This window comes from Corapipo altera, unplaced genomic scaffold, assembly GCF_003945725.1.
Source record: "Corapipo altera isolate COAL_440 unplaced genomic scaffold, ASM394572v1 59, whole genome shotgun sequence".
Classification (NCBI taxonomy): Eukaryota; Metazoa; Chordata; class Aves; order Passeriformes; family Pipridae; genus Corapipo; species Corapipo altera.
In genome coordinates this window covers 2,744,021-3,320,736 of record NW_020884917.1, presented here as the reverse complement: position 1 = coordinate 3,320,736, position 576,716 = coordinate 2,744,021, and the positions used below count along the sequence as shown (strand labels likewise).

General features: G+C 39.0%; 2 protein-coding genes and 1 long non-coding RNA gene across 17 annotated transcripts; 2 read left to right on the top strand and 1 right to left on the bottom strand.

Annotated features, from left to right (window-relative positions):
* The first annotated feature begins 112,427 nt into the window (after nt 1-112,427).
* SEC61G (Sec61 translocon gamma subunit) lies at nt 112,428-115,580 on the top strand. 4 transcript variants are annotated; one of them, XM_027656019.1, is made up of 4 exons: nt 112,428-112,496; nt 113,246-113,345; nt 114,457-114,559; nt 115,392-115,580. In XM_027656019.1, exons 2-4 carry the CDS (start codon nt 113,252-113,254, stop codon nt 115,399-115,401), a joined length of 207 nt encoding a protein of 68 aa, XP_027511820.1. In that variant the 5' UTR covers nt 112,428-112,496; nt 113,246-113,251; the 3' UTR covers nt 115,402-115,580. The 4 variants fall into 4 exon arrangements, with proteins under 4 accessions (XP_027511820.1, XP_027511821.1, XP_027511822.1 ...); XM_027656020.1 differs by having other exon boundaries at nt 112,452-112,479; XM_027656021.1 differs by lacking the exon at nt 112,428-112,496 and adding an exon at nt 112,833-113,149.
* A 1,237-nt stretch (nt 115,581-116,817) lies between these two features.
* Nucleotides 116,818-421,355, bottom strand: TPK1 (thiamin pyrophosphokinase 1). 11 transcript variants are annotated; one of them, XM_027656009.1, is made up of 10 exons: nt 420,929-421,341; nt 365,531-365,605; nt 345,691-345,750; nt 306,843-306,912; nt 279,898-279,970; nt 245,417-245,512; nt 225,272-225,418; nt 184,827-184,938; nt 117,242-117,284; nt 116,982-117,095 (listed from the first exon to the last, which is right to left on the bottom strand). In XM_027656009.1, the coding sequence occupies exons 1-9, from the start codon at nt 420,969-420,971 to the stop codon at nt 117,250-117,252; spliced, it is 711 nt and encodes a 236-aa protein (XP_027511810.1). In that variant the 5' UTR covers nt 420,972-421,341; the 3' UTR covers nt 116,982-117,095; nt 117,242-117,249. The 11 variants fall into 11 exon arrangements, 10 of the variants coding, with proteins under 10 accessions (XP_027511808.1, XP_027511815.1, XP_027511809.1 ...); XR_003529755.1 differs by having other exon boundaries at nt 117,051-117,095; nt 184,827-184,954; nt 420,929-421,353; XM_027656007.1 differs by lacking the exon at nt 117,242-117,284 and having other exon boundaries at nt 116,818-117,095; nt 420,929-421,333.
* LOC113953148 lies at nt 315,411-321,603 on the top strand. Of its 2 annotated transcripts, none has more exons than XR_003529756.1 (3): nt 315,411-315,515; nt 319,916-319,979; nt 321,355-321,603. It is a non-coding gene; the product is annotated as an uncharacterized LOC113953148 (long non-coding RNA). The 2 variants fall into 2 exon arrangements; XR_003529757.1 differs by lacking the exon at nt 315,411-315,515 and adding an exon at nt 319,446-319,501.
* Nucleotides 421,356-576,716: the final 155,361 nt, after the last annotated feature.

The window sequence follows — 576,716 nt, the reverse complement described above, 5'->3', positions numbered from 1 at the left end:
AGCCTTTTGATGAAATGATCTATGTAAGATCAGTGTTCCAGAGTCTCAGTGCTTTAATAGATATTTAATTATATCTTTTGGGTAAATGCCAAAGTGATGGATAGAGTTATCACAAATTACATTTTCTCCAAGTCAAAACACCATCTTTTTGGTACGCTAAGCAGCACCAAATTGGCCAAGTAATAGTTAAGTGGTTTTATAATAAAGAAACTGATACAAGCAAAACCCTAAAAAGTACTGAGTTTGCATTTGCCTTTTGGGAGGACAGTGCAGAGTCCAAATGCTTGAGGAGCTGAGGTTTAAAATATAATCAGGTCAGAGATATTGTACTGGGTATTTCTGGTGCAGATCAAGGGGAATTGAAAGAGCTCAATTAATCCTTCTGTCCCAGCATGATGCCTCTCCCACTTAAGCAGAATCTGATGGGCCAGTGTTTGTTTCACTAAGGTGGTATCTTTTTAATGGCCAATTCACAGCCACTGCTCATGATGTGCAGGAAAGCCCATGAAACACAGATTATTTTGCATGAAATTGTAGTTAAACTCTGGCAGAAGGTGTATGCTAACCTGTCCTCTCATCTTTGAGGATGTGGCTCCTTGCTTGCTACAACCACAGTTCTCCTAGGTCTAGAGTCAGGACTGCTCAATGCTGTATTTCAGGAAGGTTCATTCTGCCTTAAAAACATGCAAATTAGTTAATCAGCACTGTAAGTTGGACAACCAGTTATAAGCTTTTTTATATACTCCTTGACTGTCTTGCACTGTCCATATGAGACAGACAGATCTAACTAGGATAAAAAAATCTGACCTAAGGCATCAAAGACATCGCTGTTGATTGAAGTGAGACTGGAGTGTCTGAAGGAGTCTGAGGTGGGAGGAAGGCTACAAGAGTTGTGTCCTTAGCTGATGGCATGTCACTGAGCATGAGAAAAAAGCCTAGTTCTCATATAACCCTTTGTATAGGTACACTGTAAACTTTGAACTGGAAGAATTTCCTTTAACTGCCTCTGTCTTATTGTAGACTCTGAGCCACAGTTAGTAATGGAATCCCTGAAAGAAATTCCAAAGGGAGAAAAATTCCAGCATATTTTTGTTTGTATTCCTAGACAAAGACAGAGACCAAGCAGGCCATATGGTCTAACTTTGACGTCTCTCATCCATCAAACCAGTTAGTCCCTCTAGTACTTCATATACAAATCAGAATAACCACAGGCTGGGCAGACATGAAGCTTCCTGCCCAGGAATGTTTATGCTGCAGAGGAGCAAATCCTAGCAGTGGGCAGCAAAAGTTAAGTACTCAAACAGAAGTGGGAAATGTGGGGCTACACTTGTCATTTGAAGCGTTTGGTTTTTTTAAGAATGACTGAGAAGAAACGATGGTCAAATATCTTTCAGGTATACAGCTCCTCTGTCAGCCCTGGTTTGTGCCACTGTAGTAAAGAATAGCCTTCTAATTATACATGCTAAGGAGTATAGCAGAAGGCTTTGCTCGTTCTTGCTGAAACTTAAGAGAAGGCCAAATAAAAAGTCTGTTTGTTTCCAAATGAGAGGGGCTTTCTGTGTTACTTGTCATCACACGTGGGACTCAATAGCAGAACTGCTACTAATTTTTGCAATTATGATACTATCTTTTTACCTGGAATTTCTTAGAGGACCCCAACTCTCAACTTACCTTTTCATAGAGAGGAATTACATATTTTGAAGCAGTTCATCAAGACAGAACCTACTTTTCTTTTGTTGTGTTCCCGACACAAGATTATAATCAAAACCAGGTGGGAAGAAGCTCCAATAAATTTGTTTATAGATGCCTTCGTTTGATAGTTTGCATGGTATATCCCAATAATGGTATACCTGATTTTTTCCAGGAATTGGGAAAATAGTATGAAGTCAGAGTTAAAACTGAAAAAAAAAAAAGCTACCTGGTCTTTTTTTTTTTTTCTTTTTTTGGACTAGATGACCTCCGGAGGTCTGTTCTGATTTAAATCATCCTATTCTAATGATTTCTTCCATGAAGTTTTTGTTCAGCCATACACTTTCAAAACACAGATGAAGAAACTGTGTTCTAACTTTACTCGTGTCCTTTATCTTCTCACCCCAAAAGCTCTATTAAAACTAGCAGTGAAATCCAACTCAAGGTGAGTAAGGGTGTCACAGAATCCAAGATTTGCTGTTATATGCAGTTATGCATATTTGTGCACCAGTCCATGCTCTGTGTTTGGAGATTGGCAAGATGAAAGCAGGTGTGTACCTTTCAGTTACTCTGTGACTAAACACAATTCCCCAAAGAATCCGGTCCAGTTTGCCATGGGTTTGTTATGACTGCTAACCATGACTACTGCAGAGAGATTTCTTTTGGATTTGATCCAAAATATGTAGAAATTGACGGAAAAGTGCTCACTTCAAAAGGTATTCCAAGGGAGTTTTTTGTTCCTATGCAGTACGAATAATATTCTATTCTATTCTATTCTATTCTATTCTATTCTATTCTATTCTATTCTATTCTCACACTTCAGGCAGACAGTCACTAGGATATGCACTTCTTTTTTGGCTGTACATGAAGATTACAATGTTTTGGAATTCATTTAATAAATCATAGCTGGGTTGGGGGAGATATGAAGGGAAGGACACAAGGAAATACCAGATAGAAGAAGTAGTCAAAAATGCAGAATTTCTTCAGAGTTGCCATGGGATCTTCTTTTTGCATATGAAGACAAATGATCATACAGTTTTTTGCCCTTTTGCTTCTGCTGAAGAATTCCCTTCAAAACACCCCTTACTTCACAAGGGAGACATGCTTCATAGGAAAAAGCCAGGACCCGCATGAACAAGAAATAGGTGAGAATGAGCAGAGCCAGTTGTTCAGACTTGCAGAGCAAAAAACCCCCAAACAAACCCCAAATCAGACACACAATTAAATATGTGAGAACTGGCTCAACTCTTTAATAGGTTGTTTGGATTAACATACCCACAAGGAAGAAGAAGACACCATTTGTATTTGCAGTCCAAGTGCTCAACCTTCCTTAGCTCTACACTACTTCCACAGAAAGGATGTCTCCCCATCTACTGCAGAAGTGGCAAAGAGCTCAATCTGGAGAATGCTGAGAGAGATCCATGAGATGGAAAGGCCTGAAAAACACGAATGAGAGAATGACCTGTGCTGATCTCACAGCCACCTGCCCCAGATTTCCTCTCCTCGGCAACAAAGCACCCAGGTCAGCCTCTGGGTCAATCAGAACCAAAACAATACAGAAGAGCAAGTGAAAAGTTGCCGGTTTCAACAACCACTTTAAAAAGTGATGGGCTGTTAACCCTTTTTCTTCAGAGGCATCCTTCCTTTTTGTGTAGTTTTACCTGACTACACACACTCCAGTAATCTGTTGCTCACTGCAGTCAAAATGAATTTCATATTTTCCTGTCATACCAAAAGGCCAATCTGTGCTACCTGAGAAGGTCCTCAACAGGCAGCAGTTGTGCAGCACTGTGTTACATGAAACTTGGCCGTTCAGGCTTTGAAAAAATCAATAAATAACGAAACCTGTAATTGGATGAACTCTGTCCCGTGACTCCCCTTGTCTCTCCAGGGTAGATAAGGCTGGCCAGGTGCTGCTGAACAACCCCAGTGAGTATTCACCACTCAGGACCTTGTGATCCAGATCCTGGAAAGCAAGTGAAGATAGGTAGGTAATATCTCTCTATCTGCTGTCTCCAATTGAAGAGCAGCAAGAGGCTATCTGAGGGAATATAACATCAAATTTATAATCTTCCAGGAGCCAGCCATGATATCACAACATATGTTGTAAAAGACTGAAGCATTATTACTATGACACTTTTAACTCTGTTTCAAGTCAGAAATACTGTTTTTTCAGTAAGTATAAGGTGTGCCAATTTTTCTTCACAACTTCATGTGCTGGAATCCTACGCATTCAGATCTTCCACACCCTGCAAAATTCAGAGATGCTAACGAAATTGTACATAAAGCTCTCCCAGAATGTGTTACCTCTCTAGCATTTCTTCTTCACAGCTCCCAGCTGTGTTGGTGGGAGTCCAGCTCTACAACTCCAAGTCTCTCTAACTACCAGCTACGTGTCACAGTACATTGCTTATTCCCAGATGTCCTCCTCTCCACTTGTACCTTTTCTGTGGCTGAGTATAACCTTTTTTCTAGCTGTTATGCAGTAAGATAAGACTTTTCACTTCCTGATCAGGAACCCAGAGAGTTTCTTTCCAGCAATTGCAACAACATATTTTCATCAGAGTGTTTTTTCCCACCATAGAGTAGTTCATCTGCCTCTTCCACTTGGATTTCTTTTTCTGGACTGTTATACCTTTTCTGAGACCAAAACTGAAATGGAAATAATCACCGAGGTGTGTTAGCTCAGCACAAAAGTTGGCTTTGCTCAGATATGAACAAGTTTTGAGAAGGAAATTTCTCTGTGTTCATGCTTATGATGCTTTCTGACATTGCCTACAAAGTCACTGATTATGATCTTTCCTTGTATCAGCAGTCTGCAGAAACAAGCTCTTTAGACTGTGATGGTATTTTTCCTATGTTGCAGATATGAGTGTGATTAAATATATTCCTGGAACACTGCGGCCTGACTTCTTTTTTTTTTTTTTTTCAGGAAACCAGCCAATGATCTTGGATGTCCCATCTGAGACATCTGACTTCCAGAAGAGAATGTCAAGAATTTCCAAAGAATCAAACCCCCATACCCAGCATATGTTTTGTACTGACACCGGAAACAAATGGTCACTTGGAAGGAGGCTTCTGTTTTCTGAACACTCCTAAATAACTGAATATTCTGACGAGGAAGTGAGGTGTTCACCAGAAAACTGGAAACTATTCAGAAATGCCAGGCACCAGAAAAGAACATTAAAAAAAGCCTATTTGATATCCAATTGTAAATTAAAAAAGAAAAAAAAATAAACCACCCAAACAAACAAAAAACCCACAAAAACAACCAAAAAACCCCATTGCAAGGCCATGATTAGCTCTTAAAATAGGAAAAATTTCCAACTCACATGATTCAGGAGCATGTCCCTGGTAGAACCGGGGTTAAGAGTGGCCCAGTCAGAGGCACAACACCAGCTCCCAGCAATCAGCCACATCAGTATTTGCTGCCAAATATCTCCTCTGGGATCACTATGCCTATACATATGCTATTCTGCTTAGAATGCCCCTGGTAAAGGACTGGGATAGAGCACTAGAGAGGGAAGGAAGGGGACATATTGCATTGACACTGGGACCGGGACACAATACCTGGGCTCCACCAACTGGTTATGGGCTCCGTGAAGTCTGACCTTTTATTTTGACTCTCACTGACTCAGGCTGTACACCCGCAGTTCAGCACTGGCTGAAAACAGGCTCTGGGCTGTGTGAAAGCTAAAACTAGTGCAGGGGAATTCTTGCCCTTGGCATGAACAGCTACCACAACAGCTGGCCGAAAATATTATAATACATGGGAATCTGGCAGGTGGCTCAGGGCTGCATAGCTTTTGTGGAAATATTCTGTATTGCCCCAGAAAGCAGGATTCAAGATAAAACACATTTTCATGTGCTGCAAAGTGATAAATGAAAGATTTAAATAATGTAAAAGATACCATCCATGTTTAATATTAAATATAAAGCCCAAAAATTATTATGAAACCTTCCCAAATCCTGAGAGCAAAGCAAACTAACTCTCAGGGGAGGGATACCACGTATATACCACAAGTTCTCCAGATGGCATAACAGTTCAACAGGAGATCATGCTCCTGGGAATACTAGAGGAGGCATGTAACAATCTTTAGGCTCTGGAGCCCTCTTAGCAAGTGCTGGTTTTTGTGCAGAAAACAAGGAAGGACTTTCTACACGAGCAGGGTTACTCCATGCCTTTGCAATGCGCACGACACTGAAGCCTCATCTGACTTCTCAGGTAACTCTACTTCTCCAGAACCATTTTGGCACTTGCAGATGTTGATCTAATGGTAGATAATATAACAAGTGGGATTAAAATTCCCTGAGCTGAAGATAAGGCTCTAGTCCATCATGAAAAGGATTCACTTCCCTCCCCCCCCGCTCTGCTACATGCTTCTTCCAGACAACTGTGAATGTTTTTGAAAGAGAAGAGGAAACATAGCAATGAAAGATTTTGAATATCTGTACAAGCCATCAATTTCTGAAGAATTCTCTCCAGAACAAGTTCTCAGATATTTTGGGATATTTTGCTGGCTGTGAGGATGTGATGCTCATGATTTAATACAACAATACTCATGAAATCAGCATGATGTCAAAAAATTTTGTGCTGGTATCAGCCCCAAGAAAAGCCAAATTTCTACAGTTCTCATTCTTTTGCACAGAACATAAAAAACATACTAATTTAATAATTTGACTTTTTCTGGGATCAGCAATGGAAATAATAAGTAGTTAGAACAACAAATTTAAACTGTATCCTGGAGAAATAGTTTCACCAAAAAGATGAATCGTTAAGCTTTTAATTCCTTTTTTTAAAGGTCATCTAGTTAGATTTAAATTGATACTAAATCAAATTCAGTAGTAGTTCTGTAACCCATCAGTGTACATTTCAGCATATATGCATTTTTATGCATGCGCTTTCGTGGTTGGTCAGTAACTTCAGGGTTGGCTTTTCTATTGCCTGATGATGGCACAGATGATGCCTGCAAAGCTCAGGTCCCAGACTGCTGTGAGTACTTCTGTATGTACATTTATTGGCATGCAAGGGTTAATGTTAAACATCTTTAGTGAGTGTCACAGCTTTTTGGACTCATTTTACCCCCATTTCTTTTTTCTGAAAAGCACGAAGCAGCCCTTACCCAAAAAGGAGGAAGATCAGATCCCAGTGTAAAGGCACATGTCCATCCTCCTTGGCCATGATAGCTGCAAGTCATGGAGCACATCCAGTCCTGCCACAAGCTCCACTTCTTAATGGTATTTGGATGCCTCATGCTTCTGAGACTGCTTGCCTATCATGAACAAGGCCTAAGGGGCTCTCACACATCATTTAATGCTTCACACATGTGTGTGAAAAATAGTACATTATGTTCTGGCTTCATGTGCAGGCTCTGTGATTATTTTTTTCATTTTCCTCTCCTTTTTTATTTTTCTATAAACAGTTCTGTAAAACCAATCTTCAATATCACCATGTGTTTCACCACAAAAGTTCCACTTTTTTTGGAAATGTTGTTCATGATTTAACTGTTTGCCAATTATTTGCTTTAATGTTTTAATCCTGTGTGGTTTCATAAAATAATCCTATGCAAGTTTGATTTTTTTTCAGACATTTGATCAGTCCAGTTTGCTTGCTAAAAATGATGTTTGACTCATATCCTGGCAAGAGTGTTTATTTGACGTGCGCTGGTGAAGAACTCTAAAAAACTGTACTCAGGCCATTCCAAATTTAGCCTCCTACATCTGTGTGTATTAGTGTTTGGGTGCGTCTGAATTATCGGCGTGCGTCTAGCGGGTGACACAAGCTGATCAGTGCACCTTTGTTGTTTAATTAGAAGTTTGGTGTTGAAGAAGCCTTGAGAGAGAAAATATCTGTGTTTCTTATGGGCTTTTTTTAGATCTGTTTATGTTGGGTAGCTTTGTGCTATAAGAAAATCCAAGTCCCTTTAGACCGTGTCTGTCCTTAGCCAAACTTCAATTACCTTTGTATTTCTGTCCAAATAAAACTACTTGCTGTAAATGCAAACTTAGGAAAAATGTGCAGCTGTGAAGTTACATCCATTCCTGTGCTCAGAAATGTTAAACAACGGGGCCAAACGTTTTTTCAAGAGAGGCATACATGAAGACTAGAAGGCGAGGGGAGAGGCTGGCCACATGCTAGGTTTCATGTGGGACTGCACCAGCAGTCCCACTATGAAGAAGGGAATGTCTCATTAAAAGTAGCTGTGCTAAGTTGGCTGAGTTGGCCTTCCAGAGCACGATGGGTGTCACCCAATGTGAGCACCTTGCCAAGGAGGTGCTCCTCCAGGATCACAACAGCTCTGGTGGGAGTGGAGGCATCAGGCTGAGGTTCAAGCCAAGCCCCAGGCTGGGATTGCATACTACTTACTGACAACTTCTTGCAGCCTCTGTTCAGTGGCATATTCCTTGCTCCCAGAGGTGGAAAGATCTGAGGGCTGTTTTTTCCTTCAAAAACGGGAATGAAATTTTCTGGTTCCTGTTTATGAGAAGCAAGCAAACATGTAACTGCTCAAATGAACAGGCACTAAATTCAATTTCTTGGCACCTTCTCAGTGACTTCACCATCCAACACAGACCTTTACGGCCTGTGATGCTGTGTGCCTGTGCTAACTGTGTTTGCTCATCAGTGGGAGAGGGTAAGTGCCTTTACCACCACCCTTTCACCATTCCAACTGTCTTAACCACCTCAAATGCCTCCTGTGTGACTGAAGGAGCTGCGATCGTACAGTAGGACTGGGGTACAGACAAAGGCTAAGAGGACGTCTCCTTTCTTACCACATCTATGGTAAATTAGGCTGTATTTTCACTGAGCAGAGGCACTTCTGCTATGTCCTGCTATGAGGACAAGGCAGCACTCTGTCCCAAGGAGCCTGTCACCTTGCTGACAGGTTCTCTCTTATGATAAGATAATAACATTCCTTCAGGAGACCCGACTGTTCCTGTTTGTAACGTATGCAAAAATGTGGAGGATAATGAGGCTGCTAAAATTCACTTCTATGAACTCATTCCTACCTGAGATGATTTGCCTTCAGGGCTCAACATCAATCTGATTTTGGAATGTACCAGATTGTGCCAAAAAGCAGATGATGGAGAAAACAGCAGGGTAACAGCACGAGATTTTAAACCAAGCTGCCTGCTGCCAGACCCTACTCTGTGAACACTCTCCATTTCACATCACTCAAGCAGGACAACACAAAAGCCTTCATGCATTCAGAATATTTCTTTTCAGGTTGAAAGTGCATTTCCAGCCAGCACAACAAGCTCAGGTTAGACTGCCAAGATTTGTTGCATTTTTCCTTAATTACAGCAGCAGCAAATAGGTTCAAATTTGAGAACCAGTGAACAGAATCCTTGCCTCTCCTCCCTCTTTGCTGATGGTTTGAATCTTCAAGAAACAGCTTCCCAGTGTCTTAGTTAGGAGAACTTCAAGCACACATTTTCAGCTAATGCGCTGCAGTCAACCAGCTAATGCATTGCAGTCAACATGTTTGCCAAGTTTAGCATGAGCTAAAGTGCTTTCTGGGGTGGAGGCTGGAATATATTTTGTTCACAACTCTGAAAGTATGTGATTGCAATGAATTTGTCTTGCATCAGAGAGGATTTTTCTTGGAAGGCCTCCTGTTTAAACAAGAATCCATCGGTGTTTCTAGGGCTTTGGGAACAAAGCTGCTATCAAAAAATGCAAGTATTTCAATGTTGCACAGATGTGTTGTATATAGTCAGATGTAATAGTATGTGTTGTATACAGTCAGATGTAATAGTATGTGTTGCATACAGTTTGCAAAGTGTGAGAGACTTTTGGTTGAAAGGTACACTGTACCATCACCATCATCATAATAAAGACATTGAAGGCACGGAAGCCTAAGCTGATCTATTATATGCACCTGTCCCTGTATAATTTTCTAGAACTGCCTACCTGTCTGAACTGATGATATCTCCTCTAAATTGGAATAGCCTGTCATTTTATTCAGATTGAAATGAATTTTCTTGACTTGAATTCCTGGCAGAGAGAAAACAATCAAAAAATAATGGCTCAGAGATAATAAGGTTGCATGTCGATCTAGGCATAACAGATACACAGCTGTAACACACTTTTCCTGCACACATTTATATTGTTTCATTATGAGATGAGCAAGCCCAGGATGAGAGAAAAAACAGAGGCAGGGTGTTTGCCATTTGACCCCCCAAAACATGCTTGAGATCATCTTAATAAAGCTGGTTCTCATAATTTAGAACAGCCAGAGAGATGGGCTCCCTGACAGAAGGACAGGCAAATAGTTTGCCTTCCTTCAGATAAGCAACACTAATTATATTCCACTGAAATGGTATCTAATATGGGTTTTTGTATATTTTGGCCCTCAGCATGGCACTACATCTCCTGCTCTCGTCTCTGGAGAGCTCTTAATATCCAAGTGACGCATTTTGTGGAGATTTCAAGAAAAATACAGGAGTCCTGAACAGCTTTCCTTTTTCAAGGCTACATGGGAATCTGCAACTCAATACATAATGGTCTGCCTTGCTTGTCAGCAGAGTCACATTGGCCCAGGACAAAGCCCTACTTGAGCCTTAAGACTCCATTATGCTACTGTGACCAAGGTACACTAACCACACAGCCAGCAGCCCACGGGACAGAGATGTTGTTATCACACCAGGTTGACTCCAATTCCCCAGACTGGATGAACAAGTGACCCTTTCCAGTGGGATGTGCCTGCAGAGCCTTGGTACTCTGGCTCCAGAGCCAACTACTTCATCCTGTCCCTGTCATGTCCTTTCTCTTGCCTGATTTAGCCTTACTTAAAGTCCCTTAAAAAATTATTATTGGAGTATGAAAAGATATCCAAGGTCTATGCTTGATTCCTCCCTTCCTTGCTGTGTCTGAGTATGTACTGCAAAATTGGAGGCAGCAGCTGCCTGCAGCTCATCTGTTGACAAGGCTGGAGCTGAAATCACATTCTCCAAGTGCCAGAAAGATAGACCTTCTGGAAGGAAGTATCGGGTGAAAGAGCAGGAAAGCAAGTTTGCTTCCAAACAATAAACATGCAGATCGGAAATAATTGAGGCACTAGAACAAGGAGGAGGGAAAACAAAACAAACCATAACAACGGATCCTTAGATGAACTAGTTTTTCCTAGTAATAGGGAAGGAGAAGGAGGGGGAAGAGACAAAAAACCCAAAACAACTCAGCTTTAGGTAGCTCAGAACTGACCAGAAAAAGATTTTTCACTTTGTGATAAATTCCAGTGAGTTGCTGACTCTTTATGTTCAGTGTCACGGTGACAAAGCTGACATCCTGGTGGTTCTGGCAAAACAGTCGAAGTCTTTCAGAACCTGTCTGCCTGCTGGCTGACCTGCCGATGAGCCAGGTAACGAGTTGCTGTGCCTGGTTTCCTTTAAAAATGCCAAAAAGATTAACCTGTTTCAACAAAGCATTCAGTTCTATCAACTCCCCATTATTTCTCCGTACTTCTGTCTGATAAGGAGATGTCCAGACTGCACCATGATGCCAGACAATTGCAGTTATAAATATTTTTATTATGGGATACCACAATATCATTCTGTAGAAAGACATAAAGACAATGAACAGAATAAAAGCCAGTGTGTCCCTTATTACTGGACAACACCTAAAGTGTATGTGAATGGTACCTCCAGGCTTCTAAGCAGATGACTTGTGGGTCTCTTGGGGTGCAAGGAGAGAGGGACAAAGACTTTTGGAAAGATGAGGAGCACACACACACGAAAACTTAATCAGGGAAAATGGAGCTTTTTTTTGTGGCTTCATGGAATACTGTGTACAGATATAAAGGTATTCTACAGCACAGGAAGGATTTCTAGAGCACTGAATTTAGCCACCCAGCCTAGCTGGTTAATTTACCTGGTTTGCTTTCTGAACTCCCTTAATATAGAAGCTCTCCCAGAGGCAATTCAGAGCAGAAGCCTGTCACAGGTTTATTGAATTACTCCTGGAAGCAAGTCTCTCTCTCCCTCTCTGTTTATCCATTGACTCCAGAGGGAACCTGGAGAGCCTAGCTGGCTAGTTTAACCAGCCAAGTTGGGTGGCTAAATTTGGGTGGTCTGAACACCTCTGCTTTTGCATGAGGCCTGGATTAGGATTAGAGCTTTGTCTTTAACATCTGCATTTGCTAGAAAAATACATTGCTGTTTTTCAACCTTAACGTTGCTGTGCTTAAAATGAATGATATATTTGTGTTTTCACTCGTACATGGGGTGTGAAAGTGAAAATCTAGCAGTGTGGTGTATTCAAGAATGGACGGACAAGGGGAAGTTGGTCAATAACCTAGAAGCAAGCAGAAGTTCACATTCACTTTGGGACATGGCTTCTATCGAAGACAGAATGTTCCTGCTTTCTGAGCCACAGGAGTGAATAATGAATATCAGTGAAAACCCTCTGTGGCTGTATGAGCATCGTGGTATTGTTCACTCCTTCTTCACCAGCTTTAAAATGAACTCTCTCTGAGTGCATCTGCTCTCTATCTGGTTTTCACAGCCTTCCCAAATATGAACATGCCTCCCCAGCTTCAGCCTGCATTATTGCATTCCAGCATACTCTCTCTGCGTGACATACCAGTTACCTTCAAACAAACTTTGGGCTAAGTTTGCAAAGACTAAATCAAAGGTTGCCATTTAAAGAAGCTAAACTCTCCCCAAACATTTAGTCAGAGGTTTTCTTCAGGTCAATGAAATAATATGCAGCCAAACACCTCCTGCATTTCCAAAACTGGCCTTCAACAGTGCTGGCTCAGACCAGATTAGGAAGCTGAATCATAAATTATTCCTTAAAAAAAATAAGTCTGTGTTCCCAAATGCCCAATCCTTACTGCAGCAGAATGAGCTGCTTCTCCTGTGACACAGTGAACAGTTTAAACGTGGTAGTGTCTCCAAGCGCTTGGCAAACAGGAGGAAGAGCACTGGACAGACACAGTCTTGCCATTCCAAGCAGAAGCTTGGGAGAATAATGTGATCTTGCTCTGGAGTAGTGTTCCTTCCCCAGGTGATACACAGTCACCAAAAGGGTTATGTTATGTAGTCCAGAACTCTAGTCACCTCCTGAACAGACGAACCTGCAAAAGAGAAATGGATATTTATTATCAGAGCAATCCAAGCATGAACCTAATACGTCAGAGAGCAGATCATGCAGACAAAGATGGAGCCAATTGTTACCAATACCTTTTTCAAAGCAGAACGACAAAGATTCTGCACCATACATCTAACTTTTCCATATCATGAGGAGGAGGGGTAGGTTGGTGAGAAGAGAGACAGAAATATTTCCCAGTCTTGAAATTACTGATGCTGCATATTGCTTCTTATAGTTCCGCCCAGCTGTAAAAAGGCATAAAAGAATCCATGTATGCTTGGATGCATGTAGAGAAGAAAACAAAAAGCTTCCCATGCTCCTGCTGCCTGATTTTCACTATGCAGAACACAGACTTGCAATTGTGCTATTATATATTACTCAAATAGGGATAGGTCTGAAAACATCTGGCCTGATCACATCCCACTTGGCATGGATGAAAATTAATATATAAACTCTAATAACCAAGATCTACTGATAGGTAAAAAGTGCTGAGATTTTGTTGTGTATACTTTGGGAGAAATAATTACATTTAGTTATATAATCAGTTATACAACACAGATTCTCCTCAAAGTAAACGGTAGCTCCATCCTTGAAGACTTTTGATGTGTATTCCAAGAATTCATAATAAATCAAGGCATAAACAGGCTTTTTGATGGCACAGGTTGGAAATCTTAACAAGGAAACAAAGTTTCCTTGAAAAAAACCACTACTTTTAAACAAACACTTTGTTTTCATCAAATTTTTGCCAGGTCCAAGACTTTGAGTCACACATGGGTCCTTGGAGAGTTTGATTGAGGCTGGTGGTCTTCAGACCCTGGAAGCCTTTGGCCTCATAGCAGCTCACACATCTGCAGCTCATACGTCTCCAGCCCCAGAGCAGACAGGCTTGAGGGCTACCATTCTGCTGCCAGTGTTGCTAACACCTGAGTGCTCCTGGCTCCAAGGCTCACACATTCAACAGCTTTGCCTTAGGAAAGCGGGTTCTGGAAGCTTCTTGCAACCACCCTGAGAGAGTAATGTTTTTGAACACTGTGAAGCCAGGAGAGCTTCCAGCTTGATTGCAGAAAATTAAATAAAAGTTGGATTCCCATAAGAATTCAAACAAGTTGAATTAAAATAAGAAATTATCCTGCAAGTCTCTGCATGGTGTGTGGCACTCTTAGTATTAAATATCTTGGTTTCCTCCAGAGCTGGAAACACCTTTATTAGCACACGGAGCAGCACTATCAGCTGGTGCTCATTCAAGTCAGAGGGGTCTGTGCCTGATCAAATCGGTCAAGGATATAAGCCAAAAGCTCATTTTTTGGGCTAATTAGTGTCAGGAAGAAGTAACTTCCGCCTGTCATGACTGAGAATCTTTGACATATTTAATGTGATCAGTACTAGAGATCTCATGTTCCAGTGCTGCAATGCAAAAATTAGCAATGTGAGAAACAGATACCAAATCCTCATGTTTCATTCCAAAATCTTGTGTTATTCTTCAAACAAAATTCAAAATAATGAACAAAAAAACTTACACTATTTAAAAGAGAGTGTGAAGAAGAGAAAGGAATGGGGCGACCTTGTCTAAAATCTTGCTTAAGTAGCTTGGCCCATCTTGTTGCTACATGTCGGCAGGAGTTAGCCAGCAACAGTCTTAATATTTGGTCCTGGAGGCCAACAGTCAGTCAATAGCCAGGGAGATTTAGGCCACCTGACATGACCTCTCAAATTCATGCACAAGATTTTAATTAATTCTATTGTGGTTATCCTGACATTCTGTTTTCTTCATTACTATGGCCTGAAGTCAGTAATACACTTGAAAGTACCTGTGTATCTTTAATATAACTTTGAACTTTTGAGAAGCCCCATTATCTTCAATGAATGTGTGCAAGTCCTTTCCTGGAGACTGGGCACACTTTTACTCACTGGCTTAACAGGGGCGGCCAAAAGAAGAGCTTCAATTTCTTTTTTTTTTTTTTTTCCAATTAAGTAGAGCATGACAATAAAGATTCTCTAAATGTCCCTCATTAACCAATAGAGGCATTCATTTTGATGCAGTCATTATTTCTACTTCATGGCTCCAAATTGAAACAATGTTGTTTTTGCAACAAAGGTTTGAAATCACTTTCAGTGTTTTACATAGCTACACATGGTGACCTAATGTATCTGGAGTTGTAATACAGAGATGTGCTTGAAGTATTGCCTTGTTTTGGTTATTTAGATATATCATTGCACAAGTTCAGAAGGCCTTCTATCAGGAGGTCTTCCTTTCCTGGCTGTGATCTGTGACAGTCTGTCAGGACTCAGTAGGACTGAAAATTTTGATTGTAGCTATCATTAAAATTTCTCCCAGTGTCTTTAATGCTTCTCTCAGAGGCAATGTTTTATGGGTTATCTCCTGCAGCTTGACCATCTTCAAAGAAATACAGGAAAACCCATGGACAGCTTCAAGTTTGGATCCTTATAAATTAATGCAGCAATCCCAGACAATGTAAAAATATCTAATTCAGTGGACATATTTGTAAACAGGACATTCTTTCCTACCAAAGTAATAACAAATGCATTTTCTTGCTGAATGACCTCCACAAAATGGTCTACATCTATTTATACAAAGTTAATTAGGTTATAATATTTACTTTTTCTGTTCACACATTAAAAACTTCTCATAAATCAAAACTGAAGCTTGCCTCATTTCCAGTATGTGATTTTTAAAATATTTCTATTTTAAAGTGACTATCATAATTCTTTTTTTATTCTGAGATATTATTTTTATTACAACATTTACAATGGGAAATCTAATAAATTAAATAAGCTTGTGGGGTTTTAGGCATCACACTCTTCCACATGGCTGAAATATGATTTTGAATTTTTACTGAACCTGTGTTAGACTATTCTAAGGACTAAAGTATGGGTCATGTAGATAACATCATATTATTGTTTTTCATTTGAATATAAATATATTCAGTTATCCAGTGGATCTTAAGTCTACAATAAAAAGACACTTCATGTGTCAGGGGTGAATTCCCTATTACTGTAAAAATACTATGGTATAATCTTGTTTATAAAATTATCTGGCCCTGTTATTAACATGTTTGTTATAACTACTGGAAGCCTGTTCAAGAAAATGCCTTTGAATTTACAAGTTAAATGTATTCAGAGATATGTACATATTTATATATATTTATACATATACACATGTATGTATGTATATGTATGTAGCACTGAATAAAATTTGAGAAAGTACCAATCTTTATGGGGCTGCTCTCAGTGCCAAGAAAATAATTAATGGACAGTTGCAATAATTTTGTAAATTATACTTACAGTAATAATATATGGGCTTGAAAAGGGGCCACAGCAGCATTTTTGACATAGGGTGAAGCTATTAATTTCCATTTATGTCTCTAGTAAAGTTATTAAACATGCACAAATCCTCAATAACCTGAGTTGAACTTCAAAAGTATGTCTAAGGGCTTTGCATAATGGGCCTGGCACATGAGAGATCAGAAAGAGCACACTTCTACTTCCCAGAAAATACTGATATTTTGACTTTTCTCCACTTTTCAGTACAGCAAAAGATGAAAACATTTTGCAAAATGAACACTTCATAATTAACTGTATAGCCAAAGTGATCAGTTTCAAAGAGATTTGACAGATAAACCATTACAGAATATGTAAATTAAATTTAATATGTAAATTAAAATATATTTCTGTAAGAACAATAGAAATGGAAAACCAGAAAAAAATATATTGATGCCATCCAAGTAAATAAAAAAGAATTCTTCATCTAAGTATTTTCTCTTCTCAACACTATAAAATCAAGATAATCCCCAGAAACATTTTCAGTTTCAAAAAAGTACACATTCCAAATAATTTTGTTCTTGAGCTGTTTTTAAGCCAACCAACCAGTATTATTTGTAGGCTTAAGCATGTAAAACAAATCGTGATATCTATCCTGCCTTCAACACTCCTGCTGAGTTTCTTTGATGCTGCAGAAACTGATCTTTGTGTTTCTTTATACAGTAACTGAAGCCTGAGTTGCACGTTTTATAGTTCCAGGTTATGAATCAGTAGCTGGGTGTCTTCACAAAGGAAGTCAAGTAAAACCATGCCTGGAAATAATGCACATAATTTTGGGAGTAAGTGAACATTGGAAATGTATCAACTCTTTGCAGAGAAAAGAAGTGAAAAATGCACTGTTTAAGGGATCAAATTATCTCAAAACTACATATTAAAAATAATGTGATTCACCTAACTCCTATAAAAGACCTAATTTAAAACAAACCAGGCTTGCTAACAGCAAGGTACTCCTGATATTATTCGTGCTGCAGTAGTTTCTAGCAGCCCCAGGTTCTCATCATGTCACATACTGCACAAATACAGAGTGGACATACATTTATTTATTTACAGGGCATTAGATTTCCCTGCTCCTGAGTGAACAGGTAAAGCAGTGATTACCAAGGACAGCACATACACCCAGGCAGTCAGCCACAGAAAGCAATTTTAGCCTCAGCCTTTGTTTTAAATAAACACCTGCATTTTCATATGGAGAAAAGAATTTGTTTCACAATGAGCTGTCACAGCATGTTTGCCTGCTAATGAACCAAAAGCTCTTTGAATTCTGTCTCCCATTCTTCCCACACTGCAATTTTGCCAGCCCTGACTATCCCTTTTAGTGCTTTTTGTTTTTCTTTATAATTTTTCTTTTTTTTTCCCTCTTGAACAAAACATTCTTGCTTAAGCCTGCAGTTACTTTGTAATTCCCATATCATTTACTACATTTACTACTTGTCTCCATTCACAGAAGAAAGAAGCAGATCACTGTCACTGCTATGTGCAGACAGGTAGACCCTTTTTGATGGTATTTTGGTGGAAATGTATACTTGGTGGTCAGGACAGGGAGCTCAAGACAAGGCTTCTCATCACATCCAGGATCATAGTACAGGATACCATGCTCCTGAGAGTCCACATACAACCCAACCTGGTCCCACAAGTGGCTGTACACTCTAGCCTATTAAATCCTCAAAGACTTCTATGTCTGAGGCCCTCCTCCAGTATAAGTGTGTCTGGCATGTGTAGCAGCATTCCCTGCTCCCCACACAAGCCAATCCTTGCTTTCAGCATTGTAAACCACGGAGTCAGCCTTTGCTTTTCTATATCATCTTGAGGGATTTTACACAAGAAAGTCTGTTTTCTTTGGGCTCCTGTATCAGTGCAAGTCCTTTGGCAATTATCACATTTAACCTTTCTGCTCCCCCAGATGCTCACTGGGGAAAAGCACATATTGAAGAAGTGATGTTATGCAAGCACAAGGTTTTTTTAACCTCGGAAATTTCACATGGGGCCCATTATATCATATGAGGAAGAACAACTGAGTCATTTGTAAGTATAGGAGTTAAAGCATAAAAACAGACAATAAATCCTTACCTTGAGCCCCAAACTCATCCCTTCTCCCTCCCCTTCTGCCTTTCCATCATGCATGGGTTTTCCCCTGCATTTTTCCTTGCCTGTATTAAACTACTGTATGCATCCCACCTAAACCTTACTTCATGACAACGTGAAAGGGATTCCATGGCTCTCCCTTCTTCCCCCAGGTTAACAGAGGAGACAGGTCTGCCTGGGTAGCCCACCAGAGTTCTGGGAATGCGGAGATAAAGAGGGTCTCTTGCAGCCAGGGCTGGGGCACAGGAGTGAGTGAGCAGCCTGGGGTGGGCATGATGAGGTGCTGTGGAGGCTCTCTGCTGTCCAGCAGTGTGGTGACGTGGGCTCAAAGGTGTTGGTGTCACCATGGGGTAACTTCATGGGGTGCCTCCAGCCATTCTCAGCACTTCACAATAGAAAAAGCCTCTTTCAAGCTCCTATTTTCTTCCAAATCCTCCTTCCCTGACCATCAGACTCCATGAAAGACACATTTTTTGTAGCTATACACACAAATAATGGAGAAATAAAATGTTCAACAACTCTGTGGCATCTTTTCCAAGGCAAGTGGAAGAGAGAGTGGAAAAATGAAAGAGATGCAATGGCTCACCAGACTTCCCCCTCTCCCTCCTTCCTGCTCTTGACAGGAGTCATCTGGGCTGCCCTTAGGGGATTGGCATGCACATCCCAGGTGCCTGAGTCCATTGGCACTAGCAGAACTCCACTGGAGAGATGATAGAGTCCCAGCTCTGCCCTACCTTGCAGGGCTAGACCAGGCAGGCAAAGGGCATACTGCCTGCTGCCCAAACCCTCATGCCAACATGGTGGTGATTCCTGCAACATCCCATCTTCCTCCAGTCTGGGGCCACCAGCATCATCTCTGCAAGCAACCCTCCATGGGCCACCTCACAGAATCAGATGTGTTTAAGCTGAGACTGTAGCAAGCATGGGACTTTCTCTTCTAGCAAAGGCTTCCTCTCAGCAAAGTCACCCTCTGTTTTCTCAGCTGCACCTTAAAACGACAAACACTTAATAAAAAAAATAATATAGAAGAATATAGAAAGCAAGAAATGCCTAAGTACTGCACATCACATTCCAGACTGCTGACTGAGGGATCAGAAAAAAACCCCTGTATTAATGTTTAAGAGATGGGGAGGGAGGCGTTTTTGGCTATGAGGCAGAGAACGCAGGGCTGTGATTCAGTCCTCCTGCTGCCCTACTGCCAGCCCAGCCAGTGAGTTGCTTCTGCCCCACTCTCCCTGGTGTTCCCTCTCTGTCTTCCCTTCCAAGTGCCTCGGGCAGACCTGACACACAGGGATGCCCAGTGCGACCAAGGCTTTGAAACTCCTCTTCTGTGTAGGTAAGAAAAAAAGGAGAATATTTCCTTTAATTCTTGCCATGAGCCAGATAGAATTACACCAGTTTACAACAGATGAGTTTTAACATGGAAGAAAGAAAATAAAGTAAAACAGAGAGATATCAGATAAAAATTCTCAGCTGGAGGTCTTCTAGGCACTTAGTACCATTTTTACTCTACCACACACAGGTTTTACACTTCCAGGGATATCAAGCAGCTAATTCTAATAGCAAATAGTGTACCATTCCCATAGTAGAATTAAACCAAGAAATTAAATAAGAATGTGCCTTGCTTTGAATTGTGGCTGAATTTAACCATTGGATGTCAAAGTCAGATTAAATAAAAAGGAAAAAAAAATCAAAAATTCTTTATGTGCAACTACATATACACCGAGGACAGGAGTGGTTTTCTTGCTACTTGATGAAAGGGAATTAGCAGGCCAAAAGATCATTTTTAAGCTGTCTTGAAAGACAAACTTAAAAGAAATACTCTATAACCGGAGGGGAAGGTGGTAGGGTGGGATAGGATTTTCTTCTCCTGTTTATTAAAAACACACCTTGGGCACGATTCTAATCTGATTTAAGCATCACGTGAGGTATATTTATTACATGGGAAAATTGCCTCCGTGCATTCACTGACACAGTTTGGACCTAGCCTGTAGAAGCTACTCTGCATGCAGAGAACTCTCCAGTATGCAGAGATGAAGGGCGGGGGAGGGAAAAGAAGCCAAGAAGAAAAAAATCTGGGGGAAAGCCACCTAAAAACCAGCAGAAGGTGGCATGAGCACGGATATTCTGCTCCTGAAATCTTCAGGGCAGTGACAACCAAGAAGGGTGGGTCCACTGGCAGAGGGGAAGAGAGAGTATGAGGAGAAACTGGCTTCTGAAAGGTCTTGACCACACCATAACTGAGCAAATTGTAGTCGGCAAAATAATGTGTGAAACAGCCAGCTGTCCCTGAATGTGCCGAATTGTGCTACTGCGAGGTTTTCAGGCTTATAGCTTGGAGGTACAGAAAGCCCAGAACAGGGAACAGGTAGCAAGACTCTGGTCTTCCAGATGGATCAAGGATCATCTGTGGGTCCCTAGGACTGTGGGACACCCACTTCACAACACAGGCAACTAGAAAACAATTCAAGGTGTAGGCAGTCAATAAGTTGCCTGGCTATGACAGCAATGGGGATCAGCTAGCTGAAGTACCTCACTGAGGGTGCGGTGGGTGGTGGAGAACAGCCTTCCACCACAGGGTTAACAGTCATTTGGTGAGGGCTCCATCAATGCAGCCGAACCCTGGCTACACCTCAGTGGAGCTATTGGACTTGACATCAACATGCCATGTGCGTGGGATAAGGGAGGCAGTGCAAGAGAAACAGCCTGGGTCTCATATAATCATGAGTCTCTGCTCCAAAACCAGGACTTATTATTCAAAAATAGCCAGTTTTCTGGGCAACAGCCCAGGGCAGTACTTTGCCAGAGGTCTGTAGAAACCAAATCCATCCTTTTCCCTTTGCTGCCAGTCAAAGGAATTGCAATTGGCTCCCCATATCACAGTTACTTCTCTCTCCTAGTTACACAGTTGAAGAAATCATCACAAATGACTCTAGGGGTAAATCCCAAATGACTCCAGGGGTAAATCCCAAATTCTCAGAGTAGATCAGTTGATTAACAGAAGACTGCAACCCGAGTAGTAAGTCTAGAATTACTGTCCTGGAACTGAAGTGTATTCCCGATTCTTACAAGCAGACACAATTCCTTCGGAAAACTCTCCCCACAAACCTCTGGCTGCACAGAAAAGCACGTTTAGCCCAGTCTCATTCTTAGTTGCAGCTGCAAGAAGTCTTCTGCAGTCCATAGTCCCATTATGTGAAAGCTGGAGTTCAAGAGGATGAGGTTATGCCTACAGTAGCCAAACAAGAAGGGGGATGGTGCATGTATGTGTGGGAAATATCATAAAAGTAGCATTAATTATAAATATTCACCAAAGTTCCTGAGGGTCCAGTGGGAGCTGGGCCCCCAGAGTGCTAAGTGCTGCATAAGGCCTTTTCCATGCCAGGAGTTGGGGTGCTACAGAGAAATCCGTGAAGCAAGGGAAACCAAACATGCTCTCAAAGCAGCAGTGCCTTCTCAGTCAATCACTGAACAGCTTGATTACCTTGGGCAAGGCACACTGTTATGTGACTCCTGACACACCAGCTGATGAAGCCCTTGCCAGGGGTGCCCAGCCTGGAAAAAAACTGTCAGGAGCATTGTCTTAGAATGCAGCATTTGTATTTTTCTCCAGTTCCACCTCCTCTGCCCAAGTCTGCAATCCCGTAGCACACCAGGTAGCACAGCTGGTGTTGAGGAATACATCCGATGCAGGTAGTTTGGTTTGCAAGCTGCAGTTTGAGATGCAGATTGAGCTCTGGATGGGAGCCCAGAGAGACAAAAGGCGGTGAACTGCCAATCCTTTGCATAGCAAAGAACACAAAGATCGGTGGCGCCAGGAAGGGGGATGGACACTGAGACACAGCAAGAACGGAACACTCAGGAGAAAGAGTGAGATTTGTGCTTGTGTAGACTGTGAGAGGATAAAAGCCTAGGGGTTCCATGGTTGGGGGTTCCTCCTCGGAGACACCAGCTCAGGCTGTTTCTGTGTAACTGCACTGTGAGTAAACAGCTTTATGGAACGAGACATCTGAGACTCTGCTATGGGAAACTTGAGGTCCAGCCAGTAAGGAAAACTGGTCTGACTGTGTGAGGGGGGGGTGTTCAGGAAGTCAAGCGGGGCCCTGGAGCTGTCCACTGTGAAGGGACTCTGGTCCCAGCTGTGAAAGTCTCTGGTGCTGGGAGTGTGACTGCCAGGGAGTCTCGTGAATGGTCAGACTGGGAAGTTTCCTTAGTAGCTGGCAAAGGAGAACTTGTTGGGATAGTCTGAGCTAGAACACTCAGATAAGGATACACTTTTTGGTCCCTGCTGTTCTACTGGTAGTATGAAGATCAGACTAGGTAGATGAGGTCCCTTTTGACATGACATCTACCAAAATTCATTCTGAAGTTGGCCAAGTCTTTCTGGAACTTGGTTATAAACTGCAGACTATGTCGGACTTATTATTAGTAGGCTTGCTGCATCATTATTGTCTATTTTTCAGGATAAAACTACATAATGTATAATATGATACAAGAAATGCCTCATCCCAGGCCATGGAAAGCAATTTCAATCGGTGAGACTATAATGAAAGCAGCATTTTATGTCAGTTGCTGACATAAAAAAGCAAATCCTGTCTACTACCTCCTCAAAGAGATCCTCTGTTTTCCCTAAATTGGGTGTAAAACGTACAGTATATGCCACATTAGGACATGGGCTTCCTACTTCAGGGATAGAAATCCAGTCAAGTCTTCAGATGACCAAAGCACCACCTAAACTTTGGCAAACAGATGCATACGCAGAAGATACTGTATCTGTTTCCAAGTTCCGGTCCTGTACATACCTTCTAAAGGTGAATTCAGGGCAATTATTTATGCAAAAGCATTATTCTCACTTTAGAAGTCATAAAGACAGAGGAAATCATGGCAAAAAATTGGTTAGGAAGGGTACTGAAGAAGATTTCAGGTTTTCCCCCCCGCACTGAAGGAGAAGTCATATGTATCTGATTAGTGTGGTCATTGGCTCTGTGACTGAGACAAAAGTATATTAGCATGAAAGAAACGATATATTGATTTTTTATGTTACCAGGTTACTTCTTACAAAGCTGCATGGTCCAGAAGGGTAGATTGCAGTTGCAGCAACTGTATTTGTTATTAATTAGATCTCTGGCTACAGCATAAAGGGTGCATTGTATCTCACAGGTCAGACTTTCCCGCTGCCAGTGCCACCAAATATGTAACTGACTCCATAATTCACTTAAATTTTTCTGGCAAAATACTATATTGAGCACTACCTGACACTCCTTGCTACATAAGTTCCTTACAGTGCACATGATAATAATGACTTATTTAACCTTTGCATATATGCATTTTTTTTCCCATGCAGAGAAAATCCTTTGAAATCCAGATTTTTTTTTAATCCTTAGAAAACAAGTATCTTATATTTCACATGGACTTCGTTGTGACTGTTAAGGACATCCTGGAAGAAAACAGCAATGCAGAGAGACTTGTAACTCAATGCTCCTTCTCTCTTGCAATATAAAATTAATGATTTATTAAGAAATTGGTTCTAGTTCAGCTGATCTGACTAGTAACGGGAAAACAGTGCCTTCCAGTTCACTCCATCCAATTCCTAATTAGGTGCTCCACATAGCTGAATTACTTGGGAAAAGACCTATGGTTTCTGCAGTTACTGCAGAAAACTCACTCATGAGCTGTCTGCTGCTCCACCAGGTAGTTTGGTGGTATACACTGTGGTACAAATTCCATGAATTAATGTCTGAACATTTAATGGTAGAACTGCATGAAAAAGAGAAGTTAAGAAATGTAACAAATATAATTAAAGACAAGAAATAGTAATTAAAAGAAATCCATATATGGTAGTCCAAACACACATTACTGTTCTTTCCAATCAAAGCTAAATGAATTTTCTTCAGATTCTTCTTCTCAGACACAAATGAGTATTCTCCTTCAGATCAGGATCAAGTACACTTAACGTGGTAGTAGTTTATTTTTACTTTATTTCAAAAATCCACAAACTTACACGACTATAGAAATAGAAATTACAGCTCCACTCTGGAAGTACACGTTCTCAAGGCTACTCGTCTCTCCAAAATATTGCAGGAAAAGGGTCATGTAATGGAAAGCTAAAGTTGTAAATGCTATGTCAGGTGTGGCTCTGACAAAACCTTAATTTTTCTTCAGCAGATTGAGTTCATTGTCTTAGCTTCAGCTACTATATCATATCCCAGAATGACAACATGGATCATGAAGAATTGTCAGTCACTTACAAGGAATATTTAAGAGAGAGCTATGAGTTCCTCCCACTTTCCGTGGGATAAGTGCTTCATAAGATTGGTTTCCTGAGCCAGAGGGAAGAAGTCTGCTTTGAGATGACCCTGCTCCACAATATCTCTCTATATATTTTCCATTTTATAAGCGAGAAATCAAAGCAAAAGTGACTTGTCTGATGTTACATGGTGCTGAAAATAAAATCTAGGCATTCCAAACCACGGTACCACAGTAGCCTTTCCATAGCACCAACCCATTTCCTCTCCACTTCAAGAATCCCAGGAGGAAGACAGCATCCTTGGGCTTTAGGAGACAGTGGCTTCTTATATTTACTTTAGATGATAAAAAAATGTAATGGTCTAACCCTGAAAAAATTCAACCTTTCCCACCACCCGCTACCCTCCTACAGACCTGCATTAACACAGAATACAGCAGGTTAACAATTTTCTACTAAATGGGTTTGCAGCCTCCTAATATTTTTTTAGCCTTATGACAAGTGAAATTATCATTTTATACACAGCAACTTGTTTTCTTAAATACCTGTCATTGACTGCCTCAGAAGCATCTCATGGGCTGTGAGGGCTCTGAAACCACTTTTCTGGAGAACTGCTTGTCAAGTGATTTTATGCCCTGGTCTTTTACACTGCAATGTAAATCTTACAGTAAACCTAAAACAAACTTTGTATACAGGTAGACCTGCTTACTTCCAGATTAGTTACTTCCTACCTTGTCACACCTTCACCACTTTTGATTTACAAAACACCTATCATCCATAAGGGCTTCAGATGATTATTCCAAAATGCTTGCGTTGCAGACATGCTTGCTCTCCCAGGACAAAAACCAAAGCAACCCTCCCTCCTCAAACCCTACCATGCAGAATATTGCTCCCTACTAAAATCGCTGGTTAAAAGCTATACTTCAAAATGGCAAATATAATAGACAGATTATATCTGTTAAAAGCTCATATGAACTACAAAGTAGCAAGCAGTAAGCAAGATTTCTGTGCTGATACCTTAGCAGTCTTAGACAAATGTTTTTCTCTGCCTAAAAAAGACTTCTGACTTCTGACTAAGTCTCTGCAGGACTTTACTCAGAGGCAGCAAATCTCCTCTACTTTCACCCGCAGCTGAAACACAACAGACACGTTTGGGAAGAACTGAGCTCCTGGGAATGGTTTGCATGGTCATCAATCTCAGCCCTGCACCAACTCCTTAAGCAACTCCAAGAAAAAAACATCAAACAAACCAACAAAAAAAAAATACCCTTCCTGTGCTCCTTTGCTATCGTCTGTATTTCATCTGTAAGATGAAGAAAATAGTAACTTCTTATTAATGTAAAATGTCTGACAGTCTGTGAGAAGACCTGAACCACTACAGATGTTACTGCAGGCTGCTGAAAATCCATCACTGGCTGCCATCAATAAAGCAAAACTCCTCTGTGAGAAAAGCCAAAATAATTGTAACAATTAAAATATATATATCAATATAATCATGCTATATATACATGACTTTTTTTGACTTTTATTTAAACTAAAGCAAATTGCAGTTATTTGATATTCGGATTTTGCTCAAGAAATGATAAAATATTATTGTTCATTCCCTTCCAAAGACATGCTCATTTTGGAAAAAACAAATAAAACTGAGAATTTACTGAATAGTGAGCAAATCTCATCCCTTTGACATTTCAACTTATATGGTGGGACTTCCTCTCGTGACAGTCTCTCTTCAGCTTTGAGGTCCTATGTGTCACGTCTGGTTGAGCAGTTGCCAGTCAACCAGACACCCCCAGCATGTGTTGACCTCCAGCGAGGGTGTGGAACTGCCCATAATGGAGTAGCATGTGCCTCTGAGCAAGGCTCCTCTTAGGAGGTACAAGTTCCTAATGGCAGCTCCAGCTGGTGGCCCTTCTACCACGGCAGGGTCCTGTGGGCTCCTTCCAGGGGCAGATAGAGAGAGAAATACCTTCCCTCCCTATAAGAAGTCACTTACAACTTATGGCATGGAAGAGGAAAAAAGGAAATAAGTCTTGAAAACATAAGTTTGAAGTGCAATCTTTCTTAAGTGCTTGGATTTCTAGGTTTATTCAAACTATCCAGATCTCTTGGGTTTGTGGCAAATGAGCTGTGAAATTTCCAAGGCAATTGCCTGTTATGTGGTTATCACTATTACAGGGAGTGTAGGAAGCAATCCAGAGTTGTTTTTTTCTTGAATCCCTACATGGGTAGAAGTCCAGGAGACAGTTACTAGTTGGTGTAACGACTGCCATTAAAAAAATAATAATAATAATAAAAAAATCTGTGTCCCTTTTTTGCTCTGCTCCTTCCACTTTTTTTTCCCTCCCCCCTCAGTTTGGTGCCTTATGTTGACATTTGAACTCCTGTGCAGTGAAAGTAAATGTGCCCCTGCAATTTCGTGGTGCTGTACATCCACTTTGCACAAGCATAAATTATTTAACAGTGTTTGAGACAGCAGCAATCAGGTCAACACCATCACCCTCTTGCAAAGATGGTGCTTTTTGCTCGTCTTGTTCACTTAATCTGAAAGGTCACTGCAACTGGAAGCGTATGTTTTTTCTTTTATATGGAAAATATAATACTACTTATTTCCTTCCTGAGAAGCCAGAAATGCTGGAACAACCATTTCTTTCACAGTATTACTACACTTCTGCTTCTAGTCCTGTCTGGAATCTAGAATTTCAAAAGGGCATAGAATAATGGAAAAGTTACGACGAATGTTTCTGGAAAGTAAAAGAGGGAAATATTGATTTGAGTTGTCTCTAAAAATAAAAATCATTATGTTTTTAAAATCAGTTCATCCAGATTGCCTGACTTTATGGTCGTAGGGGACATCATTCAGAGCAATCGTTATGGCTTCCCAATCAGCTATTTTGAAAGGATGTTTTTTTTGGTTTTTCATCAGCTTTGACTTATCACTGCAAAATGACAAAGAAATAAATCTGTATTAATGATATGTACCTATACATTTAAGCCATCTTTTACTTTTAATGTAAGGTGTCAGAGTTTTTTGACAGAGCTGTAAGCAGTTCTATAAATTCTGTGTTTCTTCAGTTCTTCCCTGCGTAACTCCTCAGTTCTTTTGCCAGAACTGAAACCAAGCTCAGCTGCTAAGACAGCAATTGTACAGGTCTATGGAACAAAATTTCCTGGTGTGTGTTAAGAAACCAGTTTGAGTCATTAACAAGGTAAAAAATCAGAAACGCCAGACTTTATACCAGAACTGCAGTTCTGCAAACTACAAATTAAGTATCTGAAATCTTTTCTGCATAGTTTGAGCTTTACTTATTTTAGCTCTGAGTGTCCCATGGGGCATTCCTGGTTATTTTGAGAATTTCTGATGGGCAACAGCCTTGGCATTGCCCTGATATCTACATTACTCATCAGGGGTCTCACTGTTTAAAAGCTCCTTGCTTCCATAAACATAGAAGTGACATTTGATGCATGTGATACCTGGAGACCAAGGGTGAAACTCTGAACTTGTGGGTCTTCATGGAGCTTTGCTCTCACTGTTATCCATGCGATCAACAACATTCCTACTCAGGAGTGAGAGGTCAAAGGAATGAAGGGCACGAGGAAAAGGCTTTATAAAGAATAGAACAAATAGGCCAAGTTTTGCTCTTGTGCATGGCTTCTAGCATGCCAGAAAAAAAAAAGCAGCTTCTCCAGACATACTCACTGTAGTGTAATGATGATAAATGAAAATATGTTCTATTTAGCCTTTCATCTTTTTTTTTTAAATTAAAAGCTTAAAAAGATAAGTTCTTTCAGACAAAGAAATAATTCCTCATTAAAGTGCAATAGATCTCTTGCAGTAGTACCCTAAGTATGCCTGCTGTATTCTTACAGAACAGATTCCTCTCTCTTTTTTCCCATTCAGCATTTTACTCTACAAGTTATACTCTGAAAATGAGCATGAAATGAAGAGCTGGATGCTAGCTGGATGAATGGCAATAGCAAAACTAGAGCAAGAAGCTCAGGCACCTACAGTGCATTGTAAGCAGGTTTTCTTTAACCTCTGGTAAGAGCTTGCAGAGCAAGTACCCAAATTCAGTCTGAAGAGGAGAGGCAAAGTACTTAGCCACCAAATCAAAAAACCACCAGATAGATCAGTACCTTGTAAAGATATTGTCAGTGTGACCAAGACTTTCTTTTTCTCTATTTAATTTTTTTTAACCAATGGATGTTCATATGGGACAAAGGTTTTTTCCCTCCATTGGAATTAAATAAAAAAATAAACCTCTCTTTATTCATTATTTTTACATTTCTCTTAATAAAGAGGTCATCCACAATGTCTTCTTTTATATTTTTCATCCAAAGAAAATCACTTACAAGCCACGAAAAAATGACCTTCGAGCTCCATAAATCAATATGACAGGTGATTCAATCAGCCACATGCCTTCTCTGATTTAAGCAGCTGCTGACTCTCATAGAGCATGCTGAGTGCAGGTCCCAGTGGCCCTGCGAGTGATGAAGAAAGCAGCAGGTTTGCACTTTTAAAACCACCGAAGCCTGGCTGAGGAAATCACTGACACAAGTGAAATAAAAGGGACTGAATATTTATTTTGCATGAGCTGCTGGCACTGCACACACCTCCACATTGCATTTTCTCACTCTGTATGCTCTGTCAGTATCTCTGGAGAAACTGCAACTTCAAAGGGGATTTTGTTACTAGGAAGTGATACTCCAAGTCCATGCCTGCAATTTTAGTGTACTTCCCAGGTATGCACTTCATGAACTTTAAGAGAGCAACAACAAAGGTAGGGGAAATACTGTTTAAACTCAAATGGGAGAAGCAGAACTGGACAGGCCACTGAGTGCCAACAGGAGACCTTCACATGGTGGGCCAAATTCTCCTTAAATTCAGAGTGGCTCATTGTATCAGAATTTTTATGGCATTGCTTTGAATTTATTCAGATAGATATAATAAGACAGTTCAACAGACTTCCTGGGGTATAAGCCAGGATACAGTTTATGCCTGCAACCAAAAATATGTACTTTATCTACTCTCCTAGTCCATATTTTTCTCCTCCCTTAAAATTTCTCACACTGCTAACTCCAAGTACCCTGTAAATTTGCACAGTTCAAAGTGCTTTACCAGGAGTAAAACCTGGCCACTCAACAACACTCCTTCAGGACACCAAAGGAAGCACAAAGAAAAATTCAAGGCTTTCCTATGAATGCTGAAAAGTCCAATCTTTGAAAGCAAGTTGCCAGTATGCTTCTAACTTTGCAACATCTAATTTGAATGAATATTTAACAAGCCTTGGGGATGGGAAGGTTTCTTATATTTACTTAGAATCAAGTCTCTGAGCCTCAATACTTTTTCTGTTTTTTTAGTAAAGGACATTGTACGGATTAATTCACTGAAAGAAAATGAAAATGTGGAATAAAACCCAGAAAATTGTCACCTTTATTTTTATAAAGCCTGTAAAATTGACCTCTTTCTTGGGGAAAAATCAGTGGAAAAGTTCTGAAATGTATGTGGAGTAATTCCTCCAGATCCTGGAACGTAAGATCTGGCAGACTACCTCAACTGAAAGATCCGTCTGTCCCAGCGTCCTATTTTAAAAATACAAATAGTGGAAACTCAAGGTAGAAGACCCATAAAATATAACAGTTATTCATATAAACCATTTGTTATAAAGCAATTGTGATCACAATGACCTCCTAGCTACTGCCAAATTAGAGCTTCAGAGGGCATCTTCAGATTGCATCATGGTCCACTGTATTTGGGGATCACTAATAGGCCTACCCTTCATGTTAAATTGTATTTTAAAAACTGTTTACAGTTCTAGACTCTAATATGTCCTGCAGCAATGAGTTAATTATTGCAATACTATCATAAGATTTGTGTAAGAAAAAAATCCAACATTTCTTCGCTTTCGTCTAAACCTGCTGAATCATAATTTCATTACAAGCTTTTTAGTTTAATACAGAAATATTAAGATATGTAAATGATTAAGGGATCCACCATTGGTTTTCTCTGCACCATACATGAATTCACAGACCTGCTTCCTCACATCATCTGTTTTATGTAACCTTGAATGTCCTAGTCTATTTACATCTCCTTGTACTGAAGACATCTCATACTTGGGAAAACCCCTGTTGCATTTGTCCACAATTATGCCAGTTCTGCTGCCTGATTTGGTTGGGTTGGTCCAGAATCACATACAACTACCAAGATCTAAGCACAGTATGCTTTTATCTATACAATGATTTAATTTTTTGTCTTCCTTGTGTTAATAGAAAGTTAACAGACCTATGCACACACAAAGAAGAAGGAATAACTCTGCCTCAGATGGCTGCAACCCAGCCAACCATCCCTTGCCTTACCACCTCCTGTCTCACTGCCTCAGCACATGGTTGCCCCCCTGACCAAATGGCAGCTGCCTTGCCAGGGTTCCAAATTGCACCAAATGCAAGCACTAGGACATGCCACATGCACATTTCATCTAGAAGGAACAGCTGATTTTTCATGGCATAGCTCCTTTTTGTACTCTCCTTGGCACATGGTTTTGATCAGGGCTTAATTTGAGAATGTTTTGTGGTTAATGCTACAAAGAAAATCAGACTGATTTACTGCAATGGTCCTTTTTGGCCTTGAAACGGAAAAAAAATGTGGTGCATAGAAATTTCGAAGGACATACTTTCCCGGCCTTGGGAGAGAAAATGAGAGAGGAAAGGAAAGGTCTCTAATCCCTTTGTCTTACAAATTACTTTCCTTCTACTCACCATGTTTTCCATCATCATTATTTTTTCATGGATCTGCTTTCTCCAATAATTTAGTGTCATCTTTCGTCCCTCAAATAAGCCCATTAGACATGTTCAACTTCAAAAGCTGATAGGAAGAGGCGCAAAAAACCACTGACACAGACATGATCATTAATAATAAGCAATGGTGAGCACGGTCTTATGCCCTTCCTATTTAATTACAGTTCATCAGCTGTATTAATGTATGTTGCTTAAACTCTATCTCACAAAATAATCCAGACTTAGGCAAACAGAAGCCCAGTCCTGATTGATTTAGGCAGGCTTCTAGTCACCTTCAAAGTCATAGATTTCTACCAGATCCTCAGCCAGCAGTGAGGAACATGCAGTTACGAAGAGCAAAATATTGAAATGAAGATCACCTCTTCATTTGGCATTAAAAGGTTCTCAACTGCAGTACATAGTTTGTGAAAGAAATCCTTGAAATTAATCTATATTTAGACAGGTTGCATGACTACACTGTTTCATGCTATTTTTTGGACAAGATGAGTATAAAGCATACACCAAATGACACAGAAAATATTTAGGAAGAGAATACAGACCATACCTCTCAGCTAGAAAGTTAATTCTGTGGAGATGGAAAAGCCTGGAATAATAACGACTACTGGTTGGATTTAAAAGAAAAAAAAAAAAGAGAGAGAAAAGGTTTATGGTACATTCATATTTAAGTCCATCTGAAACTTAGGCAGTAAATAATTCTTGATTATTACATTTAGAAATCAAGGAATGTATTAAAGGCTACATTCTTAGTTGGAGCAAATGAGTTTAGTTTTATGAATGTGAACAGATGTTTGCATAAGGCAAGGACCAGAGTTTTATATTTTGTAGGTGTGTAATAGATTTGCCTATTTTCATTTTAAGGCTAACAATGGAATAATTTGAGGGAGAGTCATGAACGGATCAAAGCAAAAATATAACACAGGACCTTGTACCGATGCTCTAGTTGCTCTGAAGTGTCAAGTTCTGAAAGTTCTCTTGGAAGTTACAGTGAAACATTTCTGTCTATCACTTCTCTGTTTCAAGGATTTCCAAAGAATGTACCCTTGTATTCCAAAAACTCAGTCTTTTGTTCTATATTGCTTAATTTCTTGGAACATTTTTGGTATGTCTCTCATATAGTAATAAAAGGAGAAGATGCAAAAAATGACCTTGAGAGTCCAAGACACATTCTCATCGAGGTACAGTCAATGTTCTAACTTTATTCCAAAAATACACACATTATCAAGGGTCCTACAGGGTTCACATGCTCTAATCTATCTTTCTATTGGTTACATTTACTTTCACACACTATATCTATAACTTTATTGGCTCTACTAGCCAAGGCACATTTCCAGGCCCCCCCATCTTCTGGTTTCTCACACTCTGGATAACAACCTCCTTCCCTGTTTTCCTCTATGCAGCTTTCTGATATCTGTTGCTCAAGGACACAGATCTGCTGCTGGAGAACACAGGTCCCTGCCATCCAGCACACAGGCCGGATTGTGCAAGCAGGCCTGAAGCAGTATATGTCCTGCATCATCTAAGATTCTTTCAACATAGTAAGACTGAGGAAATGAGTAGATGAAAAACGAAATCTATTTCTAAGGGGCTTAAACACAAAATTATTCTTAGGACCATGGAGGTGACAAAGACTAGTTTTTTTTATAGAATCTGTAAAATGTTAGTTGCAAAACAATTCTAACAATTTTATCGGCATAATAAATGGTCCAGGCATGGTATTTTCTCTCTCTCTTAATTTTTGTTTGTTTGTTTGTTTTTAACTACCAAGATCCCCTATAAGGCAGTAGATACACACACAAGGAGATAAACTTGTCTAAGACCCTTGCCTGGCATTGTATTCAGATGCCTCTTCCCTCTACGGTAATTAGGTGTTTCATAATTTTTCACAGATTTGCAATTAATTTAAGATAGAAATTCCTGTTGAAAATGGGAACCTGAGACCCATACAGGTAAAGCCTGTAAAAGGTATTTAGAAGCTTAAATCCCCTTGAAATGAGTTATTTCATTGTGTAATCTTTCTGTTGATCTCTGATTGGCAGAAACAGGAGATGAATTCAAATGTTAGGAGTTGAGTTATTAATAACTATTGGCTCCAGCATCTTCCCATAAATCTGAGAAAAATAAACTGTTCGGTGCTCAGATGAGCTAATCTTTCCCACTTGCAAAGGACATATTAGGCCCCTGTACAAAGGATGTGCTAAGAAACAACAGGAAAGGATTAGAAAAAGATAAAACAGGTAGAATGCAATGCCAACTGCTCCTTTTCTGAAGTATAGCAATAAACTTGTGAGCATCCCTCTCTGATTTTCTGCTGAGAATCAGCTAGGACATCTGGTTACTTGCCTTCATGTGGGAACATCTTACTTGCAACTGAAGGGTGTTAAACCCTGGGGTATTGTCGTGTCACATCATGGGACCCCAGCCCATCCTATATAGCTGCTCCTCCTCTAGTGACCCCTCTAGCCAATTCCCCACTCCTCTGCTCTTCCTGCTCTTCAGGAGATGTAGAGCAAAGACTAAGGACAGCTGTATCAAAGGGTAACACTTTGCAAATACTTTGTCATTTCAAAATGGTAACATTTTACAAATACTTTCCTTACTTTTACACTCTGATTTTTGCACTCAAAAGTTGCAAATTATTGCCCCGAATTAAGACGACTCCAGCACAACTTAGAAGTAGTTACTTGACTCTAATTTTTATACTTCATAAAACTTCCCTGTTTTGGGCTATGTTTGTATTTTTTACAGAAATGCTCCAAATATTATAACACAAACAAACATAAATCAGACATGTAAGGCCTATCTATTATTGTTATTCATGTTCACTCCTCTTGACAAGACATCGCTGGACTCTTTCCCCACTCCAAGCATTGGAGGACCAAACACTGCATTAGGTTTTTCATCTGAAACATGCCTCTCATGAAAGTAAAGACAGCAGACAGGAGAGCAAAATGTGAGCAACATACACCTCCAAAAGTGTAAAAATCTCATTCTGCTGACTGGTGAGGTAGATTTTATTTTTCTGCTAAGTAAAAAATTAATTAACTCTTCCATTATGTGAAAGAAATATATCTTTACGTCATTGTCAAAATCAATTACTTGTAAACACTTGATCATGAATCCTATAGCAGGGTTTGTAAGGAAAACAGGAATTTTTACTATCTAAAATTTCTAAGGCACCTTGAGAACTATGTTTTCCATTCTTGGTCTTTGGTCATAAGCACAAGCACAGCTTTATCATAAACAATGTAAGAGGGATGAAAAAGAAACAATAGTCTTGCAAATTAATCCAACCATGTATTGTTAAGAAGAAACAATGGAAGCTTTAACTGGACTTTGGATTTAATCCTCACTAGTATCTTATTTGGTTTGGATGCAGTAAGAAGCAGGAGCAAGGGAACAAGGAGAATATTGGGAAGATTCTTATCATTATTCTCATTAGAGATGGAAAAGTTCTGTTTTGAAGGTGGATATTTTGAGCTTCAGTAGACAGTATACAACAAAGCCTGCTTTTCAGAGTTAGATGAATGAAAGATGTTAACAGTAACTCCACTCTTTTGCATGTCATGCTAAAATCTTTGTATTTCTCTGAAATTTCAAATCCATTTTAGAGAGGCTTATATTTCTCTGCTTAAAAGCTAATACAGGATACTTTTTCTACTTTTCTTTCATTACTTTAACAATTTGAGAAACGGGGGAAAAATAATGGCAGCAAATACCATCCATGAAAGCTCAAATGACCAGGAAATGCAGAGGTTTTTCCAATCGTGTTCAGGCTTGTGGAAGTGAGCGTAAATCTGTTTATTTCTATATAATCACCGTCAAACATGCCACACTTACAAAATTCAGAGCCTTATTTTGAGACTCCTTAGGCCCAAGTAATTTTTAACAGCCTAGTATCAGTGTGAGAAACCTTGGCCTGAAGTAGTATTAGCTATTTAATCCCACAACCATCTCTGAGAGATGAATGGTCATGTACAAGGTCTTCTGGCTTTAAGGAGGGGGAAAGTAGAGACAGAATATAAAACAACATGCTCATGGGCAGGTGGCAATTCAGAGCACAAGACCACAACCCTTGTCCTGTGGATTTGACTTTGAGCTGTGGATTTAACTCCCAGCTAAGAGAGTTCCTGGTCTTGCTTCATCATGTCACTTGTAAACTCAAGCAGTATGGGTTGGGAACAGGAACCACATCAATGAACCATACTGCAAAAGAATTAGAGGAGCTTATTTTAACCCCTCTCTGAGTTGTAACCGGTTTACAACTGAGAAAACAAATGTGTGCATGTGAGGGCAAGAAGGACAATATGGGAAGAACAAGTTGGGATCAGAGGTGACAGAAGGGAGCAGTTTAGATCAACATAACTTCCAGACTAAAGGTCTGAGCTGGCAGAGCCTGGAAGAGAGTATATGACTTCCTAACATTTATTCCCAGAGGCTTGGGTGATACGGGTAATTTCTTATTTCTTCCAGTTTACCACCTGAGTTTCCTACTCAGTTCTTAAGATCACCTTCAAACGTTAAAATTTCTCTTCTAGCTTTTCTGTAAAAAATTTTTCTAACTTTTGCCAATAACATCCAAAGGAAGTCTAAAAAAGGTGACACAGAGCTCAAGAAAGAACAATTATATGGAGAGAATAGAAAAACTGCCCTTTTATGTGACAATTTACATGTAGAAAATAGTACACAGTGTTCATCACCCACAATTTGAACGAGGTCTCCAGAGTTTTTGAACAAACCAAGTAAACAGGGGTCTTGACCAAATCTGGGCTGAATTTCAAGTGACCTCACTGCCTTGCCATGGGCTTCACACAAAGTTTACACATTTCAGTATGGTCTGGATAGATACTATGGAGTTAGAAGTAAGTAGTATGAACAGATGGATTTTATTTTGTTTGTAAGTTACAAAATATCTTAATGTATTAAAGTTACGAATGGTCCAAAGTGCATGCCATCCCACGAGCCTCAAACTCAGGTTTTTATGAAAGAAATGGTGCAACACTAATTACTGTGATATTTGGATGGCCAGTTTTCTCATGATACAAAACACAAAAGTACCATCCAAAATTATCAATTAAGTACGTGACATTGCTTAGGGTAGTCTTCCATATTTATACAGTGATAATAACAAAAGGGCCTCTGTTTACTAATAGTTATAAGGGTTACCATGAGTCTCTTGTAACTGAATAAATGTGAGACGATGACACATGAGATGCACACACCTAGTAAGTGCCATACATAGACTGAACAGACCAGCACTGCCTGGGCAAGAACCTGGCTAGATGATACAGCAGGCAGAAAGATATAATAATGTTTTCATTTTTCTAATAGTTTCAAATGCAGACAATGAAATAATCCATCAAATGCATACCAAGGGGGGATAGACAACAACTATCTTCAGATGGCACACGTCTGCTATAACCACAACTTAACACAGCCTAGGTAATTAACACACGATATGATCCTAGGTCCAGGGACAACAATTGTTCAACTGCTGAACTTCACTCATTTTCTTAATTAATCCCACAACTGAACAGGAAGAGAATGGTGACTACTTTCATGTTGTCTTGAATCCATCTGTTTTCACCCTTTTGGTTAAAAAGCTCCCAAACCATAATACAATATTAGACAGTCACCTGAATTTGGATGTCTAACACATTAGAAGTTCTACTGCAGAGCAACATCACTGCACTCTTCTTTCTGTTTTCCTTGATTTCATTTGGTCCAATAGCTGTTCAACCTTCTTGGGAGATATGAACAATTGTAGGATCTGAGAGAAATGAGGTGAGGATGCAACAGCGAGTGTAATGCCATGCCTGAGATTGCTCAGACTGAGCTATTTGCACACTGCAGACATGGAGCCACTGACATGACCAAGACAAGCTGCAAGTCCTACCAAGGCAAAAAAAGACTCATGGAATCCTCTTGATTCTCCAGATAAACAAATTACTCTGCTTACTGGGACTGCCGTACCACAGTCGCCATGCTTTGCTGTTTCTGCAAGGGCAGCCATGGTTCTGGGGACTCCCTCTGAGCCTGTGTACTTTGGCAAATCCCTTAGTTTTCTTGGAGGGCTTTATGGGCTCAACAAGGGAGGCAGAGAAGGTACTTCAAACCTCAAAATGACCTTCAAGTAACAGCTGGGAAATTGGAGCAGCAACCCAAATCAACCACGTTCAGAGATTTGGGAAAGAGGGCCACTCCTTCAGCAACTGACAAAGAAAAAGCAGATGAGACCACAGCAGTGAGAGGAAGGTGACCTGCAAATTTCTCATTCAAAAAGTCCTCCAGAATGCACTTAAGTCCTTTGAACTACACTCCTTTGATGGTCACAAAGACACTGCTGCACCTCCGTTTTCTATCACGTTCCACAAGGTTTAAAAAAATTATTTCTATAGAAAGCTATTTATTTAATCCTTCTAATCTCTTCAAGTATATTTTCTGTGTTTGTTATTCAGTTCTGATCTTTAGATCTATGGGATTAAATTTGTATTGTAGAAGAGCCTGGAGTGTTGCTTTTCAGTTGTATTTTATTGAAGGGGGAAAAAACCCCCAAGTTTAAATTACTGAAATAAATGTCAAATGACCCAAGCAGCAGTTCATCAAATTCACACCACTACAAGTCAGAGCAAGCTATGGATTTAGAAAGCATGAACCATGAGAACAATTGCAACATAGATCCAGTGAAAACTCCAGAGTCCCTAAAGAATTGCACAGTTGTTTTAGGCAGTCTACATCTATCTTCCCTGGGTGCATGCTTTGATCATTTTCCCACAATGACATTTATTTCAGATTTTGTGAACCTCCTCCCTAATTCTTTGTTGCCTCACTCCATGAAAGCCTGGTTTCTCCTTGTGCTCAATGTAAAGTGAGTCTGGGGTGGTTATAAAAAGTCACTGAACTGAAACAAGTCTACTGCCCATGGGACATTCACTTTGTATAAGAGTATGCAACTCTCTCTGTAGTTCTCGGAGGCAAAAAAATAGTGGGTCTTGCTGGGTGGTTTTCTGCTCTACTCGTCCCCCGCTTTTTTTTTAAAATCAATTTATAATATGGTTCGTGACCCACCTCACAAATAGCTTTACTGCTGCAACTCAGGGAGCAGCATGGAAAAGCTGTGGCCTTGGTGGTTAAAGTACAGAGCAGAAGAAACTGGGATCTGGTGAGTTACACGAAATTCCTTTTTAAACTATGAGGAATAAAAATATAACTATCTTGACTTTAGCATGAGCATATTCTGTAGGTTCAGATTCAGATTGTATATATTATATTGGCAAGAACTAAAAAAAAATACCCAGTTCAAAAAAGCAATTCCTTGTTATGGCAGAAGAACAATTTCTCTATACAAAGGGTCAATTTTTATAAGGCTACATGCACATAAGACTTATTTCAGTATCTATCTGTGTGAAAGTTCAGGATAATCCATTGACAATGCGAGGGGAAAGATGCTTGGTGATGTTTATTCTCAGCTGTTCTGTGTCTGCAGTGGGCAAGTCCCCCTTGGCAAACCAATGCGATCCAAGGTCATACATTTTACCCCATATTTTGCAGGTAATCAATTACCAGCCCAGCTGACACAAGGTAACTCATTTAAATATGAAATACACCTTAGCTGACTCACTCCACTGTCTGATGTCACCAACCAAGTAACACCTTGCTCACTCCCAAGTCTCACCAAGACCTTGTACCGACTACCCTCATGTTCCTCTCTCTTATGGTTTGCTCCAACTAAGCATAGCTAAAGGGGAAAGAGGACATGGTGGGACTGGTGGTGATGTTCCCAGTCTCTTTTAAAGCAATAATTCAACAATCTGTAAATTTGTTCTTCATGTGAAAGAATCAGGTTCAACTCCTTCTCCATCAGAAGAGTTGGGAGACTGCACTTTCCCTGACACAGGGAAATGTTTTAACCCAGACCAGGAAGTTTGGGGTGCACGTCCCTCACTCCTCTCTGCTCGAGAGGGCTAGACATGAATCAGATAGATGAAGTAATTATTGCAATTATTAATAAAAATGACCAAATACTTCTAAACACAAATTACTACAGTTCTAGAAACAAACACACAACTCTTGGCCTCACAATGAAATTATACAACTTAAGGTTACCAGCTGTAACTGGAACAGTGGGCTCCAAGGCATGCACTTGTTCAGCAATCACGCTTCTTTTTTGCTGGAAGGGCTTAGATATTTGCTTTGAAGCTCAGCATGGAACTAAGGGGAGCAGTTATCACTAACCACTGCATGGTCATGTACTCTTTTCTCATTTTCTCTAAATCCCTCTGACAAAATATTCCATTCTCTTGTAAGCTGCAGCAAGGTTTTGTGTGAAAGCATGCTGCACTTTGAATACAGAGTAAGCAGTTAGGTTACTGTGTCAGTGTTTGCTTCTCATGAGGCAGCTCTTACTGCATTTTCAGAGTTTACTTCATCTATTTTCAAAAGCTTAATAACTATGGTAACAAGTTTTGTTTGTTTTGTTTTGTTTTTATATAAAAAAGATGCCAACAGTAAGCAACAAAGCAGTACGTAGTGTCCTAAATAGGAACCTCTGAACTATACAAAGTTTAGCTATTCAGTTTAGCTTGCTCTCCATCATAGGCTCTGTGAGGGGCACTATTCATCAGCAATGTTTTCATTTAGGACTCTGAATGTGTGTTAAAATTATCCCTGGCAGCTTGACTGGAAGAAGAGGCCTTTTAAAAACTGCACTAACAGATTAGATACTCAGTAAATGCGTGTGTGTTTTGACAATTGTAAAGCTGTTTGATTTAACTTCAAAACTATCAGTCCTTCAAGAACTTGAAGGAGTCCTCTTTTTTTTTTTCCCCTCAAAAGTACAAGGATCTTGGGCAGAAATTATTAAAATCACAGAGCCTCAAGACACAGTAAAACAGCCCTGTTCTTCTTAAAATCCAACCATTCTAGACAGCATAGAACAAAACCCATCCTCATCAACAGTAAGGATAGGTGAGGAACAGTTCAGAAGCAGGAGAGAGCAGGAACACCTTTCAACTGGATTTAAACCTCACATTCAGTCTGAAATCCCCACCAGTACTAACAGCCCCTCCGAGAACAAAGTAAGGTAGGCAGAGGACACCTTGCAAATGTCCAAAACGAGCAGTTCCACTGCAGTGCAGGCTGAACATGGACAGTCTCTCAGCTCACAGACAGCCTGAAAGTCCAGAAACGATGCCTGCAGAGATGGGCAGTGTGAGAAAGACAAAAATATTTGCCTCCATGAAAAATACAGAGTGTTTCCTAGCCCACCTGCCACTTAGAAAGAGATGCAGGGAGCTGCTACTACTGTCTTGGTTGCCCAGGAGGGAGAGAGAAATGACAGGACATGGAGATTAGGAACTATCCTGGAAAATCATGAAGACTGTATTTTATGGTCATACAAGAGTATTAAATCATTGTGTGAAGAGCCATAAGTTAATTTGGGTGACAACCCATCTGCTACACTCCCCCCCCTTCCTCCTGAAACACCTCTCAGCCTCAAAATGCCATACCTTTCAAAAAGGGATCTACATTGTCTTCTGGCTCCTGTGTTCTTGACAGCCCTATTTTCTCAGTTGGTAACAAGTGCACCTGGGCACATGCAGGGCCACAGCAGCAGGAAGCTTCTCTGATACCTTCTCTTAGAGCTGCACAAGTCCCTGAGGAACAGTGAAGGTAGATTCATATTGACAGCAGTTCAAAAGAAGTTGGGAAGGGGATGGGGAGCTACGGCCTCCTATAATGCCACTGCAAGCACATGAGAGGCCATCATAGAATCTGTCTTTTTATGAAACGCACACAGCTCCTTAAGGAGAACAAGCTGAGACTTCTTGATGCATTCATCACAACAATTTCCTCAACAGACTTGTGTGGATTCACATGCAGGGAAGGAATGGTGGAAGAGATGTAAAACTCACAAACCTGGAAGCATGTGGAAGTGGTGCAAGTGGAGGGAGAAACATGGACGTGTGGAGGGTGTTGCTTGATCCTCAAACACCACTGACTTGCTATTTATCCTCCAGTGCTATTTATCCAGTGAAGCTCTCTCTGGCAACCAGTAATGCTATGGCACAGACAAACTATTCTCTTTTTTTTTTTTTTTTTTTTTTTTTGTGAGACTGGGACATGGAGTGGTTTAGCTGAATTAGGGCTGTGGGGTTTGCCCTTCAATGTTCCTCTGAAAAATTCTTATTGAGAACTGAACCTTACCATTTGTACTGGCCCAGCTCCTTCTGCTTTTCAGAAAGCAGTAATTGCACACAGCTTGTTTTACTTAGCTTCAGCTCTCCCCCTGGGAACCAATACTTCTCGTTTCAGTGAACAGAGCTGAAGCTGAGAAAATGAAGCCTATTGTTACTTGAGCTCAAGAGACAAAAGATGTTTGGAAGTTTTATAAATTTGGCTTAGAAGAGAAGAATCTTTCCTTTACTCACCATCCGCTGGGACCAGCTGAGCTACAGGCTTATGTTTTGATAATATGGAAAAATATTCTTTCACAACTGCAAGGGCACCACCCTTCTCCAAACACCTCTGTCCATTGAGCAGAGCTCTTTGGCAGCTCCCTCGGTGCACTTACAGCCCATCTCAGGCACTGAATATACCATGAGTCCTGGATTTCCCCTAGATGTTCAATTCAGACTGAGCATAAATGAGCTATAACTACATCTCATATGGGAAATAAGGCTTCTAACAAGCAGAGCGGAGAGGATCTGAAACAGTCATGCCACTGGGAGGACAGAATGCAAAAGGTTTAATTCTTTTTAAGGCAGAGCTTGATTTAGCATTCCCTAGTATTAGAGGTAATAGCTGCCCACACAACCATGAGGTTACTGCTCATGGCATCACTTTTAGTCCCACAGTATAGTAAAGAATTTGCACAAAGCTAGTAACCCCCTAGGCTAATGCACTGTACATTAAGCTAACTAGCACAGTTGTATCTCCATTTCTTAACCAGCTTTGCACATACTAGAGATTTGGAATATATAAATCTTCTTCATCCGGTGGAAAGATACCCGCATCTCACAGACTACAAGACTCCTCAAGACATGCTAACAAATTTGTCTTCTGTTTGCCAGAGAGGCATCATATAGCTTTTGCCGCGAACATTTTTCTTTGTATAAGCTAAGCTACCATGAAGCTGCAGGACACCTTCTTCTTCCCTTCCACTTAAAAAGGCATCAGCTGAGCCTTCTCTCTTTGTAGTCCCTGCTCCCCTCATTTCTCATTTATATACAGCTGATTATGATCCTGTGAGACTTATGGTCAGTGAAGGGCAGTATGGGTTAACCATTTTCAGAGACCAGGTCTTGCTATACTTCATCTAAGTGGAGGTTTGGGGTGGCCTGAATCCTCCTAAGTGTCCAGTTCCTCTTTTCCACAACCCTTTCCTGCTTGGGAAACTGCCATAAGGAGTTTCCCAAGAAAATGCACAATCAGAACAAGATTGCTGACCTAGATCTTGTGCAAGAAATTCTCTAATCAGAAGGTTTTTTAAAATATGGGATTGGGTTAAAAGCATTCTTGGTGCTTGATACTTATCTTTCTGGCTTGGTGTGAACCTACCACACAAATAAACGGTATTAGCAAAACCTAAAGGTGTCTTGAGTGCATTTGTACATAAAGTGTTAAAGGCTTAACTGTTTCCCACATTACTGTAAGTCATTCACCACTCACATTAGCTTCCTACAGAGAATACCTAGCAATTGTAATCCACCTCTCTAGAGATGGATCTAACGTGGTCTTCCACCAAAGGTTTCAGATGCTGTATTCTACCTCATAAATACTCAATAAGTTTGATACACAATAATGTTTAGGAAGTTCATGTATCATAGCTAAACTTAAGGAATACACACCTTTATCAGCTCTAAAAATGGCACAGAAATAATGATCACATCAACACAAGCAAAATGTTGAAAATAGGCCCTAATATGACACTTCTACTGTAGGAAGGCATAGTTTTGAAAGCTTTTTACAATTGTAAGGGATTAAATTTTTCAAAATGCTGCTCAGAAAATACATACTGTCAAGAAATTCCTACCTTATAGATTTTAAAAACATTTATCTGCACATGGTGAAGTTTGGATTTCTGACAGCTCATATATCAGGCGATTCAAAGCTTTAGAAGTCTGCCTTGTAAGAATTGTTTTTGTTCCCTTTTTTGGCTTTATTATTTGGCTTCTGATTTGAGATCTGTGATTTTAAACAAGGCTTTCTTTCAAAACAAGACATTTTTTCTGCTGGAATTCAAACAACGGTCCTACAGCGCTTCATGAATTATCGGCCTAGACAAATGTCAAAATTTATAGCAACTCAAAACAAAATAGTGTCACTGTCTTCAGTTCAGGCTTACAAGCAATAAACTCCAAGATGTTTATGTTAAAGAGCCTGATTGTGTATTTTATATGGGATAGCAGAAATATTTATGAACCAGAAGTCTAGAATACAGCATCAAAGTGTACTTCTGTTGTTTTTTTAAACAGATGAGGAAAATGGGCAAGTGTGGATGAGAGCATTAAATTTATTTGTTACGAAGAATTCAGCAAAACTGAAATAATTATGTTTTAGTGATTTTAAATTAAATGTCTTTAAAACACATATATGGGGTTTTGTGTAAAAAAAGTAAAATGTTTAGGTCTTTGAAAGGAAAGTCCTTCCCAAGGAACCAAGACATAAATCTTTAGCAAAACAATTACTCATTAAAATTTTGTTTTCATCTTTTTTTTTTCTCTTCACTTATTTTGGGAGAATGACACCCCTGAGAAAAGTCAAACTGTAGTAGTTGGTGGTTTGCATTATTATTCCATGTGTCCTATAGCTTCAAGAGAGTATAAGCTATAGGATTAAAGTTATGTCACTGGACAAGCACATTTCCCCTGAAACCATTGAGATTTGGGTTGAAATTCAAGAAAATGTTTTCCAGTATATGAATCAGAGCAGTGTACATGAGGAAATAAAAGCACTGACCTCACCCGCTGACTTCAGTGAGTGGCTCAGCATTTTTTAAAGTCTGGCTTCTGTTTTGTGGCCCAGAATTTTGACATCTAGTTTTAAACATCCAGGCTTTAATTTCCATGGCTATATAACATACATTTGTACATTAGTTTTTTGTTGTGAAGATTTTGTATAGCTTTATATACACATACAGAAAATTATATTTTCAGTGTGACCACAAAATATTGTAGAAATTGAAGTTATATCTACCTTTTTCAGACAATGTAACCTCTGAGCATCACCACTGAAGATAAAGCTCTTCACAGTGAATTTCAGTGTAGCTACAAGCACAGCTTGGTCTGCTCTCTCTTCAGGGGGCTGGAAAATGGCCCTGTGCGACATCTTCCCTGAAACACACTTGTAATTACTTTTTGGCCCTGATTTGGTCCTTTGAAACTAAGCAGATGGTCCTGCCACCCCACTGTCCCCTTCTTCATGAAAGACTGGTGTTGGCAAGTGAATCCTTTGTAGATGGAGCCTAAGAGAGGCACTCACAGTGACAGCTGTGGGACCAGCTAACCCTTGACTAATGGGGCATTTGTGATGGCTGTGGTTTCTAAAGACACTGACAGTCCTGGAACCACACTGACAGCCCTGGAGGGAGGTCTGGTATTTCACACACACTGTCCAGTACATAATTTTTGCATTTGGGGGTCATGCATGAATGCACATGAGCTGGGCTCTCCCCAACCATCTTTTGAGCCTTCGTAGTGCCTGGCAGTGCAGGTGCATTCTCTCTATATACCTTAAAAAGAAACAAAACCAGAACACCAGGCTTGGAAGGCTAAAAGCAAAAAAGCCACAGAGTTGAAAAGTGACTGTTAAATTAATGTTCTGGGATATTGTAATTTTGGGACAACAAAGTTTGTGAGCAGTATTTCTTTCTTCTTCTTGCCAGGTCTCTGAACTGCCGACCAAGAGCCAGGTCCTTCTGTCTGGCCACCTGTCACGAGGTGCTGCAGGCTGAGTGATGGCCTCAGAAGAACTTGTTCACCATCACTTGTTTTGCAGATTTGCCACATGGAGCTGGTTAGAGTTTGGTAGTCAGTGGCTTGCAAAAGAGCTGCTGACTGTCAGTAGCAGGAAAATGCATTTCTCAGTATCAGACTCAGCAGGTAGGACATAAAGCAGCTCTATAAAATTAGAAAATATTGTTTTAACATAGGCAATATCTCAGAGAAGGACCTGTTCTTTAGGCTTTGTGAAAGGGCATTTTGACATATGATGGAAACACAACCTGGAGGTCTCACATCTATAAGCAACCTGTTGCCAAGCCTCATTTTCTGATTTCAGGGACCTAACATTTGACATCTACTTGATCATTTGTTTTTAGCACTGTACTGAGATAATGCCCTTGTTTTAATGGGGAACCTGATCTCTGAAACTCTGCCCATCTATAGACACTCATCTTGACCCAGTTTGTGCAGTCAACACAGCATGGTTGTGCACAGTGGGCAAATAAAACTTCATAAGTTTCAAATACTATTTATATGGAGACTAAATCAGGCCTCTCTCATCTGTCACCTGACAGCCACTTGGCTCAGGATGTTAGTCAAGTGAGTTCTCCTAATTTGTCAGACACCAATCACCAAAATAATCTCTTTCTTAACAGAACTAAGCTTAAACTAAACATAATTTGCAAGTTATTCTTCAATATCGGTTATTTCTCAAATGCTCTTCTATTGGTTTACTTTTTCTTCATGGCTTTCTGCTGCCCACCCACAACTCTTGGTACTTCTAAAATTAGCACCCTCTGTGCTTCTCTAGAATAATGAGTAAGTTTTCAGAACAAGTGTTCAGTTAATCATCTTTACAGTGTTATTCTTTCCGTTTCTATCCTTCCACACAGATCAGTATGCAGCCTACACAACTACATGTAACTTTCAGGGGAGCAGGAGTAGGGAACTGAAGGGTTTTACTAAGATTTACTGGAAAATAAGAGACAATTTTTTTGCTTGTGAGATGCAATTTTCTTGCAATTAGAATAAAGCCCTAGTTTTGTGATATTCAGGGGTCCTTCTCTAAAAGCTCTGAAAACTACAGTTATCCAGACTGTCCCAAAATCTTAATTATCTTCTAGGGTGACAGGGATGAGAGGTGTACGCTGAGTGATTTGTTTTTGTGGTCTTTGAGCCCCATACACATATAGCTTCCCTCTACCCAAACCAGAGAAGAGCTTTTGTAAGGTTTTTAGGTTTGAACAGACCTTTCTGAAATCAGACTTCAGCTCTGAAGTTGTTCAGACAGTCCTATTGGATTGACACCTCTTCCCAGGCTTGTCACATCCTCTCTTTTTCATGAAGGAAAATTGATACGAGTAATTAAGTGTTTATAACAAAGAATCCAGAACATAGCTCCCTAAAGAGGCACCTGCTCATCGCTCACAAGAAGGATGGATTACCTGACACGCACAAAAACTGCTCTGCTAACCTTTATTCTGCCAGTTTTGCATGTGAGCTGGTACCTCAAGGGGGCATGCAGAACCTCTTGAACCTGACCTACATCCAACCTGTGTCACTCCAGATTTCACTCTTGGTGGGAAGTGAAACAAGCAAACAAATAAAAAAAGCACAGTGCTGCCATCTGCTTCATTTTATTTGGAAAAAATATGAAAAAGCCAAAAAGTTGCTCAACCCATTGTTAAAAAACCAAATAAAGTACATAATGGATGTTTGCTGGAAAGGACAGGAGGTCAATGTATGTGGGAGCCAGGAAAGGGTTTGGAAGAGCAGATGAGAGAAGAAAAGTACCCCATTGTTGACATAATCAAGTCAGCAGTACAAATTATGAGAGCTAAGGTATTTCTTGAATATTCACATCCTGTGTAACAAGGCCACTGATGTTCCTGGATGAACAAGGGCCATGGTTCAGTAGTTTGGAGCACAGCAGGGGCCAGATGCCTAGGCCAGGAAAACTGCTCATTTTGGTCTACCCAAAAAGAAGATGTACCATCACTTGCACTTGCAGTAGCAGATACTAAGACATCAATAGTATTTCACTTGGGAATAGCTTAGATGAAAGGGCTGGGTCAAGGGTATGGGAAGTGGAAATGGTAGCTGATGGAGAAGGAGAGAGATACACCTCTCACTTGTTTCTGTAACTCTGGAATAAAACAGCTAAGACTTTGAGATACATCCCAGGACTGTGATCCCTCTTAGTAAGTTACAGGTGACACACACTGAGTGCTTTAAAATACAACTACAATCTCCATTTAATGTCAAAGGGTAAGGGATAGAGAGGGAGAAGCAGATAAAGCAGTGCAATTTCTAACTGTAGTAGTGTCTTAGCCACATAAACTTATTTTCAAATATTCAATTTGACCATTTTCCCGTGGCCAGAAGTTTGCTGAGAGCTACCACTGCCACCACCTTTGTTCCATAGCACAGCAAGGAGGCATACTGGAGCTCCTTCACATGCACCCAGGGCTATTTGCTCACATGTGGCCAGGTGAGACAACAGGGTTCTCCCATCTGGCACAGAAACATGGCCCAGCCACATCTTATCTTATCTAAACTGTGCTTCCTTATAAGCACAGCTGTCTTCTGACTAATATGATGGGTACAAGCCAGCCAGTCAATGCAGCCAGAAAGTTATCACCGGCTACTGCTGGCTGCAGGGAAAGGACAGCAGAAGGCTTCAATATACTAGATAAGTGCTACAATTTTGTTATGTCTGGGTTTTCAGAGACTTGTTACTGAAATACGTAACTCTTCCACTATTCCAGAGGTGAGAGGTTTGCTGAACAGTCTGTTTCAGAAGGCAAACACTGTGAGATAACTTCATTTCACTGTTAATGAAGTTTACTCTTAAGGAGCAAAGCTCTGAGGTGGCAAGCCCAAGTTGCAATGGCAGCTGTACTCCTCAAGCCCCCAGGGGAAATACTGTCTCTGCCAGCTCTTCCTTGGCTTCAGAGGCCTCACTTTACCAGCAGAAAATCACATCTACTTTGCCAGTTTCCAGAGTCGGTTATTTTTCTCTACTGCACATGCAGTCGTATCCTCCGTGACACAAAAACACAGGTGAAAGCTACCTTCTATTTTCCATGTCCTTTGTTGATTATGTATGCATGTAATGGAAAAATAAGCACTGCCCATGGGATCACTGACTGAACCCCACAACGGAGTCTTGCCGGCATACACATGTGAACTGCAGGTTGGCTCACACTGAGGGCTGCTTGCAGCAATTCCTTCCGTCGTATTGTTTACAGGTCTGTTTGTGCATTTTGCGTGACAGGTTGCGTTAGCAACTACTGCTTAGGATTCTCAACATGTGTCTGATTTAAGGAGACAGATACCAATGCAAAAGAAGCCAGAATTGGCAGCAGAAACTATTGATACTACTTGCACTTACTGACAGTGAGACCTACTGTTGCTTCTTCTGATGCACAGAAGAAAATTCACACAGGTAAATCCAAGAACAAACAAAGAACAAGGAGAAACTGAATTTTCTTCTGGACTGATCAGGAACTATTGTCCAAAACTAAAACTTCTCACTTCCTATATCCCCCTCACCCCAACTATAATAAATGTTTTATGAGAATGCTTAGAACTTGGCCAGATTCAAGTGCTACATGAAGCCTTAGACCAGTTTATAATATTCCCATATAGTTCTTTATTAGGGGTCTTGCACTGAAATGCTTGTGCTCCCTCACTTCTCATTTATACCTCACTTCAAAACTTCTTAATTACAAAATTATTAAAATCTGAAAATTTGAATTTTGCTGCATTTGAAAATAAGGAAGAAAGTAATTATGTATCAAGTAATGAAAGATTGGTCCTCAGACTCTTGACCACTGAAGAAGTACATGGTATTCATTCTGGCATTGAGTCTTAAGTATTTTACATTGTTCTGGGTTTGGCGTAAGCAGCTCTCTCAGAAAACCTAGTGGGAAGAGATAACAGAGGTAGTCAGCATAAGATGTTGTTGATGAAACCAGCATTAACAGTGGAGTTTGTGAAGCTGAAGAGCAAAACTGTGCACTGCCAGCTTGGTCCCACTGATCCCAAACCCACCAGAGATAAAAATTTCTGCAGAAGGGGACTTAGTATGAAAACAGACAGAACTAATTGTTCCTACTTTAGCTGATGCTTTAGAAAAATTAGACCCACCAAAGAATTTCTTCTTCCAGAGTGGAAAGCTCAGAAGTCTCTTGGGTGACCTTTTTTTCCCCCTCAAACAAAAGTCAGAATTTAAAACCCAAAGCCATGATTTGCTTACATTTAATGTAAAGACCTTTCTGAGATTTTTAGAGAACTGTATCTTACAGTTCTCTCCTTTACAGTGACAAATTTAACAATTCCCAGGATTATGAAAACAGAAGGAATTTGCCGAGTTGTGTCATATCCAAATGATAATGGAATCATTTCAATTCAAGGGAGTCAATTTTTCCATTTTAGCGTCTTCTTTAGGACACCCCACCCTTTTCTACAGACTTGCCAAAATCTCATTCCTTCCATCTGAGCTGCTCTAAGAAAAAATTGGAAGTAACTATTTTCCTCTGTAAAAGCTGACTCGGGAGAAAACAATATCCTTTTGAACACAGTATACAGCATGCTATCTTATCAGGAGCTGGACAAAAATGTCTTGGAGGCACTTTCTTTGTTCAGTACAGTTACAGGGAGCTTGAAGACTGCTCAGTCACTGGTAGGCTGTTTCTTTTCAGAAGGATTTTGCTGTCTGCCTTCTGTTTGATCCCACACTACTTAATATGTGGACATTTCTGCATGTCCAGCCAACACACCTAGACATAGAAGGCTCTGTCTCTAGGAACTGTCATGGTGAATTTTATTCCACTGTTACAACAACACAATAAAGAAAGCAGGGTCCATTCTGAAAGTACTCTTAAAACTGCCATTCACTCTGGCTTCTTCTTTAGAAACCTATCTGGCTACTAAGCCCCGGATCTCTTCCTTTCAGGGAAGCTGAGGTCACCACTACAAGATTTAATACACACATTTGGAAGAAGTCATTGCCTTGTCAATCCGTATAACCAGATCTTTGGAAACAGATTTTAGTTGTGTTGCCTTTTCCTCCCCTTCTCTCTTCTGCAAGCCCTGTAGAAGCAACATGTGCAGTGCCTGACTATGAACACTTGGGAGCCTGAGTCACAGTGCCTCCATTCCCGTTTTCTTCTCCAAAAAAGGTTCAAGATATGGAGCCTGACTCTCTGAAGAACTATTTTTCCACATTCTGCCATAAGAGCCTTTACTGCCTTTCCAAGGACAAAGTTGTTGGTGGCCACCTAAAACATGTTAAAAAAATTAGCACATCTGATATCTGTCACTGTAGAAACTGGTGCCCAAAAAAATAACCTGCTTCTCAGATGTACAAAGCAGTGCACACCTGCTTTCAGCATCAGCTGAAGCCTTGGGGCACAGGGGCGTCAGAAAATTAGGGCATTTATGGGGACTCAGAGGGCAGCAAAAAATAGTTGCAAATAGCAGCCAAGACTCCAACACTTAGTATGGGCAATGTTGAGGCTTGTTCAGCTTCCTATAAACATTACAAGTGCTACAAAATGTCTAGAAGGGTTTTTTGCTTGGTTTATTTTCAGAAAGAGGGAGAAAGAAAGAAAGAAGGAGGAGTAGTGAAGAGCATGGATATTTGTTAGCACTTGTTTTCAGCTACTAACTGAACCAGTTTCAGTAAAATTCCCTGTTATCTCACAACAAGTGAGACTAGAGATATTGGCCACTCACACAGTTTGTCAGGACTCAACTTAAAAATGGCAAGTGTTTGACTAAGCCTCGGTATTAAAGCTGCTTTAAATGTATATTCTGCTATTTGCAAATGCTTGGTAACCTAAAAAATATGTACCATTCTGAAATCGACACTTACTTATGCAAATTCCTTGATAGGCAAAGAGAGATTAATATTTCTATGCGAGGGATTTGTACCCATATATGGAAGTGTGTCTGCTTTGGATTGCCACCCTGTCCCCCACTGTGGTGTGCAGTCACTGCATTACAGGTTTCTTCAGCCCTCATCCACATAAATACACAAACATTTTTTAATGCTACAACCAAGCAACAACCTACGTAAGAAGAACGGGAACATGGGTTAGTCGCAATATTGGCATATTTGCTCTTGAATCTCCATTTCCATGAAAGCCTTTAAAACAGACTAATAAGACCTTAATTTTGCCAGGCTGTCTCTATGATTCAGATAGATCATAGCTGCACCCCCCTCCTCTGCTGCAGTTTGGCTACCATCTTTGTCCCCGGGAAAAAACTGGTCACACAGATTCCTGTTGGGAGTGATGGTCATCTGTTCCTCTCCTCCCAGCTGCTGAAATATCCTCCTAGTTCCAAAGCCATGTCAGATTCAGGCTGCCCTTCATGGTCTGCGATTTTGTGATTTGCATATCATGTAGGTTCTCTTCACACACGAATGACCTTCATTTTACATTCAGCAAAATTCATAGGCTAAAACCTTGCCCTTTTCCTCCACAAAGGGGCAAAGCAGATCTGAGAACTCAGCAACTGGGGCAAGTGGAAAAAGGGGGTGAGGGAGAGCGAAAGAGGAAAGGCTTTACCATTCTTCTCTCGTGTTGAGGTGTCTGCCTGATGCAGAGAAGTGTCCAGCCACAGGAAAAATTAGGAGAGACTGTAAATGGATTTTTTTCTGTTGTTGCAAATTTTGTGTGCAATTTAACTAATGCATAAAGCAAGACCCACTACAGAAAGTACTCTTAAAACTGCCATTAGGTCTTGCACCTGCACAAGAAACATGTCTGGCTACTAAGCCTCAGGCCTCTTCCCTTCAGGGAATAAGACACATTTTTGGAAGAAGGCATTTTCTTGGGCATAATCTCATGATTGTGGTTATCTGGTCTTGTTAGTTCACTGGGAACCAAGTGTGTTCCGAATGGACATTAAATTTTTTGTTTTCCTTTTCAGTATAATAGGTGACTATTTTATTAGCACAGCCTAAAGGCAGAACAGGATGTTTAACAGCCTGGTACCTTCCCTCAGTATTTGCCTAGGTGATGATGTGCCCACTTTGACAAGCCCTGCTCTGTCAGCTCACCCCTACCATCTCCAGCTACCCTGCTCACAGGCCTTTCCAAGCCTGAAGTGCCAATATAAACACCGGAGTGTGTACTTGGTTTACTTCTCCTGGTGTTTGGAAGAGGAAAAACCATCATGCCATGGACTAGACACAAGCCCAAATTTATTGTTTTTTCAGCTCTTTGTTTGTTTTAATCAAAATGGGTTTTCATTTCAGGAAAGCATCTGGAAACATTGTTTCCAAAGAAATTGCTTTTAGACTAAACTTTGAATGACAAGCTTTTAAATGAAGTGAGCTTTTCTAGCAATTTATAAGCAAACTGCCAGCAGATAGTAAAATATATTGTTCAGCTATAATTAGAACAACACACAATTACACAGTAAAGTTAGAGGTCTTAGGGCTATACCTTACTTTAGTTTGGAAGGACCTTCTATCAGAAAAAAACTGTTTGAGTGTGAAGCTGAGTGAGAGAGTACTGATAAACCCATGCTACATTCAGAGTCTAAAAGTGTCTACACAGCCTTGCCAAACAGAAAATTCAACACAAAATGGAAAGGAGTTTGTAGTCTCTAGGGCCTGTGTTAGTACTAGTGAGGTTAAACCAGACAGACAGATGCTACAGATATGAGCAGCAGTATCCAAAACCCCAAGGTTCAGTTGGACAATAGTCACAAGTCAATCTGACCTGCCTAGCTATTTGTTAAATACCATCAACTCAGTATGGGGATACCAATGTCATCATGATGCTAGAGGGCAATCAATTCAGCCTTTGGTAATCAACAGAGAGTGCCACTATGCAAAATTCATAGACCAAAGCAAAATCCATAAGGTATAACAGGAACATAGTTACTGATGTCACCATGCAGGTTAATCTAAGTCTTGTGTGTGGTAAGGCTCTGCATCTTTTCTAATCAAGACATTACTCATGACTGTTTTCTTTCCAAGTAGTTCATCTGTATGAACCACCTCTGACAAGTGTTTTTGCTTGCTCATTCTTTCTCTTCCACAAAAGGCTTTTGCCAACTGATTTTAAAAGAAAATGCCTTTCAGGGACCTGCAGTGCAGCATTTTGGGGCTGCTCGAGCCTAGTGGCTCGGTTCCCCCTTGGCATTTGCTTGGCTGGAGGCAGATGGCGGTGGGGCTCTCGGGCAGCCGGCAAGCAGATGACAGGGTCAGGGTGCACTGTCTGCTCCACCACACTGTGCCGCAGCCAGGCTGAGCTCCTCAGAGTCAAGCCTCCTATGGCATTTTGAGGTTTGATCTAAATCTGGGAAGGAGGTAATCAGACTGTAGCTGGCTGTACTGTGTCTTCAACCTAGAATTAATTCAGGAATAAGACCTTAATGCAGTCACTCCCAGAAATCTATCCAGTATCTAGTTCTTTTTTAAATGCTCCAGCATCAGATATCAACAGAATCCTATCTTGCCCTAGAAATATATATACTTTTAATATTCAGAGAAACTAAGAAATTCAAAGCTACCATCTGAAAATCAAGTTGTAAAAGGTACCAAGCCATGAATTGTATTTTGTGCTGGTTTATATCCCAAACTGTGTCAAATCCCAAGACCTTTAGATACGCAAGAGCAGGGACGACCTCACTCCAGAGTGGCATGGGAGTTGGTTGCAAGAGAGGAATTTTAAATTTAAGTTTCCCAGAAGTTTGGGGATTGTGAAGATTACATGTTGCTTTGGAGTCATCTTTCCCTTGTCTGAGGCGTTAAGACCGGTGCCCTAACCAGACACCACATGCTGCTTGTTCCCTGTGGTAGACCTTTCACACTTGGCAGTTTGCAGAAAAAAAGGAATGTATTTGCTGGAACTTTACACATACATTAATTCTTGGCCAAACTTAAAGGAAAATCAAAACAGTCCTTTCAGGGATAAAATCTTAAACCATTGAAAAAGGGGAATTCTAATAAAATAGATGATTTAATCTATATCAGCAAATTGCCCATAGCTAGGCCATAAAACTGTCATGGCAAAAAGTCCATTGTGAAGATTTTAGTCTCTGAGTTAAAAGCATTGATGTTTCACATCACCCTCAGAAGCACAATGCATAGTTCAGTCTGTGGTGACAGAAGGATCAGTCACTTCCAGGTGAGGATATAAAGCATCCTCAGCCTGTCCTCCACAGGGGAGAGGGAGACAGAGCCCACTCAGAAAAAATGGCCAGGGAGGAATGCAGTCAAAGATACCCTGCTGTGAAAGTGGTTTGTTTGCTCAATAGTCTTGTGAAAGATGGCATACTATATAGTTGTTGGGATTTCATACTTGGTCTTCTACAGCCAGTGGGGATTTAACCTTTAGATCTTCAGCTGCTCCCTGGTACAGCAGTCTTTGTCCTCAGTAACCTCACCAGCCATGACACTCCTCATCCAACAAACATTTGGAAATTCCAGGCTGATTTCTCAAGACCTCCTAAAAAGTCACTGAAGCAATATCCCCGAGCCAGAGATAATCACAAATGCCTTCCTGCCTGCAGAAAGGAGTTTTTCAACTCAGTCACAACATAGTTCATGTAACTTGGCTACTGGTGGGAGCAACAGGAAGGGATAGTCAACTTATGTAGTGGTTTATTGTGGAAAGGAGAAGAAACTGTTGTAATCTATCCTAGAAAATTTACACTGCTCAAGAGGAGTCCTATGCATGAACAAAATCCTATTGGTAAGCTCTGTCATGTCATGCACTTTCACCTTGGTCAAACAGGAGAAAAGTGCAAGACTGGATCTTTCTGTCTGATAGGTGAGATGCTACAACGTGCTAGCTAAGGAATGTGCTCAACTTGGTTCCCCTGGATTCATTGAGTACAGATGAATCCACACTGTAAATCTGACTCCATCCCAGCCAAGATGATTTAATTCCTTTAGAGCTTGCTGATATTTCTGCTTTCTGTCTCCTGGAGAGTGTCACACTTTCAAGTTCCAGGCAGAAGGTTCCCTGAATCTCATCAATATTTCCACCTTTTTGCTGGTAAATTTAAACAACATTATCTTCCCACATGTCTTGGTACAAGGAAAACTATTTGATTGCTCATCCTTCCAGGTCTGTTCTTACATAGCTGAACATGTGCAGTCATTGTGGATCCAAACACCATTTCAACACATACATGCTTCCCAGGTTCCAGAGCAATTCATAGTTGAGCTCAGGACAGGGCTGTGATAGCTTGCCAATGCTCAGGTAGAAGTTAAATACATTGAATAATGTTCCTTTGGGGTGCTTTGAATGGTTTTGATTAGAACTGCTAAGCTAAAAGGATCTTTCCTTTAACTTTTGTGCACTTCTACTTCCTCAGTAGAGATTCAGAATGGATTTTCCACATATAGATGCCTATGTTTGTATTGGAAAGTATCTTCTATGTGGCTAAGAGGCGCAGATGTAGCTGGCATTGTTTTCATTCTCCAAGCTGTTAAATACATCAGGTTCTAGACAAAAAAAAGATTGGTGCTTTGCAACCTGGGGGCAAAAATAATCAGATGTCATATTCATAAGAAAGTCAAAGCAACATCCAAGTCTGAACTCATGCTGCAAATTATACTTGAGACTTCATGGTGTTGGGATCCCTATGATGAGTTCCTTACTGGTAGGCCAAGGGCTGACTGTAAAGTTAGTTTGTGCCAGGATTTATCAGCTCCCAAATAGCCTTGCTGGCCATCTTGCAGAAACCAAATTGCACCAGGGGGAAAGTTGAGGAGATGAGGAAGGATGGCTGGTGTGGCAGAGCAGCTAAGCAAGAAATCTCAAAACTATCAAATCCAGACAGCCAAAGTGGTATTGATTCAGGAAGGGAGATAAAGTGCAATACTATTTTGTTCTAGGTAACATACATGTAAGGCCCACTAACTGTCCATCTCTCCATCCAGTCTAGAATTCAGCCATCATTTTGGATGTAAAAAGAGATGTTTTCTACCATGCAAAAATATTTTGCCCAGTCCAGAATTCAGGAAATCCTGTATATAACACTTAGGAGATGGATGTCAGCCTGACCTTTAGGAAGCCGAATTAACACAAGTCATATCACTCAGAGGTTTTTTAAAGCAAAATTAGCAACATGGAATCCTGTGGAGTGACCTGCCAGGGCAGCACATGTTTGTTTTACAGCCTGACCTTCCGGTAAGAGAAATGTAAACACATTCAGACATTTTAACTGGCCTTAGTACTCAGCTTCTCTTATCCTGTGTCACTTCTCACAAGCTGAGTAAAATAACTTCATACACAATGGAAAACTGAAATTTTTCTTCCCTGTGACTTTTCCCCATAATATAAATCTACTATGTGCCTAAAAATCAATAGGGAGCAAAAGTTATTTGAAGTCTGATTCTGTTTTTTTTCTATTCAGGGCAAATTATTTATCAATCAGGAAAAAAAAAATAAAGGCCTTTTAAGTGTGCTTCTCCTGAACTCATTTTTACTATAATCACACATGGCATGCTAGAGAATTACCAAAACTAGACAGGTAAACAAATGCACAGAGCTTTCAGAAGACAGTACAAGGCTGAGGCATAAAGAACAGAGAAGTCAGGGATACAATACCAACTCTCCCAGAAGAGGCTTAGTAATGAAGGTGATAGGATTAAAGAGAAGAGGACGAAGCATCTTAAGGCTTGGATTTTACTCTCCCTCTCCCCCAGACTTTCCCAGGGGAAGGCTTTTGAAAGTTTGAACACATTCAGACCTAAGGGGATAGAATTAGGAATCTAATCTGGCATCCTATTTCAGGGACTATCTATGATATATGGAGCTGACATGAGTGGTCTCACATATTACATCTTACAGTAATATTATTGCAGCTGTGAAGAATCCCAGTGTCTGTATTTCTGGCTGATTACAGATGGACATCATGCCCTGGATATAACCTTCTAGCATGGCATGTAGTAAACTATAAATCTACCATGACACTCAGGAACAGACTTTCAAATCAAGTGTTGGTTTTAATTGCTCAACACCCAATGATACTGATAGGAATATGGCAGTTAAAGCAGAATATAAAGCTCTGAAAATATGCCAGTCCTCAAGTACTTGCTGTGTCAAAATCATCCCATTATACTGAATCCATAACTGGCATGGATGACCAAAGCTAGTTAGGTCCACACACTTTACTGCAATTTAATTCAAGTGATGACTGCAGTCTAGCCTATAAAATAAAACATATTCAAAAGATAGCTCTTATCTCCTCCTCTGACATGTCTAGCAGCAAAGCTAGACATGACAGATAAAAAAATATGCATTTGTCTCACTAAAATATACCTAGATTCAATTATAACCTAGTTTTCTATATATGCAATTAGTTGGAAGAAAAGGGTCTTTATTTTTGCTATTATCTTAGGACCTACTCTGAGCACCACATTTATCACAAGCACTATTTTAAATGAGGCAGAGACATAATGCTAGCATAATTTTGGTGAATAGTTAACAACAATACCAAGAACTAGCAGTTACATGCTTTTTTTTCTCCACACTGTTAGCTCACAGATTGATTTTCTTCTCCTGCCTTGACTTCCTTCCATTAATAAATATTAACAATTTTGAGCCACTGGAAAAGTTGATTGAAAAAAAATATCAATATCCCTTAATGACTGCTTTGTTAGAATTGATAACCTCTCAGAGTGCAATTAAGCAAGCTTCAAACATGTAATGAATAACCAAGGAAGCTGAGAAGACTTTCTTTTCCACCCAGAGTGTTCAAATACACACAAACACACAGAGTAGAAAGCTCACTGCTTGTCTCTGTTGCCTTTCTCATCAACATAATTAAAGATAACTTTCTCAGACAAAAACAGGGAAGAAGAAAAGCATGCCTGTACTCTTATGTCTTTCATATGCCTGTCATGTGAGCAGCTTAAAAAGCATTACCTAGAAAGGTTTTGGGTTTTTTTCACTGCACTTCTGACACCATCACTCTGGTGCAACATTTCCACTTATCTGCCAAAACAGAAAGACACTGTGCTTGCACACTTCATGTGTCTGAAATGAAGGGATCCGCTGGGTAACCAAGATGAAGGACACCCATCACATCTATCCCACACTCTTCCTTTTCTCCCAGGAGAGAACAAATGATACAACCGAGGTTTTAGATTTGGAGATCTAATTTCGTCACTCAGTATTAACTATGCAGAGCTGTTCCCTATTGAGTAATTCATCAGTTACAATAATAGTTCACTGAATTACAATATTAGTTCTTGATCCTACTCTCCACCCCCCCTTTTTTTTTCTAAGCTAGAGAGTTTACCTATCAGCAATTTCAGGGTTCATTATTATTCAAAGTGAAGTTTGGCACCTAAGATAGAAGGCTATTTTTCTTTTGGAATCAAATCTGGCTGACATTTACTTAGCTGTTTCTCAGACCTACAAATAAAACAAAAGAAGTAGCTTTGTTATTTCAGTCTGGTTGGATAATTTTCTCTAGGTCATCTTGAATTAAAAAAACAAGCAGGAAGCCCATGTGCTGGGCTTTGCAAATGAAAAGCCCTTTGAACGGCCAAAATGGTAGGCCAAATTCAGGAGTTATATGTCAAGTGATTCAAGGTTTTCATGAGAGATAGATGTGAGAGTCTGAGGCTGAAATCCCAGCTTTGCTTAAATCAAAACCAAAGATTCCCCATCATTTCAGCCCAAGATCATTTGAACCAATCAGCAGGAGGGAGGAGCTCATTTGAAAGTTAAGTTGGAACGAGTCTAAATTAAACATCCTCATATGATTCTTCATTGTGAAAGATGACCGCAGAAGGTGACAAACAACCCCAAACGAAGCTAGGTCTTTAGTGAGATCAAAGGTCTAAGGAATTTGATAGATAATACTTCTATAAAATCCCAAAGCCATTTCTCGAGCACAATGACAATTGCACCCTGTTACAATAATCTACAGATGGATTTCAAATTAATGGAATTAATTCAAGAGTTTTCTGTTACATGCTGCAGTTCTTCCACAGCACTGTTGCTGTTACCTAAATCTTCCGATTAGGTTGGATGACTCACAGATACTGGAAGTGACTCATGCCTTCCGATGAGATCACCATTAGGACAGGTAAGCCCTGAAGAAAGGTGCTTCTGGAGGTATGAAAAGACAGTGATTCACACATGAGGCCAGGAGACAGACATTTTCCCAGATGAATGCTCCTGGTCATTTTGGCCACGCCAAAACAAGGGAATTGCAGTGACCTCATTGCGGTGACCAGCCAGGCAAGGCTCAAATCTGTTTGAGGAGAGCAGACTTTTTGCTGTAGGTATTAAAATTTTTACTGGAGAAAAATGGTTGGCATTGCCTCCTGAGGACATAGTAGTCACAACAGGGAAAGGAGACTATCTACTGCTCGCCTAGGCATCATCCTGGAAACTCATTGAGCCTAGCACACAGTGAGAAAGGTGACCTCCTTTCCCCTTCTCCCAGGAATTAATGCAGAAGGAAAATCAGAACATGGATCATGAGGAGTCCCAATGAGTAAAAATAGGGATTCCATGGAAAGTGGTATAGTGGTATAGCATCTACAACTTGAGATACCTTTTGTCCTGACCAGAGAAAAACTGCCATCTATGCTAGATGGTAAAGAAAAAAGTGTAAAACTATGTCAGTTGCTGGAACATGTATTAGATGTTAGGTACTTTCCTGTATATAAACGAGTACTTCCACCATCTATCTTGGATTCCCAAATGGTAGTAGCTTAAATGAGTTGCACCAGTGCTGCATGACATACAGATTTTGCAATATGGTTTTCTTGTTCTACCCCTGCATCTTGGGTAGTAAAATACAGGCAATATATGTCAAAAACGCAGTGAAAATACGCTCACATAGTAACTGAGAAAGGGATTCAGGGGAGAAAAAACAAGGCACATGGAAAACATATTTTCTGCATGAAGTAACTGTTCGTTCTGCTTAAAAAAAATCTTTGGGGTTCAATGAGGAATTTCAATAGGAATCCCAAATGTTTGATTTCCCTTGAGCAGGTTCATTAAACATGTACAGGCAGATTTTCAAAAATATTCACTTCTCAACAGCTCCTATTAAGAATAATGAGACTAGCTGTATGCTAAATAAATTAAAGATCTGGGAAGAACTGGATAAGGAAGCAAAACCTTCACAAATATAGCAGTGCCAGAGGTCTGCCAGCAAGCTCAGCACTGCCATTTCTCTGCTGGTTGTCTTATGTTTGTGCTACTGGAAACGCTAGTTAGATGAGGCAGACATTGTGAGTTGATTGCTACTTGCAGTCATACAGCACCTAATCCCGAGAAACTACAGAAAACTGTGTCATTATTTGGCTTTATCGTATTTACATCGATCTGACATGTACACAGAGGAATGGGAAGCTGGCCCTGAAGCTCCACATGGCATGTGGAAGGAAAGTCACTTGTTCAGCACCAACACCATGTTCAACAAGTGCCAAGAATAACAACATATTAATAATATTTTCTTTGTGGTGGTAAAAAGCTTGGAATTAGATCCAAAAGAGCAAAGAAGTGGCTTGGAAAAAATGTCTTGCACTTTCACTGCCATCGTATGTCACTCTGCCAGCATGACTGATTCTACAGAATATGAGCCAAAATAAAGAGTGGGTGATTTCCTTTGCCACGAGGACAATAAAATATATTTGCTATTACAAACAAGCAATAAAGATGAAAAGCGATGTGAAATAAAAAAAAGCAGAATATGGAATATTTGTATTTCTTGCAAATACTTGAAAATATAATGAAATAATAAATCTGTGATTAAGATTATCTCAATAAGTGGTAGGTAAACTAATCTGATGACAGTAACTCTTTTTCCAAACTGACAGAGCTAAATCAATAGGTGCCTCACTTAAGCAAGACAATGCCCACCAAAAGTCTTGCATTATGTTAATTGAGCCTGCTATAGGGAGCGAAGGGAAGAGCAGAAAAAAAGAAGAAAGATAATCACAGTTTAATTAAATTGACACAATTATGCTCTTAGAACCCCTCCCCCAGATTTAACAATCATGTCTCTTCCACCTGAGTTTAGATGAATATCTTCATTTATGCCACCAAATACACAGGCACAAATGCTGCTGGAGCCCTTTAATAGGCAATCTTTCTCTTAGAGTGTTACTCAGTCCATGCTCCAAAGAGCCAAGTTTAGCCAGGGTAATGAACCCTGGAGATGGAAAAAGAAGGAAGAGAGTAAACAGTACTTTAAATGATTAAAGAGAATAACCAAAAATATGTCAGATCAAATAAATACTTAAATAAATAACAGAAGAGCCAATAGTGACAAAAAATGGCAGCAATAAGATCTTCTCTGTGATCCTAATGTGTGTCTTTTGGGAGATGGGAATATAAATATCTCGTCACATCACAAGTTGAAGAATATTGCAATCTGCAAGGCAGTCAGGTAAAAGGATGATGGACACCATATTAACTTACAAAGGTCAAAGCATAGTAACCCCAAACAATAAAAGACAACAGATCTATGGTTGCAGCTGGTATGGGCCCTCCTCTGTAGCTGTAACCTCCCTACAAATAATGATTCTGATACTGCTAACAGCTAATGCTTGCAGATGTCGGTATATCTTTTACATTATGGATACAGATTATTATGGGAGAGCAAGTTGCAGCAACATTACCAGTTACCATCCTCTCTTAGCTAGGCTCTACACCTAACAATAAAGTGTGTTAGTGCAGAGCTGCTCCAACAGACCATGAAATGTGTAGTAGAAATCCTTTTACCTCTGGTATTACAGGTAGTGATACCTATCTGATGATTTAAGCTCCTGGATTCTGCCCCGCAATGCTAAACTGGAACCAATTTAATAAAACCACTGAAACAGTCCATCAGACTGAGCTATGGAACGGGCAGTTTAGTTCTGTGACTGTGTATATACTGACGCATAAACTTTCTCTAAGGTTTCTCTGGAGTCCTGTGGGCTTATAAGGACTGGTATATATGTCATATATATGTAAATATGTATAAATACATAGGAGAATCCAATTATAAGATTTGAAGGTAAACTGCAGATCCAACCAACTGCGAGAGATTTTCTGATTTTGGCATTTTCATTCTTTTATCGCTTGTTTGTGAGGGACATTCTAGCGTTGTATACTAGTTTCACCCTTCCTTTATTAATTCATATATTTTATCTTAGTTCCTCCTCCCTGGTGCATGTTAAATGAAGGACAAACATATTAATAACATCAAGAGATACTGAACGGATATTTAAGATGATTAACAGGCATGTGCACCTGGCCCTTCACATTAACCTATATCTGCATGTTCCATGAGGTTCCATTATACAGCCTGCTATAAAAAAAGGTTACCAGGCCAGAAACAAATTTACTGCATGTTTAGATCTGATGCCCAGCTTTAACTCATACCAAGTCAAAATTCATAGCAGTAAGATGAAGCAGGGGAAAGGAAAAAGGAAAGATAAACAATTCAGAAGAGACGCTAGTTACCTTTTGCAGATCAAGCAGAGAAGATGCATAAGCAGGGAATTATCTCAGGTTACATTCAGGGAGAGTTTGGAATACAAGCTTTTAATAGAAGGCTGTAAGTTACTACGTAAAAAAATCAAGCAAAGAAAAGCTCCCTAATGAAGCCACAGTGTTACTCTGCTTTGACCTGGGTGTGAGAGGGGGGAGAAATGGCTCATGGGAAGTTTTGGCATCTGTCACAAAAATGTATTTAAAACCAAGATGAATTTCAGCTGCAAGGTATGAATCTGGAGTTCCCCAAAGCTCACAGATGTTTGACTCCAAGGTTTCGTTTAAGCCCATCTCTATGTAAAGCATTGAATTAACCCATTTAGATTCACTGTATCTGTTATTTTAAACCTATTTCAAGAAGTAAAATAAAAAAAGGAATTTGAGCATCTACAGTTTGAGACAAATGGTTCATCTCTAAATTAAACTAAAGTGCATCCAGTCAGCTCTGAACAGTCACAAAAAGTGCTATCCCTAACTCCCAAAAGTCACTTTTAGTCAAATAACTTGGTATGGAATCCCTGATTATTTTAATTTGCATATTAAGCTTTCCACAGTTGCTTTGCAGAGTGACAGTTCCCGGGACATTTGACTTGCCTTCCACACTATTCTCCTCTTTCTTTTGTTCCCTATATCCAGCCTTTGGAGTGTATTCAGCCCCCTATCTGATTCTTTTGATGCAAAACAGGAACAAAAAGCAAACTACCACAAACCTCTTTGATGTTCTGAGGAACAGGAGGTTGAACCTAGAACTAGCTGGGGAGGAATGAGGGGAAGATGCAGCAGGGAATAATCAGAACAGTATTTCTTTTCAACCAAGCCATTGTCAGAGGGACTCACAAGCCCAGTAGATTGCAGCAGCTGATGATGGCCAAAGCCAATGACACTCTACTGCTACAGAGGTGAGTGGTGTTGCTTGCTTTTGCCCTCAGCAAAAACAGTGTACTCTGTGTCCAGAGACAAAAAATCCAGACTATCAATCTGAAATATTTTGAATAAAGCAGTTGCTGCTTGCTCAGCACTGTGGAATTAAAATCTCTCTTCAGGTAACCATATAAACATCTTATGGTTTTTCCTTCAGGTAATGGAGTTCAGGTCCATTTGTACTCTGAGGTGTTTTGAGTCATAAAGACCTAGAGCCAAGGATTTCTCTTCCATTAGCCTTATTATAGATACAGGTCAAATCCCAGTTCAAAACATGAGGCACTCACATGAGTCAAGACATGCCTTCCACATTCTCCCATGGAATAAGTAGAAGCCTTTTTTTAGCTGGCATCAGTCAATGACCAGATGCACTTTGCCATTCCTTTCTCATCTTACTATTTTTTCTCTCATTTTGACCCAGTTCTGACTTCAGATATCTGTAAGGCCCTCATATGTAGCAAAGTGTGTGGCCTAATCCTCCTCCTGCTACTTACATGATGTGAAAGCCCTATGATGGCATTTCACTTCTGTGCCTGGTGCCACATGTTCCTATGAATATCAGATCATCCCAACGAACACCTGTGGTCCATCTGCTGGTGGCCATTTATTCTGCAGATTTCTAAACCCAGAAAACGTCGCATAAACATCTTGCTACTTCAGAGTTTTTAAGAAAAACAGCATGACCTTTGTGCCTACAACTGCTCTTGGTCAAGAGAGTTGTATGATCATAGGATCATTGGATAAATGAAGTTAGGAGTGTGGCAGCCTATCACTCAGTTTTCAGTGGATCAATCCCACCTCAGCATCAGAATACTCAACATCTATTACTGGGAACTGGCAAAAAGTATTCAGGTAGCAGACCAGAGCACATATACCCGCTCCAGCAAATACAGTTTTTCTCTCCCAGCCAGGCTCTGGTAAGCCCCTTGCATATTATCCCTTCTCCTGTGTGACAAAAAGAATAGGTCTCAATCCCAGGACGGTGAACCACCAGGAGTAAGAAACTCTGGACACTGATACAGCCCTGCTTGCAGGCTGAAAGCCACACCATCACTTACCCCATCACCAAAGAGGATGGCACTGAAGCTGTCAGATCAGACTTATTTGACACCACCAGTCTCAGGGTAATAGCCTTCACTTGTCACAAGCAAATAAGCCTCAAAGAACTACGAGATGGCCAGATGTGAGGCTTCTGTTCCTACTTGTTCGAGGCCCTAATTGGCTAATAATCTCACAAAGATGTGCATGACAGCTTTTTCTGCACAGCACTGCTCTACTTCAGGACTATTTGCTGTTTTCCTATCCCAATCCTCATGGTCTGAATGAGTCACTTCCACTAGCAAGGGACACCTGACAATCTGTTCAGGTCCTTCATCCAATATTAGATAGTCAGAGGTGTTTAGTAGAACTGCATCAAGCTCAATTTTTTCATGACGGTCTTTAAAACTCATCACTTGTTAATACTGAGTATAGTGTACTGCCTGAAGTACTCTGAAGAATGCACAGATAAGTGGATCATATCCCAGAGAAAGAAAAGACGGCTAGTTACTTGTAACTTGAATTCTTTGAGGTATGATACCTATCTGTTTGTTCATTTTCTGCCTCTCTCACTTTTTTCTTGGCTATTTCTGCTTGGATCACACCTTCAGAAGAGCTGAAGGAAAGGACATTCTCTCCTAGTGCAAATGTGTACACACAGAGGGGAGGCAGACATTCAGTCCACTATTGCTAAGCAAAAAGAACAACTTAAATGCTGTGCCCTCTTGTCTCACAATCACACATTCACACAAAACAGACACATCTTAAGCAACTCTGACTACAGGAGAGGGGCACCACTTGGGCCTGAGAACATTCAGTGGAATTTTTGTGATTTACTACACACAGGGTTGCTTAGATATTCTCAAGTTTAAATATTTTGATTCCTATCCTACAAGAAAGAGAAACTATGTAAAGTTGCCTTATTATCACAATCTTTCTAACTTTGTCAAGTGTTGCTGTAAATGTCACAGATGCTGCATATTTGGTAAGATGGCTAAGCTCCACCAGATATTCCTGGCTTATATATCTATGAAAGCATGGATTTTGAAGAAAGTATATTACATCTGGAGTCACTTCAAGTCTTTTTTTGTAATGAACTGGTTATTTCTGGGAGAAGGAACTAAAATAAAAAATAGAGCTCAAAACTGGCAGCATTCCTGACTTCTGACAGATATACTCGTGATTCTTACATCTTTACATTTCAGATATTTTTAGGTGCTCCTGTCAAAATCCTGTGTTTTGGAAACATCAGCAAATCCTTACATTTTGAATGAAAACAGAATCCCACTTTGATAACTGAATAAGTAGTGGAATTACAGGAAAACAATCCTCTTTGTCTCCTTTAGCTTAATAGAGCATTGGTCTGCCATTTGCCAGACTTTTGACTTTCAGCTTCTCCTATTGACATGGATTACACTCTGGGAAGTATAATTAGGAATCATCTTGAGGTACAGTAGCCTACTTAAAAGCACCTCAAGTTTCTATAGAAATCAGAACAAAAATGGCATTTTTGAACAAGAACAACATGGTGATACAGGCCCTTGTGGTTACCTTTTGCTAAGTATTATCTAGCCATGCTTTACCTTTTCCATCTGCTCTTGGCAAGAAAACATGATTAACCCAGGCCTACAGCAAATCTTGAGAGGCTCAGACGTTTTCCCAGTGGAACAACACTGAAATCTGTCTGAGGTACATGAAAGTTTGGGTACTTCTAGGGCCTCTGTATTCCAAGATAAATAAAGCAGCAAACTCTTACACGCACCTGCTGCACTCAAGTGCTGGCAAATTATCAAGCCTCTGTTCCTGCAGGGAGACTTGGATAAACAGTGGTCTTCCTTGGACTCTAGTTCTTCTGCAGGAAAAGGTAAAAGACCTCTTCAAACACCCTACCCAGTTGCCAACCTGGATGCTGTGACCTTCAGCTCCGTCCTGGAAACCTGTATAGAAGGTTTTGCTGCCTGCCTACAGGTTTAGTCAGTATCTTATTTATACTGTTATAAGTAAATGGATTTTGGTTTTATCAGAGCTATCTCCCTTACCAGGAGCAGTAACAACACACATCTATTGGAAAATAAGGGCATATATTTCCATGGAAGGGAAAAAAATAACTTGCTGTTGACACCTCCTCATAATGCTAGTTACTTCATTGTAAATATCACACCCAATAATATGTGCAATAGATTTTGCCAGTTGCTGATCTTCAAGTTCTTGCAGGATATACTCTCAGAAGGTAACCCCAACTAAAGCAATGCAAATAAATGGAATCTTTATTTCAATGCCTACTTTCAGTGGCTTGCCTCTTGTGAAAAAAAAAAATAAATTCCTTCATTAGGATGTGAATTAGGAGGAAATATTTTGTTTCTTTTCTGGGTAACTTTTAAAAATCCTGAAATTGACAATTTTGAAACAAATGGTTTAACATTTTAATTTTTTAAGAAGTGAAAACACATTTTGACATTTGAGATTTTAATCTTCTTTTTTTTTTTGGTAACAAGTCCTATTTAATGGATAGTGAGAATCCTGTTTGAAACAGTACATTTGTTTCAATATACAATTTATTGGAGATCAGTTGACTATGTGTAGAATTGCTCAATGCAGACTTTTGTGCAAAAGCAGCCTCCCAGTGGACTACACTGAGTGAGTCTCCCCAGTTCATATAGTTACCACAGCAGAAGCTCACCAGTGACTCAGGAGCTTTTTAATCTCTTTGTTCTGGAAGATTGTTTCATTTCTTTGGTGATCATATGATTAGTTTAGATGCATTCAGCAGTGTGCTAGTATTTTCTTCCTCTCAATTTTCTAGACCAGACATAACCAAATAAATTTTTGCTAAATAGTATGTGATATTCTCTGTAACATTGAAAAAAGTCTCCTTGCTAGAGAGGTTAAATTCTGTGTTCTCCCCTACCAATAAGTATATCCACCTCTTGTAAACTACAGCTTTTATTTCTTTTCAACCTCATGAGCTTGTACACAACGTCAAAGAGGGACATACACTTCGGAGTATCCAACCAAGAGGGGTCACCTTCTGATCTGAAGTTAACTCATTCTGCTAAAATCAAACACACACAATGAAGCGTACGTTGATCAGCCCTGAAAGGTAATTACACCAAAACCCATCAATTCCTGTAAAAGATGAGAACTGTTGTCACCTAGATAGTGTAGACACGTTACCAAATCTCTTTCTTATTAAGGAATAGATATATCATAAAATCTTCTGTATGCTTTGCTCACAACCTCCCTGGCAGAACAGGTATCAAACATGATTTCTGAGAATAAATAGAGACTGGCACCATCATACGCTTTCCTTTACTGCACAGCCAAATTAAATTTTGTGCTGTTGACCCTTGCAGCCAAAATAAATGTACAGCTAGGATGAAGCTGGCTGATGACTTCCATTGGTTTAGCTTTGCCAGGGTTAACAATGCTTGGAGTACTGCAGAGGCATTGCCTTCAAGTCTCCAGGGCAAATGCCTTTTGCAGAGGCATACTTGAGTGACAAAGTACCATCAAAGTAAACAACAAGAAATAACTACAAAAGAGATGTGGAAGATAGGGAACAAATCTGGACCTGCGAAGAGACTCCCTTTTCTCCTGTACCCTTCCAGTATCTGTGGTGTTCTCTCACTCCAGTGACACCAAGCTGGGTGTAGCAAAGTTATAGATAATACAATGTTTGTTAATGTTCTAGATAAACTTTTTGTTTTCCCCACAGACCACCTTTTGCATTTTACTTGAGAGAACCTCATGCTCAAAGTTACAACAGGACTCACATCCCCACAGCTCTGGGTCTTACATCTTGGGAATATATGCCCTGCCTTGGTCTATACAGCTTTCATGAGTTGTATTGCATCACTTTCATGTGCCTCTTCTCTGAAGGCAGATGGGCGTGAGCCCCAGACCAAGCTCAGTTTTCAAGCAAGCCATTTAAATTCACGAGAAGCTGCTTGCTTAGTTGTTCTGCCTCATGCATATTCCAACCAATTCTGGAGAGCATCAGAAAGCTGGAGCCACCTGTGGTTTAGGTAGCCAAATCATAAAGACTCTCTAGTATTTTCAGCATTGAAGAGAGTGCCAAAAAGAGAATTAGACAAAGACCAAACAGATCTCATGACACTGTGTCCCTCTATGGTCTAGTTTAATTCCTGACTTCCACTATAGCCCATTACCTAACCTGTTCACTTAGGTTATAACTCTCTGACAGTCTGACACTGCAATCACAGATACAGCATGCTTCTCCCCCCTATTTTACAATAGCAATTCCCCTTGAGCTGTGAGTGTGCTGAAGTACATGAAGAGTACTTGACACTACAGGTCCTCTAGAGTGGGTGATTAGAAACATAAGTGATGCTATGGGGATGCCCTGAGATTCACTGCCTCAGCTTCTTTGAGAGGGTACCACTTTCTTTAGGTTGCAATTACAAGGTAGTCAAAACAGATAATGGGCAACAGCCCTGTACACAGCTGTAACATATTCAGAGAGCACTCTTTCTTTCCCTGGAGCTAAGGCTGTGGAGAAGCTGTTCCATCCTTCTTTTGGATTGGTTTATTGTAATGCTCTTTTCTATTTTGATCAAGTTTATTGCCACAGAGGTAAATTATTGTCTGAGTTATTTCACATGCCTAGTTTATAAAGCACATGTTGAACCATGTCTTTGTTAGTGCTCCAGCATTCAGAAGCTTAGCTACAGCCCCAAGTGTTGCATTAGTTGTCACAATGAATTCTTTTGATCAAAAAGAGATCACATCTTGCCTTAGGCAAGTATGCTTATCTCAAATAGCGATGTCATTGCAAATAGATAAATAAGAGTATTGTATGTTGTTCTTCTTCCCTCTTTGCTCTGCTTGGTGCTTTATTTTGAAGGGGTACAGTTACTCCTTTATATGGTGGTGAGTAGAGACTGAAATGTGTCACCATTCCACCTGTTCCTCCTGACAACAGAAATCAAATCCCCTAAACCAAACAAGCCTAGTAGAGAAGTAGAGCTCTGAGATATCTGTTTTTGTTATAAAGCATGGGATACGGTGGGGTAGATTTGGCTTTGAACAGATCAGTAACATTAAAATCAGGTCTAGTGGCTGTCTCCTTTTCCTCTTCCTATGATGCCTACACTTTCCATGGTGTCTAGCTATCTGCCCTACTCTGAGAGTGAGCTTGGGAGGGCTTGGATGCTGCTCCCTGAGCACCATTACGCTTGGCCTCACTACTATTAATGACAACAGCATGGGCAAATTTTTGCCTAGTTCTGAACTTAAAAAGTGAGCATCCAACACAGGAACCAAAGGATGTTTAGCCCTGTAAAAGAAGCAACATAACAAACATCTTCATAAGGTCTATGTACTGTACTATAGACACAGCAGGCTTAAGCTGCTTATAGACTGAAGCCAGTGATCACATATGCAGGGACAAGAGCTCCTTAAGTCCTTGCAGTGAAGTACACGCATTTCCCTTTTGCAGCCAGCAAAACTCCCCTGAATAATTGTATTCACATTATTGCTGTAGCTATTACCGGGTTATTAGAGCCACTAAGTTAATAGTCATCTGCAAAGAACGACAAGCTGCTAAGGCAAGGAGCTCACCTTACAGCAATCCTTTGAAGGTTGTCATTGCAAAAGGCAGAGCCTGGCTAAAGGTCCCACTGAACTGGTTTCAAGGAGCAGGGCAAAAATCCAAGAAAGCACAAAAACAAAGGCCTCTTCTGCTTCAGTGAGGACATCGGGCTCTTGGCCAAGCGCAGGGACTGCGCTGATGATTTGTATTATGCTAACATAGACACAAGTTCTTGCCCCTGTTTCTCTTGACCAGAAATGCTGCAGCAAGAACAAGGTCTGACAGATGAAAAGGAAAGGAATGCCCTGACATGAAATGCAAGAGAAGATGACGGAGAGCAAGTTTGATAGAGAGGATTATTCAGCAGCATAGGATTCCATCTTAGAGGACCAGCACTCAATTTGTTGGTCCTCTCTTCAGTCCCCATGTGATCTTGGACCAGTCAGACATTGTGCCTCCCTTTTGGAAAAGGTGTCAAGCAGCACTTTCCTGCCTCACTGCATGTTTATGAGGATGTGCTCAGGCACAATGCTACAGATTGTCAGTCTGTGGGTAAGAGACAACTGTAAAAAAATGGACCTGAATGTTCCACAGCATCACCAAGCTGCAACTCCAATGCTCCCTTCCCATCCTCCACTCTCCAAGGCACTTACTAGACTGGAGGTTCAAAAACCCTTGTCTTTTAGATCAGATGTACTGATCACTTTAGGATGTTTCAAAGGATTCAGCCAACATGTCTTTACAATTAGAACATAAAACTCTGTCATCTGTTGCTCACTAAAAATGAATAAATGAAATATTAAGACTCATTTATTTAGTTACCTAGAAAAGCCAAGTAATTTATTGGCAATCACAATATAGCTTATGGTAATGTATTTTAACAACCAGTGGCTCTTTATGTTTTCCCACTGGAACTTAGTATACTAGTGAGACAAAAAATTCTGGAAATAGGTACAGGGTAATCACAAAAGGCCACTGTGACATTTGACACCTAAGTGAGTACCAGTACCTCATTCCTAGTTTACGTGTGTGCTCTCCGAGTTCAGCAGTAAAAGTGTCACCAAGTGTCTCAGTCGGACTGAATTCCCATGCGGGTCTACAACTGTTTGCTGCTCAGTTTTAAGCCAGTAGTACCCTGATGGCCACAGCTACAGAAAGTTCACCTTTCTCTGTAATCCTTGTTCTTCATCCTGAAATGGTACAGCAGGAGTAGTAAAACAACACACAGTCTTATTGTGCTGCCAGAGATCACTGGTGGAGACCAAGAGGACTGCACTCATCAAGCAACAAAAGCAACTTGCCAGAGTAGAATCAATGCTAATTAAAATAGATACAAGTCACTCAGATCTGAAATTAAAAAGTAACACAGAAATCTAGTCTATCATTATATTGGTTTGTTTCTTCTGAGAATGTATTCCCATTCATAAAAAAGCCTTTGGCATGCACAAATATAAAGTAACACTCTCGAGAGGAAGATCCTGTCTGTTCAGAAACTGGTTGAAGTACTTAAGGATGTAAAAAAGGAATAACTTAACAAAAAAACATCTTTCTGCAACTGTGTATGCACTAGCCTGCAGTAAAGAAGCAGGTATTGGATATTTGGAGTAATTCATTCTGGTGAGACAAAAAGAATTAATTTATGCTGAGCGTGTGGTCTCATGTCAGTCACATTCAGAAGTACTTGACGGTTCAACCCCTCAGCAAGGTTTATGTACCGTGAGGAGGACATCAGGTGTGCAAATGTTAGATCAAACAGTATGGCTGTCATAGTAACTAAGAAAGTCTTGAAAACAAATGGGTGCTCAGATATAATTTTTTTCCCACTCAATATTTTGGTTCAGCCATCGTTGGTCACTGGCTGGCCCACTTTGCCTGCATGTTACCTTGGACTTCAGATTAAATGATGTGGTTCTTGGCCATACAACTGGGTGGAAAATTAATTCACTAAAGGGATGAATCTCATCTTGAGTGTCTTAGAAACAGCCACATTTCAGTCTTGGAGATGTTAAGACTGCAGAACATGGGCACAGACAGAATGCTATCAAATATCTTAGCTGAGCAGCCATGGCCAGTTCTCAGAAAGGAAATACCAAGGCCATTTGCAGTGGAGGGGCTGATTAATTGAGAATACAAAAGCTGTATGTCCTCTGTTTCCAAGCACGGCTCTTCTCTTTCCTTCTGCTTCAGATTCTGCTTGCACACACCTGAACCTTGTACATCTCAGCCATGCAGCGGGGCTCCAGCGCGCAGGGAGCTGGCTCTCCCCTGCTCTTCTCCTGTGCCTTCAGCCCAGAGATGACAGTACTGAATTTCATAAATGGCTCAGGCTGCTCACAGACCTTAAACACTGCTTTAATATACAAAGCTGTGTGTTGGGAACTGGTTAGCCAGCTTTAACTATGAATCAGCTTTGTGCTGCAGTATTTCCTCCAGAGCATTCACCTTTGAGGCAAGAATGCCATATGGGTGTTGCAGCTTTCAATCCACATATTTGATAAGAGATGGCATATGAAAGCAGGCTTCCCTTGTGATAATACCACCTTTTTACCCCTTCCCCAGGGCAGCTAAGCTCACTAAGAGCTAATGCTCATCCTGCAAGTTACATGCATGTTAAAATGAAAGAGAAAACGTGAATTTAATTTTATCATTTTACAAACTTAGTCTCCTCATTCCTGGACTGCAAATGCCAAAGGAAGACATGAATAATTTTCTCCCAACGAACACCACACAGGATTTGTTATCTCCTGTCAAATATGAAGGACCAAGCAATTCAACCACAGCTAATTTCCAGAGCTGCAGCTGCAGCACTAGCCAGTCAGTACAACTAAAACATGGTTGTAGAAGACTATAAAATATATACATTTAATGTCATTAAGCTCTTCCAAATACTCATCTGCTGTTAAGTAACTTCTGTCTAAACCCTTGGGTGTTATCTCCCATAAGCCCTTCATTAAAGAAGAAAAAAAATCTTTTTCTCTAAATGGCCTTGGTTTTTTTCCCCAGGTGTTTCAGTTCATTGTGTTTGACCTTCTCTAGTTACTCCACAAATCCTTGTACTTTAACTTTCATAGTCTGACCTTTCTTATTGTCAGTTGCTTTCTTGTTAACATGGACTGCACCACATAAATGCCTCTCAGGAAAAATAAATATCAAATTAAATGTTGATGGACTTACAGAGAAGAGATGCTTTGTCTTACGTTGTACGAATCTCTGTTATACCCTCAAAGGACGCAATGTATTAGTTCCCTCACCTTTCCTTGATTTTTCTGCGCCAAAATCCACAGGTAGAAACCATTTACCACTGACTATATCTGTCATATTGTTTCTCACGTCAAAGCAGGTCTTGTATGAAATAAACTTGACATGTCCTATCATTAAATACTCTGATATTTATCCCATGCAAGAGAGAAGGAAAAATTGGAAAGGCTGTTATTGATTGTTGGGCTTCATGGCTGTGATCCTGGGCCAGAACACTCGGTGTTTGTTTATTTATTTATTTATCTATCTATCTATCTATGTATCTATCTATCTATCCATTCATTTATTGATATAGGATGCATTTCTATTATCCTATCTAATCTATGACTTCACAGAAATCTTACATTGATAACATAATACAAAATGAGCAAAGTATTTGAAGAGCAAAAATTGCATGTGAATGGATGCAAGAGGACACAATCAAGGGATGTTCCTTAGATCGTTCTTAACAGTTCTAAGCAAAGTTATTTTCACACCCCTTTGATATTTAACTGCTATCTGTAATATATACTATGCAACTCTATGGCCTGGAGGGTAATTTGGATTTATGCAGTCTGCTGAAATCTTGCAGTGGGTGTCACCCCTAAATTTAAGCTACATAAACACTCAAATGTTGTTACCTTTTAAGTAAGGGTTGAATCTGCTGCGTTTGTTCACTTAATGCCTGTCCCCTGCCTGTAGCAAGAAACATATCGTTGGTGCCCTCTAGCACAGAGGGCTTGCTTTGGGTTTTGACAGCAATAGTTGGGAATAGAGTGTATCTGTTACCAAAGCAAATACAACTGTTTCAATATAATACATACAGAATATATACTGTCATTTACAATACTGTGGGGAATTTAGAATTCACAATGCGAAAAAAGAAAGAGGGTGCTTCCTCCTTAGGAGTAGTATTTGCACCATTTGAATTTCTGACACCTTTGTAAGTACAACTGAATTTTTTAGTGTAACTACCTACATGCAAGACTACAGAAGTTAACAGTCGTAGACTTTCTTCCTAAGATATTATATTAGCCCACTGAAAATTGTTTGAGAGCAAAGAGACAGGGAAGAAATAATTTTCCAGCATATTAGAGTGGAAGTAATATGAAATATTGATCTGAAATCATAAGCCCATGAGAATCTTATTTAGAAAAGCTTCCTGAACTAGACAGCACATCCTTCCACATAAAGCAGTACAATTTTCTCTATGATACCTGGTCTCATCAGCACCAGTCTTGTTTATTATTAATTACTTCTTAGAGATGAAGCAGTAGCTGAGAAAGCTAAATGGGGTGGTATATCTGGTAGCGATTTTTCCTTCATATTAATCCTTTTTATGTCTGAATTAAAGCCAGAGGCTATGGAAGTTAATTCTATGCTGGCCATGCTAGAACTATAATAACCTGTGAAAACTGCAACCTTGACAAAGAGAATTAACCACTGCTTGCATGTATGGGCTTGTGAAACTGAGCAAAGGTTTACATCAGTAGGAAATGCATTTTTCTTATGCTGATTGAAGGATGTGAATCTGCGTGCTCACTCAGCATCTTGGCACCATGGAACAGGGATTAAAAAAATAAACCTTTTTACCACTTTTACAGAAGAAATTGGATTTGCCAAGACATTTAAAAATACAAAGTTGAAAGATTTATTTGTGTAGGATTAAATGAAGGAAGGTGAGAAAGTGAAGGCTGGCAGCAAGTTTGGCATTGTAGTTACCCCCAACATGCAGCTATATTCCTGCCCCAGTCAGTGCCATTAAATTTAACATGGAGACAGTACAGAGTCAGAGAAGATCGTTGGTTGTCCAGGAAGCTCAAAGTACATTCTGGGAGCTGGTTACTAAAGACCTCTGAAGCTAGGTCAGGATTGTAATCTCTCTGGCATGCAAGATCCTTCATACAATGTCTAATCCAGAACACCGAAGCCTGACTTGGAAAGTATCCATCTGAGCAACAAAACAGTCACCCAATATTACTCGTAAGATCCCAATGCCTAGGGCACCTAAGAGGGGATTCAGATTCTTCTGCTACAGATTCAAAATACTCTCCCAGTTCCTGTGCATATGCATTCATCCACCTACCCATTGAAACATCCCTGTTCAGGTTGTGGGAAGAAATCAGGCTGTTGTGTAGCTGGCAGGAGCCATGGGCCAAAAGAGGCAGAGCAAAAGATGAGACTGATGATCGCCTGGCAGTGGTAGCACTTAAAGTCCTAAGGAGTTTATTCTGAGCTGTCATTCCTCATATGGGTATATGTACCTAACTTGTTTAATCCTAGGCAGCAAACAGTTGAAGGAGCACAGTTCCAGGAGCACAGTTCCACGCAGCAACCACCACACTGCTTTGCACCTAGGGTCTTTGCTTATTTCCCTCTTGTTCCAGCCCACTGTTTACATCCCTTGCTGTATATCGACCATAAACAACCTGTAGGTTAGGTCCCTCTTTCAGGATGCGTGGGATGCAGAGGTAAATCCTTTTGTCCTGAAATAAGAGGTGATGCAGATAGCTCCATTCTTAGGTAAATGCTCAAACTATTAGACAATTATACAAATCTAAGGAAATAGAGCTCCCACCTTGCTTTTAGGCAAGGAACAGATTGCTGGGCTTTGTTCTCAATTGTTTTCTGCCTGCAAAGACATTAAGTGTATTCAGAGATTTCAGCAATATTACCCCAGATTTATACACTCTCTATCCCATTTCTGAACTGCCATAGTTCCTACGTAAGGTGCTAAGCAATCAGACCCTTAAGGTTTTTGGAGGGAGTCTTGCCTGTTGCTCTGTATTTGGGCTGCATCCACATAGAGACAATTAAATCCTCTTGAGAATCTGATAAATGTAAGTGCCTGTTCAATATCACAGAATAATTCTCCAGTGAAGGAAAGAACCAAGCAGGGGAATTTCCAGTCTTTAATCAATTATTCATCTGTAAGAACATCTACTGCTAAGAGTACCAGTCTCATACTATGCCCAGGTTCATATATTTAATAATTTATTTTGGACTAAAGAACCCTAAATTATTAAGATGAGACCCACTTTTAATTCTCTGTGTATATCTATTGAGGGTTGCTTATTTTCACTATGCCTATTAATTATTTTCACTTGTTTACCTTTAGTAATGCAATAAGTTAAAGTTTATATAACCTTGATCTTTACCCCTACATTTCCATTCAAATTCTGCCAAACATTAGCCCATACTCAAAGAGCAAGAAAGTACATGCAGTTTCTTTTTTTCCAATAAGGAAAACAAGAAGATACAGTCTTGACAAGAAATTATGTTTCTACAACAGCACTTTCTAGTTGCTACAGACAGTGTAAAAAGTATATTTCTTATCCCTGTAACCAGAGAGCATTTGCAGAAGTTTAGAAGAACAGACATAGAAAACACGATTGCTCAAATTTTCAGTGACAGGTCAGAAAACTGTGACAATGTATGCCATGATCCATGAGTTGGGACCCTACTTATTTCAAAGAAAAATACCTCGCCTGAGCAACTCTTAAGTGATAAAACTCCTGAGAACACTTTCTGGAAATATCTCTTGTGGCTGTCCTGCTGCCTCTGTAGTTTACTGACTGCAGTCTTTCCCTGCCCTGTTACAGTGCATTGGACTGCACAGGAATTTGCCCACAAGCCATGAGAGCATGCTGTTCTGAAACACGTCAGGTCTCAGTGCCATTGGCAGCACACAAAGGAGGACGACAATTCCTCTCAGGTTAAGCTGCCAAATCTCTGTCTGGGAGCTCAGACTCAAGGCAAGTAAAACAGTGCAGACCTCAGCAGCTTTGACTCACAGGCACATTCATGAGCTGCCTTTCATTATGCCCGTGGCTTCCCTAAAGCCAGTCCTGAAGTACACATGACACCAGGCACAAGGGAGAAAGTTCAGTGGAGGGGGTTTACTCATCCTCCCAGTGCTGTCTGCCCTTTCCACAGTGCCCAGGACGGCTTCATTTCTGGCCAAGTGACTGAGGTGTGAGTCACAGGTGAAGCACTGCCAGTTTGTGAGTGGCCACTAAATGTTCAGGATGAGTAACGGTATGGACAATGAGATTAAATGAGACAGAGAGGGACTGAAGTTAAGAGATCTGCCTCCCAGACTGAACAGAGTGAACAACTATATGAGGCAAAAAAAGTTCCCAAGATCTTTGCCTGATTTTTCAATAAATTAGTATGTAACTTCCTTTGTGACTCAGAGTTTAGTAACAGAAATCACAGGAGAACTGCAAAGCCGGAGAGGGTCTTCCTTCTAATGTAGTCCCCTGGCAAAAAGTGGCCAGTGCTACTTGTAAAAAGGACACAACAAAATCTCTTTTTGTATTCTTATGAGAACATCCATATTTTTTTAAAAAACCCACCAAACCCAGTTCCTTTTTAATCTCCAAATGCTGGCAGCTACCTCATGCCATGAGAATGAGAGCTTATGCCTTTTCTACAAACCAGAAAAAAAATTATGGCTTCTGTCATTATCCGTACAAGCACCAAATCCTCTTCTGATTCCCACTAAAGTCTTCACTTTGCTTCAGGCTCAGGGCTTCCATGGTTTAGTTGAGCTCCATGTTGCACTTCACCTGTAAGCCTCTCATGCCCTACCAGGGAGATTTTATATGGGGCAGACACACTGTGCCCATATTGAGGCAACAGCAAGCCTTTGTGTATGCTAAATACCTGCATTCAGGTGCAGCACCAGGTGTCACACCTGCCAAAATGCAGAGAGGATGCTGCATGACCCCCTCTCTTCTGGTAACTAAAAGTTTGGTTTTGATGAGTGTTGAAAAGCTTCATTACATTCTCCAAAATCCATTTACAGCGGTATCTGTAACTTAAGAAGAACCAGACCCGAAATATGCATCATAAAAGCAAGACCACTGATGTGACAGGTCAATCAAAGAACACAAGTTATCTGAGGGATTACTAAGAGGGGCTCTTAAGGATCACAAAGCACTTCTCAAAAGCTCAGCATTTATTTGGAGAGGGTGACTTTCTGGAACTACATTTTCTTACCTTTCTCACAATGGAGCTCCTGCTTTTCTAATTTAATAATTTATACATTTGGAAGTCTTTATTAATACTTACTCTTTGTATGCTGATCTAGCCAGAGAAGATTATTCAGTGTTTAGGATTCTGCTTGAAACTGAAGACTCACAGAGTGCCCACCCTGTGGTGAATTCACTCTGGGTTTTAAGCAAATTACTGAATCTATCATTTTCCTTCAACACATCATGATGATAAGGTGTCTGGTAGACAGGGGTGTTACAAAGACACATTCTTTGTATCAGTGTGGCAGCTGTAGTAAGGTTGTAAAATGAAGGTAGAGAAACAGTAAGAAGCTGTAATCATACTGTAGAGAAACCCTTCCTCTTTTCACGTGTTGGCGAGGTGCGCTAACTACTGGATATTCAGAAAAAGCTGCAAGAAAAAACATTCTGATCCAGCTGAAATCCACAGTGTGACTGAACTCACTGGGATAAGGATTTGCTTTTCTCTATTTAAAATCAGGGCAGTACAGTCTGAAACAGATTTTGAAATCTTGTCCTGGGGACAAGACTGTCAATTGGCAGGTGCACGATAAATCTGTCCAGCCCTGAATGATCTTACTCCATTAGGTAACATCATAAAACATATTTCCCTTTCCACTCCACTGCATGGAGTTATACAAGAACCCTCCCCCCGCTGCCAAGGCATTGCACAGCCTTGTTATTACCTGGGATCATCCTTCTGTTACGTGTCCAGGCTTTTCCTTTCTGATGTGGACTGTTTTGATTCCCACAAATGAGCCTGCAAGCAAATAATTACACTCTTTGCATTTTGTGCAGAGGTATGGAAACCAGCCTGTTCCATCCAAAAGGCTGAATGCTGCCTGGGGAGTGTGTGGGAACTGGGAGAAGGGGACTTCTCTCGTCCATTACTAAAGTTTGGAGCTTATGGTATTAAGCTTGAAGAAAACATGCCAGTAAAAACCACACAGACCTGAGATTGATTAGAGTCTGTTTTTGTAGCATCTCAATCGTTGTTTTGTCCAAAGAGAATGGATTAATTTACTTTCTTATTTATTTTAAATAAACAAAGATTTATGGCACTTGGGAGAAATCTAGAGTTTGAGTAATGACCAAAGAGAATAAACTTCCAAAAAAGTCAGAGCACAGTGAGGAAGTGCACGCTAGGACACTTATCTCTGACCAGGTCTGCTGGTTAAATGAGATTTTATTTAGGGAGTAAGGGGTCCAGCTTTCTCAGATTTCTGATTCTTTTAAGCATTTATATATACTTGAATCATCTTTATCCTTGCAATACTTAGTTATATGTACTCTTCCTGTCCTAAATACCCTACCTCAATAGTCTCATGATAACCTCTCAGATACTTCACTGCCCCAAGGCCCTCCTTAGTTAAGTGAACTATATCACCATTGAAATGAGGAGCTGAGCAATGCTTTGCTAGATGTAGCAGCACTAACTGGTTAGTGCTAATTCCTTCCTCAGACTGTGTTATTAAAACATAGAATGAAAAGTATGAAGCGAGTGGAGTAATTTCCTTCCTACAGAAAGGTCAAAGCTGAGAAAGCGCTCAACTACAGTGATGTGCAAAGGTTATTGTCACAAATACAGTTTGCTGATTAAAGATGTGAGGCTTCTCATCATATCTACTTGAACAATTGCACTGATGCTGGGAGGAGTCAGGTTCATAAGACAATCTGTCTATTAATGGGCAAGCAGTCCTAGAAAGAAAATAAACAGTAAGGGAAGCCTTGTTGTACAGAAGATTAAAGTCACATGGAAAGCATGTATGTCTCCAGCACTGAAAGCAGAAATAGGACACCTCTACCTTACTCCAAGGCAGGACTGATGTCAATGCCACGAGGAATTCAGTCTTTTACAAATGAGAATATTTTAAACTTTTTTGTAGGCTTTTTTTTTTTTCAAGGAGAGTCTGGACTTACAACGCATTTCTTAAAACCCCAGCTCCAGGAAGCAAGTGAATATGTGAGAAATTCAGGCTTAAGTGGAAAGGATAACAGTTTCTAGTCTATAGCGATACAGAGAAAAAAGAAAAAAAAAACCAAAAACCAAAACAAAAAACCAAAACAAAAATACAAAAAACAAATAGGAGGGGGAAAAATGATCCCTAAGGTTCAAAATCAGTAGGACAAAAGGTCCATTCCCAAAAATAAGCCTGACTCTTCAGTTTTTTACACCTGGGAGTGATAAACACTGATGACATAAAATTACATTAATGCCAGCTACAATCAAGAACTGTACAATAGTTTTGTCAAGACAAAGGTATTAACACAGCTGCCTTGGCATATTTTCCACCTTTTGTCCTCCCAGTCCTCAGCATTTAAATACTTTCCATTAGAAACAGCCTTTTTCTTCCTTCTGCCAACAGACTGGAAGCTGACTTGGCAGAGCACAGTGCCTACCACGCTCTCTCCTTTTTGGCTGTAGGTGAAGAGATCTCTTTACATGCAGAGCCAACTCCTCCATTCACTTGATTCTCTACTGGTTTAAGTTACCCTGCATTCTCCCTGGTGAAAGAGCAGATACTGGCACGGACTTTGAAATACTTTGCAACTCCTCAACATGAAGGATACTGTTAAAGGAGAGGTGTAATTATTAACCCGTGAGCTAGAGAAGACTGTCTGAGAATTTGGAAGCAAATCTAAAACTTGTAAGCAAGATCAAACTAGTCACCTGAGGGAGGGTGGAGTGGGACAATAAAATTTATTTCACAGGCCAAAAGGCAACAGCAGTCTTGTTAGTGCATGCTAGTAAGTGTACCCATTTCTCTCATTTTCCATCTGAAAATTAAGGTTATTATATGGCACATATTTCCATTGTCATACTTCATGAATACATCTGGAGCCAGACTCTACTAAATGATACTAAGCACCTCACAGCTTGTGCCTCTAGGTATCCCGTTAAAATTGGTCCCACGTTTGTTGGTTTACGCTCCCTGAGGTGTGAATGGCATGTTCCTGCATATCTGACTAACAACTGATAAACAATGTGCACAGAATGAGCCTTTGTGCATGAAGACAATTTGTTATTTATCAGGTACATTTATCTCCTGTGTTTGCTAGAGCTCAGTTGTTCTCCCCCAGGGCTCAGAAACACCAATTGGGTGCCTCAAGGCTGGACTGGTCCTTTTCTGAAGCCTCTGCCTTTCACACGAGATTCTCCTTCAAGTGTTCCAGCAACACCTCAAAGTCCCAAACAGGATCAGCATCATCTTACATTTTATACAAGCTAAAAGGCATTCCCTACCTCGAATAACCAAGAAACATGTGATCACCCTCCTCTTCCTCCACTATCATTTATCTGCCTTCCAGCTCTCTGTCCAGCCTCGAGCTCCAGAGAACAGATTGATGGGCTTTCCCTGCCTACTCATCCTGACTGCATTCCTATGCCTCCTCCCTCCCCCCTCCCCCCCACCCCCCTCCCCGTGTTCCTACTCCTCTGCTGCACATACCCCTGCTGCTTCTCTGTCAAGGAAAAACTGCAACACAGGCTTTACATGACTGAAAACCAGCCTCCTTGCCATGACCCACAGGGCAGAAGGTACATTTCCAGCAGGGTTGTGCAGGACAATGAAACAGCCTTTCTTTTATTTTTTTTTTAACTTAATCTCTAGCATATCTAGAATATTTCATTTCCCATCAGAACAATGCTTACCTGTGTCTGCCATGGTGCCCTGCAGGACCCGCAGCAGGAACACGGCATCATTTAATGCAACAATAATCAGCATCTGGACCACAGCTGGCTATGGCCATCTGGGTAGATGCATGCTAAATTTGAGAAAAAATGTTTCAAACCAAATGAAAGAAGTGTATACTTTGATATAGAATATAAAGAAATGTAACAGGAGAATTTCCTGTTATTTAACCTGTCACAGTAATGTGGCAGCTTGGCTACACCTTCTGAAGTAGCCAAATGGATGAGTAAGAACAAAAAAAAAAGGAAGGAAAAAAAGATAAAGTAAATCACAAATCACACTATTCAAATTTTATCTCAAGCAAAACTTTATGGGAATCTGGCCTGTTTCATCCCCTGCTTTTTATCCCGTTCTTCCTAAGAAATGGGAACCAAATCTAATTGTTTTGCAACCACGTTCTGATCTAGAATGAATTATACTTTTAGCTCTGTCACCAGCCTCATCTACTACACTAGGTGGCAAATTATTCAGCCATACTGTGCTTCAGTTCCATGGTCTGTCCCACAATGGTAGTTTTCTCAACCTCCTTTATCTTTACAAGAATGCTCATTTCAAGATGAAGCAGAGCCTTCTCCTGCAGTTGCAATTGGCACGCTGACGGTTACACGTGCCGGTTTGGTGGCATCATTACAAAAGGGCACTACAGAGTGCTGAGATTAATCTATTTTAGACCTGCCATTATAGGGAAAATGGGCAGTTGAGTGTGGTACAATAAGCGTGTCTGAAATGATGAAGAGTTCACCTTTTGCAGCAGCAGAGATGTGCCTTTTCTTCTGCACTTGGGAGCAGGAATGTCTCCTACAGTTGCCACAGATCAAACTAAATAGTAGCCCTCACTGTTCCCCATAATTAATATTCTTTCCTCACACAGCCTCTGCGTCCTTTGATGACTTAAACACCATCTATAATGAGCCATCCTCTATGCTTAAGTTTCTTTCTTAGTCATAGCTTAAAAAACCTCAAAACATTTAGTTTGTTCCATGACTTTCAACCATATTCTACCCCTTCCACAAAGCACAAACGAATCAGTCAGTAACCATGTCCTGCTCCCTTTCGGACAGAAATCCTGTGTCTTGACACAGTTACAACAGGCTTGAATGGCTCTTTTTACTCACTCCTTGGATTCAAATAACATTTAAACGTGGCACATTGGGGAGCAGATCACCAGAGGTGATGCTTTAGCAGTGTTTTCTGTTACCATCCACCACAATGAGAGTCAACAAGTACTAACAAGAGGGAGGGAAGACATTAACCTTTTATCTCCACCAGAAATGCTTCCTTCAGCAGAAGGTTTGGAATGAAGCCACTGTTGTGCCCCTATCCCCAATGCAATATTATTTAAAAATAAAATAAAAATCCCGCCCACAGGATGAATTCCCTTAACAGGAACTTCTGTCCCTCTGGATGGAGCTGCCTCCTGCCACAAGCAGCTTTTGTTTCATGGAGGCTGCCAGATATTGTTAAGCTGAAATTTCTGTTTGGGCTTATTTGGAGCACGAGTCCCAGGACAGCAGAGTAAAGAAAAAGAAGTAGCAAAAATAAATAGTCCAAGGGGGGAGTATCAGCTTCCTCATCATTATAGCATAAAACATGCACTAACTTTATTACTGTCTATTAATAAACAAATAATAATAAATACTCTTTTGTTTTTCTTCTGAGAAAATAAAAACCTATTCTATTGCTGAAGCCAAGATACTATGATTCTAAATCTTTTTCTATTGTAAGATACTGTTAGCTGTCCATGTCGTTTACTTTTCTTACATCTTTTGAAAGTTGTATCATGAATACTGATTGAAAAACCTTATAATAACTATAATAGCTTAAGAGGAAACCAAGTAGGAAATACATAAACAAAAGAGTGTTTGATAAGCAGTGGTGATTTGCTGAAGAGTAAATGAGGGTGGGTAACAGCAACCTGTTACTCTGATGCTCAGGCAAAAAGGGTGTCAATATTTTAGCACAGGAAAAAGTTCACTTCCTAGGAGATGTTTAGGAAAAGGGAAAAGCATAAAAAGAAATTCCATGCCAAAAATAAATTAATCTCCCTTTCTACTTCCTTGCCTTTCTATTGCATTTGAAGTCTTCCCCCCATTTTATAACCCCGTTTTCACTAATTTTATCTACCCTCTTACTGTCTGACACCTGTATTGTCTATCATACTTTCATGCCTGATGAGCCTCTCTGTAACTCCGTGGATTAACTGGTCAAAAGGAATAGGAGATTCAGGACAGGACATTTTTCTCTGCTATGAAAGATAATTACTTTTTTTTTTTTTTATTAATTCTTCTAGAACATAATTTTTTAATTAGGTAAACAGGTCAGGTAAACACCTGTCAGGTGTTTCACAGATAGGTACCTATTTCCAAGTGTCACAGAAACAAGAAAAACACTACCAACCACTGGTACACCCAGACATGAAGGATATGCTGACATGCTCTGCAGGTTTACAGTGAGGGAGAAAGCTGTTCTGTTTACATGGACACCTCAGCTGGTTTTCCGAGGCAAAGAAATGTCTGACTCATGAATGCCTAAAATATTTCTCTCCCTTTTTGTACAAGCCAGGATAGATCAAATATACACAGCTGTCATGTTTCCTTCTACCTTTCTTAAAACTGAACAAAGAGACGTATATTGCATCCAGTAATACCTAATTTAGTAGTAGTACCTCTTTTCTTTGAATTACTGGTATAAGGTGCATCTGCATGTTTTAAAAAACATTTTAAGACGGTTGAATGTGCTTTACATTAACAAACTGATAGAAAAAAATTGTAATTGAACTTTTTTTTCCTTAAAATGTGCAACTCTGTGTGCTACTCAAATTTGATGGCTTAATGACATACCCTGTCATATATCGTTTAGCAACTACAGGTACCCATACATGTCCAAACATTGTGACAGATACTCTCTGTACTTTTACCACATAGATCATCACATCCTGATGAAGCTGTCTTTAATGTTCTAAATTTGTCAAGACTGTCATTGAAAATTAAGCTAGAGTGTTATCTAACATTTTTCAGAGCTTGAATTTCTTCTCCCTATATTATGTACTCCCCCAATACACAATGCTGAAAAACTGGTAACAGCATATGAGGAGAAGGCTGAGCTACTCAATGATTTTTTTGCCTCAGTCTTCAATGGCAATTTCTCTGCCCACACTTCTCAAGTGGACAAACAGCAGGATGGGGACTTGGGGAGCAAAGCCCCTCCCACTGAAAGTAAAGATCATGTTCATGACCACCTGAGGAACCTGAATGTACATAAGTCTATGTGACCCAATGAGACGCATCCCAGTGTCCTGAGGGAATTGGCTGATGTAGTTGCCAAGCCACTCTTCGTGATATTTGAAGAGTCGTGGCAGCCAGGTGAGGTCCCAGGAGATTGGAAAAAGGGAAAAATTGAACACAGCTTTAAAAAGTGCAGAAAGGAAGACTCTGGGAACTACCATCCTGTCAGCCTTACCTCTGTGCCTGGGAAGATCATGGCACAGATCCTCCTAGAAGCCACGCTAAGGCACATGTAGGACAGGGAGGTGATTCAAGACAACCAGACCAGCTTCACCAAGGGCAAATCCTGTCTGACAAGTCTAGTGGTCTTCTATGGTGGGGTGATTATATCAGTAGACAAGGGAAGGGCTACAGTTGTCATTTATCTGGATTTCTGTAAAGCCTTTGACATGGTTGCCCTCAGCATCCTTCTCTTGAAACTAGAGTGAGATGGATTTGATGAGTGGACTGTTAGATGGATAAGAAAGGAGTGGGACAGTCACATCCAGAGGGAGCTGTCAACAGCTTAGAGTTGAGCAACTGGTCTAGTGAAAGGTATCCCTGACCATAGCAAGGGGAACAAGATGATCTTTAAGGTCCCTTTCAACCCAGGGCATTCTATGATGCTATGCTTGCACATCAAGAACAAGTTTATCTTGGATCAGTACAGAGGTATATCACTCAGAGTCTTCCAACCCTCAGAGCTATTTGTGCAGTTCAAGGGGTGAGATAGTTTTTAAATTCCTATGATTTTGAAAGGCTGTTCCCATATAGCATTTTAGAATGTCTTTCCAATGGTAGTATTTTAACAAAAGATGTACTTCACAAATCAGAATAACTCTCTAGAAGAGTTTAGTGGAGACGAAACACAGTCCATTTCTACCTCAGCAATGGTAGACACCTCGAGCTGTACATCTTCAGCAAGAGAGTTCTCCAGAATTGCAGTACAGTAAAAATGTGCTCGGATTTCTCTCTACTGAGACTGTCTATCAAGTTAGTCATCTTCAGCTTGTTATTCTGATATCAAAGTGATCTTGTAGCACATACATGGCTGAGAAAGCACCTCAGATTCTGTCAACATGGTACTTACAAGAATTTCAATCTCATGAGATAACAAAAACAAATTTCGAGTTGTGCCTGTATCCTTCAATTTGATGTTAAATAGAAAATGATGGGCAGCCAACAATAAAAGTGCTGCCCTGCCAGAGAAACCCACACACATCAGTGAGCTGGACTTGAGGAAAGTCTATGCCTCTAGATGGACACAAAGCTGCAGATGCAATGGAGAAAGCTGTGAGGGGTGTTACCCAGAAATTTAATGCCATTAGAAGGACGGGATGTAATATATGCCAATTACCCTGGTAGAATTGGGCCATCTGATACCAAAATCACTGAGATTTAAGTACATAAGAAAAGACCTGTTCCTGGGATTGTTAAGACCTTCAAATATGCCTTGCTGATGTTTTTTTCTTCCTTCAGATTTCAGGTAATAGTCTCATCCTAGCAGTTCTCTACAGTTTAACAAGTCTAAATTAATTTTTATTTGTTTGGTAAATGACCCTTAATAAAAGGGCTATAAACAAGATGAATGAAAATGGCTAAGGAAAGTGCAAATCACATACAATGTGTTGTCAAACAAATGCACCGCAAAAGACTTCTCAAAACAGTGCAAACTTCGAGCAGCCAGTACACTTTGAGCAGGACTTAGCATGGGGTGTCTGGTACCAGACTAAAGGAAGTAAATTGCTTGTAAATTGCTCACTTGCCCAATGTGAGCACAGTAAAAATCACTGTTATCAAAGAGAGGGCAGAGACACATGGGCTGGTTTTTATTAGCATTTCAAAAGGAAAGAAAATCTGCACTTTGGACCCTTAAAGTCCTGCAGGCTGACATAGGATCTGTAGTCACAAAAATTACTACAGGACTTGCCTCCCATCATCTCCAGAGTCAGATCCCCTGTCAACCATACCCAGAAAGATGTAGACATTGCTGGTGGAGTCCCTTATCCAGCATCATGAATCATGCTCAAATAAATCCTTTTCATCTCATGAGGTCATTAGCAGAGGTAAGCGACTCAATGGGAGCACGACTTGTAGAAGAGTTAGAAAACCTTTCCAGCCTCTGGGCAGAGTAAGGATCTGCTTTCCCAACACCATCCACAGGCAGCTAATGCAGAGCTGAGTTGTGTTAGCTATGGCTGGGTTTGGCTCTGCTAACACACTCTCATTTGAGCTGGTGTTTTGAATACTACAATTCCCCTTCACCCCTCTGCCCACTTTTAGGATATGCTTATTGTCACGGGAGGTGTTTCTCTGCTGTTTGAATTACAGGAGCTGGGAGGAGGGCAGCAATCCTCTCAAGAGGTGAGTGGGTGAGCACTGCTCAAAGATCATTGCTTCAGGGTATAAACATAGAGTGACTGCTGAACTGGTTCAAATGGTATTGCCCTGCAGATGGAGGTGACTGTGTCAACCTTTTCCTTGGCACCTGTGACCCAACACATAAGACAAGCAGCAGTGAGGTCTGTTCCAGTAGCAAGGGAAGTAGGGATATGGTGTGCCCACAGGGTAAATCTCAAAACCTGATGCAGAAATCCACGTTATGTTTTACGTTATTTTCCAAGGCAGATGAAAATGTATCTGTTGCATTACTCAGGAATTCCTGGATCGTTTTTTCACTTTGTCGGTAAAAATCGATTGAGCTTCTTTATTAGACCACAGGCTCTTGATCTTTTTATATTGAGAATTAGTATCTCACTCTCTTGCTACAGGGATGAAAACACAAACCTAGTTTGACTGAAGACTTGATCTTTAGAAGTATTATATCTGTATTCAGCAGCATGAGTCAGCATTGTTCAGTCATGTTCTGAAGTGAAAAAAGAAAAAAACACCCCAAACCTCACATGAACATCTTCCCATCTTCCCACCCTCTAGCCCCCAGCACATTAACCCTTGCCAGAAACTTAGCCTGGACATTGAAACAGCTCTCAGTTGTGGAAGCAATTAGCACGCTATGCTGTATATAAAAAACACACCATATATAAATACTAATATAGTAATAATGCAACAAACCCAGTAATAAAATCAACATACTGATACATTAAATTATATATGAAAATTAAATATATAGATATGACATTAGCACTGCAGTAGCTTGGGCTATGTGCCATATATATATACACACACACATATATACACATATATACACACAATAAAAATCACAATTACGGGTATACATACATAAAAACTTTGCCTGGGGAATTTCACAACTTGATCTGTAGGTCTCACAGTGGACTGAGCTCCTCTGAATGCCTGGGGCTATGCAGGGAGCATGCAATCATGTGTACAGCCCAGGGATCCACCCCAGTAACTCCCAAAGGCAAATGCCCATGTCACTGGGAACCAATAGACAGAGCTAGTTCCTGCTTTACCTAAAAGTTTGTGAGTGAATGCTGGAAAAGAGACATTTAGAAAAGTTTTCTATGACTGTGTTCTATTATTATGGCCAGAAAAAAAAGAATTTTTATTCAAAACTATGGGAAAGCAAACAATCCATATTTTCCAACTTTGAACACAGAGATAATAGTAGCACTTTTGGTGAACTCAGGGCCCATTTCTCATTTCAGCTTGCATTTTGTTTTAGTTTATTTCCAGAAAGTTAGGGGCCTTCTTACTGATTGTTGACAAGTGCTGATCGCAAACTGCAGTACCAGTGTGGGAGAATAAAAATCCTCAAAAAATTGGGGAAGCCTTCCTGGGTTTATTCAAAAAAATTTCAGAAGGCATAACAGATGCTTTGAGAATGAAAGGAAATATTAAAATAAAATTTCAAACTCTGGTAAGTGCTTAAACAAAAATGAAACTTCCTGAATATTAGTTATTATTTTCTTTATATATGAGTTACCATTTGCATGTTTTATTTTCATAATCTTCATGGGGTCAGTGAAAGGAGAAAGAGTTACGTAAAACCTCCAACACTTTTTTTTCATACTGGGGGTATGACATTTTTATCTTTAAGGATCTGGAGGAAAGGATTGTGTCCTCATGCTAAAGGAGCTAATGAGGCCCATGGGAACATAGCTCTGCTGACTCTCAGTGCTATTTACATTGGAGTCACTCTTAATTTCCTGATCTTAGCAAGGTTTGAAAAGAAAACATTGCTGATTAACAGAATTTTATCTGCACTCAGAGATGATATACACATCAATACATATTATAATTTGACATAGGACGGAGTAAAACCATGCACATTCATATACATATAAAGATACAGCATCTGATAAACAACTTTTTGTTTCAGAGAATGCCAAAGAGCTAAGTGGTACACAGGCTTTTGATATATCTCCATAAATATCTTTAAGTATTTTGTAGTTAACACTGGTTACATAAAACTGACATTAATGAAAGTAGTTTGCTGAGGCTTTAACTTTTCCTTTTTAGAAAGCGAATGAACAAGATTTCTGTTTTTGAAATACTACCAGTAGGGTACGTATGGATAAACTTTCCACTGAGATAAAAGGAGCCTGAAGTCCATTTTCCAGAGGGGAGTGAAAGCAACCAATAAAAAGTACGAAACTCGGTAAACAATGATTGATCAGAACAACCCTGTTTGGGCAGAAGAAGCAGGGGGAAAGGTATGTGTGTGGTAGAATTTAGTCCTGAAAAGTGACAAAATGTGAGTTGTAATAAGTTTAAGGGGAACTCCTGACTGCACGGACAAGAATGGACACCACATCAGGGACTGCTGGTTTTAAAACTTTTTATAAAGAGTGCTTCATCTAGGGCAGTACAATACAGCACTAAAACACTTGCTGTAGCCAAGGACAATCTTGCATTATACATGCACCTCACAGCACACACACACGGTCTCTGAACCTGCTCTACCTGATCTTTGCAACTCTAAGCAGCCGCCTGTGTTATCATAGCTTTTACTCTGCCAGGCACGTCTCTCCATTCGACCTTTTTTGGGAATTTCATGCTAAGGCTAGGTACTGCAAAAGTAGGATTGCATGGTTTGGTGTGAAGATCTCCTTGTTTTGTCTTGTCACATGAAAGAAGTCATGGAGTAGGCAGGTGCGGAACAATAGCAGCCTGACCACAAAAGCTGAATGGCTTTGGCTTTAGGTAGGATATGGGACCAAAAATAAAGCCAAAACACACATCCTAAAAGCATGAGTGGGCATATTCTGGGCTTAAAACCCAAAGGCAGATCTGCATATCTGAATCTAGGTACACATCAAGCTTGCAGAGGTTTAGAATAGCATAGGACATTGCTGAAATATTTCAAAGAGCTCTGCAGTGCTTCAGCAGAATAGCAATGGCATGGCATAGCTGTGACCACAGAGGCTTTTCCAGATGCTAATGAGACTTGCTCTTTAAAAAACACAAACCAGAAAGCAGACAATATTTGGCAGGGATTCATATGCTCTCAGGATAAGAAATATTTATCATTTTTTCGCAGACTTAAGAGGGAAGTAAAAATTAAACAGAAGTATTTAGCAATGTTTGTCATTTCCAAAATGGCCTATTTTAATATCAGCATGAAAATACTATGAATGCACCACTGTGAGTCTAGAGTTTGGACTTTGATATAATTTAATATCACATTGTGCTTTACAGTAGGAGACAGTAAAAGAAATGGTTAAGCAAAACAGATCAATGCCTTTTATGAAGCCTGGGAATTTAATAAGCCACAGAATAAATATTGACAAGCTGCAGACAGGTGGAACAGGTTTGTAAAGACATAAAATGACTGTTCTAAGGTTCAAGAAACCTGAAAGCTTACTAACGGGTTGTATAGGATAAATTCTTGGCATGTTCTCCTCCTGCTAAGTAAGGTCAATCAGACTCAATCCATGCAGAACTGGTACGAGTTTTAATGTTCTCCTGAAGTAACACTGCCATCTAGATGTAACTTCCTCATCGATGCCCACTACTGCTGATCACTTCTAATTCAGGAGGTGCTGCCAATCTGATTAGAGCATAACAAAAGCAAAACATGCATGTGTGTAAAATACATCTGCAGCTGGAGGTCTGTGTCCAGTCTCAGGCATGTGTCACTTCAGAAAGAATCCAGATTGATTTAAATTTTTCAGTCTGATGGCAGGGCAGAGTAAGGACAGGGTACCACACTGTAGTGGATGTCAGAGGGAAACTTCAAGGTGATCACAGTAGTGGGCTGTGTCCCATTTCATACTAAATATACGTGAGGTTTTCCTTACACTGCTACTGTTAGACACTACTGTGCAGCTACCATTAGTGGTTGTAGACCCTCACTTTGGCATATATGTATAGAGACTGTGAGCTGCTTAGAGTATCAGTATCAGCAACCTCTCTTTTGAGGGAGTACTTCTGGCACTGTGGTCCGGCAGGGGAACTGCGGGCAAGGCAGTCTATGGGTCACCTTGTGAAAAAAAATATTCAGACAAAAACACCTCCTATGCAACTACATGAGAATTAGACAGCAACACAGTTCTAAAGATTCGAGTCCTGTTTGAATCACATGGTCTGTACAGGAGTAGAGATCATACATATCCGTTTGTGAGCCAAAACACCTGCCAGTGGGACATTTGCGTATTTACATAAACTGCAGCACTTCACTGTCAAGTTGCGAGTTTCATGGATCCTGAGGAACTGCAGATTCGATTCAAGCCTGAGTTTAAGATTTCTTAGAGCCTCTCTAGCACCACAATTTTCACATGCTCTTCCAGAAGTAAACTGTTATCATTCCAGGCACATGCACACTCCCTAAATAGGCACAGATCTAGATCTAGATGGGAGAAGGAAAAGGTTATGTTGATTTTTAGTCCTTACCCTTTATCTAAAGGGCATGTAATGTATGACAAAGAAAACACCAAGAATTTCTATTATGAAGTCCTGACACTGAATCTCTTAATGCATGTTTGCATTTTCTCACTTGTAATATGGAAATAGCATTTAATCTTTTAATGCCTACAGAAGCAGCTGTGATTTGCATTGCCTAGCAGAGGGAACAGGGCGCTGGCCCATCCACTGAGTGTCACACTGCTTACATGCAGAAGACAGATTGGAAATGTGGCACCCTTCTCACAGAATACTTCTGATCCATGTCCACAAACAAGCAACATAACTGGCTATTATATTGTGTTTATTCTTTTGTGGCTCATAAAAGCAGGGCTGAATCTATACAACTATGAAAAAGTCTTCCAGACTTTTGAAAATTAGCTGATCAAGCTCCAAACATATGACTTGTACCGGCCTAAGGCAGAGACAAAGTGTATTGATCGTGAAATCCTGGGATTAGGTAAAATGGGTAACAGTTAGGAAAACCACCCTTCTGCAGGTTTGCTGCAGAAATTAATTCAAAAGCATATCTGGATAGGCAGGGTCTCCACAGAAAGGAAGTAATTCTTAAAGCCTATTTAAAGGTATAGCCCTTTGAATGCACAGCAGAGTTCAAAGCCAGAAAAAAGGTAGGAAACACAAAAGCAGAGTTTCAAAGTTGAGTAGGAAGAAACACAAAAAAAAGGGGATTATGGTCTTTTACAGAGCCTGTGTCTTCAGTACCTCACAGCACTGTTGCAAAGATGAGTGTAGAGATATTACAGATATCATGAGTGAATTATTCAGGATTCGTAGCATCCTATGGAATCTGCAAATAACATTGATGCTGCTGGATGAGGCAGGATAAACACACATCACACCAGGAAATCAAAGTTGTTGATCTATTTCTTAGTGGCTGCAGCACTGTGTAGTTCTGCAAACAAAAAAATCCCCTGCTCCCAATAAAAAGGCCAGTCAGTGCTGCTACCACTATCTTTGGTATTTAGTAGAAAGAGCCCACAAAAGGGCACAATCCCTTTAGGGCCAATGCGTGATGTTTGCCCCCTCTGCTGTGAACAGGACTTTGCCTCCCTCTTCCTTCAGGCACTGGATTTATTTCTCAGCCATGGCTAGAGTGGCCTCACAGGCAGATTCCCCGCCAGCGTGGTCACACTCAATGTGGGATGCAGACAATGAGTGTTTAATAAAGGCTTACAAGGGTTAGGTTTGTTGGGGGGTTTTTTTGGTGTTTGGTTTTGTTTTTGTTTTTTTTTTTTTTTAACTTGGGCTTGTTTCATTGTTAATGCAATAATGGATTGCAGTTCAAGTCAAGCGTGGTCAAAATTCAAATAAACCTATAAAAGCCCTTTCTGGGAATTTACAAGGCATCAGAATGACCGAAAAATTTAAAGAATAATCCCCCATATTTCTCAAGACAAACAACTGGCTGGTCCAAGGGTTGCTAAAGAATTCAGGGCAAGGCAGAGCAGAGCAGAAGCAGCTCAGAACTGTGTCAAAACAGACAGTGGTTGTCTACTCCTGAGAGATACCCTGCCCCCAGCCAGCTCACTGCTGTTATCTCCCACCTGCTATGACTACCTCCCAGCAGTAACCATCCAGAGGACAGTCATCTTGTCAGCTGTCTGTTTTCCAGAGAGAGAAAATATGCTGCTTCCATTGGTTAAAGATCAAGAGGTTAGAGAGAGAATAGGGGATAGCAGAGGAATCACATCCATCATCTTTCAGCATTCACCAAGGCAAGAGCTGCATGAAATATCCCAAGCAGTGCAATACACTAAGTGTTGTAAAGCTGGGGTCACTGTAAACCACAGGGACAAAAGTAGATTTCATGTCTTGTAACGATTTCTTTCTTCAAATCTCTGCATGGCTTCAGTGAAACTTCTGGGATTTTTTTCTCCCTATTTGGGGTTTGTGGTAGTTTCTCTCCTCTGTTTTAATTGCCTGCAGCAGTTATTTAATCCTCTACCTTCCTTCCCACAAATAGAAACACAAAATTATGCTGAATGCAGCAAATATGCAGCTTTTTCACAGGTTTTAGGATTAACAAGTTTCCCATAAGAGCAAGGAAGTATCTGCAAAAATCTTGTAACACTTTTCCCTATGGTTATTTGAATGTGTTCAGATATTTTAAGAACATGTCTTCAGAGAAAGCTCATCTCTCAGGTTTTCCCGTTTCAGCAGTTTGTATTTTTCATGCAGGTAAGTTCAGTGACCATTGTTAAATTGATTTAGGATTGTGATTCCTGTTAGCAAACATCCACATCATTGAAGTTGCTGCTCTGACTGGTCTTGACCCATCAGCTGGAACAACTGCATGTAAGAGAAAGAGTAACGTATCGTAGAAATAAAAATGTGGTCTGTCCAGAAAAGGCCAAAAAAAACCTAGCAATGTTAGGGCAGTGTAGAGAAGTCTATATTATTACCATTGAGATGCAGCTCTTCTTTCCATAAATAAAAGGACAAAATCTCTAAGTGCAGCAGCCCCAAGGAAAAGTGACTTCAATTGCCAAAAACATAATACACAAAGTGTGGAAAAAAGTTGTATGAAGTGGAATGTATGTGGCAGAAGGATATTTTTTTTCCATGAGTTGATTTGCTAGTTACATTCTTCACCTTAACATTGAGGTAACTCCACTCAAGCTGGCAAGTTCCTACTAGCCAGTGATACAAACCTCCCAAGCCCCGGCAGAGGAATGCTTCCGTTTGTGGCACTGGGGTTATTTTTTCAACTGCCTATCTGCATGATGAGATGTTTTCTTAATTTTCACCTCCCTTTTATTTTCAGGCAGTTGCTGTGGTAAGGTCAAAATCCTGAGACTTGTGACCAGTTACTGAGGGTTGGATTTGCAGACAGTGATCCCACTGAACTTAACATGGCGCCAAATCCAGGTTCATGCATGCAGTAAGGATTTAATTTATATATTCTTACCAAATATTAGGTAAGGATAAACCAGGGTAAATTAAAAAAAAAACAACCAGAGAATTTCTTTGTGTAGAACCAGAACTGAAGCCTGTAATTTTATGTTCCTTTGATCATTTTCTCTTTTCAAAGACCATGCAGAAATCTTTTGCTGGCATTCACCTACACACTCCACCCCACTGAAAACACCTGCTGTTACCTCTCCTCAAGCAGCATTGTCTCATCTTCCCCTCTTCTGGATGTCCTTTTGTACTGTAACACCCACTGCTTTTATCAGGATTTTGTCATGGACTTCTGTATTTTCAGCAAAACAATACTCAGAGTAGAAAACTTAATAGATGTCCTGGCTCTACCTTAACATTTATTTATCTCCAATTAAAAGAATAGTTCAACTGCTGCCTGTGGGCCTTCCCCAGCTGATCCATCCCTTCAGCTTGCCAAGGGATGCCACGTACCAGCACAAATGGTATCTCATTGTGAGAGTTGCAAAGGTGTGCTGCTGCAAGGGCAATGTGAGACACTGCACACACATTTTATAGAACAGATTATCCTTGCCGTGACATTTTTGCTGTATCCAAACCACCAAATAACATATGGTGATGATAAAACCTTGTGCAAAATTAAGAAACCAGTTGATGTGGTAAAGGCACTGGTCCACAATAGGACCCTAGATAATGAGACCATGAAGAGAGAGCACTTGGGTCACCCCCTCAGGTTACATCATACTCAGTGCATGATTACACCTGACAGTTATCTAACCTATTTAACACCTCTACTGATAGTATGCTGTCCACACTGCTTGGGATCAATTTTTCTTATTATTAAGCATTTTTCCCCTTACTGTTTAATCCAAAGTCTGTCTTGCTCTCGCCACTACAATGATTAAAAACTTCACTGCTACCATGGCAGGAACACCATATCCTTTGTCCTACTGCAGTCACAGTTTAGAGATTAGGATGTCCTACCTACCCAACATTCCCTTCTGCTTTCGAGAACATGCGGTGTTCCTGTCCTAGGGTGTGATGCAGAGCTGTATTGTGTTGCTTGATACAGAAATACTGCCTTATTTAGAGGGCTATATAAATAATTCATCATGAAGAGAACACTGTGCCCTGAAATCTACCATGTATTACACTTATTGCTATCTGAGGGAAGACAAAAAATTATCTGCAGAATAACGCTTTGATAGCTGGGAAACATATACCATGATCTTCCTCTCTTCAGATAGAAATTTCCAAAGAATTACATGGTCTGAATTAAAAATCTATTAAGTTTTCTTAGCATGAAAATCCTTTGGATTTAGCAAAGCTTTCCTTTTTCATTATCTAGAGGAACCCACAAGTTGGACAAGAAGTCTACTTAATTCTCCTTAAATGTGGCAGTCCAGTTCTCCATTCCCTTTTGTGCCAACAGATGGGAAATGGGCAGAGGAAAACCCAAGAAATGATGAAGGGGAAAACAAGTCTCTCCAGAGGTGGCACCAAACTGCTGCCTAAGGATCCTGTGAAGGAGCATGAAAGATCTCTCCTTTTACGCAGTCTTTCATAGATTCTTCACTTAAAATCTTCTTATTATTTAAAGGTACTAAGGGGGAAAGACAAGTATTTAGCAAGCAGACTGTGTCTCTGCGTAAAATCCAAGAGATTTCATGGGAGAAAAGCCTGCTTGGCATGCTCTCACTCCCAGCTTCTCATCCTCGAGTGACTAACTTGCATGCCTGTGGCTGGAGAGACTGGGTCAATAATTCATTCTTTCCAAGTCAAAGAGGCAGAATTATTCTAGATTAGTTCTCAACTGAGTAGAATTAAAATTCAGAATGATTAATATTTTAATCTACCCAAATTTTTATGGTCTCAGTACAGAAAGGAGGTAGAAGACATCAAATCACACCGACAAGAACATCAGAAGAAAAGATACTAAAGAATCCAATAGTTATTTTCCCTCTCTTGTGGTGAGGAAATATTATCTATAATTAGTATTTCAACTGCTGAGGGTATTGACAGACAGTGTCAATAATTCAGATCTACTTCAACTGTATACAGAAGTCATGACTTCTTGGTGATGTCCTACTTCTTCTACTGACAGAATTAGTTTACATTTTCCAGTGTCAGATAGTGCTGGTTTCTGATGCAACTTTCTCACTCATGACATGAGCTATTATTCATCAAGGCAGCCAAAATCCAGCTCTTTCCATGATAAATCCTGCCCACATCTGAGATTACACATCACAGCTGGAACTGTGATTTTACGACTACTAACCAGCACAGTCAGCCAACACGGTCAGAAGCTTAGCAGTGTGGTCTCTGTTCTCACAGCAGAATCTGTACCGAGCCCCAGGCTCTGCTGTGCCAAGGGAGAGATGCTGGACAGTTATCCTGCAGACCCTCCAGAAAAGTCATCTCTGCCAAGGCAGCACAGCTGGTTTAACAGAGTCCCTCCACTGCCTTAGCAGGATTATCGGATAATCCTTTTTCTCAAGGGTCACAGTTCATTTTTCCATCACAGACACATTGCTGTCAGTCTGAGTTGCAGCTTGTGAGACCAGACAAAGCATAGATCAGAAAGGATAACAACCCCCCACCAAAAAAAAGGCATAATCTAAAAAGAGACAGTTTATATCAAGTCAGACCACCTTCCTGGCAGTTCGGTTTAACAGCTCCCAAGCTTGTAAAACCTCCATTGGTAGGATTGACTATGGCTGTTTCATTTGACCCTGAAAAGCTGAAGAAATAAATCCTGTTTGGTTCACTAGAAATTAAAATGTGTGGAAAGCTGCAGTTTTATCAGCAAGGGGTTTTCCCCAAGACAAGCTGTTAATAACAGCAGGATTAGAGCTCATGGGTGGAAGCAGAAAGGGGAGTGACAGGATGAAAGGAGAGACTTTCTTAGTAAACCATGAGTGTAAGCTGTGCAATATTACCAGGTCTTTGTGAGCAACAATGGACTTTAAAATGTCCTCTGGCCAACTTCTTCCTCAAATTTTGCCCTCAGTCCAGGGAATTCTGATTCACTGATTGCACAGGGTTGTGGTGGGAACCTACAGGCCACTTGAGAAAACAGACACCCTGAAGCCTCTCAAAATGTGCATCTCCAAGAGAATTGGTTTCTTTGAATCCTACAAGAATGAAGAGGCACAGAGACCATGGTCTCCATTCCTCATTCTGGTGTAACAGGAATCCAGATGGAAGCCAAAGGATTTCATACAGTCTGACAAGTTTTTGTGAACATCATAATTATTCTATTATTACTCTTCCAAATAACTGTAATAATATTCTTAATAATTCTAAATTACTGTCCTCTGTGCAATAGCTAGTACTACAGTATTACTCCTATAGTTATCTTGCTTTTTCCTTTCCTTCCATATGAAATGTTTAACCCAATACTACTCTAGCCCATTTTATTCCCTCTCTAGAGAGAGTCACAGTACCTGTGAGAACAGAACTACCAAAAGCAAAATCAGAAGTGGTGCTTTACCATGTTAATAAGGATGATTTGGCAGTGAATATTACACATTCTTCCCTCTCCTTTTTAGTCAGACCACAATAAATTTCATCAGAGGATGTCAGTAATTCAAATTTCTATGCAACCCCAAGAAACCAATTTTTGTGTTTTTCTCTCTGAAGGTGGTCTTTCACTTGGGCTAACTGCATCTGCATGTCCCACAAAGCCACATCACTGAATCTGGCATCCTGACTAACAATGAGTAACATAAAGGCAGTCATGATATTTTTTGGAGCAACTCTACAATATATTTTCCTTACAGCTCCTTGCAGCCAAGAGCAGCAATAGCACATGGTGTGCTGCAATGACACCCCACAGCATTGCTCCTGATGGGCACATCACCTGCCCTGCCCTGGACTGCCCTGGCCACATGCAAATCTGCTCCTGCAATGCTCCCTCATCCCACCCAGAGAGCACCTAACTTTCAGTACGTAAAATGATAACCCCCAAGTAGGGAGGAGGCATCAAGAAAGCAACCTCTCCTTCACAGTACAAAAGAACAAGGAGAATCTGTGTCCTTGGCCAGCTATCTCCTTTCTCCTGTCCTTTTTAAATTATTAGATAAATGTCAGACTGCATTTATTACTAAATACAAGGTAAAAATAAAAGGCTTCTGCTAAATACTAAACTGATTATAGATCACAGGTTGCTAGTGATGGTGATTCATTGGTTTGAAATGATTGTCTAGGGAAGAAAAAACATTGATTACTCTCTGGCCCTGAGCACCAAACTTGTTCATTTTCCTCTCTACTTAAGGTGCCCAGGCCCAACTAAATACAGGATTTCCCAGGTACCACATTCAAGCCCCAAAACCCAGTATGCTCAGCTAAGAGGTGCTTTGCTAATTTATAATGCCTTACAAGGTGCTGGCACATTTGACAGCAAACAGTAATGCAGAGGACAGAGTGCATCAGATATCCTAGAGGTGGGATATAGGAAAGATGACCTCTTCTGAAAGCAGGCACCAGAACCTCTGGCAGTTGTCACCAAAATCAACTACTTTCAGCATGTTAGGTAAAATACTCTTTTGTTTTCTTATTAAAAATAGTACCTAGAGACCTGTGCCCAAGTTTTATACAATACATCTCTGCCTGGGATACCTTTTGTCTCCCTCTCTCCTTTTCTCCCCCTCTTTCTCACACATGTGAACAGACTTTTGAGGACATGCACCCTGTGCAAAGACAAACTTTCATTTTCTTCTCCTAACCATATAACTCCTTATTCCTTTGTTTTTAACATTGCCTGACCTCAAAAAAAAAAAAAAAAGAGAGAGAGAAAACTCATTTTACAAATGGCCCAACACTAAGATACAGCCAGCAGCTGCATGATATAAACCCATCCCCTGTAGGGAGACAGCTCTTCTCCCAGACTTTCATTCCCTGGACAACCATTCCAAGACAGTACTTATTCCGCTTCCCAATTGCCACGGATCTCCCAGCATGACAGGAGCTCTCATGGGCATAGTGGGCACCCTGGAACAGGTCCTTCCTCGTTGTGAACAGCCCTGAGATACTCTGTAAAAGGAGATCAAGCCCCAGTTTGAAAAGCTAAGATCACAAAGGCAACAGTTAAAGACAACTCGTGTTACAGTCATTATTTTAAACCGTAGCCTTTAGCCCAGGAAGTGCAAGATCTCTCCACTTCTGATCAAGGACCAGCTCTAAGCTCTACTATTATGATGGACACATATTTGGCAGGGGAGGGTCAGTGCTCAGCATAACAACAGAGTCAGCCCAAAGATAACAACACCACTCATTTCCTAACACTGTTTTCCTCAGTGCTGTTTTTGAAGTGCCGTTGTAACACTAAATGACTTGCATGTTCAAACACAAGAGCAGACCACGGCGCGGGAAGTCAAACCAGTCATTTAGCAGGCTGAGACAGAAACAAGGCTGCTTTACATTTACCATGTCTTTACATTTCTAGGAAGCCCTTCACCCCCTTTCTTGCAGAGGCATAAAAAGATAGGATTAACTTTTTGTACAAACACAAGACCCATCCTGAATAAACTCTTACCAGTCATAAATACAGAATAAAACAACTCGGGTAAGACTTCTTCCAACAGTACCTCTGAATAGAAACGACAGTAATACTTTACACAATTACTCTAGCAGCTCCTATCCATTCCTTCAGCATTCAAATAATTTCAGAATCTTTCATCCAACCCAAGCACTTCTAATTCCTCTCTCCCCTTGAAAACAGCCTAGCAGTTCCTCTCTCTCCAAATCCCTCTCCTGCTAATAAGCATCATCTGAACGAGCCTTCTGCCACAACGAACCAGCAACTGCAGCAATTACACCAGAGATTCTGCTCCCCATGTGTATTTGGGAAATTGAATATTCCCTTGTTTTTACTTTGGGCTGCTGCATATATAATGCACATCAAAATATTTTCAGTCAGCTTTTACAATACTTGGAGTTTATCATATCCTTCTAATCCCTTGGATCAAGTGATTAAAAACTTAATCCTCAAAATAAATGAAGTTAGATGCTCCCAGCACTCACAGAGGCAAAGTTTGGAGATTAAAGCCATTTTGACTGAAAGCATAGAATTTAAATAAGTAAAGACAGAAAAAAAATAGTTCACAACACATGAAATTCAATTATTTTACAACTATCCCATGATTTGGTTTGGTTTGATTTTATTTTACCGTAATGGTTTAAATCCTGTTGTTTAGTTTTTAAATGGCTGCAGGCCTCAACAAGTGACTGTGTAATAGGCATTTCAAGAAACAAATCTAGAGCTTGAGTGGCAAGCCTCCAACACAATACACATACCTCAGGCGACTAAAGCCAGCACTTTTAAAGGGACTTGCTGACTTCAGGATGTCTTTCCCTGCAGAGAGCAGCTTGGACAAGCAGGAATCCTTTTGAGACCTCGAGCAATTCAGACAGTGATCCCATAAATCCACCATATGTCAGAAGCAATACACCACTTCATTTTGTCTGCACACCATGAATTCACTCTGCCATTTTTAAGTCCCCATTAAACGCCCACTCTTTCCCTTTAGCAATGATTCCCACCATTTGTATCACAGAATATGCCGAGTTGGAAGAGACCTGCAAGGGTCATTGAGTCCAACTCCTGGCCCTGCACAGGACCATCCCTAAGAATCACACCCTGTGCCCAAGAGTATAGTACAAATGCTTCTCAAAATCTAAGCCCCTCATTCTCCTGGATAAGGAGCCATCAAGAATGCCAAATATGTATGCACATGGAAATAAACTGAACCCGCAGGAGAAATGAACCTCAGCAACTGGGACTCTTCTTGGAGGGTCTTGTGTGCGAGCTTGTATGTGGGTCAAAATCAGGCATGGGAAATGCTTCAAATATTAATTTAAAAAATACAGTTTAAAAGACATACCAATTCTGTGCATACTTTTGGAATTTTACTTTAAAGGAAAAAGCACTCACAGATGACTCCAAACTGAGCTCAGGTCTTCAACAAACATTTCTCCCTTGGTTTGTCAGTGGGTTAGACAACAAATCACACCTCTGGCAACCACTGTGATTCAGAAGAGTCCCAAATGGGCTTTGTGGGTGGCCTCAGTGAACCTTTGGTTGATCTGTGCTTCAGGGCTTAGCCCTTCCTCCAGAGCAGTTTTGGGATTCACACTCTCTTTCTTATTTTCCTTCCTCCCAGTCCCTCCCCCACTGCAATGAAGACATTGCTTGTTCTTTCAGGTCATTCAGATATATTCTCCAGAGTCCGTATATCTTACGATTTGGAAAAAAAGCCCAACACGTGAATTTGAGACTACATTGCTTTTTTTTTCAGTCTTTGAGCCGCCTTTTCTAATTTTGCTAACAAGCCAACTTAGAATTACGTTTGCACCATCTCTGCAATACTGTTCAGCGTATGGATAGAAAACCCAGCAAACCCAGAGCAAAAATGAACGGTCCAGATAGGCTCAAGAATTAACACTGATGCAACAGGAATTTGTTTAATCTGCCGCATCTGCAGACCCCAAACAAAGTACAGCTAACCTAAACAAAGTGAATCTACTCTTCTGTAAACCTTTCACTGAAAAATGCAGCCTGTGGCTGACCCTGTTTTGCGGGTAACGGTGCCATCTAGTGAGAGAAAAGACTCACTGCGCCATTTACATTCTCCAGGTACAACACGAAACATTCAGATTTATCCATTGAAATGATTGCATGAAAAGCACACTACAGGAGACAGAATGTCCACTCATGAGGCCACCTTTTTGATAAAGGCAAGACGTAAACAGATTTTTCAGCAGCACTTGAATATTCATTTGTATGGGAAGATTTCATTATCTCTTCTGAACTTCCCTATTACAAATATATATAAAAAATTACTGTAACTGTTTTTAATTATGGAGTATTTTTTAAATAAACAGTAAGTTTCTCACTGGTTTGACGTTAAAAAGTTATCTGACAACTGATTACAATGACAATTGGTCATATTAAAACGTTTCAAAGTTGATTTTGTTGTTTTGCTAATTCTTAGAAAGGCTGACAAACACTCTGTCTGCCTGTTGTTTATTTTTTTAAATTCATGTGTATGATCATACATTGAGAAATCTAAGAAAATATGAAATATATATTTATGTAAGCAGACAAACACCCAAAGAAATGTTAGACCAAAGTTGAAAGTGCCCAACCTCCACACAGACAAAGTCCATGCAAAAGAGAATATATCTACAAGCAGTATAGAGGATGAGATGCCCTAACTACCTGTAGAGGAAAAAACTCTGACATATCAGATGCTCCTCATGTATAACCCCTTTGCACCGCTCTGCCTCACAGCATAAGAAACAGTATCATGGGGTGTGTATGTTACAGCGATTATGTGTTCATGGTTGTGTTTGGGATGAGCTACAAAGTGCTTAGAAATCCAAAGGTCTTTATTAATGTCTTGTGTCTGGTATTGGGATTTACCTATTGTACTGCTCATATTGATCCCGAAAGTTTAGTTCACAGATTGCCACTTACTTGTAATGAATAAATCCTTAGGCCCCTTTGTTGAGGAATACATCTGGTGCAGGTAGTTCGGGTTTGCAAGCTGCAGTTTGAGATGCAGATTGAGTTCTGGTTGGGAGCTCAGAGAGATAACAGGCCTTGGTCTACCAATCCTTTGCATAACAAAGAGCACAAAGACCGGTGGCACCAGCAAAGTGGGTGGATATTGAAGGACACAGCAGGAATTCAAGAGCGAGACTTATGAGATTTGTGCTTGGGTAGACTGTGAGGGGATAAAAGCCCAGGGGTTCCTCCTCCCAGGCACCGGCTCCAGCTGTTTCTGTGTTACTGCACCATGAATAGATGGCTTTATGGAACGAGATATCTGAGACTCTGCTATGGGAGACTTGGGATCCAACCAGTAAGGAAAGCTGGTCTGACTGTGTGAGTGGGGAGTGCAGAGAGTCAAGTGGAGCCACCTGCAGTGAAGGGACATCAGTCTCAGCAGTGAAAGTCTCTGGCCTAGGGAGTGCAATGGCCAAAGGGTCTTGTTTTAAACCTTGTGAGTTGACCAGTTTTTCCCCAAGACAGCAATACTCTGTTCACCGTGGTAGATATGTAAAACTTGATTCTTCCCATACAAGATCCGATGGATCTTCTCAGTTGTACAAGCTGCTGCATGTTAAGACACCTTCGAGTTTGTTGTTCCAGCATCTACAGCCCATGTATTTAGTGCCATGAAAGCACTGGGTACCCAGCAATGCCTGAAGCAAGCTACTGGCAAATACAAATATATTTGTCACTCAAAACTTGCTCTTTTATTTTGACAAACTGTAAGGAAGATCCCCTGGCAGAATCATGACTTCACAACTCACAGCTGTTATTTACGCTCTATAAAATGTCACCAACATCTGCTACCTTAGTGAAATGCAGTACTGCAATGCAATCTGAAGTTCAGATATAAACAAACCAAAACTGTTTCCAAACAATAGCATAAAAGGTAATAAAGCTGAAATAGCCCCAAGTATTTTAAAATCTAAAAGGGTATCAATCTGTTGATTTTTTATAGAATGAGATGCATATGAGAATAGAAAACTTCAATTTTCCAAATTTAATTCTTATGTGTCTCTTGAATAAATTCAAGGTTTTCAAAAGTTGTTTGTATTTTTTTTGTCTGCATCTATGCCACATTGACATTGACATTTCTGGTCCTCACATTTAATTTTCACGGAAAAACAGGTGTCCCTTCACATGCTGCCTTAGGATCTGTCACCTCTGGGCAACTCAGAACTGCCACAGGCACACTGACAATCACATTCAGAAAGGAATGTTCTGGGACACAGAGCCAGACCTGCAGACACCTCCTGTGTGGGCTCATGTCACATAGCAGCCACTCTGACCTGGCTGGCTGGCAAAAGGAACATGCAGCTTTGGGGCAGTCAAATGACTCCAACTTTTCTTTCTAGCATCTGGAAATGGTTTTAATCAGTTAAAAAGCATCAGTTCTCACAATCCAAACACCTGAAACTTAGAAATATCTTGTGAAACACTGTGTGAACATGTAATCCCTGCCACCAGGGATGCTAACCTGGTACATTTCCAAAATACACACAGTCTGATTCTTACAGTCTGCAATGAATCTCCACTCCCTATCTTTTGTTTCCTTTGGTACAAAGAACAAACTCCTCTAACATAGCTCACCCAGAGCAAAAGAACCTGTCCTGACTGCCTAAATTCCAGTACAATCTTCATTTCTTGGGCTTTTCTGAAAGGAATCCCTGCAAAAAACAATCAGCAAGGAACACTGGAGAAAGCATTGTAAGGTCAAAGGCTGGATGTCCAAACCTTGGGCCACTCTGTCCATTTGGTTGGCCATACTAATAGCCAGATTCCTAGAATTAGGCTTTACTGGGATAGACAATGATGAGAACTTTTTCCAAGTATGCAGCCCTCTACACACCCCCAAATGCATGGGCTGGTGCCAGAGAAGCCTTTCACAGAATAGAAGCACTAGTTAACTTTCTACTCTGAAACACACACCCCACTGCCAAAACTTGGAGATAACAAAACACTGTACCCACAAAACTTCCCCAGAACCACAGTTTTAGCTTGGCACAGGCAACCTATCAGTGGAATCAAGGAAGTCACCATTGCTAGATGACTTTTAAAAAGTAACATCTTGTAAAGTTCAAATTTTCAGAGAAAAGTCCTGAGAGAAACAGAGCTACAGATGGCTTTCTACCCTGAGGATCCATTTGCAGAAGCAAAACTTGAAAGCGCACAGGAGCTGACAGAGTTGAATTTTAAAAACAATACTAGCTGTGGATAGCAGGGTAGCATTTCCTCCTAAGGTTTGGGACTAAGGAAAAGCATAAAAAATCTTCCATTCCGTGGACTGTTTCAAGACCTTGAGTGGGATATTTAATGATGGTGCTAAGATTTCAAGCAGTTCCAAGAAAGCTCAGGAGTCCAAGGATGGACAAGTAAAGATCACCCTGCTAAAAAACCTGCAGGAGTAATTAAGAGCCAGAGAAGACTGAAGAACCTCTTCATTCAATGCTACATTCAAGTCCTGGGCGCTTTCAGAGAAGAAAGAAAAAAGGTTCCAAGAAACTAAGAGGGGTGCAACACCATTCCTCTCTGTTTCAGCTGCCTGGTGGATGCACTTTCAAATCTAAAGGACTGGTCCTGTTATTGCAGCCAACAAAGGCCACCTGGCTCAATGCTTGTACACAGGTACCCCTATAGTAAAATATATAGACAAAGCACTTAAAGCAGAATTATGAATGTTTAAAAATGACATAAAGAAGACTCACTTCACAAAAAAGATGGGAGTTATGTATAAAACCTTTAATCTTATACTGTTGCAGTCTAAAAGGAAGCCCAGCCTAACTCATATTACAATTTGTCTGTGGTTATGTCTTAACAGTTGTAAGACTGGAACAAACTGGTGTTTGCCATTTATTTCCAGAATACATTGCTAGTCACGTGAAATCTGCAAGCGACTCCAGCTGTGGCTCTTCATGTAGGGTCCATGTAGGACATGTAGGGTCCATGTCCCCTACAACTGCTATAGGAGAGCCCATATTGCTCAAGTCCTCTCAAGTTCTCAAGACCTATTCAAGTCTTGTTGATTTAGAACAACTTCATGGGATTATTTGTTTGATAATTCATCTCCACTGGCCGCCTGTCAGGTTCCAACCCCTGAGAAGTGAGGCATTCACTGTTCTAGAGTAAAAGACCAGAAAAAGGCATCTTGGACATTTTCCATGTAACATATTTTGCAAGTACTTTAAAAATCAGAAGTCTTATTAGCATCACCCCTCTCAATCCATAACAAACTACACATCATCAGTAAGATTAGCACTAAAAAGTTGTTGATGCAATAAAAGACCCTAACTTATGTAATTGAAGTTGTGTATTTTAAAGGTCAGGGGTATCAATAACGCTAAACTGACAATAATAAAGATTTGTCAGCCTTTAAAAACCTTAAAAGTATGCAGCAGACAAGCCATAGATTTGTCAGCACTTCATACATAACAGCCTAAAGATTAACTCACGATTAATTACATCATATTCAGTGGCCAGTATGTTTGTCAGGTTCATGTCTATAAACTACTTGTAGGAGTCTAAATGCACTGCAGCCCCAAAGGAATAACAAGAACCTCTACAAATGTTCATATTAGCCCTTGTAAATACCAGAGACAAAGCTGGAATACTTCCCTCCAGGCATCTTTATCCTTCACCCAAGGCGCAACAGGCACCCAAAGATCCACCACTTCCTTCAGCTGAGCTATTAATTTATTTAGTTATTTATAACCCAGAGAGACAGTTTGATACAAATAAACCACACTATTGTCCCCTGAGACAAAGGATGCTTTGCTTTGCAATTTTATTGGCAAACGGGCTTAACACAGAAGTGCAGCAAGAAGTAGCAGAAAATAAAAAAAAAACCAAACAAAAAGAGTTCCTGTACTTTGACAAAGTCCTTCTCTGTTTTACCTTGCATTTTCTCTGGCTCCTCAGCTCACACTTCAGTTCAGATCTCTTACACGACCATGCTGCACAAAATTTCACTTTTTCCCCCATACCGACATTACATACCACACCCGAATGTTCCCTGGCTTCACTGCCTTAGCGAAACAGAGTAACACCTCCTTATCTCCCTCCTACAGATTGAGTGTACTGAAAAAGGGGGTTTTTCCTAAGCAGGTGACTTCTCGGAAACTAACTAAGGGTAATTAAAGTTATTATTTTACAGTGCAAATCAGGCTAAGGGTGGAGGGATGACAGAGGTGGCTAAAGGAATGGTTGCAGAAAAGATGCTCATGAGTTGGCATTGAACAGTTATGAGTATGCAGTGCTTGGGCCCGGCATGGGTAAAAACATAAAGAGACTACTTATAGCTTCCTTAGCCCAGAAAAATCTCTCAGGTGACGTTTATCAGCATGTTATATAACACAGATTACTATTATTTTACAGTGTTAGCTTCTTACATGTTTATTTTTATGCAAGAAGAGTGAAATATTAAATTCAAAAAAACCTCCAAAGACAAGGACACTATAGCCATGCAGTGATGAACTGCTTTTTCATGGTTCCTAAATATGTTGGTTGCTCTGACACCTTGGCTTGAAGCAGACAGGAGCCGCATTCAATACACTTGTACAGATGCTTTGCTTGCACTTTTCACTGCTACTTCTGTGTCCACTGTATGATTGAATCTCATGTATAATACATGTATCCATTGCATACTTTCGAAAGCTGTTTTTAAATGTCTGAACACACAGACACAGAGCATCTGAAAAACGTTTGTGCTGACATAAAATATTCTTCTGCTACAAAATGAAAATTATCACTTCATTTTTAATCAAATTTTGTACTCTGGAGAAAAAAAGAAATCAACTTAAATTTAAGAATATTTCCAATTTTAACTTGCCTTTTTTTTTTTTTAATCTGAAGTGGTAATTTTCACAAACAGTTTTTATTATGAAGGAGTCAGCAAATTGTTTATTATACACAAAAGTCTTCAGGTGGAAATTGCAAAGTTAGGGACAAGGCCTGTACCATCAGCTGCTATTTACCAGGGGAAGCATTTTCTGGCCCATTATTTACCAAAGTTGTTTTTCTAATTACATTTCTTGCATATGCCCAGAAATGATGGGAGAATTATATTAACTGGCACAAAAAACTGCCCCAAAACAAACCAAGAACTTAAAAGGTGTGTACCTCAAAGAAAGAAACTACAGCCATCAGTTGTGCTAAAACAAAACAAACCATTACAAGCATTGCATCAGAGAAACTAGTAAATATTTGATTTTTCTTTATCTCTCTGACCTGAAGAGCTGATGGAGGACCACTTATTCCTCTCTTAACTTTCCTGTATAGCTTTTGCTATCTAGAAACCTTACCTTCAGACCTTTTTTAGTCTGAAGTATCATTTAGTGATGCCATTTTAGTATACTGTCCTTGTTTCTCTCATTTTGCATCTATCATTACGCAGACTCAAATCTCCCATGTGCTCTCTTTCAAATAAAATTGAGCACAGCCTTTTTTTAAAAGGTCATCTTTCAAATTATATACAATAAATCTAACACTGGTAAAAATCTATTTTAACAGCACTTCTCTCTCATCCCCATATTTCATCGCCACTGAATATTAAGCAGTACAAATCAAAGGATAGAGTTTGTTGACTGCTTCTGACTAGCAACTTTCACAACCATGGCATTAAAGCCTGATGTAGCGGTATTTCCATAATTAATGAGGCTAACCCAAAGACACAGACCACAAGCACTTCATCATTTCCTTCTGAACCCCAAATCTGAGCTACCATTTCCTTCCTAACATTAATTCCTCATTTATGTTCTTACCCTGCATCTGTACAGCTACTGAAAAGGGAAATAATCTTTCTTCTCATCATAAATCATGCAGATGTGCTTATCAAGTCCAAACAGAGTCTCTGGATCATTCAGGAGAATTAAACTAAAAATAATTTTTAAATGCCAAAAGAATATAGATAGTCCAATGGTTTTTCAAGTTATGAATTAATCAAACACATTTATTAGAATGTAGAATTAAGAAATAAAAGGCCCCATATATCTTAGCAATTTCTAAAGACAGAATTTTATAGTTATTTCGTCATCCAACAACACCGATTGTCAGGCAATGGAGCATTAGCATAACTTCAGTGAATAGGGCTACTATGCTGCTGCTTTTGAAAATCTGATAAGGCATCTACTTGCAGCACTGTTCAATAAGGAGGTCCCCTAACACCTTTCCCACATCACTACTTTGCTTTCTCCTCTCTCTTCCTTCTCTGCATTGCTCCCTTGTTTGGGCTGGAAATCTCTGCTGCTGTGTCTTTGTTCTCAGCTACCTGTTTTCTCACTCAGAGTGCACACTCTCTGCAGTGGCCTATCTTCCTTGCATATGAAAGTCCACAAGTGGTCACCTTCCTAGTTTTCTTAGTCTTTTTCTTTGCTTTTGTTGTCTCTCAGGATAACCATTTCCCTCTCTAATTTGTGAAGGCAAGTCAGATTCTGTCCCTAAAGGCTACTCTTGCTCAAAACAGCCCATCCCTCCCAAAAACTCCACTGTGGAAGAAGCAGGTCTTTTGCCTTGCCTTCTGCAGTTCAAATGCCTCATGGGCTACCACAAGGCAGGCATTTAGAGATCCTGGGCACAGAATTGGCTGTGTCTCCTGCTCACCCACTCACCTCTCTGGCTCTTCCTGCAGGAGAGCAGCTCAGTTCCTGCTGTCCCTCATGGGGTGGGTTGGGATGTAAAGGAGATAGCTCAGTAAGACCTCATATCCAAAATCTATCACTTTTTGTGCAGGCACAGGAAACCTGTCAGGACCACTACAAGTACTTTTTTCTAAGATATGGGGAGTAATCCTCAAAACAAAAAAACCCTAGACTTCCTGATCTCTCTGCTCTGGCTTGCAGGGAGAAGAGGACTGTCCCTGCCACTGAGGAGCTGCTGAGGTCGGGCAGTACTAGCCCCGTGCAGCCTGAGCAGGAGCAGACGCTTTGCTCTTCCTCTTTGGCTGGGGCTGGAGCATAGTCAGGGGAGGGAAAATGGGGTTTCTACCCAGAGGGAAACAGGGAAGCTTGGAGACCCATTCAGACAGAGCTATTTCTCTGTTCTACCCACATCCCTTGGGGATTGCATGTATGCCTAATATGCAGAGGTTGAGCTTCTTCTCATACTGAAGACTGTGTCTTTTCTCCTCTCCAGCTGATCCCAAACTATGCTTGCTGCAGCTGCTGTCAGCTCTCTGACTCCTGCCACCCCACCATGTCCTGCAGGCAGGCGGACAGCAAGAAACGGGAGAGGTTGCAGATAAGGTTGATTTCACTGTTCATGTGTAAGTGTCCAGATACAGGTGGATGGATATCATATCACACTCTAATGTTCCCATAGTTAAAAGCAGATATTTATCTTCCATGTCCTCCAAAGGACCAACAAACTACAAAGCAAAACGTGTAAATATGCAAAATAAAACTATCATAAAACCAACTCTTTCATCCTTGGAGCACACATAGGATGAAAAGCCCCCTGGTGTGGCTCCAGTTTATGCAATATTCAGAAGCAAATCAGCATTAGCCCATTATTATACAGTATTACAATGTCTTTTTTCTCTGTTGAGGAAATGGTTATGTACTGATTAGATATTGCTGTAAATGCAGACTTGCAAAACTGCCATGAAAATTTAGCTGTGCAAGCATACCACTTTCTTCCTCAACCTTGCAAGAACCATAAAGAAGTAGAAACAAAACACCCTAGTAACAGTCTAGCTTTCAATGAAAGGAAAATACACATGTCTGGGAGATGCAAACCTTTTCATATCTTCGATAAATGCACGTCTCTTTTTAAATATATACAGAAGAGTAACATAGTTGCCCTGAAGACCAAGTCTAAGTAACAATGTATTATTTCAAAGACACTAAAAAGACGATGAAAGTTGAAAAATAGTTCAAGGAAGATCAGCAAACATTATCTGTGCACAAAACAGGACTCTGCCTCTTCCATAGACTGCTGAGGTCCAAACTCGCAGCTTGGCAGGAAGAGTTTGTGCTAGAGTGAAAGACAGCTGAGGCAGGACAATTGATACCTTCTCTACCCCACCATAGCAAACCCATAGTACAAATTCATGACAAAGCCACATTGTTAAGCCAATCAAGATGCACTATGATTCTCCAGAACATTTCTCCCCAGGAAAAACAACTTCAAATAAAAATTTGAAGGGGAGGGGGGAAAGTTTTATTTCAGCAAATGCTTTTAAAAAATCAAAATCTAATCCAACCAGAAGTCTGTGTCATGAAGTGTTTCACACGCATTTCTTCTTGTTTCAGGTTAATTTTTTTTTTTCCAATCAGCAGCAATATAGTGCTGTGGCAACCATTCCACTCTGGAGATGGTTCACAGTAAGGCTCATCATGCAGCACACCTGGAATTGTGAGTTTAGTCTGGTCACAGAGATAAAAGCCACGTCCAGCCTTTCCTTAAACACCTCCAGGGACGGTGACCTGCAGCCCATTCCAATATCTAACCACTCTTTCCATGAAGAAATCCCCCCTAATGCCCAACCTAAACGTTCCCTGGTGCAGCTTAAGACCACGTCCTCTCTCCTGTCTCTTGTTGCCTGGGAGAACAACATCGGTACTTTCTTCCCTTGGACCCCAAGGCTACAACCGCACGGAAAGCAAACGTATCGTCAGACACCCTCAGAGGAGTCCCGGAAACCGGAAGAAAAAAAAAAAAAAAACAAACCAAAAGAAAACAAAACCCGACCAACCCCCCCACTCTCCAAATCCTCCTTTTCCTCCTCAAAACCCGCCCCCCGCCGCCCGGAAGGGGCGCGGCCGCGCGCGCGGCGCGGTGACGTCACAGCCCCGCCTGCGCTGCTCTCTGCGACGTGTCCCTGGTCCGGCGGGGCGGGCGGTGAGGGAGAGGGGCAGCAAGGGGGGGAGTCTCGGGTGGATCCCGCGGGTCCCCCCGCCCGGGGAGGCGGGAGCGAGGGGTCGGGCAGCAGGGCCACTGAGCCCCAGGAGGGCGCGGGGGCCGAGGCCGGAGGTGGCGGGGGAGCTGGGGCGGGCAGGGCCGGCCTCGGCCGCAGCGGGGGGAACGGGAGGCGCTGGGAGAGGCGGGAGGGTCCGGCCTCTTATCGGGATATCTTGGGGTCCGTGCGAGTTAATGCCAGCGGATCCCCCCAGGCTGGGGTCCTGCGCGGGGTGGCGGTGCTGGCACTTGTGTGCTGTGAGAACGAGACGCGGCCACAGCGTTCCCCCGGTGCAGCTTTGGGCTGGGGGCCCTTCTTGAAACCGGTGACTTCTGCCTGTTCAGACATCTTCAGCGGTGTTTTCTGAAACGCGGCGTAGGACGTAAGCTGAGAGGAAAATCTGATGGAGCTGTTGTTTTCTGTGCCGAAAGGCATAATTTTTCCTTTTTTTTTTTTTTTCAGTCAGAAGTAGGCCCTCATGTTTGTTTACTGATACAGTCTCTTCATTTTCTGCAAAGTGGAAGTATCTTTTTAAAGTCCACTTAGGTTGGAATATGAAATTTTATGTTATCTTAAGTCTTTACAAATTTCGTAGGTAACTGCTATTTCTGTAATCAAAAAATTCTCTTTTGCAATATATATATGTATATATATGTGGAACCATCAACGCTAAATGCATTCACCTTTGCAGGTAATCATGGATCAGGTAATGCAATTTGTGGAACCCAGCCGTCAGTTTGTGAAAGACTCCATACGACTTGTTAAAAGATGCACCAAGCCTGACAGGAAAGGTAAAGCACACAATAAAACAGAACACAAACTTTATTTCATCTTATATCTTACCACGCGTCTTTCCATATGTCACTTCTGTTGATTAATTTGCTGTGAATGTTTCTCATCTGCCAGTATGAGATTTAAACTTGAGCAGTTGTCTAAATGGTAATGGATTTATGGTTCTGGATGTAATAAACTTGGATGTGTTCTTTTCTGGTACGTGAAACAGGCTAAGTAGCTGAAATTAGCCATTTTAAGAGAGGCAAGCAATACTTTTCATGTATTAAGTAATTGACTGATTGCAGTGAAATTGGGGGAAATTCTAGTGGAAAAGACTTTATTTTAGGAGACTTCAATGGAGCCAGAATTGCTTTTTGTAGTGCCCATTCAGTGCTCCACAGTTGTCAGACACTGCCTGATTGGGATGGGAAGAATTTTGTTGCTGGGAATATAGAAGAGAGGTTTTGGACTTTCTGAAAGGCCTTAGAGAGAAGCTGTAACTGTAACCAGAATGCAACTGGTCATTCTTAATGTTAATATTTACAGTGCTTTATTTGTGTGCTAAGAATGAACAATTCTATGACTCTAAGTTTACTGGCATCTTTTGAGATCAGTAGGGAACTTCATTCTTGGTCAGACTGGCAGGTTTGTTGACCTTCTTGGTCCACTTCATGGTTGCTGTCTTAAAATAATTGAAAATATCACAAGTACTCAATTTTTGTGGGGACTTAAGGTGCTGACCTTCTGTGACAGACATAAATGGAGCTTTTATATTTTTGATACTGTATTGGGGATTATTTTCAGGGCCTGTAGTGTTGTAAAGGAAAGATAATGGAAAAAATGTACCATGAATTGTCATGGATTGTGGATATTTCTGATTTTGCTACTTTAAAAAATTGTGATTGGCCATTCTTTGTGGAAAGCAGCACCTTCTCTCTTAAAATTATCATCTGTCTTCTGAAAAAGTGGATTTGTTTCTCAGGGTCACTGCAGTGACTATTTCCAGAACTATTTCCTGTGTTAACATTATTTTCTAAAGAGATACCTCTCCTGAGGTCACTGCAGTGCACATCTATATGCCAGTACATGAGGCTTCCTAGACAAATTTTTTTGGTTTTGTTTTTGCAGAGTTCCAGAAGATTGCCATGGCAACAGCAATAGGCTTTGCAATAATGGGATTTATTGGTTTCTTTGTCAAATTGATCCATATCCCAATCAACAATATAATTGTGTAAGTAAATATGACCTTTAATTTCACTAAGTGTTTACCTGTTCATTTCTAAACAGAGGATGTCAGTGAGCTCTACAGGATCCATGTTGCTTTAGTGTCTGCATTTCACGTTAGTGTAATTTAACAGGAGTTACTTGATTCAAAGAACTTAATCAGCAAGTTGTTAATTTAGCATGCTACAAAATATTAGATCTGTAGATCTTCATTTTTTCCCTGAGTATTCTGCTTCAAAACTGAACTTCAGATATTTTCATTTCCAGTTCCTCAGTGTGTGTTTGACCATAGAACATTTACTTTATTTGGATCTTATACTCTCACAATTTGCAGTTTATAATTTGGGTATCCAAAGTAAACAGATAAGGTAGAGAAAACTGAGTGGGTGTCCTGCAGGATGACAGAGCACAGAACAAAACTGGTCTTGTTTCATTTACTCACTGCTAGATGTGTTTGAAACTTTTTGGTTTATGTGTAACTGCATTCTGTAAAATCCCTTTTGGAATGAATGTTGCAGCAGGAAAATCTTGACCCTTAAATCGACTGGCACCATGGTACTGACCCATTAACACTGCCAGTTAAAACTCCTCTTGTTATTCAGAGCTGATGTAATGCCCTTTCTAGCACTGGAAGAGATTAAATACTGTTCTGTGACCATGATGTGTGGCTTGCTTATACGTGTAAGAGTGGTCCTGTAGGCAAGGAGAAGTGTTAAAAAATAGGAGATAAGCTGCAATGGTAGTAAAGGTTGTCCCAGCAATGCAGTGGGGGGAGGATAAATTAGACTTCAGGCGGGATCACTTGATTAGTTGAAACTGATACTTTGTTCTCTCAACAGAGGTGGCTGAATATTCATCATGAAGAAGAAGACAGTTGTGACACCTGCTGCAAAGATTTCACAGCTTTAATTTGTTTGATATTAAACAAGCTCAGTTTGGGTTTTCAAACACTGTTGTCACCTTATTTTTCTTTTAAAGTGTATGTGATCATACCTGTCTATATTACAGGATTTTTTTCTTTTTTAGTAGTAGTGCCTTTTGTTTGTTTTGTTACATCTTTTAACTGGTAGTAGAGTCATTCAGGTAGGAAGGAAGCTTGGGAGGTCTCTAGTCCAATGTCCTGCTCCTCGCTGGGTCAGTGTTGCACTCTTGACAAGACTGCTTAAGCTTTGTCCAGTCAGATATTGGAAGCCTCCAAGGATGACAACTGTATGACCTCTCTTCAGGAGCTGTTTACTAAGCAGTAAATTAAGCATAGGAACAGCATTGTTCCAGCAAAAGCAGACAGCAAGAAAACAGCATTCCCGTATCCTTTCAAGTGGTAATTTAAAAGTCTTATCAACTGAAATTCTTGTCACTAATTTCTAGAATCACCATCATTATCACTAATTCCTTTCTGCATTTGGAAGTCCTGCTAGGTTATGTTATGTACTTGACTGGAAAAATCCTCCATCAAATGAAGAACTTGCATGGCCAGTCCTTATTCTGATGGCATAATTAAAAAAGCCAAACTTAGTTGGTTACTGAGATGTACCATTTGAGGATAATTTAGTTGTCAGAGATGCTAAGCAGTCGTTCTGCAAATCTGCAACTTCCTCACACTGTTGGATAGGATATACAACCATTTTGGATACTCTTCTGCACACAGAATTATAAAGGGTTCTGCATGTTGACCTGGAAGTTTTCATTATTAAATGAGTGACCATTTTGATTTTAAGAACTAAGCCTGCAGAAACTCTAGTAGGTGCAATGCTATTCCTCCTCAGATTGAGATTAAGAAATTTATTTCACTCCAGAAAGCTTACTGTAAGCATTTAGTATTTGCAGAAGCTACAATGGTACTTCTATCACAGATTTTAAAAGCACTTAATACTTAGAAATCTGATATTGATATTACAGGAAAACTGAAGCTTTTTCAGTACACAAACTTGTTTCCTAAGTAGAAAAGTTCAACTATTATTCTTGAGAAACCTCCACCAGCAGCTGTTACAAACCAGGACAGAAAAATGAGATTAACTAATCCTAGTGCTATCACCTTGTAATACACTATGTGCAACTGGGTACTGTATTTTCTTTTGGCAAAAGGGGAAAAACAGTTCAGTATTGCAATAAAATACTTTGCAAAAGTAGTCTGGACTAACCAGATAAGCAGTAGCAGTTTCTTTACATTCATTTTTGTTTGTGACTGTACTGGGTGGCTGCTCATGTGTCTAATGGTTAGGAGGTGTTAGGTACCAGAATGAAGGACTCTCTGCAAGTAATTTCGATTGGATCTCAAGTAACTTTTATTTCAGACTTGTTTTCCATTCGATACATAAAATCATGCCTGCTTATATTTTTTGGAACAGCTTTACTGTCTTAATTCAGTGAAATTTTGCAGTAATTGGAGTTGTGTTGGATCAGAAAAGGCAGCTGTAGCTGATCTTATCTTTTGATAGCCATTGTCCACAGCAAAGGTTTGTCTGTCTCGATAGTCACAATCCCAGAGCCATTGTAGGTGTTGGAAGTACTGACGAGTGTTCCAAACTTCAGCACCTGGTTAGCTGTGAAAAAGAAATAAGAGACTTAGTGTTACTCTTCAACAATAAAGGCACATCAGTGCATTTGTTTCAAAAGATAGCTGCTCCCACAAAGAACGAAAAAATTGCTAAATAAATCTAACTCAGATAAACATAATTAAAATACCTACGTTAAATGTTAATTAGAAGGCTTCAGTGAAGCTTTTTGATGACCTGTAGTGGGAATAAATTAATACTTAATCCCCAAATTAACATTTTGATTTTATAGCAGATTATTACAAAAGCAGTATGTCAGATATTCCCCAGAGTTTCACATCTGGAAATTTGTACTTCATTAGCATCAGCTCAAGTACCAGTGCTAGAAAAGGTATTTAAAGTAAGACAAGGCAGAGGATCTTATTTTACTTCCAAATTCGGGATTTGCTTTAGCTCAGCAACAAACCAATAATCTTTTAAAACAAGAACAGTTCTAGAGCAAAGGCTAGCAGTTAAAAGGGGTATTATTTAAGAACTTTGAATCAAGTGACTTGCATGTTTTCTTCTATTGCATGCCTGTGAGGTAGGTGTCTGTGTACGTTAGAAACCACATGGCATTACTCTTAACAATACCAAAACGTGCAGTTTTTGTCTTTAATTTCTTCCCTTTTTGAGATAGCACTGCTTGCATTTTGCAAACATATCAACTTCTGCAATGGTACTCCACAACTAGTCAGTTCTGTTAGTCCTTGCTTGTAGAAAGGTTCAGAGTAAGAACTCTCAGTCTTCTTTGCTTTAGCCTGTAAAACAAGCCAAATGACAGCTCTTACTCACTGGCAGCACAGAGATAGATTTCCATGGAGGATACAAGGAGAGCTGCAACTGAGGAGAATTATTCAGGAAGATCAGCGAGTCTGTGTGGCCTAACAGAATTGCCAAATTGTGCATTAATACTGAAGGAAAAATCCTCTGGGTTTGCTATTGAGTGACCCACTGCAAATTGAGATCTCCCAGTGATCGAAAGGTGTGCAGAGCAACTTAGTAAACTCTATTTTGTGATTTGTGCAGGAGACACATTTTCCCATGTTGAATATCAACACAGGCTGTAGTACACTTGGGTGTAGTGCATGATTACAATGCATGTTACACTGTCTATCTGTTGTTGGAAGCTGCACAGGAGGAACGAATCTTGCCAGGCTGTATGGCTTTAAAATAAGGGACAGTCTGACAAAAGCCAGGACATGTGGTTCAGCGGCTCTTCTGCCAAATCTGTGCTTGCTGCTACTTATTCCTACTCCTACGCTTGTTATTAGCTTGAAATGAAATGAACTGAAGAGAAGGTTTCAGTTGCTAGCTCTGTTGGAACAAGAGTAACACCCAAGTTTCAGTACTACTGCAAATGGAAGAGTCTTGCCATTTGAATTTCTCAGGAGCTGGGAGCATAACTGCAATGCAGTGCAGGAATTCAGCAAAGAGAGCAAAAGAAAAGTACCACTGTATTTGATCATAAAATAAAGGTGCTAGATTCTATCAGGGTGCTTTTGGACACACAGCAGCACTGGGGAGGCTTCTAGACAAATGCCAGGATCAATGAGTTCTGGTCTTTGCCTTTGGAAGACACACAGCAGAGGCCACTGGGGTCTTGCCAGAAGTTGATGCCCTGGAACTGCATTGCCAGAGAACCCAGATTTCACCGTTTACAGGTAAAAAAGTCATTTAATGATGAGGTAACACATGGGTAGAGTTCCCTGTGTAAAAATACTCCCAAAATAGTGTTAAGTCAAATCAAGTTATGAGTGCTGCCAGTCAGTTTTAAGTAGGAAAGAACCGTAAATAGTTTAAAATAATTATTGGCACACAAATTACCCATATTTGGTTACTATATATTGAAGCTTGAAGGGGGTGGGGAGGAAGAACCTTGTGGATCAACTGCTGTATAAACCCACTCATTTAGTATCATTTATTGCTTCTTGCTCGAGTCAGAATAATACTTAATGTTTCACAGCTTTGCATATGAAATAATGGCTCTGTAGAAGGGAAGAATTAACAACATGGCAGCTTAATGAAACAAAATCTAAAGCTGTATTTCTTCATGCATAAAATTAAGTGAAAATGAGAGCATTTTTTTCTTTAAATAGAAAATTCTTGCCCGCTAGATGGAGCCTTTTGTCTTTAGCAGGTTTTCTTCTCACAGGGATCACAGTTTGAAATGCTGAAGTGAAAAAATGCAAAAACTATAAAACAGTACTGCTGATTCACGTGGGTCAAATGGACCAACTCCAAGCACTTGGTTTCACAACCAGCCAACATCTCCACTAACATAATTAAAAATGCATGCTTTCCACTCAGTAAATGAACGGTAATTAATGTGAAGAACTAGGTTTGAGCCAGTAAAGGAAATAAAGAGGATGTACATACATACTGCTGCTAGGCAAACATCCTGCTGTGTCATGCGTTTTGATGTGGAGTTTACAAGGTCAAAGAAGTGGGAAGTTTTATCAGTTCATACCTGATCCATTCCTTTTTTTTAGATGAATTTCAGTTATATTTGTTAAGCCCTAGCAAGAGCTTATACCTTGGGAAAAAAAACCCTATTACAACACCCATTCTTGCTCTTGAGATTATTTCTCATGAAATGCATTCCAAAGAAAACCACTTTTTTGTTTTCTAATATTTAGCATTTATAGTTTTGCTGGGTAGCAAACCCAATTTTAATAAAGGATTTCACATTTTGATTTAAAAAATTATCTAAATCTCAAAACCCTGGGAATTCTAGAATTTTCTAATTAAAAGAAATCTTATTTTGGATCACTGAAAATTTTCTTCTCCTGTTTTTCATGAGAACTTTCAAGAACTGATTTGGATAAACCCATAAAAACAACCCCCCCCACACCTGCTTCCAGCACTGTTAGAAGTTTTGCTTAGTACTTTGGTTCCATTCAGACTGTGTTTACTGATAATAGACTGTTGATGAGAAAAATACTCTACCCAGCTCCTCCACTGTAGCTATATAGTGTTTCACATTACTCTCCACCGGTCCAGCATAGACTTCAATACTAAAAGCAAATGCTGTTCCTGCCTTTAGTTTTTTGGGGAAAAAAACCCCAAACAAACAACAACAGCAAAAAAACCCAACAACCCAACACAATCAGAGACAACTTTTTGTGGTGTGCCCTATGTTCTTATCAGTAAGGACTTTCTGATAGATTGCAACATACCATTAATTCAGACCAAAACATGGGCATAGAGAGGACTTATTTTGGTGAGATAGTGGAGGAATGTTTTTCTAGCAGTTTTTGATTTGTTTATGAGGTGTTTGAATCTGCCAGTGTTTGAGAATGTTAGAAATAATTTAGAGAAGAAATTTGAGGGCATGTAGGTAAGCTTCCCAAAGGAGCATAATCACAAAGATCACTATTTCTTAGACGTGTCTTTTGCTGACCAAGTTATATGACTAAAGAGGAAAATTAACCCTGAGACTGCCAATTTCCACGATTTTATTGCTCATATTTTGATTTTTTTTAAATATGCAAATCTAAGGATGCCATGTGGACAGTGTTAATCTCAGTTTAAGAACTGATGACTTAAGGTTGCAAGAACAACATTTGGAAATGTTAACAAAATGTACTCTATAAGTAGTCAAGATATACAATCAAACAAAAACCCCAAACCTGAAAATTTATTTCAAAATCTCATCATATTTATACCTCTACCACAGTTAGGAGTTATTTTTGAGTTGATGGTACCATAAACGATTCCTAAGCCTTGCTTGCAATCTTTGTGCTGCCAGCTTTCAGCCTGGAAACTGAGAAATAGTGTGGACTATTTATAAATAGATTGGGAGTCATCATATTGGGTGCTGCAGAAACACTAACTCTCACTATCAGGTAATCTCTCTTAATAATTCTATTCATGATCTAGTGGATTTATAAACATTATTTCTATAACTTCATTGTACTATTTAGGAGATATATATATATATACACACACACATACAGGGCTTGAGGGAGGCATATTCAGAGAAAAACTTCATCATAAACTTGTCATATATAACAAAAGCAAATCATGTCAGGTTCTTATCATTGTTACCACAAATGACTTAGAACAAAACAATATCATGATAAGCATAATACTGTGATACTTATACTATGCTTCCTTTTCTCAGCTAGGTGTTTCAATTACTTCCTGAAATATGTAAAGTCACACCTTGCTGGTTTCCACCACGGAAAATAGAAATAAGGAAAGGAATACAAGCAGACTGCCAATTCTGGCATAGATGTTTGGAATATTAAAATAATTAATTATTAATTAAAAGCCATATTATAGTGAATGTAATCCTCTTCCCCCTAGGCAAATGCTTCATCAAAATGTTAGAAAATAAAGATCAATAAGCTGAAACATAAGCTAAAGTGAAATATTGAATCACCATTTGGTATCCTGTTACAGTTTATCTGGAGAGGATTTCCCTGAAGTTCTGTGTTAGGAGCAAAAATCTGCATTTAAATGGAGATACATTAGTAATGCATGAGATAGTACTTTGCAGGTCACCCTGTGTCTGCAGAACAGCAGCATTAATTTTGCTATTTAAAAATAAAAGAACCCAAGTAGTTTGTGGACTGATTTTCCTTTCATTCCTCCTAGTTTTACACTTGTGGTTTAGACTGACTTTACTGGAGTTAATCTTGATTTACACTGATGGATACAAAGGAAAAATTGGGTCCTTGATCTCTGTGCAGTGGGAACTGCAAAACTGGAAGTTGCAAATAACAGTAATTTACAATAAAACATGGACTATTTTCAATATTGATGTAACAGAAGTACCATAAAGGCTTGCTGAGTCTGCTGGGAGGGAACAGGCTAGCCTGTTACTGCACTGATCCCCTCAGGGCCAAGGGGAGTTTTGAATAAGCAGAAAATTGCATTGGGCAATTTTTATAACTATTGTAGCTTTTGGTACCTGGCTTTGTAGCACAAAACAAGGGTTTTGCAATCTCAATGTGTTCATACAAGCAGGCTTATGAAAGCATTGAGAGGATATGGGGTGAAGGGGGTCCAGCAGGCAGGGCCAGGTGGCTATTCCACCAGTTCAGATGCTGGCAAAGACTCTTGGCAGGGGCTCTGCAGCACAGGCTGCTTGGCCTCACATCGGTGGGAATTCAGGAGATGACAACAAAAGCACTGGCTGTCAAGGCTTCAAAATTTCATTTAAAAAGAGAGAAAAATATGTTAACAGGACTGTGTGTTCTACCCTGGATAGAAACCAACCATGTTGGGTGAGCCTTCAGAAATGCAAATGGATGTCAGAAGTTTTCAAATTTATTTCCAGCACACATTTTTTTCCAGCTCTGTAATCACGGTGGTACTGTAACAACAGCTCTAACTCTTCCTGTCACATCACCTACTTGGTGGCAATTTAAAATGATAAGCTGATAAAAATGATGCTAAGAATCAGAGTGCTTTCTACATTTAGGTCTCTGCTGCTTCTACTGCTTCACCAAGACCAAAAAGAATCATTAATTGCAGGGAGTTTCTACAGCTATTAGCAGCGTTTTAGCACTACCAACAAGATGTGCTTCAGTGTTTGTTCAGGATCACTTTGGCCTCTTAACTTAGTTAAAGTGACCTGGAAAGTAAGACAAGGAAATGGTATATACTGTTTTCAGTAGTGTCTTTCCAGTCGAGATATGATAAAGCTGTACCAATACTACAATAGTAGAAGTGATTTAGGAAGAACAGTAAGTCAGAGAAATAGCTGTCTGGAAGACTTTCACTAAGCTAAAGGGAAAGCAAGGCTATGAAGTAACTATAAGAGTTGAGTTTAGCCAGTAAGAAGTAGGGTGTTTACTTATTTTTAATGCTTTCCATTTGTATAATGTTTGTGAGTTTGTATAATGTTTATCAAACTACTTACAACTCTTAGGGGCTGTACAGGTGACAGGTACTATTAATAATAATGTTAGAGCACTGAAGAAACAGCTGCAGAAATAAAATGTAGCTTCAGTTTGACAGTCGCTGCTGTAGAGATTTTGCATATAAGGTAGACAAAATAACTTGTTGCTATTTTGGTCTGTCTCTACTTTGTGTTGTGAGATAAAGAACACTATTCTCATGAGAAAAAGGGCAAGAGTAATACTGAGATGCATCAGCTAATGAATTGTCTTACTTCTAACTTGTCCATAAGACACCTCCTTACACACATCATCCTATTATGCTGTTAGGCTTTAGAGACATTACTTAGTCACACAAAGCTGAGGATGGCAATCTCGTGCAATACTGAAACCTGAGATTAGTTTAAAACAATGGTGTTCTGTCACGGCATTTTGGTCTGAAGCTCTGGTTTGACATGACAGCAAAGAACCTAAAAATACTTGCTATTTTGAAAGCTGCCATGCTGCCAAGTTGATATGATGCAGCAGTGAAATCTACTGAATTTGTTAGAGAAATCCAAATGATCCTAGCAATTGACCACACACAGTGCTGCAGAAAGGAGTGAAATTCTCCCTACATTCCTCATGACTGGGTTGTTGGAGACAGGGAAGAGAGATGGGGGAAGAGGAAGGAGAAGGAATCTTTTCCTGATCCAAATCTCAGGGCTAGGTGACTATGTCCATGTAGTCAGGCTTTGAATAACTTGCCACCAGAAAGCTTTTCAGCACAACCAGCTCCAGGACTGACCATGGTCAAGAACTTGCTTCTAGCTACAGTAATTTTCCAGCACTATATATAATGATGAAAAAACCCCCTATCTATCCTTCAGTGTGTTTTAAAGTACGATATTAGTTAACTAGAACACAATGTTAATTATTTTTCTCTTCTATTCTTTGGAATCCTGATAAATCCTGTCACATTTAGATTAATATATTCACAAGAAGAGGCAGTAAAAGAGGATTTTAAAACACATTCATAATACAAGTCTTTCAGCTTCTGTACGCATAACATTGTTCCCATCATTTGCAAAAATGTGCAGATACAATGATTATTCCTGTAACAATCAAACTGGGCCTGTAGCTGCAATATTGATATGTGGATATCTGCTCAGCTCTGGATATCTACACAGCTTGGGTTAAATGGGGATTTCGCTCATCCACTCTATGGAGGAGAACTGCAGCAATGCCATAAACTTGTGCATAAACTGTTGTGCATAAACTGCACAACAGTCTTGGCCAACCTCTTATACTGCCTACCAGTGCGTAGGAAGAGTCCCCAGCATCAACTCTCCCAAGAAATTTAGCACTTCTCTGCTCTCTTTCTCTGTGATGGGGATATGATTTTCCTAAGGGAGTTGATCTAAAGCCAGTCCCTGACCTTCCCTGAAAACCAAATTTAAGCAGGCTATCTTCTCCAGTGCTGCCAGCACTAGCTCAGGACCATATCCAGAGTCCTGTTCTGCTGCACACGTTGCTTTGTCACTGGGCTTCAGTGCCAAAATAAAATTAAATATGATTTGACAAAGCTCTGTAAAGGCTGAGCCCTTAACTCCAGTTTCTGCCATGTTTTGTAGGGGTAGGAAGCAGAGCAGCCACACAGCAGCGGGCTGGAACCAGTATTTGTGGCAGAGCAAATGTGGATGCAAAGTTAAAACAGCAAAGATCAACGTAGATCTTCTGAACTCTAGGAGGGTGTATTGGGTTTGGTAGCAGGGGGGCTACAGGGATGGCTTCTGTGAGAAGCTGGAAGCTTCCTCCATGTCCAGTAGAGCCAATGCCAGCCAGGTCTGAGACAGACCTGGCCAAGGCTGAGCCAATCAGGAATAGTGGTAATGCCTAAGTAATAATGCATTTAAGAAGGGAAAAAAAAGTTATTGTGCAGATGTAACTGTGGCCAGAGGGGAGTGAGAATATGTGAGAGGAACAACTCTGCAGACACCAAGGTCAGTACAGAAGGAGGGGGAGGAGGTGCTCCAGGTGCCAGAGCAGAGGTTCCCCTAAAGCCCGTGGTGCAGACCATGGTGAGGCAGCTGTGCCCCTGCAGTCCATGGAGATCAACAGGAGTGCAGAGATCCACCTGCAGCCCATGAAGGAGACCCATGCTGGAGCAGTGGATGCCTGATAGAAGGTTGTGAACCCATGGGAAGCCTGTGCTGGAATGGGCTCTCAGCAGGGACCTGTGGACCTAGGGAGAGAGGAATCCACACTGGATCAGGTCTCCTGGTAGGACTGGTGACCCTATGGAGGACCCAGGCTGGAGAAGGCTGTGCCTGAAGGACTGCACCCCATGGAAAGGGACCCACACTAGAGCAGTTCATGGAGAACTGTTGCCCGTCAGATGGACTCGTTAGAGAAGTTTGTGGAGGACTGTCTCCTGTGGGAGGGACCCCATGCTGGAGCAGGGGAAGGACTCTTATCCCTGAGCAGTGTCAGGAACAACGTGTGCTGAACTAACCACAACCCCCATTCCCTGTCTCCCTGAGGGGTGGGAGGCAGAGCCCAGAGGAGGGAGGGGTGGGGGGGAAGGTGTTTTTAAGGTTTATTTTACTTCTCATTATCCTGCTCTGATATTTTTGGTAATAAATTCAATAAATATCCCCAAGTTCAGTTTTGCCGATGATGGCAATCGGTGAGTGATCTCTCCCTGTCCTTATCTCAACTCATGAACCTTTCACGATATTTTCTCTCCCCTGTCCAGTTGTGGAGAGGAGTGATAGAGCAGTTTTAGTGAGTACTTGACATCCAGCCATGGTTGAGCCCTCACAGAGGGGTTCAATATACTGCATATTTAAACCTTTCCCCTCCAAGTCGAGCCCTGCACCAGAACTGACCTAGTCGATGGCTGCTCCGTTCAGACTCCTGGATGGCCCTCCAGGAGCCACAGATTCTCATGACCACCAATTGCTGAGTTTCTTGCTCCAAGGCCTCATGTCAGTCAAGCTGCCCAGTGAGACAGAATGGCAGACCTAGTGCTCGAAAAGTTCCTCTGACCACAAGGAAGTGAACAATTGCCTTCAACTCTGAGCACTGGTCAGAGTGCAAAGCAGGATATGTGCCCTGCCACACTGAATCCCAGGATTCATGTTTGCAACATCGCCTGCAGAGGGCCATCACCAGTCTTGAAAGCAAGCTGCAACCCCTCTTAGCTACTAGCACTTTATTACAAATAATCAACTTCAATCAAATTAAATCCCTGACAAACAATTTTATTATGCTAGCTTTAACAGAGAAAGGCACCATTTCCTAACAGAGTTTTATGGAAATATGGTATTACATTTACATGGAAAAATGAAGAGAACAAACAACATCCTTACGCACAAAAGGCACCATTAATACAGCAGCTGTGCTTTTGTCTAAAACATTTCTCTAGAAGAGGGTAATTATTATTTAAAAAACCCACACTGATCTGCTCCTGACAGCTCACAAGGTACATGTTTATCTACTTGCTCTCCCTGACAGCTGATCTATTCTAGGCACAGGTAACTAACTAATAAAGTCTATTATATTTCTAATAGAAAAATAATTCCATTTATCTTTACCCTTCCTAGCAGCACTGCTTCCTTTCACTGCATTGGGGTGGGATGCTGTTAAGAGGTTTCTAAAATGGGGTTATTTTCACCCCTAGAATTGCTGTGCATTACTTAGAATTTTAGATTGCTCTGCTTTCTTGAGAAAAAACAATTAGACACAGATAGTATCACCCTGAGGATGAAGCAAAAGCAATTATTTCTGTTACAAAATGTCCCCCTAGATCTACATGTGAACAACTAAGCTTTTTGATTTTTAATTTTATTACTTTGTCTTTCTCTTAACAAATAATTAATATGGTTACTAACATCTGATGTACCTCTAATGTCTATATGATTTCAATTATAAAGCCATTACTGATACTTATTAATTCTATTCCATTTATCTTCAACCTTGCATCATAAACTTAAAACATTTGTTGACATTCATGGAGCTGCAGCTCCTCCAAACTCGCTCACAGGAATCCAGCAAAGTTTATGTGTTGCAACCCTGAGACAGAACATGACATTCAATAGGAGACTGAAAACTACACTGTTTGTAGTTCAGAGGAAGTCAGTTGGATTAGATGGCTCTCCATGTCCTCCAAAAAATAAAGGATTTTTTTTGGAAAAAGTGTTGTTCAATGTGTCTTTCAATTTTCCTTCTTTCTAAGCTATAAAGTCAGATTTAAAAACAAAAGAATCCAAAAAAAAATGTAACTTATGACACAGCAAAGCCTGTTTTAGCTGGTATAAGCCACTTCACCCCTCATTAGAACCCTTTGCTCCAGAAAGGACTCGGGAGTGGTATCTGCCTTCTGTATGAATCAGTAAGTCCTTGCACATGGCTCATTTAAAGTTCCTGGCTGTTTGCTTTTACAATTTTTTTGGGAGGATGCAAGATTCAGGTTTGTTATTGATGCTGCTGAATACAAACAGCTTCTATATAAAGTTTGTCCCCAAAATGAAGAAAGGGAGATTCATCATTAAAGACAAGTCCTAAGTCTCATCGACTGTCAAAGACTTTATTCGAGTGGAAAACTAGCTACTGAGAATCCATTAGCCAGTTGTGCACTCTGGAAAAAATCTGATTGATTTTGAGCAATGATTTCCAATATGAGCAGTGCTCTTCGTGTTGGTGTGCTTCCTCCTCCTGACCTCTGAAAAGCCTTTTTTGCCCTGCCCACCTCCCCTCTTTGCAAACTGGCTTAGCTATTCATCTTTTACATTCAGAAACATGCCATGCACTTCAAGGCCCTGAAAGGATTCAGTGGCTGGGGGAATGTTTTCTCCTGGTTCTTCTTCTCTAGGGAACTCTGCCTCAGCAGGGCTATACCATGGTTTGTGCCTGGGCTGGGAGGGATGAAAGGCTTCTGCGTTAATGATGCAGTGCAGGCACTGCCCAGGCCAGGTGGGGTAAGCTCTCAAACCTCAAACGCAGAGACTGACTGCACCACTAAATTAATGTAGTGCTACATGGTGCAGCCAAAGACATTAAAGTTTTAAGAGTGCAATTGATTACATGTAGTTCAACTTTCAAACACACTGGTCAAGATGGATTGCAACAGTCATGCCATGGCACAGTGATGCATGTCAGCAGGCTCTCAGTTATACTGCATGGAGGACTTGACATCGGCTTTTAAGCTACCAATAAACTACCCTAACACTGCAAGAAGTGGGAAGGAAAAGGAACTACAAATCCAGTAGTCACATGTAAAATAAAAGACTAAGCCAACTACATTACAGCTTGTCTGCTGCCAACACCAAATAATTTCTAGGACTTGGGGTTGAAAGAACGTGATAGCTACAATTGCCAAGTAAGGAAGTGCCTCCTCTAACAGCTTCTTTTTTTAAACTACAGGGAGCTTCCATGAAGTAAATCTGCTTATAGACTGGAATGTTCTTTCTCTTACCTGAAATTACTGTCATCTTCAAACATTTGTAATTCCTCACTAATTATCAGTGTCTGAGGATTACTGTAGGAGAAATATTCCTATCAACAGTTAAGAAAGCTACCTTTCTGAATTATATTTTGAACTCAAAATTAAAGTGGTGAGACACTGGAACAGGTTTCCCAGAGAAGTTGTGGATGCCCCATCTGTGGAAATGTTCAAGGCCAGGTTGGATGGGGCTTTGAGCAACCTGGTCTAGCGGAAGGTGTCCCTGTCTATGGCAGGGGGGTTGAAACTAAATGTCCTTTAAGGTCTTTTCCAAACTAAACTGTTCTATGATTCTATGAAATATGACTGTATCTTATTTGACATTGCTTTTCCCATCCTGGCCGTTTGTTGTGCTCAATATTTTCCATTTTTTTTGTTTGTTTTGTAGTCACTTCACAAAATGTGTGATACCTAGCAGAACTTCATTGACATAAAGTATTTCACTGCTTAAAATCACTAGATGTGAAACACTTTTTTATTTTGAAAATATGGAAAATTCTACTGAAAGCAAAATTATCTCAGAGGAAAAGCAAACTTTGCTAAAAATTACTATGAAAACATTTCTGCTAGTTCTAGAAACAATGATAGCAGCTTAGATTCCTCTTAAATTCACATCTTCCTTAAAAGCATCTGAAGGAAGAAAAAATAGCACTGTAAAAGGTATCTGATTAACTCACCATCTACAGCAGACTAATGCAACATTTTAGAGGTGTGGCATAAGTGTGAGAAAAAAAAAAGTACAGTTTAAAAAGATATGAGTAGGGTAGTGTATTTCTTTATTCTGGAGGAGAATAATAGGCGTAGAAGTTTATTTCATATCTTGTTTCAAAATTTCTTTTAACTAGGTTTGTTTGCTTAAAATTGAAAAAAAAAAATCCCAGCAACATGAATTTCTACTTTCAAATAAGGCAGATCAATAATAAAGTACGCAGTATTTACAAATTATAACCATTTCTTTAACAACTTGCTATGAGGTTTCCCACCAGTAGCCTCAACATCTGCTGCACAGAGCATTAAAAGATGGATGTATCTATGACTAATGCTCATGGGAAAAACTTGACATAGCAATAATAGTTTAATTTGAATTCTTCTATGCTGTACTATTCTAAATGTCCTACAACATCCACATTAAAAAAACCCTCTGATGTCTACATGATTACAAAGTAAACAGAAGTACCTAAGAACTGACACATCTAGAGATTAATCCTGGGATATTTCAATTAGAGTAGACACTTTAACCAAATTCAGAAGTCTAAAAGCAAGTGAGCCCTACAACTCTATTTGACCTTTCGGAAGATGTGGGTACAGGCACATATTCCTCTTAATATCATAATTTTAGAAGGATATTGTTACATATCACTAGAAGACACCCAGTGACATGGAAGAGGTCAGTATATCTCCAAGGTAACCCTCAAAACCTAAAGATGTCTCATGCAAGGTTTGGACCCAACATGAAGTCTGGTGATCTCTGAACAGTTATATCTACTCTGTAATTTAAGGCATGGTCACCGAGTATCAAAAGGTGTATCTGTTACAGAATAGGCAGCACTGCTCTTCTAGAAATAGGTAGGCTTGTTTCAAGACCATCAAAATAATGCCACATGCATGCCCACTACAAGGCAGCCTTCATGAGACCAAGGGAAGCACTTTGCAGTGATCCTCAAAATCAGCCAGGAGGAAAGTCTGATAAGAGCTTAAAGCTTACTGGGGGTTGGGTTTAGAAAACACGCAGTTAAACACCAACATTTACAGGAAGAACTGGAGAACCTTGCAAGATTTGTACATGACTGGTATAGAGGAGCCTTGCAGCAATGAGGTCAGGACATGGTGAGAGGTTTGTCATGTCATGTGCAAGAGTGAAACCTGAACAGTACTGATTTTGAAGGGCTCGTTTACAGGTACATAAGCATAAAAAAGAGTAATAAAGCGTCATGTTTAAAAGCTGTGAGCAAAAATGTAGTTATATGACTTTTAATATTATTGGCTGCTAAGGAAATAAATCTCTGCATGCTGTGCTGAAAGGATATCCACCTAGCTCTAGCATTCTCCAGTAAAGTACAGAATCTGTAAGGAAGGGCAGAATACTGCAGGAAGCTCTTACTCAAATATACCTGAAATCAGTCAGCCATAAAGGATGCCTTACAGATGGCTCACACACAAACTATACTGGAAATGGGCTGAGAGGCTTGAAAACAATGCTTCAGAACAGAAAAAGTCCCTCAAATCTGTAGTTTTGGGAGAAGAAAGGAACACTATCAAAGATTTAACAGTAGAAAAAGCATGCCTTTGAAAGCTTGCCTTGCTGTAGCACACTAAACTCATGAAATGCGCTTTGCTGGCTAACCTCTGTTGCCCACAGGTAAACATTCCTGTTAAGGAGTTTTGCTCCCTCTCTTGGATTGTGGACTTCAAAAGTCAGGGGATGGCGAACGCAACACTGAGACAACTCCTGTAATTTGTGGAAGACAGAATGGACAATATCATTGATGTAGCGTAATGAGCCGTTTCCCTCCTCCCCACTGTGATTAATGGTGTGGAGAGGAAGTTGGCTGGCTGAGCTGGTAGCCGTGGTTCTGGCCCTGGAGGCATGCCCTATATATAGCGCCTGTGAATACTTGCATGAGAGATTGGCAGGCAGAAGCAGCTCTGGGAGCCTTTGTTATTGTCCAGCTTACTCTTTCCTGAGCTCCTCCAGCTTGCACAATCTGTGTAGCCTCTGGGAAGGCAGCTTTAGAATTGGCTTACTTGATGGAAAAAGCTGCTCTTCTTGATGCATATGATGCAAAGTAATGTGACAGTGATTGACAGCCAGGGGAGAAGAGGAGAGAAAATTGAGTTAAGTTGGGTATTGTGTGAAGAAGCAGAAGGGAGAAGGAAAAAAAAAGGAAAATTCCTCATTACCACAGCACGTGTGTAGTGGTGAAGATAAGAGTTGCTGGTTTTTGTAATAATAATCATTATTAAAATCAGTTAAGTTGACACAAGTTTATGATGGTATAAACAGTACCCCAGTGATTACTGGATGTTTTTCTTCAAAACTTCTTCTTCTCCAAATAGAAAATAATTAATAAGTTTAGGAGTCTGCCAGCCTACTCCCCCTTCTCATTTGCGAACAAACCCCAGGGCCTAATCCTATCTGCACCTCCATTGATACACTATGCTCCTCATGTATAATTTAAGGTGAGTCAGAACTTGCCTGCCAGCTTCTCATTTCCTTCTCCCTTACACTGTGGAGTCAGTGGTAATTTTTATTGAATGATGCAATTACATTGCAAAGTACACCAGGCAAAAGTGCACTGAATGCTTTTGTGCTTTTGTAGTTCAGGTCTGAAAACAGAAGAAAAAGCTGTAATTGATTCCATCAGCCTTTTTTTGTATTGAAACAAAAGTTAACAACCCGAGAAGCTTCCTTGCACTAGAAAGATGAACTCAAAATTTAGAGTCTCACTTTTTTGCTTTAGGAGATGGTACACGACCGAGAGAGACATACCATCTCAGTTTATATCTTAGTTTGTCTTCAGCAGACTGGTATGTTCTAGATCACTTGCATGGAAAGTTGAAATCTTGGAGAAGAAAAAAAGGGAGACACAGAAATTATAACAACTTGAAGACACTTGTGGCAAAATTGGAGACAGAATTATATACATCAAGGAGGAAAATGCTTATTTGAACAAACCCCAACTGTCTCTTGTTCTTAGTGATAAGTAAAAGTCCCTTTTCCTGAGCTCCAGAAGGCATGCTAGAAATCACTGCTAGTTGCTGCTGTTTAGAAAGTTTTACAAGTGTTTCAGAAAAATATGCCATGCTTGCATTCAGCCTGAAGGAACTACCATCATTAGAAAACAGGTAATGTTGTAGTTTGCCTCCTGCTGCATATATACATGCAGTTCTGTATAACAAAGTCGTAGGAGATAAGGCTAGGAAATGACATGCACAGTAGTTCTCTGTCTGTCAATACAGAAACCTTTTCTTCCAGAACTAAAACAAATGTTGGATTTTTTTTTTGTTTAAATTCTGAACTTCTACAGTTACTAATATCAGACCTTATGCCACAGCACACTCAGTCTGATGTAGCATTAACACCACTATTTTAGCAAGCTCTGCATGGATTCATGATGCTCTAAAACACCAGACCGTTCCCTCAAAACCCTTTAACTGCTAACAGGACTAATTTCAGTTTCTGTCCCTCTGAAAATCCTAGAACTTAAGCCACTCCCTCTTTACAGAGGCTGTAACCCAGGGTCATCTTTGCAAAAGATCTGCAAGTCTAGATGGGTCATGACAGGTCAAACTTTGAATATATTTCCTGCTTTGAAAATACCTGGTAGGTCTCTCTATCATTCCTTAGGGATATGGGGTTCAAATAGTACAAATCTTCAGGATAGTTGAGTACATTCATTATCATGTTCAGGGACAACTGCAACTTCAAGACATATGCACACTCATCTTTAGGGTAAATTCATGCCTAATTTGGACCTTATCTAGTCAGTCTAGTTCACTGTTCATTTCTGTAGGCTACAATTCAGAGAGGGACTGAATTATGTGTTTAAGCTAAATCCACATAGACATGTCACCGTTGTCATAGAAACCTCAGTACCCAGCCTGTGTTATACTGAATCGAAGTCCAAAGAATTCCCTTTAAAAACTCAGACCACACAACATGATGGAAAGAGGACAGACATATTTGCAACCTCTCACAATAACATCTAGACCCCCCCAGTGCCTTTAAAGTGCAAGTAAAACAAGCCAACACTTAGCCTAGCAAAGTCCTTCTACTTAAAAATTAATCTCTTTATTTATAACCTTAATGATAGTAAGATATGTCAATAATAACATGGTATGAAAACTCCTCTCTTTTCTCCCCAAAGTGGTATTTCTTAAAACAATTATTCTAATTTTCAGTATCTCCTGAATAAATGAAGGCGGTTTGCTTCATTTACACATGACTTGCCTGAACCAAGCTGGCTTCATATGTTGGCATGCACACAGAACTCCAAAATGAAAAAACCTTAGCTAAGAAAGATCTAGTGTTCAAAAACTACTCAGTCTCGACACTGTATAGACTCCTTCATTTTTGTTGCAGCTTGGTTATGGAGGAGGGAAGTTTTTTAACCTGTCACATTAAACTAAAATTGGGTTAATCTGACCCTAGTGACAACGAGCCAATTTTAGGAACACATGAAAACTCTGCACTACTTTTCAAGAAATAGTAAAAGCAAGATTTATCTTTTCCCCAATCTCTCAAATACCCCTTTCCCAGCCCTCCTCTACTAAAACTAGAGATGTATGCTTAGAAATTCATCCTATGAAGGGTTTGAGACATTCTGACGGTTGCAATTTATCAACATAAATTACTGTACTTCACAGCAAAACTTCTGTCATAAGAAAACACCATGTGCCCTAAATTGCTTGCTGCCCTCTTCAATAATCAGCCTAGTTTTTAAGATCTAGAGATTTGCTGATAAAGGACACCTCAGTGCATACAGCAACAAAAAAAATGAGTTTCATACACATCACTGGAAACGTTCACACACTGCTCTATTAATCTTTAGATTGGGGTCATTTTTCTCTTGAGATGTGGTAACAGATTACTTCGAGAGAAAATGGGGAAGAGCACCCAGACAGGGGCCTGCTGAATACTAAGCAAGCTCGCCTCCTTCCTTCTTGGTTTAATCTTAAAAAGTATCTAATGGTCAAAGCTGCTGTTAACTCTGTACCAACCAACATTGATGCAGAAGGAGCACATGATGTGTTAGTAATGTCAGTCTGCTCCTACATCTTCTCAAGCACCCTGTGCTGTAAGACCCATGCAGCCACGGCTCATCTTCTCTCCCTGATCACAACACATTTTGCTGGTTCCAGCATCATCACGCACCTGTCCAAGAGCTTCTTAAATCCCCTACTCAATACCCTTTGCAGCTCTCTTTGTTTTCTCTGGGAATCAAAATCTACTCTCTTCTGTAAAAGCAGTCTGACCCCTTGTCTTTTCTCCTGTGGAGATTCAATTTCTAAGTTACAGCATACAGAAAAGACTTTCTCTCCTCTCATTCCTCAATCCCTCCGGATGAGTCTCAGCATGGTCTCAGACTTTGAGCCCCACTTATTAATGTTCTTTTGTTCCAGGACATTTAAAACTGCATAAGGAAAAACATACCTGGAAGCTCCTGGGAGGAGATTATGAAGGGAAGTGGCCTCATGTTCTTCAGCACCTTTTTTGGTCCTGATTTTTATAGCATTCTTCCCACATGGACTCTGAAAACTGCAATTACCAGCAGTATAGGAAATGCTCATCATTATGTTTAGGTGCCCAGTTCTCCACCCATAGAGTGAAAATCAGGACTGGGAACAGAAATCAGCGGAGTGCCCTTTGTGCAAATGACCAAGTGTTCTGCCTTTGCTCATAAGGGTACAGTCCCTGATCCTTGGAGAATCTCTGCTGGGTTCCTCCTCTTTCACCATTTCATTCTGCAGCCAAGGAGATGGTCTGTCAGGGTAGAAGAAAAGCACATTGTGCTTCACCACTCCTACATCAGCTGAACTGCCTGTGGGAGCTGTGTCTATAGGCATAAACTAAAGTAGTCTCAAGCTGCTGCATGGAATACCAGCATCCAGCATGCCTCCTGCATGGCTCAGCAACCCCAGCACAGGGAATAACAATTCAGTGGTTTCATGACACCACTGCTTTGCATCTATGCAGTCCTCTGGTGTGCTTACATCTCCAGAGAGCCTCAAGACGAAGCTCTTCTGATGTACTTCTCTCTGCTCATGGTAACCTCCAAACACCTGCTCCTGTATAACAGTATGTACTGGCAATGCTGAGGTTAAAAGGTTCTGTTAGGATTTTCACTGCATCTTCCTCCTTTTAAGATATCAATATTCTGTGCTATTGCCTATGCAAAATTTCTCAGGATGCACACAGCTTTTAAATGATGACTTATGGCTTAAAAGTTTTAGGCTGTTCATTATCAGCTAGGAAAATCTACGAAAAGGGTGGAAACATTTTGAATTTTTTGGGACAATACAGACTGGACTTGACTGAGAGAGAAGAAAGGTATTTCTAGGAGGGACAAGTTAAAGTATTACCAGGTAGTCCCCTATATAATGGGACAATATAATACTAATCGATTCTAATATATTCTCTGATGGTCCTGTTCTATTCCAGTCTTGAATTTCTAAATGCCACTTGTCCTGTGGGAGACTGTTATAGACCCTCATTGATATTAATGACATCTGCTTCACACAGCCAGCAAGTCCCCAACATTACGAGATTTTTGAGCTTCAGAAGGGGAGATGCTTTTATTATACTTTGCCACAGACACTGTGAACTTCTGCCTCTCCAAACTCTGGGAACATCACCCGAGCTACAAAGTGGGGATGATTTGCTCATTTCATTGCTGCTGTTTAGATGCTACAGACACTATTTTGCAGAACTTTCTCCCTCCTTTTCATGGTTTGTGCCAGTCTCATAATTTCATGGAGGGAAAAGAACTTACTCTGCTTCTAGGCAGAAGCTGCACAAATGAATGATAGAAGTTCATAGTGCAATCACCTTGCAAAAACATACCCTGAGAAAGAGCCACCATATATTGATCCTACCTGGATGCTAAACCATAGCAGTTTTTGGCTGCCAGCAATTATGTTGAATATCTGCACACAACTCTTTGAGCATCAGCTTTGAAAGTTATTTTTACACTAAGTAGGTCATAATTTTTGTTCCCAAGTCACTGCACAGAGAGAAAGAAAAAAACCACTGGGGCACCCTGTGACATTATGGGGGACAGGATGAAGGTAAAATGACAGTGCTTACTTCTTCATTAAAGTAAGACATCTGCCACTTTGTTAATATTCCAGTATGCCCTGCTCTCAGAGAATTGTGAAGGCAGCAATGATTAAAGCCAATTCCAAACGGGGAAAATGCATGTTACACTGACCTCAAAAGTGTAATTCAAAATTTATGCTGCTGAATGGTCTACACTCTAATCCAAGGAACCATCTGTGTAGAAGTAGGTACAGTACATACACAGTCTCAGGAGAGGCACCCTGGACTTATCATCAGCGTGACAGGGAACAAAAGATGACAGTCCACTATCAATCCCTCCTGCCTAAAAAAATAATTTCAAGTGAAACTTATGACCCAGGATGTAAAAAGTTACTGAACTTTGTCCTCAGAGAGGCCACTGTCCTGACCCAATCAGCTGTAATAGCCCAAAGAAGTCACCACAGGCTGCTCAGGGCAGTTTTGCTGTAAATAGACAGCTGTGAACATAGGAGACTACGGTGGCTTCCTGCCAAAAATCTGCATTTTAATAACTTTGTAATTGCATATTTTTGCAATCTGTTGACTCTGACTTATTTTAAGAACATCCAAGGAATAAAACAGCATCACCACCAGATTTTCTGGTACTTAAAATTTCACAATGAAGTTTGCGACAACTCAGTAATTACTGTGAATAATTCATAATAAGGGTTATAATGATGTGACACATTTTAGTGAATCCCTGAAATTTAGGATGTTGAAGTGATAAAAACAAAATCAAAACTAAATTCAGTAGTAAATATTAGAAGAAAAATAATTAAATTCCATAATTAAAAAAAAAACAGATTGCAAATCCAGTCTGGGTGGTGGTGTTGCTATCAAGCTCATGTAATTTCATTAGAAGTGATTTGCTTTAAAGATGAAGCATTTTAATGAAAACGGCTGTGATCCTGCAAATGCCAGCATCCACGGGCAAAGCCATGCATATGAGTAGTCTCACTGCACAATGTGTGAACTATTGTTTCACAACTTGTGTGAAACTATTTGCAAGACTACGGCTTCCATCACAGTTTGCACAACAAAACACCTGAAAAAAAATATCCATCTTATTAAAAGTAATGGGGAATTAAATCCACTTTTACTTCGTTGTGCTTTTTAGATTAGTGCTACGAACAATATTACATTGTATACAGGTATTACATAAGGGATATGGAAGAAGTTTCAAATTATCAAAGTCCCTCTGCTTAAAGAAACGGAGTCAATTATGTTCTGTCTCACCTTGGCTCACTGTACCCTTTCTATCATCCAATATTCTGAAATTGTGATAACTAAAGCAGACTTCCAGGAAAAGCCATAAAATACTAGATGAAGTATTTCTTTCATGTACTAATGAAGTTTGAGAGATCTCGAAAATCTTTTTTCACTTGAAATTGAAATAATGGGCTTTTTACATCTTCCCTCTATACAGATACACTGTCTGACCATTCAAAGTCAACCACTTGAACTCTAGTGTTTAAACAGAATAATAACATAAGTTCAGTTTTGTATTTGTAATGCTTTCTTCCAATTTTAAGTCAAAATTTTAACAATGGAAAGGCTTGTTGTTCCATTTCATGAGTGCAAGAATGAAAGCCCAGTTCTCGTACCCTTCTTTTCAGTGAGGCAGTAGGTTGAAATTAAAATTAAGTCTCTAGTTTCCTGGACTACTATCTAAGAATCCACCTCATAATAAACAGGTAAATAGTTATAACCTAAAGTGTATGACTCTGAAGGTTGATGAGGCTGAACAGGCAGTGACCAACTGCTTTTCTTTCCTATTCCCGAAAAGCAGCAACAAAAGCCCCTTGTGGGCAGGTGAATTTGCCCCAGGATACACTGAGAAGGACAGGGAAAGACTGCCAGAAATATGATTGAAGGTATAGCTGTGCCAGTTCAGCCCAAGAGGTGGAGGGCTTTTTGTCATCACTGTTCCTTCCACCCACAAGTTATCATTCCTTGTCATTAGAGCTTATTTCCTCAGTAAAGGTGTATGTGTTTGCTAGCAAGAGAGGGGAAGTGCTGGGTGACAGATCCTGGTGACAGATTTGCCACATATAATGATATACGGATGTGGTTTTCATCGTGCTTCGCAAAAGCAAATGCAGTGCTTTCACCTAATTCTGAAGAATGTAAAAATGCAAAGAGGTTTTTTTCCCCCCCTGAATATTTAGCAATGACCTTTTTGACAGCCTGTTGCAATTATTTTGTTGGTTTTCTCATTAATTCTCTTCAACAGTCAGCACATGTACCCTATCCTCCAGTTTGAAATAGTACCGTGTAGTCCCAAAGAATACACCAATTTTTACCAACAATGAATTAAACATTCGGAGAGAATACATTAGACTTGCAAGTATTTAATACTGGTCACTAAATACAACAGAATAAATACAAGATCTTAGAAGGATGGTAGTCATCATAGATAAGACAGATTTGTGATGTATGCGGAATGCAAACGCTCCCCAACTTCCTAATGCCACAACTTTTCTAGTGACAAGGGAAACATTGTGGTCTTTTCATTTCCATGTCCGTTCCAACAAGCAAACTGAAGAGCTTTATTCACTTAGAAATGTAAAGTAATAGACAGTGAAAGACCATTCTTGAAACATTCTCCATCACTCATCCACTAAGAAACCTTCATTGCCGGGCAGCAATAATAACACTTTCTAGCAGGGGCTTCCAGTGGCTGCTTCAAGGCTCAGCGATGCCATAGGAGGAAAGTAACATTTAATTTTACTTCTCTATCGGTGGGTGGGAAGGATGGGAATGTAACAAATGACCCCTGACATAAGGCATTTCATGGAGAATTGACCAGTTGGGATTAATGGCCCTTGGCTGAATTTGGGCTATAAAATTTTTCAGCCAGCCATTAATTTTCAGGAAAAGTTCTGTTCCTCAGTCACGATTACTTAAATAAAAACATATATTGTATATATGGCCAAATCAAATTATGGCTAGAATTTTGTCAAGCACAGAAAAGGGTGTAAATTTACTGTGTTATTAAAGTTTTTTCTTTTATGTTCAGATAACTAGTTTGGTAGTGGGAATGACTATTATACATGCTCAGAGAAAACACCCTTGCTTTGTCCTTGTGTAAAGTGATCGTGGGATTAGAAGCCAGGATAACTAATTCAAAAAAATCATCACCAATTACCTCAATTTTTCTGCTATTATCATGAAGAAAAGTAGTGTACATATACACACAGATGTTCACTGTAATTACATCCAATGATACATGTACTTACCACACAAAAATATGTATAGTATATGAAACACATCGAGGGTGGTGTGGCATTTTTGCAGTGAATTTGGGCTGACTGCATTAATTATGTGTGTGAAAGCTGTAAGTGCATAGTGCAGATCATCCTAAAGAAAGGCTAATAAAACTTACCTATAACACTTATGTTCCCTGGTTTTTGCTGCAAACTGCAGGGCTAATATATAAAAAGGAATTTAACAAAATTTTATGGAAACTATGGCTTGCAAGCCTGAGTCTATACTTCAGCTGCCATCAGTGAAATCATACAGTGATTTGAGAAAGACTATAACCAGTAAAATTTTAGAAGCCTCTATAAATGACTGAAAATAGATTTTCTATACAACTGCCTTGAATTGAAAATCTAATAGTAAGGTCTGGACCCATGATAGGTACACAGTCCACTACAGTTAGTATTAATGTATTATTTTATCCATAGACAGAAGGAATTTATAAGCTTACCAGGGATTACAAAGCATCTATGTAGAGCCAAGGATGATCCACAGATATCTGACTTTAAAATCTTGAATGCTTTTATGTATACAGAAGTGATGTTAGTTCATGTCTGGAGGTGCTTTACCTTTATGAGATGCACTGTTTTTCTTCCAGCCAGCCCAGAGCAGCACGCCTACTGAGTCAGGCCTTGTCCTTTGGCCCACTAAGGCCACCTGATTTTGAGGTGACAAAGCTAAGAAAGGAATGGTGAAGCTCCACTCACCCAGCAGGAATAGGGGATTAATGCCATTCCTTGTGTCTTAGGAGCAGCAGGGCTGGACATCAAACTCCATGCTGCCCCTCAGCACCCGAGGCTGAAGGGACCTCTGCAGTGCATGCCAGGTGTCCACAACACCCCTGAGGGGTGGTACTGTGTCCTACACTATTTTTACAATGCCACTTGCAGAAAATGAAGAACATTCTAAATCAGTATAAACAATACCCACTAATGGAAGGACAAATACCAGTCTTATTTATGCTTAAATGCACATTACTCCATTTCAATTTTTGGGCATGCAGTCTCCCACCCTCCCTCTCACCTCCGTGTGTTGGTGCTGCTCCCTGGCACCCTCAATGTGGTGTCCTTCAGGTGCTCTGACCACTCCTCTTCCCTCTCAAACCCAGCTGTCAGTCTTCTTGTTTCCTGCATAGGCTGGCAAGCTCTTCCTTCATCCAGTCACCACATTCAGCCTTCTCACACTCCCTTCCCCACACCAAGAAGTACCTACTCTTTTAGCAAAATAACAACCTGAGTTTTCCAAGCTACTCAGCATCTGCAGTTTGTCAAGTGAGAAGGAACTCTGTCCAAAACACATGCAGAAAGGCCTGTTCTAGAAAGAGTTTCAGCTTTCCAAATCATTTGCTATTTCTAATGTCTTCCACAATGGTCTGCCTCATGCCTTGTTAGCTCTGTAGATCACACAAAAACTTCCAAGCAGCATGATATTAAATGCTTTAAAAGATGACAAAATCAGGACAGGGCCCATTGTAATGTGAGCTTTATACTAATACAGGATCAGTGAAATAATGACTTACTGCCTCCACACTTCATGGGCACATTTGAAACAAAGGAAAATTAAGATTGCACGTTCTGAATCACCTTGGCCTTCTTCAGCCTTGTATTTAATGTAGTCACTGATATGCAAACCAATTTTATCAAGTCTCAAGAGATTATTCTGGCTGGTACTAATGACTGAGCTAAAAAAATCAGGTTTGATCAAGCTCTGATGCTGAAGAGCTGCATATTGAGCTCTAAACTTGTATTTCCTGGCAACTGCCCATTTACTTTGAACACACACAGATCACAAAAAAAGTGCTTTCTAAGGACACCACACTGGACAAAACTTATTCTCAAATCCTACCCATGTGCACCTCAGGAATCCAATGCACCACAACCGAGAAAGCGGTCAAGATTTTCTCTCCTTTTCATTCTTTGTACTGAAATGAAACTTTTTTTACATACTGTGTTAACCCATAAGAGAATCAGAAAGCAAATATCAATTTCTGCCATAAAACCAATGAGCAAATGCAGCATATATTTTATGTTGCAATTTCAGTAATCACTAATGTAAAAATTGGTGAAAAATGCATATCCACCTTAAAAAGCAGAGAAGCCCTGTAATGAAGGTTAATAGTCATTACTATGTTTAATTCATCAAACAGATGGAGCATAAGAGATCATATGCTGTGAAAGATACAATTCAAACAGTTTCAGAGCCCTAGAATAATATAAAAATAGTAGAACAGAAAAATATGTTTATATGCTGTGGATTTAAACTCTCTTCTGAGTAGAGAAAAGGCAGAAAGATACCATGAGGTGATATTACCATGTTCCTTATGTCTACAAAGGTACTTAAGAAACAATCAGGTAAAAAGAATCATAGTTTGCTTTTTTAACAAATCAATATGTCTTACTAAAGAAATGTATCACCTGGGAGACAGAAAAAACAGCTATGCCAATAAAAATTAATATTAATTAAAAAATAATATTAATTTAGTTTTTTAAAAGGAAAATGCTTTCCCTGGCTGTGACCTCTGGTTAATGCAAATCCACTTCCTTCTATTGCTACACTCTCCTTGCTTTATTTTCCTGTTATTTAATTTTTTTCCCAAGATAAAGAGCCTTTGGAGGGAGGTATTGTATATATACTGTATGTTAAAACACTCTTTTTTAAGACTTGCTTATAGCTTCTAAACGTCATAGCAATGACTGAAGAATGAAATTTCATCAGCTCAGAAATACAATCCATGAGATACAACACAGGTAGATATCCAAGTACATAGTCTGATTTTAGAAGGAACAGTAATCTGTGCTAAGCAAACTAAGGATGGATTAAAGGGTGATATTTTCAAGAGTTTTGGGTATTTTTATCTGTAATGGTTATTAAACATGGTTATCAGAGGGAATTTGTTAAGCATCTCTGAAAAATCAGGACACTTAGCACAGGGCGTGTAAACATTTTGGTCATGGTAGCACAGAAAATGCATAGTTAGGGAAAAATGCCTAATACCTTTTGCAATTTAAAACCATTGTACTGTTATTTTCCACATCAGTCAAAACTCCTGTAACTTCCTCATGCACATGAAAAATAATGTCAGACACTGAGAACCAATTATCAGTTCCTGTGTAATTAATCCCTTCTGTTTGTAATTAATGTATTTCAGCTTAAAAACAAACAAACAAAAAATATCTGAAATTAATAAGTATTTGTCCTAGTTATAACAGCTGGGACCAGTTCATCACTGGATGGGTGTAACCCAAAACTGTGTATTCTATAGCCTTCCATGCCATTTCCCAGAAACTGTTATCAATAGAGCATTTACACCACCTGCCCAGAGCAGCCTGACTCCTCAGGCTATAAACTGGGTGTTAAGAGGCCTGTGAGATAGGAGAGTGCTTCTGTCCTCACACCCATTGTGGAACTTCCCACCCTGAGGGAGGTACTGAGCATTCCTGCCTGAACTGGAGGATATATAATCTTGGAGTCTTGAGACCTTTTTAACCACTTGTGGGATCCAGAGGAAGACTGCAGATCACTGCTCTCAATCAAACTGCAGACCACCACTCTCGACTGGACTGCAACCACCACTCTCGACTGGACTGTAATCACCACTCTTGACCAGACTGCAACAGCACTCTCACCAACAGGTTTTTCCCCTCTCCCTTTACTTTGGACTCAGGGGGCCCAATGAACACCACTCTGTTCATGCCCCAGGGTGCTAGGTTATACATTTGGGTTTTGTGGGTTAAAATCAATTGTTTGTCTGTATAATCGTATTTATTGTATTATTTTATTAAGTTGTTATTCTGACTTTTAACCTCTCTTTTGAGCTGGGTTCATTTTCCCTGCCAGTTTACCTTTCAACCAGCACAGTATTCCATTATGCTTTCTTTGTTCTACAAAGAAAACCCACCAGGCAGCCAAAGAAGAGCTATATCAATATACCTTCTCATAGTTTTCAAAGTTTTTGGCCTATATAAAATAATTAAAGATGGCGGAAGAAAAGAATTTGCTTATAATGCTCTGAATGGTATTATGATGTTATCACCTTGAGATGATTAGCTACTCATTTAATATAATGCTGAAGTAATTTTTCCTACATAGGCCCTCATATACATGGATTTTGCACACATACATGCAAGATGTGCATTTATTTCACAAAATAAACCAAAAGCACTGTTAGCAGTATCATTTAGTCCCGTTCAACTGATCCTGATGAGAATTATTTGTGTCCTTTTTACCCATCCATTAAGATATAATTGTAAGCACTTGCACAGGAGCTATTTTTTCTCCCAATTCCTGCCTCTTTGATACTGAAGTGTTTTATTCAGACCCTCGAATTAAGATTCTGTGAGTAGTTTTGCCTGTGGAATATTCTAGACCTGACTCAATACTATGTTTATTCTAGCAGTGCTGAAAGGTTTTTGTCCTATGTACAGCTCTAGTTGTGGCAATGCTGAATTCAGCCCTGGTGTGTCTGAAATGCTTTGAAATCTCACAAGGTGAGAAACAGCATGAGCTTGCTTGATCTTGGTATTGAGGCCTTTTGTTCACTCCTCACTTAAAAGGCACTATGGGTGAGGACTTTGATTGGGAAGAGAAATTTCAGGACAAAACCCAGTGAGATGCGGTCTCCAGAAAGGTTAACGTGTTCTTCAGAACAGCAAAAATAGATTGCTGCTCACCAGTAGCACTGTGATTCACTTAGCTGAGATATTAAAAAAAAAAAAAAAAATTGCTCCTTCTGCTTTCTGATGCTTTTCATTGCTCTTTATGTAGCAAAGTAAATAACTGATGCTGGCCCAGCACCTGGGCAGTCATTGCCCTGTTCATAAGTCAGAATAAAACAAACATCTCTTTCTTACAGTGTAATCAGGCCACAAGTTCCCAGTTGATGGTGCTTTCAGCTGTCAGGTTTCCATATTTATTTTGTCTTTCGAAAATCAATCCTATGCAATGTGAACATAGAGATGTGGAAATGAAGAAGAGAGAAATTTGCACAGTATCACTCCTCATGTTTACTTATCTTGTAAACCCATAAGGCACCTCTCATGCTCATGGAATGAGCATGTTACAAATAAAAAAGATAAAGAAGACATCTCTGCAAAGTAAAATCAACAACAAATCAAACAGTTTTACCCTAATAAATACGAGGAAAATGCATGGAAAAGAGATCCCTCCCTTTTAAATGTTTTAAGGCAAGACATTTATGAGAACATAACTCATTGAGTATGCTTCCAGTATTAAAGAGAAAAAAGTTTTCCTTAAGACTGAAGCTATAATGGAAAAGAAACAACAAAGAAGTTATTTATGGTGGAACAAAGGGTTTTTCACATGGAATCAGACCTGTATGAATAAAATCATAATATTAGGCCAGTATTAACCTAGTTGCAACATCAGCTGTAACTGACAATAATGCCTTTATATTACATATAAATAATATAAATTATATATAAATAATGGTTATATAATCATTAGAGCAATCTTTTTTCAAGGATGAATCAGTTATGACAGGCTATTTACTTCCAAATGCTGAGACTTATGGTTCAGCTTTGTTTTATATGGCCCAAAGAAGATCTGGAGATAAGCAAAGTAAGGACCTCAGGACTTCAACCAGTGTCAACAGACAAAAATGAATACATATTTTATAAAACTTTGATAAACTTTTTAATACTTCTTTAGCTCTGTCTTATTTACATTAGCTGCTATCACCCCACAAACAAGTACAATACAAATGCATTTGAATAAAGAAACTTCCTCTAATAGTCTCATGAGTAAATATTAATAAAATTTTTCTTTAGACATTTAATTTGATGTCTAAATAAGAGTAATTCCAGAACTGCACAGAATAACCCCACCATTGCATTGCACCACAAGAGGGACTGAGTTGCCTGATTTTAAGCCTCTAAATTATACCTAAACTAGAAGCATAAAATGATTCAAAATAGGTGATGGAGGGGCCCTAAAAGAGGTTTCTGGAGGACACTTCTAGGCCACTTCTCATTCACTGCTTGTGACCTTCTTTAATATTGTGGATCATAAGCATACGGAACTGGAAGGGCTAACAACAGAAACACAGCAAAGTGTAAATAATTGTAGTGTCCACCTTGAAAGTGATTCTCTTCGTATTCTTTAAACAGACCTGAAACTCTGTATTCCCAAGAAGAAGAGGCCAGTAGTGAAGAGGGGAACATTTTCTTCTCTACTGCAGCTCACACTTTTCAGTTTCAAGAGAATTCAGTTTGGGGTCACCTACAGGGGCAAATTTCTAGGGGAAGCAGACCACTAAAGAGCTTATGTTAAGAAATGCCAGCTGATATTCGTTCTTGCCACCTCACCTGCAGATGCTGTGGAGTGGAAAAACGAAGAGACAGCCAAAACACAAGTGAAGTTTAAATGAGACTGGTGTGAATCATGACTGTAATAACCAGCTCACCTGGGGCATGTCTCCTGTGTGTAGGCAGGAACTCAATCAAAGCTGTCTGGTACAAATGATGTGACTTCATGGAGAATGACTTAAGCTAACTCTACCTAGTATGTGAACACTTCGTGTTGATCAAAACCTGAAAAAAAATCAATACAAAATGAAAATTCAACTGGTCAAGCTTTGAGTAGTGGTAGACCCTGGCATTTAGATCTGAGCTCCGCAGGCAGACATCTCTTTTCAGGTACAGGCATGTCTCCATATCAAATGCTCATTTCCCTTGCTTGGCACAGCAGGCCTTTAAAAATTGACTGTCCCTTACTTTCTTTGGACACAAAAATAAATCAGGTTAGCTCAGCCAACCAATTGGAACTGTCAAAGCTAAGTTGGCCTGCAGCAGATCAGGAAGTGCACAGGTGCCCTGCTCTGACAGCAGACTGATGGAGTAGCAAGCCTGGTAGAGGAGGATGAGGGAGTAGTGATGCACCTCTCCCACTATGTAGTATCAGGTCTGCACAGGGGCCATGGCAAGGAATGCAAGAATTACATTAAGGGCCTTCTGTGCTAATCCATCATGATGGGACAACGGCAAGGCTTCTCCTTCCTTGTTTGCATTGGTACCTGTGTAAAACAGATCAGCCTTAATTCCTATGCACATGATCCAGTTAAGTGCTTAAAGCACATACATGATCTTTAGTGAAAAACTCTTTCAACAAGCATAGAACTATATAAAGCAAGAAGCTTCAACTCAAATCAGCAGGCTGCTCCATATGCTTAGAATAGGTAAGTGCAGGCCCCGAGTTACATATGTGAATCACATAACTAATCCCAGTATGCATAGTACTCGGATTTTAGGCAATAAAGTAGTACTGATTTTAGGCAATAAGCCTCAAAAGATAAAAAAAAGCCTTGTTAACAAAATGACTAGAATATTTCCTACAATAAAGGGGTCTTTCAATACTCTTCATGATACATTAGACTATCCTAGCTGCTCTTACTCTTTCCCTCTCCTTTTCTCTCCTACCCTCACCTATAGCTCATGAAGCATTGGCTCTGCTTGGGTTAATGGGCTCCATTTTTAGCTACCTTCTCACTTGTCAGGGAGAACTGAGCTACATCTTGGGGAGAACTGTGCAAATACAAACAAAGTAAACAAAACCTAAACAGCTTTCCTTTGTTTGTAAAAGCTTCCAAAGGATGCTGCAACAGGTATTGTATTAAAACCTAAAATAAATAAATGTAAGCTGTTCCTAGCATAGTAAATATAACATTACTTTCTGTGTAACCCAAGGATTGAAAAGAGAAGAAAAATCCCTAAACATAAAACAGGTGACAGAACAAAATGGTCACTACACCCTGGTAAAAGTGAAGTTACTTACACTCAGAACCTAAAGCAATATTTGTACCCTTTCTCCTGGGTGATCAACAGGCAGTAATTATTTGTTCATTAGCTGCTCAGATCACCGTAAGCTGGTGATGGGTTCAGAAATGGCTGGGGAGTAGACAAAGAAATTTTTCTCCCAAGAAATCAATTCAGCTGCTTCAGGAAAACATGATTAATGTTTTCTTGGGATGCTGCCTGCACCAGAAGGGCAGCTATGTCTTTACACATTATTAATATAGAGTGCACTCCTGCTATAAAACTCTCTCAGGTAAAGCCAGCTATGACAGAATTACCGACCTGTCAAACCTCACCAATTTGCTTTCTAACACCAAACCATGCGAGTGCTTACCAAAGCTTCTATTTCTCACTACTCCTGCCCTGCAAAGCCACCTGCCCACTAAGAGGCATGGGGAGGTGGACAGGGTTTTTCTTCCTTCTGCATACGTCCATAAATACATGGAAACTTTGACAACATGTAACAAGTCAGAGTCAATCAGGTGGTGAACACATTCCTACACAAAACACTTAAACTGCTCCAGGATGCGGAAGATGCTTCAGTTTTCCTCTTCAAGGTGAGAAATAAGAATCACTGCATTTGTCAAACAAATTTACTGCTTTGAAAATGGGAATTTGAATAGTTTTCTCATTTTTTGGGGACCTTACTACAGGTCTTATCTCATTGAAAGTCTACCTGATGGCATGATGACAGCGTATGTTTATACCTTCTTAGCCAACAAGACATACAGGTACACTAGACCTAGAGATGTTAAGACTTGAATGTGCATTTGTATGTATGCAAATATCCACTTATATAGTGTAAATGATCCTAGAATATAGCATTGTGCTATATTCAAATATAGCTTTTTGTAGTTAAAACAGAAAAAACCCCAAAATACAGACCTCACAGTTTTAAACTTTTTCCCCATGAGAAAAAACATTATAGATGCATACGGAAAAGTTTCTTACTACTACAATATAAGACAATTTATTCTCAAGATGTCCACTGAGCAATAAAGCACAAGTAACCATAAAGTATTCAGCAACTTTTCTGCAGTTTGCTGTACTTCTTTATCCAAGATATTTTTATGTGTGTGCAAATGAGCACATATATTATCTGACTTGTCATTAGTTTATCTAAATCTTGACATGGAGTATAAATTGTTAATGATGTGCAAACAATACTGCAAGCACTGAGAACTGTCAAAAGTATACAGTAGGACCAAAAGTCACAAAAAGGCAAACAGGAAAACTTTCCATGGCATCTTCTTTCCTGCTATAAAAATGTAGTTCACTTTAACACCAGTTAAGCAATCTTTACATAGCATTAAACAGGTGAAAGAGTAGAAAAACCCTTCTTTCACAACAGTACTTACGGGGGAAAAAAACTAAGATTCCTTAAATGAACCTAGTCCTAGTCCTTCCTTCATGACAGAAACCTTCAAATGCCCATGTCTTTGAGCCCTAATGTTGGCAATCGATCTCTAAGCAGGATATTGCACTCTAGTGCCATCCTTGATTTTACACTGAATTTACAGTTGGATACACTGGTTCGTTGCAACAAGGTTTTATTGTTTTTGTTATGTTTTTATTTATTTAACTGCATGAGGAAGGGTCTAATTCATAAGCACTGTTAAATATTTACACACCAAGATTTGAAGAACAGCTATTATAGGTCTAGAGTTTGACAGAGATTACACCTCTAATGAGAAAGTAAGAAAACTACACTCTGTAATGCCAAGGTATATTCCAGGGAAGAAGGAAGGATGGTGGGAGGGATACTGCCTAGCTGTTTCTTGAAATCCATTCAGATGTCACCACCTCTGAGATAAACAGGAAGATGTTGGTTTCCACTTTGTGTTGGTGATGCATAAGCAGGAGAGTATTGTTCTTCCCATCTAAAGAAGGGAAGGGTCATCACACAGCTCCCTGTGTCAGGCACATGTAAGTATGCAGTCAGCATGGCTGCTCTTGAGATGTTGCAGTTTAAATGCTACCTCTTGCTCAAAGGTGCATAAAATCAATGTCAAGCTCATCCTGGCTTCTAATAGCTACAATGTAACCCCAAAGTTACCCTACTAAGGCTAATTGAGTAATTTATGATTTATACCAGTTTAAAGCAAAGCAAAGCAAAATACAGTAACCTCTGTAGTGCATAGCTCATACACTTCTTGTAAATATGTGTGACCCTGAAAGTTGTCAAATTTCTTTGTCTGAGGAAATATTTACTTCATGAACTGCATGTTTCAAGGTCACATTTCACATGTAGCACATATTCATACTTAAGAATACCATATTAGCAACTCTTGGCACACCAGTCTCCTACATGTAGGATCAATTCTCCCGCTAGCAGAGGGAGGCAAAGCTGCCCTACTTCCTTGAGACTTTTAGGTTTTGCATCAATTTTATAGCTCATTGCTCTCTGACTGAGGTTTAACACAGTGTAGAAGCTCATGCAGAACTTCACCTACTTTTCAACCAAGAAAGACATATTTCACATGAACAGTTTTTATTCAGTATGTAGGAATGCTGGCTTGTAAAATGCACTGACTATTCAGTGCTATTAGGTGTTGTGTCCTAAACTATGGGCCATTATTATTATTACTGAAAAAGTTGTTCATTAATACTTTGTTAAAAACAAACAAACAAACAAACTCCTCTTTTACTTGTCCATGGTTTTATAGAGTGCTCTGGTACTCATCGGAGAAACACAAAGGTAAGAGTACAAAGAATGGGGGTGAACAGCCAAACTAGGTGACCTCAGGCCATGATAAGAATATTGGAATACGAGGAATATAAAAGTAGTAGCAGAAATAGAGACTTTCAAGTGCCAAAGTTTGATGTTCTGCAGGTTAAATTAATTCAAAACCAAATTTCTGCATTAAGGGAAAACAATTCAACAAGAATTTGGTTCAAAATTCTGTATTTGGAAAACCTGCTGATTCAGCAAGTTAGGATCTGTCAAACGGTTGCTACACACAAAATCGGTAATTAAACCTCAAGGTACTAAACTTTTTTTTTGCATTTAATGCCATTCATATGCAGACAAACAGAGTACATTGTTTCTACCTCCTCCATGGAAGTAGACACAGTCAAGTCAAAGGACAGGTTTAAGGTACAACATTTAATTTTAATTTAAAACTAGAATCTTGACATTTTAAGGACATAGATTTGTCACACAAGCCTCTAAGAACAGGAAACGTCCAAGGTATCATGCAATGAACAGAGAAAAAAAATACATGTTGAAGAATACAACAACGTCTACTAATCCTGACTAGAAATCAGGTTCATTGTATCATCTAAGTAAATTAAGGATTCTTTTTGATCCAACTAACTTCAGACAGTCAAAACTATAACTACTGTACTTGCTGAAAAACAGCGGAAAAGTGAATGACTAAATAAAATTTCCAAGGCTCCTGAGGATCTTGAGGATGTACCAAAGCATGGAATACAACGAGAGTAATGTATGTTCCTTAAAAATATCTCCAAAATGCTCTGATTACTAGCAGTGGTCTTTCCAAAACATGATTGAGACTGAGGTTGCTCTCAGGAGGGAGAGGAGCTGACACTATCAGGACTATTGGTAGTTCAGAAATAGAGAAGCTTGATAATATTCAGGATATGATGCCTTACATCAGTTTTTATATTTTAAATAACAAAATTGCTAACTCAGTCTCAAATTTCAGGGAAGGGGAATAAATTACTTCCTTGACTTTAAACTAACTTTGAGGATCATTCCTCACCTCCCTAAGAAGGTGAAGCAGGGCACCAAATAGTGCTCGTTATTTTTCAGCAAAGCTGAAAATGAGTGCGGTGCTAACAGTCAGATTACTAAATTAATTCTTACTTCCCTATTCCATAGATAATTCTCTTTATGGTCTGGGTTAAAACAAACAAACGAAAAACACCTACCAATCATAGATGAAAAATTACAATTAAGCGATGAAAGCAACAAAGCAACAAAAAGAGGGTTAAAAAAAGTTGGGAAAAATAAGGGTCAGTCTCCTCCATGCTTTTCATGTAAATTCCATAATTATCTTTTCAACATTTATTACAGATTTTAGTGCACAAATCTTATGAATTCAGAAACAGATTTTACAAAGACTGACAGCTTTACTAACCATTCAAAACAACAAACAGTGCTGATCTCAGAACAGAGGGGGGTCTAAGCAGGGCTGCTATTAAGCTTGAGCAATTAATTGACTTTCTGTTCTATTAAAAAAAAAGATGAATAAAGTCCACATTATATTGTTGGCTATTTTTTTCTTTTGCAAGAGTGACATTAACAATTTATTATAAAGGCTCTCGATTACATGTGTTGATTTATAGCCAGTAAAAAAATGTAGAAAAGCAAGTGCTATATGTTGGGTAGCATGAACGTACCACAAGTGCCTTAATTTTTCAGTTTTCTGAGTTGCACCAATTATTAATAAAACACTTTAGAAAACATTAAGGAAGCATTTGTCAGCACAGTCATGGTCATCTTTAGAGATCATCAGAGGTGTGAGATAGCATCCACTCCCTACGCAGTCAATTTTAAATTCTGCAAAGGACAAGAGGATGAAGTATTTTGACCTTCTATGTTGCAGAGGAAAAATCTCTAAATAAAGTAAGGATTTACAAACATACGTATTTGCATCCACAATGACGATCCTCAAAAATAGAAGGAAATAAGAATGATGGTAATTCATAAAGTATTTTTCTTTCTGAAAAATACTTTGCTCAGGAGAGGAAATGGGAGTGAGATTCATCTGAGTAAATGCAAACACCTACAATGCCCTAAGGCTGTATCTGTATAGGGGGTGTGACTCATCTTAAGCTAAACATAAGAAGTAAATCAAATAAATGATACTTTCAAACTGCCCACTCATCTTCTGAGCATAAAAGGAGCAACTGTGAATAGCTAGCTGCAGAAATATAATGTTTGGCAAGATGAATCACAGCATGAGTATCTACATTTTCCTAACAGCACTACCGTGGACAGACAATTTATCCCTTAATCCCTTGTCCCCTCTCCCCCTGTAAATGTTATGTTTCCTACATATTTTTCCAGTTATATTTTGAGAGAAATGTAATAACAGTTATAAGTCTGAAGCACTTACACCAAAATTGTCTGTAATGGACTGTGTATGTATGTATGGATCCCTGGATCCTTTGCTGAGAAGGCAAGGATGCAGTGGTATTCCACTTGATTATACACATATCATAAAAATGTCTAAAATACTGCCAAAAGTAGCATGCAATATTTTGAGTAACACAAACTACAGCTGCTGATTTACATTCATCCAAACAACTACTGATGTTTTATGAGCTGGATATTGATAGACTCTTAATAAAAAGAGTGACCTCAGTTCCCAGAGAGCCCCTTGGTTTCTCCTGCACTAGGGATTGTAGGTATCTCCAGTGAAACTGTCTTTTCAGTTTGTTCACTCCATCACCTAGAATGAGTCCACAAGAAATGATGTGTGATCAGTGTTAAGCAAAGGAAGAACTAAATCAAATCCCCAACTCTGGTGTTGCACTGGGAGCTCATCTAAAGTGCAACAGGAGTTGCACTGCAAAAGTCAGATTAATATCATATGAATGAAAGGAGATTTATTACGGTAAATGTGACGTTTGAGAAATTGTATGCTAAACAAATAGAGAAGGAAACAGAAGGCAGCCCAAGCTGTTTTGCTGACCCTCACATGCAACAATATATTTAACTCTCAACAAAACATTTTAATCATAATTCTGCAGTAAAACTGGCAAGTAATTTTCAATCAGACTCCCCACCCTCTTCTTCCTAACCTTTTCTGGTTGCAGAAGCACTTCTGCAGCTGGCCAGCTGTTCTCTGCTTCATGTTGTCATGGGGAAAGAATGATAATAAAATGCACAAATTAACAAAAGACGGTGTCAGTGTTGCTGAACATGTTGGAAAAGGGCAAGTTCCCCTGCTTCTGATGTAGCAGAATTTTACAGAGAGTTAACCAACTGCCCAGGAGGGCAATAATAATTAGTTGGGAAAATTATACTAGTATGTGTAGAAATAGGACAGTGCAATGAACATTGAGTTGTCAAGCTGCTGGCTGGCGTTTCTCACAGTGACTTGAAGTGCCACCTCTCATTAATCTGCAGCATTAGCTTCACAGAACACCACAGCACCACACAGGTCGGTGTATACTTCTGTGGTCCAGAACCTCTGGCAGGACTTTCTGCATTTGCCAGGATGCACCCACAGCTGCACAATCCTTTCCTTTTTGTTGCTTCTGTTTCTAGTCATCACAGTTAAGAAGATAGCTTTGAAGAAGTGCACAGAGCGAGACAAAGTAAATGCTACCTGATCGGCTTTGAGATGCAACAGACACCTCATCAGTCACAGTGACTTGTTAAACTATTGAACCTAAAAGGTGACAACTAAATATCAGCACAATCATTTAATTGCTGATCGTTTAGCAGAAAAATCAAGTCTGTCCCACAGTCCAAACTGCCTCCCACACAGTGCCAGATAGAGAACTGAATATTGCAACAACATCAGGGGAAGAATGTCTGTTTCTAGTCTGTGCTCTCCTCTTCCCCCCTGTTCAAAGACTAAATTAAAAACTTCCTTTCTTTTACAACTTGCTAATGTGAAAAAATATTCAGATTTAAATAGGATATGAATTTAAACTGATACAGTTATTCTCATGTAATTCCTCATATTAGCCGAGAGCACCTTCTCAAGCTCAAGTTTACCTGGGCAGAGATACAAGATTAGCTTTAAAAGCTGCAATTTCTAGGAATAAAAGCACCTAAAGCAGCATTACATGAGCAGTTTGACTGTAGTGATATAACCAGGGAACACGAATGTTGAAGGGATATGAAGTAAGAAGCTATGAAAAAGCTCTTATGGGAGAAATATGACTGATATTTATACAAAAGAATAAGTACAATAGTCAAGATTCAGTATTTAAAGGATATTTACATGTGGCACTTAGGAACAGGTTTAGTTATGGACTTGGCAGTGTGAGGTTTATGGTTGGACTCCATGATCTTTTCCAGCCTACATGATTCAGTGATTCTATGAAAGTGGATGATGACACAAGTAAGAAAGAAGGTGTATCTCCTCCCTATAAAATGTGCCGGTGGAGACACAAAAGAACATGATGCTGCTTCTAAAAATTTCATGTCAGGCTTTCTCCCAGGAGTAAGCTGAATATGAGCAGCAGGCAGGGGCCTTCCATGACCACTCAGCTGGAAGTCCAAAGGCTCTCCCAGTGCCTCCCTCCTCCTACCTCCAAGTACCCTCATCTCCATTGTACAGTTCTTTGCCAGTCCTGCAGTGATCCTCGTCTTTCCTCCAACCTTTTGTCAAGACCATACTCACTACCCTCTGCATATTGGAAGCTTATGACTGCTTCTTTCTCTGGCTGTGTTTCTTACTTGAGGGAAGCTGGGACAAATGATAGGAGCTGAACTAGGACCACTTCTCTTGGGGGCAGGAGTGACAGCGAGGAACAGATCATACAAAGATTACTAGGGCTTGTGTAGGATGAGGATTAAAACATAAGATCTCTTCTTTTTTTATATATATGATTTAACAGTTATCAAACATTTCAGGTTCTTTGATACTAAAACCAAATTTCATGCCTGCAAAACTGATAATGGTCAAGCACAACTGTTAGGACTGTCCTCTCAGCAAACATGTAGATTATTAGTGCTACTTTTTTTATCATGCTCACTAAGAATACAAGTGTCTTTGACGCTTTGGCAAGGCTTCTGTAAGTACCAGATACCTTATTAAATAACAAGTGACGGAGCAGTTCTAAGAAGTGTTTGACAGAAGGAAAAACAGAGCTGTATCGTTTGTATAAGCAGCAGCAAATGGAGATCCACCTGTGATCTGAGACAGCTGAGAGAATAAACAACTCCAAAAAGTCAGGTTCTTAACCTTGCAACTTCCAAAGCTCTGTTAAAGTCCTTTATGTTTCTTTTTAAATGACAATTTTGCTACATATTTTTTGACTTTCAAATGAAACTACACCCTCCTCACCACCATGTTCAGCGTTGTCATTGAAAGATTGTGTTACAGCTGTTGCATCTCACTGAATTCAAAACAGTCTGAGTAGAAGCAGCGAGAAAGAATTTCTTTTTTTAATGCTCTGATACAACCCACTGATTGTGCCATCTGTCTGACACATGATGAAGAATCTCTAAACAGAGAATAGCTGTAGGGGACATAGTACAGTATTTGTAGATCTATGGTTGGTAAGAGATAAGAGCTTGTATTAAAAAAGCAAATTCGGCTTTTTTTGAACACAATATATTAGATATGCAGTATGTTTCTGGCATGAAGTGAGAAAAACATAAACCAGCAGATATGTCCAGATGGAAAAGGGAAGTACAGCCAAAGGCAGGACAACAAAAAGGTGCTTGATCCTGTGTGAAGACCATGTCAACACAATCTGCCTATCATGAGTATAAAGGAAGATGCTGAGAGTTTTAAAGATATCTTCCTGCAATGCAGGAAGTCACACAAAAGGATAAAATATACACAGCTCAAATTACCATGGGATGAGTGTGCAAAACTGTGGTAATAAAAGTGACAGCACTAAGTGCTTCAGCTAAGTATTTAATAGGATTGTAACAGCTACCTCCATAAATCTGTCCATACCAAATATCAATTATGTAGGGATCTATCTCACTGCAATAATTTCTCTAAATTGGCTCCTCACTGGCACCTCTCCAATTATTCTTAGTAGTAAGGATAGTATGTCTTTATTCTTTTGACTAGCATAGGACAACATATCTTCAGAGAGTCTGGTATATTTATAGGTCCTTTCACCTCAGAAAAACCTGTGGGTATAGCAGGAATTTTAAAGACTTGGGGAAGAGCAGCAGACCAGAGAGAGGCAAACCCTCTACCTGTTCAGCAGCTCTGTTTGGATCCCTCTTTAAAATATCTCAGGCTGTCCTCAGACCTGACTGCTGCTGCAGTAAAGGGGCTGCAGCAAGGCTGGAGCACCGTGACTCCTTGGGTGTGCAGGACCAGGTGAGGACTGCCCAGCTGTCTCCTTCCCATGTGCAGAGCCAGATGAAAGCCAGAGGACTAGCTTTTAGGCTATGGAGATTGATGGTTTGTTTAGAGCTTTGCTGCCTGCATGGGCTTAATATTCTCTCTTCTAAAAGTGCATTCCTAACTTTTCAATCCCTAGAGTTGGCAAGAGCCTTTCAGCAGCAATACTCTTAAATCTGGTGAGAACTGAGGCCTTCTAAAGTCATTATATAGGTACTCGTGTAAACAGAATGAATAGAAATACTCCTTCCTACCCAAAGCCCAAACTACAACCTAAAATATTCTGTGACAGTTTTTTTCCCCCCACTGAATTTAAATTATACAGAATTGGAAGTACAGACCATGCAAACACTGTAGTTTAAATAAAGAACAAATTAGCTGTCTGTTGTTTGATTACAAGATCCTAAATAGTTTCACTTCAAAAGGCAAAGGAGCTTGTTAATTTAGCAGGAGAGAGAAACAAATACCTAAGAACAGCTTTGTGAAACCAATGGAGCCTATATACTTCAAAAATTGACCAATGACTGTGTTTCCTCTCAAAGTATTCTAACTCGCCTAAAAATCAAGTTTTCCATTCTACACAGTGAGAAACCTGGCAAGATCAAAATGTCACAAGTACAAGAACTCAACAAGTTAGGAATGATCCAGTTCTGTACAAGAGGGATTTACAGGCTATTAACATAATAACCATCCCGTTACAGGCTATTAACATAACCATCCCATCAACTTACCAAATTCAGTTTTAATTACCAGTATGATAGCAGTCATTGCCTTCAGACTTCATTATGCTGGGCACTGTGCAAAGAAAAACTACATGATTGTCCCAGTCCTGAAAAAAACCTACCAGTCAAAGGAACCAAGACAGTGAGAAGATGGGAGAAGAAAGAAACCAATGAAGAATGCAGCCTTCTGCCACAGTTAGACAGCAGCACATCTAGTGACCCAGTCAGGAATAACAGCAGCATTAACTATTGTAAAGAAATGTTCATCAGCAGATCTCACAGCACTTAAAGGATGGTCAGTGGCATTATTCCTGTTTCTGAACTGGAGAAAATGAAGCACAGAGAAGTATGCCTGAAGTGGCCCTGGGTTACCCAGCATAACCTTAGAAAATGCCCGTCTAGTGATTCCTAGCACAATTCCACATCTGCTGGACTATGATGTTTCTAATCTAAAATATAATTAAAAACTTTAATGGAATATAATATAAAGGTCCTTTTTTCTTATGAGGTCAAATACAGATTGAATATTAGAACAACTATCCGGAATACAGGCAGTGGACACTCACAACAACAGATACTCATGTTGACATCAGATAATAAAAATTGCAGAATTTTATGATTGTTGCTAAACACTTTGTACATAATGAAGCCTGTTTGCTCAATTTCACAACTCTATGAGAGGCATGGGGAAAATCCAGTGCTGAAGACAGTGCTGCTTAAAAGTAAAGGATAATCCATAACTCATAATTATTAAAGCTCTCCCTGAAGTGACAAAGCCATCCAGGAATTCCCATGCCTTCAGTTGGTTAATTCTGGTGCTAAGTCCTTCCTCCTGCCTTAGACTGTAGACCTGTGACACAAATCAGTTGTCACTCTGACATCTCTGCCCCTCTCCCCTACACACAGAGATAAAGGTTTAAGATTTTCTAGTTAACTAAAGGTGTGGTCTAATTCCAGAACTGATTAAACATTCATCTTTAAAACAGTTAATGAACCAGCTGTGATGCCATCCTTTATAGGGATCCCTCCATTGGGATCCCTCCATGGGACTTCCCAAATCTCCATTCTCACTGAAGACTGAGGCTCTGCAGTGGTTTGTTTGCTTATATTTCCTGCAATACTTCCTTTTGAAAAACAACATGCTGTAATGAGGAAATATAAACCACTGAGACCTATCACAAGACTTTTAACTGCCTTCCCACTAGTTAAGTTGCCCTGAATACCACTTTACTACATAGTGTGAGTTACTGTTAATATTGCACTGAGATTGGCTGTAAGTTATTTAATTACTTCTGATTTATGCCTCATGCTTCTGAAAGAAAGTTAAACAAACAAGGTATAGGAAAGAAATGGTATTTATCTAACATTAAAAGTTGCTTTAAATACATATTTTGGGTTTTAGGCAAATGAATGCCTTAAGTGTTGATTCTAGGAGGTGGAAAATATTATGAAAACAACAAGAAACTAACTTTATGTGAATGTAAAATTATGATGGAATGCTAAAAAAACTCTGGGTCTCTGAAGCACTAGATTTTTCTCAAAACTGTGCATAAAACAATAGCAATGATATAATGTACTTGGAGCTTATTCTCATCTTTGGATTTCAGTGTGCTTTTATAAATGCTAATTAATTAAACTTCAAAAGACTCCTGTGAGATACAGTAGGTAAGTATTATTGTACCTATTAAACACATATAAACCAGAGTTATGATGTTTAATTATATTCAGAGTTGCTTCTTTTTAAATTGATTTTCTTCTATAAAAGAAGATGCTGATGGTCTATTACTTTTCGAGCAGGATTTTATGAGTTAGGCTTTTAATAGGCAACATTTCACTGCACCTATGTTTGCACATGCATGTATGCATTTAGAGTTTAAAAACATGCAGCCAACCAAAAGCTGGTAACATTCTATACAAATGGTTTGTGAGACAAACAAGCCTTAAACCAGAACTAGGAATAATTATGGGAAAAGGCACACAGATCTCACGAGAAACCTCTTTTCCTTTTTTTGTAATTTTGGTAACTTCCCAACCAAATTCAAAGGTAACAACAATGCCCTACTAATCTAGGCAGTTCTGACAGAGCTAGAATATTTCTCCAGGGAAATACCATTGTAACCCTTAAAGGCTGACTACAGTCTGAAAACACAAAACGTTCAAGAAGCATTTTGTCTTTTTTATTTTAACTATGGACGGTTCCATTACTCAAATAAATTATCCACTGCTTCAAATCTTCCACCACTGTCACATCAGGAGCTCTCATGATGGTTTGCCTCTGTCGTGGACATTGCACACTGTAGGTTATTATATTATAGGCAGCCAAAGACAAGGCAATCAGGCAGGATTACATGCTGCTGTTCAGGCACTCACTTTGAAGGAATACCGTGCAGTCACACACAACTAGTGCTGACACCATCTCAACCCAATGTGCTCCAAAGTGAAACTGTGCACTGCAGAAAGCAGTACCTTCCTATCAGTTTTTGATTTAGCACAGATCAGTTTTGCTGAGTATTCTCTGCTGGCTCCCATGTCTCCATTTCACCTAAGTTCCAAAAGGACAGGATATATTTAGTAATTATCTAACTGTAATAACCAATTGCTAAGTCTTTCGAGAGCACACAGAATAATAAATATGTATGTGTTCCAAAACTAAAACATTTAAGGCAATACAATTCTACTAACAATTAGTTCTGTTTTGATACAAAATGTCATATGATAGCATCAGGTGACCTGCATCAGTTAAGACACAGGAGAATCTGACTTGTTGCTTTTGGTTGTTCAAGAAACAAATTCTCTCTGGAGCAGGATCTGCTTTTCTTTGCCTCTGAATCCCCGGAGTGTCCATGTAATTATCACTGAGATTGTCATTCCCAGCCAGAATAGTGAGACTAAAATGTCATCTCCAGGCTATGGCAAAAGCTATATATTTGAATCAGCCTCTACTAGCTCCAGTGAACCTTGACATGACAAGGTAGAAGGTCTAAAATACTAAGTACTGTAATTCAATGCATTTTTCTTTCCAAGACAAAACACTGCATTTTCAAGTAATGGGATGATTTTACTTCTTCTGAAGCAATACAGTCAGCAGCTTGGAAATATTCTGCTAGTACTGTAAGTTAGCTGAACCACTGATTAGGGGGCAGAAACTTCTGCATCATCTCTTCCCATCAATTTTTTTTCAATTTATCACATGGGAAAAATAATTTATTTCAGGTCACTCATTACAGATCACTTTTCCAACGGGGACAATTTGATTCCTGAAATCCAAGACTTTTCAGTAGCCTGCTGAGCACAGCACTGCCTTTGTTTGCAACAAAGGATCCCCTACCTTTCTTTAAGGCCCAGAACATGAGACTGAACCATTCACGTTTGTAACTTCCAAGTCATGGGCCATTTCTCTTCCAAGATATGATTATACCTAAACGGTGCAGAGCAATTTAGGCTACAGAAGCATAAAGAATAAGCAAATATGGGATGAGTTTGGTGTTACTCAAGTAACACAAAATAACACTGCAAAAAGGCAAAGTTACATCAGTAGCACCGCTTTTGGACTGTATCTGCTCTAGGTCAGTTATCACTCTACTTGTCACCTGGGAATTGTGGTAGAGTCACCATAATTGAGAGTGTTAAAAAAGTGAGATGACATGGCACCTCGAGATACAGTTTAGTAGGCATGGTGCTATTCAGTCAAAGGTTGAACTTCATGATCTTGGAAGTCTTTTCCAGCCTTCATGATTATATGATTCTACGGCTAGGTATTTACCCTCAGGGGTTTAGTTTTGGTGAATAAGCTTACTGCCATAGTTAGGTGTTGCAAGCAGAACAAAAAAGGTATAAGCTACTTCAAAACAAAATTTAACATTAGTTCCCTTAAGGTATATTACTCACTCTTATTATTATATAATGAAGTGCCTCCGACAATCTGAATCCACTACCCCATATATACCATGTTACTGTATGTATAAGTCCTGTCTGTGCTTACAGATATGTCTCCACCCACAAGAGACCATTTGGGGTTTTCTTCCTTTCCTTGTAGAGAACAGGCTGCAGAGGTTCAAGACTCAAGGAAAAAACAAAAACAAAAACAAAACAAGTAATAGATATAATACTTCTCTTCTGCATATGGTAAAATTTCACAACCCTTTGCCAGATATTACTTAATTACTTTCTACATTATCTCAGTAATGCTTTAGTCAAAGCATCTGAATGAAAAAGGGCGCGGCCCTGGCCTGTCCCGGAACTCGGGTGCACAGCGCAGCCCGCGGCACTTGGCGCGGAAAGGAGAGAGAGAGGGGGAGCTTCACCGGTGTGGACTGTGCCCTCGTGGGAGATGAGAGGGGGACCCTCAGAGCATGCAGAGGAGACAGACAACTCTAAACCTGGGCAGATGGAGCTCAATTAGCCCTGTAAGGCCATCCATCTAAGAGAAGGTCACTCTAATTAAACCTACGTCCTGAGGACCTTGTTGCCACCATCCAAGCTCGCTCGGCCCTGGCGGATGAACCTGAGCATCAAAGGGTGGGTTCAGTTCCGCGCACACCGCGTGTCACCTAAAAAATCCATTGCGCAGGCTTGAAGGCCTTTCCCACATTTGCAAAGCCCTGTAGTGACATCTACAAATGCAGTCACACAAAGAGATCAAAAGACAAAGGCATATACATCTGCCTCCAAAGGTGTACCCAAATTAACTCTAGCATGCTGGAACACCAGAACCATGCTCGATTCTGCAGATAGTGGATGTCCTGAGCGTTGCTCTGCCCTAATTGCCCAAGAACTGTCACGTCTCAACATCGACATTGCTGCTCTCAGTGAAGTTCACCTTCATGAGGAAGGCAGCCTCAGAGAACATGGTCCCGGTTGCACACTCTTTTGGTCAGGCAAGCCCAGAACTGAAAAGCATCTCTCAGGAGTCGCCTTCATGATTAAAAACTCTATTGTTCCTAAACTCGAAAATGTGCTGACAGGTCACTCTGACCGCATTATCTCCCTACGCCTTCCAGTACACAACAAGCAATATGTTGTCCTCTTTAGTATATATGCCCCAACTCTCCAAGCTGACCCTGCTGAAAAAGATAAATTTTACACTGACTGGCGCCACCTTACCCAAAAGGTGCCTGCAGATGATAAGATCATTATCCTAGGTGATTTCAATGCCAGAGTAGGAAAGGACTTTGAAGCCTGGAAAGGAATATTAGGCAAGCATGGTGTTGGAAACTGTGACAATAATGGTCGACTTCTGCTAGAGTTCTGTGTGGAGCAACAGCTCACCATCACTAACACTATCTTTCAGCAGAAAAATAGTCTGAAGACAACCTGGATGCACTCCAGATCTAAGCATCGGCACCTCATCGATTATGTCTTGGTGCGACAGAGAGATGTCCGCGATGTCCTCCATACCTGCATGATGCTCAGTGAAGAATGTCAAACAGACCATCGGCTTGTGCGTTGCAAACTCAACTTCAATCTTAAATTGAAACCTAAAAGGGGCAGTATCCCAAGGAGGAGACTCCAAGTTAACAATCTCCAATCAGCCACAGTGAGAAACAAATTCCAGGCTAATCTTCAAACTAGGTTCGATAAGCATTCCATAGATTCTACAGATACCTCTCCTAAAACACTTTGGCACCATATTAAAAGCAGTATCCTGTAGTCCTCTGTAGAATCCTTAGGGTTCTCCCTCAAGAAGAACAAGGACTAGTTCGATGAAAACAATTAAGAGATCTAAGAATTGTTGAGGAAGAAGAGAACCGCCCACCAAGCACACCTTGCACTGCCATCCTGTCACATAAGAAAAGCAGCCTTTCATCTTGCATGCAGCAAGCTCCAACAGAAAAACACAATTGTGTGTTGACACGGGTGATCACAGAGGATTCTATGAAGCCCTGAAAACAGCATACGGGCCTACATACCAGGTCCAAAGCCCTCTACTCAGCGCTGATGGTCAAACGCTTCTGACAGATAAAACCTCCATTCTGAATCAATGGTCTGAACACTTTCAGACTCTTTTCAGTACCAACCGTGTAGTCCAAGACTCAGCAATTCAGTCCATCACACAACAACCAGTGAAGCATGAATTGGATACTGCCCCCAGTTTAGGAGAAACCCTTAAGGCCATACAGCGGGTGAAAATTGGCAAGGCAGCGGGGGTTGATGGAATTCCACCTGAAGTCTGGAAACATGGGGGCCTTGCACTCCATGCTAAATTTCACGAGTTTGTGGTCCCCTGTTGGGAACTAGGTGAACTACCATCAGACCTTTGTGATGCAGTCATCATCACCTTGTATAAGAAGAAAGGAGTTAAATCAGACTGTTCAAACTACTGTAGTATCACTCTGCTCTCCATTGCTGGCAAAATCCTGGCAAGAATACTCTTGAACAGACTAATACCCACTATAGCAGAAGGAATTCTACCTGAAAGCCAATGAGGTTTCAGAGCCAACAGGAGCACCACAGACATGGTGTTTGTTCTCAGACAACTGCAAGAGAAGTGTAGGGAACAGAACAAAGGTCTCTATGTAACCTTTGTTGACCTCACTAAGGCTTTTGATACTGTGAGCAGAAAAGGTCTATGGCAGATTTTGGAATGTTTAGGTTGTCCCCCCAGGTTCCTTAAAATGATCATCTCACTCCATGAGGATCAACACGGCCAAATCAGACATGGCAATGCACTTTCTGAGCCCTTTCTAATAACTAATGGTGTGAAACAAGGCTGCGTTCTCGCACCAACCCTATTAACAGACTTTTTCAGCAGGATGCTCCAAAGGGACACAGAAGATCTCAATGATAAGGACGGTATCTACATTTGATACCGTACTGATGGAAGCCTTTTCAACCTAAGGCGACTGAAGGCCCACACCAAGACCTTAAACCATCTTGTCTGGGAGCTGCTCTATGCTGATGACGCCGCCCTTGTTGCCCACACAGAAGCAGCTCTGCAGCGTTTAACACCCTGCTTTGCAGACGCTGCTGAGCTCTTTGGGCTGGAAGTCAGCTTAAAGAAGACAGAAGTTCTCCATCAACCTGCACCTCAGGAAGTCTTCCATCATCCCCATATCACCATTGGCCAATCAGAGCTCAAATCAGTCCAGCAGTTTAATTACCTAGGTAGCCTCATCTCCTCGGATGGTAAGATTGACAGAGAGATAGACAACAGGTTAGCAAAGGCATACAGTGCCTTTGGAAAGCTTCATAAAAGAGTTTGGTGAAATAAACACTTTAAGAAAAGTACCAAGGTGTTGACAGAGCCATAGTGCTGACTACTCTCTTATATGGTTCTGAATCATGGGTCATTTACCACCACCACCTGTGTCTCCCAGAACGCTTCCATCAATGCTGCCTCCGTACAATCCTAAACATCCACTGGTCAGATTATGTGACCAATACATCTGTTCTAGAACAAGCAGCAATCACAAGTATTGAGGCCATGTTGCTGAGAACACAGCTGTGTTGGGCAGGGCACGTCTCAAGGATGAAGGACCACCACCTCCCTAAGATCTTGCTTTATGGTGAACTTGCCACTGGCTGCCGCAAGAGAGGAGCCCCAAAGAGAAGATACAAGGACTCCCTGAAACAACATCTCAGCCTTGGCCATATTGATCAACATAACTGGTCTACTCTGGCCTCCAATTGGGAGGTCTGGAGACACACCATCTATAACGCTGCTGATGCTTTTGAGAAAGCACGCAGGATCACTCTTGAGGAGAAAAGATAACTCAGAAAGATTCATGCCTTGCAGAATATACCACCTAAGGAGTCTTTCTGCTGTGCCTTTTGCAACAGAACGTGCCTGTCTCGTTGGCCTTTTTAGCCACCAGCGTGCTGGTAACAAACGTGGGTAGAGACCTTTCCCAAATCTTTGTTCCTGAAGCCTAGCCATGATGATGAATGAAAAATCAGACTGAAGAGAGAAGGTTCTCTTTTGCATGGTGATGGATATATATATGGATGTGAAGGATATCATCCACCTGATGTTCCTAGTAGGCAAGGTGCTAAACTACCAGGATCTTTTAGAAAGATGTGGAAAATTACACTTTTTGCTTCATACAGTATAATTCAATTACCTTTCTAAATGTGAATTTAAGTTTTTACAGATTTAGAAGTAAACTCATGACAATGAAGTTCAAGACAAATAGGTTCTTGAAATTTTTTTATAACATAAAGGGCTAACAATCACAAGAATGACCAATCAAGCTGCAAATTACAACATCAGATGAACCCCCAAAAGTGGCATTTCTTCCAGAATAAAATATAACCTGTCAATGCTGGATATTGTTACTAAAAAGTGCAAATATGTTTAATTCACCTTCCTTTCACATCACCCTGTATATAAATGTTATATAGTAACAAAAGCCACAGAGTTATAATGGCGGTGGTAAGAATTCTGGAACCTTATGCTCCTGCCAGCCACTACTATATCTGCAGTAAACTAAAGAGACATTACAGCCTTTAGAAAGCACCATCAAGTGGCTATTATACTGTAGTTTTACCTTTCAAGTCAGTGATGCAATGTGCCAAGAAGGTACTCATGGAACATCTAAACTGCAGTTTCAGTCCTAAAACTGACTTACATAAAAACTACAACTCTAAAAGCAACGTGGACTAGACAAAAGCCTTCTTTGTGGCTATATTCTACCCAAAAGCATTCCATTTGAGCCAGCAGAGATAATATGCATCAGAGAAGATACAAGTGGGATGAATTTGAAGAGAATTAATAGTTATTTAATTCTTTCCCAAAGAGGGCTTAAGGAAAGCAGTGAAGAGTTTCCACCTGTCAGGTGAGCTGCTATGAATGCATTTTTGGTCAGCAATCACAGAGAATTAACAAGAGAATTTAATGAAAGATCAACTGCCTGAGGCATAATATGGATAACTGCTTTCAGTTACTTATAGCTCTACTCTTACCGCTCAAGGTTTGAAGTGCTCCTGTAGCTGCATACCCTGTGACGTGTATTCACTTCATAGACTCTGGCAGGGAAGCTACAATTGTACCAGTTAAAACAAAACAAAACAACCAAATGAACCCAAACAGTTTTCTCTATTAAAAGTCTGAAAACTCAGGAGAGAGCAATAAGGGAAGTCAGCTCTCTGCTTGAGACTCCATGCTTCAGGCCCAGAAACCCACTTCCATTGATGCCAACACCACCTTTAGAAACCTGAACCAGAAAGCAGGTTTTCAAGTAAAGCAGAAAAGTCCTTCTCTGAAACCTTTGTAGACAAAGCCCATTAAAATGCCGAGGCAGCCTCTCAATTGCCAACTGAGTTTGACAATTTAGCAAGCAATCGAAGGCTGTATTTTACAGCTGCACTAGCAGAAACAGCCTAGAGATGGTAAAAAACATGTGGCAGGTTAGATGTTTTCAGCAGAGATAAACACCTATTATTGCCACAGTACAGGTAGTATGTTGTACAAGGGAATGCTTTCTGAAGAAGGGCATATAGTTCTAGTCCTCTGTCCAAGAAAGGATAATTTAAACTGAAAAGATGAATTCCTAATCTGAACAGGGGACAAAACAGCTTGGAGAAAAGCCCAACAGGAAGAAGATAACTGTGCTCTCAGGAGGAAAAAGAGCTGCAGACTCTAAGGGTCAAAAGAGCACAAAAGCAGCCACTGTTGTCATCCCAAAAATTTATCTTAGTAGGACACTGAAATAGGAGCCTCAGGAAATTGTCCATAACAGGTATCCAGGAAAGACCTTAAAAGGTAGGGCAATATGGAGCAGTATTCCCTCAGCACACCCTTCCTCAAAGGACCTATAGCTCAAGGGTTTCTTGAGGAAGAGACTGTATCACTGTGTTTGCTGAAGTGTTTTCCTGAACCCATTTATATCTGTGGTTCCCGGTATTCTGTGATTTTCACAGCCCAGCTCTGCCTTGTGCAATGGGGTATGGCTGATCATCACACAGCATGCTTGTTTGAGGCAACAAAGACTTGAATCAAATGAATCATATCCCCAAAATTCTCTCTAGTGATCCCCAACCCAAGATAATTTCTTTTCTTGGGCAATGAGTTATCTCAAAGGCTACCTGAGAATACACAGGTGCTCTCACACTGATAACTAATGGTTAAAGGACTGTTGAAGTGGAGAACAAATACTGCATTTGACTTTTCAGAAAACTGAATTTAACTCCATTTTTTCACCTACACACCCTCTTTATGTTCAGGGTTGGACGCATATCAAATGACTAGGAGCTGACTATATATTCTAAGAGAAAGGCAGTGTTCCTAAATATAATTTTATTAGATACACTTTGAAAATACTGAGTACAATAATATTACATATATCTTAAAAAACTCCTGAATATCAAACAGTTATTTCCTTTGTCCTAATTTGTTTCTATCAGGATAAAAAAAAAATAATTCCAAAGCCCAAGATACTAGGATTCCTACCTTTTAATTAGCTTCAGTTACAATTTTGGACCAGAAAAATGCTCTGTGACTCAGTTTCCTCAGTTAAGAGATTGGGGATGAAGCAGTTTCTTGAAAAAAAAATGCTTTTCAGACACGGTAATGGACTTAATTCTGGTAAAGTGCCTGTAGAGATGGCTGATGGCAGGTGCTACGTAACTGCAATGAATTATTTCCTAATGTTTCTCTACTTCCTCCTTTTCAAAGGAGGAAACTTGTCATTCTTCTTTTTATGAGCAAATGCAGCTGGGAGCTAAAAATGCTGGTGACTCCAGCTGACTGATTTGGTAGTGTTTATGCAAGTAAGCAGCAAGACACACTAAATCAGCGCATAAACAAATCTTAGGCTAAATGTGTAGATGAAAACCTAATACATACTAAAAATTGTATGTTCCTGAAATTAGTTTTCAGTTGGTAAAGATCCAAATTTTATTTTCCGGTTTAATTTTCAAATGATTTCAGTACTAAAGCATAACTGCAGACTGCACAGGGAAAAATACTGTAATGGTTATTTTCCCCAAATTTAGAAACCATCTGTTTTGAAGTTCTGTTTGGCTAAGCAAATTACAGGACCCACAGATCAGCTAAGTAGTTAAACACATACAGAATACCTTTTCTTCAGTGCAGGAGAAAAATGTCTTTAGCTGAGCCGTTTTGCATGGCACCTCCAATTTATCCCTTCTCAATTCTCTCTGACAACTGTGTCCTGGTGGGAGGGTAACAATCACATCAGGGTGCTCCACAAAGGTTAACACAGACAACACCCTGGCAGCATTTGATGTGTAAGGAAACAGGACTACCATTTCCCTTGCATCTAAAAGGTCAACAAAACACAACCTAATTCCCTTCTTTTATACAAGCCAAGGGGCAGGCACAAGACAGAAAAGACAGCAAGTTCATTGTCAGTTCTACAACACCACAGGAAAAGTAAGAGACAGATTTCAGCACTGCAAGTGAAGCAAACAGAGCAGGGAATAGAGGCTGCTAATGATCTGGGGCTTTTCTTTGGTAATATCCTGCTTATTTTTTTCTCAGCGAATAGAATAATTTATGTAGAACGAAGATTTAGCCTGTAATTTAATTACCACAGGTTACTTTTTGCATTGTATGATAAACAAAGAGCTGATATTAAACTCAAGCTGCTGCAATAAAAATCCCTTTCAATTAATCTAACTACCAAAGGTTGTTACCGTGATTAATAATTAGCAAATGGCAGGTGACAAACCAAATAGAATTATAGCATCATTTAGATTACATAAACCTCTTATCCCACCCTGCTTTTCTAGAGACAGCCTTAGTTGCTTCCTTGCCCACATCACAAACATACTTTTTCTGTCCCAAATGGCTCCTACAATGGGGGTGTAACACAATCATTCCGCGGCTGTCAAATACTGCTTCATAAATGCCCCATAGATCTACAGGGTAGAAGAAAGGAGACAGGACATTGGAAAGCTGTGAAGGCAGGAGCCATGAGAAACAATAGAAAAATGAAGAGAAATGGCATCTCCTCTTCTTTTGAGCAGAGGATCAGTGGGCCTTCCCCACCAAAAGCCATTATTCAAGAGTGCTCAGCCTCCCCATCTGTACTTTCATGCTCTCTCCTGTAAACCCACCTTCCCAGCTGCGCTTGTATTCAGGTCTGAACGTGAGCTGGCAGACATTAGGTGCTCAGCCCAATGATATCAATGGCAAAGTTCACCAGTTACTCAGGTAACAGCTCTGTGGTTATCTCAGCCTACAATATTGGCCTTCTACTCTAAAGCACTATAGTTTGAATTCATATTTCATGCATCATCATTTTGCCTACGGGCTCCATCCTTGCTGAGTAAAAAAGTGTTTACAACGGTATATAATGATAAACATATAAAGCCATCATCAATCATTCATCAGTTACAATTACCATTTGCATCCGTTTATCTAATCACAGTCTGCAGTAACTGCTGCACTTAAGCAGTTCAAAACCACTTTAAAGATGGAAATGTTGAGGATAACTACTACATAATTAACTTCACATTTTGTAGCACTTTGCTAACTCATATTTCTGTCCCTTTTCAGGTTTAATGTATATTAAATAAAGAGGAATTGTTATTTACATACACCCCCACTCACCTACACAGTCACATGCACTGGCTGCGACAGTGCAGGTGAGAAATGGCAGACTAGTCTCATAAACTCTATTTAACATGTAACTTCAGCTGTCTCAGACACTCAGCTTCCCTGTCCATTTCTGCTGCTACTTTAAATACATTGGATTTCACAAGTAACTATACAAAAAAACCCCAAACAAAGACCCTATCCCTCTTCACCTCTGCCAATATCATCTGCCAGAAAATTATTTTGTTTCTGCTCTGGATGTCAGAATTCATTCTCAGCCCTCCCTTCCCATTTCTGTTTTTCAACCCCACTAATTTGAAGATGCCAAACAGTGGGTCCTGAGCTAGTAACAGCTAAAAGGTCAGATAACTTCCAGTGTTCAGAAGCTAGACAAAAGAGGACAGTCAACATTTTGTTCTGCAGTGAGTACAGTAACTTAATTTGCTATATTACATACATAATGGACTCCTGAGAGTAGAAGGAGTGATATTTGTGTGTTCTTTCACCTTTTCCGTCTTAAAAAAAAAAAAGTATTATTGAGCTTTCTGCACCAAAATTAACATTTCTCTGAAGAGCACTCTAAAGATTTTGGGGATTAAATCCAACTCTCCCTGCAATGTCAATACTGTCATTGCAACCAGTGAACCATGCAAACACAGAAGTACAGCTTAACAGTTTTCTCTACAGCATGTGCTTAGGTAACACATGGGAGGACCTGCTCCCTTTCTCTCCCACATTTAAACTGATTCTTAACAGAGAGGACAGCTGACAAGGTGCGATAGCATACTTCATATTCCCAGCATAATCCCATTGGCCTTTTTCTCTCTGGTCCCTTCCCTCCTTTTTCCACCTCTGTGTGCCTGTCAGACCACTGTAGTAGATCATGTAATTGCTAGGAAAGCTACCTGCAGTCACCGCATTTCTAGAAATAGTTGTATTAAAAAAAACCCAAACGAAACCCAACAAAACAACCCCCAAAAATTTAGGCTTCTAAGAGAAAGTTAATACTGGGTGGTGTTGATGAAGGCTGGCCTATGGACATTGCAGATTACAGCTGAAGCAGATGAGCACACAAACCACGTCCTATTTGGGTACCCTGGGTGACATAATCAACTTCCCAAGCAGCAGCAGCAGTTGAGAGATCAGGAACTGCACCCCAACACTTCAGCTAGAGCTCAGTCAGGACTCAGGGCTCTTCAACTCTCATCCTCAGCCTTCAATTCTGCAGGCATCTGACAAAAACTCCTCACACACACTCCAGCCATTAATATCAACTGGACTGTGAAAAAAAAGAAAAAAAAAATACAGAAACTCAAACGAAAAATCCCATATAATGCATGAAGTGCAGGTTGCACAACCTATTCTGTAGATGGCACTGTATGTTAAACAATGATTTTTCTTCTCTTTCCACAATACCCTTTCTGAAGATAATAATCCAGATGCAGTCTCTAACATAAAGAATATGCATTTATTTACAATCAGGAATCATTCCATGGTATTAGCTTTCAACAGTAACTCCAGAAGTCACCTTCCAATTGCAATTAATTATGTTTCTCCCCGCAGTACCTCACTACCAGGCAGAACAGGGTGCACTGTACAGTCCCTGTCCCAAACAGTGGGACAAGTGCAGTAGCATTCTAATGAGAGATAATGGTGTGTTCCAGCCATACTGCTGAATTCCCAGCCTGGTGTGCTACCCACTGAGTCAGGAAGTGGTGTTGTGCCATGATAACAATTTAAGTTTCTTTATGTGGTTTTTTGTTGTTGTTTTGTTTTGTTTGTGGGTTTGTTGTTCTTTTAAAGACTCTCTTAATTGTTTTTAAGTTCTAAAGAATTTGTTGAAAATGGCATCAGAGCAGATAGAGAACAAATTTGGCAGAGAAATTCAGAAAACATGGGTACAAAACCAAGACTGACAAACATCTAGGAAATCATTACTCTGGGAAGTTAGAGAGTGGCATAGACTGGAAGAATTGAATCTCACAACAGGTGAGTAAAATTCTTTTGAGATTATTTCAGAAGTGACACAAAATAATTATGGCATTAAAAGGAACACAAGCTAACCTAAACATTCACTGACAACAATGTTTTCTTGAGATATTTCAGAGGTAAAATAATTACCAGTAGAAGAGCTCCCAAAAATCTAAGACAAGTCTTAAATGGTCCAGAGCTATGCTAACATAAACACCACAAGATAACAAAAGGTAGCAGCAAAGTGGCATGCATAAGCTCTGAATAACCAACCAACCTTCCTACTGTACATGGCAAATGAGCAACATAAATCTCTACAGAAGCTTACAACAGAAAGCTGTTTTTCAGTGTATTGCCAGCATTTGTTGATTTGCACTTGCCAAAAGACAGTTTGCAGGCTTTTAGAATGTTAAAAGGTAAACATAACTACCCTTCATATTTTAAAATAAAAAAGGAACAATAGTTAATTATTCTAGTACAAAAAGATTTATGTTGATGTTAGTATTTCATACATTCTAGCCCATAACACGATATAGAAAATGTTCCTTATTCCCTAGTGGGTGTCTTGCATTGGCTGCATACATGGTTTTTATGTGGATTGAAAATCTTGCTTTACATATGGCAGAGACACAAAAGTGTGGAAAATTTGTATCATTGTAAGAAAAAAAAATCAATTCAAATCCACTGTGGTGGATTCACTCTATTCAGAACATTTTGTTCTCTTACAACTATGCAGACATGTACCATATTCTAATTCTTTTGGCTATTTATGAAAACTTTATGATTGTTTAAAAATTCTGGTAGGTATCCAGAATCGGTCTTTAACCTATTTTTCCAGAATTCTCATATGAAAAATTCACTTGATACATGGTCCTGACAGCTGTACTGGTAGGAAACCACATCTGTTGAACTACAGATAAAGAAGCCAGATGTGAGAAATATTTCAAAGTCATTTGTCTTACCATGTCTTCATACTTTGCTGAGGCATTCAACAGTAAAATCAGGAGGAATTCATGTAAATTACTACAGTCAAAGAGCAACACATAAAAAATGTGCAGACTAGAAAAGAGAGCTTTATAGCACTGGGGAGTGAAAAGAGGAATTCGAGTAGGAACGAGCCCTGACAGCTAACCCTGGAAATGGAGATTAAAGTCACTACCATGTTATTTTACATACAGAAAAGCCATTTCAGACATTTTTGAAGGTTATATTCTCCCATGGCAGACTTTGACTTGCAGTAAGTACTTCTGTATATGTTTTAACTTTACCCACTGAATAACCCCTCTATATGCAATGGAACTAGTAACATGCATGAAAATGCATGAATGAGTAAATATTCTGATGAATTGGGGGTTAAATTACCCTAGTAAGGAAGGGACAGAGGCACTCCAGATTAACATACTAAAGTAAATTCAATGTGTAATTCTCCCATTGATTCCACAAGCTCATTGTTAAGCTCTAATATTTTCATAAAATATGAATTCTTCAACATACACTGGTTATACAGACTACAGCAAGGTTTGTTTACAAGGGTTTTACAATGATTACTTGGGGATAAATTTGGAAAAGGTATTTAATTTGTGTATACCAAAACTATTTGTAAATTGTGCAGGTCAACTTGTTAAAACCTCTTAAATCATACAATAAATCATTTCCATGCCAGACAAAATTGACTCAGCTTACATGTGGTATAGACAACATTTTTAAAATTAAAGATATTCCATCTGTTACTGAACAAAAGAATGAAATAGATAGAAAGAAGGCAAAGAATAATTAATTATTCCCTGAGTGGTAAAGAGGGTTGGCTAAATTTATTGGGCTGAAAGCTAAAATTTGACATGTGAAAGGAATGGAAAACTGACTGTGCCTCAGCTTCAACTGACTAGCCCTGACAGACTACATACAATGCCACATAATTATTATTAAACAATGACTGGAAATGTAACACCTGTTAAAAATGTTAATGTTAATGTTTAAGCTATCATCATCCAGTTTTCAAAACGCACAAAGGAAATAGCCTGAAGAATACTGACTCATTCATGCTACAGTTTTTAATTCTACACTGAACTTTTAAAAGCATAATCCAGATTCATGACATCAAAGCTTTCTATATTTGTGTTTTTCTTTTTTTTTTACTGTATCAGTGCTTCATAAAATGGAAAAAAAAAAAACAAAACCAAACCTGATATTTCTCTTTATAACTTGCTTTTTATCCTGGCTTGTTTTTATAAGCAAAACAAACTCTGTATTTCTCTCCAACTCTGCTTTAAATCAAGAAGCAAGCTCCTGATGAGTGTTCATGCAGCTGATTAGAAAATTGTCTTATAAACAGCATCATTAGTGGCATGCCAATCAGCAGTGATACAGTGGCATTGCTGGTGCCTTTGTAAATTATAGTTATGCCCTACGCTTGGGGAACCTAAATGTACAATTCTGAGATTTCTTATTGGCAATTAGATTATAAATGCTGTGTTATAATGCTTAACAGCATGAAAATATGTTTATCACATCCTGTATCTGCAGAATATAGGAAAGAAAAAACCCTAATTGGAGCAGACTTTATGAAGAAGCTATTATGAAGGAATCCCCAAAGTTGAACTGAAAGCTCATAAAAGAAGAACCTCCTTTAAGGTTTTTCAGGAGTGATGCCTTAGGAAAACTTTACAGATTGTAAGATCTTTTGACATTCATTCCTGTTTGTTGGGGTTTACTGTTTGGTTTATGACATGTATCACCACTTAAAATGTACTAAAAATATTTGGAATTGTTTGAAAGGTTTAATTTGTTTTATTGAACTTTTCTTATTAAATACAAGGAAAGGCTTCAAAATCTAGGTAACACAGGAAACTCAGCTGCCACATGCTGACCTAAACTTCTGTTGATACAATGTGACGTGCACCATACATACATTACATACATACATACAGTTAAACAGCACTTGGACCCACATTCAAGTGGAAATAATACACATGGAAGAAAACTCTTAAGAAATGCTAAGGTTGCAATCTCATGGACTTGAGAGCAATGAGATGCCAGAATTAAAGTTTGCCTGTGAAATTTTAATTCATGTTCTTTAGCTTTCATCCTTTAATTATACAGTCACATTAACCAAGCAGGCCAGACTCATTACAGTAAATAGTATTCTCTTATTTGACACACTTTCATCACAGTGCTCTATGCCTTATTTACTGCATAGATTTAAACTGCATCGAATGCATGCATGCAGCATTCCTCATGGGCTTGTATGTATGTTGCTCATTACAACAGAATTGATAATGCCATTGCACATGCTAAACTGTGCAAGAGTAAAGACTCCAATACACTAACATCTTATGTAGGATCTCAGAGATGATACTACAGCTTTCATTTTGGACTATCCTGTGCAGAGCTCTCAGTGCTAAGAGAAATGAACGGCTGTCTTGCAAGTAGCTAAAGTACCTGCATAGAGTAACAACCCCAGATAATCGACTGCCTGAACCACAAGAAAATCCCACGTTTCAGCAGTACTTGACCTTATTCCTCTCAGGTGACTCTGCTTCTGCAGTGGGAGAGGCTGAGCTTGTACACACCTGCACCGTCAACTGTGGCTGCAGATTCATTCCTAGAGAATACACCTTGGACACTGAGTGATGCTGGTGTCTTCAGTCTAAATGCATGATTGCATCCAAACCCACTCATTAGTTTTATTTCTCTGTTTCTGGTTTTCCCTAGTTTCAGAGTCCTGCATTGGTATCCATAAGAGTGCAAATAGTTTTCCTCTTGTTCTCAAATCAAATGTCTAATGCCATTTTTTGCTGTTGGATCAATACACAGGCATATCCTGTGGACAGGCCTGCATGACTTGAGCTGAGTAGTTTACTGACAGTAAAAGTAGGCTATAATACCTGGACAGCACTGGAAAATAAGAGAAATTGCTAACAACAGAGAAATAACAAGACTGAGAAATTTTGGTCTCAATTCAGTGCTTCAAAAGAGAAGATGTCAGCTATCTACTTAAAACACCTCTGTTCTCATTTTCTCAATCTCTGTATTCATATCTTCCCCCATTTTGATATTATCTGCCTTTTCTCCAAAACATGTTTCTAATTCCAAATGCAATCTCCTCACATCCCAGTTTTGCCAGTCTCTCTCTCTGATTTTTCTTCCCCTTTCTCCTGTTTCCCTGACTCCCTCTGCCATGTGAATTTACTGCCCAAAAGAAGCCACAGCTGCTTCTATGGCAAGACATAGAATCATCTATCAGAAATCTGTATTTTCCAACTCACCTGAAAACAAGAGCCTTGCATAGTGATTTGTAATTGGTATGTATGTCTAAAATTAATAGTTCCATAGCATGCTCACTACACTCAATTGTTAACGGCTTATTAATTACACATCAGGATGCCATAAACAACTTACAGCTAAAACATAATTTTTTATAAAATAAAACAAAAGTCAGTGATGACATCCACCAGACTTTTGTCCTCTCTGGAACTTCACATAACAGCAAGGAAAAATCCACCTCTTCATTTCCACAAACATCTAGAGGCAAAAACTGGGAGAGAGCAGAGTCCCCTCAGATACAACGTGCAAAGTGTTTACAAAGGGAACAGCCAGTGAAGAATTGAGACACTGCAGAGGAGATAGCCAGGACTGTTTGCCATTAAGGTACAGGAATAGATCACTGCAGAGAAAATAATTTCCCTCAGTGTCATGTTTTTGGGGAGAAGAGATCAATCATATACACCAGTATGTACTAAAAAATACACAGAACTAAAAGGTCGGCATACAAATTGGAAAGGAGGAGTCAATGCTCAGTGGTAATGCCTACCTGTTTGAACAACTTCCCCCAGCCTAAATAGCACATGTTCATTAACTGAGTCACCACACACAAATGCATCTAATTTTTTAACTCTGGGAGACTCCAGCCAGACATGATTGATTTGTCCTCCTACCAGTCCTTGCCCTTTTGTAGTTTGCAGAGATGCTGGTAATGGCAATAACTCACCACATGCCTCTGAGAGCTTTTTCGTTTTTGGAAATCTCTCAGCAGTGTGACATTTACATTTATTATGGCTGATTCTGAACATTTAAATATGAAAACAATTAAAGTATATTTGCAAGGGATATGACAAACGAGCATTTGCACTCTGGCCAATTTTTCACTGATTTTCATTGAAGTACACCATTATGTTTCAGCTTTGACTCTACTATTGTCTGAACAAGATGATTTCCCGGCATCCATGGGCAGGTTGACTGATGAGAATGCCTTTAGGGTTAAATGTCTTTAGTATAAACTATGAAGTCTCTTTCTTGGACAAATTCATCCCCCAAACTCACCTATGAAAATTCAGTCACTGCTGAAATCTATAGAATTAATGGCCCCCCATCCAATCTAAATGGTAGCTCTCTGGCTCTCTGCACATCTCTATCTTGCCCAGAAAGGTGTTTTGTCTTTGCAATCACCATCCTTCTGTAGCAGCAGGTTGCTTTTGATGTCCATGTGACTTTAGTATTCTCACCAACCTAGTGCCACCAGAGAGATGAGGATTATCTGCACCAAATCTGGGCTGAAGCAGAGCACCTACTTCCTCATACCTCCAGGTTACATTTCCATTAGCAGAAACAGGGACTGAAGTAACATAGGGGATGCAAGTGAAAGAAGAGATCATTTTGCTCTCTTGACAACCCTCTCCCCTCTATATTAATAATGAAATTAAGTTTCCATAGTTGCAATGTGCCACGACAATGCAGTTACACATGCATAAGTGTTCTGGTCAAGGGAGGTGAAGTCAGTTAATTGGGGACAGCAAGACTGGAGGCAGCCTAAGCTGCAGTGATCACACACAGGTGGAGTTTGTAGTCCTGAGGAATATGAGTCAGGTAAGAAATCAAGTTAGGCCCCTGAAGTTTAGGAAAGCAAACTTCCAGCTCTTCAGGGAGATAGTCAGTGAGATCCCCTGTGAGGCTGCCCTCGGGGACAAGGGAGTGGAACAGTGCTGGTAGATCTTCAAGGAAGTCTTTCATGGAACGCAAGAGCAGGAAATCAGGCAAAGAAGGTAAGAGTGGCATGGCAGTGGAAACAAGGACAGGAAACCTGGGAATAGTATAGAGATGAAATACAGCTGTGTAGGTGAAGCTGGAACTGAACTTGGCAAGGGACACAAAGAAAGGGCTTCTACAGGTATCTTAACCAGGAAAGGAAGGTCAAAGAAGGTACACCTTCCCCCAATAAACAATGTGGAAAACTGGTAACAATGAGGAGAACGCTGAGGTACTCAACATCTTTTTTGCCTCAGTCTTCAATGGCAACCTCTCTTCCCACACCTCTCAAGTGGATGGACAGTAGAAGGACTGGGGACAGAGTGGCTGGAGAGCAGCCAGGCAGAAAGGGACCTGAGAGTTTGGATCGACAGGAAGCTGAATATGAGCCAGCACTGTGCCCAGGTGGCCAAGAAGGCCAATAGCATCCTGGCCTGGATCAGGAACAGTGTGGCCAGCAGGACCAGAGAAGTGATTCTTCCCCTGTACTCAGCATTGGTGAGGCCACATCTGGAGTACTGTGTCCAGTTCTGGGCCCCTCAGTTCAGGAAGGATATTGAGGTGCTGGAGCACAAGTCCTATGAGGAGAGGCTGAGGGAGCTGGAGTTGTTCAGCCTGGAGAAGAGGAGGCTCAGGGGAGACCTCATCACTCTCTACAATTGCATGAAAGGAGGTTGCAGCCAGGTGGGTGTTGGTCTCTTCTCCCAGGTAACAGCAGTAGGAGAAGAGGGCACAGTCTTAAGCTCTGCCAGAGGAGGTTTGGATATTAGGAAGAAATTTTTTACAGACCAAGTAATCAGACATTGGAATGGGCTGCCCAGGAAGGTGGTGGATTCACTGTCCCTGGAGGTTTTTAAGATGAGACTGGATGTGGCACTTGGTGCCATGGTCTAGTAACCACAGTGGTAGTGGATCAAGGGTTGGACTTGATGATCTCGGAGGTCTTTTCCAACCTGGTTGATTCTACGATTCTATGGGGACTGGGGGAGCAAAGCCCCTCCCACTGTAAGTAAAGATCATATTCATGACCACCTGAGGAACCTGAATGTACATAAGTCTATGTGACCCGATGAGGTGCATCACAGAGTCCTGAGGGAATTGGCTGATGTAGTTGCCAAGCCACCCTCCATGATATCTGACAAGTCGTGGTAGCCAGGTGAAGAAAAAAAGGTGACTTTTCCCCAGGTGACTAGAAAAAAGGAAACCTTGCATCCATCTTTAAAAGTGTAGAAAGGAACCACCAACCTGTTAGCCTACCCTCAGTGCCTGGGAAGGTCACGGAACAGATCCTCCTAGAAGCCATGCTAAGGCACATGGAGGACAGTGATTTGTCAGGTGATTTGAGACAGCCAGCCCAGCTTCACCAAGGGCAAGTCCTGTCTGACTCACCTAGTGGCCTTCTATGGTGGAGTGATTACATCAGTAGACAAGGGAAAGGATACAGATGTTGTTTACCTAGATTTCTGTAAAGCCTTTGGCATGGTTGCCCTCAGCATTCTCCTCTCTAAACTGGACTGTTAGATGGATAAGAAAGGGGTTGGATGGTTGCATCCAGAAGGCACTTAGTGGTCAATGGCTTCCAACCCAGCCATTCTATGATTCTGTGCTTGTACATCAAGAAAAGCTTGATGACCAGTGACACGATTCAAGGGAACAACGTGAAGTTGTGTTGGGAGATTTAAGTTGGATAGTAGGAAAAGGTTTTCCACCTCAGAGGGTGGGTTGGGTGCTGGAACAGGCTCCCCAGGGAAGTGGTCATGGTACCAAGCCTGACAGTTTGAGAAGCTTTTGGACAATGCTTTCAGGCACAAGGTGTGATTCTTTGTGTTGTCCTTTTTAGGGCCAGGAATTGGACTTGATGATCCTAGTGGTTTCCTTCCAACTCAGGATATTTTGATTCTGTGTATCTTCAGTTTACTTCAGGATGGTATTATTCAGGTTTTGGAGAATCATCTACTCTGTGTGCAGCTGTGCTGGAGCAGTCTCTCTGAGATTTTTTTCTTCCTATCTCTCCCTGGCAATTACTGCCTATTGCTGCTGTATGGATGGATCATATATACACTACCTATATCCCACTAAAGACAGCCTTCCAGCTGGGCTAAACTAATCACTGGAAGTGGTTTGAGCTAGTTCAGAACTAAGGTAGTCACATGAATCTTTCCATAAGTAGAGTCCTACAGTAGTAATGTTGCCCCAGTAGTGGATCTGGAAAAGCATATCTGTTTATCATCTTAAAGAACCCTTTCCAAACTGGATGCCAGGACCCTGCCTTTACTTCAGTAAAGGGGAGCTGGAACCAAATCTGTCTCCCACTAATTCCAAACATATATTGAAATATGTGAAAACGAACTGAATGCGTGACAACAAATCCCCATTTCAAGCCTCTTCACAAAGCGTGACTGAGTTTCAAGCTGTGGTTCAGAAAAAACTCAAATACAGGTTTAGGGGCCCAGCAAAACTGAGCTCAGTGCTCATCAATCCTTTAATGTAGACCAAAGGTCTTTGTGGTTCAAAATCATCTACTGCAATGCTAAGCAATGCACTCGTTGCTTTTGCTGACTTTCAGTAAACCAGTAGGATGCCAGGCTGTCATGATCAGAACATCTGCTTCATTGGAAAAGTATTTCAGCAGCCTTTGCCTTGTAATAAATGATGTGATCCTGGAAGGCCGACAGCAGCGCAGGAGTGCAGGGAACAGCTCACCAAAGGTCAAAGCCACCCAATGCTTCGGGATCAGCAGCACCATTTCTGTCCACCCCACCCTACCCAGAGTCTTTGAGCTGCAATGAATAAGTGAAAAAGTACATCACTGATAATATATCTTCTACCAGTGAAGAACATGAGAAAGGAGGAAAGGCGAGAAAAGCAGAGGAGAAGGGAATCCAGCTGTGAAGATATTTACTCTCCCACTGAAAACAGAGCGATTCCCAGAAGCGTCGCTTAGTTTGCCTCAGTCAGAATGAACTTGGGTAGCAAAATGTAAGATATAAACTAATTCAGTTATGAAACAGGCTACAGAGTGCTTACACAAACAGCTTCACTAGCACACAGATACCTGCCCATCTTAATTTATAGCCTTTCCAAGAACAGTCCCTTAGCATCTGACTTTTTTTTTAAGGAGTTATGCATTTTCTTTCATCTTTTAGACTCTGTATTCTCCTAAAACACAACCTCCACTGCTTTTGTAATCTCTTTTTTTCCATCTACAATGCAATGTTAAGAAAACCTCAATGCCATAAAACAGTGCAAACCAACACTTTTACCAAAATTTTACCAACAATGTAAACAGCATCAAAAAGATTTTGGATCCTGTTCGTCTACCTGTGGCATTAGTAGTCAGTGGATGCTCTGCTGCTACAGTTAGAGAAAGGTCTTGCTCCTGTTGTTATTGTTATTGCCTTTTAAAGTGAAATGATAGTAGCACTGTTGAATGGTAGCATTTTACAGCAATTTAACTTCCTGCCTAAAGAAGCAAATCTGCATGAGAATTACCTGGAAAGCACAATCACATGCACACAGTGTTTATATATATTTATGCACATATATGCTGGCATTTTCAGAACAGGTATGTCATACAGCATATCAAAGGCCATAGGGATGAAGCATAAATTAGTTGGCAAGATTATTTTCTAAACTAATTTGCTAGAAAAGGAACCATTTCCTAAAAAAGCCTACCATTACTCTCCAACCTATTCTTTGATGAAAAGTGCAGCTGATTTCTACCTTCATTCTTATTTACCTTCCATGAAAGCACCACTGAGGACCTAATGAAGAATGCTGGGTAATTCTGGCATTATTGGATTTTTGGTTATTTATTTATTAGACATGAGAGCTGTTATCAGCAAGCAGCCAGGTGAGTCAAATCAGATAAAGCATTATCTGATTCCTGTGCTGTAAATCAGATTTTAATAGAGAAAAGATCTGTATCCCTTTGGGATTGGAAAGAATATGTTTATAATGTGTTCTGAGTGTCTGCTACACAATAGCAAGTATGGATAAAAATATTTTCTCTAATCAATTTTCCACCTTCTTCTCCAAGTTCTTTCACACATAAGATGAGAACTAAAATAAATGAAAATTCTGTTTGTGACAAGTGCTACCAAATAACTAAGATAAGCATGCATAAAAGCATGCATACATGCTGCATTCTCAAATGGACATATAAAAAATACTGAATTCTGCAATATTAAAAGACATTGTAATTTCTCTGCTGGCAGAATAACTTACAGATTTCAGGTTTATCTAATTCAGCCATTGAAATGAGACCTTTGGTAGCCTACTCTTAACCTCGATACACCTTCTATCCTAGGTATTTATCCTTGTCTTTGAATCTATAAAGTCTTAAGACAGCACCTGTAGACTGGACACAGATAGTATTTGACTACCTGTTGAAGGTTTTACAAATTTTAATCAGCAGAGTAATCTAGATATGCTCAGACAGAAATTAATGTTAAACATGAAAAAAATTAATACAAAGCCAGCTCTTTTTTGTACTGCAGTCCTACTTGAATTTTAATTTGCTGGAAATTTTTGTTCGCAAAGATGAGGGCTCCCCTCTCACCTAATGCATCTGTGTTTGAACTAAAATCTTGTAATTAGTTTACTGTCTGGATACTTAAATATTCTGAGGACTCAAAAATTACTTTTAAAATCAAACTTGCCAGGTCACATCCAATTAATTCCATAACAAACTGGAGGAATAAGCTTCTCATGTCATATTTGGCTTAAAATTTCTTCTATGATTTACACATGAAAATGAATTTATAGCCAAACATTTTTATTTACTGAGGTTTATGAAGATGTGTGCTCAGAGTGCCATTAAAGAATAAATAGGGAAAGCTCTGCCACTGCCAGCCATCAGCAGCAAGGCTGACATCCACATCACACTTCACTATCACCTTTTCTTACCAGGTGAGCCTTTGCTTCTCCATCACAATTCACAGGAGGACTAATATTTTTAAAAATAACTGCAAAACTACAGGCAGCATGGAAGTCATTAACACAATGGAAGCTAACATCAAACTTATGCTATCTGAATGTAGGTCCTACTTTCCAATGAAAAAACCCAACCAAGTCTCTACTAACCATATACTGTATTTGAGCTATTGGTTTCCCTTTTGGGAAATGCAGCTGCACTTTATTTTTTTTTAATCACTATCTGAACAATATTATTCTGTATTTGGATGAGTAAAGGTTAGCTCTAGTCAGCTGGGCAAGAGAGTAGTTTCAGGTTGTAACGACCTTGATGTCTCAGATAGATTGAATATCTACAAGGAAGACCAGATAATTTTTTGGTTTTATATATCTCTCTATACATACATCTGTGATTAAAATGGAGAAATAAATGAAGGAACTATGACCTGTGAGAAACATGAATACTGAGTCTGAAAGCATAGCCTGTAATTGGATACACTGTACACATCACTAAGGAAAATACTGTAAAAGTCTGTTCTCTTTCCTCCTGGAGGCAGTAACAAGGGTGGGGAGAAGCATAGATGATGGTGTAGTGTTAAGATGATACAAGTAGGAAACAGTTTTTTAAATACTTTTTTGTCCCCCAAAAAAAAGAAAAGATGAATTTAAGTGTAATAAAATTCCCCATAGGTCCACATTTAGTTATGTCTCTAAGAAACCTGAAGAAGTTTACTACAGCACAACTAGAATGACCAATATTGAAGAAACTGATATCTCAACCCAACCCTAGATAGGAAAAACCTTTGCTGCCATTGCATATCCCCTCTGTGCCCTCTTTCAGCTGGCACAGCTAGACTAGCAATCCCTTTTTCCTTAGCTTCAGCAGACCAGGCAACCATAATTTAGTATTAACAAAGCCACAAAGCCATGTCATTTGTGGGAGCAAACAGACCATCTTTAAAATTACCGTCTTTCTAATGAGCACCTTGTAAATCCGATGAAATTTTTGTCATTAAGCTCAAGAAATTTCTGATGTATCTGAAAAAGGGCATTTTAAACTAATAGTAAAAATCACAAGAAAGGCTGCAGCCTCACAGCATCTACCACATTCTGATCCACACAGTAGCCTTTTGCAATATGACGTAGGCTTCAGAGATGCTTCTTTCATTAACATGACGTTGGTTTGAGCTTTTTTCCCCTCACCGTGGCAGGTAGAACATTTTCTGAGAAATTAGTATCTCAGTGCAATGGGCCACAAAATTTGCTGCATAACAGGAGATGAGCAGATGCAGATTCAGAACCTTATTTGTCAATTGTACTTATAAGTACAAATGAAAATATCTGACACTTTTTCAAATTAAAAGAATGTCCCTTATACAATATAGTCAGCTCTTCCAATCCAGTTTTAAAGGACAAAAGCATTGCTAGCCTGGCATCTCTTCATCTGGCAATTCTCTAACATCCCAAAATTAATGCCATATTTATATCTTTTATCATTATTGAGGTACTAATAACTACCACCATCTTAATTGCACAAGTTCAAGCTCTCAGTGGAGTAAGAAATTCCCTGGACTAGCAGGTGTTCTGCTGCCTGGCACAGTGGGTCAGTCTCAGATTTTAGCCAGCAAAGGCACTGCATTGCAAACTGTGAGAACCGTATGCCCTTTCTACATGGGATGGGTCTAAAGCCTGGTCATGTCAGACTGTGAGACCAGAGCCTCTCAACTACTGCTTTCCTCCCCCTTAAGTTTTAATGAATCTTATTTGAAAATATCCCATTACTTTCCTCTGTAAATACATCCTGAATGACTCAGTACAGGAGGAAGGGGCAGGAGGATGAAGGTTGTTTCAATTTTTTTTTAATCATGAAACCTCCTTTTTTACAGATAAATGTCCCTGGTTCTAGATAAAACACACCTTTTCCCACTTTAAAATAAGAAAAAAGATGTATTAATTCAGAGTTGACAAACAGACAATATACATGAAGCAGTTCAGGAGAAGTGAGGTAGCTTTAATAATCTGTATCACATTATTATTTGTCTGTTGTAACTTTATGGCTTATAAACAGAAGTTTAGACACTCATGGCTTCTCCTCCCTGGAGGGTAATGTATCAAGATAGTAATGTATCATGACCTCAACAAATGTTCTACTTGAAGAGCACAATGACTCCCAAATGGAAAACATGTTTCTGCCTGTGATATCTCAGGTTTAAACATATTTCTCTTCTTTTTTTTTGTAAAAGCCCCTTCATTTCTAAGAAAAAAAATGGCCTGGCAGAGATTCAATGCCAGGCTCCACCTTTAAACTTGTAAGGCCCTTCAGCACTGGTGATGTTGGTGTAAATGTATGGTTAGGACCACATCAAACCCACCATCCCAGAGGCATCTGACTTACTGAGGTTCCACTTAAGGCCTGTCGTGGTCACGCTCTCGCAGGAGTTCCCAACAGGGATGAGGCCACACCAGGTGCCTTCCAGTCCTGTGTCCACACGCAGCTTGTGCTTGCCCTGCAAGACAGAAGGGCTTTGGAGTCAATGCTTGCCAGGCACCCAAACCTGCTCACAGACCTTGCAAATAAAACAGAAAGTACTTAGATGGAGACAGGTCCAGAATGACTCCCAAGAGCTCAGGAATATTTCATTGCAGCAGGAACTCGGGTGTGGTGGTGGGAAACAGTTTTCCCCCTGCAGTTATAAAATGGTAAAACCCCAGGGGGTGGTAACCCTTGAAGTTTTTCAGTTTTACCCAGTGAGCGCTTCTGCAAAATATAAACATATCACAAGCAGAATGGAAGAGAAGGTAGTTGTAGTTGGTGGTAGAAGAAGTAGTCATGTTGTGAGAGCCACGAGGAGTGAGAGCAGGAGCCCCCCCTGGGGGGGTCTGGTTCCCCCAGCCCCGGCTGGGGGCTGCAGAGGCTTGGAACAGTGTTAGACTGGGCTAAGTGTCTGTAGCTGAGCTGGGAGATGTTTCTCCACTGTGAGCCGCAGCAAAAGATACTCAAAAGCGGCGGCAGAACAGCAGTGGATAGAGCGGTGGCAGAGAGCCAGGAGAGATAAGACCAAGCAGCAACAACAGGCAGGCAGCACAAAGAGAGAACGCCTGGAAGGAGAGAGAGAAAGAGAACGAGAGCCGGCAGCAGAGAGAGAGAGGAAGCTGGGGTAAGAACTGAAATAAAACCCCATACCCCTCTGAGACCTCCGAGAAAGGAGGAGGAGATGGGCTCTTACTTGAAAGAGTCTTAAAGTGCTACAGCACTTACAGAGAGGAGCTGAAAAGCTCTGAGAAGAATGCGGAGGGTGACCTTGGCCCCCCCGCTGCTTGAGATAGAGCACAGAGCTCTGTAGGGAACTTGAATCCCCTGAAGATAGGGACTGTCACGAAGACCCCTGAGCTTCTTGATATGACGTAGTGAAGTGACCCTTGTCCCGGTGAACACAGCCCACGGAAGAAGACCCTTGCTTGGAAACGAGTGGCCGAGGGGGCTTGGATACCCCCTCGTGAGTACTGGCAGAGATCCAGCCACAGCTGCTGCATGCATGAGAGGAAGAAAGCCTGCTGCCTTAGAGACTACTGCTCCGAGAGTAGAAAAAGATAATTTCCTTCTTCCCTCCCGGACTTTTATTTGGAGGGGAGAAGAGATTTGATCCATTGTAAATACTTATGTCATGGTAGAGATAGCTAAGATTGTATATAATGTATTGTAGTATTTATTTGTACAGTCATTGTAATATATTCCCTTTCCCCCATTTGAGTCTTGTGTGGTGTCTGGAAAAAAACATCTCACATTAGGTTGAGATGTAGGAGGAGGCTTGGACTAGGGAACTGGATTTTGGGGCTCTCAAACCATGACATCAGGCCATTAATGTTTACAGAGGGTGGAGATACGTGTGCTTAGGTTCCAGACCTCAGGGCTTTCTGAAGTTTGTTTCTAGGTTTTTCTAAGCAGAGTCTGGCTTTGTGCATTCTTCCCTATCATTTTTTGAATAGACACTTCTGTCAAAGCTAGGCTCTTTATTCCCATGAAACGAAGGTATCCTGATCCATTAATTCATTTTTTCCTCATCTAAACAGCTGCATTTCACTTCCTAAACAATCTAATCAAAGTGCCACTGAAACTCCTTCATTATTTTGACAACATCTGTAAAATTTCATGTACTTCCCCAGGCATGTACTCTTCCCAGAAGGACAAATATGTGCAGAAACTCAATTAGGTGCTAGAGAAATTAACCCAAATATTTAAAGTAACATGCTTACAGTAACTAAGAACAAAAACTGAAATTAAAAAAAAAATTTTGTACACCTAAGATAAATTTATCTTGCAACTTTCCAGTTCATGGGATGCAGGAGAAACAACAGCTATTAATGATGATGGAATGTGACAAAGCTCTTAATTAGCACTTATAGACCCTTTGTGAACATCTTGCCAGGTATCAGCATATGAACAGTTGCAAGGAAGAGTAGATAGAGGAAATCTTTTACAGAATGAAAAAAAAAAAGTGCTGAGTGTTATAGTTCTGGCACAGTATGTGTTCTAAGAAACTAAGGAGGTGTTTATGGAAACTAGCTACAAGAAAACAGCAAATGCCAAGTAGTGACAAGATCAGTGAAGAAACCATCTCTGGTCTCTTCTACACAGATAATTTATTCTTTCAAATAAACATGGGCTTCATCTGGGGGAACCTTAAGAATCTTTAAGGGTTTATTTTATTTGCTTGTGGATGCATGGGCAAGTCAAACTCTTGAGCATGTCTTTTACACAAATTCTTCATCACTATAAATAAAATCATATATGCCTATTTATAAATATACCAAAATAAAAGGACTCTCTGAAACCAAATGAGTATTCAGTGAGTAATTTGTTAAACAAGAAACCAAGGTTTTATACCAAGAGCAAAAAAACCCCAGTTGAATCGTAAAAATCAAGTAAATGTCCCAAGCAGCAAAAACACTGTCTCACAAATTTTCTAAGGGAAATGTATTTAAGCTTTTTTCTCATTCCCTGTCCTGTCATATGCTCATTTCACACGGTCTTGCAAATACAAAGTCACCAGTTAGAAAGTCAAAACTGGAGGCAAAATATCTTATTGCTGAGACATGATGTCTGAGGCATTCAACAACTTCTCCCATTAATGCCAAATGCATTATGAAGAAACAACTTCAATACATGTCATGCTCTCAGTTAACAAATGAACCTTGGAAAAGCTGTCAATTAGAGAGTATCAGATTGCATAGCTTAAGCCTATTTGATTGTTTGCAGAGCAACAAGAAAACCAATCCAATATCATCTGTCTTCTCAGGGTGTCCAGCTTCATGTGGTGATGAGCCATGTATATCCGTAGTGGTTTTGAATGCTTGCCTGCCAAATTCAGAGGTGTAACAAATTCAGGCTTGATAACCTTTTAGCTATGCAATATGCCGTGCTACTTCTCTCTCACAGCACAGAGGGAGGAGGAAAGGGAGAGGTACAAGTACAAGCTCTCTCGTTACACGATTGCAAATATTGTCTGTAATGAAGCTGATAATGGAGAGATGAAGGGTTGGGACTGTCTATTTCCAATGAATATTGCTGCTCAGAGCTACTCTAGGAGAGGAGCAAACTCACCATATTTATCTATTAGTAAGGGAATATGAAAAGCAGATGTAAAAGTAGCTGGCCCCACAGAGAACCTGATTAAGTTCTGTGTTCTCAAAATCTATGTCCAACTACTATGAGGTTTGCATTTCATATTTCATGACATTCTCACCCAGCTTATAGATAAGGAAACAATTCAGTGGAAATTTATGCAGAAAGCTGTCTTCCTATGCTCATGAAATAAATCTTTAGACAATACCAGAGGCTCACCAATATCTAGGATTTTATCAGGAGTCTTTCAATGTCTAGTATCTCCCTAAAATCCCATTTCAATGTTTCAGTGATTATGTGAAAACATTAACTTTCTTCCCTAAAAGGACATTTTCTAGCACTCAGTTGTGTTTTGCAAACCGGGAACACAAAGGGCTAACTCAGGGCAGCAGGTAAACAGGAATTGAAATGCAAATTATTTTTTAAAAAAACCTCTCTGAACTGTTAGGACAAGTTTATGTCTTAGGGATTACTCCACTAATTTAATAGAAGTCAGTTTTTAAGACTTCTCTTTATATAAGTCAATAAGAGTTCTTAATATTACTGGGGATAGTGGTGGCAGAAAAGGGAAATGGACATTGGGAAAAAAACCCAAACAAATGAATTCCAAGTAACCTACTAATTTTTGCCAAAAAAGGTTAACCAGCCAATGCATTTGCACAATACTCTAAATTCAAAGCACTGTGAGCCTACCATGGGGGAAATTCAATGCCCAAGCTTATCTTCAAATTTTTGAGTACAGATCTCTCAACAAAGCAAGATGGAACTCATATTTGCAGGAGGAAGGGAGGATCAGAGCTTCTAATTTGCAAATACAAGTAATAATTTGTTCTATTTAAGTCTGTGTGATTAAAGGAACAATTATATACTGACACCTAAAATATCAAACTGTTTTCAGTTTCTGCAGAACTCAAAGTTCTAAAACTAGGTTTAAAAAGAAAACCAAAGTTTGACTAAATAAATTCCTCGTTCTTAAGGTTTTTTCCTCTGTAGAAGATAACTGAAATATTTTCACATTTAACTTAGGAATCAAATATTACCATGTTTGAATGGTAATTCCTGGTGATAAAAGAATGGCAAATAATACAGCTGCATTGATTTTCATCTTATTAAGTCAGTTTTGAAAAACATTGATCAATCTTCAGCATTGATTTTTTTCCTTCATTTTGTCTCTGATGCTGGGAAATAAGATCAATTTCTGAGTTCAGCAATAAGAGGAAAATGTCAGAAGATATTTTTAAGAATTCTTCATCCACATAGGTTAAACTTTTCCTTTTGATTCTAATGCCTTGTGTTATAAAAGGCATTTAAGCAGTAGTGGTTAAATATACACCCACTCGAACACTGTTTTCACTGAGGAAAGACCTAATAACATAGTTGTTCTTTGTAACATCTCCTAACTGAAATGAATAGAAGTCTGATTGCTGGGAACTCATATACCTAACCCCATTCAAGGTGGTAAGATGCTAAAATCCTTAGTCAAAAATTTTCAAGCTGAAAAGCACATGAACAGTATCAAGATAAAAGCTGATAGCTTCTCTATGTGTGTAGATATCCCAGTACACAGAAAATTACTTCTCCAAGTGCTTTTCAGACCAACTTGAATAAATGTGCTGCAATAAATGTACACTCTAAAATAGACATCAAGCAACAAAAAGTTATGAAAGAGAAGAGGGAATGAGGACTGATCTTCAGTACTGCATTCTGAAGGGATCTGAAGGAGGGAAACTTGGAACTTGGCAGGTTGAAACTATACACAGACGAGTTAACAAGATGCTGGGGAAGAATAAGGAATTAAAATTAAGCTTTAAAAAACAAGTGAAGAAAGACATTGTAAGTAGATCTTGGAAACTGCTGAAGAACTAGGACATGTGAAAGGTAATGGGGAAGGAAAAAGAATGAGTTACCTGATTAGAGCGCAAAGCAACCTTATTCTGATCTTCAGGCTGCCCTGATAGTTTCTCCAGTATAATCTAAGAAATCACTGATTTTCTAAAAGGTATACTGGCACCTGTACTTGCTGTGAGATCTGGGACTACAGAGAAACAGGATTTCTTGAGATTTGGCCAACTGCTCTACGGTACCTCCTCTGCTAGCTAGATCTTGTTTTCCATGATCTTTCGATAAACATCTTTTTTACAGCAGCTTTATTTACTTGATTACTCCATAGATGGCAGCATACACTTGAAAGCAACAACAGCAGCAGAAAACTAAATACAGATGTCATAGTGTTACCCAGGGAAAAGGCAAAAACCACAGTTTGTTTTAGTACATAAACATCTGGGTGGAGAAAATTGTATATAGATAAAAGATTTGAGGAATGGGTGGAAATCAGCACAATCACTAAAGACTGCAGAAGAGAGGAGGAGGAGAAAAGGAACAAGTACGAAACAAAGCCGAGAACATTTATGTTTAAAATCAAATATCAGTTGTTCCAGAAATATTTCTACTAATCATTAGTTGTGCAGGAGCTTGACTTAACAATAATAAAAGCTTTTAGGCTGAGATTCTGAGCAAGATAAATACAGCCAATTTTCTAAAAGGATGTGCTTAAGAAGAGCCATTTTATTATAACCCTAAAATATCATCAATTGTCTTTTCACACAAATACACAGTGCCAAGCTGCGATTACATGAATGCTATTCAAAGAACATTTTCTGAGCAAATCAGGCTTTTTGTTGTTGCTGAAAACAAAAGTAGTTACAGTTCCAGCAAAAACTAGAAAGTTTAAAAGCTCTTGCCTGTCATATCAATGACTGCTTAAACACGTATAGAAAAACCAGCAAATTTATTATTCTTCAAAATAATACTGAAAACTATTGGACCCAATCCTGCCAATCCCTACTCTCAAACGTTTTTAGTGTTCCTGCATTGAAATGGATAGACTTCAGTATATCAGTTATTTGCAAGACAGAGCCTTACCAAGGCTATCCTTCAGGAGAAGTACTTCATAAAAAATGACTTTATAGTGAATAAATTCCCAGGTAGGAGAGAAAGAATATATTATAATCTTCATTAGATCCAATTAATGAGCACATGTGCTTCAAACCAGTTTATGTCAAGGGTACAGAAGGAAATTCCTGTGGAGGTGAGTGCTACTAAACAGAAGAGATTTACTATACCCTGAGGTTATTTGTTGAAGTGGTTGCCACTGTATATCTAACGTACAAATTATTCACAGAGGAAATTATTCCAGTTTCACACATTCACACATGAACATCTTACATATAGTCCTGGTAAAATCCTCCTGAGAGTACACTCCTCATGAAATAGCGAGGCTATGTTTTACTGAGCACAGTGAGTGAATCCCTTGGCTGTCCATCACTTGTTGCAGCATGAGCCTGTAAAACAACTCTATCTTCTGCAGTCCAGTCTATACGACTGACAAAATCCCAGCCATCATAAATGCAAAAAATGTGAAAGTTAAAACTGTCAGCAGTGTAGACACTGGTGACATGCACACAAATGAAGGGGTGAAAACATTTTTTCAAGCTTTTAGCTTGAAAAGATATCTGGGAATACAAAAGCTACTTTAAAAGACACAGACATATCTTAAAGATTGACAAATGTCATAAATACTAACTCTTGTTCTATTCTGAACACCATCCAAAAGAAAAACTCATTCTGTTGAAGCTTCCCACTTGGAAATGAAATTTCACAATATTTTCTCCAGTTCTCCATAAATCAATGTAAAATACACCACAAACACAGAACGCACCTACGATAATCAAAAATTTACCAGTCCTTCTCTACATTCAAGTAAGTCTTAGACTGGCCCAGTGTGACATTTTATCCTTGAGTTTGTGCATTTGATGCCTTATCCTCAGCAGGCACATCATTATAGGTTTAATTAGCATTTTTAGTGATGCCTTAAAAAAATCAGAACCATTTTCTATAAATCCATTTATGAGACTACAGAGTATAATAGATTGCAGATAGGAGTGAAAAGTAGACAAGCTGCTGAAGATTTCATATTGCCTGTATAATTAATATGCAATGTTGCAGTTAAATCGTCAGCCTAGAGGGGCCTTCACTAAGGGTACTAATACCCTGTAATTCCCAAGTGATAAAAAATACAGCATAATCCTTCTCATTATCGATCAGTTCATAATAAATTTAGTGTCACTGCCCATTCTCTTTTGAGTATTTCTAGAGGAAAAGAGTCCCTAGGATCCCTTCTATCTAGACTTCATTCTCTTATTTTCCTGGGTATTAGAGAAGTATGGGAGTTAATTTAGAAGACAGGTTATTGTTCACCTAACTTGTGGCAAGGAATAATTTCTTCTTCACTGAATTACTAAGTGTTTCTGGAAGGCACCTTTATGCTATATAAGATAAGAATACACAGAATTCAAATCTGTTTATCTGTTCTCAGGAGTCTTCCCAGACAAACTGGCAAATCTCTGTAGCTTTCCTCCTCCAAAATCTCACTCGGAAATCTTCTGTACTGCATAATTAAGAAGAATGATCAATAGGCTGCTGGTCAACACCTTTTAGTTTCTTGTACTTCTCAATCTATGTCCACAGGATGCTCTTGCTTTTTTATATGTTATACAATGCAGCAAATCATGAGCCCACAAATCCTCTTATATACCACCATCCTTTTAGTAGAACTGGCTTCATATTTAGGGCTTTCATGTTAGGATTAGGGGCTTCATAAAAGCCTAGCCTCTATGATTTCTTCAGTGCCAACAATTATTAACAGAATTCTTTTCACTGAATGGTGGAATCCCACAAATGCTCCTTTCTCCCTCTCATTTCTGACTTACTTTCATATACCTCTATGCAAGAAAGATAGAGGCTTGAAGTAGCAAAGAATGAACTTTAGAAAAAATTTTGCACTTTCTTGAACTCTGTTACAGGAAGAAATAATTTGCTGATATTATAAAGATATTCATTGACCTAGGATAAGAAACCATATCTATTTTCAGTAGACAGGAAAATAGCTTCTGTTTTGTAACAGCAGGCTTTGAAGAAGTGTTATACCCGAGATCTTGCACTAGCAATGACTGACTGCTTCTCTCTACACCTGTGAAATTCAAAGATGTGTTGCTCAGGTCAGGAAGAACAAATATAATTAAAGAAACTTCAAGCTGGCTATTCAAATAAAGAATTTTTTCTCCTTTTTTTTTTTTTCATTCTTCTTCCCTTTTTCTTGTATAGGTCAGTAGTCGGTCGGAAATCACAGTCCACACAAAAATCCATTATTGGATTGGTGGGGAAACAGAATACTATACTTACCTGAACTCCACTTTCCTCATTTATAAGTCACACTTGGATAGGGGTGTGAAGTTTATTTGCAATAGCCTTTAGAATATAGCTTCAGTCCCCTTGCATTTCAGTGGGAACTGTACCCATGTCATCACTGGTATCAATGACAGGTTTGGCACTCAGAATACAGAGGAATATGCGCAAACACACTAAAAGCATTCAAAGTAGGCCAACTTGAGTCCTAAATATTTGACAGTGATTTCTTACCATAAACAAACACAGTCAACCTGGTATCTTTTCTCACAAGAATTTGAAGGCTGAATGCATCTTTCCAGCACCCCATATGTCACCACAGTTATAATTCTGAGGGAGCATCCCAAAAGAATTGTAGCTTTATTTAAAATACCAAAAGGCAGAAGAAATTGTATTGTATAGCAGACAATGAAAGAACAATAAGCCCATGTGGCATTTACCTTAGACCTATGTGGAGGACCTCTTATATTCCCCAAATAAGTATTAAAAATTATCAACATGCTGAAGCATACTCAGCCTTAGCATGAAATGGTTGAGTAATAAAATTTGGTACAATAAGAAAAAAAAGGTCAACCTGGATTTTAAGAGACCAAACTTTTCGCTACTCAAGGAGCAGTGTCACCTGGGAATCTGCTTTTGAGGGCTCACAGGTTCACAAGTGCTGGTCATTTTTTAAGAATCACCTTTTAAAAGCACTGGAGCAGTAAAACCCATTGTGTCAGAAGTCAAGCAAGCAGGATAGAAGACTTGGCTGAGCAGGGAATTCCTCTTGGAACTCAGGAGGAAAAATAAACTGCATGATCTCTGGAAGCAAGGTCAGGCTTTGCAGAATGTTACAGAACTGTGGTTCACATATGCACGAGGAAGACAAAAAGGGCCAAAGCTCAACTAGAGATGAAAATGGCCAGTGTTGCATCAAGCGAGAAAGGTTTTTTCAAGCATGTTAATTGCAAGAGGAGGTCCAAGGAAAACATGGCACCAATACTTGTTGAAAACGGTCACCTGACAAACAGGGATGAAGAAACAGAGCCATTAATGCCCTTTTTTGTTGTTGTTGTTGCTTTTTGTTTGTTTTTGTTTTGGTTTTTTTTAGGTTTTTTTTTAAGTCTGTAGGGCCTGATGGGATTAATGCTGGAGTAATGAGGGTGGCACCAGATACTCTGGTAGGACCTCCCTCAAACATCTAGAAAGATCTTGGGAGCCTGGTTATGTCCCCACTGACTGTAAACTAGCCAACACTATTCTGATTTACAAGAAGGGCTTGAAGGAAGCTCCAAGAAACTACAGACCTGCTAGTCTAACCTCAGTACCTGGAAGAATTATGGAGAAGATTCTACTGGGTGCTATTGAAAGGTATTTAAAGGACAATGCAATCATCAGGCCCAGTCAACGTGAGTTCACAAAGGGAAAATCCTGTCTAATTTGATATCCTTCCATAATAAGGTCACCTGCCTGGTGGTGGATGTAGTTCTTCTGAATTTTAGCAAGGCTTTTGATATTGTCCCTCCCAGCATCCTTCTAGACGTGCTGTCCAACTGTGAAATAAGCACATAGATGGCATACTGGGTGAAGAACTGGCTGAAGGGTAGGGCTCAAAGGATTGTAGTGAATGAGGCTACATCTGGCTGGTGACCAGTGCTTTTCTTCAGGGCTCAATTCTAGGGCCAGTTGTGTTCAATATTTGTACTGATGATCTGGATGCTGGAGTTGAATGCACAGTTAGTAAGTCTGCAGCTGAAACCAAACTGTGAGGTGCTGCTGACTGCTTCAAGGGACAAGAGGTCTTGCAGAGGGATTTGGATAGACTGGAGCATTATGCAATCACAAATGGCATGAAACTGAACAAGACCAAATGCCTGATTCTGCAACTGGGATTGAGTAACACCAGACCTGTGACTAAACTGGGAGAGGAGTAGCTGAAGAGTAGCCCTGTAGAAAGTGGTCTAAGGGTGCTGGTTAGAAGGAGGCTCAGTGGGAGTCAGTAGTGTGTGCCCTGGAAGCCAAGGGGCAAACCACATCCTGGGGTGCATCAAACACAGCATCACCAGCCAGTGATAAAAGGTGATTGGATAATCACACTCTGTATTTAGTGCTGGTGCAGCCTCACCTTGAGTAGTGTGTGTAGTTCAATTTAAGAAGGATGCGAAGGTACTTGATGTCTCTCTCAAAAAGGGCATCAAGGTTGGTAAAGGGGCCAGCAGACATGTCCTCTGAGGAGGGGCTGAGGGCACTGAATTTGTCTGGTTTGGAGAGAAGGAGGCTGAGGGGTGACCTCATTGCTCTCTACAGCTTCCTGAGGAGGGGAAGTGGAGAGGAAAGTGCTGAGTTCTTCTCCCTGGTGCCCAGTGCCAGGAGATCTGGGAATGGCTCACAGCTGCATGCAGGGTGGGGGGGGGCCTGATTTGACATGAGGAAACATTTCTTTACCCAGAGGGTGGTCAAACCCTGTGTCCTAGTTAGAACATCTGGGACTAGCTCATCACTGTGTGGGTGTAAACCAAAACTGTGTATTCTATACCCTTCCATGCCATTTCCCAGAAACTGTTAACAACAAACCATTTACAGCAGCTGCCCAGAGCAGCCTGACCCCTCAGGCTATAAAATGGGTGTTAAGAGGCCTGTGAGATAGGAGGATGCTCCTGTCCTCACACCCAGTGTGGAACTTTCTGCCCTGAGGGAGGTACTGGGCATTCCTGCCTGAACCTGAGGATATATAATCTTTGGGTCTTGGGACTTCTGGTACCACTCATGTTCCTTCGTCTCCACTTTAGACCAAAGGATTGTAACTTGTCTTTTTGGGATACAAGGAATAAAAAAAAAATAAAATTCAGGTCTGCTTTCTAAATTTGTACATCATGTTTTCCTCCATTTCTCGTTCTCTCCTTTACTTTTCTTAGACAGTTTCAGGAGAGCAACTTATCAGCCTCAAAAACTAATAAATTCTTGAGAAAAGTGTTTTCTGTTAACTTCAAGAAAACATTACTTCTGATGAAAATGAGTCATCACTGTTTTATCACTAGTGGTTGGTGAGGAAACCATTTCACTGTTTGCTCTCAGCCACCAGGACCAGGTTCCCCAGAGGTCCTGAGTATGCCAAGAGAGTGTCAAAACCAAGTGGGTTTTGATTTTCTGTCATTCAAATCCTTTCCTTGTCTGTTGGTAAAGATACTGTAAAAACCCATCAAAATACACATGTGCATCAGGTTATCTGTTGTCGCACTTGGGCTTTAAGTGCCATGCTAAATTTTAAGTAAAATCCAAAAGCCTTAATTTTACCTAAATTATCTTTTGGTGGTCAAACTGGAAAAGCAGTTGTTTCCCCCATCTGTTTTATGTCAGGTTAACTGCAAGCTGGCACTTGGATTTCATGCAGGGAAAAAAAAAAAAAGAATGAAGAATTCAGATATCTAAAATGCTTCCCATTGCAAATGCAAACATAGCTAGACAGCAGAAGTGTCACACTTGACTGTGTTAAATACAACTAGAGAATTTAATAAGCAGAGTTTTATTGGGTCATCAGAAGTTTTGGGCCAGCAGAACTTCTATCCAACTGGAGTGAAACTGCTGGCAAACAAAAATGATAAAGCTTTTGAGAATTTAAATAAGAATAAGAAAGAAGGCTGACAGGTGCTAAGGAGCACTCAGGTCAGACAAAGACATCTGCCAGAGACTTCAGCAACATATAGGTAACTTTGAATCCAGTAGTGAAGGACAAGACAAAAAATTAGAGCAGAAATGAAGGAGGGGCAAGCTGAAATCACGGAAGTAATTTCCATTATAATCCAGGGGATTATAATAAATTTAAATAAAATATACCTACACATATAAAATGAGGGAAAACTTAAAGAGGTTAAAGCTGTAAAATAGAAACATAAATACTAGTAGGTTTTTACTATTGACAATTCATAGTGTGTTTAGCGTGATATTTTATTTCAGACCAGGGAAAGTTGTTTTGTTGTGTGCTTTTTTTTTGTTTTTAAATACTGTGGACTGTCTCCATACTTTTTGATTCACAGTGAGCTGGAGCACGCACAGCAAATTCCTTCAGGACAAAATTAAACTGGAAGATGCTCTTCAGAAGGACCCCTAAAGCACTCCACTCACTAATGAGCATCCATAGAATTGCAGACCTGGACTAGTCTGAAATAAAACACTCTGGAAAGTGTACAGTGTGGACATCAGACATCACAAAGTGTTTCAGCCCTAAGAACCTCCTTCTACTGGTCTGCACTGCTTTTTGTCATAGACACAGGGTCTGGAGAAGAAGGAGGTCTAAGACAAAGGTAACAGTAGTTACCGGGCAACATGATCTGTCTCCAAAGAAAGTGGCAAATTTACATTCAGCAAGATTTAGGAAAGCAGATTCTTGATGTCTTGAAACAACTTATGTTATCCTTGGCAACAATGTTAAAATGCTGTACAGTGGCATGATCCACTCTATGAATACTGTAGTTTATCTTCGTAGATTTTAGAGAAAACAGTCATGCAAAAAGAGGCCAGCTCAGGATAAATTTTTCTTGAATAGTTATCTATTAGAATACAACGGAGAAATATACAACTGCAAAGATTTTACTTTTTAACTCTACACAAAAAATATTAGCTCAAAGGATGCCAGATAAAATCCTGGATTCAAACAATTTGGTTCTGGCTGTGTGAAAGGACCTGTCACTCTGTGGAAAGGAAGAAAACATCCTTTGGAGAAGCTGTTGGTTAAGGATCCTGCTCAGGGTATTTCCAAAGACAGGTCTGCCATTGCCAGAGATGATTAAGGTTAACCATTTGACAGAATTAGAAGCAGCAAACAGCACCTCCCACCCCCTCCAAACTGAAATTTAACCTTCTCAACACCAAATTTAAAAACCGTGACATTTTGTGATCTGCTTGCAAGTTAATAAGCATAATTCATATTTTGTATTTCTGCTCCATTTGATCTTTTCTCATCCTCTTCATGTAAACTATTCTTTAGCTATAAAATAAAGTAAAAACCAAAAATATACTGATGCAGGGAAAAACCAACAGTAGCACGTTGTTAGATCTGCAATCTCTTCACTGCATGAGCTGGTTCCTCTCAAAATTATTATGGGCATGGCTACTAAGATGTTGTAAAAAAATAACCATTCTATTCACACAAAGTGTGTATATAGTTTTAAATAATAAAATTACTATTGCTCTGCACTCCCTACATGCCAACTTTAACTAAGGAACTAATAAATAACCAGATCAAATAATAAATTGATTGTTTACTAAAATTCTACCCTCCACTTTCCTTCTGAATTATAACCATACATGTTTCTTTATTTCAAAAACAATATACATGGTACTGATTTGTTCTAGAAAGAAACACATTTTTCTCTTAGGAAATGGTTACACCCATGTGCAAGGGAAGACAAAATCAGATATGGAACAATCAAAAAGTTCAGATCCAACCTTAAATCTAAGCTTTTCTGAAATCTTTAATGCTAAAATACAGTTTTGGTTTTCTACTACTACAAAATGTGATTCACCAGAGAAACTTGCTTTTAGACCATCACAGGAGGAATATCTACGGAAAACATATACATCTATTTTTAGTTCTAGATTAAACTAATAGAACAGAAACAAAGTGAGAAAATGTCAGTGTTCCAGATTTCTGTTCACAAAAATAAAATGTACATCTGCATCTTATTGTTCCTATACAGTCTCTTTGCCTATCTGCTGGATGTATGAGTCTTTCTTTCATTTCTTTAAACAGCTGCAGCTGCTGAAACTGAAACAACACCTGTATTAAAACAACTGCCCTGCAATTTCCTGAGATGATGGATTGTCTTCAGTTTACACATCACACATAAGAGACAGCTCTGTCTCTGATGGCCCATCAGCATCTGGGAATTCCAGCTATAAACTTAGTGGTGGTTCTGTTTTGCAAAGAGGTTAATTTTCCATACATCAAAATTTCTAGCTGCTTCATTGGTTATGCTCTTTTCCACCTGCTGTCTTTGCAGTTATCAACTGCACGATCCTTAAATTTTGCCTCACAATGTGTAATTGGTAGGCAGTTTTCATCAGAGGAGCTACTGATTTTCTCAACAAACTGAAAAAAAAACTACAGAGATTTTTTCACTTTTTTTTTTTTTTTAATCCCAGAAAACATAGAAAAATCAAGATCTAACAAAACTTAAACTTGAGTTATTACCCCTAACCTAGAGTTAGTGCAGATACATCAAAAAGAAATGTGGCAGTAGTTAAAGTTTCATGCTCAAAGCAGCAAGCCTGCTTTCAGGATATTGCATCTTAAACTACTAATGGGTGAAGTTAAAAACACCACTGTGTTTCCTCATATTGGCAGCTGAGGTAGCCTTAAATTCACTCTAAGTTTGGAGAGTTTGTTTTAAATACCAAGCACTTTGGAGCATACCTTTGATGCCTACTCTTTTTCTTTCCTGTATGTGTGTACTTTATGTCAATACACATAGGTGTATTGGTAGGATTCAAATATTTTCAGACTTCATATACCTCATTTGCATGTTCCATGAAATGTCTACGTAGCCAAAATTTATGTTTGTTTCTAAAATTAGAAGAACCAGAAAGAGCTTCAAGTAAACATTTGCCTATCATATATTCTTATGAACTGTTCCAGGTATCACTGAAAGTAATGTCAGTCACAAAGTAAACCTCTGGACAACTAGTACTGTGTTTTCTACTGGGAAGTTTGTGTAAATAAACAATCACACACTACACATATCTTTTGCCACTTCCCAAAAGCATAAGGGTTTTGTGAATAACCAGCCTTTTTCCCTAAATTCAAAGATCAGAGGTAAATACATTGAGTATTACCTGAAATTATATTGCATATTTTCTGAATCACTTATCTCCCCACAGTGCATGCAGGTATGACATACAGAACTATTACCACATGTGATTACTACCATAAATCTCTATAAACCATTGAATGAAGTTTTATAAAATGGATTCTCCAGCTCTAAGCATTCAACGACCCAATCTGTAAATTCGGTGTAGTTAAATCTGGGAAGGGCCATCTCTCTAGAACCAAAGGTGAACTTTTCTAGTATAACTTTTCAGCATCTTGGAGTCAGGGACTTCATTTTTGCCTGTATTCCAAAAAGGACACGTGTGATAAATGGTACACTACCTAAACATACTTTTTTCTGTTTTTAATTGCAAGTACTCTTAACCTGCAATTTTAAATATTTAAAGATATCTAGAATGTAATTTGAGATTCTTATGAAGTTCAAGGACCTTAAGCCTCTGTCTGTATGACACAGATCCCCACACAGTTATATATCTACAATCCCATTCACATCACACACATTTTTAAATACAACTCCCATGATGAAAAGGAAAAAAATTCTTGCTCAGAAAGATAAGTTCTAATGTTTTCTAAGTTTAAGATAAGATGCTATGCTGTGTAAAAAGAGCAAATTCTGGTTACATCTCTAACTGGTTCACTGTACACTGAAGCTTAATCTGAACACAGGGGTGGGCTGAACAGTAAACACAAGATATATACTGGGAATATGTTATGTGAAGTACAGGAGGATAATACTGTTCCTAAATCAGGCTACCAGCTGATCACATCTACACAGCTGAGATGTGAATAACTATTTGCTGTAGGCACCTATTCATTCAGCAAGGCAGAAATAAGAGTCCACTTCTTTTGCTTCCATAACAAAGGCTTCTGACTTTGGTTAAAAAAAAATTGGGTGACTTTAAGACTTAGAGGCCAAACAGCAGCCAAAGGTAGAGTTCACCACGAGGATTTATTAACATAAACTTGCTCAAATTCTTAAAGTACTTTCTGCTTCATAAGTAAACAGAATATTCCTATTGCACCTCAAGAATTTCTTCTTCATTGCTGCCTTTATATCACCATGCAAAAATATTTCAAGACATTTCCAAAAATTCATAATCTCTTAACATGCAAAAATATTTTAAGACATTTCCCGAAATGCATAGTCTCTTAACACCGCCATCTGCAGAGCCAGAACAAAATGAACAAATGTGTTCCTACTTTGTGAATGAAAGATCTTATATTTCAGTGACTAGACTACGCAGTAAATGCCCATTAACCATCCAGCTGATAATATTTAATTTTCACCATGTCCTCAAAAACCTCGTTAATGACTTCGCAAATTATCGGTGCACAGTCAGTCTCAGTTTGCGTGAACAGTACTGCATGTAATTATGTGGCAGAACTAAAACCCACCAGGCTACAGGCCAAATCTTCGTTTCATTGCAAGGTAATGTTTTACCATAAATTTAAATGACTGAAAGGTAGGAGGTTTTGTTTGTTTGTTTGTTTTTGGGTTTTTTTATTGCTTCCACAGATTCATCCAACAATCGTAGATTTGAGTCACTACTGAAACATGCTCTAGAGGCTTCAGCTAACTTAAGGAGAATGAGGAAATTCATGCATCCTAGATCCTTAAAAGGCATTTATATTTCTACTTCCGGCAGCCCCTGCCTAGGCCAAAGAAGAGCAGCTTGTTTTTCACTTAAAACGCAAATTTTTCCCTCTTGGAAAAGTCTCAAAGGGTTCACTGTACAAACAAGAAAGTCAACTGGCAAGTGTGACAGGTATATGGATAACCCCTTCAATCTATTCCCACTTTCATATTAGCTATTATTAACCAGAGACTGAAAAAAGCACCCCAGGATGCTTTTTCTGTAGCTGTCTAAAGATCAGCTCCACAATGCCTGCCTGATGGGGAGAGCTCCCATGCCTGCTGGAAAATGAGACAGAAAAAAACCCAAACCTACCCAGAGAAACATGAATGACTGTTCATCTTCATATTCAAAAAAGATTATTGGTAATTGGCTCTGCATACCATGAAACATGCTGCCTCTGATGAACCTTATGCTTCCATGCAGCGCATAGGTCTGCTCAGTTTTCTCCCTTGTGTAAATAACTCTTTTGACCCAGGGCTCACATTCCTGAGGAAATCTCTTTTCATTGTCTGAAAACCAGCAGGCTTCATGAAACTATAAGCAAGGGAAGCAAGTAAAATGCCAATCAGTAGACTGAAAATGTACTTATTGTCAAGGCAATGCAACATCTCTCACCAGCAGTCATGCAGCTTTTGCACATTATATCCACCTCTCACGCAACACTTTGTCTGTCCTCCAGTGCTCAGAAAGACTGTACAAAGGAGTCAACCATAATTTTATCAGCAGACAGCAGTAACAAACAGACTTGGGGGTGAGGGTCTTTATGGAAAAGCTGAGTATGCAGAGGGGAGGGCTTTACTCACAGAGTAAGTAAAAGCACCTGGAACTCCCTGTCAGGTGACAAACATATCACTCAAAACGTTAAACCCCTTTCCCATCACCCTGTTGAGGTCCTAAGTCACTACCTGCTCTGACTGTGGCTGTCCAGCCTCCAGGGGCTCTCCTACTCTGACTGTGGCCCAGAATTTGGGGCCATCAGCCCCTGCCCCAGTGTCACCATGTCCCCATGGCCCTGCCCTCCTGGGCTCACATCTTGTCCTGTACCCTTCTCCAGGGAGGTGCCCAGTGCATGGGGTTGGGGTTACCATCTGGCTGGGGTTGTTGAACAGGTTGCCAGGCTCCCTACAGAGCTCCTGGCTCCCAGGGAGCCCTCCCGGCAACCCAGATGTCTGTGCTTTCATTTTACTCCTAAGTGAAAAAAGGTACACGACACTGGGACATACGAGGATGAAAAATCGCAATTTGAACTCTTACATCATCTTCCTAAGCGAGATCTAATATTTCTAAAGCAGAAGATATAATAAAAAAATCAGATTCTCTGATAAGTTGAACAGAAATAAAGGTCACAAAAAATTACTTGCTTTCACCACCAAAAGAAATAGACCAGTTATCAGTGAGTAATGGATCATCTAACAGAATATTGTTATTTTACTGAAAAAGGACACCTTCCAAACCATCTTTTACTCATTCTTTGGCAGAAGTTGTTTGGTTTTGCCTAATTTTTCAATATTAAAATGAAGGTCGTAAGGGACCATCTCTTGTCAGTTACAAGGTTGTTCAGCTGAGTCCATTGCATTAATTACAGACTGTATACTGCTTGAAATAAGAATGAAAGAGGAAAGCCAAATTAATGTGCAAAATACTTATCTGAAACTAAGATGCCTTCCTAAGAAAATCAATTTACAACATCCATTGTTTTTTCCTACAGTGACAAGTAACCAGCCAACAGTATATTGGTATTTTATTGATGGGTACAGTAAAAGAACACACAAAACCATTTTCTGCAGACTCATTTACAGGTTTTTCTCCATGTACCATTTCTTCAGTTGATCTCTATTCCACTTAAACTTCCTAAAGATAGTCTTAGTCTTGAAAGATCTGCTTTGATTAAGACACCCTTCCTTTACTCTGCAAAAGTTAGGAAAGCACTTTACCACGCCACAACTTTTTTGTTGCTCCCAAACCCTAGAATCAACTAAATTAAAAAGATATGCTTTCCTCAAGCCCAAGTCCTTGGAAGTACATCTGCAAGTGCCTCAGTTTTACTGATCATTGCAGATGTACTGAAATGTAGAAATTAGCTTTCAGGTCAACATGTACATACCTTCTCTCAGTTTAAACATGACAACAGCTTTATTTTAGGATGGTTAATCATCCATGAATATTTACTTATAAAAGCCTGTTTTCAAGAGCACCTAACTATACCATAAAAATCTGCTTTAGGCAGAGAGAGGCACAAAACAAAAGTTGATACTTTTAAGTTTGTTCAGAATAATAAAAACTCATTTGAGCACTCCTAAGTCATTGACATCAGTGAGTCTGGTAAAAATAGCTTTTACTTTTAAATTAAGTTTTGCTAACCGGAGTGTAAAGATGTCTAACTGTTCTGATATTTATTTTAGGTCTACAATACTTCAGAGAACATGCAAAGTCTGGCAGAAAACACTTTTCTTGAGAAGGGAGGGGCTGTTATGACAAAAGGCTCCCTTTTACAGATCTCACAGACCAGAGCTGTGACTGGAAAGAAAGTGTGTTGTGGGTCATACTATCGTGGTGTTTCTCCTGCACTTCAGTGAAAAGTTGAAGTGGTGTTTTCAAGGGCACTCAGCACCCATTTGCCTCTCCTTTCACTAAGATCACTATCATTAACATTCCCCAGGGTCCAGTGGGAGCTCAGGTGAGTCACACTGGACCTTTTCTGAAAACATGTTAATAATGACTTACTTATACAACATTGTTTAAAAAGAGGCGCATTCATTTTCTAATGCTGCCATCACCATCTTTCCTCCATGGTTTTTTCTTTCTTATTTCAAATGCATTGACCAATTTTCTAAACAACTAGTTTCCCATTTGGTCCAATAAAATTGTCTGTAGACAACTATAACAGTGATCTTTAGAATCAAACAGAATTTTTTTTATTGTAATGTTATGCATACAGGGTATTTACATAAAGGCATGACACACTATCCTGCCTGTAAAACTCTTTCCCCATTCATTTCTATCCCAGACTCAAGCCTATCAAAATTCCTTTAAGAGTTTCTTTATAATTTTTAGAAACTAAGAAATTGGCACAATCAAAGTTCATTTGCAAGAGGCAGGTGCTTATTTACAATGTACCATAACGATTAAGCATCCCAAACTCCTATGCATTGCTGACAAATCCTACCAGACATATAATTTATGCACAAGCACACAAAGCATAAATTTCTCACACCTTTATTCTCTCTTTTTTTTTGGCCTTCATATCTTCCTTTTTTGTTTGTTTGTTCGGTTTTTTTACTCTGTTCATTCCCCATTCTTCTTTTTTTACTTTCTTTATCCTCAGAATATTTTTCTATTTTCCTGTACATAAAGCAGCACATCTCAAGATCAACATGAGTCAAACCATGTTTGAATTTAGCTATTCAAACTGCAGTAAGCATATGGACTCAAGCCTACACAAAGCCCTCTCATTCATAAATAAAAGAAACATATGGGATGGTCTTGGACTAACTCTCTAATCTGACCTCCCCAGAACCTGGAGAAAGTTCAGATCTACCTAAACTTTCCCTAATCAGGACCATACATATATGCACAAGCAAAACCGATCACATTTTAGACAAGAGTTACATAAGAAAGGTATAAAATTCTGAAAAATATATCAAAAATGAAGAAAAATGAGAAGTGGATAACGGAGACAAACATACAAGTTACTTGAGAAATGTAGGGCTTATTTCTTGACTATTCAGAGTTCTAGAAATGCCAGGAAGACTTGCTAAGCTACGGCACATCAAGGAAATGTTTCTTAGCTTGGCATAACATTTTGACAAGTCATTTAAGGCCTTAAACTTTAATGAATATGGAAGCAATAATAAAAATGCATGACATATACAGTGTGTGTTTGCTGTCTAATAGGATGTTTTTCTACCAGAATGTGTTCTGCCTGTAACCTCTCAAAATGTGGCTGGTTGTCTACTCATGAACTCACAAATGCTCTTAAACTCAATGCTTTACTGTAAAAGCCTATGTGGTTTAACTAGCTGTACACACAAATACACCTACATTTCCCACCCAACATAAATATCAATCAGGGGAGAAATAAGGAGTCAAACTTCATCCTCATCCATTCTCAACAATTGCAGCAACATCAGTTTTGCTATTCAATACTCACACCTACAGAAATGCAGGTGTTTATTTCTAGCACTGCTAAGATAGTAAGTTAAACCAAAGAGGGGTCAGGAACCTTGTTTGATAGGAAGGTTCAAGTAGACTTTAAAAAAATTAACTCCTGCAAATGAGGTCTTGTCTTTTCCCCCACAAAGAACTGCATTCTTCTGGGCAACAAAATTACATGACTGTCTTAGAGAAGTGTAAGATTTTTCATCCACGTGGACACAAAAGTTCAGATAGTGCTAAATATTCTCCTTCCACTTTCCAATTAGCTTTCTCATAAACACATGCCTTTTCCTGTTGATGCACAAAACATGTCTGTGAGTCTGAGCAATGCCTGAGATCCAAAAAGCGTTAATCTTTTTAATTTCTAATGAAGTAAATGGCAGTTTACACAATCCTGAAGTTGTGCCTATATTTCTAGGACAGATGTCTTTGGGAAATTTCTGTTGTAAAGCCAATATTATATTAATTTTGCCTTTTAAAAAACACACACAGACATTTGGAGAAGACTCTGAGAGTGTTTTACCTCTGTTACTCTATAGATTGTAAGTACAGACTCATTTTTACACTTCTGTCTGGATGAAAGCTGGATATTAAAACGCTTAGTTTTTATCTAATCTGTCTTAATATCATAAAATGGAAACACCCCTTTTTAACCAGCAAAAGCATCAATCAGTTCAAACAGAGTAGCCTTCAAGTAATTTCCAATAAATATCATTATATTGCTTTTTCTCTTCCATAACAATAAAGTAGCACATTTGGGCACACTTATAAGCATATTCTTTCCATTCATCCATCATACTCCTGGGAGCATAACAGTTATAACACTATGGTTAATAGCTTCCCCTTCAAAAATCATGTTCCATTTTTGAGAACATATTATGGGTCTATAATGAAAGTAGGCAAAATGTTCTTTACTGGATAGCACTCAATTTTTAGAACAATGTAATTTTCTTCAGGTATGTAAGAACACACCCACATGGCAGAAAAAATCTCAGGAGTTTTGAAAGTGCAAAGATCCTACAGTCAGAGAATCTTTTTTCATACATGTCTAACTGTGATTTATTTATAGTTAAACATACAGTCCTAAAATCTTTACACCAAACTATCCTCATTATGTATTACATGATGCATCATGTTTATGTGATGATAATTCACAGAAATCACATCAGTTAATCAGAGATGAAATTACTTCTGAGAAGCTCTATCTATTGCTCTGGCTTTGTTTGACCCTCACTTATTTCAACAGGGCCATTCAATTGCAAGGAACAGACTGGAAGCAATTCTGTTTATTTCCTTGGAATATTTTTTACGATGAAGAAAAGAAATCACACTTTTCATGTGATTTCATTACAGGTAATGAATATTAAGGCCCTGGCTAGTGCCAATTATAGCCCACTTTGAAAACACTGGCATGCTTTGCATGGCCTTCTCTGTCCTTGGGAATGTAAGAGTTTGTACATGTACAATTTGGGAAACTCATTGCTTTATGATGCAGAGACAGAGCTCACGTTAAGAAAAATGCTCATTGTTCCAGATATCTCCCTCTGCTTTTGACTCCTTACCAATCTTTTTGTGTCTGTCTCCTCAGCTGGCTATGTTTCCACCAGCCCTGTACTTGCCACAGTGCCTGGGCTCCAGAGAGCTCTTTGTGCCATCTTATGTGTGAAGGTCTAATAAGAAAGTTGTGCTCTTTTCATCCGTAGTTTGGAATGAGAGGCCCAGATTATTCTGAATGACTCAAACGTATTTCCACTAATCTGATTGGGACTAGGGAGGTCACTCTGTGAAAGCCTATACAATCAATGAGAAAAGGAGAGACAAATATAATAAGAAGTAGCTTCTTCTGAACAGAGTTTATCCACGTAATCCATATTAGGTGCTAAGAGATAATTTACTAAAAATAAGCATACATTACTCATGATTTTTCAAATACTGGGTTAGAAATAGTCAGTGACAGCACAGTTTTCATATAAGGTACTGGTATCTTTCCAGAATGTAGTGTACTATTAGTGTACTGGTGAATATTTTCATTGGTTTAACATGAAATCACAACCAAAAAATGAAGCAACGAAGAATCATTCCCTTCGTCTCCTCTAAATCAAACAGAAAAGAACCTTCTCCTGTAATGTTGTTCCTTACATGAATAAACACTGCCTGGGGAAGCAGTCGACACCACAAGAAGACTGATTGTGTGCACGTGGAATTGCAACAGATACTCTGTTATGACCTTAGAGTTCATTTCAATCTCCTTTTCAATCTACCATGGATCCAGATAATGATTAGGAGCACCTCTAGAAATTTTTCCTAAACAATACAATAGGACAACAAATGCTTCAAATTTTTATTCTAGTAGAAAATGACCATGTCCATACTCTATTAGTTCTTCACGTAATTCATTTCATCCTCTGCTTTTATAGCCTGTTTAAAGTCCATAGCATTCTCCAGTCTGCATACAGTTTGCAAGATCTGCATTGCTTCTCTCTTCTCTTTGCATATTTTCACCAATTTCACTCCTGTAGCACATTAAATACAAATGTTTTCCATGCATTTCCAAAGTTATTAGATAATTTGGCCTAGATTACAGACCAACATTTAAAAACCTCTTCTGTCTTCCCTCTATAAAAGAACAGGCTGATTCTGATTTTCTCATAGCTTATTCTGTCTCTTCCTCCATGCTAAACACCACACTTCAAATGCTTTATTTGACACATATTTGTAAAGTTTCCTAATTTCAGAAAAAAAAAAAGAGAAATGCATGCTAGTTCTATACAACTGGGGTAAATGAGCATTCAACTCTGTATTTTTAAATTAATTTTAAGAAACTTGGCCTCTCTAAAAAGATAGGTCAGCAGCTCTTCCAAGAAAGGAAAGAATCAGATTGCTTAGGGATTTATATAACATCTACAGTTAGAGACTAGTTTGGATAAGAAAAGGGGAAAATGTGTCTGTCCATCCAACCATGGAAGTTTGTCTGCCTACACATTAAAGGAGCATCAGCATACTGCTATGCTTGAGTAAGCTGTGCTCATGACAGCTCACTGTACCGAGACATGATATATGTATTTTGTAGACACCTCAGAGAATGAGAACAAATCTTGCTGTAAGCTCTATTATGTGATATCCTAGGATTTTCTTTTGCTCAGTGGCCTATGAAAGACTGTGATAGCTATAGTCATTTTCCCTTCTGCATTTTGCATTTCTAACCTACATATCTCTAACACTTTAAAAAAGGCAGGAAGGAACAAATATCCATCCTCTGATGTCTCCTGGGAACTGCTTTTTGTTATGACAATGGAAATAGAACTTATAAAATTCTGATGAGATGAGAAATGTTTTATTGGATGGCACAGTGGTCATGTACAGGGGCAGATAGCTAAAAGATGTAAAAATGTAGAAATTACTACTTCTAATAACTGTCTGACACACTCTGACTAGCTCTTTGTTTCTTTTTTTACCTGGATATACTGTTCATTAGAAATAATCAGTTGTTGATATACTTGGCATATATATATATATTGCCACTCTAAGCAATGGCATCTTCAGATTCAAACATGAGATTTTTTTTTTCATGTTTCTTAAGAACTGAGGTTATTTATCCATATCCATCTCTTCACAATTTCTCCTAAGGAAGTTAGGATGAGTTTTTGACTACTGTAGAAAAATGAGCTTCTGTGATTTTTCAGAGAGGATTATGCACTTTCAGTAAAAATCTCCATCATCTCTAAAGGTCACTCCTAACAAAGTCACAAGCCCCAAGAAGGAGGAAAAAGGCCCCAGCTGACAGGTCACTGGAGGTAGAAACCTGGAAAACTGTATTCAATTTTCGATATGGTATTGACTCCCTGAGTACCTGAGCAAATCATTTCACTTCTTCATGTCTCTCTCTCCCTCTGTAATATAGGTGTAATATACCTTGAGATCCAGCTAAAGAGTGTGACATGACACATAGTTCGAGATTCACTAATGGAAGATCAGAGCCTGCACGAAAAGCTAGGTAAGTTATTATTCCTCATCTTATGGATTCCTCTAAGAGTAACTATTTCTACAAAAGACTTTGTATGTCAGCTGCCCTGCACAATAAAAAATGTTGAGAATAGACATAGCCCCAATAATCTGATTTGAGGTGTAGAAGCTGGAGGAAAGGAATCGTGGTCCTACAGTACAGTACTGTATAATACTGTAGAGGCCAGTATAAAACATGCCTAAATACTAAGCTGATTTTCAGATTTAATTCACTTTCCCCCTCTCCAAGATGACTACAAAGCAGGAGTAATCAAAACAATCAGCTTCAGGTAAGCTCTTCCTGACCCAACATTGGATTTTTATCCCTCAGATGAGAAAAAAATGTCCAATTATAAAAAGGTGGTGCTAAAATCACCCTGCATTTCCAGAGTCCCGTGGAGAAACACTGCCAAACTTCAAGGAGGGATGATCTTGTTCTCACTTCCCCAGCTGAAAGTGAAGTTTGCATGGTAGCAACCAGATGCAGGCATTTGACAGGCATGGGCTTCCAGGAGGAGACACCAGCAGGGTATCAGTTTCCCTGAACTGCAGGGGTTGTCTCAGCCTGTCTCAGAAACACGAGCTCCTACTGTCTTTAAAGATGAGAGATTTGAACATCATTATGCACGAGTTTCCAAGGACTACAGAAATGAGCAATTACATTCATTTCATTACCTGAAGACTGGCTTTGGCAGGGACACCTCTCACTAGACCAGGTTGCTCAAAGCCCCATCCAACTTGGCCTTGAACACTTCCAGAGATAGGGCATACACAACTTCTCTGCTTTTTAACAGACTCCACTAAATAGCTAAACCGGATTCACTTTCTCAGTTGACTTGGAATGAAAAAAGAATATTTAAGTATTTTGCCTCAAGTTTTCCAGAAATATGTTTGACAGTTCAGTGGGCTCCCATACTGGAAGCACTTAAAAACTTCCTAGACTGCTGCTGGAAAACTTTTCTAAATCAACAGCTTTATAATACCTCCCTAAGGAGACACAGTGCATATAGTACAGTAATCTGGAACTAGGTTTAAGTAAGAAAGAGTAAAAAAGAAGAGAGATGTTCATGAAGGGCATTAATATAGATAAATTATAACGGAAATTACATGTTGCCCTGATATTTCTGCAGTATCACTGAGTGCTTATGAACAGGAAAGGAGATTCAGAAGTCAGATAGATGAAAGACCAAGAAATTACACCAGCTGAATGGCATTATTAATTCAGCTGATATCATTAAGCTTACAGAAAATTGATAAACTATGTATAATAGGGATGATTAACTACTGCCTTTAACTGCACGGGTTCTGAAGTGCATCTTCATTTGTGGCATACATTATCGGGCACACTGGAGGAGATGGTTTTGTTTATGATAACTTGGGCTGCTGCTCAAGAGTTCTGCCTGTGGGCACCCATCGCACACAAGAGGAATACACCAGACTCCACATTCCTCAAGGATTTCAAGAACCAGTGAGCATGGGTGGATTAGGGCTGCATGTGGTACCTTGCACACTTGTGACACGTGGAAATAACTTCTACACAATCCTGAATGAACAGGAAGGCCTGGAACTTTACACAGAGACATACTGGCCCCTCAGAGACCAACTGAGTCCTCCCTTGGTGCTCTTTCAATTGCTTTAAAGTTTCAGCCAATACTTTGGGTAGAATGAAAATCTTAGTTTTATTCCCACTTCCCAAATTCCTCTAACATAAAGGAGACAGGCAGCTTCTCCTTAAAAACCCCCACCAAGTTCGCAGCTGATGAGACTGTCTGCCTGTGGCATCATTTGCACCAGAAGACTAATTCCAGATCTTCAACTGCTCTCACTTCACTCTGAAGTACCTCCTCCAGCTGAGGAAAAACTGTGGTAGTTACAAAAAAAAGATATTTTTTTTTTTTTACCAGAGAGGCTTTTCTCCAAAAGAAAAGCGACAGCTAAGAAAGAACTGAACAAGGTGACCTCGTTATTGAGAGGGAGATACCTGCTGCAATGCAGCTTTTAGATGCTTGTATCTAAAAACCTTTAAGTTGTGAGGTAGGGAGACAGACTCATTACGCAAGGGTACATTTCATTGCCAACACTGTGGTTACTAGCAGAGAATTCTGCAAGCTAATTATTATTCAATCTGATAATTTATTCTTTCTTCAGAATAAAAGGATTCCCCTCTGGGTACAGCTCCTTCTTCTCCCTCAGGTATCTGACATTGCCGAAATTGAAGGCCATAATTGAATTAACAATGGATAGGAACTGTGAATGAAAATTAACCATTCAGAAACAGATGTTGATGCCACAGAAATGCAGATACACCCCATGAAGCATCAGTGGCTGTCATGTAGATGGGAAAATGCAAAGACATCTTAACTTAGAATTATGCACCAGATGAGATAACTGTACTTACATCTGCAGACCACCATTAAATAAAGTGCTTTAGCACATGCTTAGATTTCATTAATCTGCTTTGCCATATGCTTAAATTTATTCTGTACTGGTAACATTACTAGCCAAAAGGTATATATACACTTTCACACTAGTAATTTTTCCCTGATTGCTGAACCACCTTTGATATCTGTGATTTCTTGTGGTATACACAAAAGCAATGCCTAGATTTCATGGAATCACAGAACTGTTAGGGTTGGAAGGCACCTCTGGAGATCATCTAGTCCAGTCTTCCTGCCAAGGTAGGGGCACTCAGAGCAGGTGACACAGGAACATGTCCAGGTGGGTTTTGAATGTCTCCAGAGAGGGAGACTCCATGACCATCCTGTTCCAGTGTTCTGCCAGCCTCAATGTAAGGAAGTTCTTCCTCATGTTAAGGTGGAACTTCTTGTGTTTTAATCTATGGCCATTACTACTGTTGCTGAGCACCACTGAGAAGAGTTAGGTACCATCCTTTTGACACCCACCTTTGAAATATTCATATGCAATAATGAGATCCTCTCTCAGTATTCTCTTCTCTAGACTAAACAGGCTCAGGATCTTATCTCCTCGTGAGATGCTCCAGACTCCTAGTCATCATTGTGGCCCTCTACTGGACCCTCTCCAATAGCACCTTGTCTGGACACAGTACTCTGAATGTGGCTTCGTTGACCTGCTGGCCACACTCTTCCTGATGCACCCCTGCATACCATTGGCCCTCCTAGCAGCAAGGGCACACTGCTAGCACACTTGTCATCCACCAACACTCCCAGGTCCTTCTCTGCAGAGCTGCTCTCCAGTAGGTCAGCCCCCAGCCTGTACTGGTACTTGGGGATATTCCTCCCCAGGTGCAGTGCTCTACACTTGCCCTTGTTGAACCTCAATAGGTTACTCTCCGCCCAGCTCTCCAGCCTACCAAGGTCCCACTGAATGGCAGTGCAGCCTTCATGTGTATCAGCCACTCCCCCAGTTTTGTATCATCAGCAAAGTTGCTGAGGGTGCATTCTATCCCTTCATCCAGGTTGTTGATAAACAAGTTGAATAAGACTGGACCCAGTATTGGACCCAGGGAATGCCTCTGACTACAGGCCTCCAACTGCATTCTACTCTGCTGACCACAACCATCTGAGCTCTGCCATTCAGCCAGTTCTTGATCCACCTCACTGTCCGTTCATCTAACCCACATTTCCTAAGCTTACCTTCGAGAATGGTATGGGACACAGTGTATTTCCAGACACAGTAAACAGAATGTAAAAGGGAGCTACATTTGTGAAACAGGCTCCATGGCTGGGGTTGGAATTCATGCTTTTGTTTGCAAACCAGCACTGCTGAAAGACTGGTCCCAGACCATCATGGCTCATGTGATTCATGGTTCAACCTGACCAACAGGGCTATCAGCTTCATGTTTAAATAGCAGCAAATAAGGGCAGTTGGAAACACTATGCCTACTCGTTAGCAACTTTTGAAAGTTTTGTGTTCACTTTTTTTTTGGAATACAGTTGGGGATATAAAATCAACATAGTGAGCTCTGTTTCTAACTGTCCCACTCCTCCCCATTTTTCCCTTTCAGAAAGCTGTTGTGAAATCTCATCAGATGAATGACTAGGGACTTTTCCCCTAATTTCACAGAGTCATAGAATCCTATGGGCAGGGATGTCATTCACTAGACCAGGCTGATCAAGGTCTCATCCAACCTGGCCTGGAAAACTTACAGGGATGGGGCATCTGCTTCTCTGGACAACCAGTGCCTCATCACCCCCTGTAGTGGGTTGACCCTGGCTGGATGCCAGGTACCCACTAAAGCCACTCTCTCGCTCTCCTTCCTCAACTAGACAGAGGAGAATAAAAAAAAACAGCTAAGGATTCATGAGTTGAGATAAGAGCTGGGAGAGGTCAGTGACTGATTATCTTCACGGGCAAAACAGACTCAAAGTGAGTACAGTACTTAAATTTATCACTAAGAGGATCAGAGCCAAAGAGTGAGAAATAAAACAGTCTTAAAAACATCTTCTCCCCACCCCTCCTTCCATGTTCTCCCTCCTCCCCCTCAGTGGTGCAGGGAATGGGGGTTATGGTCAGTTGTTTTTTCTGCTGCTGCTCAGAGAGAGAAGTCCTTCCCCTGCTTCCGTGCGGTCCCTCCCACGGGAGACAGTCCTTGATAGACCTCTCCAGCGTCAGTCCATCCCTCAGGCAGCAGTTCTCAAACTGCTGTGCCATGGGTCACTCCTTCATGCGGTACAGTGCATCCTGGATGAGCTGTATCAGTGTGGGTCCCTCACAGGGGCCACAAGTCCTGCCTGGGAAAAAACCTGTTCCAGTGTGGGCTTCCCTCTCCATGGGCTGCAGGTCTCCAGCAGGACCCTGATCCATCTTGGGCCTCCCACAGGGTCACAGCCTCCTTCATGCATCCACCTGCTCCAGCATGGGCTCCTCCATGGGCTGCAGGAGGGTCTTTGCACCTTGATGTTCCTCCATGGGCTGCAGGGGCACAGCTGCTCCACCACGGTCTGCACCACGGGCTGCAGGGCCTCAGCTCTGGCGCCTGGAGAACCTCCTGCCCCTCCTTCTGCACTGACCTTGGTGTCTACCGTGTTGTTTCCATGTGCTCACTCCGCTCTTCCCTGGCTGGAATTCTTTCTGTGCAACAACCTTCTGTTCTTAAATATGTTATCACAGAGGTGTTACTATTACTCCTAATTGTCTTGGCCTTGGCCAGCAGCAGGAAGCCCATCCTGGAGCCAGCTGGCATTGGCTCCACAGGACAGGGGAAGCTTCTAGCAGCTTCTAACAGAAGCCACTCCTGTAGCCCCTCCTGCTATCAAAACCCAGCCACAGAAACCCACTACACCCTCACAGTAAACAATTCCTTCTAATATCTAATCTAAACCTGCTCTCAGTTTAAAACCACCACTCCTTGTCCTGTCACTATCTGCCCATATAAAAAGTCCTTCTCCCTCTTTTTTATAAGCCCCTGTAAGGTATTGGAAGGCTGCTCTAAGGTCTCCCCAAATGCCTTCCTTCTCCAGGCTGACCAACCCCAACTCTCTCAGCCTGTCTTAGTAGGAGAGGTGCTTCAGCCTTCTGAGCATCTTCATGACCCTCCTCTGTACTTGCTTCAACAGGTCCACATCTTTCTTGTGCTGAGGATCCAAGAGCTGGACATAGCACTGCAGGTGGATTTCCATGAGGGTAGAGAAGAGGGGCAGAATTACCTCCCTCAACATAATGGCAACTCTTCTGTTGATGCAGTCCAGGATACAATTGGCTTTCTGGGCTGCAAGAGCACATTTTTGAATCATGTCCAGCCTCTCTTCCACCAGCATGCCCACGTCCTTCTCCACAGGGCTGTTCTCAATGAGTTCTTCTACCATTGCATACTCATGTCTGGGATTGCCCTGACCGAGGTGCAGTACCTTGGACTTGGAATTGTTGAACTCCACGAGGAAGATTGAGGGCTCACTTCTCAAGCTTACTCAGTGGCATTTACTCAGTGCCTTTAGAAACAGCAATCATTTCTCCTTCCAGCATTTTTTGTTGTGAGGTTTTAACATACCTGTTCAGTCCACCTGTGTTCCACAAGTGAGCCAGAATCACTTACATAGGACGGGGTTTTGGGAGGTCAATGAGTGCAGCCTTCCCACTGGGCTTTGAACACTGCCAGGGATGGAGATTCTCTGGGCAACCTATTCCTGTATGTAATTAACGTCAGATAGAAACTTTTCCTTATAGCTACCCAGAATCTCCCATTTCAGTTTAGGACCACTGTCCCACATCCTTTTGTTGTGCATCTCAGGAATAAGCCTAGTTTTATCTTCTTGATAATCTCCTCACAGATCCTGGAAGATTTTTTCCAGACTCCTTTTCTTGCTTTTAACAGAAATATATTCACTCCAAATATCTTGATTTTAGTATTAAGAGCAGGAAGCCTGTGCACTCCTGTGAAGGTCATTAGTCCAACTGCACTGCTTGCAAGTATTTTTGATTGGAGCTGACACGAGAATGGCAGACACATTACAGTCTTAAAAGACAATGAAGAATGCAATCCCTGATCACCATCTGCTCTTGGGATGTTCTGCTATGGCAGAGAGAGAGTGTTGAAGTAACGTAATCAGTTGTTATCAACACGAAGAAAATTCGTATTGCTAAGTCAATCACTTCCCATGGCAAAGCTGAACAGCTAAATCTTGTATATCAGTGTAATATAGCATTTTCCCTGGAACTCCCGATATTACCAAATATTATCATTCTTCTTCCCTGACCCCTTTTTAACAGTAAATGTCAAAAATCCATACAGTGGACACCAATGCCCTGGCAGATGCTGAATTAACAGTGATACTATAAGGGACTGGAAAAGCCTAAGCCATTTCACAAAGGGACTGAATTGAAGAGATAACATATTTTCAAATATAACTGAGGCCAGAATACAGATGCTCACCTTCTACAACTTCAACTATTGCCAGTACTCAGATGTGAGCAGAAAGGACCATTATTAAATTTACCTCTAAAGGATTCTAAAAACCCTTCAGACTTGGTCAGCCATTAGGTGTTCAGCATTCAGATTTTTTTTTTGGTATCACACAATTTTTACCGTTATTTACATTCAGTTTAGGAATAATAATATTGATTTTTCCCTGCTATATTTTTAAGTGCATGCAGTAAAATATTTTCTTTTCAGAGGAGGCTCTGTCACAGAGTAGAGGCTTCCAATATCTGTTAGTTTCCCTACTGAACTTTCTGTAACTCAGACAGGGAGTGAAAAAAATCCCATGCCCCCAAATTAGCACTGAAATCCATTTAATACTCAAAGAGAAAAGTTCTTACTGCAAAACTCTGGTGAAATTCATCTCAATCAAGTCAGTAAGATGCTTTCAGAAAGACAGTGTCATTTAGTGGTTTGAACAGAACCCCAGAATTTGAGAGATTTGGGCTAATACAGTAAAGCTGAACAAAGAGTTATAATGCAGCAATAATTCAAGGGTGATGCACAGGCACTCTGCAGCAGACATCACCCCAGTAGATTCCAATATTACACAGATGAGGCCACTTTGGTCATTGGTACAAGAGAATAAAGAGGAAACACTAGTGTGACCCAAGAGGAACATGATTCTATGAATTGATTAAGCCAGAATTACTAGGCATTGATGAATTAATGCTTTGTAGCACACAACTGTAACTGTTGGGGGAAGACAAATCCTGGGAAAAATCTTCAGGGCAGCAGTGGCTGCTTTAGTTAAAGCTAGAACATTTTATACAAAACTAAACTGAAAAATTAGGATAACATGATGTGCTATGAAAAGACAGTTGATAGGATCCAAGAAAAATCCAGAGAGAAAAAAAAAAAAAGGGAAAGAAGAAGAAACAAAATTAGAAAAAAAGTAAGATCTTGCTGTATGGTAACTAAATAGTATGGGGGCTGGCCTCTTACAAGGCAAGTCACATAAAGTGTTCATAATTATTCCACTAAGTCCCCTTAGTTCTTCATGTCTAATGGCTGACCTTGAAATTCAAAACATTTCATTACTCCTTCCAGGTGTTAGATGGTAGACAAATATTTAAAATCACAGCAATATTCATAAAAATACTAAAAAATCAATCCATAAAGTGCCAGTCTATGAGACCATCATACAGACAAGCATTTGAATATTTTTTCTTTTGTAAACTACAAAAATACGGCACCTTGTAGAAATATAAAGCTTATTAAATTATGCACAAAGTATTTAAAATTTTGACCAAATTTGGAATTCATATTAAGAGTATTTTAAAATGCTTTTGCTTTTTTTTTTTTTTTCCTGGTCAAAAATTTATTCACAAAAAGCTTGGGAATTCTTTAGCTTGCTACAAAATCCCCATATAGCATCAAAGTCCTACCTGGAAAAAAAACCAAACAAAACTGGAATGAACACACAAATGCACACACTCCAGCTTCGTTCTGCTCAGTGACAGAATAAAGATAAACGAACACACAGCAAGTGAAAATATTGCTGTGGTCTTCTTCAGCTTACTGCTATCGTCAAAACAGCAGAAAGTTTTACCAGCTTCCTATTGATCCCAGTTTAAGCACCAGCTTCTGATAAGCAAATGTCAAAGACAAACATTATATGTTTTACTGTTGACCATTTAATATAAAGCAGAAGAATTGTTTTACAGTACACAAAATTATTAATACTACATTGCACACAAAACCTCGAAGTATCAGACCACTGCAGAAAGAAGTTTGTTAAGGCTGAGGATGAAAAGATGGTTTAAGACTTCAAAGGAAAGAAAAGTAATTAAGATGTTTGGGAGAAAAAAAAAAAAACAACTCTAAGAAAATTAGCTTTGTAGCTAACTTTGTAGCTAAAAATACTTCTCGTGGTTTCCATAAAGCAGCAAAATAGATATTAACATATTAACAAGAGCATATCACAACAGCTAGGGGCAAAAACAGAGAGCAGGAACCTCATTGGAAGAGTTTTACTTAGGGTCAAGGTTCTCCTAGATGATCATTCATCAGCTGCTGCAGTAACTAATTAAAAATCTGGACATATACTGAAAAAATTTGAGAGCAGAACTGTTCACACTTACCAAGCACAACATATTGATTCAGAATCAAACTGGATGACTTCAGAATTCAGAAATATCGAGGTAATCCAATTAGACTCCTTACATTGTCTTCTCTTCCAGACACCATTAAGATGTGAATTTAATAACAGTTTTGTGATTACCATATCCTGCTATAGAGTATTGTTTCTTAAGAATTATGAGCAGACAAAAATCTCACTTAGTAATGATTATTCTTTTTCTCTTTTTTTTAACAGTGGTATTTTCCTTTCCTTTCTGAAAGATAAGTATTTTTCTAAAGCAGTTACCTACAAGCTAGCAGATTGACCTATGAATTTGTTGTTATCTGTTTGTCCAAGCAAAGGTTGTAGGATGAGAGTTACTAAAAAAACATATTTTACATAATCTTCATTATACAGAAGTAATCCATAAGTATTAGATATCATCCTCTGCAAAAAAGTTCACAAAAATTCACATAATTCCAAACTGTTCATAAAGTTGATGCAGGTTGCACTTTTAACTGACGCTAAATAAACTGTTTAAAAGGATTTGACTGTTTCAAAAGCTAATTATTATTTCTAAGGTACTATATAAGCTTTGTATATTTCATACTACACATTTGCGGATGCTGGAATAGAACAAAGTTACAAAGAATTTAGCTGTTATGAGAAAATCCACCTAAAAGTTTCCTTTAGTAACAGTGAGAAACAAGATAGCAAGTAAATCTTTCCCAGGTCAGAATGTTACTGACAGATATGAATTAATTTTGGATCCCTGATATTCAGTAAAACACAGAAATCCTGTGGTAAACATGAAGCAACACCACTTCATAGCCATGAATTACCATGAAATAAACCTGATTTTTTTGATCTGTAGCTTTTTGAAGGTCATATTTACAGAGGTCCACTACATTAACACATGATAAGAATGATTAAATTATCATTAGTCCAGCTGGATTTGCTCAGGTAAGAATAAAAACATAGACTATAAGTCTTATTTTAAGAACAGAATCCTCAAAGTTTCTTACCTAAGAAGGAAACTAAGGCAGTTAAACTACCAACACAGCAACTATTTTTTTCTGAGAAGTAATTTAAATGTGAGACTAAAGCTCTGGAAGCAAAAACCCCTTTCTTCAAGGGTTTCTGTGAAGGATTCAGATTCCCAGAGAAGGGCTTAATTAAGACTTTGCCACTGCTAATATTTTTGACATTGCAGTGTTTCTGTCCAGCTGAATGGCTGGCTTTTTCATAGAAAGTCATAAAAAAGAGGTATTTCTCAAAGAACAAGAAGCTGTATATTTGTGAATTTAGTATTTTAAGTACTAAATATATGTTTAAATGTTAAATATTTGTTTAAATGCCTTCCTTTACAACTGCAGCCTTTTTGTAACTGAATTTATGGACCAAAAATATTTATAGGAAAAGGAGACATTAAATTTCCAAATTCCAAAGTTATCCTCCATAAGAGGCACATTCACTAAGCATTTTCTCCACTGAGCCATGGCAAGACAGATCTGCTCCTTACACATGTGAGGAGGTACAGAACGAATTGGATAACTCATTCTTGAAGTTACTACAAAATTCAAGGAACTGGCCCCCTGAAAAAAACTGAGAGGTTGAAGGTGTATACCCTGAACTTCCCATTAAACTTTACAAGCATAGATACAAACCAAACCAAGTAACATTGGCATAGAGAACTGCAGCAACAAACCTCAGCAAAGTTTCCAGTCCTGTACTTTCTCTCACGTCTATTGCAGTGTCTCCATCTAGGAGCAGATCTTTGTGCCTGGTCACTCTGTCTGCATCTGTAAAACTGTTCAGGTCATACTCTTTGGAACTCAAGCCAACTAGCACAGCAGTGCTCATATGTGGCTGTTCTCTCTTGTTCCCAAAACAAGGCAGTACCTTCCAAACACTGCTGGCTTGTGCTAAAACTGAACTGTGCCCAGACACATGTGCAAGAATGACACCTAGCTCCCCCTAAAACTGAGTTTGGAACCATGCTAACTAATTATCTGCAGAACCTGGGTATGGCAACATTTATGTTAATTAAGGGCCTTACTAATACGGTTGTTACTATTACCATAATACTGTGTTCCACCCCCGTGCAGAGATGAGGATGTAATCGTGTTTTGTAAAGAACTAAATAAGCCTCAAAGTACCCATTCAGAGAAGGAAGTGGGTTTTACACAGTTTACAAACTAGGAGACTGTGAGATCAAAGGTTGCACAATATACTTCTATTCAAGTACATGGTAGTAAAGAGCCAAAGATAAGGGATGGGATTCCTGATTCTTATTGCTCACATTTAGCTGCTGGACCACTATCTGTGATGCTAAATTATTCATAATTTCTCACAGGGAAGGCAGGCATGCACTCAAAAGAAAAGCTGTGTGCAAGAAAAAGAGTTATCTAAGTAGTCACACACTCTTTCAAAAGAGTTAGCTAACTGACAAAAATATGCTGCTGTAACACATTTTCATGTGTAGGCAGCAATTCTTCTCCACATCCTAGGGCTGGAATCCTGCATGGGGAAAACTGAACCGCTCGGTGTGTGTAAAAGACAGGCCTCATTAACTCTTGGACATCTTCTCATTTCTTGGTCATAAATCCTATTACCTTGTATTACAAACTGCCATAAAACTCACAGATAAAAGATAATTTATGCTCAGTGTACAGAAGCTAATGTTTCTGTACTCCTGAGAAGCACAAAACCAGAAAATGAGAAAGTATGTATGTGAAACCTTAAGCCATTCGTATTGAGCATGGCTAGCATGATAAACACGGCTCTAAGAGACTAATGCTTTTCAGCCAGGGTATAGTCTAATAGTAATTGATATTACCAAAATTTCAAGCATAAAATGCATGAACTGTTGTATAAAATATTCTGCTTATAAAGAGAGATTACTCATTAAAAATTCAGGCTTTCCTTCCTCTTCCACTACAGAAAGAAATATGACCTCTATTCAGTACACAGGTACATTTTTAAATTTTTATTTATTTATTTATTTATTTATTTATTTATTTATTTATTTTAGTTTCAACCATCACATTAGAAAATGCTTCAGAACAAGCATCACCTCCTGGAATTCTTACAAAGTCTCCCTATTTCTGACTCCTATCCTAATTAGTGTTCCATGGCACACAAAAAGTAACAACCCTTGGAGCTGGCAAAATCAAAGGCAACTTAATCTTCTATTTGATTTTTCTCTGAAGCAATTTAAAATCTTCAGGCTTTGCCACTGATTTTAACTGTGTTGGTTATCTGCTCAAAGGAATATTTTGCTTTAGTGAAGATTGAGCAAAAGTGCTCATTTAGGCTGCCTGTTATTAGTTTTCCCTTCCCATTCAGACAAGAGAAAATCTTTCACTGTCAACTTATAACTTCTGGAGCTACAAATTAGGTTCTCATTTCTTGGGCCCTTCCAGAGGGGCACCTCATTTCATGCCTGCTTTTTTTTTTTTTTTAAATACTTGTTTAGTAATTCGACATATATTGGAATTCATTTATCTAAACTTAGATACCTACAGCGTATATAGTTAGATCTCAGCCTCCTACCCATTTCTCCATAGAGACCATGTAGACAGATATTTATGGGGTGTAATTATTCCCACCATTTTTTTCTATTTTCGTTAGAGGAGCTCATCCTTAAAGGTCAGAAATGAACATTAGAGAGTTTACTTCCTTGTAGTTTTCTTCACTTTCCATGCCAAAACATTTTTATCTATATATTTCAGAAACTTGCACTGTCTGTCCATCTATTTCCCAAGAAATGCCTCAATACTCAAAGTGCCCATTACTCTGACATTCAGTACTTGGATAATTTTACTGGTTGATGAAAAAAGGCTTTGTTTACCTGGTCCCCCTTGCTTGGTCGTCTGCAGTGGATCCCAAATCAGACATTGTCCTTGCTGTCTTCCTCTTATCACCCTGAAGACTTTCAAGAAGTCTATAATCATGTTTCCTACAGCATGTGGACCCATTACAAGTGTGTTAAATACTAATATATTTCTTCTGCTGTAACCCTATATATCAACACTGTAATAATGTGAAATCACTCTCTTTCAAAGCAATTAACAGATTTTATGGTGTACTTACATACGTACTCACACCATCCTCCTCTTAGTTTCTGCATTAGTAATTAAAAATTCAGCAGCTTGACTTGTTACTCCTCTTTGTATCCTTCCTAGGGCTGTTATGGGATTACCAGTTTATCTGCTGTATCCAAATATTTTAGACTCTGCCTAGGTACACATGATAGAGAACCACACTCCTGATATTGTGAACAGAGGGCTAATGTTATTTTGATGCAAAACCATAATTATATTTTGCTCATATATTTTATCCAAAAATCCAACAAAGATCAGATTCTTCTTCCGCAAGAGAGAAAGGTTTCAGATCTACATTTTATAGAAAAAGAAACATGCTCTTAACTTTATAATGCATTAGCATTTGAATCTCAAAATCTTGCTTCATTTGTTGCAGTTTCCAGAGACTTGCATTTTGAAAAGTCAGTGGTCTCCCACTGTGTTAAACTCCCTCCTACCTTGATTTTAAATTACGAAGGGGAGAGGGGGGGAAAGGGAGAATGTCATGATTGTGGCTGTTTGCAAGAGAAAAATACCAGACTGAACTTCATACAAAAAAAAAAAAAAAAAAAGCACTTCCAAGCTTAGGACCCTTGTTTTTTTCTGTGTATAAACTACTCACTTGATTTTTATCTAAACTAGGTAGGATTAATATTATTATCTGGAGGTACCACGACAGTTGACTGAAGATGCTGACAGTGACAGGTTTAAACAACAATCAAAAGCAATTTTGTGTCAAAATTAGCACAGAGATTGTTTAAATGGCCTGCCCCCATATCTGCCCTTTATTTCTGTACACTACAAACAGCCTGAAGTTACAAAAGTCAGTTACTGGCAATACAAACTGACAGCCAGGTATGGCAGAAAAAAAATAATATCCTGTAGAACTCTCCCCATCTACAAAAAATATTACGTGCTTCTTGTACGGCATTATTAGAAACAGAACAAAGAAGTTTTCAGCAAACACAAACAATTAACAACCTCCCATTTCTATTTAAAATGCACAGATTGTGATCCTTTTTTTCAAGTTATAAAGGGTTTAATTATTCATGGAAGATTCTTGTGAAAGCAACCTTAGGCATGGCATTTTAAAGCTACTTATGGAAAAGACGAATGAAAATAATTAAAAGTCTTTCCAGTCCGAGCAAGAGCTTTGTAAGCTAAACTAGGAATTCTCCATCTTATCTTCAACATGTTCTTAAAAATATCCTAAAATAAATTTACAGTGGTTGGTGAAGTATTGCAATCACAGATCAATCACAAGCAAGTTTCTCCTCACTTTCAGATTTTAACCAAAGTTATCGCTTAGCCCTCTTTCCCCCTCATTCCTGCCTCTATCCATTTAGCTGTGTAACTAATGATCAGAGTAATTCCTCATCATACTGACAAAAGACCTCCTGTGCCTACTATCTTTCCTGCAGACACAGTGCTTCAAATTGTTAATAGAGTATCTGCCCCTGTGGCTTTAAATCTATAAACTCATAGAACCTCATTAATGCTCTTCTCGAATTACAATGAAGCACACCTGGTGCAAGGTTTTGTCTGTGAATGTTATTTATTTTAATGAAATAAGCTTTCCAAGAGAAATTGGGAAAATGAGGTAAGCTTCTAGAAACCTCGACAACAGGAAAAGATATTTCCAAACAAATAAATGAATCACTATTAGAGAACAGCGTTTGATGTTTAGATTTGCCTTTAATTTAAATCTTAGAAGCAGAAGATCAGCAAGATCTTTTGCGTGTGTTGTTTTATGAATCAATAAATGCAGTAACAGACCTGAAAAAACACAAAAATAACACATCTTAAAGAAATTCTCTTGCTGATGCTATATGGGTTCCCATCATGATGAACTGCACCACTGGGACTGCATAAGAGCTCTGCCTGATGTGTATGTCAGGATTTCCCTCATATCATCCTCTCATGTCTTTCTTTTATTCTTCTTATTGCAGACATCCTTATTGCTACTCAACATGCAAAAGGGCTATGTGCTAAATTTAAACTTACTGGAACATAATTTAAAAGGTTAATTTTACTTTTTTCCCATTTATAATCAAAATCCTATATTTACCCAAATTCAGTTTTCATAGTTTCTGTTTTTTCTTCTTTCTCCACTTTAAAAAAATCTATTCTGAACAAATTCAACAAAATCTTTTCCAAGGCAGGAATGCAGATCCCATCATTTGCTGTTCATTTGTCTGCAATGTATATTATTAGGCCCTGACCCTACAGAACACAAATGAAAAAATGAGCACTTAAGGGTACAAGACCTATGGTGTCAGGGTGGGTGGAAAGTCAATTTTATTATGAAGTAACTTTTCACAACACTTACAGGTTGAAGTAGGTAAATCAGTGAGCACTCCTGGATAACTATGACTGGAAAGGGAGTGATATTTGTTGCATGAAAAAGCGTTTCCACTGATGCCATTGTTTGGTCAAAGCGTCCTCCAAGTCCGCCCAAAGTCACAATCACATCAACCTAAAAGATAAAACAAAAACAGTCACCGAGAAAACTCTCAGGAATGATCTCTAGACCCTGAAAATCCACAATAAAATCACTTCAGGAAAAAAAAAGAAAAAATAACTACTGACTATAGAAAAGAGAATGTCAAATACAGTTATTTACTCCAATTACCGATAAATACCATTATGCGATTTTGAGGCTGAGTAAATTCATGGACAACATGTGGTACTTTTTAAAAGGATGTAACCATTCTCCCTAAAATACAGGCCAGTCTTTGAAGGTATTTATCTGTCTGCCCTAAATATATGGAGCCTAAGATCTATCACTCCATATCTAAGCTCCTCAGGTAAGTGTGGTATATCTGAGCCATAGTATTCCCAGTTCTTCACATCATTTCAGTATTATCCTCATGGTTTATAGAGCAAATAAAGGAAATTTCAGGTTAGGGTCATTATATGTCGTTCTCATTCCTGCCACACAGCATTTCAATGTACAAGCAATACCCCTGAAAGGCTGGCTCTGCCCAAGATTAGAAGTACTGCTGAATAGGAAGTTACACCCTAAGCAAGCAACTGGGACATCATCTCTGTCAGGGACAGAGACAGGCACAGGAGCGCTCTCCTGTCCCAGTCCCAGATACACAGAAAGTGCTATCTGACTGTTTGCAGTACGCCATGGTGTTGGACTGCTCCTGCTCAGTTCTCTCACACAAATGTTCTAGACTTTGAATACTTTATTTCCTATAATCAGAAAGGGAGTATTTAAAAGCCTTAGTTAAGAGCTTTCAGGTCCTCAGACAAAAGGTCATTGAGTGCAAAGTATTACTATTATTACTTCCATAATGTCGATCAGTTTTGTTCAGTAATTGTATTTTAAAAAGCTACCACTAAGTCATATCTAGGGCCCTAACACATTGCAGCTCTAAAGTCTTTAGAAGCTGCCTTGACAATGGCCATCTGGTGAAGTTTTCAACTTTATAGAGCTTAAGTCTATGGCTGCTGTGATTACATGAAATTTTACTCAACCCAGGAGCCACATAATGGTGCTCTGTGAATCTGGAATGATGTATTAATAGTATCAGCTTCTATTTTTATTACCAAGTCTAGGGCTTTATGATTCTGTTGAATATTCTTTTGCATGAAAATTGTCTTTTCCTTCCTTGAAGAAATATACCATTTTTCTCACCACCAGGAAAATACCTGAGAGGCCAGAATGGATCAATATAACACATTATATTAGCAGCAAAGACTGAAACAAAAAAACTATCCTTGTACTGCTGACAGCATGTATTTTCTGTGCAGATTACAGATCACATAGACCTAACGTACCACCAATAGAATATGAATTGTAGCAAAACCTATTCTTAAACAGAAGATAAAATAGCAAAAAGTAAAAAGCATGTGTTCCCAGCTAAGCCACAATACCATAATATATTTTCCCTTTTATTGATTCCACTGTAGAAGCAAACTGCTTTTGTTTGACTGGTGATGACTGTGAGTTAAAAGGGCAGATCAATTCTCTGAAGATAAAACTATTAATAAGACCCATCAACACCAGTCCCCTACCAGACAATCAGCAGCAAAATGTTCCCATCCTCCCCCAGTAGAAGCCATGAGGAAAATCTGTTACACTAACCTGGAACCACAGTGAAGTTAAGGTGTCTGGCAAAGGATCAGGATCAACATGTATGTGGTTTTTCTTCTGAGCAATGGGACTGAAGCTTAAATATTAGCCTAGCCTCATCTAGAAGAAACTGAGCAACTCTGTATAGTTTCTTGGTGTTTATGTCTCATCATACATGAACTTGTTTGTTTTGGCTTTGATGTTTTGTACAGTTTGAAAGGTAAGAATGAAGGAAACACAGGCTCCCTTTGACTTGGAATTAAAATGATGCAGTAACATTCTGAATGTGTCTTCTTTCTCTTGTAAAACTGCCAGTATGTCAGAAAAATTCTGCTCTGTTATTCACACCCATGTACTTGCCATGAAGTACAGGACATATCTCAAGCAATGAAGTGCTCAGTGACTGCAGCTTTCTGCGGTAGAGATAGCCAGAGCCATGCAAGCTGAAGAAAAACATAACAAAAAAAATACTTCTGTATTTTCTAGTATGACAGAAGTGATCCCAAAGTCCTACTCCTTATTCAGTGGCAACAGTGCAGTCTTGTGGATTGGTTCCCAAAAAGCAAGAAAATAAAACCAATCTAGCATGGAGTAGATACATTGAAAAGGCATTCATAAACCAGAGGTTTGGGGTTCAGGTATGTTGGGAGAAGGCTAATAAAGATATCTGAGAAGGAAACGTAGCTACTGCTTAGGATACTTGCATGGATTGTGAAAATGAAAAACACAAGTATGTGACAGGTATGCAAGTAAACCCAGTTGGAGTACGAGAGCAGCAGACTGAGAGAAAAGCAAGAATTCTGCACTCCTGCAACAGTTAACAGTCCAGTCCTGCCTTTCACTGGATAATCTTGCAGAAGGTCTTTTAGGACTTTCAGAGCCTTTATTTGAAGGTCTAGGTATACAGATTTTGTTTATTTAACAAAAACACAGAGAGACTAAGTGCAACAAAAGTCTCAAGAGCTTTTCCATCCTAAAGTTAACATCTCTGTTAAAAAAACCACACAACCCAAGAATTACAAACTAACAAAACAATCCATTCCTTCCCTGCAATCACTGCTCCTCTCACTCTGTCAAGCACTTAAGAAAATGGATGTGCCAAGAAAGCACATACACGACTCTTGGTCATTCTACAACCTAAGACAAAGTGAATACCAGTGCACAAGACACATATATTCCCACACTACAAAGACAAAAGGTCATTCATTTTTCTACTATGATTTCCTGTATAACACAGGCCTCAGAATTACTACTATTACTGCTAATGAGCCCAGCAGGTAACATTCGACTAAAACACTGTACTTCAATTGAAATGTCCATGCTTCACTTAAATGTCCCATCACCAGTCCCTTTACACAATTTGTTTTCACACAGTGCTATTCATTTCCTGAAAAAAGGATATAAAATCATAAATAACTACAAAGAACAGCTTAGATCATTGCAGGCACATTCTCTTGGACTATCTATAACCTGACTTAAATGTAATGCACAGCATCTTTAAAGACTATGAAGCTTTAATTTAGAAAGAGTTGAAGATCTAAGGCTATGACCCAGTCATATTTAAATGATACAGCTATATGTTATTATCTCTTAAAAAAGTTTTAGAAGTCACTACCAAACAGCAAAGCACCTAATAGGAGAAGGGAAGCATAAAGGAAGACTTTGTGCTTACATTTCAGGGAGGTATTTCTTCCTTCTTACCCAAGCTGTAATTTAGAGGGTACAGTAACCAAGGGGAGCTGAGGCTCCCACCACATCAGAATGAAGTTGCTCAGATTCCTGCTTCCACTCTCACAGAGACTATTGAACTGGACAACCTGCTGTAACCTTTGCAGACTTGCTGAACATGGTCTGTTAAAACTGGTCCAGCGGACATTCCTGTTTCTGGTGTGAATGGATTAAATACAAAGAATGTTTTCACTGTATGACTGAGGAACATGTATCTAAGGATACAGGAAGATGGGAACTGCCTGGAGTGGGTGAAAAGTGTGCAATATCATTCATTGTAATGTCAGCATCGCCATAATATACAAGAGTGAAGTCCAAGGCTCAAACTGACAGCAATGGATGCCCACTCTTTTCAAAACCATGCTTACTATCTCTGATAAGAAATACTCTCCCAAGGGAGAGGACAAACAACTCAGAGGACTTTTTTCCATATGAGCTCACTTTCAGCCAGAAAACTTGCAAACAAACATGTTTAGGGTTTGGAGAAGTGGGTAGGTGAAAGAAAACACATTTACTGAAACAGCACTGAAAGAACTGCAAAAAAGACCTCCCCTGAAGGAAAAAGGGAAGATGTTGTAAAAGCGCTGAAGTCATGATTAAAATCCCGCCCTCTGAGACCATGGAGACTATCCACTGCTAATATCCAAGACATTACTATGCCAATTACAGGTCAGATGTCAGATAGCTTCCTTTTATCACCTCACTTCACTGAAATCTTTACATCTTCCACAGCCTTTCTTTATTTTCTGTCATTCACAAGCCTACTCCTTTAATTTTTGAAGGAATATGGCATAGACAATAAAATTATGGTAGTAACATGCATGTACATTGGAAGCATATTTTATGATGAAATTCCTACATATTAAAGTATATCATATGTTGAAAAACAATCAAATAGTAATGTGAATACTAAATTTAATATTGCTTTATTGCTTCATCACTTCAATTTTGACTAGTTTACCAGAAAAGCATTTTTTTCTTCATAAGGCAATTTGTCAAATTAGGATGTGGTTTAAAACTCCAGATATATCTTTTCTAGTCTTTGTATCAATACTGAAGACTTTAAAACACAGCAAGCACTTCCCTTGATAACAAATGGGCCAAAGTAGATTTTAGCTCATTTGTCCATAGCTGTATCAGAGCTCTTGTGCTGGCCAGAATACAGTCATTTTTTTATATCATCCTCAGAATTGCAGTGTAAATTTAATGAACTATTAAAATCCTATTACCCAATGTTGAATATATAGCAAGTTATTATATATTTTAGTTGATTCTACTAGCTCTCTAGCTCAGTGTCTTACATGAAGGTATGGCATTCATTTCCTATAGGAATGATAAGCTGAACCACACAGCAGCATCTGAACTTTGCTCAGGTAGAATCCTCTTTACTCTAGCCAGAATTTCCTTGTTGTTTCAGACATCTGACTCTTCATGGGAACAAGAGCTCTCAGCCAAAGGCTGCCATCCTGTCTGTGTACCTTCAATCAGCTTCATCCTCACCTCATTGACTCCACTTATCTTTATATTATATTGTTCTAGCTCCTTCACAAAGCATTTCTTGCTTCTTACCTTCATTTTCTTACATTCTTATCCAAGTGCTTTCTCTATTTATAACCCTTTTTATTTCAAATAAGAGGTTAATTCTTTCTGCTAATGACAGTAAGTATGCAAACAGATTGCATTTGTCTGCTTAAAGCAAGTAACACCTATGACAGTAAAATGGAAATGAGAAAGATAATCTCAAAATCCAGTAACAGATCTGAGTAGCTGGAAATATTTTAAACCTCATTTTACTACTGACTTGTATTTACATTTCTGGTCAAATGACCTTATTTCATTTCAGTGCTTTGGTTTTGCTCTTTCTTGCAGGTAAATGGAATGTTTGAGAGTGTATATAACATCATCTGGCATTAATTTTGTGGAACATAAACTTCATAACCATTGTCTTAATTCTTTCTCACTTAAAGAAACCTAATCTAAAAAAATCTACAGGAACTGCTGGACTCCAAGCAATCTGAATTTGACTGATTGTTTTTGTGCTGAATATTCGTGTTATGACCTTGATCAAAAAGTACTCACTGTGCCTCAGATGGAATAAGGACACCAATAATTCCCACTCTGCTGTTGCTGGTCAGCTGGAGAAAGCTCTACAATTCCTTTTGCATGTGAGATCAGGGTCACTGGAATTCCTTATTGCCTCACATTTTCTGGGTGAAAAGCCTGTCCCCACTCCAGACTGTTACCGTGCTGTTGTGAGTAAGTAAAAGTGCACTAAAACTCTTAAAGTAATTTATTCACTGAGGCTTTGTAGGAAAGTGTGTGCTGGTTTTGACCCAGACACATTTATTCTGTGCATGAACAAGGATTTCAGGACTATCAATCACCTGTCTGCTGAAAAATCATAAAATCTCCTCATCTTTTAAAGCAGTATGAAAAGACATTCATAGAATCATAGAATCATAGAATCATAGAATAGATTGGGTTGGAAAAGACCTCCAAGATCATCAAGTCCAACCCCTGATCCAACTCCAATTACTATATCATGGTACTAAGGGCCACGTCCAATCTCTTTTTAAAAACCTCCAGGGATGGTGAATCCACCACCTCTCTGGGTAGGCCGTTCCAATGCCTGATAACCCTCTCTGTAAAGAATTTCTTCCTAACATCTAACCTAAACCTCCCCTGGCAGAGCTTGAGCCCATGTCCCCTTGCCCATGTCCCTTGCCTGGGAGAAGAGACCAACCCCCACCTGGCTATAACCTCCCTTCAGGTAGTTGAAGAGAGTGATGAGGTCGCCTCTAAGCCTTCTCTTCTCCAGACTGAACAACCCCAGCTCCCTCAGCCTCTCCTCATAGGACCTGTGCTCAAGTCCCTTCACCAGCCTCGTTGCTCTTCTCTGGACCCGCTCCAGCACCTCAATATCCCTCCTGAACTGAGGGGCCCAGAGCTGAACACAATACTCAAGGTGTGGCCTCACCAATGCAGAGTACAGGGGAAGGATCACTTCCCTGCTCCTGCTGGCCACACTGTTCTTGATGCAGGCCAGGATGCCATTGGCCTTCTTGGTCATCTGGGCACACTGCTGGCTCATGTTCAGCCTCCTGTCGATCAGCACCCCCAGGTCCCTCTCCGCCTGGCTGCTCTCCAGCCACTCTGTCCCCAGCCTGTAGCGCTGCAGGGGGTTGTTGTGGCCAAAGTGGAGGACCCGGCACTTGGCCTTGTTGAACTTCATTCCATTGGAGTCAGCCCATCTCTCCAGTCTATCCAGATCCCTCTGCAGAGCCCTCCTGCCTTCCGGCAGGTCGACACTCCCTCCTAACTTGGTGTCATCTGCAAATTTGCTGATGATGGACTCAATCCCCTCATCTAAATTATCGATAAAGATGTTAAAAAGGACTGGGCCCAGCACTGACCCCTGGGGAACACCACTGGTGACCGGCCGCCAACTGGATGCAGCTCCGTTCACCAGCACTCTCTGGGCCCGGCCCTTTAGCCAGTTCCTGACCCAGCACAGAGTGCCCCTGTCCAAGCCGTGGGCTGCCAGCTTTTCCAGGAGTATGCTATGGGAGACAGTGTCAAAGGCTTTGCTGAAGTCCAGATAGACCACATCCACAGCCTTTCCCTCATCCACCAGGTGGGTCACCTGATCGTAAAAGGAGATCAGGTTGGTCAAACAGGATCTGCCCCTCCTAAACCCATGTTGGCTGGGTCTGATCCCTTGTCCATCCTCTAGCTGCTGTGTGATTTCACACAGGATAATCTGCTCCATAACTCTGCCAGGCACCGAGGTCAGGCTGACAGGCCTGTAGTTACCAGGGTCAGCCTTGTAGCCTTTTTTATGGATTGGGGTGATATTTGCCAACTTCCAGTCATGTGGGACCTCCCCAGTGAGCCAGGATTGTTGGAAGATGATGGAGAGTGGCTTGGCAAGCTCTTCTGCCAGCTCCTTCATTACCCTAGGATGGATCCCATCTGGTCCCATAGACTTGTGAGGATCCAGATGACTCAGTAAGTCACTAACTATTTCCTCCTGGAATACAAGGGGGCTATTTGGTTTCCTATCTCTGTCTACCAGCTCCAGAGGCCGGTTGCCTTGAGGGCCACCTGTCCTACTGGTAAAAACTGAGGCAAAGTAGGTGTTAAGTACCTCAGCCTTCTCCTCATCTCTATTAACTACGTTTCCCTCCAAGTCCCTCAAAGAATGGAGGTTTTCTTTGCTCCTCCTTTTGTTATTAATGTATTTATATAAGGACTTTTTGTTATCCCTAACAGAAGTGGCTAATTTAACTTCAAATTGCGCTTTTGTATCCCTGATTTTCTTTCTGCATGATCTAGCTGTCTTCCTGAATTCTTTGTAAGTAGCCAGCCCTTTCTTCCACAGTCGGTAAATTCTCTTTTTATCCCTGATTTCCTTCAGAATCTCCCTGTTTAACCAAGCTGGTTGTCTTCCCCGCCGGCTTGCCTTTCGGCACACTGGTACGGCCTGTTCCTGTGCACTCAAAACTTTCTGCTTGAAGCACATCCATCCCTCCTGGACCCCCTTGTTTTCAAGGGTTGTTTCCCAGGGTATGCTCTGGACTAGACTTCTGAATAGGTCAAAATCTGCCCTCTGGAAGTCCAGCGTAGAGGTTTTATTGTTGTTTCTCCTTGAATCTCTGAGTATTGAAAATTCTATTATTTCATGGTCACTATTTCCCAGGCGGCCTTCAACCACTACATCTCCCATCAGCCCCTCTCTGTTTGTAAACAGCAGGTCTAGCGGGGCCTTACCCCTGGTAGGTTCATTTACCAGTTGATGGAGGAAATTGTCCTCTATACACTCCAGGAATTTCCTAGACTGCCTCTTCTCTGCAGTATTGAGCTCCCAGCAGATATCTGGCAGGTTAAAGTCACCCACTAGGACAAGGGCTGACGATTTCGAGACATCCACCAGCTGCTTGTAGAATATTTCATCCCCTTCGTCATACTGGTAGGGTGGTCTGTAACAGAGACCTATGATGATGTCGGTCTTGTTGGCCTTCCCCCTGATTCTGGTCCACAGGCACTCAACCTTATCGTTGCTGATCTCAAGTTCAACAGAGTCAAGAGACTCTCTAACATATAAAGTCACCCGTCCACCTCTCCTACCCTGCCTGTTCTTTCTGAAGAGTGTGTAGCCATCCATGGCAACACTCCAGTCACGCGAGTCATCTCACCACGTTTCTGTGATGGTGACTACATCATAGCTTTCCTGCTGCACAATGGCTTCCAGCTCCTCTTGTTTGTTGCCCATACTGCGTGCATTAGTGTACATGCACTTCAGGTGGGCTGTTGATTTAATTCTTAACTCAGGCTTTCCATCATTAGGCTGATCATTGGAGAGCCCGGTTTCAACCCCTTCCCCATTCACGAGCATCAGGCTAATCTTTCTGTTCCCATAACTGAACCACTGTTATCCACAGTTCTCACCGTAGTATCACCCCCATGGAAGCACAAAACCAATAACCAAACTATCATATCCCTAATAAAGGAAGTCCTGGATTTGTATTAGCAGCAATGCAGGAGGCCCTCAAAAGATTATGCTGAAATGGTCTAGCAAACCTCTTTAATGATCTGTGAACACTGTGTTGGGCACATGGTGTGGCTTTAATCATTTTGTATACTGCCTCTAAGAGTTAAAAAAAAAGAAACACAAACTACCTAAAACCTCTCATCAACGAACAACTCAAGGAAGAAAAAAAATTATTCCATCCTCTTCAAGAGAATCTGTTAATTGCGAGCTTTGTATTTTATATTTCACTTAACTCTGGCTGTCAATCTTTACTGTAGTAGCCTTTCTTCCTCTCCCTCCAATACATTTCCATGTTGCCACAAGATCAGCGGGTCAACAGAAGTACAACACGCTGGCTCCCAGCCAGCAGGGCCCCCACCCCATTGTGCTCATGCCTGTCATTCCACACCCTTCAACTAGAGCCAGTCTGCAGCCTGTGTTGAAGGGTCGGCAGGTGGGAAGGGCACTGCATAAGGAAGAGGCTCTTTGCTGCAAAGAGTCTCCCTAAAAGCCTCCCCAAGGGATAGAGGTAATGAGCCAGACCAGGGCTGCTGGCAGATAGACAATCTTGTACAGGAAGGTCCCTGGCTACTCAGGACCTGATAGATCAGACAATGTTCTGCCTGCCAGCCCACAAACAGGATATATATCCTATATCAATAAGAGTGTGTGTGCCTTCGCTAATCTCCTTGAGCCCTGACAATTTCCTGTGACTTGCCTTACAGTTGTGTGGTGGGTTAACCTCGGCTGGCTGTCAGGCACCCACACAGCTGCTCTCTCACTTCCCCTCCTCAATAGGACAGGGGGAGAAAACGAGATGAGAAAACTCACCGGTCAGGACAAGGACAGGGAGATTGCTAATTACCAATTACATCACAGGCAAAACAGATTTAACTTGGGGAAAATTAATTTAATTTATTGTCAATTAGAAATCAAGTTAGAAAGAGAAAAAAGAAAACTAAACCCACCTTTCTACCACCCCTCTTATTCCCAAGCCCAACTTCACTCCTTCATTCCTGACTCCTCTATTTTCCCCTTTCCCAAGCAGCACAGGGGAACAGGGGACTGTGGTCAGTTCACACTACCTCCTCTCTGCCACTCCTTCCTTCACATACTCTGCTGCTACAGTGTGGGGACCCCTCCGCAGGGTACAGCCCTTCAGGAACAAACTGCTTCTCTGTGTGTCCCTCATATACTGTAGCTCCTGCCAGGAGCCTGCCCCTGCCTGGGCTTGACTTCACAGCCTGCAGCTTCCTTCAGGGTACATCCACCTGCTTTGGCATGTGGCCCTCTGCTGCCTGCAGTGTGGCTATCTGATCTACCCTGGTCCTCCACAGGCTGCAGGGTAGATACCTGCTCCGGTAGAGATACCGGCACAGGCTGCAGCTCACTCAGGAGAGACCCACTTGCTCTGATGGGGCTCTCCAGGGGAACTCAGTGGCCAGAGCCTCTCTTGTCCCTTGTCCTGCTCTCCCCTCAGCACTGGCAAGGACGTTTCTCCCCTGTTTCCTGTCATCCCTCCCTGCCCGGGGTTGAGGGGCCAGCATGGGGTAGCAAGACCTCGCCTCATTGACATCCCTGCAGTCCCTGCCAGCACCTGGGCACACAAAACCCAATACAAGTCCCCACTTCAGGCTAACTAATAACCCTCATCACTTAGCTCCTTACTATTTCTGTTTCTCTAGAAGGTTGGGATGAATAGAAGATGTGTGTCTCGGCCACAAATCTCCCTTTCCTTCCCCACCACACCTTTGTGTAGTTTTGTTTCAGCTCCTGCTCAGATGCTGGTTTGGGACCCTTGGAAAGCCCACAAAGGAAGATAAAAAACCCCTGTGTTATTGCAAGGTAAGGGGGTAGGTTTTCTGTAGACAAGAGTGTCTATATGATATGCTCTGCCAGCAGCCCTCAGGTGCTTACACCCCCCATGAACATGGAAAGCTGAATTCAGAGAGGTGAGACCTTTTGAGAGGTGAGACCTTTTCCTGTGACTTCCTAAACCAGGTGGGTCTATTTCTTAAAATTAACTTTCTACCTATTTTTATTTCAATTCTGTTGTATTAAGTTTAGGTGTCAAATTTTAAGGAAAGAATAACAGATTTTTAAGGGGAAACATTCCATACAAAATATGGAAAATTAAACAAATCTCAATTTCTATTATATATATACATTTTTTTTATTATTTCATCTGAGTAAGAGGTAATGGCTCAGGCACTTTCGCTGCATATCATAGCATTTAGCAGTGAAGTCTGTATAAAAGACGCCACAAATAAGGCAGAGCTTTGGGAGACCTTAACTCTCCCACAGCAGCATTGCAGAGGACATAATTACAAGAGGCACTTGTGCCTGGGTAGGGCAAGATGTTTAAAATGTTTCAACTCGGGTTCACACAGGTCTGAAGATCTCCTGATAGGTCCCAACAGAACAGTAATATTTTCAGCTGGTCTGAACATTAATCTTCATGACGAACAAGGGGATAATAGCCTATCCTATTATACTCCAGGGACAGATATAAGACCTGAAACTAAAGATGGAAAATTTTTCCTGTGCCTCTCAGGCCTTATTCTGTGAATGGTTCCTCTTTTGAGTGATTTCTCTGAATACCTGGGCTGTACAGAATGGTTTTTTTTTGTAAGGGAAGACAGATTTGCAGAAAGAAGCCTTAAATTTATACATTTGTTTATAAGAGGTTGGATATATTTTTATATTGAAGAAAGTAGGTTATGATTTGGATGCCAATTTTCCTTTTCAGCATAGATTCAGTATTTATAGCAGGTAATTTACACATAGCCTGAATAATTACAGAATCTATTTTATTTTTCTACACTGTCCTCTAGGCTATATAAGTTTAGCTACACACTTAAAAGAAATGAAGCATGATTTCTTAAACTGGAGGCCCTTGTGAAGCTGTAAACATTTTATGTGAACTTTGAATTTGAACAAAATATTGAGCTTTAATTGTTCAGTGCTTAACTGTTCAGTAGTTTAAAAGGGAAACTTGCTGGGTTCTTTAGGCAAGTTGAAGAGACCATCCCATCAGTGAAAAAGTCAAAGTAAAAGGTAGGTGATTTAATAACAAGCAGCATGAGCATCAGAACTAGCAAAGCCTGGTTTCCAGTGCAGCTCTGCTATGAAGACCTTACTTCTGTTGAGTTTGTGCTACTGCCTTCTCTGACAGTGGGAATACTGTAGGGGCATTTCAAATATTATGAGGCTGTCTCATTTTGACAATATTCGTGAAGAATTAAATTACTGTAAGCCCCTCTGCCCCTTCTGGAACACCATTGGTGTCAGTGAAGTGGTGCAGAAATAGATGTCAGGGAGAGTCAAAGGATTGCAGAAGAAAACAAGGCCTCAGGAATAACAGGCTAAACCATTTCTGCATAGTACCAGCCACACACTTTTACTTTCCAACAGCCTTAATACCTTCCTCTCCCCTCTGCCCCTAATACTCCTTTCTAGGTAAGGAAAAGAAAAAAAAAAGAGGAAGAGCCACCACGGATTCAAAAGCTTTGACCACTATTACAATCTCAGTGTTTCTTTTGGCTATTCAAAGGTCATACAATATCACAAAAAGAGGGAAAATGTCATGCGAAAAAAATAATCCCAAACTGGTAAGGAAGCACTCTTATATGCACTACTGAGGTTAAATAAGTTTCCTTGAAGAGGATAAAAAAAGAAGAGAAGGTATAATCTGTTGATTGATTTGCCTACTGCTTCAAGGAACAGATCACTGCAGTTCATGAAGTTATGAAAGTGCACTCTCTAAATCCAGTGTTTCTTACACTCACAAATGTAGAAAACTGCTAAAGTTTTTATGAAACTATCTCAGCAATAGCCAAAACCCTGTCATTTATTCTTGACAAGCATCTCAATTTAGCAAGGAAGAAACCATATTTGAGATGCAAAAAATGCCCTGACTATTATAATTCGCAGTTAAAATTTACCATACTAGCACAAATTTCTTAATATGCTTAATGAGAAACTTACGTACCATTAACTAAAAAGATTTTCATAAAAATACTCATAACTTATGGGAGATTTCATAGCACCTCAGTATTCATGTGTCAAGCAGGAAAAAGAACCAAACAAGTTATTTATGAAAATCTCAGGCAACAAACTGAACTCTCACTCTGTGAACTGCACAAAAATTCCTGGTGTCAAAAGTTATGGCTGTTCAGCATTTCCTACTACAATATCCACCTCCAAGACTCTGTCAATTCAAGTATGATAGTCTTTTGAGAATAATGGTATGTCAGTGTAGCCTGACCATTTTCCCAGCATGGAGGCAGTTACATCAGCAATACCTGCTATCAGGGAGCTCTGCTCCTGTGAAGCAGAAGGGGCTGGAGGGGAGAGAATCACATCTCCTATGAAAAAGAGTTGTAAACAGGACAAAATTGGTGGTTACAAAGGGAGTAGTACATCACCTGTAGTAACCTCACACTTTCTGTTTCAAATACATTTAGCTTTTGACTAAGTTGAGAGAACAGTAGCTGGCTTCCTTATTAGCTTCTGCAGTCCTGTTAATGAGCACATCCTTGATCTCTTAAATCCCCTGAACTGCCTAATAAACAGTATTTTTCCCCTTGTTCTTCTTCTCCCCAATGTTTGATACAGGGTTTAACTTTTTTAAACAAACAAACTGAAATCAATGTGTTCTTCAGAATCCTAGATCAAATACAAGCCCCAGTAGAATACAGAAGTATTACATAAGAAAATTTCTTTGTATGTGATGCACTGTGTTCTTGCAGACACTCATTTTGCATGAAATTATTCTAACACAAAGATATACTCGGTGTGTCTTGCTCTAGTGGAATAGGTAGACAGCTTGTTTCCTCGGCATGAAATTAGGGTGCTTCTCTTTGGGAACTGATATCCTGTATTGCATGAAATGCACTTTGTCATATCTTTACAATGGAAAGCATTAAAATAATTCAGTAGGAAACATGGGTTAGACACTGCATTCCTGGAAGGTAGACTTGGACCTTAGAGTTAAAAGGATATGTCTGAAAACCCTATAGGAGCGATTTACTCCAGTTGGAAGGTATTATGAAGTTCTACATTTTAGAAGTGGGAATTAACAGGATACACTTTAGATCCATTTGTTTCTTTTGGACAGGAAAGGTTCATGAGGAGGATTAATATCAATAACTCAAGAAAATCTTTTGATGCAGCACTTGGCATGATAAGAACCTTTTCATTACACATATTTAATTCCCTGAAAATATATCTCATTTGCATTTTTTATTCTCCTTCCGTGAAGCATTAAGAAGAAAAACTCAATGGTGCCACAAAAACTGAACAGGTTTATTCTCAATCCTGCCTCCTATATAGGATTTGGAGATAAAGCCACAAACTTCAGGGTCCTTATGGTCCTTCAGGTCCAGTGTTGGAGCACTGGAACAGATTCCACAGAGCAGTCGTGGATGCCCCATCCCCGTAAGTGTTACAGGCCAGGTTGGATGAGCAGCCTGGTCTAGTTGATGGTGTCCCTGCTGTGGCTTGGGAGTTGGAACTAGACAATGCTTAAGATCCCTTTTAACCTAAATGATTCTATGGTTCCATGATTCTTATAAAAGCTTCATACTCCAGCTCCATGTCAGCTTTGGTATTTTCCAGGTCACCTCTCCTATTTTGGTATTTAGTCACTTCCTTATTCCCAAATTCTGGTGTGACTGTCCTCATTCCTAAGCTTTGCTTTAAAAGCCCTTCCCACTACTGCCCTGGATCCCCAAAAGTCTTCAGAAATGAAAACAAGTAGTGTTCCATCATGAAATTACCAACTACTAACATGAGCAGCAAAATTACAACTCAGTCAGGAACGGAAGCCAATGTATTTAGTGCTAAAAAAAGTGAAATCATCAGGAATAACCTCAACCGATAGAAAAAAACCAAACCTAAGCTGAACAGAGCACAGTATTTGCAATAATTATACCCTTTCTCTGTAGGACTGTTCTTTATGTAAAAAAAAAATATTCTCTTTTAAAGTATTTTCTAATTTTTGGTTTAGAGCATTTTCTGTTTTCCTTCAAGGTCTTTTTCCTCATGTAAGACAAAGCAGAGAGGGCTTAATAAGCTGTTTGGACACTGCATAGCTGAAGGTGGTAAATGAACATCACTTCATTGTCTTTGGCACTTCATAAACAGAGGACTGCACTAACATGTTTAGCCTCCCTCAACAGAAAAGAAAGTGAACAGATATGACTCTTTAAAAATGCAAAGAGAAGAATGTTTGCATTCACTTAAAAGAATTAATATCCTAGACTGCTGACTGATTGAACCTTTAAAGTGTAATTTGAAAATGGAAATGTTAGTATAGTATGCTTTTATTGCCAAGTGTTTTTAGGAAGAGTTGGTTTGGATATTTTCCCTTTTTCATATTGACACTGGTACTTTTATCAATTTAAGCACACTAACATTAAACCACTAAAAGGCACGTAGGTTTCAATAAAATTCATTTTTTATATCTTCAGCCCATATAACTAAATGAGCTGCTTTAACTTTTTTTAAGCAGAAAAGATAATAAAGTTAAATGAAAAGTCCCAGAGCTTAGTTTTAAGACTAAATGGTATTTTAGATGAAACAGTTAAAGAAAGCAGAGTTTGTAACTCTGAGATAAAGGTAAAGGTTTAAATCTGTCTTTATATTATGAGGATTCTTCTTGGAGCTGCAAAATTGATAAACACACTTCCAGGTCTCACTGGTGTGAGCTGCTATGAGCTACCTGTGAGTCAGACCAGAGATGCTGTTATGGAAAGAGCATTTGATGAAGATTGGGAATTGGAGTATCATCCCCAATTGTACCACTAGCATGCTGGGAGACTGTGGACAAGTTTTTTCTGTACTTCTGCTTTCTGATCTGCAAATGGAAGATAATAGTGTACACTTCTAACACAAGATCTGCTGATCCCTAAATAAGAGATATTGTAAGCTTGCCTATCATTTTGCCAGTTCAGTTGGTTTCTTGAAATAGCTTGTGTTAAGATGAGAGAAAGTTAGGAATAGAAAGCAGTATCAGGCAATAATAAGTTTATTTGAAGGCCTTGTAATGAATAAAGGAAAGTATTCGCATAACTACAGGATGAATTAAATAGTGATTAAAGCAGTAAAGCTTTAATCTATTAGTGTGCACACCTAATAGACCATAAACAACGTGAAAGAAACACACAGCAGCAATAAAGACAGAGTTATTAAGATATTTAAAAAGCACCACTTAGGGCGGAATGGTGCACTGCCAGAAAATGTGTGCGTTTACAAATGTACTTGGCACATACATGTGTGTGCATGCGTATTCAGAGTCATGCAGAAAGAGAAAGAGAAGTATCTAACAGCCTTTAGGTTGGAAAGAAAGTTCAGGAGTCAGATTCTCTTGGTGGTACTTCACTGCTTCACCCATCCAATAGAATACAATTCACAAATGAATTAGGGCTGCGAGAAGGAAGATTAAGCCTGATTCTAGCTTGTAAAATTTTGTTCTAAAATTCACTGCAGTATGTAATTATAAATACATATAATTAGGTGACTTAGGTTTCACGAAATGACCCAAATGCTGCTTTCTGCATGACTTGCCAATGCAACAAAAATATGCAATGTAAACTAGAAATAAACGACCCTGAGTATTAAAACTAGTCAAAGAGTGTTTGTTTAGGAAATAAAGAAAAAGCAGTCACAAATTTGACTAATTGTTCTAGAAGACAGAATTACTACTGTTTATATCAAACAAGATGCTCAGGAACTAATGCATGTTTTCTCCCAAATTTGTATCTCAGTTAACCTTCAACTCTAAATGCATATTTCCTTGTTGTAAAGACATTTCTAAGGCCTCTTCTCAAACTGAACTCTCTAAACACCTTTAAAATCGAAACCAACTTTTTTCGCAGCCTTCTCTCCAGATAGATACTGAGTATCTACCTCATCTCCACTTCCCCTCAGGTGACATCCAAGAACACTGCTGGACATGATTATCTTTCAGGACTCTATTCCTCTATTCAAAAGTTATTTGTTCAAAAGCTATTTGGATGATCAGGAAGGAAGAGAAGGAGGGTGATGAAGGTGCAGAGACATGGAAAGGAAATTAGACAAACTTAATTCCTTTGGAACAAAATATTGCCCCCATATGTTCCGTGATCTCAAAAACCTCCTTGACATAGAACTTCTGCAGAGGTGACTGATAAATCAGAGTAGAAATTTTATCCGTTCAGTATAGCAGATCAATGATAACTTATTCTCCAACCAATGAAGGAACATCCATTTCAAATACCTCAGCTACTCACAGTTGAATTTCATCCAGACAAACTATGTCACAGGATTGTGGATCCATGGCATACTCCGAATGCAAGTTAATTCCCAGCTTAACATATTGCTACTCAGAAAGAGCAGTAAGCACATCATGACTCTGGTATCATTTTTTTAAAGATACTAAAGAGATACATTCCTTGTTTAGCTATTTCAACTATAACTTATGAGAAAACAAATTTGTAATGTCTCTTTGTCATATTCCTCTTTGACAAATACTTTGGATAAGCTAGACAGAGTGGAAAAAAAAACAAACTGGTGTCACACATATTTTTCCTGGAACCAGTAAGACATATTCCACCTAGTTAATACTCTCAGTTAAAAGGAAAGCTTTTATGATATTTTTTCCAGAAGGAAAAAAAATTCCACTTTGTGACATGCAAGTTTGTACTTGAGGTCAAAAAAACTACATGTAGATGAAGAACCCCTTCTTTATCCAATTCTACTTTTCAGACCCTGGACCTTCTTTTCTTCTCAGCTGTGATTCCCAGGTGAACATAGAATTCAGTGACAGCTGTTTTCTTAACACTTGACATTTTTTATGGCAGAATGTTACCAATAAAAACCCCTAAATTAAGTGCAAATTTAAATATTTAAAGTGGCTAGAGTTTCAGAGGAGTCAAGAGGTTGCATCCATAAACTGAGGACAGCGTATTTTGCAAGTGCTCAGAATCTCTGTGTTATTGGGAAACCAGACATCAAGGTACGCATTGCATTACAAGGACATTCTGAAGAACCTCTAATCACCTATTAACAAATTATACTCAATGCTTCTGAACAAAGGGTAAATTGGAAACCAAACTTGTAATTTATACAATTGTGACACAGTTTTGTATTCCATTTGTTTAAGTTTCACATTTTATCTGCCTGAGTCAATGACCTTATATCAGAGAATGCAGAAGACCAAAAATAGAAATGCATGATGCCGTAGCTAGTGTACATTAATCAGCTGATAGCATCTTATTATGTTTGATGGAATAGACACTGTAAACAACAAGCAGCTAGGATTAATGAACATGGTACTTAGTTTTAGAAAATTAATCTGTGTTACTTTTTACATGTCTAAAAAACTCGTATTTAAAGAACATCTCTTACATGTAATGGCATGAAAATATAACTGAATGGAAATCTTAGGTTTAGTGCATTACTGCAATGACACTCTGGCTTGTTCTCTGGAAAATATCATCCAGGATTACGATGCAGTATCCTTTAGCCAACATAACACGACTTTATTACGAGAGTGGTCAAAGAACTCAAACTTCTACAAACAGACTACTTATTGTTGAAACATATCTGTAGTTGCCATGTTCCCATTGCTCTTATTTTAACCATACATTGATTATTCATTATAAAACACGTTGTGATATCTTAAAAAAATTCCCTCTAAAATAATAGCTGGGATTTGATAATGAACAAAATTCAGGAAACATTCAAGTTCTCCTTCGTTCTAAGGGTACTTCTGTTAAGAAGAATGCACCTTACTTGCCAAATTCAAAACAAATCCTAGGCACATCTGTTCCAATGGCACTTATTATCACTCCCATTCTGGATGGAAAGACACTCCTCTGAACCCTTGTGATGATAAATTTTAGAGAAAAGAAAATAAATGATCATACAAAGAGTTTCCTGGCTCACAGCCAAACAGATAAGAGAAGTGTATGGTGAAACCTTCCTGTATCTGTCTATACTGATGGAGAAAATAACTCTGATGAACAACAGTGTGTATCGAGATGCAACTGCAAATGGGCATTGTGCAACAGCACTCCAAAATGTCCCATGGACATTTATTTCCTTTAGAAGAACATGACATTTCAAAATAGCTTTAGGAAAAAGTGGTTAATTTTTTATCAGCCTGGAGTGAGGAAAGAAGAAAGAGAGAGGGGTATTGGCATTTCCATCCCTTGCTGCTTTGGTGGAGTACGGTGATCTCAGAAAATCAGACAACTTCCTTATCCTGCTACAATGAAAACGGGGGAAAAGGAGGTTTACACATATTCTTCCATGTTGTGCTGTTTTAATTTGCTTACATGTCTCTTGCCCTCACTTTAGGTAAGAGGATGCAGCAGATGTTTCCTCTCCTTACCCACAGGTGAGGGGCAGAAGAGAGAGGTCAGCCCTTATGAATGACTGTTCCACTGGGAGGAAAGGGCAGCAATTCCAAGAGCATGTCTGCTACTGACCCACCACATTTGAAATTCCTAAGGAATTTTAACTTTTCATCTCAGAGAGACAAAACAAGTGGGCCTCCGAAACCAAACTGTGGAACAGGAGGCAGAACGTTGCCTTCCTTGCCTTTCAAATGAAATGAGCTTCTGACAACTCCATATGGCTCCTTTTAAGTTTAGTGCGCTCCTTGCTCTGCAAAGGCTCCCTTTGATTCCAGGGGAACTGTTTGCAGAAGGAGGTATTGCTTACCATATGTAATACTGGCAGGGTAAGACTCCCTCTCTCCATCTCACCTTTGGATGGGGAGAGAAAGGAGATGAACATCAAGGCTTAGTGTGCCAAGTCTTGAAAATATATTTACATGCCAAAGTGGGACTCTTTCTTTGAACACCAACCACAACAGCTCTTCTGTACTTTGGGTAGTTCATTAACAGAAATCAATGCAAGCTGCCTTTAAAGAAAGCCAACACTTGTTCATCGACACACTTTATAATTCCTTTTAGCAGAAGCATCAATGCTTACAAGGTGTGCAGTAAATTATGGCAAAACTGCAGAATGGCAAGGCTACAGAAACTAGTTACATTTCAGTGTAAACTTATAAGATAAACCTAAATACATTGAGAGAAAGAGTAAATACTAAGAACCAGAGACAAAAGGTTTGTTGTCTTTACCTGGAGGCCCTTCTTCTCTATCTTTTTCTGGAGTATCTGAAGACACTTGGTGAAATCTGTGAGGTCCTGATCCATGGTCTCAATTAACTCACATCCCTAGTGAAGGAAGCAGTAAAACAGAGAGAGAAAAAAAGTCAATAATTTTTCAATTTTGAGAACTGATGATGTCTTTGGTGAATTTAACTGCAGTCCATAACTCAGAGTCTCTGCATGGAGATGCAGAATTAAGTAAAAGACTATTACCCTTACAGAGCCCAAAGACTGCAGGTCCCAGCTTAACAAGTCACTATGAAATAGCAGTTTGATGGTTAGAGGAGTAGATATTCAAAACTCATTGAGTACCTTTGTGCCTTTGGATAAGTATGTTTTATGATGCTCTGCTGGATGAGCAAGTTCTGGTGTAGCAAGCCCTGGGTGATCAGTAACTTCCATGAAAATGACTGTTCTCTCTGATGCTGCTACATATATTCAAATGTAAGCATACAAAAGTGTTCAAGCTTCCAGACCCCGGTGCAGTTCTAGAAGTTAATTTGCAGTGATCCAACAGTGATTTCCTTGCAGTGGGGTACTATGGATGAGAGCATGTTAAAGTAGAGAAGAGCAGGAGTTCAGATTTCTTAATTAAGAACTAAAGCAATTCCTAAGCCTCTGAAAAAAAGCTGAGTAAGGAAAAGTGGAGTGCTTCTACCACATAAAGTCACTATTCAAAGACATTTCAAGAACACAAAATACCAAGTAAAGCATTGAAAATTAAAATAAAAACCATACACGCTGCATTTAGAGGTTTCCTTTCGTACTACAAGGTTCCCTTAAAAGCCTTTTATCTTTGACTTACTTGAGGGATTTTAATTTTCTCCTATACACAATAACAACTGATAAGAGAAAAACATTCAGACTATATAATCTTTGTATGTGTGTCTGTGTTTATAAAGTGCATTATTTTGTTACATCAAAAAAACCCAACCCAATGCAAACAAAACCCACAAACCAAAACCAAAAACCAAAAAAACCCAAACAAACCCCCTCCCCCAAAAAACCCCAAACCACAACCAACAACCAACACCAAACTGTTGAAGTTGCATCTACATTAGTTGTGAAAATAAAGGCATAGAAGACAAAACTTCCCAGATTAGTGAACGCATGGAGTTTAGTGAATTGCATGCAACAATGTAACAAGCCTCCAATAGGAAAACATACACTATCACTGAGGTGCTTCCCCACACAGTCAGAATGCATATAAAAATAAATAAAGTCATAATGCAGAAGGGGCTGCATTTGGATGAAGTAGAAGAGGTAAGGGAGGAGAAGAAAATGACATGTTTTTTTATTATACCTCTTCTCCTCCCCTCAAAAACTTCTGAAAGGAAACATGGTCAAAAGTAATAGCCTTTCTGATACCTGATATTGCCCTAAATATCTTTTCAGGCTTGCCTGGATGAAGAATCATATTGCTGCAACAGCACATGTAATCAGAGACCTCCACTGCAGACGTGATGTTGCTGCCCCCACAATAGGGTTAGGGAAAATGTAGCTGGATCCTGGACTCAGTGCTAAGCATGAAACAACCTGAAGAGCTGTCACATCTCCACTCTTCACTAGGAAAGGCAAAAGGGTAATTGGCAGGAGAAGAAGGGACACAAGCCACCTGGAGCCTATAATGAACATGTGAGTTTGGCAACACCAGTCAGAGACACCAAGGGAGCCGAGGAAAGGTATATGGGTGTTCAGGCCCACCCAGAAAGCTCACGGTTGGATCTGAAAACTACTGAAGGGGATTTGTTGATCAAAGCCACTCTAAATGAAAAGATGTTTCATTCACTAAGGATGGGGTGCTCCCAGACAGTCTCAATATCAGCACTGATAGTGGGAAGAGACACCAAGCTGTGAGAAACTTTGAACAGACAGAACCTCCTCAGTTGCTCTCAGACAGCTGCTGAACAGCATGAGAACACGACAGATAAAGAGTAAATCAATGGTAGGGACAGCTACTGTTGAGCATGGGAGAAGAGACACAACCTCAGTTACCAGCTCTTAAATTGGCAGTAGAGAAGGAAGGCTTTTTGTCTTTTGACATGGCCATTCTTTGGCTTCACAGCATTGGCAGAAGTAAGCATTTTACAGGTACCAATTTATAAATAAAAAATTTAACCTCCACTCTTCCTCAGCACTTTGAAATACTCCTGCAGTCACTAACAAGCCTGGTCTCCTTGAACAGGCAGGTTTAGGCAGCTGCAGGTATGCTGCTATTCTGCTTTCCACACAGGGAAGACCAAAGTGCCAAGTTCTATCTTTTTTTTTTTTTTTTTAAGTGATGATCTAAACCAGCTTAAATTATTTTATTATTGATTATTTTATGCTACTATTAAGAACCTTTCACTTGACTTCCATTCTTACCCAGCTTCTCAGGATGTTCTTTGATAAGAAAAATATTCTAAAGCAACTACAAGGTACTACCAAGGCAAGATAACATTAGCATGGTGGTTGGAGAGCACTGAAGGTCATTTACCACAGTCCAGAAGAAAGCTGTGATGTACCACACATACAAAACATATGTTCAGACCTGCTACTGTCTTTTCTGCATATTCACCATAAAAGGCCTCAAATACTCATCACAGAAACCCAATCTAAATATGTGGATGGGATGTCAAATGCACAGTTCATTAAAGGCACATTACTGTACCCACAATATTGGTACCAAGAAGGTACTGTGGCTTAGGAGGGGTATCCTGAAACTGCTTACTCACTGCTTGTACCTTTGATGCTTTGATCTACTGTTGTAGATCATCATATCAAAAAATGCTGATAGAGTGTTACCATTAAATCCACAACTCCCTTCAAATTAAACTGTGATTTCTCATTCTCTTTCTGCATCAAACAGATAACCAGTTCTGGAATGGGCAGAGATTTTAGAACTGCTCCTTTTGCCACAATGTCAAAGAGACTGGTATGGCCAGATCGAACTGGGGGTGGGGACAAGCAGCAGTACTTGCATCATCCTGCGCCCTCTTTACAGCCTTGTTGGAATTAATGTCTGTGCAGTTCGTGTTCACTCATGGTTTAAGAGCTTCAGATAAATCTGTTGCTCCTGATATATCAAATCCAATATTTTATGCCACGAAATTGGATGACAATTGTAATGCAGTTCTTTTCAACCTCCACTGCATTATTCTGGAATAACAAAAATCTTCAAGACAGAGCTATCCACTGCAGTCAGAGTTTAATGAAAGAACAGTATAACAATGGCAAGATAGGTAATAATGCTTGTAATTTTATAGATACCTGCTCAACTTAATAACATTAACCTTTTGTAAGACAGTTAAAAAGCCAAACAAATTTAACATTAGGAAAGGTTAGAAAAATCAATACCACACAGCAGGAATGAACACAATAGATTGCATCTGATGACGATATAGCTTTGCTGAATGATAGGATGAGGCACAGAATATTAGGCTTTGGCTGTTCTGTCTTATTATAGCAGCTATGGGAGGCACATTGCTAAAGAAGGAGGAGTGTGTCAGACACACATAATAGGATTATTGAACCCTATATTTCAGACAGACACTGAATTTAGACAGGCACTGAAATGTCAATCTGAACATTTCAGGATTTCTCCAATTTTTAGAAATGTTACACATCACAGCACGTTGCGTGTTTGGAAAAAGCAGTGTGTAGTTGTCCACTTTCCCATGTTCTTCTTAACTTTTTATTAAGAGAAAGTTATCCTTGCTCTTTCTCTTATCTTTCTAAGCATGAGAATGTAATTAGAATACATAAAATATCCTAATGTGTACTCTATCTCCAAGATCTTCATACAACAAGATATTCGAGACTATTTTTGAAGCCTGTATCTGACTGTGCTTACTGAGCACACCAGTGACATTCAGTTCAGTCCTCTAACAATTCCCATGCACTGAGGCTCAATTTTGAGGTATCCATCTCAAACAGATGCACTTATGGCAGACACAGGAAAGACAGACATCCTCAAGTTAAAAGAGAAGAAAGAAGACAGTCTACGGAGCCTCTCAAAATCACAGCACAGACAAACAAAGTTTAAGAAACCTATAAAAACTAATGCTATCTCTAAACATGCTCCTTCCCTAGATTTTACCTACCCAAACAGTAACGCACCCACTCAATCCTAATATCTCACTGACCAACTAAGTAAGAGCTGTAGATTCTGAGCACTATTTCAGTTGGAAGGGACTTTTCAAAGTCATCTGGTCCAACCTCTTGCTCAGAGTAGGACAGATTTGCTCAGGTTGCTCGAAGCCCTTTCTAGTCCACGTTTAGCACCTCCCAAGATGGAGACTCCAATTCTCTGGGCTTGGTCACTCTTGTGGTGAAATTTTCTTTCCCAGTGCCTTTCACCGAGATCTCCTGTATTGCAAATTGGGGTTGTTGCTTCTTTTCCTGTCCCTACTTAACTTAAAGAAGAGTCTCCTTCTATTTTCTCTCTGCCCACCCATTAGGACGTTTGACAGCAATATAATCTGCTGTTTATCTTTTCTTCTGGAAGCTGAACAAACCAGTTTACTTCAGCCTCTTCTCACACATCATGTGCTCTAGACTTCTCTAAAATACATTTCCCTCACTTGTGCTCTATTGGCACGTGGTATTTCCACCTCTAAGAGCTCGAAGAAAACAGTAAGGAGGCAGAGGGTTCCTAGTTCTCTCTTCCTTTTAATTTCTGGCCCCAGGGAATTTCATTTTGCCTCTCTGGTATCCTCTACCTCTTTTGCCTACTCAGAGAATAACTCCAAACCTCTGCATTCTTCATATACTATCTTCAGTTACCTGAATATTTTGAAGCCTCAAACATTTTCATACCCAAATGTGCAGACAAGTATTTACATTCTGAATTGGACTCCATGGAATTGATACTGAAAAGCAACTCTAGGGAAAAGCATACATGGATGCAAGCAAGAGATGCTGTTCTATACAGAATGATGAACAGAAATGAACTGCAGGATCTGACTGGGGGTCTTGGATAAGGCCTAGCAAAGAAAAAAAAGCATGTGGATGCATAACCAAACAAGTTTAACAGATAACAGACATCTACTCATCTGTCATAGGAGGGTGGTGGTGTGAGACCAGAGCATTCAATCAGTACCAGAAAGAAAAAATTATTTTGGGAAACATTTTTTGCAGACATAGCAGTAACCCAGACAGTAGCTATCTTCATTGTTGGCCCAGTGTTCCACAGCTGATCCAAAGCAACTCTACCAGAATTGAAACCAAGTCTAGCATGGGATAAATATGAGTCAGGCTAGAATGTCACATGAGGTTTCTGAAAACATTTAAAGAGACGGGATTGTAGAGAGACAGACAGAACAAGAACCTCTAACTTGAGCTACTGATAACCATAAAAGCTGCATAGGTTTCCTATAGGCAGTAAATTTCTGCAGACTGATTTAGGATGACGGCACCAAACTAATGGAGTTGGTTTATGTCTATGAATTACAACCAGCAGGAAACTTGTGAATTGAAGCCTTTTGCATTTTGGGAGTATGATGCAAGTAAGGAAAGCAAAGCAGTTAAGTTCACTGATTTCTTTGGGGAATTTCAAATACTGTTGAATAACAAATATCAAACAGCTTCTCTTTAGATCAGTTTAATCATATGGATTGTCTTTTCATTTTTGTAGTGGAGAACAAAACAAGTATGTGTAACTGGTGAAAATTATTTTGGATTTTTAAATAGCCAAAAATATTTAATTAAGTGAAATGCATTTTCTTTCAGTCTTTGGCCTCAAATTTGGCTGACTGCTTGGCATCAGCATCAAGTCAATACTGTACAGATTGCTTGGCCCTCAGTTCTGAGGTTGACGATGTTTTGACTCATCCAATTGCACATCAGTGACACTGCCATTCAGATTGACTAAAATAAGTTATTAATCATGTTGAAGTATATGCATTGGAAGCCAAAGAACTGAAACTCACACTCCAGTGAAAAGCCCCATTGCTGACAAATAAACCAAAAATGTTCAGGTTTGACCATCACTTCTAACCTTATATAACATAACTTGATTTATTAAACAAGTACTACCTGGTTGCAGGAAACAAAACCAGTAAATATATGTAAACGTACGCATAGCTCTACAACCCAGAACTTGTCAAATTTGACAAGTGTTAAAAAAAAAAAAAAGAGAGAGCTCTGTAGTTGAAATTTTGACTGCAACAGCTGCAACCTCTTCTCCCTTCCTCCATTTTCATATGATCTTTTTCAAAGTAAATAAAATGTTTCCTGATTTTGTTTTTAGCAAGGCAGCGCGTGGTTTCTGGTGGAGGGTAGTTTTTTTGATACCATACATTTTATGTTGAGATAATAGCGATGACAGAGTTCTTCTGCATTAATTAGGTTGCTCCCTTTCAAAAGAAAAGTCTATTGCTCATGAAATTGTAGCAATTACTTAAAATGGACAAAATACAAGTCTGTTTAGTTGGTATCTGACCAATACTAAAGAAAGAAAGCCAACATGCTTTCGACACCTAATAGAAACTGAAAAGCCGAAGCCCAAAGGTTTCTAAATCTAAAAAAATCAAACCCAAACAAAAAAGCCCCAAGCTTAAACAAGCCCAAAACAACAAAAGCCACAACAAACCAAAAACCAAACAGTACAGCTAACAATCATTTGCTGGAAAAATTCCCAGTATTCATCTGTAATGGAGCAAATTCTTCTGATGTATTAAGTTTGGTGAATGAAAGCAAACCTCTTGAATACTAACCTACAGGTCAGAAAGTGCAGTAATATACACGTCACTGAAACACCTCTATCAGTAGGCCACTAACATCTTCTAAGACTTTTAAATAACCAAGCAGAAAGGTAAGAATGTTGTGTGAGAAAGGTCTGTCAGGAGCCGAAGTCGCATATACACAACCCATATCTTTTCATATCCATTTCTGGCATTTAAACAGTGGACCTACTTTTGTACATCCCTGTGCAACCCAAACATGTTATTTTTCCAATCTGATGATTAAAACTGAGCACAGCACAGCAGTGACAGCCACCTGCTATTTTTGGATCTTCTCTGAAATTTCCCTTATGTTCTCTTCCTTGTCTAAAAAACAAAGGTTCAGAGAGAGAAATTTTAATTGATGGTCAGGCTCCCTCTGTAATCGGCACCGTGAAAAGCTTTTGTCTACCAAGCTGATTAGGCCCTTTGGATCTTAACCTGTTGATGAGACTGATTGCAGTACCTTGCTTTTCTTGGAAAATAACTTGGAAACAGGAATAGGTACTCATCTGTGTGCATTTATGTAAGAAGATATGAGGTAGCTGGTGTAAGGGAAATCAGAGTGCTGGAATTGCATCAGTCTCTGACAGAAGGGAAGCATGTGATTGTAGACAGCATGAGCCACTACCCAGTTGTGTAGATGAGAGTCTTTTTTGTTGACTTGGACACACTTCGAACCAATACTAAGAACTGCATCATTTTCAAAAATGTAGTAATTATACTTAACCAATATTAAAATGAATACTATCTTTGGCACTTGCACTACTGACAGTGCAAATAACAGTCAAGCACTCTCCTAAAATAATGCACCAAACAGAAAAGCTGCCCAACCACAAATCCTATGCCTACAAAGCTGAAGCAATAGGGCATGCAGTTATTCCTTGACATTCAGTCATTTGAGGTGGGAGGGAGTGAGAGGTCATCTACACATCAAATATCCCACACCACTTCATGGACAGTAACCAAACAGGTTTTTGTTTTGGGTTTTGTAGGGGTTTTTTTGTTGCTCTTTTTTTTTTTCTTCTTATATTAAAAGGGCTTCAGGTTAACAAGTTTTACTTTTTATCACATAGGATGACAGACGCTACAAAGAACTAAAGTTAATAAGCAGACACTGTATCTGAATTGACTTCAGTTTCCAGACTAATTGCCAATTCTCAAGATCATCTCAAGGTAAGAAAAACACGGAGGCAACAGCAAGGCATGTTTTCAAGGATCTGGGCTGATAAATTTTAGACATCCTAAACACTATCTTAACATGATCCTTTGCCAGCAACCCAGGGACCCAAGAGCAACATGACTATGAAAAATGCATAGAAAATAGCAAAAAAGATGTTAACCTGAATGGCATAAAATTCCCTGCAAGGCATCTAATTATAAATTTTATTTAAATACATATGACCAGTACAACTAGTCCCTCTCTCTTGCATTCAGACAGGCTTTATGCAACAGAATTCTTGTTCCTCATCTAGTATCTACCAGTATGTCCTTCGTTTCAGTATGTCCTTTCTTGCTTTGAAGAGAATTTGGATTGTGAGACTGAGCTGCATTTCAGATATTGATTACCGGATAGAATTAATTGAGACCAGACCCCAAATGTGTCCTAAGTGCAAAAAAAAAAAAAAAGAGTACTTTCTTACACAACCATCTAACTATCTACATGTACAAGATGAGTACAAAGACCTTGATTACCTAAAGGCAGCAAATTGAAAAGAGAAATATCCTCCTATTGTGTATAAAACTCTGAAATTTGTGCTATCAATACAATTTAGTAGCTCCTTTTTTCTTTTTCGTATTGGGATAATAATGAAAATAGCAAGATTAGTTCCAAGACTGATCCTTCAGGAAAGTCACTGATTACTTCCCACTGCTTGTTAGTTTTCTTATGAACTGCTGACTGCCTACAATTTGTGTAGTAAGTTCTAACTTGGTGAGGTATGTGCCTAGATAATACTCTTTTTTTTTCCTTCTTATTGTTCTGTCTGACACTTTCTAAAACCTCTCAGTCTCAGTGTAAGAGCTGTATGTCACAAGGAATAGAAGAAACTTTTTGTAGGGAGAGTTTATTCACTGTCTACAACACCCCATAATTTCAGGATCATCTTACATAGATCAAAAGGAGAATGCTAGACTATATGTATCCTTAGCACAATGTAGATCGGCTTCTGTGTTCAGCATTTTAAATGATATGCTGTCCCTTCTTTTTCTTCCTTCAGTTTTTCTTTCCAGTCATTTTTCTCCTTCTCTATAAAGGAAATAGCTAATTTAAATTTATGGATGTCTCTTTTGCTTTCTCTAGGCAGATCATCTGGGACAGGCAGTTTGTATAACATTTCTAATATGTGCTGGTGCCTGAGAAAGCAGGAGGTTTATTGCTGAAAACAGGGTATATGCCTGCACTGCTATACCAGGTCTATATCCTGCTTATATATTTATAAGATATCAGAAACAGTAATGCAGAATGAAGCAAATATATTTTTTGTTATCCATACATACTCCATGTTAACTACAGGCAGAAAATTAACACACAAATGAGGAGTGGCTGAGGTCACTTGGTCTGTTCAGCCTGAAGAAGAGGAGACTGAGGGGAAACCTCATTGCAGTCTACAACTTCCTCATGAGGGGAAGAGGAGGGGCAGTCACTGATCTCTTCTCTCTGGTGACCAGTGACAGGACCCGAGGGAATGGCCTGAAATTGTGTCAGGGGAGCTTTAGGTTGGATACTAGAAAGAGGTTCTTCACCTAGAGGGTGGTTGGGCACTGGAACAGGCTCCCCAAGTGGTCCCAGCACCAAGCCTGACAAGAGTTCAAGAAGCATTTGGATGATACTTTCAGGCACATGGTGTGACGCTTGGGGATAGTCCTGTGCAAAGCTAAGGGTTGGACTCAATGATACTTTTTGAGTCCTTTCTAACTCAGCATATTCTGTGATTCTGCGATAAAAGAGATGTTGCTTTTAGGAAGTAATTGGAGGAAAGTTCCTAGCCATGCCACAACAGATTCATGTCAGAAGTAACAATGTTGTAAAGGGTGCCAAACTCAAAGGCACATTCATTTAGCTATAGGTTTCTGTACTTAAGAGAGTTTTATGGGTCCAAGAATTTTAAGACCAGATAAGTTTTCCAAATGCCTAATCTTAATGTAGGCCAGCGAAAACAGGCTTCATGAATTCAAAATTAAATTAAATTGTTCTATATTTTAACAAGTGATATTGCAAAGCTAACAGCAATGAAAATAAATAATAATAATTATAACAATTATAATAACAACAGCAGCAACTACCACCATTGAGCTTTACAATTCATTTCTGCCAAAGATCACCAATCATCTGGGAGTAATGAACAGAAATAATTGACACGCTGACATTCTGACAGACATAAGGAAAAGCTTGGGAATTAAACCACTACCCAGGACAGCAGTTCTGACTGCATCACTACCAAGTGTTCCACTGAGTACGAACACATTTCCAAGTGAAATTCAGGCTATTTGCTATATTTCTACATAATTGAGGCAGATTCTTGAATAATAAAAGGTCACGCATCATATTCATGCAGTTGCTGCATTTTTTATCTGTGGAGGGCTTCAACTGAAAGTGAGGTTGCTGAATAAACATTCAGTCTTTAGATCTGAGAGCACTTAATTATTTGGTAAACAGGAAACTTTTATCTTCAAGGCCTGCATTTCAATAGGCAGAGGCTGCAGGTTTAAAAACCTAATGCTTGGAATTGGGCTGTACATCCTTCTCTCCATCTCTCCTTTCCACGTGATATATAAACAACTACTCAGTTCAAGTAGATATCAGAATATCCAAGCTTACTGTACTGAAAATATTTCCATTACACATGTGAAATGTTTCAAGCCTTGAATAGCTGAAAAATATGACGTAAAACCAAATTAAAAATGTGTGGCCAACTAATAGTAATTACTCTGCAAGTAATACAGAGCTTTGCAATAAGATAATTTACATTGGTACACCCTAGATATCTCCTAGTAGGATATTCCTTTGCATTATATAGGAACAGTGAACTCTGAAGTCAACATTTCTAGCTTTTCTTATTGATAGCTGTGATCCTTGGCAGAAACAAGCTAACACGATATAATAGATACAAACACTACAAAGGAACTATGTAGTTGTCTGTAGGGTCTGTTCAGAACCCACTCCAGTAACCATCCTGTGAGCTCTGACCAGTCACAGTCCACTGGAGAGGTTATGTTTTAGGTGATATATCACAGAACCACAGAATGCCCATCTCCAGAAAGCAGGGGGCCCACTCTGATGTTTTTTAATGCTGTATGCCTGAAGTGACATCTATATGAAATATCAGATCCCATGATCTTCCCCAACATGACTGAGAGTAGAATTTGGCCTCCTGCATCTGCTGTTGACAAAGAGCAATGGAACTGTCAGGGTACATTAGTAATTCAAAATGCAAGCCACAGCCTTTTGTGTAAAGAGCTGTAATAGATCTGTAGGAACTAAATGCAGTAAAAAAAGTAGAGTTACATACTATGCCAAAACACGAATGCCAGCATCAAAAGGAGCTGCATACACACCCAAGGGCAGACTGGTCTAACAAACTATCTGGGATACGGAAAGATGCAAGACAAGTTATTTCCTTGACTGCTGCCTAGACAAAGCATAAGGCTCCAGAACATTTGACTGTGTTTTGAGCTTCCCATCAGCTACACAGGGTAATGTGAGAGCTATGTGAACCTGAACTAGCATTCATTGATACCAATACTTAGGACAGTAAGGCACAATATAAAATTTCCATAACATACTATTCTAAAACATAATCACATCTGTGAGCTTCTCCTATTCTGCTTTCCTTCGTCCTGCCCATCCTCTATTTTAAACTACTGCTGTTAGAAAGAAAAGAAAAAAAGATATCAAGATCTGCTTGTGCATTTTGATCAGAGATCTAAAAAAAGCTTACAGCTTCAAAAAGCTATGAGAAGATGCATCAGAAGCTCAGCAAGGCTATATGTGCACATTTTGAAGGGGCAATTTTAATTTTTATTTTAGCTCATGCAAATCTTCCACACATATTATTTTCACTGAACTTTGCCTGAATTGTAAATCTGAAGCTCATCCATATGGACATATATGCAGATATGTATAGTCCCCCAAATTCTGAAGTTTTCTGAATATTTGGTTCTTTTCCATCTGGGGTTTGTAGATGATGGTTATGTCTCTACCCTAGTCAATGCTGTGATTGGAAATGGTAGTGGACATAACCAAGCTTTAGTGGGCAACAAAAACATCCTGAAAGCCTCTGGTTTTTTGGTGGGTTTCACAGTCTAAAAAGATCAAAATACTGCCACTGCCCCTGGACGGCCAACTAGCTGGTTCATAGCTAGGTAGGTTTTCCCAGTGACCTAGTTCACAGCAAGGAAGGCTATGCCTGCACTGAGCAGGTCCAGAAGAGCCCTATGAGCCAATTAATGCCTTACTCTTCCACTTAAAAGCCTCTCCCTGCACAGCAGTTTCAAGCAATGGTGAACATTAGTGACTGCCCTTTAACCCATTCTGCTAAAGATTTGTCAGACACTTCTGAAGCGATGAGGACAGTTGAAAAGAAAACTCTTTCTAAACATTTTCCAGGGCTTGATTTCCTGTGAGAAGGTAATATATACACTAATCAGGTGATAAAGCATGGAGATTAAACTAACCTTTTCAGTTATCTTGTCCAGCTTTCTAAAGAAAGAGTTTTTCTCCACTCACTCTCAAATGTTGTGTTTAGTTTGATTAAAAGACTTTTCAGGCTGCAGAGGTTTTGCTTCTTTCCAGCAAAAAAAAATGTACCACACCACAACTGATCCCTCTAGGTATTCTGATATTTCCTAAAGTCTTTTATTCAGCTGTATCCCACCTCACACGTAGGCACTACATAAGTATATCTCCTCAGTCCATGCAATGCCTAGTTACAGTCTCTTTCCCAATCTTCCTTCAAACTCATGTTTCAAAATCCCCAGCATCCAAAGAATACACAAGCAATACATGTGGCATATAGAAAGCAGCTTTTCTCTTCTGACAGAAGGCATTAGAGCTGCTCTCCTTTTATCAGGAACTCATTGTGCTTTTCCTTACATAATGGGATGGCAATCCTGTGCCTGAATTGGACCACAAAAATTATTTAAGAGGCTTTGCTTTTCAAGCTGCAGATCATATTGTAAACATCAGCAGATTACAGTACATTCAGACACTTGATAGTTTTTCCTTATACAAGTGAAAACTGCCTCAACACCTTTTATTCCATATCTGTCTAATTAGTAGTTGTCCACCCATGGCTTCTGGAGACAATGCCCTACTTTTACTATGCATCGCAACCTGCAGTTCTATAATCCACATCCAAAAGACTCACAAAGAAAATGTCTTGAGATCAAGGCACCGAGACAACATTCATCAACTAAAGGTTCAGCCGCTGATGCTGCCATGGGAATCTTGTGTGACCTGAGCAAGCTGTCAGAGCACAGTGTCTAAACTCATGTCTGGGCACTAAATGGTTCCTAGCTTCTTTGTGTGTTAGGTTTTCATTTTGGCCTCTCTCCATCTCAGTCCTGCAAGCGTGCAATAAATTAATACTTCTAGCATGCACTGTGAAAACAAGTGACTAGGCATTCAAGAACCAATCTATAGCACCAGAACCATCATGGTACACACATGTAAAGTAATCATAATCCTAACCAGATAAACAACTGCTTAAGGCAAACACCTCCCTTTTCTCCACAATTTTTGAAGACATAGCCATGCACATTTATCTCTGCTTTTCATATACTAAAATTCTTTAAATACTTTGTTTCTTTACTGTGACTTTTACAGAAAGAAGTTACCATAAAAAGGTAGCAATCGTCATCTCTTCTACACCCCCATTTTATCTATCTTAGAAATTCTTCCTTTAGAAATTCAAAAACTAAGCACTCTACAATTACATGCTGCATCAAGTAAAAATAAAAATACTACAACAGAGGAAGTATGTGACACACTTATTTTTTCATTTGAATGAATCACATTGGAGACATGCAGTGAAAATGGTTTTGCAGTAGAATTAAAGCAAAAGCTGGGGTTTTTAAATAAAATTATATTATTACTAAGTAAAAGAAGACAGTTATGTAACACTTCCTTCTTCATGTAACCTTCATGAACTACTGTTACACTTCTAGACATTTTATGCTGTCTGTACTTTTATACCCTAGATACTTTAACTCTTTTCAACTCTTCTATGCATGCAATGCAAATGAAATTTAAATCAGCAGCTTTCAATCAGACAGTTTTTTGAATGTGACAGTCTAACACCAAAATTGGTATCTGAATGCAGTCTAGTGGAGCGTAAAATACATTTTTTTAATAGATTCACTGGAAAAAAATCTAAACCCACTATGATCAATTCATTCAAATTACAATTAAGCAAGTAAAGGGTTTTGCTAGGTTGTTAGAATGGAAGTGGAAGAGAACCACCACAGATTTAGGCAAGACTATAGCACTAAGAAAAAACTTTGTGTTTGGTATGTTTTGCAAAAGATAGTAACACATCTCTTCTGACAGCAGAGCATTTTCCTTTATTCTTAGCAAGCTCAGCCAAAATTTAGCTAATATTAAAACTCAGATAGTGCTATAGAACCAGACATTTTTATTAACTACTTATTTGTTCTAAATAATTTGTCTGAGAGTGAACAGATCTTATTTTTAAAGGAACCAAGATTATCATGTGCAAGAAGAAAAAGAATCCCTCACTCAAGAAGAATTAGTAGGTCACTGTAAATAACATCTGCACACTTACTGTAAATCATTTTGGTGACAGAAGGTACTGCCATGCAGTCTGATCAACATTACCAATGAAGCACAGCCAATTTTCATATGTTTGTATGACAGATTACTGTTATTAGTCAACATTAAGATGTTTGATGTAGTTGCATAGGGTTTCCATTCCCCAAACTTCTTGTTTTATATTCTCAGAAAAGCATCTCTGCAAAAAATTAAATTGACATGAGAAACAGGGATGAGGGTTTTATTTCACTTGCATCATGTAAAATTCAACTTCAAGCCACATCTTCTCTTAACTTCTTACAGTCTTCAACTCATCTTGAAAATCAAATTCTCATGCCGTATTCTGAGCACCTGCCATCATCACCAGTGCCTGCAACTAGAACTCAATCAACACCTATGCTTTGCATGATGCAACATTGAACTAAGCCCTTCTCCTGCTGAGCTGGAATAACTAAGAGCAAGATCTCCCTTTGCTTCAGGAAAATATGGCAGTTTCTCCAAGTTTTTTTAGCTAACTAGGCACAGTTGCTTTATCCATAGATAACTCCAAAGAGGGCACAGTAATTCTGGTACTGCTCTGTCATTACTCTTATGCCAACATTGATGTAAGGTGCAGATTCTAGTCTGGGGGGACAGGAGACTTTCATGTTCCTTGAAAGACCCACTTAGACCTAAGGGCCAAACAACTATACTTCAAGGAATTCAGCTGTTTCTTTCTGAAGACATGGAAGATTAGAAACAACATACATAAATGGAGAATTTGGAAGGCATTAAGCAGACAATAGTTCCAATACACTGGAAGACATTGCTGCACAGACTTTTATAGGGCTGGCAAAGCAGCGGACATAACCAAGGAAGTCCGAAGGCAGTAAGAGTTCAAAACATTACAGTTGGATTTGCTACCAAGATTTGCATCATTCCATATTCATCTTCCATTTAATTTTTCATGGTATCTCATCTGCTTTGAATAAATAACGAATTATTGCCTCAGATACTTATTTTTACATACCACATTCATCTCAATGGAAGCCCTGCAAGTGCTGCCAATCTCTGTTGTGAACAGCCCATCTCTGAGAAGGCTGATGTACTGCCTGCTTCTCTTACCCAATTTCCTTTTCTTTAAAAGCAGTGAACCAAATAGTTATTTAATACTGAACTCCCCTATCATCCTGAAAATCTCCAGTGACTCAGACAGAAGCAAATGATCTGCATGGATATCCCTGCTGCACCACCCAGCTCTCACTTCTTCCTCTTCTATTCAAAATATTCAATTCTTTGATCCCCCATGTTTCAACTCGCTAACCACTTTCCCAGATTTCTAGATCAGAAGTAGAAATGAAGACAGTATAAACTACAAATTGTTCAGATTTACACTCACATAATTCTTCCCAACAGTAGCCTTTCCTTATTCACTTGAGACCCATTTCTGTTCTTCAAAATTAGTTTCTCTGCCTAAACATTTTGGTCAAAAGCTGCTGCAGACAGGATCCACACTGTGTCAGTGCCTCGGCCCTCCTTTGTTGACAACTACATTACAAAGCAAAACAAAACATCATGCCAATTAAATCCATATCTGCCCCAGCTTCCAGCTGAAAGTGTCCCTCTAGCCACTGTTTTGGGTTTCCCATGTTGCCCCCTCCTGGCCTGATAAGTAACTGGGGTTCCCATCGCCAGCTTGCTCTGTCACCAACAACCGGAGAGTCACTCATCTTCAAAATTAGCTCTGAAATGAGACAATGTTTTTAACACTTGGAAGATGCCACTAACCTCTGGCTTGACATTTGGAGAAACAACTGGATGGAGTAGACTGAGCAAGATGCTGATTAGTACAGTATTGAACGTATACATCACAGTACAAGGAGGGGGAAAGGGAAGAACATATACAGACACACACACTCTACCTGAGCCCTGAGGATCTTCTTTAGTCAGTTTTTCCTAGCGACTGTGAAAGAATATCAGTGTGTGAATTGAATCTTAAGAAGCACTGAATGATGCAAACAAGTGGTAACACTACAGGGAAGGTGAGAGTGCTTGACCAGTCTTGGTAAACCTCTTCAAGAGCCATCCTGTGTTGGAGGGAAGCCAGAGTCTTCACTTGTATGATTGAAGGGAGTACAGTCCCTGTCTGGAACTGCTCTTTTAAAACCAGAGTAGAGGATGGGGGGGGGGGGGAAGGAAGGATGGCAGGGAAGAAAACCTAAACATATGGGGCTCACAGGTACTGTGACACCACAAATAATTACGACATCATACATTTGACTCCTAAAGTGCATGTTGTACAATGAAATCAATAAAGCAAAAGGGATGAGGGAAACAAAGTATTAAGAAACATATGGACATGGATCAATGAGTTAATAAATTGGCCTTGCAATGTTGGACAAAGGATTTTTGCAAGGCATCTCTGATAAACTGAAATGCTAGTGATAATCTGTATTACCCCATTTCCTGTAACTGTGACTTATCCCTAAACTAACATCATCCTTTCCTCTGTTACTGAGATATCTTAGGCCATCCTTCTTCTGTACATAGGTGCAAAATAGCACTGACAAGATTAAATGAAGCACCTGCTTTTAAGTAAGCTATTAGTAACTCTCTGGGGAGGCAGAGGGGAGAATAAACACTCTGTTTGATCCTACCACAACAGTAGCTTTTCTTGCTCAGCAGTATGCTTACAGAGATGGCTTTTCCAGCTGAAAAATTAATCAGAGTAGATTTTATTACTTCTTATACTATAGAGTGATAAAGACAACTAGTGGAATAATTACATTATAATTACATATAGTAACCAATTGTCAAGGGTATGGCATTGCTCTGGAAGTACTTTCAATTCTAAACACTCTGCATTTCTCAGGCAACTGTTAAGGACTTTTCTTTATTGATAATTCCAAACCTATGACTTATCAGCACATGACATGTGAAACCCAAGTGCACAAGCCGTGATCCCTCCATGCTTGCTCCAGGGAGAATTGTTCCAGACACCTTTGTATCATTCTCAAGGTTGGGAGCAACCAAAGTCATGCTGCAGAGGCATTCAGGTCAATCAGGATAAAGACATTGTAGTGGACACCTAATCAACTTGCCCTCAAAGCTGAAAATGAAGTCCGTGCTGGCAGGGGAGGCTGAGAAGAAGAGGAAACAGAACAAAAGGCCAGGCATGGCACTAGAGTCTTGAAGGGAATTTAGCCAGAAGCACTTAGCTTGACAACCTGCAGTTCAGCCAGAAAACAGAGACATCAGACAGACATTTGGTTCTGGAACAAGTACGGAAAGGAAACACTATATATGATTGGGCAGAAATAAAAAGAAAAAAAGGTAAAAATCAAGATTTATTTTGTTGTCACTCTTATCCTCCTTATGACCCTATAAGCAAGTCCCGTCTTAGTTAAGGAAAATTCATACCCTCCTTTTGTACTGTATTTCTACAGTACCTGGAAAAAGGTTAACACAAATTATAGATAGCAATAAAGTATCAATCTCAACTACAGGCTTGTAACCCACATCATAACCACAAACAAGACATTAGATGTAGAAGTTGCTTGGTTATAGAAGGACACAAGAGAGCAGATAAAAATCTGCATCTGTTTACAGCAAAGATGCATCTCCGCTTAATTTTGAGTACAGTCCTTTCAGGATACTTATCCAGACTAATCAGATTAATGCAGCTGTGGACTGTCCTCTATGATGGATTGTCTGAATTCCTTACCTAAAATTTGCATGAAATGTGGTGGCTGGTTTGTCTGGAGGTCAAACAGGAGATTTGATCGGAAAATTTTGTTTCCACTTTTTGTAGCTCAAAGGTACAAAGGTTTGAAGTTCCACTGAAAAGCACACATTCACTGTAGCAGTTGCTCACTTGGATTAGTACATATAGTTAAGTGAAAGGCAAACATCAGCTCTGCAAGTATGAAGATGCTTATTTTCCTTGAAAAAACTAGTGCTATGCCTTAGAACACACATTCCAGCAGTTAGGAAAGTGTAGGACAAATAATAATAATAATAATAAAAATAAAAAAGCATATACTTTAAAATTCTTAGTTTATTGAATATTTAGAAAACAATGCCTAAGATCTGAATCTGTGAATCAGATATATGTTTATGTAAAAATTTAGGATGCATGCTTTTTCTCTATTATTTTTAGCTTTTGCTGTACTCTTTAGAAATCACTAAGACAACCATAGAATGGTTTGGGTTGGAAGGGACCTTAATGATCATTTAGTTTCAACCCCTCTGCCATGGGCAGGGACACCTTCTACTATAGCAGGACACTCAAACCCTCATCCAACCCTGCCTTAAACACTTTCAGGGATGGGGCATCCACAACTTCTCTGGACAACCTATTCCGGTGCCTCACCACCTTCATAGTAAAGAATTTCTTCCTAATATCTAATCTAAACCTGTCCTCTTTCAGTTTAAAGCCATTATATCTTGTCCTAGTAATATTTGACCTTGGAAAACTCTCCCTCTGGAGAGAATCTTTTTATATTTGGTTCTCCAGTGGTCTATCAGTTTTGGGGGAAAAAGTCCTGGAACAGTATTAGTGGTAACAATCAACTTAATTTGCCAATACTGAAGAAGGAACGTTGGTATCAAGATTCAAATTAAGCCCATTCTCATCCCGTATTTTTAAACAAGATTTAATCTATCTATTGTCAAATTTACCAATAAAGTCATTAAAATGAAATACAAGCGCTCTCTGCAACAGATGCAAATCACATCAGGTCACATTAAACTGGCTATTAAAAACATGCAGAAGAAAAATAACCCAATGATTGTAAAATCCAGTTTTGCTTCTGGACTATTTATTATTGTAGACTGAACAGGTTTAAAAAGGAGGCAAACAAAACAATCACCTGCACTATTTCTGTTTAATGATTAGAGTTACAATTTGAAAACCATATGCCTGGATTCTGTTCTTTAGAGTCAACCTGGTTTCACCATGACTTCACGAGAGGAAAGTCCTGCTTATGAAACCTACTTGACTAAGGGGAGCCAGTTGATGTAATCTTTTTAATCTTTTTGGATTTCAGTAAAGCTTTCGATACTGTCTCTCATAGTATCCTTCTGGACAAAATATCCAGCACGCAGCTGGATGAACACATCATATGGTGGGTGAGCAATTGGCTCACAGGTGGAGCACAGAGGGTGATAGTGAATGGGGTAACATCAGACTGGCCACCTGTCACTAGTGGGGGTTCCACAGGGCTCCATCTTAGGCCCTGTGTTCTTCAATATCTTCATAAATGATTTAGACACAAGGCTGGAAGAGCCCCTCAGAGAGACCTTGACAAATTAGAGGGCTGGGCAATCACCAACCATATGAAGTTCAACAAGGGAAAGTGCTGGATTCTGCAGCTGGAATGGGGCAACCCTGGATGTCTGTTCAGACTGGGGAATGAGATGCTGGAAAGCAGTGCCATGGAAAAGGACCTGGGGGTCCTGGTCAATGGTAAGTTGAATATGAGTCAGCAGTGCCCTGGCAGCCGTCAGGGCCAACCATGTCCTGGGGGGCATCAGGCAAAGCATCACCAGCCGGTCGAGAGAGGAGATTGTCCCACTCTGCTCTGCACTGGGGCAGCCTCACCCGGAATATTGTGTGCAGTTTTGGGCGCTGCAATATAAGACAAATATTAAGCTCTTAGAGAGCATCCAAAGGAGGACAACAAAGATGGTGAAGGGCCTTGAGGGGAAACCGTATGAGGAGTGGCTGAGGTCACTTGGTCTGTTCAACCTGGAGAAAAGGAGACTGAGGGGAAACCTCATTGCAGTCTACAACTTCCTCATGAGGGGAAGAGGAGGGGCAGTCACTGATCTCTTCTCTCTGGTGACCAGTGACAGGACCCGAGGGAATGGCCTGAAGTTGTGTCAGGGAAGTTTAGGTTTGATATTAGAAAAAGTTTCTTCACCTAGAGGGTGGTTGGGCACTGGAACAGGCTCCCCAGGGAAGTGGTCACAGCACCAAGCCTGACAGAGTTCAAGTGTTTGGATGATACTCTGAGGCACATGGTGTGACTCTTGGGATGGTCCTGTGCAGGGCTAAGGGTTGGACTCAATGATTCTTTTTGGGTCCCTTCTAGTTCAGTATATTCTGTGATTCTGTGAAGGTCACAGAAGCATCTAAACGGATCATCCAAAAAAACCCCCCAAAATTATCTACTAAAAGCAAGGTTTTTTCTCAGTAGGTCATCAAGACAAGTTCAACCCAGAAAACAGTTCTGTTGTTATTCTTAAATGACACATTTATCTTCCCAGACAACTCTGTCTAAATGCTTCTAATCAGTTTATTAATTTTACACATCTTTTTATTCTTCTAGAAAATGGTGAATGATTTTCTCAGTTTTTGTTTTTTCCTTTTTTTTTTAATAATCAAGCTGCGCTCAGATGGAAATTGAAATCAAAATAAAATGCACACAACCACTATTTCCCATTTTGAAAAGCAGTTAAAGATTTTAGTTAAAATCTAGGACAGGTAGGATTCTCCTGTCTCATCAATGACACTCCAGTGTCATCAATGGAACATGTCATGAACACGTCAATACTTCTCACAAATTTTCTAGCATCCATTTAAAACTACTTCTGCCCCAGCTACAATCTTCTGGAAGGCTCAATCCTCCAATGGATAACAGCACACTTATAATTTGCAGCTTGATTTTATTTGAAAGGATCTTAAATCAAGACTACTTTTAATCTTCTCCAGTCGTCTTGTTTAGGCATTTATGTATTTACTTTACTTTAATTTCATTAGGCTAAACAATATGAGCTCTTTTAGCCTTTTCTCCTAAAAGAGGCTGTTGGGCCCCCTGCTCATTTTAGCAGGTAGTTTTTGAGCCTGCTTCAGAACAGGTTCATGTTTTCTGGAGATGGATTATCAGAGATGTATGTGGTGTTCCAGAGGCAGCATCAAAACCTTCTACAGGGGCACTGAGAGAGATCTTGCTGCTGGCTGTGAATCTTTCCTTCATCGGGGAATCATCTTTGCTCCTGCTGATGTCATATTGTGAAATGACATGTCCAGTGTCATTAAGTCTATCTCTTCTCCTGCACATGCGACTGTGAGCCTGAGCTCTGTGTGATATGTGGAAACTGAGTCTCCTAACCCAGCTTTTATGTCCAAACTAGGATGCTAACAGGAGGTTTAGCAGGTTTATCATCCAGTGTGTAGCTGTCACCTTCTCATAACAGCAATTTTCACTGCCATGTTCTCCTTCCCATTAGCCAGTGTGTTTTTCCCAATTTCCACCCTGTCCTCTCTCCCAACACTTAAGACAGGTTTTGTTTTGCCATGGACTGTTATCTTCAATAACCCAGCTGTCCTCGTGGGTCAGTTTGACTGCTTCATTTTTCTGCATTTTCTAGGTAACTAAAGAACTCATTACTACAAGTGGAGCTGACAGAAGAGAGCTCTAACTCACTGCACATTTTGTACTTCAAAACAGTATTTTTGCTGATCAGTCCCCCTCCTCTTCCATGCTTCACACGTACTCTTAATTTCCCTTCTGAGTTCACATGGTTATATCTGAAGTCTTTCTTGTCTATCTTTCACTTTTTGTTTACAAATCAGTTACAGGCAACAGTTTTTAAGACAAAAGAGGTGGGAATTTGCCTTCTCTTTATTTAGTGCATAAGCTCCAACACAGATGGCTTTCTGTTCTCAATTTCTCAAGGCACGTCCTTTTTGAAATGCAATTAAATAAGATTTATAAATAAACCCCAAAATTGGAGTGGAGTACAGACCTCACAGACTTTTCATTCATCTCCACAGTTTACAAGTCAACTTCCGATCATTCTCTCCAAAGTAATTTTTGGCCTCCAAAGGTACCAGAAATGCTTTACTGTCTATCAGAACAACACTGAAAATAGCACAACTTCTCATTTCTTCAGAGACTGTATGCTGAAATATTATCTGCCATCCACCAGTCAGGTATACTTGGGTTTTACCATTTAAATAGCATTTCTTCCCTCATGCCTCATGACTGTAATTTCACATTACCTTCCTTTATATAATGTAATATTTCTATTTAATCCTTGCCTGTTACTTTGCCATATTTCCAGTAAATCTGTAAAAATCTATCTGCATACCAATAACAATTGGCTTAGTACTTCTGTTTTGCTGCCAGTTTTCTTTTACAATAGTCAACAAAGCATTTCAATTACTCCTTGCTGACCTTATCCAGTTTTCTAGCTGGGTTACGTATATTGACCAACTCCCACTCCAATCCACATTGTATCATACTTCCCTCTGTTCTATGCTCTAATCCCCAATTTGTGTTTTTATCCTCTACTAAACAAAGCTATTTTATATGCTACAGAGACATAAATATGCTACAGAGACCCAAATAAACTTAGCTAACCCCATTTTGCATTTAAAAATTAACTGATTTACTGGACACATGGTTGAACTCAGTATCTAGAGATAACGTTGATCGTTTCTCATCACCAAGCCCTTCCGCACTTTAGGAGCGGTACTTCTCATCATCTCATACCTCATTTTTATTCATACACTGAAAGAGAAAATAAACCATTCTACTTTTTTTCAAACCTAAGCATTGAACTGAAGTCAAATTACTACAATAAAATATAATAAAAAAATCTCTGACTCTATGGTAATCCCCTACCAAAAGCTTCTTTAGCTTACTCTAGCTTGAAATTCTTGAACTAGTAGGGTAGCCAATTCTGTCTGTTCTCCTTACTTTCAGCAGTTCATATTTTAAAATCCTTCTTTATTTACTTTGCATGATTTTAAACCAAACTGAGGAATTAATTAAAATAGTGCCACATTGTTCACTTTAATTAGGTCTACTTTTTAAGATAAATGTATGAATTTAGTGAAATATAAATCCCGTGGTTTCATCTTTCAAATCAGGTTGGTTTGTTTTAAATTTGTGATAGTAACACAAAAAGTAGCTGCTAAATATTTATTAACCACTGAAAGGCAGGTAGAGGACACTATATGTTTCTAAATCGGATACTCACAGAAGTGTCTGACAAGTAGACTTCAAAAACTATCTTATCTGCCAACACAGCAACTGGAAGAGACCTCCTGTCTCATCACGCTTGCTGCTTGCAGTCCTAATTAACTACGTTCTAAACACCCTTCCACTGAATCATCAAAGACCAGAAATGGGCTCCCTGCACTCAGGCACATTTGGGGTTGAAATGTCTGGGATTTTATAGCCTCATCAATATCACTTTCAAGGACATGTGGCCATTTAGAAAGCATGTCTGTGTACTGTTCCACACATTATTACACAAATACGTTTAATGAATGCATTTTTGAAGATGCAGTTTCAAAGTCTGACTCTCCCACTATGTTTTAATTCAGATTTCTGGGTCCAACCATAATGCCCTTACTTTGCTCATACCTCAGACAAAACTCTCAGCAAGAAAGGCTCAGGAGCAGTCATTTTAAACTAGTGAGTCATTGGAAGTAGCGAGGAAAGAAATAGCTAGGAGAGTGGGATGGCTTGCAGCTGGAACAAATAAATCATCTATTATCAGATAACAGGATTGGCAGCCACTGGCCCTTATAGTACCTTTTGTGCAACTTCTTTGAAAGTGAATTTAACTAAAGGAGAGACAGTGTAAACATCAGTAATATGACTAGGGGACAGTTCATCTTTACAGAATTTACATCTTTTTACAGAATTTATCAAACCATATCAGATTTACCCTAACCCTTCAAAGCATCTTGAGTTTTCCACAAAAAATACATCACATAAGTGCTAAGTAGTGCTCCCTAAGGGACCTTAAACTTTTTATACTATTTCCTTTCCAAATCTAACCACTCATTGTACACTGATGCCTGTCTCCTGCTCCACCACACTCTCCTCCTGTCACAGGGAATTTTGACCTATTCTACAGCATCTATAAGCTGTCAATCCATACTTACATTTTTCACACTATATAGAACCAAGTTCAAGAAGATCTTGTCAAAAAAACATCAAATGCAACTACTCTCTCTTTCCCACATCAATTTATTTCTCTACCTATGCATCTACTCACACTTCAGGTCTGTGAGGCACTTAGGCATATTATCAACACACAAAAACATTACACAGGGCTGTCCTCTATTCTCTACAGGAAGGCAAAATCAATGGAGAATCACTGACTTTCACTCTTAACGCTATGTAATCTCCATTTTGCCCCCTTTCAAAATCCTGAAAGCCTCACCATTTGTCATAGCCTTAAATAAGCGGAAAAGTTTTCAAATTCATCACTTACTTCCTTTTATTAACTCTAAGAGGTGAATTGAGGTATTATCACGGCTTTTGGCCTTCTCTCTGCAGATGGCTGCCACGGGGAGGACCCATCTTGAGAGTCCTGTCACAATCAGCAGAACTGCCACTGACTTGGATGGGAACAGCAGTTCACACCAGGACACCGGCCAGCCATGGCTCCTGCAGACGTGCTGCACAGCATGACACTTTCTTTGGAAGCCTGGTGCCAAGGACTACAATCAACACTTCATCACAGACTGCAGTCAATCGGAACAAAACAGTTATTTCTGATGAAAAAGTGTTCAGAAGACTTTCCCACGAAGGAGAAAGGTTGGTTTACATTTAAGGCACTGAAACTCCAAAGGTTTGCAACCAGAAGGGTGCTCTTCTACAGAAGGGGAGCAAAGCAGAAAGAAACTGAGTCTGGCCACAGCCAGCTATTTCGGTGCACTGAGGGTGGCACAAGGGCTGAAGCATGCAGAGCAGTTTAAACTTGGTAATAAAGGAAAGGCATGTGCTTGAATCCATAACTGCCTGGGGAGAGGAGGAGCTGGTTTGTCCAAACACTCAAAAAATTACAAAAAATATTTGAAAACTTATCCCTACCCCTGTCCAAGATCAAGTCAAACATATTTTTATTCTGGAATCTGTGTGAGTTGATTCCATTGTTGTTGATAAAAAAAGTCCCTTGCAACACCCTGCCCCTCAAACCAAATTATACTTGCTCAAGGTCTAGTGGGAGCAGAACTGTTTTGGAATTGTAAGGGAGCTTTTAAGACGGAAAAACACTTAAAGGAGTGACAGACCCCCAACACTGTCTCTTTTACCTTATGAGTGAGAGAATAAAATGGAAGTTGAAGTGTGGTATTGACAGTTTCCTCCCCCCATATGGCCCACTTCTAGTCTGGGATGAACTGAAGATATCAAGAACGCAACCTCATTAAAGAAAAGATTTTTTTTAACCACTCTAGAGACCTTCCTCACATTCAGCTGTGAAACAACTGTCAATGCCAGATCAAAAATGCACCTCTGCAGGTATATTAGGTAATATGAGTACACTTATTTGCTCCAAAAACGTGCAATAAATACAGGATACAGAGCACATTCTGACACTAGTGTGCTCCACTACTGTACCTGTTAATATTTCCACTGGGAAATGTATCTTAAAGTCCCAAGAAATACAACCATATTTGATTTGAAGACAGAATGGAGGCAAAGGCTGACATTTAATGTCTCAGAAGTACTTTTGAGGTAGGATCCAAACACATCTCTAGTGGATGCTTGGACACATTATACATTACAGGAGCAACTGCTGAAGAATTTTGACAAAATAGTCTTAACACCTGTAAATTTACTGTAAATATATTCAAACTTCCATTGTAGTTAGTTATGTTTTATTAATTAAGTTTCCTCCTGCTATATGCAAATGCAACTTTTACCATCTTGCCCTATTTCTTAGTGTAGCTATAAAAACAAACCTTGTATTTTTCATGCTTTTGACTAACTCAAAATTGAACTAATAAAAATAACTACCTGTGCTCCAGAAGCTTCACTTGAACTTTTCTGTCAGACTCTACCCCTCTCTTGGTTTATAAATAACCTTACGCTTCCATGATTCAGTTAATTAACACAGGTAAGTTCAAATTTGGCAACTTCAGCTCATACCTTGTTTCACAGCAAAGCTACAAAAGCATTTAACTCTTCTACCTGAAAAACACACATAATTTTCTCTCTTTTCTATTTGTTGACTTGTAGAACACTTTTTTGTGAACACAAACAGAACAAATCCAACCTTATTCCATCTGGATTGTCGTCCTTGAGGTTTTGCAATTGTATTTCTGTAAGTGAAGTGTAAGCACCACAAGAGCAACGTTATGGTAAGTTAAGACATACTGTCTCTATATCATGTATCCCAATTTATTGTGCCTTTTAAAGTTCATAGGTGTCAAAGTGAAGAAGTGAAGGTTATGGTGGCCTTGGTGGATCTGCCTCTGGAGTCTGGAGGGTAAGGAGAATGATCCTGAGTAGTCCACAGGCTCCTTTTAAAGCAAGGGAACTCACTCACCAAAATTCTTGCTGCAGGTCTCTGAAAGCATGTTGGAAGCACTCCTCCTCATCCTCTCCTGCTTGAGCCCACCCGTAAACCTTCCTACTTTGAAACGAACAACAGATTGCATCTTTTCACTCTGCTGCTGAAATGAGAGCTGCCTGCTATTTGACAAGATGCACAATAGAATCATTTGTACAGGCTGACAAGCTGCTTCTCAAAATACTTGAAAATTGTAGCATCAGGATTTTGGGGATCTTTTTCTTGGTTAACGATCAGGTTTGTGTACCAGTTGCTGGCCAGAGCTGTGCTTTGGCTAGCTCATGAGCTGCTGCACAACAGAATCAAGCTCATAAATTCCACCGGGCATTTGAACCGAAATGAGTGCGCAGCTATGTTTGATGAGCCGTGAGGTTGTGGGTTAGGCAGCTTCGTTGGATACTGTTCTAATTAGAGGTCCATAGGCAAGGGCACTGAGCCCTGTGCTTTGGGAACAAATTTCTCTTATATTCTCCAAAAAGAAAAGATGGATGTATAAATCCTGCTTACATCTAAAAGGATGTATCATCTGAGTCTTTAACCACTAGTACCATATCAAAGTTATCTCTTTTGTGTGAAGAGGCTTAATCACAAAATAACTGTTCAATTTCCTTCTCCAGATTAAGCTGTCATTGTTTAAAACTCCTTTTTTGTTCCTTGCATTGGAAATGAAGCTAATTCAATGCCTTTCTATTTTTTTAAACCTTTCTGTTATTTTCTCCATCACAGGCTGACAGACCAGAGTAATGACTTCTTTCAGAGATTAACATCAGATTAAATTTTTTAAAACTCTTGAAAGTAACTCAAATGTCTAATGCAATATAGATTCTAGCCTTTCCCTTCCTCGGGCCATAACCAATGGAAAGGAGAAATAAATCTTATACTGCAACATAATATTAAACTGAAATTGGATGCAAGACTAAAATACCACCAGCATAATTTTTGTTATATGGTGCACTGTTTTCTTGCATATTCTATATTCAAGCAGTTGAGCCTCAGCTCAACTTTTGTGAGAAGAAAGCAAGAAACTGCAAATTGTCATTTCAAACCTAAGTAAAAGAAAGACAAACCACCTCTAATAAAAGTTTGATCTCTTAATTTCTAAATATTGTCTCCAAAAGCTACATTACAAGCAGCAAAACACTGCAAAGGAAAATAGAGTAGCACTTTTTTTAAGGAATGAGAACTTGATCAAATTGCATTCACAAACTTGCTAGATAAATTAAGGACTGACTCAGGCCCTAATAAACATACAGAGTAGCTCTCAATGACCTCAAAACTCTCAGAATCTCAATGATATTATATTGATCCTACAACACATAGGTCTTAGCTGCTTCTTCAGGTTCAAAAGGAGTGATGCGCAACTCCCAGATATGAAGAACACATATTGCTTAGAAAGATGCAGGCCTGTATAACTGAATTTGTTTTGATTTGTGCTTTCTCTGCCTCCCTGTCCCCGCAAATCTCATCTGCATTTAAACAGATAAATTGTTTTCTGTAAACTGCTACCTTAGTGAAAGTGTAAAGAGTGATCTTAGAAACGGACAGAGATTTTTTGGGGGTTGTTTGTCCTGGAGTCCTTTGCATTAAGGAAGGTTCTTTTCAACAGGACATCATATAGACATTATACATACATTAACACAGCAGGACACAAAACATCTGTACAGGTTGTACATAATTTTAGGCCATAAGTTTGATGGCATATGTTTGATTGACATAGTTGTGCATACACCCCTACATACCTACAGGAATGTTAGACACAATCATGTTAATACAATCAGAACAACAGTGAAAAGGTGTTTCAAGTATGTTTATCCACTCTTTATCACAATACAAAAATTCAGGAGACTCAAATGTAACTATCAAAAGTCAAGTGCAAAACCAAAATAACATCCAAAAGACAGATTATAATTCACTGTAAACAATTAAAGTGGGAAACATATTGCCAAGGGTTTTTTTTGTGGATGCTTGCAGCCTTTTTTTTTGTTTGTTTTTTTGTGGATACTTGCAGTATCTTCTACATATTTTGAAGAAAAGTGAGTAGATGAATTTTGGGGAAAATTAAATCAATCTATGAAGCTATTGAACACAAAAATACCACCTCTGACTTAGGAAATCTTTAAGCTGTACATTACAGAGAGATGGAAAAGTGTATCAAAGAAGCCCCACTGTGTATACACATACTTTCAAAGGTATTCTGTACTGGCCCAGCTGAGACCAGACACTGGCTGAATGAACCTTTGGTCTGACCTAGTATGACTGTCTGTCACGTTCACCTTAACAAATGTGCCACCAAGCACAGATTCTCTTACAAATTCATGACATATCTGGAACACTGTGATATTACTTTCATTTAGCATGAATAAGAAATCATATAACCAGATTCACCTAGACAAGTCACTTGGAAACACAGTCTTGACAAGACCTCTGATGTACTATTCAAGATGGAACCATTTATGAAAGCTACTGTTGAATAATTACGTGACTAAGGCATACAGAAAGCTTCCAGTCTAAAATCCGAAATTGCATACAGTCATATACAGTTTGAACTGTTAATAACAGGACTATCCCAACCCTATAAATCATCTTGACTTGATGATTTTATCTGTATTAAGACACTGAGGCTCTTTCAATGAATGTACCTCAGTAGAAAAAGATTACAACTTTGATCTAAGTCCGGGTGGCACTGGGCACCCTTAACACATGAGAAGCTGAACTGAGGTAGGCATAGCACTTTTTATGCTTGTCAGAGGTATCTACAGCAGGACACACAGAGCAAGGGACTGCTTGAAAGCTAAAGTGGGGAATGTCAAGCAGAAGTAATCAGTCCAATAGCAAGACTGAACTGTTTCAGATCCACCTGCACAATTTTTGCAGCTCCTTCTGAAACTTTAAAACCTCTCACAAAGGAATCAGGGCCTAAAATGAAACATATTTTTCTTAGAAAACTATTCAATGTAACAAGAATGCTCTAAACGAGTTGAACGTTTTAATATCTGAAGTCCCAACCTATATTAAAAATTAGTTTTAGGAAAACATACTAACATTCAGGGATAAAAGATAAATATGTCGCGAAAAACTCAATGGTTTTGTATGTCTTAAATTATAATAATAAAACTGAGATGAATCAATTAATATTGGGATTTCACAAAATTATTTAAAAGTTTGGCTTCGGAAAGCAAGCAGGGAACATGGCATTAAAACATGCAGGTTAGCAAGAAAGTGTAGAAGTTAGAGAGACATATGAGCAATATATCAGTGCTACAAATACATTTTGTAAATCTAATTATAAATGCATCATCACAGAACAAAAAGACAATACTCACACCATACCTATTAAGCACTTCTACAGCCCTGATAAACATTACACCCTGGAAATGGAAAAGGGAAAGTGCTATAGCTGCAGAACCGCCTGCAAAAATAAGCAGCTCTATGGGACTTGAAAAGAGAATAGGAAAAAAACTGGATTTGTAAATAAGTTTACAGCATTTAATTACAGATCTGAAGTAAAGCCTACTAAGTCTACAGAAGCCTTTCAAAGCACATGAAGTTTACCTAGCAGAAAAGCCAAACTGGATTTTTAATAAATAGCATAATCTGGATTTCAAAGGGCACTGGATTCAACCTTCTGCTTCTAGGCATAAGTACAGATTTGGTATAATTTTAGATAATGTCTTTGGTCTCAAAACTTCAGAAACAGAACATTGTTTGAGGCATAACAATACAAATGGCTGCCTTAACTTCAAAGTAATGTTTGAAAGGTTTCAATAATAGAAACATTCAGCTAAAGCAAGAAACAGATGAAACTGCAATGACAGAAATATCACCACAAATCCTCCCTGCTTTGTACAGTGTCATTTCCAAAGCGCTTCAGACTGTACAGAGAAAGATTGCCAGTGCATCTATTATGGGATCATATGAACATGTGTATTTATCATGAAAGTACAAAACCTCTTCTCAATATCTATTTTAACAATAACAGAAAATACACAGAATAACGAATATTGAATTGTTATTCTTTATCCTTCATTTATAGTGCAATATGATTTTAAAAGGAAATTTTAAATACGACATTTAATTTCCGGTTGTGGTGCAGTTTTATCCAGTTTTAACATTACTTAACTCTGAGAAATGGGGGAAATAATCACTAATCTTTTAATATAAAGAATAAAAGACTACAAGCATATCCTTGACAAGTCAATGAGGTAAAACTAAGACCACAGAAAATAAAAAGTAAAGCTCAATAACCTCTGATGTATGCTTACTTATTCTCTCCCAGAAGGACAACATATCCAACTCATCACTTACACATTCCACTAGTAAGTCTATTACACAGTTACTTTCCATCACAGTACTTTTGCCTTTAATCTCTTAACTAAATATGGCACACCACACCTAACAGAGATAAAATGGATTTATTTGCTTCATGTTTATGAACTTTATTTAAATAAGGTTCCCCTATACAATGGTGATTGTCCTCCTAAAGGGAAAATGGAAACACTTGTCATGTAATCCTTGCTCAAGCCACACGAGAGGAAGTGGCTTAAAGATATCCCTAGTAAAACTCAAGGAATAATGTTTCCTGTAGTGGCATATACTGCTCTTGCTTTCATCACTTCAATGAGGTAGAAAGCCTTCTAAGTCCAGGAGCAACCTCCTGGCATGAAGCTGGTGTGATGGAGAGTCAGGTTGTTACAGTTTTGTGATGATGATACAACTGCCTATAGACAATGCTTCACAGAACCATAATTAGTTTCACACACTGAGTTTAATGCTTTCTGCTTCTTACTCAGCACTACACTCGTCTGTCTTTGACCAAAACATTTGCATATGATTATGTTTTCTAACTCAGTAATTAATGTCCAGAAGCTTTTCTGTGAAAAAGTAACTCCTCTTAGCAGTGGCATGCTATCATCAGATAGATAAAAAAAAGCCATGATGTATCAATTTCTGCCCATAGAGGTAGCTTTTATAAAAAAATAAAAACAATTGATAAAAGAGAACGCTTGAAACAATACAGTAAAATTCTCTAATGATAGTGGTTTACCTTGTCTCTGGGTGTAATCTGCCTGTCAGTAAGGAAGGATGGTATGGGAAGCTACCCTAACTCACAACATGCTGCTACTTCCCTAATGTCAATAGTACTGCATTTATCTACTCACCTGAAGTTCTCTCGCAGCCTGTTTTAAGTATCCCTAATACATTTTGGGTCATGAACACATACAGCGTTTCCAAAAGACAGTGACTTTGGAAATTGTCTGGACTACAGAGAGTGCTTTAATGAACAAGATGTTTTACAATAGAAGAAACATACAACTTTCTTCAAATTCTGTGTTTTATTATATTTTTTGCTCAAGATATCCTTAGACACTCACCTGTATCTATCATTCTAATTTTCTGACCATGGAAAATTAATTAAAAAATGCAAAAACATTATTTTTCTTTCCATGTATACACAATATTAAAATCCTAAAGTCTAACTGCATTGTATGAGGACCCCAGGCAAAGATTTTGTAGATTAGATTATTCTGTTCATTACACCTTTACAATCCTGATGAATTACTGCGTTCTTTACAGGCTATCAGCTCAGCACTTGCACGGATGTATTAACTCTGTATGAAGCAGAATTGTTCACTATGTGTTCATAGAGAAGATGCAACCTGCATATCAACAGTAAATTGCAACTGAGTTGACAAAAGGGATGCTATGGCCAGAAAAGTAATAACTGTGAAAAAGTGTAATATCCATTTACCTTAGCTTATCCCTTTACATACTCTACTGTATTCTTCCATCTTCTACCTTTTCCATCTCCTCCCTCTCTCTGTTGAATGATCCTTTACTTGCATTCTTTGGCAGGACTAACCTACCTACCACCATGCTGTTTATTTAAGCATTAATCATAGAATCACAGAATGGTCTGGGTTGGAAGGGACCTTAAAGAACATCCAGTTCCAACATTTCTGCCATGGGTAGAGACACCTTTCACTAGAGCAGGTTGTTTAGAGCTCCATCCAGCCTGGCTTTAAACACTTCAGGGATGGGGCATCCACAACTTCTCTGGGCAGCCTGTTTCAGTGCTTCACTATCCTCATAGTAAAGAATTTCTTCCTCCTACCCAATCTAAATCTACTTTCTTTCACTTTGAAGCCATTCTCCCTTGTTCTATCACTACATGCTCTTGTAAAAAGTCCTCTCCAGTTTTTTCGTAGGCTCCCTTCAGGTACTTGGAAGGCCACAATTAGGTCACACTGAAGCCTTCTCTTTTCCAGGCTGAACAACTCCAATTCTCTCAGCTTTTCCTCATAGGAGAGGGGCTCCACCCCTCTAATCATCTTGGTGACCCTCCTCTGGATTTGGTCCAACAGGTCTATGTCCTTCCAGGTCAATGAGGACCCCAGAGCTGGACACAGCACTCCAGGTGGGCTCTCACCAGAGTGGAGTAGAGGGGCAGAATCCCCTCTCTTGACCTGCTGGCCACTCTGCTTTTGATGCAGCCCAGGACACAACTGACTTTCTGGACTGCATTGCCAGCTCATGTTCAGCTTCCAATCCACCAGCACCCCCAAGTCCTTCTCAGCAGGGCTGCTCTTGATGTGTTCATCCCCCAGCCTATATTGATACCGTTGGTTGCCCACGACCACACCAAACAGAGCAGTGGTTTTTGTGGTTTCTGTATTCATTAACAGATCACGAATTTCCAGCCTGTAATGAATAGCATTAACCCCAAACTTTTTATTTTCTCTTCCATAGCTGTAATTTAAAGATTCACAAGCATTTTTCTTGAGCTGTTCTCCTAATACGAACTGCCATCACACACTTCTTCCTTCTAAAAAATGGGGTAGAACACGGAAACAAAATTCTACAGTGTTCAGAGAGGGACTAAAACCCACCCAGCTCCACACACTCCTCCAGCCCACCCCTCACAGTCTGAAACCTTTTTTCTAACCATTCATTAGGAAAGATTTCAGGCAAATTTCATTTTCACACATTCAATAGCAGCAGACTAAATCAACTAGCTCACAAGGATGAAACACTTACTCCTCTTGCAAGTGCAGCCTGCTGCAAAGGTAAGCAAAGTGAGTTTACATTTATGTTGCTCACTGGAAACATGGTGGCTACACTGGAAATAAATTAACATATGCAGGAATTTATCCAATAACACATTAAGGAGGGCACTGCAGATGTAATTCAGTGCTTCAGTGGGTGAGGAAAGAGACAGATGTCTCCATCTGCAGCTTTCCTCGAAACAGGTAAAGTCATATCATACAAATAACAAACAGAGAAACTCTCTCTAGAATGTCTGTAGGTGCCAGCCAGGTGGGAATTATGACAAGTTAATCTTTATTCCTTTGTATCTCACCATGCAAAAGAAGTCAGATTTTTCAGGAAGTTTTATCCTAGTCTCTCATTACTGTAATCTCTAGCAACATACAATCTATTTCCTCACCTCATGCTATGAAAAGTCACCCTACACAGGCAGTACTGCACCTCCTGTGTTTACTTTAAGCATTAGTACAGTGCCACACGAAGCTTAACCTCTGGGCTTGTAAGGTGCTTCACAACTGCAGCCCTAAAGAAACCAATGAAGCCAGAATTACTTAATGACCAACGCGGGCACTAATGGGTTGGATCTCACAATGCTCTATCACACAAAAATTCATCAGAGAGATTTAATTTACCTTGACCTTGTAGAACTCCTTGACTTCAGGCTGAATGGAATCAAAATCACCACTGATGTAATCAGGTAAGAAGCTGAAAGAAAAGCAACGAGCAGTGAAATGAAAAATTAATCCATCTTATTACATTTAATATTTATTTTCTCAAGAGTACTAAGGGGTACAAGCATTAATCTCTTAGGAGTTCCTTAAAAGCATGTTAAAACAAGAGGTGATATGAAGCAATACAAAATAAGGTAAGACAAAACATAAAACTGGTAAATCTATTATCCCTTCTTTGTTGAGGGAACTACACATCTCTTATACCTCTCTAGGTCAGTAAGGCAAGACTTGTATCTGTCCGGTTTTAGAAAGACAACTTTCAAATATTTTTCAGATGTATCACTCAGTTAGCAAAGTATTTGACATAGCATATCAGAGTGCTATCCATCAAGCTTCAGAGAATGTTATTTGTCAGAAGATTATGATGACGATGATGCTTCAACAGCTGGTGTGCCATAAATGTTTCAAGGATTTGTATTTTAGTTGTTAGTGATGTCATCTCATTTCTACTCTTCTAGATTATTAAAAATACTCTCAAAATATAGAAGCCAAATGCTCAGTGATTTTTAACTCATATCTTCAATGTACAAAATGTGTATGAACTCCATTTCAACTCCTTACCATCACTCAGACAGTTATATTGCTGCAAAGCACATGGAAATAATTTTGTGATATTTATCTCAAGTTGCTTCTTGTAGTCTTTAAATTGCAGAATGCTTTAAGATATTTATTGTATAAATTCTTATCAAATTCATAATGAAACTTAAACTCTGCAACAGAAAGAACAGTTTAAGAATATTATTTGAAAAAAACCAACAAACAAACAAAAAAAAAAACCCAAACAAACCAACCAAAAAAACCAAAACCCCAGCACAGAAATACAGCTTTCCACCTTGCACAATTCCTTTAGATTTAAGAAGCAGCTAAGAAGACGGGTGAGAGTGTTGCCAATGTTTCAACTGAGTTCAAGGCTGAACTGAGTTTTGAAATTAAAGCTGTGATTTTGGTTAATTCCAAGACTACCATGCTTTATGAGGTGTATAACAGTTCGTCAGCAAATTAGTTTCCAGCTAAAACTAAGCTTAGATGAATTGAGCGAAGTATACTGGGACATATTTTTCTGCTTCATGATTTTAGAAGAATGCTGAAGGGTCTACAAAGTCTCATTATTGGTAAAACCTATAAAAAAATCTCATGTTCTGGCAAAGATTTCAAAGGAGACGCGTGGTCACTGGCCACCATTTTGTTTGAAAACTGAAAGCTGCTTCAGCTGAAGCTGGTAAGTACAATTGCTGTGAGTTAGGTCATGTGCAACTATGGCATTTCAAATTCACTGCTCTCTACTCTTACTAAGGCTGTTATAAAAGGATATATTCTGAAACTAATCCCTTCAGAAGTGATGCTCCCATGCTTGCAGTGGTGGGAAGGGCAGTCCCTTCTGCAATGGGTTTTTTTGAGGACACAAAAATCAAGCAGGAGAAATGCAAATGCTTCAGTGCTCTGTTTCATATGCCCCAGACAGAACGGTTCAAAACTAGCAAAAGCTAACCAGAAAATTAGGTTTGCTCCTTCATTGTAAGACTTTTTTAATGTACAAAATATACCACATTTTCAAAAATTAAATTTTTAATTGCTGCCTTTTTACCTTTCCATGGGTTTCCTAATGAAATATTTACTGAATACAACAAGCCTAAAAATTTGCAGGTACTCTCTTTCAATTTGTTATTTTCTAATTATTTCTTCCTGATTGAAGCAGAGCCATTAAAAGTAAACTCACTCTAGGCATTTCAGTGGTGGCCCTGAATGCAAGCTCTGGAGATTTTCCAGCAGGCTGGGCAGGAAGAACAAGCAGCCAGTTGTCATGGAAAGCCAACTTGGTACGACATACACATCCACTGATGAAAAAGCCATTTCTCTTACTGAAGTGCTATACATAATTCCAAAAGTGTCTTTGTCTTTTTTTTTCTTTTTTTTTCCCTCTACAGCAGCTATAGATCATGGTGCTTTTAAATAATCAACCCCTTCTCCTGAGTGCTTCAAGAGGTATAAGTGGGAGCAGAATTAGTCAAAAAATATATCTTCTCAGAATCAAATACTTCTGCACAGCTTTTGTTCTCATCCAAAGTAAATAATTTCCACGAAAAAAAGCTAGCTGAAGTTGTGTTTAAATTTTTACAGGCAGAAGAACAAGAATTTTGGTTGTATCTCCCATAGGCTCTGCCAGAGGTCCTGGCTGCACTGCCTGAACATGTCTCCTCTGTCAGGAAGCACTGTGTGTCCATTTTCAAAACACCCTCTCTAAATTGTTCACTTGGAACAACCACAAAACCAGAAATTACTAAAGGGAATAAGGAATTGTAGATAGGAACTTCAAAATTTCAAAAAGTCTAGGCCTCACAGTAATGATTATGAAGAGAAGAATTCTTTCTTCTCTTCTCCTCCCTTTTAAAAACACTAGAAACAAGGAAAGTTCAGAAAGTCATGCCTGATGAATTAAAAAAAATGAGTAAATCCACTTTATCTTCAGAGGGAGGATGGTTGCTCTTTGTAGCTCACTGACTATGAAAACCAATAAAAAGCAAGGCAACACTCAGTATAAAGTCAAAGACTGCATTTGAGACAGTCCTTTTTGAGTTCTGTGGAACAAATTGCCTGATCCAGGTGAGCAGAATTGAGTCAAGGCTCTTCTCCAATTAACACAAGTGAAGAAGAGTCATTGTGTGAAGAGACGTCCTTGATTGACTACCCTCATAGAAGATTAGCACCAGCTGATATAGAAAAAGGGGAAATAGTTGAGAGAGAGATATATGGAAAAAAAAATGCTACTAAAGTAACTCATGTATGTTTTGTAATAATTGTTTTTTTACTTGTTTGTTTTCATATAGTTTTTTATTTACTCCTGAGTACAGACTAGTGCAGGAGAACAGGCTTGGAAGATTCACACATCAAGCTTACTACTATGTGAGTGGAACAAATTATCTCAGGAAAAAAGTAACAAGAACAAGAAAGGTCCATGAAATTTAAAACAGCTGCCCTTATTTAAAGTACAGATTAAAAACAGGTATTATATTAGTCTAACCCATGTTTCCCTACCCTCTGACCTCAAATTCATGAATAATTCTTATTCTGTTGCATAACTGTATTGAAGATTACATATTTCAGTGACACATATGGCACACATCCTTTAGTGAAGGACTAACTTTTTTGCCCATGATGGCAAAAGATGTCTTTAATTCCTGCTTAAAGTGTGATTTAAAATTTTAATTTCTAAACAGTCTAGATGATGTATTCTACTGCATTTCAGAGCCATGCTATACCAGTCTTATTACCTATTAATTACCACTATGCATATAAGGTCATGACCAGCTCAGCTGGCTTGATTCTCTGCTGCTTTATATTGGCATTTATCAGGAGTGAGCCAACTCCTTAATCCTAATGGGACTGAAAGTATAAATTCTTGTAAGATCAGCCTAGTCTACCAAGTCTTTTCTAGCTGTCAAGCAGCATAACACCAGGAACTGGACAACAAAAAATCTTCAGAGGTTTCGGGTCAACTGGAGTTTTTCTTTCTCTTCTCATTCTCTTTCGGTTTTTTGGGGTATCAAGGGGTTTATTTTGTTTGGATTTAGGTTGTTGCTTTTTGTTGTTGTTTGGTTGGGTTTTTTTCTTTTTTTTTCTCATGAGGGTATTTTAGAGTCATACTGTCTGAAAGAGTAGGGAGTCAGGAGGGCCAGGATTACTTTCAGATAAGGACCAGAAGGCACTTTGATAGTGACTGCTTATCTTTTGTCTATGCAACTTTTTTTTTAAAAAACCCCATAATTTCAGTGTGAAATCTTTAGTGGTTTAGTTAGCTTACCAAGAAAAAACAGCACTATTTCTCACCAGTTTTGAGACAGATCCCAGCTAGAGGATTTATGCAAATTGGATAAAGGCTGAACGTTAACTGAACAGTTTTATGAACTCCCAGGATGCTGAGTTGGAAAGTAAGGGGAAAAAAAGGACAGATTCCTGCAAGTTTGACATAGTTTCAAGATACACCAATAAATTTTTAGTCACCAGTACCATAAACCAGTAATGGATTCTTATCATAGACACAGATTACAAAAATAAACACAAGCTATTTAAACTCTTGAGGCTCTCATGCTAAGTAAGCACAACTGTGCCTTTTGCCTTCAAGTGATCCATCTAATAGACATAGTTTAATTCAAGAAGTAGTATTATTTTTAAATATTCAACACTAACAAACAGTGTGTTAAATTTAAAACATCGGAATACTGGCTTCTTTATTCACTCGCTTTTAGAATTCGGTGTGAAGGGTTAAATATGCCTTTTCAAGAGTTATGAAAAAGAAAAAATAAACCAAAAACTCATGCAAACCCATCACATTTTAGCAGTTTATAATAAGAAAAATGTGCTGCCTCCTTAAATAAAATGCTCTGGCACAACTGCTCTGTTCTATCATTAATTCAAAGTTACAGTTTCCTAGTACTATTGACTTTTCTTGTGATGTAGCTCCTTTAGCACATAATTGCCTGCAATTAACCTTTTTTAAACAAATGTTAACATCAGAGATATGAACATTTAAAGGCAGTATCTGTGTACCCTTTGATTCCTTCAGTAACAGCACAGAAAATAATCCCACATAGACAAAGCATATGTGTCCCAGCTGCATAATTTTGAGGGCACAGAGTGGGTTCACCATGCTTTTTCTTCACTGCTAAAAATAAATTTCAAAACAGATGTCTTTTACCCTGGACTAACACACACATACAAGCTACATCCCTGTAGAAAAGAAGTTCAGTGAAGATAAAATGCTGTAGACTGAACATGGAGCAAAGTCACTAAAGTCAGCTTTGACTTTTGTAAGCATCTACTAGTTGAGAATACAGGCAACAAAACTCTCTAGCATTACTTCAGGATAAATATTAAAATAATAGTTTAACAAAAGAACCCCAACAAACATAAATTAATTCCCCCAAATCCACGTTTGCTAACTGTTAAGGTGCACTTTTAGCTTGTCCTCTTGACTGTCAGTCTTGACAGGAAGTATATGTGAGGGTTGTCCTCATCAGAAAGGTTTTAAGTCTGTTTAAATCTGTCAAAAGTATACTGTTATCTGCTGTGAAGATCAAAGTGCCTTTTTAACTGCCAGAGACATGTACAGCACAAATAGATGCCATTTATATATTGTCTTAGAGCAGCATATTCAGATGTCCCAACTAGCTGTAAAGAGGTGAGTTCCAGGGGAAAGGAGAAATATCAGATTGCAAGATATATTCAGAGTTAATGTCTATTCAGTCTAGAAATACCTTCATGGTATTATCTTCAAGGTTACCAAACGTAAGCATCACACTTGAAGCTCAGAAGCCAAACACCAATACCAGTAAAATTAATGAACTTCAAACTGACCATAGAAAAGACTTTTGCTTTGATTCATCTTGAACAGATTTCACTAATGCTTCCATAACTTCTTATCATCATCAGGCCTTTAAAAAACATCTCACTCACAGTCCTTAGCTCCTTCACTCTCTAATTCCCAATCAAGACTGTCTTGAAGTCAGTAAGCTTACTTTTTCTGACTCCGTGGTTCACATCACTGTTATTTCAACCCCCAAAGCCTCTAAAGCCTCCCTTATCACTATACAATATTTATATTAGGGTGGCACTGACAAGGATGTGCTAGTACTGTATGAATTCAGAAAGAAACAACAACAAAAAATCCCTCAACAATTGCCCATGCCTTCTTCAAAGACCTTAATAAACCCTAATGTTTATTATGCAATTGCTTACGCAGAACATAATTTCCAAACAGCACTTTGCACACTACAATAAATCCAGATGTGGTTTAACAAATTAAAAAAAAAAAAAAGAAAAAAAAAAGGGGAGGGGGTACAGCAACAGTACTGCAGACTCCAATTTAACAAAGAAAGCAAATATATGCATATATCAAGCCATACACAGATAACCAGAATTCTTTCCACAGACTATTAGCAAATCTGTGTATTACAGTCAGACAGTTCTATGGTTAAAAGTACTTGGATTATTTGGCAACCTTGAAGAACAACCTCTTTTTTCCTTACTTTTTAAAGAGCTTAGTATTAAAGAGCATATAAATATTATTTCATTTGCAAACCCTATGATTTAAAGAAAAAGATAAAAGTGTGTGAAGATATGAAGGCAGTAATGCATTCATTTATGCTTGCCTGGTATGCAGTGTCACCTTGCAAATAATAAAAAAATATCTGAAATAAATTGGAGAACATATTACCTTCAGCTCAAACTGCTATGCAAAGCACACATCAGGGGGACATCTTCTGCAGTAGACACCAACTCTCTCCAAATATCATTACAAATAACAAGCCGCTTACACCCTGCCTCAAAACCCTATCCCTCAGTGACAAAGATGAGCATTAATGATAGCTACAACTGCTGTATTTTTCTTTTTAATAGTCAATATTTGAAACTTTTCTCCAGTTATAATCGATACAGTACAAAATAAAGTCATACTCCAAGATTTAAGAACTTTTCACTTGTTTTCCATGGTGCTGAACATCCTCCTGTGTTCAGGTAAATACATATACTTCATGAAAAATCCAATGTGCACAGGACAAGCAAAGCCCAGAGACTGCTGCTGAGTACCTGTGCCTTTGTTTTTATTACTCACAGGCTGAAGCATTGCTTAAAATAAAGGATACATGTCCGCAGTGTATGATCTTAGAGCCAATTAAAGCTGAAGCTATTCAGTACAACTCAGCATTGCACAGGTTCAAGCACTATGTTTTGCTGTTGGATCCTTATCAAAAGGAATTCAGAAAAAGAAATTTGAGCTGTGAGTTTTCATTCTGCACAGGGCAGCAGGCTCAGGACAGCATATTAACTCAGTAGGAGAACAAGTTCCAGTGCTTCAGCATGAGTCACTCATGAGCACATGATTTTGAAAGGTTGGGAAAGCATAAGAACACTTCTGGAAGTGCCAGACTCTAGTAGTCTTCTAGGACCTAAGGCCAGAGGAAAGGGGAGAAGATGAGCACTGTAACCTCTGACAAATGAGAAGATCTGACTCACTGTGAAGATAGAGGCTGAAGAGACACCCAAAACTGTTTTTTTTTTTGTTTTCATGTCAAAGTAACAGATGGCAGAATTTGGTCAGAAAACTGAGAAAAATCAGCCATTACATTAGAGGAAGGGACATTGTTTATTAACATTTTATACTGCATGTGAAGAGTCAATAGGATGGGATATAAAATGTGGTAAACTTAGGTCAAAACAGTCACAAACGACACAAACTGAGATTTACAAAATAGTCTCAAAAAGGTGGAACTAGAAGCCGTAGCTGGCTCAGGGCTTCTTAATGGAATGTCACCAAAGTTGGATTTTGCTGCTCCAAGGTGAGAACAAACTTTTCCAAGACAAGACAATTTCTCTTCTTTCCCAGAAGAGCTAGAAACAGGCAGATTATATTTTTCCACCTAATCAGACAGTTACTAACAAAGCCTCCAGTATGGCTTGCAAACTCATTATACACTTTTAAAAGTCAGTTTTGATTACTAGTGTTTAAACTCTAAGTGTCCTCTCTGTGAACTTTCACACCACTACAACACTTAAAAGTCAAGCACAATCAAACAGTAAGCAGTTATTCGTGAAAGATGTTCACTGGGATTTCCTCACTTCCCTTAATTTATTTACTCTCTCCCGAGTCCTTAAGTACCTCCTGTCCTGAGTTTAGCATCTGTTCACATACTTCCAAAACCAGAGAAGAAGACCTGTGCAGGGTAGGTTGAGTTTGAAGAAGCCCTTTGCTTCTTCAAGGCTTGAAACTGCAGTAAGTAGCTTGCATCAGAAATCCTTTAGTCTTTGCTACATGATGACTTGTGAGTGCAATGAGAAGAGATTTATCCCCTTACTGAGCAACCCGTTTCAAGTAGGCAAGGAGAAATCTGTAGATTTTCAAAAGTTTTAATTATGCTTCTCCTGTTTGGGCCTGCATCTTCTTCTCTGATTTCCACCTACATTTTATAGATTGAATTTTTGTTTCATGGTCAGAAAAGAGACATCTCTGCACTTAGCAATAAGGAGGAAGATCAGCCTTAAAAAGTGAATTTCCAAACAAAAATCCATTAAAAAACCACCTATGCAGAAGACAAAAAGTCTTAAGGAGGAAACCAGAACATCTGATTAAAACACAACTTCTGAAAGGCAAAGTTGATTCCACATGTTTCATATCCTGGACTGTGATTGCCTGTAGTCACTAAGCAAACTTCTGACTCTTTTTTTATTTTTGGTGAAGATTTGCTTGAGTACCTTAAATACATTAATATAATTTCTTTAGGTTCTGAGCCCTTGCACTGATAAGGTACATAACATTTTGCCGAGAAACAATGTATTGACAATCCTGAAAACACTTGGACTACACAGAGGGACAGAACATATTACTCAATGTTTTTAGGGAATGTGAACCCATGAGGCAAGGAATGGAGACAAGACACACAACAGTGGACAGCTGTTTGAAGTCTGTTGTCTCTGTATGGCAGAAATCTGGTAAGTCACTGGGAGGTAGAAGTTTTATTAAACCTTTTGCTGCTGACCTCTGCTGTAGCTTCTCTGTTGCTGACAGAGAACCAGGATATTCCACTGGAGCATTAGCATTTCAAAAGATGCCTGCACCTCTTGCCCAGCACTGTACAGCAGCAATAATTAGAGAGAGAGAAGAAGATAAATGTGCATACAAAATGAGAGCTGGGCTCTATTTGATGCTGAGTAACCCTTACCGAAAAGCATCCTCATTTTCATCAGATAAACTCAAGGAGGTATACTCCCATTTCTCCACAGTTTAGCTGTACAATGGATGACCCTATTTAATTTTCTGAAACTTGTGATTTAGACAACAATTTATTGCAAAGTTTAATAGAAATTCTTTTAAGGTTCCTACTGATTGAAAAGGTGAAACGTAGGCCCTTGAACTCTGAAGGAACTTGTGGAAAACTATTTAATATACTAATGTCCCTGTCTTCAGTGGGCTGGAGCACCACAGCTGGGTAAGGCTCCTGCAGCTGGCAGAGATCCTACTCACTTTAATCCTTTTTTAACCTTTCTTACTGTGTCACCAACTCTACAAAGTACCAGGGCCATATTTTAGTTAAATAAGTCAGAAGGTACGAATACACACAAACAGTTCTCTCTTTCACAAGTAAGATTAGAAATACTTCAAAGACCATTTTCATGAGCACAGATGCAATTAAAATGCCTCTGATAAAGCTCTAATTAAAGAATAAACCCACCTTTTATAGTTACCTGACATATGGATGAAATTAAGAAACAAAATAAAGCTGCTACTCTCATGTATCAATAAATCTACCTTCTGATCACAGCCTGATGTACTTAATTGAAATAGTTTTTCTAACAAGGTTTTATTTGTTCTACATTTTTAAGGGATAAAGAATGAGGAACTGACAAAATGTGTTCATCTAATGAAAAATCAGCTCTCTTGACATTTTCTTCCATAAAACGCTTAAACTGCTCTACTAAAGAGGTAAGTTCATACCTATGCTCTGCACGTTAACAGATGCAAAAGAATGGTTGGTTGAAAGGGGCTTGCCAGATCTAAATTTTTATTTCTTTCCACTGTTCATTAGTGAACAAATCTACATGTAATGAAACCTAGTAATGTAAAAAACCTGCTGCAGTTTCACCCTGGCCACTATATGAGCTGTCTGCTTTCCAAAAGACTCCAGAGTACAAGGAAACATGCTATTTTAGCTGTTAACATTCTCCTTTAGGTTAGTTGCAGTCAGGTTCCTCTTCCTAGCAGTCAGTACAGCTTCCAATGCCTTCCAAAAGAAAGGCCTTTTTAGAAGTTAGTCATTACCACCATAGGGAAGCTTCCTGCATGTCCCTGGATGGCTTATCTAAAAAAGGGAGAGAGCAATTACATAGCCATGGTATCTAGTGTAAAGGTGGGAAATATTCATTAGAGGGAAAGAACCTAAGTTTTGCACTGGCCAAAGTACCATGTCAAATCCTGAAGTCCTTCTTGTTTCTCAGAGTTTCCTTGACTCCCTGAAAGCACCAGCTGCCACAGAGATACACAGAAGGTATAACCTTTTCCCATCTTCAGCTACTGTCCAAGGCTGGAATAACTCACCAGTAGCTAATCAAGCTAAGATAATTTACAGTAGCTAAGGATATAGTTTGTATTAATTATTTCACAATTTAGCCCACAGCTGATAAATATTAAAAACATGAAGCAGGCCATCTCCTCTCAGACATTATCCCACACCTGTGTAGTGGCTACTAAGGACACACTGCACTCATTTGACCAACACAAATTTCACCTGCTGCTTATTAAACTAATCTTACCAAGGAAACACTGATCCTAAGCACAACATACAATGGCTTTCATAATCACAGGAGTGATCATCTAGATCTAATCCCCATGCCATGGGAAGCGACACCTTCCATTAGATCAGGTTGCTCAAAGCCCCATCCAACCTGGTCTTGAAAAAGTCCAGGGATAATAAATACATCAAGGCAGCAAATTTCTGCAAGAGGTCAAGATCTGCAAGTAATACTTCCTTCAGATCACATTAGTAGACTTCTACCACTGTGAAGTCTCAACTATGTATAGATCACTAATAAGCACACCAGGAATCTGCATGCATGTGCTAAAATCCTTACCAGGTCCCAGTCCTTCAAATCCAGACACATACAGCTTTGCTGGTCTATTCAACCAGCATCTCTCCCCTCCAGGGAGAGGGAAGCTCTGTATCAGCTCCATCTGAAACTAGCACAGCTACACACAACTCAGCTGGTGAGTCAGAACCCATAAGGAGTTCAATGCAAAACTGAAGCTCAGAAGCAAATTCATGCTTACATTCAGACTTGGTAGATCAGAAGAGGAAATAAAATTAAGTTGTTATATTTTACTACATTTAAAATGAGCAAATGATCCTTGCTAGGAAAAAAAACAACAAAAAACCAAACCACAATAAAACCCAACCCACCCCCCCCGAGAAGATGCAAGCATGACCAAGAGAAACGAAAAGGGCACTGTGAAGGGTCTTCAAGGCTACACTGAGAACTCGGCTGACTGAAGTCTATATAAATCTGATCTAGCTTTAAAACAGCTCAGAGACTGGTAGTAGAGTAGTTGTGATGGCAGCACTTGCTGTGCTGCTGCACTTGTTTCCAGAACAATGCCAGCTTCATGGTTGAGAGTCTTAACTGTGTTTAAGAAACAAATGTGTATGTCTGTCCATCTTCTTCTCCCCTGCCCCGATCTATTAGTCAGACTGAGGTGCTACAGCGTATTTTCAGTAGAGCAAGTAGGTATGTGTGCTACTACTGCTTCAAGCTTTCAATACCCAGACTGTAGCTGGGACCCACCTGCCAAACTCCTCCTGCCTGTGACTTAAGTTGGCTGTCCTTACTAATGGTCTATCAAAAGCAAGGAAATCATACTGGGGAGGGAAGGTTTGAAGAGAACCTGAGCTAGTCCTCCTGTTTGTACCTGCATCATTTAGTCTACTGCCAATTAGAGCACAAATGATAGCATTTAGATAACTACCTACCTGACAGATATCAAATCCAGGCAGGTCAATGTACAGATTTGTGCTTATTTATAAATGGCAATCACAGGAAAAACGTGCACACACGACTGAGGCATTAGAAACATTACAAAAGTACACATGATATTACAGAGTTTTCTTTTCGCAATCTCTCCCCTCCCCTGTCCTCCTCCTTTCCCTCTTTTTGCCTGCGAGAGATAAAACCACTCTCAGACAAAAAACACCTCATTGTCAATTAGTAACACATAGTCCAAAAAAACCCTGTCTTGGCCTCTGTACAAGTAATTTTCTATCAAGTAGAGTAGCTGAAAAGAAATTTAATGTAAACTCTGGTGCTGTTGGTGCCCTGCTTATTATAAAAAAAAAATACAAAATTAACAATACCCCCATATGAACTTCACAATTTATTATGATTAAAAAACCCTTAACTACTTTTCTACTAAGTTCTATTATTGTCATTATCATTTTGACTTAATCTTTTATTAAATTTCAACATACTAATTAACTTTTCTTATAGGATGAGAAATAGATCTTAAGGACACAGATCTACCCATAAATAATACAAATGCAATGATGAGCTCTTATTAAAAGCTACTCCCATTACATACAGTGATAGTAGTTGCTCTTCAGGGAAGAATTCAGTGGTCTAATACTACTGCTACCATCTGCACCACGTACACTACAAAGAAGGGAGAGGAGAACTCTGAACGGATGCAGCATTGGAAATGCTTTGGAAAAGACTAGGCACAGATGAGCTGTGAATCAGACACTCTGAATCAGTGTATAGTGAGGTGCTCTGGGAGTAACATGAAAATCACCACAGGTGACATGACATGTAGCCATCATTAGAGATGTCATTCAACAGAAGAGCAAGATTCTGAATGACAGTGTGGCCCATTCCTTCAGTGTAAAATTCACTACTAGATAATTTTTTCAACGTATTTTAATACCAGCAGGATATTAATTCATAGGTGGATAAGTTTTTGAAAAATATATAAAGTTAGGAGATTTAAACCTATCTGTCTGATAATGAGGTAAGAGACCCATATTTCATCGCAATGGTAGAAAAACTGTCACTGAGGTTACTTTTGTAATTGTCCTTGGAGATAAAGTCCTCCTTAAGATTACGAGAGAACTCTATTTCATTATAAGCAAAGCCATTGCCTAAATCCTAGACTGTTAAATACCTGGTAAGTTCTGATGCAAAACAAGCCTGCACCAGCCAGTTACAGCTAGACAGCTAGTAACAAACTGGAATTTGGACTGACAGACAGATAAAAAGGCACCAAGATTTTGGACCATTTCCACCTTTAAATTCAGCTCCATGCACTCTAGGAGGTGCAGCACACCCACTCTCTCCAAGCAGCGATGAACCTCAGGTGCAGTTCACACTGCAACAGTTTTTAGGGATCCCAAAAGTGTTTCAGGCAATGTGGCTCCCTAACTCCATAAAACAACACGTCCTTTGCCTAGGGCCATGACAGAGAGGGAGGTGCTGAACACAAACTCCCCTGTCAGAGCCATTGGGTCACAGCCAGGTCCAAGGCCTGAGAAGGGGAGGCTGCAGCATTTCCAGAGGCCAGGCTGTGGAATCAAAGGGCAATTTCTTTTCAGTTGTACTCCTGGTTGATGTTGGTACATGGAAGAGCTCATGTAAAGTAGAAGAATTCTCAACTTTTATAGAATTTCACAAAATGCAGGTTCCTAGATTCATGCCTATGCTTTGTCTACCCCAAGAATGAGTATATATGAGCAGTGTTCCCCATTTCTTTCTTCTACAATGTGGGGAAAATAGTTTACAAATGCAGCTTTCAGATGAGAAAAAAAATAATTAAAATTGCTTTTAAAACACAGAAGTAAGGAATTAAAGCTACAACCTGTTTGTATAACCCATGCTTTTGGCCTCTAGATTCCTATGATATGTTTACAGATTAAAATAATTCTCTCTTCAGAGATAATGGAGGGGAGAAACCCAGGTATGAATGTCTAAATCAGCTAATTTACAAAGAAGGTTGGGAAAAAGAATAAAGAAAAATCTACATTGGATTGACAATTTGCCTGTGGTCCTGAGCCAAGACCCTGCCAAATACACTTGAACAGGTTGAAACATTAAACCCCAGAAGCACAAGAACTGAAAGGGAAATTTTGATGAGCTCTTAAACAGGGTCATGAACATGATTGTATTTCTGCTGGCTCTACTAAAAGAAGTCAAAACTTACCATGGCTTTTCCAGTGTGAATGTGGCAAAGAAAGCACTTTCCCTTCTAAATAAAAATGCAATCCTGTAGAATGGGGAAGGCATTACTCTCCTGATGAAAGCCCTCTGCAGCATATTTGGAATGTTATTAGAGTTTTTGAAATCACTCCTGAGGTGTATTATGATCACATATATGCATGACAGTACTGACCACTTAATCCCTGTTCTGTCATAGGCAAGTTGGAGAATAAAAATTACACTGACACCCAAGGGTATTTTATGATAGAATATGAAATAAAACAATAAATTTGCAGATTATTTTGGCTTTGCCTCATGCTACTGCATTATACACCAAATATTACTAGCCTCTCATTCATTACTATTTAATTACAACAGAATACCTTTCTTTAAGACTTAATTAACCTCTGAAAGGAGTTTGTGACCTTGGGACCCTCCTGCGCACTTGCAACGTGCTGTTAGAATATTGCTCTGCCTGGAAACACTTCCTTTAATGCTGAGATTTAATGAAGTGCACAGGTTCTTACAGGGAACACACAAAATACGAGAACCCTGCATGTGGTCACTTAATGAACAAAAGCAAGAGCATATCAATTAGAACCATAAATCAATACTAAATTAACATTAAAAGATGTCACAAGAGTTTCCCTAGAGGAGAGGCTTATTACAGTAAACATGACCATGAATGCTCTCCCCTATTACTTTTACTGTGGGGCAGAGAAGTGGGAGTAAGCAAATGAGGAGGGATTTGTCCTTAAATTCCTATTTGTTTAAGCCAGCAGAAGTTTAAGTATCCCGCCAAGCCAAATGACAGTGTAGCACAGTTCCAGCTCCTGTCTTTGTCAGAAATTGCTGTTCGCTCTGAAACACTTTGATTCTGAAAGGAAATCGGAGAGCAATAACCTTTTCACAAGATGAGAGGCAGAACCACAGTTCATGCAGTCCCTTTCATTGCTTTATTGCAAAGCTTCGAACGATGGATCAATGTTGGCCCCTTGATGCCAATCAGAGCAGGCTGGTGCTTGCAGAGTGGGCGCTGGTTCAGTAACTCACTTGCTAGCAATGTTAACTCTTCAAAATGGATTCTTCACCATCTTGAGAATTCCCTCCGAGAGCTAAAAACCCCATCAATCTCCTCACATGATTCTCTCCTGTACAAACCATCCCAAAATCACCTTATGCACAGCTTTCTTTCTTCCTGCAATTGAAAGCATTAGAAAGTAGAGATATTGACATCCACATCTGTCACTTCCTTAATTACACGTATTTGTTGTCAAAGCCCTCAGATGATGGTTTAGCAAAAAAATAAAAAAGGTACTGAATTCTTTACTGACTCTTTTTCAGATGTCTTTTTGGGACAGTCTGTCTTTCACCACTCAAAAACCTTCATGTGCAAGATTCCAATCTGATCTGTCACCACTATTTAACATGCCTGCTGCAGCTTATAGAATTAGAAAACATCAATCCTCCCACAGGTACTGCTGGAACTGGCAGATGAAAAGAACATTTTTTTCTTTACTACCATAAAGCCTGCCTTTCTTTCTTTCTTGATACAGAATAACAGTTGCTCCACTGGAGTTATTAGCTAGATTTATTCAAGAGACTTTTTTCCTTTTCAGCTTTAGTATCAAAACCAGTTTCATTCCCTTCCCACCTTTTCCTCCCCTCAAATTTTTGTCTTTTTTAGATTATGTCCATGCCTAACCTGTTTAGATCCTCCAAAGACCAAGGCAAAAACCCTGCTGACAAAGAAACAGAGATATTCAGAGTTCTGCTGCATCAGTGCGTAAAGACTCTACAATTCCAAGCCCTTGCAGAGTGACTTCACTACTGCACAGAGGGGATGACAACGAAAGGCACTGCTCTCTGGCCCACAGCTGGATGCCCGGCACTCTGAACAAGGTCACTGGACTTGTAACACACACCAATTGCAGAAACAATCAATCAATCAATCAATTAACCACTTTACTACCCACTCACATGCTTATAAAAAACACCAAAGAACAAAAGGCAATCCAAAAATCCTACTAGCCTCATAATAAATATTTTGAGCTACACCCACATATCACTCTCTCTTTTACGCTGAAGGAAAAGGGGAAGTACAAAGGTGCTGCCATTGCTATCCCCTGTGTCTGTTTCATACACCAAGCACTCTAAAAATATACCTTTCCTAACCCACTGATCCTTATCAATTTTCTTTACTGGCATCCTATTAGGTCTCGCCACACTAATGAGTTAATCCAGTCTTAAGCTGCAAATCCCTAATATTGCTTCCACCTAGACAATTACTCTTACTTATGTACAATGCTTATAATGAATAAATGAAAGGGAACAGTTACATGATTATTTATTGCTTCTATTCTTTTTTTATATATGTGCCAGACACCTTTTACATGGAGATCACAGCACTCAAAAACACACCGAAGAAAATAAAGAGCAAACTGCAAACACATGTACTCTGTCTGATGCAAAACATCTTATCTACACATTCAGTCATGTGATGTGAGTACCTTCAATTGCCCACTCAGCTTAATTTCAAAAGAAAGAAACTTGTTCCAGCTGGAGTTTCTTAACCACCAGGGAAAGCCAGAGAATTTAAGAGTCAAGCAGTTTGTGTAGGTGGGATATCCCTCAAGAGCTAGTAGACAAAAAATAATTTATTGCTACAATATGAATTTCATGCCTGGTGTTACTTCTACTATTCTAAATATTTTGACCACTGTGTAGGCACTGCAAAGTTATTCCAAATACAATAAGCAGTAGTAATTCCAACTATTGCCAATGCTCAAATCAGAGTAACAGATGCCCAAACAATATTTACACAGCTAAAATGTTTTTTGTTTGTTTGAGGATTTTTTTGAAAGCACAAGGCATAAAAATGCATTATGTCCCAGTCTTTGGAAGACCTGGTTACTGACAAAGTAGCAGTAAGAATCTTGTTCTTGCTCCATCCATTCCACAGGCTGTTGAAACAATATCAGGTAGCTGAAAACATGAGATCCAGTCGTGGCAGTTTCCCTGTTTGCAAACACAGTGCAAGAATTCAGGGCAATGCACGGGGAGGATGTAATTGCTTAGACATCTAGAGCTTAATATCATCCCAACCAAGTCAACAGAAGATCCTGAATTTGTAGAAAAGGTGATCTGGGCCCCTATTCAGCAAGCACAGGTCCCACACATTTCCATGTTGTGACAATAAAGAAAAAATCCCTAAGTAACACTAAGAAGAAAACGAAAATAAAACATAGCTTTCAGCTTGTGTTAAAAGCTCTGACAAGCTTCCATGGAATCTCAGTTCCCCTCATTCACGACGTGCATTTCAAAATCCTGAAGAAAATCACAACCTAATTTCTGGCAGGATTCCATGTTGTATGCCCAGAGATAGTGACAGAGACGGTCACTGGTCAGTTTTGGTTTGTTTTTTCTCTCGAGAATGAAACATAATTTTCAACCATGTTCAGCTGTATTCATTCTCAAATATTATTTGTTTGACGCTTCTTAATTTGTAGTCAGTTTATTCAGAGGAATAAACAAGGACTCTGCTCCACAGCCAATAAAAGCTGAGAGCTTCTTACTTGAATGCTTCTCTTCCTTAGCACATTTCAGTACTTTCTTTATGCATTACATGCATATCCCCCTATTTGAGCCAAAAAGAACTATTGCAGGACAGATGTATGTTTATTCTGAATGTGTTCATGATCAGATTATCTCACAACATACAGGTATTTTGGTGGTATTCTGAAGCTGTCATCTAGCCCTTTATCTACTGCTCTCTTCTCTCATCTCTCTAAAGTTCACTCTTCTAGTCATATCCTTGCAATGCTAATCTGTTTTTGAGGTGCTGATATGTACATAAGTGCTTACAAAGAGATAAGCAAAATGGAAATTATTTGCAAGTAAAGGCATTGCCCACAGCATACAGAACATACACACTCTGGTATCAGAAACTATCTTACTGCTTTAGTGCATGTTTCAGCCAAAACACTCCCTAATTCATAGCTGAGTTAATGAGCCAGGGCTAAATGATGTGCTGATACTGATCCAGGGTTCTGCAGAGACACCAAAACCAGTTTGCAAATAGACTCTAGACTTGCGTGTATGGAATATCCCACACAGGTAAAGCATTATCATGAGACAACCCCAGTGGACGTTTATGCATTTCCATTTATTTTAAGACGCTCTGTAATCTTGGGTCCGATCTACCTGCCATATGATCAGACATCATTCTGCTCAATTATTTGGCATCAATAGGCAAGATATACCCATACAGCTTGTATCATTTCCAACTGCCTTTTGACTGTCTTTTAATATTAATGCCTGATATGTTTTCACTTGTTATCCAAAACAGATCTTTCTTCCCTTGCTCTAAAAATCAGAATTCTCTACATTTCTCTGCAATTGACATTCACTATGGTTTTCAGATATATTGACTAAAATTCTTTTTAAAAAAGTCTGCATGCAAGACAGAGACAGCGAATTATTTCTCTCTTTTTTTTTTTTAATGCAACTAAGACTTTACAAGAGTTTTTCTCTCCAATTTTGCAAAAATAAAGTTCAAAAATTAAGGCAGGCAGTATAGTGGTTGCAGAGGAGTGTGTACACCCAGGAGTGTGATTTTTGTATGAACTATGAGTTGAAGGAGATCTCAGTTTCTATGAATATAAACATATCCAAGAGCAGCTTTGGAGGTACCACCATACACATTATCTACATGCTTGAGCAAATTATTTCTGTTAGCAGAACAAAACTTGTTCTATGATGTCTCAGAGCTCTAAATTTTTAACAAGGATAACCCTTGTGTCTTAAATTATTGAATTTGTAGAGCTGCCTGGCAACCTTACCTAGTCCAACTTTCAGTCAACCAATGATTAATTGATGCTTAGCCTTTCATATAGATGGCTTTGCAACTGGTTCTGCAAAAAGAAAAAAAAAACTTGCTCTATGCTTTGTCCTTGTCAAGAGACAAACATCTCTTGACCCTAAACAGTGAATTTATTAAATATTCTCATTTATCAACTGTAATAAGCAGCCTTGATCATAGTCTGAGAACACAGTTCCTTGTTCTTGATAGTATTTTCTGTGAAAACAACAGTAGCACAAAACATTTTTAAATGAAAAGCTGAAAGAGTCCATTTGTAAAATGGAAACATTCTTGGAATACAATTACATTTAAAAACAAATCTTAGTAGAACAACTAGGAAAAATAGTTTAAAGATGAATGGATTTATATTCTAAAGTTTTACTTCTCATTATATTCTACAATGCATAAAGTCCCCCCATTTGCAAGCTTCTGGCTTCACTAACACTAAATTTTAACAGATTTGAAGTATACAATCATCTGTTCTCAAAATAATGGTGCCCATTTGAATGCAAATTGTTAAAAGTCAGAACTTCTGCCTTTCACATATTCATAAAAAGAGAGCAGAGTCTACTGAAGAAAGAGAATAGGAAAGAAAACCAAGCAATAAACACCCAGAATATGTTTATGCTCCAACAATCACTAATAAGTTTACTGAAAGAGCATTTTAGAGACAGTAAAAACTAATCTGAATAATTTATCTGTGGGTATTTTTTGTGTTCAATCCCATTAATTATGTAATATTCTGTGATTTGAAGTCACCTGGAAGGGACTATAACTGGTCTTCCCTGGAATTTTCTAGGCTACGAAAAAAAGACAACCAAAAAATGAAAAAGTGAATGGATGCTATAGCACTAGTAATCCCTCCCTAAATCTCTGAAGTGCATCAGTGCAGATTAGTCAACTGCAATGTCATTTATTAACATACATTCATTTAAAGGCATTGATAGCACATGGATTTCTGTGCTCCCTGATTGAACACTGCTCTTGGTATTCTTCTCAGTCTTAACAGAGCTTCTTTCAAACCTAAGATAATTCTTGCCATGTTCAATAAAAATGTTGTATTTTAAATTTTAAAAGACAAGTACTATTGCAGCCTGGTTTGAGGCTTGTAAGAACCTTCTAGTTTTGCTTTGTTTCAAGCACAGGAAAACTCCCATTGCCCAGCCTGCCCCAAACACCTGTAAAAAGCATTGCTCCATAAAAGCAAGCATTGACTGCTTAATCCCGAACTTCTATTGATATTCAGGGATGCAAAAGAAACAAAGCCATACATTTCACCCTAACACCACACACAGAGCCAGCTTTTCCTGGATCTGGAGAAGTACTCCTCAGGTACAGCAAATCAAACCACTGTAAAGTGCTGAGTGCTCTTTGGCCAGCTCAGGAGTCCTTTCCAAGCTGCTTGCTCCAGATGTGACTCAGTGCAGGGATATTTTATCACTGCAAAGTCCTAACTTCTAGCATTGGGGCAGCCATAAATGATTTTTACCATGTCATAAAGTCAGAAATCACCCAGATGGCAATGACATTCCTCTGCTTACAGTACACTAGGGGCACAGATACAGCTATTTGAAGAAGAAGCTGAAGTACTACAAACTCTCTGACTGAAAGACTTGGGATTAATTGAAAGTGTCTCTATATTTTCCTTTCCTCAGCCCCTTTATTCCCTGTTTTTTTCTAGAACTTTTTTCTGGACAAATCGTGACCCTTAGTTTTCCTGGTTGGCAATTTAAACTTGGCTTACTGTGCTCTTACTAGGATAGTGCAGGTTTATGGCCAAAGTACCTCACTGGAAGCCAAGACACCTGGTTTGTAAAGTTGAACTGTCCATCTGTTTTGTATTTGCTCATCACTCCATCTCCCCAGACTTTTGTCCTGGTCCTTTCCCTCTAGTCCTTAACAAGACTAGAATAATTCCAAAAAAGCAGTGTCTCGCCTTTAATATTTGTTGATGTGGCTGAAACAACAGGGTTCTAATGCCATCTTTGAATGTCTTGAGGTATCCAAAAAGAGAAAAAATATCAGTGGATTTATGCCAAAGTGTGCAGATCCCTGGAGTGCTCATGGAGATAAAGTCTGCTTCCACCTACTATTCCTTATTAAATACTGATCTCACGAGGAATGATACCTGGCTCTTTGATAGGTTCATCTTTTAACAAAGAAATATCAGAAATTCTGATTAGATCACATGAATGATGACAGCATTTTAGCCCTTCTTAAGAACTATTTGTCTGCATCCTTAAGATGACTAACTGAGAATCTGAGATGATTTCATAACTCACTGGATGACTTTGAGCAAACTGAAAACAAAATAAGGGCCTTGCTGTTTTCTAAAGATTTAAACATGAGTCCCAAGTCAGGTATTACCTAAAGCAGGAAGCTGTGGATAGGGATGTTTTTTCTGAACACTCCTGCATAATTTATTAGGATAAACTCAAGATCCTAATTTTGATCTTTAAAGGCTGCTATAGTTTGCAGGTCAGGCAAAAATGTCTGATATAAAAGATCTTCTTAAACCATTTGACAAATAAAGCACTGCTTGAGCTTTCAACTTTCCTGGCTTTTGGACTGTAATCCCTCAATTCAAAGAATCCTTCATCACTAAGCAGCAAGGGTGCTTTGACCTCACAGTTTCAGAAGCTAAATATTTTTTCAAACATTACTGAAACATATCCTTATATCAACACAAATAAAGCACAAACTTCACATGTATAACTATCTCACATCCTCACATACAATGAATAGATTTTAAAGACAAGAAAAGACCATTGTACTCTTCTAATACAATTCTATATTCAGAAAATCTCATTCAATGTTTTCTGCATCAGTGCCCTAAATTTTGCCTGAATATAAGATAGCTTAAAAACAATACCCAGTTTAATTTGAAGAGTTCAAGCAAAGAATTCCTCTCAACTCTACATTAAGCTACATCAATGGCTAATTACCTTCATAAGTACCCTATTTCTAATCCAATATGGAACACAGCGAAGTATATATGAATTTCTCACTCTAATAATCCTCTTAGGGACTCATTTTTCCATGAGTAGAAGGTTATTCAGGAAACAAGACAGAAGATCTCATTTTACAGATGGGTTTTGCTAGCTGATGCCAGGCTGGATTTTTTTGGTTTTATTTTTGGTGTGGGTTTTTTTTTTTTTTTTTTGGATTATCTTGACAATGGAGACACTTGTTCTCAGATAAGGCAAATCCAGTGCAAAATATAAATAGTCAAATGAAGTAGCCAATGCACTACTAACCCTGACTAATTGCTAAAATGGACTCATGAAGCCATCCAAGTATACAGACGAACGCCACTATGAGTTATTTTTCCACCTTTCATATAAGCTACTGCATGGCTACTTTTTCCTTGTGGAAGTTACAAAGTTACACTAGCTTAGTCTTCCTATTCAGAGGCTAAACTTATTGCTTAATTTTCAAACTTTCAGGCAAAATAAAGCCATGGGAAATGCATGTAGCATGGGAGGGGGGAAACATGATGAGTTAGATCTTTGTGCAGTTGCAGAACTACCAGCTTGTTGGGATTGTGGAAAGAAATGGACTAGGTGTTGCAATGGGGGGATGCAGGCTCTTCAGGAAGGACAGGATGGGAAGGTGAGAAAGAAGTGTTGCCCTTTATGTGAGAGGGCAGCTGGAGTGAATGGAGCTCTGCTTGGGGATGGATGAAATCAGGCAATCTAAAGCCCAAGTGAAATTGCATCTGGCCAGGGATGTCAAAGATATAAATTGCTTGTAAAAAGATTTTTTTGAGGTCTGTACTTGAACTTTAGAAGCTGGAAATGTTTACATCAACTGGAAATGTTTACAAAAAATTTGTTCCTAATGTTCGAACACACATGTAGAGCTTCTCAAAGCTGCCTCCATTCAAATCCAGCTCAGAGAAGAATTATATAGTAGCAGCTGTATTTTCATGCAACACCTGAGTTCACCTCATGTATGTTTAATATGTAGAAAATGCTACCATTTTCCATTTTCACTGCTGCTCTTATATTTTATGGAGTTCACAGAAAAAAACCAGGAAGGGTAGTGAAAGTGATGCTCTCAGTGACTGTAGGCAAATCAACTTGTGTCATACAGTAAGTCTGAAATACTGAAGTACTAAACAGAACCCCAGAAAGACAGTGTTTGTCATGATAGTATTATCCTTCCTCTTGTAGAGCTCACTGCCCCCCTCTTCAACCTGACGACCTTAACACCGCAAAATCTGAGTAGAGGATGGAAAACAGCATCCAAGACACAAGTATCAATGATTGCTTTTAAAGGTGCCAATACAATGATAGTTTTCAACACATTTTCATCTTCATGTACCCCAAAGCCAGTGACACTCAGGTACATCGATGCCTTAAGATTTAACCAGAAAGTGTTGAGAAAGAAGTTGGTGCAGCGTGGTACATAGAAGCCTAACTCTGAAGCAGATAACAGTGTTCCATAGTGCTTCAAGAAAATAAACAATAGGATAGGCAAGGCAGACAGTATAAGGCAGAGCAAAAAACCCATAAATATTAGTAACTCACCTTTAACTCTGATTAGCTGCAAATGTTCAGCAACTAAGAACAATTTTGCAATAATCCTTATTTCTAAGTTGGAACTGGTGTTAACAAAAAAAATCCTGTAGTTTAAGGAAAAAAACCTTCCTGGGCTGTAGAGTCAGAGAGAGAAAAGCAACAGGATTCTCTCCTTTTTCAGTCTTGCCTTTCTCTTGACCCCAACACTCACAGCTCCCAAGGATGAGCCTCTCTAAGGGAAAGTTATTCTGCCCTTTTGGTTACTCTTCCTATCACTCCTGCTCTACAAGGCATTTGTTTCAACATGGTTTCTCCTTGTTAGTACTTACAAAAACGACAATTTTCTTGGATTGGTTTGTTTTTAAACAAAAATAATTGCAATTCAGATTTGTTGAGCTAGTTTTTACAGAAATTTATGAGAAAACCAACCAAATGTCATAAAAATGACACCACAAACACAGATGAAGACACAAAACATCTTATGTATGTTAATCTCATTACCCAAAGTCTCATTGCTAAGCCAGCCTGTGCAGTGCTATAGAGAGGAAGGTGAGAACTTCCTTTGCTTGATGGGAATAGGTGAACCACTTGAGCACAGAAGCAAGTCAAAACATCAGTGGAAAAAACAGGAAACAGATGGAGGCAGGGGGGTGGTCTTGAATCACCCTTTCCTGCTTTTCATTCAACACATAGGTCAACTTAATGAGAAGCAAGTTAAAGAATTATTCACATGGAGTAAGCCTCCTGTAGAGCATCTTGCCTGGCTTCAGCCACAGCACTTTTAGAACTAACTGAAGAGAGTCCAATAAGAGCAATAAGAAAAGATGACCAGTAGAAAGACCAAACAAGCTGGGCACATTTTAGCCCAAAACAGAGTAAGCTGGATGCAGGGTGGGGCGGCAGATAGAGTTCTCACTTGAATATTTTTAAGAACCAGCTAACTTAGTTATGTATCAGGAATGGAACAGATAGCTTTGTCTTCACCTTAAAGTGGAGGGAAAGTAGGATGGATCTCTTGAGGTAATTTCTAGCTCTGTATTTTGCTAGGATTTGGAAATGGACTCTTCAAAATAGCAACAACTATTTCACTGCCAATCGAACCCAACCCCTAGGGTTGGTTGTTGCCTCTCTGGGCCTGGAAAAGACACATCACCAAAAAATTCCCCACCCTGGTATGGCCCACTGATTATTACCTGCTACTGGCTTTTCAAGTGGATACCAATGAAATCCCGACAAGAAGGCTGTGGAAATGTAAGAGGGACCTCAGGGTGTTGGGACAACTAGTCAAGGGATCTGCAGCACCAGTTGTGGGTTTTTTTGTCCTGACGGTTGCAGAGAATGTTAGGGTAAGAAACAGGAAAATTATGCAGATGAACGTCTGGGTTCAAGACTGGTGTTACCAGTGGTATTTTGTTTTTTTTGATGGTATGTCAGTTTATACGACACTGAGCCTGCAGGCAACAAACAGAGGCCACCTATCTCAAAGGGGTAAAAGGATCTTAGCTCAGGGGTTGGTAGGGCTCGTTGAGAGAGCTTAAAACTAGATTTGAAGAGGGATGGAGACATAGCCAGGCTTGACAGAGATAAGGTGACAGAGATAAGTGACCATCCAAGTCCCAAAAGGAGGCTTAAGAGGGAATAACTCGATCAAGCACAAGCATCCAAAGACATAATCACAAGACAGGACTATGGGTCCTGTCCCTTTGCACTCCTACTGGGCTACTGACACAATCAAATACCTCTATAAGTGCTTGAACACTAACACATGCAGTATAGGGAACTGATTCTGTGATTCTGTAATATGAACTTATCTCCAAAGGAAGACACTTGTGCAACAGTCCCATATTGCAAGCTGTTATTTTCCCATAATGTTATCATCTATTCCCATTCTTTTAAAGGGTTCTTCACATACTTTAGTGTCACTGAGAATCAAGCTGAAAATATCAATTAAATTCTTTATTTATATCTCATGGATATAATAATCTCTCTAAAATTTAAGGACTGTAGCTTTTTAAGGTTTGATACAACACAATTAGATATCAGGGCTTTGAATAAAGTACAGTTTTAAACAGAAGGTTAAGCCAGCATTAAAAAATGATTAGCATGTCAGTAGAGTCTGAGCAGACAGCTCTTTAATGATGCTGGACAGGGAGTTTAAAGGAAAATACTTCAGAGAAGTAAATGGATATTCTTTCTAGCAGAATGATTTCCTTAAAGAAAAAAGTCCAAATTATGTAGATCTTTTTTTTTTGTTTGTTTCAAAAGAAGCAGTTTGAAGGTAAAATATACCTACCCAAAGCAATTAAGATGAGAACAAAGAGGAAAAGAATACTCCAAGGGCCAAGTACGTAAGACTGAAAGAACTATTCAGTCAAGGTATAATCATCCATTTTCCCCTCAATTATATTTATTTAATACAAACATAAAGGTGTGCAGAAGAGATGAATGGGTTACAGGAGAAGGTAAAGTGAAAGCTCTAAAATGTTGTTCTTTGGAGAGCATCACAATTATCAAAGAGAAATGTTTGCTGCAAGTCAGTCTTGAATTCAACCTGTTGAGTTGTGCATGGCTCTACGAGCGACTACTAGAAAAGGAGAAACAGAAGGTTACAGAAGGAATATTCTATGACAGTAGTGCTTGCCAGACTCCAGTCTCTGTTTTAGCAGTTGTAGAACTTCAGCCAGACCTTTCACAGGTGACAAAGAAAGAAATTTTTAGATAATTTTTACTTTCAGACTGGAGTCTTCCTCTCCAACCCCAGGTTTTACACTGAAGGAGAGGAAGAAACCAAGCTTCCCCTGGTCTCTGTCATAGACTTGTCATGACATGAAAAGCAAACCCCATGTCAGATTTTGCTATATGAACAAAATTGTTTATAAATTTGTAAGTTCTACCAAATGCCTGTCTCATTCCGTTGCCCCAAGAGTCAGTTCTATCAATTTATTTGCTTTTATGAAACTATTTGTTTATGAATTCTTGCTCAAAATAACTGAAAATCTTAAAGACAAGCAAAAAGAATCCTTAGTAAGTTAAGTTTACACAGCATTACATGGTTCCACTACAAAAATAAGAAAGCACTTGAATGCAGTATTTTGCATCACAACCCCAGCTCAACAACTCTGGGGAACAAACTGGGATATTTTACAATTTTAAATGCCATTGTAGAAAAACAGAACATATTCTTTCAGTCATATTTCCTCACCTAGCATATACATTTATAGATAACCTCTGCACTTTCCTTTGGTCACTTATCACACCCTGATGCTAATTGAGAAATAATTCAAAAAGAAGACTTCTTATTTTATTACCCATCTCACTTCACAAAGTAAGTAGATTTCCTCTAAGGCCTCACAGGAAAAATGAAGAGGACACACTTTGTTTCAGCTCATCATGTCAGGCATAAGATGTTCCTCTAGGCAACCCTTGCTAGGGGCACAGTAATTTTTTTCAGTGGCATAACTCTGATGGATGCATAAAATAGGACAGGCTGAGAGTAGATCTTTTAAGAGGAAAAAAAATTAGTGGAATTCAGGGAAAATGGTATTTCAGGCTACCTGTGTTTTTAAAAATTGTAGTTGGGAATAAAAATTAAAGATAATGTGGAGAAAATATTATACTATCTGCCACAGTTCATTAAAGTACCATGCACAGAGCAGGCAGGTACTTCAGTAGCTGTTCCTCTGTATTTTACTTTCATTGAGAAGATGACTTCAATGACTTCTAGTGTATTGCTAACATACCTTTCCTGGCTCCCTTCCGTGATGTGGTAGAGACGATTGGCACCTCCATCAGCACAAGCTCTCAGGGCAGCTGCAAGAGAAGAAAGAGAACATCAGTGCATTTGCATTATAAAAAAAAAACCCCACAACCAGTTACTTCATTATTGACAATGCTGTATAAACTCAATTGTTCACGGCGGCATGGGGAATAAACTTGAGATCTCATACGGCTTTTAGCTTCCTATACATGACTGGTTCCCCTGTTTTTATCAGACTAGTGCCACTGTACTTGCAAATCGCTTATTTCTATCTATCCTAACCTACTGCCCAGCCAGCTTAGACTACATGAGGGGCTAGTATTCAAAACCTGAAAGGGCCCATCCTCCATCTATGGGTATGTATTTGTCACGAAGTGGGAACTTGCACTGGAAACCTAACTACCTCCTCATCCAGGCAGAAGGTTCAAATGGTGGTTCTATAACAACCTGCATAACAACTGAGAAAAAAACTAACAACGCACAACCAAGAGTTCATCATGACAATACCCATTTTCTCTTTTTTTTCCTTCCTATGACACAAAAATTGTAACTCTGTTACAGTTTCTATACTGTTCCACAGACTGTTTGAATCATCTGACATAAAGCAGGTGGGTTAGGTCTTGGCTTTAATATCTTGAACTATCCTGATACAAAATCACAATAATTTTCAGTGATTCCACCTAACTTGGGGACCTCAAAGGGCATGTGCCACTAATTCCAGCTGATTTAAACAAGCACAGACATGCTGTTCTCTTGTGATCCCTTTGTTTATAGACTTAAGACAGAGAAAAGAGACAAGTCTAACGATATTATTACAAAATCAAATAAATTGGTATATTTTATTCATAAGTATCCTCATTAATCATCATTTAACTAACACATAGCTCTTTTGTGAGATTTTTAAAACCTGATAAGCTCTTAAGGATTGAAAATGACCATCTTGTCTTAGCAGACTTTATCAGTTTTGCTCTGAGATGCTCAAGTCAGACAACCACAGTACACAAGATAAAAGGAGCTGTTGCTTCCAGAGTAGAGCAGAGCGTTCCTTCCAGGCAAAGAGAGACTGACTGCTAGTTCTGAGAGCGCTGAAAGTCACAGGGCCAGGGCCAGGGGCTGGAGGAGAGAAAAGAGAAAAAGAGGAGAGACAAAGAAAACAGCCTGCCAAAGTTTTGGGGGAAAAGGTACAAACAATCAGATCAGGCACTTCTTGCTGCTGAGAATCCGATTTTCAGCTAAAGCCACTTTCCTTTGGTGTTTATTTCTCAGCCAGAACCACCTCTCAGAAGTGATACAAACCAATTATCTTTCCTTTTGGTGTGCATTAGGTGGGCAATCCAGCTCTCCTCCTAGCTTAGCCATCAACTTAGCCATCAACTTAGACAGCCTATACAAACTGGGACAACCAAGTTCACCTCTATATCTGCTCTCAAGTCACTCTTTCTTATGTGACTGCAGAACTCCCACCATGGGGAATGTTCTGTATGGGTATATCCACCATGCAGTACCATGTGATCTTGGCTGAGGCATTCTGGGTGGGGGGAGAAAAAGAAGGAAACAGGGCAACACAAAATCTACCAGTTCATCACAGGGAGCTTTAGGTACTTGAGCTCTTTTCTGCAGACTGAAACAATGTGCAGGGCAGGAGAATGAGCACTGTACTCCTCTGTATTGCTTCTAGCACTGCTCTGCTCTAGGGATCCTTGCTCTCTCTTGCCCATAGTATTATGGTACTCACTATGTCAAGCCCTACGACTCTCAGCCTTCTTGTACAGACCATGCTCCCCTCCGTTTCCTCATCCTACTTCTACTCCTTCCAGCCTCCCTCCAAACCCGTATTAATGAGACAAGGTCAAGCAGATTTGATCCTAACAAATTTCATTAGGTGAGATCATTTCTAAATTATGGTAGCTGGCCAGCCATTTACCATGGTGATTCACTGCTTCAGGCAGGTTCCTTATCCATCCTTATGAATACAAACAACACAAGAACACCATTTTTGCCTGCTGTGTTTGATGGGATGATTTTAACTTCTCCTCTCACTTGAGCTTACAGCTAAAAATGGGTTGATGTACTTTCTTTATCCTGGGTATATTTGTTAAGTTCTCTCAGGGAGTTCAGCTCACACAGAATATATTAATGGCCCATTGCAAGAAGAGTCTGTAATACCTGTCCTTGAATTAGTTATCCTGTCTATCGGCTTATTTAGCAGATAGAAGGCATCTAAGCAAGGCCTAGGACCTAGGCAATTACAGAATCTCTTCTCTCCCCGTGAGCTACAAAAGCAATTAATCAGTTGAGACACTTTTTATATCCAAAACTGTAAGAGGGTTGTAGAAAAAATATTTTCTAACTTCAGGTACATAAGCTTCCTAAAGGATGCTTCCCAGGCCAAGGACAGTCCCAGCCTTTTCCTTCTGAGAACAGTGAGTTTTATATTTATTATCCCACATTTAAAAAAAATAAGTGGCTTACAACCTTTAAAAAAAAAAAAAAGAAAGAAAAAAGACAGGACGAGATACAGAAAAAGAGATTAAAGAGTCTATTATCTGTCTCAATTACTTTAAGACAGCCAGACTGCCTTTAACTATTGCAAATTCTCTCAATGGACTTACCACAAGCGAAGCCTGGCCTAAGATCTCTTCATCTGATCTTACTATTTTAAAACAATATGACCTGAAAACCCAAACCAAACTAAGCATTATAAAACAAACCAGTCTTCAATCAGTCTGGTACACTGAAAACTGCTGAAATTCTCCCAAAAACATGAAGATACCTAAGTAACAGGTATGTAGTACGTAGTACGTAGTACACATGGATATGCGGCTACTATTTGATATCTCAAATCAAGAGTTCCCTTATATAACTGCACCTTAAAGCTGCCCCCCACATATTTATTCTTATTTATAAGAAAAAAAAATACAAAAATTAAACTTCTGCAGCATTGTCAAGTTATTTAGAGAAACTATTTATGAGGTGCTTATCCTTTACCAGCAAGTTAATAACTTACACTGAAATGAACCAAAGCCCCTGGGGCTTTGGAACTAGTAGGTAATTAACAGATTGGCCAGAGGCCAGTAAATCACAATATTTCTACAGCTAGGAACAAAGCTTTGCTTTATAAAAAGTAATGACATATACTAACTGGAAGAACTTGTATCATTATTATCTGAAAGTGTTTAAGGAGATAGCAATTCTAAGCTTAAAGTTTGGATGGAGATTCTCTATGAAAAGATAACAGGAACTGATTTTACACAATGCCTTTTATATTAGAGGTAAAATTGCTTAACAAACAACTATGTGGCCAAGGTGCACCACGGCAACTGAGTAGGCAAATCTAGCAGTCTCTAGGCACTTTGCAACAGCTCATACGAAACCTCATTAATTATTTCAGCAGAAGCTGAAGGACCTGAACAGGATCTGGTCTTTGTTTTGCTTGGCTTGGCATCCTGAAAACAGAGACACCTTCTTCCAAGATGTCTACAATTAAATAGATGGGGGAAAAAAAAAAAGAAAAAGTTGGAAAGTGACACAGAGGATGAAGTGCTAATGGTCACATGGGTCAAAACCAAGTTATCTTCCAGGGTGACCAAAGTGGATGGTGGGGCTTGCAGAGTGAAGAATAACTTAAGCGGTCATTCAGAACATAGAGAGTCTTGCACTTACCTTCTCTTCTGGCTCAAAGGTTGCCATCCCATTATTGGAGACCCCTCAGATTTGCCAGGTGGGCTGCACATTGAAGTACTCTCTACCTTATGTAATGTCAGAAAGAACTAAGTCACCAAAGACATTATCTGAAGGCTTTTAGTTAACCCTGCCTGCGTGAGCTGAGACAGACTAAGGAATAGTTGTTCAAGAAGCTCACTGAGCTTTGAGGGGTGAGGAGGACCAACACCTCCAGAAAAGATGCTGTGATATGCAACTCAGAGCGAAAGCTTTTTTAACCAGCACAACTAGAAGCAGAGGAGGCCCGTGCTCTTAGCTGCCCAGCTCAGCTGGAGAGTCCCAAGGTACTGCTTCATGCTTTTGTTATTAGAAGAGACAATGCTAAGAGGACAAGGGTGCAAGTGCACTGCAGCCCTGGCTCAGTGTGCGAATCTGCGCTCCTTGGCATTACCACAAAGTATCACCTTTCCAATCTGAATATTCTGTGTTAAGCTCTACTCCTCAGAAATAGCTCCATGTGCCAAAGTACCCCCTGTTCTATCTGTCAAATTTCTTTCTGATGTAATTCCTGTGTCATTCAGTGAACTAGGGCATGGAGACATAACTGAAAAATCAGCTGTTTCATTGTACAGAAGGGGGACCTCAATGCCACTGACAATAACTACTTCCCAAGTTAATGGGAGCAGCATATGTTAAGTCCAGTAGTGTCTGAAATTACAGCAAGAGTAAATAGCCCTCATCTCCACCTATGCCAAGGAAAAGTTACATCAAGAGTATATTATCAGCCTGTGATATCTAAGAGTTTCTCACAGGCAACATGGACGAAGAAACCAAAGTCTTTCTGAGCAATGGCCTTAATTTTAAATGGTGCCTCTTCTGCTATGAACTAGTGAACCCTTCAGTGACTGAAGCTGAAGCACCAATTTTAGGGCTAATTATTAGTTGTTACAAAAATTATCAAAACACAACAAAAATAAGTGAAACAATTATATTGATATTTATCCCTTTGGCAAATACTTCCTGTCCCTGTGAGACAGGATATGAATAACATATCAAGCACAAAAAAAGAAGGTCTTGTCTCTAAGCTAACTAGTCCTGATGCTTTTTCCAGAAAAGAAGCAAGTATATTACCATACTCAATAGCCCTGCAAATTCAGGCAGGGGGAAAGACTCCACAGAACAGATGCATCTCTAGCAGACTATGTAAGATGAGGGCATAAAAAGGGAATATGTTTATACACTACAGCAATACCTGAGGAAGAAAAGCATAATCTTATTAGTCCTATTATTATTCCTATTCTATTATTCCTTGCAATTAGCATTGAAAATTTTTTTTTTTAAATGGATTTTGAAATCAACCCATGTTTTTTTGCCTAAATTCAAATTGATGACATCTCTCCTTAAACTGCCTTAGTGTATCCCCTCTGTTCCTTTTCTAATTTTACACAACTTCTTCTAGGTATGCAATCTGTTTCCTTTATTCTTTTATTGATTCAGTAGCCTGGTAACCATAATTAACCTGCCAGCATAATCTACACATAAGAGAATTCTGCTTAATTAATGACTTGGAGTGCTGGTAGTAATACATACATGATATATATGGGAGGTATGCAGAAAACTGCTTGGTCTGCTTGATACATTGGGACAACACATTTTTGTCCCAGCATTACTTAAAAAAAATAGTGGTTATTGACAACAAAATGCATAATCTGTATTTATGTGCTTTCTCGTTTTCTCCTTTGTCCTGTAGAAACTGCAAAAATAAATTTAGCAAACCCATGGCTTTAAATAGCTGCAGATTGCTAGCTAGGTGATCTAACTGCATCTCAAACTACTCCCTTCTATCCATATGTTTCCACCTGTGTTATCAGGACTGTATGCAACTGTTATTATACACCAAGTACAGTGCACTGCAGACATTCCTCTTCTGGTCAGCTGCAGCTCTTACCAGAAAATAGCAAATCACCCACTGGTGATTTGGACACTGGTCTTGCAAAGAAGCTTTTTTACTATTTAGTTACGTCTATTCTTATGTTGCAAAAGAGTGGTTTGGTTGCTTAAAGAAACACAGTCAAAGGTATTGGTGAAGGCAGGCTTTAATGTGAATTTGTGAAAATACGACTTTGGAGAGTTCAATGGCAAGGTTCACTCTATTACTTACTACACAGATTAAAGCATCCAAGGAGGGAAGGTCAAATAAGAAGCAATTTAAAGTCATTTACACAGAATCCGGGAGTGCGAAAGGGGGTAAAGGTGTAAAGGATAGAGATGCAAAGATAAGGGTGCAAAAGGGTTTAAGAGCACTTAATAACTGACTACTTTAACATTTACAAAGCAATTCAATAGAGTTCACTACAATTATAACAAAGACTTAACCATAGATGTGAGATCATAACATTCATACCATAATCAATTCACATGCACACAGGTAAACCGATGTGTACACCTATTTCTATTTGCGTAAAGGCACCTATCAAAAATTCCCCTTGAGTTCAGTGAAATGTTCACATCAAACCCCTTTGTGCTTCCCAACAGGCAAGAGCTGCACCTCAAGAAGTGTGGAGATGGGGCAGGCTGGGGTCATCAGCCTATGCTTCACTGTCAGCGACAATCCTTCAAATATCGCAAACTTGAGACTTGTCATCTCTGAGGTGTCCCACTCAGAGTGAGGTGCTGGCACAGCCCACTGTGGTCCAGGACCACTCAAAAGGGCTTCACTTAGGACCAGTGCTTATAGGGTCATAAGATGATTGACTTTGGTCATCAGTAGGTTTCCATCCTGGCAACAATCCAAGTAGGTGACTACAGGGCTTGTTTCCTAAAGTGCAGTAATAATGGTATCATTACACTTGCGTTATGATTCAGGTATATGGTTTAGCAAAGCTACAAAATGTAATTGTTTATCCTTTGTTTCCCACCTTGGTTATTGTTGTGATTTGACTCCCCAAAAATCCAATTTCTAAGCCCCCCACACTTTGCCTCAATGTGAGAGGGGTTTTCAGACATAACACATCAACTAGCATGGGGAAATTATATCAAAGTTTATTACTAACACAATAAATACTATAATACATTTACATACAACAATTCTAACTATCTCTCTTATGGTAAAGCAATATATTTACATAGATCAAATCCCTCCTTTCCCTCCAAATAAAAGTTCAAGGAGGAAAGAAGAAAATCACTTTCAGGGCAGCACAATCTCTTCTCTTCCAAGCAGCAGATTCACTCTGTCGTAGTTGGAAAATCTCTCTCTCCCTCTTCATTACAATGCAGGGGTTTTTCTCTCACCCCTTTTGGCCCTTTAGTTTCAACTGAAGGTCTCTCTCCCGTGGGTTGCAAAGCAGGGACAAAACTCGCCTTACCACGGTCATATCATGGGGTGCAAGGCATCCCATGAAAGTCCCTTCCTCAGGGGGTCAAATTCCCCCTGAGTCAGAATGTTTAGGGCTCTCAGTTCAGTTTTTCTGCCCCAAGTATTCTAACAGTGCTCCTTTGCTCCGTCTCAAGCTGCCAACGTGGCAGGGGGGGGAAGGAAGGCCACTTCTCCCACATTCCTTCTGACCGTCCTGATCCAGCTCCAGGACGTCTCTGAGCTTTCGGCTCCTCTCTCTCTCTAGCTGCTGCTGCATTTTGGAACTCCCTTCAAATAGAAGCCCACCCCCTCCTTCCAAAAGGGGTCTCAAGGGTTTTGGGGAAGTAATTCAGTCTCACCCCAAACAGTCTCTACTGAGCTTGGTTCTCTCCCTCTCTCTCTGTCGGACACCTCTGCGTCTCAGCCTGGCCATGTGCCATATTTGCTGTTTCACGGTTATCTTCTTGGCTTTCAGCTCTCTATTCAGTGCTGTCTCTGCCGCCGTTCTTCTGCTGCCCACTCACCGTGGAGAAAACTTCCCCCAGCCTTTTGGCCACAGCAGCCGGTCCAGTTTTAATGCTGTGCCGGGTTTCTGCAGCCCCAGCCAGGGCTGAGGGCCTTGGCCCCCAGTGGGGCTCCCTGGTCCCTCAGCTCTAACACATGGTGTCTCAAGCCATGGCTGCCTCTCTTCCAACTACGTAATCTGTCTCCTTTTCTGGTCTGTTGTAATATGTTCATTTCACAGGGCCGAACTGTAGCTTCTGATTGGCTCTACACCAAGAACACCATCCCCTGGGATTAACCGCCTTCCAACTCCAGGGGAAAACCCTTTTTAACCCACAACAGTTGGGCAGCTGATGCTTCTGGTTGTTCCCACCTTTACCATGCAAGAATTCCTGGTGTGATCAGGGAGTATCTCATGGCCCAGTTGGTCAAGGGATGCTTTGTGGCTCAGCTGGTTTGGTTAAATCTTGTCAAGAATTTCTGAGATCACAGAGCAGGCCTGAGGATTGGGTGAGTGGGATGCACCATCACACCTTAATTTGTCTAAAACTGAAAAGATGCAGCTCATGTCACTGGGATTTTAAATTTGTAGCAGTGCACAGGGCTTTAAATAAGCACAATAAAGAATGTCACCCACTCTCAGGATATTCTGTGGTTTCAAATGAAATTAAAGAGATTTACAGGTGCTTTCTAAGCTGCTGCTACAGGTGCATATTCATGCTGCTATAATCAGCAGTAGCAAGAGGAGTCAGCCTTCTGTAATACTACTCAGCACTTCCTAAGATAGAGCCCATTCTTAGGAATTTCACCCAAGATTCCTTTTTTTTCACTCTTTTTTTCTACCATTGGAAATTCACAATTTTTCATGCATACTTCCAGCCCAGAACAAGTTTTAGTTTTACAGATCCTGTAAAGAAAACAATGGTTGCTATTCTTAAATTTTCTGTGCATCCAAGAAAGATACAGCAGCTACAGATGCCTCATACCTGACTACTAAACCATCTGTATCACACAAAGAACAGAGATACCCAGTAGTCTTGAAGTAAATGCATCACCAACACTGGAGCTGGCAGTCTGCTTCCATATGGACTGGACTATGGATTTCAGAGGGAAAACAACTGTACTTCTAAGAAGGTAATTATATATTTCCTATAAAGCTTCTTTAATCACTCTGCCTTGAGCTGTAAATGTCATAGAGATCTCAGCCAAGCAGAGGCAGAATTCATTAAGCAATTAAATATGAGAAGACAAGAAAGAAACCAATGTGAGAATGAATTAGAAACACTATTCTTTTTTCAGTGCATTGATTCAATATTGAGCAAAAGCCACATAGATAACGATGTCTCTCTAAAAGCTTCACTCAGAAATGAAACACAAGAAAGATTAAACAATTTTTCCCACAGACAAAACCCACCAATGAATTTTAGCCAAAAACTGTTACACAGTCATCAAAACAAAATCTTACTTTAAAAGAAAATCCTAAAAACATTTGTATCTCAATGCTCACTTTGGAAAAAAATAATAAACAGAACAGATCAACCCTTTAAAAACCACATTCTTAAGTACCAAAAAACATGATTGCAAGCAAAAAACTTTGAGTATTAGTAAGTATAGTAGGAGTAATATGCTGTCAGAGACAGAGGCAGGAGAGCAACTGTGATTTCACCAGACTGAGTTTCTGGACTGTCATCAGGAGCACTTCCATGCAGAGTTCATTACAATGATTCATATTCAAGGCTGCTGGGTTTGGAGTAATCTTTTGTCAGGTGTTAGATTTAATATTCCTACAAGTCTCACTTAGGATATGATTTTCTCTTCTCTTTCCCGTCATTCTTCTCCCATTCTGTCAAACCCGGGAGCTCTGGTACTCACTATGTTGCCTTAAACCCATTGCTGTAACAGGCTCCACAAGCGGAACAGCCCCGTGCTGTGTCACAGAGAAAACCAGGAGGAGAGAGCTCAAATGTAAAACAAAGCATGTGCTGTCATCATTTCAGCTAAAATCTAAGTGACCTTTTCATGACAAGGCCACGTGGCTTGATGCCACTAGGGGGAAGAATCAGGAAGAAGTTTATTCTTTTCATTTTCTCCTTTTTTTTTGCTTTTTGTTTGAAAAATGACAGCTGAGGCAATAATGTAACATTTAATCATCTTTTCTTTTTGACCTGAGCACACATCTTTTATCACTAGGTGACAGTAAAAAAACACCGATTAGACCACACACCAAAAAAAAAAAAAAAAAAGGGAAATAAGAAGAAGAAGGAAAAGAAGGGGGAAAATGCACAATATGACATTTTTTCCCCCTGATAAACTACTTGTTTTGAATGTATTTAACGAAGAATTTGTCAAATCAAAGATCCTCACAAATCAAATAAGCTACTGAAAAATAAACAGGAAATCCTACCTGGGCCTTAAATCTGTCTTTTCCAGAGTGAGAAGGAATACAAGCTCTCTACAGTGATATACTTGCATCTTACTGAAGTCTGATCTGACACCAGGAATTCCCCACAGATTCACAAGCCCTTTCTGCAGTGCCACACATTGGCCCCAGGGTTGGGTGGGATCCTGGTTTGCAGACTACCATGCGCGTGCCCAGGAGCTTGTCCGAGACTGCAGTTCTTCCCCAGCTGACCTGTGATTGGTAACCAAACTGACCCATCCAAACCTTGCCTGTGTAACCCCTGACTGTTGATGAAGGATCCAGCGAGTCCCGAACATCAAATCCCTGCAGACACCACGCTGGTGATCCTTCATCATGCATCCCATCAGGTTGCCTTTCAAATACCACCTTCTTTCATTGCTTCCAAAGCACAATGTGCCTCACTAACTAAACTTTACTATAACCTGTCTACCTACAGAAAACACCTATATGGAAATACAATTGAAGGTAAAGTAACTGAAAGAGTGTGCAGCTTGCTTGCTCTGCATCCATTACCTGAGTATCAAATGAAATGCAGAGGCTTCAACATTAATATTACTTCTGAAGTTTTAAAATTATATTGTTTAATAATTCAGTGTAAGCTCCATTGGCTTCAAGCTTTGAATGCAACTTTTTATTTCTTCATTTCCTATTTTCCATTGCTGCAGCATTGATTTCTGACAGAAGGAAAATAAACAGCTACAAACATGATGGAATACCCCAACTGCCTGCAATTTTTAATTGCTGGTCAGCGTTGTTATCAGATAAATTGCAATAACAAGCTGACTCTATTCCTATAGGGAAAAAAAGATGACTAAAAAAACCAAGCACCTTTATTAGCCGTAAAACATCCACACTTGCAAAAAGGATCAGACAGTAAAGAGGGAAAAAAAAAAGCTTTTTTTTTTGATCTGGGACTGCATCAGCAATGACACCCTGCATGAAATCACTGCTCCCTATCCCACAGTGTGCAGGACATGGGCAAGCAGGGAGGCAACATTTGGAAAGGGTGGTCAGCTGTGCTAAAACAGCAAAGAAGGAGAAATAATCTCCTACTACTAGTGGCCACCAGCAAGACTGCAGTCCTCACCACAGCCAGAGTCAGTGTTACTGTCTCTTTTGCTTCCACTCAACAATATGCATTAATAATTTAAGCCAACCTGCAAGTGTAAAGCAATGAGCATGATAAGTTCATATTCATGTCTATGATTAAATATTTTCAGCTAATGCATTTATATTTCAAATTTTGTTTGCATAAATTGGATTTGCAGTAGCGGGCAACTCATCAAAAAATTAATCATACACTTATTTTAAATTGCACAAAATATATTAATTCTCATGGTACTAAAACACACATGGTACCTTAGCAGCCCAGAAGAGATTTCCACATCACATTTATTTTCTAATTTTTTCTATTTTCTTTTAATATACAGCTATCCTCTGTACATGGTGCATACTCTTGCATATAGATAATTTTCCCTACTCTTAATAGGTAAATTCTTCAATAGATTTTCAACCAAACAATCATAACAGTAAACTATGGTCAAAATGGTCAAAATGGTCAAAAAACCCCCCCAAACCATCATTATTTCATTTATGACAGTTTCACCCTTTTGTATCTGACTGACCCCCACATCTTTTCCATTCTCCTAACTCCCAGATTTGGGTAGTGGTAAGCTGCAATGGAAGATTCTTGAAGAAACTGGAAATATAAAATTACAAGACTTGATCTGACCTACTTTTTTTCATAGTTGGAATAGCTACTTGTACATATGCACGGGTGTTTGCACCAGTCTCAACTAGAAAGGTTTCGAGGAAGCAGTGGATTTGCATTGCTATTACTCTAGTACTGGCACTTTAATAGAGTTCCAAGGAAGAACCTGAATTCAATATTTATAGTACAACGTATGGTTCCTCTTAGGAGAAGAAGAGTTTTAGCTACCTGCATCAAGACTAATCTTGATCCAACATCTTCCTACACAAAATAAATCTAAAATTGAAAAAATATTCTTGTTATGCACTTTCTTTTAGCTAAATTTTCCAACAGTCAAGAAAGAATGTCACCTAGTATAAGCTGGTATACTGATATAAAAATCAGGTCTATGGTATAATTTTTCTCAAACACATTTCTTTCATTCATATTTGATAAAATAGTAGAAAAAAACAAAATATGATATTTTCAATTCTTAAAATAATATAGAATGTGTGAGTTAACATTTTCAAAAGAAACAATCACACCATCAATAATTTTTGGAAAGTTATTAGTTATCTTGATGAAATGATATGTCAAATCATGACAAGATACAAATAAAGCATATTTGGACAGGCATCTACAAACCAGACTAGAAACCGTAATTCTGAGTGCAAAATGGGATTTCTCATCTCAATTCTCTTACATAATGCAAATGCAAAATCAATACTGTGTCATCCATAAAAAAAAAAAATCAGCATCTATACGCAGTCCAGTTATGAATGAAGATGGCATAGCAGTAGTTTCCCAATTCATAAAAGTGATGAAGAAACAAGTGCATTGATTTCAAAACCTCTCCTTATTACGGTTATAAAAGAGCTTTAGGATTAAGTTTCCAAGTAAAAATATTTGTAGGAAGCAATCTAGAGTTTACTGTAAAAACCAAGAGTATGCTCTCAAGAGGAATAAACTTTCATGTGACAACTCTCCTCATAGCAAGGCTGCAAACAGGTAATAAATTTATAGATCTTTGCATTAAGTAGAAACAGCTCTTATCTTCTACCTCTGAAACAGCACTATGGCAGATTCCTAAGGCTTCATAAGGGGAGAGAGGTTTAGAGTGAATGGAAAAGTAGAGGCACAGTGGAAACTCCAGCTCCCTAATTTGGGACTGTTCAGTGTTTTAGAAAAACCTGCAAGCTTCTGGACTATTCAAAAACTATTCTTAGTAGCCAATTTGTCCATGTCTAATTTCCACTTACAAAGGAGATCAGTACATTGCACATGATTTTTATCAAAATGCTGCGGAATTACTGCTCCAGGCCTTCAATTTCCATGTGTTACAAAGACAAATAGCCCTAAAAGTGAAAAATTAAAGAACTTTTCCCTCTCATTTTGGTCTTTTGGTTTTTTTTCATTTCGAAGGAGAGAGACTAGACTTTAGAAGATATTGAAGTCTGAAGTTCAGAAGTGAATTCATGGAAACCAGGTACGAATTCTTTGTTTTGTTTAAATTATCTCCTATCTAACTGTATTATATCCCCTTTTAAATTAATGCTAATAAGGAAACATTTTGCCATCCTTTGAGCATAAGCCAAACCATTTAATCCTTATTGACCAAAAATATTGGCCTCTTCTTTGGGACCATTTCTCCCTTGTAGATGAAACACGTGCATTCAATAAATAAAGCCTTGAGCTTATTCTGAAGGTATGCTTTAAGAACACATTGCCTGTGAAACAAACAAGAAAAACCCCAAGACACAGATACATTACATATTGTATCTGTTGCTCTTTGTTCTCAAAATAGTTCAATGGAAAAAAAAAACCACCAAAGAACTGCAAATCTTAATATAACAAGTGTTTCATTGTAATGAATAGTAAATTGGAAATTATCACCCTGCTAAAATTTCCATATAAATATGGTTTATAAGGATGGGAGAAAAAAATGTCCTAAGTACAGCTAATATATCCGTTTTTAAATCAGTCAAGTGTTGGCCAAAAAGAATATCAATATTCTATTTAATTTACAAGCTATGTCCATACTAAATAGTTCATTATCAGGAACAAAAAATATTAGAAGACAGGATGTTTAAATGTGATTTGAATCACTGCACCGATCCCATGCTACCCTATCTGCCAGATGTGCTGGATACTTCAGATTAGTACACAGCATTTTAATTTAAAGTAGTGAGTTCCTGCACTTGGCCTTGTTTAAATCAGTATTGGTAGCAAAGAGCTAGTAAAATGATAAGAAAAACCTTTTACTTCTTTAACCTGAATTTCATCTTTCGTGAGCCCTTGGAGCCTACAGTGTCATTATCTATTGGGCTTTGAAGCACAAGAATTATACAGAAGTCAGCCTTTTCACCTCACTCTGATCTCCGTGTTCTAAAAGAACTCCTGTCTTCCCCAGATAACCAGTTTTCTCACCTCCTGCTCATCCATTTTTGACCATGCCTCTGATAGCATCCCTTGATAAATATACAGGGGAATTCCCAGGCCTGAGCCTTAAATGTCAAACATTAGAGAGTTAAAAACAATCAAACAACCAACTATTCCACATTGAAAAAACAAAACAAAATTAAAAAATACAACTCCACAACAAGCACATATTAGTGTGTGTGACAAAGGAGTTTCATCTAAAATATTTATCTCCTCACTGCTTTTTACTGGTTTACTTCCAAACAACTGTGTTGGTCCTGCATTAGCTAAGACACTTGAGGTCAAGTTCTACCAGAGCACTTCAGCAAAATGTGTTTAAAGCAGGATTGTCTCTGTTAAGAGGTTTGATGAAAGGATTTCTCTTACTCATGGTGTGATAATACATGACTAAACATCTAAGGCAGGTATCTGTTTGTATGCAGATTTAAACATCCAACACTGGGGGACTGTTCTCCCTAGCAAGGAACAGCAACGCTCTGATTTCACACACGACATTCACTGTTAGGCAGACCTGGAAAGCTATCTCTGAATCTCTGGTTCACCAGATGCTACAGAGGTACTTCTGTACCATAAAGGTAACAAGCACAGTTTTGCCAGTGAAGAGAGAGATCTGCATAAGGCTTTGCTGTCTGCTTGGTACAGACTCCAGAACTTCTAATGGGTTTTGCAGTTTGGAGGGAGTTTTTGCTTACTGATGCAATGATTTCCCTGTGAAAGATTAAAAGATGACTAAATTGCCATCTTTATTAACTAAACTAACGTTAAAAAAAAAAAAGAGAGAACTAGATATACTGGTGTTTGTTCACAGGTCAAATTGACTATCAAATCACAGTTCAGCCAATCAATAGTCCCTTGCCAGAGAAAAAAGTTTCAGAAATTTCCTTTAACAGCTAGCTTTCCAGTCTCAGAAACATTTGAGGTTGTTGCTCTTTTAGCAAACCATAATCAATAGCTGTGACTAACAGCTATTGAAGTAGGTTAAATTTTCCTTTATGTGATTAATCCCACTCCTAACTTCCACAATTTTAAAAGGCTTATCTGGAGGAGCATAAAATAGTATTTGCTTTTCAGCCATAATTTGAGAGGTTTCTGCACGTAGCTGGTCCTCATTCCCTGAGGTCTGTGATTTCAGTGAAGCCACCTGTGCTGAGCAGAGAGTTCTACTCCTCAAGTATTGGGATTCAAACCACACTTAGCACTCTATCCAAACACAAGGCACCTGTAACAGCTCAAGTCATAATGCCATATAGCTTTTCTCTTTCTCTGTTCACCATCTATCTTGATCCCTACTATCTCCCTCTTTGACATTTCATCTAGTCTGGCTTCCAAATGCACACAGTATCTCATCAACTCACAGCAACACAAATACCCTCTGTCAGCCTCCTTCTTCCTCCCCCACACCCCACCATTTCATCTCTCCTTCTTCACCTATTGTCTCCATTCTGCCCCACTGCTGCTCCACAGTGCTGTTACTTCCTATTTCAGGGTCTGCTTTATGATCCACACAATTATTTTACTCTACTTAAAATTTAGCAATTGTGAGAGTAAAGTTAAAAGTGTAACCAGACAAGCATGGACTTCCTGGCGTTTTGTAAAAAAAAAAATCAGAAAGCAGAGAGAACAGGTTCTCACAAAATAAGCAAGAATAAAAGGTGAGCAGTCATGCTATTTCTCCTGACATGCAATAACTTCATGCATTGTTCTGCCACTCTACCAAGGATGACATGACTGAGACAAGACGTTCCCATGCCAGCAGTTTCTGAAAGCCCATATCACTCTCTGGGCAGGCACAGGATGGAGGCAAACAGGTCTTGGGGAGAGTGTATGTGCCCAGGGAGCTGCAGAGACAGCACTGCTATAGCTCTCTCTGTCTGAACAGCTCTCATACCATTGGAGAGAAGGGAATTGCACACTACATTATACCTGGTGCAAAGATGCTGCCTTCCTCCAGCAGTAAAGAGTCACACTGAGGCACCACTGACAGCACTCTCCCACCCACCACAACTGCTGAGAAAGCCTTTGCAGGGGAAGGAGACAACCAGCTGCCCTCAGGGAGGTATCCGTCTTGTTTTGATAGTAAAGAATGGGGACAGATAGGAAATCAAATTATATCTCTTTTCTTCTCAAGCATGAGTGGTGCATTTCCTCACACAGCAAAAAGAGCAGGCAATGTTTAGCGAAACATTCACTTCCTAACACAACTGAATTCACCAGGGCATTCCTAGTCTTTCCTCTTCTAAAGAGGAATGACACCATCCATTCAACAGTAAAACAATGCAATATGCATTTGGAACAATAAACAAACAAACCTAAATAAGAGAACCATCAATCCACTGTTCGTTTAAAAAATAAGAATACTAAGAAAGAAAGGCTTGTATAAGAGGAAATAATTAAAACTAACCATACAGGAAAATAAACCCGAAACCCAACACACAACAAATAATTAAAGGTTACCTTTAAATTATTATTGCAGTCTATAAGAGACCTGCTGCAAACTTTAATAATATTGTTTGGAACATCAGTCATTTTGCTCTTGCTGAAATTCATTTCTGATAATGCAATAGCAACATCTCAGGAATAATATTAAATTTCTACTTCATATTAAAGTAGAATTATATTAGCATGGTACAGTATGTGTATCCCTGGTAGGATTACTTTCATGCTGGAAAAAACAATGTTATTTTTCTATTACTGAAATAAGTTATCTATTTTGACACTGGAAAATATATTTCACTGAACTATAAACTAACAAAATCTCTCATCTAAGAGAATATCACTGAAGTTTCTCTCCTGGTGAATTTTCAATTCCTAGCCAGCAGCAATTCTGTTAATTTTTTTGCACAAACTCATTTGATTTGTGGCATACCTGTGAGACCATATCCTAAAGTTAGTATGTCCAGTCCAATTACTCTTGTTCAATCCTTGACCAAACTATTGGGAAATCTGCCTGAGGAAAGAACAAAAGATTGCAACTGACAGATGTATATCTTTCTGAACAAAACACAAGCAGCCCCCTTCCAGGATCTCTCTTGATTCAATCTTTCGACTACCTGAACCCTAAGAAAATGAGCCCTACACCAGCTTGGAGAGAGGAAGAAATGGGGAATCAGAGTTACGTTTATATTCAAACAGATCTGTACTTTAGTGACATAATTTTCCAAGGCACCCAACCTCATGTTAACTTTTGCTTTTCAGTTTAAGATGTGGGATCACTGGTTTCCATCCACCTTTCATTCACACTTATGGATCAACTTGAACATCCTCCAGCTGGCCCTAACCTTCCAATTTCTTGTTAGGATACGGAAGAAATGAGCTCTAACAGGGATTTATAAGGGAAAGTGAGGGAAGTCACCCTATCTAATAAAATCTGCCTCCAGTATAAGCCACAAACAGTTTCAGATATGAATTACAGAGGTTATCAAAGACAAGCCAGGAATCAAGCCCGTCAGTCATGGATCAATCCCCCCACTAATGGATCAAGACCATGGTTAGCAAGTACTTCAGCAAAATCCAGGCTTTAACCATATAATTACTTCAATTCAAGTACTTTTCCAAACATACACCTTAATTTTCTATCGCTGATTGATGTGTAATTTACAGTGTGTTCTGTATCAGTTTTGAAGTTGACCAACACAATTTTGTGCAAAAAGCTTCATGGGCATTAAGTTTGGGACTGGCACGTGTACACCATGTGTGTTCCAACTGCTGGCCTGAGGGACGTTTCTTTTCTTTTGCGATAACACCAGAATCAGGAAGAAGATAGTGAACTTGAATATATTCTAGCAAAGCTCCTAGCAATCACCTGGGGAGCAGAAATTGCCACCTCTGAGCCAAGAACCAGCTTTCTGCCAAGCCTGACCGCAGCGGCAGGTGTCGCTGTAAGGCAGAGCTACGGCAATTAGTAAATTATTGGGACACAAACAAGAACAGAAGCAGGCAAAAAATCCTTCATGGTACGCGTTAAGAACATGCAAATTCTTGACAGCTGGTAGCTGTGCACACTTCTTGTGCTAAGTGTTTTGGTGGCTAACACGATCAAACAGCAGATTGCTAGTATACACCTGCCTAAAAAAAACATGGAAATTCTTACTACTGAGGTAACAGCTTGCATAGCAGCATTCATTACGTATAGTTTTCCATTTACTTTGCTCAGTCCTCTTTCACACATTAAAGAGTTCGCTGCTATTCAATGCAAACAGAACTCTATGCAGCACCCAGTTGTTGAATCCCCTGAGAAGAGCTGCAAACTGCCCAAATGGTGCCTTTAAGTTCTTGTAATGGGCCTTTTAAGGCTAAAGACGTGCATAACTTCCTGTCACTCTAGTGTCTGGTCATCCCAGGTTAGGGATTTTGTATCTTCTAGGGAGCAGTGTCAGCTGGGTTATACCCAGCACAAAACAAGGTTCAGGTACCGCTGTTCTGCTCTTCACTTAATGCGGCATTTCAGCTGGAGGCTGGTATCAAGGATCACCATTTTTGACCATCTTTAGGTCGTTTAGGATTCTGTAACGTGTTTCCCTCCACACTGCCTGGAAATTGCAGAGCCTGATGTCTCCCTGAGAGAAGGCTTTTTTTCAGAAGGGTTTTCAGCCTGCTGTCAAGCCATCTCTCCTTTCTACTCTTTCATGCCTGAAATATTAGCCTTCAGTTACCACTGACACAAAAAAGCCATTTTCTGCTACAGCATTGAGCCATTTTACAAAGAAACTGCCAGCAAAATTAAGACCTAGTCTTCTACTACAAAGCCTGTCAAAGCAAGGGGAGTAGTTTAAATAATGACAAGGCAAGAAAAATACTAACTTACTGTCCAGAGACTGCTAGATCTACAGTGCCGTGATTTACTTAGATGGAAAAGACGGCTGATCCTGCTAAGAACAGATTCTACAAAGTCTTGACTTGCCTTAATGGCTTTAAGCAAGGGATATAAAAGTCAGTGCTCTTATCACCACTACCGAAATCTACTACTAGAGGTGCTAACTTTGTTTAAAAAGAACATTAAGAAAGGAGATTTACATTACAGTAAGCAAAGAATGTGCTGAGTACTTGCACTGCCCGCAGCCTGGCAGAAGGTACAGATCAACAGAACTACTGAGCAAACTCTGAGCAAAGAGGGTTTCTCCTGTCCAGCCGTGTCCTGGAAGGAACAAGGTAAAATAGCTTCTCATCAAGGAATCCCCTTAAAGCTGCAGGTAGACCATACTTGAGGTTTTTGTGTTTCTTTAGCAAACAGAAACCATTTCTACAGCAAACGTTTTATGCTGCCCTCTCTGAAGCACAGTCATAGTTTTCCTGTGGGGAGAAGTATAAGAACTTGGAACATGAACAGACAGTCACTTCTTCAACAAGGCCCAGAGCTGCTATTTCACACCACCACCAGAGCTGATACCACCAGGCCATAGTGGTAGTTAATGACAGTAACACAAACCAAACTATCAACTATCAACTAAGGGTTGTCAGTTTTCCCTGCTTCCTTTTTCCATTGTCTGAATATTTAACTGAGCTGAGCCTTCTTTCTTCTTCCATTCTCAAAACCTCGAGCTCTCCTTAATACACATGTAGCAGCACACTTGCCCTTGTACAGGGACCTTCCAGAATCTAAGGAAAACTCAGCTTCTGAACAAGTGCATGAAGGCACTGCAGGGCATCAGGCAAGCAAAGTACTTTAGTACATCTTTTACTCTTGTCATTCGTCAGTCCCTATCTCTTTTTTCTTAAATGTAATATGAACAGAACCTAGGCCTAAGAGTTTTTGTGCTTACAGTGACTGGCACATCATAGACCCTCTCCAGGCACTGCCTTAATAAAAACAAGACAGACAAAGCGGAGAGAAAATGGATAACATAATATCTACAAAACACACAATACCCACTGGAAGCAACCTGTAGGTTGCTAATGCCAGTCTCTAATGCAGTGGTAGTCTCTTACTTACGTCTGTACAATATCTAATAAAATACAAGCTCTGGGAAAGAAACTCATCATCTCCTTCTGTTCCTCTGTGCAAACAAGACCTCTTGTTTACCAGTTCAGCAAAGATCCTGAGCTATGACCAGAAAAATAGGTAGCAAAATTATGTATTTTGCTGTGGACTGGACCCCACCTCCCATGACTGTTATCAGCTAGGCAGGAGGTGTCAGTCTCATTGCTCTACTTCTGTGGTAGTTTTCACCAGCAGTACTTGGCCTGTGACCCAAGGAAGGTGTGCAGCTATACCAGGGGTGGGCACAGGCAAAGGAGGCAACTGCAGACAACACTCAGGCTTGGGGAATGGGAGACTTGGCTGCTACATCCATCTTAGGAGCCAGAAGTCAAGCCCAAACACTGAAAATACAACCTGAGCCAGAGGAGACACAACAGCAGTTTATATACCTGCACTGTAAGGCAGCTTTAGAGGAGGAAAGAAAATCCTACAGACTATAGTAAGGGAAGAATAAGGTTGTAAAAGGTTTTGCTTCCCATAAAGCTTAACATCAAGTTAGTGATTACAGTCCAAGCAGGCACCAATTTTATTTAAAAATTGGATTTTGACTGTCTTCCTATTTTTTTAAGGTGATGGAACTGCATGGCCTGTTAAAATTTGATTTTCCTTGGGCTCAGTTTTTGTATGTGTAAAAGGAAAGTACTGCTTGCAATATCCCTTTGTCAGACAAGTTTCAGAAAAATCTGTTTCAAAACATATTCAGTAGTAAAATCAGAAACCATTTTCAAACTGAATGCTTCTGTTTAGAAAGGCATGACTTTTCTTAAAGAAATGTTTCTGGTAATGTATGGAAAGGCAATTATGATGTAAGAAAAAAGGGAGGATGTAACGTGTGCAATGAGAAAGAAAATATCACTGCTCAAAATGCTCAGTACACTTTTCTGTAGCTTGAAGTATTAAAGACTGCTAATTTTTCACCTAGGTTTTTATTTACTATTTCATGGCAGCATTAAACCAGCCTTTTTAGTGGTTTTGCAATTTAGAAATACCTTTATTCTCCTCTTTTGTCTAGTTGCATGGACATTTTTAAAAAGCAGTCCTTAAAAGCAAAACTAGATTTTGTTACTGCAATTGCCATAATATCAGAAATATACCTTGTGGGTGGCCAAGGGATGTTTAATGTTCTTGTGACATGGTTCATAGCAGCTTGGTCCATGTCCCAACCTGACTGGAGCTCCACAATAAAGTTAGCAGTGCTAAATGTAATTCTCCTGCAAGTAAGTTGTGTGAAGTTTCCAAGGTGTCCTACCATTAGAAAAGATTCAGCTTCAGTTCATGTGAATCCACGTAGCTCCAGCTATCTAAAATCCCACTGCCAAGAGGTACACTTTTTGTTCATGCTTATGGCCTCAGCCTTCATTTTTAAGCCATCTGTTATCACACCAAAATCCAAAGGATTTTTATCTAAGACAGAATGTTCAAACCAGTAGTGAAAAGACACCTGAATAGTCCATGAATATGTATGTCCAAGATACCTGCCTAGACTGAAAAGCCAGATTCAGAAGGACTAGCAAGGTATAAGAGGCTACAGAAACATAATTTCTTCTTTTCACAAAATCATCTTAAAATATCCATTTAAGAAATCGTTCATCTCAACTCTATTTGTAAGTATACATAATCTGTATCAAAAGCTACTATACCCTTCATGATATGAACATCAGAGTGTGTGATCTTTAGTATCACCTATGGTATCTTTCTTTAGTGAGGTTTTTACGTTATTTATGTTCAGTTGAGATCAGTTACTTCATCTGTGCCTTCTGCGCACACTCACTAGTCTTCCCAGCAAGATATAGACTCAATATTAACTCAAATTAAATGCTTTTCTCACAGAACTGTTAAAGTTGGTGTCATAACTAGGCTACATAAATGGCACTGTGAACCAGAAGTCAAGAAGCACCAGAAATCGCTCCTTGAGAACACTCGTTTTTGAGATACTACAAATTGAGCAATTTCTTTTAGTCTTTAAACTGCATTATAATGATACTGCACCTCAGGTTCAGGAGAGTTGGATAAGTAAAATAATTTTAAAACAAGCAAGTTATTACAAAATTGAAGGCTACTGGAAAATAAAATTATATGTTAGAAATTTTCTTAGAGAAACTTTCCTTTGCCTTTCAACTTAAACTGAGTAATGGAAAACACTACACTTTGTGTCTTTTGAGTGCAAAGCTAAACAGTAATATCTGGGAAACAGCCAGAATCAAACTTTAACCAAAATTTCCAATTTCTTCTGATAAGCTAAGCTATAGAGTTCATTTTTTGGACCAAGCTGCAGGATACGATTGGATAAAGGAAGAGCCAAATTAATCCAATTCCACCTACTCCCTACTCAACACAAATATGTTGCAAGCCTCACATTACCCACGTGTGGTACTCCTATAGTGCTCCTAGTTTTCACAGGGATGCCTTCAAAACTCCCTTTCTACTCTCTAACATTCAGCTCACCCTGAGTCTCTCTTGTCATACTACTGTTAACGTAGAAGGAAAATACAATTTACATCTCACTCCTACTAATCAAATCTGAATAAATAAAAAGACATCTTTTAATCATTAATCTGAAACAAGAATGACAGTAATACAGACACAGAGGAAGACGAAGTAAATAATTTTATTTTTGTTTGGTTTTTTTCCCCTACCCCTAACTTTAGGGAGACTATTAAAATCCACTTTCCTCTGCCATTTGAGAATTATGTGGTAATCCCAAACACATGAAAATAAATTCTTTATTCCACCTCCTCTTCTTCTATGCTCTCTGCATTTATGGTGGTTATAATTTTGCTACTCATAGAGAGTGATGGAGAATGCAGTCCAAATGCAGCAAAGTCAGCATTAACTAATAAAAGGAAATCTCATCACAGAAGGGAAAAGTTATCAGCAAGGTTAAAACCCATCTGAAATTAACACACCAATCCACTTCCCGGTAGCCCCACGGTACGTTCAAAGCCAATTCTCTCGAGGAGTGCTCAACTCAGAAAAGGGGATAAGGGAAAAAACATAAGGAGAAATAAGTAAGGTGAGAGAATCTCTATGTGTACATTTATGTACATAAATTTTTATTATTAGCATAGTCACTGACCAAGCAAATTCCTGTGGATTTAAATATACTGCTTTAACATGTTATTTCTTGTGAATTTTAAATGTACAATTTCTACCACAGCTTTCAAGTCATTAACTTAATATAAGATTCTGAGGGAAGAAAAAAAAAAAACCAAAACATATATTAAGTAATTTTTTAACAGAACTAGATCAAGTAGAGCTTTACTGAACACCCATTCCAAAAGAAAAAAAGGATAATCCAGACAAGTTTATCAATCACAAATTACTTTCAAAGTGAAAGAAAATGGAAATTATTCTCATCTCATGTAGATCTACCAGCATATTTTATTATCATCTGTACCAGGACCTTCTACTTTAATTCTGATACCCCCTTCTTTGGCAGAATAAGTCTTTTGAATCTACTAGAATCTTTAGTGAGTGTGCTAAATAAACCAACAAAAACAAATAAAACTCCACCAAGCCAAGTTCTACACTTTTTATTTATATATGTACATAAAAATTGATTCTATGCATATTAACATTGTATATAAAATATACACTACTAAATTAAAATAAAATATTTTTAGCATTCTTTCTAACAAGAGAAAAACCTTTTTATATTTATGTAAACTTCCTTTGGAAGCTGAAACAGATATTTATTGTCAACACCATCTTTTGAACAGCAAACGCTGTTTCAGAAATATTTTGATTAATATTTTAGGTATATGGATCTTGATATTAACTGTGGTAAAATTCAACATAATAGATTATGCTAACCTATTTGAGAAACATTAGAATAGCAGTATTTATTTATGAGGCAATAAAATGAGTGGGGAAAAAAATAAAAGCTCTCAAATGAAAGATCTGCTCTTTCAACAATGTTCCTGACAAATATTTTTGAATCATACATAGTCAGTGGGGTGGTTAAACTCACTAATGTGGTGCCCATCCACAAGAAGGACTAGGAGGAGGATTTAGGAAACTACAGGCCAGTCAGCCTGACCTTAGCACCCAGCAAAGTTATGGAGCAGATCATGTTGAGTGTGATCACACGGCACATACAGGATAATCCGGGAATCAGACGCAACCAACACGGGTGTAGGAAGGGCAAGTACTGTCTCACCAATACAATCTCCTTTTATGACCAAGTGACCCACCTAGCAGATAAGGGAAAGGTGGATGTTGTCTACCTGGACTTCAGCAAGGCCTTTGATGCTGTCTCCCATGGGGCATTCTCCTGGAAAAGCTGGCAGCCCATGGCTTAGCCACGTGCACTCTGTGCTAGGTTAAGAACTGGCTGGAGGGCCAGAGAGTGGTGGTGAATGGTGCCACATCCAGTTGGTGGCCAGTCACTAGAGGTGTCCTCCAGGGATCAGTGTTGGGCCCAGTTCTCTTTAATATCTTTACTGATGATTTGGACAAGGGGAGCGAGTGTAAATTCATGGATGACACAAAGTTGACCGGCTGGAGGGCAGGAAGGCTCTGAAGAAGGATCTGGACAGGCTACAAAGATGGGCCAAAACCAGCAGTAGGACGTTCAGCGAGGCCAAGTGCCAGGTCTACATTTCAGCCACAACCACCTTACGAAGCACTACCGGCTGAAAGCAGAGTGGCTGGAAAATGGCCTAACAGAAAAGGACCTGGGGATGTTGGTTGACAGCCAGATGAACATGAGCCAGCAGTGTGTCCAGGTGACCAAGAAGGTCAATGTCATCCAATGTCATCCTGGCTTGTATCAAAAACAGTGTTGCCAGCAGGACTAGGTTAGTGATTGTCCCCCTGTACTTGGCACTGGTGAGGCCACAGCTCAAGTTCTGTGTCCAGCAGCACTGGGGTACTTCCCTACCCTCTGGGCCCCTCTCTACAAGAAGGACCTTGAGGTGCTGAAGCGTGTCCAGAGAAGGGCAATGAAGCTGGGGAGAGGTCTAGAGAGTAAGTGATATGAGGCCCAGATGAGGTTGTTTAGCCTGGAGAAAAGGATTCTCAGAGAGGACCTTATTGCTCTCTTTAACTACCTCAAAGTAGGCTGTAGCAAGGTGGGGGTCAGTCTGTTCTACAAAGCCACCAGTGACTAGAGGACATAGCTTCAAGCTGCACTAAGGAAGTTCAGGCTGGACATCAGGAGGAATTTCTTCATGGAAAGGGTTGTTAAACATTGGAATGGACTGCCCAGGCAGATGGTGAGGTCACCATCACTGAAGGCATTCAAGAAATGACTGGATGTGGCACTTAGTGCCATGGTCTAGTTGACAAGGTGGTGATTGGTCAAAGGTTGGACTCTATGCCAAACTCTATGCTAAACGATTCTGCGATCAAGCTTTTTTAAGGTTGTTAAAAAGTATTTTATATCATGAGTGTGAAGAGCATCCCACACAGAGCAGTCAGAATCAGGGCGCTGTGGTTTCACCAAAACAACAGACATTTCTGCATAACACAAGGTAGCAGGACTGAGTTAAAGGTGCACAGCTCCAAAGGGGAGCGAAATGCAGTAAAGCATTAACAAAATGCCACCACCATGAAGTCAAGTTAATGTCAGATCTTGAAAATCATTCACAGCAGTAATGCTTGAACACATGCAGAGCCTCGTGGAAGCCTCCTTGGGGGGATGTAAGTACAGACTTCTGCTTTGGTTCAGAACTAACACATTGCCCAGAGCACACTGGCACAGAGGCTGAGTATCCAACACAGGTTCCCGGATGAGGGCACAAAATACTCCAGTACCTAAGCAAGCACAATCTCACACTTGGCCATACACATCAAACAAATGCCATCTTTAATTAAGGTCATGCCAGAGAAGCAACACAAAGTCATTTGCATGCTCTCCAGCAAGCTTAGATGAGCTATGCTCTTCGTATCTGTGATTTGGAAACAAGAGACAAGAATAAAAAAAGAACATCTATTATTGAGTTCAATAAAAACACATGAATGAACATAGCTCCAAGAGCCTCTTGCTGACTTTCAAGCAGGTATTTTTTTATGAGCTATCATGCCTGTTTAGGAAACTGAGTGTTTGTTGGTATTATTAAAAAAATAAATATATATTACCATAACTCCAAAACAAACCCTAGGAAGCCGAAACCTTTGCCATGCAGCCCAAAAGGATATTCTTACTGGGTGCCAGGGGCAAAGGTAGCACAGTAAAGTCCTAAGCATCACTCGTTTTTTCCCAGTTCTGCTGCCCCAACCACACAGTTAATATTTTAATGCTGGTACTCTGTAATGTAGATGTGTTCACACATCTTTTCCACTCTTTTCCTTACTTTCCCTCTTCCCTCTCCATCATTCAATTCTGTGTCATGAATGTTTTTCCGTTTGTATGAGCATATAGCAAGTGAACTGAGCAGACGTTGTCCATTAAACTGAAGTCAATTTGGAGAGAAATACAGAAGGTTAATTAACTGCTAATGATTTTGGCATTTGTTTAGGTTAGTCCCTAAACTTAATTTATTGATGTGACAGTATATCAATGTGCCATGGTTTATAAAAAACACTTGAAAAGCAAAAAAGTTGGTCACGCAACATTTCAGAGTTGCACACTGATAAAAACTGTTTTAAAGGAACACTCTCAGATTATAAACATGAATTTCACACCTGAAACAACGTATCAGAGGAGACTTGCTCCAAGAACCAGATAAGCCTAACAGAGTCACAGAGTATTCTTTGTCAGCAAAGTGTAAGTGCTTAAGTTCCTAAATAGGGGTTTAGAAACTTCATTCTGCCACTTCCAAAGCCCTCTCTGAGGTTATTTCACGGCATGCCCTGATGCGGTGTTTTTTCATAGCTGCAGGTAACAGAGACGTGCAAAATCGATACAGATTTGAATGAAAACTGCTCTTTCAATGAGTACAATGTGAGCAATGGCACAGACAGAACAACCCAGTAAATTTACTTCAAGTTAACTTTCATGTAAGAAATTAAAGCCAATTGTGACAACAGCATGCGAGGATAAATAAATCCATGATTCTCAACCACTTTCAGTCACAAGTCAATCTTTCAGGCTGAAGCACCAGAGCACAGTCAGGTCAGGCTTCTCAGAAGCGCAAGTACAAATCACAGCATGAGTCAAGGAAACCACTTCTTGCTGCTGAGGTGGGAAGGCAAAATGGCATGACTTGGATGAAAACCTGAAAGTTGGCTTTGCGTAGCATTTAGGATTTTGAACAAAAACAAAAATTAAGATCCATGGAGTTTACTCCACAAAGGAATAGAGGTACTTTCCTACCAGCTTTAGACTTAGTTCGTGTACTTTCTGCCCACAGAAGTCAAAGCTGAGATAAACAGGTAACACAGTGGTGCTCAACACCACAGGGGGAGATGGAATTGCAGTGCCACTGATTTATGCACCAAAATCTTAATTAGGCTTCTAAACAAGAGCCTTTTGGGATTCCAGCAGAAAATGATGGTACCTGTGAACATCTCCTATGCTAAAGGACATGCAGAAGGAGTACAGGAGATATACAGCCTCAGGTAGAAGCATCTGTCTGACCACAGCCCTTTTCTTGCTCTAATATCAATATTGCAACTCTAAAAAGGACCAACAGTCAGTCATGAATCCCATAGTCAGGATATTCAGAACAAACCAAAAAAAAAAAACCCTGGCACATTTTTAGCAGACTATCTGCAGTGCAAATGCAGAACTCAGGATAAGAGAAAGACCAAGATTGTAATCAGCACTTATTGCAGTACTCCAATGGACCTGAATAAAAGATAATTAAGTTAATAGTGAACTTTCACCCAAATCAGGTCTGTTCATCATTAACAGTCTGCAACCATGACAAAGGTAAATGGAAGATGATGATAGGAAATCATTCAGGAAAGCACTTCAAAAATAGTCCTATTGGTACAGAGAACATCATGTTGCTATGCTGCCACATTATATATAGTACATAAATTCCAAGCAGATATATTCAAAGAAGTGTGGATGCTTATCCAATGCCTTGAATCAAGAGGTACAATAAATATAAGATTAATGACTTTTGTTGCTGGGAGAAGACCCTCAGAGAGGATCCTAAATAGTAATAACAAATGACTGCCATTTAATACGTGCTGTTATGTAGTAATATTATCCTTGAAATGACACATTTGTAAAAGACCTTAATACATACCATGCCACAAACAAGTCCTCATTGGTTAGATACTTGTAAAGGATTAGCACAGTACCAAAAGCAGCATAGGGGCTGAACAGATTCCAGTTCTCATTTCATTCTGTTGTATCCTAAGGCAACTCTCTGGAAGAGATTCAGCTACTTCTTTCACACTTCAGGTTTCTACCTGTCAGCCACAGCAGCTTCAGTGTTGCTCCTGTGTTAAGAGTGATACTGTGCTACACGTACACTGACTGTGCAGCCACAGTCACATGTTCCCCCAGCTGCAAAGAAAACAGTGGTGTCTGCTTAAACTAAATTGTTAGGTCATCCTGAAAATAAGCTGAACACCTGCTTGCTCCTGTCTTCAGAGTGAGAGGTAGAGTCACTGAGGAATCACTGCCATATTCAGTCCCAGCATCCCTTAACTCCCTCAGACATACAAGGATGATGCATCTTGTGACATTCTGCATAGAGAATGTGTGGTTTTGCTTGTCAGATGAATGCAGGATTTTGCCTGCATTCAATCAGGAATAGACCTCGCACATCACCACTCCCCCATCATCTGAATGACAAATGGCTGCAAAACTTTATTTCTCATCCTTCTCAGTGCCCCATAACCTACAGCTACCCAAACCACACCAACTTCTGGCTGTTCTGTGACACTTTCCTTCCCATCTCACACAGGACGTGTGTGAGTGAAACAGAGCTGCAAACCCAGAGCACAGCAACCACTTCTTGTTCCCTTCTGAAAAAAAAAAAAAAAGTTGCTTTTAAAATTCACATCCTCTCCTATGCCAGCTGTACTTGGTAATTTCTCTCCCTAAGAGAAGTCCCTGAGGTTTTCACATCAGGCTTTTACACGTTGTTATAACATGGTCTAACTTAGCCTCTCAATTACACCCCGTGTGCTCCCAAGCTTCATGACACACTGTAGTAGTGGACAATAATATGTCAAAAGAAAGCATAATATAGAAAAGGAGAAAGCGCTTTGCTTGCAGATTTCAGACATTACTGGATATGCCTTATTGATTCAGCCATGCACAGCTCTGAGCTGTTATCAGACAGCTCTAGGAATGCAGTCACTCAAGGCCAACACCATAGAAATGGCAAATATAGAAGCTGGAAGATCTTTTTGCCATTTTGAAAATCCTTCAATTCAAAACTCCATCTTTCTATTTGCTACAAGCTTATTTTGAAATCCAAAAGTCATTTTTCACTTGCTGCTCCTGCCTCTCTTCCCCTTTTGATCGCTGCACAGCAATAGCACTGCAGATCCATTGTTCTCAAAGGAGTAAGGTAGTGCCTCTTTCTCCTTGGACCTACAGCAACACCCAGCTCCTTTTGAGCTTTCATTTAAAGATAAATGAACAAAAAAAGCCCCCCAAATACTTCAAAACAAAACCCTCACAAATCTTGAGGAGATAAATTAAAAGCAGTTTGATTTATCTTCTTCACTACTGCATTGACTATTAGTAAAACTACCTCCTTGCAAAGTGATGAAAAGCGCAGGAAGAAGGCTGTGGCAGAAATACACAGTCCACTTTTGAAGTTTAGTCAGCTGAGGAAAAACTGGCAGCCACGCTCCAGAAGTAAGTAATATGGCTTTTCTCCCCACACTCACCTAGCTTCCATGCATATTTACTTTCACCTTAAAAACTTAAATCTCAAATGTTTAAGAAAAAAAAAAGCCCAACAAATTCACCCCTAACTCTAAGTGAAATCAAAACTTCAGACATGGCCAGCCAGCTGAAGCTCTGCTTGAGGGAGGAAAACAGATACTCGAGACTGCCTCAGCAATTCATATCTGTACTTCACACTGTGATGAGAATAAAAACATATCACCCCTAAGGTATATCCCTTGACAGCATAACACTGACATATACTATCACTTGCTAGAAATTAGTCATACTATACTTCTGTGCTACCATGCCCTCCGGACTCCTGTACCTTCACCAGATCCACAACAGAAATTGCGAGCAGAAATCAGGAGTCATCAGACTCCTGTCAGTGTTGCAGAATGGACATGAAGAAAAAGGAGAAGCCTGCAGAGAGGTGTGTGAGACTACAGCTCAAGAAAGTTTGTTAATTGTCAAAGCTCTGCTGGCTCTGCAAGAGACCACCACATACAACTACAGTCTTCCCACTACAGCAAAAGGTTTAATCAATCACCATTCAGCTCTGCCAGTTTATTTAAAAAACAATATTAGCATACAGATAGTCAACCCAATTACCTTCTGATTTATTAGCAATTGCTATTGATTAGGATTTATTAGGATTTCTGTGGGTCCTTGAGAAGTAGTTTGAAATAGGGCAGAAAGCTTTAAAAGCATGTATTCCTTTTCTAATACATGAAAATAGCAACAAGAACATGCACAGAAAGTTTCAGGAGGGCTTAGATTGATAAGGGAGCAGAGGTAGGTGCAGAACTAGAAAACAAACATAGCCTGATTATAGAAGAGGCTGAGACTCTGCTATTCAATGAAGCTCTTTTTCTTAAAACTGACTGCTTATAATAATCTCTAATGAAACCTTTCCCTTGCCCCTATATTAATTTTTTTAAATGACACTCAACTCAAAGTTCGCTATTAATAATTTCTTGATAGGTACTAATCTTCCCTAATCAACACTAGCAGAGACCTACAATTTTCTAAGTGAGAGCCAATACTCGGAGCTTAAAGCTGGGGCTCTTCTGCCCCAGTTGTGAGAGCACTTAGTAGCCGTTGATCCTCTTGAAGATATCATCCACCTAAATTATTGATCGAGACACTGTTATTTTTTTCACTCTCCTACTCTTCATATATCAAGTGAAGGCAGCCCAATGGCATGTTGCAGATTTTGTTTTCTTACGTTTATGAAATATGAGCTGGCGCTTTTTGGGGAAGAGGCATTAACCCAAGTTGCTGAATGAATCATAGACTCAAAATCACGGAATGGTTTGCGTTGAGAAGGGCCTTAAAGATCTTCCACTTGTAACCCCCCTGCTATGGGCAGGGACACCTTCTACTAGATCAGGTTGCTCAAAGTCCCATCCAACCTGGCCTTGAACTTGTCCAGTGATAAAGCATCCACAATTTCTCTAGATAAACTGTTCCAGTGCTTTATTATCATCTGAGTAAAGCATTTCTTCCCAAAATGTAATCTAAACCTGCTCTCTTTCATTTAAAACCATTGCCCCTTGTGCTGTCACTATCTGCCCTTATAAAAAGTCCCTCTCCCTCCTTTATATAAGCCCTCTTAAGGTACTGGAAGCCACAGTGAGGTCTCTCTGAAGCCTTCTCTTCTGCATGTTGAATGACATGGATTTTGAGTTGGGAGAAAGGGGAAGAGGAAGTAGACAGAGCTGGAATCCAGAGCTGAAGAGGCTCTTGCAGAGAAACAGCGTAACCAGTCCTCTTATTGCTCAAAATTGAAGAACACCATCTTCATTATCCCTTTTTATACTATGTCCAGCTAGAAAATGGGTTTACATGGTAACAGATATATATAAAAGCATGAAGAAAATATTCTCTGTGGGATTTGTGCTTTTGGCATATGCTTTACTGTCTTTAGTTCTTTCAGCTGCAAAAAATCAGGGACAGATACACAGGGGAGTAGCCATAGAAAACAGTGCTCAAACCTTCATAGCATGTACTGTCATTCAAAGATTCTCAGTAGCAGGGGAAAAAAAATAAATTGGAGTAAAAGCTGCCAACGGGCTATGTATGCTTTACATCCAAAGGCAATGGTCATGCTTGAAGTGTCTCCTGACCCATCAGGAGAAGTGGTCATGTTTGCACCCCAAATAAATTTTTCTCTTCAATAGGACCACATGACAGCCAGTAAAACAATCAATGCAGAGGCTGATGACTTATGAACAACATATATGCAAGCTGGATAAAACAAGATGTCAACCAGAGATTCAGCTGTTACTGTTAACTAGTGATACTAATAAATGCTAATTATATATATATATATATATATATATATACATATTCAACCTCATGTTAACAATACAGCATTTCAAGCTCTAGGTACCTCATGGTAGAAGGTCTGCGGGTACTTAACAAGACAAATGCAGCCTGTATCCAAGGACAGGAAGCCTTTAAGATGCATGTTTTTTTCAGACAAGTGTTTCTTCCATGTTTGGCCCTCTTTTTGTCCTTGAGGATAACAAGTGTTGCTGTGTGTACTAGCAGGAACATGCAAGTTCTGCTTTTGCCCTCAGTACTGCAAGAAAAACATACAGATCCTCAAACCCAAGCATTTTTATGCATTGGAGCTGCCTTACTGACAGATGCTGTCTTTGATAACAGTTTTCCTAATTTTCCTGATTTCACTGCTGATGTCTTCTACCCCATGCCTTCTCTGATAATTTTATACACCCATTTTGATAGTCCCTCAAAAGACATTAAAGAAGAAACAAAGTTTTAGGTTCCCTCAGTATCATACATCCACTTGGATCTTAGAAATAATCAGAGATGTTACACATCCAAATGCCAACATCTGTAACCACAGTCCTGCTTCTTGCCAATCAGCCTCTACATGCTGCCAACATCTGTACCCAAAAGATAAACTCTAAAGTCAGCTTCAAGAACTGAGTATCTCCTTGTGTATTCCTGACAATAGGCAGAAGGGCAGTTACTCCAACATGCTCTCACATTTCAAACCCATGTACAGTTTCAAGTAAGAAATTGCCACTAATCTTCACTATTACAGAACTGCAGGGTCCTTTGGAATCAACTCTTCATTGAAAGCACTTGACACATTGGTTACTGTGCATGTAGTAAACATAAAATCTCCCTAGAATACAGCTTGGCTAAAGCACGATCCCCCAAAGCCAAACACCTTGTTCTTTGTATGTTCTGAAATGTTTTCCCAGCACTGCCAAACTTGAAACTCTCCTCGCATCAGAAATTCCTAGAACATTATCATTTGGAAACAAGGAAGAATATGCCTTTTTGTTGCTCACTGTCTATATATTTCAAATACCACTGAATACTTATGATCAAATCTTTTTTTACGAAGTCATCATACAATGACAAAAGACCCTAGAAGATTCCACTGAGAGAATTATGGCAAATATAAGTAAATGGAAGACAGTTTATGATTAAAGCATTCAAGTAATCTGAATTATAGAATCTAGATCTAATACTTGAAATGAACATTAACAAAGAAATGCACTGTCCTAGTCTCAGTATAAATGTTTGCTTTAATTTTGCCATGCTATTTACACTATGAATGTTTATATGTTGTTATAATTAAAATTTAGTGCTTGGCATAAATTAGGAGGTTTGAATTGATTTGATTATTCCTTATATCACTGTACATATCTTATTACATAGCTGGCTAGGATTTATTTACTTATTTAGTGTCTAGCTGAAAACCTGTGGACTAGCTCTACAAGAGAAAGGCTCTAATTTTTGTTTGCTGTTGTTGGCTGTACTGCATAGTTTTCCCGTGGATGCTCATATTTCCTGATGTTACTATTTTTTATGCAATTTGTAAACTGAGATTATATGAATGGTACCAGTGAAGAATTGGGTAATCAATTCAGTTTGCCTATATACTTAAGTTGGGAGTGGGATGAAGATGTCTGTAGTCTTCTGCTTCTATTACAATGAGAACCTGCATACTTGCCTTCTGTCACTTGAGAAACATTAAAAAGTATTTTCACTCCATCTTTTCTATGTTGCATTTCCTGCAGAATGGACCATTTGAGTTAACACCACATCTTTGAGCCAGAAATTTTTTATCTGAGATCCTTTAAATTTGCTTCCTACACAAATCAGACTGGCTCAGTCACTCACTACATTTCTGTTAAATCTCAAACTCACTTATTCATCACTTTTTACATAGCTAGCTGTGATTTAGTCCTTTGGTACAGCCACTAAGATGTCCCCATAAAGAACACAACATAAGTGGAAGCAATAGGATATTATCACACTCTGCAACTCCCTCCATCAATTTATGTGCTGAATATGAATTTGGAAACTCCCATGAACTTTAATAGGCACTATGTACACAAACATCCACTGTCCTGCTAAGATATTTAGCCTCCTTAAATCACAAAGGCATAAATCACCTCCTTAAGCCACAGACAACACAGAGAACTCAGTTCTCTGCAATTAGTGGAATTTGTATTTCCTACTCTATGTAGATGGCTCACAAAAGTGATGGTAGATGAAACCAGCTAGAAGTGGTGAGCTTTATGCATGTTCAGCAAACAGACTGTAGTCCCACCTTTGACATAAAATGTGATTAATTTATGTATGAATGCATATTTTGATACTGTGCACATTAAGCATCCATTTCTGAGGTCTGGCTTCACTTATTTTTTAGGAGGGAGGGGAGTCCTCAACACTCAATAACATTAGTGAAGAAGTACTAAGACTTTTTGCACTGCTATCAAGAAATCAAGTGAAATAATTGCCAAACAACAGCAATAATGTTCTACTAGCTGAATTAGTTACTAGAATAAGAAGGAAGAACTAGCATTAATCATTCTTGCACTACTACACTTTGGCCTGTTTAGTAGATACACAACAAATTCCTTTCCCTTCTCCATTTCTCTCCTTCAACCCATATATTTATTTCAAAAGAGTTTATTAATTGCAGATTAGGTTTTGTCATTCTTGTGAGTCTTGATCTATTCAATGATAACACTTAACATACATTCAGCATTCACTTACATACACAAATGTATGTAAGCTAAACCGAGGTATTTGAAAAGCAGTTGCATTTACACAGATACCCTACTCACTGCTCTGGCTAAGGTCTCTTCTGCTTTGCCAGAGAACAAGGGCAATTGATTGATTTATATACCACTTTCAGATCCTCTTACGACTAGGCAAAATGCTGTAGATGAGTCCGAGTGCAAGGAAAAAAAAGTCTTGACTGAAAATTCTCCTATGGTTTTGAGTCTGGAAGCTGTGGTATCTTGATAACCTTGATAAAATTACTATATTGCAAAGTTCCAACTTTGCAGATGTTATTTAGTGAGTCTAAAAAGAATCTTTCATTCACAAAGCCTACATGTACTAACATCTTCCTGGACAGTTCCTTATCACCACATATACAGTCACTATAAGTAGATGCTTTCCTCCAATGCTTCAGTAACGTTTCTAGTATTAGGTGGGACATATCACTTTTTGAGAACTAGTAGGGCTAACATGATGCTGTTTCAGTCACAGCATCAGCTGTTCACTGTTTAAGTGCAGCCTCACTGCTGCTCAGCTTACACTACACCATCAGGAAAAGGTGGACACAGTCTTCTTAAAGATGAAAAACTCCCTCAGGACTGACAGGCTTATTGCTGCACACATACAGGTCTGTGATACCTGTTAGTGAAGCACAGCTTTGCCAACTCTATGGGAATCAAGACTCCTTTAGAGGTTGAATTTCCAGCTGTATCTGCCTGCAACACATTCAAAACCCAATCCTCAACAGGGGAGTAAGATCTATTATCTTTTTAAATTTGGAAAACTCACAATAGAGACTGAAGGAGGAGAAGGAAAGATAAGAGCTCTTTAGGGGTCTGGCTTCCAGGAAGGTCAGAGCAAAGAGACATACCCAGCATTAGCAATACAAAGCACTCAACTCCAGAAGTCACTTCTCTCACTGATCTGCACTTAACAATCTTCTACAATCATCCCGGGGAACATCTACTCATTCACTGCCTTGTCTAAGATCTACAGCTTGAGGGCATGGCTGTTCATAAGCAGAGCGGAGCGAATTACAAAAGAGTGTTTTTCTACTACTTCTTGGTTTTGTTATCTGTGGTTTTTTCATTCAAAGCAAGAACATCAGGAAATCCAAGAAGAGTCCCATTCCCTCTTGCTCTATAGCTCTGAGGGGTACAAGTGAGCACAGCACTGTGAGTGCAACATAATATCTGATGGCACACTCTTAATATGTTCTGCCAAATTCAGCCACTGAATGGAAGTGCTAGGGCATTCAAACTATAATAGAGGACAGTGAAAGTGAGCCAAGAGGTGTTATAAAAAAAGTTCCATCTGAGACACTCCAGTGGGCAATAGCAAATTTTAAGGCCCTGTCCATTAAATGGCCACCAAAGGAGCAATCTCTGATACACACAGAATATTAAGTTGGCATGATTTTTATATATACAGGCAATTAATAAATCTTTGAACAGAGTTCTTAGGGTAGCACACAAGTGTTCTGTTCTTTCACATCCAAACCCCTAGTGAGCCCTGCAATCTCACCTGGACCCCCAGAAGAAAATTTAACCCTCAGAATAAATGCCAGCACAAAAGACAGAGAGTAACCACATCCCATACTTTCTACTATGGTAGTAGGTCACTCGTAGAAGAAATTGATACATGAATGAAAACCCGTCTTTCATTAAAAAAAAAAAAAAGAGAAAAAAAAAGGCAATTTTACTCCTAGGATTAGTTTTAGTTAAAACTACAGAAGCACAACAGTGCACACCATATCAAGGTATTTCCTATACTATGATTGGCTTCAGTCTCTCCATTCTCTATGCCCTAGCTTTAGTTCTCACTTTTGTTCATAGAATTAGAAAGAAAATGAGTAAGTAATCAGGGATATCATCAGTTTTGTTTTTTTTTTTTTACTACAAGGTTTGGTTTTGCTAATGAAGCCTTTTTTACACTGGAGAGGAATAAATCAGATAATGTACAATAACAGGCAACAATATCTAAAAGCCTACATTACTGTACTCAATTATATTATTTTGTCCTACCTTCCATTACGATCTTCTGCTATGGGTTTTAATTATTTCCAGCAAACACTAATGAGATCACAGACCATAAAAAAAAATCAGCGTGTGCAAGACTCACTAAAAGATGGATCAGTCTTCTTTTAGATTAGAAAGGTTTTAAAAGGGAGCTTTCCCCTCCATCTCTGGAACAGAAATCTTTTCCTTAATTTTCTTCTAAAGGGAACATGCACATAATTGTTAGGGGGTTTTGTTGCCATTAGTTAGGTTACAAAAAACTTCATTACAAAAAGAAAGATATTATGTTCTACCTTTACCCTGAGAGCAATGCTTCTTGGTAGCTGAAAAAAAATAATTCCTTTCTTCTGCCACTCTCTCTATCCACTTGCACTTAGCACACATTGATTTTCATCCCATCTTTTTAAAGGAGGGTCAGCCATCACAGCTCTGTTTTGTTTCTTTTCATCAATATTGGTGTGAACATGTATAACACCCGAGGAAAAAAAAAGGAGGGGTTGATCATTGACTGTTACAGAGAAGCATGGGGAGGAAAAATGGCAACCATGCAACACTGGTAGTTCTCTTAAGGAAGAAAACTTAAAAAAATCACTTTTCTGTGGCTAACAATCTTAGTGTTTTACACAAGGTGAGTTTTCTGGGGTCTAGTTGAAAGCTTATGCTATAATTTCAGTGAGATGCTGGGTCAGGAACTAGTGGGAACATCTTTCAACTAACTAGCTACCTATATTCACAAAGCTTAGTGCACCTTATTATTTTTGATACTTTTATCCCTCTCTCAATATAAATATAAGTTAGCCAATTCAAAACTCGTTTTGAAAGAAGAACAGCACAATCACATATCCCTTATATGACATAACTTTACATGGATGTAAAAGGAGCAGACAGAATATTCTACTAATTCTCAGCAGTTAAGACAAGCTGGCACAAAAAACTGCAACATCCTTCCCATGCATGAGTACACTGCACCTTGGCTTGTGCACCTTGACTAGTCTCAGGGAGTGAGGGTGTTTATGTGAAAAGATAAACTGCAGTGTGGTCAAGGGCTGGCTGTAGTTAATGTTTTGCAGTGTGCTATGACCAGAACAACCCAATGTTCACCTTAACTGCAATGTTTCCGGACAGCCAGCTTTGTAAGGATATCTCATCTTATTTAACAGACATATATCAGAAAGTTCTAACCACTATCCAGAAAATACCCACACTGCCAGGCATTTTAATTTTGCACTGGCATCCACCAATAATGCTCAATTAAGGATAAAGCCCTGTACCTGTAAATAAACCAGCTAGGTTCCTTAACAGCCTGCTCATTTGCTTGATTTCAGCTATCATCTGCCTGTCCCACATTGCAACTTTTATTTTGATGTTATTAAGAATCTTTTAAAATTTATTTTTGGCATTAAGCAACCATTAGCCAAAATAAAAGTATCTAAATTATTAGCTTTTCCAGGTCAGAGAAACTTAACATCATTAAAAGGGTGGTATCTTGTAATTCTTGTCTTAAGTACGAGTCTTAGCTATTTTCTTTTTTGTTGATGGTTTAAATATATATATGTAGAAATTTCCATTGGCTATCAAGTTGCTCAGTAATGGAAATGACTTGGACCCACTGAAGAAGCACTTTAGAAAGCTGCACAACAAAAGTATATCCCACAGGTGGATATGATACAGACTGCTAGTATACAAAGAACCTTATGCTACCCTGCCACAATATTGACCTAAGAGAAAACGTAGATGGAAACTGTACATTTCTATCCATTGAAATACATAGTTTTCTTAATATGGGGCAGCTCAAAATAACACTGACTTTGTAAGCAGATAAATTATTTTAAGTTAAAAAATTTCTAGGAGATCACTGCACTCCTTATTATGATATATGGAAAAGTGTTTGGACTATCCAGTGTATACACTTTACCAAGACATTTTTTACAAATGCAGGAATTTGACGTGGTATGTTAAATACCTGCACAGGCTCTGACTTGCCAGTGTTCCCACTCACAAGCTGCTGAAGTCACATAAGCACCTGCCAAAAAAAAGCTGCAACTGACTCTTTACTTCCAACACTGGTGCAACAGGGAATTGAAGTCTAAATTTGATCTGTTAACTCACAGCAGTCTTTTTGCATGGTCAACCCTTAACCCAACCAGCCTGCCTTTTATTATCACCAGCACCATGTTCCTGTGTAAAATGACTGTCATCTATCAGCATCAGACAAGCTCATTTAATATTTTACTGAGTTAGTCCAGGTGCAGAAATAATCTATACACACTTTCTTCATTGTGGAGGTAAAGTAGATGCAAATTTGTGAATAATTATGGTTGCATAAATTATGGTTGCACATACTGCAACAAGATAACTATAAAAGCCCAATTAGTCCACTCATGATTTCCCTGTGGGAATCTGTTCATTTCTGGAAGTAAGGCTGTGCTTCTTTCTTGAGGGTAAAAGCATTATCTTAAAGCTGGAACTAAAACTTGCACCCATTTTGTAAATATCCTTCACAATGACATACTGACTGAGAAGCTACTAGGTAGTTGAAAAGCTGACTGCATTCCTGAGAAGTCCACTTAAATCTGAATCACATCTTGTTCTCCAGTTATCAATTAAGATACAAGGATCTGACCTTAAGCAGAAGTCACAGCCACCTCTAGTGTAAGCATCCACTGACTGCTCAAGCATGATACCAATTTGTGAGGAAATTCTTGGTGAGTGCATGCAAGGTTCTCCAGGGAAAAGCCTGAAACATCCAGATATTAACTATTTACGAAGCATAATGTGAATAAAAGGGCCCTGTGTGAGAAAGAGTTGTATTGTCAGAAGCCAGGCTGAGAGCAAGCAGGGGATGTCAAAAATGGATACTCTGGCAAACCTCTATGTGTCAGAGAGAAGGCAAGCAGAAAAAAACCCTGGACTTACAATTATCAAGGGGACTAAAGGTTCAAATACATATGGTGACCCTGATTCATCCTGCCTAACTGATCCTAAAAATCTTTGCACAGCAGTCAGAAGGACAAGACAGGAGACTACTCAACAGGGTGAGTTGAGTCAGGACGTTAGTGTTGGCACTCCAAGTCACCTTTCTGGAGGTGTGTGTCTCTGCCTCTGCCTTCACCAGGAAGGACCTCTGGACAGATAATGCAGGTGCCTCAAATCCAATGGTGCTGAAAAGTGGTATTCTCAAGAATAGATCAGGGCTTCTGTAGCAGTAACACCCTTTGTGATTGCCATCATCACAAATGATCCTACTGCAACATAGAAGGGATAGCTCAGTAACACTGCATTACAGTAATTACAATAGCAAATTGGAAAAGATAAAGGGAATCACACTTGTGTTTAGTCTTGCTATGGTGTGACATGGCTGGATCAGCAAGAAAAATTTTTTAAAAACAAAGCAGAATAAGGTTATTTTCACCCAATCTATTTTCTGGAGGGTGTAAGCATTATCTTAAAGCTGGAACCAAGCTCTCACTCATTGTAATAAACACCCTTCACAATGACATAGTGATTGAGAAGCTACTAGCTAGTTGAAAAGCTGACATTCATAGCACAGCCATTTCATCCTACAAGTTCTATAGCCCTGTTTCCCTAAGGTTGTTTTCTTTTCCATAGAGGCCCTTTCACCTCACACCATAAGTTTGCTTCACATGAAAACACTAAACTAGGTACTTAATGTACTACTTCTCCCACAATCCCACCTGAGAAGGGATGGTAAGAATTACAAAAATGCAGCATTAGAACCAGCAGAATAAATGAGTTAAAGGATCACAGCATCTCTGTAAGTCAGTGCAACTTAACAACCAAGGAATCAGAAAGCTCCTTTTTAAAAGACTTTCCCCTGTCAAAGACTGATGGTTTTTCTTCCTCGTACAATAGCTGATACTGACATTGGACTATTCCTTTTTTTTCTGTGGACATCTTGTTCCCTCACTGTCAAACTTTCATCTTCCTGCAAAGGGCACTTGCTAGCATTTTCAGCATATTTCCTACTAAACTGCATTTATTAAACCAGCTGTCCCAAGGATAAAGCAAACCCCCCCATGTCTCCTCCCTTTTCCCAGAAGGTGTGTCACCAGTTCCTACCACAGAACTAACCTGTTACCTGAGGAAATCAGCTAGCCCTAACCCTCTTAAAGAGGTAATTTATCCTGCTGCAGACTCAAATCCTATTAACGTACCATGTCACGAACTCGTGTTGGCAGAACAGGAGACCCAAAATGCTCCTTTGAGCACATCGGATCTTTTTTAGCAGAACAGAGAAGACTTCAGTCTGGTTTAAGCCAGACTTCTCAGGCTTACTTGCCTCAATAAAAATACAGAGTTCTAGCACTGCCTTTGATCTCCTTCATTCAAGGGAGATGATGTTTCCCTGCTATTTAAAATTCTTCATCCAGCTGTCCTTTCATTACTACTTTTGGACTGTGTTCTGTAATTACATTAGATGCTTGTTTATTCAAAACACCCACCATCTAAGCCTGCCTTTGTAACAAGCTGCCAGCTTGTCTTTCTGTTCAGCTGATTCCCATTATCTGGGCTCCCCGTCATCTGAATATATTTAGTCTCACCCAAGTAGTTTTGATTATCAAGATTCTACTATGGTCTAATTAGTGACATTTTTATTACTAATTTGTCACTCAGACATTTTCAGTCACATTAAAAATTTCTGCCAACTTCTCTGCAATTGCTGCACGTTCGCAGTCTTTTTCTTTTCACACAAGATCAGCTAAGCATTTTTATTTTGCTGGATCCTTGGAGACTTTTAAAGAAACAGTCAGGAAAATAGTCTTAAGTAGTAGGAGACTTTTGAGCACCACAAAGAGGTGGTGCTCAAGCAACACAGCCCAAGGAACTGATATGTGGTATTCCACCTCTTAGAATAGGTTTGAATATCCCTGAGAAGGACATAAACCCCATTTGAAACCTTTAGGTTCTTTCCTTTTTGTTTCTAAAAGTAGTTGAATTAGGACACAGTGTTACACTTCCTCAAGCTCATTCTACCAGTCAGCAGCAAATCTGTGGTAAGTTCCTAAGAGTTCCAAATTTGCAGTCAGCTGTGCAGTGCCAGTCTCTGAGGAGCTGCAAGAGTATGCCAAAACAAGGAGGGGTGAGGCTGGACTTGGTGAAAGTCTGCCAAACTCTACCTGAATCTCAGTGCTGCACATCTGAAGTAAATACAGAGATCAGAACAAAACACTGCATGTTTGTATCTCAAGCTCTTCACAATATGTCTGTCCTTTCAGCTGAATGGAAGATGAGGTTTACATCCATATATTCTACCACCCATCGCTCAGGCTGACCAAATTCAGGCCGTGTCACCACACTTCCTTACACTAACCTCTGAAGTTAAGAAACAATATCAACAACCAGATTTAAATTCAAGGTGTAAGCCTTCCAGAACAGCACACATTGATGAAGGGAGACAATTTCTGGAGTCACAATACAGCTACAAATGCTATTTAAAGTCACTAACTCAATATTACACTTTTTTCAAACAAAATCTGTCCTGGACTTTAGAATGAAGCCATACGTCACTTGCAAAGGGTTAATAAACAATGGCAATACGCAACTTATAGGCATAAGCAGTATGTTTTATAATGGTTAATTACATAGATAGCTGCTATTATAAATAGTTCTGAAACAATCCATTAACCAGATGGCTTTTAGTAAATCAAAATTTATTACTCTTTTATGAGCTACTTACAAAAATGCAACTTTCAGATAAAGAATGTGAAACAGAAGAAGTAGTTGTCCATATCTGTTTTCCATTATAGCATCTTTGAGAGTAGGGTGATGGAGGGAAGAAATAAAGTGTCATTAACTCTGCACAGACAGCTCATCCTATTGGAAACTTCTCCCTTCTTCTCCTGGGTAAGGACAACTCTCGCACAGACTTCGCTGCTCTGGAGAGTGATGAGATCTATTAGCAAGGGCAGTGAAGGTGGCTGAGGACAACACTTTCTAAAATTCTGAAGTCAAGGAAACAACTACTGTTGACATAAGTAGGAACAGGAGATCTGTCTCAAGTGCCTATGGCTGCACATAAAAGCTAATGATATAAAACATCTGAATAAATACCTTAGTATTATACATTAGTTTATTACTTACTTCCTCATGAATCTACTGAAAAGTATTAAAATTCTGAGCGAGACAAATATAATTTATTTGCAGCCCAAGCCATCAGTATTTGTTTACATTTCTAAAGATTTTACATCAGAGATTTGGACAAGATAAGTACAGCAGCCTATCCTTTCAGAGGTTATCCTCTAAATAGGAGCATAAGAGAGGGTTAACTTCCAAACGTGTCAATAAAATCCATTTCACAAGTCTTATGGCCTAAATAACATCAGTGGGCAATGAACTGGAATTCACACTCATTTGGAACTTTAATAGATTATACTCCAAAAGAAAGCTGGCAGATAAAAAAAAGCTGAGATTGAAAAATAGCTCTAACATTCAGGATTCATTTTACTGCATTCCTCCAAAGAACACTTATTCAAGGAAAGTATTACTTGGGAAAGTGTTGCTGTGTGGAGTTTGTCTGGATGAGCTTCTCTGTTGAAACGTGAGAACCTACTACCTTGTAGGTTTGTGATTTATTCTCATGAACAAATTGACACTCAGAATGGTATGCCAGCTTGTCATTCACAGTGCATCACACTTTAAGGAGATAGACACTGAACCAAGATTTAATGAAGTCACAGAAAAGCTAACCAGTGGTTTCAACACTTTGCAGTGTTTTGCCAACAAGGGCTCAAAGAATATTTATCCACTCCTGTTCTCTAAACATTAATAAATTGTACAAAAAAGGAAGATGACAGCGTTCAGTGTGCATTGCCACATAGCCATACATAACCTTCACAGCTGATGAAGACTTTTGGCCTCTTGCCTTATCATAACCAACCTGTCCACATAAGTCTTGAAAACCTAAACTTTGATGAACATCACTGCTTGACTAGATCTCAACAACAACTATGAACAAAAAGAAGACTTGCGCTGTATGAATACTCGCACCTTAGCATGACAGGATCTTTTCCCAGCTTTCCTTTGTAAATGGGGAAAGAAAGTCTGAGGATCTGTTAGATGAACATGTACTTTTTACATGATTTGAATAGGATTTTCCAAAGAATCGAAGGCAATGAAACTTGTGAATTTTAAATGGCACAATTTCTCCAAGCTACTTTGAAAAAGCATCTGTTACACTCATTTATGCTCAAGTATATTGTAACTTCAGCATTTCCCTTGGAATGCCCAAATATGCCATATATTCCCTGTGAAAATACAGTGTATCAATCTTCACACTCAGCTTCTCTCTCAGCTGCTTCCAATAAGAATGCAGAATACCTTTTCTAAACAAAATAAATCCATGCTACAGGATTAACAATAGACTGAAACAACATTCTGAACAAACAATTGCTTTAATACAAGTAAATGAATGGTTGGTTCTTGGTCTCTGTTGAACTCTGGGATAATTTGTTTATTTTAGCACTACATTTCAAATGCTGAGTGAACTGGAAGATATCCCAGAAATGGTTTAACGTTCATGTCATCACAGTATTGCTCAGAACATGTATGATTCAAACTTGACTGTGGTGCCAGGTCCTCCTTTCTACTGTTTCCTTCAGTGTCTGGGAACATTTAGCACTTCAGAAAGACCACAGGCAGGGTATGTTCCTGCAGTAAGGTTTGAATCACAATTCTGATTCTGGTAGTGATTCCCAAACAGGAAATGAGGTATGACATGAGAACAAGAAACATCTCTAGACCTAGAAAACCTCTTAAGTGACCTATAGAGACATGTGGCTAGACAATCAATCATCCATCTTTAGACAGAGAGGAGTTCTTCTACAGAGATATCAGGGAAGGACTCAGTGCCCTCATGCAAATCTATGTCCCACTTTCATGTCCTACTTTTTCTAGATTCCCTTAGGCAAGACCAATAGCTCCTAACTGATCGTAGAAAAAGAAATCACTGTAACTCCCAAGGGAGCAGAGACTGAAATGATTTCTGACCTCTCCACATGGAGGAAAAGTGAAGAGGAGAAATGCACTTGGTTTCCCAAACCAAAGCTCAAAATTCTTCAGCCCATATCAAAGTGGGTTTTGTCTCTAATGAGAGCATTATTCCTTACCATTCTCTAATTCTAAATACTTCAGCAAGAAATAATCAAATCCACTGATATCCACTAGCATCTAACACAGACTCACACCTGAATGTCTACAGTGGTCTTGCAGTCTCAGTAACAAAAAGGAAATATCCATACAAGTTCCTCTTTTGCAGGTTCAGCAACTGCGTCTATGAATGAAGAAAAACATCTCATTAAGCCTGCTTCAAGCCACTGCACTAATTCACAGGAAACAAGTGATATTCTTCTTTTATAAAACAATGCTAGGAAAAGTATCACAAACAAACTAGGATTAACAGGTTTAAAACACCCCCAAACCATTAAAAAAAAAATCTTTTATAGTTTCTTTTTAGCAGTGTGTCATGGTTTGAGATGGCCCCCCTGGGAGTCGGGGGCTCAGAGGTGACTGGGTGCCAGGACAGTGTTCCCCGGAGAGCCAATCACCACTAGTCTTGTTCGCTTCTGCTAAAAATCATATATACACAGCACTGGAAGCTGCTGGCAGTCTTTCTGTTGGTGTCTGCTGCGTGTAGGTGTAGAAGGCCAGGGGGTGGCTGGGCTCCTTCTTCCCCCCTCTGGCGGGGAAGGGGAGCCCTGTGGCCCCCCAGCTCTGCCTAGGCCAGAGTTAGAGATAGCATTGGAGTGAGTGTATGTTTGTGAGGGATGCGACTCACAAACAACTGGTAAGCGGGAGAGAGAGAAGGCAGGCCTTGAAGCCAAACCTTCTCCCCTGTCCCTTTTTGCAGTTAAGCTATGGAGGGGGGCCTTTTTCTTTCCCTCTGCTGTAAAGTGGAGGAGAGGCTCAGCATTGAAGCAGAGCCAAGTGGACAAGCTGATAATGAAGCAGCTCAGCACTAGGGAGAAGAATCCCAGGCGAAATTGGAGACGGGCCAGAGAGAGAGAAGCTTGGGAGTTGCCCTGCCGAAGCTGACTGGGGGCAGCCGAAAACTGACTTGGAAGAATGAAGATTCCAAATGCCTACTGTGATAAGCTACACTACAGCAACAGTGAACCAAGGTATGAGACTGAGAGAGAGACAATGACACAGCAGAGACTGACATGGGACCGAGGAGAAAGGACTCAGAGCTACCTTCTTGGACTTCGTGAGGAAGGAAGGACTTCCACAAACAGCTGAAGGTTGGTAGAGAGTATTCAGGGGCCCCGAACACTCCCACAAGGGAGAGACTGGTTACTTCCCAGCCTGAAAAGGCCTTTCCTAGACTAAAGTTAAAAGGAGAAGCTTCGAAGGGACTCATAGAAGTGTAATAATATATATATAGTTGCTTTTAGTTTGTACAGTATATTTATTTGTGTAAATAAATGTATATACTTCCCCCTTCCCCTGTAGAAGCCTCTGGCCTGAAAGTTTCTCTCCGGTGTTGGGATAAATTGTGGGAAGGGCTGGGGGAGCCTGGAAATTGGATCTTAGATTTCTAATGTGGCTCAAACTGCCACACGGTGCATTCAGTTTGCAGGCAATGATTCTGGACCTGGGAATGAGCTGGATACATCTTTACTGCAAATGCAACATATAAAATGTAAATTGAATTTGTTGCCCTGAAGTGTTCTCAAGATCCTTTTTCCCAACCTTTTATGGCTAGTAAGATGGGTTAACAACTACAGCATCCTGCACTACGTTGATAAAGAAGTGGTCTAGAGAGTGTGATGCTACTGCATCAACAAGGACAAAGGTTTAATGTGCAGTTATTCATGTTATTATAAGCAGTCCTAGTAGGATAAGACAGCACATTCATAAAGAAAACCAAAAACCAAAACAAACTCCCCCCCCCCAAAATCCTACACACCACAAAAACTGCTAAGACTTGCAGCAAACTTCAACAAATTTTGTACTCCTCTAAACTTAATATCTAAAGGACAACAGTAGCGGCATGCACTTGCAATATAAAAGAAACCTCTTTTAGTAAAGATTTATGAGGCTAATGGCAATAAAGCCTACCTATTGTCCTGCACATCTTAAAAAAGGACATTGCATATGTATATTTAAATTGCCAGAGATGAACAGTGGGTCAAACAAAACTTAAAATGTTGAACTATGTCAACCAAATTGATAGTGCATTTATTATTTCTACCCTTTCTTATCCATTTTGGCATAGTCAGTTCTGCTGCCAAAGCTTTTCTAGAAGGTGAATACAAAGGATATCAAGCACCATAATCACTGAATGAAATATGACCAATACATTAATGTTCACTCAAATCTATAGATCTAAAGAAAAAGCAATAAAATTAAATGCATGATTTAGAAGTAAGCTTAAACACTAAACTGATCCTAAATTCACCAAGGAAAGAAAACTTCACAAATCACTGCAAAGAGCACTAGCAATCTCCCTCCCAGACAAAAGGTCAACTTCAGATACCTTGTTAATATGTATCTGGGTTTTACAAAGTTCTACGGAGAATGTTGCTTTATGACAAAGGTGCATAAGCCTACAGAAAAAGAGGTGGTCAAGGAAAAGGACAACCAAGGCATATTCAAAATTAGATGATAGCTTTGCAGTCTCCAGGGTCTTAACCTCATTGTCCTTCCCCTGTTGCTAAATAGAGAAAGCAAGTTTGAGATGGCTAGTGGGAAAGATCTGAAGGTACAAGACAAATAACACCGAGACTAAGTAAAGCAGATAGACACCTCTTGTTTCACTTGCCTCTTGGTTTTGCAGTAAACTGGCCAAGGAAACAGAAATAAAAATAACCTGACATCTGGGCTCCTATTTAGGCCTACACACCTTCTCAATTTTAGGTACCTAGTAGACATATCTAAATTTCTGTGCAGAGCCAGCAGACAACTCAGATCTCCTGAGACTGACTGAGAGGAAAACACTGGCATCAACTCAGGAAACTAAGAAACTAATGTCCCAAGTTAAGTGAGATATAACTGGAAGACCCAGTGCATTACTACTGAAGAAACTTTAAACCTTGTCAGTGTGAGATTTAGTGGACTTTTGCTATGCCTCATGAAGGCTCTTACGCTTTCTATTCTCTTTCAGGAAGCAGAGGGAAAGATAAAAACTTAAAAAAAAAAAAAAGAAGGAGACTAGCTTTTGTCAAACAGTTGCTAATATCACCATTATTTATATTACACCACCACCAAGGACAATGTATAGACAAATCAGAAGAACTAGACTACTTCCTTAATATGTCAGTATTCCCAGGAATTAAAATTGGCTGCAATCCCTTTTGTCCTGACCTAATCTTTTTTTCTTAAAAATGATGGATTACACAGTAATGATCTATGTACTTGGGCATGTTCCTCTCCCACTGTCTTTGCTCACACTCCATTCCCACAGCAACTTCTGAAACAGTTATCCAACCTCAGAAAACAAATCAAGAAGCACAGTCTCTGGCTAAGCAGGTAAGTGGAGTGAACTAAAACAGTTCTGTGAGGTATTCCAAGGTTTCACCTGGTTCTAAGTTCTTGGTGAGACTACTACTGATGACAGAAGTCTTCTGATGATCTAAAGCCTTCCTGCAATTTAAATACACCTTTTGATATTACATAATGGCCTTGCATACATTTGTCAAAATGATTACACATTTCAGTTAAAGAGTTGACATGTGATCTATGCCATGCTAAGGGCAATTCATTTGGCAGTGACCAAATGTTGTGACTTCTTGAGGACATTTTGCTGATATTAATCACTTTCTTCAGAAACCTCATCAAAAATCATGTTCCAGATCTGTAATTACTTTACATCTTTTTAGCAATGAAAAGATCTAAGTCCAAATGACCACAGAGGCTCCTTCAAATGCAGTATCCATCACAGAGGATGCAATTTTCCATGTTTACTTAAACTGAGATAGGAAAAAAAACCCGATGAAAATTAGAGACCATTTCTATACTGCTTCTGTGATGTAGGCTCACCTAGAAAATTCTTCTCCTGATTCCTAAAATTCTTCAACTTCAGAAGATTTTAGAGAATGAGAGCATATACCGCATTGCTGCTTTGCAAAGGTTTGTTGGCAGTCATGTTCTGTGTGAGGAGTAAGGAACTTAATATTTATCCTCCTAGGAATAGAAGGTATAATTCTCATTCCCTTTATCTTGGATTATCTGTCAAGACAGTAAATGGACTGTTCAAATATTCAGGGTTTTCAGTGGTTTTAAGTTAAGATGAAACATAGGCCAAAGCTGTTAATATGTACTGCCTCAGCTGCTCAGTGCTCAGTCCTGGATGGGTCAAAGAGAAGGCTGGAAAACCACAGTCCATTTAAGATGCCAATCTGGGCATCCAAACCCAAAAGATAATTAAAGTCTCTTACTTTTTGGTATGATCTGGGCCAGATACTACACTTAGATCACTTTTGCTTTGTACCTCAAAGGACTTCAAAGTCCAACAGACCCATCTTAACCCTGTATTAAAACATGAGCTGTGTTCTTTTCTTGAACCATGTATTTTCTCAGACTAAATAACTTACTCAAAATTCTTTGTAAATATCTGGAGTTTATTAGTAAAGTACAGAATTGGCATATCCCCAAGTTAATTTTAAGTCATTGTGACAGCATGTTACAAATTTGTGCTCTTTGTAGGCCACTTAACGTTTTCAAACAGTGCAGTCTAGACGCATTCTGAGCCTCCCCAGTTCTTCCACTTCAAAATGTCTCTGCCTCTTCAAAGAGTTGCAATGTCAAATCAGTCCCTCTTTCTCTTTTCTTCCTCTGATGAAACACATTTCAAGAGTGCTGTTCCAGATTTTACTATCCAGTTTAACCTGCATATCAATTATTGATAGCTTATTACACCTCACAAACACCAGGCTAATACTATGGACTACTATGGCTTACTGGAAGAGGGGAGCTAAAGCCAAGTACTTGATGTAGGTAACATCAAGAAGCTTGAAAGACAAGTGCATGTTCAAACATAAGGAAAAACTTAGTTACCTGCTGAATAACTCATACTGCCAGAAACAGAACTCCTAATGAGCCAGACCTTGGGTTCTGAACATAAGCAGATGGGATTTTTCACAAGAAAATCCAAGAGAATAATACTCATACTCTAAAGTACCAAATTACTTCAGTGCTACTGCAGCTTACATTGAACCAATTGCTCACATCTTATCCAGGACACCAAAGTTAACATTAAGGTTTATTTCAGTGAAAACAGAGGCAGGTCCTCTCTAAAGAAGGAATTTTATGAAGGTCTGAACCAAATTAATTCAAAGTAACTGAAGGCATATTGATATCAAGAGCTTCTACACCAGGCTGCTAGTCATAAAGCTTCCAACAATGAAAGATGATAGTAAAAACCCTAAAAGTTATAGGTTGCCCCCATTATTTCTGAGGTCAATGGAATTTTCCACAATGAGAAATATATGACAATTTTTTAATTTCTGTTCCAGTGTAATTCACTGTCAATGAAAGCAAAGACATCACCCTCATCTCCTCAGTGTATTAAATAAAGAATTGTGAGAAAAAAGAGTGTTAATAGACACAATACTTGTTCCACTTCTACGTGCTAATTTTTTGCCCAAATCTAACCAATTACATTAAAAAAAAATAATCTCACTATGTTGTTTTCAAAATGCAAATGCACGTACTCTTTTTAGTAACACATTTATATAATGCTGAAATCTAACAAAACAGCCTACCTGTACAAAAGAGCAGAGATAATGAGTAGAGCAGAAAAATTAGCTATTTTCTACTTATATGAATTTAAAGTTCAATTTTAATACTTGATAATATGGGTGAGTGCAAGACAGTCTGTAAACCATTCAGATGTGAATACCAGCAATCCAACATCCACAATCTCAAACTACTGATGTGACTTCAGGCCCTAAACACAGTGAAAGATTTACACTCTATCAGTCAAGTAGCTAATAAATACTAGCATAGTCTCAACATATTACAGAAGAGTTAAACTGTTCTCTGCCTTAGTTATTCTTAAAACCATGGTAATAAAGTAATCAAAACTTCTAAAATTCAAAATCTGGAAATACAATCAGATTTAGGCAAATTAAAAAGAGGAGATGCACTTTTTAAAAGCAATCATGATTTGAAAACCAAAATAAGACATTTATACCAGTATGGGCTTCTTGGTGTTTTTGGTTTTTTGTTTGTTTGCTTTTGGGTTTGTGTTTTGTTTGTTTTTGTTTAGTTTGTTTGATTTTGGTTTTGCTTGGTTGGTTTTAGTTGTTTTGTTTGTTTGTTTGTTTTATTTTAACTTTTTTTTAAATAAAAACAGTTTTTCTGCCCTAAGGCAACCTTGGAGTAAGAGAAAAAGGAAGACTGTAACACAACGGTTTGATCCAAAGGCCATCACAGCCAGTGAGAAGATCCTGACACCAGCAACTCTAAATAACATCCATCTTTTACAAGACCTTACACTTTACCCTTGTAGTGGATTCATGTTAAGCTATAGCTATGAAAACAATACTTTTGCCCTGTAGTAACTCCCAGAGAAACAATCTTTTTAAATGCTTTTCACTGTGTAGCTTGAGGCAGTGAAAATCCAAATGTTCCTTTTATGGGATTAAGAACCTGCTCTTTTCTGTCACAAGTCTTACTTATGCTAACCTCATGCATTCACCCCTGCTCCCTGGGTTCATTCCCAGTACCATTTCTCTTGCTGAATACTAACAAAATGAGCTATGAATCTTTTTTTTCTTTTCTATTGCTTTATGCTTCTCTTTCTGCTTGGGGTGCTCCAAAGCATTCTCCTGATAATATTTTCCAAAGCTCCTTCTTTCAACAGTCCTCTGGGAAACATCATGGTAAAGTGATATATAACAGGATGCTATCAAAGGCATCTACAGAGCAAATCTTGTGACAATAGCACTCCCCTAATGGGATTTGCATCCTGGCTTCATAGAAAAAGCACTTTAATAACCTCTCATTTTTTTCTTGTGCTGTAATCATCTGTTATGCTTCTCACTGGTACTTCAAAGTAATTCTCTATTGTTCTGTTACTCTGAACTTCAGCTCAGCAGGGTTCAGCTTTTCAAAGCATCACAGAGGGGAATCTTAATTACTCTTTTTTATTTAATTTTTAAAAAAAAAATCTCAAATCCATTAAACAAACAAAAAATCCTTTTAGATCTCAGAATTTCCTGTTGCTGGATTTGCAGAAAATTAAAATCACCACCAACAAAAAAAATATAGCCCAGTATGTCTCAAATTTTATCCAAAGACCTCATTCTATCACAGTTTCTACTATGGTGAGTAAACTTGAACTATCCAAAAGACCTGGAAGATCAGCTCTGTTCTCAGCTTTGCTAGTAACTATCTAAAAATTCACAAAAATCAATGAGACTCACTTTTGCAAATTCCTAGGTTCACATCCCCAGGCTATGTTTCTCAAGAGCCCCAATTCTGAACCAGACACACACTAACAATATACAGTCACCAACAGGAAAATGTACCATATTTCCAGAGTTTTAAGCTTAGTTTTATGAAGATAAATATAAAGTTTCCAGTTCAACAATGAAAATCTGGTAGACATCAAGTTTATACACTGAGTCATAGGCAAAGTGTAGTCTAGAAAAACTCTCTTCCCCAAATCCCTGCTAATGGAAACTACTGCATGTACTAAGATCTAGATACTACTTTGCACCTTGAGTACTGTGTCCAGCTCTGGGCCCTTCACTTCAAGAAAGACATTGAGATGCTGGAGCATGTCCAGAGAAGGGCAACAAAGCTGGTGAAGGGTCTGGAGGGTCATATGAGGAGCAGCTAAGGGAGATGTGGTTGTTTAGCCGGAAGAAAAGGAGGCTCAGGGGAGACCTTATCACTCTCTACAACTACTTGACAGGAGGTTGTAGCCAGGTGGGCGTCGGTCTCTTCTCCCAGGTAACAACTGACCGGATAAGAGGACATAGCTTCAAGCTGCACCAGGGGAGGTTCAGGTTGGACATGAGGAGGAATTTCTTCATGGAAAGAGTTGTTAAGCATCAGAATGGACTGCCCAGGGAGGTGGTGGAGTCACTGTCCCTGGAGGTGTTTAAGAAATGATGGGATGTAGCACTTAGTGCCATGGTCTAGTTGACAAGGTGGTGATTGGTCAAAGGTTAGACTCAATAATCTTGGAGGTATTTTTCAACCTAAATGATTCTGTGATTCATTTCCAAGCTTAAAGCACGGGGCTAGCTAGCCCTAGAAAGGGTCAGATTTTCAAATTCTTAAATCATAGATTCCCTACCCTTAAGAATACTTTAAACAACTTCTCTCAGACTCTTGCGGTTGAAGGACCTTAACTCACTGTGTGCAGTCCAACAACAGGCACACCACCACAACAAAATGCTGTTTAAAATCTAAACTGAGTGGCATGGAACAGCTAATTTAAGTTACTGAATACAAACTAAAAATTATATTCGTGTTTTGATTCAAATGTGGAAAAAATGAACTTCATTTTGACATATCCAGAATCTAATAGAACATAGTCCCTCTGTTCTCAGGAAAGAACAGAATAGTTTTGCTGAGGCCCACAGTAAGAATTACTGCTAGTCTGGATGCCTGCTGGAAAGTGCAATAAAGCATACCAGTCCATGCGACATCCCAATCACCATTTTTATGAACATTTTCCTATTTATTAATAGTAGCTGCTCTGAATTCCCTTAAGTTTTATGCCAGCTGCCAATTCTGGGTCCAGTACAAATTTGAGATATACTACAAGTAAGTTCAGCTAGAAATGAAAATAAAAGGTGAGAAAAAAGCTCACTGTATGCCAACAAGGCAAGTTTGTTGATGATAAGTAAAAGGGCAAGTGAATGGCTGTACATACCAATAATTCCAGAAGTGCAGGTGAGTTCAACCACTAAAGATAATGGACGAAAAGGTATCAACTATGGACAAGAAAAAATAGCACCAGGGAAAGTCAGGTTATTTTCCTCCTGTTATTAAACTACAATATTCTTTTCTCTGCTCTGAGAAAATAAAACTGTTCCAAGTAATCTGTTACTATCCCCTCTGTATATCTACCTGAGCTTTACATCACCACTTGCATCTTATTTACCTTTACATACAGCTCTTGGACCTCAACAGAAGACATTCAAAATATCAGTCATCAATTAGATTGCAGACAAAAGCATATGGAACATAAAATGCATGGGAGCATGTGGCATTCAAAGAGAGATGATTCTGAAATTGGTGATACAAATTAGCACCTTTCCCAGCTTGATTACTCAAAAGAGGAGATATTTTGCAATGCAAGTCACCTCCAGGTGCTAACCATCCATTCATTAGTAGCATTTTCACCACACAGTAGGCTGACCTTGATAGGAAATTTGCCTCACATTCAAGATACAATTTAAAATCCACTAGACACTTTGATTGTTGCAATATGGGTATTGATAGAGATGGAAACTTGCAAAAAACCTCAATTTATGGATAAGCAATCACAACAGAAGTAGTGTAAAAAAATACATGAAGACAATTTAACAGAGTTTGAATTTGAGTTATTACACTGCTGCTGCAGTGTAGAAGGATGTATTCTGTTAACTCAGATTCTCCCCCCTAAAATATAGAGCTGAAAGCTCCAGGGTGGGCAACATTCCTCTTTCTGGAATTCCTCCACGATCACAATCTACAAAGTGTCATAAAATGACTATATACTATGCATCTAGAGAAGTGGCTGTCAGTGCTGTCAGTAGGGCAGCATATGAAAACATAGCTAGACCCCGACTTCCTTCCTTGAAAAGAAGGGTCCATGAAAGGGACCATTTTTAGCAATGTACATCTGAAGGGCACATATTTTTGCAGTCCAGTTTCACAGATGTCTCCTTCTCATTTACTTATCCAACATTAAATACTGAATCCTTGTCAGGATTCAGTCAGCCTGTTCCAAAAGGGTATTGGTAGTTTAGTATAGTACATCAGCCAAGGGCATTTGGTAGTATAAATGGCTAATATTTAAACTACTTCAGCATGTTCTGTTTGATTAAAAGCTTTCATGGAACATCTTTATTTGCAGAAAAAGATCACAATCCTCTTGAGGAAGACACAGTGGCCAATGTATCACAACAATTGAAAGAACTGAAAAATATCCACAGACCCATTTTCTTACTGTAAAGCACAACTTCATCAGATTGCTGTAGAATGTTGTCATTTTACTCTGATTCTTGAAATAATAATCTCATTTTTCAAAGCATAATTCCTTGCTCTTTAAAGCTGTAACTGTCAACAGTTAAGAAAGGAAAGTACTCTACAATGTACAGTCATTTAATATCCTATCATCAAGTGAGGACATGAAGACAATTCTGGATCATTTGAGTAGCTTGTAGGGACAATGTTTTCAGAAACAGGAAACAACTTTCAGGTCCTGAACTTGAGACAATTTTACAGAGGTAATTTCTCAGCACTGCAATAATTCTGCCTCTTCCCTAGGGAGACATTAAAAAACAGAAGCACTTGCAATCACTAGACATTGGTGAAATTCTTGGCATAAGTAAGTCATTGCATTTCTGATTAATGAGATTTTAAAGAGCAGAATCAGACCCTCAGGAACTTTCATTTAACTCTCCAGAAAGCCCATTCTGTTTTCAGCCATTAAAGCCTGGGCTTATGTACTTTTCATACTTATAATAAAGACAGCTTTAGATTTTAGATTCAGAGTAATTTCTGTTAAAGATATATTTACATGTGAAACCACTTGCAAAGTAGCCCTAGAGACTAGAAAATTCACATAAGCAGGAATTTAGAAAGTGTAAGGGTGTTGTTAAGGTAAGGCCATACTGGATTCAGTCTTCCTTACAGAGACTTCACAGACAGAAAAATGTGCAGCTCTGAGGAAAGCAGGACCCTGACTCTTGCATATATTTTCCACAATTAGGATCAAGATTGCAAGGGAATCCATACAACTTTGTCAGGTAAAAATCACTGCATTAGCAGCTATGGTCAAAGCACTTTTGATGGATTTGACTGATGTTCCGAGCCTTATGCTTACTCATAGCCTACTTCCAACCCTCTGCATCCACCTCACTTTTCCATATTCAGTCTCCTTATATCAGCTTCACTTACTGTGAGAGCTTTTCCCCTTACCTATTCCCCTTTACTGACCTATTCTCTTCAATTTTGCTTGCCACTTGCTTTGTTCCTTCTCACTATACCCAACCCAATAAATCTTTCAGGGAACAACCAGTGTTTTCTGTCATGTTATTCTTCATCCTGCTTTGAAAAACTACCCCTTCTTCCACATTTCATCCTGAAATTTCATCCTTTGGGACAGCACTAATACTGTACCTAACACAAAGGGAACATGTTCTAGATTGATTTACTACATAGTGAATAAAATAAACTAAAATCATATAGTCTTTAACTTGTACTAACTCGCTATTTTCACTTACCCTGCTTGTATGGCAAGAATGGTAAAAGATGTCCTCTGGAAGTGATGAAAACTGATCAATGTCCTTCACAAAGCACAGGGAAGGAAGTTCATGCAAACTTGTACAGAATGAAATACTTTTTTTCAAAAGTATGTCAGTAAAAATAGATTTCTCACAAGTCTGTAATAAGACAAAGGCTAATTAGCTGCAACCACTTCTTCTTGAGGTCAAGAGGAGTTACACCTGGGATGATTTCAGCCTAGAACAGCCACACTTATCGATGTGATTTTTTTTCAAACTCAGGACATATCAATCACACCTTCAATTTTACTTGACGCTAAACTGACAAGGCTAATGAAATGAATTATTTTGACAGGACACAATCTACTTGAAAATAACACATTCTGTAGTCAGTGTAACACCCAAGATTGCTGTAGCTTAGAGAGAAGATGGACAATATTTTATCTTCTTTTTCTTCCTTTCCATTTTTCTCTCCCTTTTCCCTTTAATTTGTGTAGCTGGTAATATTCTGTGGATTAACTGCCCCATTTTTTCCTTCTCATCACTCATTTATGAGATCTCAAACATATACAGTTGGTCATCAAGCACAGTTTCTAAGGATGTTTCATTCTTTCAGAAATTCTTTCAGTTTCCATACCAAACTCCTCAGGTTCTCCTAGTCCTGCAACAGCCTCTGTGCTGAAACTCTTTCAGAAGTAGAATCCAGAAGATTGCTGATATCTACAGCAGTCCACTAGAATTGTAAGCCAGGCATTGCCAAAACCTTGTCCTGAATTCACTAAGGTTTACTGAAGCTGCTTTGAAGAAAAAACATTTCAGGTCCACTATGTCACCACCTTCCTGTCATTTTACTTAGATAGAAAATATCCACCTATTTCCAAAAGTAATCTACCAGCAGAAGTCTTATTAGCTTAAATGGGACTTCTGCTCCTAGGTGTCACAAACTCTTTGGGACACTATTCACAGCACCAATAATCACTGTCAACTGCAATTATGCTCAGAGAACAGGAACCCATTGAGGTAGTTTCACACAAGGCAGTCTTAGGTCTACTCGATTTTATTCAGCTTCTTATCCCAAGCCTTTACAGAAGCACTACAGTTAAGAGACCGTTAGTGTTAACAGTTAGAAGCACTCCATGTCGGAAGGTTAGATCAAAAGAGGAAGACTTAAAATTCTAAAGGACAGACAAAAACACAGTCTGAGTAACAGAACACAGCACAAACACTTGCAAGGTACTACAACACACCAAATACTGCCATTAACTGTGCATGTCTGACTTGCTGTCTCTTTTTTTAACCTCAACCCTCAAAACAGGAAAGGTGGGACAAAGAAATAAGATCAAAATATTTCACCTTCTTTCCTTCATTACTTAATACAGAACAGGTCTCTCAATGCATCTTTTTAAATGCAAAAATAAGTAGAATCACATCTATAAAATAACTTGACAGCCCTTCCACTTCCTTTTCTTGCTGATTATGCAAATGAAAGCAAGCCCATTTGGGGTACAGCACTTCTTCAGATGCTTTGAATCATCTAGTGCAGCTCTGTCCCTTTCTTTCTCACTTGTCTGGCTGTATAGGCACCTAATTTGTGTTTACTGGAATTAAGTGATACAAATACATCCTGCCACTTATTCCAATTCCTTTCAACTGCACAGCTACCCCCTGCCTGTCCTTATGCCTATGGTGAAATCAAATAGCTCTATCTTCCTCAGTCAGTTAAGAGGAATCTCTGCAAGGTTCACATCCTGGTAACAAGTTGGAGACAGTTCCTGTGGCTTTTCAGAAAGCTTCTGAAGGACTACATTCCTGCACTGGAGGAATTAATAGTTCCAAGCTTGTAGAGATTTACATATCTCCACAAAATGTCAGTAAATCTGAAGCTATCATACCAGAGATGATGATTAGCACTGTGCATATTTAACAAAGGGGTAGTGAAATCTGATTTGCATATTTCTGACAAGCACGCAAATTCCCACCGCTTTCACAACTTAATATCTACACGGTTCATTTTATTTTGATTAAAATTAAAACATTTCACTTATGACCTTTAAAGGAATGCTTGCTTCCAGACTCTTAAATGCACCATTGATCTGCTGCACTTTGTCAGCAAAACAATGATTGCTCCTAAGCTGCCTATGAAGATCTGGTCTTATATAGATCAGTCCATAAACTTCCCACTGACGTATGCAATGCAGAGATGCAAAATTTGCATAATCAGCCTATTTGCTGCATTCAGCAACAAGGGACATATTCTGCCAATTTACGCCCTCATCAGAAGGTTGCTCTAGCAAAGAGGAAATTGCCACACTGCAATTCAACAGACATGAAGTACATTAGCCAGGTAACAGCTAAGTAAATAAGCAAATGAAGATGTATGTAAGTTATTATTACCTTTGCTCCACAGACAATGGAAATGACCTTTGTTTAAAGGCTGGTTCAGAATCAGAAGGCAAAACTTCAGGTTTCCTGCAAGATAAATGTTGATTCTCATTAGCAAGACTATTGATTTTTTTTCTCCTTTTTTTTTTATTTTCCTTTTGCCAGATTAATTTTGATCCAACCCCCTTAGATCAACTCCACAAATTTCCTTGCTTCTTAGGTTTCACCACTTTTAGATAGAGAAGCTGTCAGAACTTCATTAGATACCTTTTACTTGGTAGGGTTTTATTAAACGTTTAATTTATAAGTGACTTTTACTTACTGAAGGCCACCCTCAACAGGACCCCATATCTATACAGCTCTCTCATTTAATCTCCCACTTGCTGCTGCTGCTGCCTAGATGCAACAAATACTGACATGAGCTTCACTCTGCCCTCTATTAACAGGGAAGGCAGTAGGTGACTTCATATGAAGATGTCTCTAATCTACATTCAATATTCCACCCTCCTGGTCAATGAAGAACTCTTGCAGCCATCAGTGGCTTCTGTGCCTGTGTTTTAATATCACATAAAAGCTCTAATTGTGGTAGATCCACTCTGGTAGATACTTTCTAAATACAGAATGAAAGCCCATGACCCAGGAGCTTCAAATCAAAAGCTAGTAAAAGCAAAAGTGTACTTGAACCTGTGTTATCTAGGTGGTACTGCAGACTAAAAATCTCGGTGGATTTACCAGCCCAACTTGATTGAGCTCATAAAGCCTCCTGCCCCAGCAAAATGTGCATTGTGAAGGTCAATAATAAACCCACAGATATAAAAGCCTTAAAAGAAAAAAAGGATTTATGATATGACACACTTTGAATTCAAAGAGTAAATACATAAATCTTTTGACAGCTGCCTGTGGTGGGATTTGCATTATTTCACTTCCTAATTATCTTGCCAATCATACAGGAATACAAGTTTCCTCTGGAGCTTGATATCCTTAGGCAATCAGGTTAATGAAGTATTATTTGGTCATATGAAGCCACTGTAATTGAAAAAAGAAAACCTCTATCACTAGAAAGTCTTTTAAGCTTTTGAGAAGATCCTGTATAGCAGGAGGCAGAAGGTTACAGATGAAGCTGTGGCTTAAGCCATATGATGCTACCAGTGAAAACAACATGTGGTCAAAGTCCTGAAGACATAGGAACATCTTGGGGTGAGAGTTGGGAGGAGTAGTATTTAAAATAATTAATTAAATGCATGGTTAGGAGTAGGAAGTGAAGGTTAGTGACTGGAATACCACTATTCTGCATTTTGCCTTTTGAGTGATTTAGGGTTTCCCCATTGACCCATTCTATGCCTCAGTTCCCTAGAACAGAAATAACAGTATTGTCCTCTTTCATAAGTATCAAGAGAAACATAACGACCTAGATAATTTTTACCCCACAAAAAGTCTACATGATTATCGTAGCTATCTTCTGCATGGTGCTCTGAAATACCTCCCCTCATGCCTTCCACTTTCATTTTTCCTGACATGGTCCACACTTCCTTTTAATTCATGTATATATGGGGCAATACATTTATGTGGGGAATAAATTTTCATAGGGAATAAACAGAGAGGTCAGAGGACCTAGTAAACAAAGGAAAGTGAAAAAAACTTTTTTCTTTGTGTAGTCCGAACAGTTTTGCCTTGTCCTTGAACTTTAGGAGAAAGGTAGAAAACAATACATCCAAACTAAGTGCCAATTTCCAACTGCCTCACAAAATGGGAACTCCGCAGCAGATCTCCTAATGATTGTTAAGTGAGAGAGCCTGCCAGCTCCTTATATTAAACATAATCATCTAGTGATGCCCTCCACTGAAAAGAGCCAGCAAGTATCACAGGTTCTTTCACTGATAGGGTAACACAAATAGCATGGGTGCTGTAAGCCTATTCCTGCTGGTGAATAACAAAAGGCATTTCTGTGTCTATTTGAAACCCTTAAGCTGTATCAACATATGAAAATGCTGTAGATTTTCAGCATTTTTTGCACATCAGGAGTACTCTTGTTATATACATTGAGGTACATTTTTGAAGCCAAGGCCTGTCTGTGGGTATTCACACTGAGACTTCAGAGGCTGATTTTCAGAGATGACACTTCCAAGAGCTTCCAGTGAGGCCCGTAAGAGCTGCTGGCTCTTACATGTTCAGTTGTTGCAAGGAAGCTAAGAAGAAGATGCCCCCAACACACACAATCAGAAGCAGGCAGGTTGTGAGTTTTGGGTTGTTTGTTGTTTGTTTGAGTTTTCTAAAGCACAGTTACACGTTGAAAAAGTGGAGAAATGGAAATTATTGTTTCTCCTGCTTTAAGAAAAGTAAACATTCCAGTTATTTCAAACCAGTCATTTCATGCAATTAATGCATGATAAAATGCTATGATTAATGCTACGATTAATGCTACCAAAATGAGCCTAAATGTCAATATTTTAATGGTGCTTGCTGAGTTAATATAAAGCTGCACACAGGGCTCAGTCCTCGGTATATGTAAAACAGTAATAAAATTGAGCTGCAGTAATTTACCACCATTGCCCTAAAAAACTGTTAATAAATTGGGACATCTGAAGGCAAAGACCACGTCAGCAGACAGAATATGCAACATTCATCACTCTGAGAAAACTGATGAGAGCTCACTGTGCCACTGCTCTGAGCACTCTACTGGCTATTCATTTGAAAACAAATCTACTTCAAGGCCATTTATCTTTAAAAGCCCTTAACAAATTAGGAAGCATCTATCTCCTGACTGTCTGCCCATCCATTTTTCACAAAGATAATTAGCACCCTGACCCAACCATTAATGACATTGTGCTCTGTTTGGATTAACGGGAAAGAGGATTCTATAAGCAAGAATTCAGCAGCAAAAATAACCTTTCCCCAGACATGGATATCTTCACTGAAGAAGCTTTTGCAGGCCTTTGATAAAGGCAGAACAAGCTTGTCTTTTGCTGTCTTTTGCGTAGTTTCTTCCATTTTTAGTATAACTTTCTCTTTCCCTATGTATTTTTACAGCTTTTGCAGACTGAGCAAATTCAACCATCTGCAGTACAAGCAGAAAAGAATAAATTTCTCTGTACAAAAACTCCAGTTTATTCTTGATGTTTACATCAACACAGAGAACAAATGGAGCCAATTCCCACAGTCAAAGTCCTCCTGTAGACGAATTAGCCGTGCACTAAGGCCTGGACTATAGGAAAATTTTACTTTCATTTATGGAACTAAATTTGTTTCTCATTTTGTTTTTCTATTGGCTGCTTATAAACCTTGAAGTCTTACAGGCCCAAGCTATATATGTATGTATTAACAGATACAAAACTACATCAATAGGCAGTTATATGCAAAAATATAGTTAAAAAAGTCTTTTAGCAGACTTGGAAAATTCCTAGTCTTTGGGTAAAGCTGTATCATTTTTAATCCTGCTGGAAATACAGGGAACCCTTTCCCTAATGTCTGAAGTTACAAATCAATCAATCAATCATCAATCCCTACAGGTTTCTACTGGGATGCTCTGTGAATACGTCATCCCTTCTGAAAACTTTTTCCCTTCTCTGCTTTCCACCTTTTATTTAGCTGCACTTCTTTGATGAAGCTTTTCTCATGGTTGCTTAGAAATTACTTTAATCAAAAGTGTTGTGAATGTCCCTGACAGCCTATGCAATGCCTTTTTACCCCATTGTAACTCACCCAGAAAAATTCCAATATATTTTAGAGCACAGTTCTGCTATTCTAAAAGCCTGCTTGACTTCTCCCTGTCATGTTATACTCATCTAGTTATTCTATAAATATTTATAATATCATTATGTATTTTTTATTGATTTTCCCTTGTCATATGCCAGTCTTCAGACTGGCACAAAGCATATGCAAAAGGCATATATATTTTTAAAGACAACCTTTTCTCTGGTAGCCAGTAAAATAATACATACCACTTCTCTGCTTCCTTTCAGTGTTAGAATAATATCACTAGGAGTTATCCCACATTCTGTGAGGTTCTTGGCTATTGAATTTTCCGAGGGGGGAAAAAAGCTTTCAGTGCTTCAAACAAGGGGGCCTTTGGGAAAGATCATTACTATTCCCTGTCTCTGTGAAATTATGTAAGCAGTAATATACAATGGGGGACATGCTATGATAAGATACAGGCATGCCTCAAGTTGCTAACAAAATATGACTTCTAAGTCAGAGCTTCAACCACAGAAAAGGGCTTTCACTAAGCGGTTAATGTTTTGATTTGGTTTTGGTATTTGTGTTTTACTGCTTGCCTGAAGAGGAGTGATTCCTTTCCTTTCCAGTGATCTATCAAACATCTACAAAGAGGTAGGTTTAGTACAGAGGAAGAAGTAAGAAAGAGACAGGTAGTATGGGGGTAGAGTTGAAAGCTGGAAGATAGTTTCAGTTTCCAGAAAATTTCTGTACTGATAGAAATACATCTAGATCAAAAAGATACTAAGATCCATTGAAAACATACTGCAGTCACACATATTCCTAATCACATAACTGGAAGTCCAAATATAAAACAGCTTCTGAGAGAGAAAAACTCTGAATGATCTCATTGAAAATTTCCTTTTGTTGTTGTTGCTGCTCTCACATCAATCTACAGATATCTATACCATGATATTAAAAAAAATAAAAATATTTGGTTTCCAGTACCATACCATAATCAGGAATTTCCTACCCCTCAGATTAATTTTTTAAATGAACAGTCACTGCTTGCTTAAATGTCAGAGTATTTGGGAAGGGACAAGGCATTTTTTCACAATTTCAAAATTGACTGATAGGACAGCAGAGCAACAGGTTGAGGCAGTTCTTTTTATGGCAGTTGAAGTTTCTTCTGCTGCAGAAGAATTAATATGTGATTCTAAGAATTCCACATAAGCTATATTTAATGGGATCCCATCATAATAAACCCTAAAGAAAGCAGTTCATAAAAACAGCGAAGATAAAGTAATCTTCATGCAGAATTACAGCAATGATAGATAAGGCTATTGCTACAGATCAAAGTTACTGAAGTGATTTGGGATTTTAAAACTAAAATAAAAGAGTTTGGGGGAACAGCAGCAAATCTACACCCTTTTCTGCCAAGTAAGCACCTTTCTCCAAGTGCTAAGTCCAAAAGTGATGCTCTGGAAAGAGCTACTTGGCCAACTTATTGAAATGAACCATTTCATTCAGGGCTTTTATTAAGGACTACCATCCACTTCCCAAACATACTCAAACTGTCTCCCCACCAGAAATGAAGTAAATGACTGATTAGACAGAAACTAAGGAGAAATGAGTCCATCAGACTAAGGAGCATCCCCCATTTCCTGAAAGGGTTTCTTCAATGTGGCTGTTTGCTTTCTATTTTTTAGACATTGAAACTCAGCACCTGTAGTTTCCTACCTGCTACACAGATACAATTCCTAACAGGCAATTTACTTGCTAGTGTAGAAATTCTTGAAAGCTGACTTCTGCCTCACAAGACAAGATTCTGGTTTTATCAATTAATGTCTTAACTCGTTGACTGTGAGCACTATCTGGGTCTACCTTAGCAAGCAGCGTGGCAGAATAAAATTAGGTCTACAGAACAAAACTGTTAATGCTGAAGGCATGATATTCACACTACACATGTTTTGGGAAGAAAGAGAGGGAGAGAGGTTACTTCAGGTTTAAGGCTAGTCTGGTTCTGTAGACTAAATATCCATTAGCATTAGGAGAGTATTATGTATGCTCCTGGAGCACATTTTTCTTTCAGCCAGAAGGAAATTAGCTTACATATTCCAAAGCCACTCTGCATGTAAAGCCAACCACAGTAAATAGGCAGGATCAGGACACTTGCTTCAAAATCATATTCTTGATCCAAACCAAAATGCTAATGTAAGTATGCCAATAGCCACATAGCTTGTGGCTTATCAATTTTTTCTTTTTATTTTTTAACGAATATCTTTACCAAAAGAGTATGACTAATGCCACTAGATCAGTTTAATTTACATGACACTTTTGTAATCTCATACTCATAAAAATTTGGCTCTAACTTTAGATTGTTATACTTAAGAGACAAACTGACACTTCTATCTATCAGGTAGGAAAAGTGTGGGGGGGTGTTAACCCAAAACTTGAGCTTATTGGCATTATAAATGAAAAAGCACTTAACATCACATCCTAAAATGCTACTTTTTAAGCTTATCTTTCAGGCAAAACCCTCACTTTGTACAGAACAAATAGTGCACCTTATACAAAAACTCTCTTCATTCTGCTCTTCTCTTTCTTGAACTTTCTTTCAAGTCAAGTCAGTAAAATTCACTTCCTCCATCTGTGCTCTTGCTAATGAAGTAGTTGTCAGCTTTAATTCATAGAAACATTTAAGCTAGGACTATTGCATTAATTATAGCCACTACTTATAAAACATTGTGTAGCTGCATTTTACCACACTGAATCCCAAACCTCCAAACAAACCATTTAATTTTCCTCATAAGAATGACAACTCCAATAATAAACCAGCACAAATTATGCAAAAGGATCACAGACCTTACAAACGTGTTCTCAAACTTATTGAATGACTAAATCAAATATGCATACCCAACTGATTTTTGTGCAAAGGCAGTGTTATCCCTGTCAATGCATTTTAGTGTTAATTTTTTCATGTAAATTCTATTGATTTTTAAAGATTTTACAGCTCTTAATTCTCCAGGTAAATTCCAGTAAGAAGAGTAAGAAGAAAAGGGGATTTGTGCAAACAGTCTTATTGAAAAGCTGAAATATGTTACTCTCTGGAGAGCCCTCTATAAGAACTTATGTGGATGAATTCAAACCAACTAATTTAACACAATAAGTCACAAACACGGACATACACATGGGATAACCCACCCACATCATCAACCACTGCTGCTCCTAGAAGGGTGTTATGCCTTGCAATGAAATTTATCAATTAATTCTGGTGCTTCTCTGGAGAATGTGAGAGGTGCATTTCTCATCTCAGTGTGTGATGAGATACTTGTTTTCATACTAACTCCTATAGCTGCATATCTGAGTGCTTGGGACTTCTGCTCTTTATGTGTCAAACATCTGTCTGGTCAAGCAGAATAAGATCACACAGTTCCCAGTACTGAATCTTTAGTTTTAGATAAATTGTCCACCATCACAAAGAAACTTCATGTCAGGATTCAACTCTCTAGGGCAACATTCAACAGTTGAATCATGAGAACTTGTCTATTTAAATAGAAATCATAACAGTCATACTTCTTACTATTATAAACATGGAAATGATGCTCATGCCCCATTATCAACTCTCATTTGAAAATAAACACAATGGAGTAACCAGTCACTTTGGGGAGGTAGCAAGGTATAGAAACCCTAAAACAGGCTCTTCGAGGGACACACTGACAGATGCACCTTTTGCCACTGCAAAGCCTTGGGCTAGGTTTACCTCATACCCTTGCTGCTTGTCTCCAGAGATGTGGCCAGACCACACATCCATCATTCTATGCTTTGTGCAAATAGGACTTTCATTTCAATCTGAGCACAAACAAAGGTCAGAATTAGCCGGAAGGAGCAGAGTTTCTTTAGCTGAGATGTTATTCTCCCAGTTTTCAAGACTGCACTCAAATTGTCCAGCATTTAAAAAAAAAAAAAAAAAAAAAAAAAGAGAGATTTCTGATACGGTTTTCTGCAGAATGGGAACTCTAGTCCCCAAGGCTGCAGAATCTGACACAAGTTTCACACTTCAGGTAAACTTTAAAAGTACATGAATTTCATTGCAATTACCTTGTAAAAAAACCCCAAACTAAATACTTTGCTTCATTATTCACAGGTAAGTCGTCATCTGAAACAGTACCCATTTTACACCGTCTAAGTTCGATACCAACTGGAAGCCCTTAAGAGACAATTAGACATACAGGCTTGCTATAAAAATATTGATAGTGTAATGGTAAATTTGACTTTTGTGTGTAAAATTTCTAGGCACAGAGCATTAGGATTGGAGTGTAAATCTACATCAAAGTGAAAATAAAAGTGAATCTGGAGGAAAATCTATGAAAGTTCCATTTTATCTTCTGAATAATAAAATAATTGAAAAATAAACACAAATTTCTAGATAACAGTAGCTTCTAGTCTTAACTTTTTTTTTTTTCCTCAGAAAGATATTGGAATAACTTCACTTTCAAAAAACTTTAGGAATCGCTGACCAACCTCTTCAATGACATCCAAACGACTATTACTATTCAAGGAAGTTCCAACCTTAAAAGAAAACCCAAGACAGTTGCTCACTTTGTAACTGTGTAATAGCCAGGTCTAATATAATGCCCTCCTTGCATTTTAAAAACACAGTATCACATTGTCTGAATGTCTCATGCTAACAATACTTGTTATCTGGGATGTCTCTATTTAGCAGGATAGAACTAGGCATACAAGCTCCCCTGGCAGTCGGTATCATCAGCTCAATCTGCACACTGCAGGAGCAAGGTGACTTCAAGGAATCACACGGCAGAGAAGGCAGATGTCAGTAGTCTCTTTGGGTAAATTGGTATAAAGCACGATACCCTTGGCAAACATTCAGCTCAGCAAACAGTATAATGCCATCTTATTTCACCTATCTATGGTCAACAAATATCTTTGGGCATTTTCTATAGGATTAACAAAATTTAATAGGTATCTAATGATTCACATATTAGAGTACTGACCAAAAAGTAAGATCCATGGGAACACATAAGTGCCTGACTGTTCAGCACTTAAAACCACCAAGCACTCCACTGACACTTCAGTTACTGGCACTAACATTTCCTGTGTACATAAAAGTCTGATTTCTATTTGCACCAAGATGCACCTTAAGAGGCTGACAGAACCTCATGCTTCCTTTGATGTCAAAATACCACTCCTATCCACCAACTAGACATTTCCCTAGTGATCTCATTTGAAGGACACATTTGAAGTGGCTCTTTTCAGAGCATACCTATTGGATACAGCTTCACAGTGTCAGCCATCTCCTTTTTAAAAACTGGGAAGGAGCTATACTTTTTATCAGCATGGATAGTTAGAGCGCTCCCTCAGGAGGCTGATGACCCATATTCAGGTTCTCTCTCTGTCAGAGGGAATTTACATCCAAATTCAATCAAGACAGCACTCTCCTCCCCATGCATGACACCATTTTTGGGGAAGCAGATTCTTTCCTCCCTGCTCCAAAATTAAATATACTAATGGAATTATTTTCATAAAACAGTTAAACAGGAGTAGCATGTGGAAGTCCAATTCTACAGTCCACTGACCTGAATACAGTTTGTACTCCAACATTTACTTACTCAAACTCTCTTTCCCACTTTGAATAAATCCTTCAATTACTTCATCACGGTATCACAGGAACATTATATCCACTCTTACCTCCTTCCTAATGTGTAAAATGCTTTCAGAGAAAAGTGAAACCTCTGGTTTTGTAGGATATTTTTCAGGCAGGAAGAGTGGTTCTCACTATCTTCAGAAGACTCGGCACTCACAGTCACAAAAGGAGGGAATAACTTTCTGCAGTATGGCATAAGATGTCTAAATCCAAGAGAGCAGGATTTTAGATGCTTCATTCTTCCCACTGCTCATAGTATTCCCACCGACAAGCTCAGCTTGATTCCTTCTTAGTACCCATATTAAGATGGATTGTGCTCTTTGTATACAAATTCTCCCTCTGCCCTATATAAACATGGTCATGCTCAGGACCAGTATGCTGTGCCTAAAAGTCATACACACATTTGCTGACAGCCCAAGGGCTAAACTCCATTATAATGTTGCAAGGGCAGACAGTAATGTCACATTTCTAGAAAAAGGAAAATAAGCATTATGTGACTGCAGGAAGATCACATTCCTAGTCAGCAAATGAGCCAATATGGAAAAACAAAAGTTCCTTTCTGGTTCTCAGCCTGATCTTATAAGAAATATTAAAAATCACAGATGGCTTCTGGCCAAACTCTAGTTTGGATAATTTACAGACTTCTGTTTCCCTATTTCCCTTCAGCCATCCTAATGAAATACAATATGTTCTACTGTCCTGCATTCACGTACTAATTAAGCTCTTCCTTAACCGCACATAGCATTGAAATCAGGCTACCATGGACTTTGGAGTTTAAAAAAAGTTGAGTAAATTGTAAACGACCTCTGCTACCATCAACTATTTATTTTTCAGATATAATGGGTGAGACTGACAAGTAAACTCCCATTGACTCCCACTGGATTCTGCAACACCTCAAGCCTCTTCGGGCTGAATGCCAGGGAGGACATTGAAGCCCATACTACCTTTTTAGTCTTGCTGTTTTCCCAAAGTAGATTCTTCTGTACTTTTAAGGGAGTGGATCTGATAAAAGGACCAGAATGCCATCCAGAAGGTTTAGAAGGGTAAAAGGGGTTTTCACGGTGGTCAGAACAACAGCCCACATAAGCAGTGGTGGCCATGGGAGGGCATTCAGGCCTCCAGAATAAAATTCTGGTAAAGAGTAATGAGGAGGGGAACCTCGTCCACTATTATAATGAGGATTCTTTTAACAGATATAGGAAGGAGTGGCAATGACTGTAATTTTCCAACATTCACAAACGTTTCACTTCTAAAAGTATTACTTCTGTTTTCATGAGCTTCACTCTATTATTTCTAGAGTTGATTTTTTTTACCTAATGAAGGCAGCTCAGCTCTGCTACCTGTTTTAAGACATTCTATAACTTTACATCCGCCACTGGCTTCTTTTTTAAAAAACATTTTTAAGACCTACTTCTATGTATTTTATAAATAGATAAATCTACACTTAGAGAAAACAAGGTAAAATAAGCAAAAAGAAAGATAAAACCCACAAAGGCAATGAAAATTGTATTACATTACCAGTCAGGTAAAGAACTTTTATGTAACCTGGATGAAGTTCCTCTTCAGATTTTATTCTGTAATACGTCATTGTGTTGCATCTGGCAGAAAAATAAGACAACGTTCTATGGATTGAATAGTTCCAAAAAGCTTACTAAAATCAGGAACTGCCCAAAACCTGTGTCTTGGAATAAAACCACTGGGTGATAAAGAAACAAATAGAGAACACTACCAAAATATTGACGTTTCTTCCAGAGATATAAAAAAAATTACTTAATGTTGAAAATTTTGGAATGAGAGCTGTTCATCCTTCATATAACTTTTCAAGAAAATTGAAAAAGCCCTTTGCAAGTAAATGGTCTGACAGCATTATTGGGATCACTGTAGTCGAGCAGAACAGGACACCATATTCAGCAAATACAGGCTCACAGAAAAGTAGGTCATGCCTGTAACTAGAAGACTTACTCAAGCAGATCATCCAAATCATTATGACAAACTGTTCCTGTAAGATACCTGTCACACCAATAAAGTTTGGTAGGTTTAGTCACCACGCAAAGTCTATGATAACTGCTTTTATTATAAGCCACTTGTGCTTGTTTATAGTCCCTTGTTTTGACACGCTGCAGATGATGTATAATTAAAGATAACTGTTACTTTCTTCCTTTTTTTTACAATACAGTTAAGCCTGTAAACAAAGACCAGCTCTGGGACCATTAAGAGAGGCCCTTGTTTGCAGACTGTCTTTCCAACCAGCTACTTCAATTTCAGTGCTGAAACTGTCAAGCTTAATTAAGAGTTATGGGGCATAACCATTTCAAAACCATAAATCCATACAGCAGAAAAGTAATATGACTGCCTTAGTGAACATCTCTTTTAAAATAAGCAATATCTCTTACTGAGACCTAATTTAGGTTCCTTATACACAACTTTGTAATATAAATAACTTTACTGCTTCTCCTGCAGTGAATATAAAGACCATCATAAAATAATTTCATCCTGATTTCTTTTGGTTTATTTGACTATTTAAAGTGGACCTCAATGCATATTCTAGTGCTTACACTGCTATTCCATCCAAATTCACCATGGCTTTTTATGATCCTCCAAAAAGTCTGCAGAGAACTGCCTTTCTCTACAGCTTCTTTCAATATTTTTTTCTAAAGTTTCTTTGCCTTTTGAGTGTGCACAGCTGTCCACACAGCCTCAGAGCATCAGGTAGAATGATACTGAGAAAGAAGTATCAAGAGCTCACTGATTAGGTGCTGCGCTTTAAAAACGCCTTTAACACACAGCACACCCAGTTTGAGACACCAGTGACACACTCCACAAAATCCACCAAAACTGTGTGGTAGTGTAGGCTCAGATTTAAACCTTAAAACCACCTTATCCATTCCAGGGGAACTACGCATTTGCTTCCATTTTAACAGTGCTTAGGTCTTCCACCAGAACCTCTGCCAAATCAGCATTCTAGGGAGCACAAGACCAATTCATAAAACCGAGTGCAATCTGAATCATATTGGTACTTTCAACCAGAAACTGAATTTAACAGATAACTGCTTACAGTGTTTCAAAGGCTTGACAGATTTCAAAATCAATGGCTTTTGCCATTTTCAGTGTTAAAAAAATCCCAGGTACAGGTTTACCAATGACTTTCCTACTTTTAAAGTTATTTTCTGGACTTTACATCAAAGGAGTTATCCTTGAAAATGCAACTCCTAAAGGCTTAAAACAGAAGGGTGATTAAAACAGTATCATGTTTATTACTGTTTCTTAATCTAATGATTTTTGTAGTATGATTGCATGAGGAAACCTTTGGCTTTCTTCATCTGCTTCATGGACTAAAAAATTAGTTCAATTTATAGAACTGCTGATTATCTGACAGTTAGTCTACAGCCACCCCCTTAAAATAAAAGTTTCCTTAAAAACTTAAATGGTTTCTACCCTGACAATCACTTTTTTCTGTATTAAACAACACTTGGGCTAACTTATAGAGGAAATTATGGCTGAATACCTAAAAGCGTAATTTATGTAGACTAAACATTAGCTGTAAAAGACTTTTATCAGCTGTTTGTCAGGTCCAGAGAGGCACAGAAACCCACACTGGCCAGCAAGTTAATACATTTTGGGAGAAGATACTAAGAAAAGGAACTATGCCTCTCTCTTCTTCATTACCCTATGTGGAAAATGTGGTTATTAATAATAATAATGCTCTGAACTTAAATTTCCACTTTACGAAGGTGCATAAGCATTATTATTCTCATTTCACAGTTGGCCTCACTAAGTACAGAGATTTGTAGCAATTTGTATGAGAAGCAGCACTCTCTAGTGAATAAGTTAAGAGCCTGAAATTATCTCCCCAGGGTTTTCTTCCCAGCTAAGCTGTAAATTTCAGACTCCACCAATACCCACCGTAGCAAAACCAGACACAGTCCATCTGAAATTGGAAGGTTTCTGCATGGGAGTAGGAGCACAGACTAGAAACTCATGAGACAGATCTGAAGAATTTCTGCCTTACATTGATCTAGTTGCTTAAAAAATTAACTTTTGGGACCACTGGGGAGATGGTCATCACAGAGGTCATTGCGATGTACCAACACAACAAAATACACAAATAAATGAAATAGCATCGTTTCAGAAGAAAAAGGAAATAATAAGATACATAGCAATGGACAGACTGGAGTTTGACCAGGAGAACTCCTTAATCAGCCTCATCATACTTTTTTCTCTTCTCTTGCAGACAAAAGACCCCAATTTCCTGTAATAACGTTTCTCTTACTCTATATAATTCCTCCTCTGGACAACAGCTCCTGCACATGGCAACAGCCTTACCTATGGATTTTAAATTTTGTTATGGAAAGCACTTCTGTGTGGTAAGTCCAAGGACTCAGGAAAATACTGAGCTCATCTTCTCTGTTAACTGAAATAATTTTAATATCTTTTATTCTCAAATATCACTTGGTCACTTAGGTTAAGCTTTAACAAACATTTCCAATTTCACACTGGATTAAAGGCTAAAAATGAGGAAGTAGTACTGTATTTTCCTTTCTTAGAATAACGGGGATGAAAAAAAAATTAGGCCTATAAGCCTAGCATGTAGAAAAAGGTATTTTCAAAGTTGCAACCTTAAAACTATTATCTATTCTCCAAAAACCTGCTTAGTTTCAGCATCAGGCCCACAAAGTCAAGAGTATCTCTCATCAGCTTCAAAACTACTCATTTTTTTCCCCAAATATCAGTTGGCCAAAAAAGGATACCAACAGAACCACAGTTAGTAGAGAAAGTAAAAAACACGCTTGCAGACTTTTAACTTTAAATAAACAGAGACCCTAAGTATTTGCAGAACTGGTATTTTTAAAAAAATTGCAACAGTTGCCAAAGAAATCAATCTGCAGCAGCTTGTATACGCAAAAAGTGTAAGGACGATCAATTTTGTACATAAAGGAGAAAAGCATAAACAAAAATGAACTGTCAAAACAAACAAATAAAAACATGAAATATTTTTAATTCAATAGTAGTGTAGTAAATTTTATACAGAATATGAGTTTAAAATGGACAGATCAAACTACTTTTCCAAGTACAATGTGTCAGACAAAGAACAGAAGATGCCAAACTGGAGTTATAATAATTTGAGATTTTGCTACAGCTACAACCCTGAAAAATTTTGTAATTCATAATTTATAAGCAACTGGTCAAGAGGAATATTAAATAATTTAAATGTAATAAGAGTATTTTTTTTCTTCCTTTACACTTGTTGTAATCACAGAAATGCCTGTTCAAATTAGTAAGAAAAAAAAAAAGCTGACAAACCCACTGTGTTTTTTTGTAGCTTATTTCAGGACAGCATCACTTCTCTCTCATATTACAGTTTTGTGTCAAGGTATAAATCCATAATGGTTTCAATGTAATTTGTGCCCAGCATGACAATTGCTCTGCTGTGTCTTTGGAAATTTTATCAGTGTTTCTTTACGTGGTCACTTCTCTAACACTCCTTGACTACAACCACAGTCGGTCAAACTTTGACACGTGAATGTGTGTCAGTGATGGTGGCAGGCAAGAACAAAACCTTTGGGTGATATGCAGAAAACCAAACACGTTTAGTTTGACCACCAGTACCAAGATGTCTTGATCAGTTCTGCAACACACCATGGTGAGTCAATCTTTATCTTTAAAGAAGGTGATAGCCCCTTTCCTTTCCCAGCCAGGGCACTGCAGGGTCCCCCACTCGGGAGTGTCTCCTCTACACCCGACTCATTAGGTCAGGGAGGATGTAGAGGGAAGCTTTGCATTCTGTGTAAAAAATTCACCAGACGAGAGAAGAAGAAATTGTGGTCTGCTGTTTTAGTGTGTTTCTGTTGCTACCAACTTTTGTTTCAGCTCCACTATAACTGCACTACAACTAAATCAAGGTTTCCTGTCAGCAAGATCTACTGGCACTACACGTTCCTTTCAGCTTAACAGCTTTCAGGCTTCTTATGCCACCTCCCACTTCCTCCCTAAAGCCACAACAAAGATTGTTATCGACTAATATGACAACACCTAACAAGGGTACAGCTGATAAACTGTAGGTTTGATCCTGTCTACAATGCTCATATGCCTCCAGCAGAAGTTCATCTGTCTGATTTTGAAACAGGAGGCAGCACTGCAACTAAATGTAGATAAGATGAGGAAAACATGTAGAAGTTTTTATTTTTTGAAAGTACATTCAAAGAGCACCTCTAAACACGAGCAGAATTAAAGAAAAGATGCATGAACACTAGTCCCCTTCAGGAGTGAGGTGATTTTATAGTTCTGCACATGAATATAAACAAATCTTTAATCAACATTCATAATTTCTGCTTCAGGACAAATTTAGAGGAAGCAGAAGTCAAAGGAGAAAATAAAGAAAGATGGAAGCATAAAAATATTCATGTACATACACATATGCACACACCCACACACATAGCAAGGCCTATTTTGCCATATGGGATTACTACTCTGTATTTAGCTGATGGATTAAGCATCAATAAATTAAAAAAAAAAAAGCTGAATATTACTTTTCCAATAAAAATAAGTCAAGGATTTAAAATAGAAAAGCCTTTTTAATGAAAAACAAATGACATTTAAAACTTAATAGCCTTTAGGTCTAATAAAAAAGTCAAAGCTTTTATTTAAAGAAAAGAAACTTTCTTTAATAATCACAGACACTGCTATGCACAAAAAGAACCACTTGCAAGGCAACAATTCCTACTTATGGCAGTCTAGCTATGGCAAATAGTAATAGTACTAATGGAAGAAAACACATATGCCAAGAAGCAAAATTATAAACAGTTTAAAGTAGATGAAACTGAGGCGCCATTAATTTTTCTTTTAAGAACTTTTTAAAAAGACATTCACAAGTGTAAACCCTCTTAACACTAGTGATGAGTAGTCAAATCAAACAGATCTCTAGGGACCACTACTGGCTAAAGAAAAGGGTTACAAAAAATGGGGTAACTTTACACACTGAGCTGGCACGCGGCTTTTGCTGGTACCAGTACTGACATTGCTGACTGGGCCATCACCAGTGTGACTTGTGTGCACTGAGAGGTACTGGCAGTCATGACTGGTGAAACAGTCTCATAACTGGACAAATATTTCACTGGCACAATCATGTATTGTCAAACCTAAATTTAGTGGGTACAATCCCCATTCCCAGGAACTGTCACAGTGTCCAAACAACTTCCCAAGTTTGAACCTTCTCGGGAGATCTGGAACCCAAAGCTGGAAGTCCTGGATTTTTTAAAGGGCCACCATTTAATCCCATGTGCCAACAGTGCCACTAACTTTCCTTCACCCTTGTGCCGTTCTTCCTGACACACAGTAAAAGAACAGGCTGTTTTGAGCATTAGGAGAAAAATTAGTGAAAGAAAATCTGGATATGAAGTGTGCATATGAGTGTTTCAATTTCAATGGGGCAAAAACAAGTTAAAGCTTCAGCAAAGTAGCTCTTATGTTGCAACCCAGTATGTTGACTTTTAGGTTTATCCCGTCCCAAAATTTCCCCCTGCCTTATTACCTTATTACCTCCAGTCTTATTACCTTAAACTTATTGAAATAATCAATAGCAACAAGAGTGTTCACACAGTACTTACCTCCAGTAGCTGCATTTGATGGGTTTAAGAACCACCTAATGCCAAATAATACAAAGCTCTCTTTTTCAGTGTCCCTAAACATTGCTGTTTTAAAAGATGTATTGAATTCTTGTATCTTATATATTCTAAGAGCATGCCTTCCCTTATTTCCTTCTTTGCTATAATGACGGTCAGATAAAACAGGTCAGCAACACTTCAGTTTTTTTCATTTTCCAGAGAGAAGATAATGGTTTAGATGGATGTGCCCTATCAACTGTAGTATGCAATTTAATGAAGAAAGTTTCACACCTGTAGTTTTAAAATCAGTGAAGTTTCAATGATGCAAAAACAAAACTGCAGAGTGCAGATGAAGGTTTACTTCCAGCTCTCTATTCCTTAGAAAGCTAAAATCACCACCATATACAATACAATAAAACTACATATGGTGCTTGCCCTGCAAAAAACTTCTGCTGAGGCTTTCTGTTTGTTTATTTTTTTTTTAAACAAATGTAAACCTGTGCTTCTTACAGCATTTTGAAATTCAAATGACAATTCAGTGGACTGCTAAGTACACCTCTATAGACACACAAATGAGTATTTTCTTCTAATTACCTTACTTCTCTGTGTGGAACCTGAAAAAAAAATCACATAATTTCAGCATTAAAAAAAGTGATTAAAATGCCCCATTTGGCACCAAATGCTATAATCATAAAAAGAAATGAAGGAACCTGAAATGTGTTTTAACTTTTTGAATATCCAGTTCAAATCTAAAAGCCAAGAATTTCAAAACAATGTGGATTTGAACTGAATAAATATCCCAATATTTTTGAGTGACAACATAAAATCTGCTATAATGTGCTGTGACCTCCAAAAATTGAAAACTACTAATACTCTGATGCTCCTTTAAAGCATATTATTCAAACACTCTAATACTTTTTTGGTTACACCTGAAAAACAGGGATACACACAGATACTGGAAATCTGATGCTAGGCAGCTATCTAGAAGTGGGAGTGTTGACAAAGCCACCAATGAACCAAGCAGCAAGCCTGCTGCAGCACTTACAAAGTGAATCAGGCTAGGAAAGTTAAATGAATTCAACATAAAAGGTGCTGATTTTCCAAATGAGTAGACCATGTATATTTTGGGTGTGGCAGCATACAACTTCATCTGCTCTGCATCTTTAAATCAAACCCCACGAAACAAAACAAAGATCACCCACTAAATTAACTAAATGCACAATGGCACTAAGAATCCCTGGCTGACATGGCTGCTTTTACACAAGGAACAGTTTTTATCAGATCTGGATACCTGCAACTGGCTTTTGAGTACCTTTTTCAAGTTCCTAATGAACAAGATTCGAGCTGCCTAACTTCACACATGCTGCACAGCAATATCCCTAATGCGTCAGCTCAGACAAAGCTGCTACAGAATTGCACTCAGGCATTTGTTCTGCTCTCTAGTCTTGCCAACCTTGTGGCACAGTGGTGACAGTGGACAAGAACAGAAGTAAAACTGCCCCTCTTCCAACATCTCCCCTTAAAGCATGAAAATGGCTGAAGCATTCCTGTGGCTTCACCAGCATTTGTTCCACATGGTTCAGGCTCTCTCCTTTGCGATGCCACATGGCACAGCCTTCACTTCCACATCTAGTCCTACCCATTATGTGATATATCCTCCAGGCACCTCACAGGAGTGTCCCCTGTCCCTCCTCCAGCTAACTGTTCCCCACCCCAGCCCCCCCACTGCACACAGCCCTCCAGAGGAGAGCCCCTGGCACTCAACATTTCACCCTGCCCCAGCAGCCTCCAACCACCACCCAATTAGCATGTTTGGCTTCTGAAAAGGCAGTGCTGACAGGAAGGCTGTAATTGGAAGGGTCAGCAGGCAGGAATTCAGCATACAGAAGGAAGAAGTGAAAAGTAATTTCATGTGGGTCCTGATGGAAGAGATGACAAAGAGGGATATGATCATATGCAAAGAATTGGGTGTCTACAGATGAACAGCCTAATTTAACTCTCAGTAATAGATATTATTATCTGAATAACAGCAGACTATCCATATAAAAACACTAAAAGACATGTGGGTGAGTGATTTATAGTAGTTTGCTATTTGGAAGTGTCTGTGAGACAACAGGAAATTCTGGTAATTAGGAGCTCACTAATGGTAAGATACTTTAGAACTGTGGCAAGCAGGGTGATAGATTTGAAGACCTGTTCATACTTCTGCCAAGTGCACAGTAGTTTATTGCAGCCCACCATATCAAAGTTTACCTTTTGCTAAGCAGATGTCAAGAAGACAAAACAGTATATTTGTTTGAGAGAGGAAGTGCAAAACCTGGCCCATGATCCACCTCCAATCCTCTTCCTAAACCACTTTCCAAGTATGTAGCTCTTTGTGGAGCTTGGTTTAGAGAATGCAGTAACTCTTGGTGAGGGTTTTGAACAGAAATTTAATTTTCAGGTAACCCAATTCACTGTTTGGGCCAAACGTAATCTCCAGTTATGCAAAGAAACAAGAGACAGATGTCAAGTCAATAAAACTTAAAAAAAAACCTTAGGAAACTGTAGGTGCAATTCCCTGTTTCCTTAATAGAAGTCCTTGTACCCTGTCTATCAAAATATTATGGTCATACTGTATATGTTTGAAAACATAAAAACAGCCCAGATGGAGAAACAATAAACCAGTATCTACTCATTAGCGTCTGGTTTCATACACATAAAACATGTTAATAAAAAAATAAAGATATTGACACATCTTAAATAATGTTCTTACAAATTGGTAGAAGTACTGTGGGCTTGTACAGAGCCAGAAAGTGACAGAGAGAGATAAATGTGAGTTGTTGAGCTTTTCAGTGAGTGCAGGAGCAGCCGCCTCTTTTAAGCTGAACTCTCCATCACACATGCATTTAATATGTCTGATATTCCAGAGGAAATGTAATTTGATGTCTTTTGAAAACAACACTTCACTATGACTTTAAATTATTCCCCATAGGGGACCATTTTACTCCAATGCGCTTTGTTTACTAGCTCTGCTGCTTCCAGCAACCTGCTTGATAGATGCCAAAGATGAAGATGAGCTCTGTAATGCACATTTTTGGATGACTGAAGACAAAATTCTCTGCTTCTTGTCATAGCTTTCCAAATGATCATGACTCTTAAGGCATTCATTACTCTGTAGTAAAGCAATCTATATTTCTGTCAAATCCTGTTATTTACAATTTATGGAGAATAAAGATTAGAAAGGAGAGATACTTCACAAGGAACACTTTCTGCTCTAATTTTTATTCTCCCCAGTGACCTTGTTATCCCTCTCCTTAAGTGACAGAGAGATCATTAACAAGTCGCCCACTTGGAAGCAGGAATGGTGATGGTGCAATGAAGTACTTGGATAGAAAAAATAAAAGCATTCTAGGATTATAGGAAAGGACAGCCGTTTGACAACAAGATAAACAATCAGTATATTTTTCTTCTTTCTGTATTATTACTGGTTTTTTAAAGTAGCAGCTATGAGCTCCAGTGAAGATCAGTTTCACTGCTCCCAAGAACATAAGAACAGGTGTTTAAAGAGTTGATTACTAATTAGATCTAATTGCCAAAAGGAGAGAGGAGAAATGCAGATCAAGTCACTGAAACAAAGTGCCACTTGCCATATATTTTGAATCATGCCAGCAACATAGACAGGAGTGAAACAAAAAGTAATTGCCTGATCATTAAAAACAGTCCAACCTTGAGACTATCAAGACAAACTCATGTCATACTTCTCAAGCAACTGGTCAGGCACATAGCAAGTTCTAAGAACAAGAAACAAAGCCAAAGTAATAATTTGAACAGTGCATGTTAATCCTATTGTTTCTAAACAAATGCCTCAACATCATCTAAACAAATGCCAAAACATCATAACTCAGCTATATTCACAACTACTGTCAATGGTCACCATTCTCAGGCCAGATTCTTCTTTTCTAAACAGAACCTTTTAGTCGCACTTTCTTTATCTCAGGAAGGGAATACTAAGGTTTGTGATGGAACCAAAACTCCATTTATCAGAATAAATGATGACAGACCTACTCAACATATCTTTACAAAGAGGAACGTTTTCCCACCACTTGTTTTTCTATTGAGAGTCCTCACTAAAAACAAATCAGATTTCACACTTTTTTTAATAACCTGCTGAAGTTTTTCTTTCTGCTTTAAGATGTATTTAAGGTCATGACTATTGTGGCTGAATGCAAACACACACATTGCACCAGATGAAGCTTAGATAGTCAGCATTAGTCTGTAAAGAGAGCTTAAAATTATTTGACATTTCAGTTATGTGAAACATGGCAAATGTGTAAGATGTCAATAACAAAAGCACAGACCACAAAGTCACTGTGCGAAGAGCTCATATTATCTGCCTGATCTGCTCCTTTGTCAGAGTTCAGGGCCAACACACAAATACTGGTAGAAGCTTTATACAATGGCTCCCAAATGTTTTTGAGGGAAAATCAGGTGGGGAAGTCCAACCAAGCTGTATGGAAATAATCTCAAACCTGTTGTGCAACAACCAGAATCAAAAGATAAACATTTGTGATCTAGTTATCCCTGGGATCACTTCCATTTCCACTTAGGAAAGAACCATATTCTTCTCAGAATACAGATTAGTGCAGCTACACACACATGCAAATTTAGGGACATCATGAATTTACTGAGCTGGCACCTGACAGTGACAAATTGATTTATTTTTTACTATAATATATACACTGTATGCTTGTACACTACATCCCTAACCAGTGGAAGACTTTCAAGTCTGTTTTGTCAGAACAAAATACTGACTTTATTTTACTTCTAGACTGTTCCTGACTTACTCATGAACTACTTGTATTTATAAGCAAAGGTTGAGTCCAATAACCCTTCCCCATCACACACATCTTAAAAGCAGAACTGCTATGACAAAGATAATTTGATCTCACCACTTCAGGCAACCAATTCTGTAATCTGTAATTTACTAGCCATTCCCAATACACTGTGGTCCTTATTCCCTACAGTCCTCAAGAATCTCTCTTCTATAATTCTTGGGAACTATTACACATCTGGCATCAGCCTGCTCTCTCTTCAGCAACAGGCTCTTAAGAGAATCAAGGATAACTTGAAACCTTCCTCAGTCATTTTTGCTTACATAAAAACAGTAGTGAAATGAGATGCTGTCACTTTGAAGTAATGCTTGCAATCAAGATTTGTCTCAAATTCTGCACCTGTGAATGATTTGCAAGAAAAAAGTATTTTCTTCCTTAAAACTGCTCACGTCTCGTCATTAAAAGATTATGTAAACATTTTTTACAATTTTTTTCCATATGTTTTTATTTAAAATTAGAACTCATGCATTATTAACTGATAAGTAAATACAGACTCATCTGCCTATTTTCATTAGAAAGGTTTCTCCTGTTTTTCCACCTGTTCATGCTCCCCTTCCTCAGATTCTTCACTTTGCACAAGTTTTTCCTATACCAAAGTAAAAGTGGGCACAGAAATAATTTATGTCCCCAAAATATGCCACATAACCCTACCGGAACACATGACCCAGGAAACTTTTCAAAACAAGGAAGAGAAAATGAGGATTGCTTTCGAAGACAAAAAGCAAACCACAAACAAACCACAACAAAAATGACAAATCCACCAAAACCCCCCCAAAACCAACAAAAAATATACACATACAAAACTCAAAACCAAAACAACACCAAAAAATCAATGAACCAACCAACGAAAAACCCTAAACAAAAAAAAAAAAAAAAAAAAAAAAATTAGTAAGGAAGGAATGTTTGGAACCAAACTGTTCAGGCTCATTTGTGAGATTCTGTCATCTCAAACAGCAGTCTTAAGGAACTGGAAGATGTTTGAAATCTTGTGTTTGTCTTTTTTATCTCATAAAACACTACCCCTACAGATTTTTAGCAAGAATAGGCCAGCCAAGATACTGAAGTGCTGTCACAATTCCCACACTATGCACAGGTGTGGGCACTGAATAAGGATAAACTTTGCTTAATACCACCAACTAACTGCATTAGGCCCCAGGGCAGCCCCAGGTGCCTCCCAGCACCTCCAGGAAGCATATTCCAAGCATGAAAAAGGATTAGACAAACGTAAAAATGTTCAGTGACGTGGGTGAGTCCCTAGAAAACAAATGGAATGTGAGTTGAGTCAGGAAAGCGCACAAAGACACTGACAAGAAACTGGAGCCTGGTGCAAGGTGAAGGCACTTAGAAGTTTCAAGATGGAATATGACACCAGCTGGGAGGGAACATCCACATACAGCCCTTCAGGCACTCTATCCTGCCATGCCCTTGTTAGACCGAAGAGCTCTTGATGAGCAAAGTTCTCTTACAAACTTCTTTTACCAAGCTAAATCAATGCAGCTCTGAGTCTTCCTTTATAAGTATGCTTCATATGCCTCATAGCATGCCTCATTTCTCAGTGCTCTTCTCAATTAGTATACACCAGAAATGGACATGGTATTAAGGACTGGAAGGAAAAACCAGATGTAGCAAAAGGTTCCCTTGCACAGAAATAGGCTCTGGCACAGAACTTCTTTGTGAATTCATGTTCACTAGAATCATTGTTTCCACTTCAGTCCCACCTCTCTGTATTCAAACATTTTGTTTCTAGTTTTTACACTGGATTGGATTTAATTTTAATCACTTAACCCTATCTGTCTACAAGCAGTTCACCCAAAAATCCTGTACACCATACTTTTCCTTTTCATTGCTATTTCCCATTCCATCAATCTTTGTGTCCATAATCACTTGCAGTAATGATTTTGCATTTTCTTTCATTGCAGACAAAATATGAATATGCACAAAATCCTGCTAGACCTCCCAGAGAGCACTTGTATACTGCTGTACTTTGAGACCTGTCACACAATCACTCTATCACCTATACAGATACACTATTCTAATTTTGTGCCACAATAGATTCTAAATCAAAAGTACCTTGACATGTGTCCTACAGAACCCTATGAACATCACATTGCTCCTATAAGTGTTCTATCCAAGCTCTAGTTCACTTGACAATACCTTTGTCCAGAGCCCCCAGTGCTGGCCATTTTCTCAAAAGCATTTGGTTTAATTGTAGATTTAAGGCTGTAACTATTATCGAGGTATGTTTTGGTTTTTATCTATATACAACCTTACACATTTCTATTTGCCTTACAGAACATAACTATTTAGATGTATACCTTCAGAACTGAGTTAATTTTATTAAGACTGTAAAAATGCCCCAAAAGGATGTCTAAAGAGGTACAAGTTGCATTACTAATATAGAAAATATACCTGAAATAGATTAGTTCAACAGAATAATTATCTGCTTTCTCTACTGCAAAACAGATCTTTAATTTCGAGAGAAAAAAGTGGAAAGTGGGAAAACTGTAAAAAGGTCTAGAGGCTGCTTTTTACATTTTGGTTGCAAAAATTACATCATCTGAAATGGGTTTTGTAGGTCAAGCACCAAAAAGCTTTACTGATCAGAATTACCAAGCATCTGCAAGTTGTCCTTCTCATCAGAGGAATAATAAGCAAGGTTTGTTAAATCATCTAAACAGCATAGAGACATTCAAAAATGCTATTTCATAATTCTGTCTGTAAACAGTATTTGCCAGCACTATAACACAGAATCTTCTGGTGCCCAGTGACAGGACCAAAAGCAATCAGCATACACTGAAACACAGGAGGTTTCCTCTGAATATCAGGAAACACTTTTTCACTGTGAAGGGACTGAGCACTGGCACAGGTTGCCCAGGGAGGTGGTGGATTAGCCCTCCTTGGAGATACTCAAAAGCCGTTTGGAGATAGTCCTGGGCCACTGGCTGTAGGTGGCCCTGCTTAAGCAAAGGGTTTTGGACCACAGAACTCCCAGGGATCCTTTTTAGGCTCAACCTTTCTGTGGTTCTGTGATATAAATGTCTTATCTACACTGAAAAAGGAACTATAATTAAAATTTAAAATGCAAAGAGTAATTTCCCTTCAGCAGACAGAAAAGACGTATTTGCAATGACAGCTGATGGGGTTTTATAAGAGACTGACAGCATAAATTGGAGTATATGATTAAAAACTGGTGGTGTTACACTGTTTCATTCTGGTCGAACATCTGTTCTGTACTTGGTTTATATATTTTGCTCAATTTCCAACCAGAATGTAGAATGAACAGAGTTTAAAAGATTGTTCTGAAAAACAGTGTGAACAGAGTCATGGTCAGCACATGAGAAAATATTACAATCACAGAATAAAACAGCAACTCCATGGGCTAGCAGCAAAATATAATTTTGATTTTATAGTTTCACAGTAATTTCCTATAGCAAAAAATCCCTCAGCTTGGTGTTATATGCCAGCAGTTTGGCAATAGTTTGAAATCATTCACAAAATAATGTAAGTTTATTGACTCTGCACTGTTAAGCAGAGAATGTCATATATCTCTTCCAAAGAAGCGATGAGTTCAGAGTTATACAAATTCAAAAATTAATACAAGTATATTGCAAAGGAAGCTCATGGGAATTTTTTAGTTTATTTTAAAAGGTTGGCAAAATTTCTTTAGTTTTTAGTTTTAAGCAAACACTGCCAGGCTGAACAGGTCAAAGAAGGTTGAATAGAGTAATTGAGTACAGTTTAAGAACATGAGCAGTTTGTTCTTGCTGATAAATTAGACAGCTTCTCTGAATTACATTTCACGCTGTTTTCACACAACAGCTAATTTCCTCCTGCTAGTTCTAAAGTTACTTGGAACTGTATGTAATTAACTCCAACACCTTTCCTTTATCCTTCAAAAAAGCATAAATTTTGTTTGCTTTACAGTTAGTTCCCCACATATTTTCTTTTCTTCCTCCATGCTATAATATCATAAAAAATAATACACATTTGTGATAGAAGAAATGCATTAGCAGCATAATGCAAGTTCTAAAATGAATAAGATGTATGATATTTTAATGATAAAAAAGTGCACATTCTTGTACTACAGAATACTCACGTCATTGCCAGCTCCAACAAATTGTTTTTCTTCTCATTTTCAATATATTTGGCAACTCAAAGTATTTTTCCCTTGTATTTGAAAAAATACTGCAAAATGCTAACCTTTTTGTTTTGATAATTTACACTTTTACATCAACTTACTTTCAATTATTATGCAAATTGCAATATAAGTGGATCCAAAAATCAAGCTAGACTTCTTTTGAGTGAAAAAAAAATTTAGGAAAAAAGAACAGGAGAGTAATTGTGATAAAGAACATTTATAAAGACTAAGGTTGCACAAATACAGTTTAATACAAAGAATCAAATGAAACTCGCTTTTAGGGAGAATTATCTCTTTGGTATGGTAAGAGTAATACGTACCACAAGAGAAAAATATTCTTTAGTGAATGACTTAAAGTCCAAGTCCTTGAAAATGAAAAACAGTTTTTGCAGGGAAAACCAGCTAAGGCACATGCTTAAGTTTAAACAGAGGTTTAAGTTCTCCCTCATTCCCCAAGCCTTTCAGCACAGCTATGCCAAAAAAACCAGATCATATTTGTTACTTTTGAAAGACGCCTCCAAGAACTTTATGCCTAATTCACAGAATTCAACTATAATCTTTTCACTGACTTCAAAAGACTGTTTTTAACTATTGGGGATGGGTTTTTAAAAAAATGTATTAAATATTATATTTAAATTGTAAATACACTCACCCAGTAAAAAGCCTTACACTTACATGTACTTCTCACTTACAGAAACCAGCACTAACAGCAAGTTCATTTAACATTGTGTTAAGTTGTTAATTCTCTTACAGTGACATTTTTTAATGATGACAAAAATATGTATAATTTTGGTTTATAAGATGGCAATAAAATTCTCATGATAAATAAGAGGAATTTCTGTTATTCTTGTAGTTATGATGATGCTAATATAATGTATTATCTTGCAATTTAAATTTCATTTGGACATTCCTCTAGCAAGGGAACGTGTAGGCGAATCTTAAATCAGTTTCAAACAGACTAGATTCTGAAGGTTCAAACAGATAGTCCCAAAACAAATGTAAATTGCTCTTTTTCCTGCTCTCTTTACTGTTCTATTCAAGTATACATTTTTTAATCTGTTTCAATAAATTTTTGATACTAAAAAATCAAAACAGCAAAGAAGAAAAAGAACTTAATTTTAGAGTCTATTAAGTCATTAAGAAGCACAATGTTTGAGTTAAGAGCACTTGAACAGATTCATTATTGCATCCTCACATTTCAACCAACTTTTCCAGGAGCGAATAGCTTTTCAATAACATCTGTTCACAGCAGTACTGAGCCATACCAGTATGGAGATATTTTTTCTTTTTACTTGCTCAAAATGCAAAAAGAAAATTTCTGAGTTATTAAGTTGGGGAAAAAAATTATTTTTTAAAAAGACAGAGGCAAGTATCCAGGTGAAGTTATTGGGAATTGTGTTCCCTTAAGTCAGACTGAATTTTCTCCCAGTGAAAGTATTTAGCAACTTAATTTTATGGTAGGATGAGTTTCACAGTTTGTTTTGCTATCTTCCCTGAGATATCTAGTTTCATATGACAGTTCTCAGGCCAAACACAACTGATGTAAAGTATTTTTGGCTAAAGCTATCTGAGGGCTTTGGCACAAAATCCAGGTGGAATGGATTTCTATAGTGTTAATTAAAAAAAAAAAAAAAAGTGCCACACTTCACATCTACTCTGCTGAAGTGATTGTGTGAATACTCGACTCATCATAAAATAAGACAAAATTACTAATCTTAAGCCTTTCATGTATTTATTTCAAACCAATTTGCTTTCAGTTTTAAATTGCTATCCTTCTTACATTAACATATATTTTTCCTGTTGACTTCAAAAGCCAGTCATATGAATTTTAACCCTAACCAGCACAGAAACTTTTCAAGGATACAGACGTCTTTTGAAAACAATGCATATATTCTAGTACAGTTAATTATTGTCTATAATTTAATAAATATTGAATTGAAATGTCAGGCCCCAAATTACTGTTCAGTAGACATACGAAACTTTTCATATCTTTACTTATTTTGGACTGATTGTTGTTTCTCATTAAAGGTAGCATCCACTTCCCTGAGCAGAGCTACTCTGATCGTTTACAACAGGAAAGCAGAAGTAATTCAAATTTTTGGTTGCTGTTGCTCTTCAAAGAAGGAAGCAGTGTCAGCCGTGCACATGCCATCAGTGGTTCTGTGTGTGGGTATTAGGGTCTGCCAAGCACTCTGTAATTTTAAATGGGGCAGGCAGAGGAGGAAGAAAACAGAAAAATAAAATAAAATAAAAGGAAATATCTGAAACAACAACAGATCCAGTTGTGTTTAGAGCCTTCCAGCATCTGTTTGGAAGACTTCTATGTAGTCTTACTGCCATGTAACTACACAGGATAATGCAACCAGAACATGGCCTACTGTTGTCAGAGGAACTTTACAGCAAAGAAAATTAAAATGCTACAGATGGACAACACAATTAAAAGAGATACAAGCAGTCAGTGAACCAAACAAAAACAGAGTGGCCAAGTTCAGAGGTTTTAATCCAAAGCACTGAATAATATTCTGGATGAGGTCACCATGAGATAGCTATGCAACAAATATGGCAAAAGACTCCTATTTTAATATCACAAATCTGTGATTTATTGATCCCTCACAGAATTTGATGGAGGAGGAGAGCCTTTTAATTAAAGGAAGCGATTAAGTGCAAATCCTTCCCAAGCCTTGCATGAAAATCTTGCTTCAGAGAGTGATTTGAAGAGCCATAGCAAGGCTGAGTCAGTATGCTTAGAAAGAAAAGGTGTACTCATAACGAGATTAGTTGCATTGAGTTAAGATACTATTGAAGATAAAGGCAATTTCTAGTTGTCAGCAGGAAAGAATACTTTTTTCATTTGTAAAATTAGCAAAGCTACTATTATTATACCTCTAAGAGAATTTTAGTGGATTTTAAATTACTCTAACATGTCTCTTTGTTTTACTCATTCTAATGACGAAGAACTGAATCTTGTTTAAATGGAGCTACTTTTCCATAGCTGTAGCAGGGGAAAGTGTAATAGAAACAGATGACAGTGAATATTACCTCTTACTACAAGGTTATACCTTGGCACTGCAGAGAGGCCTTTTATTAGAGAAGCTTAGTCAATTAAATATATCACTGATGTAACCTTCTTAATTTCAGGGAATGAGATGGAAATGTTTTTTTCATTAAGTTCCATTTTGTCATAAGTGAACCAATAACAAAAGAATGTAGCTTCATAATTTCTCATTCCTCTTAAAACAGCCATAACATGTTGGGATCTATGATTTTATTAATGAACTTTTCCTAAGTGTCCTCTTCCTCATTAGGTTTTTATTAATTTTACTTTAAACATATTTGTATATGTCTGTACTCTTTTTTCCCCTTTCAATCTCATTGTTATTTATATAGCAATTGGCATAAAACATTAAAGCCAAAAATAACTCCAGAAACAAATTTCTTGATGTAGAAGCTCAAGCATGAAGAAGAAGAAATAAAAACAAAACAGAAAATTAAAGCAGAAGTGATCTTAAGAAATTATTTAATAAGTCTGCTTAATAAAAGCCAGACACAAATACACCTAATGTGAAAAGATGATAGAAAGAACATAAATAGTAAACTGACTGAAACAAAAGAAACATTCAGAAGCCTTATGAAGGAAAAGATCTTACTGCAAAGGAATATGTCATAAAGCTGCACAGGATCTTACCACAAATTACAGAAAACAGGGATCAGCAGAAAGCAGCTAAAAAGGAAAAGAAATTGGCTAATTAGCAAATGATACTGATTTGTTTCAAAAGGACATGTACTAAACTGAAGAAAAGGTTACTAGTGTAGATCCTCAAGGATCAGTGCCAGGACTAATCTTAATATTTTAATAACTGTAGCATAAGACAAAGTTTACTATGATGAAGTCAGAAAGCATCATCAACACATAGATATCTCATGGAATTTAATGCATGGCTTCAAGATACAAAATAAAAATAGCACAAAACTTAATAGTACCAAAAGCAGGAGAAATGCATTTGTGGGGTCAGCCTAATAAAAAAACATGCTGTATGCTGGGAGCTCATGAACTGCTGAAGCACAATAAGTATGTAAATATGCTAACTAGTCACAAGATCACTACAAGTCACACAAAGACAATAAAGTTGTATAAGTAATAAACAAAATATGTTGCATTGCATATACAGAGAACAGCAAAAATTTTGTAGAAAAGATACAAAACTCCTATGGAAGATTCCATGCAGTAAAATGTTCACCCACGAATTAACTGGGAGATGTTACTCATAAAAAGGGAAATTAGTTTCTAGTTATGAGAACAATGATGTTTTGTAGTATCAGCCAAATAGGAGAGGGCAAAGGACAAAAACCACCTGTTGTTACATAAAAATGAAGACCTAGCTGAAAGCAAGAAAAGGATTACATTGTGTGAGATAAAAATTGTCAACCATTAGATGACCCACCCAAACATTTTCATTCTTCTTACCTCTACCTTTTAGTTTACCAAGTCATTGTAAAACTTGCACTCACTACATATCCAGGGAAACACATTACTTAAAACCTTCATTAGTACCATTTTTGTTTCCAAAACAGATTGCATTTGCAAAGTACACAACTGCCTGATCCATATCTAGTTATAACATTATATAATCTAACACTAGATAATATAAACGTTTAACTCCTTTTTTTCCCACTTGAGAATATATTTACTATACTGGGAACTATCAGGGGCAGCCCGAATCCAAAACAGTCAGTCTGGCAGAGGTCCTGTGTTTCAGCTCTGCAGACTGGGCTCTGTGAGGTGCTAGACTTCTAACCCATCTACTTTTCCACACAAGGTCATGAGACTTTCCAGAATTGAGAGCAATACAACAACCATTTACTAGCTTTATAGTGTCAGTCCCTCTACAGAGACACAAATCAAAAGTCAGTTTTGTTTCTTTCTTAAGGCCCAATATTGCATTCCACTGTTCAGGTGAACTCTCCATTAGCTGTCATTTCAGTGAGTTCTGAACAATAATTAAACTAAAGAGGGCATGATGCTCTGTCATGAATTCTCTTGAGATCTGCACTCAATACACCTTTTTCCGCAGTTAATGTACAGTGTTGACACATAGTTATATTTACTTGGTTTTTACTGGAAGATTGGTTATCAAACAAGTTTTTATCACTCTGCTCTGCTGGGAAATTTGTATTACAAACTGTAATGCACCATGGCTCAAAATAAGCTTTTTTGTTTGGTTTGGTTTTTTTAATATAAGTAGAATTCTGCCTGTTGCAGCAATTTTATTAAATTAATTTTTTCTGAGTTCAGGTAATAAAGTACGTACTCGGAAAACATACTGAAAGCTAAATATCCACACTACTAGCCAGATTTGCTTTTGTTTCTGCATAGCTTTCATCTCTCAAGTAATAAAAGAATACCATCATTCATGGGGGTTTGGTTTTTTTTGGTTGGTTGGTTGTTTTTTTTATTGTTTTGGGGTTTTTTGGGGGTAAGGCAGAGAAGAATCTAATCACTTCATCATTTTCCTCAGCACTTTGCCATAATCATCATCAATATAATTGTCTAGCATTTAGAAAGAGTTTTCCATGCAAGGCGCTCAAGCATTTTACAGAGCATCAAAGAGGAAAAGCTCTTCTGTTCTTTAGCTTGCTTTATTATGTGTTTTAGTTCCACAAGGAATAGTTAACACGTGAAATGAGGTCCATATGAAACATCGGAATAGTCAGATGCCTTTTAAGATCTCAAATACCGTGTATTTACTGATGACGAAAAAAAAAATTAAAAAATAGTGATACAGTTCTAGTAACAAATCAAAATAATGCATCTGATAGGATTTTACTGATATAGAATCACGGAATATCCTGAGTTGGAAGGGACCCAACAAGAATAATTGAAGTCCAACTCCTGGCCTTGCACAGGACACCCCAAGAGTCACACCATGTGCCTGAGATCATTGTCCAAACACTTCTTGAACCCTTGTCAGGCTTGGTGCTGTGACCAGTGCCCAACCACCCTCTGGGTGAAGAACCTTTTTCTAATATCCAACCTAAACCTCCCTTGACACAGCTTCAGGCCATTCCCTAGGGTCCTGTCGCTGGTCACCAGAGGGAAGAGAACAGTGCCTGCCCCTCCTCTTCCCTTTGTAAAGAATCTGTAGAATGTTATTCCTCCAGTTAAGCCTGTACCTTTAGTTCTTTAGAAATTCAGTACTAGGTACTGAAAAAACCCCCAAACTTGTGAAGAGCACAGAAATTGTACATGTATGAAATAACACTTCTCTTATTGTATCATTCAGCACCCAGTGGCTACAAACTGAATCAAAGGGTGCATCCAGGCCTTTAATGACTGTACAATTTAATTGCAATCTGCACAAAAATTACTCCTTTTGCCCCAAACCTTCAATGCAAGAGTTTCATTTTATAGCCTCAGCTTTGGCATTAAAAAAAAAAAACAAAACAAAACACCAAACCCAAAAACCAAAAAACCCCACAAACATAAAATACTTGTCTTGGTTTGCCTTTTTTGGTAATAATTATGATTTTATAGGCTTTTACTATATTTTCTTTGTCTTCTCTTTTCCAAGCTAAAGTTCTAATCTATTTAGTCTCTTTGCATGGAAACACTTCATACCACTGATAGTTCATCATTACCTATTTCTATAACTTTTTTTAACTCCAGATGTACAAAACTGCCTCTGTTTGCCCTATACAGTAAATTTGGTCTGATCCAGCTTTCACCTAACCCTGAGGCAAACAAAATTCTCACCAGGTTCAACGATCTTAAGTCAAGCTCTTAACTATCTTCATGCTGCAGTACCTGTATTTGAAGTACCTTAATAACTGATTACAAACCTTAAAAAAACCCTAGGAAGTACACACTGGTGCTACCTTATATGAGCACAACACTAGCAAAATTAGGGAGAAAATGCCAAGGCATATCATGTGAGAATCTGTCACTAGATACATCTTACTTAGTAAAAACTGTAATTATGCGTAGTTTGAAAGAATTACTTCCATCTTATAATTCAGCATAATGTTTTTACAATGCACAATAATCTTCTGTATGCCAGGATTGTTCAGTAAACATATGAACATTAATATAAAAAGTATGCCTATCTAAATTACCTGACATTGTTTTACCTTCCTTTTTAAAGTACAAGTATAAACTACTGCTGTCTTAGATTTTACATAAGGGTTGTATTATTTATCAAAGTAGTCTTTCCTTGACTGTCAGGTTTTTTGTTGTCTTACAAAGAAATACAAACAGACATTAAATTTAAAAAACATTGAAATTAAAATATTTCTGTAAGAAGCCCATGTCTTTTATCATGTAGCACTAGGCTCTGAGTTTACAGAAGTAAAACGTGCAGCAGATAGAGCAAACTGGGACACTTGAGAAAACATTTTTTTTGTCTCAGAATAAATAATCATTAGTAAAACAAATTGTTCACAGGAAAGACGAGGTTAGATAAACATGCTTGTTTTCATAATCTCTGAAGCTGTTAAACTATTCCTAAATCATGAATTTCCAAGTGAGATATTTCACTGAGCAAGACTGTTCACTATTGAAGCATGAGCATGAGCAGTCACATTTGAAATAAAATATTTTAAGATAATTTAAATGAAAATGACTTGGTTAATCTTAGCTATAATTTAGGAACTTGTCTAAGAATTCAACTTCTTCTCCTAGTTTACAACACAGACATCTTTCAAAAATTTGCATATTTTCCCAGAACAAAGTAATCTTCTCTCAAGACTGACAGAAAATGCACAAAGTATCTGTGAACACAGGTGTTTATCTAACCTTACGCTTCTGAAAATGACTCCTAGTGAGTACAGCAGCTTTCTTTAAGGAGTGGGGGCAGAACTGATTTTCCAGAACTCCACAGGAGCAGACAATCTTCTTTGGATTTACCAGGTGACAGGGAACCACCATTTTCTTGAGGTTTGTTAGGTTTTCGGGGGTTTTTATCTAAAAAATGCAATATGTTATATTTTTAGCAACAGAGTTCCATTAAGTACCACTTTAGATGACTTTTTTTTTTTACTTCACCTGCATCTATGACACATATATGTGTTGTGCTAATAACTTGACTCCTTGATCCCTCCTGAAATAACTTGCAACAAAGAGCTAAAAGTGTAGTGAATAAATGTCTCAACAACATAACATTCCCAGCAGAACTAGACCCCCTGAAGTAGCACTGCACCTCCTCAAAAGGGCCTCCAGTCTTCCAATATCCACAGGTGACCTTGGTGGCATACTGCTAGAATAACTGGAATCTGAAAACCAAGAAGTATGTTACACTCTATGATGCATCCTGCGTGTGCACACACACCCCCCCACACCCACCCAACAGTCCCACTAAAGATGTTAAAGGAAGATGGCCGAATGTAATGTGGCAGTCTACCATAACTTCACTATATTTCTGCTATGTAATTTCAATGAAAGGAAGGGAATATGAAAGAGTATTCTAAAAGCTAAAACATATCTGCTTTGCAGAACCTGTTTCCTGTCTACACGTATTCTTTCTGATGAATGCAACCAACAGAAAGTGGAACTAAAATACTAAGAGAAACAATCACTACACTCATCACTTCTCCGGTAAAACCACCAATCAGATCTGCTGTTTGCATATCAAAAGTGTATTGACAATTTCAATTTGGATTTAGAAATTAGCACTGAGTTATTTCATGGAAGCTGGGGGTTTTGGCTTTTTGTTTGGCTGTTGTTTGGGTTTTTTTTGTTTGTTTTTTTTTTTTTTTAAATGCCTACATCACCTCTAAACTCCTAAGCTCTTTCACCAGTATTGAATACATAGATTTTTAGTGATGTCTGAAAAGATCAAAAACTAGTAGTGTAAATTTTTATCAGCTGTCTTCACAGCTTAATTCTTACAGAAAAAAAACCAATACAACAATAAAAATGTTAATTGAGAAAGTTTTCGCAAAGATGCTGCAACCAATACAACTACATGCATGGGAAATTAATTCTGTAGATGATGTGTAAAAGATGGCTTATAAAGTTAACGAGATATTACTTAAGGCAAAAGAAACAATTAGACTATTAACAGTGAAGATAAAGCAAACATTTTGCCATCAAATGTAATGAAACTAATTAAAAGTGAAATGAAAATTAAGATAGGAATATGAAAACAAAATCAAACAAAATAAAAGGGCAGAGTTCAGAGGCTCAAAATCCAAACCAATGTATTCAAACACACAGCATCTATAAAGAGCCTGAATGGACCATTAGTTTATCATTTTTGCACATGTTAAAACTGAAAGATCTAGCCTCCTTTAGACATGGATTGGTCTGTTATTTAAGACTAGAAAGAGATTTTATGGGCACCAGAAACAAAACTAAAAGGCATGAGTGTAATTGCAAAGAGAGTAAGTGCTGAAAAAGCAGTAAGCTGTGCTATGCAGTTAGGTAATCATTCTGAAAAATCTGTAATGTTTAAAAGGGAAGATTCTTCTCCAAGGAATGTTGCAGTCATATGCAACAATAGAGCAAGTGAAATCTATAGCTAGTAACTTGTATTGCTTCACAAAATACTTTTCTGACACCAAAGAAGCATGACAGTTGCCATATTCAATTCTGCTTACACCACTAGTCTAATTCACATAACCTGATGAAAAAATGGGGTATTCAGACTTATCAAGACATTTTACCCTACTAACATTCTTTCCTAGTCAGTGCCATCCCCAGTTGGGACTGCATATGAACACTTCAGTCCCCTTAATTCAGAAGGGCTTTTGTAAGACAACCAGACTACTGAATGGTTTCAAGACTTTGGTTAACAATGCCAATGTGTTCCTGGCATGCAGTCACTTGACAGCTTTCATGGATCTGTCTCCATTTTTTATTTTGCTTCCCAAGTATTTCTTTGTCATTTCTTTACTCCTTATTCTCTTTCAAAACTCTGAAGATTGTCTGATTACCCCTCTCCTCCTACTGTTTCTGAATGATCCTATTACTAGCATCACTATCAGATGATACCCTCCGCTCCTGGCTCCTCTCTGTCAGTATTGACATCTTGTGTTTTGCTCACAGATGTCCTGCAATGATTTCAGCCCAAAAGATCTGTGAGTGACATTTGAATTTCCAATGCTTTCTGTTAAACCATCTCACATTGGTGGAAACTTCAACTCACTACGTATTCTCCTTGAGAATTTCTCAAAATTTACCTGGTGCCACAATCCCACAGACATGGATGGGCAATTAAGCAGTTTGCATGCTGTGATTACTATATATGGTGCTGACTACAGCCATATCACCTTCACTTGGTGCTTCCTTTCTCTCTTTTCTCATAGTTTGAACTAGGACATGAACAGTTTTGAATAACAATTAGTCTACAGTCTACGCATTGATTACCGCTGGCCTACAGGCCTCATATTTCAGGACATATTTCAGTGCAAATATAACTTTTAATTTTGTTTCGCACAGGCCTCATTAGTGTGTCTTAATAGTGCATTCCTCGTGCTCATAAAAATATAACAAGACAATGTGGAATGTCTCAGGAAAACTTCCAGAAATAAGGAGAGACACAAAAAGAAAAGTGATAACAGAACATCCTAAAATCCATGTTCCCTAATTGCAGGACATGCTATTCAAGAAGATAACAATACCCTCTCCTGTCATTTAGAAGCATCCCTTGTTAATTTAGGCTTTGAACAACTTAGGATATTGTCTGCATAACATAAAGCAAACCGGCAATATTGTATAAAATATAATTGCTTAATAATGTATTGTTGAATAGTGTGTTCTCAAAAGAAAAGGAATAAGCATTTTCCAAGTAATTACCTTTTTAATTCTGATTAGCCACCCTATACATCTACTCCGCATGTTACAATGACCAGGTTTGCATAGGATAAAGTCCCAGCCTTCAGAAGTGACAATTACCTTGCTAATCTGAATCACATACAAATCACAACAATTACACTAACATTGAAAGGACACTAATCAGTACGTGCTGAATTCTGAGCCAGCAGGTAATGCCTACCCAATACAGAGCACTGATGCACAATGGCATAAGATGAGGTCCTCAAAGGAGTACTGCTGTAGCACCACCCCTCTCTGTATCAAGAGCACTGCCAGGATGTAACAGTCCTCCTCCTGCCCACTCTGGGGCTATCTGCAGCACGGCATTGTATCCAGTATGCCCAAAGAGAGAATTTAAGGAGACTCAGGTGATAACAACTAAATAACTAACAATTGTAAAAATAATAATGTTACAATATATACTGTTTTTAAGCATGCATTCTGTTACATTTAATTTGAGTTATACACACGTTTAAAACCCAGCAAACATGGAGAGCTCAAGTAGCTCTAGCAAATGGTCTGAAAGAAATACCTTAAAGGGCCATATCTGTTTTACTGCAATACAGTACGAGATTCTATTCTCTCTTGTTCCCATACAAAGTATCAAAATATCAGAGAAGTTGTTACATCTACAGTGAGTTAATAAAAAAGACTACTTGAAATTAAAAATAAATCACTTTGAAAGAAAATAAGGTTAAAATTGAGCAACTTTATAATAAACTGTAATAGCAGAAGCATGATGAATGGAGGAATCTCCAGGACTATCTGGTGCTACAAGTACTGACCATATCTTTGTTGAATCACATGCACTTCTCTGAGCATTGCACAGCACAAAACATATTTCCACATATCTCTTGATCTCTAGAAAGTGAGACACTGAAAGGAGCAAGTCAATTTCTCAAATCTTAAGTTTGCTAGTGAGAAGCCATGTATGTAACAGTTACCAAAATTTCAGTCCGTAATTCAAATCAGGGCCAAAATGAGACCTTACATGATTTTCTACTGATTTCAATGTTATGAATGCTAGCACTGGAAACTCAAAGACTTGCCTCTCACCTCTCCACTCCCAGTAAGGGACTGTCTCCAAGAAAATTCTGAATAGATATCTGGAAGGTATGATTTTCAACCAACCTAATTATATTTGTACAAAAAGCTAAAGGGACACTCTTTTTTCAGCTCCCACAAGCTTTTTTTTTAGTTTTATTTCAGTTCTTTTTCTTAGGAACACATTTAAGATGAACAGAGTAAGCTACTTTCACATCACAAAAGAGAGTCCATAAAGGGATTTGTAAAAAGTTTACTTACACAGTACAGCTCATGCCTCTGAATAAACTTTTTCATGTGAACAATATCAAACTACCACTTTTCTCCAAATTCCCCAAACAAATTAAAAAAAGGTGCATTCTTTCCTCTTCAAAACAGAGACTCAATGGACTCAGTGATTTTTATTGTGACTTTTTACTCCTAATATGCTCTTAACGGATTCCCCAGGGAAAGTTACTTATTTCTAACAAACTACAGGAACACACAGATGGAATTCTAGAAATATTTCTAAAGAACCCACCCAGAGAGAACACATTTGAAAGATGGTACCCTTCACGATGACCCAGCAAAGCCAGCAGTACCTCACTTACCAAGAAAGAGGATACAAGTCTGCACAAGAGGTGCACCCTAATGTAACTAAGCAGGAAAGATCCTTTTACATATAATCATGGTTGAAAACAGATGTGCATTTCACACTTCTAATAGGATTTGATAAAATCATAGCTATAGAATAAAATAATAGGTTAGACAAGGCACTGGAGTGGTAATCAAGTTTCCAAAAAATGAAATACATAGAGCCCCCATGATTTAAGCACTTAAACTCTATGAACCACTGGAAGGTAAAACAACCACCATGTTCATTAAATATTCTGCATTAGCTAAGTTATATGTAGACACATTAGCTAAGCAAGCACTGGAGTGGCAATGCCTACTTTCAAGCTCTTTGACTCTGTTTTCAAGAAAAATCAAATGCCATACATCACAGGGGATAGAACTAAAAGACATAAGATAGAAAGGTGACATTAGGCAAGCTGTATGCTCACTGGACCCCATTCAGAATCTCAAAAGTAGCTGCATGCAATTGGTAAAAAACGATTGACATTTATGTTTTCCTCAGTAGACCTAATTAGGTCTGACATACATCCATTCACACTCAAATAGGCACAGAAACCTTCAAGGTTATTTTCCAATTATTTCCACTTATACTGCCTCATTCTGAAAGGACTGGCAATCTGAACCTTCAAAAGATGCTACAGGTGCTGCTCATGCATCCTCTCTCAGCAACTGAACCTTTAAAAAGAAAAATATTTATTATTTAAAACTAGTGGCTTTTAACACATGAATTCTAATCTCAGCTTCTTCCATCCTATTTTTATTTGTGATTAACAGAATTTTTCAACACAAAAATGGTATAAGTAGTGTTCAAATACTGTAAAAGTGTTTTAAATGCCCAAAAAGCCATTTCTGTTCATAACACTGTTATTATTGTAGTAACATAAATATCCATCTGAAAAGCATAAAATGTGCTAAAGGATGGTAAAGTAAATTTTCACATATGGAAGACAATCAGATAATACAGCTTCCCCAAAGAGGCTATGAAATATTAAAGTTAAGATAAAGGTCACCTGAAAAGACATATCGCATTTAGCACTGTATCATGGGGTGGTGGTAAAATCCCCAAACCAAATGAATCTCTTCTCTTCGCTTTTCTCATAAAAGTAGAGCTTGCTCTAAGTTTACATAAACATTTTCATGAAATGTCAGCTGCCCATCAGTAGTGAGCTGCATTTCCATAACGGTCAGGTTACCTCTGAAAAAGAACTCTTAATTTAGTCTCTAAATGCCAAAACATTCTGAAAGCTGTCTCCTAAAAATAATTTTTCCTGTGATTTTTTCAAAGATTTTGTAATCTGCTGTATCATGAACTGAAAACAGCAATCAAATCAATATGTGATTAAAGATTATCTCAGAAAAACAAGAAAAACTAACCCCTTGGTTGGACCTGTATATTTTTTATATGACACCTGTTCAACTATATTTGCTTTGCTTCTAATGATGGCATTCAAACTTCCAGAAGCAGAGGTTATAATCTAAGAAACAGCAATAACAACCTTTCTGGAAAGATTTAGGAAACATTCTTTAGGTTCTGGCAAAGCAAACAGTGTTATCTTGAAATCTACAATCAACATGAACATTAAAAGAAAGTGGAAAAAAAAAGTACAATTACTACTGGATAAAGTTTGGAGCTTTTCAACAGGGTATTTCAGGAAGTATAATTGTGTCTAATTTGTTGATGAGGAACTGAGGTACAAGGTTAAAAGCTTTCCCAACACTATGCAGCACAGGACTTGGGAAAGAAACTCAAGTACCTTCAAGTTCATGATAACTGGAAATGAGCAAACTGAAAAAATGCTACCACTTGTTCTGCACCCAAGAGAAAACTGCATAAAAGTGGAATAACCAGCAATATTAATGTTTAAGGCAAACACTAAATTTAGTGGCTATGAAGAAAAAAATGACAACTTTTTACATAATAGTTGAGAAACAGTGAACTTGAACGAACATCTGGAGTGTCAGAACAAAACTTTCCTAATACATACAAAATGTCACAAAGAGCTGGCATGTCGAGAACTAAAATGAATTAGCAGGTTTGTAGAACAACGTGTGTTTAGCTGTCTTTTGAATTTCCATATAAATGTAATGATCTGCAAAGTACCTCTTTGGCAAATGCCTATGGCTATTTTAACTGCTCCTTTTTTGGCTGCAAATGCTGTATAAGCTGTACCTCTGCAGAGGCTCTGGGCTCCTCCATGTTGAGTTGATTCCGTGGAAGTGTTAGGTTCAGCCAGGAGGCTGCTCTGTGCAAGATAAGACTTTAAAGCATTCAAGGCAGGAATAGCATTTTGTCATCTACATCCTCTACCGCAGATGTCCTGCAAGGATTTGAGGGTGTGAGAATAACAGAGCAATAATATATTCAAAGTTCAGCCTTCTACATAAACTTCAGAAGTATAAAACTGCATATAAATGCCTTCCCAATATAGACTTTCCTGTATTATATTTGGAGAAGTTTACTGTCTGCCTCTGTAACATACCCTAGGTATCTCACACTGTTCCCCATTGTTTTATTCTGGAATTCCAACATCATCATTTTAGGATTTGGAGCCAATGCTAGCACATTTCAATTCTTAAACTCATTCAGGTTTATGCTTCACTGTCACATTGGCTATTTGCTTCTATCCTCTAAGGAAGCTCATAGTATGAATGACAAAATGTCAGGAATAATCAGGGTAACTAGTTTTATGCCCCTAAAGAACAAAATGCCGTCTTTGTCCTCTCAGGCAGGATGTTGTTTTCTCTTAGTAAAAAGAATGGCTTTTAGCATCCATCAAGTAAATTCAAGCCAGCATATCATTAGAGACTACTTGTATTTATTCCTGCATCTTGCTCCATTTCTTCCCTCTGTTTTACAACATTACCTTCTGCACCCTCTGTAGTCATAGCTTACTTTGAGAGTGGTAGCAGAAAAACTGCTAGCACTACTACTACCCCTATGCCCTTGCCTAGGAAAATCACCTATGGCTTTTGCTACTCCAGGCTATTCAGCAACTTAGGATATAGCACTCCAGAAAATTCTTTTCCCCAGCCTCCTGCTCTCCCCTTGCCATCTCTGAGAGTTTTATTTCTATGAAGCAGTTGTTATAAACTGTCAAGCACTGGCATTTGACATGCCAATCCAGGACTATCAAAATAAATTAAAGACGGAGGGTTAAGCAAAAGTCACAATGTAAGCACAGCTGCTTTTTGATGTGAGATATCAAGTAAAACATTTCAGTGCCATACCCTTTTCCGAACTTCTCCAGGTCAGAAGCTCAAAGTATATAGTAAGTAAAAAATGCAACCAACCAAAAAAAAAAAACCACCACAAAAACCCAGTTGTATAGTAATAATATAGTTTGTTTCAATGTCCCAGCTTGTGTGCCAAGGTTTTGTGGAGCCAGTGGTTTGCTGCACACCACCCTTCAAATGCTGACATGTTTTGACAATGCTGCCATCAATTCTGACTTTTAAAGCTGAAGAGAGAGTAGATGTTCACCTCAACCATCTGCCAATGCAGCAGATGAACACAATGTACACAGACTCCATAACTGATGTACCTCAAACCACCAGAAATCCTGTGATTTGAGGCACACTGAAGGTAATGAGTACAGAAATTACACTGACAGAAGGATTTGTCTCTCGAGTGACATGCACAAAAATGAAATAAATTAACTCTTTCTTGATCAAGTGGATTAAACTGCAGAGAAACTCTTTGCAGATGCATTCACTTGCTCATTTTTACCTTCCAAAATGCATACTTGGAGCTTGTGAAAAAAATTAGGGGCTATTATCTGAAGCTTTCTTTTTGAAAATCTAAAGTCTGTTTTGGATATCAAGAGAAAGTAAATTCCTAGAAAACTCTAGAAGACACTTGTGTTTCTTATCACTGCAAAAGATCATCTGTAAAACCTAAAAGAGTAAGAGAGCTTTTAACTGTTCAGATTTTTTTTTCAAGGTAATCTCTCTGAAACCTCTATGAATTCAAATGCCAATTATCAACAGTATGGAAATGGATGAAATGAAATCACAGAGACAGATTTCACCATATGGCAAACTCATAGTGATTGCTACACACAGTTTTCACTCCTTATTTCAGAACTTACGGAGCTTCACTCCTTGTACCTCTTTTCACATATTTGTGTACTTTTGACATCATCTGTGACTTACCTAAAAATAAATATCATTACTGTACTGAAGAAGAAAGCTTTAGTAATTTACAGTATGAAGACTTCAAAACACAAGAATAAGTCCTGTTTGTCCCAGATGAAGCTGGTATAACTACCTGAGCGAGAATGTGCGCAGAACTGGCCTGTCCTGCCTTCAGCAATACACATATGGGAAGCTCCTTCTGACTCTACACATATGATTCTTACATTCACATCTCAATTTTCTACACTTCTGTACATCGAATTTTTGTACAGCTAGTCCATTTCTCTGCCCCTAAGTAGAATCAGTTCTCTAAAAAATTCCTCTTCATGTACCCTTGAAAAAGGAAAGGCTCCCAGCGACAGGAACTTCATCATCTTCTCAAATAATGTATTCCAGTGCTTCCTCCTGCTACTTACAAAGTTTTCCCCCTAATACCTAACTCAAGCCATCTTTGCTAGAACTGAAATTCATTTCTCACCCAACTGCAATATAATTGCATATTTCCAAGGTATGTTATGTATGCTTTTCGGGAAGCTATGAATGGGACAATTCTATACAGATAGACTGTCAGCTGCAAATGTCCTTCCACTGAATAGAACAGCAGGATTTCCTTCCTAAAGTCTCCTCTTTTCATAGGCTTCTTCTCTCGAGAAAAGTAACAAAACTCCTCTCACCTAGTGTTTGTATCATAAGATGTGTGTTTTCCATATGTATTTGCCATTGGGGGAAAAGAAGAAAAGGGAAAATTAAACAGCAAAGGATAAGAACTACAAACCTATAAGTTTATAAACTCTCACAAAACATTACCAGCTCTTCCTGTGTATTCTTAAATTTACATTTCCTCTCTGCTGTTCTAATTTACATTATTTGGGGTGTATAACTACACTATTTTAGAGTTCAGTCCCTCTGTTAGTACTCTGAAGCCTTACATTTAATCAGTTCCAACTTCGCTCTCAAAGGAAACTGGCTATTTATTTCAGCAAATATATTCAGGAAATGCAAATCTGGACAAGAAACAGAATAGTTGGGCAAAAAGTTGTATAAGTTTAGCATAACTATTTGCTTCACTGTCTGAATTCAAGCTTTTTTTTTCCTCTTTGCAGGATTCACAATTACAATATTTATAGATAAATAAGAATAGAATATATGGAAATAATTTTAAAGCTCTCGATAGCTCACAGTAACCAGCAGTAAATTCAACACACTGAGTAGTAAAATCTTACTGCAATAACTTCTCGCTGCCTAGGAACCGTGACAAAATACTACAGCGCTTTTTGAGATGGCTTTTTTTCAATTGTAAAAACACAACATACTCAAAACATAAGGAGGAAGTACAGCCCTCTAAATTTCTGAATCGCATCGCAAGAGCTCTGAAATCTGCTCCTAGTTCTCTAAGACCTCCTTTGTGACATGAGACTAGCCACTTGATACTTCATGCTGCAGCACCCCAGGATATATAATTTCTTTTCTCTTCCCACAAGTCTGTCTTCTACTTAATTTGAAAGGAAAAGAAGTGTCTCATTTGGTGGGCTAAGTGTTTCAAATTTATAGACTCAGAGGCCTGAAAGGATTGCTGTGACAATCTACTTTAGCCTTTTTTATAAAGGATAGCCTGAAATTCATTTTTTTTTGAAGCTAAGTATGACTTGAAACTGATTTACACTGATGTAGAATCTGTGTTTCTCTAGGTACAGTATTCAAATGGTTGGTTATTCTTCTCCATGTTAAAAACCTGTACCTGATTCAGGTATGATTTTTTTTGCTTTCAACGTCCACCCTCTGTGTCTTGTCATACCTTTGTCTGCCTGACAAAATATAGCTACTGCAATACCAATGCAAATAATAAATTATACTATGTGTTATCTAAAGAGCATTGCTCCTTAACTGCACCCCTGGGACAGGTCTAACACTACCTTACTGGAGCTAGCTGACACTTGAAGATTTTGGCAACAAGTATGCTGTCAAACATCTGTTGAGCCACCCCTTTGAAGCACCTCCTCTCCCACACCATATGGCCATCTCCACGGAGTGGCACCACAAGGCCACAACCCAGCTCGCATCACTCCCTGACCTCTCTGGGGATGCCAGACACTGACTGATAATTTCACACAAACTTCACATCTCATCAGCAGGAAAAAACATCCTGCTGCTGCGAAAGGAGACATGCAGAGAGCATGTGCATGTTACAACAGGCTCTGTCCATGTCACTGTCAGAACATCCTCCTCATGCAGGTGTAGAATACTCTAAAAGAAGGTATTTTATTTTCGTCTAGCGCTGCTGTTGCTCCTCCCAAGTGACAACTGCTGTGCTCTCTGTGTAATCGGGCCTACTCTAGGGGCTTTGTCAACAGAACTATGGCAGCTGAGAGTGTGAAGAGAAACAAATAAAACAAACATGGTCGCAGAAGACAAAGCAAAACATTACACAGTAGATCTAGTTTCCTATTGACTTACAAAGGTTTGTTGGCACTAAAATTTAAGTTATGACAGGATAGTAGACTAAGAGAAATGAAATTTTTCCACAGGCTCAAGTGACCAAACTCCTTACTATGATTAAGGTAATACAGCAGCAGCAGCACTAGTGACCAGTACATAAGAACAGTAGTGCAAACAGAGGCACATGGAACTAAGAAATTGAGTTTCCAAGTGAAAACCTTACAAGTCAGTTCAAGGAAGAACATCTGATCTCAGTGATTTTATTTCTCACTGTTACAAACGACCATTCGAATTCTCTGTTCACAGTTACCAAAGTCATTAGAAAGGCTCAAAGCCTGTGCATACAGTACTAAATGTCGTTCCCACAGTGAATTCTGTGCAAAGAAAGCAGAGCTACTAGAAAAGCACTCTGAATAACAGCAGGAATACATCAGCATCCTAAGAAGATAGAACTGCAGATAATACCATTCTACTTTGAACCAAGTGAAAGTCATATCATAGAATTGTAGAATGATTTGGGTTGGAACAGACCTTAAAGATATTCTAGTTCCAAACGCCCTGCCCACTCACTAGACCAGGTTGCTCAAAGCCCCTTTCAACTGACCCTGAACACTGCCAGGGATGGGGGCACCCACAGCTTCTCTGGGCAACCTGTTTCAGAGCCTCTTCACCCCCACAGTAAAGTATTCTTCCCAATATCTAAACTAAACCTACTCTCTTTCAGTTTAAAGCCATTCTACTTGTTCTATCACATGCTCTCAGCAAAAGTTCCTCTCCAGTTTTCTTGTAGGCCCCCTTGAGGTACTGGAAGGCTGCTCTAAGGCCTCCCCAGAGCCTTCTCTTCTCCAGGCTGAACAACTCCAGCTCTTTCAGCCTGTTTGCATAGCAGAGGAACTCCAGGCCCTTGATCATCTTCATGGTCCTCCAGCAAGTCCATGTCTTTATGCTGGGTCTCCAGAGCTGGACACAGTACTCCAGGTGGGGTCTCACAAGAGTGGAGTCTTTAAATCAGTCTGAGGCAGTCTTGCAGCACCACCTTTCAAGAACACTGCTGTCAAAAGTCCAGAGAGCCAAACATTAACTTGCCCTTCACAAAAGTTTCCTAGTATTGCCCCCTTTTCTTCTATTTTATTTTTTTTTAAGTAAAGAATAAATCAAGCTTTTCTTTAAGAAACTTAAAAGGTAAATTTTTCATTCATAGCAGGAAAGGGCAATATGGAGACACACACTTTCATATCAGAGCTTAATCACCTCTGGCATACCCAGCTTGACTCATTACGAAATAAGGTGATGACACATTGCCCAAGAGCTATTCTTGCTGTATCAGCAGCAGTGAAGCCACTGCACCAGTTCTTCTGGCAGTCCAGGTGTCCAACTGGCAGATCTTTAGCTGTTTGACTCTCAAGCTGCCCTCCTTAATATATTTTTTCTCTTTTGGATTCACAGGATGGCAAAACACTGCTTAGATGATTATTAAATGTAACTGTAAACTGAAGAGGGAAACAGCTGTATAGTGGAATGCTACACTCACAAGGATGTGCTTTTACCCTCTACAGTTTGCAGAGCACTCATTTCCTGAACTGAAAGTGTTACTTGCCTTAAAGTATCTGCATTAAAGGCTGTCAGTTACATTTAAAGCAAAGATCCTGGTACTTTGTAAGCATTACTGATACACAGGTCAAACTTCCTAGTAGAAACTTCACCTCAGCCTCCAGGATTTCCCCCATAAACTCTCACCAAGAGTTCAAAGTCTCAAAATGGAGCACCTGGAGATTGACTCTCTTTGCATAGCTGCTCTGTGACACATATCAACCTGAGGAAAGTTTCAAGTGATTTAAGTCACACCATCTGCTGAACAACTGCCCAGCTGTGGTTTCAAACCAACAGCCTTTTAACTCATTCTGAGCAACTAGAGCTTTGGCCTATACTTAGGTCTGGTCTGTATGTCGATGCTTTGCTTGCCACACCTAAATCAGGTCTATGTATAAAAGCAAATAAATCTCACAAATACATACACACAGAGATTTCACTGACATACCAGGGCCCTTCTGCTACGAAAGCTGAATGCAAAAAAAAAAAATAAAAAAGAAAGAATGCATCTCCTGACAGCCCTTGCTGTGTCTGCACCAAGCAAGTCCACAGACACCCTTAATGACACTGTCACAGAAGTCAAGCTTTTCCAGATGATGAATTCTTGAGGCCCCGGTATTTTGTGACATCAACATATTTTCCTTTTGCAGTAAAGGTAACTTCCTGCTGTCAGACACAGACAGTTTTTAGCACTGAAGACACTGAACAATTTAGTCAAAAACTGTATGTATGAATATTTCTTAACAACTATTATTGTTGTGTTGCCCAGGGTCAATGTTGACCAGATAATGTGAGGGGAAAGAATAGACCAGAAAAGGAGAGCTACAGTAAGACAAAAGAAGAAATAAAACAAACAGAACCCATAGCAGCAGTCACAACTATAAAATAAATAAATTGTGAGGGGACAGGTTCTGCTCCTACTGAATTCACTGGCCAGCTTCCCATTTATTTCAATTGGCCTGATAAACACATGCATCCCTCCAGCTCCTGTCCTGCCAGAGAGGAAGGCTGGCAGACAATCCATCAACATAAGCCACAAAGAATCAGCACAAGCACTGAGAAAATTCAGCTGCCATTCAAAATAAAATTCAAAGCTAGGAAATTATAGGAAAAGCCTTCCAGCAGCTCCAACTGCTACTGGATATACAGCAATAGATTTAATTTAAGGCAATCCAAAAGCTACTATGTGTACCCTCTATGTAAAATTTAACTAACAGAATGTTCCTGTAACAACTTTAAATTCTCAATTCTCTTTTTAATTTTACAAAGGTAGCACTATAAAAATACTGTTAATCATATTCCTCATGTTTAAGGTCACAGCTAGATGGAACAGAGAAGCCATTTCCATAAATTACTCACATGTAATCCACCACAGCCATAATTTACAGAAAGATGTAAGCCAAAAATTTTAAGAACTCTTTATACTGCACTGTGATCAGGTATAGTCACTTCGGTGGAAGGGACAACAGATAGTCACTTCTTTTCAATTCTGAAATTATTTGGCAACTGATAAGATTATTTAGTCTTGCTGGACACACTGCAAATTCCCCTCACTCTGTAGAGATCAGAGATAGGGAATGCTCTATACCTTAACAACAAGCAGGTGTATACATCAGAGTTCTCTCCTGTTGATTTACTCCATTTTGTACTGGGTAAGATCTACTAATGGTTGTTGGAATTTTTGTTTCTTTGTGGGTTGGTTTTGGGGTTTGGTGGTTTATCTATCGGTTTGGGGATTTTTGATTTTTTTTTTTTTTGGAGGGGGGAGGAAGAGAAGCATCCGCCCTCCCCTCTTTTAATCCATATTTTTCAACAACAGTACATTGAGACTGGCATAGGTTATTTTTATGTCACACAGAGACAAATCTGTTATCTATCTGCTAGTAATAACCTCCCCAGACAAAGTTAATGGTGCTGTTGATAAAGGTCCTAATCCCTGAGATTACACCCAAACCAAAAACTCACTAGAAGTGAAAGCTGATGAGAACTGACTAATGAAGAGAAGCTGTTAACCCTTTAACTTGGTTCTTAGTTTTCAAGTGGTTTCTTTACTTGGCATGTTGGGGGTTTTTTATTTATTTTTTTCTTCCTTTCTTTAAGACTTTGATTTTAGGTTTTACTCTTGATGCTGCTATTTTTTACATAGATCAAGCTCTGATTAATATCTTACAATGTCTAAACTTAAAGCAAATCCACAAGGATGCCTGGGATTTTTTATTTTGGATCTTGAAAAGTTTGAAACCTACATGTGTTATGTTTTCTCCTGTGTAAATAAAAGTGCCTCATTTCTATGCTTCATATTCAATTTCTCCATAAATCAGACTTGGATGAACCTTGCAAACAGGAAAAAAGTCTCTTCTGTTTTTCACTCCTAGAAAGTAAAACTAAGTTATATATATATATATGTATATACATATATTTGAGATATAGCATAATGATAAAGTTGCTGTGAAACTACTGCAACCTCTTAAGGGGTGACCAGAGACATACCAGTGAATACAGTAGAGGAAAAACAAAACTTGAAAGTCCACTATTCTCCCTGACTTCCTGTACCTTCTTAAAATTAATATTTTGCTCTTTAAACACTAACAAGTTTAAATGGTTTCTAGCAGTCCTGTACACATTTAATTGGATACAAATGACATGAGCATTTTGAAGATGGGAATAAGTGTATTTCCCACCTCCTTATCTGATATTAAATCACAGGATAAAAAGAAAACAAAAAAAAAAAAAAAAAAAAGAGGAAGAAAAAAGATACTACAGGAGGTCAGCTAGTGTATTTCCTAGCTTTAAGGCTCTATCTCACAGAACTCACTGCAAGCTACTCTTGAAAGCCTCAACTGATGGAAAATAACAGGGCCTTCCAAAAAGAATTCATCGAAGTGTTTTACTATCTGTGAAAGCAGTAATGAATGTGAATTTTTGTCTCAGAAGCTCCAGTAACATCATCATTGCTCTTATAGTCTGGAGTGCTTTTTTGGGTTGGGCTGGTTGGCTTTTTTTTGTTGGTTTGGGGTTCTTTCTGTTTGTTTGGCTGGTTGGTTGGGGTTTTTCTGGTGGGTGGAATTTTTTTGTTCATTTGTTTTTTGGGTTTTTTGAGATCACCTCAGTCCCCTCCACCATCATATTTTCATCCAAAAGGGAGCCAGCTATGCCCAATTAGTGACTGCAAGATATGGAACTATCAGTTCATTGACCCTCCACAAGATGAGAATCCATCATCCACATAAAGAGAAACTGGTTTTGAAGTCAACATATTTCTAAAGGGGGCCTTGTGTGTGTGTGTGTGTGTGTGTACAAAAATAAGAGGACATAGTCTAAATCCATGCCAGAGGAGGTTTAGGTTAGACATTAGGAAAAAATTCTTCACAAAAACGGCGATTAGATATTGGAACGGATTGCCAAGGGAGGTGGTGGAGTCACCATCCCTGGAGGTGTTTAAGAAAAGACTGGATGTGGCACTTCGTGCCATGGTCTAGTTGATTAGGTGGTGTTTGGACATAGGTTGGACTCTATGATCTCAGACATCTTTTCCAACCTAGTTGATTCTGTGATAAGTAAATATAAGTAAATATACTTTTCCTATTAGCTCAAACGGTTAAAGATGCCTTGTTGCCCCCTTTTAAATAACACACCTGCATACAAAGCATTAAAAAAAAGGAAGATAAAGAACTTCAAAAGCTATCAGTGTGTGAAAGCAAAGATCTAACAGAAAGTGAAGTTAACAAGGATTATGACTACTAAATGCCATCTGTAATACTTCACTCATAAGTGCACCTGTAAGTAATCTATATAATAATGCTTACAGAACAAATGCTGACCCAGCACAGCAGATTAGCAAGCAACCGGGTTCAAGGCTGAGTATTAACAGCTACTTCAAAAACAAACTAAAGCATCCCAGGTGACTAGACCAAATGAACAATGTTGCTTCTTACACGAAACAAAGAGTAGGAGCAGATCAGCAACACCCACATAAAAAAAAAAAAAGGCATTTTAAATGTGTTTCAATTAAAAAAGACAGAAGAGTATAACAGCCGTATGGAAGTGCTTCCTAATTTCATCAAGGAACTCCACCTCTGCTAATATTTTTCGGCTTTGGTGAACTCAATAATAGCTTTTCAATAATCTGATTCACCTGAAAACTTCACTAGTTTGATCAACAGCAGTGTCAAAAACCCTGTAAAATTACAGCAGTATCCAATAGTTTGGGACCCCACACCCTTTCCATATGCCTTTGATATTCAAGAGCTAACAGAGACCATCAGACTGATTTCCTAACCCCATGACTGTCTCAGTTTCTACCACAGAATTTTGTTTATTAGATTGCAAGATAATTCATCATAGAGACCACACAGAGCTCTAGTGAAGGGGCATTTAAATAGTCATTGGCACTTGTACCAGGCTGGAGGTCATTCACTGAATGGTAAACATGCCACTGTTTCACAGAATAACTTTCAGTCCTTAGTGTCAGATAAAAGGGAACATAAAGGAAGAAGTTCGAGCCCCAGGCATTTAAAAGGAATGTGGTGATACAATCCTTTCAGAGGTAAACCGTTTCCAGTCAGTAATATTTCCAAGAGAAGACATACAGTAAAGCAAGACACAATCAAGCTTGCAGAATGATGGAAGAGCACCCACAGCTTATTGTTGCTTCCTCTTGTTCTCTTTGCTTTAAATTCAATGCAGAATTTTATAGTCCCTTTGAACAAAGAGACAACTATATATTTTCCCCATAATTCTGAAGTAGTCTTTGTCCTATTTGTTGTTACTCTGTCTCTCATGGCATACAGATGACCTTGCTTCAGTGAGATGAAGATAGCACCCCACTTCTCAGCAAACCAAGCAAACCAATTCTTAACCACTAGCTGTCAATGCAGCATAGTTCAGGAGTATATTTGACTCGGAGCATGGAGAAGCGGCAACAGGGGAACAAACCCTCACTGACAGCAAGGAACAGAAGAGAGCAGAAGGACCAGATTTGCTGCTTCTTTGCTGCCCCTGCACCTCAACAAGGCTAGACACTCATATCAGAAGCTGTTGGATTATAAACTGAGGCAGATACCTCCTTCTGCATCACTCCACTTGATAAAAACAATAATGAGCCGTACTTTAAGGACTGTGCAAGGCCAATCATTAATCACATCCAGAGATGAGTGAAAATCCAGGCCATATTATGAAAGGCAATGTAAAACATTCCCTGTGAGAAAATACAGCTTAGCAAACTGGTACTCTGCTCTTCTCAAAATCTCAAGTGGTATTCAGGGGCAACCTTATTAGAGGATGCTGCAGTACTTCCACTGTTAAGCAGTCACAAGCACAGCACACTCAGCTCCTGAAGTTCATGGTATTAAAATAATAAATTAAAAACACTTGTCTCTCTGCAGAAGTGCCTGCAGCACAGTCTGGGACAAGCAGCAGGAGGCAATGACAGTGCAAGAAAAGGGGATAAACAGCAGGAAGGAAATGTCGAGCCTATCAAAGGATGCTCCAGAACAAACAAAGCTATTCTTGTCATGAATTCAAGAGCTGTAGTGTGACACCATGATGAGCCTTCTACAAGAGTTTCACCCTGTGAAGCATCTGCCTGACCCTTTCACCACAGCGTACAGGACTCTATGGTGGACTTCTGTGAACCTTTTAACGGTTTCATTTCATGAGGAAAAGAAAATATACTTGTTTCAGTACGCAAGACACAAATTTAGAGCTCAAGGCCGCTTTAAATTCTACCTCATTACACATTCTGAACTACATTAAGCAAATCAACACAGCTCTAAAGCTCACAGCACAGCGTTCTGACTGTAGCATGGTGATTTTCAACAGTGCTCCAGCTGTTTGACTGAATAATGTTTGAAATCCCTGAGCATACTAGTTAGCACAGCAGTTCTCAAATATCCACTACTTGGACTTCAATCAGGTGCTATATAGGGAGACGTACAATCTAAGAACGTGCTCTAACTACACTGCCTAAAATTACCAAAGCACACATGGCCCTGAAATTCCAATGCAGGTACCTAATGCTGTGTTTCAAAACCTGTGTTTTATTCTATTCAGTATAAATATAACTTCTGAACACCTTCAAAGAAGAGAAACAAAGTTAATAACCTCCAAAAATAGCTGACAAATCTTTCACAAGCTCCCCACCATAATGTACCACTTTGTTTACACAGGGCTTTTAGAAAGTAAGCAGAAACATTATATACATTGCCATACATCATATTGTTTATAGTATTTTTAGGAAAGGGTCAAGTTCCATAGTGCTCCAATGGCCTCACAAGGGTTTATTTTGTAAGCTCACATCTAGCCTCTAAGCAGTGCCATGTTCTACATTGATTGGCTTTACATTATTTGGGCCTTTAAATATGTATCCCACTGAAGCAAACAGATGGAGGAACTACTGGTAGGTACTTCCTCCAGAAGAAATCAGGAGGCTCATTTTACCTACCCAATTTTGAAAATCTTATTTATGAATTTGCCTAGGGGGATAGCACAGTTTAAACTGTGGAATTGCCAAATAAATCTGCTCAGCCTTGAATACTTTGAGCAGGCTAAGCCAATTGGTTATTTTTGTAATGAATGTTTGTAATGATGACAAGGATCCAGATACAGCATCACTGTGTATTTCATAGGCACAACATCCTGTATAACCAACTGATTCGTACACATGTATCAGACATTTCTTAGGAAGAAGTGGGCTTCTTTACCTCCAGCTGAAGCCTCTGGTGTGAGAGCGATGTGGGTCACCAGAAAAAGGTGAACAAACACCCCAGATCTTCAAATCCAACCAGACATAACCAAAGACAAACAAACAAACAAACAAAGAAACAAAAAACCAAACCAAAACAAAAAACACACACAAAAAACCAACCAGACAGGCAACTCCTGGAAACTAAGAACATATGGTAGCCCTAAAATCATACAACATCTATCAATAGCAACTATCTTAGAATGTAAACAGTGATGCCTGTAATTCCACAGGGATAAATTCATAGAATGATGTTAGGGGTTGGAATGGACCTTAAAGATTATCTAGTCCCAATCCCCTTGCCATGGGCAGGGACACCTCCCACTAGACCATGTTGCTCAAGGCCTTATCCAACCTGGCTTTGAACACTGCCAGGGTTGGGGCACCCACAACCTCCCTAGGCAATCTGTTGCAGTGTGTCACCACCCTCATAGTAAAGAATTTATTCCTGAAATCCAACCAAAATTTCCCCTCTTTCAATTTGTACCCATTACTGCCTGTCCTATCACTACAGTTCCTAACAAAGAGTCACTCTTCAACTTCCCTGTAGGGCCCATTCAGATACTAGAAAGTTGTTATGAGGTCTCCATACAACCTTCTCTTCTCCAGGCTGAACAGCCCCAACTCTATCAGCCTGTCTTCATAAGTGAGGTTATCCAGTTCTCTTATCAACTTTGTAGCCTTACATTCTTAAGGTACCTTTTTGTCTTGCCTTATTACTTACTTAGCAAGCACTTATTCCTCATTTCACACAAGAGGACATCACATTGCAATGAATCAAAATTAACCCATTAAAATCTCACCTCCATATTCATTCCCTCTTTCCATCCAAAGCAACAGTGCATCTCAAAATACACATGCACGCAGTGTCAAATATATATTTCTGGCAGGAATACATTGAGTACAGCTCTGTTACTGGCTTTGAACATATCCTGAAGAAGTTTTTAAGAATCAGAGAAAAATATGATTTTAAAAAAATACTGGGATGAGTTTAAACATGCTCTTAAACTGCCAGCTATAAAAATGTATTGAATTGTTAAAAGTGTACATCCTGTTAAACTCTGCCTTTCCTACAGATCTTACTAGTAAATAACAACATATACCTCACTGGTGGCTGGTCTGTGTGCCAGAACAGAGCAGAAAAGAGCAGTGTAAGTTAGAATTCAGCTGCTATGCCCAAATGATTTTCAAGCAGCTTTAAAATCATGTTATAGAGAGATAAAAATATTTACTATTTATAATGTTATCATTGAATAACAAATTGGACCCTACTGAATTAGACACTGCAAAAACATAGTGAAGAAGAGGTGCCTATTCCAAATAGCATACGAGCCACTTAGTCTGTGCCTGTTTCATGTGCTCCATGCTTTAGACAGGTAATGATGTTAATTATATATATTAATAAGGATCACCTCTCAGGTCTCAAAAATAATACCAAAAGCAGAGCACTGGAGGACACCTTGGGAAAACCAAAGAAAACCCCCACAGTGTTGCTGTGTGGAAGAGGCAAGCAGGGCGCACAGGTGTCTCCAGGACAGAGCACACAGGCAGGGCCAGGGAGCCAAGGGCACGTGGAGGGAGCCAGGCCAGCAGACAAACAGGAGATAAGACAGGATTCACCGGGGCATTCTGCCCCGCCGAGCCGAGAGAAACGGCGACGAGCAAGCGGGAGGGAACGACTGAACTCGGAGGGGCTGGGGGGCTTTAAACACAAAGCTTTAACTCCAGCGGGGGTCGGGGGCTTTAAACACAAATCTTTGATTCCAACACGGTAACAAATTGCTGCATTGAAAGGAAAGCAGCCTAAGCAGGGCAGGGCAGAGACACCACGGTGCTTGCACACCGAGCACACACCGAGGGGGCGGCAGAGGCGGCACCCGGCGGGAGCCGGGGCGGGGGGCACAGGCAGGACGGGAGGCAGAGCCGGAGCAGGAGGCACAGCCCGGGTGAGAAGCACAGCCCCGACAGGAGGCAGCGGCGGGAGAGAGGCACAGGATGGGTGGGGGCACAGCGCAGCCCCCATCCCGCCCAGCCCCGGTAGCACCGCCCGCCACCGGGGCCGCCCCGCCCCTCGCTCGCCCCCCGGTGCTGGCGGGGGCGGGAGGTACCGTACCGGCGGGCAGGAGGCATTCCAGCGGCGTGAACGCGTGCTCCATGGCCCCGGGGCGCGGGAAGGCACACAGTAAAGGCACGGAGAGCGAGGCGGGGCCGGGCTGGGGCGCACGGGGAGCGGCGGTGCCCCGTCCCGGTGTCCCCGGGGAGCGCCTGAAGCCGCGCGGCCGCGGCGGCTGCGCCCGCCCTTGCAGGCAGTAGGCGGCGTGCCGGGGGACGTGGCGGCGGCGCTGCCCGGGTACCTGCGGCCGCGCGTCCTCCTACATCCCCTGGCACCGGGATCGGGATTGGGATGGTGCGTGTGACCGGGAAGGTGGGGGGGGTGGAAAGGCAAGCCGAGAGAATCGATCGTCTCCGCGATCCGTTACTCGGCGGTGGATTCAGCAGCGGTTGGGGAGGAAATCGCCGAACCCGCCCCTCGGTGATTGGCAGCGGCGGCGGCCTATGGGAGCTTCCGCTGAGAGGGGCGGGGTTAGCCCCGACAGCGACTGTGCGCGGGCGGAGTGGGGGAGAGGGAAATGGAGCGGAGGCGTGAGAGGGAGAAAAGAGGGGAGGACAGGAGCGGTGGGAGAGAGGGAGAATCTGGCCTCCCTGGGCACCACAGTGGTGCCGACCTCAGTACAGCCGCGCCTGGGGAGGCCGTGAGGGGCAGCTACACGGCGGACACCCGTGGTGCTGTACTGACTGTTCACTCGGAATAAAAGCCCTCCCACAACAGCTCTTTGCCCGTGGAAAGTGAATGAAAACAAGGACTGTGCCCTGACTCCTCAGCCCCTCGTCTGCAGCCCGCGTGCGGCCGCCATCCCACGGCGCCGGCTGTGCTCGGGGTGCGGGAGAAGCCGTGCCGGGCAGCAGCCTGGCTTGCTGTGCCTTCGCTGTCCCCGCGGGTGGGGGCTCCGCCACCTGCCTCCGCACCGCGCTGGTGCCGCCTCTGTGCCCTTGTCTCCGAGGCCTCGCAGAGTAACGCGGCATCTGTAGGTGCAGCTTAAGTTTCAATTAAAGTTATTTAGGTGCCATCACAAAACTTGTTAAATACGTAGTTTCTACTAACTTACGCACTCTTAACCGGGACGTTAATCATCTTTAAGAAAAAAAAATGGACAGCACCTGCTAAATTTAAGTTTGCTCTGGCAGCGCGGGGGTCAAGTTTTGATCCCCCAAGGCGTGTCTGTAGTGTGTCTCCACCGCTTGGGCCAGCCTTTTTCCCTATAGGTACCCCTATCCCATCCATCAGAGACAGGGGCGGCCGTCTCCTCGTACCAAGCGTTCTCAGCCGCGCTCCCCTGGCCCGAATGCTCGGAGCTGTCCCTGGACCGCCGCTTTCCAAGGCACTCGGAGGGAGCGGAGCGGGGCCCCGCAGCAGAGGGCGGCAGAGGAGCGCCTCTCCCTCCCTCTTTTACTCTCTCCCGTCGTCTCCCCATGCCGTCCCTCCCTCCGCTGTCCCGGCAGCAGGCACGGAGCGGCCGAGAGGGTCCGCCGAGCCCCGCACGGAGCCGCCGCGTCGCCTTCTCGATCGTGCCCTGCACCCAACATCCTGGGACCGGACTGGGCGAGAGGCGAGGTCTCGTTCTAGGGTCGTTTGGATAAAGACAGAGTGAGCTGCGTCAGTGGTTGGGCTCGATGACCTCCGGAGTCTTTCCCAATCTAATGCTTCTATGATTCTCTGTCAGGGTTTCCCGTCAATCGGTAGGGAAGTGGGACTGACAGGTCAGCTACTCAGTCCATGCTGTTAGTCTGAGATTCACACTCAGGTCAACATGATTTAAGTGACTTCAGTGTTGGGTGAGGCTGGGCCACGTGTTTAGGACAAGGGGGAATGGCTTCAAACTGCAAGAGGGCAGGTTTAGATTGGATATTAGGAAGAAGTTCTCTACTGTGGGGGTGGTGACGCTCTGAAACAGGTTGTCCAGAGAAGTTGTAGATGCCTCATCCCTGGGATGAGGCCAGGTTGGATGGGACTCTGAGCAACTTGGTCTAGTGGAAGGCGTCCCTGCCCATGACATGGGGGTTGAAATGATCTAAGTGACCTTAAGGTCCCTTCTAATCCAAACCATTCCATGATTCTATGACTACCCCAATGACTGGAGGTGCTCCTTTGATTTGGATGCTTCAAGCACTAAACCTTTGCTTTGGACCTTTCACATAAGCTGCCCTGCCACCTATAAGATATTACACTCTACAATTTTAGGCCACAAAGACTGGTGGAAATTCAGGAGCGTTGGAAGCATTTGTGCTTGCCAATGAGAGAAATGAGATTATTGGGGAACAAAGAAAAGATATTGAAGACATCAAAAGATTACTGTTGTTTGCACTATAGAAATAGAAAATGCTTTTTTTCACTTTTGTGTCATTTAAAAGTTTTCTACCCTCTCCACTGAGAACTTGAATTTCAAAGGCTCTTAGGAACCTGGTATCATCTCACCATCTCGTTCTTCAAGCAGGTTAAGAACAACCAGCATTAGGAAGAAGCAGCTTGCTGTCCCTCCCAAGAAAGGAGACCATGTGGGAATGGCCATACAATTGGCCTGTGCTCTCCTACTCTTAATTATCTATTTTTCTACTCTGTCTCCCCATTCCTCTTCTTTTCAATTTTGACAAGCACTTTCCTATTGCTTGGTAAAATTATTAAACCTTCTCCAGCATAGCTTATTTTTCTTCTTCAGTATCTGTCAGTGTCTCTGTAATTATTTTTTTAATTTGTGCTTGAGGAGTACCATCTGGTAGAAATAGTTGCTGATAAACAGCTTCTTATGCATGAGAATAGCCACACTTGCTCAGAGGGAAGGTCCATCTCATTCAGGTACCAGTTCCCAGTAGTGTTCAGTTACTAGTCTTCTTCCTTCTGTTTTCCATCTCTCCATTCTCTTCATATCCCACAAGGTGCTTTTCCCATCTCTGTCACATCTGGGCTTCCAGGCAATCCTTTGCCAGCCACTGCTGCAAGAAAGCAATTGTACCTCTCTCTGCTAATCACGCTAATGCATGATTCATCACAACAATAGCATTGCAAAGAGAAATCAGTTTTGAGAGAACAGGCTGATACTGGTATTCTTTAAATCCTTTCAAGATGTGCAAGAGTCTGCAAGGTAAGGCAAACTACCAGCCCACTGTACAACTAGAAAAGACGAAAACAAGTCAGATGTGCTTTCTATCCCTGAACTCTGGCTTGCTTCCACTGGTCTTTCCTTCAGATACAAACCTCTCATCCACAGTATAAAGCTCTTTTTAAGAGTCAACTCCACAGGAATAGTTTCAGTCGATGCTAAAGTGCACTGATCTCTAAGGCAGGACCTGACAACTATTTAATACTGTTTATCAGAGCCTAACAAAGGTATCTAGTAGAGGAAGTTTCAGAGAGCGAAATGAATAACTCTGCACAGACTGGCATGTTCTCTTATGGATAGTCCCTTAAGGACAATGAGCAGTCAGCAAGCTGATTTACTTTTTCGAAAAATAAGCACTTTCACCTACTTTTTTGCACTTTACATCTGTGCTAGGACATCCGTTGAATTTTCCTGTGAAGGGCTACCGTTTATTGAACTAGTGTTTTTTTCTTGTCACAGATGGGAAATTCTTCAAAAAATATTACACCTGTTTTTCCAGGTAATGTATGAGATTCAGCAATACATTTTTTCCTTTAGCTGGATCTCAGACCAAACCTTCTCCCCTGTTCTTTTCTTCTGGTTGTATATACCTACATTACTTTGCAAGATTTGCAGATGAACATAGAGAGAGGCTGTGCAGGAAAGACATCCTCGGAGCACTGATACTGTACTTTGATTACTACTTTCTCCTCTGATTAGTTAAAAGGAGGGCAGGTGACCTCAACCCTAAGTGAGAAAGTAAACAGGCAAGCAGATGTAGTTCCTGAACCAGTCATGCCTCTCACCTGAGATATTATCCCTTAAAGTTTTTACAGACTTGATGACTGCTCTGCATAAAGAGAAACCACAATGTATATGTATTATTATATACATTTATATATGTAAAAAATCCTTCTTAGCAGACTCCATATAGCTTCCTCTTCTTTAGGAAAACTATTCAGAGGAGCAGTCAATTGGGTAGCTTCTGTGGAGAACAGTTATGACTAGCACTGCACTTCAGCACTATTAAAACTGATCAGATGGGAAGAGTTGAAGGGTGATTAGGAGGACACCAGCTTTTACTTACTCATAACATCTCCCAGGACTCAACAAGGAAAGAGGAGGAAAGTCAAAATAAATTGCAAGGGGATTTATACAATAGGGCTAAAGCCTGCAGCATTTACTCTGCTTCCTTAGGGTGATCAGTCTCTGCATATGTGGATATGCTGCTGAGGCTAATTTATTGCAACATTAGTTGCTTTCAGAATGTTTTTCCTTCTTTCAAATAGGCCAATCTAGTTGAGACTGAAAGGTTTAAAGGTATTTAAGGATTTTTGTCCAACAAAAAGATAGGGCCTGTCTCTAGCATTCATGACATAATGTCTCTTTCCCAGATGAAAGTCAAATAGGTCTGGTAATGCCAGACTTCATAATTTAATGCTTTATTTTTTTTTCCTTCCCTTCTTCATTGTTCACCAAAACAGGAATCATATCTCTGTGCATGAGTTGGAAGTACTTTGTGTTCTGTTCAGATTTCAGTAATTGGCAACATGTATCTGAGCCTTTTGATTGGAAAGAATGTAGACTCAAAACTACCGAAGTACCTTCAGAGGTCCCTATTGGTGATGTCTGAAACAAGCTGCTTGTAAAGCAGGGGGCATTTGTTCTTCCAGCTATTCCAATTTTATTGCTAAAATAGAACAGTCTGTACAAGGCTGGCATTCAGGATTCAAGCAACATGTAAATGTCAAAAATATTTTCTCCTTCTCTCCACAGCTTAACTTTATACTAAAATAAATCCAGAGTTAAAACTAGCATGCTGGGATGGTTCATTCTGTTATCTATCCCAGTATTTATGCAGAATAATAAGTCTGAGAATGTTTAGCTAGCTCAGCTGTCTGATTGTCTGTACATCCCTAAGTGCTTTATAATTCCAAAAACGCAGGCATCGGTAGATAAATGGGATGCTTTATTATAGACATTATATCCTTGCAATTCTCCTGTGCCAACAATTTAAGTCCTCACAACCTCCTCAGAACTCAAAACACCAATTTAAAAGTTACAGTCACTGAGGGGGAAAAAAAAACCCCACAAAAAAAGAAGACCTGCAAACACAGGCAGACAGAATCTAACACACCCCCCTGCTTCAAGTCCAGGTCCTGTAAACGTCAATAGAGCCAACTTCACATTTGTTTCAAGGCCTGAAGAGATAATGAAACTGCAGAAATATATGATGTTAAGTACAATCTGTTTCTGTAGTGGAGTAGAGCAGGCCAGAGATAAAACTTATGAATTTTATTAAGTCACACAGTAAAGCAGAAGAAAATAGTGGAATAATAATCCTGTGGCTCACCAGGCAGGACGCTGCGTTCAGAAAACCTGAGTTTTAATCCACCCTTTACCACTGGCCTGCGTAGACAGAATCAAACCCCATGGATGCATAGCCTCAAGTGTATATAATTTCTTAGCAATTAAGTTTCCTTTGAGAGGTCTAGTTTAGAGCCTTTGTTGCCTCATCTGTATAATGGCATCAGTGAGGTATATCTATACTTTTAAGTGAAACTGAGATCAGCAGCCAAATACAAATGAATCTGTGTTACTAATGAATAGCCATACAGCAGGTGAAAATCGGCAAGGCAGCTGGGGTTGATGGAATTCCACCTGAAGTCTGGAAACGTGGGGGCCTTGCACTACATGCTAAATTTCAACAATTTGTACTGCAGTGTTGGGAACTAGGCGAACTACCATCAGACCTCTGTGATACAGTCATCATCACCTTATATAAGAAGAAAGGAATTAAATCAGACTGTTCAAATTACCGTGGTATCACTCTGCTCTCCATTGCTGGCAAAATCCTGGCAAGAATACTTTTGAACAGACTAATACCCGCTATAGCAGAAGGAATTCTACCTGAAAGCTGATGTGGTTTCTGAGCCAACAGGAGCACCACAGACATGGTGTTTGTTCTCAGACAACTGCAAGAGAAGTGTAGGGAACAGAACAAAGGTCTCTATGTAACCTTTGTTGACCTCACTAAGGCTTTTGATACTGTGAGCAGAAAAGGTCTATGGCAGATTCTGGAACGCTTAGGTTGTCCCCCCAAGTTCCTTAAAATGAGGATCAGCACAGCCAAGTCGGATATGGCAATACATTTTCTGAGCCCTTTCTAATAACTAATGGTGTGAAACAAGGTTGCTTTCTCGCACCAACCCTATTCACAGTCTTTTTCAGCATGATTCTCCAAAGGACCACGGCAGACCTTGATGATCAGGACGGTATCTACATTTGATACCGTACTGATGGAAGCCTTTTCAACCTAAGGCAACTGAAGGCCCACACCAAGACCTGAAACCATCTTGTCCAGGAGCTGCTTTATGCTGATGACGCTGCCCTTGTTGCCCACACAGAAGCAGCTCTGCAGTGTTTAACATCCTGCTTTGCAGATGCTGCTGAGCTCTTTGGGCTGGAAGTCAGCTTAAAGAAGACAGAAGTTCTCTATCAACCTGCACCTCAGGAAGTCTTCCATCATCCCCATATCACCATTGGCCAATCAGAGCTCAAATCAGTCCAGCAGTTTAATTACCTAGGCAGCCTTGTCTCCTCGGATGGTAAAATTGATGGAGAGACAGACAACAGGTTAGCAAAGGCATACAGTGCTTTTGGAAAGCTTCATAAAAGAGTTTGGCAAAATAAACACCTGAAGAAAAGTACAAAGATCAGTGTTTACAGAGCCATAGTGCTGTCTACTCTCTTATATGGATCTGAATCATGGGTCATCTACCACCACCACCTGCGTCTCCTAGAACGCTTCCATCAAAGCTGCCTCCGTACAATCCTAAACATCCACTGGTCAGATTATGTGACCAATACATCTGTTCTAGAACAAGCAGCAATCACAAGTATTGAGGCCGTGTTGTGAACTTGCCACCGGCTGCTGCATGAGAGGAGCCCCGAAGAGAAGATTCAAGGACTCCCTGAAACAACATCTCAGCCTTGACCACATTGATCAACATAACTGGTCTACTCTGGCCTCCAATGGGGAGGTCTGGAGACACAATATCTATAGTGCTACTGATGCTTTTGAGAAAGCATGCAGGATCATTCTTCAGGAGAAAAGACAGCGCAGAAAGATTCGTGCCTTGCAGAATATACCACCTAAGGAGTCTTTCTGTTGTGCCTTTTGCAATCGGACGTGTCTGTCTCGTATTGGCCTTTTTAGCCACCAGCACGCTTGTAACAAACGTGGGTAGAGCCCTCCCCAAATCTTCATTCGCAAAGCCTAGCCATGACTAATGAATAGACAGATGGCATTTGTTTATGAATCAATTCTATATAAATCGAGAAGAAGATTTATTATGATCATCAACAATATTGTGTCATGAAGATGGATGAAAAATAAACTTTGGAAAGAGGATGTGTATTGAAGTGATAACTTTTAGAAATAAGGCATTTGCATCAGATCAGCTGCGATCAAGACACTGTGGATATCAGTAAACAGAGATTGTGCAGGCTAATACCTGTGACTGTATTCTTGACTTCATGAAGTCAGGAGACTGCAGATTACTGAAATGATAGGCAAACTGTTTGACTAACCTGGCTGGGAATTTCTGAGAGGCCTTCTCTGTGGTGACCTGGCAGCACAAGAAGAGTTAAGAAGTAGGAATAATCCAGTGATTTGCTGCACTCTCTTCTGCCTGGAAGAATTGTCTTTCTTTGACTGACATGTACAGGAACTCTCATTGTTTTCTCAGTATGGGACAACCAATGTCGAGAATCACTCTGCAGTTTCCTCTCAGGACCTTGTCTCTGGCACAATCTAATTTCTCATGTCGATGCATTTCACAGCACTAAAAGAGACGTGTTTTTGGTTCTTTGTGTCTTTACCCTGAGTCTTGTTAACTGTGCTACTCCTACAAGCATAGCTCAGCATTTGGAAGTGAATATCGTGCATTTGGACTGGATGTGAGGGCAAATGGCATGGCATTTGCCCTCACAGGTGTGAGATGTGATGAATACTGTCCTGTGTCTCTGACCTTGTCCATGTGCCAGTGCATTCAGAGTGAGAGAATGCAGGTTGCAGTAGCTTCACACTGTGGTCTATCAGGTTCTCATCCCTGTTCCACGGGAATGAAGCAGTCTTGTAAAACTGCCAAGGGCAACATTTACCTGCAGTCATTTGAGCATGCAGCACAGTTGACATGATGCTAGGTCTGTGGAGATCAGAAGGTGAATAATGGATCAGGATAAGAACAGGGCTAGCTTCTGCTAACAAGTCATTAGTGTCACTTCTGCCCTGCCTGGGCTGTTTGGCCAAGGACCGTAAGGTGGTGTCCATGGTGATGACTGTCAGGGTGATGAAAAGTGGAGCCGTCGATAACTGACATTTACAGCTGTATTGACCTCTCCAAGCCACTGTTTTAACTCATCAAAGTAAGGGAAGAGATGTTGAGTCCTGCAAGGACCTAAATCTGTCAGGGACATTGTCATTGTGAGGGGGAGCCACTTAGAGGGATCTCTGGAATGGAAATGATGGGAAGCACCCAGCTGCTTCAGTGTCTTTGTTAGGTTCCATAAAAGTGGTAGTACAGTCTGATGAGCTGTTTAAAAGGCAGCAATATAGAAAAGATAATGGCTGCTATTCTGAACAAAGCTACCCAAGCTTGCCCTTAACTCAAAGACTAAATCTGTTACTGCTTTCTTGCTAATTCTGCCTTTGGGTCCCATATGAAGGGAAAAGAACATCCTGCTGGGGCAGAGGGCAACCCTCAGATATACCTTCTGGAGTTATGTGAGGAAAACAAGTTTCTCTCACTTGCACAACCTTTTTCAACTAATGCATGCAAAGGCACTCCCTGTCTGGAGATGCCTGCCATTAATGCCTCTTTAATTGAGAGAAAGAAAAATTCCTGAGACACCCTATGAGACAATGAAAGACCTATAGCAAAAGAGCATCACACAAGGCAGAGTACATCAATTATTCACATGCATTAGTTGCTGCTACTTGTGGATATACATACAAATATGTACATAGATAAATATGTTGCATCTTCTCATAGTTTAGTTGCTCTAAGTTAGCTGCAGGCTGACATATGATAGAGTTCACATTTAAATCTTCAGAGTAAAACACCTTGAAAGCAAACCTATTAAGGTTAATAGAATGAACTTACAATGCCCATGGTTAAGAAGGAGAGGGGAGTGAGACACTCAGTAAATTGTTCACCAAATAGCCTGTCACCTCTAGGTCTGCAGCTGAAGGCCTGCGATGGATCATTCTATTATCTTTAATAAGCTTAATTTTAAAGTGGTATGCACATCAAATGAAAAATATCAAATCCAGTTTTGTTACTCTGATCCTGGATCTGCATCAAATGTGTTAATAAAGAATATGTACAGCCTAAGAAGGTGCAAAGACATTATACATACAACACTCACCTAAAAATGTCTAAAATTTAAAAAAAAAAAAAAAAAAAAGTATTTCTGTTCCTTAAGCACGTTCATTCATAAAAATGTACAAAGTATTTTCTAGAAAATGCATTCAGAGTTGAACAAACTCACCAAGTCAGTTTGGGGGTTTTATACCTACTTCATGAGAAAAGAGATAGCTATTTCCTTAAGACTTAAGATCAGATTTTCCAAGTGCCTAAAATGGAGATTAGAATCCTAGGTTATTTTTACTGCATTTGATTACATTAATACTTGGGCATTTCATCACCTTAGAAAATTCATCTAAGGGTTTTAAGACAGACTACCACATCCAGCTGGGCTGCTCGTGCATCTGCTGAAACATGCAGCACATTTCTACTCCTGCAGAACCTCTGCTTTTCCTTGCCTCCCCTTTAGGAAATTGTATTGAGTATACTACAATATCAATCACATTTGCCTGATGCCATTTCATAGAATCATAGAATGGTTTGGGTTGGAACAAACCCCAAAAGTCATCTAATTCCAACCTCCCTACCATTTCAGATGTTTTAATTCCATTGGCCATTTCTTAAGTTGTTCCCTTCCCAACAGTGCGAAGCATGCCCTGGCTTCTACTGCAGGAATATTCTGAGTTTAATCAGGGACATTGCTAAGAGGTTTTTCACCGTGATATCCAAATACCAACGAGGAAGATGTTTCAAATTGAGATTCAATATGTATAAGCCCAGTCATGGGAGTATAATCACTAAATATCACTAAAGCAACATTATTATTCACATATCAAGGCTCTGCCTATGAACCATGAAGGACAGAGAGAAGGTTGACAGCACAGCTGGAAAAAGGAAGAGATGGGTAAAGTAACGAGCACAGAGCTCAAGGATGTTCTCTCCCTCTATGTAGCAGAAGTGGCAAGTGGGATAGAAGTCAGAAGGGAAAACCAAGCCTAACAGTAGGCTGTGGCAACTTGCACCTGCAAAAGTATCTAAGGATAGTGTAATTCTGGTGAACTTAGTCGTAGGTTGATGTTAGCAGGTGTTCATTTGTAAACTGAAGTTTATCCCATCCAAAGCACTCCTTGTGCTTTGACATGTACTTTTGCCTGACTTGTACTGACTTGTTAATCTTATCTGTGAAATTTGTTTTGTGGACTGGGATAAATTCACAAACAGAACCAAGCTCTTATTTCAGTATATTTTGAAACACCAGATTGTACTGGTTTAATTATCATTGTGTCAAGCTACCTAGCAGTTTTTATTTAAACTAGTGCAAGTTTTTATTTAGCAATTCCTTTAGCTCAGTGCTACAAAGTATTTAAGCTTCAAAAAGGCTTAAAATTAATACTTAACCTGAACATCACTGTGGATTAGGATCTCTATACTTTGGATGTTTCCTTTATTCTCATTTTCTCTCTCTTTAATATTTGTTTCTTCATGCCTTTCTTTTCCTACTTGCTCCTCCCTAAGTTTTCTTTCCCTTCTATTGAGTTCTACCCTTATTTTCCCATGGGCCCTCCTACCTGAAATAATGGAGCAGAGTAACTTTAGCAAAGCTGATTAATATTATTTCCTGCCTTGGCAAAAAGTGGAGAAGGGAATACTCTTGCAAATATTACCTACTTAAGATGCTAAGCCAAAGAAATCTGTGTTACACTTGAGGCTGCACACTGCAAATGGTGTATCCCAAGAAAAGTTAAAGTTCTTTGTGGGAAGGAAGAAATTGCTGACTCTCAATGAAATTATTTACAGAAGATATTTATTCTGGGATATGACTCCTGGGTCAGTTTAATATAATTTTATACAGGCCACAATTATAAAAGGTTCAATTCTTTTTTTTTTTTTGTCCCCTTGCATCCCATTTCCCTTATGTAGTTATAATCAGGCTTTTATCCCAGGTTTGTTATCCTAGGGCAGATGGAGCAATGACATTAAAACTTCTTAAAGTTGAGGGGCTGTTAAAACATTCACAAATTGTTACAGGATGCGAATTATATTTTCGTTTTTCCCAGATGCATCATTAGAGAAACTTATTTCAAAATGTGGTAGATTTGCATACCCCAAGTAGAGGAATTGGTTACACAAGAATATTTTATAAGGAAAGGGAGAAGCCTGGTAGGGCAATTTTAATTAGAGTTGAATTTTACTTCAACAGTCATGCTCTGAGATTTAAGAACAAAGCAAAACAACAACAACAACAACAACCTCCCCTCAGTTCTGTAGAAACTAGAAAGCAAAGATCTAGTATTGGGCTATTTACTCCATTCTCACTATGGAATATATTTTACCACACATACTATAGGACAAAATATTTATTTTTACCATGGCATGGCAGACTTGAGGAAGAAGTAAATATAATTAGTACAGTAAATAACACATACATTACCAAAAGGCAGAAAACATGATAATAAGTCATTAAATTCTTTAATACCTGTGGTAATTTAAAAGCATCCTGTATACTGGAATACAAGTTTGTCATCAGTTTGTCATCAATATGTTGCCTCAATATCAAATGAATGAAGAGGATAAAATGAAAACACTTTAGAAAGTCTCTGTCATTATTCAGAAACCCTATTAATGGAATACAAGACCAAGAAACAAGTTCAGTGCTATTTCTTGATAGGCTAAAATGATATTTTAGTCTGTTTTGCACAGGAATGGATGCTTTTCAAAATTTCGGAAAGTAAATACTGAGGATCTATATGCATGAAATCACAGGGAAAGGTGAGAAAAAGAGAATTTGGTCATCCCTAGTAATTTCTGAATTTACAGCTCAGTTTTCATGTTGACAGAGAAACAGGTTTCTTCCAGTTTCATGACAAAAACCATGATGACGAAAAGAAAATCTAGACTCACGTGTTAAAGACACGAGAATCTTCCTGAAAAACTCACTTTCAAAGCTTTTCAGTATAGGAAAACAGATTTATTAAGTATTTATAATCAGTCAAAGTTGCGTATACATGAATATTTTAACACTTAAGTATGGAGAATGAAGTTTGGGTTTGAAGGGCAGAGGCCTAGTAAATGAAAGCTTTGACTGGCAATATCAAAGAACAGGGAAAGACCAATTTATCCTTGACATAGGTAATGTCTGACTTCTGCTAATTGAAGAACAAGGCACTAAGCTTTGTTGTGCATCAGGTTGTTAGAATCAGAACAAAGTGCAAATCCAACTATGTTAATTCAGAAAAATATAGTGCAGCAAATTTACTGTTGGATTACTTTTTTAGCATGAAAATCTTCTTATGAGCAAAAGTTAACATACTATCTGTTGAGCTAAGAATTCATTTTTACTCCAGTTACTGCTTTAGCAGTCCAGTAGTCCACAATGGTCTCATTAATAAAGAAAAACTTAATTGATGGTGCAGTTACATTTTTTGTACAAAATGGCCTAATACCAATCCTGTTCATGGTTTAGGTATACGTTTGGATCCTAAGCTTGACTGTTTCTGTCTCCTTTATTTCACGGTGATGATAGGGAGTCACATCATTAGCACTCTGAAGTTCTTGCTGGTGGGATTTTTTTCCTCTTCAGTCTTAGGTCTTCCTGGGACTAATTTTGTTCATTTTCAGATCCCAATCTCATTCTTCTTCATCAGATCCCAGCTGAGGTTTGAAAGTTGCACAGAACCCTCACTTAACAGGTCTGCTGTTGTGTACACAGGGACAACAGGATCTGTCAGTCCTTCACTGTCCCTGAGACTCACTAAGCAGAAGCCTATCAACTTAGGCACCAGTCAGGTGGCAAGCATTAAGCCATCTAGAAACAGCTTAGGCCAATGAAAACCTGATTAAGTCCCGAGTCTCTGTTCTGTCAGGTCTATGTAAAGCTGTAGCCCTTTATTAGTGATTGCAAAAAAAATCATATTCCCTGTCCTAAAGTGACTCAAATAATTTTTACTCGGCTACAGTTTATGCCATATATAATTGCTTAATGTATGAATCAGCCAGTATGAAGATAAGACGGCTTTTAAAGAATGGCTGTTTGGAGCTTTTCCCCAAGGTGATATCACAATGGCTGTCATTCATATTATCTCTGCAATGCAGTGGGTGGGATGCTCAGGAAGTCTGTCTCTTGTTACAACTGACTTTGATTTTAAAAACAAAGAAAGTAGCTCATAATATGCTTTTTACTTTTTTTCTTTTCTGTTGCAAACACAGCTCCCCTTCAGTAACTTCATCTGCAGCTCCTGTAGAGGGATGGACACAACAAATACAACAAACTAACTTGAAAAATGAACAATAGTAATGAGAAGTAAAGTGTAAGTTTAATGAAGTAGGAAATCTGGCTTCATTAGTTCCAGGATTCACAAGACTGTTTAATGTGTAGCACCTCAGGCTGGATAAAAGTTGCCCAGAGCCTTTCCTGGAATGGTTACACAAATTAAGATCCTCAGTATGATTGAAAATCCCCTTTCTCTGATGATGGAAGGGATCTCAGAGGGCTGCAGTGTATAAAATCCAGTAAGTAAAGAACTCTGTCAGAATAGGACATCGACTACTCTTGTACTGGATTACTATATAATAAATGTGATGCTTGTTTCACTAAGCTCTTTTGGTAGTTAAAAAGAAATCAAACCTCAAAATTAGTCCACCTCAACTGACAAAAATGTGTACAATAGCTGCTGATCCAATGGAACTGCAGCCTCTCACAAAGAGCTCAAATTTCAGTGTGCTCACTTCCAACCTTCCAGCTGACAGCACAGTATTACTTTTCCTTTTGGGTGCCTGATGGTGACAAGAAAATTGAGGATGTATGTAGAGCACGTATGAACAGTACCATCTAGCAGGAACTCTACTGGAGCTGCAGGATCAGGAAACATTTCTTTGCCTATCCGGTGGGAGTTTCAAGACCACTTCAGATAAGTGAACAGTCAGATTAGAAAGAGAGAAAATCAACTAGCCACAAAAAATTGAAATTGATTGAAGCATTTAGTATTCTTACACAATCTTTCGTGCTTTAACCACTACCTTAGAAATTAGATGAGCAGGATATGATCAGTGGACAGATCTTTCAGTTTGTCCAGGAATGGGGGCATTTGAATCATATGGAGAAAAGGCTGGAAAGTACTGTTTAATCCTCCTGAGTACAGAAAAAGAGAATATGAGAGACAGAATATTACTGTTTGCATTTTAAAGATACATGCACCAGAAAGTCCAATATTTGTCTTCTGAAATGACAGTACTAGAACACCTCCTCCTCCTCCTCCACTCTCCATCCCACCCATTCACTTCAGATTTTTCCACAGAAGTTATACGGCTATCTAGGTCTGTAAAACACCATGTGTTGCTCTTTCCCTCAGTTTGGCTTAGAGCCAACACTGACTATTTTGGACAAAGCCATTCATACCACCATTGCTCCTGACAGAATAAATGATAATCACTGCTCATTTGTCTCCTGCTACTGAAGCTATGTAAATTGGACCATGGCACCACTCAAGTGAAGACAAATTTTGCCAGTTCCCATTTATTATTCATTTTCATAGCAACTTCTCATCAGCAAGTGGTGTCCACACAGTGATGAAAAGTGGTCTTAAATTTGAAATTTTAATAGTGTTTACTTAAAAATGCTAATGCCACTGCCAAAGATCGTTGGGAAGGTATTAATCCTCCTCCCAATATATTTTAAAACCTATTTCTATATTATGCAGATCATGAAACATATTTTAATCTCAGTGATTATTTAAAACAAGCTCAGTGTAGTCAACCCTAAATTTCCAACAACAACAAAAGAAAATTTGACCCCTTAATTAACCCTGCATTCAAAGTTTGATTCAGAAGAGGATCTGAGTGAAGCAATAACACTGAAGCCAACTACTAAGGGACTTATCTGGAGGCCCAGTTTATTGTCTGTAATACAATGAATTGATCATTTGTTAAGTGACTTGGAAAAAATTCTCAGAGCTTAAAAAAAAGCAAAAAAAGAAACATCTCTTAAAGGTTCTACACAGAAAAACTTTTGGTATAACAATATATTTGGTAGAAGTAAGGAACTTAGCATTTTTTTGCTTTGTCTCCATTAATCTTTTGCGTCTCATCTTCATGCTTAACTTTATTACATCACCTCTTCTGTCACAAACCACAAAAGCTCCCTTCTGCTCACCAAGGAGGAGGACAATCAAATAAATATTTTCAGAAAGAGCTTTGTGTATGTATTTCCATGAACCAGTTCTTTTTTTTTCTCTCATACAAACTTTGAACTTACTTATCTTTAAGAAATAAGCATCTTTCACGCTAATGAATGTTCTAGATGCAAAAGATTACAATACCTTATAAAAAAACAATGAATCACATATAGGCTATTATATTTACCATTAAAAGAAAGTCACATCTGATTTACTTTGCTACTTTATGCTAGATCCAAAAAAAAAAAAAAATCCAAAGCAACAAACTAAAGAATTAAATATAATACAGGTAAAAGTTAGTTTAACTGCATGTAGAATAGAGTTATTATATCTGAAGTCCCTGATCATGAGGAATAATAATCTTTTATTTTACAAAAGGGACAGTAGAACTGCCTAAGAGCAGTCAGAATCCCTCATGTATATATTATCACACCAAACAGCTCGTACCTCAACAATATATTGTCTCTACCATTTTCTGTAGTTCTCAACCCTGATTTAGAATGAGGAACTCCCTTGATGTCCTGAACCACTGTCATCACCTAAATCTCAAGTACACATCAAGACAGTGTTAGTTCTATTGCAGAGCATAAATGGAGATAGGTGCAAATGGCAAATTATGGATTGCTAAATAAGCAATGCCTAAGTGGTCTCTAAAATGAAGACCTTCCCATACTTCAAAAATTAATCTATTTTAACCACTTCTATTGCTACAGTAAACTAAAAATCAAATTAATAAAATGCTACAACTTCAGAAAAAGGAAACACACTCTGATGGATTTAGCTGATATTAACAATCACAACACCAGAGCTTTTTTATCCATATATCTCACTTAAAGCCGTCTTTCTCATCTAAAGCCACATGGTAATTATAGGCAAAGTTTCTTACCTCTATTCACAAAAAATTAAGACCAAACCACAACAAAATAACAGACCACACCTCCCCTCCAAAAAAAAAAAAAAAGAAAAAGAAAAGAAAAAAATGAAAAAACAACCCATCAAAAAGGCAAAAACCCAACCAAAACCAAACCAAAGGATCCCAAGAATTTAAAGAAGATTAATTAACATTTTGAAGATTCAAATTTGAAAGTGTTGCATTCTGTAAGGATTTGTTACGTTCTGACTTAGTCTATGGAGAAAAAAGGCCTCTAATTATATTAGTCAAGATGTGCAATACTGCATATATGTTAACATAATTTCCTTGAACTCTGCCTTGTAAACCTACTTGAGATTTTAAATCTGGACAACTTGTCATAAGATGCTATCAAAAGATTTATACTTTATTACACTTCCAGATATTTTTCTTCTAAACTGTTCTCAATAACATTTTTGCAATATCTTTTCTGAGGGAAGTTATTTTATTCCAAGGTGGGAGCAGGCACATCACAGGCAGAAACTTTCACTCCCACCAGCAGTCTGAAACAAGGCACTCTGAAGGTACGCAGAGTTTGTGCAGGAAGGGGTATGAAGTTGCCTGATGAGAGCTCTCCACTACCGTTTTCATATAAATAAAGGAGGCTGTGTAGAAAAACATATGCTAGAAAAGACAGTTTTCCCTGGTTTTGCTAATGTCATGCGTCAGTACAGAGATTTTTAAAAACCAAACAAACCATAAACCCAGGGCACGTTACGAGTGAGAGACACCTTTAAAGTGAGTGAGTAGCAGTTATGCTCATTAGTATTGTCTCCCTACCTTTGAAATTTGTTCTTTGTTCTTCACAGCACAGACAAGAGAGCTCATGAAATCTTCGCCAAGCTACAAAAGCTTGCCAGTTAAAGCCCACATGGAAATATTACGAAGAGAGGAACAGTTATAATAATGACAGATGGACTGTACATAACAGATAGCAATTTACTTCTTCAAGGGTAATTACAAAAGTTGTTGGAAAATAATCAGGCCCTTATTCAGCCAACCAGGAAGATTGAAGGCAGCTGTACAAATACCAATGTTCATTATGAAGTGCAGCCAAAAATGAGAGCTGAGGCTGAACTGCACATCCTGGAAAAAGTTATCTGAATGCATCATTGCTACCTCATGGGACTACTCGAAGGTGGTCACACAAGTATTTTGAAAGGAATATTCAGAGAGTAATTACAGTGGTTATTGATGTAGATGTACCAAGGGGCGTTACGGGGGTTTGTCTGGGGCCCTGTGAGTGTTTGTAGAAGTACCAAGAATGATGAAATAGAGAATATGTTTCTTACATTTTCTGATGATCTCCAGGTGGATGTAACAGTGAGCACACAAGACTGGGGCCAGAATTAGAAAAAACAAAGGCAATTACTTGACAAGAAGTACAAGATATAGTTTTCCAGGAACGGTCAAGTTTCACTCATAAGACAGCAACCTATATGGTTAACCACAGGCAAAAATGGGTATTAGAGTAAATTTTACAGATGTGAATCAATAGGGATCTCCTATTACAAATAAGAAGACATGCAAATGAGTGTGCTGCCTGTCATATGTCATATTTTCACATCAGTCAAAAACTGAGATAGATGCTCTCTAGTGGAGTTTTCTGGGTAGTTTTGGGCATGCAAATTAATAAAGATGGAAAACAGCTGGGTGTAACAGAAGCCTAGGAAATATATCTGAATAAGTGAGGGTTGTAAAGACTGGAGAAAAGAATGCTTAGAGTTAACACCATAACTGTTCAAATATGTAGCAGGCTGTAGAATAGAGGAGAAGCACGTCCTGCTTCTCCTTCTCCGCAATGAATAGGACATGAATGGCTTTAAATTACTGCAAGTAAGATTTGTAGTAGCTACTATGAGAACAAATAATGATGGTTAAACAGTATAATATAGTGCCAGGCAAGACTGAACCTCCTTCACCAATGGAAGTTTTTAAGAACAGGTTGTCTCCCTGGAAATGGTTTGTGCACAACTAATACAGCCTTGGGAGGTGACAGATTTTATTTTTCTTGATTTTATCCTTCCTATGTGCACACACATACCATGCATCCTATGCATATTCATGTTTGAAAAACAAATTAAGTTGATCAAATTTGATTAAATTAGTCTGATCATTTCACAATTCTCTTCTGCTCTTTCAAATCTTCCCCTACCACTGCTCACTTTCCATATTTTTTGGAATCTGTTTCATCTCCTTTATTCCCTAGTCCCCTTTTTCTTCCTTAGAAAGGGTAATTTTTTCCTCTGAAAATGTCAGCTTCCAGGAAAATGCACAAAAAATCAGAGACTGATAATTTGTGACATGGAAGAATGAAGGGCAGGAGGATAGGATTTATTTGTCCCGTTTGTTCTATCCTTCAAGTCACATTTTTTTCATGTTCAGTAATGTTTTTAAAAATTATTTCCAACTGTGAATTCCTCTCCTATCCTGTTCTTTAACAGTCAGAGTAACTTGATTGCCTGTCACTTCATGACAAGTCTGATCAGAGACTGCTGCACCCCCACCTTGCAGCTCTCTTGCCAAACTAAAGCCTGTCCATTGCTCCACATCTCTGCTCCTCTGCTGTAGCTTTGATCGTCTTAGACTCCTGCTACAGTCAGGAGAAGCACAGAGGCATTTCCAGAGGACAAGTAAGTCTAGCTGTGGCTCAGATCTGCCCTCTGGAAATCCCTCTCTCCCCTGACTACAGTGCAAGCCTATGGCTTAAACTGTGAACTTGCCTCTGGAAAGGACCATACCCTGAAGAAAAATACGTTAAATTGCCCTCAGAAACATCCTTTCTTTCAAGACAGAAAGTTTTCCACTGAGGCAGGGATATCCTCTTATCGCTTAGTTGGCACATGCTAGATGCTACAGGGAGAAAGAGGACATTTTGACTTTTAGAGAATGTCTAGCCTTATTTACAGGGCTCCTACAAATAGCCAAATAACTGAAAAGAGTATAGCACCCTAATGAAGGCCTTCTAATCTGAGATTTGTCCTCACAGGTGACAAGGCCTTGATGTGGGAACTGGAGAGCTGCTGACAGACAGCATTGCCTGGAAAACAGCAGAAGCTAAATGGGGCTACTAGTCTTTGGAGCATGGAGCCCTGAAAAAAGCCTGCAGCAATGCAAAATGTTAAGTACCTTCTCAGTAGAGAGCAAGCACTTAATGAAATGGGACCATTTGATAGCCCAATAAACAGATAAATAAGACAGGCAGCTATAGATTACATAGGTTTTCGGTGACATGATTAATCATGAGAGCACAGCTCATCTGGATAAGGACATTACTAGAATCTCTTTGTTTATAGCCTTGTAATTTATAGTGTCTGCATTATAAAACAGGATTTTCAACAACACATACTAACAGGATTTTTTCCCTTTTTTTTTTTTTTTTGGCAGAGCTGTATCAAACCAAAAATTGCAAATGTCAATTATTTTTCTCTACAAGAAGAAGATTCTTTAATCATTCAGATTCTGTTTCCTTGATGGCTGAGTTGAATAGTTTAGCTTTTTGGATGAAAAAATATACATAGATTTAGAATTTCTCATTATGATGCCATGTTTCTGAATGACACTTTTCATACCCAAACAATAAATAATCCTTGGGGCCTTTCTTGCCCTCTATTAAAAGAAGAACTGAAAGCGTATTCAGCAGGATACTTCCATTTCTCAGGAAGCAGCACATGCTCAGTCAATCATTGGTATGAAAATTTTCTGAAAATTTCAAATCTACAGTTGCACTACCATTTGTGGTGACTGCAAAAGTAGTCATGGTAGTGGGTTTTTATAACTATCATCTCTGCTAGTCTTCATAGTAATTGTGGCAATAGACAAACAACAGCAGCCAGAATTTTTTGATTGTTTTAAAACTCGTTACAGTGTCTACCATAAACAAAGGAATATAAACACTAGTTAAAGTTGAGGCAGAAATTATTCAGTTTAAGAGGAACTTTGAAGTTTTATTTAAAAATCCTCTTTGAAGTCACCTATAAAAATGAAATTTAATTTTTGAGTCATGAAGTTTTCATGTCATCAATGAAAATTAGGTCGGCACACAAAGACTTACAAATTAAACTATCAATAATTTTGACAGCTAGAAAAATGTAAGCTGATCTTTCTTCAAAAGAAATCTAAACCACTCTAATTTCTCACCTTGTTTCAACTGTTGTTTCTCATTCGGTCATGAGTTTCCTTTTGAAAATGTTAGCCTCGTTTGTCTTTTTTTCATGACAAATAACATAAATAAATAAATCAAAGAGCCAAGTCCAAGTTCTAACCTCTGGCAATGTTTACATTTTATGTCCAGAAAAGAAAGCTCTCATGCCATTGAGTATGACAGGTGACATATTGTCTTTTCAAATATAACTGGTTTGCCAGCAGAGGAGATTCTTCCTTGCTTTCCTACACAGTTTTGTGCTTGCTAGATGTAAGTTGCTTCATGAACTGACAGCCTCGTAGCAGAATTAATTTTTTAGGTTTTGTATTTCCCTCTATGTACAGTAGCTTTGTTCTACCTCTATATGCCCACAAAAATGGGCTTTCATCAGCACACCCCCCAGCATCCCAAATTTTGAAACATGGAAAAAACCCCAAAACAAAACAAAAAAACCCCCAAAAAAACAGAAAAAAAGTCTCTTGCAACTGACATCACTACCCCCGAAATGTATCAAGGACCACCATGCACCTCAGCCTAAGATTTATAAAGTGTTAATGATGAACTTCCCTCACTCTCCTAGTTGCTGGTGATGACATCAGAATGCCTCACTTCACATCCAGTGATGAAGTCCTGTTGCCCCAAAACTGCTGTGAATCCTTGGAAGGTTTTGCACTGGACTACATGTCACATGGCATTTTGATACATATTGTTTTGGAAACAGAATCTATTGAAAAGACAGATAGCTGAGCATTTTATGCACCTGACACAGATAGAGAAACACACACACATATGTACTAAAGAACAAAAAAAAGAAAAGTGAGCTGCTGATTTCATTTGAATGGAGACGGTTTTGTGCTTTCTGACTCAAGAACTAAAAATTCAGTGTTTACACACTGTTTTCAACACTCAGGTTCATGGGTAATTTTCTTGTTTTATGACCTGCATTCATTCATGTGTTTTGCAGCAGTCTTAATGTCAGTAATTACCTGGATCTTTGCATTTTGTAGCTGTCTTGTTCTTACAAGGAACTGAAAAGAAGATGGAAATTATTAGAACTACTCATCTCTTACATTATCAATAGATCCTCTTCAGCTGTAGCATTCTCCAAATGTGCAAACACAGAATTCATGAATTGTGTATTGATATAAATTATTGAAATCACAAATTATTACAGTTATACCATCCTCTGCTGCAATATTAATAAATGGGATTTGTGTGCTATAGCAAGTGCAATCAGAATGTGCGTTTCTCTGGCAAGTTCTCTGCTAACTCTGAATTCTAGGTGAGGTAAATAAACCATTCTTCCCTTTCCTATCTACATTTCTGTTTTTACTCTTTCCAAATTCTAGTTGAAGTGCATCATACCTGAGCACAACAGCTCTAAAGGAAATTCAGAAATGTGACTTCAGGTCACTTCTGCTTGAAGTGCTGCCCAGGTTGTGCTTCGTTGTCTTTCATATACTCTCAGCAGTCACCAATCTCTGCCTGCTTTTTTCATTAAAAAGCACACAGACATGCACCTCCCTACCCTTTTAAGAATCTTGGGAGGTGGGCAAATGCCTGAATGAAATTTGCTGATGGTTGTTCCTTCAAAGCTAGATCTCTAGGGGATAGCAATAGTAGGCCAGTAGGAGAAAGCTACTGTTGTAATTGTGCCACAGTTAAGGCTGGCAGGTCCCACACTTGAAAACTTGGCAAAGTTCTTGTGGAGTTAGTGCTATACGGTCTGGATTGTAAGGTAGTAATTTATTTTTTATTATGCACAAAATTAATGGCAAGTTTAAAGCACATACATGCTATTAGTTTGTCGTATGTACAGAATGAGAGGGAGTGCATACTACAGACATTTTAGCTTCTTGGTATTTGTTTCACAATTTATAAGGGCTGGAGACGCTGGTCAAGATGCAATTGTTCAGTTGGCCAGTGGGTAGTGGGGTCAATGTGGCTACATCAGTTTTTCCCTGATGTCTTACTAAGCTCATAAGAATGACAAAAATAACTCAAAGCTAGGAAAAAATAAATGAGATGTGTAAAAAACTATAAAGGCAAAAGGGATAAAAACGTATAATAAAAATAATAATGACAAAATTAGAAAATGCATTCTCTACTATCACGTGTAGCTTGCCTGTTGGCATCCCTTCAAGGTAACTAATGCACGTGTGAATTGAGATTTTAGTTTAGAGTTTATGGAACACCACTGTTGGAAGCTTTGCAGCCCTTACCAGAACAGCAAGACTCTTCTGTTTGCCAGTAGTATGAGCCACATTACAGCAAGCTTGATCTTTTATTAAAATAGTTATCACCTTTCTTCCTTCCCTTATTCTTGTGAAAGATATGTATATGTCACTTAAATGTCTTCCACCTCCTGAAATTAGTGTGCATCACATGCATACCTCTAGGACAAAACTACATCAGAAAATAGTTTGAGAGCACAAATTTCACCCACTTACTCAAGTGGTCCAGTCTGCAGGACCCACCTAAAGCTTGTCCAAAGAATAACCCTCCTAGCCCCCCGCAAACTCACACCTTGAACCGAGCACAATGGACTCAAGATCTCCATATCAACTCTTTAAGCCCACAGATCTACTCACTTTACACTGCATTACCTGTTGAGGTAGACATAACTTTCTTTGAACCGTCATTTTCTTGAAAACACCATTCGGTGGCTTTGTGCTCAATGCAAATAAATTTAAAAGCTTCCTTTCCAGATAGCAATTTGATATGAAAAACCTGTCTGCCTTGTGGCATGTGTTTTTTTCCCACTTTCTACCTTGTGTAGCTAGTCAAGATCAATCCTGCACTCTGGTTATAGCCCTGTGACCATATCCTCTTTATAAGTTCATTACCAGTTGGTTAATAGAGATTCAAATTTTGGATCCCATATCTTTTAAATGCATTAGGTCTAAGAATTGAGGCCCTTCAGCTCTGGCTTCTGAAATGCATTCCCTTGTGAGCTGACAAACCTCCAGAAGAAACATCACATGGGCCAGTGACTCGGGATGTTTAAAATCAGAACTGCTCAGGAAAAGAGAAAGTAATCACACCATCTACCCAGATTTAGATGCCCTCTATAGGCAATGGAGAGAAGTAAATATTCTCTAGTGACCAATTCTGCTTAACTAAATTAGGCTACTTCTCTGAATTGCCCTCCAGAGAAGTATTTGCTTTCCACTGACAATGGAGGGAGTCCAGGGAAAGCATCTGACAACATAAAATCACCACAATCATGTTGTGTGAATATTCCTCCATGTCAGGGTTAAAGCCAGAACCGTAGTAACATACACATGGCCACCGAAAAGTGACACATACATGGATGCCATTCTCTCCCTTTATTACCCTGTCTCTCTTATAAGGTGTCTCTCTTTCCCAAAGCATCTCAAGCCATCATACCTCCCCTCATTTCATTTGAGAATCTCTCTCTTCTCCTGCTCTCCTCCCCCCCCTCATCCTTTATATGATTGACAGGGGAGAGTCACTAAAAGTCACTGTATGACCACTTATCTCACCTTGCTCAAATTTGCTCAGCATGAAACTCTTAAGCACTGGCTCTTTTACTAAAAAATAAGGATGCAATGAAGCACAATGGTAACACTTCCAGGTGGAAAAAGATTTCAAGCATATTCTTTTCTCTCTGAAAAATGCACACCTTGAACTGAATCTACCAGAAAATCTGTAGTGAATTTGCCCAATCATTTTCAGTGAAAAATCGAGGGGAGGAAAAAAAGCTTAAACTTTTCAACAACAATAGCACAAAAGCTTCTGCAAATTTTTCTTCTGAAGTGAAACTTGAGTAATTTTTTTTGTGTGGCTTTTTTTGTTTAGTTGGAAACCCTGAGAGTTTGGCTTCACAACCAGTCCGAAACAATTCCCACTGATGTGTTTCACAGATCTAGCAAGTCACCAGTAAAAACTATTAATCAAAGTTCCATTCAAAACTGAGGTAGACTTTTTGAAAAAAATCTGATTTGTAATGCAGACAAATATAGACAAAAGATTGTAGTCTCAATACAAAAAGACAACTTTGCAGAGAAGTCAAAATTCTGTTTTAATACCAGTATTTCATGAAGAATTGAAGCCCAAGGATAATTTTGAAATTATTTCTCTTGTTCTTACGCTTTGCCACTAGTAGAAGTGGCTGTCAAATATTGCACCACAGGCAGAGGTGACACAAGTACTATGAGTTTAAGGGCAAATTATTTCAGTAGTTGAACACTGTGCTTTGTAGGGAGGACTTTCAACCCTTCTAGTAAATCAGCAAAGCTGGTTGAGCTTTTTGCTTTCATGTCTAAATATAAATAAATAACATAAACTGACCTAGAGCAAAGTTAATATAACTGTATATATGGTACCTGAGAATCCCCACGTGAAAAGTACCATATAATCTAAGATACTGTTTACCCTTTCACCCAGCAGTCCAGTAGCTATGTGCCCACACCCATGTGTGGCTCAGCAGGGACATGCTGAGTGGTTAAATCGGTACAAAGACCCCAGCACTAAGCACAGAAGTCTTACAGAAACCAGCATCCAAGAAATGCTACTTTCCTTTTGAGTTCCTCTGGATATAGGTTATTACCCAACTCATTAAAATCTGTTTCTTATAGGAAGTTTTAGCTGTAAATTCTGAACAGTAAAGTTTAGGTAAAGTCTGTGTATTATTCTATTTTTCTTGTGAAGTTTTTTTAAAGTTACTTCAGTACCAGATCTGGAAAACTTCCAGTGATGTTCAATAAACTCCTTTAATTTTATCCTTCCTTCCAGAAAGTGAAATTTAGGACTGAATTCATTCTACATTTCTGCAAGGTTATAGCAGAGATAAATTTGGCCAATATGTATTCACTGCTCTGCTAAACACATTACAGTAGTTTTCTTATGATATTGCATGGAAGTGCCAAAAATAACTTGTTTTTCCAGTGTCCTCATCTACTTTTACAACAAATATAGTTGGTGAATGTAAATTAATGGTTATTACAGCATCTGCTCTGCATTTCACTTATTTTTATAGTGAAAAGCTGACTAGACTTTTTATTTTGATGTTGCAATGCTAACACACCTGCTGGAGCCTGCTGTATTGCTACTCTAGGGAAAGATGGTTAATTGCATTTTCTGCCTGTTAAAAATAGAAGGATTTAGATTTAGTATTGTTTTCTATGAGGTTCTTTAAACATCTTATCAAAGCTTTCCAATAAAATAAACAGCTGAGTTCTCCTTACTGCCCCCAAGAAAAACTCTGCCAAAACTAACTTCTTGGAGAGCAAGTCCAGTCTAATTAATGTATTTTATATCTAGAATAATAAACACTTGAGCCACTACAGTTATAACAATAACATCAGTTATGACTTCCTTACATGTAATAAAATGCCACTTTGGAGGTAATGCAGTGTGAAGTGTAGGACTTAAATCTAGCTCACAAACTACAATGCATTTTTACAGAGAGAAAACTGCAGTCTGTAACTATTGGCAAAACCAGAGGAAAGGTCCATTTCTCTTCATTTCAGCGTAGAATGAAAAAAAAATGAAAGGCCAAAAAGTTAAACTTACAGCTGGTTTATAAGCCATATTTTTTTGCACATACTTGGTATAAAAGCAGGTACTAAGAATGCTGTTGACTTGCTGACAGGTGAGTGGCTAATGGATTGGCGAGGGAGGACACCACTAGTAATAGCTGATAGGTGGTCTGGAAGAAGGACCAGGAATTCTACCCTCCTATGATGGAAGGAGCTGGGGAAAACAAAAAGGAAAAAAAAGGAGAAAAAAAGGCAAAAAGGAAGATAACAGAGTTAGAGCCTTAGTTGGGTTTTGTTTGTCTTGGCAATAGGTAATTTCCATGGATGACATGGAAGGATCTGGTTAATGTGCCTTTTAGTCACCACTCAAAAGAATAAGGAACAGGTGTTGATGACATGAGAGTCCTGGAGGGACTATGGCAAATGAAAAGCAGCAGTGATCAGGCGCCCACACTAGGAACAGCTGCTTGATGGGGACTATAAAAAAAAAAAAAAAAAAAAAAGAAAGAAAGGAAACAAACTAAAAAAACCCCAACAACCTGGAGTAGAGGAAAGAATAATAAAGGAACAAGAGCAAAATAAAGTCAAAATCTGGAAATGAGAAGAGAAAGCCAAAGCCAATAAAAATTGGCCAATGTTACAGTTATCAGTGGAGCCATTACAAAACCCGCAGTACTAACAGCAACAGCTTTGCACCATTTTCCCAGGTTTCTGGGACTCCCTCCTCTTGCACAGACTGCAGCAGCAGGTCCCTGTTCCAGCATGCTTCCTACCACCCAGTGTGAATTAGGAGCCTCATTTTACTGCTTCCACCCAGACAAGGGGGAGGGTGTTTATGTTCTGCATGTAGGAGACTGTTTTGAAATCCAAATTCAACTGCATAAAATTGACTTCCATATAGTTTCAGGCAAGTGTTTCCCTCTACTAAAGTAATTGCATTGTGTAATCTATCTTAAAGTAACAGACCCACCAAGCATCTTGGGTACTTTGGACTAAATTGAGGGGAATAAAAATAACCAAACACAAACACCTTACAATCTTTTTCAGCATCTGAAACGTACAATTTGCATTGCAGTATATTCTCTAATGGCCGTGTCATGTAGTGTTTCCCTGTATAATGTGTTGTTTGCATTTATTTCTCTTATTGTTAATGCTAGCATGAGACATAATTCATTTTCTCAAAGTATATAGAATTACATGGCTATAAAGAAAAAGTAAATAAAAGAGATCTAGGATTGAGTATGAAAGTTTGCTTTCATAGTGAAACTAATATAAAACTAGCCTATCTCTATTCATATTCATATTCAGTCACAATTCCCTCTTTAAATAAACCTACCACAGAAGCAAGCTTATATCTTAAACTGTAAGTACTTCAGGTTGGGACTGTGGTATTTGTACAGTGCCAGAATAATATAACTGCTGTTTTCAAACACTACCATAGTAGAGGTGAATCCTATGAGTAAAAATAGCTATGTAGAAAGAAGAATAAACTGTCTATGGATGGGAGGGGGAAAAAAAAAGTAATGAGCATATGAGTCAGGCAGCTAACAAGAAGGTTGAGGGCTCTTCTGGGACAGGAATGGCAAATGGCATCTTAGTGTTTGTCTATAATATCTATGTGTAATTTGAAGGTCTTGTAATATCTCTTAAGAGACCTGATGGTGTTACAGTAATGCAAATAAGAGCACCTTCTACTTGGGGGCTCTAACAATTAATGATGATTCTTTTTTTGGGGTAAATAAGCCTATAACAATAAATGTTTTGTTAAAATAGCTGTACTGCAAAATTATAAAACAAAAAAATAAAAAAAATTAGCTTTTTCAGCAGAAGGAAGGTGTTTTTCATATGCTTGTAGTGGAATTGGCTTATAAAATACAGGGTAAAGAAATAGGAAAGAAAAAAGTCCGGGTTGATTCTTCTCGAAAGGCAGTATACTACATTATAAAATATTTGATCCATGACCAAAATAAGACACAACAAATGCCTAGCAACAATGCATTTTGGAGACTAGAACAGTTACAACCAGGAACAACTTTTCAAAGGCTTCCTCTTCACCAGTCCAGAGTAAAAAACTTGTTTTATCAACGCAGTAATGCTAAATGCTTCAGGCTCTTCTACAATGTCACCAGATTGTTCCTGAGGTTGCTGCCCAAGGGAAAAACAGCAATTTCAGAGAAACAGTCTCCAAAGACAAAGAGCATTTGTTTGTTAGGTGATGAGGGTGAATTAAAAGATCCACTCAAAAGCTTTAGTTCAAAGAAAATTGATCAACGGAGGAATAATTGTAAAAACTGATGTTGGAAGAGAATATGCTATTTTATAAAAGAGACTGATACAGCAGTTGGAAATGAATCCAGTCTTCTGGCTCTCTCAGGGACTAATGGCTACTGCTTTGCTTTGTTTCCACTCAGACATCTGTTAAATTGGTATAATTTTTCTTATGTACTTCACAGAAATGCTTAATTACTTGCTTAAAAGGTGACCACAAATTGTAAGGGACATTGTGCTAGAAAAGCATGCTCTATAACTGAAAACTTACTCTACAGCTCTCCTGAGTTCTCTTCTATCCAGGACTTAGATTTCATTTACAAAAAGCTATATTGTTTCCAGCAGTACCTGGAAGATGGAAAACATATGGATGTTTCAAGAAAAAGAAGTTTTCTGCTCTATAAAGCTACATGAGAGTTGTAACTCTAGCGTCCTCTTTCAGCTTCTCCCTGGGATATTCCATCCATGAGGCATTGTGGTGACATGAGTGGCCCCTCATAAGAAATCCAGTTTGGACTGGAAGTTTGTTTGAAAGAGAAGGAAGACCTTGGGAATCACCCGTCCAAATTTCCATACAAAACGTTCGGGGCAGTGGAAGATTGCTTATATTCCTTCAAGGAAAAAGCAAGATTTCCCACAGGCACCACATATTTATATATGGAGTTTTTGTCTGCACATACAGCTGAGTTTTTCTCTGCACATGCTACTTTTTAAATTTATATATATATATATATGTATGTATGTATGTAAATTAAGACAGTTGTGACAAAATTAAATCAGTTCAGACAGTAATTACGTTAGACATAGCAATGATCAATACATCATATAAGGAATAACTGTGTCAGACAGCATATTTCTTCTGCTGAACTTTGAATTAGCTGCCTCTGAAAGCTCCAGCAGGAGTCATCCTTCTAGAGACATAATCCTTAGCTCGGAAGTAAGAGCTCACTTATCAGTTACATAGGAAAAGTCTAATCAATCCAACTGGAGAAGCAATTAAGACATTTTTTCTTCTCTGGTACTCCAGGAACATGGTAAAAGTTGAAATTTTGCTAAAGTCAGGTTCTATTTGGTGTTCAGAAATAGCTGAGCTGTGATAGCCCTTTCTCAGTCTGCCTTGACTAAGGCAATGAAGTAGTCTGAGAGATGATTTCTATAGGTGGGATCGGCTAAATGTATGCCCACTGATTTATCTCAGCTGATGAATGGCAACTTCCTTGACCATTATAAATCAGTCAAGTTACAACGTCCCTGAACCCAGATCTTTACAGCAGTGTGGTATAGCATATGGTAAACACAGGAATAGATTCCCACTGCTTCTGCTGGGACACACGTTTGAGGAGCTTGCTTTCCTTAAATTCCACTTTCTGACAATATCAGCACTAAAGTCAAACTTTATATGCCCCAAACGTGACTTCTCAAGCACTCAGGAATCCTACTGATTTTAAACAAACTAAGGGAAAACAGAATTCAAATAGAAGCAGCCTATTTGTTTAGTGGTTGGTTAGTACTTTAAATGTCTAACTGCAGAAAACCAGATTGGGCTGCTTGTCCTAAATAACCTAAGAAATGCTAAGAAAAGCAATTAAAACTGCAAAGGAGGTATCTAAGCTGCAGCAAGCACTAGGAAAAAACCAACCATATGCTCAAGGTGCTTCACTGGGGAAAGAGAGAGGCTCTGGTGTGCAGGCTGGGGCTGTGATCCAACAAGGTACACCTGAAGTGTTTCACCATACCAAAGCTTAATCAAGGGATCCCAGTACAGCCTGAGCCCATTAACTCCAGACAAGCATGAAGTGTGAATCTACTGCTCCAAAAAGACCTGATTGCTGTTTTGAAATGCATAAACAGTAGTATTACCCAGTGAGGAATCAAGGGAGTAATAACAGCACTATTTTACATCAACTCTGCAAGGCCAGATCTGCAGCTGTACACACCACTGTGGTGCTGCCATTACCTTAATTTCTGTTATGCTAAGATTTATTTTTAAGTCAAGTTGGTGCTTGTGGAAAAGCAATGGCTTCAACCCAAAATATGAAATAAATCAGAAAGATTCCAATGAGGACAACTAAACCGATAAAAGACTGAAGAAATACGTTCAGTGCAGACTGCTAGGAGAACTGGGTATGCATTGTGTAGAGACAACAAGCCAATTTGATAACATGCACGTACCTGGAAAAGATTAACTGTGAGTGCGGTTTATTCTCAGTCATCAACACGGACAAGAGAAAAAAGCACTTTAATTTCTGAATATCAGAAATAGTAAATCCCTGTTTTCTGTGGATTCATGGATAAGCTTCTATGTAGACTCACTGTTATCTCATTTCTCCTCCCCAGTCTCATCTCGCCACAAAATTTGCAGGAACTCAGTATTTCTAAGGGGTCTACCCATCCAGAAAAATGAACCTGAAATTGGTAAATACTTAAAAAACTTTAGGGGTAAAGCAAAAGATGACAGAAAACCCACCTACTAAACACAAGATTAACAATAAAAGTATTTGACTACATATCACAAAGATTTTTTCGGCAATAAACCAATCCTGTATTAACTACTTTAAGTATGTCAGGACAGGAAATGGATAATGGATTCTGGCATCTCCTAATGCCATCCTTATATCATTGCAGGCAGAATACCTAAGAATAGAAGTTAAATGGTCTTGTCAACTCTGTTTACTTCTAACTCTAGGTCTCTGACACTTGACAAGACAATATTTGAGGAGGGCAAATTTTAAAGGCTTCTAGATTGAAATTGCAAGTCATGAACTGTTCACAGCACCTAAACTTGAAAGGAAAGTCCAAAAGATAAAGGCATAGTGACTGAATTTTAAAAATATATTGGTGGCATAAAGCACAGTCTTAATATGATGAAGGATCAAAAGCCACCAAACAACACTTAAGTCAAAGCCCAGCCATTTCTTTTTGTCTTTGACAAAATAGTTTTGTGATACCAGCTACTTAATAGAAGTACATTGCAGGAATCCATATGTTATCAGTGACATTTTCCATGGGAAATAGTAGTGAATAGATAGCTTCAACTTCAGTAGGGAAACTCATTGTTTGGACAATTTAACATTTTAGATAATGTCCAGCATAACAAGTCCATCCCTTTTTGAAACCAAGGAAGTTATCTATGCCTTGATTTAAGCAACACCTTGACGTGCAGTGTCTTTATAGCCAAACCAAAGTGCATACTAGTTTCCGTAAGAAAGCATTGCCTTCAGGAGGTTACTCCTACTATCTGTGTATTAACTTCTTGGCCTTTAGATACAGATGACACCAAGTTGTGTGGGAGTGTCAAACTGCTGGAGGATTGGAAGGCTCTAAGAGGGACCTGGACAGGCTGGATCGATGGGGCAAGGCTCATGGTAGGAGGTTCAATAAGGCAAAGTGCTGGGTCGTGCACTTGTGTCACGACAACCCCATGTAGTGCTACAGGCTGGGGGAAGAGTGGCTGGAAAGCTGCCCAGAGGAAAAGCACCTGGAGGTGCTGGTCAACAGCCAGCTGAACATGAGCCAGCCTGTGCCCAGGTGGCCAAGAAGGTCAATGGCCTCCTGTCCTGTATTAGAAACAGTGTGGCCAGCAGGACTAGGGAATTAATGGCCTTATCTCTACTCAAGTACTATGTTCAGTTTTGGGGTCCTCACTAGAGGAAAGACACTGAGGTGCTGGTGTGAGTCCAGAGAGGGGCAACAAATCTGGCAAAAAGTCTGGAACGTAAGTCCTAAGAGGACTGGCTGACAGACCTGGGGTTTTTTTGCCTGGAGAAAAGGAGGCTCAGGCAAAACCTTATCACTCTCTACAACTACCTTAAAAGAGATTGCAGGAAGGTGGGAGTTGGTCTCTTCTCCCAGGGAACTAGTGACAGGACAAGGGAAAATGGCCTCAAGTTGCACCAAGGGAGGTTTAGGTTGGATATTAGGAGAAATGTCTTCACTTGAAAGAGTAGTTAAGCATTGGGAGTGGTAGAGTCACCATCCCTGAAAGTGTTCAAAAAATGAGTAGACATGGCACTTGCTGGTATGGTTTAGTGGGCGTGGTGATATTTGGTCAAAGGTTGGACTCAATGATCTTGAAGGTCTTTTCCAACCTTAATGATTCTATGATTCTATTCTGTGTAGTTTCTGGTGGAATATGGCTGACGCCAGTTTCCCAGAGTGTTATCCCTGTCTTGGTTCATGTTAACTAGGCTGCAGGTCTTCCAATTTTCTTGCTTTTTCTGCATTGTATACGCTTCTTTAGTGTAGAAGAGTTAATGGGTTTCCACTTTGTACCAGGCTCCAGACATAAGCAGGGAAAAAAAAAATCAAATCACATAAACATGAAGTAAGCCAAATGTAATGTAGAGCACTGTGCAAATATACACTTGGTTAAAATGGCTTTAAGAGAGTGTTTCAGAAGGAATGTTGTTTCCCAGTTACTTTTCATCCCGTGTGAGTTTATTGTGAGGTCTCCTTTCCCTTTTAAAGAGAAATGGAAGAAGGCACTCACTTGGAACTTCCAAAGCATTCATTCATAAGGTAGACCCTGAACAAAAGCAATTCTGATGAACTGCAAGTTGGCCAACTCTTTAAATACAGACAGATGAACAGCAGGTGTTGTTATCTGCCAAATGAGTGTTGAATTTGACCCATTTCATCCAATTTTTTGTTGCCAGTGTCTGGCAAGTTGTGTGATTTTAAGAGCACGTGCTCCATCAGATTAACATGGTGAGGATGCTGGATTTAAGCAAAGTGTTAGAGAGCTGGTGGTGGCTATGCTGTTCATTGGCACTTACTGATTTAAGAACACTGTGTTTGCTATAAATACAGTTCCTCCAAATCATCCTTTGTTATGTTTCTTGGATTGAGACTTTTAAATTCTGCTGCTAGTCCCCCTGGTGCAAAACCAGTACCTCACAAATGTGATGACATATTTAAAAAATTTGGAAGCACAATCTGGCTCCTTTCCTGCTTAGATTGCGCAGGCTCAAAGGACTTCAACTATAATATGTATCCACTGTATGAGTGTGTGTATATATATGTGCACATATATGAAAGCATATGCATACATGAATGTATATTCATAAGTAAATATGAATAAATAATTGTGTAGATGAGTGTGTAATTCATTGGCCCAAACCCTAAGACACAAAAGTGAATTGTTAATAACCAAACATTGTTTTCTCAGCCACTGGGTTGGTTCTTTACCCTCCTTATGAACATGACAGTGGTTCACTCCAGCAGATGGATTACTCTAGCAGTACTGCAGTAACTTGGGGAGCTACTGCAGAAAAGCAAAACTTTTTTCAAAGATTACCTCAGTTTACAAGTGAAAAAAACAATGCTTGTTTTTGGTGCTGGGATGAAGGTTAGTTAAAACACAAAGAGTATTTTTTTTTTAATAACCACGAACATAGCACTGAAAGAAGTTTTAGTAACTGATCACTGTTTTCAAACATTGTGAACATTTGCCAGACCCAACATGGCATCATAGCAAAGATGCTACAGTTTCTCTATGATCAAGTTCAGGGATTTGCAAACCTTTACAAGGATGAACTATTATCCTACATTTTTTGTGGGCTTCTATGCTCTTCTTTTATCAAGCTTTTCATTAAAGATGCAACAAAGCCAATGCAAATGATAGACTACTATTTAATAACCACTGACTTTGTTGCTTGTGAAAAAGAATTTCCCTTGGTTATATTCACCTTGCATTTGGGAATAAGGAGGCATAGAAAAAGCAGAGCTTCCTTCATAAGTAACATAAATGATCAACAAATTTTTTTTTTGGATACAAAATATACAAAGCATTAAATTTAACTGGCTGTTAAAGAGCAATTAGGGATTGTTTGATAAATTGAGAGGATTTTTAAATTGAAAGCCTTTGAAAAAGAAATCAAAAAACCATAACAGGGTCTTACTTTCGCTAAGTGTAGTTGTGGCCTTCTTGTTTTATCTGGCCAACAAACCACTTTCTTAAAATCAGAGAAAGTCTTTGGAGACTGCAGAAATATCAGAGGGGAAAGCATTTGACCAAGAGTGAATTAGATGAAACAAAAAAAGTTATGGTCTTATCCAAAGGAACAGTAAACAATTCAAATCTAGGACCCTGTGAAGGAAACTTGTTTTTTTTCAAATTAGTCTTCAGTTATTGTCTTCTTTTGACAGTAGTAGTATTGCTGCAGCTGTGATATGCTAATATATAATGAAATCAAGGATGGAAGGAAGAGGATAGAGATTTGGACAAATAATGGGAAGATAAACTTTCAGGCAAAAATCTCCTTTCTCCGAGTCTGAAACAGAAGCAGCAAACTTGAAAATCAAATTCAAACTAAAAACAGTTCCTCTGGTTTTTACTCAGATTATATCTTTCAGATTAGGACACTGCCTATAGAGCATAAGATTGTCTCTGCAGGACAGAAAAAAGGTGTTTTTTGTGGAACGCGGACAAGGCCTCAGAATTAGGAAAAGTTATAAAATACCATAAAACTAGTATCACTAATGAATAGATATTTTTAATGGATAATAGTTTCAAGAGTTTTTGATTTGTGCTTATCTTCAAGAGGTATTATGCATGATGTGTTTTTGAACACTTATTGTAGCGAATGATGAAAAGATGTGCAATAAAAGAGATATATTCTGAATCTGATGGCAGTTCATTCCTGCAGGAAAAAAACATCTTCACCTCTGTAATATAGTTTGCAGCTAAGCCTTTACAGACCAAAGAAAGGACAACGATCCAGGTATCAGGGCAATTGTGTTGCCAGTAAAAATATGCAGATTACAGCCAGGCATCTATTATCAAATTTAAGAAGGAGCTCCACCTAAAATTGTTGAAGCAGCTATTTTTCCCACTTTGCCAAGCAGCTAAAGAACAAGGAGACAAGAAGAGGACTTGGTAACTTGTTTCAGACCCTGCATCTAAATTAGTAGCCTCTGCTGCCCCTTTTGTGCCTGTAAGAGTTTAATTTCATCCAATCCAAATATTTTCAAGGCTGAGTCTAATGGGATTTATTATAAATAATCCAAATAAATAGGGATTAGAGTTTACTAACCCAGTTTTAAAAGAACTTTACAGGAAGACATTAGGCAGATTCAGGTAATTATTTTACTCCCTCTATCCTGCTGAAATTATAGCTGTCTGTGACCATAAATTAGAAGAAGAGAAAAAGAGTTATTTAAATTTATTAAGTGGATAACCTCTTTCTCATAATGATAAATGCAAATTGTATTTAATTGACAGTCGCCTGAGGACAATATATTTACCACAGATGTCATGGAAGCTTATCAAAAAATTAAACATAAACTCAAGGTATTTCATTTAGTGTCCAAGGAAAGATGATTGAATATCTGCAAAGCTGACACTGAGAGCTATAGATTTATCTGAGAGATTTGGAACTTTTTGATCAAATAAAGATTCAAAGCCTTCCCAACTCTGCTGTATTTATGGAATTACTACACAAAAGGATTTACTGGTTTAGAGGTGGAAATCAATAACAGTTTGTGGAAAGCCCAAGTTGGAAACATCTTGAACTAAGACAAGCGTTCAATATAGAGTTCATTGTTATAGACTTTAAATTGTCCGGTATAAAAAGAGGGACTGACGTTTGACCTTCACCAGTTCCTGTGTGATGAGGAAAAAAAAAAAAAAGGTATATTTACAGGAAAAAAAGGATGAAAAAAGGCCCTAAAATTGAAGTGAGAGATAAGGCACACCAGTTAAAGGTGATTGATAGGCATTTCCAAACAGGCCTCAGCAAGGCAACACAAGTCCTGATGCTTCTTTATAAATAATTTGTTACTGTTCTACTGCAGTAGCCTTTCTCCAGACTCCAGGATCCTTTCTCAGACAGCAAATACACATTGTATGTTCTAGGTACTAGCTAAGTTACTAATAGGTACTAGCTAAATTACTAACCTATGTATGGGTGCAAATCTTAAATGAAATTAAGGATCTAGGTCTTCATCTGGCAAATGAAAAGGCCATTAAGGGCTGTTGACCTTTGTTCTTATGGAATAAGATTGCCTGACTTGTCCTCCCTCTTAACTGGTTATCACCAGCTGGTACCTCAGCCTTAAGAGTTGTTTTTCATTAGTGAGAAGCCTCCATGTCCAGAAGCAAATTAAAAAACTAAAATTCAAAGAAAATCTCTGGGATGTGACAATTCAGCATCACCTGAATTGGGGTGGATGGGCCAGAAGCTTGTTACAGGTGTGAAATTTAAGGACAGTGTGATTTACAGCCAGTGTCCATCCAGTGGTAAATCATGTTCAAGGAACCTGTGAGTGGTTTCTCAGCATTTTCCAAATCCCGTCTCTCTCCATGAAGAAGCAGGTTCATTACCAAGCATAGAGCAATATTCTGGAGTCACAGTTCACCAGTGTTTCTTCCTTCCCTTTCTTTTTATGGGAGGAAAAGAGCAACTTTCATAAACCTCAGAGAGGGTGTGAGATCCCACAGACAAATAAAAAAGGCAAAGTTTCCGGTTTTGCAGAGATCACAGAGCTTCTCATTCTTCCTTTAGATGTTTCCTCAACACAGAGAATAAAGTGACTGTGGCAGTGAGGTGGACTGACCTGTGATTATAGCAGTAGGGACTCTGACAACAAGAGCTCAGACTGGTGTCTGTTGCCCAGTTCAAGCATGGACGTAGAAAAACCACTCAATATTTGAGTTAACAAAGGGAGAAGGGCAGAAAAAAATGGATATTAGGTTTACATGATGTACTTAGACATGTGTGAAACCTTCTCTTTCAATATGTCTTTGAATTTTTCCCTCTGCCAAATCAGGCTCACATCAATTATTTCACTATCTTGTCTAATTTTAAACTATTAGCTTTTGGAGGTAGGGCTGTAACCCCTAAAGAGAATTAACTAAAGGAGAGTTTTAAGAACTCCTAAATGATTCAGGAGTCTGAGGCTTACTGGACTTCAATGAGATTTAAGAGATTTAAAAAGCAATTTAGTACAATGGGAAAATTTTGTGAACAGTGCTTGATCCACTGAATTCTAATTCTTATAAAAATTCAAAGTACAGTATGACAAAAAAAAATACCAAATCAAGAACTTGATAACAAGTTATCTAAGGCAAAATCTGAACATATTAAAATAGCTACTTGACCAAAGTTATAATTATTGTGGATTTCCTCATTTACTCATTTTCTTCAGCAGGTAAAAGATTTCTAGCACAGTCTAAAACTGTCCTGCAGTGCAAAATACTTAATCTCAGAAAGTAAACTTTTCCTTTTTTAAATATGTGTTTTAGAGTTGTTCTCATACTCCTTTAGAGTAGTCATTAAGCACCTACGGGAAAAGCAAGTTGCCTTTCTCCTTTTACCTACAATAAACCTTGTCTCTAAAATCACCATTAAATCATGGGAAGTGTTGGAAAACTGGCACAAAATCAAAGAAGATTAAAACTAGAGTCACAAGAGTACAAACTGCCCTGAATAAAATCTGAATTTTGGGTGGTTTATTGGTCCCTCCACCACTGAGAAAATCACTGTTTTTCTCAGGGTGATGTGAGAGCAGGTATGGAGAGAAAGCTGAAAGCAGGGAAAGAAGAATGCAGTGGAAGGTATGAGCAGGCAGAGAAGATAAAGTAAAAAGAACCACTGCTAAATTCTGGCACAAAAGCGGTCTAACAACAGCAAAGTATTTGCTTCCTTTTGCTAATACTTTTTCTTTTTTCTTGAAAATAATACAGATGAATATTTCCAAGCAGTCAAAAGTGCAAAGGTTAATGAAGCATCTCATTAATCTTTCATAATTGTAACATGCCCTTGTGACCTTATGTCCATAGTATAATGGCAATATGTGGGTTATGACTTGGAAGAGCCTAAAATAAGATCAAAATCCTGTAAACAAAACCCCAGCATGCCTCAGAATGCTAGGTATAGAGCACCATGGAATTCATGGCTGGAAGAATAGTTGGCTTCTAAGAATATGCTATACTTGGCTGTTAGGCTGCTGTATAACTCAACACTGAGAAAGGCAAGTGCTGTATCTTTTCTCTTTCTCGTTTTTTTGCCATTGTGTTTGTGATTCAGTGTTGGTAGACAGTACCACAAAGTACAGAGGGGGAAGGACAAGGTGTAGAATAGCTGATGTGGGCTACCATGCGAGTTTCTGAGCCAGCATCAGGTCGTCTCTCTTAAAGTTCATCCTTCAGAACAAAACGGGAGTAACTGCAGACCGCTAAAAAGTGAAAGAGGGAGACGGGGAATGGGGAAAGCATTCAGTCAGCAAGATGGAGGCAGAACTCACTGAGAAGGCAGTGCAGCTTATTTTCTTCCCTTGTTGAGAAATGCCAGCCTGAAGAGGTTCCCTGGGCACACACCTGGCAGGGACGTTGGCTTCTGCACCACCTAGTGACAGCTAACGAGAAGACTTACAGTCCAACCACGCGCTCCGGGAAAGAACTATAGCCAGTGGGGTTTGACTTGATGGTCACTGTTTCGCTGTCTAAGTGATATTCTGTCCGGTTTTCTTTCTTGTTTTTTTTTGCCTTTAATCTGTCGTGCTACTGGAACAAGACAGTTCATCCAGACCACTTCAGATGTCTGATAGGTGATACAGATCCTGCTATCCTTCTTGAAAGATTAATCCAATCTACAATCTTATCATTCTACCCGCAGGCTTACCTATGTTTTCACTCCAAAGGGTGTAAAATTGGCTTGCTATCTCTGGCTGATAGAGCAGTACAAGCAAATAATAGCAGATCACTCCTTCTGTTTATTTGTATCACACTGTTGGCTAGAGATTATGACATCCATTGTTAGGTACCATCCAAACATAGTGTGAGAAATAGCACCTCTCCCTGCAGTTCATCCAAAATGTGTGAACAGGGAAAGAGGATTTCATAGAGAAAGGTGCAAGCACGGAGTACCTCAGGGGGTGTTTACAAATACAATACAGCACTGAGGAGAGATACTCAAGCCTGGCAGATACTCTGTTTGTCAGTTAGGGGGGGCTAAGCAGCCTAAATAGAGTGCTCTGTGAATAGCAGCCCTCTTCTTGGTCCCTAACTAGCTTGGGAACATTTCCACAGCATTGCAAGATATCTGGTAAGCATAGCTAAAGGTAGTTTCAAAAACTCATGAAGGAATTTTGTAGCATACCTGGGACTTGGACCTGAGTCTCATGCTTCTCAGCTTTGCACAGACCACTGGTTGTCTCATTTAGCTCTTCCCTCTCTCTCTCCCTCCCTCCCTCCCTCACTCCCACAACTCATATTTAGAAAGCAGTGAAGAATAACAATTTATATCTAGCAGATCCTAGACCCTCCCTCAGAGACACCTCTGGTGCAAGAGAGTTCTGAGTCTGTGCCTAGATGAAGACAAAGCAGCCAAGGGTGACTAACGGAATGTAAACTACAACTCTTCATATCATGCAAGCAACTCAGACAACCTAATGTGAATATTAAGACCTGATTCACACATAAAAAAACTCACTACAAAGCAAAGCTTGATCATAAGCTAAAAATAAAACTGCATGAATTAATATTTAAAATTTATGGTACTTGGGATAGTAAGGTGACAACCCTTATTATTAAATGCAACTCCAGCTTCAGAAGAGAAAAAAAATAGACCTCCTGGGTAGATATGAAATTATGTGCCTGTACATATACCTGTAATGTTTAATTTATTTTGATAGTAAAATCTTTGGTATGGAGAATGTTAGTTTTTTTATTCACAGGTGTAAATGGGATTTGCAAACTGCTAGATCAGATCACCAGTCACTACACCAACATCCAACAGCAAATTCCCCACTGTAGAGGATTTCTGTGGCTGGGTTTTGCTAGCAGGGGAGGCTTCAGGGGTGGCTTCTGTTAGAAGCTACTAGAAGCTTCCCCTGTCCAGTGAAGCCAATGCTTACATCATAGTCTTCTCTCCACATTTATTACTTCTCATCTACAGTCTGAAACCAACTGGATGGGGTACAACTAATTAACCACTAGGAATCAAGAATGAACTTCAAGATCCTCCAAATAATAACAGCCAGAGAAAGGTTAATAATGATAATAATAATATGTTGTTGTGGGACAAAGTATCTTCATAATTTCCTATCATGTTTGCAACATTTTCTTGGGGCCACTAAGAGCCCTGGAGATTTCAGCATAACATGTTTCTGCCACACTTCTGCATTGTCAAAGGCTGGTGAATATATTAAAATGGTATCTTGCACCAGAGACCAGTTGCAAAATCATTTGGGAGTTCTGAAGAATTTCTAATGAAAAACCCATGTAATTCACTGAAGGTAATATTTTTAATTACATCATGTCAGAACTGCAATAGAGCCATATCATTTGGTGATAAGACCAGACACACAACACATCAGCATATGTAGCCCTAAGGGGTACCAGGCAGTAACCCGCTTTATCAGGAAAAGCAGTAGGTGACTTCACATTCAGAAACAAAGGCCTTAGTTTAGAAGTGAAATAATTTTACATATTCTAAAAAGAGAAAAAAAACAACAGTAGAAAAAGGCAGAAGTAAAATAGAAACTGTATTCTGCTGTAAATTTTACTCATACATTTCACAGATTCATTACAAAACATTTAAGTCATGCATTTCTAAGAGATAATAGCTTCTGGAACTGTTAAAAACCTTATTACTCTGAGTTTGTAAGAAAATTCTTTCAATTCAATCACTTTGGGACTAATGGAACTCATTTGACTTTGTCCTAAAATCTTCTGGCTGGTTTAGTTCAATATATTCATCATTCAGTTACATGTAAAAGTCTCTGAACAAAAGTCTTTGCCAATAGATGAGTTTCAAAGATTTACAGCCTAAGTGTTTAGGAAAACTAAACATTACCAAAGATTAACCATGTCTCTTCCTATGCATACTGTTGTGTAAATATTTTAAAACTTACATGGGTCTAAAACTTGTTCCATAAGATGAATGTGGTAGATTTGGGTTGCTTTTATACCAACTTCACAATTTTCCTAGTTTCAAGAGGATGTATTTTGTTTTGCTCATGTAATATAATTAATACACTGTAGTTCTGTAAGTTGAGCAATGTATCTGGGCTGAATAAATTATTTGAGCATGAATCAAGAAACATGTCTTGTGTCCCTTTTATCAGGAAGCTTTTCAAGTAAGCTGTCATCCTATCGTGTAATGAATGAACAAATTCCTTGACATTCAACATCATCCTGATCATAGTGGTTGCCCAGTGGAGGGTTAGATGACACTACAAGGAATTATGTGCCTTATCATCTAAATAGCTAGATTAGATGCATCTGAGAACAACTTGCTATCCCATTCCTATTTGTCATTACAATTTCATTTGTTATTGTTTGACAACTTGTACATGTACAGCTAGGTGTAAGCACAGTGCCTTCATAATCCTCTTTTTTTATGATACATTTTGCATGCTTATTTGTGGTCTCTGTAATTTCAACCAATTTTAAAAAAGCTCTTTTTGATCTTGCATGTATTTACTTGGGTACTAGTGATGTTTCCTCTAAGACTTTCAGGGTTTTTTTGTTCATTTGTAGAGCAAAGGATCAGTTGCTTGCAATTTCACTTTTACCCTGGCTAGGATCATAGCTTTACTCATGGTCTGACAGATAAAGTGTGTCTAATATTTACCACAAGCAGTATTGGTGAAGTAGCAGCAGAGACCTTGCAAGGGCCATATCAAACGATGACTTGACATGGTGGTGTGGTTTCACCCCAGCCAGAAACCAAGCCACGCACAGCTGCTTGCTCACTCCCCTACCAGTGGGACTGGGGAGAGAATTGAAATGGTAAAAGCTGGAAAACTCATGGGTTGAGATTGAGATACAGACAGTTTAATAGTGAAAATGAAAGCTGCAAACACAAGCAAAGCAAAACAAGGAATTAATTCACCTCTTCCTGTGAGCAGGCAGGTATTCAGCCATCTCCAGGAGAGCAGGGCCCCATCACGTCCAACATCTATTTGGGAAGACAAATGCTTCCTCCTTCTTCCCCCCAGTTTATATACTGAACATGATGTCACATGGTCTGGAATATCCCTTTGATCAGTTTGTGCCACCTGTCCCGACTATGTCTCCTCCCAGCCTGCTTGCCAGTGTGGCACTGTGGAAAGCAGAAAAGGCCTTGGCTCTGTCTAAGTGCTGCTCAGCAGTGACAGAAACATCTCTACATTATCAATCCTGTGTTCAGCACAAATCCAAACACAGCCCTACACTAGTCACTGTGAAGAAAATTAACTCCACCACAGCCAAAATCAGTGCACATGAACAGAACATGATTTTTTTTTCCCTCAGGAGGACAAGATCAAGACTGAGGTACTTTCATCTATTGCAAGCAACTTGTTTGAGATGCCAGATATAAACATGGTAATGAGAGATAGTGATCCTAATAGTGCTGTTTCAGAAATAATAAAAACCATTGAGGTGACTGACATTGTTTCTTTGTGCCTTATGCTAAAACACTCTTAGCTCATTCTGTCCAGCCACAGTTTCTGCAAGGCAGAAGAGCATCACTTTATCTTAATATTGCTTTTAAAATAAGAACTGGGAACTACATGCTTCTTCTGAATGAAGAAACTGTCAATATAAATTAATTTTATGGTTCTATCTGGGTTTCTGTGGAGAGGTTCAGTGCTAGCAGCTGTAATTTTAGCCTGGGAAATAGGATGCCTGGGAAATAGGACACCTGGGAAATAGGACACTTGTGTGGATGTGGTATTTGCCTACCTGTTCATCTTTCTCCCTCACTCCCCTGAGGGACTTTTGCCATTGGTTGATTTCTAGATGATCTGACAGCAAAACAGGTCCTCCCCTCCCCACTACTTCATCCTCACCGGCAAAAATCAAAAGCTGGGTGGAGGAGACAGCTCCAGATTAGAACTTAATTGATAAGAAGACTGCATCGTGAATATGATGCTACCTCTAACAGGGCAGCCTCCATCCTTATCACTTTCAGCAGGAAGAAACTCTGAACAAACTGCTTTGATGGAACAGTTATCTCTGTTTGAACAGGAAGTTGGACCAGAGACCTCCTGAGGCCCTTTCCAATCTGAATTATCCTATGACCTAGTCAGTCAGCAGTAGTAGAGAACACTGATGATATCTCGTACCAGCTATTAGAGGGATTGTTAAAGAAGTTTATGAAAATCTAACATTATTTTGATGGTGATGCAGGTATACAAATGGAGGATGCAAATCCAGAGGAAACCAGACTTCATTAGTGTTGATGTTCTCCCCAAACTACTTTTATCTTATATTTCCACAGGCAAAGTTGCCTTAATCTCTTTCAGAATTTTAAAAACTGGGGCGCATCGACAGTAGAGCTTGCAACTTAAGAAGAAAACAAGCTAACTCCCCGTTTCTACTTTTATACAAAGGGTGACATAAACCCAGCAACAGTGTGACATTTTATTTGACAAAACTTTTTCCTTAAATATTTCAAAGAAACTTGACTAGCAATGGTACACAATCTCAAATTAGTTTCCTGACAGTCTCTCATGGTATCAGTTTCACTTGGGAAAAACTAATTAAATGTGAGTTCTCTTTGATGCAGGAAATAAATGTGCTATAATCGCTTACCCTACAGGCAACCCTGGTGCTTAATTATACACAGCATATGCATGGCATCGCCAGAATCCATTGATTCTTCCATGGGTGAGCAGTAACAAGCAGGTCTGCGACCAAAAGGGAACTGGTGACCAAGAACTCTTGGGTGCATATTCCATTTTAAATGATATTTAGGCACTGGTTAATCCTCAAAATATTTAGGAGGGGAAAAGTTAAGAATATGGTCACCATGAGGCAGTAAATAAACTCTGTAGCACTTTCTTACTGAGCAGAGAAAGGAACTTGGCCAACATTGTAACTCTCTAGGTGAAAACTTGATCTGCGTTTTTTAGATGGACTGGTACAAACATGGACCATAGTTTCTGGGCAAAGTCAATAGGGCTGCTTTCCTTTATGTTTCATTTGAAACGTCACGCAGCAAACAGCATGTAATTCATCTGCTTTAGAAGGGCAAAGGGCTGAGTCAATTCCACTGGATTGCTTCCTTGCTGTTCCTCCTTAAGATATTGCATGATAAGCTGATCTTTGCTTACTGTGATTCAGCTTTAGACAAATCCTGAAATTACCTCTTGGGATAAAATATGTGTATCTGCCATTGAATGCAACTGATCTATGAGACCAATTTGAAAATTTCAGAGTCACTTCAGGTGCAAGTATAAATAATGAATAATGATTTTTTTCTTAATTTTTTCTTATTTGTAAATCCTTGATATGGTCTAATGATGCATCTATCCTTTTTACTGCCCACTTGATGTGTGAGTAAAGACAGCATTGATTTAAGCAATAAATTACTCCTAATCCCCTATTAAGAAACTGACTAGACCAATACAAAATGAGTCCAAGTACTTCTTCAGTCACAGCAAATTTTTAACTATTTTCACACCATAACAGTCAGATTTAGACAATGTCTGTTTCCAGTCAACCTGCCAGAGCCTTGCTCAGTGGATTACAGCTTTCTTCAATCCAAAATACTGGTACAGACTTTTGGGGCTGTAACCTGAACAAATCCCTTTAAAAAAAGCTTGTAGAGAAAAAGTGAAAAGTAAGCACCTCAAGTTGGTAACACAGACCAGGGGGAAATGCTGATGTGTTTAGATTCAAGGATTTAGTTCTGTTAATAACCATCCTAGACTTCCTAGAAGAAACTAAGTATTGTTGTCAGTAGATTTCAAGTCCTGTGTTTTGTAGAGACAATGATTAAGAAAAAAATTAACGGAGAGGAGAGGAGGGAAAGAGTACAGTCCTTCCCCCTTCAGGAGAAAGTCAGGTGGGGGGAAGCAAGTCCATACTTCTTTTAGGGTTCAATAAATTCCAGCCAACAAGGCTCAGGGTTGTATTTTGTGCATCATCTTTATTGTTTCACTTGTTATCCTGCCTGCTACTTCAGCCTACCTGTTTATCACTTCTCCCCCATGTATCACTGGCATACACTGGCTTGCCACTTGCACTTCCTTTTGCCCCTTTCCTCCATCTGGCAATGCCAGTCAAGCCCCAATGCCTGTGACACCCCATCCCTTTCACAGCCTCTGACATTGCTGCCATCTCATTTTCTGCCATCTCTTACTGTATATCCTGTTTTAATTCTGCCTACCCTTGCTGGGCTCACTCCCACACCACTGCTACCTACTCTCTTTTGGTCCTCTATTCCTGTCTATCTTTCACTTGTTGTCCCTTGCTGCCACATCACCTCACTTGATGTTGTCCTTACTGCCTCATCAGTCCCTGTCTTACCCTGCTTCTCCTAATTTGGTGCCTGCCCTCACCTAATTCTCTTCACTGCCTCTCTCCTCACCCCTACAGCCTCTAAATTTTACTTCATGTTGCTTCATGTGCATCTTTTTCTGTCCCATTGTCACCTTCCCCCTGGTCCCATATCTTTGTCCTGGTCCTTGCCATCCACCTCTCTGCTTACCTCCGCTTTCCCTTCTCTTAACTGCACTGTTTCCCACCACATGCCTTACTACTGTCATTCACTGTCTGTTCTGTCCAGCCCCATTTGCTGCATATTTCCTCCTCATCATCATCCTCTTCTCCTAACAGTCATGTTTGCTCTCTACACACAATATCTTTGTTTGCCACTCCACTTACTGCTTGCTCTTGCTCCCCGAATGACCAGACCTTTCTGAGCTCACCTTGCCCTGCCATCATTTATTGTCCTGTTTGCCATCCTGCTGCTTCATTTTGTCTTCACCTGTCAGAGACGCCTTGTTTGCAGACAGCCCTCACAACTTTTCCCTGTTTCCTGTCTGCCATCCATGCTTGTTCACTCACTGCCTGTCACCACCCTCCCTCATCACCCTACTTCTCCTTCACTTTCTGCTTCCTCCTGCCACTCTGTGTCCCCTGCCATTCCCACCTCTTCTCACTGATTCATTCCCAGCATGTATTGCTGCCCATTGCTAACTTTATACAGAACAAGCCCCTTCTTTTGCTGCTTGCCTTCACCACCTCCCTTAGCTACCTGTTCTCACTGACTGTCTTGCCAGCTTTTCTTCCCACTGCTTGCTTGCTGTTCTTGTAAACATGTCCTTCCTATGACTTTTCAAAGCTGTCTTTCTGGATTGCACTCTCAAGCTTTCCTTGCTGCCCTTCACCATTTCTCTACACTGCTCCTTCCTGGCCTCATCACCTCATTTCAATACCTGACTTGCTGACCACACTCAGTTTTCATGTTGGACCATGTTTGCCATCTCTCTTCACCATCATGTTTGCTGCTTCCTGCTGTTGCCAGCCCACTGTCTTGACTTTGCACCTCATTTGCACCCTATGCTCGTGTCTTCTCAAACCTTGATCTGCTGCCTGTCTTCATCCTCAGCTTGTCACTCCATATGCTGCCTCCTTTCTCTGCATTGCCCACAATGCATTTGCTGTCCTTGTTCTTTCCCACTTGCCCTGGTTGTCCCCCTTCTCTTGCCAGCCTGTCAGACATGCACCTCTCCCGTTGCTGCACAGTCTGCTCTTGCCACATCACCAGCACTTTCTGCCTGTGATTGCTACTTCATTTCCTGGCAAGTCTCCTCATCCTCCTTACCGACTGCTCTCAAAACTTCCCTTGCCTGTAAGCTTCCAGCTGTAATGCAGCTTGCTTTTCACCACTTCCCATAGCTGCTTCTTCTCCTGACTCCTTAGCTGCCTGCTTTCAGTGCCTTTCCAAGCAGCAGTATTCAACTCCATGGTGGGTTGACCCCAGCTAGCAGCAAAACTCCCACATAGCTGCTTACTTATTCTCTTCCCAGTGGGATAGAAGAGCAAAAGCTAGAAAACTTGAGATAAGGACAGTTTAATATGGCTAATAAGTGAAGTTAATAAGTGAAGGCAGTTTAATAAGCAAGTGAAAGTAAGAAAGCAAGAAGAAAAAACCCAGCAATGCAAAGACAATCATTCACCACCTCCTACAAGCTGACTGATGCCCAGCCAATATCTAAGCAGTGGTTACCTTATGAGACTCTTCTCCCTCCTTCTACCCTCAGTTTTGTTGCTGAGCATGATGAATTTATGGTATGGGATATATTTTTATCCAGTTCAGGTCACCTGAACTGTGTCTGCTTCTAATCTCTTTCCCACGCCATTGGGGGATGAGGAGTGGGGGAAGGTAAGGTGGAAGCAAATGAAACCTTGACACTGTGGAAGCACTGCTAAGCAATAGAAAAAGCATTGGTGTATTATCAACACTGGTTTAGTCACAAATCAAAACATTGCTCCATATGGACTGCTATGGAGAAATTAACTCTATCCCATCCAGACTCAGTAAAATTTCCTCTCAAAACAGCTGACTTTACTGATTCTGTGATTCTACATTACTGCTTGTTGTGCTGCTGTTGCTATTCTTCCCTTCACTTGAAGACCTGACATCCTCCCCTTCTGCCTTTCCTCACTGTCCTCTTTGCCACCAACACCGCCCTTACCCAATGCCTGCTCTTTCCAATAGTTAGCTGCCATTTACCACCCACTTTTCAGTTGCAGCACTCCATTACTCTCCCTTTTACTACCAGTGGTTCTCTCATCTTCCCAATTTGCTGCACTTTCTCACTGAGGGGAAGGAATCTTTCCTGTAGGTAATAATCTCCAGGCTTTGATTCTTCCTTCACTCTTTCCTTCACCACCTTGTTTCCTACTGTTTCTCTTTGCTTTCCTTTTGACACCAGGCTATGTTTGTCCCTGTCACGCTCTTTTCCCCTTTCCCTCTTCTTCTTTATATTGATCTATTTATCATCTGGTATCACTCCTGCTTGTGTCTTCACATACCTGCTCATAAACTTGGCCTGTTGTAAGGTTATTCAGCCCATTAGCCTTGCTGCCAGGGTTGCTGGCACTTCACATTTCACCTTCTCACCCCACTTGCTAGTCCTTCCTCAAGATACTCAACTCCTTCCTCCTCACCACCAGTGGTGCTCTGTTCCCTCCCACTGTCCCTTCACTTCACTTATTCTGTACCTCCAAAGGAATATTGCAGCCAAACCACAACCTGCTCCCTCTCCAGCTGTGTAGCCAAACCCTCCCTCTGCCTAAGGTCATTGCAACCTGCTGCCTTCCCAGCCCCCAGGCATTTCTGTTTCTCTCTGTGGCAGGATTCCTACCCTGCTGTCTGTTGTAGCCCTGAATGCATAATGCACGATTTCCAAAATTATCCATATTTTCTCAAATTCTTCATTTTAGAAAACAGGATCTTTGGCTTTTACCTGCTTAGGTTTCATTCTAAGCCGATGAAAACTGAACTACAAAATGCCTTGTCTCTGGATTTTCAAAGTTATTCAAACATGCTCAAAACTGCCTCAGGGGCCCAGCTCAATTTTCAACCACATATGGCCCACTTAAGTTGGCTTTTGAAATTTCTCTAGGCTAGTCTTGTTAAAGACCTAAATACATGTGGAAATTTGGCCACAGATTCCTTTTGAGGCTGAAGAGAGCGGAGGAGAATATTCTGGGATTCTAAATAGCTTGCATGCTTTTGAAAAATGTACCACTGGCTTTTTAACCCTAAAATAACTAATTAGTGGGCTAAAGAGCTGATTATAGTAGAGGACCTTTCAGGAGAAACATGTCATATAAAGGGTAAGTATTATGAGTGGAGGTGTGAACTTTTTTAAAAACATTCAGATCATTGCTCTCTCCCACAGACGCTGCTGAGATGGGCTAATATCAAAAGTAATTTTGTACAGAAAATTTCCAGGGGTTAGATTATATAGTCTTACATTTAAAATCCATGGTACCTGGATGGATCTGTTATTTATTAATGTGTCTACAGAAAAAAATTAAAAATAATTTGAGGCTGGGACAGAGTGAACAAGAATTTTTTGCAGGTATGGTGCTGTTGCTGTGTGAGCCCTACTGAGCAGCGGCCAAAACACTGGTGTGTTATTGACTTTGTAGCTACCAGTGAAAAGCACAACACTGTGAGGGCTTCTGGAGGGAAAATGAACAAACTTCATCTCACCTAGACCCGACGTATCCCCTCAATGGGACCACATTGTAAAAGAACACTGATACTAAAAAAGAAAAATCTCTAGGCTCTTCCTCAGGCATAGAGTACATAACAACAGTGAGGTAATCTTATACAGGTATGAATGGACCTGAATATTTCGCATTTGGCTGTATTTATTAAAATCCATCTGGTGGTCTTAGCTTAGGTTTTGCTATAGCAAATAGTGTAATTCAAGGATGACTGGCTTGGGACTCTGCTTAATAGGCAGAGCTGTATTGCCCTGTGGATGTTCTGCTATATTCTTCAAAAGGTGGTACTTGTACTTCTCTTTCTCACCTTTATTGGCAATATTCACATAAGGAAGACTTAATAATAGAAGGAAAAAGAATCTGAGAGGGCAAACTCCTACAGTAATCAGCAATCCAAAAGCAATTGCAGCTCTTCCTCCAGCTAGTTCTACTTAGGGATTGTCATTACCTCTGTCTCTCTTGGCTGCTAAGCTATTACAAAAATATAATGATCTGCAAATGAGGAAAAGTATGAAAAAGGAGAAAAAAAACACAGACAAAACCGTATATTAACAGAATCTTGCTTCGACTGTTCACACACCACTCATAGTTCTGTCAAATTCTAATGCAGTGGTCTTGTCTCTTTGTGGTACCTGAAATAGCCCTGAATTAATTATCTCTTTCACACTAGATGAGTGAAAGAATTGAGCACACTTTTTCAACAAGTCTGATTTTACTGGCTTATGCAGCTTATTTTTCATCTACCTTGATCAGAAAGTCTGCATCTAAATAAACCTCAGGAGTTTTTACCTAAAACAGAAAATGACAGTGCTTTTTATATTGACTGTTTCTCCAAATTTAAATATGTGGTAATTAACATAAATAGAAACAATTTACAGAAGCAGCTGTAAACGAGATGTTACTTTGCAAATGGTTCCTATTTAGCCTCTGTGTACAGTCTAATATGAGCAGGGCTCCAGAAGTATCCACAGAACTGAAAATGGGTCAGTTGTGCCATAAAATTAATAGGTCATTGCCTCAGGTGGATGATCCTTGGAATGATCAGGTTGCAACAAAAACAATTGGAATTACTAAGCCACTAAATTATTGTGCAGTTTCAAAATCTCAGTATACATTAGTACACTTTATGTGGTGTTTTAAAGGCTTTCTATACAGTTAGAGTGCACTGGCATGGTCCCCTCAGCAAGAAGCACGTAATTCTGAAGAACAAAATGCTCTCAGGCCAATTATAAAGAATGTTTTTTGCTTCTGAGCTTTTCCACTCAACAGAAACTTTGTGCTGAGTTTACCTTCAACGTGATACTACTACCACCTTGTCGTTTTTCATTATATCTGTATCAGCAGAAACAATTTTAAGAGATATCACTTATGTTACATTAAAGTAAGAAAATCTCTGTTTCTCCCTTCTGCTATTAAGTTCTTACAACTTATACTTAATATATTATTTTTTTATGAAATAAGAATTGAAAAACCTTAATGCTCATCCAGCCATCTGGCATAAACAATAAACTGTAGTTAGAAAGGTCATAGAGACTCTGGGGCTCAAGCACATATCATTCAGAATATTAAATACATAAGAAATTAGAAGCATCTATGTAATGTGAAATTCTTCCAAGGTGAATATCAAGATCTAAGATTTCATTTACTGCAAAAAGCATAGAATACTCTCCCACACCACCTCTCTACTGCTGGATTTAACCTGGCTATGGTAGCTCAAACTGTTTTTCTCTGTTAAAGTAACAGCACAGACAGCTGTTGGCATAAAAACCTGGACAATTTCTTTTACATCTGTAATGTAGCAAAACTTTTTGTGCACATTTTACCTTCATATATGTAATAACATGTTTTTAATGATCATATCTATTAATATGGCCAACATGTTATTTCAACCATTTAGACGCTGTGTAAAATATACCAGTAAATTTAAAGATAGAAAAAATCTGAACAACAATATAGTAATCATAAAAAATCAGTTTCAGAGAGTGGTGAACCAGATTTAAAACCTTACTAAAAACAAGTTGATAAAATACATATTTATTTAATAAGCATATAATTTTGTATGTGTGTCTTTATGTGAAATATAATTTGCACTCTGCTCATCTTTAGAATCACCTGCCCTCCAATGTAAGATTGACATTTTCAGTTTTTAAAGTTCTTTAATGTCCTTTAGGAAAAGATAAATCCCCAAGTCTGCTTTCACTCTTTGCCATGAACTACAAAGTAGGCACTTACTATTGATCAAATCCAATCATATGAAAAAGATCTAAGCCCTAAGCCCCATTTAACACAAGTTCTGAGGGCTTTGGTTCCCTCAAACAGAACCAGTTGTCCCGATCCCTTCCTGTGTAGACTTTGCTTTATGGGGTTGAGAAAAAGCCAAATGTCAGTTGATGAAATTCAGTGATGCTGGTGGAATTATATCTATTTATATCAGTTGAAAAGCTTCATCTCAGGAGTCTGACCTTTTACAAGAGAAAGTTGATCCTTAAAATACTACAGGTTTGTATCAGAAAAAAATATTTTAAGAATCTGTTTGGCTCTTAATGGGTTTTGCATCTGACATTTCAGTTTTCTGTATTCTAAATATAGGTTCCTGGAAAAAGCACAATATTTCTTATATGAATAATTATTCCAGTAATTGGAACTAGCAGTAATTCTATGCTTTCAGGAAACAGCGATGATCTGCCTGAAGCTCGTTTCCCATTTCACAACATTTCCATCATTGCACCTCCTCTGGCTCCTATTTTGTGAGCCACTACCTTCTCTCCGTAGAGTAGAATCTATCATAGCTAGCAAAAAATGACTGTGTTTTCTATTAAAAAAGTAAGATGAAACAAAATATTTATTGTTTTGCTTGACACTTTCAGGGAAAAAACTTTGTTGTGAACTACACAAGATTCTCCCTTTTTCCTCACTTATTTTTCCCAATGAACGAAAATGGGAGAGAAGTGATAATTCACATTTTTACCTTTTACAAAAACAACATTTGATGGCGTTTACCTCTTCTTTACCTCCAATAAAAGAAAAATAAATATTTTTAAGCGGATGGAAAAAGCTTGTCTTACAGCTGTGCTAGTTATTACCATCTCAATCTTGACCAAAATTATGAAATATTTTCAGAAAGTTTGCTCAGCTTATATCAAACTTGATATAATTTATAGAATTTATGCGTGTAGTGATAGTCTCTGTTGTGCCTACTTCCTCTTTCAATTTGAAACATAAAAAGATTTCCTTTTTTTCCTTACAATTCAGTTTGCTATTTTTGTACTTTTGGCATACATTTTGACATGTTGTCACTCTCCTCTCTGATTATCCAGGAATAAGACTGATTCTAAACTAACTGTAGAAGTTTATGCCTTTTCCTACTAAACTAATTTCTCAACAATTTCAAATTTTTTGAAGCTAGAATTTTAAATGCGGTGACAGGAATTGTAGCAGTTTTCTTTTCTTTCTAGAAGAATGTCCAAATACTTTGGGTTTTGTAATTAAGAAAAGCTGTTGCCATGGTAAATTTAGCATCAACAACAAATACAATATCTTAAGGCTAAGCCTCCATTATTCCAGTTGTCTTAACACAAGGAAAGTTTGATGACATGCAAATAAATCAGCTATCAGATACTATTGTTTAAAGGCTTGGAATTCAATTACAGTCTTTGTTGGGTTTAATTAATGACACTTTTTGGTACTTTTTTAACCAGGGCTTTAAAAAGTCCAGGAGAGAATCTATTGTCATCATCCTCATTACAGAATGAGGATGATCACTCACAAACAGGGATATAGACAAGACAGAGGTGTTTAATGCTTTCTTTGCCTCTGTCTTCAGCACTGATGATGGGCTAAGGGGGTCCCAGTACCCTGAGCTGGAGGAGCATGGCTATGAGAATGATAAACTCCCAATTTAACCTGGAATTGTGAGGGATCTGCTGCTCCAGCTGAATCCCTGTAAATCTGTGCAGCCTGATGGGATACATCCAAGAATAATCAAATCGCTGACTGATGTCATGGCAAGGCCTCTCTCAATGATTTTTGAACAGTCTCAGGAATCTGGAGCGGCTCCCTGTTGATTGGAAGCTGGTCAATGTTGTCCCAGCTTTCAAGGAGGGCAATAAGGATGACCCTGGAAACTACAGGTCTGTCAGTCTCACTTCAGTGACTGGCAAAATTATCAAGAAGATTATTCTGGGAGGTCTTGAAAAACACCTAAAGGACAGTGCAGTTATCGGTCACAGCACAGCTTCATGAGAGGAAAGTCCTGCTTATCAAACCTGATTTCCTTTTATGACCAGGTAACCCACCTAGTTGATCAAGGAAAGCAAGTTGATGTATAATCTTTTTGAATTTCAGTAAAGTTTTTGCCACTGTCTCTCGCGGTATCCTTCTGGACAAAATGTTCAGCATAGAGCTGGATACACCTCCTTCAATAGGCGAACGACTGGCTCATGGGTTGGGCACAAAGCATTATAGTGAATGGGATAAATCAAGCTGGTGACCTGTCACTAGTGGGGTTCTGCAGGGCTCCATTCTAGGCCCAGATCTCTTCAACATCTTCATAAATGACTTGGGTCTCAAGGGTACGTTGAGTTCGCAGATGACACAAAACTGGGATGAGCTGTTGACTCCCTCGAAGGCAGGGAGGCCCTGCAGAGAGACCTCAACAAATTAGAGGACTGGACAATCACCAACCCTATGAAGTTCAACAAGGGAAAGTGCAGGATTCTGCACCTGGGATGGTGCAACCCTGGATGTTTGTACAGACTGGGAAATGAGATGCTGAAGAGTAGTGCTACAGAAAGGGACTGGGAGGTCCTTGCTGACAGTAAACGGAAAACAGGTCAGCAGGAGGGCCAACCACGTCCTGGGGACCATCAGGCAAAGCATTGCCAGCTGGTCAAGGGAGGGGATTGTCCCACTCTGCTCTGCACTGGGGCAGTCTCACCTTGAACATTGTGTGCAGTTTTGGGCACTGCAATATAAGAAAGATATTAAGCTGCTAGAGAACGTCCAAAGGAGGCTAATGAAGATGGTTAAGGGCCTTGAGAGGAAGCCGTATGAGGAGCAGCTGAGGTCACTTGGTCTGTTCAGCTGGAGGAGACTCATTGCAGTCTACAACTTCCTCATAAGGGGAAGAGGAAGGGCAGGCAATGATCTCTTCTCTCTGGTGACCAATGACAGGACCCAAGGGAATGGCCTGAAGCTGTGTCAGGGGAGGTTTAGGTTGGATATTAGGAAAAGACTTTTCACCCAGAGGGTGGTTGGGTGCTGGAACAGACTCCCCAGGGAAGTGGTCATGGCACCAAGCCTGACAGAGCTCAAGAAGACAGCTTTTGGACAACACTGTTAGGCACATGATGTGATTGTTGGGGCTGTCCTGTGCAGGACCAGGAGTTGGACTTGATGATCGTTGTGAGTTCCTTCCAATTCAGGATGTTCTATGATTCTGTCTTGGTTTTGTTCTTCACTTGTTCTCTACCAATACAGGCAATGGTCAGAAAAACTGGAGAAAACATGTAAGAAAATAAGTAAGAAAAACTGTGTGGAATTAGTCTCAGGTCATATATTAACAGGTCTTTTCTCAGTGTTCCCATTTGAAACTGCTAAGATCAACTAAATTTTCAAGTGAAGTCTGATCTTCTGTTGAGTCACAGACTGTAAACTCTACCCTGGTACTTCCTATGCCAAACCCATAACACTTCCTTGCACTAAGATACACTTGTTTAATATTCCAGGTAGTGCCTCTATAGCTACAGAAAATGACCCAGCAAGAAGAACAGGAAGCAAAACAATATTTACTTTGCCATTTTTCTGTCTCTTATCATCATTGTATCTCACCCTTTTTGAAACTACTAATAGATCATGTTCTCAAAAATGGTCTTAAAATTGAGAATTACTATTTATAAAATGGGCAATAGAGCTAAAGGGTAGATTAAGTGATTTTTCTGAAGGTCACAGTATTTATGAATAAACCACAAAATGAGCTGATGTTTTCCACAATCTGTCTTGTCACACAATGCTATTTCTTGGAATAAACACAAACCAGATTTTTTTCTGTGCTCTAAGGTCATGCAGAATTCGTATCACTCAAAATAGCTCAAACCAGTAACAATAACCACTCAATAGTCAAAGTCCTTTTATGAGTTACGATGACAAAACAAGTACCCTTGTGAGCAGCATGGGCAGACTCCATTCATCATAGATAGCAGGTTATCTGGATCTTCCACCCTTATAATACAGGCTGGTTCATTTTTAGTAGCAGACTGCACATTAATCTTCATTCCTTGTGGCACTGTATATTTTAATAACTCCTAAAGGGAAATCTGACAATAAGAGGCCCAGCTATACATACATTTATATCCAGATACTACAGCTGATTGGAAACTAGATTCTTCAATCTGACAATTGAACAAATTTTTTAAATTTGCCGTTGGGGTTTCTTGCATGATTTCTGGATGACCACCCTTTCATGAACTGCAAACATGAAACACTGCATAACATAATTACAGTAGTAGAATAATACTGTAATAAACCCCACAACTATGCAAGCGAAGTTCACTCCTTCCAAACATGCATTTTTCTTTCAATGACACTGTTGCGATGGCAAACAGCGCCACTGATGTTTTGCATCCCTCTGTAAGACTTCAGCTGTGAATTTGAAAACAAACCAACTGATCAGACACTGTCACTTCCACAGGCTGTTCAAAGGCCTTTCCGTTTCTAAAATTTTAGCAAACTTCCTAAAAGTTTTATTAAACCTTAAGTATTTTCAGCCTCTATTTGAGACTGCCTCCTCTAATTTAATTGCAACTTTTGATATAAATGGCAGATTCACATTTTAAAATATGATTTTATTCACTCTGTATTGTGAGGTGATATGACACAATAGGTATAAAAGTCCTAAAAGACAGATTTAATAGATCTAGGATCCCTTATCACATCCCTTTTTAGTTCTTATTTGACAAATGGCTTTCAGATGAGCTCTCCTGAGGAGATAAGCCAGAATCTTTTTATCAGTTCCATTGCCCTTTTCATAAAGGTTCTTTTAACTAATTTTCTTCTATTTTATCTCTTGACAATTTATTAAGTCTTTGCTTTACATTAATAAGCATTCCGTATCACTTCAGATTTAGGCAGTCTGAAGAGCTTCCTTTTTTAATTTTAAGAGAAGTAATTATTTCAAAGAATTTTTTAGTTAACTTATTAAGTATCTCATCTCAGCCTTGGCCATATTGATCACCATAACTGGTCTACTATGGCCTCAAATCGGGAGGCCTGGAGACACGCCATCTATAACGCAGCTGTCTCCTTCGAGAACACACGTAGGATCACTCTCGAGGAAAAAAGGCAACGCAGAAAGAACCGTGCCTTGCAGAATACACCATCTAAGGAGTCTTTCTGCTGTGCCTTTTGCAATCGGATATGTCTGTCACGTATTGACCTCATAAGCCACCAGGGTGCCTGTAGCAAATGTGGATAGTGCCTTCCCAAATCTTCATTCGCGAAGCCTGGCCATGATGATGATGATGATACCAAGCAACCTTTTTCAAACTATCTCATTGGCCATATCACATAAGGACAATTTTTTGTGACTATTTTATTTTTTGTTTTGTTTTGTTTTGTTTTAATGAGGGAAACACTTCATGTGGTTTTCTCAGTCAGTCTCCAGGACATCTCAGGAAAGGCCATGAAATATTAATGTTACCTTCTTGTACCATTCAGGGATTTATTTTAATACAGTTTATACTTCCTTCTGACATACCTGCTTATCCCATTTGATTTGGGAATCCCTACTAATGCACTTTTTCCTGTTGTATAAGTCTATTGGGTGCAGGTGCCCAGGTTCTGGCAGGAAGCTACAGGGGTCTCCATGAGAGAAGAGGATGAGCTGCTCCATGCTGAACACAGCCGGTTCCAGTGTTCCCAGAGCTAAGTCTGGGTGAGGGAAGGGTGGAGGGAGAAGGGGTGGTGTTTTAATGCCTGTCTTTCTATGTCTTAACACCCAAATCTATTTTATATGGCAATACAATTAAGTTTCCCCAAGATAAGTCTCTATTTTTCCTTCACAGAAATTGGAAAGCGAGCTCTCTGCTTTTATCTCAACCCACAAGCCTTTTTTCTCCCTCATCCCACTAAGGAGGGTGAGGGAGCAAGCAGCTGGCTGGGTGTTTTGCCCTTAGCCAAGGTGCCCCTACCATGACATGTCATTGAATGTTTGTCCCCACAGAGAGTGACTGTCATTTTGTCAGAGGCAGCAGCAGACCTGGGAGATGGTTAAAGGTGGCTCTAATGCACAACATGTGTTTGGGATATTGCTTTCCACATGGTACAAACTTAATTCACAACATGAAAACTGACGGAGCCCTTGGGCCATGAATCTGTTCTCTTGCTTCCATGAAGCTCCATGGGATATCTGTTTTTCTAGAAATGCTGGTTTTAACCACCACAAAACAGTCCCTTCACCCTCCCTCTCAGCCCTTCATAGGATGTAGAATTTCCATTCTCTGATCTATATTTAACATCTGGCTCTAGGGACATGGCTAAGGTCCCATCCACCCTCACCACAGACACACTTTCTATCTGCAGTAAAAGATCATTAATAAAACACCATCCATTCTCCTTTGAAGACAGTGATTTCTTACCCTGAAGATACAGATATATCTCTGCTTTCCAAGAAAAAATCTCTCTCACACATAGACACATATTCACTTTCATTGGTATGTAAAGAGATAGATATATAAGAAAGCTGGTAATTTCTATTTCTTCTTAAGAAAGGTAGTTTCCTCTAGTTTTTAGCTCAGTTAAAAAGAATAAAAAATTAAGAGAGATTTGATTGTCTTTAGCAGTGAAGTTTGGAAGCAACTTTGTAAGTTTATTAATTATAGAGTTGGTGTGGTTGAAGGAAGTAGGTTTGGATAGTCTCAGAAAATGTGAACAGAATCCTTTTAAAAGTTTACATAAATATTACAAAATTGGAGGCATTGCTCTGTTTATCCCTGAAGGGAAAAAGAGAAAATTCATGCCCCCATCCAAACTGAGTTCTTCACTCTTTTTACAGAATTTTATTTCGTTGCTTTTGACTGTGTATACAAAATGCAGGAAAAAAACCACAGGAACTAATTAAAACAAATTGAATCATTTGAGCAAGAACCAAGAAACAAAGACCCAAAGGGCTACCTGAACTGTCTAATAAAGAAGAACTATTTATAACATAACTCTACTCATAGGTTCTTCCACCAACCATATGCCCTTAACCCCCTGTCCTCTGACAAAACAGGAAGAAAAAAATTAATTTTTTTTACCATCATATCCAAGGAATCCCCAGCTTTTTTCCCCATTTCCTGGTAAATACACGTGTAATAAATTTTAATATTACATGTAATAAATTTTAATATTACTGTAAAATATGGAGCTTATATGATTTTAACTAAAATAGGAAAATTATTCCCATTGCTCTCTTATCCTAAAAAAATTACAGGCACTGCATATTTCTACATTTAAACATAGTTTTTTAGACATTCTATATTTAAACATAATTTTTCCCTCCTCATCATTCACTGCTATCTGTAATTTAAAAATAAAACCTGGAAAAAAATTTTCAACAAGCCTGAGCCTGAGCTTATAAGTGTTCATTTTCAAACTCTGGCTACTCTTTATAAGAATGATTTATTGGGCACATATATTGATTCTTATCACCATTTAGATTATCCATGCATCAAATTGCTTCACAAGAATTTTAATTTGTGGTTTCCTTTTTTTTTTCTTTTTGTAAATGAAAGTCTTACAAGACTCCAAAGAACAAAGGATATGCAAATTTATTTCATTCTGACTTATTTGAGAGAATACAATTATTCTTTTCCAAGGGGCATCAGAGAACTTTAGCATGAGGATTGCTGTGGTCCCCGCTAAAGAGAGCTCATTAAATCATGGCTTAGAGACCAGATAATAGGGGAGTATAAATGACTGAACTTCACAGATTTAGTCTGCCCTGTATGGAAATTCAACTTCTGCAGTCCTTGCAGTTCTTCTTCCCAGAATATAGTAAATTCATTATTAATCTTAAGGAGTTCCTGAAGCAGTTTCTATATCAGTTTTGGAATCTTGATCAAGAATTTAGATAAAACACACCAAGGTCCTTATGACCAAAACAGTATTCTCAGGGCTATTTGTATCTTATCAAAGAGTTATAGTTTAAAAAAGTATTTCAACAAAGAAAGCTGCTCTTTTTAAGAGGGGCACTTAAACTACTAGTTCCACTGAGATTAAATTGCACTTTTCATTAATAAATGTTGTCTTATATCAGGCTCACAAACAATGATCTCAGCTTCAGGCCAATCAGCCATGAGCGCAACCTTGTGCCAGTCTGAGTAATTGGGTCAAAACCTGGCTTCACATTTGTGAGCATTCTCTGGTCATGAATTTCAAGTACATGTAAGGAAGTAAAACCTAATCCAACTCAAACATTCAGGTATATCTTCTTTGGCAAATTAGGGTCATACATTCTGGTCTTGAAGAGCACTTAATATCCTTTTGCAGGCTCTGACCATTAAATATTAGGAATTCCTGAAGCTATACCTGAAATGCCAAGTACACTTGGAGACAACTGCACTGTCATTCCTAGCAGTGAGCTGTGCAAGGTCATGTAGTAGTTCTAAGGGAAGGGCTAATCTTGCTTTGCAAATAACTTTGTCTTACAGGTAGTTAGTCAGGTACTTATCCAGGTACTACCAACCCCCATACCTTTTTTTTTTTATTATGAAAATATTATTACCCTCAGTAACCATGCACAGACAGAACTTATTTAGTACAAACCACTTATTTCTGAAGAGGCTTGAGCTAGCACTCAGTTCCATAACATTACAAACATGAAATATGAAGCAAGTGAACTCTATGCCTACATTTCCTTATCAATATGTTACATTAATGGTAGAAGGTGATTAATACTACATGAAAAAAAAAACAAAACCCCAATCATTGAACCTAACCATAAATATACTGTAAGAGTTCTAATTTACATTCGTGTCTTCCTATTCCAGCAGTGAAAAGTCATCTTACAGCAAGCGGTTCCTGATCACTAGCTTGTTTTCTGTCAAGTAGCTTGCAATTAGCATAAGGCCATTCACACATCATAGAAGACTGTGCGTCTACAATAAATTCCAGAAGTAAATCTGGCCCTAGGAACGAATCTTTGCATGACAGAGAAGGGCTTCAGTTACATGTCCCTTCACCCACGGCATGTCAAGAATTTTACAAAGGTACAACACCCAAAACTGAACTTGAATTTTAAAAATTTAAATAACCCACAAGAATACAATGAAAGACTTCTCTAGACAACAGACTGCAAAAGAAAGGAGACTGAAGAGAAAGCTCAGATCAGTGGAGAGAATTTGCAGAAGAGCTTGTTGAGCACAATTTAATGAACACAATTTCAGTCATTTTGACAGCTTTCAGCATATATTCAAACAGCATTTGTAATTAGCCTACAGTCACACCTACTCTGACATGTAGATTAATTAGGAATTCATCAGGACCCACTTCTGGCTTAGGGCAGATTTTGGTGGAATAAAATGCATATATGTTTCCCTGAAATGCAGAACTCAGGTGCCAGGTGACAATAGCTGCACAAAAATGAGCACTTACTAAAGAAACTGCATGAGAACTTTTATGAGCCTGGAAAAAATAAGTTAGGAAAGTACTAATACCAATTCAAGACTGTCTTATTTTGGACAGAGAAGTCAACTACTGCATCCTCAAAGCAGTCCTGTATTTTTATTTAGCCTCATCAGATGTTGACAATGAAAATATAGATAGCTGACATGGCTGCAGAAATATCTTCAGTCTGTGCCCTGAATGCTGTGACTTTTAGATTCTTACTTCTCAGTTCTTCTACACAACAGAAAATTTATTTATTTCTAGGAAAACTCAGGTTCTCAGCAAGCTCATATTTTAATATTGATATTATATGTCATGACAGTTTATGTGAGAGCTGGCAGCTCTGCAAACTGTACTGGTGCATGGGTTTGTGCTTAAGCATGTACATGTAATTGAAGATTTGGGCTGTAGTTTTCAGGCATCATGTTGTAGAGGAAAGGTTATAGCTCTCTGCATTCATGCTTTCATTAGAATTCAGATAGGTTGTAGGTTACACTTGATTTGCTTGAAAAACACCAGAAATATCACATTTCTGGTCTTGACTAGAAATTCATGCTTATGTTAAAAGCAGAGCTTTTTAAGGTTAGGTGGAGTAACACTGAAAGAAGATAGAGGAATGTTCAATGTTCTTACATTCTTTGTTCTTTTATTTTCCTAAGTTAAAAAAAGCATTTTGACTTGTCAGCATGATAGTTATATTTCACAGTAGTTTATTGTTGTCTATGTGTAAAATTGTGTAAGTTTATATCAAGCAATAAAATACATGTAGACATTTCAAGATCAAAAGGTTAAGCTATCCCTTACTGTGGATTTAACATCACTGTTTTTATGTCTCTTGTCACCAATTTTCAAACTGACAGTTGTCAGAAGCCTTTAAACTCTCCAAATTCCCGCACTGACACCATATTCCCCAAGTGAAAAGCTTATATCAAATTGTGGCACAAACTCTGAGGAGAAAATATATTTACCACTTACACTAAATACAATTATTATGAGTCACGATGTAGAACGCATTAATCCTAGTGCCTCCTGGATATCATGGCTCTCTATCTCACACAATACTGTATCTCTCATCCCAAAGATCTGACCTTTTAAAAAGCAAGTCCCTTGTCATCATTTTCTGTAGAAGAGATGGGTTTTTATAAGGCAGCTTAAGGCCTTTCTGAACTGTCACTGCCAAGCTTAGCTTAAAAAAATAAATTATTTTTTACACATCTCCTCAAGGAGTTTATGCTTCTCCTGGGCTTCCAATGACTGTGTCATTTAAAATGAAAAATGAGGTGAGGCCTGGCAAAGATTTTTTTTTTTTTCCCAGCTAAGAACAGCAGACTTCAGACTTTCAGTTCTACTGTTTGTGACAACAGAAGGATACCAAGAAGTAAATTTTTAAAGGGCTAGATTTTGAAATAAATCACCAATCTGGGAACTTTCTGAAGAACTTTCTGCAGCCAGATCGCTCACCTATTTTGTTGACCCTTAACAGTAAATTATGTCTCCATGGATGTTCAGTGGGAATTCATAAGAACCAGCAGGTAGAGAGGAGAAGGACAAGTGGCACATTCAATGACAGGAGATATGAACCACCTGGACCACTGGATGATGGCTGAGAAGGATCATGAATAAAATCTGAGGAGATTACGCCCAATTCCTCCCCTTGTTAGAGCTGCTGGTGAAATCAATTGAGTCTCTGGATTTCCAGCAGGTAGGCTGCGGGGCTGCCAGGTGTTCAGACACTGCAGACAAATGGTCAGTGCTGATCACTTTGCACATCAACATTTAGTCTGGCAGTTCTCACTGAAAAAGCTGTTGGGATGTTTTCTGATGAAGAAAACACAGGCATCCTCATTAAGAATAACCGAATCACCTTAGCTAAGATAGACCCTCATACAAGGTAAATGTGGCCTTGATTTGATACAGATTGTCAAAGAGCTAGGAAACAGGGTCTTACTAGTACAACTTGCATATTCATGCAGTCTCAGTCCAATCATTACAACCACATGTAGGCACGTATGCACACAAAAACATAAGTGGATGCACATGCATTCACTGTAATTTCCAAGACCTGAGCTTTTAATCGGTCACAAATATATAATTCATTGTTAGCAGATATTTAAAACCCACTGAAGGGGAAAAGAAATCCTGAGAAATCAGAGTGAGAAAACTCTGTTACAGATTTTACTTGGTTGTGAACAAATTTAAGATTTAAATGAATCATATTTCATGCCCTCAGAGATCATTCCGGAGATGAAACCCTCTGAATCTGTGCTACTGAAACAGAAGCTTGCTTTACCTCCAGGAATTATGAATTGCTGTGTCTGTTCGAGTCTAATTGATCCAAATGGTAGATATATGCCCTCCAAATGAAAATGTTCCCACTATGCAAACTTAAAATTGCCACAAGTTTGTCCCTTTTTTGAAATCCAAGCAATGACATTTGTATTTGGCAGGAGCTAACATAAAAAACCTCCAAACAAACAACCAAAAAAACCCAACCCCCTCCACTAAACAGCAGAAAAAAAAATCCCAAAAAACCTCACAAAGATCCCAACAAACCTAGAAACAAACAACCCCTCCCCCATACCCTAATCTCATTATCAAGATACTAACATTTCTTTAAATCAAACTATTTTAAAATTCAAACTAAAGATTAAACTATTTTACTGCTGCACACATCTTTTTATAAACATGAATAATTATAGACTACGAATGAAACCTGTAGTTCATGAAACCTAGGCACTTGGTACAGAAAATTTTTATTAACTGTAAAGATACCACATCAACCCTGAAGTTTAAGCTCAGTTATTTCTCTTTTTTTTATTTTATTTTTATTTATTTTTTTTTTAAATAAAATTTGGTCAATAGGTTTCTGGGTTTTGCCCATTGTACTAGTGCTGAAAGAAAATAGGCAGAAGAATATAGCACATAATTCCACATAAAGAATAATCAAATTTAAGGGCTAGGTTGTACCTTTAAGCACCTAAGATCAGGAAATACACATATGCACAGTGCTTTTGCAGTCCTAATGCAGCCACTGGGATCCATATGCGTGTTTATACTAGGCTTCAACTGGAAGCTTAGAGGAAGGGTGTTAGAAATAATGAAAGAGCCACAAATAGGACTGTTGCTTGTAGAATTCCTGGGAGCACACTGGCTGTTCATTGCGTGCCTTCCTTTGTTTTGTTTGTAATCTTGATTGGTGCATTTCATACCCAGCACAGCTGGCTGTGGCAATAAGAGTTTTCCAGAATGAAAGCCAGAGCAGCATTTTTTTACCTATAAGCTTCTCAAAGCCTCAGCAGTATCCATTGCAGTGTAAACATGTGCTGAACACTTGTGCCAAAAATGGGTTCGATAGCGAGTTGTATTTGTATCCTTTGACTCTTAGGGATAGGCACTGGCCTATCCCTTAGAGAGAGGCCTGGCAGGGGTAAGAAGGTGCTTGCAAGGGTCATCCAGTTTGCCTTGTCACACCCTAGCCAGACCCCTCCACTGGATAACCTCAACATCTCAGAATTTGCGAAGTAAGTCTGGCAACGTATTTCCACTTTTGGGCTCTAGTGCTGTTCCAATTTCAGGATTTCTCACCTGAGAGATAGATGAGCTAGACAGCAGATGAGAAGGTGCTGCCTCGTACTCAAATCCAACTCCATTCAACTAATGTGGGGATCATGAATTTAATCCCCTTCAATGTGTTACCCAGCCCATATTTTATAGGTGATTAGATTTCTTTTTTGTCATTCTCTGCTCCTATGTTGTGAGAAGGAACTTAACAGGATATGGTAATGACAATAATGTCCTCTGACTAGAGGAAGCTGACATGTTGCAGACTATATTGGTATGAAGGACAAAAGTTAAAGAGGAGAATGATAGAACAGTCACATACCATCCTTCTGAACTACCTACTGCTGCAGAAGACCTGCACTTTTCCTTTTGTTTTGATGGTTGTTTAGTGTCCTAGGAACATGCATTTCCAATTTAACTAAAGCACAACAGATTGCCCAAAGAGGTTGTAGATGCCCCATGCCTGAAACAATCAAGGTCAACTTGGAGAGAGCTCTGAGCAACTTGATGTAGTGGAAGGTGTCCCATGACAGGGGATTTGGACTTAATGACCTTTAAAAGTCCCTTCCAACACAAGCCATTCTATGATCCTATGGAAAGAAGGCAATTCAACATATTTTTTGAAGAACTTGCACAATTTGATCAGTATTTCAATTACTTTGAGGCTAGGAAGCAACATTCACAATATTAAGGATGTATTCATAAGTAGAAGAAAATAAAATCTTTTCAGGGTGCTATAACATTACTAACAAGTATACGTATATCTGTCAAACAAAATCTTTAGTGATATACCTCGAAGAATTTTATCAAAGTATGTCCTAGAACTGCTAAAGTTTCCCCTTACTAGATAGGATAGGAGTTCCAAAGAAAAACTAATTCAGCAGAGAACATATTTCATATTAATAATAAGAGTAAACTTAAGGAAAAAAAAAATTTTAGTAGAATTTTCCACAAAAATGTGTCTTTCCACCTGGACTACTTGTACATAAGCAACTGTACGTAAGACGTATGTGGAGAGCAATTGCATGGGAAGGGACAAAATTAGGATATCAAATTTTTAGTTCAATATGCAAACATCAAAATAGGTTGGTTTACTGTTTCTAGAACAATTTCCCAGTTTCATCTGGAGGCAAAATAATGTCTTGTTGGCTATTTAAGTTCAGTGTTTAAGACTAAATATGATGCTGAATGCTACCAATAGAGATTATAGGAAGACCATTTCCCTAGCAATGCATGCTTGAAAATGGGACACACGTTGCACAGAACTGGCCGGAAGAATCAAACAAACTTGAAGAAAAATATGTTTTACTTTAGTCAACATACATGCACTGGTAATCTTAGGTGACAAAGAAGTACAAATAAGATCAGTGAAAAAGCTCAAGTTGAATGAAATGGTGCATAAGCAGGCTCAGATTGCAACTAACTACAGGCTCAAAAATGCAGTATGAAAGAGTCAAGACAGCAGGAGATTTTGCTTGGCTGCAGGCACTCCAACGAGATACAAATAGATTAATCCTTTCCTTCATAAAGAACCTAGGAACAAGATGAAAAAGAAACATCAGATAAAGAATGCTTATAGGGCCCTAATAAGCAATTAAAGAAGTTGACAGAAGAGTATGCAAAAATAAAGCTGGTGGTTCCTAACATAGAGTCATTGACTCATAGAATGGTTTGAGTTGGAAGGGACCTTAAAGCCTATCTAGTTCAAACCCCTTGCCATGGACAGGGATTTCCAGTAGACCATTGTTGCACAAAGCCCCAAGCAACCTGGTCTTGAAGTCTGCCAGGGCCAGACACAGACACAGAAGTCCACAACTTCTCTGGGCAACCTCTTCCAGTGCCTCAACAACCTCAGAGGGAAGAATCTCTTCCTCATATCTAATCAAAACCATTACTTTTAGTTTAAAGCAATTATTCCTTGACCTATCACTCCAGGCCTTGGTAAAAAGTTCCTCTGATGTTGTCAGTGCTCTTCTTTTATCCACAAATGTTGTAGCTCCATCATAGAAGGATAACAAATTTATCAAGCAGAATTTGCCCTTATTGAAGCCATGTTGGCTGTCATAAATAAATTCTTTGTTTTCCATATGTCTTCACATAGATTCCAGGAAGATCTGCTCCATGATCTTGTCAGGCACAGAGGTGAGATTGGCCAGCCTATAGTTCTCCAGGTCTTCCTTTTTTTCATTCTTAAAATAGGGGTTATGTTTCTCCTTTTCTCCTTTTCCAGTCAGTAGGAACTTCACCAGACTTCTGAAATATGATGGATAGTTGTTTAAACGCTTAATCTACCAATTCCCTCAGGACCCACATATGCATCCCATCAGGGTTCACGGACTTGAGCAACTTCGCATTCCTTAGATGTCCTCAGACCTAGTCTACAGTGAGTGATTCTTCGTTCTTCCAGTTCCTACCTCTGCCTTCTTCCTCTTGGGTGGTGTGGCTGGAGTATTTGCTGGTGAATATCAAAGCAAAAAAATCATCGAGTAACTCAATTTTCTCCAGGTCTCTCGTTTTCTTCCAGAGAGGGCCCACATTTCCTCTAGTCTTGCTTTTATCACAACGTACCTCTAGAAGCTTTTGTTATTGCCCTTGAGATCCCTGGAGAGGTTTAATTCTGTCAGATCTTTAGCTTTCCTAACCTGATCCCTGGCTGCTTGGACAGTCTCTCTGTATTTCTCCCAGGTTATCTGTCCTTGTTTTCACGCTCTGTAAGCTTCCTTTTTTTTATCTTTCTTGAGATGCATCGCTCCACAGCTCAGAGGAGGTGATCCTTGAATACCAACCCTTCTTTGGCCCCTCTTCCCTCTAGGGCTCTATCCCATGGTACTTTACCAAGAGAAACCGTAACAAGGCCAAAGACCACTCTCCTGAAGGCTAGGGTAGTGAGCTTGCTCTGTGCCCTCCTTGCTGCCCTAAGGATCTCTAACTCCATGGTTTCATGGTCACTGCAGTCAAGGTTGCCTTTGAGCTTCCCGTTTCTCACCAGCCCCTTCTTCTTGAGAAAAAAGTCCAGCATAACACTCCTCCTTGTTTGCTCCTCTATCACTTGGAGAAGGAAGTCATCATCAACATGTTCCAGGAACCTCCTCCTGGTTCGCTTATGCCCTGCAGTGTTGTCCCTCTGACAGATATTGGGGTAGTTGAAGTCCCCCATGAGGACCAGGGCTTGTGAGTATGAGTCTGCTCCTATTTGTCTATAAAAGGTCTCATTGACTTTGTCTTCCCTGTCAAGTGACCTGTAGTAGAGCCCCACTATAAAGTCACCTGTCCCTGCCTTCCCTTTATTCCTGACCTATAAGCTCTTGGTTAGTTCATCATCCACCCCCTTGAAGAGCTCCAGTGTAGCGGGCATCACCTCTTCTCATCTCCTCTGACTAATATGGCAGGAATGCACCTGCAAACTTGGATTCAATGGAAAGAACAACTTTACAAAGTTATCAGAAAGGCACGGGAAAAATGATATTGTAGAGAAGTAGTCTGCACAGCACCATTTTTCACAATGTAATAAAAAAAATTATATCCATTTAAGCAAAGAAGGAAACAGTGCTTTTGGCATGAAATTACAAATGTACTTGCAGTAGTTTCAGTGAAAAAAAATTCCTAGATGACTTCACAGTATGATGGAAGCTAAACCACCCCCAGCATGTCAATTCTCATGTTCAGAATACTTTCTTCCTACTGTCCTGGATAAAGCATCAAAGCTCAAAACATGCTACCAAATGATGCAATGCTGGCTCAGCTTATCCTCCAAGGAACAGGGCTGTCAGTTGACATGAGGGAAGTGTTGTTCTGTTTTTACCAAAAGGAAAGTAGTAGAGATAAAACGAGAACATGCAAAAAAGGAGCTCGAGAGTCAAAGACACATCCTCATGGAGGTACAGTCAATGCTCTAACTTTATTCCAAAAATACACACATTATCAAGGGTCCTACAGGGTTCACACACTCTATTCTAACTTTCTATTGGTTACATTCATTTTCACACACTATATCTATAACTTTACTGGCTCTACTAGCCCAGGCACATTTCCAAGCCCCCCATCTTCTGGTTTCTCACACCCTGGATAACAACCTTCTTCCTTGTTTTCCTCTATGCAGCTTTCTGATATCTGCTGCTCAAGGACACACATCTACTGCTGGAGAACACAGGTCCCTACCATCCGGCATGCAGGTCGGATTGTGCAAGCAGGCCTGAAGCAGTATATGTCCTGCATCATCTAAGATTCTCTCAACATAGAGATGTTCTCAAGAGGCTAAAACTACCTGCTATATTTATTGGGATGGGAGATGAATAAGAGGCTACTATTATGCAAAACAAGTGTTCAGGATACCATCACATGTTTCAACGATCATCTACATTGAGAAGAAAAGATAGAAACAAATAATTAAAATTACTTCAAAAATCTCAGTTTTACCCTCCCTTCCCTATGCATTGGGGATCCAATTTGTGTTGTCTTATCTCTATAACCACCCCACTCTTCACTTTTCATGTCCAGTTCTCAGTATCTTCATGTCTCTGCCCTAGTACTCTTTTCTAACACACCTACCTCCACCACCACCTTGTAGGGTGAGCTCACAGCTCTTCTGTCTCTCTTCCTCCTTAGGGCTAAAGGGTAGAAAGCATGGAAGAGGTGACATCCTAACCCACAATTTCCAAAGTTGCTTCCATCTCACCTCAAGCATAATTTCAGGAGAAAATCCACTTCGGTCACCAGGACTCAAAAATCTGGACCATGGTTAGTCACACAAGACTGGATAGTTTGGAGCAGTATGATCATAAAGACAAATACTGTCAAGTGGGCCAGGGTGTAATGAATGTAGGTCATCTCTGGAAAAATCTGGTGCCCCTTTGAAAAAGTCTGCTGGATCATGTTCAGAAAGTCTTTTTCAGAGGCTTTTGACATGTTTAAAAATGGGTTGTTTTTATGGAAATAAAACATTTGCAGGCAATGATTCCCCACCTCAAGGGCTGGCACACAGGGTTTGGTGGGTTGAGAAAAGGAAAAAACTTTCGTGGTTCTCAAAAATATTTTCAGATTTATTCTTTCAAGTGTACTAAACATGTTTCTCCCTAATCATCATCTTGTAAATAACTGTGCCACGTTGGTCTGAAGCTTTCACAAAGAGTTGCTGGATACAAACAGCTGGAGGCACATGCACACCATGGAAAACTCCAGCCTGAGGAGTTTAGAGCTGATAAATTCCTCAAACACTGAAAGTAAGGTTATGGGAGACAAATCAGGTTGTTCTAACAGTTAGCTAAGGCTAGACTGTGCCACCCACAGCCACTCAGATTATAGAGGACACCCACAACATGTGCTCTCTCAGAGTCTGACTGATGCTTTCCTGTTCTGTTATTTTCTGAAATAGAATTAAAATTCAGTCAGGCTGAAAGGAGCTTTTTACTCTGTGTATGAGGGGAAATAACAGTAACTGTGCCATTCACGAAAACCTTCTAGCATGTCTATACACATGCGTGCCTTCACTGATAAATCCAAAACAGAGGTAAATATAGAGGAGGCATTAAGTTGTCTTTTCCAGGAGGTAAAGAAATCTGCGTGACAAGTTTATTGAAGCATTTTACAGAAATCCAGGATACTGTTCAACATATACAGTAAGTCCTTATTAAAGGCTGCATTTCACCATAAACAGCAATTTTGAAGGACAGTGATATGCATTTGTCATCAAATGTTATTGTTGTTTGCAAACACCAAAAGGGTTCCATCTGCCATTATTTTTTGCAATGATATAAATAAGAATATTTAAGTAGATAGACATTTTATACATAAAAATGTATCGGTTTGAAGAATGTTAGCCAGAGAATAAAGATGAAATTAAATAGAAATTTAACACAGAAAATATAGCATTTTAAAGTGAAGTTTAGGGCAAACAGTAAATTATTTTCTGAATAAAGTAAATTTCAGATACTTGTCACTTCCTAATAAAGATAGGGAAAAATGCTGAGATCATTGGAAGTCAAGTATTGTTCATGGATCACTTTCTTGCAAAGATCATTAACATACATACCTTGGTAATAAAAGTTTCAGTTGACACAGAGAAATGAGTTTGTGTTAGTCTACTGCTGAGGAGTACTGGGTACTTTACTGCTGTCAGAGTGATGATTCAACATTTCAAGTGATTCTGTGCAAGTAAGTTGGAGACAGTAGATCCTTTCATAGGTTCTATTTTTCAAGAAAGCTACTGCACTACTGCACAGAACTCTCAGCTTTACTCCATATTCTGTCCCATGAAGAGAATAAAAAATTATAATTAAGACAAAGCACAGTCTGCTTGTACAGGTTCACCTACTCCCAAAAGCACAACTATGCAAAAGTGCAAGTGAAAAAAAAGGATACTTTCAAGTCAGTACTCTGTGATTATGTTCTTTGGGGCCTGTCTTACAGTAGAAGTTCATCCTCTAAGCATGAGAGTGATTACAAATTTTCTTGCTATGGCAGCATGTGTTTGCCAATTAATTGCATTTAGCTGTTCCAGAAGAAAGGTACTGCCAAAGTGTTCAGAAGACCTCTTGATTTAGCTTAAGGCCATGTTTCTTAATTCAGAGAAGACTAGAAAATCTGTAACTTTCAATACAATTAATAAAATATCTTCTTCCATACACAAAAAATAACGACCCTGGGTTGCATACATTATTCTGTTAGGTCCTAAGCTACATCCATTATCCAAACTATTATATCCTCTTCAGGTGACAGTAGTATTTGAACACGAAGACAAGTTCTTACCTTACTGGAAAAGTATCCCATCAATTGAGTAATACAGTATATTTATAGTGCAGCAGTAGCTGTGAAACTCACCCTCTGCTACACTCTCTGCATAGTCAGAAAAGTCACACTATGGTTCCCCCCTTGAGAAGGAGCCACAACTAGAACTGAGTTTGTTATAAAGGACTCTGCTATTCCCCCACTGATAGCACAAGGTAAGAAATACTACAGCATAAAGGCCTGAGACAATTTGCTCTCATAACAGCAGGAGGATTGCTGTTACCTTCAAAGTCAAAATCTGTCTCTGTCTTTACATAAAATTCTATATTTCCCTACCTTATCAGAAGCATGAACTGGCATATTGTACTTTTTATTTCTAATTTTACATGAGAGCTGGAAAGAATGAGACTTGTTCAAGTCAACTTCTCTACAGTTCTACAGTTCCCTCCTGACATCCAAAAAAGGAAGTTCCAGATAGAAGACTTATTGTCAACCTAATTGCATCTTATTCATTCCTTTGCCTAAGTAATATTTTTCTCTAAAATATATTTTAGAGAAGTACTTGAAGGACTTGACTCAATCTGATTTTGAAAGGTTCAAAGTATTTTGTAAAGGTTGAAGCAGTACAATAAGCTTTACTTGAGAGTTCATCCCAAAGCCAATAAGGCTTTTTACTGGAACTTTTCCTCAAGGTTTGATTTCTATACAGTTAAGAAATGAATCTTTGTCTTGGTAGGTGAAAGATGCTGCCATCAAGATACTGTTTTTCTTAGTACAAAAGTCACAATACCAAGTTTGGGACAGTATAAGTCACAATAAACTTTCTTTTATTTAAGGGCAGATAAGAATCACTTCCAAAATTTACTTTCAGTTCTTGCATGGCAACACAGGATGGAAATAGTTTTAAAAGTCCTTTCATAAAATTTTTAGTTGCATATGAAATAATTAGACAGATGTTAAATGTATTTCTTTTGACAACTCTTCAAAATTAGATATTCAGAACGATATTTCAAGATAATTTTATGTAGAAGAGACCAATAGATAACCTACAACATCCTTGTTACATGAGCTAGCTTGTGTTCTTATAGAGATGCACTGGTACCCCAAGAACTTCTTCTCAGGATGCCAAAGGTTCCCAGTTTATTTCATCCAGTCAAAACCACTGACTAAAGTTACAATTTTTTCTTTTTCTTTTTTTTTTTTTTTTTAAGGGATGCTACCTTAGTGGTACATCCTGTGCTTATAAGAACAGGCACCATAGTGCAGTAGATTGAGCAACAATAAACAGAGGGAAATGCGGGCACAGTCAAAATTGTCATTTTACGGTAAGAGTCACTTGATGATATATTAAGCACCACACAATAAACATGCTTAGACAACCATATTTACAAGTACCTGAACAGCATGAATATGTGGGTGATTCTGAATTTAGCAGCAGGAACACAACTTCTTTAGAAGAATATTTGTGATCTTTAAGGAAACGACAAAGTTACCCATGAATGTACTGGCTCCTAGTTCTGGGGAAATGAACTGTGAACAATAAAATGGAAAAATTAGATAAAATATATTATTTTTTAAAATAAATATGTTCTATTAAGTTTTAATTCATATATTTTTCTTAAGCCTTCGAGTGCCATTTATTCCTGAACAAAAATGTTCCTTATCAGCTTTGTTCGATGCAGGAAGAAAAAAGAGAAAATTGAATGCACTATAAATCTCCAAGAAACACTTTTTCCAAAGTTTGTTTCCATACAAACCTTCAGCCTAAAGAGTTATAAGTTGGCTAATGTAAGAAGAGAAAAGAAGCATCTGTTTATCTCCTCTTGCCCAGCTACCTGTTTGCTTTTTGCACGCTGCTGTGATACCATAATATCTCAAAATGACCTGTTCTGCATTCCTGTTCTTTCCTTCCTGTGTTCCTGCTGTATCCATCACCTGGATCATTCTGTGTGCTAAATCACACCATCTTTTACTTCCAAGTCTGTTCTCAGCACAGATTTTACTCTGACATGGAAACTATTGTTCATGGCCCATCTCAAGGATCAAGGAGATGAAGACTAGAGATTAAAGATGTACCGCTCTTGACAATACAAATTGACCATGTGAGGTGATATATTGCATTTGTTCACTCACATGTTAGTGTGAAATATTTCCTGCAATCAGTAAACTTATAATATTTTTAATGTAGTTCCCAGAATTTAGCATGAAAACAGCAAACTAGTAAGGGCTCAAATCCTTAAAATACTTCTCTACTTTTTTCTCAATAATCGCAATGGGAAAGCATTTGTAAGCCAAAAGCTGAGCCTCTAGCTCTTTCCATCATTTCCTGAAAGCTGAAGGTTTTGACTACTAGCTTTGGGATTAAAGAACTGATTAGAAATTTTTATCACTGAAAATATCCATGTGTTTTATCCTCTAAAATCTCCCTGCTGAGGTACTGAGTAAGTTTGCCAAAATTTGTTGCTTTGCTGTTCTTTGCAAGATGCAAAGTTGTAATTCAAGTTAAATTATATTTAGGTAGGCCAAAAGGGGCTTCATTCCTAAAAGCAAATTCATCAAAGATTCATTAACAATTACATCCTTTCTGAGAAAAAAAAAATTCAGTTTTCATTGCTGCAGCAAGTGCATTTCACACTACTCATGGACAGACTTTCTCTCTGTTTTAACTCACAGCGACTACAATATGATTGAACTTGCAGTCTAGATGTAACCTACATGCAGCCTTTTCCCTGGTTGTCTACCCTGTATCCTGTGTCTTGATTTGTTTGACTTTTTTGACCATTACTTGCTTACATATAAATTCTTTATTCCTCATGTACTTATATTTAACTTTCAGAGGATGATACAAACTACACCACATCCCTCAGAGACATTTCCTCACACCGTGCCCTCCCTCCTCCAGCTTAGGTCTGCCATGGTTATACCTGAACAAAACGTACTAACTCTATACTTAGGCACTTGAAATGGAGAAAGAAGTAGAACAGAGCTGTTTGAAGGGATAATTTCCTTTTCATAAGGAGCCTGAGAAGAGTGGAAAGACAATAGTGAATAGGAACAAGAGTAGCAGTAGTAATTGGAGTGGGCATAGGAAAGTGAACAGAAGGTAGACAGGAGATACTTTCAGTTGTACTTTCTGTGGAGATGGGACTGTCTTCCTTTATAACATGTTTGTACAGCACTTGCCATGGAGGTGATCAATCTGATGCTCTTCAGGTGCTATTAAGTATGCAGTGTATGTCCCTCACTGCCAGTTCATAGGTGATGAGGTCTTGCTTCAATGCCCTTCCACAGCTTTGGTGCTTCAGATTGAGACGTTCTTTTTCTTCAGCATTGACAGAGTTCAAACAGAAAAAGACAAGAAAAACACAGGCAGGAAGGGAACAAGGAAAATGTACAAAGATCTTAAGTGGTACATTTAGCACTAGATGTTGCTTATAGATGTTATTTGTCTGAGGGGTGAAGAGAATGTAAGACTAATCTGTTCTGTAGGTTTTTGTTAAGTTATTAGCTTAGATGCTATGACTTTGATGAATACAGTTATATAAGTGAAGGTAATTTTCAAATTGTAATGAGTATGCCAACCAGTGCAATGGTATCCGAGTGAAGCCAGTCATTAATGATGTGTGTTTCTTTCTGCTTCTCTGAACTAGTATTAATACTAAACCATAATCTCCCCATAAAAAAGTAGGGGAAAAAAAACTAGAGAAAGAAAGAGTGGCATTGATATGGCATGATGATAGGCCTATCTTGAAAAGAAAGTTACTTGTTAATTAGGCAGGTATAGGTGAAATATAGTAGGATGTCACTGATTCCTGACAGAAAGGAGAAGAGGAGCCCAAAAGACTTCAAAATATGATAATTTCATTTTCTTCTGCACATTTAATGTCTGAATAATTTCTAGCTCAGAGACAGATGCCAGAGAAATGCTTCTGAACTCCAGAGATGAACCATTTTTGATTTCTGTCTTGTGCAAGCTTGCTGCCCTTTTTGTAAGACAATGGCCAATTTCCCTGTTAAATAAGTATTTGCTGTTCACCTACAGATCAAAAAGTTATTCTTCCACTGAGTTTAATGGGTTTACTTTCTTCGAATTGTTGTTGAATCTGATCTCCACGTCTAAATGCTACTCTCAGAGCCATTTAGAGCATGTACACATGTATAGAACCTATTTGTTTTGCTCTTCCTTCATTCTCTACCATCATGTGTTCTTTTTGATCAACAGCATAAAAATTTTTTTCCTTGTTGTGTTTTTTCATCTGAAAGAAAATCAAAATGTTAGCTGTTGCAGTGAGAAATAGCTGGTTCTTATTTACAACTGAGACTTGTTTTCCTCTACACAATAGCAAAAATCAACCTTTAATTCCATTCTATGTTCATGTTTTTATGAATTCTGTTGCCAGCAAAGAGTCTAAGGAGTCAGACAAGTTGCTTTTGAGACATGGTACTGCAGAAGTGTGGATAATAGGAGTACAAATATTTTCTTTCCCCCCTCCTCAGGTTATCCATGCCCTACCATCAGATTTTATCTTTCTTTTACCCCATATTTCACATTTGTCTTTCACATCTGAAGGTTCCTATTTCTGTAAATAAACTGTCTTTCAAATACAAACGTGTATTTGAAAGTTTTTATTCTATCTAGTCTCATCTCCATTTTCTTACTTTCTCACTAAATCTCAAAATGATGAAATAAACTTATTCACAAGTCAAAGCTAAATTCCTAATTTAAAATTAATCTTTAATTTTTAGAATTAAAGGTTTAGGAGTGTCAAAGCAGAAGACACGGTGAAGAACTAAACAAACAAGAAAATCAAAGTTACAACAAATGTACCAAAAACCCATGGAAATAATTTTAACCATCTTTGTTAATTACTTGAACAGTAGCTTAAACACTTGCTTCCCAGCTAACAACTTGATACGTTCAAAATACCAGCAGACATCAATGATATTGACATTTTACCTTTTTCTACACATCACCTGCAGAGCTGAAGAAACCAAGAAGTATGAGAAAAGGAACCTTCAATCCAAGGAAAAAAAATCCAAGCCCACGAGTACAAGGTGATAAGAGATTTTTGCAAGCCAACCGCTAATCATTTAATATTGCTTCTTGTAGGGTTTAGAGCAGACACAGAGGAACTCAGGCTTTTCTAGACCTCTGGCAGGTTGCCTAAGTGAAGGATTTATATCCATGTCATCCATTTAAAAAACCTCTTGCAGCATCGAAAGATGTTGCAGGATTAGGAGAGAGGTTTCAAGATGGGGTTTATATGCAAAATGGTGAAAAAGACATAGTACAATGAATGTATACATAATAAAACCTACTGAAACAACAAACGTAAGCTTGAAAAAAGTGCACTTCATGACATGGAGAAAGTAGGAGACAAGAGGAAAAATGTGAGAAAGACTAATGCCTTTAGATACTCAATACGGAAAAGACATTGTCCTCATATACATTCTTATTTTTCCTCACCCTCCTGCAGTCAGTGTATTCCTTCCTTACACACAGCAGTTCCTTTCTGTCATGGAGGCAATTAATTCCTATCCTATCAGGCTCACTTTTTCCTTCCTAGTGCCTCAAGACGCTAGTTGCTGTCAAAGTCGTAACGAAAAGAACCCAGGAGATTTTTTTCTGACACCTCCCGAAGTCTAGAATCATCACATTGAATACATATTTGGGGTTAAGAAGACCAGCTTCTGCTATATGACCTGATACAGCCAGAGCTTTCTCTAAATCCTTGTCAAAAACATTTTTATGATCTCCTGCCAGCCAGGAGAAACACTGTTTTTTCTCTCAAGCCCAGCTAACTTGTCTTTGATTATCTCCTTATTAAAGAAAATGATTGTGCTTCATAAAGCAGACATGGATGTTACAGAATTACTGCTTGAAACATAGAATTTGGAACAACTCATTTTTATTTCAATATTGGTATCCAATGCCTTATGAGTCATTGTAATGATTCCCCGTTGCCTTCTGTACTGAGCTTAAACAAGTTCAGCATTTTCAAAGCTCTTAACTAAAGTCACAGTGGAATTAAAACACTTTTGCAGAAAGGAACACAACATAGCTAAGGAAGACCCTCAGCTGGCCTATACTAATCTCTCTTATAACAAATTTTGCTCTCCCACCCTGTCCTGTAAGCACCCTTCCCAAATCATGCTGTTTACCTTACTTCAGATATTTTGCTTCTAAGAAAAAGGAAGGGGGAGGGATTACATGCAGAGCAACAAAAAACTCTGCGACAATCAGGAACTTACCTGCATTTCTGACCAAATTATCTTACATTATTAAATTGGTCTACTTTGTCCCTTTCCTTTTTAAAAAAACAGTTCTATGGACCAATGGAGACAGTAGATTCTGATTTCCAAGACTGAAAATCATGAGAATCATTACAATTGCTGATAAGATTTGAGGGAAGGAGGTATCCCCACAACAAAACAACCAAAACCTCCAAACCACTACTTTGTTTTCATCCACCCTTTCTCAATGCTATTGCTTTATCCCCATTGTTTTTTCCTTGCATAGAAACTGATTCTCCATACATGGGGAAAGTAGCATTGGATACAAAAGGTATTTTTCCCCCTTCAAATCAAAGAGAATTTAAGCCTAGTGAGCTCAAGATTGTTAGGTTGGGTTTGCGGGGGGGTGGTTTAAAACCAAATTAAGTAAAAAAGTTGAACTCTACACTTTACTCTCATGAGTGGATATTCATAAGTGAATACCTGCAGTGAAATCTGCTCTCGAAAATGGAACACCGGGGACCTACTCCAACCATCATAATTGGAACCAGGCTGATTTTTGATTTTCTGTAAACTCAAACTACATTACATGCACTTTGTAGTTTGCAAATACAATTCACTGCAGCTGTAGAATAAATCAATCTGAAAACACATATATACATAAATAATGCTGGTTTAATATTACCAGTGAGAAATCTAGACATCTCAGAAGACTTAAAAACTCTGAGTCAAGGCAAATTCCAGCAGTTTCAGTATTTAAAATTTACTCAATTTCATTCAAAAAAATTCTTTCTAATAGCATTTGGCACTGTGTGCCTCCATCTCTTACTATATGTATGCATGTGTGTTTACAGAGAAATATATACAAACTAACCTTTTTTTATATTGAAATTGTTAAGCAAGCATTATTTGTGTAAGATAGCAATGCAGAATCAAAACATAAACACTCCACAAGCAAGGAATCACATCACTAAAGCTAATTAACAGCATTTTGAGGCATCAATGGACATATGCTTATTTAGTTTGCTTTATACTTCCCAGAACAGCTTCAAATGTGTGCCTTTTTATGGAAGTTCAAGACTCCATGTGGTCCAAAAACCTGGAATCTGCTTTTTCCAGTTGGTATTGTTTAGGCCGTGCTTCCTGGCACATCCCTCATTTCAAATTGCCAAGAGAGTGGTGGAAGATTGAAACACCATGGCACAATGTATTTTCTAAAGCAATACAAAAGACTGACCTTGGTATTTACAAGTTTCTATTCTGTCACACAATGGGTTTTTGCCACATTTTACCTGTTAACCAACTTACCCCCTTCAAATCTGTTTTATTATTGTATACTCAGAGTTGAAAATAGAACAATAAATAGCCTGTGTGCACCTGTTTTATTGTGCCAATATTAATGGATGTTTTCCCAATTTAGATCAGAAAATAAAGGTGTTTTCCAGCGAGCTGTTTGTATACAGAGAGAAATAGTTACGCACTTTGCAAAGAGGACTGCATTAAGGAATAGAGCATTTATGTGAGAATTCCTCTCTTCCATATGCATACCAAATCTGTAGCAAAGGTAATAATTTCAACCAGTTTTTTTGGCATTGTGTGCCATCTGTAGAGCTGTACAGGAAGAACAACGCAGCTACCAAATGTATTAATGTGCCACAGAAGTTCAGCAGTCTATGGCAGAGATGCTTGCAGGGGAGAGGCCAGAGCACTCACTGTAAATACACCGCAGGCAGAGCACAACTGGAGTGAAGGAGGGCACAAAACTTTAGTGGTTTGTTTAGTGCAGAGCTAAACCTCAAACCTTCTCTGCCTTTCACATCATCCCCTTCTTGCAAACTTTCTGTGCCATATGTGTATCTGCTCCTGAGACAGGAGGGATACAGAGATTTCAGGCTGAGTTTCTGTACAGGCATCACATCTTCCGGGTGATCTGCTTGCTGTACTATATACATATCTGATTCTCCTCCAGCTGTCACCTTCACTAACCCTCAACTGCAGCATGAGACAGTTTTGGTTCTGGGATTACAAACTGCACTCCAGATGTTGTGCTCCTTTCTTTTCCAAGGTCATCCATTTCTTACCCATCACATTCTCCACTCAGTAAATAATTTAGATGGAATTATTGAATGACTTTTCAAAACTCTGTTCTAAATATCACCCAGCGACATTACCCACACTAAATCCTACAGAAGTAAAACATTTCCATTCTGAAGATTACCTTTGATTTATGAGCCATGTATTGCAGAATTGAGCCACTTTAAAGAAAGTCAAGTTGATGAGAAGTCTCATGTTGACTTGAATCTGAAGCCAGTTCTGCAAAAATGAATTCAAAGGAGATTTTATTTTATATAAATGCAGTTCATGGTTTTACATTATCACAACCTACAAGGTCATGTTTTTCTGTAAATGCTTAAAGCTTCATACTAGTTGCAGGAACAGGGGAAGAGTGTTAGGAGGAAGGAGCAGCACAGACAGCATGTGATAAACTGACCCCAACCCCCAATCCTTATCCTCCTACACTGCTTGGGAGAGTGAGTAGATAGAGAAATTTGGAATGAAGTTAAAACCAGGAACGAAACAGAGATGGGAGAAAGGTGTTTTAAGATTTGTTTTTATTTTCTCATTATACTACTCCTATTTGATTGATAATAAATGAATTTCATCAAGTCTGTTTTGCCCATGACTTGCAGAGTGATCTGTCTCCACCCTTATCTGAACCCATGAACCTTTCATTTTATTTTCTCTCCCGTGTCCAACTGGAGAGGGGGAGTAATAGAAGATTTTGGTGGGCACCTGACACCCAGCCAATGTAAAACCCACCACACACATCTTTTAAGAGGTCCTCTTACTTATACTCTATTTACCAAAACAGAAGTTTGTTCTGTGATGAGGGTTCCCAGATTGACATTAACAGTTCTCCAAAAGGGATTTGACTGCAGCAGCTATTCTGGGCTCTTTGATTTATCGTTAGCCCAGAAGCCGCAACTACTCATGAGCTGGACAATATGAGAAGTAACTCGCAAAAGAACATAGCAATATAGAAGAAAATGGACTTTCCTACTATTCAAATTATCTTGCTATACAACGTCCAAAAAAACCCCTCTGCATTTCTCTGCTGTAGTCTTTCTACACACAAGAAGAAAATTTAGAATTATCAGCAAGAATACTGTGATGGATCTGCATCTTTGAATTTAGAGGTGCTGACTCATGATTTGAAGGCCTGCCAACAACTACCTAAATTAAAGATCTTGAGTAATCAGGTAGAGGTGCTTTAAATTATTTTTACCTGTTTCACTGAAGTGACAACTTTACCTTTTGTTACTTTATCTTATTAGTCAACATATTCTTGTGTGTGTTTGTTGAAGTCTCCTTCCACAAAGTCTCTTTCAATAAAGTGTCATTTGGTTCAAAACCTGATTTACTGCACGATCCACACTTCAGTCCAGATTAAAGCTTTGGAAAAGCTCTTTTGTTAACTGTGACAGGAAGAAGCATTTTGCCTGTGTCATGTTGATTCCCTTGGCAAAGAATTACTGATACTGTGAGCAAATAAAAAACAATAGATTGCAATTTTGTCACCATACTGTTCCATCTTTACCTACCTTAATAACATTATAATATATTAGATCAATAATACACTTGCTTAGCGCTTTTTACTCAAAAAATCTATAGATGTATATGAAACTGGTTTGCCAAATCCTAACATGGGTCATGAACTCTGCAGGTGTATGTAACATCAGACAAGAGTTCTGCAGGCTACTTAGCTCTACTTCCAAAAGAGTATCCAAATCCTCTCATGGGGGAATTTCCCTATAAGGGAAAGACTAAACACATTTCCCACTGGTACTTATTAGCGTCAATCTCCAGAAGGTTTGCTAGAGAACGTACGTTTTCTGCTCATCCCTCAAGAAGCAGAGCTCAGGAGCATGATGCTTTTAGGCAGGGAGAAAACGACAGAACTCTAGCCTGAAAGGCAAACATCCGCAGCTGCCAGCAGTGTACAGCAGTCTCAGTTAACTGATTAAAAAGAAAAATAGCATTGAATGAAAAACCCCAAGCTCCTTCTTCATTGTAATGCAACACATTTTTCAGGTGCATCTAAACAGTCTAGTAACAAGTTTTGAGTAACTCCATTAGAGTTTAGGGCCTGTAATGCTTTGGGCATTACTAGGCCCCTGTTCGTGAGCCATGCAGTCTGTTCCCTGCACCACAGAGGTCTAGGTGTAGAGCAGCTGCACTCAACAAGGACCTAAAGGGCTGGCATCCCAAGGGATACAGCATCTGTTGCTTTCCTTGAGCAAATAGGTGGTCAAGCACTAGGATTGCTGTTGGTGCCACATTGTTCATGGTTCTGATACAAATGCAGTTATGTGTACAGGCATGGTGGGTTGAAAGCAGCATAACTAGGGTACAGACCCATTTATAAATGTGTTATTCATAGGACAGCCTGGTATTGTATTCACTTTGAAACAGCTCATTTGAGACAACAAAATTACGTTATTTACACAATAAAATTGGATGGACACAACTAAACAGCAGTATCAGTAGAAAACTTTGTAAGACCTTTATCCTGCTGGGTTTTTTTCTGAAGGTTTTTCACTTACCACAGTCTGCATTTTAGTAGTTTATGGTTTATTTCCAGGAAAACAGTATGTTTGTTCTCATTGTCAATAAGCAAAGCAGTTTGGGCTGAGCATGTCTTTTTGCTGTTAACCATACATTTCTAATCTGAGATTAAAAAAAAGATACATAATATTAAATGGTACTGTAATTCCCTAGTAGCGAGCCTGTTGAAAGAGGAAAAATGGAGCTATTCATGTTTAACAAAATGGCCATCCAGCTCTGCTTTGATGGAACAGGGACTACATAAGACTTCTGGGTGAGCACTTTCAACACCCTTTCTTACTGTAATTGCATTAAAAAGTCATTATTTTGATGTCGTCTCATGAACAAAACATCTTGTCCAGTTAACTGTGAAAGTGTGGAAGAGCATATGGAGTAAAAACAGGTTTTCTGATCAGATATGAAAATAAAAGGGACAGTTACAGGGAGAGAAATAAACAAGTAAAGGCCATCTAAAAAGACTTCACATGCTGTTCATAAAAATAGGAACACTAATTGGCTGCATCTCAAGTCTGAATTATAGAACAGTTTTCTTCTGTACAGCCCCAAATGGATTAGTGTATTTTCTACTATGCTTTGCATACTTACTGTCAACTAAATTTCATGCGTCATTTTCTGCACATTTTTGTATCCACTTTAAGTTGGAAAGAACTGCATCATAACAATCCAAACTGTTTGGTGTTCTCTTTACCCATCCCACCCTACCTCACTGCATTAGTAATAATTTTAGTGTCACACATTGCTTGACAGTTGCTATGTTTACCTTATAGGAAAGGAGCTAGGTGTTTTCAGATCAGAAAATAATTATAAGAACTTGAGTAGCCAGACCAACAACAATTAAAGAAACTTCAAACAAAGCAATCTGTCATAAAGAAAACAGTGGAAAGCATCCATGTGTCTACCCAAGAAGAAAGTAACTTGCATGCTGCCACTGTCTTGGCTATGGAGACATTAGTTGCTCTAAAGAGCACAAAACAATTTTGTATAGGTCAGTCTATTTTTCTCATGAAGTTACCCTTTATCCAACTCTTTTGGTCAACTTCTCTCTCACTAATTTTTATTAGGTTTCCTCCGTTGTGTGGCTGCAAGCATGAGATGAAGTAAAACTTGAGATTAAAGAGAGTTGCAAACAAAGTATAAATTTTCAAAAATTGTGTTGCATATGCTCAGCAGGCACCGAGAGGGGGAGAAAGAAGTCAGCAATTTGTATAAACAAAAGGCACATAAGCAAATCATCATGCTGAAATATTGTAAACTAACAGCAGGCTAGAGTAAAACATTCATATTGCCAGAGTTAATTTATTTCTTTTAGCAATACCTTTATAATCCTTCACCAAGAAGGAATCTTTTTTTTTTAAGCATGAAAAATATGCATTATAATCAGTTGGGTTAGATTAGTTTTTCTTTTTTTAGAGATAGATTTTCTCTCCCTGAATCGTCAACTGTGACTACAATGAGTTTCTTCAGAGAAAGAGAGATATTACACGAGAAAGAGAGAGATTACAACAGAGCACTTGCTGTCTTCCATTATTAAGCCATACAACGAAAGAGAAATACTATTTAAAAAAAAAAAAGCAAAATGAGAACCCTAGGAGAAAACCACTCCCTGAGCTGATGGAAGAAGTGACAAGGTTTGTAAGACCTGATGTATACTTAACAGATAATGTCATGTACTGAGGGGGACAAGAAACAATTGGGGAAAAAAAGTATCAGCCTGAATAGTCTCAAGGGGAATCAGACAAGACAGGTTACTAACCATTGGGCTTAACAAACCCACAGACTAATTTAAGAGTAAAAACCAGTAACATTTGCAAAGAATCTTGGTAGGCAGGATCTTGTGAAAGACAGGTAATTGAGAAAAATGACCTTGAGCAAACTGGCTCATCAAGTCTGGAATCTCTTTCAGAAATTCTTGATCCATATGTGCCTCCCAGTGCCAGAGAGACACTGAGGCAAATGCTGACTGCAAACGCAGTCAAGCCAGGAGGCTCAATCACATGCCTTGTGAACAGAAGCTGAGGAAGTGAGGCTTTTCTGGGGAAAACCCTCACTTTTCTGGGACTGGGCTGCCCCTGCAGACAGCCTCCTGCTGTCTGCAGGGAGATTAAGATGGCAGAGCCAGGATCTTTACAGAGGTGCACTGTGGGACACCAGGAGAGAATGATCCTGAATTGAAACAAAAGAGGTTTCAACTGCATAAAAGGAAAAAAAATAAAAATCTCTGAAAGACAGATGAACATTGAAACAGGTTGCACAGTCTTCCTTGAAGTTTTTCAAGACCCAGCTGAACAAAGTCCTGACAAAGTCAGTCTGAAATGAGCACTAACTCTGAGTGGAAAGTTGGATGAGATGACCTCTCAGGGTCCCTGCCAAGCTGGATTTTGTTATTTTTAAGACTTGGTCCCAGACAATGGTGAAGTATAAGGAAATGTACACCCTATCACTGAATTTACCACTGGGGTATACTGACAACTAAGTCCTGTAACTATTGTAAATTGTAGTTCAACGATTTTATGTGGATATTTAGGCCCATAAATACATGGTTTGATGTTCAGCAGTAAGTTGCTTTTCAAGTTCTGAGTGTTGCCTAATATGAGTAACCAGAATTCAGCATATGACAGTCAGTATACTACATTTATATAATATTTTATTATAATTATATGGATTACTTTATATGTCTTCCTATTTATACACAAAAATTAACTCAGTCTCTACTGTGGAATAGGTAACTGATCATCCTAATAGTGGTGTAAAACTGGTATAGAGTAAAACACTGAACAAATAGAACAAAATATTTTTTACCTTATCTTTTAAGATTTCATTAAACATACTAGCACTTGAATTTCACAAGACACCCAAGGCTTTAAGAGCTCAGAGTCTCATTTTAAGCCCTTAGGTCTAAAGACATTGATCCACACTTATTGACATAACCAGGCAGATCACAGTGTCTCTTTTCCAATCACATAATGAAAATTACTATGTGAATAAACATTTAAAAAATGCTATCCTGGAGATTCAGGCCCACGAGAGTACATCTTCACTTAAGAAATTAAAAGAAAAATTAACTCACTGACAACTGAAAGCCAAGAACATTTAGACATAAATTGGAAGAAAACGAATATCAACACATCAACCCTGGTGTTGAGTTTATTGAGATTTAGACTACTTAAAGTCTCATTGAAATTATAATTTGCTAACCATGACTAAGTCATGTTATAAGTCCAGGAGCAAAGCATGTTTGCCAAACACAGTGCACACTGACCAAAAAAAACCAACAACAAACCACTTTATAAAAGCAAACAAATTGAGAAATAGAGCATAAATCTAAGCCAATTTGAACATTTGTAATTATGAACAATTTAAAGGCAGTGATGTACCAGGGACTGCCTACTTTATCATGATCTGTAACTAACTACAACAAAGAAGGTTAAGGAGGCATCGAGGCAGGGATGTGCATTTAAATGGGAACAGTGTGAAGGGGCCAATGCAGACAACAGGTAAGAAGGACCAGTTCATGGTAAGCGAAAAAAATGTGTCTAGGCCCTATTCCTGTTTTTGCTGAAGCCCTTTGCAAGAGAAAGTATTATCTAATAACTTTTTATCCTCCAGGACTCAAGGTCTGAGACAGGTCACTAGTCTCAATTTTAGACATTGACCTAAACTTTGAAGTTCAGAGGCTAGCTAAAGCTTTGGGACTCAGTTTGCCACAGAAGTTCAGTCCCACAGACAGATGTGGAAGAAGGCTGTTTCACGAAACCTCCCTTACTGCAAATTTCTGCAGTGGGCACAGTACATTACATTGCAAGTGGGAAGCTGTACATGTCTGAGTCTCACTGCATATCACATTTTTTTAAGAAGCAATTTGTCTCCTGTAATTTTAAGGATCTTCTAGCCCCACATGACACATTCTCAGCTACTTGAGGAATACTAGCAGGTGCGCAGAATTACAATTAATTTTGTGAAAGGATGGACACATTCAACAGGCATATTTTGCATTTATCTTCAAGAAAATAAAGTATTTTCATTAAAAAAATTCTTTAAAAAAAATCAAAGGTTGAGAAATGTTCTGATTTCACAGAACTTTTAAAATTTGAATATTCCAAAACTAAAAAGATCTTTTACTACATGTACGTTTTTTTAAACTGTATGGTTATAAACCAGAAAGCACTATGCATAACATTATAAAAACTACTTGGATATTTAGGAGCCTAAGACTTATTTGCTGTGTCATAAATTTATTGTAAATTAGTATGTGAACTCACAGTGCACCAGTTTCCCATGTAGACAGACACAGCAAACATTAAGAAGAGTAACTTGCAAGCTAGACAGTTCCCATTTTTTACTATTTTGCTTCAATAAAGCCTTCTGTATTGGAATGCCTTGGCACACACATGGGAGGGAAAGAAACCAGAGATAGACTGAGATGGGGAGAAAACAAATTGTGAAGGAGCACACTGGAATTCAGGAAAAAGGGATTATGAAGGAAAACATAGGAGAGAAAGTGCAAACTAGACTTAGCACAAGAAGTAGAAAAATGTGAAAGGTACAGAGAAATAAAAAAGATAAATACCATTAATAATCAGGGAAGAATAGTACAACAACAAAACCAAAAATCTAGGTAGAGTCCAAAGGAAAATTCAGGTTGTGTCCACAAATTCCCCAACAAAAACCAGTAAATCCAGCAAGCCCAGCTATAAAGCTGTGCATTTTCAAGGTATGTACGTAGTTTCCTACATTTCCTTAAGATGAGCTGACCAGCATGTATTTTTACGTGTCCAGTGTAGACACAGGAGCCCAAACCGCATTTCCTCTGACGCACTGAGGTTCTTTCTCAAGGTGGGCCACATGCAGGCACTGTTGGGGACTTCAGCATACCACACAGGGAGGGAATATGTCCGAACCACCGTTTGAACGAGACTGCAGCAATGCAGCGGACCAGAGGTTATTATCACACTGTCCTTAGGACAAGTGTCTTGCTTCAACCTGATTCACTGGCATGTTCAAAACTAAGCTTTTTGTGACACTGAAAAGTTGTGTTAACTTGAATTACCGTCCCAACACAGCAAGAAAAACAAGTATTTGAGAAATTCCCCTGGGACAGACATTCATTTCTCATTAGCTCCTGGGGGACTGAACCACTACCCAGCCTGACTACAAACTCACATCCCCTCTACCGTCACTGTTTATTCCCCTGTAACAGTGGGGTATAACTCTTTATTCCCCAAAGTAACACTTGATCTCTTTTCACCTCCCTGGATTTCTTTATTTTTGTCTTCTCAGTCTGTCGCACTACCTGTTGTCTTTTCTGTTCCTCACGTTGTTTTCTTTAATCTTCCTCTTTTCATTTCCTTCATGTTCTTTCCTATTCTATTGATATTCTCTGCCTTTTAGGCAGTTCCTGGCTGCCAGTGGATTCCAGGTGAGCAGAGTCTTCAAGACACAGAAGTCCACGGTTATTTCATTTGTGGGCTGATTGTGTGAGCCTCGGCATAAACAGCTGATTTGGGAAAATATATGTTTGCAATTCCTGAACTGGATTTATTGCAACACACAGAGAATAAGTATGTCAAGTATTTTGTCAGGGGTTACTGTCTAAGCTTTTATATAGATTCTAGGATTTATATTGTTTTAAAAGTTCACTTCTCCCAGTGTCCAAATAGTACCTTTTCTAAATAAAACTAGTGGCAACAAATTCAAGATTGTTGTGGGTACTTGAATATACATATATATACACACACACAATCCCCTAAATCCAGAAGTACAGTTTTAAGAGTATGGTAGGTATAGACTTAGAAGGCTTTATTGATCCCATCTGCTTGGTGAACACATAGCACCTGCCAATAACTGAACTCCTACAATCTTGTCCCATTGTTTTTAACAGGATCTCATTCTTAGATTCTCAGTGCTCAATGTGTTTCAATTGCCTTTCCCCATCCAGCTGAGAGAGAACAAATCTGCGCCATGGGGGGAATAAATGGATGCAAGTTCTCAATGACTGGAAAGTTCTGCTGAAATTTTTCCTTTGCTAAGATTACTTCTGGACCAAAAAGCTGCCATTACTTACACACAGACTTCGTAGTGCTGCTAGGTAAACAAGTCAAAAAATCAGGTAAGGTGATCAGAATTTAAACAAATTTAAGGATATAATCTGCAACAAAATATATGTACACTTTATAATGACTTCAAAAACTGAAATAAAAATAAAATTGACTAGAGTTAGCAATGCAATATTGTGCTTCTTTGCTAACTTTTTTGTGCTGTATTAGTCCTGATATCCTGGAAGGAAAACAGCCTCCAGTTTTCTAATGTTCTAAGAAATTTTACTAAGCATTTTCATGTCAATAAGCATAAACACATCCCAGGTGGCTTTGCCTGTGTTACTCAGGTCTAATGAGAGAGCAGTGCATGTCTCTGCAACATCTTCAGTTACAAGGCAGGAGCTGACCAAGCCTTTATGTGTTGCTGTCCAGAACAGCAGATGCCTGGTTGAGTGTGGCCTGTTTCAGACTGGTGCCAAGGTGGTCTATGTGTTTCACCACAGATCAGGCTCTTCCAGACAAAACACCCTGATAGTCTTGGAGGCCTCTGAACCAAGACTTATGGTGCAGTGCTTTTTTGTCATCAAGTTAATCAGAGCAGCGCTGCAGTAAAGGAGCAGCACTTCTAGAATAACACTTTATAGTGTATCCTTGGTGATAAGCCTTCCATCTCTGGTAGCTGTGTCCTTGTTTTCCTATCTTCATTCAGCCTTGTACTCTCTTTCATTTAAGGTATGTGGTTTAACATTAGAATGAGAATAAACCCTCATCAGGCAGCTGTGGAAAAGGCAATCACCACCAGAAGCAGTTCTTAGCACTCTGGAAAAGGCAATAGAAAGACCAGATGGGATATACAGTTCTGGTCAGCTGCATTTGAGAAGGTGAGAGGGAGCAAAATCATCTACTAGGGATACAGATATTCTACTTTATAGAAGAGAATGAGAAGTATTTAAGCCAGAGCTACTTGAAACTAGAGGCTGGTACTGGCAAAAGAACAAATGGCTATGAGCTAGTTTTGTTTGGAAGTTAAATTTCTAACAATGTGAGCAGTGAAGCTCTTGTACAAACTTCTAACCAGCATAGTATGTTCAGGCAAGAGTAAAAACAACAGCGAAATGAAGGCTCACACAGGAAGGAAAAGACTTTATGTTCTACCATTCAATGGCAGCTCCACTGCAGTCACTTTTGTAAGTTTTCCAAAGTTCATCTGTTGGTCTTCCCTGTTGCCAAATTTTCTCATTGACCACATTCTTCCACCATTATTCAGCAAGCCCCTCTTTATGCCCCCCCCCCTCTTCAATCTAGCCCTGCTGACTAGCTCAGCTGTGTTGAGGAGCCAGCATATGCTTTCAGTACTCTTTCTCTTTTGAAGAGAGAGCTGTTCAGTCTCCCCAAGCTTTGGCATTTGCTGATGACAAAAGGAGCACAAATTCAGGTTTTTGACAACACCCTCTTGTGTTCCAAAGTTCCAAAATCAACTTTCTGTACTCATGGTATGTTGCCTTGTTTGAGGAAATGCCATAAAAATGCTTGTTCCTCTATAAAAAAACATATTTCTGAGCAAATATCTATAATTTGTTTAACTTAACCAAATCCTGGATGCTAAGTCCTTTTTATGTTTCTGGTTAATTTTTCTGTTAATTTCCCTCCCTACACAGAAAACTGACAAAATTATCTTCATCTTTACCTTCATTTTCTTCCCTTTCCCATTTTTCTCCTTTAACAATTTTCCCTGGAACAAATATTTCTTTGCTCTCTTTTTCCCCTCTCTCTCCCACTTGTTCCAGTTTTTAAGATGCCGCTTACTCACTTCCATCCCTTTCTTTCCCTGTTTAATCCATCATTCTCTTCTGGTTTATACACACACACACACACACCCCCATATCATACAGTGAGTAGGATTTAATAACTCATTTACAGTTCCTGACTACCGTCTCTCCTGTGACTCTGTCCATCTCTCCCAATTACTTTGTATCACCTTGGTAATTTTTATCAAATATACACTTTATAATCCTGCCCCCCAGTTCCAGGTTAGGCTCTCTGAACTCTTGTTCCTTGAACTCCACTGAAACAGTCTTTGGCAAGGACTTCCATTAAACTAAGCTGCAAGGGTATAATCTTTCTTATTCCACCTTTTATTGGTACTTTCAACACCAGCCCAGTTCCTTCATGTTCGTTTTCTTGAAGTTGTTGGTTTCTTTGCAGGTATTTTGTTCTTTTTTTTTTTTAAGCATTGGCTTCCACATCAGTAAGATTTATGAGTAACACTGGTAGAACATTTTCTTGGCAAAAAGAAATGAAATTAACTAAAATTCACTTGGATTTTCTTAAACAGCTATCAGAGGCCCTGTGTCCTCTGTCAGCTACACAACTAATACTTGGTGCGCTCCTGTAAAGCATATATGCGTATTAGACACAGGCAGAACATTGGTCTAAAAGAAAAAAAATCAAATAGGCATGATCTTTTCTTATATTCTTATCTCGCAGAGAAACAAGGGATTAATTCATAATATTTTTCCCTATTTATGAATTCTCCAAGGTGTATGAAGAATCCTCTTATCTCTACTTCATTAAAAGTGTTAAAAATTGCTTCAGTAAATAATTTTCGTCTTGTACATACTTTCAACCTTCTCTATTAAATCCAAGTACGTATGTTGCAATGTAAGCTGCAACCTTCTAAATTAACTCGTGGAACTAGCACAACTTTCAAAGCATACTGTACAGCTGATTGCAATACACACTATCAGTGATGTAGAATATATTAAACTTTCAAACAGGATCTAAAAGTGTAGCATTAAACCTGCATTATATGGGAAAACTGTGGTTTAAACAGGTTTTAAAATGGCTTTTGGTGGTGTCTTTGCAAACACATGCTTCTTCTTCCCAGCACCCCCCATGTTATCTTATCCATGCAGGAATGTCCTGGGAAGGTGTCCTGAGGTGCTTTCCATTGGCCTTTGTTAACCTCTTCCTGTGATTGGGTGTTCCTGTAAGCCCCTTGAGACTTCTAATTGGTTACTCTGTGAATCCTCCTAAACCCTATAAATGTAACATCCCCCACAATAAACCCTCTCTCGCCTCCTCTCCACGCCCGGTGTCCTGTGTCCTGTCTCCCTGCCGGCCATGGGGCCACGTGCGGGGGGGGGGAGGGGGGAGCACCTCTCCCCTCCAGGCTCAGGGCCTGAAAAAACCCTGGGATACCCCTGGAGTTTTCCTTTCCCCATCCCTCAAAGCGTCGCAATGGTTCTTCAGATGGAAATGGAACTAGAACTGGGCCAGCCCCACGCCGTGGATGGGGAAAGAAATCCAGAATAAAAGTAATACCTTTTAAATTACATAACTCACCAAATGCAAGCCATTAAATACAAATTCTTAATTCAAATATGCAGTTATTAATTTTTCTCTGAAGACACAATGATTTGAAATGAATGCTAAGATCTTCATGAACATGTACACAAGTAAGATTGCTTTTGAATAAACTATAGAAAAATACTCATTGATTGTTCGAACATACTGCTTGGGCCAGAAACAATCTTATATTTGTAGTTTATGTATTACAGAACTCTACATATCAAGTAATTTAGAAAAATTACATTTTCTTCAATATAAGAGAAAACAATACAATGTGGTGGCAGAGCACTTAGCATCATGGGGTTGCCATCTCTTGTGGTCTGTGAGCACTGCCCTAGGAAACATGATTAACAAACTGGAGTTCAAACTGTAGAACTTATGCTGCTGCTCTTTGTTTAGCGTGCCAGGGAGTGAAATGGCAGAAAGATACTAATTTTTCACTGGTATATGATACACTACTTGCTTAAATTAAAGGAGTGATAGAAGTGTCATATTTAAACTCATCTGTATTTATGACAATTTTAAAATTGAATCAGGATTAATCTCACTACAATTTGGATGGGAACAGTTTTGCAACAGCTTTCTTCACTTGTCAAATTGTGACCATTTCTTCCCATTCTGGAAGAACATAACATCCATAGTACTAAAGTTTTGAACAAGTTCTGTATCAAAATTTACCACATTTTTTTACAGAATAATTTATATTGAAAAGAACTTCCAGGTGCCATCTAATCCCACTGAAACTAAGTGCTCAACATAAGGCTGACCACAGTGTTAGGTGAGGCTACTCAGGGACTCATTTGGTCAAGCTCTGAAGAGTTCCAAAGCCTCTCCAGTTGACTTGTTCCAGTGTTTGGCTATTGTCATAGTGAAAGTTCTTCTTTATAACCCAGGATTTTTCTTGCAGCAATTTGCAATGACTGACCACTCTCCTTTCACTGCACACCCTTAGAGAAGGCCTTATCTTCCATCTTCTCTAACAAGACTCCTACAGGTACCAGAAGATCCCCTCAGATGCCTTCTCCAGGATACACAGTCCTAGGGCCATCAGTCTCTCTTGATATGCCACATTCTCCAGCCCCTTCATGAACTTGGCAGCCCTCCACTTGATTGGCTCCAGTTTGTTAGTCTCTTCTGGTGGGAAGGGGTAAAACCAGGAATGGTACTTTCCACATGCAAGTGCTGGAAAATAAGGAACAGTCCTTTCCCCGAACCACACAGAGACATCCTGGATAATCCACCCCCCTGCATGGTTAACTTTGACTGTAGCATGAGCATGAAGCACCTTCCCCTCCAGGTCCCTTTGCACAAGCACCTGTACAGTTGTATGTATACATTTATTTCCTCCCAGTCAGGTGCAGGACTTTCCACTTGCTTCTGCTGGACGTACAAGGTTTCTGCCAATCCACTCTAGCCTTTTAAAGTCCCCCCAGGTGGCAGCCCTCTGCAAGTCTCATGAAGATACGTTTTGCTCTGCTATCCAATAATCATTTGAGACATTTTTGAATTTAGCATGATTATTCTGCATTACAACTTTGTACAGAAGTCAGAACAAAACTATTTTTCCATACTTAAGAAACCTGGCTTTGTTATTAATCATCTTGACAAAGCTATTAGGAATGTTTTTAATATTACTGAAAATCAGTGTTCTTTGACAAAATTAATCCGAAAAAAACCCCATCAACTCTTCTTTGGATTGAGTTAACATGTAATACATGCATAGGGAGTTATGCCCTGGTCTGGCCAAGTAATAGTCTAAATCCTATTTTCAGCAGGATTTGGGATTTGGAGACAAACACCTGTCAGGAAGCTGATATATGGCAGAAGAGCAACTGTAAAACCTCAAGAAATTTCCAAAGAATCTTTGCTTTAGGATCTAGTACTTACTTTTCCCTGTATAAACTGCAGATTCCTCTCCCTGCCCCCCCCCTCCATCAGTAGTACTAGGGAATGTATTACAAGCTCCCCTAAAATTGCTGAAATAGGACAGAGTAAAACAAGCTATAAGGTATCATCCTAAAGAGAACAAGCCCCCTCTAGAAATGTATAATAAAATGTTTCATATTTGTCACGGTCTTGAAAATGAGTGTCTTTCATAGCTTTATTCTACCATGTCAAAGAACACAAGATAAATTTGATTTTGATAGGCTTATTAAGTTTAAGCAACCACCTTCCACTTTATATGGAAACTACAAATGAATGAGAGATTTCCAATTTTCTGTTTCTAAAGCATTCAATTATACAGGTATGACCCAGATGAAATAAGCTTTCCCTCATGGTAAGTTCAGTGGGATTTAACATATGTTGATCTCAGAAGTACTAGCACTTTCCCATAAATGAGCTGCAGCTAAACATGTGCCACAGTAGCTAAGCTGAGGTGTGTACTGATTATTACAGCAGTGGAAAGAATTGTGTTATTAAATGTAAATTGATTTCTCCGTTTAGTTTGGTGGATACAACGGGTAACTGGTATTATCCTTTTTTTCAAGCTTCCATACTCTCCAAATAGGGTGCTACCCACTTCCACACTCTCTGAAGCCCTTCATATCTTACAAAGGCAGAAAAGGGCCCCAAGAAGCACAACTGTTTTTATCAGTCTTGTACAGAACGGAGCTTTTTGATGAGAAGGCTGCGACGGGCATTAGCACTTTATTATAACAGGGATCTGTCACAAGTTTCAGATGTGAATTTGCACATCCCAAAATAAAAAAGCATGTGATTGTCCTTTTGAAGGATTAAGGCTACACTCTTATAATAAAGAAATTTCATTGCAGTAGCAATCAATAAAATATCTGATGAATTTAATAGTTACCAATGTCTGTTATCAGAGTAAATGACAGCATATTTCTTTCTGGTTAGAGGTGTAAGAAAAAAACAAACAAACAAAAACAAATATCCAAATTGCCAGGTAATGTTCAACTAAAATGAAGAACTTCTCATATTTTCTCACTTGACAAATTATAAAAGAGAAAATTGGACCACTAAAATGTGGTCATAGGGAATGGGCAACAAGGATGAAGATGGCAGATTGTTAAACAGTTGTTTTGCTCCAAACTTTCCAGAGGACAAAGGAGACAGAGCTTTGTTTTCTAGTCACAGGACATACTCCAGAGGACTGGAAAACAGGAAACCTGTTATTTAATGAAAAAAGTCTATTGTGGCAAACAGATTATAGCCTGGTTAGCATAGTTAAGGGAGAAGGGGTACAGGTGAAGAAATGGTTTGAAGGACACATTATGAAGACCTTCACGTGAATAATTTGATTCTAAATATCCATTGTGGACCCGTAGGAGTCCTGCTTAAACTAACTCGTTTTCATTCTGAAGAGATAATATTGCTGCAGCAGGAGCAAGGGAACTGCAGTGTTTCATACACTTACATTTTCAAAGAGTAATAAGGTTCCACACTGAAGATAATTGAATAAGGCAGAGAGTCATGGTACATAGGTTAAAATAATAGCTTTAGGATAGAAAATTAGCTCAAAAATAGGAAACAGTGAAGAGGTAATAAGAGGTGTGAAAGAAAAGAGTTTACTAGTGAGGTACCTCAGAGGTCAGGTAGCTTTTAACTAATGTATGCAAACAATTTAGATAAGAGGAAATTTCACCTTTTCTGTGCCTGCTGCAGTTGTTTTATCCACAGGGACTGAACAAGCACAGAATATGCAATGGAGACCCAGGATGTACAGAGAAGAGGTGAAGGTTGGTCTTAGTTTGTTGACAAAATGAAAATAGTAAATGCCAGACAACCTTGATTGTACAAAGGTATACAATGATACCACGTGGCTCTAGACAACCAGGAGTGCAGATAATGGGAGAGCTAAGACAACCTGCTTGCAAACCTTCAATAAACAGAAGCAAGTCAAGTACTGTGGTAGTTATTCAAGGTAAGATTTATTACAGCTCTGCTACAAGACAATACCTGTCATAAGTATTGTTTTCTCATAGTAGATGGACATGAGCAGTCATAACTTCAGATCAATATCATGGTCCTCAAAACCTGTGCTGAGAGTTAAGGGAGAGAAAAGACAATAAGCTGCAGATGAACTCCCCAGGAGCTCATGTGCTCCTTATATGAAATATGTTTGCAGCAGAGATGAGGTTAGAACAAGGATGAGGATAGAACAAGGCTGGGTTACCCAGCCTTCCCCAGGTTTACAATGTTGGTCTTCAGGACCTCATGATTGTTTTGCTCAGACAAAATCTTTCTCCTACTTCCCAGTAGAGGTCAATTCAGACATATAAGCCTTGGAAAAACACATGGGAAAAAAAAAGCCCAGTAACCTACTGAATTAACAAAACCCACTTCAAACTCTATAGGCAGTGTGGTGGGAGGTGGGAAGTATGAGGATAGAAGAGATACTGCTCCTCTCTTTTAAGGTTTCTACTGGAAGCTTCAGGTATGCCAAGAACATTGCAGCAGTTTTTTGAAGCTAAGCTCCAGTAGGAATAATTAGCTCTTAAATTTTTGTTGACTCACTGGTCAACAGTCCTACTTACATTGACATATCATGAGCAGCTTGAATTCTACTCCAAAACCAGAGTTTCAGGATGAATTCACTTGCCTTACTAAATATGAAGGCAAAGCAGCTTTGAAGCAATATCAGTTTATATGGAGAGGAGATGAAGCTGGCTGTGCAGACTCAGATAGCTGTAATTCATATTGAGGGATGAACAAAGAAGCATTCAGCCCAGAAAAATGCTGGATTCCTTCCTGTCATGGTTTAGGAATGGTATTCCCACTGAAACACCCCAAACCATGCTCCACTCACTCACTTCCCCTTTCTCTTCCCCTGCTGTGGGCTGGAGAGAATTGAAGGCACAAAAGGTAAAGATCATGGGTTGAGATAAGAACAATTCACTGGAAACAGCAATGGAATAGGAAAACAAACAGTAACAGCAACAGTATTAATAACAGAGGGTGTAAGAGAGGCAAACAATTCGTATGCAAATGCTCACCATGCAGAAACTGGCAATATGCAAACCGCCTCCATTCTACCCCTGTCCGGGGAAACGATGTGAGGTGGTATGGAATAACATCTGGGTCCTGGCCATGCCCCCTCCTGGCTACTGCAAAAATTAATCCTGTCCTGGTTGGAACCAGAACACTTTCCTCTACATTAACTTGCTAATTTAAAGAAGCAGCCTGAGGTTTTCTCTAGGCAAGGCACAGCAAAACGTGAACTCCACTTATGCCCTTTTCCAGAGTCTTAAAAACAGGGAGAAAGTAATTCAGTGGCTCAACAGTGCAGATTTGACATGTGTAGAAGGTCAAGGATTCCAACCTTCATCAGAAACAGTAGAAGCAAAGGGAAACACTTCAGCATGTATATAGAGCTGACTGAGCTGTGTAAGCAAGTATTTTACAGCCGGAATTTTCACAAGGTAGTTACAGAAGAGAGATGATGTACAATGATTTATTAGAGAAGCATTCATGCCTTTATTTTCTTCCCTCTCCAATGAGGATATTTAAAAGCCATTCGGTTTGCTAACTAGTGTTAGATCTGAAGTGTCTTTACGCTTCAATTCACCCCAGCCTACATATTAAAGTACTTATCCAACTAACAGGCACACACTGGTTTCCATGGAAGGCTGGTCTAGATGAGAACAATAATTTTCAGCAGAATATGTTCCTTTGTATAAAATAGTTAAAAAGGATTTTTAGTGTCATACTTCAGTAGATTAATGTAATTGGCTTGATAATAGTGTTTTCTATAAAAAAGAAAATAATAAACAAGTTCTATTTCCCAATGTGAGAGATAATAATCTTATCTTTTATTTAGCTGTGCTGAAAGGCCACATACTACTTTTTTTTGAGGAGAGCAATAAGAATACACTCTTCTTGCTAGGTCTGTTCTTCAAGGCAAGCAGTGACCTTCCTCCTACACTTTGCTAATTTCTTCACTTTGAGCCAATGACATTTTTTATGAGTTTGATGAAGGGTTCCTTAGTTTAATAATAGCAAGTAGCACTTCCTATTTTCAAGCATTATGGATTCAAACTAATGTTCAACGTAATTAAAAGCATTGTTTTGTCCTCAGAACCTGTTTTAATCAATTGTCAGTAAAGGAGTTTGAAATAATTACTGTTTTTAGGCAAATTTTTGAAAGCGGTGATATGTCAAAGTGACAGAAGGAGCAGCAGTTTCATAGCACTGTGGGATTAAGGAAGATAAATAAAAAAATATCTTAACATGACCAATTCTACCATAGCTTCTTATGTTATAAATAGCTTAGTGGAGAGAAGTCTCCTCCAAAACTGAGAGTAACTGTAGGTTTGAATTGGAACACTCCTCCCTCAAGTCCTGTGTAATTGATATCCTCTAAAATAAACAAAGATATTTCCTGAGGATTGTGGACAGTTTCAAACAAGCAGGAGCAGCAGTAAATAATTGATGTTGCTGTCTTCTGCTGCTGAACATTATTATTAATATATACACGTATGAGTCAAAGAAACATGGGTGTGTAATATGCTCATGGCACATTCTTGGGTCAAGTTTCAATTGTAGAGATTTGCCATAGAAATATTAAAATTTGTACAAATGAAATATGAATAGCAGAGCACATGTGTTTACAAGTACTGGAAGAAACAGCATGATAAAGATTAATAGTCTGTGTTGATACAGAGAACACAATTCCCAAGATATTGCTCTCAAAAGTAAGACTGATATTTGTTAGATTCATAAGATTCATATTTGTTAATTAATATGAAGACCAGAAGAACTGTACCCTGATAAGACCACAGCAGTGATGTGTCATCAGCAGAAGATCCTGTATCACAATAGCAGGAGGACAGCGACAAGGCTGCAGCATCTCATATGCCATTTCTTTTTCTGCTAGTCCCTCAGGAACAGAGATATTCCTACCAGACATGGGAAAAAACAGGAAAGGTTACTTACTCCCCATTGTCCAAGATTCATGAAGGCCCAAACTAGCAAGATCCATTAACCAAAGGATCATCCTCTACCAACTGCTGCCTCCTAAAAATACAAATGCTTGGTTCAAATAACAAGAATGAAAATATCTTAGTTTTATATAAAGAACCACAACAATAAGTTAAGACTGAACAGCTGGCACCCCTTGTCCTCTCTGCAACATTAATTATCTTGTCTATAACATTTACAAAATACCTTTTCGTGATTTAGTATATAATCTTAGCAATATGAATCAATGAAGTCTATGAGAAAATGAGTGTGCAAAATCAGTTCACTTGCAGATTTCGTAAGCCAGTATTGTATTTTGCCTCAGAGGTAGATGTAAAGAAAGTTCTTCACTGAACCTAGTTACACCTGGAAACAGGTTGACCAAATAAGTGGACTCTCCTTCACAGAAAATATTTAGGACGCAGACTGATGGCACTCTGAATAAAGAATCTAAGACCTTGATTTTTAAGAGAGGGCTGAAGCACACAATAAATGTTCTCCAACATTGACTTTATATTTTTTATTATCCATTCATATTATCTCATTTTGTCTCTTATTACACAAGTTCTCAAGTGTATTTATATTTTTTAACCGAATGCTGTGGACCTCATTTTGTGAAGTATTGGATTCTGTTGAAGAACATGTTTTTGTTCTGAAAAATGCATTGATTTATTGAAATAACATGAAAATGTTAGTTTATGCTGTCTGAGACAGATTCATATGAGAATGTTCTGATCCCATTTCACAGACCCATAACCAGTGGACTCACAGGTCTGACCCCTAGAAGAATCCTTACAGACCCTAAATCTGCACTAGAAAACTCCTATGAATTTCAGTATGCCTCGTCCAACGCCTTTTCTGAGTATGGAAAGATGAAAGGCAAAACAGACAAGAGAGACTGATAGCAAAACATTCACAGGAGAGTGATCAGGTTGTCAGTGTCACAAGAAAATTGAAAGACACTGTAAGGTTAGAATTTTGCTCTGTTTTAAATGGAAGTAACCAGAGGAAGTAGTACAGTCATCATTGTAAAACCCCAGTGATTCAGATACAGAAAAACAACATTCCCTGGGCTCACTGTTATTCTCAGAAAAAAACTTGTTTCTGTTTATTTTCCCTTCACCATCCTTTTCTATTACTGCCTAAAAATATATACTTCTAAAATACAACCAAATGAAGGGCTCCTAGGGATAGGAAGTCTAGCTACAAAACCTGCAAATGTCAATTTTCCACATGAATCATATTTAAAAATGACTTCAGAAAAGATTGCACACTTCTCAAAAGCAATAACTATCACCCCATGCTATGTTCTGTAAACAGCACGAGTGACATTATACATAATTACGCCTGTCAGGAAATTCTATGCAAGCCCACTCTACCAGAGCTTTTCAAACAGAAGGTAGAACAGACTCTCTGCAACGTGCATCGGCCAAAGCTCTTAAAGATTTGACTTCTAATTACACAAGAGTGACATGGACATAAATCTCATTTTCCCCAGTGCACCCCAGCAAGAGGACTAGGAGAACTGTCTAGCAGATATAAAGAGATTAACCACTACCTCATGTCCATCACCTCTCAAGTAAACTGCTGTTATATTGTGATGAATGACTTTTCAAGAGTCATCAAAAAGGCTGTTTGTAATCATGAATCTGGCAAAAAACCAGTTTTACACAGAGCTGTGCTGGTCCATGATGAAGTTGAATAACTGAAGAAAAAAAATCAAATAGAGTATGTTAAATTACTTCTGTGAAGATCTCTCTGCTGTGCACAACACAGGCTGTGAGGCAGTCTCTCATACAACTTGTAGTTCCCCTAATCTCAATTAAGAGGGTTTTGAGTTTAGCAATAGTCAGTGATATATAGGGCATGGTGCAGATAGTAGCAGGTGTGTGATGACTTCTGTGCACATACAGGTCACACTGCCCTTGCAGGTATCAAAAACCTGGAGCACAGCTAGAGTACTCACAACACACTAAGGATGTTATTTGCATCTGCTTGCAGGAATAGTCTGGCCACAAATGCTGGTATTTTTGCCTCCTGCTCCTTTGAGTATTAAAGATTAGTTTGCAAGGGAAGATAAAAAGAGGCATGGGCAAGTTCAGATGAAATGTGTTCAAAGCTGTGAATAGATCTGTCAACACAGCATAGTACTGCACTCAGTAGAGATACCTGCACTAACTCTGAAGCAATGTCATGTTATCGTAGCCCTACTCTTATGGAGAAATACTTCCAGCTTGCAATGCTGTCCAAAACATAACTAGAAAGCACTTTAACACCATCCCAGGTTTGTCTTCAATCATTCTTAGCTCACTCTTGTAGTGCAGAAGACTAATCTTGTTACACTGCAGAATCTGGGCTTTAAAATAGGATGCTACAATGAAATAAGAAATCGAAACAGGTCAAAACTGCAATACTTCAACATGACTAAAGCATATTACAAACACTGAAAAAGAAAAAATACAGCAAACCTCACCAGATATAAATGATCAAAACAGTATTGGGTTCTACCCCTTCCTCTTTACCACGAATTAGAAATCATCTATTTTACACATACAAAAATATACTTTTTGGAACACCAGAATTAGCTTTTAACTTTCCCTACTAGAAAGAAGTTTGTCATTTAAGGTAGTGTACACTTTTTCTTTAGCAGTAAATATCTCCTTGAACTTGGAATATTTAGGTGAAATCCTTTCTGTTAATTCACACCATTCACAAGCAAGCCTGCATGAGGGTGTATAAGTCCTGTTTATCACTTTTTTCCCCCTCAGAAATAGCACCATCAAAGTTTTCAATATTTGAGACAAAGCAATTAAGCAAGACATTCTAGAACTAAGGATCTGCCATAACATGCTTTATATCTAATTGTTTCTCCAATAACTGTTCTTACACACTAAGTGCCAATATCTAGCTATTTTATTTCGTTAGTGTCATCTTACAGCAATATAATGTCTGACCTCCTCCATTTCCATTACAAATTTATAAATACAACGCATAAATAAGAATAAATAGGTCCAAAATTCCTTCCTTTTACTGTTTTACCAGAGTCTGGGCTTCATTCTAGCTAATTACATATTAAAGTTACTCAGGCTGTCTTTGGGTACCATGAACAGCAGCTCTTGCTTCTGAAATTTATTTTCAAAGGCTTTCACCTACATACATATAAATTCTGACATGTACAAGACGCACTATTTTTTATTAGTAATAAGCTTCACCATTTGTCTTTTAACCATTTCTGTGTGAGACAGCTCAAAATATTCTACAGCTTATGGGTACCAGTAGGTCCAGAAATAAAGGAGTTATAGGGATGCAGCTGACAAAAGGACTAATAAGAACTAGTTCTCCAATCAGATTTGCCATGCCTAGAACCTGTGGTAGAGCCTCATACTCCACAGGACCTCAACATGTTTTATAATACTATTAGACACTAGAAGTTTTATAGGATTTTTTAAACACCCTTCCTATACTTTTGGGAAGTTTGTAGGTTCTGCATGGCTTCATGCTGAATAGATAAGCTTTGCATAGACTCCTGTAGGGGTTACTGCACATAAGCTACACTGTGTTTTTCACTCTTACAGGGAATCACAGGAGATAAGTAACCATAATATGTTCACGCTGAGAGCACTGGACCACTCATACACCCAATTCAGAGTAAAGATGGGGTTATGCAAGGTTTATTACATACTATTGTTTAACAGAAGAAGTATGCCTCTCTCAAGATCTGCTGCCCATTAAAGTATAACAGAAAACCTAGAAAACATGACGTTACTTTGTAGTAAACTGCAACAGACTAGCAAAGTCAAATAAATACAATAAATACTTATGAAAGTCATTATTAACCACACTGCACTGTGCTGTTCGTAGTGCTGGTTATTCTCTTCTAAATTTAAAAAAACCACAAAAACAAACAGAAGAGCCAGTTACAACCTGATACAGGAACTCAGTCTTCCCTTCTTTCTAGAATCTGACCTGACTGCAATCACAAGAAGTCGATTCTACTTTATTCCTTCTTAAAATTTCCAGTTCCTGCATCAGCCCATGTATTACAGTAAAATTTTGTTTTATACTCTGAGGAATCTGAAGGAAAGTTTGGGGGCTGCAGGCCTGAGGAGTCATATTTGTTTCAAACTGTCACAGGTGTACAGATGAATTTTCAGTTAGCCAGGTATTTTATAAACATCCTAATCTCTAGTTAGGTTAAGGTATTATTTAAAAAGAAAGAAAACACATTTATGAAGAGTCAAAAAGACACAGGAAACTAGGTAAGCTGTTGGGAGTTAGCTCCAGTAAACAGCTAAGCACCAAACCACTCCTAACTACATTCCCTCCCCCATCCTCAGTGGAATAGGAGAAGAAAATGAAGAGTAAGAGAAAACTCATAGGTCAAGATAAAAATAGCTTAATAAGCAAACACGAAGTGAAAGAATAAAGAAATAACATAAAACAAGATGCAAAGGTACTCGCTCACCGTGTCACATGGACAGACTAACAGTCACTCAGACCATGAGTAAAACTCTCTAAACTACTCTACTCTCCATTTTATTACTAAGCAGGACATCACACAGCATGGAGTAGCTTTTTTGTCAGTTTGGGTTATCTGCCCAGTTACATCTCCTTCCAGACTCTTGCCCATTCTCAATCTTTTCACTGGGCAGGGTGGGGGCATATCAGAGTGAAAAGCAGAGAAGGCCTTGATGCTGTGCAACCACAGTTCAGCAATACTTAGAACAGTGTTATTGGCGTTGTTTTGGTCACAAATCTGAAATACAGCACCATAAGAACTGTTATAACAGCAGTGAACTCCATCCAGCCACAGCCAGTACATAAGGAAAATACTCAATTTACTATTTCGAATTCAAGTCCCAAAGCCTCTCTCACTCTGTGTAGGACTTCATCATATAGTCTTACACAAGACCAAGGTGTTGGGGTAGGTGCTTATTTTCATAACACAGCTACATGAGAGAACAGCAGCTGAAAAAAAGCTATAATTTACTGTCCTTCCTATTATTTCTAGTTCATCTTGCTCACCACCAAAAAGAGGCAAGTTTTTGTGCTTGTTTTCGGTTTGGGTTTTTACTTCTCACTTTAAGAACTGAAAAATCTTCAAGCAAAATGCCTTGATCAGTGGAAAAAGCAATGTGCAAGCCTCAGCCCAAAGCCTGGAATACCCTGAAACTTCCATTTTATGTAAAGACGTTTGGTACAAAAGCATCAGAGATCAAAGCATGGAAATGTGACACCACTGTTGGATCTTGAAGTCAGTCCTGATGGCAAACAACCATGTGATGATAATGGGTTTGAGAATCACTGACCTTAATCATCCCTTACAAGCATCCTATGCTGTGGCCTACATGTGCAAACTTGTGGTTTTGCTTCATAGCCTAATGATCAGGTAAGAATGAGTGAAATTTTATGAAGTATGATGTTTTACAGGATGCAAAATTTTCATCACCCTATATTTATTTACCTTCAAGAAAAAATATTCTACATGCTTTAGTGGATGTTACAACTAGTTATCTCCTCCTCCAAATACCCATTTAATATCTTATGTATTTCACCTGCTGTACATATGTAGTTTTATTTCCCATGTTCCAAGGTCCACAATACGATATCAAGTCTGTTTTTCTGAACACTCCTAAACTTCACTTGTTCTTAGAGAACGAACTCACTTTGGGTTGGTGTTCAGCATAATCTTTCAAAGAGATAGCACCTAAAATGTCATCTATGGCTCACACCAGCAGAGGAAGGGAAGACATTGCAGGGAAGTCTTGGTTAGTCTGAAGCCCAGGTGAAAAGCTCCCCTTTATTGAAGCGAGACAGTACTGACTATAGAGATCCTGTATCCTTAAAAGGATTTTAATTTACTTTCAGAATCAAAGTAGGTAACAGTTGTCTCAACTGATCCTAATCTTGCTCCTTGCTTTAAAACCTGTCTTTCTCCAATCAGCCATACATCAGTGGCAGAAATATACCACTTCACTTGGCAATAGGGAACTGTTGATTGATTGCTGTACAATCTGTGCTGATTTACATGATTTTACCATTGAGACTAAAGGTAATTTATTTTAGGTGGCTGGGAGGACATCAAATCCTTGTAGCATGCTCTGAAGTTTGCTTTACCTGTCTTCAAAAGAGATTGAAATTATTTCATTTACATAGTTATTTCAAAATTGGATCTCTGTTAGTTAAATCTCTCATTCTGACAAATTGCCAAGTGATTTCTGAAAATAGGTCATTTTGAAGACATACTGTTCTTTCAGTCCAGCCCCTACAACGGCTTTTTCTAAACCAGAGATTCATATTTGCTACATTATCATAAAAAATACAAAAAGGTCATTAAGCAAAAGCAATTTCTTTAAGGAACGTGTTAAAAAATGTACGAAATGACTTTACTGTCATTGGCTTTCAATTAAAACTGACTAAAGTCTACAAAGGCTATGTTTACAAATGTGGTAAATTCAAATGAGAAGGGCAAGTGAGATTAACCAAAATTCACAATAATTTCAACTGGATGCTGTCTTGCTTAATATTTTCCTGCTGTGCTCTTTTTGAACTTTCCATTATGCTTAATAGGATTTGTTTGGGATTTCAGATTAAATGATTAGAGGAATTTTTACAGAGATCATCTGAATTTAGAGGTATACTTGAGATATAAAACTAATCTCTGGCAGTGTATCAGATTACGCCGGATTTCCGAATATTGTCACCTGAAGCTTGTTTTCCAGTTGCACATTCCTGAAGCATCCAGACCTAGAAACCGGAAAGGTTTCTAGAACTCTTTCAAAAGATCAAATGAAAAATGATTTTATGGACATGTGCTACACTAGTCACAATTTTACCTTAAATAAAACTTTACATCCATAGAAGACAGTCTAGTCTTGTCATTTATTGGAGACAATAAATGGCAAAGCTGGGATGTGATCAATGGCAGCAAGACAGCAGGTCTCTACAGCTGACAGTCTGTCTGTTCAAGGAAAGCAACTCTAAAGAAGAGAGAGGACAGTAACTGTGCCCAGCAAGACTGCTTTCAGACATCTTGAGCTATCTCTGTATTTTTAACAAGTCCAGAGTCAGGAAAATTTTATTAGCTTTTAATGGGTCCTCTGGAAACAGGTGTAAGGACAGATGAACACCAAGACCAGCAGAATTGCAGCTGCCTGTCTCACCTTAGAAGCAGGGAGTCGGATCAAACAGAATTACTAAAACCCTCAAGGAGAAGATAAGGAAAATGGAAATATAGAATGTATTGAGTGTAAATGCAGTAAAAGGTGCTACTATCAGGATCAGCCTGTAAGTATGACTCTAACTTCAACATCATGTGCCTAGTGCTACTCTCCAGAGTCAATTGGTCATGATCCAGTGATAGAACATGAAAAGACATCTTAGATGCATTTAAACTTAAGAATAGTAATGCTGGTGACAACAAAGCTGCATTCTGACTGCAGAAATTGCCACAGTAATCATTACACTCATCATAGTCTACTATTTAATGACAACAGAGGTCCTGCATGGTACATGGGAATTCATCAAATCATTTACCTTATATTCATATGGAATACATTTTCCCCTCAGCAATGTAGGCAAAGAAAGTCAGAAAAAGGACCCTGAACTGCTTTAGTTAGTCACAAAGTGGCACTGAAACTTCCCTTGTTGCTCTATTAAGTGCAGGATTCTGTGGCTGCTCAAGTTGTCAAAGGGTAAAAGAGAAGTGTAGAGTTAGCACTGAGAGGGCTCCGCACATGTGAGCAAATGCCGCAGCATCTGAAGGGGCAGCACCTGAACTCCCAGAGGAGGAACACTTCCAGAAAACTTTCCCCCTTCCTGCCTTCAACCATGCTACAGAGAAATCCAGGACAGTGATACAGCGTCAGAGACTGTTCATCCAGGCACACTTGTAAAGGCAAGCATGACAAGCTAACTGGGAAATACACCTGCAGAAAACCACACACCACTCCAGGCTACTGTTTTTTCAAAGCGTTATGCAGTTCCAGCTCTGCATAGGCTGGAGTCACATCACCAACAAGTATAAACCTTTCCACTACAATCTGAGCAGCGCTGCTCATGCTTGCCTCTCACCTTCCCAGAGTTACAGCAGCTGAAAGGGAGGGGCTGCTCTTAAACCCGAGTGAGCTGACTGACTATCAGCACACTGTGCATTTTCTGAAAGACTGACTCTGCTATTGCACTCCTGTTTATTGAGATCATATGGCACTATTCGATTTTAAGAGCAACTACAAGTTTTGTGTTTTCTCTCAGTGTTCTCAGAATTCAAGCCTTTATATGAAACATAAAAACTTTTTTTTTTTTTTTTTTTAAGAAAACAGGCTTTTTACTACATGGTCACCAAGGCTAATACAAAAGTCATCTCCCACAGCTTTTTGTGCACTTACCATTGGTTGACATGCTTCCCTGTCCAAAGCTCTGCAGTCTGCTCTCCTACAACATGTTCTATAAAGCATAGAAGCTGGCTAGGTATTGAACTGCAAAGCATTTTGTCCTTGGAAGCCCAGCACAGCTGTATGAGCACAACTTGCAACTTCAGACTAGCGCAGCTAGAGTAGCACAGCTTTCTCTTTTTGCATGTGAGGAGGTATAACTCTGGTACACAGGGACCACCAGCCACTGCTTGTGGTGGCTTGACCGCACTAGCAAAGCTTGCCATACAAACCCAGATACAGTGCTATCTACAGTGTAAGGTTACAGAATGTACAGAAGACCCAGGCAGTAAGCTAGGGCAGCAGAAAATGGATCCAGCTGTAAGTACACTTACAGCACTTACAGCATAGCTTACAAAAGAACTAACCCCCTCAGTTTGACTTAAACAGAAGCCATAGGGCCCATGGGCAGGTGTGGGTGGTGACCCTATGTGAAATAATATGGTAAGGGCAATTAAGGCTACTAGAATCTTCTGGGTCCTATTAGCAGACTTGCTGATGTCTATTCCTTCTGGGGAACTTCACAATAAACACCAAAGAGAGTTTAAACACATGGAAGTTTGTCTTTAGAAAGCTAGCAATGGCAACACGGTTAGGAATTCTGCAGGCAGGTCCTTCCTGCAATCCATTCAGTAGCTTTCTGAGTTACTTCAAACCCTGTGTAAAACCATTTGGCCCAAAGCTTCTCTGAGATGAGGCTGTTTACTCCGTGCTTTCCACCCATCAATCCTGTGCTCTTCCCACAAGCTCTACTCCACTGACCCTTCAGCTCCAATAGATAATTTTTATTATGATTAGCTCCTTGGGCACACAGATTTGTCGCCTTTCCTATCCCTTTTTCTGTGATCCTCTGAGAAACTTTACCTATAAGCACTTTCCAACTGCATTTCTGGAAAGGTGCTCCTTTGTTGGGCTTTTTTGATTTGGTTTATGCAGGGATTCTGCTCATTGGTCTCTACAAAAATCTTGAACAATCTTTCTCTGTGCCATTTAGAAAAGCTTGACTCATGTCATTTCTGTTAGTTCTGTCCCAGCTGGTTTTTTTCTGTATCGAGAATCCCCAGCCTTTGGCTAAATGCCATGCTTGCAGAAAGAGAAACATTTCCAGGTCTTGTTTCCCTCTGGGCAATGGCTTAGCCTGTACTCCATCACCCACCTGGCTGCCTCAGGCACAGTGACAGGGTGCCTGCCCCCTACTTACAGTTTTACTGTTTACAGTTTTACCGCCAAAGGTTAATGAACACATTGTTGTTCCAGGTCTAGAAAATACATGACTCCTTCAACAGTTTCAGCCCTTTCTCCCTTAAACAATTTCCACAGAAATTCTGAGCCCAATTCCCACCTTGGCAGGTGCTATCCTCTTTCATTTTCCCTTGCCTAAATCTTGGGCCATGATTCTCCAGCATTTTTTCAGACTGTACAGCAGTTCGCTATGCTATAAGCTTCAGAGTACTCTAAAAGGTGTTGTAATCAACTTTTAGAGATTTTCTCTGCGGTAGATGTAAGTAATTAGCTTTTTCTATTCCTCAGCTCCACACGTCAGCCAAAAGTTTTCATTGACATTAAAAAAATGTATTGATTTTCCTCAATACTTTGGAATATAGGCTGCAATATTCATCTCGATATTCAAGGCTCTTGCATGAAGGCTTCTTCTGCCTTCAGGCCAGCAGACTGACTCCAAGGTGAGACTGCTGGTCACAAACCCTCAAGGTTCACTGTGAGTGGTGGCAGCAGTGTCTCAGTTCAGTCTTGAGCCTCCTGGGGTGGTCACAGCACTCCCATAAAGCTGGCATATGCTGAGAATGTCATACTTTGTACAAGGAGGCAAGGCACTGAGATTTTTGGAGGCTGTGAAACACAATGTGTTTTCTGCTGAGGAACAAGAACATTGCCATTGGTGCACTGTGTACTACACAGCTAAATAAAAGTTATCATCTGCAGGCAATTGTTGCTACCAAAACTGATATAGAACTAGTCACAGAGAAGTGCTTGGAGGACTTTTACCCCAGGGAATGACTAGGCCTGGACTACTACTGCTATCCAAATATACCAAACAATTGGGCTTTGAGCTGTACACTAACTACCCTCTCTTTCTTAGATTTTCGTGCATGAATGGGTAACACCAAGACAGTAGGAACAAGACCTTCCTCCTCTAAAATATGAAAGCTACAGTTACAGCTTTCTGTTTAAACCTGCTGCTGTTAAGCTTGGATTTTCTTAAACCTCAACGGCATTTTAGTGAGCTTCACACTGTCCCAGATGGGATGACAAATTTAGTATGACTTCAATCACTATTTTAGGGATGTACATGAAAGTCAGACATAAGAAGACACCAAACTGCTGAGTTCAGCTTAGTCCAGTCAAAAGTCTGGTATGACTGGATATACAAAACGGATTATTATGAACCTAAATAACTACTAATAAAAATAGATGACTGCTTGTGATGATGTTAGTTTAATGTAAAAGGTTACTGCCTTCTTCAGATGGAAATTACTGTCTCCTCAGCAGAAAGTAGCTGATGGTTGGTATGATCTTCCATTCTGCAGACTAATCAAGTTCCCTTGAAAACTTTTCAGGGTTTATTGTACGTTGTAATAGAAAAGGAGCTGTTGTTGTGCCTCAGCTGGGAGGAGGTAACTTCCATTAAGTGTGCAATAACTTGTATATGTGCTTGTCTGAGAGGCCAGGGAAATGGACAGACGTGATGAGTTAAATAAAAGTGATGTGGATTGTTTGCTTTTGGACCAGGAGACTTAAATTCCACTTCTCTTGAGTTTTAGGTACCAAAGTAATTTTTTTTGAATCTGGTCCTTGTTCACAGTTCAGATTTCAGAATCCCACTGGGGAAAGGAGGCAGGTTTGAAAGAAAAGATCTTATGTCCTCTCATTACACTGTGTTATATACAAAGCATCAGATGTATTTCTCTGCAGAAGGTATTAATCTGGCTTACAAATTGTTAAAGTTGCTGAACTGAAAAGGACACTATGTATGTTTTATTTATTACTTCTCACAGGGATTAGTTATCTTCATAAACTTACAAGCTTTGTATATACTAAAGAGCGCGTAAGGTACTTCATTTCATGAGTCTTCTTCACCTTTGTCCCTCCTAATAACTTCTCATTAAGAGACACATTAGATGCCAAAGAATTGAGCTGACTTCTTTTTAGTACTTTCTCCAAAGATTAAGAGAGCTGCATGAATTTGAAGTCATATCTAATGATCACATGTGAGGAGGTGCAAGTAAACTCACCCATGGTTTTAGACAATTAGAAGCCAGGCAAACTTGTTAGACAGCAGTGAGTGGGAGGTAATAGATTCCAAGCTGGTTTGCTTAGTCTCAGCATCACGCTACCCATAACACTGCTACTCCCAAGTGGATGTTTCGAGCAAAAACTGAGCTTTTGTCCATACTGAATACATTGGAACAGCACATAGGAATGTCACAAAAGTGATTGTACAATACAAATATCAGAATTGGTTCAAGACAGGAGAATAATATGAAAGTTCCAATTTATTGCCAAGACACAACTGATAAAGGCAAAACAATATTTATTACATCAAAGAAAAGGGGATACACGGAAAACCATCTGTAAAGTAGAAGGGGCACAGCTAAAGCCATCCTTTCCAGAAAACTAGCCCAGAGTCATAGATAATATTTCTAAACTAAGTGTAGTGCCCAAAAGTTCAGCATTCACATCTGCATCACAGAACTCTCCAGGTTCTTTTGTAGTCACCCTGACATGCCTTCCATGATAGGATATTGGGATTTACAAATTATCCCGTGCTCCTTTGCATCTGTGACTGTGCCATATTCAAGCAGCAAGTGCTTCTTTGATCTTCTTGAGACACAGCCCAGTATGATCTAAATGATGGACCTTACATCCTACAGATCCCTGACTACTCTCTGGACTTGCTGCCTAGTCACATTGCTGCTCATTGTTTCCACCAGTGAGCTACATACAACATGGAATCTGTTAGCACTGCATATCCTCTGAGGGACCATGTGTCTAAACCAGAAGGTGGTGAATTGAGTACCTGGGGACTGCCACACAGGAGCAAGACAAAGGAGGGTGGTAGCTATCCTAGGTAGGAAATGGTTTTCTCCTCATTTGATTCCCCACCCCATCATGAACCATCCTTGTCTTTGTAATCAATGTCTGAGCTAACCACAGGCCAGGGAGGTGGTAAGCGCTCAATTTCTGGAATCACATGCATTGGGGAAGCCTCTAGTGTTCCTAAAGACAAACCTTTTCTTTCATAAAGACATTCCTAGGTAAAGAGGGAGTATCCTCTGCAGGTCTCTCTCCACCTGCTATTCAGACGTACCTCCCTAATCCTGCCTGTGTTGTCTCTGTAAATGGAGTTTGTGGATTTGGGTGCTCTTTTCCTATTTGGCACAGCTATGGTCCAGGAGCAGATCTGAAGTATCACAAAGCCAGTGCTGTTCATTGGCTATCAGTCACACCTCACCTGCAGAGGTGAGGGTGCTATCTCGGGCAGAACTGTCTCACTGCATTGCCCATGGAAGCAAAGCCATAATTCATTCCTGACAGGATGTGGACATGCAACACATGGGAGCAAAACAACACACATGTACACAAAGGAGACAAATAGGTTAAGCAACACAAAGAACCCAAACTTAACTAAAACTATGTATTTGGAGGCCAAACCATACCCTCCCTGAATGATTCCATGAATGTCATTCCTGGTCATCCATTTTGCTTCACCTTTTTCTCTCCTTCTGGCAGAAAAATGCCGCCAGTTACAGCATCAAAGCTGATAACCTTAAATGGTGGTTTCCAAAGGAGGTGTTCTCCTTCTCTCAGGAATGGTTGTTGTGTCTTTTTTTACTTTTCCAAGGAACCACCAAAATTGGCAGAAGAGCTCTTCATGCCTTTAGCAGTAATCACTATGGTCACTCCTTTGTTAGCGTAGTGCCTGATTCTGGAGCCCTTGATTGTGGAAATAGTGCTTCGAAGTCTAGAGCCAGCAACAAATGGAGTCAGCCAGCACCTCGAAGGGATGAGTGTCATAGTCTATCAGGGACAATAGAGAGGAATCACTGCTCTAATTCTGTTGAGCTCTTCACCACTGGGACTTGGACAGCAAATGTCCTTCAGTGAGAAGTGTTAGTTTGCATGGCTCAAGCTGACAGAACTGGATCACAAAGTTTGCTACAGATACAGACAGCCCACATCTCACAGCTCTTGCTCATGCACATTTTGCATTGGAATCCTGCTTTTAAACCTAATTATTAAGTGACCAGTATATCTATATATGGCTGTGTCATGCAGATCTATGTATTGCTACTCTGGTGCCCTTTACATTGTTAGTAATTAGATTCACTTAACAAATGCAGAATTCATGAAATACCCAGGAAGAACTATTTGTGTGGTAGGGAACGATTAAAAGGAAAATTCATTTCACATAAATATTTTTAAATCCTACTTATAGCACCATGAACCTCTCTTTCTTGATATTTAAATTTTACAGTAGAGTACAAGGTAAAGAGTTTCTTTTTATATTCAAAGTTTACAGAAGAACAAATACATATTAATATAGAAGCTGTAATGTATTCTGAGTTAAGCTGTCATAAAATCTAAGGCTTTTCATATCATCACTTTTGAAGGTCAGTGCCACAGAGAAAAAGAAGCATCTGTACTGGATCACCATGAACATTTGTAATACATTGCAATAAATACTGCAATATATTTCATTTTTATATGTTTTTGATGAAGAGGCAAAAGTGCATCTTCAACAGTAACTTTTCAAAAATTGCTCATCTGTTTGGAATGGCTGTAAAAGAGATTGAAGCTAAACATTATTCATAGATACATTACACCTCCTCACTGAGACCACAGCTGAAATGAGAAGAGTTTTCCAATGATATTTCATTTAGAGTATCGATTTTTCTGAGCTTGTCCCACAAAGCTATTGCATACGCATTCCAGGCAAGTATGAGAACATGTAGATTACCCTAGCTGTCTTTTTTTCCTAAGCTGGTTTTAATTCTCCCAACTTTGTTATGAACATTTTTTTCATTTTGTGCTTTAATTCTCTTAGAACTCCTAACAAGGGTGAAGATTGCTCCCTTGTAGAATTTTTGAAATGAAGACTAATATTTATTTTTCAGAGGGTACCTGAATCAATTCAGAAGTGAAGTGTGGAATACTTTCACCTCCCACTGCAAAACCATGAAAAGTAGCAGTTATTTTACTGTGAAACACTTGTCAACAAATTAGGTTGCTGAGTGCAGTAACCTGGAAAAGTCCAACCAAAAGATTATAAACACGGCAGTAGAGTACTCCATCTGGGTAACTTTGATGTGTCAAGAAATCTGACCCTGATTTTTTATTTGCAGCCAATTCTCTGGTACTTAAGCTACAGAATTATTTTAGGGTTGTCTGAGGATTGTATGATCTCTGAAGCTTCCTTATCATCCAGCCAAATGATCTCATCAGGTCACCACAAGACATAGTGACAAAAGGAGCAAGGAGATAGTTTAACCTTGAGGAACAGAAGTCAGTCTGACTCCTGGCACTGTAGTCATCTCCCAGACTGATGGAACTTCCTGGTTAATCTGTGTTCCCACGTGCCTGGGGGCTGCTAGTAAGAGAAAACTGCAGGTTTTCAGCAGTTTCTAAAATGAAAAAGTCCAGGGAAAGAAGGAGTGTTAGTCACTTCAAGTTATGCTTCTGTCTGCAGGGCACCAGGATACAGAGGTCAGTGTGAGCACTGGCAGGCTACCTGGGCATCTTCTGTGTGCTGTTACCCACTGTGGTGCAGCTTAGTACATACAGCCAACAAGGAATAGAGCATTCCCTGATGACTTATGCAATTCCCCTCTCTGCTGCCTTACAAGGGCTTGCACAAAGTTGCCAATTGCAGCTGTGCCTGTGGATTGCATTCCTGGGGGGTGTTTTTTCCCTCCTGATACAGGACATCAGCATATAAATTTTCAACCAGGAAGCAAGTAGCCTTTATGGGGGACCTCTCTCTCATAGCAGCTGCAAGTCTGACAGAACAAGCTGAATGTAATGGTCCTTTTTCTTTTTGGATGAGCAGACCAGAGTCAGTTGAGCCCCTGAAAGAAACACTGGTTTTCCATTCCATAATGACTTATTTATTTCTCTGTACCTTGAATTCTGCAAGAACAGCCTATTAACTACAGAATATCATTGCACATGTTCCAGGAGAAACTACATTAACAATAACATAAAGTAGTTACTATTTTATGAGCTCACAATCCTGTATGATCCCATATTAAAATGTGGCAGGTTGAATATTGGTTATTATATTTCGACCTACCTTAGATGAATAAAATGAAAATATCAAAAAGGCTGGGTTGTTATAGTTCAGTGAAGTACTGAAGTGGTTTCCCAAACATTTCAAATTATGATATGAAGACAACGCATGGACACATCCACCCCAAACAAATAAAAGTTTCTAATAAAACGGTGCATTTATGCATTTTTCTTTGCTCCTCATTTCAGGATTTCCAAAACCAAAGAATCTCATATCATGAATATAAAGATAGTGACCAAGATCTGCAAGTACTTCAAATTTTGGGTGCTTGTATCACCATTAGAACATTTGCTGAGATTTTTTTTTAAAATCCACTGGAAAAATGGTTTTGTGAAAAAAAAAAATTGCTGTGGAAACATTGCAGGATGTTCTTGCTTGCCAAAACTGGATGGAAAAGAGTGTCAAAATAGCCAACTGGCCCAAAATTTACCTTTTGCAGCTAGCATATTATTTGTAATGAATACAACCAAGATTTTAGCCCTGCTCATTTTAAGGCTGAGCCTACTGCATTGAAGGTATGTCACCCACCAAATTAATATCTTGCCTTCTGTGGTTTTCCATAAAAACTTTGAAAGGCCTAGGATTGATCTCATGTAAAAATTGAAAAAGCTTTTCAATGCAATAAAAATATGAAAAGTCTTTCACTCCATATATTGTTTTCAATTTTAGGGGGGAAAAAAAAGGAAAATAAATAAATAAAAAAAGTAAATTCAAACTCTGAGATAGCTACCCTAACAAAAGGAGTTCCTAAGTTACCATTCAGTAATAAGAACTTAACTAAGAGCAATTTTTCTGGTTTTTTTCATTGAAGTTTTGCTTGAAATTGCATAGAAAGTGTAAGCCTAAGTGGAGACAATAAACAGGTAAATATTGAGTAAATTTATTTCAAAGTTTGTATCTTTTCCCACAAATAGCAGCAATAAAGCTTTCAGCAGGGTAAAACTCTCAAGAAACATTCCCTGAAACTATGGCCAAATGGGTCTATTTTTCACTCAAAATGTGTACCTTGTGGGGGCCATAAACTGCCACAGGGTCACATTTAACTGGGGAACCAAGCTAAATAAAATAAAACCCAAGCAGGTGACTTAGTCTCCAAACTTCACCACCTCCCTACCCTAACATGAATCTTAATGGCCTGAAAACTGAGTTGCTTTTGCTTTATAAATAAATAAATCACTTGATTTGACACTCGGTGAATTTAGCTGGAGGCAAAATGAGATCTTTTTAATGCTTTTAGTTCTTGTGCTGTTTCTGACAGAAGCCCAAAATCTATCAATAACGGAGTTTAAGAGAGACACTCTCTTCTTAGATCTATAAAGAACAAATAGGTAGACCATAACTCGAACTCAAAAAATTAAAGAAAACATTTGAACCCATGCAGATGTTAGGTGGGAGCTTTTAATCTGTTAATGTCTATTGACACATTCTCACTGTTGTTACACAGCTTCTGGATGGTTTTGTCACTCATGTCACTAAGACAGATATTTTTTCTATGTAGTTTTTTCTATACAGTGACCACAGATGACTAATGACTTTTGGATTAGATTTATTAATGTTTTGCACTTGTTTCTGTTACTATGTGTGTTTGGACAAAGGAAACAGAGTACCCTCAGGTTTTGTGTTTGTTTGCTTGTTTTTCTCCTTTCATCTTGACAGCCAGTATTGAAAAAATAAATAAATAAGGGTTTTTTTCAAGATCAAGAAAACGGCTCCTGCAGTGCCTTAAGAAATTATATTCAATACATCATTTATCCAGTTTTACTGAGCACATATTTTCAAAGCTTATGGTGCAAATTTAATGCAACATTTCAATACAAGATTTAGAAAAACATAAAATGCTGGAGTCACAATTTTCTACCTGTCTACACATCTATTAGGGTCATAATTATTTAATTAAGCTGACCTGCTTCAAAGTGGCAAATTCTTTTATTCTGAAAAGTCTTTGACTAGCAAAGACTTTTAAGCTCTTACAGCTTAAAATCAGTATCTGAAATGATCACAAATAATCAAACCCTTGTTCTGTTTTAAGAAACTATAATGGTCTCGTCCCTTCACATTGTTCCAAAATAAAAAAAAAAAATAAATTGCAAAACATAGAAAACTCAACATCATTTCCAACTAATGGACATTGTTGGTATAACATGTTGTGCTCCTCGTCTAAATAGGTTTATTGTAATCGTTACACAGCACTAGCACCATTATCAGCACAACCTGAATGCTGATGTTTCTGCAGAGGTTGCTAACTAAGGAGACATTAAAATATACCAGGAGAAGTGCAGCCATTTCTTTGTCTTTCTTACAGAATATTGCAATTCCATTTTCACATCATCCTGAAGATTTTTCTCAGATGGAGCCCTCAATAAAAGTTGTAATTACCTTTCAGGAGAACTCAAGAACCACTGACAGGCCCAAAAGAGTAGTTTTTGCTGAAAAGTGGATGGAGAACAGAAAGAAAGTAGATCATACCAGACGATACTTTTCTTTGAGAAGATACTTGTTTTCTGCAGACAAGTGAAATATGTTAGATCCAATTTGTCTGAACTACAGTAAGGCATTCACAGGAATTCTAAAGTAAAGAAATTGGGAATTAGGAAACTGTTTGTAAGATGGCTTGGAAATTTTAAGGGAGAAGTGTGACACTGGAGTAAATAAGGAACTTTCAAAGTAGAGGGATGCTGCTGGGAGAACATCTCTGATCTTTGAACATGCTGCATTTAAGCTTTTCCTTAATGAACCTTAAGCAAGGAAAACACTTCTAACTCTAATAACGAAATATCCATAGGTTGCAGACCTGAAAGACACCACCAGAAAGGAGAAAGGGATGCAGAGAGAGTTTGGAAGAACAAGAGGCACCAATCTGACTAAAGAAACAGCTAATATTTATCAGACAAAGTCACCCTAATGAGGATAGAGTGCATGAATGCTTCCCTACAAAACCCTGTCAAGAGTTTATCTAGAATTCAAAACACAACTCTAATCACAAAGGCTCAAGAGAAGTGAATTCCAAAGGAAGAGCTACACAGTTTGGCCACCAGGATGGGAGGGGAAATAAAGTACCTGTACTGCAGAGTGAGAACTGAGGTGTCTGCCTTGTTGAGGGAACAAAAATCTGCACTAAAAAAAAATACACTTTGAGTTCTCGGGTTTTGAAAATTTGGGCTATTCACTGTTTCTTTCTCAGATGGATGTGAATTGCCTTTTTTCCTCCAGGGTAGTCCTATCTTACTCTCTGAAAGGATATCTTAAAAATAATAATTAAAAAAAAATCAATCAACTTGTCCCTATGATTTTGTGAAGCACAAGCAAGAACATCTTTCTACCTAGTTAGTACTTCAGTGAGCACTTCAATAAGGCTGATCTGCAAAGCCCATTTTCCTGAGAACATATGCCTTCACAGTGTAGAACCTCACAGTACAGACTTACTACAAGCAGAATGCATTAAAATAATACTCATAAATATTTCATATGCTCCTTAATCAATGTTTTTCCTTCCTTTTCAAATCCAAGCAATGTCACTTCATTGCAACTTGCTGTCCAACAATGTTGTGACATAAATCTTCATTAATTGATTCCTTATTACAGTAGTAACACCTTAAAGTGTTAATCTATTTAATTCCTAAACTTGGAAAGAGTAAGGTTTCTTTAAAAGTTTTCTTATTCCTTAAATTTCTAAGTTATCTGTTGTAGTGGGTTGACCCTGACCAGATGCCAGGTACCCACTAAAGCCGCTCTCTCACTCTCCCTCTGCAACTGGACAGAGGAGAGAGTAAAAAAACCAGCTCAGGATTCATGGGTAGAGATAAGAGCTGGGAGAGATCAGTGACTGATTACCTCCACTGTCAAAACAGACTCAAAGTGAGGATAGTACTTAAATTTATCACTAACAGGAAAAGAGCCAAAGAGTGAGAAATAAAACAGTCTTAAAAACACTTTCCCCCAACCCCTCCTTCCTTCCACGTTCTCCCTTCTCCCCCCAAGCGGTGCAGGGGGACAGGGAATGGAGGTTCCGGTCAGTTGTTTTTCTTCCGCTGCTCAGGAAGAGAAGTCCTTCCCTGCTCCTGTGGGGTCTCTCCCATGGGAGACAGTCCTTGACAGACCTCTCCAGCGTCAGTCCATCCCTCTGGCAGCAGCTCTTCCCAAACTGCTGTGCCATGGGTCACTCCTCCATGGGGTGCAGTTCTTCACAAATGAGCTGTACTGATGTGGGTCCCTCACATGGGCCATAAGTCTTACCTGGGAAAAACCTGCTCCAGCTTGGGCTTCCCTCTTCACAGGCCGCAGGTCTCTGGCCAGACCCTGTTCCATCCTGGGCCTCCCATGGGGTCACAGCCTCCTTCATGCATCCACCTGCTCCAGCGTTGGCTCCTCCACGGGCGGCAGGAGGGTCTCTACACCCCGATGATCCTCCATGGGCTGCAGGGGTGTAGCTGCCCCACCATGGTCTGCACCATGGGCTGCAGGGGCCTCAGAGCCTGGAGAACCTCCTGCCCCTCCTTCTGCACTGACCTTGGTGTCTACGTTGTTATACCCATGTTCTCACTCCGCTCTTCCCTGGCTGGAATTTCTCCTGTGCAACAATCTTCTATTCTTAAATATGTTATCACAGAGGGGTTACTATCACTCCTAATTGGCTGGGCCTTGGCCAGTGGAAGGAAATCGATCCTGGAGCTGGCTGGCATTGGCTCCACAGGACAGGGGAAGCTTCTAGCAGCTTCCAACAAAAGCCACCCCTGTAGCCTCTTCCACTACCAAAACCCAGCCACAGAAATCCACTACATCTGTAATGAAATTTTTTTCCCACCGTTGGAGTCCAACCACTTTGACAACATATATCCAATAAAATTTTTAACTTCATTTGCTGTAAAATTTACCTAGTAATTTATCTGAAAAACAAAATCAATCACTTTCGTCTCTCACTTTAATAAGCTGTATGTTTAAAGATGTTTATACATGTACATGTTCAAATACAACAAAATATAGAGGAGAACAGGGTTATTTTACTTAAAGAAATACTTTTCCCATCTCCTGTTCCTATTTCTCTCTCTCAATGCGTATGTGAACTTTTTCCTCTATCTCATTTCTTGCCTTTAATCCATGAGGTTGCAGACAGTTTCCACAAAGAGTCATGAATGGTTTTCCTGATATTTCTTGTACTGACTGTATGTTGAAAAATATCCTTCCTTTGTGTCTACAAGAGACAGGCTTCCAAAGCAGCCTCATGGATTACCAAATGACAATGATACATGGCAAAAATTCCCCAAGATTAATTATAGATTGAAGGAAATGAAGAGAGAAAAATAGAAGTCATAAAATCCACAGAATGCTTTTGAAAGAATCAATGGAATAAATACACCTGCTTGAGAGACAACTCTATGCATCATCTCACCTTCCAGTAGAATGCAAAGCTGTTTTCAGCCCCATCTTGAAATTTCTTGACAAGTTAACAAGGAGCTCTGTTAAATGAGATCCTATTATACAAGATAAAGACCTAAACAAGATTTGGTTTTAAGCGATTCACTATCCATCATCTCACTATTCAAGATTCAGCTTTTGGAAACATCAGAAGTAACATCATAAAAAGGAAAATTCTCAGCTCCTGTCTTGCTCTTCTCATTACTACTTCTTAATGTGGCTTGCAGTCTGTCAACCAAGTGCAACATATGCAGGCACATATAACAACAACAACTAACTGAATGCTGAATTATCCATTCCTTTTGACCAGTCTAGTCTCTCAAAATATCTATTCCCAAAGTGTGGAGGAAGATCAAATGGCCTCTGATGGGCTTAGTTTTAGGTCATCTGGATCTGCAGCCCATTTTAACTGATTGCAGGCTGGCATCAAACATCAAATCAAACTGCTAAACAAAAGACATGTAGGAAAGACAACATATAATAATGGAGACCTTGGAAAATGCATCATAATTTATTAGGTCACAGAGTCATGCAACACTCTTAAAGAAAGAAAGGATGTTATAACAGAAGGTATTAAATTATTCCTTACAGGACTTTATGTTGTTATACACTTTTTGTATGACCACAACAAGTGATTTACCTCTCTGTACCCCTTCTGTAAAACAGGAATAAAAACACATTCTCTTCTTTACCTTTTGTCTTTCTTCCCTGGAGTGTGAGCTAGTAGGGTATGAATTCTCTCCTTTGAGTATATATAGAGTTCTACACAACAAGACTTTTTTGCACTGTGCCATCTGAATAAAATACGTGATAATATTTAATGAACACTGATGTTTTCAGAGTACCCTTGCTACTTTGAAAAGGCTTCTGTAACATCCTAATTTCTAAGGAATAGCAGGATCCTAGTCATTCTAACATTTCAAACTATTCCTGGAGAGAATGTGCAAGGTCAAAGTTTATGAAAAAATGTCTCCAGGTCTTCATACACTTATTGTAGAATCATAGAATGGTTTGGGTTAGAAGGGACCTTAAAGTTCCAACCTCCCTGCCATGAGTGGGGACACCTTCCAGTGACACCTACTATGTCAGCCTCATTCCTGACAGGTGTTTGCATAACCTCTCCTTAAGATTTCTAGCCATGGAGTCTCCACAGCACCCTTTCATTTTCTGTTGGCTCAGCCATGAATGCGATTACCAACCTGACACTTGGCTGTGTGGTTGCAGATTGCCCCAAATATCAGTATTCCTTTCTTCTTCTCTAGGGATATGTTCAAAGTTGTATACAAGACAAATCCTGCATTAACTACCTCTTCTTGCTGCTTATATAGCTGGGATTCTCTGACAACCATCTGTTGTAAGAAGACCTTTTGTATCCTTCCTCTGGTCTCCTGAAGGAATCCCTGGAACTCTTCCCCTCTTCAACTGCTGCAGTACTATGTTTTGTTTTGCCAACTTCTTTATAGCTGCTTCTGTTTCTATACTTATAGTTTTAGAATTCACCTCTTATTCCTTCAGTTTCTTTCTGAAGAGGAATTATCTCCAGCTGCTCCTCTATGTTCTATAACAACCTCATTGGAACAATTTTACTGAAGATCACATTTGCTGTTTGCTCATGTTTGTCCGTCATGTATGTTGTCTCACAGATGTACAGGCTGTATGATAGTTTCTATTCCCCAAGTACACTTTTTGTTTTATATTTGTCTTTTTCTAACTTACCTCTAAGTTAAAAGAAGAGGTTATACAATGAAGATGTCTGGCTCTAAGTTTTCTGTCAAACCACATTTCAGCTCGTGACAGATCAAATTTAAAGGATGTTACCCTGAAATTCAGAAATGCTAAATAAGAATCTGATTTTTTCCTAGCTTTTTAAAGCATTTTGCTGTCATTTTCTACAGCACTAAACCCACTGACCTTGGACACTCTGGACCTGTGGTAAAATATCTATGATCTTATTCTTCTGAAAACCATTTAATCTCTTAATAATTGAATGTGGTCTTTTACCTGTCATAACAACATTTATTATGTCCCATTTAGTAAGCACTTAAATTTCACATCCAAAAGCCTTAGTTTTCTACTGATACTACTTCTAGATAACAAAAATAGTTATTCAGAAGCTCATTACTCCTATTTTATGAAAAAACCGATTTGGTACAGGTTGGGTTGCTTTTTTTAACCTTCTTTCATACACTAGGAATTATTCTCTTGCACTGTTCTTCAAACATTCCCTATTCTACTACAAATAACTTTGTTCCAAAGCCTTTGTTGCTGCTAGCGCACAAGTTTGTGTACCAGGGTTTACTTTGCAAATGATAAAGATTTCACTAGTATTTAAACTGATGTTCCCTTTCTCACACATAATTCTTTGGATAAATTTCACAATGGTGAAAGTCTTCCTTCTACTTGTTGTCCAAAGCTTCATCATTAACTTAGTTTTAGATGCAGTCATTCTTTACTGGCTGTTCTAGAAGATGGTTTTTCTTCTTCCAAATATAGTCTGTCTAAACTCCAGACACTGCTTGAATCTCCCTTTTTTTCCTTATCCTGCACAAGTTTTCATCCTGTTTATTCTGAGCAAAACTCAGTTCATTATTTAGGCTTTTCTTTGAGAGTTTGATCTTATTCCACTTCTGTATGCTCATGGGAGTTGTAAGACTTACTTATCCAGTGCATTAACATTTCTTGTTCTCTCCCCTCAAAACATATGGCCTGTTGTGCCTTCCTTAGCTTGCCAAATCTGCATTTCTTTTTTATGTACTAAAAAAGTCTTTCTGAGAATCCTTTTCTCCTGTTGGGGCCCTTGATTTCTGTTGTAATTCAATCTCAAATTGGAAATTGCTCAAGATGCTTGGTCTTGAATATTTGACATCTGTTTCAAAAATTGTTTGTTTTTTTTTTTTTTTTTTCTGGTTAACAATGTCAGATATCTTTCAGAAGTTTCTTTCTTTCTTAGGATGGTATATGCTTTATCTCTCCTTGGAACATTTCAGTACCTACTCAGCTCCTGTTATCCTACTCAAGTTATCTACTGCCTACTGGACAGCCCCTGCTGCTCTGGCTCACCTGACATGTTTCAGTTAGAACACAAGAATTTAGCACTTGGTAGTAGTCAAAGAGAATGCTAAGTCCAGAAGTCTATAAATATGAGGTCTCCCTAATTAAATAAGACAGAAACCACCTTATAGATGAATAAACCTATTGTGAGGAAGGTACAGTGTGTACCACTATCCAACAAGTTAAGCCAATATTAGCAGTAATCTCCTGTATGATATTCAGCTTGAAGTGATCTATAAGAGGGCCAGGATAATAAATTAAGGCAAAAGTAAGGACCATACACTAAATGCTAAATTTCTTTCAATTTTAATAAGCTGCAGTTACATAAAATTTTAAACTGGATTTTAACAGACATTTACAGTTCATTCTGTAAACTGCAATTTTAGCACATTACCTTTAAACTGCATAACTAAAATAGTACATAAAGCAGAAAAGATATTTATTTGCAAAAGAACTATTATTTACTGTAATGCATAATCAAGGTTATTGTCTCTAAAAATCATTAAGTACTCATCACCAAATTTTAAACACTTTAAATAGAGACCTGTAAAGAGCTCATGTATATTTAAATGTCTGTGTTTTCACATATCTATTAAATACTAGCTAAATTGAGATAAAAGCATTTAGCTTCCACTTGTGAGCAGGGTTAGAAATAGCAATTAAAAGAAGAATTAAATCTTAGTGGAAAGAAAAATAAAAAATTGATAGGACTGATGCAAAGGACTGCAAAAACAAGCATGTATTTTCAGAAGACAATTTCTGGAAGCTTTCTCCTGGGTTTTCAAGCTATTTCTAGTTAAAACCTTTGCCTTCAGCCAGCCTGCAGCCAGAACTTGAATGACTAGAAAATAACACAGGTCAGATTGTCAGTTGTGTATTCCATTCATGTAAAATTCTGAGTACATACCAAGTTGCTATACACAGCTGGAATCCTTGTTTGCAAGAACCAAACGGACAGTTTTTCTAAAGGAGTTTAGCAGGAAAATAAAATGTCATAGCCTTCATGTTACTTGTTTGTTCCCTGCTTGAGACCTCTCTCTTACTTGCACCTCCTATTCTTTTAAGTTTCTGTGTTGAACAGAATCTGGATCACAGTCTGTGAATTGTGTCAGGTCTTTTGTCTTTCTCTTCAAGGTGAATCAAGCTCCATCCAAATTGCTCACTGAAACAATCTAGGCCTGTCTATTAATCTGCTTCAAATACTCAGCCTGGAAACAGCTCTGAGGAAAGTGATCTGTTAATGGTATTGATCCTCATTTGGCCTTTTATATCATGGGTGTTTTCCTCAGATGGGTGCTGCTTGCTCCACAGTTTTTGTTAGCTCAAAATCCCTCATGCCAGCATCAGACTTGGGGATGGAGGTTCCATAACATTTGTATTTTGTGATCAGATCCATCCCTTGTTCTGAGAGAAATGTGTTTGGATTTAAGTAACTTTTTCTTCTTCTATAAAATCCCCATTAAAACAACAATTAATGTCAACTTTTCCTCCTACTTGCCCACCTGAGGAACTCTCCAGGGATTGCTCTGATTTACTCAACCTGTTAATTCCTCCTAAAATATCTAAACTAGTTAAAACATTTCAGATTATTTCCTTTTTTTTTTTACTACTAAACATTTCCAAAGGGCATGAGCCAGGTTTTGTTTTACTTTGGGTCATATTAAAAGTCTATATATTGTAATTTGAATGAAGATAAGGCACAATTGTTTCAATTCGAGTTAGAGGAACAATTACTCATGCAAAATATTATTTAGAGTAAACAATGGTCTGACCACCTAGGCTTTGGATTTTAGTAGTTATTGAAATCTTGCTTATTCTCCCATCCTCCTCATCAAACACTGATTATGCATTTCACATTTTATATTTTACTTATCTGATAGTTTTTTTGCTTGTAGACAGAAGTAACATAAGTCTATCACTTGTTAGAGCAAAAAGCATGATATTATGTGCAGAAAAGGTTACAAACCTTGCTTTTTTGCAAGTCTTCCAAGTATCAATCTGATCAAGGAGCTCAGAGGAGATGGATCTTTCACTCTGTTACCATATTTCATTTTAAATAAACTACTAGACATACATAATTCACAAGAAATGAATGGGTTTCTTAACTCTGATTGTAGTATGAGAGACTTTTCTATTTTATGACGATAATAAAAAAAGGTAATATATACTAAACAACATTCTCATTATTTCTACCAAATTATTTTCTTCCCATACCCCATGGGAAAGGGGTGATTTTCTATTCTATTTTATTTCAATCACAGCACAAGTTCAAATATTCATTTTTGCATACATTTTGAACCTGATGTGTAAGTTTGACACTTTGAGCTGCGAATGATACAGCATCTGTCAAGCAGGAATCTATTTCTAATGTGGTTTTTTTTTTTTACTACTTCACAATGTGAAAAGCAACAACCACTCTATAGTTTAATTATGCGTTAGCACCATAATGTACATGTAGAAATAAAATAATAAAGATGTAATTGATTTCATGTTTTAGTGAATATATCACCAATTAAAAAACCCCTAGTAACTGTTTATTTGTCCATTCTGTTATTTTCCATATAAAGCTTATAATTCAATGCTTTAACAACATGCAGAGAAAATAGCTCAGCTTTTTAAAAAATCATGTTGTATAATTATGCGTCTTGACATTGTAATCTTTAATGAAAAATAGACCTTTGTAAATGTTTTGTGCATGAATGTCTTATATTATTTGAGGCATGGCCTTGTCATTTGCAGTGCTGTAAAAACCGTTGGTTTGCTGTTCTTACCTTCTACTGTAGCAAGCTGCCTTTTTGAGGCCCAGTTTAGTTTTAGTGTTAGTAGAAGAGCATATCAGCAATACAGCTGTCTGGAACAAAAGGAGGAAGAAAAGCTTGAAAACACTTGTTCTAGTTTGAAAGTGGTAATTCACATATAATTTTAAAACAGTTCTCATGAAGAATGAAGTGAATTTCTATCCAAATATTTTTTTCTCACAAAACCCAAAGATGGTTTTACTCAGCTCTGACAGATACCCAGTAAAACCAACAGTGTCACCCTTTCCTTAATCGGGTCTCAGAAGGGACAGATTATTTTTCCCTTAGAAACATATCTAACAGCTTTTTCCAAAACAGTTGCCATTCAAAATCTCTAATTCTTAATCTTATATTAGTCCCAACAGGACATTTTGCAATTCACACAGAGCAAATACACATACAGCTTACTTCTGTCATTTAACCAAACCAGCTTCATTGAATTCAGTGGAGAAAATAAAATCAAGCTCATTTTATACATACATAAATATAAAAATATAAATATATGTATCTTCACATTATAGATATATATTTCTTTAAAAAAAACAACAAGAAGCCAAAAAAAACCCACCTCTAAATCTAGTTGGGCATTTCTGTTCTTTTTTTTTTTTTTTTAAACTATAAAGAAGAGAGAAATCTGATATCAGTTACATTTTATATCACAGTGAAAATGTTTGCAGGAGTATAAAAGTGTGTGATAAGAGACGTTAAAACATAATAGCACAGTAGGACAACTTATCCCAATTGCTTCACAGTGGGACTATTGTCATTCAAGCACAAGTACTAAGTTAAAGGGCAATAAATAGTATATTAGGTCCATTACTAAAGGCACTTTAGATACAGTAATATCTACTGGAATTACTTGTGTTGTTATTAAAATAGATGATATTTTGGTAACAGTGTGTGAAGCGGGAACATGAACAGTTTATTTCTGAATGAGCCATTATTCCACATCTTTTACTCCTTAGGATTTCAGAGGAGTGGGCAAATAAACAACATGGCAGAGAGAACTTTGTCTGCAGAACCAGAGATTAGGAATCACAGAGGCTCCGCAATAATCATTACAAAATGAAATCAGACCCCGGGATACACCAGTTGCAGCTGGAGGGCAGGTGTAAAAGAGAGAGGGGAAATAAACACCAAGAGAGACAAAGAGGGAGAGAGGTGGAACAGAGGAACCCTAACACCTTTTGCAAAAGAAATTATTAACTTTTAGATGTGCTGAAGATCCTTCAGTTCAGTGTCTGCTGGGAAATGCAAACCTTGATGATGGCACAGTAGTCATTAATGGTTTTGATAAGTGTATGCAAGATTATATTTAATTTTAAAATGTATGAGAGGTGACATATACACATGGGAGGTCAAGCCTATCTGCAACTCCCGAGCAGGAAGAAGAGGATTCTTAATATAGAAAGAAACTGGCTGAACCTGGTGCTGTCTTTTCTGTACAAATCTCTTGGGTTTTGGCCATATTTGTGACCACAACGGCACACAGATATTCTTTATCACTCTCCTTTCAAAAGCAGTAAGAGAAACAAACCCAAATGCTAGATCCTAGCCTTTGGGCTTGCCAGCATCACAGAGGGAGTAGAGAGAAAGCTTCTATTAGTGAAGAAGTCAAAAACTTGCAGTTAGCTGAACTTAAAAAATTTTTTACCAGTAAACTGTGGCTATAATACTATGCATGGATCACAACTTATATTTTCATTTGTCTATCTGCTAAAGATTGATGAGACTTGTCATCAGTAAGGAAGAAATATTGTTGTGATTCTGGGTAAGTGTACAGCATATCTTAAGATTTCCTGAGAAATTTATTGTTTCTCAACATTTGAGGTTATAAATTTAATCCAAGAAATAGGCCACAGAATATGCTAAAATCTCAAGCTGTAGGATAAGAAAAAGAAATGGCAATTTGTTTAATAGCCTAGAACGACTGGTCAAGAATAACTGAAAACTGTGTATTTGATTTTTTATAAAAAAAGTTGACAATACAAAATAGTCAAGAAATCTTTGAAAATATACTAAGACTTATCTTGTGCTTAGAAAAGTACCTTTAAGACTGAGTATAAGCTACATAAATTTTGTAACAAAATAGAGGCACAGCTACCTTATTTTTGCAAGAGCCACAAAATTTACTGTCTCTTACCCAGACTTGTCATCACAGATATCCCTCATTCCCCATCTCCACATTGTCACCATCTTTGGGGCACCTAGAAAACAAGAAGGCAAGGGTTTGTGATGTCTCTTCCTTGCAGCGAGGCACATGTTGTCACCAGCATCTGAGAAGCCTGTCAATGATTATCAGGAATAGGAAGGCAAATCTAGATCCAGCAGAAAAAGAGAGACTGGGCCCCTAAACTGTGGTGTGAGTAACACTCAGCATAGCTGTGCAAGGACAAAGGGATGTTTTAGCAACACTGCTAAGAATGACAGCAGGTACTATGAAACAACATGTGGAGCTGGCTGATACTCTCAGTCTAGAAGGGAAGCCAGCATAAGCACTCACCTCTAAAGTTGCAGTCATGTAGAAATTATGGAGGTAGTAAGCAGTAGAAAACAACAATAAGCACTTTCAACAGTAAAATTACTTCATTGAAGTGGTTTTTATTTGTGAGTACAGACTGGCTTTTTGAGGTCTTTACAACTCATCCTATGACAAAAAAACAGAAGGAGCATTCCTTCCTTCTTGGTTTGAACAATATTTTGCTCCTGTGTTTTATTCTCACAGTAAACATCTACTTAATCCAATCAGCCTTGGCTGATTAAAGCTATTTCTATAGGGCAAAAATTTTCAAAAACCTAAAAATAACCTTCACCTGACACTTTCAGGCACAGTGTAGTGTGTCTTAAAACACACTTCTGTTTTGAAGATGGTTATTCAGCATCTGATGAATCTATTATTAAACTATAACTGTCTGCTATATAAAAACATATATGCTTTAACCAGTTATGTCTCTAATACAAGTATATGAAAAGCTCCAAATTTGTGAAATTAAATTTGTAACTTTTTATAATAGGTTAAAAACAGTATGACTTTACTCTTTTCACAGGCTAAAATATATGAGCTGGACATAATAGAAAGAGACTCTGAAAAGACTGGGAAAACCCCCAAAAATAAACAAACAGTAAGAGTAAAATTCCTAATATCTGGAGAAATTTCATCTTTATATATGATGTCAGGGACATCAGACATCAAATAGCATTGATCAGCAATGGGTATTGCTTGACGTTATGAAATTACTTTAATTATCCAAAATATTAGGAACTGTAACCAGTACAGCTATGACAGAGTCCACAGTCTTGCTTTATTCCCTGTCTCTAAACTGAAGTCTTAAAAAGGCCATGGACAGAAAGTTCAGAGGCTCAGCTCACATGCCGAATAGCAAGCAGTATGGGGAAAAAACATGCTCTTAACATTTCCTAAAAAAAGAGAAAACAAACTTCAAGGGTGAATTTTCAGTAGTCTGAGACCAGGTCACTGAGGGTTTCTTGATCAGAGCGTAAAGGCAGAATCACAGAAAGAATCATTAAGTAGTTTGGGTTGGAAGGGACCTTAAAGATCTTCTAGTTTCAACCTCACTGCCATGGGCAGGGACACCTTTCTCTAGACCAGGTTGCTCAAAATCTAATCCAACCTGGCCTTGAACATTTCCAGTGATGGGGCATTCACAGCTTCTTTGGGCAACCTAGTTCAGTGCCTCACCACTCTAACAATAAAGCATTTCTTCCTGCTGTCTAACCTAAGTCTACCGTCTTTCAGTTCCAAGTCATTCACCCCTGTCCTATCACTGCCCTTATAAAACTCTCCCTCTTGAGCTTTCCTGTAGGCTTCCTTAAGGTACTGCAAGGCTGCTCCAAGGTCTCTGTGGAGCATTCTGTCCTCCTGGCTGAACCACCCCACCTCTCAGTTTTTCTTCATATAAGAGAGGTGCTCCAGCCCTCTGACCATCGTTGTGGCCGTATCCATTCACCCCCCAGCCTGTATTTGTGCTTGGGGTTGCCCCAACCCCGGTGCAGACCTTCCGCTCGACCTTGTTGAACACCATGAGGTTGCATGAGCCCACCTCTCAAGCCTGGCAGGTCAACAAAAGGCGCAACAAAACAACAAAAGGTAGCTGACAAAATGCTGCAAAATACTTTCAACAGTGGCTTTTCAGATTAGTTTTTTAATGAGATGTGTAGATGGCAATGCATTCATTTCTTTTCAGAATGAAGCAACTTCAGTTGTTGCTAATTGCTTCTGGCAGTTGATGTTTAGCACAATATTGCAAAGCACAGAAAATCTGGGATTTTAAAGAAAAGGAATTATTTTTCCGCTTAAAATGAAAGGATCTGTAAGGTTATGTATATTAGAATTTTTTGTTAACTTGAGAAAATAAAACCAACAAATAATAGTTGGTAGGGGGAAATATTATCTGCTTATCTTGATATTTTTGCTATTATTTTTTATCATAAAAAACCAAGGCCTGAAAGATTTGTTCACTCTTTCTTCATCCTCGCTCAGATAAAGCTGCCATTTAATATTAATGATCTGAAAGGTCCTGTTGTCTTTGCAGTGAATATTTTGAATATTTTCTTTTCATAGCTCCTTACTTGATTCCATAATAAATCACAAAGCTAGCATTTTTGTCTATCAACATTCATAGCTATAGATCTTAAAAATCAGTGAGAGTGGAGCTGGACAATTCACTTGTGAGTAAACACAAGGAGTACATTTTTTCCCAGATGGAAAGTGTAAATAATTATTTAACATATTTTGCAATTATTCACAATTCAAAGGGGCAAATATGAAATCAAGTGGAAGGGAGAGGTGTCTATGGGTGTGTCTGCTACTAAATGTATTGCTAATAGGAGACTTTAAATTATCATAATGTCACTTTTTTTTTGCTAACTGGAAAATATTGTTGCTTAGATTATTATACATTATTGTATGAGAATACATCATTTTGTGATGAAACTATGTTTTATAAAAATGACAATTTGATTGAATTGAGCCATTCAGTCTTGGAAATCTGACCATCGAAAATACCTCTTCAAAAAATATAGTATTTCATAAAAGAATAAAACTTTTATGATTCACTGAAGTGCAACACTTGAATTAAACTGATATGAAGGGCCTTTTCTTCTGTTCAAAATGACTCAACTTCTGAACAAATATTCCAATTTTCAGTCAGTACTCACTGTGGCAGAACAGCAATTATATGCATTACCTGACCAATGTCAGCAGGAGAAGACACCTTCTAAAGTCAAGTTGGTTACTGTTATTCAGACTCTATCACCCTTTAGTGCTTAAGGACAAAGTAGAGTAATTTTCTTTCTGTGAGTACACAAACATGATTTTGCTTTACAAAATGCAAGTCATCTTGCTGCAATACTAATGAGTTTACATTTTCCTTGTAAAATTCTTCATGATGATGTATTAAATTTTTGGACATGTGAAAATACAAGAAAATGTGACAATACTTTAGGAAACTTTAAATCACATTAGTTCAAAGCCCCATGAATAGTTTTTTATATGCTAATTTAAAAATTGCCCCTTTTATTATACTTGAACAGTATTCTTCTTCCTGTTTACTGTTTCTTTAGGACAGGAAGGCAGATGTCAAGTGGGGCTCCAGACATTTTTTTAATTAAATCTATATTGATGAGAACTATTAAATAGCTAACTGGAGACAGGCTAGTTTTTAAAACCATGTGAATGTTGAGCACTGATTTACAAGTGTCATCTACTGCATTCTATCTTTCAAATCAACTTTGTCACTTCCTCTAAATTTACACCACACATTCATACTATTACCCACTTTACTGAAGCAGTTAGCCAATACATCCTGCCAAAGTTGTTCTTAAAATGAAAAATAGAAGTCAGGTATATCATTTGGTGTAATCTTGTTTATTTAAAGAAAATAAGCACAAAGTGCAGGTTCCTAGAGCAGAGTAGGGTAAACAAACAGCAGGTAGTTCAGCATCTAAGATAAAACTACATTTGTTGCTCAGTCAAGCTTCACAGTTCAAGGAGTCTTGGTTTCTGTGTCTGCTCATGATGTGTCTGCTCTTGTTTCCTTTCTGGATGCCCTGTCTCCAGCATCACCAGCCTTTAAAATGTCCTTGGTCTGTAAAGCTCTCAGTTTGTTGCAGTATGCTTGGAGAGAGGCAGCCACGACTCAGAATTCCTCAATTTATTATTCACTCATTTATTTTTAGAAAATTTTCAAAAATCAGAACACATTGTTTTCCTTTTTGCTAACAAGAAAAATGCCATTCTAAATTTCTGCTAATGGTCTCTGTTGATATTCCTGTAGCAGTGTTTCTATGATGGTGGGCTTGGCTTTGCTCCACAGTTTCCTTCACAAAATTTTCTTCTGTTTTATTTGCAGTTCCCAGTTTGAAAATTACTTGAAATTAAGGACTGTAACAGACATCTGCTCTATGTGATCTTTATTCTAATGGATTAACATTGCTTCCTATGAACTATCAACTACACCAGCCTACCTATTAAAAAAATTACTTACAGGAGAAGCAGAAAGCAAAATTTGAAAGGCTGGTAAAACAATCAATCCAATAAAAAAATCCTCCAAACAAATGAAACCACAAATTCCCCAAAACAGTAAAAAATCTCACCCAAAACCCACCAAACCAAAAAGGAAAAAAAAAAATCAACCTAATCCAAACCACCTACACAACCTCTATTAATTCAAGGCATAAATTTGATGCACTGGAGGCAGAAACTAAAGCTAAAAAAACTTGATATGAAGTTTCAGTAAAAGGCAGATAAAGTGGGACAACGAGATGAAGTATGCAGACAGGAGATGTGGAATATAACCAAATTAGAGCTGCAAATACCTGAGCTTTCCTACAAAGATGGCCACAAAACCAGAGTATATGGAAAAGGATACAGAGCAAGTAGTAAGATAATTAAAAAAGAAAAATCTGGTGATGAAGTAGGAAAAGAAATAGAGTAAAAGTTGATAAGGGAAAGAAAACTTGAGAAAGCAATGGAAGGTATGTTCATGAACTGCAAGGCTAAAGAAGTGAATGTGTAAGAGCAGCAAATGAATAATACCTGTGGGTAGGAAAAACACAAACCTCTTTGCTGAAGTAATAGAAGTTAATATTGGTGACCACTGATGGAAGTGAACCCATAAAACCAGCTAAGGACAAAATATCGAAAATTAAGTGAGAAAGCAATAGCAACATAATCAAGAGTAAGCAAAATGATAAAAGAAATTGACGGATTTGATGTGTTCTGGGAGACAAGACATCCCTCAGTTTCTCTCTAGACTGAAATGCAATACATTTGTTTACTGTAAGAAGCAAGGGCACAGTATGGTACCTATTGTAGGTTTTTCGGGAAAAAAAAATTAAAAACCCATGCATGACTTTCTGTAAATGGTGCTTGTGTGCTTGATGTCTGAAACAGTTCCTCTAAGATTTATATTGAATACATAAAAAGTATCAAAAAAAGAAGAAAATTTAGTATATCAATACTGTTTATAATATCTCCTCTTCTGATTGGACAGATTGTCTCAGTCTTTCTTGTTATTATTTTACATAGTCTACTGCAGTGTTATTACTACTTTCTATCATCAGGGATTTAAATAATCAGGGAAAAGCATACAGTTAAAGTCAAGGAAGTATTTACACAACTGGAAGCCTGAAAACTTCTGCAAATGGTTCACAGAATCAGTTTATACAACATTTTGAATAAATAAATATCAATTTGCAGAGGAAACACATTCCCTTTATAGACACAGAGGCACCAGTCTGCAAAACTTGAAACTTGATTTTGGTTTTCTAGAAACATATTTTTCATCTCAGAGAGAAATAAACATTCATGTAGTAATAATTTAAAGATTACCCCTTTTTTAACGTTATTTATATAAAAGAATATTTTTTTTAATATAAAAAATGAAAATGTCCTATTACTGGCAAAATTACATCCTCTGACTTTTGACAAATTACAGAAAACATGATTTTTTACCTATACACTGCTCACAAGTCTGACTGAACCAAAATGAAACAAAAACAAACCAGGAAAAGAAAGTCTATCCTTACCAGAGCTAATTCCAGTTGCTGAATGACTAAACATGGGGAGCAGTCTCAGCTGGAGGGAGCAAGTGAAATTAAGGAAGGGAAGCACAGGTGTTTTTAGTAGGAGAGGAAATTTCTACAGGTATGTAGCCCAAAGATAGTGTGAAGTTTTGTTTCCAAAAAAAGAACATTCCCAGACTGTGAATAGCTCTTAGGTGTAGCAAGATGCCTGGAGGAAACAAAAATGTTTTGGTTTAAAGTCCTTTCCCTCAGCAATTAAGAATCAGCAGACAACTATTGCTGTAATATCTTTGAGTGGTTTTATAACACACCCTGGAGAAAGGCCTTGATATATTAATATATTGAGATGTGCAGTAATAGCAGTATGGCATCACTATTATTGCAACTACAGAATAAAATCTGTAAAAGTCTTTCAATTTTGAGTTCATAGAGCTAGATACATTGTTTTGCAATCATTCATGCTAGCAAACTAAAGGAAAGCTCTCTTCCTCAAAAAGCTGTGGGACAAAGTGGGCTGAGCTTCAGATGAGACTGGATGAAACCTCACCTCATGTCAGAGGAACACAGACTAAATTCTGGAGTCTTCTGCTGTTCAAACAGTCTGCCAAAGAAGAAAAAGGGTCATAACATACTACAAGAGCAGTAAAAAAATTTCTTACATTACTTGACACTGAAAGGACACAAGGGAGAAGAAAGCAGATGAATGACACAAGTGAGATGTGTCACACAGTTTCTTTGTCCCATTTTTTCTACTTTGTACCAGCAAATGTCAAAAGTGACAGCCACTCTGCTGGGAACCAGTTCCAGTATTCCTGTGATTAGATTTTAATGGATTTAGATTTTAATTTGCATAGAAAAATTATGCTGGTTTACTTAAATTAAAGGAAGAGAACAGCTATGGACTCACACACTCATTGAGCCAACACTTGGTGTGGTGCTAGAAGTTGCTTCCTCCAGCTGCAAGGAATCACCCTTCAGTGAGGGTCTACAGGTAGAGTGTGTGCCCACCTCATCACTCTCAGTGCATTTTCATGCAAAATCACACAAATTGACAGTTTAGGCTCCACTGTGATTTGCAGGGGCTGAATCACAAGTACACATTCCCTCCTGCTGATTCTACTGTTGAGACAGTCATGTCTGGAATAAAGAAAGACAGGGACTGGGAATAGGGAAAGATCCTCATTCTCAGTAACATAAGTAACCAAAGGAAAGTCAGATCCTACCAAACTGTGGGTTTTTCTTCCAAAAAAAACAGGGAAAAGAAAAAGAGGACACAATCCCATGCTTACTTCACCAGGTGTAGCTTCAGTTATAGTTTCTTAGATGAGAAAACATCAGAGGCTTTCCTTTTCTTACAGAAAGCTATTAGCCTTTTCCTGGCAGCTGCCACCTCTTAGGTAGAGGAAAGCTCATGCCTTTTGTATGTGGCAGGCTCCAGATCCAGAGACTTTAAAGATTTCAAAGTCCCTGAAACTGAAGTGCTAGAGTGTTATGACAGAAGGAGCAGAAAAATGAGGAGGCAAATTTTTAGATCTACCTTCTTTGTATTGTGCAATGCAAGAAAACCAAAAAAACCTTCAGAAACCTAAAACCTACTGTTCCTCATCAAACACTGTTCTCATACAGCAGTCAAAATGCTACCTGCAGTGCACGAAGGAAATCTGTTCCCAAGAGCTCACACCTCCTAGTAAAAAAGCCTGTTATTACAGAAAATATCATTTGTTTCTTGTTTTGGTTTTTTTTGCACAAATCTCAGAACACATTTGATCTTTCTGATAAGGTGGATATCCTGGATCCCTACAAATGCTGGAAAACATGTTTACACCTAAATTTCTTAAGTTCCTCAACATGCTCACTTTTGTGATATGTTTTATGCTGACTTGTCTCCAAGTCTTTCTTCATTATTTGGATTCAGAGTGGTTACTTAGACTTAAAGTTTAACAGGGCGGTTCTGCATTGTTTATATATCTATGTCCCCCAAGTCTATATATAACATATTTATTTGAAAAGAACAAGTCAATAGTTATTTACTAAACTAGTGTGCTCAGCCTTTGGAGAAGCAGTTATGAGGAAACTGCAAGATACTAACAAAATAGTAAAAGAGGACATTTTTCTTCTAAAATACCAAGCCAAATTATGGTGGGCATCAAGTAATCAAACTCCAGTTTACCTTATTATAAACTTACTGTGGCTTGGATGTAAAATTAAATTATCATTTCCTTTTCCAGCAAGAAACAGCTGTCTTTGAACTATTTGACTACAGATCATGTTTCCCATCTGTTATGTTCTCTTCCTTCCTCTTTCTTTCCTCCCAGATGAAATCAAGTGATACCTTATATCACTAAGCAGTAGTTTTGGCTGTTTCTAAATTTTCAGGTTTCTAAATTTAGCAACGTATTTTAGATGTGATGGACTATTGCACTTCTATACGTCTTACTAATAAAGATGACTATTTTCTGAATAATCTGCTTCTATTTATAATTTCTCCTTCTACAAAGGATAAAGCTAAGCTTTCTCTTACTCAGTCTCCATGGACAACTGATCAGAGAATAAATGGACTGATGTTTAAAAAAGGTTATTCTCAAGAAACCACCATGTCTGTTCCTCATGGACTGATGTTTAAGAAAGGTTATTCTCAAGAAACCATCATACCTGTTCCTCCCCAGTTTATGTAGGTCACCGAGGGACCACTCTGTTTTGCTGGCACAGCTGTACAGCTCTGCACAGTTCATTGCCCGCCATCCCTGCTCTGGTGATAAAGTTTTCCCCACAGTATTCCACACTGGCATTGGTTTAGTCTTTCATGTGAATAGGCTTCATACAGAGAACTTTTTGGCTGAAGAGATCTGGGTAAGTTAAACTACTACACCCTACAAGCTATTCAGCAACACCTTCAGTAAATGGTTCCTGTCAAATGGCATTGAACATGTCTCTTCCACCTGCCCTAGTTTTCTTACCTGAAAGTCTGGTAAAATAAGACTATTGATCTTTGGAAACTTGGAAGATAAAGGGAATTTTCTGACCTACTGGATTGTCTCCGTGCTGGCCTGGCCCTCTGGAAATGAGGTGGCCAAGAAGGTCAGTGCAGTGCCATGGTGGTAATGCTCTGATCACACTCCTAGAAACAACTTAGAGTCCATGTTTCTGGTCAAGGTTTGCAAGCACATATAAAATGCTCTGGATTTCTTGTCTGAGTCTAGATGGATTATTGGTGAAAACGCATCATTTCAAGGAGAGGGTGAAAGAATCAGAAAGTAGATTTATATCTGGCACCTGGTGTTGTGCCTGCCAGGGCAAAGGCACAGCCCTAGTCTAACATATACTTAACTTCCAGATATGAAACAGATTTCTGAGCTCTGCATTCCTCACTACAGACTTAAAAATTACTTGATCCTTTGGCTACTGTACAGCAAGAAGATAGTCACAGGATACTAAACAGATAAGGGATCTGAAACAGTAATTTTCTTCAGATTTTCAGATCAGCTTTCTATGTTTCTCCCAACCACTGCTGTGCTGTCTGCAGTTTCTGCATATTTCTTCTTCTCAGAAGTGCCCCCAGGAAAAGTACCAGACAAATGCATGTTACTTTTATATTGATTTATGGTTTTGTTTTGGTTTGGTTTTTTTTTTTTCCCTTTCAAAGAAGTATCGCTTTGCTCCCTGACATTCAGTCCTGTGCTGCTGAACATCAAAAGTTGTACTTCAGCTCCCAGCTTCAGCAGCTGAAAATAAAACTGGAAGATGACTGAGCAGGTAGGTACAGTAACAAAAACGTAGCTCCAGTTTCTCCTCTTGATATGTTTTATTTCTCTAAGATTATTGTATTCCTTATTTCTCTGTGCATTATTCTTTGCACGTCTGAAAAATTAGGGAGGAGGTTGTGATTACTTACTGTCATCCACAGGTTCTCAATGGTTTCTGTCAAATGGGGAACACAGCAGTACCAGCTCTGCTAGAGGTACATGAGCAAGCGCCTTTTTGCTATACCCATTAGCTTCAGGTGACCTTCCCCCTCTCAGTTTTTTCTTTGCTTCTGACCCAGACACAATGAGATGCACACATAGAGCAGGACCAACCATTCTGTCTTTTTCCAGTTGAGATGCAGAAAGAGATATCCTCAAAAAGAAACCTTTGGACTGCCCATACTTCATTGGGAATAACAAGGAAAAAAAAATCAAAAGCTGAGTAGGGTGGGAACTTCTAATGTCAAGTAATCCTGACTCCCAAAGACATTCTACAAAAGATGCTGCTGTATGAAGTCTGCCTAATATGGTGGTGGTGAAGACTTCAAATTTCCCTCTTTAAGAAACTTCCACATCATCCAAGAAGCAGAACAGGTCAAAATCAAGTAATCTTCACTTTAGGCCAACAGTTGCCACTCTTTAAGCTGTAACACAACACTGAATAGATATTTTTTAAAAAGTTTTCAGTTCTCCTGAAAACATTCTAGGATTTCTGCCACAGGGTATTTCTGTGTTCAGCCCACTGTCAGAAATTCCTGGTCACCAGCCCTCTGAACACTGCAGCTTCTATATGACCCTGTCAGGCTAAGGAAGGCTGATGGCTATTAGCAGGAATAGCTCCTGATAGGCAAAGAAAGACCTTGAATAACAGAGAGGTTAATGGGTGTGCTAACCACTGTAAAAAGCATTTTAGCCCAGTACAGATTAGGATAGGTGAAACCACAGGAACATGTGCTGAGCTTTAGAGAAGGATGAACAGAAGCTTAGCCACAGGATCCATGGGTTTCTGGGGCTGCAATGATGCAGCTTTGCTTTTGACTTTTATCTGTCGGGAAGAAACAAACAAGAGAAAAACTGCTAGCAGGAAAAGCCAGAAAAAACAAGCAGGAAATTGAAGACACATTGGTATGATAGTGCTGCGAGGGAGACAGAAAAGTGAGCCAGCTTGGAGTACTAGAAAAAGAAATTTCTTCTTATTTAATTTTCATGTAATGAAAGAAACAAAATTTTTTATACATTCCCTAAAATGAAGGATTGCATGCAAGCAATACTTGACTACATCGTGAGTTTCTCTTTCTAACAGAGACAAGTCAGCAAGACCCTGCATATTGTCTAATCACTCATGCTAATGTGTTTGGGGTGGATTAATGAAGAACGTGTTCTGTTAAATTTCATTGTGTTATATTGTGTTTCATTGTGTTTTACACTGTTTTTGATTTCTAAAAGTTTCCACTGAAGGCATTGATCCTGGTATAATGAATGAAGACTACCAATAATATATCTGCTTTGAATAGTGTTTGCAGACCCTTAGAGTGATCCATGGAGTTTCTAAACATCTGTGGCTGGGAGATGAAAACAAATAAGGTATGCTTGTGACCAGCTGCTATGAAGTATATTTTCATGTGTGTTTCAATAATACTTATTGAAAATCTCTTACCTCATAAACAGTGACAAAAATAGCTTCATATGTTATTTACTTTTTTTAATATGTGTATTTGTGATTACCACTGCACTTTTTTATTTTATTTTATTCTATTACAGAAATTTCTTAGGCAACTCTTGCCCTACACAGAGGAAAGCAATGCATCAGAACATGTGTGAAGATGACTTTGCGTGTCTTGGAGAAGTTGACATCACCACATCCTCCTGAAAGCCAAGGCAACAAAAGTTATTGATATTTATCTCCTACTTTCACACAGAAATATCAGAGAAGACTGTAGAGATTACATACAGAGGGACCGTTTCATCCATCACTGAAAGAAATTCATTCATCTCTGTATCATCTCTGTGCTTGGCAGTGCTCCCATTATGTCCATTAATGGACCAATAAAATATTTCTTGATATACTTTAATACTACAGAATATTTCTTCCTATGGTAAGTGCCAACTGAGTGAAATTCTTCATCTTGCTATTTCTTTTAGCTGTTTCAAATGTTTATTTTTATTTTTGACAGATTTCAGTGTAAGTTGCTCAGGCAGATAGCTTGTGAACAACTTGAAGGTTACAGCTTGGGTCTTTCATTCTCTAAAACAGTCAGGTCACTAACTTCTGTGCATCCCAATGATCACAAAGCAAATGATTTCTTACAAAGTATCTCTCAGATTACTTAAAAATAACACAGAGATTACTCCATAGCCCAGATATATTTCAACTTGATTTGTTTTTCCATCTCTTTAATCATGCCCTTGACAGAGAGGGGTTTAAATATTTAGTTGTATCAGTGGCCTATGCAGAAACATTCGACCTGATCCAGTTCCTAAGATGCACATGTTTTTAAGTTTAAGAAGATGAACAACTCTTCTTAAGTCAAAGAACACAGTGCTTCATTTTCAGCGTGTGTTTTAAAAGCTTTACCTGTGACTGTAATCTTCAGATATTTTTCACTGTCATCTTTTCCCCTCTGGTGTTGTGCTATAAAACAACTAGAGATTGGCTCTTTGTGCTGAGGTTGGTTTCTACCGCCCTTACAGACTTTGAGGAACACTTCCTCTGGTGAGGAATTCATAGAAATCAGTGAAGTCAAGTGGTAGTCAACCTTGAAACTCTCCAATTATCATTTTCAAAGCATTCCAGGCTGGTAAACAGCAGCTGAGAAAACACTAACCCTCACAGACTTCCAATTTTGTAAGAATAAATTTTCTTGAGTGAGAGCTTTTGTATGACACAGGATGGAAATATAAACATAACTTTTGTCATAATTTTTAATGTCTCTTAAAAATATGTATTTCACGTACTCAGAAAATCTAAGAGGAATCCCTTTGCTTCCAAATTATGTCTTAAGATAGCAAATAGTGGGCTATAATCAAGGACAGCTACAAGTTCCCAGTATCCAGAAGGTTTCAGGACACAGCAGGACCCGGTTGCTGTTAGGCTGTGAACTAAAGCAGATGTTTGCAGGTGTTAACTGTTTCTTCTCTTGGTCCTTTGCATGCTTGTCTCCTCTGAGGTGGCAGCCTGAGAGGTACACAGTGGGTCTTCCTGTGTTTAGCCACTCCTTTGTATTGTCATTCTTGGATCTAATTTGCATTTCTGAAACCTTAAAGCTCCTCTGTCCCTTTAAAAGCCCATTATTAACTGAACCACAAATTTCCATGATCCTTCTGTATTCCTCTCTTTGACACATCTTGGATCTCCCTTATTTGTCCCAGTGAATTTCATCATCATGGCTGGGCTTCGCGAACGAAGATTTGGGAAGGCTTTATCCACATTTGTTACAGGCTCGTTGGTGACTTATGAGGCTAATACGTGACAGACATGTCCGATTGCAAAAGGCACAGCAGAAAGACTCCTTAGATGGTGTACTCTGCAAGACACGGTTCTTCCTGCGTTGTCTTTTCTCCTCGAGAGTGATCCTGTGTGTGTTCTCAAAGGCATCCGCAGTGTTATAGGTGGTGTGTCTCCAGGCCTCCCGATTGGAGGCCAGAGTAGACCAGTTATGTTGATCAATATGGCCGAGGCTGAGATGCTGTTTCAGGGAGTCCTTGAATCTTTTCTTCGGGGCTCCTCTCTTGCAGCAGCCAGTGGCAAGTTCACCATAAAACAAGATCTTAGTGAGGCGGTGGTCCTTCATCCTTGAGACGTGCCCTGCCCATCACAGCTGTGTTCTCATCAGCATGGTCTCTACACTTGTGACTGCTGCTTGCTCAAGAACAGATGTACTGGTCACATAATCTGACCAGTGGATGTTTAAGACTGTACAGAGGTAGCGTTGATGGAAGTGTTCTAGGAGACGCAGGTGGTGACGGTAGATGACCCATTATTCGGAATCATACAAGAGAGTAGACAGCACAATGGCTCTGTAAACACTGATCTTTGTACTTTTCTTCAAGTGTTTATTATGCCATACTCTTTTGTGGAGTTTTCTGAAAGCACTCTATGCCTTTGCCAACCTGTTGTCTATCTCCCCGTCAATCTTACCATCTGAGGAGATGAGGCTGCCTAGGTAATTAAACTGCTGGACTGATTTGAGCTCTGATTGGCCAATGGTGATGTGGGGATGATGGGGGACTTCCTGAGGTGCAGGCTGATGGAGAACTTCTGTCTTCTTTAAGCTGACTTCCAGCCCAAAGAGCTCAGCAGCATCTCCAAAGCAGGATGTTAAATGCTGCAGGGCTGCTTCTGTGTGGGCGACAAGGGCGGCGTCATCAGCATAAAGCAGCTCCCGGACAAGATGGTTTAGGGTCTTGGTGTGGGCCTTCAAACACCTTAGATTGAATAGGCTTCCATCAATACGATATTGAATGTAGATACCATCCTGATCATCGAGGTCTGCTGTCGCCCTTTGGAGCATCATGCTAAAAAAGATTGTGAATAAGGTAGGAGCGAGAACGCAGCCTTGTTTCACACCATTCTTAATTAAAAAGGGCTCAGAAAGTGTGTTACCATCCCTGACTTGGCCGTGTTGATCCTCATGAAGTGAGATGATCATTTTAAGGAACTTGGGGGGACAACCTAAACGTTCCAAAATCTGCCATAGACCTTTTCTGCTCACAGTATCAAAAACCTTGGTGAGGTCAACAAAGGTTACATAAAGACCTTTGTTCTGTTCCCTACACTTCTCTTGCAGTTGTCTGAGAACAAATACCATGTCTGTGGTGCTTCTGTTGGCTCTGAAACCACACTGACTTTCAGGTAGGATCCCTTCTGCTATAGGGGGTATTAGTCTGTTCAAGAGTATTCTTGCCAGGATTTTGCCAGCAATGGAGAGCAGAGTAATACCATGGTAGTTTGAGCAGTCAGATTTAATACCTTTCTTCTTATACAAAGTGATGATGACTGCATCACAAAGGTCTGATGGTAGTTCACCGAGTTCCCAACAGCGCACCACAAACTCGTGAAATTTGGTGTGTAGTGCAAGGCCCCCATGTTTCCAGACTTTGGGTGGAATTCCATCAACCCCCGCTGCCTTGCCAATTTTTACCTGCTGTATGACCTTGAGGGTTTCTCCTAAAGTGGGGGCAGTATCCAATTCATACTTTACTGGTTGTTGTGTGATGGACTGAATTGTTGAGTCTTGGACCCAGCGAATTTAATTTGCTCTTAATTACTGAATTTACCCTACCATCCCTTGCTTCTTTTCACTACTACCTTCACAAAACAACATCTAATCTAAATCAGCATAGATCCATGATCTGATAGTCTCCTGACTCAAAGTGCTTTTTCTGAACACTAGTGCTTATTCCTCAGGGAAAACATTTCAACATCCAGTTTACTCATGACAATTTGTCTTCCAGATTTTTCTGCAACCAGTGTGAGCAGAAATGGGTAGGAGATAGCAGGCCTGATGCTTCCTTTCAAACACCCTCAGCCTCCTCCCACCTTCTCTCTGTTCTCCAGCCTTCCTCCTTGTTGTAATTTCTAAATTGCGAGCACAGAATCCTAGAGCATGAGACAGTTCTGGTCTAAAAGGGACTCCTTCTGCCCAAAGAAGGGACAGCTCAGAGATCAGACTGAGTTGTCCAGGGCTCTTTCCAATCGAGTCTTGAAAATCTCCAAGGATGGAGACTGTGCAATACCTCTCTTCACATCACATTCCAAGGCTTAACTGGCTTGATAGCAGTTTTCTATGTCATCTTTTGGGCACGTTATAAAGACCTTAGTGCACTTTGCTACTATTTATTCCCTCGTTTGATATTTTATGCACTAACCTAGAGTGTATCAACTGAAGGATACATTCTAAGCAGTACCTGACCTCTGCTAGTATTGAAATCAAAGACAAAATCAGCAGATGAAGGCCGCATTCATTGTAAAGAAAGGAAATGTAATCTGCATGTGAACCAGCTTCTGCTATTACCAAGACGCATATACAAAATGTGTCTCTATTTGCTCCACATAATTCATGAGCCCGATGCAGAATTGCTTTTCTTCCTTTTTTATTTAAAAATAATAAATATCAAAATTTTTAAGTTGCAAAAATGCAGTTTTTAAAGGAGACATTAATGAATGCTTTTCTACATCTAGTGATGAACAAAAATATTTCTAAGCTTGGACCCACATTTATTCAATTAAATATTAATTATATTATTTCTAGTCAAATGATCAGCTATACCAGAGAGGTGGAAAAAAGAGAGAGCATTTTAGAGCCATTAGACACATAAATATTTCTTAAGGAACATTTTGACATAAATAGACAGAAAAAGAAAAATCCTGTTAATAATAGGGAGGATGACCTTAACATTTTGGATGATGAGAATTAGTCTTTACTTCTTTCTGTGGGGTAATATTTAGTTTGAATTTACAAAGAGAGATTAAATACCAGGACAATGTAAGATGGATTGAGGACAGAATTTTTTTGTAAGAGATCGTGTTTTAACACTCAGTTTTGTTCAAGAGCTGACTACTGGAGTTATCTCCCTGGATGTTAACTAGTAGTTGTATAATGTATTATTGTATCAAAGTGATGAAGAAGCATATTTAGTTAGTCTCTCACTGAAAGTGAATAGCTTCACAGTACTCAAATTTTTTTCGGTCTGACTGTAGGACAGCAAATACATTAGAACACAGCTTCAAAAGGATCTTCTAAAATAAAGTCAGACAGATTTTGCCACCTTGGCTTACTTCAAATAGTATCTTAAATGAAGGTAACAGGAAATGACCATGTAGTACAGATATATTAATGAATTGTTTATCTGATTTCTGGCGCTATTCTTCACATTTTCCCATCCTCTGTCAAGCTTTTACAGTGAATTATTTTGAGGCATTTGCTAGCATCTAACTTTGTGTCTTTCAGTGTCAATATCTCTTCGTTGAAGTTGCACTAAGAGACTGTGCCTCTAAATTACAGAGTTCAGAAGTAGTGGTTCAGAATCTCTTTTAACCATCAGTAGTGGGTCTGGCAGAGTACCTTCTGAAGGTGTTTTGGTGACAAAAAGTGGCATTTTAACAGCCCCGTTTGTCTTATTTTTCCACTTCCCTTTTTTTGCCTACAGAGCTCAGTGGAAGTCTCTTTTGGATGTTGTCATTACAGGGAATTTTCAAATTATTAAATAAAAAAATGACTCACATTATTACAGCACACTGTTTGCATTTTTATCTTAATCAAAAATCCTATTGCAGCTTGTTTGAACAAAGCTTTGTCTCTTATCCTACAGCATATCTATCTCATCTGGCATGGTTTCTGATTCTGTGAGGTTGCAGGTACTCTTAAAAGTTCCTTGATTTTGGTGTGAGTTGATTAGATTATCAATGCCTGAGATTTTGGTCTTTTCTTTTTTTCTTCAGTGAGATTTGTCCCAAGCCCTGGAACAAAGCTTCTACTCTTAAGACTGCAATGTCAATTTACAAGGCAAAATGCATTATTTTTAGTAAATGTACATGACAGCTATCTATTGGATCAGAAAAAAACTCCCCCTTAGAACTCAAATACCTTTTTTCGAGTCCTAGAGAGGCTCCAGCATGAGATTGCACCTCCCACCTCCACTTGGTATCACCTTTCTGGTTGAGGACAATGAGTAGGAAGGGGAGCGAGTTGCTGTGATGCCCATGGTATATGGACACAGAATCAAGCCTTGGGAGTGCATGTACCCTCTAGCCTCTGCCTGGAGACCTCTTGTACCAATGACTCCAAATACTCTCCACAGAATCTAACCCATTGAAACTTCCTTTCTGATGTCTAACATAAATCTCTCTTGCAGCAATGTAGTCATTATTATTTTGCCCTTTTGTTAAGGGAGGTGAAGTCCATCTGCAAAGTTCAGTCCGTAGAGGAAGATGAGATAGTCTAATGACAGGTCCTCTAAAGACATATCTAAATGACTACAAATATGTCCGTCAGCTGCCCAGAGAAAGTTTCTGCTACTTTGTGATCAGGCTCTTCCCGTTTAGTAGAGGTGAATGAGGTTCATCTACTTTTTCCAGGCTTCACGACCCCTGGGTAGCAACTCTGAAATGCTAAAACTCTATTCAGGAGATGAACTCTAAGAAATCCAAAGGAGGGCCATGAAGATGGTGAAGGGCCTGGAGGGGAAGTTATGTGAGGAGTGGCTGAGGTCACTTGGTCTGTTCAGCCTCAGGAGAAGACTGAGGGGAGACCTCATATCAGCCTACAACTTCCTCAAGAGGGGAATAAGAGGGGTATGCACTGATCTCTTCTCTATGGTGACCAGTGACAGAAGCTGAGGCAATGGCCTGAAGTTGTGTGAGGGGAGGTTTAGGTTGGATATTAGGAAAAGGTTCTTTACCCAGAGGGTCTTTGGCACTGGAACAGTCTCTCCAGGGCTGTGGTCACAGCACCAAGCCTGACAGAGTTCAAGAAGTGTTTGGATGATACTCTCAGGCACATGGTGTGAATCTTGGGGATGGTCGTGCGGGGCCAGGAGTTGGACTCAATGATCCTTGTGGGTCCCTTCCACAATGCTTGGAAAAACCACTATCACAAGATGAAAGTTTGTATTAAAAGTATTCAAAAAGTGCATTTGACAAATGCAGCATGTAAAGCTGAGAACCCTTTTACTTACACCCTATTTCATCCTTAAAGAATGAATTGTCACCCTAGAGAACTTTTATGGAAAGAAGTTTTAAGCTGGCATTGGTGTTTTACTATCTGGAAATCAATTTCAACCTTGGACAGTGGAGCTTCCAATTTTAGTGTGTGCCGCTGATAGAGATATGGAATACTGACATATGAGCGGGGCCTGTAGGGACTCAAATAAGGGGCTAATTTCATATTTTGTCGTGATGTCCAACATCAGTGAGATGGTACTTTGTGTACACAAAATCCTGGAAATAGTTGCAGGCACTATGTTGAGTGAGTAGATGTGAGTAGATAAGCCTCTTCCAGCCAAAATGAATGGCCAACTGGTTCACTTGTCTCATTTATATATGTATAAATATATATATATATATACACATACATATTTAAAGATCATGTCTTGCAGCTTGCTGAGAATGCATGGAGTTGGACAAGTTTATTACATGGATTCATAGCCACAAGCTGAGTAGTTGGAATTTCTGGATTTGCTCAACATTTCTGCTAAAACCACTTTATTCCCTGAAGCACATAACGTTTATTTTGTTTTTCAGCAAAGTACAACTATTGATTATGAGGTAGCATGTACATAAAAATCCTACAACGAAACAGAAAAAATCTACAGTACTAAAAAAGTCTGTCAGTTTAAGTTTACCAGACGGTCAGTATGAGTAATTTTGGAGCCCTCATTACCTAAAATCCACACACAAAGGTTAATTCACCTTAACCCATTGACCGACAGAGTGCTAAACGGATTTAAGATGTAGTTTCATTGTGTCTTTCCTTCTGTGGTTAATCCAGTGGAGCAAGTCTCTGAGCTCTCATCTCTGTCTTCCATGGGAGCAACTTCTCCCCATTTTTGGACTTCTCCTCATTTCTCTGTTCCTTCAGCTGAATGACAACTGCTGGAGGGACCACTGGATCTCTGCGTTAGGAGTAACCCTGTGAATCACAGCTTTTACTCGTATCATGACACTGATCCCTCAGTGTGAAGCCCAGGACTCCAAGCACCACAAAAGCCCACTTGCAGGGGGGTTGAAACGCAGCCCTTGGACTTTCAGACCTTATGGCAGTTTCGTCAGGGGAGATGTGGGAAAGGTACCCCAATGCAACCTCCGCATAGTGCAGTTGGACTGGACAGCTGCTCTCATCCTACAGTTTCCTCCTTTTGAATAGATCAGTCCTGCTCTATCCTCCTTGGATCCACCACCATAGCTTCTTAAGTGCCCTGCCCTGTCCTCCACCTTCAGGTCCCACCTGTTGATCCCAGGGCATCTCCTGTCTTTGCTCTGACAGTTATCTGTCTGCACAGCAAATCGATGCAGTGAGCCAGCCTGGCAGGCTCTCTCACTTTTCCTCTGCTGGGCTGGACCTCTGCCACATCAGTGATTATAACCTGAGGCTGTGCTCTCATGGATGTTTGCCAGGGGAACTCGTCTAGCATGGGCATTTCCTTTGACAAGATAGGGTTCCCTGCTGCTGTGCCATGCCTGTTGTTGTGTTGGTCCTGCTGTTTGCTGAGCATCACAAGGAACTACGACAACAAAGGAGAAAGAAACCTTCTCCTTTTCCTTACAGTTGTTTTAGTCAGAGTACTTCACCACTATTTCTTCTCACACAGTCCTGCAAACAGCTGAATCATGGGACAGAAATTCCTGAAGCCACCTAACAGCTGCCAAAGAGAGATGTCACAGGAACCTCAGCCTCAGACTGATGCTGAAGAGGAGGTAGTGGGTATTTTTTTTCTTAAGTTTTGTTTTGGATTCTGTGTTATGTCATCTAATTTTGGAAAACATTTCTTTGTTTAGAACTAGGAAGGACTGAAGGATTAGTTCTCAGTCTATGTGGGAAGAGCTGAGCAGTACCTTTCAATAAGACTGTGACAATAAGCTGACAATTTCCTGCTTGAGTTTTCTAGGCCTGTTAGCGTCTGTACTGTGTAGGTTAATGATCTGCTTAAATCATAATGACTCTTATTCTTGCTCGCTATGTGCCTTATGGGTTTACCAACCTATCAGCTTTTCTTCTCATCCCTTCAGTTTCTGAGAGTTCAGTCCTTACCTTTGACTAGTTGGCTATGAATATAAATGACTTGGATGTGAGAGTCGCAGAAAGGGAGTGAGGTTGTGGGATTTAGGAGGGAGAACCAATGTGCTTCCTCTTCTCTCTTCAGCAGACATCTTTCCCTAAACATAAAGCAAACCAAACTGGCAGAGTGGGGAAGATTATGTCTCAAATAGCATTCATCATGGCATAGTATATTGTCCATCTTGAATTATCACAGAGGAATTGCAGCCAAATAATATGCACTTAGTCGTTAGTATTACAGGATATGTTATCATGGCTTATTCATTCTTGCAGGTTAGGAAAACAACTGGCTGGTCATCAGAGAACAAACAAACAGTTCCCTGACACCTTTTTCCTCACTCCACATCTCCCCTCCCACCTGCTCTCATGTCTTCTCTCTGATTGCTCTCATGTCTTTTTCAATGAGGTACTAATAATAGTAAGGGTGCTAACCTATTTCTCTTCATCACCATGGAGCTAGACAGCAGCTGCTGGTCAGGCAGCAGAATGAGAGGGAGTGCAGTCACAAATATTCTTTGGTTTTGCTTTGCTCTTTTCATTTGTGTGCAGGGACAAAGAAAATGAAGAGTAGGAAGGGCGAAGAGAAGAAGAGGTTGTTCAGAGAAAATGGAAAAGAGCAACCAGTTGAAAACAGTGGCATGAATTGTTCCAACCTGGCTCTGCTTTATGTTTCCCGGGAATTACTCTCAGCGTGTTTCCGAGCACTTCTGAGGCTGATGAGGCAACAACAAAGAAATGGGAGTTCAAACTCCACCCCTAGTGAATGAAGAGAAAATGAACTCTACAGCTGAAAGATTGCATGACTTACACCTGATGGAGGTGTTATTATTTTATAGATATACCTGTTGCTTTCCCCACTCAGGAACATCCTCTGGGAAGAATATAGCAGTAGAGCTAGCAAGATGCAATTGCAGTATTTTTATGTTAATGACTAGCAATCCTTCTTGTTTCTTTAAAAAGCAGAAAATACCTGTATTCTATTTAGAGAAATTTGTCCATTTTGAATGGAAAAATTCAATATTGTATCTGTTCTGCATATTGTCACAAGGCAGTTATGTACAGAGATATTTAAGAAATGTTCAAAGGAAGAAATTTTGACAAAAATAAAACATTTCATACTGCTTTTAAATATGTGGGTTAAACCAGGGAAGTTTTACAATGAAATATTACAACACAGGTCAGAATATTTGGTCTCTAAATCATTACCCTCAGTCTGCATTTTTTTTTCCAATGGAAGGAAGTAATTTAGATAGGATGTACCCAGCTCTGTCTCACACATGTGGAGACTATATTCTAGATGATTCTTACATTCCAGTTAGCCTGTACTTGAAAAAATGTCTGAAAAAAAGACAACTTGGTAGGTCTATTTGGTGAATATGTGGTTTCTTCCTATACAGTTATTAACAACCTACATCTAAAATATCCTCTCTCTTCTAGAATAAAAGAAGAAATAGCTCCAGCCTTGCACTTCAGGTAAACAGATCATCCACTTGCCTTACATTTTATCAGGCAGAAAGGCCTGATCTGTTATTAAACCCAGCTGAAGGCACGTGCTCTGCTTCACACAATCCTTCACTGTCTTTCCTCTATTGGGATCATTGTGAGATAGGTTCTAAGACATTAACCATAACCAATGATTTCTTAAGAAAAGGACCAAGAAACACCTAAGCACTTTGAAAATCATTCTGAGAACTCATTTATTTTGCTCAGGAATCTTTTGTCAGATGCCAATAATAGGCACAAAGACTTGAATCAGATTATATGAAAGGACTTTCTATCAATAAAATTAAGTTTTGAATCCCTTTCTGCTACATTGTTCCTGCCTGCAGCACCTTGGTCACTTTTGGAGATGTCATTCCCCTGGTACAGCTCAGGAAGTCCTAGAGATTATGGGCTCACTACTACATTTTTATTTAGGAAAATGAGAAAGGCACATTAAAAAACCCCTCATGATAACCAGGTATACCAGGTATACCCCTGGAGTTTAGTCACTGCACAGCCACAGCTAAGCACCATTCACTTCACAAAGGAGCAGCTTTTTAGGACATTGGTACAGCGGAAAGTGGAACATGGTGCAGAGCTGCTAACGGTGACTTGTATGTGATGGCACCATGCAGGGAAAATTGTTTGGTCTTTAGCACCTCTTAAAATGGCTTGATTACTGTGTAGCAGCTTAGGAGCAGCTGTTCCTGCTTCTGTTTCTGCAGGTAATATAGACTTTGGTACCTGAGCTTCTCTGCGCTGAAAGAGACAGACCATGCCCTAAGTCCCTCTGTGAAGGCTGGCCCTCCTTCCTTATCTGATTAGCTCATTTGTGAAGAAATGTTTTGTCAGGTCCTGTATTGATGTTGAGCTAGTTGACTTTGTACTGGGATATTAGCTCTGCTCCTGCTGTCTTATAGGAACTAGAGTCACCATCTGTCACATCTCTGTATGGTGAATTTTGCACTGCTAACAGTCTGGTTAACACTGACTGGAAAGTTCACAGCACTGATGTTTCAATGAAGAATCATCTCATGGGACCCCCGTCTATACAGATGTAATTTGAATATTTCTTAGGACAGTGTTTGTGCACCAAAGAGTTAATCCACAATGTTATACTAATACTGGAGTTTGATACCAACTCTTTATCTGTTACTCATAATCTTTAAGTCACTCACTCCACAGCATATGCTGCACATGTCCTCAGACCCCCATTTGAATTTTTTACCAGTGGTTGTCTCTCACCTTCACACCTTGAAAACAAGTCTTACTCCAACTGATGAAAACTAGATGGTAGAATTCATGGTAGAAGTAATATCGTCACCTGGGTAAAGAAAGTTGACTAGAGATGCTTCCTTTCCATCTTCAGATGGGAATCGTGTCAGAAAACTCTTTCTCTTGGACTCCTCTGAGCTTGGGTTTATATCATGAACTTTATGCCAATCTCATGATTTTTCGCACCTCTACTTGCCAATCACACAGAGAAAATTTATCCTGTTCAGAAAGGAAGACTGTTTGTTAGGCTGCATGATTCAAGTAAAGGCCAAACAAGAACAGGAAAGATTGGATAAACTCATATTATATCCTTCTTCTAAAGAAAACATTTGTGTTGGCTATTGTCCTAAGAACTGTCAAAGTGATTGCTGTAGGAGCGCACCATATGGGTTTATGATCTACTTCTCTTCAAGTAGAAATACTGTATGCACTCCTTTGAAAAGGTTTGGGAATTGGTATTTTGACAGAGCACCTCAGAAAAGCACTATGTCATAAAACATAGTGCAAAGTAAAAACAATATACTAGTTAATGATTCTTTTATTTTACATTTGCTTTCTTTCTTGAGAAGCAATGTAGTCTCAAAGTAGCTTATGTATAAATCTCTTTAAAAAATCCCTGTTTGATATCACTCCATTTCCTCTCCTCCACCTTTTTCTCTTTGCTTCCTGCACTCCTTTATGGAGTTTAGCGAGTGAGATGTGAGTTACATTGACAGAACAAACATGATAAATTCCTGCTGCCCTATGAAATTTGTTCAGTCGAGTTCCTCTGCTGCTGCGAATCTTAATGCTGTTTTCAGGTGGCGTTTTCAATCCATCAGATACAGTACAGCTGCATATTTGCACCACAGCGGGAAGATTTATCGGTTCCTATTTTTAGGATTTCATGTTTTGGCACCTCCATGCTGTTCATTTGCCCAAACTGTATTCTGCTAATTAAACCTTCAGACCTAAATTATAATGTACTTAGGGATGTTCAGCCAATGAAGCAATGCAGTTGCCTGAACATTTTTTGATTGCATGAATTTATATATGAAACAATTTTCTTGTAAAGTAAAGACACTATAATGCCATATTTTTCATTTTGAAAGGAAAACATCCATTATTTTTTACTTATCTTTCAAGACACTGTTATGGTTGGTTGAGGGTTTTTTTTGGTTTGTTTTTTTTTTTCATTTCATTATATTTAACATATGTATACACTTAATTCAATGATAGAATAGTTTTTAGCCTGAAAAACTCCAGATGAGAACTTTTTAAACAGACAAACCCTCTTGAGGACCTTCCTCTGCAGTGGTTAAACAACAGTTGAAATTTTGAAAGTTAGAGGAAAAGAACAGGATCAATTTTATGTTGAAATAGCATCAGAACCCACTGGAAACTGTTGCGCCTGTAAACTGAACCCCAATTGCTTATGTTAGTATTCATCTCACATTCTGGTACATTCTCTCTTTCGTAATTAGCCTTGTTTAGCAACCTGTCTTAAAACAACACACTCAACCTCTAATGTTTTTGGTATGCCTAGGAAAGAGTGCTATTTACCTTCTTCAAGGAAATCACTTAACAACCAACTCATGCAGTCTTGTTTTACCTAAAAGTTGAGATCTCAGTTATTTAGTACATATTGATTAATAATATAACATAACATTTATTCTCTTATATAGATGACCACCAATTTTCTTGACTTAAAGTGTTGAAGATGAAAATGAAATTGTCTGTTAATTTTAAAGCCATATAAATTAAGATGGGGCTATTAAAAAGTTAGGATTTTTTCTTAAAGGTGCAGGAGCAGGCTGTCCCTGTGTGCTGAAAGCTGAGCTATTGGGGAAGACCATCCAGGCTGAACAGGGAACTTTTGCAGGAACCCAGGGAAAAAAAAGAGGATTTATGATCTTTGGGAGGGGAAGCAACTCAGGAAGAGTACAAGCATGTTGTTAGATCACGTAGAAAGAAAGACATTGAGGTGCTGGAGTACGACCAGAGAAGGGCAATGGAGCTGGTGAAGGGTCTAAAGGGTAAGTCCTGTGAGGAGCAGCTGGTGGAGCTGGGGTTGTTTCACCTGGAGAAAAGGAGGTTCAGGGTAGACCTTATCACTTTCTACAACTACCTGCCTTTCCTGGAGGTGTTCAAGAAACTACTGGATGTGGCACTTCATACCATGGTCTGGTTGACAAGGTGGTGATCAGTCAAAGGTTGGACTCAATGATACAAGAGGTCTCTTCCAACCTAAATAATTTTGTGATCCTATTTTTTAATTTTTTTTTAATTGAGGATTACTTTATGGCTCATAAAAACAAAAATGAGAAACAGAAGAGAAGTCCTTGATGTAGAAGATGAATAATACAGTTATTGAGACACAAATAAAGTGGCAAGAAATGTATCCATTCCAGCTCAAGAAACCTGTGGTGCAGGAGGACTAAGTTAAATTTCTAATCTAATTAGAAATGAATGCAGTTTGAATGAAGAAATAGAATATAACAGAAAGTCCCTTTCAAAAATAAGTCTTACTTCCAGGCACTGAAATGAGATGAGAAAGGCTTAACTGGAAAAGTCTAAAAAGATAACTTTGGGGCATGTTAATACAGAAAACACAGTAGCCTGAATCCACCCTCTCCAGTTAACACACAGGGAAACCTGGACATGAATCTTTGTCCTTCTCAATTTGATGGGAAGATAGCTAGTTCTTTAGCCCTGTCTCCTTTGCTTATGGGACAATATAGAAGGTACTTGTACATTTTTACTTTGAGGGAAAAGTAGACATCAGAGACTAGAAAAACTCAATGGTGTGAAAAGGGAAGTAGTTGTAAAGAATCATGGAACATTATCTGGCTAAGTGAACCAGAATTACCACCAAAACTACTGTCTTTATTTCTGCTTCACTGCCAAGCCCTGCAACTAGATCCCTTATCACTCTCCCTTCTGGCCTCCTGCATAAAAAAAAGTAAAGAAAATTCATTGCAGAAGATATCCTCTTCCCTCCAGTCCTGAGAAGTTTAGGTAAAAATTATACACTGCATCTTTGGGCTTTACTACCTTTCCTAGAAATCCCAGTGCTGACACTGCCCAAGGGTAGTGATACCAGTGTGAATTCATAGATCTATTTAACTAACAAGGTAAAAGTGTCGTGAAAGACTTTTCTGAATCCCAGTTATTCTTTCTGGTTTTGGAACAGCTCTTTCTGAACAGAAAGAAGGAGACGTAGCCCTCAGCAAGGACATCCTCATGACAGCAGCAGCTCTTTTGCTCCCCCGACTCCCTACTGTGGTTTCCAAGGTGCTGCATTGGGACAATTGTATCACACATTTCTCACCGTAAAGTAGTGGTGCATTGGTTTCTCCTCTCAGAAGCAGAGATAACAGCACCATTTTAAAACAAACTATTTTTCTAATCTGCTTGGTAGGAAGTGGTGGCTTTTCCCTTCTGGAGGGAAATTTCCAAGCACTGGGAACTGGGGAGCTGGAGGAACACTAAGATGAGGTTATATAATGGTACTATGCTCTGAATAAAGATGACCAACTTGCTTCAGTTTGGGAACAGTAGTGGGAAAATGGGTTGAAAAGTCCATGCTGTTCCTCAGCACTGGAATTTAAAGAAGTACATGACACAACAGTTGTGTCAGATTCTCAGATACTTACACCATCATCTTCAAAAGAGATGCCTGGTACATACCCATATCCATTGATTTGACTGGTAATGAGATTCTGTAGATCGGGCACTGAAATGGATGTGGCAAGTAGGTATTGCTTAATCCTGGTTAAGTGACAACATAAATCCACGTGCTATGTTTTATCTGAACTACATGTGTATCTACATATCCATGTATCTATTTTCTTCAGGAGAATGTGAATGTTTCTCTGTATCACAGAGCTGATGTTGTGTTACTTGGTATTAGACAAAGAAAGTACTAGATGAGCAGGGAATGATTCTAGCATTATCAGCCCATTTTTATGTGTGCTACATTGGTAAGGTCTTTTTAACACAGAATTTCAGATTAGGTGACCCTAATGTTCCCTTCTGTCCTTAGCATTTGACTGAAGTGACACTCTTCAGGAAAGAGGACATCTAAGAAGTACATTCCACAGTTCTGCCTAACAATAGATCATTCCTTCCTAAATAAAAAAGTTCAGAGTATCACTGAAATAGGTGATGTCCACATATGAGCTCTATCTCAAAAACTAGAAAACTGTTATTGCAAAATAACATGGATATTTTATCAAAAAAATGTATGTATGGGTGAGAATATTTCTGGCAACATAACCTATGGCCAGCAAATCTGCAGAGCTGTCATTGTGTCCTTGGAGATCACTAATCAAGGTTGGCAGAAGGGACAAGAGTATAAAGAATATACTTCCTAAGAGTCCCTCAGCTAGAATGTAGACAGGATTTTTTTTGTGCTCTAACCTTCCTCTCATCTCGAGGTGACAGGAGGACAGTTGTTATTAGCTATAGAACACTTTCTGTGAGTTTGGTTTGTTGGTGCTTTCTCTTTCCTGGCGTTCTATCAATGACACATAATATCTCCAGTGGCCCAGGCAAGTCCTTTGATCATTATTGTATTCCAGAATATATGCACCATGTGCATAAAATGTCAACAATTATTTAAGCACAATATCCTGCAATGTACAATGAGAACACTGACTACATGCAGAAGATGAGCAAATCGTCACACTCTCTTTGAAATATTGTATTAAATAACCCTACAATGCCTTATTTCTATTCAAAGTCACACTGGTTGCTTCAGGGCATAATTGGTTGGTTCATTCTTCAGTGCTGCCAGTTATTTTTCAAAATCATAAAACTGACTTTATCTCAGTAGTCTCTGTAATATGCAGGTACTGAGGGGATTATGTTTTGTAAGCGCTTTCACATTAATGCCATAGACACTGAAATTTTTACTAAATCAGGGAATATCTTGTTTGTTCTGTGGAGATCATAGTTTGGAGTAAGTTTGTACTATGGCAGT

Bases quoted from the DNA above. Each gene is read 5' to 3' on its own strand.
- SEC61G (XM_027656018.1), top strand. From the start codon at position 113,228: ATGCATTCACCTTTGCAGGTAATCATGGATCAGGTAATGCAATTTGTG. The intron at 113,346-114,456 runs GTAAAGCACACA...TTGTTTTTGCAG, and splicing joins CACCAAGCCTGACAGGAAAG to AGTTCCAGAAGATTGCCATG.
- TPK1 (XM_027656007.1), bottom strand. From the start codon at position 420,971: ATGGAGCACGCGTTCACGCCGCTGGAATGCCTCCTGCCCGCCG. The intron at 306,913-345,690 runs GTATTTAACATA...CTTCTCTTGCAG, and splicing joins GCAAGTCAGAGCCTGTGCAG to CTGCCCTGAGAGCTTGTGCT. The intron at 245,513-279,897 runs GTAAATTAAATC...TTCCTTCACTAG, and splicing joins AGGAGTTCTACAAGGTCAAG to GGATGTGAGTTAATTGAGAC.